The following is a 487,587-nucleotide window of genomic DNA, read 5'->3' on the forward strand; positions in this document are numbered from 1 at the left end:
TTTGACAAAACAGATGGAATGCAGCTAAGAAAATAAAAAGTAGTTTCCAACTCTAAATGCACTGTTACTTTGTCTAAACATAACTCATTATTTCAAATTATAAAATATAAAAATATATCTAGTGCTGGCATACTTTGTGAAATGCAAAAGAAAACAAAATAACCTAACCTCTTCATTGCAGTGTCTTTAGTTTGATTGAACACAACAATTATTTCAAAATGCCTTTGTCAAGGTTTTTGGTTTTTTGGTTTTTTTCCTTGACAGTGGCTTTGAACATTTTGGAGCAGATTAATTTCTTATTTGTGGTCACACAGAGAAATTCATATAAAAGTAATGCCTAAATTGTGACCCAAAATTTTAATACTAAGATGTTTGTAATGACCTATAATCTTCATTAATGAATATGTATATTATTGTGAACATACATAACTATAATTAACAAAAGATTACAGATGTTAACTATCTTTATAATTCCACCTACATTAAATATTATGTAATCTTATACAAATTAATTATAATTATTTAAGTATACTGATTAAAAGAATGAAACTGCATATTCTAATAGCTTTTCATATATAAACTAGTATTTTAATTTAATAGCTTTTTATATATAAAGTAGTATTTTAATTTTTATTGTTACTTAAGAAAAGCTTAAAGTTAGGAGCATTATTTCCTTAGCTGTTTAATATGTTGTTTATCAAGAGGCAAATAAACTATTATAATTTCTACAAAGTCTTTATTTCTTTTTATTGTTTTGAAATTTCATTTTAGTAATGACTGCAACAGTCTATACACAAAATATCCAAAGAAATGTATAACTATTTTTAAATGGTTGTTTTAATATCATTTTTCCCAGAAAATATTTTACTTCACCAGCTCAGTAACAAGTTAATCCTTCAGGCCTTAATATTGTTATTTCCCTTCACAGTAATAACAGCTTAACAGAGAATAAAGATGTCAGGGGCAAAAATAAAATACTGAAGGCCCTTGCTATTTTACCTTGAATAAAGGCTCACTTTCCAAATTCTTTATCAAAAACAAATAATAAAGGGCAGCTGGGTGGCTTAGTTTGTTGAGCAACCAACTCTTGATTTTGGCTCAGGTCATGATCCCAGGGTCATGGGATCCAGCCCCATGTTGGGTTCTGCATTGAGTGTGGAACCTGCTTGGGATTCTCTCTCTCTCTTTCTTTCTCTATCCCTCTACCATTCATTCCCCTGTGCGTCGGTGTTTGTGTGTACATGTGCACCCTCTCTAAAATGAAAGGAAGGAAGGAAGGAAGGAAGGAAGGAAGGAAGGAAGGAAGGAAGGAAGGAAGGAAGGAAGGAAGGAAGAAAGGATGAACAAATGAACTTGGAGCAAAGAGTCTATTAAAATACACCTTATTTACACTCTAATTTTGATTAATTGCCTTTATACACTCATAGATAATGAATTCAAGGTATTACTAACCATAATTGTAAAAACATTATAATAACATATTTTCTATAATGTGGTTATTTTGTAAACTTTTTCCAAACAGAATTACAACTCTTCATTGGGTAATTTAAATGAAATTTTGGTTATTTCTTGTATCATTTTAGTCATTTCATAAATCTATACTTAGCATTTTTCTATGATAATTTAGGATGTTTTCTGAACATTATTATTTAAAACATTTTTTGTTTGTTTCCAAGGAAAAGAGTTTTTAAAAATGGCCTAAAATTAGAAATGTTTTACTCATAATTTAAATTTTTCTGAGACTCTCAGCCTACTGTTCTTTTAAAAACAAAACAAAACAAAAACATAAAACAAACCAGCCACATTTACCAATAGATAACAATAGCTAGGCAACCAAAATAAGTTATACTTGAGTACTAAGAGTGTTTTTTTTTTATTTCCTCTTTTTCCCAGATACCTAAAATCCTTTCTAAAGACAAAATGCTGATTAAACTATAATATTCTAGGTAGATCTAACAGTAGTATTGGCTGAAAGACAAGTAATGGCATTTATTCATTATATTTTTATTGAACATAAAATATATAAACTAATTAATTCCTTGTAAACACTATAAACACATCAAATACAACATTTACTTATAAACTGCTAGATTTGTAATGAAGCATTTTCTTATACTTACAGATTAGGAGGAAAAATGAAAAGATACTAGAGCCCTAACCTAAAAAGATCAGCAGTAAACATGTTTAAAACTGCATGTACTATACATTAGTAGCTTATCTTAAAACTACCAATATCCTGGAAAGTCTCTATTACTAATGCATAGGCCTTTAGTCAATTAGCTATTGCCACCACGACTGCTGACCATCCAAGAGACTAAGAGGTTGTCAATTGGTAAGGCTTAGATAAGCAAAATGTGAAAAGAACCTAAGCCAAAAAAAAAAAGAAAAAAGCGCCATGTAAGTCCTCGGCCCAATTGTGTTCTCTAATACTCAGTCCTCATGCCAGAGAACTATAGACTTTCCCACTTGACCTCACCATTAAAGTTTCTTCAAAACCAGAGTTCAAGCCAAAGAGAGGCAAACACCTGAAGATAGTGATATTTATTGTAAAGTTTTTAAAATTCATTTTCCCCAACAATTAAAATAGTGAGATAGTGAGAAAAGTCTGGATGAATGGTATATAAAATAGGTAGAAACCTTCAACTATCAGAGCTGAAGCATAACTCTCTAAATTTTTGGCTGGCAATATCAATAATATGTATTTACCCCCTGGATTTCATTATTTCCAGAAGTGTTCAAGTGGAGGTTTTAATTTCCTTTTCGTTCTATTTAGGACAGATGTACACGTTAAGAGACATTTACAAAAATATGAAATTACTATGCTTTAAAACACATAACTTTTCTCTGTTTATAACCTCAAAATTCATGAACATATTAAAATTTATTTTAATATATCCTTTATTTCTTGAAAATCAGGAAAAAGTAATCAATGAGGAGTATTTGCCCCATGTAATTCCACAAATTGGAAATTATAAGCAAAACAAGTGAACAGTAATTCAATAAAGAGAGAAGAGGCAATACCCCAAAGCAAACTCTCAAAAGCATTCCGGAGACAGTTCAAAGTTTAGCAAAAAAGAAAGCCTAAATTCTTTATCAGACACTGAATTAATGACTGAGTTATATACCCCACAGCTTAAAACTATTTTGTAAAGTAAAAAATGGTGAAATTGACTTGATGGTTACTTAGACATGTAAAATACTTTCTTAAATATGGAAGCTTCAGCTGCATCATGATAAACAAGCCAGTTGGACTATTATTTTTCTCTGATCTAAACTACTAGATCAGCTAGCAGCTAGAAATAATTGAGAGATGTGGAAAACCTCTTTGCAAAACAGGTTTGTAAATAGCATGTTTGTGCTGAAAGTGAGATAAGTAGTAAATACTTAAGATTATCTCAAGCCAGCAACTTTTGAATAGTGTTTGCCTTTGAGGTTTTTTTGGTTTTTTGTTTTTTAAATTCCTCTTGTCCTGTAGACAATGAGGTTTTGGTACTGTTGGCTGTCTTTTTTAAATTGTTTTTAATGTTTATTTATTTTTGAGAAACAGAATAAGAGTGGGAGGGGCAGAGAGAGAGAGAGAGAGAGAGAGAGAGAGAGAGAGAGAGAGAGAGAGAATCTGAAGCAGTCTCCAGGCTCTGAGCTATCAGCACAGAGCCTAAAGAGGGGCTCAAACCCACAAGCACTGAGGTCATGACCTGAGCCAAAGTCAGACACTTAACCAAGTGAGCCACCCAGGCACTCCTGATATTGTTGCCAGTTTTTTAAACTATATTCATCAGCTCTATAGGGTCATGGCCTATAGGAGGGAAGTAAAATTTCATTTTTTCCCACTGTGTTCCACATCCTTCAGTATCTGGCCATGAATTTATTCATTTATACAATAAATATTCATTGAGTACCTACTACCAATGAGATAAATAAGAAATAAGTAATAAGAAATATGTTTTAATGGACTTTTTACCTTTAAAAAAATCACTAAGATTTATTCAAATTAAAAAGTTTGCAAGAGTGTTTACAGTTAAACTATTTACCATAACTTAGCTTTGCTCTTAATTCTTTTGTTTTTTAATTATTTGTTTTATTTACTTTGAGATTTTAGAGAATTTGCCTATGTCTACTTTCAGGGTTGAATTAAGTTGTAAATCTTTAAACAATCAGACTTAGCAGTAACCTTGAAGAAGAGAAACAAAGAAGGACTTTTAAGTTTATTTTGAAGGATGTAAGAAAATTCCTTTGGAGAGAAAAGATGGAAAGAACTGTAATACCCTACATTGGAAAATAGGCTCACAAATATTTTTGTATTATCATCTATTCCCATGTATAGGAAAAATTATTTCAAGAGTAAATTGTTTAATGTCTATGTCAGCCATTAAGCATCAAAGGACCAGGAAGGACTATGTCTGTTTTGTCACCAGTATGTCCCCAGCGTCTGTCAGTGCTTGGCAAATAGCAAGTACTCAATAAATATTTCGAGAGAGTATCTTCAGGACATTTTTTCCATTCTCTTGCTGAGAGAAGACAAGGTCTACTGATGTTCTCCTCATCACTTAGGTTATCTATATATGTTTTTAAAAAAAAATTTTTTTTCAACATTTATTTATTTTTGGGACAGAGAGAGACAGAGCATGAACGGGGGAGGGGCAGAGAGAGAGGGAGACACAGAATCGGAAACAGGCTCCAGGCTCTGAGCCATCAGCCCAGAGCCTGATGCGGGCTCGAACTCACGGACCGCGAGATCGTGACCTGGCTGAAGTCGGACGCTTAACCGACTGCGCCACCCAGGCGCCCCACTATATATGTTTTTAAAAAAAAGTTCTAGTGGCTCAGTCAGTTAAGGGTCCGACTTTGGCTCAGGTCATGATCTCATGGCTCATGGGTTCAAGCCCAGCATCAAGAACTGTGCTGACAGCTCAGAGCCTGGAGCCTGTTTCAGATTCTATGTCTCCCTCTCTCTCTGTCCCTCCACCACTTTCACACTCTCTCAAAATAAATAAACAAACAAATAAATAAACATTAAACAATTAAAAAAAAAGTTCTATCTACTCTCCCCCTTGGGGGAAGAAGAATCTCACTGCCACAGCTTTTTCCTTCTCCATGGAAGGGTTTACACTTCACCTTCCTAAGGGGCTGGCTGTGAAGGGAAGACCAACAATCATCACAAATTGGAGAAAGAAATGTAGTTAACCCTTAGGTATGTAACTTTGTAATTCAAATAGTGTCTGAATCTATTCGCTATTCCATGAGGACTTCCCAATGAGTTTTCTCTTAACAGGAAGTCTTTTTGGACCTCATCATATAAACTCTTTAGAAAATTCCAAGCAGTTCCAAATTCCTAGGTTGCACACTATCTACCAAAATCAAGTTATTTGAATTTATATATGGATTACAATAAAAACCATTGTCAAAATTCTTCGTTATGTTCCGTAAGTGCTAATGAGCCTTTATCTCTATGGCTCTTTTTGTTTGCACTTAGAAAGCCCCCCATAATTTATGCTCCTACAAATTTATAACGTTACCTAAGAATTATTTATTGCTATACATTTAAAAAAAAATCTCTGATACATTATCTCATTTGATCATCACAATGATCCTACAAGATAGTCAAACAAGTTATTATCTTCATTTTATAAATGAAAAACAGGCATAGAAAAGTCACAAGGCTAGTAAGCAGCATAGATAAGTCTTTTAAATCCAGGTTCAGATTTTTTTTAAAGAAGACCTAATGCAGGGATCCCAAACTACCAATCTTCATGAGCATCTTGACATTCAAGTTTTTTTTAATCAATATTAATTTTGAATGTACATAAGCAAGGTATGTCACAGGCCTACAACTCCCTATTATATTTTATTGGGCCCCTTCCCACATTCGTGTTACTACCTGGTCACTGAAGTTATCTGCATTGAGATCCCATCAAGAAGAACAGCCATTCATTTATTCAATGATCCATCCAATTGTTCATCACAGTACAGCCACTCTTTGAAACACTAAGAATCTCTAATTTCATAAGATATGGTCACTGCCTTCAAAAAGTTTTCAAGCTATAAGGGACTCAGATAAACCCACCTGGACAACTGGGTAGCAGGTGCTAGCCAAACAGAAAGATCAGTTATTTAAATCAGAATGTGGGGATCAGATAGAAGACAATCATTGTATGCCTAATTTAAGTCTCCATTACCTCTCTCATTTTGGCTTTCAAATGGCATTCCAGAGTGCAGCTTTCAAAATTTAAATTCTGAGTCTTTATTACCTATTCTGTCATATAGAATGAAAACTACAGAGACACCCTCAGATTAAGCTCAAATCGTTACAGATTTGTGTTAAATTTTGGTAACTGTTTTGGAGGAGAGCCTAAAGCTACAATTCTACAACATATTTAAATAGATCTTCAATGTATAATGGAAAGGCAGAGAAAAGACATGCCTTATTTCTGATCAGTAAAGGAAATTATAGTCATTGTAGCTAGATTAAAGCCATCTCAAATGTTTTATTTCGCACTATGTATATACCACTGTGTTCTAAGTACACATGATCTTATACCAAATTCAGGGAAGGTAAAAAGCCACATAAGCAAAATTTACCTAAAAGGAACTTACCCAGTTTTCTATGTATTACCTAAAACTCACTAAGCTTCTAGATGTAGAAAAAATTATATTTTTAAAACTATTTGTTGATTTGTTAAACAGGCTCTGGCTCAACCACAACTTGAAAATTTCTTAGGTTTCACGTCTCGGAATTTTTACCAAAAACCCTAATTCAGTCACAGATTGTCATGTGACAGTTTTGTATTCAAGTCTTTAAACTCTTAGCCTCAAGGATTAGTATGTATAGAAGTGCTATGAATGTACTCTTCTTTGTTTTACACCTTGAACCATTCTCAATAAATCATTTTGGATGCTGCTCTTGGTTGAACCAAAAATATACAATTCAAGATAAACTATAGGAGTAATGTAATCAGGGAAATACATAATCAAAACCACAATGAGATACTACCTCACACCTGTCAGAATGGCTAACATTAACAACTCAGGCAAAAACAGATGTTAGCGAGGATGTGGAGAAAGAGGATCTCTTTTGCACTACTAGTGGGAATGCAAACTGGTGCGGCCACTCTGGAAAACAGTATAGAGGTTCCTCAAAAATTAAAAATAGAACCACCCTACCATCCAGCAATTGCACTACTAAGTATTTATCCAAAGGATACAGGAGTGCTGTTTTGAAGGGGCACATGCACCCCAACGTTTATAGTAGTGCTATCAACAGTAGCCAAAGTACGGAAAGAGCCCAATGTCTATCAACTGACGAATGGATAAAGAAGATGTGGTATACACACACACACACACACACACACACACACACACACACACGCACAATGGAATATTACCCAGCAATCAAAAAGAATGAAATCTTGCCATTTGCAACAACATGGATGAAACTAGAGTGTATTATGCTAAGTGAAATTGGAGGAAGACAAATACCATATTACTTCACTCATATGTGGAATTTAAGATACAAAACAGATGAACTTAAGGGAAAGGAGGCAAAAATAATATAAAACCAGGGAGGGGAACAAACCATAAGAGACTCTTAAATACAGAGAACAAACAGTGTTGCTGGAAGGGTTTTGGGTGGGGAGATGGACTAACTGGGCAAGGGGCATTAAGGAGGACACTTGTTGTTGAGCACTGGGTGTTATATGTAGGTGATGAATCACTGGGTTCTACTCCTGAAATCATTATTGCACTACATGTTAACTAGGATGTAAATTTGTTTAAAATAATTAAATAAATAAACTGAAGGAGTAATGTAGAAGTACATGTTGACACAGAGGCTCTGTTTCTCATCCATTTCTTCTCCCTGTGTTAGTTTCACCCTTAGGCATTTCTTTCATGGCCTCATAATGAATATATTTGCAACATGCTTCCTTATTTATTTTTATGGAAAATATGGACAATCCAATATTCTGGGGATCAAACAAAATTCCCAAGCATCATTTTGATCAGACAATCTTGTTTCTTTCAACAATATTTATTGATCACTTACAGCACATCAAGTACTATTTTTGCTACTGAGGATATAGCAATGAACAAAACATATTCCTTATTTTTGTGTAGCTTAAATTCCTATAACCATTCCAGAATCAATCACAGTGAGGACTAGTTTACCCCCCATTAGTTTGGAACTGGTGGACTTAGGGTTAGGATAAATCCTCATCAAACCACATGGCTACTACACGATGCTGTAAGGAATAGATATTGGTAAGAGAAATGCAATCTTTATCACTCTGACCTGGTAACATTTTGGCAATGGATATTGATAATTACTTGATCAATTAATATGGAATTCTATATGAGTTGAAAAATATATACAGAATTATTTTATATGGAAATAACCTATACCTTGAGGATAATGGAAGTAATCTCCTACAGATGTGAAATGAGCTGCAAATCCCAGCCAAACAGGATGAGAAGACTTCTGTTCTACTCAGCTACTACTGAGATATCAGCCACACAAAACAAAAACAAAAACAAAGACAAAAACAAAACTTTGGCCATGCCAGTGTTTTTACCACCATAATTAAAGTCAGGATTATATTGTATAACATTTTTTAATGTATATTTTTAGAATATAAAAAATATATAAAATGTGTATTTTTAGAATGTAAAATATTGGGGTGCCTGGGTGGCTCAGTTAGTTAAGTGTCTGACTCTTGATCTCAGGGTCATGAGTTCAAGCCCTGCTTTGGGCTCTGCACTGGGCGTGAAGCCTGAAAGAAAGGAAGGAAGGAAGGAAGGAAGGAAGGAAGGAAGGAAGGAAGGAAGGAAGGAAGGAAGGAAGGAAGGAAGGACGGACGAACATTATCATGCTCCAGACCAAGCATATAGTGTTCTAGTTTCCCCTTCAGTTTCTTCCATGGCCAGTCTTCATCCTTGACTTTAGTCCACTTCCCTACAAATATCCACTAAGGAGACCTGTATAGAGGATGGCCAAATTCATTATAATTATCAGAAAACAAAAAATGCATGTCATACTCATGATGGGTGGGAAGTCTTCTTGGAAGAAAGGACAGAAAGAATATGTTGAGCTTATTAACAAATGACCTATCAGATCATGTTACCAATTTCTAGCTCGGCCTCATCTGCATCATTAGTAGGGTTTATTTACACCAAACTCTAACGCTGAATTACCAAAAATAAGATGTCAGAGCTACAGCCTTAGAATTACACTCAGCTGTGCCTACAGCAGACATTAATTAAACAACCTACCAACTGCCCAATTCAATGAATATAGCTGTTCAAAGAAAAATCACCTCCAGCTTGAATGGAAATGCTCAAGAAGGCAGCATTTAAGCTAGGCTTTAAAGATTGAGGGAGAGGCACTGAAAAAAAGAAGCCTGTTTAGGCATTTCTGATTTTGTTAGACTTGGATTCATACTCTGGGCTGGAGTCACTTAACTTTTAAGGTAATTCTGTCTAGCTTTGGAGAAGGAACTGCTGTTGGTTAGATGTGAAAATTCAGTCTCAACTTGGATTCAGTAAATAAACTATGACATGATGGTACTCTTTTTATTTTTTTAATGTTTATGTTTGTTTGTTTGTTTGTTTATTTATTTATTTATTTATTTATTTAGAGGGGGAGAGTGCAAGCAGTGGAGGAGCAGAGAGAGAGAGAAGGGGACAGAGGATCCAAAGCAGGCCCCATGCTGACAGCAGAGAGCCTGATATGGGTCTCGAAACTGCAAACCATGAGATCATGACCTGAGCCAAAGTCAGGGCTTAACTGAGCACCCCTCCTCCCATTTTTTTAAATACTTGTTTATTTTGAGAGACAGAGTGCGAGCAGGGGACAGGCAGAAAGAGAGGGAAAGAGAATCTCTCAGGTGACCTCCACGCTTATAGGCTAAACCAACTGAGCCACCCCAGAACCCCAACATGATGGTACTCTTAAACAGAGGTATAACCTAAAGAAAAATTTCTCTCTGAGGGACAGTCATAACTAAGATTTCAAAGGTGGTTTGAGAAAAGCTCTTGAAAATCTGTGAACAGTGATTCACCTTTAAAAACTATCAAGATTTTCAATGATAACTTACTCTGATGACCCTTATCTGACCCCCCCCCCAAAAAAAATTGGAGGAACTGGATCTCAGAAAGTTAAGTGATTTGCCCAAGGTCATCACACATCTAAATATCAAAGGGGCTGAAACCGAACTACACAGGTCAGCAGAGTACAAAGTCAAGAGCTTTCATTTCAGCTGGAGTGGAAGCAAGGAGTTGAGGAAAATGGAGAGGATCAGAAATGAAATGTGTGACAACACCCAGTATGAATTAACTGATCACATAAAGAGATCTGTGATTATGGTGAGACAAAATGAGATGCAATGTCCTCTAAAAGGAAAGCATAATACAGACTTACTCCAAAAACCATGATTAAAACAGAAGACAATTAAAATACAACATCTCCTCAAGGGTAAACGGCATTCAATTAATTCAGTCAAATGTTTGCTCCTTTCTCTCCTGGTATTTTTCATCATTGTATATAAAAGATGGAAATTATACTCTAAAACTACATTCTAAAAACTAATCTCTAAAAGTATTAGAAAGAATAAATTTAATTTGGCTTTAATTCTTGTGTTAAAGAAACTTAACATCTATAATTTTTACTCTAAATTCCCAACAAAACTTTATATAAATAAAACTTTTTTTTAAAAGTCTGCTAAACAATCACCAATTTGTTTGTATGAAAAATAAACTCAGCCTTGTAGCTTTGAGATAATTAATTCTGCAAGTTAGCAAATATATGCTGGAAAAAATAGCAAATTGACTTAAATGATAGTCTTTGTAGAAGCCTCCTCTCCTTTCCTAATCACCTATAAAAATTTACAGTGATGAAAATATAAAATTATTTTGCAGTAGAGAGGGAAGTGGTAAGAGGAAAATTACTATTTTAGATTTTAGAATTAAACCTAAAAATCTTTTTCTAGCTCAATTCAGTGTCCCACCACTATTCTTTCAGCAGATTCTACAACAGACCCAAGAATTAATTGTGATGCAAGCCTCAAAATAAGTGAGCAGATGTGTCAGGAACAGGAAGCTAATACTGTCCCCTTTCTACACATGAAAAAGTACAGAAAATATAAGTTATCTCAGAAGCCATACAGCTTTCTGGAGATAGTTCATTTTTGTTCACTTTGTCCCAAACAAATGAATGTCTTTAAAAATTTTAAAACATACAGAAAGTATTGTTGTGAGATCATCTGATACCTTACCAATTCAAAGCCCAAGGAGTAGATAGAAATCATTACAGATTGCAGGGATGAACTAATTTTATTATTGTCAGTCTCCTTAATGGACTGGAAATTTTCTGAGAGCAAGGACCACCCATGTCTTAATCTTCTTTATATTCCCAGCACTGGTATTTGTAGGTGTTTGATAAATTGAACTCATAAAAGATGTATATAGTGTTCTTTCAATGATTATTGACATTCATTTTGAGATCATCTCCCTTTTATACTGATGTAACTGCAAAAAAATTTTAAGAAAATACATCTAGTTACTTATTCTTCTAATCCCAGGTTTTAGTTGAGTATAACCATGAACTAAATATGTGTAGGAAAAGGCATTAGACCTTAAAGGGGCACACAGAAAATTGGTGCAAAACTCCAGATTGACTAAATCAGGTTTGTTATTTTATCCATTAAATAGTCTAAGCAGATTAATTGGAACCAGACATGTGAAGATTCGTAAGGTTTGCTTTTTTTTGGTAACATCAGTTATCAAAAACAAAATTTATAGGTTATATTTCAGCACATCTAAATTAACAGTTTAAGGAAAATATGGATCTTGATAAATAATGTTTTAGAAGTGTGTGTAGGCAAAATGTTGTGAGACTGGTTCCCTTTTCCATAACCAGATTTATCTCACAAAGTACTAAATTCCAACAGTCTTGCATAAATAATGCCAATTACCTACATCACCACAGATATATTTTATATAGAAATGAAATACACCAAAACAAAGATTTGTCTTCCTAAAGAAACAGATAGAAAGAAACTATACACCTCTGAGCAATTATCTAATGGTCACACCTTTAATCATAGCATCTGCAATAAAAGCAGTCTGTCCAGGTAACAACTGCAAGAATGAGACAACCTATTTTGGGCAGATTTCAATCAAAGGGAACTTCTTTGTCAATTAAAGAATACTGATTTCCCAGAATGAATGTCAGTGGAATATTAACTCAAATGTCAAGGCATATATTTCTGGGCTTATAACTAAACTGTCATGTGAAATCATTTTTAAGGCTTTATACTGGGATATACGCATGGGCTACAAACAAAATAGGTAATGTATCAACAGGAGTGTTGCATTTTAGAAAAGATTTTAAAAACATGCACCATGTTTTCACTTTTTCACAATTCACTTTTTCAACCCAATTCCAGTCTTGTAATTGTACCACTATTAGCTATACATGCTTAGCCACTAAATATAAATACTTGAATATTTTTTGAATTGTCACAAAGAGCTCTACTTTTAAAGAGTTCAGAAGTGGGTATCATTGCTTGTTAGTTTTTGATAATAGTATCTAAAACCTTTATGAGTGGCCATAGGATAAAAAGAATAAAAAATACCACTTTAGTTAGGCTCAATGATTGTTTATCTGAATGTGTTACACTTAATATATATTTGATACAGTCACCTTACAATGTTATTCCACTTTATTGTTTAAACTACATTATTTTACACCTTTGGGCATAGTGTCAAGAATGCAAATTCCTAAATTTAGTATATGTAATGAAGAAATACATAAATCATCAGACCTATACATTTACTCCCATAGCCACCGCATCCAAATTTGTGTGTGTATGTTTGTGTGTGTGTGTGTGTGTGTGTGTGTGTGTGTGTGTAGCAGTTGTTTATGTGGGTGATTAGTTGATTTTAATTTAATAGTTTTGTTTCCAAATATTTTTATTTTTAACATCTTTACTATTTTAATATTGTTCTTCCTACCCAACATTTAGCTAAACTTCTGTTGACCTGCACAAATGTGTTTCTGATGTCTGTCAGCAAGTATAAAAGCATAATTTCATTAAAGTGTATTATATATGCTTGGGACTGAGAGAACATTATAAAATGAAGAAGTTTGGCTAAAGTTCAACTGGGCATCAAATAGCACTGGCAACAACTTTCTTAAACAGATGGTGTAAAATCTTGCTAACACAATAGTGTGTGCTTAACACAGGAACAATATCAAAAACAGATGTGCCACAAATGACCAAAGTACCAAACAGAAACAATAAACATGGATATATATTAAAAACGATGCCCTTGCCAACTGAAAAAAACAAAAGAAAAGCAAAAGCAAAAGAAAAACACCGAACAAATGCATTTCCTTGTCAAATAAGAAATGCTACTGATATTTTTCCACACCAAGCTTGGCACACACATATTTTTCCCTTTGGCTTCCTCATATGCATTGATATTATACCTCTGTCAGGGTGGCTAAGATTAAGAACATAATTTTGTTAGACATGTTAAAAAAATTAATCATAGTAAAAGAAAATAAGAGAAATTTAGCAGATCTGTGGGCTCCTAGCCATCATTTGAAACTGAAAATACTCTCATCAGCCCAGAAAAATCTCTCTCTCTCTCTCCTCTCTCTCTTCTCTCTCTCTCTCTCTCTCTCTCTCTCTCTCACACACACACACACACACACACACATTCACACACACACCTTTTAGAAGAGTGTATACAGGTGCCTGGTCAGTTAAAAGGATTTGCCCAAACATTACACAGCAGTATTAAAGTACCAAGGGACTATGACTGGCACTGAAACTAAAGCCAAGTAGAAGAAACTCAAATCCCTTATACAGGCCCTCTGAGGCTGTAATCTTCTCCCCTCCCTGGATTCAGGTCAGGCCTACGACACCTAGGGCCTGGCCTGCCTATGTAGACACCTGTGCCTGGAGGAAGACTCTTCCACAGGCAACTTGGAACCCGCAGCGGGTCTCGCATCTGTATGTCCCGCGCTCAGGCCTTCTTCATTCCTCCCTCGGGCATCCCGAGCCTGTCCACTTTACTGAACAGCTCAGACATACGTTGTTCTGGCCTGGTCAGGCTTTGCCCCATTAGCTTGCTTGTGGTTGGCTTGGGTTTGGGGTTTTACCTCTTCATTTAACAGCTTTCTCTGGGGTACTAGGATGTGCACTCTGGGGCTTTTGAAGACTTGAGCAAGTTACCTACCTACTTACGGGCAGATACGGCTGAGGGGAAGAAGGGCTTGCTTGGGTCTTGGGCTTCCTCAGCAAAGAAAAGTCTCAACGTCCTCTGGAAGCCAGATCTGATTCCTGGAGACAAACGTTTCGCATTTGAAACTCAACCCTCCTCCCTAGGGTCGCCCACGGAAAAGGGCGCGAGGAGGGCAGTGGTCAAACCCACCAACACGCTGAGCCTGACTCAGCCTGGCGGGGAGTAGGCATGGGAGCTCAGAGCCGCGGCCGTCCTCCTCCCCGGGTTTGGATTAGTGATGTGGGGGTTCACGCAGGGTCCCCGGCCTGCCTTGCGGCCCTGAGCACGTTTCTGGGCTTTCTCCCTTTGCTGCGCGCCCCGCGCCCACACGCTTGCGCCTCCCGGATGCGCCGCGCGCGGCGGGGTGTTCCCGGCTAGTCCCGGGCTGTAGCCTGGCTGGGACCAAGACCCACGGGCTAGAACGCCGCGAGGAGCTGCGTGGGGAGTTGCCGCCAAAGACCGCCGCCGGCGGGGAAGGGCCTCAGCCCCCACAGGAGGCGGCCTCCAGGCCTCCGCCTCGGGCTAGGGGGGTTACCAAGGAAATACAACAATATTTATGACCAGCAGGCGATGAGAAAGTGTTCTCCCAGCACGCGATCTACCCCCATCCTCCGTCAACTTCTCATCCCTCTAGTCCGTTTCCTCCGCGGGTTCCACACGTGCATCTGAGCCTTATATAACTGACCAGGGACCAAGGGCGGAGGTCAGGTCCCTGCAGCCTCGTCCCCCGCTCACCCCGGCTCCTGAGAGAATTCCCTCTTCCAGGACTCCAGGAGAAAGGGAGGAGCCACACGACCAACCAGCCAGGAGTGGGGACTTGGCTTTACACTCTGCAAGGCTCACACAATATCCTTTACACAAAGCGAGGTTGAGACCTTGGAATAGGTTTGCATCCATACTCGGCCGCTAATTTGCCATGACAACTTGGTCCTTCTCTCTGAGCTTTAGGTTCCCCATCTGTGAATTGGGTATCCTGATATATACCTCGTAAATTATAACGCATTTGAAATCTGGGCGATGTGAATGATATATAACAATAAATGATATTTCTTATCATAAAAGGATAGCTACGTACATGTACACATTCATCTCTAAAAATTCAAAGGCTTTTTAGGAAAAGAAAACATCTCAGCCGGGGGGGGGGCAGTGTAAATAATTAGATATTATGGTTTCATTTACTAACTGCTTTTTCCCCCCACCCTGATATTTGAAAGACAGATTTACATGGATTGATGCTCATATTTCTTTGATACCAGAAGTTTTCCCCACAATATCCCTAAAATTAATTATTGCAGGACGGCAGAAGTTTTCTGAAAGGAAGAGGAGGAGGAAACCTTGAAAAGACACCTGTGTACTAAAAGCCTCCAAGAAACTGTTGCCTATTGTTTCCGATGACTTTGAAATTCAATAGTAAATGCAAACTATAAAGCGCTGAGGCAGGTCAAGGCATTATTCCTGAAAGATAATGAACTTGAAGGCACCCTTTTTTAAAATGCCCTTCTGAATCCTCCAGAGGAAGGGGTGACTACTCAAAGGAAATTGGGATTACATTCTTCTAAAACAATTTTTGCCACGTTGGTATGTTTGCAGCAGCTTTGACTCTGTTGTGCAAACTTTCTTGGTTCGTCTGGCAAGATACTCGGGTCTTCAAGATAAAGCGTGAGTGTTTTCCTCCCTTAGAGTCAGCATAAATTCAACAATAAGGGGGCTGGTGCAACCATCCCAGATATAGAGACCTCTTCCAGCCCTTTTCCAGAACTCAGGGCTAATTTCTGAGTCCTGCAAGCTACTGTTCCTGCTCAGGACCTGTTTCTGTTGGAGACCAGCTGGGTCTGGGGAGACATTAGGCCAAGCCACCCAGGCACTCAGGACAGGCAGTTATGACCTGGCACTGAGACGGGATTCATCCTGTTTAAGACTCCATCTATTGCCATGAATCTCCTCCGTGTTCTCCTGCTGTTTTGCAGACTGAAAACAGGGGTGCATATTCTTTCCAGGCCAGGGAAGACTGAGAGCACCAGTATTTGGCTCCACATGACCTTGGCTTCCATCCTGACTGTCCATCCCAGGTCCCCTTCTTGCTCTGGGGCAAGCCAAAACTTATGCTGACTTATGTCTGGCCAACACCACACAGCATTTCCATGTATGCAATCAGAAAGGGGCCATGGAAGCTTACCTGGCCACTTTCACAATATTCAGAAGTTTGCACAAATTCAGAGGACTCGGGGTGTTATGGAGATTTCTGACGTCCAACATGTTCCTACTTCAACTCCTAACAGCCTCCTCCTCTGTAACTGAGACTCAGACCCTGATGGTTTCTTAGACACCCAGAGTAGGTTTCCAATTTAACTGCAAATATTGAAGTCCGAAGCACCCTCAAGAAGGGTGGAAATGAACCATGATGCCAGAAGACCCAATGGAGTTGCAAGTCTCTCACCCTAAAAGAAAAGGAAGCCCAGGAATTCCCTTAATTTAAATTGTCAGAATCTCCATGCCCTTCCTGCCTCACTCTTCTAAGGATTAAAAGATTTGAGTTCTGGACAAGAAAGTCCCAATGTAAACAAGTAGCAAGATAGAACTAAAAACACACAGGCTGTACCTGTCAGCACATACTTTTTCTTTCATTCAAAAAGCCATCCTTTATTGCCTGGTGCCAGGCACTAAACTAGGTTTCAGAGAGTCAGGAACAACACAAGGTTCCTGCCTTTAGGGTGCTTGCAGCCTACAGGAAGATCTGGTGGGGTCAACATTATTCACCCGTTTTGTCCGGAAAACTGTTTGCCACTGAAGTGGCAAAAGAAGGTGCCACGAGATGACCTGTGCACAGCCAGAGCAGGGCACCATGGGCTCTGCTGCATTCCACGCAGTGACCAGAACTTTGGTCCAAGCCAAAGGAAAGTTCCAGAAGTGAGTGCGGTCTTTGCAACACAGGAGGTAGGGAAAGCTGAGTTCACTTGTTCAATCCAGGCTTTGATCCACTTCCTGACGATTAGCCATTGGGTTCTGTAATTTGCAAAGAAGAGAGAGATTTTTACCACCCAATTAAAGTCTCGATTCTTTCCCCCCCTTTGTGGCTGGTTTGACACTCCAAATCTTTCCATGGAATTTAACCTGGGCACAGTGAAAATGGAGGTAGGAAGAGGGCGCTCTTTGCCACTGGATACCAGGTGCCCTGTATCTGGGGGCAGCCTGAAGCCACAGCTGGTAGCTGGACCAACTGTGCTGGAGCTGCAACCCAGGCCAGTTGGACTATGTAAAGAATCATCTCGGGGATCCATGATGGGCGAATGAATCCATTTATTGAAGGTGTCTGTTTTTGAACTCCCCACAAGGAGGGCAACCCTGGGGAATGGTTAAAAGGCAGGACTTGAACTTGGCCTGTGGGTTGGAATTTCAGCCCAGCCTGGTAAAATGGCCTTAGGGGAAGTTACTGAAGTAGGGTTACACACCTCAGCACCAGTGGGGCATTTGACAAGTAATGAGCAACGACTATGATTACCGCCACTTTCACAATAATCAGAAGTTTGCACAGACTGACAGGAGTCAGGGTTCCAAGCATATCAATGTGCCAGATTAACCCCCAAATAAACAAGTGACAGAGGAGGAGGAAAAGTTTTTCATTGTGCCTTCTTGGGCCAAAATGCCATGGTAGAGTGGTTCCCAGCTGCGAGCTCTTCTCCAGCATCTATGAAGCTCTGAGGGCCCTGTTTGGTATTGGCGACCGGATCTGTTGAACTCCTAGAAATAGACAACTGGAAGCCAGGTGGATGCTGAGGAGCACTGGCCTCCCTGTCCTCTTCAACTGGGGAATGAGGCGTTTGGCGACGCCTCCGCATCCAGACCTCTCTTAGGGCTGCAAAGGAGGACGCAGGGGGGAGCGTAAGAAGATTAAGAAGAATCTACTGCGCGTTTGGTGAACACATTTCAACGTCATTAGTGCTGTCATCTCCATTTTACGGATGAGAAAGCCGAGGTGTTAAGTTATTAAATTGCTCTGGAATCCATTATAGGTTTGACTAATTTCAAATCCCATACTCTAAGAGCACGTTGCCTAGCTTCTTAAACCTTGAGCTCCCACGAATGGACACAGGCAGTCAGAAGTAGGGAAGAAGGAAGGGAGGAAGAGAGAGGGGGAGGAGAGGAAGGAAAGGAAGAAAACACTGCCGCATTTACAAGAACTAGTCTCCTAAAGCAGAAATCCATGTAAAAAGTTATTTAACTTTTAAAAAAAAATTGTGTTTCAAGATTATTCCGCAGGCCTTTTTTATAAAAAGGCATCATTTTACCGGAAACATCGGAAAAGCAACGACGGGGTGTGGCAGTGTTGTGGGGAGATGTTGTCGCCGAGATTGTGGGCGGGACCGCCAGGGTTTGCGTGGGGCGCACCCACACTGGCTAGCAACAGGAGCCGTGTGTTCTATTATCCAAACCGGATCGAACTCTACGAATAGGAGATTCACACAGCCCCACTCAACCCGAGAAACACTCTCAGGCGCCCATGTTTTTGCCCTTAAACTCTGGCTTCCTTGCTCCCTGGCCGGGGTTTAGTACGACTCTCAGGGATCCCTGGGGAGCAGGAGGGTGAAGGGAAGCCTGCGGGCTAGGCTTTCCATCCTCCTTTTAGATTAGTGGGCTCCTGGCTAGATCCGCCCTGTGAGCCTAGTAGGATGTACATTAAAACACAGGGCGAGGAAAATACGGGGAGGAGGTTTAGAGAGCTGTTGGGTTTTGGGTTATTGCGGGTTTTTTTTTCCCCCCTCTCTCCACCTCCTAGTTCGGTTCTTACAGACTTGTGTGGACAGAGGTCTGTAGAAACAGGTTAGAATCAGGTTTCCCCTGGTCCTGCCGCGTTGCTTATTCTGAACGGTAAAAATGCATGTAAAATTAGCTGCTCCAAACCACAAGTGTGCGTAAGGCGAGACTGTGGACTTGGAAATATCACAATGGGTAAATAGTGAGAAGTGGACTTCCGCGCTTTGCGCAGTAGCATTTAGTCCGGAGCGTCCCAGACTGCGTCTTGACAAATTTCGGGCTCCACAGGGCTCCTAACTCTTATCACTGGTATCACTGGTCCCATCAGGCGAGAAACGCTTCCCCGCTCTCCTTTCGCACAGGACTGGGCGAGTTTACTCGCGCTCTTCAGGGACCAGCGCACCAGATGAAAAGAAACACCGAATCCACGCGTACTACCCTCTCGGACGCAGAACTTGGCTTTCAGTTGAGTCTCTAGAACCGCAGGAGACCACTGGCCCCGGCAGGCGACTGCAGTTAGCGAAACGGACGCCTGGCTGGGCGGCAAAGCCCAGGAGGTGTCTGCGCTCCAGTGCGTTCCCGGCTGTCCCGCGCATAGCACGCTAGCCTCGCTCGCAAGCCCCGTGAGCCTCGGCCGGGCCCGCAGTGGGGCAGAGACCAGGGGGTCCCAGACCGAGGCCCTCGCCACGTTTGGGCGTCCTCCACTGGCGTGAATAAACACGCTCCTCACTTCCCCTCAGAAACTGGGTGACAAGGTCTGAGAAGAAGCCTGGGACCGGTAAGTCCCAAGGTGAGCGCGTTGCCCGCTGCTCGATCTCCGAGGGGTGACGCGGTTCTGAGCTGCGCCAGTCTGGGAGAAAGCCTCTGGAAGCTATCTCCTTCGGTCTCTTTCCAAATTAGTATATTAATAATGGTTAGACGGGGTGGGAAAAATCAAATGAAACACTCCAATCCCTGGACCAACTGTGACCTTCGCAGTTTCGGAGCTCTCTAGGCTGACTTTTTTACCATCAAGGGTAAAGAGGTATCCACAAGAATCAGCCAGAAGCTGTGCCTTCTCATGGGCGCGGAGGTCTTCCCTACCTCACCCTCTCACAGTGCTCTGGCCAGCCCCAGGCGCGGGACCCCGGGGGCCGCCAGCGAGGGTCGCCGGCGGGGGAAAGCGTAGGGGTGCGACTACTGGCTCTGGTTCTGCGCCCTCGGGCCCAGGAGTCCCGGACGCGTCTGGTTTGACCGCGCTTCCGCCCAGGCCCCAGCTGTGCCTCGCCCAGGTCTCCGCAGGTCTGGCCCGAGCGGGTTCTCGAAAGCCGGTGGAAGGCTAGAAGCCGGGGCGCGCGCGGATTCAGGAAGCCAAGATGCCGAAGGTTGCTTGAGGTAACTCCAGGTTAAGTTCCCTCAAACATGTGGTTACTCACCGCGAGGAGCTCAGAGGCAAAGGGTTCAATAGTCAAGTTGGTGGGGACTTTCCCTACTTAAAGTAATAATTTGCTAATTCGGATCTATTGCTTTTAAATATCGAGTTCCAGAGACCTTTGTCAATGCAGGCTTAATTTCATCCTACTGATGAAGGATGTTTATAAACGGCTCCTGTGGAGGAAGCCGAGTGTGAAAATATCAGTTTTATGCCTTTTGATAAGAATAACCGAGGTGGAAGGCTTATTAGGCGATTACAAATTTCGCAGCTGCTCACCGCCCAATTAGGCAGCTCTTCGCGGTTAGTGGAAACTGTAGGGGTCAGAACGCGCTGGTGTTCCCGCTCTCCATTCCCGGACCTCCAATCAAGGCCTGGCTCCCCGAGACCCAGACCCCTTCCCTGACGCCCTCCGGGTTTAGGGAGACACACCGAGTGCCTCCCAGCTCGCCAGGGCCTCCACCCAAGCCTCTCTGGGTTTTTTGTTTGTTTGTTTTTTGTTTTTTGTTTTTTGTTTTTTTCCCCCCTGAGCCTTGCAAAAAGCCCTGCAGTCCAGCGGTGTTGGTTAGTCCCTTGGGTGGGCTTGCGGTCTCTGATTTTCATTTAAGGATTTTCACTTAAAGCCATCTAGAAATTTCTAGTAGGTCGGAATCACCCCCAACGCGGGCGATTTCTCTCCCACCTGCAGAAACACAAGTTGATGTTTTTTGGTGCGTCTTCGCTCGACCAAAATTGGCTTCAATTGGAGTTTGGGCTAAAAACCCTTCTTACAAAGACAAACAGAGCACTGGTTTTTAGCGCAAGAACCTAACTTTGCAAAGCAGCGGGCGAACTTTTCCTTTGCCCCCGCGGAGGAGGAGCGTGGGTAAGAAGTATGACGCGAGCTCCAAGAAGCCGCGCCACGTTCAGGAGCAACCCCTCGGTGTCTTCACCCCTGACAAAGGGTCAGGAGGTCCTTGGGCCCAGCACCAATGGGACGCTCAGCACCGATATTCAGGGCAAGTACCTACACACACACACCCCTCCTCCCACCTCCGCACGCGACCCCAGCCAAGGCTTACATTGCCGAGCACATTGAAATAGACTCACCGCCGGGAGGCCTACAGTGCGAGGCTGTGGGCGCACAATCACATCGCGGGAAAAGGTCTGCGTCCGGCAGTGCGTCAGCAGTTAAGTGAACGCCAGACCACTCTTTTAGGTCTTCTTACGTCTGACGACCATTCCTCTTCTCCATGCCCAGAAGCCTCTAAAAGTGAATCATTTCCAACACTGATGCAGAGATAGAGGCTCTTAGATCAAGATTAGTATTTTGAAAACTTGATTGAGAGCCGAGCCGACTGATTAGGCGAGGGTGGGTGGAAAGACCGCATAAACGCCCGCGCCCCCGCCCTACTTCCCCAAACAGCTCAAAAGCGCTCTCGGGATCTCCAAATGACCCGCGCGATGAATTCTCCCGGATAGTAGCCAAACAGTACCCCAGATTCACTTTGCAGACCCTAATAAATAGAAACTGTAACTAAATCTCTGAACTGGATCTTTATTTCTAATTTTTCAATCCTCTCTATGCTCGGCCTGATAGAGCCAATGTTCTGACGACTCTCTTTCCGTTCGGAAGAGCCATCTCGAGATTGATGCTATTTCATGGAAAATGCATTATGCGGATTTTCCCCCAAATACTAATTTTTGCACTTGATGAAAAACACAAGACTTTCTGTTCTCCACGCACAGGTTAGCGTTTTGAGAAGAAGTTGGTCCACCCTAAGTCTTCAATTCTGTAAGAGGGCACAGATCACAGCGTCCTCTATCCCCCCTCTTCTTCATAAATTTAAGTGAGATCTCCCAGAAAGGACCGGAAGGGGGATGGCTAATATTAACGTGTGCGCAGCTGCACAAAAAGGAAAACAATGGCAATAGGAAAATGCTCTAGGGACCCTCGTGTTTATGGGAGAAAAATGTACATAAGGGAAAACTAAATTTGCAGTGGTTGTTTTGTCCCAGACTGTTACACAGGCTCACTGCAGTACAGGAAAGGCTACCTATCTCTGCTTATGCCCCTCCTGTAGGCTGCTGTTGACCTGTTGAGGCAAGAGTCCTTCCATCTTACTCTTCAGACAAATGAGGCAAGGAGATAAGAGTCTGTAAGATTATCTATCTATCTATCTCTATATATCTATATATACCTATAGATAGATATATATATCGCCATCTAATTGAAGCAACACCACATGATTTTACTAAAGGCCTTTAGGAAACAGAGACTCCCAGGTATTCTTATGTTTTGCTTTGTTTTGTTTCTTAAAAGGGAAACTTGGATATAAAAATTGTTGTTAAATAGTCCCTTTACACACTACATAATGAAGTAAAATTTGTACCATAAAGAAGCTATTTAAGGAAACATACCCTCCAATCCTAATCGAAATTACTATATTCTGAGAACACCGCCCCCTTCGCAAACCCGCAGCCAAAATTTGAGGCAGGAGCTGGTCCCTTCTAGGGCTTAAATTTTGTCTAGGAGGAGATGAAAGAGCAATACTATTAGCAACATACTTTTGTCTTTCTTGTAGCCTTGATTTCAAATCTAGTCGCAAATCATAAGCTTTTGTGCTGCTCAGATGTTCCTTCTTTATCTTAATGAGAAAACTTTTCGCAAAGGGAGCGCCAACCTCTGATAAGTCAGCCCCCAGGCTGCCAGGGAGCGGTCGAGCTCCCCGGCTACACCGGAGAGCTGCACGTTTCAGAAGAATGACTAAAAAGTTTAAGTCACTCAGACCTCCGCTTCCCCTTCTGCTTGCTGCAGAAAGAGATGTAACCTGAATCTTTGTTTAGGTTTTGGTTGGGGAGCGAGAATTAAAAAGCCACGGCAAATGCAGAGAGCAGATTTTTTTTTTTTTAAGTCAAAAGTTAACAGGCCATTCCCAATGTTTTTTTTTTTTTTTTTCTTTAATAGTAAATCTGGAGTAAGTTGGCTTGCCCTGATAAAGATCTTAACATGTACAGAAGGCGGGTTTTCCTTAAGGAGGTGAGGCCTCTCCCCCCCCCCCTTCCCTCCCTTTATGCAAGGTTCCACCCTCTGGAAAACAAAACTTTTTTTTTTTTTTTTTTCCTTTCCTGGAGTTCAGTGAAGTTGGGATAGGAATCTTAGGAACAGCCCGTCAGTGGTAACGGCCACAGCGGCCTCTTTGGACGAAGACTTGTTTGTAGCTTTCTTACTCTTCTCGGGGTCGGCTTTTATTAGTGTGTTGGGGCGGGGGAGGGGGGCAGACCGTCAGGCACGGACAGCCGCTGACCCTGTGGAGTTGGTATGTGATAAGCAGCCCTAGCAGTGCCATGTATTGGAAAAGCGATCAGATGTTTGTGTGTAAACTAGAAGAAAAGGACGTGCCGGAGCTGGCAGTTCTCCCTAAGAAGGTGAGCGAGCCGACGTCTGGCCAGACCAGCTGAATTGCAGTTTCCATACAACGCGAGCTGTTTGGGCTCCTAAACGAGGTTCAGAAATTACCTGTAACGGCCTCAACTTCAGACCTGGCAATTTTTTTTTTTTTTTATTACGTAGTAGCGTTAGTCAGTAATCATTGCCTCCCCTCCCCACAAGCTCACTTAACCTGAGGCATGGAGACTGTAATTTGGGAGACGAAGCCTCGAGCCTAAGGCGTTCTCGGGTACATGTGAGTCTTGCTTTTGTTCTATTTGTCGTGGTGATTGATCTTGGCGGTGGGGAAGAGCGTGTCGGGAGGTCCGGGCGGCTGTCGGGTGGGACTAGAGGCTTGGCTCCGTGCGTGCAGCTGCCCGCGGGCACTGGCCCGCGCAAAGGCGCGGAACCCGCCGCAGCGCGACCCGCGCTGACGCGGGCGCACGCACAAACACAAGAAGTCGTGGCTCCTGGAAGGCCCTGGGGCATCCCAGGGAGGGCCAAGAGGGCCATTTTACTTAAAATACCAAAACAACAACAACAACAACAACCCCCAGGGCACGCGAATCACACCTTTCGTCTAGTCTAGTAAGTGGGGGAAAACTGACAAGCTCTCACGTCACTCTGGAGGCAGGACCCGTGGGTGTCTCGCGTTTTAAGTTTGAAAATCATCTGCAGCCTGTTCGAGCGCGGCAGAGGGTCCCCACCGGATACCGCTGACTTGATCTTTGCTGGGACGGTGGCGGGGAACACCCGGCGAACGCGGGGCTTTACCGCTTAAACTCTCCTCATGTCTGCGAGGATGCGGCCTCCGTGTGGCGGCGCTGGGGCCAGCCCAGGGAGCGCACCGGAGGGTCCCCGCTGAGGGCCGGGGGACTCCCAGGTTCGGACAGTATCTCGTCTGGTGCAGCCAGAAGGAGGACGAGGGAGGCGAAGAGTCAGAAACGCAGGTGTGGGCCGCCGGAGTTCGGCACCCCCTCCGCGCAAACAGGAGTTTTCGTAAACGAAGGCAGAAAAAGCCTAGGAGAGGCTGCGTTTTCGTTTAGGAACAAAACTCCAGTAAAGGCTTGGGAACACTTGAGTAATGCGCGCTGTTGCTTTAAAACAGTTTGACCGAGGTTGGGTGAGTTTTAATGGCACAAATTAAATTCAGCTGGATATTTTCCATTATTCGACCCGCTTTTTGCGCTGGTTAAAAATAATTCTCTAGTAGCTCAAATGTTGACTTACTGAGCAGTAAGTGGCAATTTACACCTTAAAGAAACGAGTGTAAATCACTCGCAGCTCTAATTGCTGTAAGTTTACGAAAGAGCTGCTGGCTCGGTTTAATCTGAAGCATTTTCATTCAAATTGTCATCGGAACAAACACCAGGCTTCTTAAATCCCGCTGTAATTAGCTTTCAAGTATCCTATTAAACCTCTTCACCTTTCGGGCTATCCAATTCAAAACGCTCCTTTTTAAAAATATATATGTGTCTTGCTCTTTTAATTGAGGTTATTAAAGAAATCAAGTTTCTTCCCCCACCCCCTCCTCAATCCTCTTTTCTTCTCTCCCACTCCACCCCCCCTCCCTTCCCGCCCCTTGCACCCGCTTTAGTCTGGTGATCCCCGCTCTGCAGTGATTGACGTCTAGAAAGAAAATGCTTTGTGCTGGGATGATTGTTATTAACTTGTTACCCCCGGTAGGGGGGCGGGGAACCGACTTGCTTCGGCGAGCGCTAGGGACCCGCAGCCGCGAGAGCGCCGCGGCGCGCCGGGCAAGCCTTTAGCGCCCGGGTGGCCGCCTCGCCGCGCGCTGGGGCTGCGCAGCCGCCGCCCGCGGCGGACAACGGAGAGGCTGCGCTCCCGCGCGTTTGCCCGCGGCCCTGGGGCCCAGGAGCCCTGACGGCTGCACGCGCGGCCGGGCGCGCTGGGGGCCTTCATTAGCCCGCTCCGCGTGCCAAGAAGCCGAGGCTCTGGGCTGCGCTTGCGGGCTCTGAAGTTTTCCTCACCGTTTCTCCCCACTTTCCCCTTCCGCTCACCCCGCAGTGCCCGGGGCTCATGTCGGAGGAGTGCGGGCGGATTGCAGCCCTGGCGGCCGGGAGGACTCGGAAAGGCGCCGGGGAAGAGGGACTGGTGAGTGGGGAGGGACACGGCTGTTGGAGGCTGGAGGTGTGGAGACGGCCCAGGACGAAAGGCCGCTGTCCGCGCGCTCCTCCGTGGGCCCAGCTGGCCCTCCGAGGACCGGGTGCAAGGAAGGCCTAGGGCAGGGCGGGGTGGAAAGCTGGGCCGGCTGGATGGTGGTGCAGGGCTGTAAGGCGCCCTTGGGTCCTTGAGGTCAGGGTCAACAGCCCCAGCGGGTGGGTGGCAGGAGCTTGGACTTGGCGGGGGGGAGGAGGAGTGAGAACAGGAAGGGAGACCTCATGAACTGGGGGTGGCCTGAGGGGAAGGGGGGATCCCGGTGGGTCGGTGGGATGAGGAGAGGAGGAGGGGTCTAGAACCGCCTGCGACTGCGCCTCGCGGCTTCCTTCAGGTGAGCCCCCAGGGAGCGGGGGACGAGGACTCGTGCTCCTCCTCGGCCCCGCTGTCCCCGTCGTCCTCGCCCCGGTCCATGGCCTCGGGCTCCGTCTGCCCCCCTGGCAAGTGTGTGTGCAACAGCTGCGGCCTGGAGATCGTGGACAAGTACCTTCTCAAGGTAGGGTGGAGCCGCGAGGCCCAAGGGGAGCGGGGTTACTCTAGGAAAAGAGAAAAGTTTTTCCTTCTTTTCCTTTCAAGTTGTCTCTGCAGGTTGTAGGCTTTCTCAGCAGAACAGCCGGGTCCAGGGAGAAGAAATCTTAGAATCTCCCATGTTGTAATACAGCTTGTTGATGACACGTCGTGGTCTACAAGTGCCGATACCCCGGGTGGACGTACTGGAGTCAGCCACCTACTTATAGAAAAGCAAAAGTGGGCTAATCTTTTTACTCATTTGGAAACAGAGTCCAGGTTATGGTCCCTCCACCACCGATAACACCCACACACCTGCCTCCTTCTAAGAGCTCCTGGTCAGTATATGTTGGCTGATTCCCCTTTGCAGTGTCTCCTTTGGTGAGGACCACTGCAAAGCGCTTTAAAGGGCCTTTTCTGGACAGATTTTTTACATAGTCTTATTTTTAGTAAGTTATTTCAGGCTTTTTCAAAGAAAAAATTTGTAGGAACATTTAAATAAAAACCGTTTTCAGGCTCTTATTAAGAGCCTCTTGTTAAGGCTTAACACTTGGAGGCCCCCCAATGCTTTTTTTCATGTCACCTCCAGTGCTTGTGGGGAAAAAAATAGAAACTGATATAAAGTTAGACCACAAGAGAGAGAAGGAGGGAGGGAGGGAAGGCAGGAATGAAAGTAAACAGAAAGGAAAGCAAAAAGAAAGAAGAGAAGGATCTATGGATGCCTGGGATGAAGTGCTTCATGTGGTAGTTGGAGAGGTGACTGTCTTAATTGGTTTCACTTCTTAAAATATTGTGCGGGAGTTTTGGAGTCAAAATTCTGGTAGGCCACAGTTACCCATGCCATTGAATGAAGGATCATGATCCCATGTGTCTTAATCCTAATACCATGGGTTTTCAACTTCAATAGCTTTTTAAGACTACTATTTAAAATAATGATCTCTCCTACACTAAATTAGTAGCAAGCCAATTCACTTTCTATTCCCTCCTCACCAATCTGTCCACACCCAACATCCCCATTTTTTCAAAAGGATTAATTATAGAGAGTATGAGTTCAAAAAGCTAGTTATTGGGCTCCTTTAAATTTCTACCTCAGTGTATAAAGCTGCTTAATCTGTAAAGTGGGAATAAAACCCTATAGATACAACCTAGATAAAGCATCAAAAGAAGTTTTGGTGAAAAAATTAAAAGTAACTAAATCTTAATTGGTGATTGATTCTTAAAGTTGACAAATTAGCATGGTTTGCTCTTTAAATCTGCATTCCTAGGATACCCTTTTCACTGTTTCTAGACCTGAGCCTTTCACTGTTTCTAGACCTAGTATCTCAAAGTCATTTTTTGGATCAAAATTAGTTTATTGTCAATGAAACCTCTTCATAATTAGCATAATCTTTAAGAATGTTTCTGAACATTCTTAAAGGCTGTAAAGGCTTTTCTAGCTCCTCCAGAGAGAATCTAGAAAAAAAGGGTATTATAAAGTGACTCTTAGCACACCTCTGAAATACATAAGTTATTTCTAGTGTTCACTTTTATATGTTAAAAATTTACTTGTACCTCATATTATTTACTTGTATGATGTAAAATATCTAAGTTACCTAAATGAGTTGCATAAAGCTTTTCTTTGTAGGAATGTAATCCAGTGAGGTCTTCTATGCACACCCTTATTCTGTCCCTTTTGTACATATTAGTATATTAGCTCTAACTAAAGTTTGACACTGTATGATTATATAAAAATGTTTTTTTTTTTAATTTGTGTACTTATTCTAAAAGAGAAGTTTAAATTCAATTTGAGTCACTGGTGAAAATTGTTGGATCTAGACCTAGTAGAGTATTTGAGGGTACAACGATCTATAATAAAAACGATTTAATATAGAAAAACATCACCTTGTGAGGCAAGTAAAATGGAGTTAAGACAAAAATGTAGGAGAGGAATTAGATGGGTCTTTGGCTTCATCTAATATTTCAGTGCCCTGTCGTTTGGGTAGACTTTTTGGCTTGGTCTTATATACATTTATATATTGGATCAATACCAGCCATCAGGAAAGGTCTATGTTCTTCAGAATTTTCTCTTTACCTTACTTTCCTTTCTGGAAAGTAATGGAAGATGAGGAGGTTTTTTTTTTTTTTTTTTTTTTTTTAAAGTAAACTTTAAGGAAAGGTAGCAAACCAAGCAGTAGGTTTGGCTTTAGGAAGTTAGAGGGTGGCCATGACTCTGCCCTGAAGCCTGAATCTACACTTGCTTGAGGAGAAGGAAAAAAAAGATCCTGGATAAGATCAAAATGTAGAAGTCCCTAAGCATTGAATACTAAAGGAAGCTTATATTTTTAAACTTTAATTGGACTATGTTATGAAAAAGTAGAAGGAAAATACACACTTATTTCTAGGACAATATTAACCATTGTTAGTACTTTTTTATTCTGACTTCCTCAAATTCATTTTCTTTCTTTCTTTCTCTCTCTCTCTCTTTCTTTCTTTTCTTTCTTCTATTTTCCAAGTTTTCTCGTGTAGTAAACATTGTAGTTCAAGACCCAAACTTAAAATTTAAAAAATTTTACCAAAATAATATTCTCATTAATGCTTTGGAAGGAGGCCCATAACTGTAATTAGAAGTAAGTGAAATTTTTTCCTTCAGCTTTAAAGTACCTTTTATGTTTTGTATCACAGGAAAACATTTTGAAGAGTAGTACTAATCTTGGACAAATCATTGGACAAATAGGGCTTTTGCTACAGTATTTCATGATAAAGACCATTTCACAATTTCCCATTTTCACAATTTCCTAAATATTTGAAACATTAGATCCACTTGTAGGGTGTAACTGTGTTTTTGCATCATTGCAGTTCTTTCATATGAAATGAAATTATGCTTAATTAGTGAAGCGTAAACTCAGTTCTTGTGTCCATTTAACAAGAGCAAACTTTGGGAGCATGTGTTACATACAGGCAGGTTCAATCCTGTACACATCTTCATTCTTGAAAGCTCAAGCTGTAGTGCTTATAGTATGATAGCAACAGTTTAAGGTGAGGGTTATGATTTGTTCTCTGAATTGATAATATTTCACGTGCCTATTTAAAAAATATAAGGTGGCGTGATTTATTAAACCCTATTTTATGCCTTACTACTTGAAATACAAATGGCAAACAGTGCCTGGGTGCCTTCTTAGAACCACTTATAATCAGATTAATTTTTTCTCCAGTAATCAAATCATTAGGTAGGGTTACCAATACTTTACTCCTTGATTCTATTATTTAATGTTAGAAAGTAGCCGGGACTTCTGCCATATCAACATTTAAATCTACCTTAGCCATTTCTGTTTGGTAAGGGAAATGGATTGCCTGCCTTCTTTATAAGGGTAAGTATCTTACAAGGCTTCTTTTTCACCGTCTTTCTCTCTCACTTTAGTACACCATTTATAACTGGCCAGAAAGTAGATTGAGAAGGTGTGTGGCTTGACTTCTTCAGCCACTAGGTTTCATGGCAGGAAGACCTTGGTAAAAGAAAAAAATAAAATAAGCCTGTATGTAGGATTTCAGAATGACCAAAATTTTCCGTGTTCATAGAAGTTTGATTTCAAAAAGAAAAAAAAAAAAGCACACACTCTGATTTCTTCAGACAAATAAAAAAATAAACACAAAATAGAAAATATACAGTTGTGATCTTTTGTGGTGTCTAAAAGAGAATATATCTAGACCGGTATTTGTGTAAATGACACCATTTAGATAGAAACATTCAGAGCATATGTTAAAATATTAAGGACCTGGGTTTTAAAATTGCTCAGTGTGCAAAACCGGTGGAATGATACTCTGTAAATATGGTATTAAAATGGTTTCTTATTTCCCTTTACAGGTGAATGACCTGTGCTGGCATGTTCGGTGTCTCTCCTGCAGTGTCTGCAGGACCTCCTTAGGAAGGCATACCAGCTGTTATATTAAAGACAAAGACATTTTCTGCAAACTTGATTATTTCAGGTACACTATGGAATATTTTTAGTAGACACTCCAAGAAATTATTTTGCAAAGAAAATTTTGTAAATAAGCTTTCTGGTCTGGTTTTACATATTAAAAACCCGTTTTCTTGTATAATGGATTTCAGAATGAGAATGCTTCACATTTTTAAGGTATAGCTTCTACTAAAACAAATAAAATAAGCATGTTTATGTGTTTTAAGAATTCAGTATACAAACACTAATTTAAAATAATTATTTCCACTTGGAGGAATGAAAGTTTGAGATATTTAAAAAAAAAAAAGGGAAACTTCTTCTTGCTGTGCATAGGTAAAATATAAAATATAAGATGATTTATTGTGACAGAGACCCTTGTTTGCAGGGCATGATAAGATAAAATGAAATAATTATGGGGTGGGGGAATCAAGATTTTGTTAAGTGTTTATCAATTTACTATAGAATAATCCCGAGCTATACCCTACAAAATGTCAGCAGTTTGGAGACTATGATAAATCATATAATTTAGAGGAACCAACCATTCCAATATCAAATACACCAAGTTTGATTATTCTGTGTGAATATCTGATTTCTTTTTGTCTCTTCTTTGATTTTTTGTTTTGTGAGATTGTATTGGTCTAAGATATTAACATTTTCTCTATGAACTCTCTAAACATTTCTTAAATGTACAGTTTCTTCTAGGATATAATTCAGTTTTTAATGGATAGCTATCTAGAAATTGAAATTATCCCTAAGCATGATTTTTTAAAATTGCTATATTTTTTCTTTATTTGCATTTCCAAATGAAGAATAATGTTTATTGTGAAATTGATACTATATAATGAAGTTTGTAATACCAATTATGTTGTTTATTCTCAGCTTCAGAAACTGGTTTCAGAGAGTTTAGTGATTGATTTGAATAAAATTGCTAATTTAAAGCAATTCACAAAACGTAGAGTCCTTTATTTTAAAAAGTCACAGAATTTTATAATTACTAGAAACATATTTCTCATCAGGTTTACTCTCCATTTCCTCAAAAATAGTAGCAATTTGTCTCCTCTTTGACTTAAAATATGAAACTTTTTAATTTTTTAAACATAATTTAAAGCTTTTTGAAAGGTTTGGTTTCAGAGACCTATTGAAAATCTAGTTCTTCAGGATTTTTTTATACTTCATATTTTATCGTATTTTGAAATTTAGTTTTAGGATTCAGTTCTTCAGATTGACTTAAAAAAACGGGCAGTCCCTCTAACAATATATTAATGAATAGAAACAGACACCCATCTAGTTTGATGTGGATATGTATTTCTCCCCCTCCTGTGGCTAATGATATGATAGCTTATTCGCCATTGGAAACATACCTGAGTTTTCCTTCCTCACCCTCAGGGTGAAAGTCTTCTGTTCTACCCATTTTTTGATACTATCAGTTTTAAATGTTTAAATATTTTAATTTAAAAAATGATATCGAAAGCATTTTTAAATTATCTCAGTTTGGTTTTAAGAAGTCATTTATCTTCAGTAGTATGCTTTTACACTTTTAGGTTTCAGTCTGCAATGTATGTATGTTTGTATCTTGAGTTTCTAGGTAATTTATAAAATATAAACTTATTTCTATTTGTTACAAAAGGGATATTGAAACTCATACTGCATTTATTTTAAAAGGAAAAACCCAGTCTTCCTTTAACGTAACAATGAGGAGTTTTTGTTTTATAAACAGGTTTGAATTATGACCGTTATGTCAAGTCTTGATTGCTTACCATATTGACTTCTAGAAAAGTAATTGATTCCTGTTTCACTTTCAAAAGATTTAAACACTTAGGTTAATCTAGTGAGTATTATAATGTGTTAGTTTACTCTTAGGCTTATAAGTATCTCATCAAACATTAAAATCTTTACCTGCTGCTCTTCTATTTATGTAGAAGGTATGGAACTCGCTGCTCTCGTTGTGGGAGGCACATCCATTCTACTGACTGGGTCCGGAGGGCCAAGGGGAATGTCTATCACTTGGCATGCTTTGCCTGCTTTTCTTGCAAAAGGCAGCTTTCCACAGGAGAGGAGTTTGCTTTGGTGGAAGAGAAAGTCCTCTGCAGAGTGCATTATGACTGTATGCTGGATAATTTGAAAAGAGAAGTGGAAAATGGTAAATATATACTTAAAATACTTTAGAGTCTTTGGGGACGGTGAATACAGGGAATAAAAAAGATTCTTCCTAAGGTCATTTTAATGCATTATTTTGTGCAGTGTAATTGTGGTAAAAGTCATTAAGCATATACTGTTAGTGATGATCTCCATCTGTTTATTTACAGGGAATGCTATGGCATGTGTATTAGCCTTGTACCATATTTTCAGGCAGCAGCCTTGAATTTAGGGTCTGTTTGGCTTTTCGCAACCAGTTTTCCTGTGTTTGTCTCCTAAGAATGAATCTTAGATATGTGCTCTTCTAATTTTTTGCACTTTTGACTAAAATATACAAGCCTATAAGTGGAGTGTTGTTTCCACAGAATATTTGTAGTGTGTTTTAAAACTTAACTCCCAGATTTGGACAATTTCCAATTTTGCACTGAGCCAAGAGATGCAAGAAATATATTACTGCTTGATCAGTAGAGCCATTTGAGTTACCAGTATATATGCTGTTGTTTTTAAATGCAGGTAATGGGATTAGTGTTGAAGGTGCCCTCCTCACAGAGCAAGATGTTAATCATCCAAAACCAGCAAAAAGAGCTCGGACCAGCTTTACAGCAGATCAGCTCCAGGTAGACATGACAATGAATTCATGATTTTTGAATTCACTCCTGATGAAAATAAAAAACACACACAAAGAAAACCCAATCCCTCCTCCCTCCAAAAAAAAAAAAAAAAACCAAACAAACCCAAAAACAATCTCCGTGCTGCCTAAAAACATTTTCATGTTTTCAAAAAAGTTGGCCTGTGCTTTTAAAGAAAGCTAACTTGATGAATGTATGAAAACATACTTATTTCCCTAAAATGTTTATCAATATTCTCAGAGTCATGATCTGGTATTAGTCATTCAAGCTTTATTTTCCTGGGTTCTATTGGTATTAATGTCAAAGTGCAAACAAAATGTTGATCTGTCCTGAAAAAATCAATGTAACTCAGGCATTTATTTACATTACTACCTATAATTGTGATAGAAGACAAAATAGTTTAAGACTATTAACAGAAAAAGACATACAGTGTGTGGGTCTGTGGGACACTAATGTGCTGCCTTTTTAAGAAATTGCGATGAGCCTTTTAATGGCTAAGATTGTACATTTTCTGAATAGGAAAGAATTGAATATGCCTTACCATAAACAACAGGAATCTAGTTATTGACTCCAATCAAGTAGACATTTTCTTCTTTTTAAGCGGGATAAAGGGAGGTAATTCTATATGATGCTAATGGTTGATTATGTCTCCTGAAAAAGGAAGGATTATTTTCTGTTTGGTTGTCCTAAATATAACTGTTATAAATTCAATCCATGTCACTTGTCAAGAAAATAATTAAATAATTACTTATAATTAAGTCTACACATATAATGATTCTTTCTGGCATTTTTTCAGATGAAGAAATCACATTTTCTAAAAGATTAATGTGGATGAGGTATTTGTTTTATGTTAAGGTAAAGTAACATTTATTGAGCGCCTACCTTGTACTGCTGGGTGCTTTACACATAGTATCGGCCTTAGCTCAAACCTTAAAGGTTAGTTATACAACGTTAACAACTGAGTAAAAGTAATATTCTGAAAATCACAAATAGTATTCTAAGACTTGCCAGTATTTAAGATGAATATAGTAAAAGGGTTTCAGAAGAAATTTTTTTATTTGGAGAAAGATTAAGAAAGAAACCTTGACATGATACAAATATTCCAAGGGAACTTGGATTACATAAAACCCTAAATTAGGAGATATGAGTACCTGTGAGAGACCTGGAAGCAAAATATCCAGTAGCTACAAAATGTCTGAGTTAAAATAGAATTTCTAGTATAAATATATTCTGTTTTTAAAATGGGCTGTTTCCATGAAGGTCTGGCTATAATTTTAATAATTATAAGTCTGACAGTAAAATTTTATATGAAATTAAAGTTATTAAAATTGTGAAAATTTGAAACAACTTTAGGTAGACATACCATTTCATACAGGAAGATAATCATAGGTACTGATTAAAGAGGGAATATTTGTGAAGGTCTTTGTGTGTCGATTCCTACACTAGGCATTTATTTACACTGTCTCCTTTAATTCTTAACAATAATTCTTTGATGTAGGTAGCCTCTTCCAAGAGGTGTAGGAACCCCCTTCAAATAAGACTACCAATGGAATGGCAGAGAAGAGATTTGCAAACTTCCCCAATCCTCTGGTCTTTTGCTTGGCCTCCAGACCATGAGTGGAATAAAAGTTCCGCTTAATAGCAGCAGCAGCTAAAACAAGAGTTAGAGTCTGAATCTTGTATATTAGCCTCATAGTTTTAAATTGCACACATGCATGAGCTATTTGTATCATCACATGCATTTTTATATGAAAATGTAATCTGACTCATGAGTTTTTAAAGATGTATTTGGGAATCATAGGTTTTAAAAAATGAAAATAGAAATGACATGCTTTCAAAGCATATACTCATATTTTTTTCAGTATTTATTAGAATCTATTCTATGCCATGAATGGCTGAAACAAATGAGATACAGTCTTTGTCCTCAAGTGATTTTTTATATCTTGGGAATCTGGGATACATAGCTGTAAAGTTTTTTTTTTTAAGTGTTTGTTTATTTTTAGAGAGAGTGCATGCCTGTGGGCAGGGGGAGGGGCAGAGAGAGAGGAGAGAAAGAATCCCAAACAGACTGCACTGTCAGTGAGAGCCCAATGCAGGGCACCATCTCAGGAACCATGAGATCATGACCTGAGCTGAAATCAAGAGTCAGGCGCTTAATAGACTGAGCCACCTACGCGCCCCATAGCTGTAAATTTTTAAACACTTAAATCACTATATTTTGCCAGAACTGCTGATACATCAGGCAGTGTACCCTTTATGTCAAATTGTCCTTTCAGAAAGCTGAATATATTCTAGTAGTGCTTGAATTCAGCAAAATAATAAAATACTATAGATGATCAGTAAGTCAAGACTATTAATGAAGCACTGCTTTGGACAGAGGAGAGTTAACATGAGAAGAATAAACAAGATGATTTCCCAAAATTATTTAGAAATTTATGGGAAGAAAAGATCTTAAGATTCACAAAACAGAACAATATTTTGTGTTGGCAAGAATATTTCAAATATTGCCCCATGTGTAGAAATGGTATTTAAGAAGTTCCTGCCAATATTACGGTTTGCTTATTGTAGTTGGAAGCACTTGCTCCGTGATTATTAATATTAAACATTCCAAAGTTAGCAACTACTTTAATCTACTTTCAGATTGAGTTGGTCAGTTGCTACTATGCAGATGCCTGTCATCTCTGAGATTTCCTGGCCTTAAATGATGAGTGTCTACAAAGGTTCACTCCTTGACCACATTAAAAAGAGCGCAGAAAAGGAGTGGGGTGGGTTTCAACATCATTAGTGACTGGAGAACAATGAAATTAAGTAGAAATGAAAACGTTTATTTTGTGAGATTAAACATTGATAAGCATGTATTACTTTCCCTTTAGTATATAACAATTTTAAACCATCAGTATTCATTTAAGTTTTTGCTTTATTCCTTGATGAGAAATTGCTTTATTAAATGTAACTTGATTCCATTATTAAACTTGTGAATTTGAAATGCATTTGTGAAAAGCATGCTGTCTTTTGTTTTATAAATTATCAATAATGGTCTAACAAGCAAATCCTTAAATATCTGTTTAGCTTTTCTTCTTGAAAAATTAAAATATAAAGACAGTTAACTTGCTCATTCTTTTTTCTCTTTGAGATGTTACATGCTCAACTACATGTAAACACAACTATTTATACATGACAGTGTTGAAACAACACATTTTGAATAAGAAAGGGAGAATGAGGTGAACTGAATGAGATTATAAACTTTTAGGCCTTTTCTGCCCATTTTTTAAAGTAAAAATACATGTGCTGTTTACAGAGAGTGTGTGAACAAATATGGTTGGAGAGGAAGTCAGGAATACCTTATTCTAGAAGAGTCACTCTTCGGAACTTAATTTAAAAAAATTGCAAACCTCATAAGGTTTCCTGGAACAACATTGGTCTTTTTCTCTACACTATCTTCAGATTTTTCTCACGTTGTCAGGGTTCATTCTGTTACAAACACTTAAGCATGTACTATGTGATGGGAAGGGGTATTAGCTCCTGGGGAAATGAAGAATAAGACATTTCCTTTGCCCTCAAGATGCTTACTTTCTGCTATTGAGAGCTATACTTGCCACTGAGTTATTTAGCTACCTTGTGACATGTGTAGTGGCAGAAGACTGTATTATATGAGGAGCATAGTGGAGCGTGCAATTAATTTTGCCTATTGGAAATGATGCTGAGGCCACTGGTACTTAAGGTCTTTAGATAGGTTGGTTACCCCCATCCCATACCTATGGACATGCATAATCATGTTGGATGACAGACTCCCTTCTTCCATATTTTATACTAGTTCCCTAAGTTGATTGGCTTTTAAGTTATAAAATTCAAATATCCCTCTTGATTCTGTCTTCAGAAAGAATACAAAGCCCTTGACTTGTGCTTTACTCTGATATTCCCTCTCCATGTTTCTCCTTTTACTTTGTATTCTTGGTAGTTATTGACATGTCCATATCTTTGTCTCAAAAAGTTGAGGCCAGGGACAATTTTTTCATATATCACTGTCTCATGACCCTTGGCACCGTGGTCTAATCCAAAAGTTCATATTGAATCACCTGGGAGCTTTTTCAATATACAGATGGTTAGATCCCAGGAAGTTCTTATGGGTGTCAGATGGGTGTCAGATCCCAGATATTGTTTTGCATAGAACAAGTGTTCAAAACAATTAATGTACTAATTACAATTAAATGGTATCTATCTTTTGCACTGTATGCTATTTGCTGACTGATGAAAGTTATAGTATGGGCCTGTTTAGCTCAGTAGCAGTTGGAGATAAAGGTGATAGTATTTTTGTATTTTTACAAGTTTTCTAATGCAAGAAATTTTTAACAAAATGGAAAAAAATAGTAAACAGGCTTATACCATTTATTCATTTCATTTGTATGTTGTAAGAATGGAAGAAGAGCAAAGGGGAGCTCATTTTTAACAGCATAGTTGAGAGAGAGGTTTTATGCTGAAATGGATTATTTTTTAAAAGGTCTCAACATAGCAACTTGTTTGTAAATTTACAAGATATGCTTTCTTTTCATTTATGCATATTTCCCCAAACTGATTTTCAAGTAATAAAATACAAGTATCCTATCTTCTTGTTCATGTCTTATCTCTCCTGTCATCAAAATGCAGAAGATTGAGCTTCTTATATATAGCTATTTACTACCTATACTTTTTTTAAAAAAACAGGTAATGCAAGCACAATTTGCTCAGGACAACAACCCAGATGCACAGACTCTCCAGAAACTGGCAGAAAGGACAGGCTTGAGCAGACGTGTGATACAGGTGATTATTTTTAAGGTTAATCAAGAGATACTAAAAGCTCTATTCTAGGCCTTTATTAGTGTGCATTAGTTTTTTGTGTGTGAAGAAATGGCAAAAAACATTTGCTTTCTATTTTAGGTCTCTTTACACTCTACTTCAGCTTTTTAACTCTGATAATTGGCTTGCAAGGGCTAGGCTACCGATTGTTAATGACTTTGTGCATAAGTTACTTCATTCCGTGCTCACAGCAACCCTAAGATCCTCAAGCTGAAAAAGGCAAATATGGTTCCAAGCTAGATCTGGTTCTGAAGCCAGCCAGTAATTTTTTTTCCAACTTTTCTGTGATTGTGTAAGTGAGTGCGTGTGTCTAGGGGTGAGGTTGATGGCCTTTGTTAAAGATCCAAGTAGAGATAGTGGTATGAATAAAGTCAGGAAAAGGATAAATTAGAGTGAATTCATTGAAACGTAAGATTTATATTTGCAAATTGTGAGAGCTGAAAGTGCTGGAACTGAACTTGGAGGGACCTGCAAGTATAGAGTTCTCTCCTGAGCAGGAGAAAGCCATGGTATGTGAATTCAGGAAGAAAGGGCTAGTGGCAGTACATGGGAAGAATTAGGGTAGAAAGAAGCTAGAGATATATGGTTAGTTGGGATACCCAGCAAAGTAGTCGTTTTTTGAAGATGGGCTTAAATGAGGTAGTGACCTAGAGTTCACTGAGAAACATTTTATTGATTGCACAGATGGGAGAAAGACAAGAAAAGGACCTGGACACTCTAATGGGACACTAGCTGTGCTAGTCATGCAGTGATTGTGGAATTTGGGGATTTAAACAAGTATTTTAAAAGATGAGCAGGACTAAGCAAAAAGATCGAATGCCATGAAATTGGGTAAAATCCTTTAGAACAAGATCATAAACAGTAAAAAGAGAAGAATGGACTTTAGGGAGAGAGCAGGGTAAGAGATACTATTTGAAAGGGATGCAGTGACAGCTGGGATCAAGGAATGAGTCTAGTATGGAGGCATCATGGAAGCCAGAGGAATGTGTTCAAGGTGGAGGTGATCAACTGCGTCAAGATCTTATAGAGAAATCAGGGAAGTGGAAAATAATTTTAAGTAACACTCAGGATTCAAAAAGTTTAAGGAATTAATGCAAGTAACCATAACCAGCAAGATGAAATTCAGTTGCAGGGAGCAGGGGGAGGTAAAGTCCAACATTATACATGTGTTTCATTTCCTCAGTTGAGTGGTTGATAAATAGGTGCTCATTTTTCAGTTTATTCTTGTTAAGGCTGAGCTGTTTCATAATTAATAAATCATCTATATAGAGTATCTGATGGGGAAAGACCTGATGGTACTGCAGCTTCTCTAAAGACTTAGATTCTCAGTGGATTTGGCTGACAGCACTCTAATGAGGTTCTCTGAGGAAGTGAGCCACACAACCTCAATGCTTTTCAGATATCCAGGGTATTGTGTTTATTTCAGAGTGCCAGATTTTAAAAAGGGGTCTAACAAGGAACCAATCTGAACAGACTGCTTCCTTTAGAGGCAGGCTAACAAGGTCATGACAGAACTAGAAATCATGTGCTAATATTAACAGTAACAAGAATACTTATCTGGAGATGAGATGCTAAGGGAAGGAATAGGATAAAAAGACTAACTTTAAGTATATGTGGAAGGCTGTCCTGCAGACTAGCAAAATCAGGTCTTTGCAAAGGAATATAGGAAAAAGCTGAGTTTACTCATAATGACGAACTTTTTCAGCATCAAAGTCTGTGAAAATGAGTGGGCTGCCATTGGAGATAGTGAGTTTCCTGTGCCTGAACATGGAGCTTCCTTTGTTGAGGTAGTACAGACTGAACGGGTTGAACGTTCTTCTAATCTGAGAGTCTATACGTTCAATGACCATGATTGCTCCAGCTGAGTCAATTCATGATTATTATGTTTTAGATTATTTTGAATTTGGAAGCAAAGGAAAATGAAAGATTTTCTGAGAAGGTTTCTTATTATTTCAATAAATAGTGACCCCAGACAATGTCATGTGATTTCTAAGTATTTAGGTCACCAGTATTATGTGCAAGTTACCTTGGATCCAAGTACTAGAACCTGGAGAATATATTGTTTGATGGTGCCTTCTAATATGTGAGGATTGGATTTAAATATTTTTGATAGGATGGCAAAGGAAGGAGCATGCAAATATATATATTATTTGTATGTATACATATCGTCCTTCTTGGTAATTTTGAAGAGTCAATTTCTGTCATCTCAGATAGTAGTCATAGTCTCTATGTCCAGTCTACTTCCTGTGATTGCGCACATTCTAGAAAAATTAGAGTTTTGATTACTAGGCCTTGATTTTAATGTGCAAACTAGGTTATCCAACGAGTAGGTAAAAACAGTGGTCTGATACACAGTCTCACCTTTACCAACTAAAGTCTGCTTAGCGAGATATTAGTAACAGCAGATCTTTGTTGTACTGAAATCACAAAATATAGATGATTTTACTTTTAACACTGCATTCAGATACAATCACCGTTCACATACCCTTTCCAATAGGTGAATTATGAATTGTTCATCTTATGGAAACAGGATAAAGCAATGCTATTTCTTCCAGTTAGTGTCTTGGGAGTACATATCCATATTGAAATTTACATGATTTTTATTGTTGCACATCTTAAGCATTAAACAATTTAGTTTCTTTCCAATTTTTCATTATCATAAAAAAATGCTGAAATGAACAACACTCTATATACACCTGGCTCACTGGTTCAATAGTTTCCATAGGATAAATTTCTAGAAGGGGGGTTGTTGAGTCAAAAGCTAAAACATTTTAAGGCCTTTAAATAATTAACTAATAGTACAAAAATCAGCTTCCAGAAAGTTCATACCAGTTTATTCTGCCGGGAGCTACATATGCAAGTTCCGTTTCACTAACTCCTACAAATCCTGAATACTGTCATTCTTTTACATTCTTTCTAATTTTGGCAGAAAATCTCATTGTTTTTGTTTATGCTTCTTTTATTATCAATAACTTTAACATGTTTGTTTATTTTGTAATTTTAGAAATTGTATGTTTTTAGTCCACTTTTCTATTACGTGGTTACTTTTCCATCTTACTGATTTTTATTGTTATGTTAGACTTCCATAGTTTCTTTTTCATTTATTTTCTCCACATAGAACTTTTATATTTTTATGTATTAATATCTCTCAATACTTTTTTCTTATAGCTTTGGCCTTTTTTATACTTCCTCACCTAGAAGTTATCAATATTAACTTTTGTTTTCTCTTAAACATTTATGGTTCCAGTTATTTCCATCTAATTTTTAATTTACCTGGAATTGACTTTTGGTTACTAGTGAGGTGTAGGGAGTTTACCATTTTTTTCCTCACAAATGATTAGCCAGGTTTCTCTAAATCAGTATTATCCCATTCGTTCTCAATATTTAAAATTCCATTTTTTTCATACATATAAGTCTTCTGTTTGGCTCTTTGGGCTTTCTCAGAGATTCATCTTATGGATTAGTCTTTTCTTTCACAGAATATCTACATAGCCTACTCTTAGCTTATAGAGTTTACAATTTGGAACTCAAAATATTTTAAAGTTTTTTTTAACTCTTTTAGAGGTTTGCAAAACAGAAGGAAGAAATTTTGAGTCAGTGAGGAAGGTCAAAATTACTTGTATTTGAATTCTAAAGCTGGGTAGCCCTCATGTCAGAAGTTATTTTCTAAAGTCTGGAATATTTTTCTGTACAACTATATTTTTCTGTACAAGTTACATGACATTAAAAAAAATTTTTTTAATGTTTATTATTTTTGAGAGAGAGAGAGAGAGAAAGAGAGCAAGCAGGGGAGGGGCAGACAGAGAGCGAGACACAGAATCCAAAACAGGCTCCAAGTTCTGAGCTGATGTCAGCTCAGAGCCCGATGAGGGGCTCGAACCCACAGACCATGAGATCATGACCTGAGCTAAATTCAGCAGCTCAAACGACTGAGCCACCCAGGTGCCCCCATGACATTTTGTGTTTACAAACCTCTCTGCTTGATTACCTATTGATGATCTTTCCAAAGAGCTATTTGAATCCGTATTAAGGTAATTTTTCTGCTGTTTATGTCATACCTTTTTCATATTATTTCCAAAATCTGGAATTTTTTTTTTAAACTACTGAGTAGGTTCCATCCAGTACATAATTTATTGGAAACATAAGATACTTTGAAAGAACTCTGGCAACCATAGTACCATGTGTATTAGGTTGCATGTAGTCCACTGGGGTACATGTCTTCTGGGTACTGTTGGGGAAAAGACTGGTGACAGCTGTTTTCTCTTACAAGTTTGAGAACGTGTGAGTGTATCTTCTTGACTGGGTGGGTGACAGTAATGACGCTTACTGTTAAGGAACCTGTGGAGGGAACTGTGAAGACTCTGGGTCTCTATTTGCATATCTAAGAGCCTAATACTCCAGAAAATGGGGGAGAAGGCTGTGACTTCCCACTACTTTTTCTTGATATATGCCTACATCTTTTTCCTGAAACTTTCTCAGGTGGTACCTTTCAGCCACCTGGCCAGGGATGCATACCCCATTGCATTATTTAAAAAAAAAAAATTTTTTTTTAACATTTATTCGTTTTTGAGAGACAGAGCACAAGTGGGGGAGGGGCAGAGAGAGAGGGAGACACAGAATCCCAAGCAGGCTCCAGGCTCTGAGCTGTCAGCACAGAGCCCAACGTGGGGCTTGAACCCATGAACTGTGAGATCATGACTTGAGCTGAAGTTGGATGCTTAACTGACTGAGCCACCCAGGTGCCCCTACCCTGCTGCATTATTAACTATTACTTTAGTTTTAACCCCTTGAGTTTATACTTTGAAAGCCCTCTATTTTTGAGTCCCAAGGACAGGATGTGTGTTTGAAATCAGGTCAGCTTTTTTATATAAATCTTTTTGCAGATTCCTTCTGTTTGACATTATTCAGCCCCAATTCCCTTGTGCCATCAAACACCTACCAGCCCAGGGCAGAAGCTTATGTCCTTGATCTCTCCCTGGCCCTCTGTCCTGAAACTAAAATGTTCTTTGTCTTAATTTCCTAAAAGTTTTTATTCCTCCACTTCTCTTTCTCCTCATGACGAAGTGTTTGGAGTGACAGCAAATAAGTGCTATAATATTTTAACATTTCTTTCTCCTCATGACGAAGTGTTTGGAGTGACAGCAAATAAGTGCTATAATATTTTAACATTTTAATAGAGTAACACTCTATAGTCTAGTTTCATCTAGTGATAGGGAGTTCGAACACAGGCAGATTAATTACTGGAAGTATTCTGGGCAGCCTAGCCTCCCTCACCCTGACCTGGAAGCAAAACGATGCCTGCCCTGAATTTGATTCCTTTATTTCTATGATAGAGTGGACCACTCTTTCATGATTAGCTTTTTACATTTTGTGAACTGTTTTACTAATGGATATGTTTGTATTTTATTTTGCTTAAATATTACTCATTTTTTCTTATTATAAACCTGACCTTAACATACTTCTTAGGGAATAGTCTATGTATTCACTAAGAAAAATTGAACTCAGCAGGTTAAAATGTGATTGGAATAACTGAATCAAGAGGTTTGTAGAAAGCTTTAAGTTCTCAGTAGGGATTTTAGTCATTTGGGAAAAGATTTGAAATAAGTCCAGCAGGTGTCTAAGAATACATTTAGTTGTTTGTTTGTTTGTTTGTTTTTTTAAGTTCTGATTAAAATGGCTTTTTTGTTTGTTTTTCTTTTTGTCCCAAATGCCAGTGGTTAAAGACGAGGAAACTTTCTGGAATTCTTGAACTTCCTCCCTTCCTTTTTATTTTCGAAGATGCCAGTGTAGTATAGAATTGGCTTTTAAATAAATCACCAGATAGTTATTATTTGAGCAAAGAAAATGACCATTGATATTTGTGCAAATGTTCTCTTCAGTCTATAGAACTGTTTAAAAACCTTACTTAGTTTTTTTTTTTAAACTTTTATTTCTTTTGAAAGAGCATATGCTCGTGCACTCAAGTGGGGTAAGGGCAGAGAGAGAGAGAGCGAAACAGAGAATCCTAAGCAGGCTCCGTACTGTCAGTGCAGAGCCAAATTAATTCATGCTCAGTATCACCATGAGATCATGACCTGAGCTGAAATCAAGAGTCGGCCTCTCAACCAACTGAGTCACCCAGGTGCCTCAAAAGCTTATTTCGATTTGTATTGTGCTTATATGGTAGAGAAATTTAGGATACATTTCTTTTTCTTTTTTAGCCTTAATAGTGAACAGTTTGACAGGGGATGCATTTCTTTTTAAACTGAGTTGACAACGTACTCAGAAGCTGAGATGTGACGTGCCTACATTGCTTTTCTCCCTCAGGTGTGGTTTCAGAATTGTAGAGCACGCCACAAGAAACACGTCAGTCCTAATCACTCCTCCTCGGCCCCAGTCACAGCAGTCCCACCCTCCCGGCTGTCTCCACCCATGTTAGAAGAAATGGCTTATTCTGCCTATGTGCCCCAAGATGGGACGATGCTAACTGCGCTGCATAGTTACATGGATGGTAGGTATCCCAACCTTTAACAGCTGTTTCCCAAGCAACCAATAAGTGATCGTTTCTAATATTAGATTGTTGATAGGACTCATATTTTGAAATATTACCTCAGTAGTAGATGAAACATATTGTGGGGAAGTGCAGTAGGGGGCAGAACTGTCCAAACATTCTTATTTCTATAACAACATTTTAAGGGACAAGTTTAACACCCACTTTACAGCTAAAATACAAATATTAATAATTACTATTAGTGCTTGATTTTTTACATAGGACGTTAAAAATTTTTTTTTTTTTGGCTTTTCACCTGGTATTTAAATAATTTATTTTCCTATGGTCAGAGAAAGTATTCACACTCAGAATTTTAGATTGGAATTTACGGAGTTTTGTCAAAGAAACTTTTATATGGAAGCAAAACATACATATAGAAAAGTGTACACGTAAAAAGTATCCAGCTTGGTGAACTGTTACAGTGAACACATCCATGTAAATACTGACTAGATGAAGTAGTAGGACATAATTAACACCCCAGAAACCTGTCTTACGTACCCTTTCAATCATTATCCTCTTCTTCCAGAGCAGCATTGCCTTGACTTCCAAAGTCATGTTTTAGTTTTGCCTGTTCTTGAGCTTTACATAAACTGCACCATATGGAATGTATTCTTGTGTATCTCACTTCTTTCCACTACATTGTTCGTGAGATTCATCTGTATTGTTGCAAGGATCAGTGATTTGTTTTATTGTTCTATAGAATTCCACTGTAGGAATATACCACAGTTTAACCATTTTATGGTTGATAAACATTTGTGCTTGAGTGTGCTTAGGCTTTTATGAATATGCTGCTGTGGACTTTATTGTGCATGCCTTTTGGTGCACATTAATTCACACTTCTGTTTGGAATGCACCTGGGAATGAAACTTAGGGTCACAGGCTATACATACACTCAACTTCAGCGGATTCTGCCAGTTTCCCATAGTGGTTGAGCCAGTTTACACTCAGACCAGCAGTGGGTGAGACTTCAAGGTGCTCCACATCCTTGCTAACACTTGATATGGTGTGACTTCTTACTTTTAGCCAATTTGATAGTTGTGTAGTGCTTATCTCCTTATTTTAATTTGCTTTTTCCTCATGACTGGTGAGATTGAACATGTTTTCACTGGACATTTGTATATCCTTTTTTTGTGAAGAGCTTATTCATGTCTTTTGTCTGTTGGTCTGTTGGTTTGTCTGTTGTTTTTTTCCTTGATTTATCTTCGTTCTTCCTATATTCTGCATATAAAAAAGTTTTTTGATGATTATATGTATTGCAGATATCGCCTACTTTTCAGTGGCTTGCCTTTTTATACTCCCTTAAGGATATGTTTTGTTGAGCACAAGTTCCAATTTTAATATAGTTTATTTCATCAGGTGTGGTTTTTTTCCCCCATTCACGGGCAGTGATTTTTTTGTGACCTGTTCAAGTAATTGTTTCTCTCAAAGATAATGAACATGTACCTCTTATGCTATCTTCTAGAAACTATCTTCCCTTTGATCTTTAGATTTACAGCCCATCTGGAATTGAATTTTGTATGTGGTATGAAATAGGAAGCAAAGCTCTTGTTATATTGATTAAAATACCAATGTCTCAGCTGTTTTATAGTGCTACATTTCTCATAAATCAACTGTTCATATAATGTAGGTGTCAATTTCTGTACACTCTATTTTGTTGGTCTGTTTATTTTCATAATAATACCTTAGTGTTTTAATTATGCAAAGCCTACAATTCTTTATATCCAGTAGAAAAGTCTTTCTATTTTCTTGTTACTCAAGTTTGTGTTGCTCATTCTTGACCCTTTGCATTTCCATAAATTTTACCAGCTTGTCAATTTCCACCACAAAACCCACAAACAATTGAAATTTTGATATAGTCTATTAGACCAATTTGTAAGAAACTGCCATCTTAATAATATCACCTTCCATACTATGAACTTTGTCTATTTATTTAGACCATCTTTAAGTACTTTTTTATATTCCAGAGTTTTTGGTTTAGCACATCTAAGGTTCATTCATAAGTATTTGTTTTGATGCAGTTGTTAATGGTATTTCCTCTGTATGTGAAAATCTAGGTTGCCAGCTTTTTTTCCCCCCAGGACTTTGAAGGTAACATTGGGTTCTGGCTTGCATTGTTTCTATTGTTTAGAATATGGGTAGTTAATCTGATGCTACTTGTTGAAATCAGCTATTCGTCTAATTCTTGCTCTTTTCAAAGTGAATGTCATTTTACTGCAGCTTTTCTCTTTGTATTTGTTTTTCAGTTTTATTATAATGTGCCTAGATATGCTTCTTGAATATGTAGTTTGATGTATTTCATTAAGGAAAAGTCTGTTTTTGTGTCTTTAAATATTGTTTCTACCCCCTATGAAAATAGCCCATATTTTCCACCCCTTTGAACTTCCATGCATTGAGGTATTTTCTTCTGACTTCTCTCCAGTTCACTAATTCTCTATCTAATATGCTGTAAAACTCACCCACTGAGTTCTTAATTTCAGTTATTGAAATTAACTTAAATTCAGTTTTAGAATTTCTATTTCATTCTTTTATAGTTTCCACTTCTATGCTGGAATCCTCTATTTTTGCCACTTTATTCCTTAACAAAATTATTATATTAATTATAGTTATACTAAATTTATGTCTGATAACTCCAATATCTGGATCTCTTTGTTTTCAGTCAAGTCATGTCTTCTTATCTGCCTTTTCATTTTTTGTTGCACTTCAGACATTGTGTATGAAAAATTAGAAATAATTTGAGACCCCGGATGATCTCTTCCACCAGAGAGGATTTGGTTTCACCTCTGGCAGAAAGTTAGGCTAGGATAAGATCAACTTAATCCAATGAGGCATCACTGCTTACAAAGGCTGGTATATTTCTGGGTCACTATTTGTATTTAGCCTTCTAGGATCCCAGACAGAGCCTGTGTTTTGTTTTTGTTGTTTTAAACGAAGGTTTCTCTTCATTGGTCCCTGATCTTTCGTGTTTGTTCCCCACCACCCAGCCAAAGTCTAAATCCTGAAAGTCTGCTCCAATTCTCAGCCTCTCAGACATTTCTTTTAAAATTGTCATTAAACTTGGAGGGGGTGGAGGGTAGTAGCCTCGGTTCATTTCCCTTCTCTTCTGGGACTTGCTTTGCAAGTTCTCACTGTCTTGGTATCTTTCAGATGCCTTCCAACAGATTTGTAAAAATTTTGTCCAGCTTTCCTAGTTGTTCTCAGAGGGAGGTTTGGTTTGAAGCATCATAGCCCTTGCTGAGAATGGAAACCTCATTTTAAGTTTGGGTTAAATGAAAAATCAGAGTCTGTACCATGGTTGCTATTATATTAGCATTAAAATTGTATGTGTTCACATGAATGACTATAGTTTTGCCTGAGTCAAATGTGCTTTGATGTATGTTTAGAGAATAGGCGGTTAACCATTCATAAATGAGAAATTGGGGGTCATCCTGTAGGATGTAGGTATCTGTAGACACCTTTATGTGGAAGCTAGCAGTGTCTCTGCAGACAAAGCTTATGTTTTCTAGCTGCAAGGTAAAGTGCAGTGAATGGGGTATGGATGGAGGACATTAAAGTGTCAAAAGCTTGTGGCCCCAAAAGAGGTTTTGGGGGTAAACTATTCCTGGATTCTCATTTAATACTATATTCATTGTGCTGAATAAGTTAATGCTTCTGCTGAGGTTAGTGGAATGAGTGTAGCTTGGTGCCCTCAGCTATAAAGAGTAATGAAAGTGCATTGCCTTGGATTGTTTTGGTTTGTTTTTAAATCAGTTCTATTCACCCTACAAAACTGATCCACGAATTTTTTTCTATTTTATAGCTCATTCACCAACAACTCTTGGACTCCAGCCCTTGTTACCCCATTCAATGACACAACTGCCAATAAGTCATACCTAATTCCTTTTTTCAGGGATAGAAATGATTAAGGATATAATCTTGTCATTTATTATGTATAAAATACCATTGAAAAGATATTAATGTTAATTTTTTATTTAACACTCAAAGCATTTTCAACATCACTTTGCTGCCCAGGTATGTATCTATTGTTGGCCTGCAAGACACTTTTATTGATTCTTCATTTTTTTGTAAAATTTATGTTTACAAGAAGAAAACAAATCAACTTTTTTTTTTTTGTATTGTCTGGAAATAGTTCACTCTAGTGTGTATCTGTTAATTTATTTGTCATCAAAAGAGCACTTTGCCTAAAAAACAAAAGGACTGACAAGTGTGCAACATGTTTACAATCCTTTGTGAAATTGTAGTTTACCATTAGTTTGTATCTGTAAGTTATTGTTATAAATATTACCTGTATTTTTTGTTATATACAACTTTATACTTTGAAGCTTGTATCTGTGAATTTTGCAACTGCAATTTATTTTGCCAATGTTTTCTGAATGAATTGAATAAAGCTTCTGTTGTAGCATGCCATGCAAACACATTATTGTGTTTGTGGTTGATGAATTATGGCTGTAAATAACACTATAGTTTAATAAGCCCACCCCTCCAAGTTTATTAAACATTTTCCATTCTTGTGAAAGTTTCAACCAATTTGTCCTTTCTTGTGTGTGCTTTCAACATTAAGTCGACGTTAGTCTCTTTCAAATATAACAACTCTTAATTTTAAAAAGTCATTTTGTTTTGAGCTGCGTTTTGAGTACATTTTAATAGGAAACTTATTTGTAGACAATTGCACTTACTCAACAAAAGAACACGTGAAAACATCTAATTTGGCAAATTATCCTTTTAAACTAGCTAATAAAATTAATGTGAAAGAAAAGGTAGAGCACTTTTCAAAACGATCTTTTTGGGTAACCCAAGTCAGAAATGAAATATGGGCCATGAGGACATATTTCTTCAGGGGTGAAAAAGGAGAACTAAAAGTATTTGGAGTTTATGAGCAATGTTTCTAGAGCAGACTCTTTACTTTTTCTTCCTAGTGAACACTCTTTAGGGATTGTGATTCTGAGAGCTGAAATCTAAACCCCAGGACTTTATCCTATGTAGCAGTGGACGCTTGTCTTGGAATTACAAAAGTAAGTGGTGCCACCCTCACTAATTTTTGGATTTAAAGAACTTAATCAGTACTCACTTCTTGTTTTTCATATACCAGTAAGGGAAAAAAAGGTAATGGGATAAAAAACAATTCTTAAGAATCTTAAGTTTAAGTCTTTGTTTAACTTAGCAGATTCACATCTGGCTGAGGACTGGAAGTAATAGTGGAGTATTTGTAATTCTATTCTAGTAATCATAAATGCAACCAGAAAGCAATCACGTGGTTGTAAGTAACTCACTATCTGCCTCAAACCAGAAGTAACAAGCCTAAGTTTCACTATGGGAGAAAGGAGGAAAAAAAAGCTTTGTTTTGTTTTGTTTTGTTTTGTTTTTAACCTGCTACTCCAGTTAGATTTTTTTTTTTTTTTTTTTGGCCAAAAACAAAAAGTGTAGCCAATAGTCACTCTAACTGATCGTGTGAGATTGATACTAATCTCCACGGGTTTTTGTCTACCTGTCCCAGGCACGAAGTGGTGAGGTCAGCTTTACCTCTACCAGATGTTGAGACAAGCTCTTCCAGTCCAGCCAAGCTCTGCACTGTTAGCAGTTTATAGCATTTCCCAGCTGGATATAACTGGCATCATTTAGCTTGGGAGGTGCTTGATTGTGAGTGTTCGTTCGTTCGTTCTTTCTTTCTTTCTTTCTTTCTTTCTTTCTTTCTTTCTTTCTTTCTTTCTTTCTTTCTTTCTTTCTTTCTTTCTTTCTTTCTTTCCTTCCTTCCTTCCTTCCTTCCTTCCTTCCTTCCTTCCTTCCTTCTTTTTCTTTCTTTTCCTTCCTTCCTTCCTTCCTTCCTTCCTTCCTTCCTTCCTTCCTTCCTTCCTTTCTTTTTCTTTCTTTCTCTCTCGTCATTTTCCTGTGCTTACCACCCTCTGACTGTTCAGAGTTTTTACAAACCATATCACTACACTTTTTAGTTCTGAAGATGAATGCCCAAACTTGAAGTAAAACTTCCATAACAAAGAGGTTCAAAGATGTCAAGGTGAATGAGATTTATATCCTGTACATAAAGCTGTTAATGATGAAATGAGATAGATAAGAATGCACTAAAAAATTTACACGTAATACAAACATACAACTGTGTTTTCATTTCTACTAGTGGAAATCAGAGATCCTAATTTTATAATATTAGCAAAGAATTGGAGTATTTCCGTATTAGTAATAGTGTAAGCATGTAGGCACAGTGCTTATTTGCTTGAAATTGGGGGTGATCAAACAACTTTTGTGAGGATTGAAGGAAGATTTTTTTATCATTGGATTAGCAAAGACCTGGGTAACATAATAGTTATCTTTTAGGGATTCAGAGATTCATAACCTATGAGAGAGTAAGTAAGAGATTAAGAGAGCATAACTTTTTGCTATGTAAATCAATTGAATCACCAATTCAGACACTGAAACTAAAGTCACATTAAGTGATTCTTATTAGTTGTACAAGGTGGCATTAACATTTAGCAGTACTTTTATATTATGCAAATGTAATTCTTAAAATCCCACATTATTTTAAATTAGAGGTACATTTGTTTTGAGTATCATAATAAACATTATTAGAATCATGTGTTTTTAAAAATTGTAGGAACTTGAACACTGATAGCTTGTAGTATTTCTTGGTAAATTATGTATATAATTACTCTAGTAGCATTATGACACTGGATAGTATCTTGGGACTTTGTTATGACATTGAGGACTATACCTGTTAGTAAAAGAATTTTCTTTTTATAATTAGAGGTCATTTGGATTGCAATACAGTAAGTACCAAAAGTATATTAGCCCAGGAAAAATTCTTATTGACCTCCCCCCCCCCCCCCAAACGGGAAGTAAGGAACTGAAATTAACACTATTTGATTTTTGCTCTTGTGAAATGCAACTAAATTTTTTAGAGCGATAAATGCATTTGAATTCAAAACAAGTTCAAGTACACAAGATAGTGTCTAATAAACATCCGCTTTGATTCAGTCACATAGTAAATGCTATTTTATAGCTTTCTCTTTCCCTTTAATATTATAATCATCTAAGTCAAATATTCACCTACAGCATCATCTTAATATATAGCACTATATTGCTGGGATGAAACAAACTTACTAGATATATAGATTGTCTCTAATTGTTCATTATAATGAACATATCTAACATCATAAGTACTTTTAGTATGTTCTGAGTGCCTTAGATGTATTTTGTTAAATATTCATAGCCACATCATGAAGCAGGTTCTGTTATTATCAGCCTTATTTTACAAGTGTGGGAATTAAAAAGTAGTATGTCCAGTATCTCAGTAAGAAGTAACAAAGCCAGAATTTGAATCTAGCAGTTCAGTGATACTAGATACCACATTTTTTTTCCTTAAGTTTATTTTGAGAGAGAGCCCTTGAGTGCTCAGGAGAGAAGCAGAGAGAAAGAAGGCGAAAGAATCCCAAGCAGACTCCACACCATCAGCACAGAGCTGATGCAGGACTAGAATCCACAAACCATAAGATCATGACCTCAGCTAAAATCAGGAGTCAGACCTTTAACCTGCTGAGCCATTCAGGCGTTCTGAAGATACATTCTTAACTTCTGTACTTCAAGCACTATTTTAAATAATACCATGATGCACATGTCATAGCTACCTTTTTATTCACATCTATATTTCCCAAATATAAATTCTTAGAAGTGGAATGGATGTGTATATACAATTTAAAGTCTCTTGAAAGTCATTAATTGTCCCCACAATGCTGCACTAATTTACATCTCCACTAGCAGTGTTTGAGGTATTTTCCAAAGCACATGTCTCTCCAGCCTACCAGCAGAATTAATATCTTAATTATTTTTCCAATTTGGTAGTCAAAAAGATCATTCTTACTGCTTGATATGGGATTTTAATTTACATTTCAGAAAACTAATTTATTGCAAAAGGGGTAAAGTTAAACACAAGCCACCACTTTTGTTACCTTTCTTCCTTTAGTTATTCTACATTCATGGCTAAGTGAACACAATTTAGGATTTGTTCTGCTGAGGTTTCATTCACTTGCAATCAAATATTTTTCTTTAGTACCTGGCACTTTTTATACCATCATGTTTTATTAGCTTTGTTGATGATTACATTGTCACCTTTGTTTACATGGTCCCTCACATCTTTCTAATGCTTTTCTGTATATTATCATGTCCCCATATGGGGGACCTGAAATTTAAGGAACATTGACTAATATAATTAGACTTTTGGTTTTGATATGCAAGAGGTCTCCAGAGCACCATATTATTTCAATAAATCTGTGTAAAGACATCAGGAGAATAAATTCATAAGTTCTTCCTAGTTGCCTGGGTTTCATAAGGCACTCCAAAGAAGATAGACTTCCACAGGCCTAGAGGATGTGAATCCCCCCCTGCAGGAACTGCTCTTCTCCCTTTCTCAGTTGTGTCCGTATTTACGGTACTTACCAAGGATCTGTAGCTGGTGGGAGCTGACGGCAGAGTTTAGGAGTGGAGTGTGTGTGGGGGGGGGGGGGGGGGGGAGGAATATCACAGCAAGAGAAACAGATGTTAAGAAATAAGGGCTAATGAGTCCTGGGAGGGACTCGCTTTCCATTGCATTCCACTGTGTAATACAGTAAACACTAGACAAATAGTTAAGTGAATGAGGTTGAAAGGAGAATAATACTTGAGCATCCTAGGAAAACTTCAAATTCTAAAGGAGTTCTCCTTAATTTCTCTGAATATCCTTCCATCTTTCAGCAAATATATATACCTATGGCATTTTATATATTTACATGCCATCTAGTACATGAGATGTAGGGCACCTGGATTTTAGCACATTCTGTGATGCCAATAAATATATAAAAAGGATCCACCATGTTTCCGATTCTGTGTCTCCCTCTCTCTCTGCCCCTCCCCCATTCATGCTCTGTCTCTCTCTGTCCCAAAAATAAATAAACGTTGAAAAAAAAAAATTTAAAGGATCCACTTAACCTCCCTGGAAGCCAGTTTCCTCAACAGTAGAAGGAAGATTTTTATGAGGCAAAAGTGACATGATGAATGAGAAACACATAGTAAAAACATGATCTATTAATTTAGGAGGGTGGGGGTAGTGGCAGAAGATGAGGCAAGCCCAGGCTGGATTGTTGAGCATGAGAAGTCTGGCAAGCACGGCTCCTACCCCCGTCAACCCCAGGAGGACAGTGCCCTATCCATTTCTTTAAATAAAGTCAGAGGTGGAGTATCTATGCTGGTAATGAGTTCCATCTTCTCATATGAAGTTCTTCTCTTATCCCAACCTCAGCACAAATGGAAAACATCTATTGGTTTTCCACATAAACTCACTCCTTGATCTTAAAGAGTTTTTCAGACTAGTAGAGGTGTTACCTTCAATAATTTGGGTGTAGAAAATCTATATATGATTTAGCTTACAGAGGTGATGTGAATGTTTGCCAAAATATGTTTTTTTTTTTCACCCAAAGGAGTTATGATGCTACATTTGAAAATGGAAACCATTGTTACAAATTCAATTTCAAAATATTTACTTCCCGGAACTAGGGTGAAGTCTCTAGAGAACCACTACTGGTTATTAGCTCACTTCTTTCAGATGCACTGGAATGAGTCTTCTACTTTGCCAGCATGGTTCTGAACCACAAAATTTCATCTTTGGTTGAAACTCCTCCAAGCGTGAGACCATGTGTAATTCTCCTAGTTCATAATTTATCTTTTAGAACATGGCCTGCTGCATTTCATGACAATTGTAAAAAAAACATGTCTTAGGAGTCTTGGTGGGCAAAACTAGCTTCACAGGCTCTTTAGCAGAGCCTGGCACTTGCAGGAGATCAGTAGTAGAAGGAAGGTGGTAGAGGGATCAAGAAAATTCTAACAAAGACATGACTCCCACCCTCTGACAGGGTTGCACTCCTGTTAGGATGGCAGAAGGGAGATTGTACTGAAACTAAGTGGAGATAGTCAGAGTCGGCAGGGAATTCATGGATTCTGATAAGCACACTGGGCTCACATGCGGCTGGGAACAAAGTGCCACGTACCAAAGAGGGCAGAGTCTGGGTAGTGTTGAGCTGATTCAGGAGCAGGCGGGCCATTTGGCTCTAAGAGCAGATTTCTGGCCTCTGAGAAGCATGCGTTTATTCTGATCTGTCATGGACATGTGTGGAAACTGCATGGTGGTACCAGGGCTACAGAAGATGCATTACAGACAAAGTCAAAACTGAAAAGACTCTCAAGTCATATAGTGTGAAGTCCTGGTTTTGCCACACTCCATTGGTGTGACTCTGGGAAAATTATTGAATTGTGCCTTGGTTTTTTCATAAAAAGAAAAAAACAGAATAATAATAGTGCCATCCCCAAATGGTTGTTGTGAAGATGCAATACAATGCCTATAAAATGCTTAGTGAGATGTCAGGGGCATAGCAAAGAGGGAAGATGCCACAAGCCTTCACACTAGCCTTCCTTCTCCTTTCCCCAACTCTCTTTTTCTGGCTAATAACTACTCATCTTCTAGGACTTACCTCAGGCATCATCTCCAGGAAACCTTCCCTGGCTCTTCCCAACCCTCTACCCCATCCCAGCGTGGACCAGTTGTTGCCTTTGTGTTCCCATCATTTCTTCAAAGGATAGCTCTATATTTCACCTTTTTTTTTTTTTTTTTTTTTTTGATAATTTTCTTTTTTCAAGTTTGTCTTAAGACTAGACTTTGGGAAACATCAGAATGAGGATCGTTCATGCTAGGGTCTCTAGAACCTAGCAAAGGACACTGACCCAGCAGTCTCTTTACCAGGGCTGACAGCTTCATGCCAGCCTGAAGGCAAGCTCCTGGGGGCAGCCTTTCCCCTGCCTGCTTCTCAGCTTGGGCTGCCCCATAGCCCATGGAAGGTCTCCAACTTGGATGGACCTGTTTCTTGTTCTCTTCAGCTAAGCAAAACAGACAGTTGGGCCATTATCGAGTAATTCAGGCAAGAGAAGCAGCCAAAGCATATGTTTTTATCTGAGTTACTCAAATTGGCTGATTCCCCAGCCTGCAGTTACTAGGTAATTGCTCAATCTTCCACTTGGCTTTTGCTGTGTAAATGTGGCCACAGAGTCTTTTCATTTATTGAGTGGCTCCTCCCATCCTCTACCGAATACAGCTTAAAACATAAAATTTACCTTTCACCATGCCTATGGTAGCTGTTCAAGGCCACAGCTGACCTCACTCCAGTAATCTTATAGGCTGAAATGTTTGGATATGAGGTTGGTAATTGTCTTTTTTATCTGTGTTTTGGATAATCTGTCAACTCTCCTCTTTTTGGTATGAAGAGAGAAGAGCCATGGACATACAGGATACATACACATGTGCACACACAAACACAAACAACTCAGTCATGTTACACATTGGAAACTTTCTATATATTTGGCCTCAGGTTCAGGAAATCCCTTTCTCAGTAACCTATGGCCATGGCTCACTCTAGTCAGGGAAAGATCACCGGGTTTGGTTTCAGATAGAGCCTTCTTCCAACCCCAGCCTAGTCCAACTTTATTACCTACGTGACCTTGGACATATCATTTACCAATTCATCACAGGCTGTTTGTTTTAACCTTAAAGTGTTTGTAGAATCTACCTACTTCCTTTCATCTTTACCACTAACGGTGTAAACCATCATTTTTCATTAGGGCTATTAAATTAGCTACACAGTTATTTTCCTGGCTTCCACCTCTTCTCTAAAATATATTCACACAGATCTATTTAAAACCTAAGTTAGCATGTTTCTGCTCAAAACACTCCAGTGGCTTCCCTTCATATTCAGAAGAAAATCCAACATCCTCCATAGCCTTGAAAGGCACTTGTTACCAGGTGGCTGCCCCCAGCTCCAGCCTGTTATTTTTTACCTTGTCTCTTGCCCTTGTCCCCACTCACTCACTCACTCCTCTGCTCTCTTGCTTTCAGCACACTGGCCTCCTGGGCTTCAGGCAAGTGGGCAGGATAAAATAAAATTGTCAAGATTTAGAAGAAGGCATCCAGTCTGCCACTTTCTGACTCTGTAACCCTGGGAAAGTTGCTTAAACTCATGGACCCTGTTTTCTTTTCTATAAATGAGCATACAATTATCCACACTGCAGGACTGCCATGAAGATTAAATAAATGGGAAAGGAAAGATAAAGCAGTTAGCCCAGTATCTGGCATATTATCAGCCCTAAATCAGGAACTAGTGGCTACTAAGAGTAAGAGGTGACTGAGGCAGGGGAGAGGGGAGAGGGTTCTCTGAAGCAAAGCAGCACTAGAGCTTTCCCTAAAACACTAAGAACAGAATAACACTCTCCCTTACAACCAGGTCTTCAATTTCAAGCCCAATTTCTGCTGAAGTTCAGCCTAAGCTTCTTCTTTTGATGTTGTTAGTAGAAATATTTACACTCCTAACTATCAGTTACCCATCTAAATGCACTGTTAATCTCCTCTGTGCAGCCACCCTCCCAGCCCACAACTCATTGGTCTAAAGGAAGCCAATCCCTCCAAGAATGTATTCCTCTGAAGCCTGATTGATCTTGATTGCCTTTCATGGCTCCTCTCCAAATTCTCTATATCACTCTTCAGCTCTGGGTCCTATTCAATACTGGCTTCACTAATGCTGAGGAGGAACTCCCAGTCTTTGCCAGAGAAATTGGCTCATATTTCAGGCTTCATGGGGCTTCCCTGGTTTCACTGCTACATGAACACTGGTAATCTGACACCTCTGCCAACTTCATTTTTGCTTTTTTCAGCAGATACCCTAGGGCCACACTTCTCCATTGCCAAAGGAGTGGCCAGTGTTTGCCATTCAGACTCTTACCTTTGTGCTAACATGTATCCACCCTAGCCCAGTGTCTCATGCCTGCTGAATAATTTTCTCTATTGAACTGTAAATTCAAGATTTCAGTGCTCCTGGGTCAAGAATTTCTTTTGGACTGTGGAGTCTAAGAATAAGTGGATTTGAGACTAAGTATCTTCTACAGCACTTGGAGTTTTATTAAGCTAAATGAGCAAACAATATAAAGCTGTGTTTAATAGCCCAGGGAATTTAGTAAGTGCTGTCCCTTTGGCCTAAATAATAACAGAGAATTACTCAATTGGCCAACGAACCAAGGAAAAATAAAAAACTTTCCTACGAACTACCTTGACTTTTTAAACTTCCCCAAATTGACCATGTTATGTAATCTTTCAAAGGACCTGTGGACATCGGGACTCAGAGAGTGCTTTTAAATCACTGAAACATAAGACCCATCTATGTCTTTACAAACCAATGGCTAAAAAAGAGTAATACGTTTTAGATAGTGCTCTAATTCAGTGTTCCTCGAATTTTAAGGTACTCAAGAGTCATCTGGAGACCGGGGAGATGTTAGAAATGGTTATACCCAGAGATTCTGATTTGCCATATCTAGGATGAGGATCAGAAATCTCTGTCTCTTATATAAAAGCACCATGAGGTACCTGCAGCAAATGGTGAGAGATCCCACTTTTGAGAAACCCTGAGGCAGTAGGAGGAGATTTAAACAGCAGTTTTTTGATAAATGATTGTGTCCTGTGCAGGTGCTAATTCACACTCTTTGCCCTTATCAAGCTGCTGTTAACTTATCAAGGGTTTGCTGTAAGCTGGGGCTTACAGTACCTTATGTTTACTCACAAAAATATCACAGTGTAAATTATTCTTATTCCCACTTTATAGATGATACAACTGGGGTTCAGGGTAGCCAAAATGTTCCTAGTAAGCTGGAATTTGAACCTAGGTCTTAGTTTTGTTTTGTTTTGTTTTCTACTACATATGTCACCGTGAAGGTTGAGAAAGAGTGAGACAGGTGGCCTGGGAGGGAACCAACCAAGGCACACTCAGAGCTAAATCATCCCTGGGGGTTCAAAAAATTATAATGAACATTGAGTCTGTTTTGTTTACATCAAATATTCCTTTTGCTGATTTTTTTTTAATTCCATGAAATCTTTGACCGAGATGCTATTTGGCATTACACAGTTGCCAAAATGTGAGTCAGTCCTCTGGATGAGTGCTTGTTAGTACCCTACATCTACATATTTTCAAATATTCAGATGTTTTGGATAGTCACAGAGACACTGGCTTCAGACTAGTTTTCTAATTTTCAGGTAGGAAATCTGAGTCACTCAGTGACCAAGAGATGGGATCTTTTTTTTCTTTCTTTCTTTCTTTCTCTCTTTCTCTCTTTCTCTCTTTCTTTCTCTCTTTCTCTCTTTCTCTCTTTCTCTCTTTCTCTCTTTCTCTCTTTCTCTCTTTCCTTTCTTTTCCTTTCTTTTCCTTTCTTTTCCTTTCTTTTCCTTCCTTTCTTTCTTTTGGTGCATTTTCTCTCCTTGGTATGCATGAATATAGCCACTTCTTCCAAAAACAGTTGGGACTCAATATGCTTGGTGTTGTCGGAGGTCATTCTCATATGAGAATCCTTTTCCCAAAGAGGCTGGCAGCTGGAGGTAAAGGGAATCAGTGTTAACAGGTATGTCCTCCGTGCCTCAAGAAAAGTTTGCCCAAGCTGGAACCACAACATTAATGGTTTGCTTTGCTTTTTAGAATTGTGCTGTTTTTAAAATGGTGAAACTTGGTGTGAGCAGGAAGACAGCACTAGGGAAAGACTGCTGTCTCATCTCAGATTTCAGCTGATGCTGTATAACTATTTCCCTTCCCTTCCCTTCCCTTCTTTCCTCCAAAGAAATAATGGTAAGCAAAGGCTGTATTAGAGACTGGCTAAGAGAGAAGGAGCCTGGTGAGTCTGAGACTTTGCTGATGAACTGAATAGAGAGAGTGGCTTTAGCTCCTACACTGAATGTTGAGTCAACATCTTGGCAGAATGATTGGTGTTTGTGTAGGTCAAGAGATCGTGGACTGGAAACTTCAGGGATGCTCTGGTAAAATAATAGCATAGAGATTTGCACAGCAGCTGCATGTCTCATCCCTGGACTTGCCAAAGCTTCCCCCATCTTTCATCTCTTGAAGCACAAGAATTCCTCTCTTGCAACAATACTTTAATTCCATTTTAATATCCTTATCCATCAAATGGGGTTTTACAGTCTAATTTCATGACCTTATAGCACACAAACTATACTCCATATCACAACTCTTTGGACTGCTTCGTATAGACATGTGGGACCATTACATCAGTCCTGAGGATCTTCTGACAGTCACACTTGAATATAATTTGCAAATTATTTTACCCTTGTAAGTCTGGGCCTAATAACCATTGTTTAAACAGGAGATCTTAAAAGAGAATAGGGATAATTTGATTGTAGCCACTGTTGAACTTGTCCATCCAAATCCTTTTAAAGCTTTCTTTGACAAAACATAACTTCTAGCTATCGTGAAATGAGACTGCCTGGAAAAGAGGCTTACCTCTCTGCCAGTGTATGACTTTCCCCCAACCTTTTGTGCTTCATTTTATTTTCCATGACTCGAAATGAAACTCACATCATTTCCCTTACCAGGATATTTTGAGGCTCAGCAGGAATTTGGTTGGGACATATTTTCCTGAGCATCTGCCTGAATTCTCCTGCATTGAATATTTTTTAATCCCCCTTCTTTTAGTCATGCTCAGAGACTCAGTGCCTTGCAGGATGCTGGAACAGTCTTTAGAGATCATTTCATCCAGTACCCTGAATTTACTCTCTCTGAATCCACATGCCCCTCCCTTCTAGCTTGTCTTTAGAGATGGAAACAAAAATAATCCATTTCAGGCCCCCTGCATGAATCTCTGAGGAGCACCCTGGGCTCTGCTAAATGATTTGCTTGCCAGTGGCATCTCTGTGGGATCACTGAGCTGCTTCCAAGTCTTCATGACAGTACCTGTTTGTACCTTAAAATAACTCTTAGCTGGAAACCCTAACATCAAACTCTGAATTTTGTCATTCTGACTCTTTTCAGCTCAGTCTCTTTCTTTTGAAGAAAGGCTCCAGCATTAAGAGTTGATTGTGAACATGGGAAGCTTTTGGTAGCCTCCATTTCCACAAGGGAAGGGAAGATCTCTAGGGGGGAAAAAAAAGGCTATATTACTACTTGACATTTAGTAAACATTTATTATGTGCCAGGCACTGTGCCAAATACCCAATTTTTTTTTAATTTTTATTTTTGAGAGGTGGGGGAGGAACAGAGGAAGAGGGAGAGAGAGAATCTCAAGCAGGCTTCATACCCAGCATGGAGCCCAATGCAGGGTTCCATCCCATGGCTACCATGAGATCACAACCTGAGCCAAAATCAAGACTTGGAAGCTCTACCGACTGAGCCACCCAGGTGCCCCTGTGTTAACTTTCTTTAATCCTACCTATATCCCATGAGTTAGTTATTAGGGTCCCTATTTCACATTTGAGTAAACTAAAACATAGGTCATAAAGTTTGTAAGTGGCAGAGCCAGGACTTATGCAGGCAGTTTAACTCCAGAATATATATTCTTAATCATTATGCTACTCTGTCTCCAAAAAACTAAGACATAAACAAGAAACCATCTTAAGTTAACAACTCAGGGAATTAAAAAAAGGACCTGATCTTTCAAATATTTTAATGAAATAATTCTAAGACCTTCTAGGATCAACAAGTGTGTCTTTCTTCCTTTCTATTGTAGTAGCTTCTAGACTCCCAACTATATAGTTCCTCAGTCCTAGAAAGTCTCTATATTAGGATGGTCCTAAAGAGGGAACACTTTTTGTTCTGTGTTGAAGACTCCCTTCTTCATATGGTGTCACTGAAACATTGGTAGCCTAGTAACTTAGTCATGATCCCCCACTCCTCAGCCTGGCAATCCTAGAGCCTGGTATAGCCCCTGTCCACTGAAGTAGGGAAGTGACATCAAGCTTGTCCTGTCTCTGGTGTAGCTGGGTGTTCTCCAGGTACAGAGAAGAGGATGTCTTTCTTCTGAATCCCCACACTAGGTATACTCACCTATTGAATCTCCCTACCCCCATAAACCCAAGTTCTCAATCATTTTATATGCTTGGTTCTATAGATTCTCTATTTCATACACACACACGCACACATGCATGCACCCTACACTCTGCAGCCATTTTTCCCAAGATAGGTCTGTAAGAGCTTAGAGCCTAGGACCAGCTCCTTCCTCTAATTATGTGCTCTGGTCCTGAACTCCAGCCTCAAAATCCATCTTATTTCCTGTTTCAAGATAAGTGACATTTCCTTTAGAGAAATCCCCTCAATCCACCCCAACAACATTGTATTCTAGGTAGGACATGATAAAGTGTTACAATTCATGGTAGCAGATGGAATATGTCTTCACCACCTGGTCTTCATGAGAAGGCACTTTCTCTAAACACTCTTGGCTGACTGACACACCCTTTACACCTTCCTTCAGGAACAGGCATACTAGATAAGTGAGGTTAGGAGGAGTGCTAGGAATGCCCTCATTCCTCTCTCCCTTCGGAGCCAGCTGCCCTTGGGGAACAGGCATTCTGCTCTGCTGTCATTACAAAATGTGACTTATGTGCACAGCAGCAATAGGCTTGGCCCCAGAATTAGACGGACTGAGCCATTTAGTCAGCCTTGGAATGTTTTAGCCCCTGCTCCATGTGGGGCTGTGCACTCTCTGCATGGGCTAGCAACAGCTATAGTTTTCACTCATTAAAATCATCCCCAAGAGCTGTGCATTATGCCATCCAGTCCTCAAACCATTCCTACTATAGTTTCCATATGTTATGTTGTGGTTTCCATGTTAAACATGAGTAAATTGGAGCTTAGATTGGTCAAGTGATTTACTAAGGCCATACAGCTAGTCTTAGCCCAGGTCTTTTGAAAACAAAAATTAGGGGTGCCTAGGTGGTTCAGTCAGTTGTGTGTCTGACTCTTGATTTCAACTCAGGTCATGATCTCATGGTTCGTGAGATCAAGCCCCATGTTGGGCTCTGCACTGACAGTTTGGAGCCTGCCTGGGATTCTTTCTCTCCCTTTCTCTCTGCTCCTCCCCTGTCTGTCTCTCAAAATAAATAGATAAACACTAAAAAAATTAGATAAACCTTATATGTCGACACTTTGGTTTGGGGGGGTCTGTACAATTCTAAGGGATCATAAATGAAGGAAAAGGAAAAGTGAGGCAGAAGAAGGGATAGCAAATTCAAAAGAGTACTTTACTATGAGCTTTTCTCCACAATGGTTTGCTTGGTCACATGGGCTTTTCTAGAAAGTCTGAACAACCATGTGGAGCCATTGTATCTCAGAACAATACATCTTGGAGAGGAAAGCACACCATTATCTATTGGCTCCTTCCTATCTCCTGTCTTTCTTTTTATCAATATCTATCTGTGTGATGTTAATTTTCCTTGTTGGGGAGACAGAGTCTCCATGGGTTCTGTCAGTTGGGCCTTGGTGCTGAAGTCATTTGACTGCTGCCATGAATGTGGGCAGAGATCACAAGCAGTATCAGAGGGAATGACCTCGGCTGTGTGTGGCTGAGTTGCCAAGAAGGTGCAGGACTAAGCACAAAAGGTGAGTCTGATACAGGTAGTAAGTGGCAGGGCAGAGTCATACCCAGGGCAGTGCTTTTCCATATAGGGTATAGTCTTGTGCCCACTTATGTTCTAATTCATGTTCAAGGAATGAAGAACTTCTCCCAAGAAAAGTCAGTTCAGCACTGTGCTTGGTACTTTGAGAAGTACAAGATGAGCTCTTTATCAGTCAGGGTCCTCCAGAGAAATGACCAATCAGATATATACAGATAGAGAAAGAGAATTTAATTTTAAGGAACTGGCACGTATGATTTATTGTTGGGGATGACAAGTCTGAAATATGTACAGGAGGCCAGAAGGCTAGAAATGTAAAAGTTGATGTTGCAGTCTTGAGTTTGAGATCTGCATGGCAGGTCAGACAGGCTGAAAACTAAGGCAGGGTTTCTGTGTTGCAGTGTTGGACCAAATTTCTTCCTCTCCAAGAAACTTCAGTTTTTGTTCTTAAGACCTTCAAATCATTGGATGAGGCCTACCTCCATTCATTCAAGTCTACTTGCATGCAACATCTAAGCCAAACAACTAGGCACTATAGCCTACCCATGTTGACATGTAAAATGAACCATTATAGGATTCATCCTTCATCTGGAAATTATGATATTAGGAATTTCTTGCTGGGGACACTAAGAGATATTGGAAATTAGCAGACTTGAAGTGACCGCAGTTTCCAAGTAGAATCTATAACAGTTGCTAATTCTTTTATCATCATAAAGTTTCCTTCCAATGCCTTGGGGCAGGTCTGCATTCAGCTTGGTGGGGGGACACTTTTGGGCTACCAGCAATGAGGTTTTCTCAGGTTTCTGTTTAGGAACAGCTGCCCAGGTGGGTTCTTTGTGCCTGTACCCATGACAAAAGTCTCCAAGGAAACTCTGAGAGGTTTAAATCTCTCATTTGGGGAATAGAAGAAGGAAATGGTTTGAGAGGACATGGTGATCCCTTGGCACAGGTATCACCAGGGCAAAATCCTTCAAACTGATAACATAGTAGAGGATGGTTTCTGGGAACATTGGTCATTTACTTTGAAGGCAGCTCTGAAAGGGCATTTGGCTGTGATTTCCTGAGTATAAACGATGATAAAGACATCATGTTAGGCACTCAACACAGAGGATTCAAAGCAATAGTACCAGATAGGTATTTAATAGATGAGAACATTGAGAGAGAAAGAATTTCAATAACTCACCCAAGTTCCGCCAGTAGGTAAATGGCCTACTTAAAAAGAGCTCTTTTTCATTATAATTAGAATTGAAAACAGCTGATTAGCTGTGCTAGCCCAAGGTCAGAGTAAACTTGCCTAAACTGCTGTCTTGCTTACAGGAGGCGAATAAGTGAATGAGTCATCACAATGTTTTTAAGTGGGTAAGCAGCCTTTTATTTGTCAGCATAACCCTCTTCCAATGAAGTCTTACATCAAACCTCAACGTATCAGAAACACAATAGTGTACATACTCCAGCTGATGCAAGGATGGAGGAGCCAGAGCATCCTTTGAGACATTCCTCTTTTCTTTACCTACAGCCCCTGAGGCACTGCCATAAAATTACAAAATAAGGCCAAAGTTTGGAAAAGTACCAACTGATTCAAGCCCCCAACTCAGCATGAGAGTGCACTATATACCTGAAAAAGTCCTCTTTTGGGTACTAAGGTGTTAATATGGAACTCTCCTTATTTCAGTTCCTGTTGACAGTAAACCCAAATTCCAAAATGAATTGTGAGATAGACTGCTATGGCTGAGAAACTGCTGGAGGACTTGTCTTACAACATATAGGGTATGAAAGGGTCAAGTTCTTAGAAATTGGAAAGGTCTTCATGGAGGAACGTTTAGAGAGTCTCTTCCTTACCATCATCTCAATTCAAGGGAAAGGGGCTTCCCTTTCAGTGGTCCACTTGCCTCCTCCAGCTGGCAGGTGCAGGGACCAAGGGAGGAGAAATAGAGAAAAGCCTGGCCAGCTAGAACAGAGGAGAAACCCTTCTGCATTGGGAAGGGCCTGCACGTTGTATCTGTATAAGGGAAGCCATTGTGGGGGTTTTGTTTAATGGCCAGCCAAAGAACACTAAAGTCTCAGCAGAAGAGAAGCTGCATAAGATTACTAGGGGCGGAAGGGAAAGAAGCAACTGTCAGACTAGATTGTATTCACCCAGGTCAAGGGCATTGTGGACATGAGACCATGTCGCAGATGTATTGGCCTCTCTTGCCCCCATCATCTCTCCTTCCTTCCTTTGCTTCTGCCTGGAATGGAACGGTCAGAAATCAGTGAGCGGGCTGAGAGAGGAGAAACAAGAGGCAGGGAAACAGAGAAGGGCCATTCCAACATCTCAGTCATTTTGTTGTTGTCAGCAAAACTTAATTCTTTTACTGTCATTTAAAAAATTTTAATTCCAGTATAGATAATATAGTGTTATGTTAGTTTCAGGTGTATAGTATAGTGTCTCAACGATTCTATACATTACTCAATGCTTGTCAAAATAAAGACTTATTTCACTTAGCAGTATGCTTCTTACATCCATCCATGTTGTTGCAAATAGCAAGATTTTATCCTTTTTTTTATGGCTGAGTAGTATTCTGTTGTATATTCTTTATCCATTCATCTATTGATAGACACCTATGCTGCTTCCATAATTTGGCTATTGTAAATAATACTGCAGTAAACATAGGGGTGCATATGTGTTTTCAAATTAGTGTTTTCATATTCTTTGGATAAATACCCAGTAATGGAATTATGGGGTCATATGGTAATTCCATTTTTAATTTTTTGAGGGAAATCCATACTGTTTTCCACAATGGCTATACCAGTTTGCATTCCCACCAGTTCACAAGGGTTCCTGTTTCTCCACATCCTCACCAACACTTGTTGTTTCTTGAGTTTCTGATTTTAGTCTTTCTGACAGGTGAGAGGTGATATCTCATTGTGGTTTTGATTTGCATTTCCCTAATGATGAGTAACATTGAGCATCTTTTTGTGTGTGTGTTGACCATCTGTATGTCTTTGGAGAAATGTCTGTCCATGTTCTGCCCATTTTTTAATTAGATTGTTTTTTTATTGGTGTAGAATTGTGTAAAGTGTTTACATATTTTGGAGACTAATCCTTTATCAGATATGACATTTGCAAATATCTTCATCCATTTAGTAGGTTGTCTTTTAGTTTTGTTGATTGTTTCCTTTGCTGTGCAGAAGATTTTTATTTTGATGTAGGCCCAATAGTTTATTTTTGCTTTTGTTTCCCTTGCCTCTGGCAACCTATCTAGAAAATCTTTGCTACAGTCAATGTCAGAGAAATTACCGCCTCTGTTCTCTTCTAGGATTTTTATGGTTTCAGGTCTCACATTTATGTCTTTAACCATTTGGGGTTGATATTTGTGTATGGTATAAGCCAGTGGTCCAGTTTCATTCTTTTGCATGTAGTGTCCAGTTTTCCCAACATCATTTGTTGAAGAGACTGTCTTTTCCCATTGCATATTCTTGCCTCCTTTGTCAAAGATTAATTGACCATGTAATCATGGGTTTATTTCTGGGCTCTCTATTCTGTTCCATTGACCATGAGTCTATTTTTGTGCCAAGCCCATACTGTTTTGATTACTACCACTTTGTAGTATATCATGAAGTCTGGGATTGTTATTTCTTCCATTTTTGTTCTTTTTCAAGATTGCTTTGGTTATTCAGGCTTTTTTGGGGTTCAATATGAATTTTAGAATTATTCTAGTGAAAAATGCTTTGGTACTTTGATAGGGATTGCATTAAGTCTGTAGATTGCTTTGGGCAGTATGGGCATTTTAACAGTATTTGTTCTTCCAATCCTTAACCATGTAATATCTTTCCATTTGTTTGTGACATCTTCAATTTCTTTCATCAGTATAGTTTTGAGTACAGGTATTTCACCTCCTTGCTTAAGGGTTTTCCTAGGTATGTTATTATTATTGGTGCAATCGTAAATGAGATTGTTTTAATTTCTCTTTCTGCTACTTCATTATTAATGTATAGAAATGCAGTGGATTTCTGTATGTTGATTTTTATATCCTGAGACCTTACTGAATTCATTTCTCAGTTCTAGTCGTTTTTTGGTAGAGTTTTTAGGGTTTTCTACATGTAGTATCATCCCATCTGCAAATAGTGAAAGTTTGGGGGCACCTAGGTGGCTCAGTCGGTTAAGCATCCAACTTCGGCTCCGGTCATGATCTCACAGTCCGTGAGTTCGAGCCCTGTGTAGGGCTCTGTGCTGCCAGCCTGGAGCCTGCTTCAGATTCTGTGTCTCCCTTTCTCTGACCCTCCCCCATTCATGCTCTTTCTCTGTCTCAAAAATAAATAAATATTTTTTAAAAATTTAAAAAATAGTGACAGTTTTATTTCTTCTTTACCAATTTAGATGCCTCTTATTTCTTATGTTTCCAATTGCTGTGGATAACACTTCCAGTACAATGTTGAATTAAACTGGTAAGAGTGGACATCTTTGTCTTTCCTGAACTTTGGGAAAAGCTCTCAGTTTTTCAACACTGAATATGATGTTAGCTGTAGGATTTTCATATATGGCCTTTATTATGTTGAGGTATGTTTCCTCTAAACCTTTGTTGAGGGTTTTTATCACAAATGGATACTGTAATTTGTCAAACACTTTTTCTGCCGCTGTTGAAATAATCATATGGTTTTTACCCTTTCTTGTGTTGATGTTATATATCACATTGATTGATTTGTGAATATTGAACCACCCTCACATCCTAAGAATAAATCCTATTTGATCATGAAGCCTAATTGTATTAATGTATTGTTGGATTTATTTTGCTAATATTTTGTTAAGGAATTTTGCATCTATGTTTATCAGAGATATTGGCTTGTAGTTTTCTTTTTTGTTATGTTTTTATCTGGTTTTGGTATCAGAGTAATGCTGGCTTCATGGACTGAATTTGGAAGCTTTCTTCCTCTTCTATTTTTTGAAATAGTTTGAGAAGAATAGGTAAAACTCTTTTTTAAATGTTTGATAAAATTCACCTGTGAAGTTGACTGGTTCTGGAATTTTTATTTTTATTTTTTTAAGTTTGTTTATTTTTGAGAGAGAGAGAAAGCATGCAAAAGTGGGGGAGGGGCAGAGAGAGAGGGAGACATAGAATCCAAAGCAGGCTTCAGGCTCTGAGCTGTCAGCACAGAGCCCAACGTGGGGCTCAAACTCGCAAAACTGTGACATCATGACCTGAGCCAAAACCAAGAGTCAGACACTTAACTGACTGAGCCACCGAGGCACCACTGGTCCCAGAGTTTTTAAATTACTGATTCAATTTTATTGCTGGTAATTAGTCTGTTCAAATTTTCTATTTCTTCCTGATTTAGCTTTGGTAGGTTATATGTTTCTAGGAATTTATGCATTTCTTTTAGGTTTCCAATTTTTTGGCATTTAATTTTTCATTATATTCTTTTATAATTATTTGTATTTCTGTGGTGTCAGTTGTTATTTCTCCTCCTTCATTTCTGGTTTTATTTTAGCCCTCTCCTTCTCTCTCCTGCTGTCTGTCTGTCTGTCTCTCTCTCTCTCTCTCTCTCTCTCCTGCTATGTCTCTCTCTCTCTTCTTAAGCTCTCTCTCTCTCTCTTTCTCTCTCATGAGTCTGTCTAAAGGTTTATCCATTTCATTGATCTTTTCAAAGGCTGAGCTCCTGGTTTCATTACCTGTGCTACTGTGTGTTTTTTTAGTTTGAATTTCTTTTATTTCTGCTCTAATCTTTATTATTTCCTTCTTTTCCCTGGTTTTGGATTTTCTTTGTTTTTCTTTTCTAGGTCCTTTGGGTATAAGATTAGGTTGTTTAGTTGAGTTTTTTCTTGTTTTTTGAGGTAGGCCTGTGTTACTCTAAACTTCCCTCTTAGAATAGCCTTTGCTGCATCCCACAGATTTTGGAATGTTGTGTTTTTCATTTTCATCTGTCTCTACATATTTTTTTTATTTCTTCATTGATTGTTTGGTTGACCCATTCATTGTTTAGTAGCATTTTATTTAACTTCTATGTGTTTATTATGTTCTCTCCAGATTTTTTCTTGTGTTTGATTTCTAGTTTTATAGCACTGTGGTCAGAAAAGATGCATGGTATGTTTTCCATCTTTTTGAATTTGTTGAGGCTTGTTTTGTGGCCTCATGTGATCTCTACTGGAGATGGTTCGATGTGCACTTGAGAAAAATGTGTATTTTGCTGTTTAGGATCCTATGTTCCAAATAATCTGTTATATCCATCTGGCCTATTGTGTCACTCAAAGCCATTGTTTCCTTGCTGGTTTTCTGTTTGGATAATCTACGCATTTGATGTCAGTGGGTATTAAAGGTCCCCTACTATTATTGTATTAGTATCAATTACTTCCTTTATGTTTGTTATTAGCTGCCTTGTGTATTTGGGTCCTTCCATGTTGGGTGCATACATATTTACAATTTTTATGTTGTCTTGTTAGATTGTTCTCTTTATGATTATATATATATTATATATATATGTTATATATATAATAGTGTGTGTTTTATCTTTGTTACAGTCTTTGTTAGAAAGTCAATTTTTTTATGATATAATTATTGCTACCTCAGCTTTTTTTTTTTTTTTTTTACTTCCATTTGCATGATAAATGCTTTTCCATCCCTTCACTTTCAATCTGTGTGTGTTTTTAGGTCTAAAATGAGTCTCTTGTAGGCAGCATATAGATGGGTCTTGCTTTTTTATTTTTTTCCCTTTCCATTATCCATGTCTTTTGATTGGAGCTTTTAGTCCATTTACATTCAAAGTAATTTTTGATAGGTATGTCTTTATTGCCATTTTGTTACTTGCTGTATGGTTTTTGTAGTTCTTCTCTGTTCCTTTCTTCTCTTGCTCTCTTCTTTTGTAGTTTGCTGGCTTTCTTTAGTGATATACTTGGATTCCTTTGTCCTTATTTTTTGCATATCTATTATTGGATTTTGATTTGTGATTACTGTTAGGTTTATATATGACATCTTAGGTATAGCAGTTTATACTAAGTTGATAGTTGCTTAAGTTTGAATCTATTCTTAACATTTCTCCCCCAACATTTTAGGTATATGGTGTCATACTTGACATCCTTTCATTTTGTGAATTCCTTAACTGATTTTTATAGGTATATCTAATTTTACTGCTTTTATGTTTCCTAATTTTCCTACTCCTACTTAGGGTCATTCCTTTCCACTCAAAGAGTCCCCTTTCACATTTCTTATAGGGTGGTTCATTGGTCATGAATTTGTTAAACTTCTGTTTGTCTGGAATTCTCCTTATCTCTCCTTTTATTCTGAATATGCCTTGCTGCATGGGTATTCTTGGTTGAAGGCTTTTTTTTTTTTCTTTCAGTACTTTGAATATATCTTGGCACTCCCTTCTGGCCTGCTATATTTCTGCTGAAAAATGAGCTGATACATTTAACTGTCGTCTTTTCTCTTGCAACCTTTAAAATTATTTCTTTATTGCTTTTTTATTTTTTTGGCTGTTTTAATTACTATATGTCTTGGTGTCAACCTCCTTGGGTTCATTTTGTTGGGGGCTCTCTGTGCCTGCAAGATCAGGATTTCTGTTTCCTTCCTCAGATTTGGGAAGTTTTCAGTTTTTATTTCCTCAAATAAAATTTTAGCCCTCTATTTTCTCTGTTTTACTTTTGGGATCCCCATACTGCAAGTGTTATTATGCTTGGTAGTGTTGTTGAAGTCCCTAAGTCTATTTTCTCTTATTATTTTTATTTTTTCCTCTCTCCTGTTCAGTTTGATTGCTTGCCATTACTCTGTCCTCTTGGTCACTGATTCATTCTTCTGATTCCTTTAGTCTACTATTTAATCCATGTAGTGTATTTTCTAATTTCAGTTACTGAGTTCTTCATCTCTAGTTCTTTTTTATGTTTTTTATCTTTGTCAAATGTCTTACTGAGGTCCTCCACTCTCAAGTCCAGTGAGTATCTTTATGACCATTACTTTAAATCCTCTATCAAGCATAGTGCTTATCTCCATTTCACTTAGCTCTCTTGCTGTGATTTTGTCATGTTCTTTCATTTGGGACATATTTCACTGTCTCTTTATTTTGTCTAATTCAGCTATATCTCCTGCTCTTGATAATAGTGGCCTTATGGAGAAGAGGTCCTATAGTGCCCTGTAGTGCACTGACCCTCTTTCTCAGAAACTAGCACCTCTGGGGTGTCTCCTGTGTGTATTATGTGAACCTTGATTTTATGACTGAGCAGTTTTGCCTTCAGTTTAGACATCTGCAATGGACTGTGGGACAGAGTTTGGTCCCTGTGTCGTTAGTGGGCTAACCCAGGGCAGCCTTGGGATTGAGTTGAGACAGATCAGGTATTTGCCAGAGACGCAGTTGTGCTAACCTGCAGCAGACCATAGTGCCATCAGGGTCTGCATTGTTTGGGGGCATCTTGAGCTGTCAGGATGAGATGGGCCTGTTTGGAGGTGGCAGATCTGCAGAAGTGCATAGGTGTGGGATGCATGGTGTTAGCAAGGAGGGGACCTGGTGCTGAGGCCTGGCTGGAGGGAGCTCATTTGCTGGAGAATGCAAGGGCATGGTGCCCTGTTATGTAGTGGGTATTGCTGGTATGCAGCTTTCTATGTGTTTATGCCAGGGGGTAGGGGAGGCCAGTGGTGCCCACTGACTCCTTTGTTCTTAGAGAAGTCTCCCAAAAGTCCCTGCCCCTCCAGCACAGGCTTTGAGATAAATAAATAAAACTCCCTCCTGTATATTCCAGGTGTTTTTCTTTTTTTTTTTTTTTAAAATTTTTTTTTCAACGTTTATTTATTTTTGGGACAGAGAGAGACAGAGCATGAACGGGGGAGGGGCAGAGAGAGAGGGAGACACAGAATCGGAAACAGGCTCCAGGCTCTGAGCCGTCAGCACAGAGCCTGACGCGGGGCTCGAACTCACAGACCGCGAGATCGTGACCTGGCTGAAGTCGGACGCTTAACCGACTGCACCACCCAGGCGCCCCTCCAGGTGTTTTTCAAACCACTGTTTCTATGCTGTATCTCTGTAGGGCTGTTTATTGTGTTGTCTTTTTTTAAGAGTAAGGACTTTGGGGGTGCCCGGGTGGCTCAGTCATTTGAGCATCTGACTCTTGGTTTTGACTTAGGTCATGGTCTCATGTTTTGTGAGTTCAGGCCCTGTGTTGGGCTTTGTGCTCACAATGATAAACCTGCTTGGAATTCTCTGTCGGCCCCTCCCCCACGTGTGTGTGTGTGTCTGTGTGTGTGTGTGTGTGTGTGTGTGCGCGCATGCGCGCGTGCATGCATGTACTTGCGCTCTCAGTCTCTCTGTCTCTCTCAAAATAAATAAATAAACTTAAAAAAAAGGAATAGGGACTTTATTTCCTCTCACTCTCCTAGCTATCCCATGAGCCTACTGATTTTCTTTGAATATGTTTTATTTATTTTTGAGAGAGGGCACAAGCAGAGAGAGAGGACAGAGAATCTGAAGCGGGCTCCACACTGACAGCAGCAAGCCCATATGGGGCTGGAATTCATGAACCATGAGATCATGACCTGAACCAAAGTTGGCCGATCATCTAACTGAGCCACTCTGGTGCCCCTGATTTTTAAAGTTCTTGGTGTTAAGCCCCACTGATTATAAGAACTCACAAAAGAACTGATTGAAAACTCTGTTTGTCAAAGCCAAATGTTAAGGGCGTTTGTCTTTTCTGAGTGGGTTCCCTGGTGTCAGAGTCTATTTCTCTCCTTTCTTCATGCCCTCAGTATCTCTCCTGTGAACAGTCCATGGGTCTGTTAAGCTTGGAAAACCACTCTCTGCCCTTCCTATCCTCTCTGATGTGGCCTCTTCTCTGTATTTAGCTATGGAGCATTTGTTCTACCAGTCTTCAGGTAGTTTTCTGGGCTCTTTATACTGATGTGGGTGTTATCTAGTTGTATCCATGAAACAAGGTGAGCTTAGGGTCCTCCTGTTCCTCCATCTTCCCTGGACCCTGTCATTTCTAATTACTGGTGTGAGGCTGTGTTTTTTTTTACCTTAAGTAGTTGTAGAACTTTCTTTTACTTAAAAGGGAACAGAAAAGTCATGTAATTGCCTCAGTTTTTAATCCAGGTTAGGGCAACACAATTCTCAAAGAGCAGGTTTAAAGAGAGAGTGTGAAGTGAAAGTCAACTTTCATTTGTGTTTATAACCCTCACACTTTGCTTATCCAACATACTGATTTAATTTCATATTATACATTTTGTGACTTTTTTTCTGTGGACTCTAGTCCAGTCTCCAGGAACTCACAGACCAAGACTGTATATGACAGCTCTTAAAACATTTAATGGAAGTTTGTCCTGTCTCTCCTTAATCCCTTATCCCATGTTCATTTTTCATGGATCATACCTTCACAGTTCCCTCTCCCTGGATCTCCCTTTTCTGGAACTTCTGCCATTTGTCTTGCCTCTCATCCATGTGCATCCCAGGTCTGGGTCCAGCGCTGTATGTGTGGAGACGATTCTTCTTTGGTGACTGTGAGGAGAATTCTTAATGTTCTTTAATGGGCAATCACCTCAGGTAAAAAAACAACAACAACAAAAAAAAAAACAAAAAACCTAGCTCCAAGCATGTGAAGACTTCTGAGCTTTGCTTTTTCTTCCCTCCATTATTAAACTCAGTCCCCTAACCTTCATTATGAAGACATCTACAATGATCTGGCACCGGTAACAGTGGCCACAGCTTTCAACTTCCAGCCTAACAATCAGACAGTTTTATCAGTCCCCCTTTCAACACACTTTGTGGGCATTGCCTGTTTTTAACCACCTTCTGAACCTTTCCTTTGTCCTTCAAAGAGGACTTTATGTTCCTTGCTACTTATTTTTCACTGACTTTGGCATGTATCAGCACTAACTATTCCTGACATCTTGGCCTGTTTTTTAGAAAACCCTCCTACTATACTTCAAAAGGGACTACTCCCTAGAAATGGTATCACATAGCATCTGCCTTTGTAGATAGTGCCATTGTCATTTCCTAAGATATATTTATGGTAAACAGCTGCCTCCTGCCTGTATCATCAACAGGTAAACAGCATCATCAAAATATAAGCAGGCTGCTTCTTTCTTGGAATGAAGGAAAACAAAACACCGGTGAATAAATAGAAAATTAGGATGCTTTCTTTCTCCTTGGCATTCTTGTATTTAATTAAACCATTTTCTAAAAAGAAAGTTTGCATCAACATTTGTCTGATTTGAATGCAAGTTACTAACTAGGTTAGCCAAGCAAACCATGAATTTATAAAAATATCATAAATATAACTCAAACCTTGAAGTGTAAGTCACTTGATTCTCTTCAATGTCAGTACATTGGGCACATGCAGCTGTGGGTACGATGTAATGTATGGAATGGGTCTAAAGGCAAGTTTTCAGCATCAAGTGTGTCATACCTCAACCTTCCAGAGATTTTAAAATTTCACCAGAATTCGTAAAGTAATGGTATTAGGTTGAGGTAGTAGTTTTATTTTTTCAATTGCACTCACGTAAGTTTAATTTAGTGCCAAATTCTAGTATGTAATAAAAATACAAGTTAAAGGCTGTCTGGTGGTTAAAGCTTGTTTTTTTCTTCCACCTGCCTTACTGAGAAAGCCCCTGAGAGGCCTACCTTCTCCACTGAATGGCCTATTTGAAGGCCTCCATTTATCCACTGTTGCTGACAACATCAATGCTGAGAACATTTCTATATGATACATTCTTAAGATGAAAGTTTCTTAAAACCTTGAAGAAAAAGTTATAATTTCCTCTGAGTGTATCTGTGGTAGGATTCTTAACTCTAATTGGGCAGTCCCAACTGTGGACACCTTGGATAATGTCAAGAACTATTTCAGAATTCTCCTACAAGAACTCAAAGAGTAAGATAAAATAGAAAACTAAATGTCATTCAGACCCTTCTTCACCTCTCCTCTTTTGCCCAAATAAATTGCAGTTAATTCTAGAAAAACCTAGAATCAAATCCATTTTCCTCTCTCTACAGAGTAGCTTTTTCTAGATTCCTCATTTATGTTAACTGGGCCAGTGTGCCTAACAGAGAAGACACTCAATAATTACTTCCTTGCTTGAATTGGATAACTTACCTAAAATTTGCAATATCATTGTATTTTTAAATTTATTTGATTTTACAGTTTTTGTATAGGCCACACAACATTGTTTTTTAGAGGTCTGAATGCTGAGAAGAGAGAGATCTGTTAACATTAAGGACACAGAGTTGCTTAGTGGCAAACCTAGAGTTAGAATGGTCATCTTCTAACTTGAATTTTTTGATGTCTTTACCAGATTCAACTAATCTTTAGTATATAAAACTAAATCTTTATATATTGTAACTTTTACTAAGACAAAGAAAACCCAAGAAATGAAAACACCCATATATTTTCTGATTATGTTGCCATCATATTTAGTAGCCCTTTGCTGAAACTAATATCTCAGAGTAATATCAAATGTTAGTAGTGCCATAAAAATGATATAGGAAATTATATTAACCCACTGGATTTAAAATGCATTCTACTAATCAATAAAAACATCCTCTCTAAAATTGATATTTTTATTGTTCTTTTCCCTCACCAGATTGTAAGCTCTACAAGGGCAAAGACCAAGGCAATTTTGTTCAACATTGTATTTCCAACATCTTGTTGTGCCTAACTAATAATAATAATTTGAATAAATATGAATATTGGCCATTTAATCAACTGCTCAATGATAGTTACTCATTCATTAACAAGTGGGTTATTTGCTAGGACTCTGCCAAAATAAGGGTGAATAGGCCATGGCCCCTTACTCAAGGAGTTCACAGCTCAAGGAGGAAGAGAGACTTATAAATATGTGTTTGTCACACATAATGGTTATCTCTAGGAGATGTTTGAACTGAACACAAATGAGGGAATGGCTAATTCCACCCTGAGGAATCAGAAATTATTTTCAGAGAAATATTTTTCTCAGCTGTGTCTTAGAAAGTGAGAGGCCAGAGAGAGAAATGGATGAAGTGTGCAAAGACTTTTCAATAAAGAAATCTAAGGGAAAAATATTTTTTTCTCAAGAACTTACAAGTTAAGACTATTTAAATTGACTTTCTGGGCTTTTGTTTTGCCATTCAGAATCAAACAGATTATTCTCCATTAATCAAATTCTTTTTCCCCCTGTATTTTTTAGTTTCAAATGCAAAGTTGAAAACAGATTGTTACCCTTAGCCACATTCTCACATGATGACTACTTTTCCCCAAATCAGGAAATTGTGATTTGAAGTGAGAGTCAAATTTGACTACATTTGTGTCCCTTATTTTGTTTTCACAACACTGTTTTTTTTTACATTATGAGATGTAAATATAATTTCTCAACCACATAAGATTTATATATCTTGCCATAAATGAATAACTGCTCAAAGTAATAAAATCAAGATTCTTTAAAACAAATCTTCAAAACACCATTTATACTAGTCCAAGAAATTTAAAGGTATACTTGGTAGAATCAATTGTATTTAACCATGAAAATGTTAATTTTGTTCACTTATATCTGCATATTCAGATTTCTGCATTACTCTTAAAGAGAAACAAAACATTGCAATGTTTAAAATGTCTGGAATAACAACCTTTAGGGAAATAAAAGCCACCAAGTCTTGTGCCAATAATAGTTTTATTATGTTATATGAAGTATTAACATGTTTACTTAATATTTTGTCCCAAGAGTTGGAGTTAAAAAAGAGAATTGATTATGCTGAAGGTTACATGACTCTACATTTGTTCAATGCATAGAATCATAGATTTAAAAGGTCAGTTTTATTGTACATACATTTAAATTTTTTTAATTAAAAAAAAGGGAGGAAGGGAAGAAAATAGACTTTGTTTTATAATTTGGAGAAAACTAAACTTTGGGTCTTTCTCCTGAGACTGCTCTGGACTGTTTTCCAGAAGGCAAACACTTGGTACATTTCAAGCAGAATAATTAAAATCAATCACCCACACAGCCAGGCCAAGAATGAAGAGCAGCAAACTTAGGATTTGACAAGAAGGAAAGAGATCCAAGACAGGAAATTGACTTGGTCAGACGTGTGGAAAATCAAGGCAACCCACAAAGCCATTAATGAAGGTCCCCATAAGACAGCCTAGCCTCTGCTTCTGCACCCCGCCCTCAGCTCAGGCTCTCTCTCCAGCTGGGAGGATTTATTTCAGGGAAGCTGTGCCAGCATCTTCCAAGGGAAACACAGTCGGAGCACGTTTACCAAACGATGCTGCAAAGGAGGCGCAGGTGGCACGCTGGAAGAATCTTCCTTGGGATCAAAAGAAGGAGCCAACCACAGCCAGTAGCCCTGATCTCCATCTAAGGAAAACTCAGCTCCACTGAACAGATATCTCAGCTCCAAACAAGGGAAAACCCAGATAAGAAGGCTTTGTCCTTGGAAAACAATAGAAGCAGTGTCTTTTCTTGTTTCCTGTTACTGGACCAAATTGAGAGGCAAATACATTAAGGTGGTCACTAGAAATGACCTAAAGATAATGGGACTGAAAAGCGTTAAAAGGGATATGGAAGTGGATTAACATCACTGGATAGAAGCCAGTGTTACATCAACACTGTGCAAGGATTAACCAAAGAGGATATAAACTAATGCATGACCCCAAGCCAAGCACTTCTGTTAGCCCAACAATCTGTAGGGTTAGAACTAATGCTTGCTGAAAGTTCTACAGATTTACATAAAAAAGAGGCAAAGCATGTATGATCACCTTCTAAGCAGTTGAATGTTTGAATCCTAGTGGTACCAGTTACTGGTAGTGTGACCATGAATGGGTTATTTAGTGTGTTTGTGCCTCAGATTCTCTATCTATAAAATGGGGAGAATGTTAGTGCCTATTTCATATAGTTGTTGTGTTAAGTGAGTTAATATATACAAGGCACTTGTTAAAGTCCCCAACATATAGTAAGTGCTATATAAATGCTAGTTAGTATGATTGTCATAAAATAAACATTCCAGGTTAGAGTTGGTCTTGGTATGCCAATACTAAGTATGTTCTGAAATAACCCTAAAACCTGGCCAAGGTCTGGGAACCATGCAAAGAGGCTAGTTTACAAAATTCCTTAAGTTTTCTTGCGGAGGCATTTGCTAAGACTTATATGGGTTCTTTTGGGATTTCTAGCCATATCTTCCTTGAAGCCAATTTTGGCATTCCTAGTTCCCAAGGCCAATACATTTAGAGTAACAGTGAAGTGGCATAAGCCCTGGGTTGGCAGTCAGGTGACAAGTACCTGGCTGAGGTATTTTTCTGAGTTACTTGTCAAAATCACTTCTTCTTAGGCCTACAATTTCTATTACAAGAGAGGGGTAGACTAGATAACATCTGTGTTTCCTTGGATTTGTGGGTTTCTTTTTTTAATTTTTTATTTGCTGTAAAGTGACTTTGTGATCTAAATACCTTCTGGGTATCTATACCTAGATACTCCCTGCAGACTTCTCCACCTCTATAAGCAAAGAATATTTCACCTTTCCTGTTATCCCATGAGCCCTATATCCTTTCCTTCCTGAGATTCCTGAGAATGATCCCACCATTTCTTGGTCCCAGTGCAAAGCTTCAGATGCCCTGGATGCCCTGGGTTGTCTCTCCACATCTCTTCTCTGTCTCCTCCTTTGTCTTTGAGCAGCTGCTTGTGTTCAGGCTCTCTTCAGCCCTCCTTTGACCTGAGCTTCTTATATTTTAATGACCATGCTGATCACCTGGGAATCCTGTTCTAATGCAGATTCTGATTCTGTTGGTCTGGGACAACCAGTTTCCACATTTCTAACAAGCTCCAGGTGGTGCCAAAGCTGCTGGTTACCTACCACACTCTTGGGAGCAAGGCAGTTAGTCTAGTGAGAGCTCCAGAATCCAGATGTTTTCTTTTTTAATCTAATTTTCAGGTTAGTATTCCTAAACTTTGATCCTGTTCTTCCTGCTAAAATATTATGGCTTGCATAATTGAATAGTAAATAAAATCTCTTCACAATAAAACCTCAGCCAATGCTTCTGCCTTAACTCCTACAATCCCTAGCCTACATCTAATCTAATTTATCTAAGTAGCCTACATTTAATCTGCCTAGTTGCTTTCAGGATGTGTTTTTCACTTTCTGCCTTCATGCCTTGCACAGGCTCTATAATGTGCTTGAAATGTCATCGTACTTCTTTTATTTCTGTTACTCAAAGTCTTTTTTACTTTATTATTATTATTTTTTATTTTAGAGAGAGAGCACACACACATGTGAGTGGGGGAGGGGCAGAGGAAGAGAGAAAGAGAGAGATTAAGTAGGCTCCACCATCAACTCAGAGCCTGACAGGGTGCTCAATCCCACCACCCTGGGATCATGACCTGAGCCAAAATCAAGAGAGGGACACTCAACCAACTGAAGCACCCAGGCGCCCCTGTTACTCAAATTCTTGACTCAGATATGATTCAGTCCACAAAACATTTCTGTTTCCTTGAAAGTCATCCTGTCCTTTAAATACCTGTGGTACTTTGTTTACTGTCTTTATGGTGATTCACATTCTGCTTTGTAATTTCTATTTATGCATCTGCTATCTCTCCCATCAAACCAAGGGTTTCTTGAGGAGGTGCTTCAAAGCAGGAAATAACGGTTTAAAACAAATGAATGGAAGCACTCTGTCACTAATTATTTAAACTTATACAGGCTGAAAATATGAAACAAATTTTAAAAAGGCTTAGATAGCTTCTTACTGCATTGCACGTTAGCCATTACTGAGGGTGACTAGGATTTTGGGGGGCATACCTTCTACCTTTCACTCATTTACCCTGCATTTCTGAGTGCTGTCTCTATGTAGGACTCCATGCTGAGGGCTGTGGCAGTACCCAAAGAATAAGGCCAGCATCCTGAAAGTTGTTATCATCTGGTGGATGGGATGGTAAGGAGCAGGCATGAGGCATTTCACCATGGGTTGCTTGGGACCTGGCCTGAGGCAGAGTCCTGGACTGGAGGCTCAGTAAGTCTGGTTCCTGACATAATTGTTATGTTCTAAGATTCTATGACTCTGGAGATAGTATACTTACTAAACAACACCATGAGGATTTGTGCAGAAATGTGCTTTCAATGTAATGCCGCCTCTGCATTTGATAGCCTTCCTTTCCAGCATTTATAGCCACCACCTGTGCTTTCATTATTCATTTCAGTGTCTCTGTCTGAGGCTGAGACACTTAATTTTACAGTGCCTCAAGGGAAAGCAGGGAGTTTCTCTCTTGGACTTAAACCCTTCTATTAACTCATGAGTGATTCTCCTAAGAATTAAGTCTCATGGACACACCCATTGCCTATGATAGGAAGATCAGAAAGCATTGTCATGGCATCCTTAAAACTTATTGGTGAGGCTAAGTGAAGACTAGTTATTTTGTGATTTCTGCCTCTCCTGAGAAATTACATTGTTAAAAGGCTTAAATATGTGGTTCCCAATCATTCCTCCTTATATTCTGAGAATTAGAGAATCTAGAGCTTGAAGTTTAGGGATAGACCTCATTCCCTCATGTTTTCCTCAGTGAAGAAACTGAGACACATGATCACACATTAGCTTAGTGGCCAAGTGAGATCTCAAAATTAAGTCTTCTGAGACTAGGACTAAATGGTTAAGTGGGAGGAAGAAAACATTATTTGTATCTATATCTATCTATATTTTATATCTATATCTATAGCTATTTCTGTATCTATCTACCAATCATCAAGCTTTGTGAGGTGTCAGGTACTGTGTATTTAGTGCTTTAGATGCCTTATCACATTTAATTTTAATAATTTTATCCCAATACCAAGAGGTAGGTGTCATCTCAACTTCACTGAGAAATCTGAATTTCAGAGAGGTAAAGTAACTTGTCCAAGAATGAATGTGTGAATGGTGCACCATGCCTCTAAACCCCTTCTCAAGGGAAGACTTTACCTGGTAGCCAATAATAGCAAGGGGCCCTGCCAGCTGGTGATATGAGAGGAAGAAAAAGGAAACAGGCTATTCTTATTCTACCTTTTGGGTTACTCTCTCTTTCTTTCTTTTTTCTGGTCTCTGAGACTTATTGCTCAATCTTTCTGGACTTCATTCCAATAGGCTTCCCCAGCTCTCGTGCTCACACCCACGAGCACGATGGATACATCTATCAGATGGTATCCATTCCTGGGGCTTCCATGGTCCCCCTGCATCTAACATTTTTTATGTTATACTTCAAGCCCCTGTAGTCAGTCATTCATCAACATTGTCTGCTATGCCTGCCCCAACAATGCACAAACCAGTGTTCAAAACGTGGAATTCATTTCTCTCTCTTTTCATCTCCCTTTTGGAATTCCCATTTTCTTTTTATCTCTAACATCTTTCTTCAATATCTTATATCTACCCTCAGTATCCTTCCAAAGACAGTGCAAGTCCTGCCTTCTCCATTAAGTCTTCTTCCATCTCATTCACTTATTAAAGAAGCATTCAATGAGTAGCTATATATAACAGGCCCAGGAGAGAGTAGAGAACAAGAGAGAGACAGTCCGTGCCCTCACTGAGCTTATAGTCAAGTGGGGGGCTATAGCTTGTAATGACAGCTATGGAGGCAAAGCACAGGGCAAGGACAATTTAATATACTTTTATCTCATCCACACTACCCCCATGCAGAAAGAGTTTGCTAACTATGAAGTTGAGTTTTTTTCAAATCTGAGAAAAGACCTTGTGGCAGGATCTATACCCATACATTTGCCTCTGGGGCATGTGAGTATCATTGCTGTACTCCGGGGTCTTTGAGGACTAGGATACCTCATAGATGGTTGATATTCAAGTGGTCAGTGCCAGGTGGGAAAAATTCTTGGAGCAGTTCTGCATGGATGTATGCACATCCTGGATCAAGCAGCTGCTTCTTCAGGGGCTTACTGGGTGGTACTGGCAGGAATTCCAATTCTCTGGAGCTTGAATGAAATACACATGGCACACTTTAATGTGAATTCAGTTAAAAGCTGGCTGGAGAACAAATGACAGCCAAATAGCTTGCACTGCCATACTTGTGAATTTTCCCTTTGAAGACTGTGTCAGTACTATTCTTCCCTCCAAAATCACCATGTTAGAAACTTAATGAGGGTTTTCAGTGGTTTGGTGAAAGATAGCAGCACACAATAGGAAATATTTTAGATCAGCTTTTATTTCTGTCCTTAAGGTCATTATGGTATCTGGTTAAAAGCTTCTTACAGAAATAGAGATTGTTTTTAGTATTTCTGAAATAGTAGCAATGGATGAGATGGACTCACACTCATGCTCATACTGTATGCTAGGTACATACACCATACCACCCTCTGAATACACACACAGTTGCACTTCTTCCACACGTGCAGGCACACACACTGTGGGCACAGTGCTCTGAGGCAATCAAGGCCCATCAAAAGGCCTCCCTATTTGTGGTTTATTTTCTGCTTTTAAGTTGCATTAAGTACCATTTGAGAGTGACTATTTCTTAAGAGCCCACCCCTGGTAAAACCAGCTAAAGAGGAGGTTTTATGCTCAAGACTAACATGCAAAACAACAACAAGGAGAACAATGTGTCAGGAACAGACCAAAATTATTTTAAAAAGAAGTTCCAAACAGCAAAAATAAAACAACTTTGTTTTCCAAAAAAAGAGTTAAATTAAACATCTCAAGAAGTAATTTAATTTTAAAATTATAAATTAGGAAAACGTAGGAACATTTTTAACATTTGGTATGTTTTATACCATATTTTTTGTTCCTTTAACATCTACTTTTTATGAGCTTAGAAACATATTTTGTGCTCATATATTCTCTACCTCTTTCTATCATATAAATGCTACATTAGCAGTCTGAAAAATACCCTACTACTTCAAGTAAATCATGTGAAAAAGAACATGATTGTACAATTCCTAACATCTTTTAGTAGTTTGATTTCTCTTGATGTCATGTTCCAACAACACAGTGGTATTTCAAGTTTCCTGTTAAAGATGGCAAAATAATTTGCCTATTCATCAGTTTACATGGCAAGTTGAAATAAACACCGTTATTTACATGACACGGCATAAAATGATTTCTAGCTTTCCTTTTTTTTTTAATGGCCACCAAAAGATAATTAGGGCCCCCCATTCCCCTCCCCCCAAAAAAAGGAATACTTGACTTTAAGCTTGGATTTTTTTCTTGGCTGATTTTGTTTATGATTTGTGGGACCATATTGTTCTGCCTCAGGAAAATAGGAGCCCTCATAGAAGCCTGAAACAGCTCCCAAGAAAGGCCTGAAACCTGCATTTTATTGAGGACCTTCTTCCTGGGAAGCCACTGTAAGAAGCAGAATGAAAAAGATATTCCATAGATCTACAGAAACTTAAGTAGCAGGGCCTGTGGAGAAAAGCCACCAACCAGACATATAAAGTGCAGATCTGTGGCCCCAATTTTGAAGGCTACGATTGTTCAGTTGTACAACTTTAAATTGAAATGTTATTTGGTTTTCAGCATTACTTAGAGAACAAGTAAAGGTTAAGAGACTGTAGAAATGGCCATCCAATTTACCAACTTCACCAGCCTGGCTTAATGCTGGAATTTAGAAAAAAGAAGGTGACAGTGAAGAAGTATGAGTCAGAAGAGCTGAAATCTCGGTGAAATTTCCCTTGGCTACTCAAAAAGGGTCTGTCATTAGTGAGCCAAGAACTCAGGCTTTGTTAAGTACATCTCATTTGGGATTTGAAATGAAGCACCAGGGAAGGATTGAGAGTGACCCATGTTCTGAGGACATTTACTCTGGCCTGGCTATGGGGGTGGTGATGGGAGGAGGCCCCTACTGCTACCATGCCCTTCACTAGCTTCTCAGAGAGGCCCAGATAAGCTGTCTGCTGGATAGAAGGCAGTGGTAAAGTCAAGTTATCAGGGGGCCTGGGAAGTTCTCAGTCAAGAGAACATCATTAATGGCTACCAGGCACAGAGTGTTTCTGTTTAATTCGCCCTCTCAATCACAGGCACGATGCACATGATGCCATTTCATGCTAAGAAAGCTTCTGAGCAGTTAACACCTTGTCTGTCCATGGTCACATAGTACCAGGGTTAACTTGGAACCAAAGCTTACCTGATGCCTGCTTCTAAACTCCATCCTAACATCCACTGTGCTCTGTTCCTGGTGTCTGTCATTTGGCATTCTTAGTGTTGTGGTGTTCAGAACTCATTCCATGAACCTGATACTTTATACCAGAACCCAAGCTTCTAGTGGAAGTCTTCATTTTTATTCTTCCTTTTCCTCTCCCAACCCCATTTCTTTGCAAGGACCTTATTAAAACCTCAATTTCTTATAGGCAAGGGGAAATGAAATAGAGAGTGCATTAGAGTGAAGAGAAATACACCAGCTTATCATAACAGCAAAACTTTGGCTAACATACCGGAGCACCGAGAAAAGGAGGCAGATGTTTTTTAATCCCTTAATCATAAATCATGTTGGGACATCATTCTTTTTTCTTTGTTTACTTGGGCTAAATACATCTATGTGATTGATTTTGTTATAATGTTTCAATGTTTATCAGAAGATGAAAACTATTTTATTACTGGCTTCTAATTTGTTGAGTTTCTTTTTCAATAAATTTATGAATTACATTCAGAGGGCATCCCACTTTCTGTAACATTGCTCTCTTGTATCCTGCTAGAGACTTTTTAAATCTATCCATAGCTTTTTCTATTCTTTCCCTGGATACCAATGCTTTTCCCAACATCTTCCCTTCTTTTCTTTTTCTTTTTCTTTTTTTTTTTTTTTTCCTGTGCACTGCAGACACTGTTGCAGCAGAAGAAATTCATCTGGCTGGAAAAATGTAGAGATTTCGAGGTTAATCTAACAATGCATCAAGTCAGGGCTCCCTTGAATTTGCATGCAAAGTGGAAACATCTTTTCTTGATAAGCTTCTCCCACCCCTTTTAAAACACAGTGCTTTTTAGTAGCAAAGGGCCAGAATATTAACATGCCTGTATTTGCAAGCCTTCAGTAGAAGGGCATTTTACTTCATTCACAAGATTGTTTTCTCCACTTCTTTAAATTATTCCAAATCATACAATAAATTCAAAGGACTGGAAGAAAAATAAGGCATTAAAAAAAAGTTAGTGACTTCAAGTAGTTAAATTTATTGCTTTTTAAAAATTTTAATTACATATAGTTAGCATACAGTGTTATATTAGTTTCAGGTATACAATATAGTGATTCAACAATTCTATACATGACTCAGTGCTCATTATCTTAATCCCCATCACCTATTTCACCCATCTCCCCACCCACCTCCCCTTTGGTAACTATCAGTTTGTCCTCTATTGTTTTTAAGTTTGTCTCTTTTTTTCTTTGCTCTTTTTTTTTTTCTTAAATTCCACATATGATTGAAATCATATGGTATTTGTCTTTCTCTGACTGACTTATTTCACTTAGCAGTATATTGTGTATAGAATATTACTAGGCCATTGAAAGGAACCACATCTCGCCATTTACAATGATATGGATGGATTTAGGGAGCATACAATTAAGTGAAATAAGTATATGTATATGACACTTCTTCTTTATCCATTCATCAATTGATGGACACTTGGGCTGTTTCTGTAATTCCATAATTTGATTATTGTAAAGAATGCTGCAATAAACATAGGGGTGCATATATCCTTTCAAATTAATGTTTCCACATTCTTTGGGTAAATACCCAGTAGTGGAATTACTGAGTCATATGGTAATTTTATTTTTAATTTTTTGAAGAATCTCTATACTGTTTTCTACAGTGGCTGCACCCTTTTGCATTCCCACTATAGTACATGAAGGTTCCTGTTTCTCCACATCCTCACCAAAACTTGTTTCTTATGTTTTTTATTTTAGCCATTCTGACAGGTGAGAGGTGATATCTCTGTAGTTTTGATGTGCATTTCCCTGATGATGAATGATGCTGAGCATCTTTTCATGTGTCTGTTGGCCATCTGTATGTTTTCTTTGGAGAAATAACTGTCCATGTCTTCTGCCAATTTTTAATTGGATTATTTGTTTTTTTGGTGTTGAGTTATGTGAGTTATGTAAGTTTAGAGACTAAACCATTATTGAATACATCTTTTGCAAATATCTTCTCCCATTCAATAGGTTATCTTAGTTTTGTTTGTTTTCTTTGCTGTGCAGAAGTTTTTTATTTTGATGTAGTCCCAGTAATTTATTTTTGCTTTTGTTTCCCCTGCCTCAGAAGATGTGTCTAGAAAAATGTTGCTACAGCTAATGTCAGAAAAATTATTGCCTCTGCTCCCTTCTGTAAGTCTACATTTAGGTCCTTAATCCATTTTGAGTTTATATTTGTGTTTGGTATAAGCCAGTGGTCCAATTTCATTCTTCTGCATGTAGCTATCTAATTCTCCCAACACAATTTGTTGAAGAGGCTTATTCATATTGCATATTCTTTTCTCCTTTGTCAAAGATTAATTGACCATATAATTGTGGGTTATTTCTGGCCTTTCTATTCTATTCCATTGATCTGTGTGCTTATTTTTGTGGCAGTGCCATATTGTTTTGATTACTACTGCTTTGTAATATATCTTGAAATCTAGAATTGTGATACTTCCAGCTTTGTTTTTCTTTTTCAACATTGTTTCAGCTATTTCGGGACTTTTGTGGTTCCATACAAATTTTAGGATTGTTTGTTCTAGTTCTGTGAAAAATGTTGTCAGTATTTTGATAGAGATTGCATTAAATCTGTAGATTGCTGTTGGTAATAGAGACATTTTAACAATATTTGTTCTTCCAATCCATGAGTAAGGAATATCTTTTCACTTGTTTGTGTCATCTTCAATAGCTTTCATCAGTGTTTTATTGTTTTCAGAGTACAGATCTTTCACTCCTTGGCTAAGTTTATTCCAAGATATTTTATTATTGTTGGTACAGTTATAAATGGGATTGCTTTCTTAATTTCTCTTTCTGTTGCTTCATTATTAGTATATAAAAATGCCACAGATTTGTTCACATTGATTTTTATCCTGAAACTTTACTGAATTTGTTTCTCAATTCCGGAGTTTCTTGGAGGAAACTTTAGGGCTTTCTATACATACTATCATGTCATATACAAATAGTATGAATTTTACTTCTTTCTTATCATTTTGGATGCCTTTTATATCATTTTCCTTTTTTTAATTTTTATTTAATTTATTTTTAAAAATTTACATCCAAGTTAGCATATAGTGCAACAATGATTTCAGGAGTAGATTCCTTAATGCACCTTACCCATTTAGCCCATCCCCCCTCCCAAACCCCTCCAGCAAACCTCTGTTCTGCATATTTGAGTCTCTTATGTTTTTATCCTCCTCCCTGTTTTTATATTATTTTTGCTTCCCTTCCCTTATGTTCATCTGTTTTGTATTGTAAAGTCCTCATATGAGTGAAGTCATATGATATTTGTCTTTCTCTGACTAATTTCACTTAGCATAACATCCTCTAGTTCCATCCACGTAGTTGAGAATGGCAAGATTTCATTCTTTTTGATTGCCGAGTAATACTCCATTTGTGTGTGTGTGTGTGTGTGTGTGTGTGTGTGTGTATACACATACATACACACACACCACATTTTCTTTATCCGTTCATCCACTGATGGACATTTGGTCTCTTTCCATACTTTGGCTATTGTTGATAGTGCTGCTATAAACATTGGGGTGCATGTGCCCCTTCGAAACAGCACACCTGTATCCTGTGAATAAATGCCTAGTAGTGCAATTGCTGGGTCATAGGGTAGTTCTATTTTTAGTTTTTTGAGGAACCTGCATACTGTTTTCCAGAGTGGCTGCACCAGCTTGCATTCCCACCAACAATACAAAAGAGATCCTCTTTCTCCACATCCTCGCCAACATCTGTTATTGCCTGAGTTGTTCATGGTAGCCATTCTGACAGGTGTAAGGTTGTATCTCGTGGCTTTGAGTTGCATTTCCCTGATGATGAATGATGTTGAGCATTTTTTGATGTGTCAGTTGACCATCTGGATGTCTTTTTTGGAGAAGTGTCTACTCATGTCTTTTGCCCATTTCTTCACTGGATTATTTGTTTTTTGGTTGTGGAGTTTGGTGAGTTCTTTTTAGATTTTGGATACTAGCCCTTTGTCTGATATGGCATTTGCAAATATCTTTTTCCATTCCGTTGATTGCCTGTTAGTTTTGCTGGTTGTTTCCTTCACTGTGCAGAAGTTTTTATTTTGATGAGGTCCCAATAGTTCATTTTTGCTTTTGTTTCCCTTGCCTCCAGAGAGGTGTTGAGTAAGAAGTTGCTGCGGCCAAGATAAAAGAGGTTTTTTTTTCCTGTTTTCTCCTTGAGGATTTTGAAGCTTCCTGTCTTATATTTGGGTCTTTCATCCATTTTGAGTTTATTTTTGTGTATGGTGTAAGAAAGTGGTCCAGGTTCATTTTTCTGTATGTTGCTGTCCAGTTTTCCCAGCATCACTTGCTAAAGAGACTGTCTTTATTCCATTGGATATTCTTTCCTGTTTTGTCAAAGATTAGTTGGTCATATGGTTGTGGGTCCATTTCTAGGTTCTCTATTCTGTTCCACTGATCTGAGTGTCTTTTTTCTTTTTAATGTTTTTATTTACTTTTGAGACAGAGACAGAGCATGAGCAGGGGAGGGGCAGAGAAAGAGGGAGACACAGAATCCAAAGCAGGCTCCAGGCTCTGACTGTCAGCACAGAGCCCAATGTGGGGCTCAAACTCACAGACTGTGAGATCATGACCTGAGCTGAAGTCAGATGCTTAACCAACTGAGCCACCCAGGCGCCCCTCTGAGTGTCTGTTCTTGTGCCATTACCATACTGCCTTGATGATTACAGCTTTGTACTACAGCTTGAAGTCCGGGATTGTGATGCCTCCTGCTTTGGTTTTCTTTTTCAAGATTGCTTTGGATATTTGGAGTCTTTTCTGGTTGCATACAAATTTTAGGATTGTTTGTTCTAGCTCTGTGAAGAATGCTGGTGTTATTTTGATAGGGATTGCATTGAATATGTGAATTGCTTTGGGTACTATTGACATTTTATTTTATTTTTTTATAATTTTTTTTAATGTTTATTTATTTTTGAGAGAGACAGAGAAGAATGCAAGTGGGTTGGGGCAGAGAGAGAGATAGTCACAGAATCCGAAGCAGGCTCCAGGCTCTGAGATGTCAGCACAGAGCCTGACGCGGGGCTCAAACTCATGAGCTGTGAGATCATGACCTGAGCCGATGTCAGACGCTCAACTGACTGAGCCACCCAGGTGCCCCAGTATTGACATTTTAACAATATTTGTTCTTCCTACCCAAGAGCATGGAATATTTTTCCATTGCTTTTGTGTCTTCTTCAATTTCTTCCATAAACTTTCTATAGTTTTCAGTGTATAGATTTTTCACCTCTTTGGTTAGATTTATTCCTAGGTATTTTTGGATTTGGTGCAATTGTAAATGGGATTGATTCCTTGCTTTCTCTTTCTGTTGCTTCATTGTTGGTATATAGGAATGCAACCGATTTCTGTGCATCAATTTTATATCCTGGCACTGTTGAATTCATGGATCAGTTAGCAGTTTTTTGGTGGAATCTTTTGGGTTTTCCATATAGAGTATCATGTCATCTGTGAAGAGTGAACGTTTGACCTCCTCCTGGCCGACTTGAATGCCTTTTATTTCTTGGTGTTGTCTGATTGCTGAGACCAAGACTTCCAATACTATGTTGAATAACAGTGGTGAGAGTGGACATCCCTGTCGTGTTCCTAATCTCATGGGGAAAGCTCTCATTTTTTCCCCATTGAGGATGATATTAGCATTGGGTCTTTCATGTATGGCTTTTATGATCTCGAGGTATGATCCTTCTATCCCTCATTTCTTAAGGGTTTTTTATCAAGAAAGGATGCTGTATTTTGTCAAATGCTTTCTCTTCATCTATTGAGATGATCATATGGTTCTTGTCCTTTCTTTTATTGATGTGATGAATCACATTGATTGTTTTGCGGATATTGAACCAGACCTGCATCCCAGGTATAAATCCATGGTCGTGGTGAATACTTTTTTTTACTGTATTATTGGATCCAGTTGGCTAATATCTTGTTTAGGATTTTTGCATCCATGTTCATCAGGGAAATTGGTCTATAGTTCTACTTTTTAGTGGGGTCTTTGTCTGGTTTTGGAATCAAGGTAATGCTGGCTTCATAGAAACAGTTTGGAAATTTTCCTTCCATTTCTATTTTTTGGAAACACCTATTCAACACAATAGGTTTTAACTCTTCCTTAAATGTTTAGTAGAATTCCCCTGGAAAGCCATTTGGCCCTGGACTCTTGTTTTTTGGGAGATTTTGGATTACTAATTTGATTTCTTTATTGCTTATGGGTCTGTTCAAATTTTCTATTTTTTCCTGTTTCAGTTTTGGTAGTTTATATGTTTGTAGGAATTTGTCAGTTTCTTCCAGATTTCCCAGTTTATTGGCGTATAATTACTCATAATATTCTCTTATTGTTTTTATTTCTGCTGTGTTGGTTGTGAACTCTCCTCATTCATTCTTTTTTTTTTTAATATGAAATTTATTGTCAAATTGGTTTCCATACAACACCCAGCGCTCATCCCAACAGGTGCCCTCCTCAATGACCATCACCCACTTTCCCCTCCCTGCCACCACCCATCAACCCTCAGTTTATTCTCAGTTTTTAAGAGTCTCTTATGGTTTGCCTCCCTCCCTCTCTAACTTTTTTTTCCCCTTCCTATCCCCCATGGTCTTCTGTTAAGTTTCTCAGGATCCACATAAGAGTGAAAACATGTGGTATCTGTCTTTCTGTGTATGACTTATTTCACTTAGCATAACACTCTCCAGGTCCATCTACATTGCTGCAAAATGCCATATTTTATTCTTTCTCATTGCCAAATAGTATTCCATTGTATATATAAAACATAATTTCTTTATCCGCTCACCAGTTGATGGACATTTAGGCCTTTCCATAATTTGGCTATTGTTGAGAGTGCTGCTATAAACATTAGGGTACAAGTGCCCCTATGCATCAGCACTCCTGTATCCCTTGAGTAAATTCCTAGCAGTGCTATTGCTGGGTCATAGGGTAGATCTATTTTGAATTTTTTGAGGAACCTCCACACTATTTTCCAGAGTGGCTGCACCAGTTTGCACTCCCACCAACAGTGCAAGAGGGTTCCCATTTCTCCACATCCTCTCCAGCATCTATAGTCTCCTGACTTGTTCATTTTAGCCACTGTGACTGGCATGAGGTAATATGTTAGTGGACTTTTGATTTGTATTTCCCCAATGAGGAGTGACGTTGAGCATCTTTTCATGTGCCTGTTGGCCATCTGGATGTCTTCTTTAAGAAGTGTCTATTCATGTCTTCTGCCCATTTCTTCACTGGATTATTTGTTTTTTGGTTGTGGAGTTTGGTGAGTTCTTTTTAGATTTTGGATACTAGCCCTTTGTCTGATATGTCATTTGCAAATATCTTTTCCCATTCTGTCAGTTGCCTTTCAGTTTTGTTGATTGTTTCCTTTGCAGTACAGAAGCTTTTTATCTTCATGAGGTTGCAATAATTCATTTTTGCTTTTAATTCCCTTGCCTTTGGGGATGTGTCAAGTAAGAAACTGCTACGGCTGAGGTCAGAGAGGTCTTTTCCTGCTTTCTCCTCTAGGGTTTTGATGTTTTCCTGTTTTCAGGTCCTTCATCCATTTTGGGCTTATTTTTGTGTATGGTGTAAGAAAGTGGTCTAGTTTCATTCTTCTGCATGTTGCTGTCCAGTTCTCCCAGCACCATTTGTTAAAGAGACTGTCTTTTTTCCATTGGATATTCTTTCCTGCTTTGTCAAAGATTAATTGGCCATACTTTTGTGGGTCCAATTCTGGAGTCTCTTTTCTATTCCATTGGTCTATGTGTCTGTTTTTGTGCCAATACCATTGCTGTCTTGATGATGACAGCTTTGTAGTAGAGGCTAAAGTCTGGGATTGTGAGGCCTCCCGCTTTGGTCTTCTTCTTCAAAATTACTTTGGCTATTCGGGGTCTTTTGTGGTTCCACACAAATTTTAGGATTGCTTGTTCTAGCTTCAAGAAGAATGCTGGTGCAATTTTGATTGGGATTGCAGTGAATGTGTAGATGGCTTTGGGTAATATTGACATTTTAAGAATATTTATTCTTCTAATCCATGAGCACAGAATGTTTTTTCCATTTCTTTGTCTCTTCTCAATTTCCTTCATAAGCTTTCTATAGTTTTCAGGATACAGATCTTTTCCATCTTTAGTTAGGTTTATTCCTAGGTATTTTATGATTCTTGGTGCAATTGTGAGTGGGATCCATTTCTTTATTTGTCTTTGTGATGCTTCATTATTAGTGTATAAGAATGCAACTGATTTCTGTAGATTAATTTTGTATCCTGCAACTTTGCTGAATTCATGTATCAGTTCTAGCAGACTTTTGGTGGAGTCTGTCGGGTTTTCTATGTATAATATCATGTAATCTGCAAAAAGTGAAAGCTTGACTTCATCTTTACCAATTTTGATGCCTTTGATTTCCTTTTGTTGTCTGGTTGCTGATGCTAGAACTTCCAACACTATGTTAAACAACAGCAGTGAGAGTGGACATCCCTGTCATGTTCCTGATCTCAGAGGGAAAACTCTCAGTTTTTCCCCATTGAGAATGATATTAGCTGTGAGCTTTTCATAAATGCTTTTTGATGTTTAAGTATGTTCCTTCTATACTGACTTTCTGGAGGGTTTTTACTAAGAAAGTATGTTGAATTTTTTCAAATGCTTTTTCTGTACCGATTGACAGGATCATATGGTTCTTATCTTTTCTTTTATTAATGTGATGTATCGCATTGATTGATTTGCAAATATTAAACCAGCCCTGCAGCCCAGGAATGAATCCCACTTGATCATGGTGAATAATTCTTTTTATATGCTGTTGAATTCGATTTGCTAGTATCTTGTCGAGAATTTTTGCATCCATATTCATCAGGGATATTTGTCTGTAGTTCAGGCCAGTTTTTTGCTGGGTCTCTGTCTGGTTTGGGAATCAAAGCAATTCTGGCTTCATAGAATGTGTCTAGAAGTTTTCCTTCCCTTTCTGTTTTTTGGAACAGCTAGAGAAGGATAGGTATTATCTCTGCTTTAAATGTTTGGTAGAATTCCCCAGGGAAGACATCTGGTCCTGGACTCTTATTTCTTGGGAGATTTTTGATAACTGATTCAATTTCTTCATTGGTTATGGGTATGTTCAAACTTTCTATTTCTTCCTGTTTGAAATTTGGAAGTGTGTGGGTGCTTAGGAATTTGTCCATTTCTTCCAGGTTGTCCAGTTTGTTGGCATATAATTTTTCATAGTATTCCCTGATAATTGTTTGTATTTCTGAGGGATTGGTTGTAATAATTCCATTTTCATTCCTGATTTTATCTATTTTGGTCTTCCCCCCCCCTCCTTTTTTTGAGAAGCCTGGCTAGAGGTTTATCAATTTTGTTTATTTTTTTCAAAAAAACAACTCTTGGTTTCATTGATCTGCTCTACTGTTTTTTTGTTTTTTTGTTTTTTTGTTTAGATTCTATATTGTTGTTTTCTGCTGTGATCTTTATTATTTCTCTTCTTCTGCTGGGTTGAGGGTGTCTTTGCTGTTCTGCCTCTATTTTCTTTAGGTATGCTATTAGGTTTCATATTTGGGATTTTTCTTGTTTCTTGAGATAGGCCTGGATTGCAATGTATTTTCCTCTCAGGACTGCCTTTGCTGCATCCCAAAGCATTTGGATTGTTCTATTTTTATTTTCATTTGTTTGAATATATTTTTTAATTTTTCTATAATTGCCTGGTTGACCCACTCATTCTTTAGTAGGGTGTTCTTTAACTTCCATGCTTTTGGAGGTTTTCCAGGCTTTTTCCTGTGGTTGATTTCAAGTTTCAAGAAAGTATATTCTGTTGCTTTGGGATGCAGAGTTCAAAATATATCTGTCAAGTCCATCTGATCCAGTGTATCATTCAGGGCCCTTATTTCTTTATTGATCCTGTGTCTAGATGATCTACCCATCGTTGTAAGTAGAGTATTAAAGTCCCTTGCAATTATCACATTCTTATCAATAAGGTTGCTTATGTTTGTGATTGTTTTATATATTTAGGGGCTCCCATATTTGGCGCATAGACGTTTATAATTGTTAGCTCTTCCTGATGGATAGACCCTGTAATTATTATATCATGCCCTTCTTCATCTCTTGTTACAAACTTTCATTTAAAGTCTAGTTTGTCTGATATAAGTATCGTTATTCCAGCTTTCTTTTGACTTCCAGTAGCATGATAGATAGTTCTCCATCCCCTCACTTTCAATCTCAAGGTGTCCTCAGGTCCAAAATGAGTCTCCTGTAGACAACAAATAGATGGGTCTTGTTTTTTTTTATCCATTCTGATACCCTATGTCTTTTAGTTGGAGCATTTAGTCCATTTACATTCAGTGTTATTATGGAAAGATATGGGTTTAGAGTCATTGTGATGTCTCTAGGTTTCATGCTTGTAGTGATGTCTCTGCTACTTTGTGGTCCTTGCAACATTTGACTCACAGAGTTCCCCTTAGGATCTCTTGTAGGGCTAGTTTAGTGGTGATGAATTCCTTCAGTTTTTGTTTGTTTGGGAAAAGCTTTATCTCGCTTTCTATTCTGAATGACAGACTTGCTGGATAAAGGACTCTTGGCTGCATATTTTTTTTGTTCATCACATTGAAGATTTCCTGCCATTCCTTTCTGGCCTGCCAAGTTTCAGTATATAGGTCTTCCACTACTCTTATGGGTCTAGCTTTATAATTTAGAGCCTGTTTATCTCTAGCTGCTTCACAATTTTCCCTTTATCCTTGTAATTTGCCAGTTTCACTATGATATGTCATGCAGAAGATGGATTCAAGTTACATCTTGCATTTCAGTGCATTTTTCCTTCCCCAGATAAGGGAAGTTCTCAGCTATGATTTGTTCAAGTACACCTTCAGCCCCTTTCTCTCTTTCTTCTTCTTCTGGAATTCCTATGATATGGATATTGTTCTGTTTGATTGCATCACTTAGTTCTCTAATTCTTCCCTCATACACCTGGATTTTTTAAATCTTTTTTTCAGCTTCCTCTTTTTCCATAATTTTATCTTTTAATTCACCTATTCTCTCCTCTGCCTCTTCCATCCGTGCTATAGCCATCTCCATTTTATTTTGCACCTCACTTATATCATTTTTTAATTCCTCCTGACTATTTTTTAGTCCTTTGATCTCTGTAGCAATAGATTCTCTGCTGTCCTCTATGCTTTTTTCAAGCCTAGCGATTAATTTTATGACTATTATTCTAAATTATTTTTCTGTTATATTGCTTAAATCAGTTTTGATCAATTCGTTAGCTGTCACTACTTTCTGGAGTTTCTTTTGAGGAGAATTCTTCCATTTAGTCATTTTTGCTAGTTTTCTGTCCCTTATGCATATTAAAAGCTTTGTGCTCTGCACCTGGAAGCACTGCTATATTAAAGGAGGGTCATACACTGTCCAGGGTCTGGCCCTTCAGGAGGTGTTTTTTCAGGGATTGTTACTTGCTTTCTGTTGTTGTGACTTTGGTTATTTTATTACCCTACTCATAGTAATATTTTCTACCCTTCACTAGGTGTGCTTTGATTTATTCCTTGGTGTAGCCCTGTAAAGGAAAACAGATAAACAGGAGACAAAGAGACTCAAACACGCAAACAAATAACACAAACAAACAAAAACCTAAAGACTAAAAACAAAAAAACCAAAAACACTGACTACAGGTAAAGAAGAGGGTGGAGGCAGTGCTGATAGAAGAGCATATACAAAAAGAGAAATGACTTGGTGCGTTCGGGGGATGAGTAAAGGTTGATTAGGCAGAGAGACTAAATGGCTTAATCCAGAGAGAGAAAGGTAAAGAAGGAGGCGTGGAAAAGGAGACAAAGATAAAATTACTCAAAGTAACTATATGGCTTAATTATTCCGGGAGAGAAAGAAAGGAGTGTAAAGAAGGAGGTGTAGAACATGTATCAAGACAATGAATTAAATATGCCTGTTTAGACAGACCAATAACCAGAGTAACTAGCCTAGGGGAGGGAAGAGATGAGGAGAAATGGGGGCATGGGTGGAGAATGTATCTATATATCCAGAATTGACCTAGAGTTAATCCACGCAATGCTACATTGCTTGTAGGTAGTAGCTGTCTGCAGGGTCTTCGCAATCTGACCCAGTGAATATGCAGTTACTCAGTACAAGGGGGTGTGGTTTGGTGCTTTCTGGACCCACCTTCACTATGGGCCCCAGGAGTGATCCCTGAGGCCCTGCCTTGGTGGGGTGGCGGGGGGCGGGCGGGAATGGTGCTCTCCCAGTGTCTTATCCATGGAGCAGGACCTGGTGGATTCCGTTTGAGTTGTCCTCACTGTGCAGAGGGTGCAGACACGGGGGAGTCCTTCTCGGTCCACCAACTCCCCTGACCCTGCACTTGGCTAGGATTCAAATTCTTGCTCCATGCACTCTGGCACTGGGGAAGCACCTCTCAATGCGAGGATGTGTGGTCCTGGCTGGCTTTGTCTGTGCCACCACACTGCAGGGAGAACTGACTTCTCCTATTGCGGACTGAGAGCCTCTGCCCTTGCTGCGAGACCAAGCCCCCGGAGTGGCAGATGTAAGCAGGCTTTGTGTTTTCCCACAGCACCCCAGGGAAACAGCTGCCTTATCCTCCTGCAGACTGTGCCCTCAGCCTAGCCACTGCACCTGGGGTGGCTGACGCAGGCAGATTCTGTGCTATCATGCAGCTCTCCAGGGAGGGAACCACTTTCTCCCTCCTCTTTCATTCTTGATTTTATTTACTTGGGTCCTTTCCTTTTTCTGTTTGATCAAACTGGCTAGGAGTTTATCATTTTTTTAAAATTCTTTCAAAGAACCAGCTCCTGGTTTCATTGATCTCTTCCACTGTTTTTTTTCTTGTTGTTGTTGTGGTTGTTTTGGTTTCGATAGCATTGATTTCTGCTCTAATCTTCATTATTTCATGTCTTCTGTCTTCTGCTGGTTTGGGGTTTTATTTGCTGTTCTTTTTCCAGATCTTTAAGGTGTAAGGTTAGGTTAAGTATCTGAAACCTTTCTTCCTTCTTTTGGAAGGCCTGGATTACTATATACTTCCCTCTTATGACTGCCTTGCTGCGTCCCAGAAGTTTTGGGCTGTGGTGTTATCATTTTCATTGGCTTCCATTTGCTTCTTAATTACCAATTAACTTCTTGGTTAGCCCATTAATTCTTTAGTAGGATGTTCTTTAGTCTACAAGTATTATCTTTCCAAACTTTTTCTTGTGTTTGATTTCTAGTTTCATAGCATTGTGGTGTGAAAAATATGCACCATACGATCTTGATCTTTTCGTACTTGTTGAAGGCTGATTTGTGTCCCACTGTGTGATCTATTCTGGAGAACGTTCCATGTGCACTAGAGAAGAGTGCATATTCTGCTGCTTTAGGATGAAATGTTCTGAATATATCTTTTAAGTCAGGTCCAGTGTGTCATTCAAAGCCATTGTTTCCTTGCTGATTTTATGTTTAGATGATCTGTCCATTGTTGTTAAGTGGGGTGTTAAAGTCTCCTACTATTATGGTATTATTATCAATGAGTTTCTTTATGTTTGTGATTAACTGATTTATGTATTTGTGTCCTTCCACATTTGGAGCATAAATGTTTACTATTGTTAGGTTTTCTTGGTGGATAGACCCCTTAATTATGATATAATGCCCTTCTTTATCTCTTGTAACAGTCTTTATTTTAAAGTCTAGATTGTCTGATATAAGTATGGCTACTCTGGCTTTCTTTTGTCGATCATTAGCACGATAGATGATTCTCCATCCCCTTACTTTCAATCTGAAGGTGTCTTTAGGTCTAAAGTGGGTCTCTTGTAGACAGCATATAGATGGATCTTGTTTTCTTATCCATGCTGTTACCCTATGTCTTTTGATTGGAGCATTTAGTCCATTGACGTTTAGAGTGAGTACTGAAAGATATGAGTTTATTGCCATTATGTTGCTGGTAGAGTTGGAGTTTCTGGTGGTGTTCTCTGGTCTTTTCTAGTCTTTGTTGCTTTTGATATTTTTTTTTTTCATCTTTTTTTTTTCCCTTCAGAGAGTTCCCCTTAACATTTCTTGCAGGGCTGGTTTAGTGGTCACAAACTCCTTTAATTTTTGTTTGTCTGGGAAACTTTTTATCTCTCCTTCTATTTTGAATGATAGCCTTGCTGGAAAAGAATTCTTGGCTGCATATTTTTCTGATTCAGCACATTGAATATATCCTGCCACTTCTTTCTGGCCTGCCAAGTTTCTGTGGATAGGTCTGCTGCAAACCTGATCTATCTTCCCTTGTAGGTTAAGGACTTTTTTTTCCTTTGCTCCTTTCATGATTCTTTCCTTGCCTGAGTATTTTGTGAATTTGACTATGATATGCCTTGCTGATGGTCAGTTTTTGTTGAATCTTATGGGAGTCCTCTGTGCTTCCTGAATTTTAATGTCTATGTCTTTCCCCAGTTTAGGGAAAGCTTTCCACTATGATTGGCTCACATAACCCTTCTATCCCTTTTTGTTTCTCTTCATCTTCTGGGACCCCTATGATTCTGATGTTGTTCCTTTTTAATGAGTCACTGATTTCTCTAATTCTTAAATCGTGCTCTTTTGCCTTAGTCTCCCTCTTTTTTTCTGCTTCATTATTCTCCATAACTTTGTCCTCTATATCACCTATTTGCTGCTCTACCTCATCCATCCTTGCTGCTGTGGCATCCAATCAAGATTGAAGCTCAGTTATAGCATTTTTTTTTATTTCATCCTGACTAGCTTTTACTTCTTTTATCTCCACAGAGAGGGATTCTAAACTATTTTTGACACCAGCCTTTTATTTCATTTTCTTATCTGATTGCTGTGGCTAGGACTGCTAGTACTAGTTAAGTAATAGTGGTGAGAGTGGACATCCTTGTCTTGTTCTTGACCTTAGGAGAAATGCCTTCAGTTTTTTTAACATTGAGTATGATGTTAGATGTGGGTTTTTTATATATGGCCTTTATTATGTTGAGGTGTTCCCTCCAATCCTACATTGTTGAGGGATTTTATCATGAGTGGATTTTGTATTTTGTCAAATGCCTTTTCTGCATCTATTGAAATGATCATATGGTTTTTGTCCTTCTTTTATTGATGTGATGTATAACATTGATTGATTTGTGAATATTGAATCACATTGCATCCCAAGGGATAAAATCCCGCTTGATTGTGGTGAATGATTGTTTTTATGTTTTGTTGGAATTTGTGCTAATATTTTGTTGAGGAATTTTGCACCTGTGTTCATCAGATATTGGCCTATAGTTCTGTGTTTTTGTAGTGTCTTTATCTGGTTTTGGTGTCAGGGTAATGCTGGCTTCATAGAATGAATTAGGAGTTTTCCTTCCTCTTCTGTTTTTTTGAATAGTTTGAGAAGAATAGGTTTTTAACTCTTCTTTAGATGTTTGGTATAATTCATCTCTGAAGCCATCTGGCTCTGGAATTTTGTTAGCTGGTAGTTCTGTGATTATTGATTCAATTTCATTACTGGTATTTGGTCTGTTCACATTTTCTTTTTCTTCCTGATTCAATTTTGGGAGGTTATATGTTTCTAGAACTTTATCCATTTCTTCTAGGTTGTGTTTGTTGGTACATATCTTTTCATAATATTCTCTTACAATCTTTTGTATTTCTGTGGTGTCAGTTGTTATTTCTCCCTTTTCATTCAGGATTTATTTATTTGAGTCCTCTCTCTGTTTGTTTCTTAATTAGTCTGGCTAAAACCTTTTGATTTTGTTGATCTTTTCAAAGAGGCAGCTCTTTGTTTCATTGGTCTGTTTTATTATTTATTTAGTTTCTATTTTGTTAATTTCAGTTCTAATTTTTATTATTTCCTTCTAGTGATTTTTCAACTTTGTTCTTGTTCTAGTTCCTCTAGGTGTAAGGTTAGTTTATTTATTTGCAGTTTTTCTTGCTTCTTTAGACGGACATGTAATGCTATAAACTTCCTTCTTAGAACAGGTTTACTGCATCCCAAAGATTTGGGACTGTTGTGTTTTCATTTTCATCTGTGTCCATATATTTTTTTATTTCCTCTTTGATTTTTTGGTTGACCCATTCATTATTTAGTAGTATATTATTTAATCTCCCTCTATTTCTGTGCTTTCTAGGTTTTTTCCTGTGGTTGATTTCTAGTTTCATAGTGTTTTGGTCAGAAAAGATGTATGGTAGGACTTGCATTTTTTTTTTAATTTGTTGAGATTTGTTTTGAGGTCTAATATGTGATCTCTTCTGGAGAATGTTCCATGTGCACTTGAAAAGAATGTGTTTTGGGTGCCTGGGTGGCTCAGTGGGTTAAGCGTCTGACTTCAACTCAGGTCATGATCTCATAGTGGGTTTGAGCCCCGTGTCAGGCTCTGTGCTGACAGCTCAGAGCCTGGAGCCTGCTTCAGATTCTGTGTCCCCCTCTCTGCCCCTCCCCCCACTCACACTCTGTCTCTCAAAAATAAATAAATCTTAAAAAAATTTAAAAAAAGAAAAGAATGTGTATTCTGTTGTTTTAGGATACAGTGTTCTGAATATATCTGTTAGATCCATCTAGGATCCAATGAATTAGATCCAATGAGTCACTCAAAGCCACTGTTTCCTTGCTGATTTTTTTGCTTGGATGATCTATCCATTGATGTAGGTGGGCTGTTAGAGTCCCCTACTACTATTATATTAGTAGTGATTACTTCCTTTATGTTTGTTATTAACTGCTTTTTTATTTTGATTCCACCATGTTGGGTGCATAAACACTTGCAATTTTTATATCTTTTTGTTGGATTGTACCATTTATGATTATGTATTGTCCTTCTTTATCTCATTACCATCTTTGTTTTAAAGCATATTTGTCCAATACGTGGATTGATAGCCCAACTGTCTTTTCACTTACATTTTCATGATAAGTGTTTCTTCATCCTTTCACTTTCACTTTCTGCATGTGTCTTTAGGTCTGAATTGAGTCCCTTGTAGCAGCATATAGATAAGTACAACTTTTTTATCCATTCTGTTACCCTATGTTTTTGATTGGAGCATTTAGCCCATTTACATTCAAAGTAATTATTGATATGTGTATAGTTATTGCCTTTTTGTTACTTGTTTTATGGTTGTTTTGGTAGTTCTTCTCTTGTTTTGCTAGTTGCATATCTATTAGTTTTTTGATTTGTGGTTACCATTCATTTTATATATAGCACCTTCTGTTTATAGCAATCTATATTAAGCTGATGGTTACTTAATTTTGATCTCATTCTTTACTCTTTTCCCCTCCACTTTTCGAGTATTTGGTATCATATTTTACATCCTTTGTGTTTCACTTGACCAATTTTTACAGACGCACTTAATTTTTTTCTTTTTCTTTTTTTTTTTTTTTTGCTTTTATGCTTCCTATTTTTCTTACTCTTTCTTATGACTTTTGTTTTCCACTTACAGAGTTCACCTTAACACTTCTTGTAGGGCCCATTTAGTGGTTATGAATTCCTTTAACTCTCATTTGTCTGGAAAGCTATCTATCCTCTATTCTGAATAATAGCTTTGCTGGGTAGTGTATTCTTGGCTGCAGATCCTTCCCTTTCACCACTTTGAATATATCATGACACTCCCTTCTGGCCTACAACGTTTCTGCTGAAAAATCAGCTGATTGCCTTATGAGGTTTCCCTTGCATGTAACTGTTTTTCTCTGCTTTTACAATTCTTTCTTTATCACTTCTTTTTGCCATTTTAATTAAAATGTGTCTTGGTGTGGACTTCCTTGGGTTGATTTTGTTGGGGGCTCTCTGTGCCTCTTGGATCTGGATTTCTCTTTTCTTCCCCAGATTTGGGAAATTTTCAGCTATTATTTCTTCAAATACATTTTCTGCCCATCCCCCCCCCCCCCTTTGTCTCTTTTTTCCTTCTGGGATTTGTATAATGGGAATGTTATTACACTTAATAGTGTTGCTGAGGTTCTCAAGACATTTTTATTTTTTATTTTTTCTCTCTGTTCAGCTTGATTGATTTCTATTACTCAGTCCTCTAGTTTGTTGATCCATTCTTCTGCTTCCTGTATTCTAGAATTTATTCTATTTATTATAATGTTAATTTCAATTATTGAGTCTTCATCTCTGATTGGTTCATTTTTGTGTTTTTTCTTTGTTAAGGGTCTCACTGAGGTCCTTCACTCTTTTCTCAAGTCTAGTCAGTATCTTTATGATCATTACTTTAAATTCTCTAGCATGCATATTACCTTCCTCCATTTTGTTTAGGTCTCTTGCTGTGGTTTTGTCTTCTTTTAGGAGACATATTCTTCTGTGTCCTCATTTTAGCTGTCTCTGTTTCCTTGTACTATGTCTCCTGCTCTTGAAAGCAGTGGCCTACAGTGCAGTGTTGCCTGTTCCGCAGAACCTGGTGCTTCAGAGGTGTCTCCCATGTTGTGTGTGTCCTACTGTTGTGGTTGAGCTGCATTTGCCTTTTGTCCATTCATCTGTAATAGCTCCCTTTTCCTGTTGTGGGCAGGGTTTGGAACATGCATCATTAGTGGTCCAATATGGGGTGACCTTGGGCTTGACTTTCATCAGACTAGGCATTTGCCAGAAATGCAGTAGCACCAAACCACATGGTACTTTTTCTTGTTTCCCTCTGAGAAGCTCTTGTTGGTAGGTGGGGCCTACAGTCAGATTAAGAAGTCTGCCCCAGTCCCTTGCTAGGGCTGCAGTTGGATTGGTAATTATCTTCCCCTCTCCCTGGAGCAGGAGTCACTTTGGAGTAGTTCTGGCCCCTGTTGGGTGCTTGTGTACTGCCGGGCTTTGGCACTGCTTCAGATGGGCTTCAGCAAAGGATGTATCAGAGGGGACAAGTCTGCAGTAGAATAAGGGGCAGGGTGCATGTTGTTAGCAAGATTTGTGTGGGTCTGCTGTGGGAGAGGACCTGGAGCTGCTTTATAAACTGTTGCTGCAGGGCTAAAGGGAATGACTCTGCAGCAGAGTGTGGAGGCAGGGCTTGTGGTGCTAGCAAGGTCCCTCGGTTTGCTATGGGAGGGGACCTATAGCTGCCAGGCAAAACTCCTGCTGAGCTGGAGGGGGCAAATCTACAGAAGCATACAGTGGTGGTGCACATTGTTAGCAAGCTAGATAGAGAGTGTTGACACTATGCTCAATTCTGCAGGTGTCTGTTTATCTAGTCTGAGAGGTAGGGAAGGGAAATGGTACCCTCTGGCAATTTTGTTCCTGAAGCCTCCCAAAGATCCCTGCCCCTTCAGCCCAGGCTCTGAGATTAGTAAATAAGTCTCCCTCTGGTATACCCCAGGCACTTTTCAAAGTTCAGCATCTGTGCTGTACTCTGGGGCTATTTGTTGTGCTGTCTCTTTAAGGGTGAGGACTCAGATTCCTATTGCCCTCCCAATTCTTCCAGAGGCAAGCCTGCTGTTATTTAAAGTTGCAGGTTTTAAACTCCACTGACTGTAAGAACTTGTGAAATCTGCCCCTTTGGTTTTCAAAGCCAGATGTTAGAGATTCCTCATCCTTGTGTGGGTTCCCCATGCCTGGTGTGCCTGGTGTGAAGTTCTCTCCCCTCTCCGTACTTATAGCATCCCTCTTTCCCAAATACAGTTCTGTGGGTCCCTTTAGCTCCAAACTGCATTTCTATCCTTCCTACCTTCTTTGATATAGCCTCTTCTCTGCATTTAGCTAGGGATAGTCTGTTGGGCCAGTCTTTGGGTTGTTTCCTGAGTTATTTACACTGATGCGGGGATTATCTACTTGTATCCCTGGAAGGAGGTGAGTTTACGATCCTGCTACTTTGCCATCTTCCCTGGAACTTTCAACCTGATTGCTTTTAAATGTGTCACATAACAGACTCCATTCTTCCCAGCATAGAAACCATTAGAGAAGATATTGCCAGAATCTGTGCCATTCTGGCTACCTTTTCTTGTAGGAATTTGGAAAGTGGTGGAGAAGTTGGTTAATTTGACCTGATAAATTTAAGAGGGTCCATGACCTTGACATTACTCTGATGTCCAAGCCTTGTATAATGTGGTATTCAATTTTCATGAATGAATCAGTCACATTTCTTTTAATGTGGGTTAGCTTTGTTTTCTGGGGGGTGATAGATTAGTAAGGGCCATAAGTAACTCAGCTAGATCCTGAGAGAAGTCTTCAATATCCATGTTAGTTCCAGGACAAAAAACATGGTTTATGGAAAGTTACTTTGGAAAAGTAAATTATTCCTGTTATATCAGTAAGCCATTTCTTTTCATCTATGATTTATTGAATTGTATTCTTATAATCCTATAGCTATAATTTAAAAACAAACATTTGCAAACACTTAAGGATAATATTTGCAAGAAACTGGAAAGAATGTCAAGACACCATTTCATATATCATGGTCTGCAATAATAATTTTAGTTCAATTTTGTCCCATCTTATGCCAACAAAGACTGATTTATAAAGCATGTTCCCTACTCCAGAACCAGATAATACTGGAGATAATTATTGTGCCTGGTTAGAGTTTAAGAGCAATTTCCTGAGGCACCACTTGTAAAAGTGAAAGAACATACATTGGAATGAGTGCTGTTCAGCTATATAGTAAAAGAAAAATACAAAATTGTTGCACAGAGCCTGTTTTCCAATATTAGTTTAAATAATAACTACATTATGCCTGGCAATCTCCCAGAACCTTTAATATTGTGATTTTAGTGTATGGACTCACAAATTCTTTTTAAACTTTGTAGGTGACACAAAACATCTAATCATAATCCAATTTCAAACACTTTATTTAGAGATATGATTAGTCCCTTATCATCTAAAGTGGGAGTTAATAAGATTTAAAGCAGAATTTAGATTTCTTCTGGAAACCAAACTATATCTTTATTTTAAATAAGAATCATTAATTAATATCTAATTCAATTTGTAACATTTTAAAAGGACATTGAAAACTGTAAGAATATTGTTTTATGTTTTCATTTAAAGAAATCCTTTAAATATTAAAGAAAAAATTAATTTTGAAGATTTAACATAATTCAACTAAAAAATAGATTCTTACATATTTGTCAAGGAATAGCTAGACCTAAGAAATCTTTTAGCTTAAGTTAAACAGTGATAGGTCTACTTAATCTTGCTTTGGGAAACTATTGTTAGTGTTGACATTTTGTAGGTTCTCTAAATTCATCCCTGCCTTTAAAATGATGAAATTTGCTTCATACAATGTAGGTAAAACCAAAGGAGGGACAGAGCAAACTTTTGGCAAATTAAAACAAAGACCAACTAATTCAGGTCACTGTTTGGGTTTTAAAAAATCCATCTCTTATCCATTCGTTTTGATATATTTACTTTAGATAAATTATCAGTTTCCATTATTTGATCTCACAATCAGTGCACAGCTAGAGAAAAATGGAAATTTTTAAAAAGATAAATTTAGATGTTAAAAAAATCACCTTTGTTGATAAAAAGAAGATTCTGTTATACTATGGTAGGTTTTAAACACTAAAGCTTTTCACATTTCCTAGCTTAAAGAAATAAAAACGTTTTTTTTATCTAAATCTTTATTAGAAGAAAAAAAACATTTAAAACGATGAGTAACAGCAAATTTCATTAAATATTAAACATTTTAGTTATCAAAGATATTTAGACAATATGTTCCTAATATTTCTGCACAGCAGAAGCACAATGATTATAGAGCTCAGACTGTCATGTGCTCATGTGAGTTTTTTTGGCATAAAAGAATATCTAAAGTCACATTCAAACAAATGTGATCATAGATAAGCTGACAGTAACTTACTGTTGATTCTCAAAGCTTTCACAAATTATCATATTTGATGGACATTCCCTTGGGGTAAATACTTTAACACTGAGTAACAAACTGAATTCATTTTCTTTCAAGTTAGTAGTACTAGTAAAATTATTTAAAATTTAATTACAAATTATGTTCTGTTTATATTAGCACAATAAAAGTTAACATTATAAACTGATTATTTCATATCAAAAGTTAGAAAATGAAATAAAATACATAGAACACTCCTTGATGATAATAATCATTTAAAACAGAGCTAATTCAGTACATGACAGCTATGAGCACCCTTTGCAGGGGTAGAGTTTCCCTTTGTAATTTTTCAAAGTGTCCCTTTCCAAACTGTATAAAACACTGAGAAATGTAGTCTTACACCTATTGTATTTTCAAAGATCTACTATAGAAAAGATTAGATTTTTAAACTTCTCACTTTTAGTGTAAAAACAAAAAAAAGATCAACAAGCATCCTTTCAGTTTTTTTTTTCTTGCGTGTAGTACACATTTGTGAATGTCCACTAGGCGCAAGGGAAATTGTTTATGCTGCAAAACGTACTCTACATAGTCACTAGGATCTCAAACATACTGAAATGACAAGTGGTTTCCAGTCAGTGAGCTAAGAGGGAAACAAATGCAAGAAGACTTGTTTCAATCACTAAACATTGCAGGTTGTGTGTGTGTGTGTGTGTGTTTAAACGATGTTTGTAAACTTGCCCACAAAAGCTGGGTAGTATTAAACAGCCAGTAAGGCACTTTGTCAGAGAGGACGAAGTAGTAAAGGCTGGATGGTTGGCAATTTGTTTAATAGGAAACATTCTATACTTAGAGCAAGATCTGGAGCAGGCAGTCCTTTTACCAATTTACTGTCAAACGGGAGTTGGGAAAACTTTAAAATTTTCTCTTTCAGTTTGTTTACCAATTTTCCCTGCAGAAGTCTTTTAGTTGCAATTTAAAAAATATATTAGGAGCTATCAATTCAAATAATGTATCATTTTTCAATCCAGTATTTAAAAGAATATGAACATATTCACTGGTGTTTTCAAAACATCCAAGCCACTCTATTTAAAAATGAATTACAAAACAGAAGATCTTAGTATAAAAATGTACCATGTTATTAACAATTCCCTTGCGACTTCAGATGGCTTCACATATTACAGTATAAGCTTTGGTATTAAACATGCAAATAAAAGCCAACAAGGTCATGAATACAGTGTTTCCAACACAAAGCACTTATGAAGCTAGCGTTGTGCAGACACAGCAGATGAAGATTTGATAACACACCGCTGCACGATGACCAGTTTGCACTTCTAAGGCTTCTTAGTTTGCATACTTGGCTCGTTCAGAATCTTCAGGAGAGACTGACTCATGTAATAGGGCCTTTCAGTAGAACCATCGTTTCTTTCCATATCTTCCACTAGGAGGAAGAATGGCACAGAGTAAATATCAAAGCAAAACTGTACGAGAAGTAACGTCGCCATCTACTGCATACTTGCTTTACAGCAGTTTAAGATTTTTTTTTTTTAATAGCACAGTTTTGGCATCAACATTATTGTAAACATACCTATGAGAAAACAAGCAGCCCTTGTTATTATGTTAGTAAAATGTTATCTCATTGTGTGTACCAGCTCATATTCTGTCAATATGCATGCTTCTCAGCTGCATGATTGAGGAAATAACTTTTACCTTCTTTTGGATAGCAAACTTAAAAAAGAAAAAAAAATCCCCCAGGAATTTCTAAATCACCTTCAAATTCCTGAAAAGTAGTATGTACTCAATTCACTTCCCAAATTACCATATGTGTCAAAATTTCTTTTGTTTTGCAATCAACAATTTATGTAGCATAGTTTTAAAAAATAAGATTTGTGAAATTTCAGTATATTTTAAACTGCATGTTTTGAAAAAAATGTTTTTTGCAGTTATGACTTTAAGTGCTTTGTAAGATAACAGCTTCTATTTTTCCCCCTCAAAAACAATACTCATCTTTACTATCAATTATACAAAAAGTAACTAGTGGGGAATATTTTTTCTGACTAGAAATAAGCCCGTAGATAGTTAAAACTTCTACACTTAAAGGGAGAATCTCTAAGTAGTAAAGAAGTTATTTAAAAATATTGAGCCAAACAGCATTCCTTTTCCTATGATTTGCACCAAGGGGTTATATCCTTAAAATATAGCCAGTTTTAGAATGTGCCTCCATTTAGGCAGTGAACACTTTTACTCTAGTGAATTTTTTGGTCTAATCAGCATATATAATGTTAAACATTTACTATACGGGCCCCATCTAGTCTAAGATTCTAAATGCAGAAGTTGTGACTATTAGAAGTCTCCAAATTAATCTTTGTCTTAATTTTCTAACTCCTGGAACAGCCAAGAATGTAAGGAGAAAATAAGCCAATCAGTTTCTCGCATGTTGATTTGTATTTTATTCAAGTGATTTTCCAAGTTTTATGTGTATCAGAATCAGCTAGAGAATTTTATAATAATTCACAAGCTGCCCTGCACCCAAATACAACATCTCAGAATTTCTTAAGGAAGGGGCACAGGCATCTATATTTATAACAAGTTCTCAGAGCGATTCTGATGCATACAAAACAATTAAAATTGTTTTGTTTCATGATTATGTATCAACATTAGACTACTCCTAAAGGGGATTTATTTCCTATCACTTTTCAACACCTGAGAGGTAACTATTTACTAGATCTCAGTTGTAACTTCTGTACTATTGACTAATAATATCCAGAAAGATAGATTATCACTCTTCTCTGAATTATGATTCAAGGAGAATGAGAGTGAAGAAGGCCCTTGGCCAAGATGTGAAGACAAGTGACACTTTTGACTATAATGCTCTCAAGAAAATAAGAACAAGATGGTGGCCGTTGTAAAGACCACTGTTTTGAAAATCTTCCTTATTTAAGCTGTCACAGAGTTAGTCTACATCTAGGTTCCCATACTTCAGAATCATTAAAGAAATTAGTTTTTATATTAACTTGTGGCACAATGAAACATTTCTGACTCTTTTTAATAAAAATTCATGGATCATATTTAGATCAAAAAGATCAACACGTTCCTTTCTGTCAACACTTAAATAATTCTTATACACAAGTTTAGTGTAAAAGCCAAAACAATACTACCTGATTAAGTGTTCCTTTTGGGGTAACTTTTATACCGTTAGCCAAATCATACAAACGTGCACACAGAGATTGGGCAGGAAAAGTGCTTGAGTGTCTGATTTATGCTTTGCTCCACCATACAAAAGACTAAGGGGATGGTTGCCAGAAACCAGCTTGTTGCTCTGGCCAGCAGGGGTGGAGTATAAAAATAACTTTCCTGCTAAGCTCTGAGGGAGATTTCCTAACCCACCGTATATACCCCTGTAAAGGTACCAGACAAGGTACCTATGGAGTGCTTAGGTATATTTCCTTAGAGTAAAATCTGAAGGTCTTACTCATCTATTCTCTTTCCCCAAAGTTGAACTCAAACTAAACCTTTTGTAGAATGAAGCCAAACAATGTCTTTAATCTAGAAAAACAGGTTTGCTTATAAAAACAGGTATGCTTATAAAAGATATAATCACTCTTCTGAAACAAATCCATCCCAGTTTTCTATATGGCAGGAATAGGGAAATAGGAATTTGTCTCTGTTTGGGTTAGAGACAAGAGGAATGCATTACATGGCCATTTCAGTTTTGTTCAGAATATTTTCACAGTGGCCAGAGGTTCATATTATTGGAAATGGTATTCCAGAACTCAGATTCAGCTTCACTATGAGTATAATTACACTAAAACGAAGTGGGCTATGAAGGTTTCACAGTAATTTTTACCTAACAATGCTCTCTATGGAACTTGCATAACATTAACATCTCTATGTATATTATGGTCTTGAATCATGTACTGAAATATACTTCCTAGAGAAACATGAATACAAATTTAATCACAGTTTAGATAGCTGTCCACTAGCTTGAGCAGCTACATAGGCATAGTACCATATTTACGAATTTAGTACCATAAGCTGGTTAACTCTATCAATCTTTTTTATGGCTAATTGATGATACATTTATAGTGCTTTCAAAAATTGCCTGAATATCTTTTACAAACACATTTATAAAAAGAAAGGCTATCAAAGTGCTGCAATGGGAAACAGCACTGAGTTATAAAAGTATTGTTTAAAACACTTTCAGCTATAGGCTTTAAAAATATGTTTGACATTTACACCTTGCTCTTCGGCTGGGACCACAGTCTATAAAGTATCCTAGTTCACAGAGGCTACTGTCATCAAATGTCTGTCACCTCAAGTGGTACCAGGTTCTGGCTTTTCAGCAATAAGCACAGAAATTTCACATTACTCAAAAGCCTCATTTTTGAGTTACACATGATCTAATTTACAAAACTTCTATTTAAAAATGAATGTCACTGTTTGGAGCTTTTCTACTCTTTCTGCTTCTGGGAAACTAGTTGCATCTTGTTCAGAGTTCCGTGCAGGGTAGGGGCTAGGAAGTAGGGTTTTTCTGTGGATCCATCATTTCTTTCCAGATCTTCACCTGTATATGCAGCAGCCAAAGCAGGCAAAAGCAGCAAGCGGCAGCACAATTAAATATTTTTAGAAATTGGAGAGTCAAACAGGGAAAAATCAGAGAAATTAGTGTTAGAAAGTCAAATATAAGACAAATTAGTACCATTAAGTTGCTGATGCTCGACAAAGTAAGAAATTTCAACTTCTGACAGGAAGCACTAAAACTTCCTAAATCCCCCCCAATGCTCAAAGAGGTTTATTTTGGTAGTGTAAAGGCTAATAAGATCTTTCATGTCCTTTCAAAAGTATTATCTCTCAATGGTGACTGTTCATTTCAGAACGGTAAAATGTCACATCCTCGGAGATGAATCTGAACAAAAAGTGAATGATCCTGTGATAAACGTAGAACGATAATTCATTTTCAGAGTTCAAAGTCACTTTTAATGGTAGTCCACACCCTAACGTTACAGATGAAGAAACGGGAGGCCCGGCTATACGAAATGATTCTCCTGAAGTCTAAAGCTCTGAGGCAATCGGAATGAGGTGAGGATCCAGCCTCTTGTCACTTAGTTCAGTTCTTGTCCTACTTAACTATATAAGGCATCCTGTCTTAAATCCCTTCAGATTGCATTAGAAAACGAATGTTCTCTGACTTCACGTAATACATGAATTTAACTTCCTATTGTGCCTAGGCTAGTAATTAAATGACGGTGTGTTCACTAACACATATTGGGTGTTTCAGGGAAAGCAGCAGAAGGATGCTGAGAAGCAAAGACAAGTCAGCGTGTAATTAGCTTTCCTAAAAGCTACATGCAATGTGCAGCAGATAATATCTATCAATAAACATACAAGTACAACTTAATTCTATGTTTTCACTGGTATAGTAAAAAAGATTTTGTTATTCATAGTCCTTATTATGACAAAGGATAAGAAATATATAAAATCATATAGGATAATTATGGATTTATAGAATAAATCTAAATTATTTTTCATCCTTATCTTTTGGGAATGGTTGGATGATTTAGCTTTTTGCATTAGACTTCATAGTGACCTTCCTTACGTACAAAATAAAAAGCTAAGGGGGGAATATGATAGACACTGAACATTTTTGTTCTTTCACCTTCATCATATTTCTATATGATAGATCATATATCTATATTGTTATTACCATTTGAGGCATTGTTAGGATGCCTAGTATGGATCACACTAATAATCATCTACAACTACTACTGTTTTCTCATACTGGGACCAGACTTCTCATTGCCTTGTAATGTAAAAAAGATGCCATGTTTCAGGGCTCCTGGGTGGCTCAGTCAGATAAGCATCTGACTTTGGCTCAGGTCATGATCTCAGGGCTTATGAGTTTGAGTCCCGTGTCGGGTTCTGTGCTGACAGCTCAGAGCCTGGAGCCTGCTTTAGGTTCTGTGTCTCCTTGTGAGCTATGCCCCAAAATAAATAAATAAATAAATAGTCAGTTTTATACAAGTGGATCACTCAATAATGCCTTCACAGAATGTTTTCTCTGCTTTTCTTAAGAGCAATGTGCCAGAGAAATGATCTCTCAGAAGGTACAGCTGTATGGCTAACAATTTGTTCTTTCATCCTCAGAGCCTACTTTCTCTAGCCTGAAAGTGAAGGCCAGATCAAGCTCCTAAGGTGCTAGGTTCTCCAGGGATTTTAAGAGGAGATACTGATAGAAAACCTATCCATTCTGAGTTACACATGCCACCCAGAAGCACAGCAAAGTCAGTGATCAAAGCTCATAGGAAGTATTTTAACTCTAAGCATCAGAACTGATCTGTTTCCTGGACATACTCCTCTATGAATCCTATCTGTCTAGTATGAATTGGCTGTGTCTTTGAAACCATTGCCAGCTTGGCTCTATCAGAATCTATAAAGGCTCTCTTCAAAGAATTCCTAAAGTCCAGTCTCAAAGCCCAGTCATATTCTCAGTTCTGTTAATAAAACACAACAGAATCCACTCATTATCATAAATTTGAAAACACTAAGAAATACTAAATTTGAAAGTACTAACACCATGCCATGAAGCCTGAGGTTCATTTCAGTGGCTGACCCTGCTGTGCTTTGCAAACTCCATTCTCTCAGATGTTAAGGTTTAAAGAGCATCTACTAAACAATATCTCTTTTTAAATAAGCACTATTTGGTAGTTGCAGCCAGGTCATAGCAAATCCACAAGCCAGCTAAGGACATGGGTCTTAACCTTCTTATCTTTCAGTTACTCTCCAAAGGGGGGAAACACATATACTGAAAACTTACAGAAGCAGATGAAAATTGTATCAACACACATTGCATAGACGCTGAAGAACCCATGTGCAACTAGGTAAGATCCAATAATGACTGTCTGTAAATGAGTAAAGAAAATGAAGATGTTATTAACTCATCCAGAAGAACAATAATGCAGCTTTAAATGAAAGTCATGAAGAGAAACTTTGAAGTACCCTATGTTAGAAGATATTTCAATATAGAGACCAAGGAAATCCAATGGTAACGTTTTTGGGTGCCTTGTACTGGGATTTAAATGTATTAGATTACCTGCCAGTTGTTTTACCCCTATCCCAAATGCCCACCAAAAATATCCCAATTTTTTTTTTAAGGCAGTAAAGCATGGGAGTTAATGTAACACACTGCCTAGGTTTGAATCACATGTCAGGCTCTCAGTTAACAAGTTACTTAACCTCACTGTGCTTGCTGCCTCCCATAAAAAGTTATTGGTGGGCAAGGGAAGAATGTGAATAGCAATAATATTTATGACATATGGAGTTAATTATTATAGATACTGCAGGGCTCTGACATATGGAGTGAGTTAATTGTTATACATACTGCAGGGCTCCTCCCAGGTCCTCTCCAGCTGCTGCATCTATCCCCCAGTTAGGAATGTAGGCTGCTGATGACTGAGCAGGTTCCCTCATTAGGAATTGCCCTCACTGCAGGGACTGCCTCACCCAAGCTTATAGCCCCATCTAGGGGACGACCCCTGGCCAACAGCTGCCTGATGCAGCATGCAAATTCTTTTGTCAGAACTTCCTGTAATTATGTCTGAGGGCTCAGCTATAAATGCAGCATCGGTCAGCTTCTTCCTTTGCCCATGTCTGCCTCCTTACTTCCTTTTTCAAGGGTATCTCAGGAGAGCACTTCCTAATAAACCTTCCACATGCAATCCTCTCTCTCAGAGGTTGTTTCTAAGGAATACAATCTAAAGCAGAATAAGGCTTGGCACGAAGTAAGACCAATAATGTTAGCTGTCTTTATTTTTCTAATTCCTTTTTGTTTTTTCTTCTGTCATCTCTGATCAATCAGTCAGTGTTACCCAGTTGCTATGAATGAATTGTGACCTCTCAAAATGCATATGTTGAAATCTAATCCCCAATATGATGTTATCTCGAGGTGAGGTTTGAGGGAGGTAATTAGGTCATGAGGCTGGGCCTTAATCAGTGGGATTAGTGCCATTGTAAGAGGAGACAGGAGAGATGATGACCTCTCTCTCCACCATATTAGGATACAACGAGAAGGTGTCCCTTTGCAAACCAAGAAGAGAGCTCTCACCAGGAACTGAATCTGTGGGCACTTTAATCTTGGGCTTCTTAGCCTTCAGAACTGTGAGGAATAAATTCTTGTTTAAGCCACCCAATCTATGATATTTTTGTTATAGAAGCCTGAAGTAAGACATCAGATCTTACCAGCAAAGGTACCCAGTAGTAATTTAAAGATGTTGGTCCTTCTATAATCGTTGGCAATCTTTGTGTGAAGAGTAAGAAGGCCAGCACACCTACATTGGAAAGGCAGAACATGTCTATTATGTACTTGCAAAGGAATAGTTTTTTGTAGTAAAGGAGTTTCTCCTAATACCTTCTAAAGTTATGTTTATTATTACTTACCTATACATCCAGTAACTAGAATTTTCCCCAGGATTAGTACAAAGTCTGTAACGTTATCCATAACTGCAACTCTAAGAATCAGAAAAAAGAAAGTATAATTTTATGTTTAAATTACATTTGTTACTTGAAATTTATTAAAGAAAATAATTCATGGGGTGCCTAGGTGGTTCAGTTGGTCGAGCGCCCGACTTCAGCTCAGGTCATGATCTTCCTGTTTCTGAGTTCGAGCCCCGCATCAGGCTCTATGCTGATAGCTCAAAGCCTGGAGCCTGTATTCGGATTCTCTCTCTCTCTCTCTCTCTCTCTCTCTCTCTGCCCCTCCCCTGCTCAGGTTCTGTCTCTCTCTCTAACTCTCTAACTCTCTCTCTCAAAAATAAATAAACACTAAAAAAAATTTTAAGTATTTATTTTTTTTGAGTTCATTTTGATATGTCTTTGATGGAAATTCTATTTGGCATTTGTTCAGTGCAAGGAATGAAGACAGCCTCTGGGGATTAAGTTCTGACTTAATTTTGATGAAGTAAACAGAAGATGGCATTGTCAGGCACTATTGGTGTCAGCCTATTTTGAAGCCTAAGACACCCTGACTCCTGAGGATGTTTCATATCTTCCCTGGTTTTGCTATTCAGACTCTGTCAATTTTGGGAGAGGGAAATTGCCAGAAACATGATGTTCGTGTAGAGAATTTCTTGAGTAGTGGGGATAATAAAAATGTATAAAATGCCAGTGGGTGTGAAGATATAGATGAATGAGGGAAGCAACAATTCTAAGATATAAAAAGAAATAGTATGAGAGAGTAGATTTAAATCTATCAAATTGAAAGATAATATTGATGTCTAAAAGACCACCATCACTTTAAATAACATGTGAAGTATATGATGCTCAAGGTTCACCAAATTGTCTTTTGCAAACTCAACCTGATTACTTACTTACTTTAAAACATTTCTCATCAGCAGATTGAAAGCCTCTCTTGCTGACTTGCAGAAGTTTTTGCCATATATTGCAATCTGAAGAAAACAGTTGATATTATTCTAGAGTCAGTAACATACCCTAACAAGACCAATAGACAACCCAGTGAGAGGAAAATGAATTCATTCTCTTGTCACCCAAACAGCTACTCTCATTCCTCTTTCCAGCATTTGGGTATGTGAGAGACATGGGAACTATGTGTTCTCAACTCTGCACAGCTGTCAGGGGCATTGACAATAAGGTGCACTTCAGATGCTATATGTTTGTAAACTCCATGGGAATTAGACCACACCAAACAGAGGCATGTCTTTTTCTCAAATATCAGGACATGGCTTCTGTCTTTGAAGTGTTTTGGCTAGGGTTTATTGTAAATGGGTTAAGTGTTGCAGCATTCAAATTAATAATTACTCTCAGGAAACCAATGCCTTTTGATACATTTGATTTACTCATTAGAAGATTCAATACAGTATTCTCACTGGAGGTAAATTAATGACAGTTTGAATCTTCATGACTATTTGGATCACTCCTGCAGACTCTGTGTCATGGTGATAACAAACCAGTATCATAAGGTTGCAGTTGCTAAATTTTAGAAGAATTATACTTTTGGAGCTCCTATTTTAAAAAAATCTCTTCAGTAGCTTCCCTATTCCCATAGGAAATAAGTAACATATTTAGTTAGGCCTGGTCAATGCCCACACATTTCAACATAAGATTTCTTAAAAAGACCATTCTGTATGTGAATCCCAGGAAAGTATTTTTTCTTTTTCCTCAGAGTGATGCATAGACTAAGCTTTCTTCCCACTAAGCTATGTCAAAGACACACAAAATCTTTTCAATCTAGCACATTTTACAATTTCTAAGGTAAATATTTTCCCTCTTTAAAAAGATATTAACAGTAATAATGAAGTACAGTTAACATACTACTCAACTAGGAAAGCATGGCCCTGAATCATGCATTGGATTCACAAATCCTTATATCATCATGGTGGTAAATTCAACTGCATGATGTAAAAAGTGTTAGAGATGGGAAATGTAGACATGGGGTTGGGGTTTGCAAAGAAGAAATTTAGTAAATAAAAAGTAATCTACTTACCATAATATAGGCATTTCTGTTCAAAAACTTTACCACTGTTTCCAAACACCAGAAACAGCATTTCAGGCAGCATTGTAGAAATTTAGAAATGTTGTTCTGGGCCTCTATGAAAATGAGATATTCAAATTGATGAATTATTTGTGACTAAACTCTAGGAATCAAAAACACAAAAGCTTTAAAAACAGGCTTTTAATTTTTTTCAACTGTGGTAAAATATACATAAAAGTTACCATTTTAACCATTTTAAGTGTATTAATTCAATTGTGTAAAATACTGTACAGTTCAGTTCAATCCAGTAAGTGCATTCATAGTGTTGTACCACCATTATCACTATCCATTTCCAGAACTTTTCATCTCAAATAGAGACTCTGTGCCTATTAAACAATCACTTCATTCTCCCCTTTTCCCAGCTCCTGGTAACCTCTATTGTATTTTGTATGAATTTGCCTCTTCTAGATACCTCATGTAAGTGAAATGATACAATATTTATCTTTTTGTGTCTCGCTTATTTCACTTAACAAAGTTTTTAATGTTTATCATTTCATTCCTTTAACAACATTCCATTGCAGGTATATATCACATTTTGTTTATCCTTTTATCTGTTAATGGAAATTTGGGTTTTTCTACCTTTTGGCTACTGTGAAACTTGTGTGCAAGTCTCTGTTTCAATTCCTGTTTTCAATTCTTTTGAGTATGTACCTGTAGAAGTGAAATTGCTGGATCATATGGCAATTCTATCTTTAGCTTTCTGAAGAATCACCATAATGTTCTCCACAATGGCTATACCATTTTACATTTCCATCAGCAATATACTAAGGTTCCTAGTTTATCTTCATCCTACAAATATTTGTTATTTTCATTTTTTAAAATAGTAGTCATTCTAATGGATGTGAAGTGGTGCCTCATTACAGTTTTGATTTGCATTTCCCTAATGAATAATACTGAGCATCTTTCCATGTGCTTATTCGTGATTTGTGTATCTTCTTTGGAGCAATGTATATGCAAATCCTTTGTAGAAGGGACCAAGATGGTGACATAGGAGGTTCCTGAACTTCCCTCCTTCTTCAGATGCACTTAAAGTACAGCTACATGTGGAACAATGTCTTCTGAGAAAAAAACTGAGACTAACTGAATGACTCCTACCCCATCAGGAAACTAAGAAAATGACCATAGTGAAACGGGTAGGAAAGGTTTAGACAAACTTCCTGTAAAGCCAATTTCTGGCACAGAACCATACTATAAGGAAGATACCCCCCAATATCAGGCTCTTCCTGAGGAGTGGAAGGTTTGGACAGCACATATAGGATTCCAACTTTTAAGGTAACCACACAAAGCACAGGCCGCCAAAACTCTTAGCTCTGAAAGCCAGTGGGGTTTATAACCACAAGTCCCACAGCACTATGCAACACAAATAGGCAGTTCTGTACAAGCACATATGGTAGCGCTCATTGTGGTTGGACAGTTGAATTCATCCAATTAGAGAAGCAAAAAGAGAAAAGAATGGATAGAGTGATGGATGTATTGGACACCACCAAACAGACCAATATGGAGGCGCCAGAAGGAGGAGAGAAAGAAAGGGGCAGAAAGCTTATTTAAAGAAATAATGGTGGAAAACTTCTCTAATCTGGAAAAACAAACACATCCAGATCCAGAAAGCCTGAAGAATACCAAAAAAGATGAATCTAAAGAGACCTACACTGAAACACACAAAATTAAATTTTCAAAAGTTGAAAGGTAGTTAAAAGCAGTGGTAGAAAAGTGACTTTTACCTCCTTCCGTAAGACTATCAGATTTTTCAGCAGAATACTTATAGGCCAGAAAAAAGAAGTGGAATGATATATGCAAAGTGATGAAAGAAAAAAAAACTGCCAAGGAAGAAACTCAATGTGGCAAAATTGTCCTTCAGAATGAAGGGCAGATAAAGTTTTCCTCACAAAAGCTGAAAGAGTACATCACCACTAGAGCAGCCTTACAAGGAATGTAAAAGGGAGTTCTTTAGGCTGAAACAAAAGGATGCTAATTGATAGCTGAAAATATGTGAAAGTATAAAACTCACTGATAAAAGGTAAATAGTTAACTTCAGAACACTCTAAAATTGTAATGGTGGCAGGTAAATCACAACTCTAGTATAAAGATTAAAATACAAAATATTAAAGATAACTACAACTACAATACAAAATATAAAAATATGTAAATTGTGTCACCAAAAACACCGTAGCATAAAATGTGGGGAAAGTGTAAAAATGTAGAGTGTTTGTACATATTTAAAATTAAGTTATCAGCTTAAAATAGATTGATAGAACTATAAGACATTTGACATAAAATATACAGCCAGAAAATAACAAAATGGCAATACAAAGTCCATAACTATCAATAATGTAAATGAACTAAATTCTCCCATCAAAAGAGTGAATGGATTAAAAAAAAAAACTCAACTATAAGCTACCTACAAGAGTCTCAGTTCACCTTTAAAAACACAGACAGGTTTTGAAATGAAAGTGAGGGATTGGGAAAAAATTTTTCATGCAAAAAGAAACCAAACTAAAGTGGGAATAGCTTTACTTATATCACACAAAATAGACATTAAGCCAAAAACTGTAACATGAAGGCCATTATACAGTGATAAAGGAGTGTGTTCATCAAAAGAATATAAAAATTATATTTATGTACCCATTATTGGAGTACCCATCATTTATAAATGCAAAAATCCTCAACAAAATATTAGCAAACTGTATTCAGTAGTATATTAAAAGGATAATACACCAAGATCAAGTGGATTTATCCAAGGGATATAAGGATGGTTCAATACATGCAAATCAATAAATGTGATGTACCACATTAACAAAATGAAGGATAAAAATCATCATCATCTCAGTAGATGCAGAAAATTAATTTGACAAAATTCAACCTCCTTTCATCATAAAAACTCACAATAAATTGGTTATATAAGTCCTCAACATAATAAAAGCCATATATGACAAGCCTACAGCTAACATCATAATCAATGGTAAAAAGCTGAAAGCCTTTGCTCTAAAATCAGGAACAAAACAAGGATGTCCATTCTTGCCATTTTTATTCAACATAGTAATGGAAATCCTAGTCAGAGCAATTAGGCAATAAAACAAGTAAAAGGCATTAAAATTGGAAAAGTTGAAATAAAATTGTCTTTGCAGATAATACAATAGTATTTATACAAAACCCTATAGTCCAGCAAACAAATACTATTAGAACTAATAAATGAATTCAATGAAATATAGGAAACAAAGCCAATATTCAAAATTCAGCTGCATTTTTATATACTAACAACCAACTATTGGAAAGAGAAATTAAGAAAATAATCCCATTTAAAACTGCATCAAAACCAAGAAAATACCTAGAAACAAAATTAACTAAGGTGGGGAATTACTTGTGTATTGAAAACCATAAGCCATTGATGAAATAAAGATACAAATAAATGAAAATATTGCATATTCATGAGTTGGAAAAATTAATATTAAATGTACATAATATCCAATACAATCTACAAAAATCAATGTAATTCCTATCAAAATTCCAATGGAATTTCTCACACAAATGGAAAAAACAATCCTAAAATTTGTTTGGAACCACAAAAGACTGAATAGCCAAAACAATTAAGAAAGAAAAACAAAGCTGAAGGCATTACATGTCCTGATTTCAAACTATATTACAACACAATGGTAATCAAAATAGTATATAGCACTGGGAAAGAAATAGACACACAAATGAATGGAACAGAATAAATGGAAAGCCCAGAAATACACCCATGTATATATGCTCAATTTTCAAAGAAGGAGTCAAGAATATACAGTGGAGAAAGGTTAGTCTCTTCAATTCAGTTGTTTTGGGAAAACTGAATGTCCACATGCAAAAGAATAAAATTGGACCCTTAGACCACACAAAACAACTCAAAATGGATGAAAGATTTGAATGGAGACCTGAAACCATAAAACTCCTAGAAGAAATCATAGGGTAAGCTCTTTGACATTGGTCTTAGAAATGACTGGATTTAATACCAAAAGCAAAGGCAACAAAAGAAAAAATAAACAAGTGGGACTGCATCAAACTAAAAAGCTTCTGCACAGCATAGGAAACTATCAACAAAATTAAAAGGCAATCTATGGAATAGGGGAAAATATTTGCAAACCATATATGTGATAATGAGCTAATATCCAAAATATACAAGGGACTCCTAGAACTTAATAGCAAAAACCAAAAAACAACCCAATTTAAAAAAATGGGGGGTGGGGCACCGGGGTGGTTCAGTCAGTTGAGCATCCAAGTTTGCCTTGGGTCATGATCTCACTTGTGAGTTCAAGCCCCACATTGGGCTCACTGCTGCCTGTCAGTGCAGAGCCTGCTTTGGATCCTCTGCCCCTCTCTTTCTGCCCCATCCCCAGTGTACTCTCCCCAAATTAAATACGTATTTTTAAAAAATGGGCAAAGTACCCAGACAGACATTTTCCCAAAAAAGACATAAAGATAGCTAATAGGTACATGAAACAGTGCTTGACATTACTACTTATCAGAGAAAGTAAATCAAAAATCACAATGAGATAGAAGATAGGATGTCTGTTATCCAAAAGACAAAAGATAAGGATGTGGAGGTGTGGATGTGGAGAAAAGGGAATTCTTGTATACTGTTGGTAGGAATGTAAATTGGTACATCTATGGAAAACAGTATGGAAGTTCCTCAAGAAATTAAAAATAGAACTATCATACTATCCAGCAATTCTACTTTTGTGTATATATTCAAAGAAAATGAAGTCACTGTCTCAAAGAGATATTTGTATTCCTATGTTCACTACAGCATCATTTACGATATAAATGTATGGAAACATGTCATTTAATGGATCAGTGGATGAAGAAAATGTGGTATAAACACACAAGGAACATTATTCACCTTTTAAAAAGGAAATCCTGCTTTTGCAGCAACACAGATGAACTTGATGGGCATGATACTAAGGGAAATAAGCCAAATAGAAGAAGACAAATACACATGATATCACCTATATGTAGAATTTTTTAAAATGTTGAACTCATCTTAGAATGGGGGTCACCACAGGCTGAGGAATGGGGAAAATAGGGAGAACTGGTAAAAAGTACAAATTTAAAGTTGTAAGTTGAAAGGATGAAAAAGGTGATGAAAAAGGTCTTAGCATCCAATGCACAACATGGTGAATATAGTTGATAATACTACATTGTACAATTTAAATTTGCTGAAAGGTAGAATTTAAGCATTCTTATCAAAAAATAATGAGAGAGAGAGAAAGAAAAGAAAAAAAAAAGAAAAGAAAAGAAAAGAAAAAGGAAGAAATGGAAGGAAGGAAGGAGAAAAAGGAAAGATAAATATATGAGGTAATGGACATGTTTGTTACCTTGAATGTGGGATTCCTTTCACAACGTATGTATATATCAAATCACATGTTGTATACTATAAATATGTTACAATTTTGCAAATTATACCTCAAAGCTGAAAAAATTTACATAATTTTAAGAATCCTTTGCTCATGTTGAATTGGATTGTTATTGTTGAGTTGTAGAAACTCTTTATATATTCTAAATATTGCTTATCTAGTAGATGATTTGCAAATATTTTCTCCTATGGTTGTCTTTTCATTAGTAATGTCTCTTAGTAATGTCTTTTGATACACAAGCTTTTTGTATGTGTGTGTGAAATCTAATTAATCTTTTTTTTTCTTTCGTTGCCTGTGCTTTTGGTGTTACATCTAAGGAATCTTCATCAAATCCAGCATCCACAAAGATTTCCTCCTCTTTCTTCTAGAGTTTTACTTTTGTTTTAGTTTTTGTGTTTAAGCCTTTGATCCATTTTGAGTTGATTTTTGTATATGGTGTAGAATATGGGCCCAACTTAGTCCTTTTGCATGTGGATATCCAGTTTTTCTAGAAATGTCAATTGAAAAAATGGTCCTTTCCCCATTGAATGGCCTTATAGGTGAGGGTTCATTTTAGGGTTCTCTATTCCAGGTCTATGTGTCTGTCCTTATGCCAGCACCACACTTTTTTTTTATGTTTATTTATTTTTGAGACAGAGAGATAGCATGAGCTCTGGAGGGTAGAGAGAGAGAGGGAGACACAGAATCCGAAGCAGGCTCCAGGCTCTGAGCTGTCAGCACAGAGCCCAATGCAGAGCTTGAACTCATGAGCTGTGAGATCATGAGCTGAGCTGAAGTTGGACACCCAACCGACTGAGCCACCCAGGTGCCCCCCACACTGTTTTGATTACTGTAGCTTTTTTTTTTTAATTAATGTTTGTTTATTTTTGTGAGAGACAGAAAGCAGGGAAGGGGCAGAGAGACGAAGAGACACAGAATCTGAAGCAGGCTCCAGGCTCTACGCTGTCAGCACAGAGCCCAATGCGGGGCTGGAACTTGTGAACCACAAGATCATGACCTGAGCCGAAGTCGGACACTTAACCAACTGAGCCACCCAGGCACCCTGATTACTGTAGCTTTATATTAAATTTTGAAATGAGGTATCTGGGAGTGTTCAACTTTGTTCTGTTTGAAGATTGTTTTGCCAATAAAATATTTTAAAGTGCATTCAAAGTAGAGTTTGTTTGTAAACTATATGTGTTATGAGTAAAGGTTTATGCTGATGACACCTACATTTATATTTTAATCCTGACTCGTCCTGAGCCCCAGGTTTGAAACTGCTTGACATCTCCACCATGCCAAAACACAGTTTTTCATCTTTTCTTTGAAATTTGCTTCTCCTGGTTTCTACATCTTAGAAAATAACATCACACACACATTTTCTCTCTTTTCTTCACCACTGCTCCTCTTCCTATCCCCTCCTGCCCCATATCCTCTCAGCAAGTCCCAATGGCTTTTCCTTCCAAACATATCCCTGGCCTGACCACCTCCATCCTTATTATCCTAGTCCAACTTGTAGTCATCATGTTCCCCCCAACTCTCTGCCCCAATCTATTCTCTTCACAAAAGTCAGGAAATCTGAGAAAACATAATTCTGAAGTCTTACCTTTAAGATGGCGGTCTAAGTATTCTAAGACTATTCTAAATATTTGAATTGATGCAAGAATTAAAGATCCAAATGCTAGGGATCCTGTGTGATATCTGGGTAAAGATAAAATGGTAATGAAAGTTAAAATATCTTTACTATTAACTAAAAGTATGCTAAAAAATTGTAATAGGTAAAAAGGATCTGCAGGCAGATTGCTAGGGAAGAGCTGCTTACACTTTCTTATTCAGACTGATAAAAGTCTTCACAGAGGATTTTAAATGATAAACATCTATTTTGCCCTTCATCTACAAAAATGATACCAATAGCACATTACAGTCAAATAGAATGTTTGGGTGAAGCAATGGAGAGACACAGCTAAGTTAATTCTTAATTTTTAATTTGGTGCCCTCCCCTACCACTTCTCTCCAGAAACCTATGGCTTTTTTTTTTTAAGATTTTAGGTAATCTCTACACCCAACATGGGGCTCGAACTCACAACCCCAAGATCAAGAGTCACATGCTCCACCAACTGAACCAGCCAGGTGCTCCACCAGAAACTTGTGGCTTTTACAAGGATTTCGGCCTGGTTTGGGATTATAAAACTGTAGCTGTAAAATCAGACATAGCTAGTGGACATCCATGAATTTTAAATCATGTCTTTGACCTCATTTTTACCTTTCCACTTGAATTACATAAGCATAAGACTGAATTACAAGCACACTAAACACAACTGAGAAGATAGATGTAGGGCTCAGTGTGAAACTTACCGTATGGCTCGTCCAAATGCAGTAAAAAGTGGATATGGTGGGATATCATCAGGTTTTTTCAAGGCCCAGTAATAAGAAGCAAAGGCACCAGCAAGGGCACACTGACCCAGTGCAATGACGAAGTTTATAAGCCAGAGAAAGACAAATAGATTGAATATCTGGAAGGTGGGGATGTACTGATGGTACAGGCTCTTTCCACCATAGAAAGCAAAGTTACACTGAGCCCCAGGGCAAGCTTTGGCAATTTCAGTTGTATTAAAAATCTGCACTCAGAAAAAAAAAATACAGATATCATATTAAATGCCATTCTAAGATAACACCTTTCCTTTCTCCACTTATGTAGCCCCCAATTGCATGTCCTACTATTCCCCCATTAGCTTCTGCTGTTATTCCTATTTTCTCTCCCATCACTTTACATTATTCTTTAATGAGCTCTGGAAGTGTTTGATTTTCCCTGATATGTTCACCACTCTGCCCCCGCTAAAATTTCACATTTATTAGTGTTGTTGTTGACCGTACCTGCTTGTTGGGTATGTAACAGAACAGATGAGCTCAGGAAAGAATAGTGCTTTCTCTCTATTCTGCCTGCCATTTTCAGTGCTCTCCTAACATCTGATCCACCCTTCCCTTCTTAACAGTGATTCCCATTAATGCCACTATTTCAGAATGATTTTTACAACTGCTAGGTGAAATGTAGTAGACTTCTGTATTGAAGTAAGTTAAAGAGTTAGTTTCTTTTACTTACCTCTGGGTCACAGGTTGTATTTTCATGTTTACATTGCCCTTCTGGGGTTATGACTTTGTATACAGGTACCCCTGATGTAGCCAAGTAACTGGGTTAGTCTATTAAGGATAAACTATTTGCTGGTAGATTGAAAGTAGATAGACAAGAAAATAATGCAAATCACTCAAAAGTCCACTGAGAGATTAACTTCAAAAAAACTTCTAATCTTTTAATAATTCATACATTTTTCAGTCCCAGAATAATAGAAGATGGGTTAGCTGTACTGAGTGATCCCTTAACATTAAAATACAAAGGAATTTTCTTCAGTTATTGCCAAGAAGAAGTACCATATGTGAAGACAAAACAAAATCTACCATATGACCTATCTGAGGGGAAATTCAATCAGTAGAAAAACTTTTTTTTAGAGCTTAGCAAAAAAAAAAAAAAAAAAAAAAAAAAAAAAGGAAAAACAAAAATAAAAAACCTTTAGTGTGTTTCTAGTCTTCCCAGGATGGAAAACACTGGACACAAACTCTTGGTTCTTGAATAATAGAGTGGACCTGAGGTTTAAAGATGTCAATTACCAAAGGATACACTGCTATCACCGCCCAGTAGGAAATACAGATGGAGAGGAAAATGAAAGTTAAAAGTGGATAAACTAATGTAGTAGGGATATATCCAATGGCTCTGAAATAAAACAATAGTTGAAATTCAAAATGATCCACAAGATATAAATTCTCAAAGTTTTCTCTGTTTACACTAGAAATAAACTTTATACTGAATTGATTCAAGAACTGTGGTAATAACTATTGACTCTTTTTTGCTAATCATTCTGGCATATTCTTGGTTGGCTTTACATTTTACTTAAGTTTTATTTATTTGTTTTTAGTAAATTAGAGGCCTTCTTTTAATGCTCATATTTTATTCCTGCCAAAAGTTCCCCAAAGTTCCCCAAGTTTCTGTGTGACTCAAAGATTTGATACATCATAATCATAGTTCTTCCTTTTGTTTACATTCTTAGACTTTCAAAATTGGAGAGAACCTTGAACATCATCTGATCAAATGTGAGAATCCCTGCCTAATTCAGGAATCCCTTCTATACTATTTTCTAAATACATTTGTTTCTAGTAACCACATTGAGTGGTAAAGACTTACTTTTGTATGACAGAGCTTATTCTCTGTCATATGAAATTTAGAAAGTTCTTCCTCATATCCTGGACTGTTACTCATCCACTACCTTTTGGAAAAGAAACGTTCACCTTTTTCATATAGCAGCCCTTCAAGTTACTATTATGTTCCAGTATAATCATTCCCTTGATATTTTCTCATAAGTCATAGTGTCTGCAATGTTCACCATCCTAGTAGCCCTATTCCTACTTTTGAATGATCTTTTCAGCATATGACACTGAAAACCCAATACTGTTTGATTTAGCCACTGAGATTTATGATGGAACTATTTCCACTCCTAATGCATTGGCATATCTTAGATTCCTTTCGCATTTGTTACCTCGTTCACCTATTTGAGCTATGTTTTGTCACCTTTCTGCAGATACTGCTGTTAGGTGAATCATTGAGAATCTCATGTTTACCCTGTATTCTCACACCAATTTATTCCAGCTCTAACTTCCCTTGAAAAAAAAAAAATCAACCTGTCATAGTTGTATTGCCCTCTACCCCCATCCCCCCCACACACAGAGGTGTAATAGTGGGGCAAGTTACAGTGAATTACAGTATCATATTACTTAATAAATAAACCCAGAATATCAGTAGTTTTCAGTGGCTAATGATTGGGCTTCAGTTATTATAGAAAGGAGGGTTTAACAAACTTCTTGTTAACTATTTAAACCATTGGATTCAGGTGGCACTATTATAGTTATAGATGACAATTTTGTTAAAATAATCCTTACAGATGATTTAAAATATTTGCTCTCTGGTCATTAGAACTTAGTTTCCATTGTTCTAAATAGAAAGATGGTCTGTTGGCTTTATAGTAATGCTTTTCTTGTTTCTTCCATGCAGTATTCAAAAGTTTAAAGTATTATCCTCAAGTGACCTTTTGGAATAGTTTAGAAACTGTAGGTGTCATTACCTCCCTGCATGAATTTTAGTGTTTATTTTATAGCATTTTTTTTAAGTTTATTTATTTTGAGAGAGAGAGAGGCAGACAGAAGGAGAGAGAGAAAAAATCCCAAGCAGTCTCTGCACTGTTAGTACGGAGTCTGATGGGCTTGAACTCACCAACTTCTGGGCTCAATCTCACAAACTGTGAGATCATGACCTGAGCCTAAAGCAAAAGTTAGATGCTTAATTGAGCCCCAGGAACCCCTATTTTATAGCATTAAAAAAATTTTTTTTCAATGTTTGTTTATTTTTCAGAGACAGAGCATGAATGAGGGAGGGGTGGAGAGATCAGGAGACACAGAATCTGAAGCAGGCTCCAGGCTCCGAGCTATCAGCACAGAGCCCGCTGCAGAATTGAACTTACAAACCGAACCATGAGATCATGACCTGAGCCAAAGTTGGAAGTTGGATGCTTAACTGACTGAGCCACCCAGGCACCCCTAGAGCATTTTTTAATAAAAAATTCCTGAATTAAGAGCTGTATATATAAAATGTATAGTCTGGTACTCCTAGAATCAATTATTCTATTAGCAAATTTTGTCACTCATATAGAAATGGTAATAGCATATAATTGACTATAGAATTATGGTGATTTAAAGTTTTGCAAATGATCTCAACCATCAATATTAACATATGATTCAATATGGGAGTAATACAATATACGATACGAGTTACTTTTATATAGCACCTTATCACTCTCACACGTTATTATCCTAATATACATTTGGTGTTTAAAAAGTGCTAATACATAGACTAATAGGTTTGAGCCCTATTTCACCCTATGATAATTGAGGTTTGGAGATATTGAAGGATTTGTTAGCATGACCTTTCTAATAATTGGCAACGTCTGAACTTAAGTCTTCCTGATGGAAAGCAGATTTCTTTAACAAGTCTTCTTAAAGGGAAAATCATCTGGGGCATCTACACAATAGGCAGTGACTGATTTGACTGACTGATACACATATGAGTTTCTCCATCAGGGCCTTACTTGCTCCCTTCCTTCAGCAGGGCAATGGAGATGCGGATTCGTTCCCTGAGGAAGATCAGCATGAGGATGATAAACACTTCAAGAAGGCAGAGTATTACCACTTAAAACAGGAAAAAAAAAATTAGTGTGTGATACAAATCAATCCAAAAAACAAACTTTCTCTGCAAAAGTTAGGACTGAGTTTCGTGATTATTTCTGCCAACTCTGACTCTCCATAATTTAAGCAGTGCTACCTCTCCCCAAATGCCAATCTTAGAAATTCACTTGCAAAACCTCCAAGAAATGCTGAGAAGTCTAGATTAAAACCTTTAGCTAGAGTTTGAACAACTCAGTTGATCAGGCTTCCATTTTATCTATAGAAACATTTCACACCATTTGTAAAAATGAGACAGAAGGAAGGGTTGCTCTAGGCAGTGTTATTTTAGATGTGTTCACTTACACTTCATTGATTAAGAGAATTACAGAAAAAACTTTTTGAGCTGTCGACCCTGCTCACAATGCCTCTTCATTAATTGACCTTGCTGACTGACAGGGCAGGCTCTTGCCTGCCACATTTTTATTTTGTGACTCCACTCATCATGGCTACCATTGATGGAATCAGGGTGTAAACCCAACTCCAGTTGTCTGATCAAAGTCTCAGAATTAGAACTAAGGGAATCTACTTCAGTTTTGAATTAAAGGTTATAAAGCTCTTGACCTCTGAGTTATACAAACTCAATGAACTGTGTCAAAACCACCTTTACGTGAAGTGAGTGAATTTGCAAAGAAAGAATGAAGTATATGTATATTAAGGAAACAGAGCAGAGAGGAAATCTTGGGTTCTTTTGGCTTTCTGTTTCCTGGATCCAAATACACTTGAAAGTCCAGCTGCTTTTCTGTTGTTTTGAGTTTGATGAGACACTTCCATATTCTTATAATAAGTCCCAATGCCTTGCCCCTAGCTTGTTCCAATTTCCTTTTTGGCTACCTTAAATTAATTTCTTTTTACTTGAATCCAAATGGTCCTAATTATTATATTTCCTCAATTCTAAGACGCATATTTAACTTAGTAATAACTTTTTTAGGAAAAATAAGAAAATCCTTCATTAAACATCTTTTCATTGATCATAAGATGCATCCTGACTTCAGAGATGTTAAAAAGTGAAATTATGGATCTTAAAATTAAGGAAATACAGCACTGCTAATAACAATCTGAAACTATAGAAGAAACTTAAGGGAAAGCTATAATTCCCATCTGTGAAAGAATCTGTTCCATTATATCCTTGCTAGACAGTAATTCTGCTCATGCTTGAACACTTCAAGTGACAGGGCACTCATTTCATTCTATTGTTATACCACCAAGATTCTGATGTTACAGCACATATCACTTAACATCTCCAAGTAGAAATCAGCTAACCCAGAGATGTGAGAGGATCTTAGTAATGTATCATCTCGCCACTATGTCTTCTTTTAGTGAAATTATGTATTTATGTTTTCATGCATATTTGATTCTCTTAAATTGAGTCCACAATTATGGGGTATAGCCATATTAAGCTAAAATCATTATCTTAGAACAAACCTAATATAAGATATGCCAGAATCACTCTATATTCTGAAATTGCGTTGATAAACAACGTTTCATATTAAACTTCTCCCTTTACAAAACTACATATCTAAAAATGATTACAAGGATTTTATTGTCTTTTGAATTTAAATATTATATTCTTTTCCTGTGTTTGAATAAGAGCAAAGAATGTAAATCTGGTTTTTGAGACCCTGTAGAGAAGTTGGTGTTACTCTAACTTCTCAGAGGAGGAGACTGGGATAACTAATAGCAGAAATGACAATAGAATCATCTCCTAACACTACCCAAAACTCATAAAAATGATAATTTTTGTATGTATAACTCTGCTTATTTTTAGTGTTTCCATCGATGAGTGTAATTTCACATTATGCCTTTCTCTTTGGTACCTAGAATTTTGTCCAAACAGAGCAAGTAATGAATTATTGTCTGATAAATGGGTTGTGAAGGTAGAGGCTCATTTGAGGAAAGACTGGTATTGCTAGACTTGAAAATAAAAGCAAGCTCTGTATTTTCCTCAAAGGAGATCCTTTAACTTCTTCAGTGGCAGATTCTGATCATGTCAATGATTTTTGTGTGGAAGGCACTGAAGAGACAGCTGTGGGAAGACCACAGAACCTGTAGCTAAGATCCATCTGATAATAAAATTAGAGGTTTCAAAACATAATGGATGAAATTCATCATCTTTAGACATGGTAGGTAATCACAGTAGATTTCTGACAACATATGGAATCATTCAAATTCAGGAAAACTGTTGAGGATACAAATCCTAAGATGCCTCTGATTTTTAGTTAGAAAGAAATGACTACAAATGAAATAATTCTTCTGCAACATATTTGGGGGAAAAAAGTGTTCTATGAAGGGAACTAATCTGCATAAGAGCCGCACATGGGAACCAAAGAACAAGGATGTGACATTTTGACCTAGCATTGCCCGAGAAAAAGAAAAGTCAAATGTGGCGGAAAAAAGGGCTAGGTCATCAAGCTTGGCATGAGCCTATAGAAAAAGTCTCTCAAGATTATACAAAGCCCCCTGCTAAAAAAAAAAAAAAAAAAAAAAAAAAAAAAAGCTTCTCATTATTAATTTTGTTGCTCACATGCCTTGATCCCAGGAAAGCAGTGTCCTAGATGGAATATGTCTGCATTCTGGTCAGGAAGAGTATCCTATTAGTGTAAACAACTAAAATGGAAGGCTGGTGACATGACATGGGCCTGTCCTTGAAAACCTGATGACTTCTGGGTGAAGTGACAAAAGCAAGTTTTCACATTATGGGGATGGGGCCCATACCTGGACCTATGATGCCCCCATCAAGATATTACTCCCCTCTGAGGCTCTCTCTGGGTTTCTTACCAGGCCTCTTGGAATATACTTTGCCTGGTGCTCTAACTTAAATAATATGAAGAGTTTCTTTTAAAGCAACATGTAAGTAGAGATTATTTTTAAATCTTGATTAAAGAATATTAATCTCCGTGAAGTGGAAAGAATATGATAAAAACCATTCTAGGAATATAAAAGTGATCTCTGAAATCATCTTGCTTTAAATTTTTTTTTAATTTACCCTTAACTAATTCAATAATCTGAACACTTCAAAAATGTAAATTCATTTTGTTACTTATTATTACAATTCCTATAATAGTTTAAAAGTCTTGCTATGAAAAAAATGTTTTTTTTCTGTTTTTAAAACAAATTTGAAAAATCCAACTTTTTTTTCCTTTCAAAACACCTTTCTTGGATATCAAGTTAATGGCTATAAAAATCCACATCCAAAACATTTTAAGTTGAAGGCAAATAGCATGAGATCATTGTAAGGTAATATTTCCTTAGATTATATAATAAATTTCCCTCAATGACTTTTCCATTTACTGTAGCTAGTAAAATCATAGACACATTTACTTTTATGACATTAGTGATAAGTATATTTAACAGGTTACACCAACCCAAGATTTCCTTTAGGCAAAAAAAAAAAAAAACAAAAAAAAGATTTCCTTTCATTATTAAAACTTTAACAAAACCAGTTTTTAAAATCCACTCACTAAATGTGAACCATGTTTGTTTCAGTTGAAAGTACATGCTTATATCAGTCTGAATCCCGATGTCATATACAGTTAGATGAGAATTTGGCTGTCCCTGAAGATTGCAGTATTCCTGGTAACAGTGGCCTATTCCTTGAAAAGAAAAGAAAAACAGACTAATATAAAATGTTATTTTCTGAAATATAAGCTATACACATCACATATATCTACAAAGGCAAGATTCATATTTACAGAGTAAACATTTTATGTGAATCTAATATTCTAAATGTGCTGTTGTATTCAAATAAATGTTACCAGTATTTGCCTGGCTCACTGTGGCAACATCTGGCTTTATATGTCCTTTTGACTAGAAACAACCTCAGTGTCCATCGACAGGGACTGGCTAAGTAAATTATGGTATATTTGTATAGTAGAATACTATCTTTTTATATAAAGAAGAGAAAGTGTACTGATATTCAATGATCACTGAGATATTTTGTTAAGTGAAAACAACAAGGCACAAAATGACATAAAAAGTGTGCTGTAATTCATATAAGAAGTAGAACAATCTTTATATATACTTTCTTGTGTACACATAAAGTATCTCTGGAAGGATACACAGAAATACATTTTCTACTTCCAGAGAAGGAAACTTACTGACCAAGGAGTAAAACGAGAAGGCAAATTTCACTGTATAAACTTTATACCTTTTGAAATTTGAAGCACATAAATAATACAATCTATTTAAAAAGCAAATTTTTAAAAAAGATTTAAGTTGAAAAAGGAGTGCTTTTGAATTAAAAATTTTAGGTGAAGTCATGTCTTGATAGAATTATCTAACGCATAGTCTTACCAAAGATTGTATCCAGGCAAAGCAAATATGGACTGACTAGATTTCCCCAAGACACTGTATTTCAGACTGTATAATGACTTTTTACATAGTCTAGATAAATTGGGAATAAAAAAATAGAGTTAATGAGTTTATTTTTATGACCAATGAGTATGGATTAGGTCCATGGGAAATGTCCAGGCAATAATAGGAAAAACTGCTTTAAAAAAAATAAAGTTTATTTATTTATTTAGAGAGAGAGAGAGTACACGCAAGCAGGGGAGGGACAGAGAGTAAGGGAGAGAGAGAATGCCAAGTAGGCTTTGCACTGTCAGTGCAGAGCTTGATGTGGGACTCAATCCCACAAACCATGAGATCATGACCCGAGGCGAAATCAAGAGTCAGTTGCTTCCCTGACTGAGCCACCCAGACACCCATGAGGAAAACTTCCTTTTAAACCCCAACTGTAAACTAACAGGTTGTTTTCTAGATATCAGGTAAGAAAGAGGGTGAGGTCCATGGAGAGAGGCAAGACTAGACTAAAATGGACATTTGTTTCTCAAAGAGATAGAAGACAAATCTCTTTCTGGTCCTGCTTTCCCAGTGTATTTTTAAAAATTCCTTTAAAAATGAGGGACGCCTGGGTGGCTCAGTTGGTTGAGTGTCCGACTTCAGCTCAGGTCATGATCTCACTGCTGGTGAGTTTGAGCCCCGTATTAGGCTCTGTGCTGACAGCTCAGAGCCTGGAGCCTGCTTCATATTCTGGGTCTCCCTCTCTCTCTCTGCCCTCTCCCGCTCATGCTGTCTCTCTCTGTCTCTCAAAAATAAATAAACATTAAAAAAAATTCCTTTAAAAATGCTTTTGGAATATCTGATACATACAAAATTATGTAGTCAAATGAACACATATAGATGCATCACCTAGTTTAAGATTTTATAATCTTAATTTTGTTCTAATTAAGCAAAATAAATTTTTCTCTTCTGAGATTTCATCCTCTCCCTGCCTCTCCCTGCCAAAGAACAATTATTCTGAATTTTGTGATTATTCTTTTGTTTTAAGAAAAAGATGTGTTGAAATCGCTCAAGAGTTGGGGCACCTGAATGGCTCAGTCAGTTAAGCGTCCAGCTTTCAGTTTCAGCTCAGGTCATGATCTCACAGTTTCGTGAGTTCAAGCCCCACATCGGGTTCTGTGCTGGCAGTGCAGAGCCTTCTTGGGATTCTCTCTCTCCATCTCTCTCTGCCTCTCCCCTACTTTCACTGTTCTGTTTCTCTCAAAATAAATAAACTTAATAAAAAAATAAGAAGAGATCTCCCAAGGGAGATTCATAAGTCATACAAGTTTTTTATAATTTATTTATCCTTATGGTTTATGAATCTTGAATCTATTTCATTAGATGCATATATGTTTAGAATTGGTATATCTTTTAAGCAAATTCAATCCTTTCTAGCTATAATAATGCTTTTTATTCTAAAATCTATTATGGCAACTGCAGGTCTCTTTTGGTTAATGATTTAAAATAAATTTATATTCCTTTCACCAATTTTTTCCACCCTCCACCATCCCCACCTTCCACCTCTGGCAAATATCATCTGTTCTCTGTATGTACAAGCTTGTTTTTTAATTTTATATTTTTAAGTTTTAATTAAAATGTAGTTGACCTACAACATAACATTAGTTTCAGGTGTAGGGATTCAATAATTCTATACATTACAAAATGTTTACTATGGCAAGTATAGTTACCATCTGTCATCGTATAGTTATTACAATTTTATTGACTGTATTCCCAGTGCTGTACTTTGCATCCCCATGGCTTATTTTATAACTTGAAGTTTGTACCTCTTAATTTCTTTCCCTGATTTCATCCATCTTCCCACTTCCCTCACCTCTGGCAACTACCAATTTGTTCTATTTATGGGTATGTTTCTGTGCTTGTTTGGTTTTTTAGATTCCATATATACATAAAATCATGTGGTATTGGTCTTTCTCAGATTTACTTAATAGTCTCCAGATTCATCTGTGTTGTTGCAATGGCAATATTTCATTCTTTTTTATCCATTTTTTTTAACAATTTCTTTACCCATTCATCCATTGAAGGACACTTAGGTTGTTTCCTATCTTAGCTATTGTAAATAATGCAGCAATGAGCATGGAGACGCATATGTTTTTGAGTTAGTGCTTTCATCCTCTTCAGGTAAATATGCACATTTGGAATTGATGAATCATATGGTAGTTCTATTTTTAATTTTTTTTAAGAATCTCCATACTGTTTTCCATGGTGGCTGAACAAATTTACATTTCCTCCCAACTTGTGCAGAAGGGTTCCTTTAGCTCTACATCTTTCCAACACTTATTTCTTCTCTTTTTGCTAATATGTGTGAAGTATTATCTTATTGTGGTTTTGATGTGCATTTCCCTGATGATTAGCGATGTTGAGTACCTTCCCATGTAGCTGTTGGCCATCTGTATACCTTCTTTGGGAAAATGTCTAGTCAGCTCTTCCAGCCATTTTTAAACAATTTTGTTGTTGTTGTTGATTTTGTTTTGTTTGTTTTTGGTTTTTTGGCTACTGAGTTTTGTGAGTCCTTTATATTAGCCCCCTTATCAGATATCTGATTTGCAAATATTTTCTCCCATTCAATAGGTTGCTTTTTCATTTTGTTGAGGGATTACTTTGCTGTGTAGAATCTTTTTAGATTATGTAGGTTCACTTATTTATTTTTGCTTTTATTGCTTTTGATTTTTACATCCTGTTAACAAAAATCATTGCTAAGACCTGTGTCAAGGAGCTTACTGCCTTTGTTTTCTTCTGGAATTTTGTGGTTTCAGGTCTTATATTCAAGTCTTTAGATTCATTTTGAGTAAATTTTTGTATATAGGTGTAAGAAAGTAGTCCAGTTTTTCCAACACAATTTGTTGAAGAGACTGTCCTTTCCCATCGTATATCTTGGCTCCTTTGTCATAAATTAACTGACCATATATGAGTGGGCTTATTTTGGGGCTCTCTATTCTGTTCCACTGATCTATGTGTCTGTTTTTATGCCAATACCATACTTTTAAAATTACATAGCTCTGTAATATAGCTTGAAACCAGGGTACATTATGCCTCCAGTTTTGTTCTCTTTTCTCAAGACTGCTTTGACTTTTTGGGTTTTGTGAGGATTTTTTTGTGGTTCCATACAAATTTTAGGATTATTTGTTCTACTTCTTTTAAAAGTGTAATTGAATTTTGATAGGGATTGCAACAAATCTGTAGATTACTTTGGGTATTATGCAGATCTCAACAATATTTATTCTCCTAATCCATGAGCACAGAATATCTTTCCATTTATTTGTATCTTCTCTAATCTATTTATTAATGTCTTGTAGTTTTCAATACATAGGTCTTTAACCTCCTTGGTTAAATTTATTCCTAGGTATTTTATTTTTCTGATGCAATTTTAAATGCGATTGTAAATGGATAGATTTCCCAGACAGAAAATCAGTAAGGAAACATCAGCTTTAAACAACATGTTAGATCAGGTGGACTTAACAGATATAAACAGACTATTCCATCCAAAACAACACAATACACATTCTTCTCAAGTGCACATGGAACATTTTCAAGGATAGATCATATGTTAGACCACAAAACAAATCTTAATAAATTTAAAAGAACTGAAATTATACCGATCATCTTCTCTGGCCACAGTGGTATGAAACTAGAAATTAATTACATGAGGAAAACTGGAAAATTCACAAATATGTGGAGATTAAACAACATGCTACTGAACAACCAATAGGTCCAAGAAGAAATCAAAAGGTGAATAAAAAGTACTTGAGACAAATTAAAATGGAGAAATAACATACCAAAATTTGTGGGATACAGCAAAAGCAGTTCTAAGAGGGAAGTTCATAAGGACACAGCTTATCTCAAGAAGCAAGAAGTCTCAAACAAACAACCTAACTTTAGAACTCAAGGAACTAGAAAAAGAATAAAGGAAGCCCAAAGTTAGAAGGGGAAAAAAAAAAGATTAGAGCAGAAATAAATGTGATAGAAACTAAAAAGATAGAAGATCAATGAAACTGAGAGCTGGATCTTTGAAAAGATAAGCAAAATGGACAAGTATTAGCTAGACTCACCAACAAAAAAAGAGAGGACTCAAATAAATAAAATCAGAAATGAAAGAGGAGAGGTTATCACTGATATCAAAGAAATACAAAGGATCATAGAAGACTACAGTAGATCCTTAAGCAACATGAAGATTAGGGGTGCCTACCCCTGATGCAGTCAAAAAGCCATGGCTCCCCCAAAACTCAACTACTAAAATCCCAGAGTTGACCAGAAGCCTTACTAATACCATTAGCAGTTAATACTAAATATTAACATTTAGTATTTAGTATGCTATATATACTATGTACTATATTCTTATAATAAAGTAAGCTAGGGAAAATAATATTATGAAGAAAATTGTAAGGAGGGGCACCTGGGTGGCTCAGTGAAGCATCTGACTCTTGATTTTGGCTCCAGTCATGATCTCACGGTCTGTGGTTTCAAGCCATGCATCAGGCTCTGCACTGACAGCCTACTTGGGATTTTCTCTCTTGTTCTCTCTCTGCCCCTCCCCTGCTTGTGTACACATACTTTGTCTCTCTCCCTCAAAATAAATAAGTTAAAAAAAAGAAAATCATAAGGAAAAGAAAATATGTTTATAGTACTGTATATATATATATGTGTGTGTGTGTGTGTGTATATATATATATATATATATACACACACACACACACACACACACACACACACACACACACACACACATATAAAACCTGAGGGCACCTGGGTGGCTCAGTTGGTTGAGCATCTAGCTATTGATTTTGGATCAGGTCATGATCTCACTGTTAGTGACTTCGAGCCCTGCCTCAGGCTCCATGCTGACATTGTGGAGCCTGCTTGGGATTCTCTCCCCCTAACCCTCTGCCCCTCCCCCACTCGTTCTCTCTCTCTCTCTCTCTCTCTCTCTCTCTCTCTCTCTCTCCCTCTCCCCCTCCCTCTCCCTCTCTCTCTCTCTCAAAACTAAAGATTTTTTAAAAATTTTCATGTAAGTGTACCCATGCAGTACAAACCCATGGTGTTCAAGTGTCAACTATATTAAGAACAATTATATGCCAACAAATTCAACAACTTAGAAGAAATGCATAAATTCCTAGAAATAAACAACCCACCTAGATGGATACATGATGAAACAGAATATCTGAACAGACCAAACTAGTAAGAAAAATGAATCGGTATCAAAAATCTCCCAACAAACAAAAGGCCGGGACCAGATGGTTTCATGGGTAGATTCTACCAAAATTCAAAGAAGAATTAATACCATCTTTCTCAAGCTCCTTCAAAAAATGGAAGTGTAGGAAACATTTCTAAACTCATTTTACAAGGCCAGTATTATTCTGATGCCAAAATCAGACAAGGACACCACAAAAAAATTATAGGCCAATATCCCTGATGACATCAATTTAGGTGCACAAATCCTCAACAAAATATTAGCAAACTGAATTAAACAATACTTTAAAAATATCATATACCATGATCAAGTGGGATTTATTCCAGGGATGCAAAGATAGTTCAGCACCCACAAATCAATAAATGTGATGTGCCACATTAATGAAATTAATGAAAAAAAAGATAAAAATTGTTTGGATCATCTTAATAGATGCAGAAAAAGCACATGACAAAATTCAACATCCATTCCTGTGTAAACCAAGATTGTTTATTGAGAAATTATTATGTGCTAAGCAGCTAAACACTATATGTACATTATTTTAAAAAAATACTCAGAGTCTGGGGTGCCTGGATGGCTCAGTGGGTTAAGTGTCTGACTTCGGCTCAGGTCATAATCTCATGGCTCATGAGTTCCAGCCCCATGTCAGGCTCTGTGCTGAGAGCCTGGAGACCGCTTCAGATTTGGTGTCTGTCTCTGTCTCTCTCTCTCTCTCTCTCTCTCTTCCTGCCCCTCCCCTGCCATGCTCTGTCTCTCTCTCTCAAAAATAAACACTAAAAAAATCTTAAAAAAATTCTCAGAGAGCAAAGGAACAAACCATAAGAGACTATTAAAGATAGAGAACAAACTGAGGTTTGATGGAGGGAGGTGGGTGGGGGATGGGCTAGAAGGGTGATGGATATTAAGGAGGGCATTTGTTATGATGAGCACTGGGTGTTGTATGTAATCGATGAATCACTGAATTCTACTCCTGAAACCAATATTGCACTGTATGTTAGTTAATTCATTAGAATTAAGTAAAAATTTGAAGAAAGAAATATTCAGAGTCCTATTGTGTAGTTGAAGACACGACAAATTAGAGAGACTATGTACTTGTAGAGGGTCACACAGTTAATATGCAATGAACCTGGGATTGTGCCTTTTCAATCTCCAAATTCATGCTTATAACCCCAGTTATATAGTCTCTCCTATGTAAATCTTAACTTGTTCTGGTCAGTAAGAATTGTTCCACTGATGTTCAAGGGCACTTGCCCACAAATAGCCTGGCTTTTTCTCTGCTTAGTATGACACATCCACATTGTTGTTTGCCTTAGTAAATAGGCTATTAGTAGCAAATGGTTGGTTTCCCACGATGTGGAGAAAGTCAGTTGTCCAAGATACTAGCAGAGGTCAGTTATATGTAATATTAATACTTCTCAGTCTCGCTAGACATTTCCCCACTCAATGAATGGTTTCAAGCTGATTTGCCACACCATTAATTGCTGAGTTAGCACTACACCTAGGGAGTCAACGGGGAGCTGAAATTGGTTATTTCACCTGCACTTGTGATATATTGACAATCTTTCTCCCTCTTGCCACTGTCAAACTGTCACTACTGCCAAACTCGGATTTTTCTTGCTCCCTAAAACAAGTCAGTGAAATCAATACCAGACTTTATTGTCCTTCCCTTCTTGATGACAATAAAAGTGATTGAATCACATGCCCAGACTCTAGTGGTAGAGGGCAGAGTTTATTTTGAGCGCTAAGTGAAACACACAAAAGACTTTTAAACAAAAAGCTTTCTTGGGAGTTTTTGGATTAAGGGGTATCACTTCTTACACTCCTCCACCTGTTTGACCCACCTCTTCACATGCAGCTGCACAGTAGGAGCAGATAAAGAATACCTACAGAGACGTAACAACTGTCTAGAAACGTATTGAGGATAACGAGGAGGACAGGAACAATAAACCAACACATATTGAGTGTTTCCTGTTTTCCAGGTATTGGTCTAAGAGCGTTATATTCATTGTGTCATTTAATCTTCACAATCTTGTAAGGTGGAGATACTATTATTGTGCTAAGGTTACGAATAAGGAACATTATTGGGTCTTAACAATCATTAGGAAACTTTTCCAAAGTTCATTAGTTATAGATTATGGAATTGGGATTAGAACTCAGGCTAACCACAGAACTGGAAGATTCAACTGCATTCTTATATGGATATGTGTAAAGTTCTTCTTTGAGTGACAAAAATAAGAATTTTGCTATTTTTTGTGTCTACTACCATAAAACTACGTTGTCAATCCAAATGGTATTGTAGGGGAAATCACTTGAATAGAAACATCTCAAATATTCATATATTGACCCAAATATGTATTAGCAGACTAAAAGGAAACTGCCATAAGTGTTATATTGTTCCTTGGGAGAGACTTTAGTGCCTTTTTTGGTGTTCACACTGTACCTGTACTGCTTTTGAGGTGACTGAGTTTTTCATTAGATTTAAACCTTTATATACAGTAACCCTCCACCCAAAGAGTGTAATTCAGAATACTTGACTCTAGAGGGTGATGCCTCATTATGGAGTACGGGCCAATTATTAGAATGTGTGACAGTACCTGTGTTAAAAGTATTGTGTTCGAAGAGAAAAATAGATCACACTTCTGTAACTATGCAGACCTAGCCTATGACCAGACAGAAGATTTAAAGGAATAAAATAAGTTGTCTGAAATATTTTTTATCAGCCTGAAAGGTATTCTTTTTATCTCCTTCTTAATAACTATGAGGCATGAAACCAAAGGTCAGTAAGGAAAAAGAGTAGAACATTTTGACAGCACTTTTTTTCAAGATAAAGAAGATAAAAGTTATGGAAATAATATATGCAAAATATAATTTTTCTCAGTTTAACACTTTAGGGATAGGGGAGTAAAGAGTAATTAAATTCACTGCAAGTAAAATTCTGTCTGGTAACTGATACTGGCCATAAATTGATAATGAAAAGAAAAGGACTACTTTGACATTTGGTGATTTTAAAAGGAGTGATACTTACCATAACCTATAATTCCAATCACACCCACCATGAAGACCCAGAAGAGTAATCCAGCTATGTATCTCAGGAGTATCACAAACATCCAACTAAGCAACATGGCGATAATCAGGCCACTAGAGGAAAGAGAAGACAATACATAAAGGAGGCCAAGTGTGCTAAACATAACGTAATGTTAACAGCAAGACAACACTTTTTTTTTCTATTCAAAATCATTCTCTTTATTTTACCTAGCTATAGAAACATTTATAATATTAAAATGCATACACAATAGTTCCTATTAAGACTTTTATATGAAACAGTAGGACCATCAGGAACTTCATACCTGAGTCAATCTTTGTGTACCTGGATAAGCTGAAGTCTGGCAGTAACCATTATTCATGGAAAAAACCAATTCCTCCAATCCACAGTTTTGGTCTATCTGCCACAGTTGCCCATGCCATGTTTTTCCCTTCTACACATCTCACTAAGTCATAAAACATATCCGTGATAATTTGTGCTGTTCTGTCTACCTCTTGACTGATGGGAGGAAACCTTATGTAACAGAACTATCTAGAAGCAAGAGAGCAGTCTTAGGGCAGAAAAGAAAAATAATTGCCCTCACATAGTTCCTGAATCCATGATTTTGTAGTCATTATTATGGTGTAATTATCTAATAGTTTGTGATGTCTATCACCAGACATACATTTCAGGTCCCCAGTGATCTATGGGTCATTATATGGAGCCATGATAAGGCCTCTGTCTCTCCTGGGCCATGTGACTTTATCAAGCCATCAGCAGCATGACTATTTTCTTTCTGTTTTAATTTCTTCCTGGAGTTTGAACTAGTAGAGATGCTTCTCCCCATCCCACCCATATATCCAGGTTATAGTCATATTGAGTTCCTCTTGTTACTTTCACTAAACAGAACTCATAAGAGTAGAAATTTGGATGATGCTTCCATTAAGAAGATAACTCTGATGCTCTTTTTAAGTTTCCAAACATAGAAACACAGCTTGGTACATTTATTGAGTTCATTGTCTCTAAGTATTATCTTTTTTTGTTTAAGAATTTTTTAAAATATGATATTGATTGTTAAATTGGTTTCCATACAACACCCAGTGCTCATCCCAACAGGTGCCCTCCTCACTCCTCACTGCCCATCACCCACTTTCCCCTCCCTCCCACCATCCATCAAACCTCAGTTTATTCTCAGTTTTTAAGAGTCTCTTATGCTTTGGCTGTCTCCCTCTCTAACTTTTTTTTTCCTTCTCCTCCCCCATGGTATTCTGTTAAGTTTCTCAGGATCGACATAAGAGTGAAAACATCTGGTATCTGTCTTTCTCTGTATGACTTATTACACTTAGCATAACAGTCTCCAGTTCCATCCATGTTGCTACAAAAGGCCATATTTCATTCTTTCTCATTGCCACGTAGTGTTCCATTGTGTATATAAACCACAATTTCTTTATCCATTCATCAGTTGATGGACATTTAGGCTTTTCCATAATGTGGCTATTGTTGAAAGTGCTGCTATAAACATTGGGATACAAGTGCCCCTATGCATCAGCACTCCTGTATCCCTTGGGTAAATTCCTAGCAGTGCTATTGCTGGGTCATAGGGTAGATCTATTTTGAATTTTTTGAGGAACCTCCACACTGTTTTCCAGAGTGGCTGCACCAGTTTGCATTCCCACCAACAGTGCAAGAGGGTTCCTGTTTCTCCACATCCTCTCCAGCATCTATAGTCCCCTGATTAGTTCATTTTAGCCACTCTCACTGGCATGAGGTGTTATCTCAGTGTGCTTTTGATTTGTATTTCCCTGATGAGGAGTGACATTGAGAATCTTTTCATGTGCCTGTTGGCCATCTGGATGTCTTCTTTAGAGAAGTGTCTATTCATGTCTTCTGCCCATTTCTTCACTGGATTATTTGTTTTTCAGGTGTGGAGTTTGGTGACTTCTTTATAGATTTTGGATACTAGCCCTTTGTCTGATATGTCATTTGCAAATAACTTCCCATTCCGTTGGTTGCCTTTTAGTTTTGTTGATTGTTTCCTTTGCAGTGCAGAAGCTTTTTATCTTCATGAGGTCTCAATAGTTCATCTTTGCTTTTAATTCCCTTGCTTTTGGAGATGTGTCAAGTAGGAAACTGCTGCGGCTTAGGTCAGAGAGGATTTTTCCTGCTTTCTCCTCTAGGGTTTTGATGGTTTCCTGTCTCACATTCAGGTCCTTTATCCATTTTGAGTTTATTTGTGTGAATGGTGTAAGAAAGTGGTCTACTTTCATTCTTCTGTATTTTGCTGCCCAGTTTTCCCAGCACCATTTGTTAAAGAGACTGTCTTTTTTCCATTGGATATTATTTCCTGCTTTGTCAAAGATTAATTAGCCATAATTTTGTGGGTCCAGTTCTGGAGTCTCTTTTCTATTCCATTGGTCTATGTGTCTGTTTTTGTGCCAATACCATGCTGTCTTGACGATTACAGCTTTGTAGTAGAGGCTAAAGTCTGGGATTGTGATGCCTCCTGCTTTGGTCCTCTTCTTCAAAATTACTTTGGCTATTCGGGGTCTTTTGTGGTTCCACACAAATTTTAGGATTGCTTGCTCTAGCTTCGAGAAGAATGCTGGTGCAATTTTGATTGGGATTGCAGTGAATGTGCAGATGGCTTTGGGTAGTATTGACATTTTAACAATATTTATTCTTCCAATCCATGAGCACAGAATGCTTTTCCATTTCTTTGTCTCTTCTTCAATTTCCTTCATAAGCTTTCTATAGTTTTCAGCATACAGGTCTTTTACATCTTTGGTTTGGTTTATTCTTAGGTATTTTATGATTCTTGGTGCATTTGTGAATGGGATCCATTCCTTTGTCTTTTTGTTGCTTCATTATTAGCGTATAAGAATGCAACTGATTTCTGTAGATTAATTTTGTGTCCTGCAACTTTGCTGAATTCATGTATCAGTTCTAGCAGACTTTTGGTGGAGTCTATTGGGTTTTCATGTATAGTATCATGTAATCTGCAAAAAGTGAAAGCTTGACTTCATCTTTGCCAATGTTGATGCCTCTGATTTCCTTTCGTTGTCTGATTGCTGATGCTAGCACTTCCAACATTATGTTAAACAACTGCAGTGAGAGTGGACATCCCTGTCGTGGTCCTGATCTCAGGGGAAAAGCTCTATTTTTCCCCATTGAGGATGATATTAGCTGTGGGCTTTTCATAAATGGCTTTTATGATGTTTAAGTATGTTCTTCCATCCAGACTTTCTCGAGGAATTTTATTAAGAAAGAATGCTGAATTTTGTCAAATGCTTTTTCTGCACCGATTGACAGGATCATATGGTTCTTATCTTTTCCTTCACTAATGTGATGTATCATATTGATTGATTTGTGAATATTAAACCAGCCCTGCAGCCCAGGAATGAATCCCACTTGATCATGGTGAATAATTCATTTTATATGCTGTTGAATTCGATTTACTAATATCTTGTTGAGAATTTTTGCATCCCTATTCATCAGGGATATTGTTTGTAGTTCTCTTTTTTTGCTGGGTCTCTGTCTGATTTGGGAATCAAAGTAATGCTGGCCTCATAGAATGAGTCTGGAAGTTTTCCTTTCCTTTCTATTTTGTGGAACAGCTTGAGAAGGATAAGTATTATCTCTGCTTTAAATGTTTGGTAGAATTCCCCAGGGAAGCCATCTTGTCTTGGACTCTTATTTGTTGGGAGGTTTTTTTTTGAATGTTTATATTTATTTTTGAGACACAGAGCATGAGACAGAGCATGAGTAGGGGAGGGGAAGAGGGAGAGAGGGAGACACAGAATCCGAAACAGGCTCCAGGCTCCGAGCTGTCAGCACAGAGCCTGACGCAGGGCTCGAACTCATGGACTGTGAGATCATGACCTGAGCTGAAGTCGGACGCTTAACCGACTGAGCCACCCAGGCGCCCCTGTTGGGAGGTTTTGATAACTGATTCAGTTTCTTCGCTGTTACGGGTCTGTTCAAATTTTCTATTTCTTCCTGTTTGAGATTTGGAAGTGTGTGGGTGCTTAGGAATTTGTCCATTTCTTCCAGGTTGTCCAGTTTGTTGGCATATAATTTTTCATAGTATTCCCTGATAATTGTTTGTATTTCTGAGGGATTGGTTGTAATAATTCCATTTTCATTCATGATTTTATCTATTTCAGTCCTCTCCCTTTTCTTTTTAAGAAGCCTGGCTAGAGATTTATCAATTTTATTTATTTTTTGAAAAAAACAACTCTTGGTTTCATTGATCTGCTCTACTGTTTTTTTTAGGTTCTATATTGTTGTTTTCTGCTGTGATCTTTATTATTTCTCTTCTGCTGGGTTGAGGGTGTCTTTGCTGTTCTGCTTCTATTTCCTTTAGGTATGCTATTAGGTTTCATATTTGGGATTTTTCTTGTTTCTTGAGATAGGCCTGGGTTGCAATGTATTTTCCTCTCAGGACTGCCTTTGCTGCATCCCAAAGCATTTGGATTGTTCTATTTTCATTTTCATTTGTTTGTATATATTTTTTAAATTTTTCTATAATTGCCTGGTTGACCCATTCATTCTTTAGTAGGGTGTTCTTTAACTTCCATGCTTTTGGAGGTTTTCCAGGCTTTTTCCTGTGGTTGATTTCAAGTTTCAAGAAAGTATATTCTGTTGCTTTGGGATGCAGAGTTCAAAATATATCTGTCAAGTCCATCTGATCCAGTGGATCATTCAGGGCCCTTATTTCTTTATTGATCCTGTGTCTAGATGATCTACCCATCGTTGTAAGTAGAGTATTAAAGTCCCCTGCAATTATCACATTCTTATCAATAAGGTTGCTTATGTTTGTGATTGTTTTATATATTTGGGGGCTCCCATATTTGGTACATAGACGTTTATAATTATTAGCTCTTCCTGATGGATAGACCCTGTAATTATTATATCATGCCCTTCTTCATCTCTTGTTACAAACTTTCATGTAAATTATAGTTTGTCTGATATAAGTATGGCTACTCCAGCTTTCTTTTGACTTCCAGTAGCATGATAGATAGTTCTCCATCCCCTCACTTTCAATCTCAAGGTGTCCTCAGGTCCAAAATGAGTCTCTTGTAGACAACAAATAGATGGGTCTTGTTTTTTTTTTTATCCATTCTGATACCCTATGTCTTTTGGTTGGAGCATTTAGTCCATTTACATTCAGTGTTATTATGGAAAGATATGGGTTTAGAGTCATTGTGATGTCTCTAGGTTTCATGCTTGTAGTGATGTCTCTGCTACTTTGTGGTCCTTGCAACATTTGACTCACAGAGTTCCCCTTAGGATCTCTTGTAGGGCTAGTTTAGTGGTGATGAATTCCTTCAGTTTTTGTTTGTCTGGGAAAACCTTTATCTCGCTTTCTATTCTCAATGACAGACTTGCTGGATAAAGGACTCTTGGCTGCATATTTTTTTTGTTCATCACATTGAAGATTTCCTGCCTGTTTTTGTTTGTCTGGGAAAACCTTTATCTCGCTTTCTATTCTCAATGACAGACTTGCTGGATAAAGGACTCTTGGCTGCATATTTTTTTTGTTCATCACATTGAAGATTTCCTGCCATTCCTTTCTGGCCTGCCAAGTTTCAGTATATAGGTCTGCCACTACTCTTATGGGTCTACCTTTGTAATTTAGAGCCTGTTTATCTCTAGCTGCTTCACAATTTTCCCTTTATCCTTGTAATTTGCCAGTTTCACTATGATACATTGTGCAGAAGATGGATTCAAGTTACATCTGAAGGGAGTTCTCTGTGCCTCTTGCATTTCAATGCATTTTTCCTTCCCCAGATAACGGAAGTTCTCAGCTATGATTTGTTCAAGTACACCTTCAGCCCCTTTCTCTCTTTCTTCTTCTTCTGGAATTCCTATGATACGGATATTGTTCTGTTTGATTGCATCACTTAGTTCTCTAATTCTCCCCTCATACACCTGGATTTTTTTTTATCTTTTTTCAGCTTCCTCTTTTTCCATAATTTTATCTTCTAATTCACCTATTCTCTCCTTTGCCTCTTCCATCCGTGCTATAGCCACCTCCATTTTATTTTGCACCTCACTTATATCATTTTTTTAATTCCTCATGACTATTTTTTAGTCCCTTGATCTCTGTAGCAATAGATTCTCTGCTGTCCTCTATGCTTTTTTCAAGCCCAGTGATTAGTTTTATGACTATTATTCTAAATTCTTGTTCCATCATATTGCTTAAATCAGTTTTGATCAATTCGTTAGCTGTCGCTACTTTCTGGAGTTTCTTTTGAGGAGAATTCTTCTGTTTCATCATTTTGGGTAGTGCCTGGGGTGGCTCCAAACTGCAGGGCACTTCCCCTGTGCTCTCAGGAGAAACTTGTGTTGGTGGGAGGGGCCGCAGTCAGAACCGATGTCTGCCCCCCGGCCCACTGGTGGGGCCACAGTCAGACTGGTGTGTACCTTATCTTCTCCTCTCCCAGGGGCAGGACTCACTGTGTAGTGGTTTGGCCCCTGTCCGGGCTAATTGCATACTGCCAGGCTTATGGTGCTGCTTCGATGGGATCTGATGTATTAGCTAGGGTGGATCTGCAAGGTGCACAGGGGCGGGAGGGGCAGGCTTAGCTCGCTTTGCCATTGATGGTCCCCTCTGGAAGGGATCCTGCAGCACTGGGAGGGAAGCAGACTCGTGGGAGGCATGGATCCACAGAAGCACAGCATTGGGCATTTGCGTGGTACAAGCAAGTTTGGTGATGCGAACTGCTTCCCTTTGGAATTTTGGCTGGGGTGTAGGAGAGGCAGATGGTGCTTGCCAGCACCTTTGTTCCCCCGCTGAGCTGAGCTCTGTCTTCCAGGGCTCAACAACTCTCCCTCCCAGTGTCCTCTCACCCTCCCTGCTCTCCAAGAGCAGAGCTGTTGACTTTTAACATTCCAGATGTTAAGTCCCACTGGCTGTCAGAACTCACACAGTCCAACCCCTCCCCTTTTGCAAGCCAGACTTGGGAGCTCTGCCTTGCAGGGAGAGTTGCTCCTCCACTGTCCCGGCTCCCTCCCGCCAGTCTGTGTGGTGCACACCGCCTCTCCATCCTTCCTACCCTCTTCCGTGGGCCTCTTGTCTATGCTTGGGTCCAGAGAGTCCATTCTTCTAGTCTTCTGGCAGTTTTCTGGGTTATTTAGGCAGATGTGGGTGGAATCTAAGTGATCAGCAGGATGAGGTGAGGCCAGCATCCTCATATGCCACCATCTTCCAAGTATTATCTTTTAAAAAATCTTAATTGTTGTCACTGGATAGATGACAGCATTGTATCAAAGTAACTTCTCAGGTCATATTCTTGCATATTCTTTCTATATACAAGCCATGCCCTTTTAAAATCACAGATACTTGGGGCACCTTGGTGGCTCAGTCAGTTAAGTGTCCAACTTTGGCTCAGGTCATGATCTCATGGTCCATGAATTCAAGCCCCACATTGGGCTCTGTGCCTTGAGCCTGCTTCAGATTCTGTGTCTCTGTCTCTCTGACCCTCCCCTACTCGTGCTCTGTCTCTCAAAAATAAATATCAAAAAAAATTTTTAAATAATAGATACTTTAATGCTTAAATATTCAATATGTTTGAAGGATTATTCTATGACCTAGTCCAAGGCAAATATTCAAAAAGGTCAGGGAGAAAAATGAAATATAACTGTCTATTCTGTTTTTAATTCCTTCATAAAATTCTAACTGCATAAACAAAGGGCCAGCACATTAGTCTTTGGCTTTATATTTATGAGATAGATGGAGAGCAAAAGAGTTGGAAATAAAGGGAGTATTTAGGTTCTAGTGGTGTGAGTGGTGTCTACATAGGGTTTCACTGTGTGTTGGGAATGAGGTGAACAGGAAGGTCTGCCATGATGCATACTTTTTTTCAGATAGTAATTGAAAAGCCCAAAATAAAGAAGAAATGTGTAACTTATCTAGTAATATTTGAGTCTGACAATAGAGGAACCAGTTTAACTCCTGTCAAGTAGAGACTATACTCTCTGCTATGGAGAGATATTCTGAAATACTGATAAACACTGATGCCAATTATTGTGTTTAAGACAAAGCATTGAAGTGAGTAAACTCTCAAAAAACTATCTAGTTTTACAGCTCTACAAACTAGTCACTAGTATTTTACACACATTACAATTTTGACTTCAGTAAGCACCATATTGTTAAATCTCTCTCTCTTATTTTCCTAGTGGTTATATAACTGTTCTTTGAACCCACATTTTTTATGCATCTTCTATGTTCCAAGAACTGCCTGAGGAGTTAGAAAAATGGAGGTGAGTTAGAGTTACCACTGTAAAGAGTTCAGAGTTTATCAGAGAAAAAGAACCAGGTAAATAACATACAAAATTCTAGGTGCTATATAGATGATAGCTGTGTGTGTGTGTGTGTGTGTGTGTGTGTGTGTGTGTATAGGTACGCACATGTGTGCAACACACACAGAGTGGATAGGTGGGTAGGAGGAACACAGAAGGAAAAGAAATTAACTATATCTGAAGAAGTCAAGAAAGACTTCATAAATTACACAAAAGCTCATTTTAAAGGAGATGGAGTTACCCAGGACACAAAAGTTGAGAAATGCACATGCTATTTGACGTGTTGAGAATATAGGGTTAACCAAGCAACATGGGTGGAGATGAATCTAGAAAACTAGTTGGACCAGGTTGTAAAGGGCCTTATCATTATCTAAAGAAGTTTTCTGGGTTTTTTAAATTTTGTTAATGTTTATTTATTTTTGAGAGAGAGACAGAGGGCGAGCAGAGGGCGGCAGAGAGAGAGGGAAACACAGAATCTGAAGCAGGCTCCAGGTTATGAGCTGTCAACACAGAGGCCAATGTGGGGCTTGAAACTACAAACTGTGAGATCATGACCTGAGCTCAAGTCAGACGCTTAACCGACTGAACCAACCAGGCGCCCTTCTCTTTGTTTTTTGATCACTAGGGAACTATACATGCTTTTAAGTCATAAGAGCCAGATAGTAACAACAGCCTTAGATATACCAAACACATGTACCTGCTTCAGTAGAGTAACTGCATTTCCCCTTACCTTTCAGGAATGCAAATCATATGTCTGCAAATTTTTAATCTCCTCCTCCCTTCATACATTTTTTTCAGTTATGCATAACTACAGTGACCTTTGATAATGGTAATAACAAACATTTCATGGAAAGGATGTGTTTAAAAATAAAAATGATCCTTTGGAGGGCAATGGAAAGATAAATGAGAAAATAGAACCAGAGAAATAAGACTACATCCACTGTAGCATATGATAGGAAGCAAATGTACTACAGATGTTGTTCCTGCACGACTTGAAGTATATTATATGTATGTTTATACTTTTATTGGTAATTTAATGAACAGAGTTCAAATTTATATTCTTATAACCTTTGTAACACTGGGTATATTTCCAGATATCTTTGCCCCATCTTCATCCTATGTGAAAAAGAAAATGGCAGGAACTAAGATTTGAGTCAACCTTTTATTCACAAATATGGATGGGGAATTTGAAGAAAGAGTTCTACAAGGACAAAACCAGACTGGGGCTGGAGAAGAAACCAATGTTTTCACTTACAGGAGAATCCAATACCAAGTTGTTGCATAGTCTTCAAATATTTTCATTCCAATTGTCCTTGCATCAAGTATTTTATTGACACGGCTGAATTCAAAGAAGGAAAAGATCAATTATTTTTTGATCACCACTAAACAGAAATGTTCATGTTATGATAAAAAGGGTTTTGCAAGCTGCTGTTCAAAACATTTTTATAAATCATTTATCAAAAGTCACTCTTTCCCCAGCCACAACAATATGTGAGATGTCATTTTGGTAGACTACAAAGGTGGCTATAGCTACACACACAGAGAATGTGACATTCAAGAATGGTGAACAGATCCTTTTCAATGTATATGACATGTCCTCAATATTGCAGAAACCTCACTATATATAAGAAATGAATTTAAATAAGATTAGCCTTTAACTTACAAAATCCATAGAGTCAAGAATAAACATCATCCTTAATTCCCTTTTCTAATCCTCTGACAGCTGTGCAGCAGGAAGGCACCATGGGGCACATCCAGAAAAGTCCACAAATCATTAGTGTCTGGTTTCATCAGTTATCAAAGAGGATGCACTTAATTACAACCTGTTGCCCCTTTGCCCATGTGCCCCAGTTACAACACCCCTCCTTCCCCTAAGGTAACCACAATCCTGACTTTTATGATAATAATTCCCTAGTTTTCATTTTAGTCTTAACACTTATATAGGCATCACAGTATAATTTAATTTAGTTGTGCTTATTTTTAAATTTTTCTATCAATGGAACTGTACTTGTACTATTATTTTGTGGTTTCTTTCACAAAGCTTTATATTTGTGAAATCCATCCATGTTGCTATGACATTTTAAATATGTAGGACCTGCACTATTCTACTTGGACTACTAAAGTCTTTCAAGAAACAGAAATATATTTTTGGAATATCTTTATTTTTCACTTTTAACTCAACAACTGAGCTATGCAGTGATACTCTGTGTGTTTGTGCACACATGTGAATGGATGCACGCAGGGAATTATATTCCCCAATAACCTGAAACATCATGATACGTACAGCAAGGGAAACAGTAAATTGACTTCACTGTAGTTAGTACGTAGAAATTGATATGGTTCTGAAACAGCCTTTCCAAAGACCCTCTTCCCTTTACAACATCTGGCAGTTTTATTACTTCAGTCATTTTTTTAAATAGTGATTTTAAAAGCATGTTTTTTTTATTGTGTTGATTCAACAAATAATGTTAAGGACTTCCAATATGCTTACTGAGGTTTCATTTCTATACCTGTTAATAATGAAAGATTTAACCATTTTGAAAAACATCATTCCTCTTTCTAATTCTCTTTGGTTTCTCTTTTACCTGCTTTTCTTAATGAATATACACCAATTTCTCCAATCCACAGTGACATGTATATTTCATAATAATACATAATTCTTCCTTTCTAACATTTAACCTAATGGAAGCTTCAGTCTTGTGCACGGTAACAGAATGCATCCAAACTGAAAATAAGAATGTAAACAAACATACTTTGCAGCTGCCCTGAGTTCTATAGCATTTCTTGTCTTTCCACTTCCATCTTCAAATGTCGTCTTATTTCCTACTGTCAGAGTGCCATTTTTAGTAGAGAAGTCAGGGAAACATCTCTGGAGAACTGTAAAAAAAGTAAAATTATGGTAATCGCTTTTCTACGTCTTCCTATGTGATGCTCTCCTTTTCTTAAGCTTTCTTTTACAATCAAATTTTTGCTGGATAATGTATAAATTGCTCAACATAGGTAATCGCCCATTACTTGATGATCAGGAAGGCCTTTTGATGGTTCTAAGACTGATATAGATAGAAAATTTGATCACAATCAGAAGCTACACTCTAAACTTGTTGATTATTTTGCACATGGTACATTCATCAAGCAGCCAATAAGTAAGATGCACAGCACAGGTTTTAAAAGAGTAATATTGATAATGTATCTAACATTGTAAAAGCATTTTAATAAAAAAGCCTTCATAGGGGCGCCTGGGTGGCTCAGTTGGTTAAGCGTCCGACTTCAGCCAGGTCACGATCTCGCGGTCCGTGAGTTCAAGCCCCGCGTCGGGCTCTGGGCTGATGGCTCAGAGCCTGGAGCCTGCTTCCGATTCTGTGTCTCCCTCTCTCTCTGCCCCTCCCCTGTTCATGCTCTGTCTCTCTCTATCTCAAAAATAAATAAACGTTAAAAAAAATTTTTAAAAAGCCTTCATTTACTTGTATGACTAAATTTACTTTTTCTTATTAAAAAGATTCTAGATATTCCTTGAGTGAAACTTTGAAAACTGGAGATTCGTGAGCAGTTCCTTAAGAAAGAAGAACAAGTTCAAACTTTAGGCTATTAAGACAACTGAATTTTTATTTGTGAGGTCTTAATAATTTGTCTCCCTTCCAGCTTTCTCATTCACAGGGTTTTTGGAGGAGCTGGAAATAGAAAATCTAAAGCTATCAAAATGGTCCCCACACAAAGCGTGGACTGTCACCACAATTTCTGAGAAGTTACCTCACTGTTAAATCTTCTATGCACTTATTTTGATTAAATAGAATCCTTGTTTCTTTACATATCTGTATTCCTAAAAATATTTCAAAACCCCAATTTTAAATGAGGAGGGAAGAGAAATCAGAAATGGATCATTATTATATTTTTTGGTACAAGAAGCATCACAGATTTGCATGGGTTTGCAGGCAGTTTAAACTTGAAAATATTAAAGCAGTTGATGTAGGGAAAAAAGAAATAGGTGTTTCCCAAGCCTTTCCTGACATTTCTGGCTTAAAATGATCTCTTGTCTACCCACACCCACCTTCTGTAGCATTTAAAACATGGCCCATTGCTTCAGTATCCTCCACATCTCTCTCTGGTTCTTCCCTGGCAAATTTGACATAGTAGCCTCCACCAGCTGCCTCTACTCCCTCTCAATCCAATCACATTCTTCCCCCATCATTACAAGGAAACTGGCCTCCCAGTGATCCCAATGGTCTCCTAATTGCCAAAACCTCCACATATCTTTTAGTCTTCATCTTGCTTGAACCCATTATCTAGTACAGTGCTTGGTACATAATGGAACTCAGCACTATTTGCTATTGAATTAACTTTTCTGTCTTTGACATGGTAGGCAACTCCTGCCTTTTGAAATGCTCTTCCTTTGGCTTACATTCCCAGATTCTCTCCTGTCCTCCCTTCAGCCTTTCTGTATTTTCTTCCCCTCTCCACTCCTTAAAGATGACTGTTTCTACCTACAAAGTCCCCTAAACTTTTTCTGGGCAATTTCATCCAGTCGGTTAGTTTCAATCACTAAATCTGCTCATTTTATATTTGGAAAGTAGAGAAAATATGAAGGAAGATACAAAACAAGACATAGTCCTACTACCCACAATGAACTCTATTAACATTTTAGATGTATTTCCTTCCTGTTTTTCTTCTACTTGAAATTTTTTCGAGAGTCATAACCATAAAATAAATTCAGCGCTTTCCCTGGTTTCTTTCTTTTAATATTACTTATTTTCTTTTATAACCTCTTAAATGAGTAAATTTTATTAGGTGCATACTATTCCATTAAGTACTATACTTAGTCCCTTATTGAGGGAATACAAATTGATTGAAATGTTTACCATAATGTCTCCTTTACTATACTGTGAGGGACTATGCTTTATTCACTTTTGAATCCCCAGTATATAGTTTATATTGTGTGATTTAACCAATCTGTACTTGTAAGGGCAGGGATGTTTTATACTTTCATATCCATTTTATCTTCAATGACTAATGATTCATTTTTACCTTTTTGTAACATTGTTCTTGGCTGCCGACACTTGTTGCTCGGGGGCTTCCTGGCAAAATGTAGTTGCTTGCAAGACCTTGCTTCAGAGTCCTCAATGACCCAAAGAAAAGGGATGGGGGGCATGCAAGACATTGTGTTTGATGGGAGCTACTTCGATGGCACCTGACTTTCTACTCCAATAGAGAAGGATACCTTTCTACTTCAATAGAAAAAAAGAAGAAAGAAGAGAGGAATGCCCATAGTTTTGCCACCTCCAAAACACTTACTATTTTGGCATATTTCTTTGCGATCTTTTTCTTTGAATAGTTTTTTGTTGTTGTTGTTTATTTTAATTATATATGCTTGTCATTATAATGCATATAAAATTTTATTTAACATTATAGTATACATACAACACTTATATTTAATAATTCTGAAATATTCCATTTAATGAATACATCATAATTTATTTAAGTACATTCTTGTTCTTGGATATCAGAGTGTTTTATTCTTTTTTTTTTTTTATTTTTGTTTCTTCCAGATAACATTGTGCCGGATATCTTTATGTAAAAATATTCTTCTTTGTAGTTAGGATTATATTTGTTAGAAATGAAAATTAGTGATTATTTCATTTTTTAAAAAAATTAGATAAATTTTATATAAACTTTAAATAAAATGTATAAATATTAAAAATATAAAATATTGATTCATTTAGGAGATACATAAACATTTTAAATTTCAAATTATATGACAAGTGTATGTCCCACTTTCAGTCCTGAGGCAACTTCTGAACAAATTCTTAGGCTGATTTCAGACACGAGTGTGCAAGATTACATCCTTGTCTGCTTACATGTACTCACAGAACACCAAATAATCAATCTTATTAGGCTTTTAAAATCAATCTTCAATCTTTTTTTGTGTATGTTGACATAGCAAAATCCCAAAACTAACAGAGCTCCAATGGAAATATCCCTGGCTGGAGTGCCGATGGGCTTTAGCTTTGGCTTCTTCCTAATTAACTCTGGGACACTAAGCCAGTCATACAACTATTCTTGGTTTCAATAGTGAAATAAGGGAACTGAATTAAATAACTGTTTGGTAGATTATGAGTTCGAAGGTAAGTAAAAACCACTTACATGGTTTACTTGGAAAAATCGCTATTGGACAATCATCATCCAGTAAAACTTGTGTGAGAGTCTAAAATGGAAGGGAGAGTATGTTAGCATTTCAAAGGGTATGTAATGACAACTTTTACTGTCAGTATAAAAACTGTGTCCTTTAAAAATTTAACTCCATAATTATCTCATTATTCCAAACTACTCTCCTAATAAGAGGGATTTTAGGATTGTCACACACCCATACTTTTTTTTGACAAACACTCTTAAATTTCCTAACTGTAATTCAAATCAATAATAAAACCAGACCCACTGAAACCAAGGCACATCTTTGAAAGCATGTATCTACGTCTTGGTCACATTCTGAATCTCTAAGTCTTGGATTTTGTTTCTGGAAAAACAGTATCTTCTCTAATTAAGAAGACATTAATACCATTTAACATAATAAGGCTTTAGAATTCCTTTATAAGTCTCAAATCTAGATAAGGTTTGAGGGTTCTTTTTAATGAATAATTATCAAATTGGGTTTGAAAGTAAAATGCTACTTGTTACTAAGTAGCCATGGATCTTCATCACCACATTAATGAAATGGTGACGTTAATAAAATGAAATGACATTAACTCCTAGATCTTCACAGCATACACTTCATTCAAGTAGAGAATTTGTTGGTTTCGGGGAATAAAGCTAACTTACCAGACTTAACGAGTCTTTCCTAACACCCCAAATCTACAAAATGATATACTATAAATGGTGTATGTATGTTTGTATGTACATGTGCATTTGTGTTTTAATGGAACAGTACCTAAGCATTTCTTAGAAGATTTGGGAGCCTGTCCATTACAAATGCTCATGTTACACTTGAGATAGAAACAAAAGTTAAATTCTTCTCTAGCTTTAAGCTTAAACACACATACCTTTGCAGGCTTAACAAAAGTGGACTTGCAGAACTGGCTGTAGTACGTCCAATAGTTTTTGTTTGTTCTGTATGTAAATTGTATTTCCATGTAGGTTAAAAATTTTTCTGGGCACTTGGAGACACAGATCTATGAAGAAAAGGAACACAGTGGTGGGTGGGAACTGAACTGAGTTAAGCAAATCAAGGAAATATCCATAAGGTTAGATTTCTAAGTTATTCACCACTATAAAGAAACTTAGAAACTTAAATCAATTTTCTAATTTATGTAAAAAATAAAATGTCATGCACTAGTTATCACTGTGTACTCCTTGCCCTTTAGTAATGATCTGTGTTAAACAAATCAGATGTTGTACAATGATGGAACTGTTTTTAACTTCTGATTTTGAGATAATTATAGATCTACTTGCAGCTGTGAAAAATAATGTATTCCACATACCTTTCACCCAGTTTCACCCAATGGTAGTAACTTGCACAATTACAGAGCAATATCACAACCAGGAAATTGATACTGTTACATCCACTAACCTTTAGATTTCACCAGTTTTACGCACGCTCGTGTGTGTGTGTGTGTGTGTGTGTGTGTGTGAGCATACAGTTCTATGCAATTTTATCATGTGTAGGTTAATGTCACCACTACCACAAGACAGTAATGGACTTTTAATAAATATTTTCTTATTAGTCTCTCAGTTAGTAGATAAGAGTATAATGCAAGATTAATTTTGCCTATGTAGTTTATGCATTTTCAGGGTTAGAATCTTGCTTCCTTTCCTACATATAGATAAAATAATGATTAAAAATGCTCCAGATATGGATAACTTATTCCACTAATTACTATCAGTGACAGTGAATTATCAACAACAGTTCTCAAAATAGGAGTATTTATTACCATAAGAAACCAACAAAATTAGGGCTATGTGGCAGGCAATCATTATCATAGTCATTTAACCAACACTGTCAACTGTGGACAGAGAGGTTACCAATGCAATCATTTTACATTAATGAACTTAGTTAGGGGGCCTATTAATGCCAAACTAGATCACTGTGTTAGTAGTCCACAGAGCTGATGCGGAATGACTGAAATCCAATTAGAAACTCCAGAGAGAAAGCAGAATCCAAGAAGATGCAGTCTGTTGACTTTGTTTTTGCTTGTAGTTAAAACAAAAAACAAAAACAAAAACAAAAAACAACGATCCTATTAACCATGAAAGTTGCGGTCCTCGTTCCCTCCTCCATCTCCAGTTGCTCCTCATGAAAGCCTTCTCAGCTCCGACTTGCTCCATCTCCCTGCTGTGCTTTGGTAACCTGACTGGCCAGATTCTAGCTCAATCCACTGCTACTGAGCTGACACCTCTTTCCTATCTGCTGGGTCATGTTTCTAGTGTCTACAAAAATTTTTGGTGTCAGGCCCACAGCTAAGGTAGGAGGTGAATAACTAAATGGATACCTCAAATCCCACAGTTAATAATGTTTTGTAGTAGCAGCAGTCTAAATCTCTTCTAGACGTTCTGACAAGGCAAAACAACCTGTCTCTACATTCATGTCTCTGTATGCATTTTGTCAGTTTCTCATACATACATAGCCTCTCTGTCTCTCTCACACACACACTCACACAGTTCTAGATGAAATACTGAAGTTTCACAGGTATCTTTCTACAAAAGGCAAAGAACCGTTTAGGGACATTCAAAGCATCCAGCATGCTCATATCTTTTAGAACAAGGCTAAGCTTATTATCAATGCAAATGTCAAAATTTCATTCTGATTGGAGCTGAGCTGAACAAACTGTTAACAAATTGGGAGATACTTTACAGACATTTAGACTTTGACAGTTATAGGACTTGGAAAGGTAACTTCACTAGTTCCCCCATTGGGTACATTTAAATGGATTTTTAAAATGAACACTGAAAGTACTAATGCTTTCACAGGCCTAAATGACAGTAGGAACTACTGAGTTGGGACCATGGTGAGTTCTGTATTATGTAGTATACATACATACAATGTATACTACATATTAAAAATGCTGTGTATGCAACATATACAAGAAAATAATTAAAATGGCAAAATGTAGTTTGTTAAAGAGAATCACATCAAATTTCATCCCAGACACAAATGAGCTGTTAAAAACAATACAGTTACTGCTTTTTACTCTCCCAATCTATCAGACCAATTTTTTCACTTCAAATAGGGTGCTGATTAGTAGCAATCAACATATAATTAGCTAAAAATGAAGGTCACATTGAGGTCGGGTATCCTAATTGATCATAGTCTGTCCTTTAAATGCTTGCAAAACATGTCTGGACCATGCTGGCAGTTAACAAAAAACATAATGCATAAAAATATGGCTTGGGTCAGTAGATACACTAATGTCTGGCAGACTAAAAGCAAGTCTCCATTATTGGCAGCTAAAATATATCCTGACTCAATTCTGATTCTTTGGGTAATCACAAAGAGGCACTTTAAATGTAGTTCTTCATCATTATTTTTATATCTTCAATTCATATAGGTTTAATATTCTAATGCAAATAAGAATTTGGTGAGTAGAAGAGAGTTATACTGATGGTTAAAGCACTGCATTTACTATGAAAAAAGCATGATCTAGTAAATAATTTATAGTGTACTTAAATATAAATAACATACACACGAGTACATAAAAAACCATAATGTATAGGATATTTTTGTATGTATGTTTCCTCATGGAAATGATGGATGTGTATAATAGAAAATTTCCTAGACTGGGAGTAGAAAGATATTAACTAATTCATTCATTTATTGCTTCAACAAATACTTATTGATCACCTACTCTGAGCCTGTTCTAGGCACTGGGGACACAGCAGTGAACAAAATATAAATATACTTGCCCTTAAGCTGTTTACCTTCTAGTACAGGGAAGATGATAACAACAAATAAGTAAAATTGTTTGTTATAAGATGATAATAAGTGCTATGGAGACAAATAAAGCCAGAAAGGAAGTTAGGGGATAAAAAGCAGCTGAGTGGGATTCCAGTTTTAAATGGAAATTCAAGGGGGCACCTGGGTGGCTCAGCCGGTTTAAGTGTCTGACTCTTGGACTTTTGTTTTCAGCTTCGGTCATAATCTCATGGTTCATAAGATCAAGTCCCATGTCAGGCTCTGCACTGACAGCACAGAACCTTATTGGGATTCTCTCTCTCCCTCTATGCCCCTTCCCTGCTCATGCTTTGTCTTTCTCAAAATAAATAAATAAACTAAAAGTAAATAAATGGGTAGTCAAGGAAAGCCTTGCTAAAAGAGTAACATGTGAGTCTTGAAGAATAGTGATCAAGCCATAGTCATTTGGAGAAAGAGTACTCTAGGCAGGGAGAACAGCAAAGTCTAAGGCTCTGAGGCAGGAGCATTCCTGGATCCTTCAGAGACAACATACTAGCTGTATGACCCGAGTGTAGTGAGCAGAGGGATAGTAACAGCATATGTAGTCAGAGAGTTGGACAGAGAGTGAAGGGTCCTGTAAGGCCATTGTTAAGACTTTGCTGTTAATCTCAGTAACTTGAGAAGCTATGGGGACGAGGACTGAACAAAGGAGAGATATAAATGTGACATATTTAATAGGATCACATTGGCTTCTGGGTAGAAAAGACACTGTAAGGGGTTGAAAGTGGGGTAGGGATAGAGGCAGAGAGACCAGTCAGGAGGTCATAGCACTAATCTAAAGAGATAATGGTTCTCTGAAAAAAGGAAGAGATAGTAAAAAGTAATTTGGTCCAGGGTATATTTTGAATGGAGACCAGAAGAATTAGCTGACTGTTCACACATGAGTGTAAGAGGAAAAGAGAAAATCAAGGATGATACCATGGTATTTGGGGGTGGCCTTAACTGAAACAGCGACGATTGTTGGGATTGGAGAAAAAATTTAAGGATGAAGTCAGAGATTAGGAATTGAGTTTGGACATATTAAATTTGAGATGTCAACTAAATATCCATGTAGAGACATTGCACAGGTGATTGCATATGAGGATCAGGAGTTCAGAGAGCAGACTTTTCTGGACATGTAAACTAGCAAGGGCAGCACGCAGATGATGTTAAAAACAAAGAATTGGTGAATGAGATCACCGAGGGAGTAAATGTAGATTTTCAAAATGGCCAAGTTTTGTGATAGGAGAGAACTCCAATGTTTATACGATGTTGGAAAGATGAAGAAAAACCAACAAAGGAGACTAACAAGGAATAGCCAGAGAGTTGGGAGGAAACAAAGAAGAATAATGTGCCCTGGAAGCCAAGTCAGGAAAATGTTTGAAGGAGGAGGGCTTGAATAAACAATGCTGTTTGATCAAATGCATGTGGAATGAGAATTAGCCATTAGTTTAATAATATGGAGGTCAATGGTATCATTTGGAGGCAGTTAGAGTAGGAGTAAAAGCCTGAATGAGAATGAGAAGAGAGGATTTAGACACACTGAATATAGACTACTCTTTTGAAGACTTGCAAAAAAAGAGGTACAGAGATATGGAGCAGTATCTGGAAGGGGGTGTGGGATCAAGGAGAAAATTTTTTGAGATAGAAGGAATAACAGCATGTTCGTATATTGATGGAGATGATTTAGTAGAGAAGGAACAATGGTAATAAAAAAAACCCACAAAATTTCTGCAATGAAGTGCTTGAGTATGTGAAAGCAGGTGAGATATAATGCATAAATGGATAGGCTGACTTTAGGAGGGCAGGCAGTTCATACACAGTGAGACAAAGAAAAGCAGAACAAATATATGAACATAAATGACACTTGATAGGCAAGAGGATGTTACTGCAGGAGCTTTTAAAAGTTGTCTTCTGAATGCCTGTACTTTTTCAGTGAAGTAGGAAGCAAAGTCAGAGGCTGACAAGGAGATTGGGCAGGAGTTCTTAGGCATCTGAGGTAAGAAGAGAAGGTATGGAAATGTTTTCTAGAAGAGAAGACTAGAAAACAGATAAGGGGTCTGTAGTGTCGTTGTGAGACAGCACTGAGGGACACTGAGGTTAGTAGTTCTGAGTCTAAAGGACAGTTATGTGTATTTTCTCCAAGAACTCACAGCGGCCTGAGTTCAGGCATAGAATAATAGGCAGAGAGCCACATTTAGGTAGGGATGAAGTTCTGCCAGGAAAGAACAGCTAAGTGGGAGGGGGGCACAGAAATTGAGGGTTTTTATAAGGGAGTGAATTTAAAGAGGGACCTTGAAATCTAAGTCAGACAAAGAAAGAAATGAAAACATGAGGGAACTGAGGGATGCTGTGAAGAGGTTAGCATTAGGGGTTTGTAGGTCCTGGTGGGTTACAATTATTGGAGTTGGAATGTGAGAGGAATTGAGGTGGTCAGACAGTAGGATGTCTGAAATTGATATTACAACGGTGGCAAGTACTGGTACTGACATGGTCAAGGATTTGGCCTTGGGAGTGGGTGGCTATGGTAGAAAACAAAGTCTTGTGGTAGAGGTAGTCACAGAACTAAGATGTCAATATCTCAAGTTGGCTTTAGTCTCAGTGGTAAATAAGAGATCAAAAGTCTGAGAGAGACATGAGGAAGAAAGAAAGCAAACAGATTTACTAACTAGATCAGGGAAGATCTTTGGCAATGGTTTACTGGCACATGGAGCAAAGCAGCAGCAAATAGGTTAAAAGCCTATTATGTTTTTGAGGCAGTTGTGCTGCTACAGAATTCATGAGCTAACCTGAAAAGGCCTTTGACTATTAAAATAATCTTTGAGTTGCTGAATTTACACAACATGAAGGGAGCTTTAGAGCTCTATGCATCCCCCCCCCCCCCGCCCCACAGATATCTCCAATGCTCAGTAGTGATGTGGTCTGAAGCTAGCAGATAGGAAATAACCCCACAGTTGGTTGAGTAAAGGACTTATAGGATGAAATGGAAAATATAATCCAGGTCAAATAAAGCACCATTCTCCAGTGCCATGCACTACAGACCACTATGTGTTTATCACCCTTCCCTTTCTGAATGGGGTTTGTATTCTAATTATCCTAGTCCCATTCCCCATTGTTCATTTAGTGGAAAGACCTGATAGACAATGTATCACCCATAGATCCTGAACTCTGGGTTAAAGACAGTACTACATGGGACACTGGGTTGTCTCCCTTGGAAAGAAGAAAGGTATTCTGGAAGACAGATGGACAGACTATGGAAGACACAACTAAATGCCCACTGAAGTCTGTGCCTCACCCCCTAACTGCATTACTTTAGTCCTTCTTTCTTGCATACAGGTGTGAACATATAAAACTAATATATATGTTGTATGAGTAGAATTTCAGTGTGTGACACTTCTAATCCAAGGCTTTTAAGAGCAGAGATGCTTTATTCATCTTCTATTTCCTTCTGGCAGGTTACAGATGATGAGAAGGACTTAAGACAGAGCCACCAGATGAAAGAAGCCTAGAGAAGAGTTGCCTACTGACCATAAACACTAGCCTTAAACTGTTATATGATTAACAATAAACTTTATTGTGTTAAGTCACTGAAAAACTTGAGTTTATTAGTTATAGTAGCTAGCTTTTCTCTTCCTAATACTGGTCTGGAAAAAAATACCACTTCTGGGGGTAGGTGGTTGGACAAAATCAAAGAGGTTCCTTAGCGATGCTACATTTTGATTTTATATGAGTAAACACAAGCTCATCCTTAGGTCTTCCCACCTTCCATAAATTCATAAATCCATAAATTAACCACACACACACACACAGAATTCAAATGGAATTCAGGTGGAATTTCTAACATTCAAGGTATTTTTTGTCTTACCTGTGTGGTAGGGCACTGTAGGTTTATCACCACGGAGGGACTGGTACAGCTGAATAAGTTAAAGTAAAACAATATGGTCTTGTTCCTGTTAAGAAAACAACATAAAATAATCGTTTTAGTGACTGTGGAATGTGCCATATCATTTCAGATCCTAAATACTTTTAATATAATGACATTTAAAAATTGGCTTCATTTTCTCTAGGCAGCTACAATATAGTTCCCAACTCCCCTTTAAACTGCCTAACATTTAAAGCTCCTTTTTGTAATAGTAAAAAGTTAAAATAATCAAACTGTGCATTAATAGCAGATTGATTAAATAAAGAATTCTACGTCCACAAAGGAGATTACATTGTCATTGAACATAAAGTTGAGGGGTGCCTGGGTGGCTCAGTCAGTCAAGCCAAATTTTGATTTTGGCTCAAGTCATGATCTTACAGTTCATGGTTTCAAGCCCTGTGTCAGGCTCTGAGCCTGCTTGGGATCCTCTCTCCCCCTCTCCCTCCCTCTCCCTCTCCCTCCCTCTCCCTCCCTCTCCCCCCTTTCCCTCCCTCTTCCCCTCTCTCTTCCCTCCTCCCTGGCTTGCATGTCTCCCCCCTTCAAAATAAATAAATAAACTTAAAAAAAAAGAAAATAATGTTGAAGAAAATGTTTAATGGATAAATTCACAATACATTAATTTTAGGAAGCAGGTTACTCTGCCATTTGGCAATTCATGGTTCTCTTTTGAATCTCAATTTCATCTGTATAATTAGGATAATACCAGCCCTACCTACTTCACAGAAGTGTTGAAAGGAGATAAAATAATATATTGTGGACTCATGACAAGTGGTTGTCCAACTTTAGTATGTATCTCTAAATCTTGGGAGTATTTGTTGGAAATTGTGATTCCTGACCCCTTCTCTACCTTTGAGAGCCCAAATATTAGCATAAGAGGCCTAGGAATTCACATTTTTTTCCTTTTTCTCACCAGCAGATTCAGACACAGGTGGTCTATAAGCCATACCTTGAGAGAACACAGCCCTAAACATTCAATGTCCCGAACACCTTGTCAGGTCCCCAATTAATTAATTAATGTGACTACATGCATAGCAGAAAATGTATAACAGAGTGTTGAGTAATACTTTTCCTACTGACTCAGAATCACCAAATAGGACCCAAAGGTAAGAATAAAGAAAGCTCTCCACAAAAATTTCTGGCTAGACTCCTGCATCACTTCTACAGTCTTCCTGCCCTGGTCTATGTAAGCAAAAAGGTGGGGGTAGGGAAGTAGACTAGAGATAGTTGTATTGGTAAGACAATGATCACAATTTAGAGGATTTTCCATCTCCTCCTCATTGAAGTTGTGAATTGTTTTTTTCCCAATTCCAAATTACAGAGGGCTCTGAGAATCACTCATAAAGACTGAGGGTACCTGTAGGAAGAGCAGATCAGCATGTCATTTTCCAACTCTATACCTCTTCTGTGGCTGACTTATTCATCAGTCTTCTGTGCCCATTTTGGGAATGAGAAATGAGACCCAACGAAACCACAAGAGGGTTAAAAAAAAAAAGCCAATGGGGGCTGCATTGAAGCAGCCTATTATAGGAGGATATGGAATCAAGTAAATGGGCTTGCACCTCCCTGGTGATACCTCATCTGCCATCAAGAGAGAGGAGGTGAGTCACCAGGGATAGAGCTGAAAGGGTTTGGATACAGGCAAGCCAAAGCTGATCTCTCAAATGAAAGGACTATTTAGTAAGGATTTTCCCAGAGAATGTCCCCTTGTATACCATGAGAGAGCCAATTTTTGGATGCTTCCCCTAAAGAGGGTGTTGATGGCTAGTTAATTATGTTTTAGCTGTAGTAGCAACAAACACATAGCACTAGGGCAGTGGCCAGACACTCCTTCTCCTTCCAGCCCTCACAACACAAAGAAAGAACTAGAACCAGAAGAGAGGGAAAAAAAGGAAGATAGCAAACCAAGTCCTCTCTTCCTTTCTCAGTTCCCTTGCGGGGTTCAAACTTGAACTAGGGGATTGGAAAAAATGAGATTCAAATACTAAACTGGACTACACTGAACTCTATAACAATAGTAAGGGCCTGGAAAGATATGTCAAAGAAGAAAGACTTGAAAGAACTTTGTTAAGGGCAGTGATGGGGGAAAAATAAACCAATTTCATGTTTGTAATCCTATCAAGTTCAGATGACTCAAGAATATGGCCATAAATTTATACATAGTATTCACAAGACTACTTCATGATTCCCTAAGAGCCAGCTTTGCTCTTTCAGCACTCAAACAACCCTACCACCCACAGTCTTGTGGTACATGTGATTCAAATTTGTACCTAAGCAAATGAATCAATTATTGCAGGTCATGGATCACTGGATTTCCATGGAAGTAGTTAAAACTATGAATTGTAAATCACTAGGTGTCACGTGTCTCCCATAGGTAAAATTGATTTATAAACTGCAAAATGCTACATAAACTCAAGTTATTCACCAGATTATGCTATTGTCAAGGGTAAGGTTTATACCTTATTTACCTTTATACCCCTATCTTGGCAACAGTTAACCTAGTACTTGGCCCATTCTAGATATTTACTAAATGTTGTAGAATGAGAACAATTCAAGAATAAGTCATTGTCATTTAATCTTAGAGTCCTCCTTAGTTTTCCAGCACAAATCTATAGTCACTCTATCAGTGTATCTGATATCCTTAAACTTCAGTGAACCTCAGATTCCTCAGGTACAGAGTAGATGATGGTGGTTGCAGCTGAACAATTCTGTGGGAGTGACTGAGGAAGTAACTATTTAACTTAAATTATATTTCCACCAAAAAAACAACAAAATATAATCAACTGAAAACTACTAATTCAAGAGGATATACCATGCACTTAAGCCTATTTCTCCTATTTCCTGAGACTCATAGAAATAAAAGAATGAAATTTTTAAAAAGTAATAAACCTCAGGGCACCTGGGTGGCTCAGGTATTGGTTAAGTTTCTGACTTCAGCTCAGGTCATGATATTAGAGCTTGGCAGTTCGAGCCCCACATTGGGCTGTGTGCTAACAGTTCAGAGCCTGGAGCCTCCTTTGGATTCTGTGTCTTCCTCTCTCTCTCTGCCCTTCCTCTGCTCATACTCTCTCTCACTTTCTCTCTCTCTCTCTCTCTCTCAAAAATAAATAAACATTAAAAAAATTTTAATAAAATTAAATTTAAAAAGTTATAAACCTTACCATGCAAGCTAAGGGTAGGAAAAACAGGATCTATTCACAATTGCATAAAGGAGTTCAACAATTTTTGGAAGAAGGAAAACATATGAGAGTATGTTGAGTAATGAATGCACCACACCAGGGCATAGAAGAATGGGATACAATTTGCATGTTAGAAATCATGAGATGCTGATGGTGCTTGGTTGGCTCAGTAGGTTAAGTATCTGACTCTTGATTTCAGCTTGGATCATGATCTCCTGATTCATGAGATTGAGTCCCACATTGGGCTCTGTGCTGACAGCACAGAGTCTGCTTGGGATTCCCTCTCCCTCTCTCTTCTCTGCCCCTCCCTGCTCACAAGCATGTTTTCTCTCAAAATAAATAAACTTAAAAAAAAAAAGAAAGAAAGAAATCATAAGATATTGGATTCAGAATTGATAGTGAAAAATGTGGCTGAAAACAAGATTAATTTAAGGTTTATATACAGATTTACAATGCAAATCATCACCTTTCTGCTTTTCCCATACCCCTGGCACTTGGAATTCCAATGTCCAGGAAAAATAGGCAAAAACCGAGGCCTCTTTTGTGGAACCTTCTGGGGTTAGCAAGGACTTGTATGGGATTTGGTGCCCCAGCCTACAAGCCTTCATATTCTGGCATTTTGAAAGCCTATGCCTGACAGCCAGCTTCCCATCATTTTATGCTGTAGTGAAATCAGAAAGCAAACATGGCCCCCTCACCCTAAAGGACAGAGGTCTCCCAGGAAAACTGACCTACTAATGTAGCCATGGAATGAATTCACACAAGCAACTTAGGTCTTTCTTTAGTAATATTGGATGATCAAGTAGAATCAGAAAAGTAAGGAGAAATCAGAATATGAAAGAAAAAGACTGAAGTAAACAAAAACTGATGCTGGATGAAATCCAATAATTTAGGGCATAGGATGGACATTAAAAAAAATACAGTATTTTCAAAATAATTCAAGCAGATTGTCCATAAAATAAAAACACTATGTCATTACTAAGGAATAATTAGAGAATAAGATGGTTTTTAAAGATTAAAAATATGAGGAAGAGGGAAGAGGAGGAGAACCCCAAGCTCACCTTATCCCATGGATACCTTATCCCATGGATATCTTTAGCAAATACTTGGTCTGACTCAACTCAAGTGCAAGTAGGCCACAAACTGGCCCATTAATATAGGGACCAAACACTGCCCCAAAAAAGGAAAGAGCCACTGTGGATGACTCAATTAAAGGCAAATGCAGCACAGCCACAAGAGTAGGGTACACGCAACATACATAAGAGACATTCCTAAGGTGCCAGATTCTGGTGAACAGGCGACATTGTAGTACAGGCCACTATAGGACCTCTTCTTCATAAAGCCATTACTTTCAAGAGAAGAAGACATAGCAGAGATTCCTAACACACAGAAACAGACATAGAGTGTTACACAAAATGAGGAGACAGAGGAGTTTGTCCTAAATAAAAGAACAGGACAAAATCACAGCAAGAGAGCTAAGTGTAATGGAGGTAAGTAATAGATATGCCTGATAGAGAATTTAAAGTTATAGTCACAAAAATACTCAATGGACTTGAGAAAGGAATGGAGAACTTCAGTGAGACCCTCAACAAAGGGATAGAAAACATTAAAAAGAACCAATCAGAGATGAAGAAAGAGTAACGAAAATTAAAAATACACTAGATGTAATGAATAGTAGACTAGAGGAAGCAGAGAAACAGATTAGTGATCCCAAGGACAGAGTAATGGAAAGCAATCAAGCTGAACAGGAGAAACAAAAAAATAATAAAATTAAAAAAAAATAATAATACAAAATGAAAATAGACTGAAGGACCTCAATGACACCATCAAGTGTACTAACATTTGAATTATGCAGATCCCAGAAAGAGAAGAGAGAACAAAGGGGGGAGAAAATTTGAGGAAATAGTAGCTGAAAACTTCCCAAATCTGGGAAGGAACTAGAAATCCAGATCTTAGAGGCACAGAAAGCTCTCAACAAAATCAATCCAGGAAGGTCCACATCAAGGCACACAGCAATTAAATTGGTAATAAAACTAGTGAGAAAGAGAGAATTTTAAAAGTAGCAAAAGAAAATAAAACAGTTGCATACAAGGGACACAAGAAGGCTATCAGGTGATTTTTTTCAGCAGAAACTTTGCAAGGCAGAAGGGTGTGGCATGATATATTCAAAGTACTAAAAGAAAAAACCTCCATCCAACAAGGCTATCATTCAGAATACAAGGAGAGATAAAGAGTTTCCCAGATAAACAAAAGTTAATGGAACTCAGTCTTTCATTTAAACCAGCCCTACAAGAAATGTTAAAGGGGACTCTCTGAGTGGAAAGAAAAGACCATAAGCAGGAATAAAAAATGTAGGAAGCACAAAAGCAGTAAAATTAAGTACATCTATAAAAATAAGTCAAAGGATTCACAAAATGAAAGGATTTAAAGTATCACATCATACACCTAAAACATGGGGAGGAGAGGAGGAAAGAATGGGTATACATTTAAGTGACCATCAACTTAGTACAGACTGTTAGAAGGATAAGATGTTATATGCAGAGGCACCTGGGTGGCTCAGTTGGTTAGATGTTGGACTCTTGATTTGGGCTCAGGTCATGATCTCATGGTTCAGGATTTCAAGCCTGCATCAGGCTCTGCACTATCAATGGAGCCTGTTTGGCATTTTCTCTCTGTACCCCACCCCACCACTCCCCTGTTTGCACACACCCTCTCTTTCCCTTAAAATGAATAAACTTTAAAAAAAAGATGTTATATACAAACCTAATGGTAACCAGAAATCAAAAAATAGCAACAAATATGCAAAAATAAGGAGAAAGGAATCCAAGCCAATCATCTAAAGAAAGCTAACAAACTGTGAGAGAGGAGAGCAAGATAAGGAACAAAGAAGAGCTACAAACCCTCCTCTCCCATAAAATAATAGGAAAATGGCAATACATACCTATCAATAATTACTTTGAATATAAATGGACTAAACACTCCAATCAAAAGACACTATGTGATAGAATGGATAAAAAAACAAGACCCATCCATATGCTGCCTATAGGACACTCATTTCAGACCTAACGACAGATGCAGATTGAAAATGAAGGACAAAAAAGCAATTATCAGGAAAATGAAAGTGAAAAGAAAACCAGGGTAGCAATTCTTATATCTGACAAAATAAACTTTCTAACAAAGACTGTAAAAAGAGTCAAACAAGGTCAGTATATAATGATAAAGGGAACCATCTAAGAAGATATTACAATTGTAAATATTTATGCACCCAACACAAAAGAACCCAAATACATAAAACAGCTAATAACAAATATAAAGGAAATGATCAATAGTAACACAATAATGGTAGGAGACTTTAACACCTCACTTACATCAATGGATAGATTATCCAAACAAAATCAACAAGGAGACAGTGGCTTTGAATGACAAATGGGACCAGGTGAATCTAAAAGATGTATCAGAACATCCTATCCTAAAATAGCAGAAACACATTCTTTTGAAGTGCACATGGAACATTCTCCAGAATAGATCACATATTAGTCCACAAAACAAGCCTCAACAAATTCAAAAAGAAGTAAGTCATACCATGCATCTTTTCTGACCACAATGCTATGAACTAGAAATCAACAAGAAAAAATCTGAAAAGAACACAAATTCATGGAGGCTAAATAACATACTAATAAACAATGAATGGGTCAACCAAGAAATCAAAGAGGAGACAAATGAAAGTGAAAACACAATGGTTCAAAATCTTTGGGATCCAGCAAAAGCTGTTCTAGGAGGGAAGTTTATAGCAATACAGGACGACATCAAAAAGCAAGAAAAATCTTAAATAAGCAACCAAACCTTATACCTAAAGGAGCTAGAAAAAAAACAGTAGAAGGAAAATAAAAAGAATAAAGATTAGAGCATAAATAAATGAAATAGAAAGTTAAAAAAAAATTGAACAGATCAATGAAACCAGAAGCTGGCTCTTTGAAAAGGTCAACGAAATTTATAAATTTTAGCCAGACTCAGAGAGAGCAAGAGTGAGAGCACATGTGTGAGAGAGGAATCAAAGAAAATCAGAAATGAAAGAGGTGAAATAACTGATACCACAAAAGTATAAAGCATTACAAGAGAATATTATGAAAAAATATATATCAACAAATTGGACAACCTCAAAGAATTGGATAAATTCCTAGAAACCTATAATTTCCTAAAACTGAATCCAGAACAAATAGAAAATATCAATAGACTAATTATCAGCAATGAACTTGAATAAGTAATCAAAAAACTCCAAAAAAGCAAAAGTCCAGGACCAGATAGCTTCACAGGTGAATTCTACCAAACATGTAAAGAATGGTTAACACTTGTTCTTCTCAAACTATTAAAAAAAAATAGAAAAGGAAGAAAATCTTCCAAATTTGGTCTATGAAGCTAGCATTACCCTGAAACCAAAACCAGCAAGGACATTATAAAAAAAAAGAGAACTATGGGGAAGCTTGGGTGGCTCAGACAATTAAGCATCCAACTTTTGACTTTGGCTCAGGTCATGATCTCACAGTTCATGAGTTTGAGTCCCATGTTGGACTTTCTACTTACAATGCACAGCCTGCTTGGGATTCTCTCTCTCTCTCTCTCTCTGTTGCCCTCACTTTCTCTCTCTCTCTGTCGCCCTCACTTTCTCTCTCTCTCTCTCTCTCTCTCAAAAATAAACATTAAAAAAAGAGAGAACTATGGGTCAATACCTCTGATGAAGACAGATACAAAAATCCTCAACAAAATACTAGCAAAAGGAATCCAACAATACATTAAAAAAATCATTCACCACGACGAAGTGGGTTTTTTTTCCCCTGGGATACAAAGGTGGTCCAATATTTGCAAATTAATCAACATTACACAAACAAGATAAAGGATAAAAACCATATGATCATTTCAATAGATGCAGAAAAAACATTAGACAAAGTACAACAACCATTCATGATAAAAACCCTCAAAAAGTAGGTTTAGAGTGAACATACCTCAACATAATAAAGAACCTAAATGAAAAGCCCACAGCTAATATTATGTTTAATGCTGAAAAACTGAGCTTTTCCCCTAAGAATCAGGAGCAAAACAAGAATGTCCACTCTCACCACTTTTATTCAAAATACTACACAGTCTTAACACAGCAATCAGATAAGAAAAAAGAAATGTAAGCCCTCCAAATTGATAAGGAAGAAGTAAAAGTTTTACTATTTGCAAATAATATGATACAATATATAGAAAACCCTAAGGACTCCACCAAAAAAATACCAGAAATGAATAAATGAATTCATTCACTGAACTAATGAATTCAGTAAAGTTGCAGGATACAAAATCAATATACAGATTTTGTTGCATTTCTGTACATGAATGATGAAATGGCAGAAATAGAAATTAAGGAAACAATCTCATTTACCATTGTGCCAAAAATAATACCTAGCAATAAACATAATCAAGTAGGTGAAAGACCTGTACTCTGAAAATTATAAAACACTGATGAAAGAAATTGAAGATGACACAAATAAATGGAAAGATATTCCATGCTCATGGATTGGGAGAATAAACATTGTTAAAATGTCCAAACTACCCAAAGCGATCTACACATTTAATGCATTCCTGATCAAATGATCAACAGCATTTTTCACAGAACTGGAACAAACATTCCTAAAATCATATGGAACCACAAAACACCCCAAATAGCCAAAGTGATCTTTAAAAAGAACAAAACTGGAGGTATCCCAGATTTCAAGATATACTACAAAGCTATAGTAATCAGGGGCACCTGGGGGGCTCAGTCGGTTTAGTATCCAACTCTCAATTTTGGCTTACGTCATGATCTCAGTTTGTGAGATCAAGTCCTGTGTTAGCCTCTGTGCTGACAGTGCAAAGCCTGCTTGGGATTCCCTCTTTCCCTCTCTATCTGCCCCTCCCCTGCACATGCTCTTTGTCTCTCTCAAAATACATAAACATTTTTTTAAAACTATAGTAATCAAAACAATATGGGACTGGCACAAAAATAGACACATAGATCAATGGAACAGAATAGAGACCCCAGAAATAAACCTGTGATTATACAGTCAAATAATCTTTGGAAAAGGAGGCAAGAATGTACAATGGGAAAAAGTCTCTTTAACAAATGGTGTTGGGAGAACAGGACAGCTAAATGCACTAGAACAAAACCAGACCACTGGTTTACTCCATACGCAAAAATAAACTCAAAATGGATTAAGAATCTAAATGTAAGACCCAAAATCATAAAAATCCTAGAAGTGAACAAATGCAGTAATTTCTCTGACGTTGGCTGTAGCAACATTTTTCTAGATATGTCTTCTGAGGCAAGGGAAACAAAAGCAAAAATAAACTATGAGGACTACATCCAAATAAAAACCTTATGCACACCAAAGGAAACAATCAACAAAACTAAGACATCCTACTGAATGGGAGAAGATATTTACAAATGACATCTCTAATAAAAGATTAGCATACAAAATATATAATGATCTTATACAACTCAACACTCAGAAGACAAATAATCCAATTAAAAAATAGTCAGAAGAGGGGCACCTGAGTGGTTCAGTTGGTTGAGAGTCCAACTTCAGCTCAGATTATGATCTCATGGTTTGTGAGTTCGAGCCCCATGTTGGGCTCTGTGCTGACAGCTCAGAGCCTGGAGCCTGCTTGGGATTCTGTGCCTCCCTCTTTCTGCCCCTCCGCTACTGCTCCCCTCAATTCACACTCTCTCTCGGTCTCTCAAAAATGAATAAATGTTAAAAAATTTTTAAAAGGCAGAAGGCATGAACAGACATATCTCTGAAGACATACAGACGGTCAACAGACACATAAAAGGATGCCCAACACTGCTTATCATCAGGAAAATGCAAATCAAAACTACAATGAGCTATCACCTCACACCTGTCAGAATGACTAAAATCAAAAACAAGAAAAAAAAACAGTGTTGAGCAGGATGTGCAGAAAAGGGAACCCTTATGCACTGTTGGTGGGAATGTGTACTAGTGCAGCCACTGAGGAAGACAGTATGGAGTTTCCTCAAAAAATTCAAAATACCATATGATTACCATATGATCCAGTAATTCCACTAATGGGTGTTTACCCAAATAATAGAAAAACACTAATTCAAAAAGATATATACACCCCTGTGTTAACTGAAGCATTATTTATAATAGCCAAGATCTGGAAACAGCCCAGTGGGATCATACATACCATGTATACACACACACACACACACACACAAACATAATGGAATATTACTCAGCCATAAAAAAGAATGAAAGAATGAAATCTTGCCAGTTGCAATGACATTAATGGGTCTAGATGGTATAATGCTAAGTGATATGAGTCAAAGAAAGACAGATATTATATAATATTTCACTCATATGTGCAATTTAAAAAACAAAACAATTGAACAAAGGAAAAAGGGAAAATGCAAAAACAGACTCTTAATTATACAGAATAAACTGATGGTAACCAGAGGGTAGTAGGTAAGGGGGTGGGGTGGGGAAGGGTAAAATAGGTAAAGAGGATTAAAAATCACACTTATCATGAACACTTAATAATGAATACAATTGTTGAATCACTACACTATATACTAAAACATTGTATATTAACTATACTGACATTAAAATAAAATTTAAAAATAAAATGTAATGAGAAATGGACTGGAGACTTCTAGCATGACAGAATGCAGAGCTCCATAGATCCATTCACTAGCAAAACTGTATATATTAAAAAACTGTTTTTATCATAAACATGCATTTTTTTGTTTTTAGAGATTTTAAAATAACTTTCCTATTATCAATGCTACTTTAATGTTTAAATTGACAAATCACAAGGTATATATTTGCTTCAAGACAACAAATGCTAAATATTATCAGAACAAACCAATGATGTTTTCTGACAAGCAAATATTTCAAAAGTCATTACAATAAATAGTCATAGTAAACTGAATTACTTGAAGAGAAAAAAAATTTTAAAATATGATTACCAAATTTTAAAAAATAACAAAATAACTAAAAAACATTTGAGAAACTCTCCTAGAATACGGAATAAAATGATATGAAAAATGTAAGGAGAAAATAAAAGGCATTAAGAGAAATCCAGGAGGGAGAGGAGCTAAGATGGCAGGGTAGTAGGAGGATGCTGGGCTTGCCCCATCCCTTGATCACAGCTAGATAAATATCAAATCATTATGAATAACCAAGAAATAGATCTGAGGACTGACAGAGTAAACTACACAACTAGAGGGAGAGAAGAGGTCACATTGTGGAAAGTAGGAGGTGTGGAGACGTGATTTGGGGAAGAAATGGACTGTGGGTGCTGTGGAGGGGAGAGAGTCCTGGTCACAGAGAAAGGCCAAAAAGAGAAAAAGAGAAAGGGAGAGAAATGCATAGGGGACCACATAAGAAAAACACTTCTCCAGAGCAATTACTGGCCAAATCAGAAGGGGTGATTTTTGTTTTACAAGTAGCAAGGCTCAAAGACTGGAGTTTTAGAGGTCAGCACTGTGGCTGGTGTGGAGCCCAGTGGGTGGGACTGTGCTCCTGTGAAGGAGGGGGGAAGATAGCCTGGGAGCAGATGGTGAGACCTAAGGATCCCCTGGGATGCACTGGGATAGACAGTTCCTCCTTCTTGGAGTGCAACTGGGAGAGGTGGTATTGCCTCTCCAGGCATCATTTCTCAGCATAAACTAACTTCAGTAAGTAGTACAGGGCCAACACTGACTGCCTAACCTGCTTACACCAAGCCCTGGCCCCCACGGTGCAGCAGGTGCTCCTTTTCTTGGACAAGTATGCTGCTTTTCTTGGACAAGTATGCCTGAGAAGCAGCAAAATATCCCAGAATATCAGCACAAACACCCACATACACCATGTCTACTGACCACAGAGTTCTGCAAAGCTTCAGCCCTGGTGGAAACAGATCAGGTCTTAACAAGCAGACCACAGCATGCCTAGTTAAAACTCATCACACTTTGGCCAAGGTTCAAACACTCCCCACTGCAGGGAAAGAGAAACTACAGAAGATCGACCTGAGATAAAGAGCAGTCAACACAGTACAGTGCACACAGCATACACCAGAGACACTTCTGGAAGCATCAGGCCTTAGGCAGTATATGACTTCTTCTTCATAAACCCATTGCTCTCAGGAGCAGGAAACCTAACAGGGTTTCCTAACATACAGAAGAAGACAGAGATCTAGACAAAATGCCAAGATAGAGAAATTCATCCCAAAAGAATGAACAAGAAAAGGTCACTGTCAGGAATCTGATTGAAACAAAATAAATAATATGCCCAGTCCAGAATTTAAAGCAACAATCATAAGTATACAAGCTGGGCGTGGAAAAAGCATAGAGTATACCTAGGAATCCCTTATCACAGAGATAAAGACCTAAAAACTAGTCAGGCTAAAATGAAAAATGCAATAACTGAGATTTGAAACCAACTGGCTATAATGATCACAAAGATGAAAGAAACAGAGAAGTGAATAAGTGATATAGAAAACAATTATGGAAAATAATGAAACTGAAAAGAAGAAAGAGCAATACTGGATCACAAATGTAGACTCAGGGAACTCACTAACTCCATAAAGCCTAACAACATTCATATCATAGGAGTCTCAGAAGAAGAGAGGGAAAGGGGGCAGAAGGCTTACTTGAAGAAATTATAGCTTCTCTAATCTAGAGAAGGAAACAGACATCCAAATCCAGGAGGAACAGAGAACTCCCATAAAAATCAACAAAATCAGGCCAACACCTAGACATATTGCAGTTAAATTTGCAAAATATAGTGATAAAGAAAAAAATCTTAAAGGCAGCAAGACAAAAGATGCCCCTAAGTTACAAGGGAAGACAAATAAGTTTAGCAGATCATTCCATAGGAAGTTGGCAGGCCAATAGGAAGTGGTGTGATATATTGAACTTACTGACTGAGAAAAATATGCAGCCAAGAATACTCTAGCCGGCAAGGCTGTCATTCAGGATAGAAGGAGAGATAAAGAGTTTCCCAGACAAACAAAAACTAAAGGAGTTTAGTTAACTAAACCAGCAGTTTGGTGGTCACAAAAGCAACAAAGACTAGAAAAGAACAGAGAATATCACCAGAAACAATGACTTCACAGGTAATACAATGGCACTAAATTCATGTCTATCAGGGGCACTTGGGTGGCTCAGTCAGTTGAGCATCTGACTCTTAATTTCAGCTCAGGTCATGATCTGACAGTTAGAGATCAACCCCTGCATCGGGCTCTGCACTGACAGTATGGAGCCTGCTCGGGATTCTCATTCTCCCTCTCTCTCTGCCCCTCCCCTGATTGCTCTCTCTCTCAATCTCTCTCTCTCTCTCTCTCTCTCTCTCTCAAAAAAAATTTTTTTTTAATTTATATCTATCAATAATCACTCTGAATGTAAATAGACTAAATGCTCTAATCAAAAGACATAGGGTGTCAGAATGAATAAAAGAAATAAGACCCATCTATATGCTACCTACTAGAGACTCATTTTAGACCTAAAGACATTTACATACTGAAAGTGAGGAAATGGAGAACCAACCATCATGCTAATGGACGCCAAAAGAAAACCAGAGTAGCCATACTTCTATTCGACAACTAGATTTTAAGCCAAAGACTGTAACGAGATGAAGAAGGGCACCACACCATAATAAAGCGGTCTATCCAACAAGAAGATCTAACAGTTGTAAATATTTATGCCCCCAACTTGAGAGCACCCAAATATATAAAATAGTAACAAACATCAAGGAACTCATTGATAATAATACAATAATAGTAGGGGACTTTAACACCACACTACCTCAATGGACAGATCATCTAAGCAGAAAATCAACAAGGAAACAATGGCCTTGAATGACACACTAGAGCAGATGGACTTAACAGATATATTCAGAACATTTTATCCTAAGCAGCAGAATACATATTCTTTTAAATTCACATGAGATATTCTCTGGCATAGATCACATAGTAGGTCACAAATCCATCCCTGACAAGTACAAAGCAGCACAACATACATTCTTTTCGAGTGCACACAGAACATTCCCCTGATTATATCACACATTGGTCACAAATTAGTCCTCAACAAGCACGAATAGATTGAGATCATACCATGCATATTTTCAGACCACAATATTATGAAACCTGAAGTCAATCACAAGAAAAAAATTGGAAAGATCACACTCACATGAAGGTTAAAGAACATCCTCCTAAAGAATGATCAACTGTGAAGTTAAAGAAGAAATTTTAAAAAATACATGGAAATAAATAATAAAAAACACAACACTCCAAAATCTTTGTGAAACAGCAAAAGCAGTCATAAGAGGGAAGTATGTAGCAATATAGGCCTGCCTCAAGAAGCAAGAAATAACTCAAATACACAACGTAATTTTATGCATAAAGCAGTTGAAAAAGAAGAGCAAGTGAAGCCTAAAGCTATCAGAAGAGAGGAAATAATAGAGACTAGAGCAGAAATAAATGATATAGAAAGAAAAAAGAAACACTAGAACAGATCAATGAAACCAAGAGCTCATTCTTTGAAAGAATTAACAAAACTGATAAGCCCCTAGCCAGACTTATCAAAAAAGAAAAGAGAAAGGACCCAAATGTGAGAGAGGAGAGATCATAACCAACACCACAGAAATACAAACTATAATAGAATATTATTAAAAATTGTAAGCCAACAAATTGGGCAATCTGGAAAAAATGGGCAAATTCCTAGAAACATATAAACTACCAAAACTGAAAACAGGAAGAAAGAGAAAACTTGAACAGACCAATACCATCAAAGAAATTGAATCAGTAATCAAAAATCTTCCAGTAAGCAAAAGTGTAGGCCAGATGGCTTCCCAGGGGAATTCTACCAACTATTTAAAGACGAGTTCATACCTACTCTTCTCAAACTATTTAAAAAAATAGAAATGGAAATGAAAGCTTCCAAACGCATTCCATGAGGCCAGAATTACCTTGATTCCAAAACTAGACAAAGACTCCACTAAAAAGGAGAACTACAAGCCAATATCCTTGATGAACACGGATGCAAAAATTGTCAACAAAATACTAGCAAATTGAATCCAACAGTACATTAAAAGAATTCACCGATCAAGTTGCTATTTATTCCCAGGTTGCAGGAGTGGTTTAATATTCACAAATCAATCAACATGATACTACATTATAAAAGAGCCATATGATTCTCATAATAGATGCAGAAAAAGCATCTGACAAAGTACAGCATCCATTCATTCATTCATGATAAACATTCAACAAAGTAGGGATAGAAGGAACATACCTCATAAAGGCCATATATGAAAGACCCACAGCTATTATTATCCTCAATGGGGAAAAACTGAGAGCTTTTCCTCTATAATCAGAAAGAAGAGAGGGATGTCCACTCTCACCACTGTTATCTAACATAGTACTGAAAGTACTAGCCTCAGCAATCAAACAACAAGGAGAAATAAAAGGCATCCAAATTTGCAAGGAAGATGTCTATCACTATTTGCATGACATTACACTTTATGTAGAAAACCCAAAAGACTCCATCAAAAAATTGCTAGAACTGACACACAAATTCAGTAATGTCTCAGGACACAAAATTAGTGCACAGATATTTGTTGCATTTCTACACACCAATATTGAAGAAGCAAAAAGAAAAATCAAGGAATCAATTCCATTTACAATTGCACCCAAAACCCTAAGATACCTAGGAATAAACCTAACCACAAAGGTAAAAGATCTGTACTCTAAAAACTTATAAAACACTTATGAAAGAAATTGAAGAGGACACAAAGAAATGGAAAAACATTCCATGCTCATGGATTGCAAGAACAAACATTGTTAAAATGTCTATTCTACTCAAAGCTATCCACACATTTAATGCAATCCCTATCAAAATACCACCAGCATTTTTCACAGAGTTATAATGAAAAATCCAAAATTTGCATGAAACTACAAAATACTCCAAATAGCCAAAACAATCCTGAAAAAGCAAAGCAAAGCTGGAGGCATCACTGTTCCGGACTTTGTACATTACAAAGCTGTAGTGATTAAGACAGTATGATACTGACACAAAAACAGACATAGATCAATGGAACAGAATAGAAAACCCAGAAATGGACCCATAACTACATGGTCAACTCTTTGTCAAGGCAGGAAAGAATATCCATTGGAAAAAAGACAGTCTCGTCTAAAAAAGGTGTTGGGAAAACTAGACAGTAACACACAGAAAAATGAAACTGGACCACTTACTTACACCATACACAAAACTAAATTCAAAATGGATGAAAGACCTAAATGTGAGACAGGAAATCATCAAAATCCTAGAGGAGAACACAGGCAGTAACCTCTTTGATAGTGGCCGTAACAACTTCTTACTAGATATGTCTCCAGAAACAAGGGAAACAAGATCAAACATAAACTATTGGGACTTCATCCATATAAAAAGCTTCTGCACACAAAGGAAACAATATTCAAAACTAAAAGGCAACCTTTGGAATGGGAGAAGATATTTGCAAAGGACATACCTGATAAAGGATTGGTATCCAGAATCTATAAGGAACTTATCAAACCCAACACCCTCGCCAAACGATTAATCCACTTAAAAATGGGAAGACATAAATAGACATTTTTCCAAAGAAGACATCCAGATGGCTAACAGACACATGAAAAGATGTGCATCACTCATCATCAGAGAAATACAAATCAAAACTATAGTGAGCTATCTCCTCACACCTGTCAGAATGGCTAAAATTAACAACTTAGGAAACAGTAGGTGTTGGTGAGGATGTGGAGAAAGGGGAACCCTTTTACACTGTTAGTGGGAATGCAAACTGATACAGCCCTTCTGGAAAATAGTAGGCAGGTTCCTCAAAAAGTTCAAAATAGATCTACCCTATGTACAGCAATTGCACCACTAGGTATTTACCCTAAGGATACAAAAATACTGATTTGAAGGGATACATACACCCTGACGTTTATAGCAGCATTATCAACAGCCAAATTATGGAAAGAGCCCACATGTCCACTGACTGATGAATGGATAAGGAAGATGTGGTATATACATATACATAACATTACTCAGCCATCAAAAAGAATGAAATCTTGCCATTTGCAACAATGTGACAAGAGCTTTATGCTCCAGTATTATGAGTATTATGCTAGAGTGAAGTAAATTAGTCAGCGAAAGAAAAATACCTTATGATTTCATTCATATATGTTATTTAAGAAACAAAACAAAGGAACATAAGGGGGGAAAAGAGAAAGATAAACTAAGAAACAGACTTTAAAAAACATTTTTTAATGTTCATTCATTTTTTTTTTAATTTTTTTTCAACGTTTATTTATTTTTGGGACAGAGAGAGACAGAGCATGAACGGGGGAGGGGCAGAGAGAGAGGGAGACACAGAATCCGAAACAGGCTCCAGGCTCTGAGCCATCAGCCCAGAGCCTGACGCGGGGCTGGAACCCACAGACCGTGAGATCGTGACCTGGCTGAAGTCGGACGCTTAACCGACTGTGCCACCCAGGCGCCCCAATGTTCATTCATTTTTAATGTTTTATTTATTTTTGAGAGAGAAAGAGAGACAGAGTGTGGGTGGGGAGGGGCAGAGAGAGGGAGACACAGAATCTGAAGCAGGCTCCAGGCTCTGAGCTGTCAGCACAGAGCCTGACAGAGGACTCAACTCAGAAGCCCCAAGATCATGACCTGAGCCAAAGTCAGAGGCTTAACCAATTGAGCCACCCAGGCGCCCAATGTTTATTCATTTTGAGAGAGAGAGCGACAGAGACAGAGAGAAAGCGCGCGTGCACGAGAGAGAGCGGGGGAGGGGCAGAGAGAAAGGGAGACACAGAATTGGAAGCAGGCCCCAGACTCTGAGCTGTCAGCACATATCCCCATGTGGGGTTCAGAGTCACAAAGCATGAGATCATGACCTGAGCGGAGGTAGGACGCTTAACCAGCTGAGCCACTCAGGCACCCCAGGACTCTTAAATACAGAGAACAAACTGAGGGTTGCTGGAAGGGAGGTGTGTTGGGGGATGGGTTAAATGGGTATTAAGTAGGGCACTGGTTATAATTAGCACTGGCGAATTAATTCACAGAAGTGCTGAATCATTAAATTCTACATCTGAAAGTAATACTACACTGTATGTTTACTAACTGGAATTTAAATAAAAATGTGAAACTTAAAAAAAATTAAAAGATGAAGCCAGGAGGTCCAAGATTTGAGTAACAAGAGTTCCAAAAACACAGCCAATAAAATGTAAAGAATGAAAACACAAAGAGATAATTGAAAAAATTTTCCAGGCTGAGTCCTAGTTCTTCAGAATTAAAGGACCCAAGACTGAACAAAAAGAATTTAAAAAGAGAAAAAGACCTACATCACACTGTGAGATTTCAAAACTCTAAGAATAAAGAAATGATTTTAAATTTTTCCCAGGGAAGACAGTTACCACAAGGTATGTGAACCACACTGGCATTGAACACACTGAACGCCAAAAGCATTGAAGCAATGTCTTCAAATTTCTGACAAAATTGTCTTTAAAGGTACAAATATATCAGTAGACCATCAATCAACTATAGAGAGAGAAAAGAAAAATATTTCCAGAGACTCAGCAAATATACCTCCTGTGCTTCCTTTTCTTAGTAAGATCATTAAGAATTTCTCCATCACAACTAGGGTGTCCAAAAGGAAAGAAAGAAATTGGCATATAGGAAACAGAATATGGGACGCATATTAAAAAAGGTGTTTGTTGTTCATCTAAAATTAAAATGTAAGCAGTCATTCTATGTTTTTGTTTGCTAGAGCTGGCAACTCTAAAATCAGGGTCTGATCTTATGAGGTAGACAAGTCCCAGAATTAAAGCTATCTAGTAGACCTACAATTTGCCAGGTCCTGAGTGAGAGAAAACAGAAGCTCTGCAAGGTAGGCCTTCAAAGAAAAGGGGGCCTCTGAAAAATGGTGTGACTGTGATGGTAAAAAACCTTGTGGCCCTGATTAAACCTATTCAAATAAAAAAGTACAACACCTTCTAGGTCCATCCATGTTGTCACAAACAGCAAGGTTTCATTCTTTTTTTTTTAATGGCTAATATTCCATTGTGTATATATACCACAAAACAATTGGACAAATAACGACAACAAAAGAGAAACAGACTTGTAAATATAGAAAATAGGCTGGTGGTTGCCAATGGGGAAGGGATAAGGGGATAGGCAAAATAGGTGAATGGGGATTAAGAGGTACATATTTCTAATTATAAAATAAATAGGTCACGGGGATGAGAAGTACAGCATAGGGAATAAAGCCAATAATATTGTAATAGCTTTCTGTGATGACAGGTGGTAACTACCTTTAACATGCTGAGCATACAGAAATGTATAGTTGTCCAATCACTATGTTGCACACCTGAAACTAATGTAACATTAGAAGTCAACTACACGTCCATTAAAATTTTTTTTAAAAGGAAAAGAACTTGCTGGCAAATAAAATATTATAAAGAATGTCAATGCCCTATGTTAAAGCAAACAAAAATGTGGGATGATACCAAGCCACTAAAAGAGCATAGGATTTGACTTTAATACCAGTGACCTAGTAGACGTGAAAATGTAATGGCCTGGTATTGAATAACATTTACACAGTTATAACAAAATAAAAGTCTCTTGTTTCCAACTTCTAGAATCAACCTACCAGTAGTTCTACCAGTAGAACATGAAAGGTCTGTTAAAGTTGCAGAACTGAACTTAATGACAAACTTGATTCTATAAAGGGTAAATATAGAAAGTGGAAGGTGAAATGGAAAAGAAGGAGGGAGAGAAGGGTAGCAGGATAATATCCTCCTTTTTTATAAAGAGAAGTCAAAACACTGACAAAAGTTAATGGAACAAGAAATAGAGGCCTTAGTATACTATTTAAAGTCACAAAAGTAACTATGTGAAAATCTAAAGGTTAATAATCTAACTGCAAACAAGGGAGGAAGATGGGATCAGGAAAAGAGATAATACAAAGGAATTAAATATTTTTCATAGCAGGCTGTCAATGGCTACTTCTAACGTTAATAAAGCACAAAACAAAAGAATACGTATATTATTTAAAGTTATGCAAAAAAAAAAACCCACCTGAAGAACTAAGACCAGTGTAATAGACTGAATGTGTTCCCCTGCAAGTTCATTTATTGAAATACTAACCCCCAATGTGATAGTACTAGGAGATGGAACTTTTGGGATGTGACTGGAGCCCTTGTGAGCAGGATTAGTGCTCTTATGAGAGACCCCAGAGAGCCCCGTCCTCCATTTGAGGATGCAGAGTGAGGACTGCTGTTCTCAGGGTGGGGAATGGGTCCTCACCAAGAACCTGACCACGCTGGCACCCAAATCTTGGACTTCCAGTCCCTAGAACTGTGAGAAATTAATTTCTGTTGTTTATAAGTCCCTCGGTTTATGGCATTCTGTTATAGCAGCCTTAACTTACTACGAGAACCAGAGAGAGAAGAGATGGTCTCTGTGGAATGAAATTGTGGGTAAGGAGTGCGGACAGAAGGTCATTGCTTTTATTGCTTTTATAAGCTCTTCATTAATGTTTGGTTTACTTTCACATGTATTTATTGTATTGATATAGATTTTAAAAATTAAATCAGGTAGTAAGTACACCTGGACTTGTAGTGTATTCAAACAAATTTGTGAGAACTCTGCCATTTTATGAGAGGTTCTACAGCAAATTGAAGACGAGTTTTAGTGCTTGACTTAAATGCCAAATTGATGCAAAATTTAAATGGAAGAGTTTTGTCCTCTTAATATTACTGTTTCTTTAACTAAACCTTATAATAAGGGATGGGTATTTTCATCTAATTTGGTAACTGTGCTGCATCAGACAATATTCAAAATTGTTTTAAGCACTTGTTATAAGCTGAAGTTTTTGTAGTAGCCAGAAGGTGGCATCAAAATCAATTGAGTGGAAATCCCCAAGAAAAGGAGCATACTCAAATATCAAGAATAACTTCCCTAAAACTCAACAGGCAGAGAGAGTTACATCAACAAAGCACTCCATTTCCTTTGAGGTCTCTCTTTTTCATCTGTTTCGACATTTTAGAAAACCCCCAGTGCTTCCCCTAGCATCCTTTTGATTAGGCATGGATAAAAAAAAGCACACAGTAGCCAAATTCTACATCCTGAATCCACACCATCTCTTAACATGGAATTTACACTTAGTTATAAGGAATGTCTTTGAGAATGGAGAATCTAGGTGGTGTTGTGTGTACATAATGACACTAACAAGTGTAAATACCCTGTTACAGTCTAACAAGTATTTTCTGGACTGTATTGTTTGGGATGCCTAAATTAATGCATTTTACAATAGTAATTTATTTGTGTGTGTTTTCATTAAATGATAGTTTACCCATTTATATTCAAGATTTTTAGGACTGGTAAACATACGTTATAGGACTGTATCATAATTTATTTAATCAATCTCCTATTGATAGTAATAAAATGGAAATAGCCTAAATGTCTACTATTTCGTAGTACCTATATCACTATAACATTAGAAAATTTTATGCAAATTTCCACTAGGTAAGTTTCTAGGATGAAAACTGCTGAATCAGAAAGAATATACAAATTTTATAAATATTGTATAGAGGCCACTTTTAATATTTATTTATTTTTGAGAGAGAGAGAGAGAGAGCGCGCACGCATGAGCAGGGGAGGGGCAGAGAGAGAGGGAGACACAGAATCTGAAGCAGGCTCCAGAATCATGACCTGAGCCGACTAAGCCACCCAGGCACCCCAAAGCCACTTTTAGACAACAGGCTTGAGCACTGGAACTTGATTGAGGCAGAAGGGCCCAAAGTGACCAAAACACCCTGGCTGGATACAGACAGGCCCATCAGGCAGCCTACCTCAGAATATCCATAGGCCCTAACCAATAAATGGGCTACTTATAACCAGTCATAGTTACCAAAACAGGATATTCCATAGGTCACCGTACCTCCTCACCTTCTTCCTTTAAAAACAGTCCCTACCCACTGCCCTCCTTGCAGACAGCCTCTCCTCTGCTGTCCTGCCCACAGCTCCCTTGCACCGTATTCAATAAACGTCTCCTTTGTTGCCTCAGGTGAATTCTTTTCCCTGTCTGTGCCACCAGCTTCCACGTGATTGTCATCCCACATTTGGAGGCCCTATCCACTCAGGTGAGATATTACATTTACACACCATATGTTTGATAAAATGTGATAAATATTATATTTCACTACTACAGTAGAAAAGGATATGCTTTTTTCTCCTCACTTTGATCAACCCTGTCAAATTTTAAGGTTTTTAATTTGGTAACCTAATAAGCAAAAAAAAAAGTATTAATTTGCATTTCTTTAACTGTGGGTGAACAGTGCTTTCTATTATTATTGACCATTATTTGTTTTCTGTTTATGACTTTTACCAACTTTTATATTGAATTACTGTGTTTTCCTCCTTGATTCTGTAGCAGTAGTTCATATAATAAAGCTATTGACCTATTGTCAGATATATATACATTGAAAATATTTTTTCTGGATTGCCGTTTATCTTTTAACTTTGTATACAGTGAGAAAAGTGGTAATATAGTGGTAATATATTTTCAAATAAAGACTTCTTTACCCCATAATTCTATAAATATACCCCTGAATTTTCTTCTCTTACTTTATTGTATATTTTATATACAGAATCTTCAAATTTTCAGGGCTCATTTTGATGTAAGGTAGGAGATAAATATCTATTTTATATTCATAAATAGTATTTCAATTAATTCAGTATGATTTAATAATTCATCTCTTTGCTACTGACTTGAAATCTCATCTTTATCACATTCCAAATTTATACTTATATTTATTTCTTCCTGCCTATTTCTAGGATACTTCCACAGTGCTTTAAGTGATTAAAATATAATATTTTCATAAATGTTTTCGCTTACTATTAAAAATCCTATCATTTGAACTTTCTTGTTACGTTTTCAAATTAATATACACTTATTATAAGAATTATAACAGGGGCGCCTGGGTGGCGCAGTCGGTTAAGCGTCCGACTTCAGCCAGGTCACGATCTCGCGGTCCCTGAGTTCGAGCCCCGCGTCAGGCTCTGGGCTGATGGCTCAGAGCCTGGAGCCTGTTTCCGATTCTGTGTCTCCCTCTCTCTCTGCCCCTCCCCCGTTCATGCTCTGTCTCTCTCTGTCCCAAAAATAAATAAACGTTGAAAAAAAATAAAAAAAAAAGAATTATAACAATTGAGAAGCTTAAAAATATACACTGGAATAACACAGATGCAGAAAAAATATAAATTATATATTATATAATTATTGTGTGATAAATATGGTATCAGAAATCAGAGGGGAAAAGAGCATATTATTCACAACTATTTGGAGATAACTGCATATGCAATTGGAAACACATTTGATTACTACTTCAGTCCCTCTACAAAAAAGGAATTCCATGTAGATTAGAAATTTAAATATAAAAAAGGAAGCCATAAAAATATTACAGAAATATAGGTGAATGTTATTTTCCAGAGTAGGAAAGCAATTATAATCATGACACAAGATCCAGAAACTATAAAGGAAAATCAATAGAATCACTCCTTGAAAATATAAACATAAATTTTAATGACTCCATTACATGAGAGAAGTCCTAATTTACTATCATCTACATATTGTTGGATCTCTGTATGGTTTCCAACACATTGTTATTATAAATAAGACATTAACGAACATATCTTTATTTTGCTTTGTTTTGTCTTTGAATAATCTTTATGTGCTGAAATTTGTGATATCCCATTTTTGTTGGAAATAAGTAGGTCATTGGCTTAGGTGTAGAACACTTATTGTTACAGAGGCCTTTTGAAAAATATCCTATTTTAAGAGCTAGAGACACATGTGTAGGATTTTTTTTTTTTTTTTTTTTTTTTACTACCTGGTGCTTTCTTTGTCCTTCATATATGAAAGTTTTGTTGGCAATGTCTAGGATTTTTTGAGTTACTGAGGTTAAAATAAGAATTCCCACCCTACTTGAGGATTTAATCCACTCTCTGATAGGCAAGGAGGACCTTTTTGTACAGGTCAGCTTGTCTGCCATAAACTCAATCTGACATGATTAAAGATTTGACCCTCCCCCCTGCCCCACTACCCAATGTCTAGGTTTTTTTTAATTGTCTGTAATGATTCTACTCTGTGAATTTTATTAACCCTTTCCTGAATCTATTATTTAATTTGTATATCTCTTGGACTAATAAGCTCCCAAGTTATGGGTGGGCAACATAAGTAACACAACAAATGTACACACACACACACACACACACACACACAATGTTTTGAGCCTTGTTTTTTCTTGTTTTTAGTGGTAGCAAGGGCTGTTGTTTTTGTTTCTCATCCATTCAATACCAACTTTTATAGAAACTGAATTGGTTATGAAGAACTAGGAGATCTAGTAAAAACCCTGGTATTTCAAGAAATGGACCAGTGAGAAAGAGAAAAATTGTTTAAAAAGTGAGATTTATGTTTTGTCTTGTTTTTAAGGTAAAAAAATAGAAAACTTGCCTTCAGAAATTGGAAACTTTTGTTATGATTAACATTAGAAAGGAATTTGATAAAACATTCTCCCTTGTTTGCTTCAGCTAGTCAGTCACTGTCTCTAGTAGCCAAGTAGCCTTGAAAAACCTACCACTCGCTGAAGACTTTCTGTGTGCACCCCTTTGGGAAGTAAAGTGATTTGCCAGTAGGTACTGTGCCAAAAACAATTCTAACTGCACTATTTGGCTACTTAGAACTCAGCCTTCCAAAAGCCCATTTCCTAAGGAATTTTAAAACATGGCTTCTGATAAAATCATTCGGCCAACTCATCCATCATAATTATACTTTTACTAAGCAGAATCTTCATGCATCCCAATAAAATGCTGTATAACAATGACAACTTGTCCTAAATCATATAGTATGAAATTTCCCAATTCCTTACAAATTGTCTCTAGGAAAAAAGGGAGGGAAAACTTCCTTTATGAATTTTAATCTTCTTACTAAGCTTACTAGGATTAATGTAAAAGTGATTTTGTCACTAGCTAGACCCCAAAACCTGGCCTTTACTGCTCACATGCTTGTATACACCAACACTTGTCCCACGTTTCCCTTAAGCTCTACTTGTCTCTTAACTCAGACAAAGGACCTTATGGGCATAGCATCCTGTGATGGCAAACAAAACTACCCCTCAAGCAATAATGACTTTCTGAGGAAGAGCTCTGCTGGCCCAGACCACCCAGACCAGTTTGAGCTAATCCCACAACTCACTCCTACACAAATGGACCATGGCGTGACTTCTGGAATGACCAACAATAACCTTTACCTAATTATAGTACTAAAATCTCTGCCCAGCATGGAGCACAAGCCTCATTTACATAACATATAATATACATATAGGCATGTTTCTTTAAGGTACATGTGTGACCGTATGCCCACTTCTACATACAATGACAAGGCTTCCCTATTAAATATTCATCCTGACCCTAAATAAAAGGAACACTTTCACTCTTGCCCAGGGAGTCACAACTTTGGAAGTTATTCCTGCGATTTCCTTATTTGGTACAAATCAAGTTTCCTTTGTGTGACAACTCACTTGGTGTAGTTTCTATCTGTGACTCACCAAGGAGCAAACTCATGTTGGTTTGGTTACAATTCCTAAGTTCCAGCTTAGACAATAAAACCAGACAAAGGAAAGGGGGCCATACTCACTCATTGGGGGTGCCCTTCTGGCCACAGAAGTGGCCCTTGCTGTCTGTAGGGTAGGCCACTCTCCTGGGGTCGCCATGTACCCAGGCTGCAGGAACAAGAAAAGACAAAAACTCTATCAGCAATAGCCGACTAAAGGCAGTCTGATTTGAGAAATTAGAATGCATCACTGCAACACATTAACCTCTCCCCTCAGTCACAGGAGATTATTGATTTTCTTCAAAGAGTAATTTCTTAATGAAAAGTAAAATAAAATATGGATGAATCAGTCAGAAAACACATTTCTCTTAATCTCTCAGGATTCATCTGGGTTGTAGCCAAAACCTGAGGTAATGCATTTAGAAAATGACATTTATTAGAATGTGAGTTAGAGGGCACACTACAAATGCTTGGTTGGCTGAAAGATACTTTTTCTAAGGCTTAAAACTGGATGACTTCATAGGAGAGCTAATAAATTTACAGCCAATATTATGATGTCATCCTTTTGGGTTATACATAAGTGAAAACCATTAAAAAATTCAAAGGAATGAAACTGTAATGCCTAATTCACATTAACTGGTTCTTTCTGACTTCATGTGACATTCTAAAGGCAAATATTAGCAACTTTAGTGCAATATATAATAAAGATTTGCTGTACATTTTGTCTGTTAATCTCAAAGTTTACTACAAATACCAAGTATTCTCAAACTTCACAAAAACAAAAACTTGATTCTGTTTTCCCAGAAGATGCTGGGCTCTACCTCATACAGACTCATCATGCTTATTTTCCAAGAATTAGAAACTTGACTGACAGCTAGACTACAGAATATCTAACTGAAGGTTTCTAAACTTTTTTAGTTTGAAAAATCCCTAAAAACTCTAGAAAATGCATTGGTCATGTAGTACTACTTGCCTCTGCATACAGAAAACAGATCTCTTTGTCCATTGCTTCCTTTAACATGTGCCCAGCTATATCCTCACCCACATTTATCGGATTTGACAGTTCATGTGATAATTCAGTCACCCTTATGTACATGGCCTGTGTGACTTGAGAAGATACAAAATATCAATTCTGAATGAGAACCATATAATATGGAAGAGAAATTTTTCACAATTTTTCTCATCCACATCTTTCCTTTTAGTATCTAAGTACCCAGAAAAGTCTCCTGTGTCTCATTCTTTCTTCAATGTCATGAAGGCCAAATAGGTTTCATCTTCTAATAGTCTTACAAAATCTGACTACATTCAGGCAGTCCTCTGCTGCCTTATCTTGTCTTTATTTCCCAGAAGAAAGTAGACTATAAATAAAGAATTTAAATGTCATCTAAGCATTCAGTGGACAATGTCTCTGGATACTATTTAATTATATTGTTTTTATATATTATTTTTGTCACATTTTGGCTAAAACTAAGAGGTTCAATTTTACCTATCTTCTGTAATGTACTTTTAAATTTTGCCCTGAAATATTTTATCCCTTTTCCATACAAATATTAATTCAGAAATGGCACCTGAAGGAGTATTTAGATTAGCTAGGTTGGCTACTTAATATATTTATGGCCCTGAGTAAGTTGCTTGTTTTAGTCTTGGCTTTCTAATTTGTTACTGTAAAATGGGTATAATAATGCCAAACCCCATAAGAATGTTGGGAATATGAAAGAAGATAATATAATAGAAAGCCCAACTGCTTGGCATGAAGTATGGACTTGGTAATGTTAGTTCCTGTCTTATTTAGGTTTCCCCAAAACCAAACCCTGAGACAAGGACTTTGCTACAGTTAGGTTAATTTGGGAGATAATTCTAGGAAGCTTAAGTGGGAGTGAGGGAAGGAAGAAAGCCAAAAAAGGGAATATTAACAAATGGGATACTGTTGGGAGCCATGGTGACTCCATCCTGCTGGGGACCTTCTGAGGAACCATATAGAACATGCTTGTTGGTGGGCGTGATGACATAGTCTACCATAGCCGCAAGCAAACTCTGAAGAACTGAGGGAATGTGGGGTAGGACATCAGCAGAATCTGCTATGATTTCCTTTCCCTTTTTCATAAATCAATTAACCAAAGAATTTGCTAAATGGCCATTGTGTGTGCTGTATGAGAAGTCAATTTATGTGAGATTTCTTAAGAAACACATGAAAAGGAGACGATAAAATTTGCAAGAGCCATAGAGAAGAGATGGGACCTGGGAAAGACTGAAAAATGACTAGGACTCAAACAGGTGGCCAGGAGCAAGGAAGAAATTACAGATTGAGGAAACAATAGAATAAGAGCTTCCGTGTATTAATTGCTCACAATGTATCAGGTACTATGCTAAAAGTATTACATCCATTGTCTCGTTTGAGTCTCACAAGAGTTCTATGAGGTTGATATCATTTTCACCTTAACTCTATAGATAACTGTAGCTCAGAATTTTATTTACTTCTCAAGGTCACCCAGTTTTTCAGTGGCATAAACAAGGGTTTGAATTCAGGTATGTTGCTGTCTAAGGCTCAAGCTTAAACTACTGAGCTATCAAAGCTATAATGCTACCCACTAAAGGATAAATTAGGAATGAGCCTGTTAACAGTGGGAAACAATATGGATGTCAGCAACATGAGGATCAGCAGTATGTTGGACACATATGGTAGGAAAGGAGATGACACCGGTAATTTTGGAGCCTTTGTCATTTGGAAAGAAAAAGCTTTGTACTTGGCAGAAGAGGGAGAGTATCTGGTTGAGAGGCATCGGATGCCTGGGAACAAAGGAGAAGGGGGGGGAGATCTAATTATCAAGGGAAGAATTCTTTCTTGTTTCTGTAGTTTTGAAATGCAGAAGGTGGCTGTGTTTACTGAGTTGCTGCTACACCTCTCCAGGCAGACTCTGGCACAGAAGTTGTGCTGCAGATCATCTGTGTTTGAGCTGTAATATCAAATCTGTGACCTAGAAGCTTCAAGAGCCAGTTCAACCAAGTCCCCAAAGTCAAGGATATCTAGTTTTCTCTTTAATTTTTTAAAATTTATTTTGAGAGAGAGAGCATGCACATGCACAGGGGAAGGGCAGAGAGAGGGGGAGAGAGAGAATCTCAAGCAGGCTCCTCACTGTCAGCACAGAGCCTGATGCAGGGCTCAGTCTCACAAACCTGGAGATCATGACCTGAGCCAAACAACTGAGCCACCCAGGCACCCCTAGTTTTCTTTATCTTCTCCATCAGTTCCTGTCTTCCCACACCTGCACTGGAAGAACTTGACTGGGGAAAAAAAAGGAGGAGAACAAGGAGATGTGCAACAGCAGCGTTTTGTCTGTTAATAAATTAAGGGATTTCTCACATTTTACTCCTTTTTTTTTTTGGAATTTCTCTATTCATGGCAATTTTAGGAATGTGCTGTACAATATGGTAGCCATTAGGCACTCATGTCCACTGAGCATGTAAATGTGGCTTACCTGAATTGAGACACATAATAAGTGTAAAATCCACACCAGATTTTAAAGATAGTATGTAGAAAAAAAGTATAAAAATTTCAATAATTTTTATATTGAGAATATCTGAAATGATAATAGTCATACTTAAATATATTATTCAAATTAATTTCACTTGTCTCTTTTTAGTCTCTTAAATATGGCTACTGGAAAATTTATAGATGACTCACACTTTGTTTCTCCCAGACAGATCTGTTCCAGATTATTTCTCCACAGTTGTCAAGGGCTTTCCATATAAGGTGATTAATAGTGCCGTAACATCACATATTTTTGTGTCAGTCCTTTTCTAACCCCATTATGCCCAATGCATCCTTTTTTATAACTAATATTTTGCCACATTCCTTTTACAATCTTGAAATAATACAGGTAACAATACTTACCCATATATAGACTTTCTTTTAAAATATCAATAACATGGGGCACCTGGATGGGTCAGTTGGTTTAGCACCCAACTTCAGTTCAGGTCATGGTCTTATGATTTGTAAGTTCGAGCCCTGCATCGGTCTCTCTGCTGTCAGCGCAGAGCTAATTTTGGATCCTTCCCTCTCTCTCTGTCCCTGCCCTGCTCATGCTCGCTCTCAGAAATAAATAAAATAAAATATCCATAACATGCCCCAATGTAATGTAAATGAGAAATAAAAAGAAAATTTATAATTAAATAGTGTGCATATCAACGTGCAAATGCTCACAAGTGACTAAATCAAAAGACAGTGAATTAAGTCAGTGCATGCACCTATAAATAGGCTCATTGAATGTAACAGCTATAACTACGAGAAGATGCAGGTGTATTGTGTAGGAGACTTAAATAATACAAGTGTGCTGTCAGTGATAGACTTCTCCTAAATGAACAAATTATAGTCTATTTTAACAAAAAAGTACACTATTTCTTCAAATTCCCTTGGTATTTACTGAAACTATGCAAAAATAATATTTGTTACTTAAAAATGAGTTGTCATCTCCATGAGAGGAATATGGGAAAGTCCGGCAAGAAATGGGACATTTCCTGGTTGTGTAGGACTATCCTAGATATTACAAGACATCTACCTTTCCCAGATCCCATCCACTAAATGCCAGGAGTACTCCCCTTAAACACTGTGACAATCAAAAAAAAAAGACTCCCTAGGCAGTCCTACTGCTTTGATTGAGATCCATTGATTTGCATATTCATTCACACTCTTATAATTTGAGATATATATACACGTATATACGTGGATATATACACATATATACACATATATACGTGTATATATACACATATATATACACACATATACATATATATATGTATATACACACACACACACACACACATATATCCCAGATTATCTTTTTTGGCTTCCAGATTTTATGGGGGGATATGCTATCATGGAGTTCTTTCTTATAATTTACTCCCATTTACTTTTATTCAGCTGATCACTATCTATGGTGACTTTCAAACATGTCCATAAATTATTTCACATTTTTCCGTGGAGTCTGGACTAGACTTGCTTCTAATGAATACAATGTGGCAGAAATTACATTTGGGTGACTTCCAAGAGTAGGTCATAAAAGGCATTGCAGCTTACTCTTTGCTCTCCTTTAGATCACTAGCTTTAGGGCTTGAGGTACTCGGAAAGTCCTATAGAAAAGCCCACATAGTTGTCAACAGTCACTAAGAACTGAAGCTTCCTGCCAACATTAATGTAAGTGAGCCATCTTGAAGGCAGATTCTCCATTTTAGTCAAATCTTCAGCTGAATGCAGCCTTGGTTTAAAATTGACTACAGCCTCATGAAGCCATGAACTCAAAGCCAGAGCCACCTGGTTAAGCTGTTCCCAACTTCTGACCACAGAAATTGACATGTGAAACATTCCTTGCTTTATGTTGTCAATTTTCAGGGTAATTTGGTATGTAGCAATAGAGAACTAATTACCACATAGCTTTTAGAAATATTTTATATACTTGAAGGATTCAGTTAAATTATCTTTCTCTTCTCCAATATAAATATTTATAATAATTAAATCCTCTTTTCTATTTGATTTATTTTGCTATGTTATTTAACTTATAGCTACAATTGCTAGGATTTTAGTAATTTTTGTTTCTTCACTACATGATTTAATACATGGAGTCCTCAACTTGATTTAGATATTCCCTAGGACCTAACTAATTATACACTATCTAATATCTATTAACTTTAATTCTTGGTGCACCTGGCTCAGTTGATTAAGCATCTGACTTAGGCTCAGGTCATGATCTCATGGTCCAGGAGTCTAAGCCCCATGTCAGGCTCTGTGCCAACAGCTCAGAGCCTGGAGCCTGCTTTGGATTCTGTATGTGTGTCTCTCTCTCTGCCCTTCTACCTCTCGTGCTCTATTTCTCTCAAAAATAAACATTAAAAAAATAATTCCTAAAGTCAATATGAAAAGCTTTAAAATGCCAATCTAGAATATGGTGAAACTCCCACTCATTCATTCATTCATACTGAATTGTCAATCATCATATTTCCATCCATTTAGTCATTCATTCATTGGGCCTTACTTGTGATAGGCACAGAAAGACTCTGAAGATATAGAAGTGAACACATTCATATTTAGTAGAATACTATTGTATAATTAACACAATCTCCCTAAGGAAACTATGTTTCACCCCGATTGGCCAGTGCAGAGAGAGGATGGCTTCTGGAGAATGGTAATGAATTATCTCTAGCTTAACCAAGTCATGACCTCAATTTTAACTGTTCTTCAAAAGTTGTAGTCTTTCTACTAGAACAAATCAAAGTGGCCTCTGCCACCTTGGATGCAACAGTTGATCTGACAAAAGTTCTCTCCCTTTCCCAATAAGTAGAAAACACCAAGGGAATTTGCTTTCACCTGGCAGAGATAGTACTGCATCCTCACTATCTTTCTTCAAGGTCATAGGACTTCCCAGCTTTTTGCCACAATTTAGTCTGCAGGGTTTTGATAATATCTTTACAGGATACCACGCATATTCCTTACATTGATGGCATCCTGAAGAAAAGATCTGGAGAATACTGGAAAGCATGTAATCTCAATGCCTTAGAAAGTCTTATGTATGCTGGGGCACCTGGATGGCTCCGTCGGTTAAGCATCCGACTTCAGCTCAGGTCATGATCTCACGGTCCGTGAGTTCATGCCCCGTGTTGGGCTCTGTGCTGACAGCTCAGAGCCTGGAGCCTGCTTCAGATTCTGTGTCTCCCTCTCTCTCTGCCCCTCCCCTGCTCATGCTCTGTCTTTCTCTCTCTGTCAAAAATAAATAAACATTAAAAAAATTAAAAAAAAAGAAAGTCTTATGTATGCTAATGTATGGGAAATAAATCGCATGGAAATGCAAGAGTCTTTTTTTTTTAATTTTTTTTCAATTTTTATTTATTTTTGGGACAGAGAGAGACAGAGCATGAACGGGGAAGGGGCAGAGAGAGAGGGAGACACAGAATCGGAAACAGGCTCCAGGCTCTGGGCCATCAGCCCAGAGCCTGACGCGGGGCTCGAACTCACGGACCGCGAGATCGTGACTTGGCTGAAGTCGGACGCTTAACCGACTGCGCCACCCAGGCGCCCCGGAAATGCAAGAGTCTTCTAATAGAGACTTTAGGAGTCCAGTAAACCTATCTCTTTCAAAGTGAAAGATCAGTTGCTGCACCTTGCATTCTCTATTAAGAAAGAGGCACAACTCTAATCACCTGCAAGATATGAGTACAGCCCAGAGAATAAAATTTTTTCAGATAATCCAGGCTATTGTGCAAATCTATATGCATAATGGACTCAATGGTGCTTAAGCTGTCTGTCAGAACAGGATGCTGTATGGGGCCTATGACAGATGCCTTTTTGAGAATCACAAGTGGAGTTTCCCAGGGTTTTGGAGAAAACCCATGTTGTTTCAGCAAATAACAGTTCTTTTGAGAAGTTGCTCCTGGACTCTGAATGATCATTTAATGACATAAGAAGCCCATCATAAACTGGATGTTATCTGATCCATCAAGCCTAAAATTAGCTGTGCCCAGCAGCACTCCATTATTGAGTAGAAGAGGTATAGTCATATAGTGCTTGAGAAGGTCATGAAGGCCCAAGAAAGTTACATACGAAGATTGCTCACAATAATAATGTGTTGACTCCTGAGGCACTGTCTTAACAAGTCCCCATGACTCATGAAAAGGGCCCTATGATAGTTGACTGGGAAAGATAAAATTAAACCAGATTTATAGATGGCTATGGAGGATCTGTTGGCACTGATCAAGGGAAATTTTCCTCGTTATCTACTTTGGCTGAAAGAAGAGATGAGCTGAATCATCAATCTATTTATGAACAGAAGCCAACAACTTCGTCACGTTATCATGAACTGTAAATTAAGAACATTAGACAATCAGTGTCAAGGAAGTTTGAGAAATAACTAGAAGGACTGGCCTCAAAATGGACCTAGAATATGAAGATATTGATGTTCCATGCGGTTGCTTAGTCAAGACCCTTGTGTAGAGGTATCTTTCAATAATCAAAGGTTAAAGCACTCATTCCATGATTTTGTGAAAAAGTGATCATGACAACAGGGATGAAGATTATGTGAGGATTAGGATAACATGGAGTTTTATTCAGAAAGGCTGACTTGGATCCTAACAGTGCTTATGTGACAAATTTGCTAGCAGTGAATGACCAACCCTGAACCAGCCAGCCTTATGGAACAGGTGAATACCCTATGGAAAATCCAGTTAAAGCACTACTTAGGAAGCAATACCTGTCAAGGTTAGGTTGTTATTTTTTTTAGAATACAGCAGGATTCTAGTAGGAAATACAGGTTACACTCACACAGGATAATTGTAAAGAGTTGAGCAAATATTTACAAAGTTATAGGTAGAGTTATGGGAAACCAGACTTGGTACAGAACCCAGAGGATGGCAACAATTGGGAGTCACTTCCACCTCTATGCCTGAAGGGACAAAGAAGGAAAAGGTTACCCAAACTCAGAAAGAGAAGCCAAAGGAAAAAAAGCAAAACTGATAAGAATTAAAGCCTTAGGGAGAGAGGTATAGCTACCCTGAAGTGACCCACCAGCAAGAGAGCCAAAAGAATACATTTCACAAACCCCTTTTCCTACCCTCCAATCTACTGTTGATACCTCTCACTAGCAAAACCATATAGGAAGCCAGAGGACAAGAGAGCCTGTTGATGTAATCCGCATGATTTATATACGAGTCTCTTATGGAACAGAGGAGGCTGAAGAGCAGGTAGAGAAGGAAACCAGAGGGGAAAAGGAAAAATACTCAGCCTATATTCTCAGTAACTGACAAGACTACCCAAGATTAGAACTGTAGATATATTCAACAAGATGTTTAGGACTTTATTAAGAACAAAAGAGTAAACAGAATAACCAGAGATAAAAGATTTCAGATTCTCTTTTGTCAGAAGTTACTGCCACAAGGGACGGCAAAAGAAAAGAGCAGAAAGACACACATTCTATATTTCAGAGTCGGAAATGGGAGGGGTGAGAGTAAAAGGTAAAAGAGGGAAAACATATTTTAAAGAAAGATTAAATAGGCACACACACACACACACACACTCACACAACAACAACAACAACAACAGCAACAGCAACAGCAACAACAAACCCAAGGAAGTGAAAGAAAATGGAAAAACAGCCAAATAGCCAAGAAACTAAATTAGTTTTTCACAGCATCTTTGTTGTATTCTTTATTAGCAAAACCGACTCTAAGCTGCTTACCTTAGCATACTTTTTCTAGTTATTCTAGATGTTTGCCTATCACTATTCATAATCTGTTTAAGGTTTTGATTCACATTAGAAGATGTGTCTTTCTGCTTTTTTAAGGTAAAGAAATAGAAATAATGAGGACAGAAATGTATTTGTTCTTTTCTTCATTCATTCCACAAATATTTTTCAGTACCTACTATGTGTCAGCACTATGCTAGACCCTGGTTGTATAAAGGTTCTTGCTAGAGGAGCCTAGAGTCTATCGGGGGAAAGAGATCTTAATGAATAAGTTGTACGAACATGAAATTTCAATTCTGACAAGTACTGCAAAGAAGCAATAAATGGCACAAAGCCAGGGATTCATAGAAGCAAATGACCAAATGAGAGAGGTCGGGGATGATGTCCCTGAAGAGGTAATGCAGGAGCTGAGACCTGAAAAACGAATGGAGGCACAAAGAGGCTTCCATTAGATGGATACATGGAAAAAGGCCCTGTGTGGGATAAGGGCATGGTGGGTACTAGAAAGGAAAAGGAAAACACTGTGGTGCATACACAGGCTGTCTCATGGTTTCACATGTGGATGGACAGGCAGTATCTTGGGTTATTTTCTATAATGAACTACAGAGAGATGGTTTTAGCATAATAAGGTTGTCAGAGTCAGCATACAACCCACAGCAGAGGCGCTGTTCTCTTCCTATTCAAATTTTCCTTGAAAAAGTCAAGGTCACCATATATTCAGTGTCACTCATCTTGGTGTTTGCTTAATTGTAGTTCCATAATTGGCAACATACCCTTACTTCGTATGAAGGAAGATCTCTCATCATTCCTGAAAATTGACATAATTTATTACATCTGAAAATGCTACATGGAATATTCATTAATACCTACTAGCAAATACACCTTTTTTTCATGGGAAATGATTTGAGGTCTTCCTGGCCAAAGCAAAACAAAACAAAGAATAAGATACTGCCTGACATTTTATTTACTCTATAGGACAAGCACTAACTAAAGGAAAAAAACCAAATCTATGTATCGATTAGCATAAAGAACATGCTCCTCTTTTTAGTGTGTACTTAATAGGCTAATTTTGCAAACAACCACTGAATGTAAACAATGACACTGCCGCAGAGTAAACACATACTCAGGCTCACGTGGTTAAGATGAAACTGTTAGAGTATTCATTGTTTTTGCTTGCAAAAGAATACCCACTTCCCACTGACTCTTCTGACACTTGCTGTTTTAAGCCCAGTGTGTGAAATTAACAGGGGAAGAGAAGGAGAGAAAAGCATTAGGAGAATATCATGGGGTTCTGCTCTGACCTCCTCTTAGTAATCTCTATTACTTACAAAGAATCCTCATCACCCTCTTCATTAAATAAAAGTCAATATTGTATGGTGGTTAAGAGCACAGGCTCTAAAATTAAATTGTCTGGGTTATTTTGGTGAATAAAACCAAATGACAAAGTGATATAGCAATCGATATAAATCTAGATCAATCATCCCCTAATTTTCTGTCTTAGAAATAACTTCAAAAGACCACTTTTAGCTAAGCAGATACATTTGTGTGTGGGTGGGGGAGGGGTGGGGATGGGGTTGGTGTATATAAGAGAAACAGAGGAGAAATTATTTGTAAAATACTACTTGAGTAATTCATAGCAGATAAGCAAAGGTTGGTAAAAGATGGGCGAAAATTTTACTCAAGAAAATTATCTTTCACTCCTATCAAGGAAATGTATGTTACTGAAGTACCAGGAGCAAGCATTATTATCTAGTATTAGCTCTCAATTTCAACATTTGCAAAGCATGTTCCTGTTGTGCTCTAGGGCTGAGTCAGAAGTTGCAGCCATTAAAAAGCCCTCTGTCAAGGAGAAAATGTGATTAGACCAACTGCTTGCACTGACACTTAAAAATTAACTGCAAATCTGTTTGGGGCAGCTAAGACATTCCCTAAACACTTGCTGGTTGGGAATGTTGGCTTTCAAATCATTATTTTGTATCCCTTAAAGGTACATTTTAACTGTTTTAATATGTGAGAAACAGGCCTGCCAAATTGTGCTTATGGCTTTTTAACACAAGCAATTTACAAATGCAATGAAGCAGATAATAGGACACATGATACCGAATTTGAAAATCTGTGTTGATGACACTTCTGCTGTAGAAACATTTTTGGAAGCAGCCCTGTATCCAGTTGCCTGGATAAGAAAAATGTTGTTTATCATTTCACAGGTGGCCTCTTCCACCCAATGGTGAGTTTAGGGTCATGTCCTTGAACACAAATCAGTCTCTCTCATGCTAACCATATTCCACTTGCAAAGATCTGGAATGCATGCATTCAGCAAAATAAAACAAACAGAAATAAATCTCACTCAATGCTAAAAAAATCTATTCAAGTAACAGTCAAAACTAAGTCTTTCCTTTCGTAAGATAAAGAATTCCAAAAAAAAGGAAGTATAGGTATATAGTTTATTTAATAAATGTCTATATATTTGTAAAGAATGAAAAAGGACATTTAATACTGGTTCTGGTTGACACAACAGATTTTTCATTGATAAAAGCTTACTTGACTTCTGGGGAAAAGGATGGGAAGGACCCTAAGCTCACTTCCTTCCATGGACACAACCAGATAACATCCACATCAGGTGTAAAAACCCAGAAAACTACTGAAAGACTGGGAGAGCAGACTCTCCATAGCTAAATGTAGTGAAGAGGCCACATGGAAAATATAGCAGAAACACAGTGGGGAGCTAAATGGACCCACACGACTGCCCATGGGAGGGATGCATGTCATGCGCACAGGGAAGAAAGAGAAACAGAACCTTCCACTCCAGGCAGGGGGCCTGCACTTTGAATATGAATACCCATAATATTTAGCTTTGAAAACCATAGGGGCCTAATTTCATAAGGTCTTATTATCATGGGGCTTAACATCTGGAACTTCAAAATCAGCTGCTTGGCTCTAGGAGGGCCAAAGGATGATAAACCAGAGTCCCCACCCTTAAAGAAACAGTATAACAAATAGCAACTCTGAGATACAATATAGAAGTAGTTTTTTTTTTTTTAAGATTTTTATTTTTAAGTAATCTCTACACCCAACGTGGGATTCAAACTCACAACCGCAAGGTCAAGAGTTGCATGCTCTATTGACTGAGCCAGCCAAGCGTCCCTAGAAGCAGCACTTTTTAAAAATGCCTGGGGTACGGGGGATGGAGATGTATTTACTAATATCAGAGCCTGTGCTGGAGGGGCAGGGATCTTTGGGAGACTTCTCTAAGAACAAAAGAGCTGACAGGTGACATGTCCCTCCTCCACTCCCAGCCTAAATACACAGGCACCTGCAGGAACTAGTGCAGCCCGAACACTTTCCACCTAGTGTGCTAACAGTGTGCCTGCCCCTGTGGGCTTTTGCAGATCTGTCCCATCCATTAACAGCTTCCGCAGAAATTCCCCCAGGCAGCTGAAGGTCCACTCCTGAAGCGGGCCAGTGAGGACACTGCTGGTACCCACACACTCTGCCCCCACGTTCACCTGTAGACCTGTGCTCTCCAGTATTCCCTGCAGCAGAGAACACCCAAAGCAATGTCACAAGCCTGGCAGAGTGCAAGCAGCCCAGAGGGGCTAGTACAACTCCAAAGTGACTCCTAACCCAAGGAGAGGGGAAGATAACCACATGCACTGATTGGGGCCCCAGTAAGAGGCTGGGGGCAGACATCTGGTCCAAGTACAGCCCCATTCACCAACAAAAGCTTCTCAGGGGACAACACAAGGAAAGCACCTGCACTTTGGTGCTACCTCAGCTCTAGCAAATACCTGGTCTAAATCAACTCAAGCACATGGCAGCCCCAGAATGGCCCACTACCACCATAGGAACCAAATGCTGCCCACAACAAACAAAGAACCATTGTAGACAAGTGGACTAAAGGCAAACACAGCTTACCCACAACAGCAAGACACATGGAACACACATAGGAGATATCCCTGAAGCACCAGGTTCTGGTGAACAGGGGACATCACATTGCAAGGCACTATAGGACATCTTCTTCATAAGGCCACTACTTTCAAGAGCAAAAGACATAGCAGACTTTCCTAACACATAGAAACAGACATGGAGTGTTACACAACATGAGGAGACAGAGGAATTTGTCCCAAATAAAAGAACAGGACAAAATCATAGTGAGGGAGCTAAATATAATGGACATAAATAATATGTCTGATAGAGAATTTAAAGTAATGGTCACAAAAATACTCAATGGACTTGAGAAAAGAGTGGAGGCCCTAAGTGAGACCTTCAACAAAGAGATAGAAAACATAAAAAAAGAACAAATCAGAGATGAAGAAACAATAACTAAAACTAAAAATATACTAGATGTAATAAATAGTAGACTAGAGGAAGCAGAGAAACAAACCAGTGACCTGGAGGACAGAGTAATGGAAAGCAATGGAGCCAAATAGGAAAGAGAAAAAATAATACAAAATGAAAATAGACTTAGGGAACTCAGGAATACCATCAAACATAATAACATTCACACTATATGGGTCCCAGAAAGAAGAGAGAGAGAGAAGGGGGCAGAAAACTTATCTGAGGAAATAACAGCTGAAAACTTCCCAAATCTGGAGAAGGAAACAGAAATCTAGATCCAGAAGGCACAGAAAAGCTCCAATAAAAATCAACAAGGGAGGTCCACACCAGGACATATAGTAATTAAAATGACAAAAAGTAATGATAAAGAGAGAATTTTAGAAGTAGCAAGAGAAAAGAAAACAATTACATACAAGGGAAACTTTATAAGGCAATGAGCCAATTATTTTTCACAGAAACTTTGCAGCCCAGAAAGGGATGGTAGGATATACTCAAAGTGCTGAAAGAAGAAACGGGAACCCTCTTGCACTGTTGGTGGGAATGCAAACTGGTGCAGCCGCTCTGGAAAACAGTGTGGAGGTTCCTCAAAAAATTACAAATAGATCTACCCTATGACCCAGCAATAGCACTGCTAGGAATTTACCCAAGGGATACAGGAGTGCTGAGGTATAGGGGCACTTGTACCCCAATGTTTATAGCAGCACTCTCAACAATAGCCAAATTGTGGAAAGAGCCTAAATGTCCATCAACTGACGAATGGATAAAGAAGATGTGGTTTATATATACAATGGGATACTACTTGGCAATGAGAAAGAATGAAACCTGGCCATTTGTAGCAATGTGGATGAAACTGGAGTGTTATGCTAAGTGAAATATGTCAGGCAGAGAAAGACAGATACCATATGTTTTCACTCTTACGTGGATCCTGAGAAACTTAACAGAAACCCATGGGGGAGGGGAAGGGGAAAAAAAGTTAGAGAGGGAGGGAGGCAAACCATAAGAGACTCTTAAAAACTGAGAATAAACTGAGGGTTGATGGGGCTGGGGGAAAGGGGAAAGTGGGTGATGGGCATTGAGGAGGGCACCTGTTGGGATGAGCACTGGGTGTTGTATGGAAACCAATTTGACAATAAATTATTAAAAAACAAAACAAAACCAATGTACTGAAAGAAAAAGACCTGTAGCCAACAATGCTCTATCTAGCAAGGCTATCATTCAGAATAGAAGGAGAGATAAAAAATTTCCCAAACAAAAGTTAAAGGAATTTATCACTAAACACATTGGGCTCCATGCTGAACGTGGAGTCTGCTTAAGATTCTCTCTCTTTGTCTCTTTCTGCCCCTCTCCCCTGCTCATGCTCTCTCAAAAAAATTTTTAAAAAGCAAAAATAAACTATTGGGACAACATCAAAATAAAAAGTTTCTGCACAGCAAAGAAAATAATCAACAAAACTACCTACTGAAGGGCAACCTACTGAATGAGAAAAGGTATTTGCAAATGACATATCCAATAGAGTGTTAGTATCCAAAATATATAAAGATCTTATACAACTCAATATCCAAAACAACAAACAATCCAATTTAAAAATGTGCAGAAGGACATAAACAGATATCTCTCCAAAAAAGATACACAGTAGACCACCAGACACAGGAGAGAATGTTCAACATCGTTAATCATCAGGAAAATGAAAATCAAAACCACAATGAAATATCACTTCACACCTGTAAGAATGGCAAAAATCAAAAACACAAGAAACACCAAGTTTCTTAGCTAGGATGTAGAGAGACAGGAACTCTCATGCGCTGTTGATGGAAATGCAAACTGGTGCGGCCACTGCGGAAAACAATATGCAGGTTATGGAGGTTACTCAAAATATTAAAAATAGAACTACCATATGACCCAGTAATTCCACTACTGGGTATTTACCCAAAGAATATAAAAACACTAATTTGAAAAGATATATGTTTCTCTATGTTTATTGCAACATTATTTACAATAACTTAAGATATGGAAGCAGCCCAAGTGTCCATCGATAGATGAATGGATAAAGAAGTGATATATATACACACAACAGAATATTAGCCTTAAAAAAGAATAAAATCTTGCAATTTGTAATAACATAGGTATAGATAGTATACTGCTAACTGAAATAAGTGAAAGACAAAATATCTTATGATTTCACGCACATGTGGGGAAAAAAAAGCCCACACCAACAAAAAGCAGACAAACCAAGAAACAGACTCAACTATAGAGAACAAACTGATGGCTATGGGTGGAGGGTGGGGATTGGTGAAATAGGGGAAGGGCATTAAGTATAAACTGATCAGGATGAGTGCTGAGTAATGTATCAAATTGTCAAATTACTATATTGTACACCTGAAACTAATATAACACTGTATGTTAACTATGCTGGAATTAAAATTTTTTAAAGAAAAACTTTTAATTTTTACTTATTTATTTTTAAAGTTTATTTATTTTTGAGAGAGAGAAAGTGTGAATGGGGGGAGGGTGGAGAGAGAGAGGGAGAGAAAGAGAATCCCAAGCAAGCTCCACACTGTCAGCAGGGAGCCCGATGCAGGGCTCGAATCCATGAACCTTAAGATCATGACCTGAGCCAAAGTCAGATGCTTAACTGACTGACCCACCCAGGCACCCCAAAAGAAAACTTTTTTAAAAAAGAAAAGCTTACTAGAACAACTTTAAAAATAAAGGAGGTGAGTCTGGGTGGCTCAACTGGTTAAGCACCTGACTCTTGGGTTTGGCTCAAGTCATGATCTCACAGGTTTTTGTTCAAGCCCTGTGTCAGGCTGGCAGTGCAGAGCCTGCCTGAGATTCTCTCTCTCTGCCCCTCCTTTATGTTCTCTCTCAAAATAAACAAACTTAAAAAAAATAAAATATGGGAACTAGAATGCTTTATATTTCTTACTTTTTTATTGGAAGAAATGGTTTTCCTGTGCTAAAACAATGTTTCCAAGCCGTGATCAGATAGGCATGCTCATTTTCGTTCCCAAGTAGACTAAAAACATAGTGGGACATCCTATCAGAGCCACTGCCCATCACGAGTTTCCCCTTACCATGAACATTAGGATCCTACCACCAAGCTCACAAACTGTAACAGGACACCTGGGGAGGCATAACTTATTTAATTATACTTATTTATTAGTAAGATGAACTGTTCATTGCTTCCGTGTATAGACAGAATCAAAGTCACCTTGGAATTATTTTTGTTCCTCAAAAAGTCAGTTGAGTGACCTCTCAGTTAAGAAAACATGGTTTCTCCCTTTTTTTTTTATACTCCTTGGTTTGGGAAGGATCAATTTTCTTTATAAGAAAGAAGAACTCAAACTTTTCTCCCTGAGATTTTAATTTAGGATGGAAACGACTGACCTTGAATTAGGTCTTAGGGCCAAAAGGAATTCAAATACTACAAAAGGGAACCTGCCTTGAAGGCAGAGACTGAGCTGGTACTTAGGCATCATAAGGGCCTAAAAGAGTAGGGGCTGCATTCAGACACTAGTCATGCTTTGAGGAGAAATGACTGATCACTACTGAAAGACTTAAAAGCTATATTTTGGGGAGTATTTGGCTGGCTCACTCAGAGGAACATGTGACTCTTGATCTTGGGGTCATGAGTTCGAGCCCCATGTTGGGTGTAGAGATTACTTAAATTTTTGTTTTTAGAGAGAGCACAAGTGGGGAGGGGCAGAGAGAGGGGAACAGAGGATCCGAAGAAGGCTCTCCGCTGACAGCAGCAAGCCCAATGTGGGGCTCAAAGTCACAAACCATGAGATCACGACCTGAGCTAAAGCCAGACACTCAACCGACTGAGCCACCAAGGTACCCCATTAAATAACATTAAAAAAAAGCTCTATTTTTGGATCCTAGTGTAGGAAACCCTACAGTAGTAGAAGGATCCAGATGAGTAACTGACTAAGAAATGATACCAAATAGCACCAACCAAAATGTCAGAGCTCCAGTAGACTATAAGGTTTCTCTCTCCACCTAGAAACTGGAAGTAAGACTTCACCTTCCTGGGCATTTTGGGGCAGTTCAAGTCAGGGAAGGGAATGATATGCTGGACTTCCTGAAGCAATGAATAGAAAAGTACACATGTGACTGTATTATTACCCCCATATATTTTAATACCAGAAATGATGGAGTCAAGTTTGACCACATTTAGATATTAACTTAGCTATTTTGTTTATTTTCTACCTCATCCTATGAGGGATTTAAGACTGAATGATGAAGAATTTAAGCCTCCTCCTCTCTGTACTTGGTACTTTCAGTCCTACTGAGAGGTCCAGTGGACCCATGATGACCTTCCTTTAATCTTTTGCAATGATCTATACATCACCTGCATGTCAAGGCCCTTAACTAGTCTTATTTGGCTTAGTTCATTTGTCTATTAAAGAAGCAATCCTAAGCTTTACCAGATTCAAGGGAAAGAGACACAGGCACATACCTCTTGGCAGAAAGAGGGGCAAAGAAGTCACAGCCATGTATTAAAACTACTATAGTCCAGCCTCTGGCCACACACTGTTTACATTCCCTCCACAATCAAATCGGTTTATACTCTCCCAAGGTCCTCAGAAGCCTCATCCAATTAAAGAATCAGGCTCAGGCTCAGGGTCTGGAAATCATCACCTAAGTAAGGCCCAGGTGTGGATGATGTTCTTCAGAGCTGGTGGTTCTCCTAAGCACAATCTTTTAGCTAGATCACTGAATTCATTAGGTACATTTCTTGCCTCCCACATTACCATCTGCAGCAGCAGGAGTAGCAATGCTGCCAAACTTTCAACACTATGTCACAAGGTGCCCTTCTGTCCTGTTTCTAATTGCATTTTTCTCACTTTCCTTCGAACTCTGACAGTTTCCTCAAAATCCATTGGGTTTCTGAATATGCCCTGGTTTGAAAACCAATGCCCATGTTTTAGGTTTTGTTAAGTAGCATCCCTCTTCCAGGTACAAAATTTTATTCTGCTTATCTGTTTTTACACCCCTAAACCCACTAGCTTAATACAACCATTTTATTTTGCTCATGTTTTCAGCAGTAAGAAATCTGGGGAAGGCTCAGCTGGGGCTCTTGAGATCTTTCATGAAGTCACATGTTGCCGGGGGCTTCAATCATCTGAAAACCTTATGAAGCTGATGGCAAACACTATTTCTGGGAGTTCAGCTGAGCCTGCTGATCAAGTTCCCTACACAGGGCTTCTCCACGTGGTTTAGGCCTCTCACAGCATGGCGAGAGTTCTCGGCTTGTTTACATTATTTTACTTTCTTGTTAATTTCCTAGCATCTCAACTAACAGGGATAATTATCCCTAAGACAGAAAAACAAAAACAAACACCAACTTTGGACCCTAACTTCAGGTGCATCCCACGTAAACACAACGAACTAACACACTTAACTGGAAATACATTTGAAAAGAAAAGAAATATGACAAATTCCATGATTTGGATCATATGTGGAATTTAAGAAAACAAACAGGAAAAATAAAAAGACAAACCAAAAAAACAAAAATGAAAAACCCCCAAAAAACCAACAACCAGACTTTTAACTATAGACAACTGATGATTATCAGAGGGGAGGTGGGTGGAATAGGGGAAGAGGATTAAAAGTACACTTCCCTTGATAAGCACTAAGTAATGTATAGAATTGAATCACTGTATTGTACACCTGAAACTAGTATTTTAACTATACTAGAATTAATTTTTTTAAAGAGGAAGTAAAAGAAAAAGAAAAATTTATTAAATGTTAAAATTCTGCTATTATTGCATAATGTTAGCACAAGGATAACAAAGGACAATTTGCATAATAAATATTCCAATTCTTTTTTCTAGCTAGTACAATAATTGAATAGCAACCATCAGTGAAGTGGGACAAAAGAGAGCTATTATCATAAACGTTAGTTTGATCTTTCAAGGAGATGTGATTACCTTCTATCCAGACTCCACTTCTGCTTTTCATTAGCAGAATGTCAAGTGCCTTTGTTGCATCCAAGTGTTACCTAGCTGGCCATATTCCACATAAAGGGCAAAGAACAGGTTGTTTTTTTGTTTTTTTCCTCAGCCGAATTTGTGAGAAACATGGTTCTTTCATGGTAAAACTTCTTATGAAAAGAAATGGATGGAAGATATGCCTTAGAAGGTCCTGATCTAACAAAATGGCAAAAGATGTCAAACCACTATTAACCTTTAAAATAAACTGCCAGTTGGTTTACCGGCAAAAACAGGTTTACCTGGGAATAGCAGAGCAAGCTACAACAAAACTGAAGAGGAACACTCCTTTAATAGGGCAAAAAAGGAAGTTGAGAGGGCTATTATAAACTCAACTGGAGTAACCTGGGAATTGAAGTATAGTGGCTTTTCATGTGCTGAGTTGTGACTGTCTCTCATTGGCTGGGCTGTTGCTGGGGTGAGACTTTTCTTCCTTCTGCAGGGATAGTAAAGTAGCAGCTAAAGCAGGACTGACCTTGTTGAATCACTGTATTGTAAATCTGAAACTGCTATAACACTGTATGTTAACTATACTGGAATTAAAGTTTAAAAATAAAATAAAAACACTTGTGTCTTTTAAAATAAATAAGTAAAGTCCTACTGACTTGGGGGGTACCTCTCTTCCCATTGGATGTGCAATCAATGACGAGTGGCAGGCATGAGAGCTCCTCTGTTGGCCTCCCAACTCCATCTTAAACAAGATTTCCTTGGGGCATTCAGTGGCTCAGTCGGTTAAGTGGCCAACTTGGGCTCAGATCATGATCTCAATGGTTCATGAGTTCCAGCCCCACATTTGTGCTGCTAGCTCAGAGCCTAGAGCGTGCTTCAGATTCTGCATCTCCCTCTCTCTGCCCCTCTCCCACTCACACTCTGTCTCTCTCAAAAATAAATCAACGTTAAAATTTTTTAAAAAATATTTCCTTTTATTGATTTTCACACTACTTATAACATATTGGTGTGACTGAGATAACATCACCTTTCCTCAGGTGAAGGTATATATTCTTTCATGCCAAAAAATTTTTCACACTCCTGGTAACCTCTGCTAATCGTTTTCTGCCGTTCTTCCTTTAAATCCAATATAAGACATAACTGAAGAGGTAAGTTTATCTTAGACTAGTTAGACTATTTGTGGTTCAGGAATGAGAAAAGTATATAAATACACATATGTATACATATATATTCAGTAAATTTTGTGAGTCATTCGTTTTAGTCAGTGGCATCAGGATTAATGTGGAAGAATCACTAAATCCAGTATTGAACACAGTTTTTCATTGAGGAGCATTTACTCTCCAACTTATTTATATTAATTAAGGTATTTATAAACCAAATCCGGAGATCTTAAAGAAGCAAAGTTCTTATTTTGCTCCAGAGGGAATGACGGTGTGCACTCCCATCCCTTTTCACTACTGTGTCAACAAGAGAGTGGCAGTGGCTTTCCCAGTTCTATATAAGGACAGAACACATTTCTCTGTGGATTACAACACACTGGCTCTGAGATATGGAGGAGACTTATTTGTTATGCCAGAAGATCCCAATGGAAAGATTCCAGGCAAACTAAGAGATCCTTGTGAAGTTTCTGTGTGCATTCAAACTTTAATAACCAAAATTATGGGTTGCCATAGAGAGATGATATAATAAATTAATTTAAAAACAATTTCTTAAAATTCAGAACAACTAGAATACACAATGGCAGCAAATGAAATACTGCCTAGCAGTATTATGTACTATTATTTGTATACCTGGATATCATTTCATTTACTTCTCACAACAGCCCTGCAAAGTAGGTAATGTTCCTATATTTCACAGATGAGAAAATTGAGGTTAAGAAAGCAGCCCAAGTCCACCAAATAATGCAAGCAAACCCTAGATCAACTTGGCTCCAACTCCTTTCTCTTATGCAACCAATTTCAATTCTATGACAAAAAGTAAAAACAACCAAAAAAATCAGATCAGAAAAATGTGTCCCAAAGTTAGAGAAGCTAAAATTCTGTTAATTCTGTAAGGAAATTTATGCTGTAATATTCAATTTATAGACTGTGTATTGTGCTATAATGGCTTTAATGTTTTCAAGTTAAAATACTCTGAAGAAATAACCAAGAAATCTTCTGAAGGTCTTAGAAAACATTATTTAATTTTGTGGTTTATTCTCCTTTATTCTTCTCTCCCTACTTTTCTTCCTGCCTTACTTTTTTGAATTCTCCAATTCTGTATAGCTTTTGCATAATATTACTGAGATGATCTTTTGGAAATTAGTTTTAATTGCTATTCTCAAAGTATTTCTCTTATTGGGAGATAAAACTGAAGAACAGGGAAGAGCATTTTCCATTGTTTCCAATGTAGGCACAGCTACTTATGCATTCTAGCCACACTAACTCTAGGCCATTCATTATTGGTACTAGAATTAATGAAGTTTTCTGGCCCCTGCTCTAATAATAATATACTAAAGTTTCCTAAGTCAGCATCTAAGGGGCAGGACTTAAGTCTCAGAGGGAAATAGTGATATATTTACATGCAATTGTGAAACTTTTTACAGAAAATATTCACTATCCTCTGCTAGTATTTTAAAAATGTAAATAATTTGTATATTTATCCTCTTTATTTTCACTTTCATAGAAAAATCTTTCACCTAACAGTAAACAACAGAATATCTCTTTCTGGTAGGCAAAGACAATGAGACTTCTTAAACATCAATGAATTATGTGGTAAAATTTTTAATGATTGTTCCTTCTTTTAAATTTGCTTATAAAAAGAAAAGTTTATGTATTATCTCAACTAATCTAGGTCTTGGTACATATTAGTAAACAGCAACATGAACATAATTAGCAGCTTAACAGAATTTCAAAAGTAAAAATGATTAAAAAGAAACCATAAACTTTTTTTTCCTTCTTTATAATTGTACTTACTTAAGTAATTAGGGTTTGTCTTTGAATAAATTACTTTGTGTTTATTATTCATTGAATCTACTACCCAATGAGTACTGGTGAGGCACATTCCCTCCAGAAAAGACAAGAATCAATAATAACAAGGCTTTGTGAAGAAAATGATTAATGTTAAAAATGGGACATTGACTTAGTTACTTCATCAGCAAATTTTACATATCTTCTATACCCGTATTTACTCACCCAAAAGTCCTAAAATAATGTAGCCAATAATGCACAGTATGAAGATTATGCAGCACAGAACATCTGTACAACTCCTAAAAACAAAAAGGAATAAAGAATTAAAAGCGATCCAACATGACATCTTATTTAGTGAACAAATATGGGAAAGGGGAAAAATAATAATTGTGATATGCCATTTTATACCCAGTAATTCTTAAAGGTATATCAGATGTATTTCTGTAATCAAAGACTTCATTAGCAATGGACTGGTCATAGCTCCATGATTAAAGAAGTTTCCCCAGGATTCTTCACGTTTATTCTCTCTTGCTTCTTTATTTGTAAGATATTTTTAGAGACTGGAATATAACAACATCAACATATAAAACATCTATATCTCCCTTTCTCCATTATCTTTCTATACACATATTTAAAGCATACTATTTATTAAATAAATGACCGACTACACAAACTTTCTATGGGGTGTAGAGGTGCAACTATACTAACAATAGTGTATCTAATGCATTAAAAAACAAAATGGCTCAAAACTGTACTTTTACCAACTATTCTATAAATTAGATATTGTCAAATTAGGTTTAGAGAAAATCTGGCTTGATAGAGATTCAGTGATTTGCTAAGAATCACAAATCAGGCTAAAATCCAGTAGAGATGCTCAATTCTTTCAACTAAAGTATTTCCTACTTCTAATATTATATCTTGTTCAGCTTATAAGTGGTCTGGAAGGCCAAATGCTTGAAAGTGAAAAACAATACACCTATTCTCTACTTGAAAACTTAATGAAAAATGTATTCGTAAAGAAAAAAGATTAAATTATTTGAGAGGATTAAAAGTTGCACATGAGAATTTTCAGAGCAAAAACTTCTGGCTCTTGAGGGCATATGGATATATGCTCTAATATTTTAGCACAGGGAGGTTGAAGTTACACACTATTTTTTGTGATGGTGGTAGTAATAATAACGAATAGGAGTTGTACAGTAACAGACACAATAATACCTTACATTGATAAAGCCCTACTATACCTTTACTGCATTCACATACATTGTGAGTTTCTTAAGGATACCTTTAGGTTTTTAGGTGAGTTGACTTATTTAAGGTCCATGAGAGAGAGGTAGAGAGAGGGTAAGGTAAACCAAATATCTAGGTCTCCAATGGCTAACCCTTTTAATTTAGTACTTATTCTAATATTATTTCAATTTTCTGTAAAGCCTCAAGTTAGCCATATCTAAAATTTTTTCACATGTTCCTATTACCTCAATAGGAAACGAATCTTTCATAGAGAAAGTTAATCATGCTCAATCCAGAAACAAACTATCATTTGCTTAAATCCAAATACAACCCAGGAATTTTAAATTTCATTTTGTCTAAGAATTATGAGAATAGTAGTAAAAAGGGAAGAAACAGGTGCTCAGGTTTCTTTCTTTGACAGTCACTGAAAAGCAAAACCCTGCTTGGGGGTGAGGTGAGTATCTGGTTCACATGAATTCTTACATATCCTGTTCAGGATCAGGTTTTCATCCTGTCAGAGGGGTTGTTAAATTGAGAGCAGTTGTTAAATTAGTGTGATGCCTGCAGGTAGGGAACTAAAGGAGGGAAAATTAGAACGCTGGTGTGCCTTAATTAGAAATCTTGGAGTTGTCAAAGCCCTTGTGTTTAATAATAACTACCAAGAAGAGGGAGAGTGGGTGTGACCAGAAGCATCAGCCAAATTGGCCACCATCTTGTAATTACTTATCTATAATATGTTTATATCTATATACTCACATTATATATAATATGTACTATAGTGCTTTTTTATAAAAAACTAATATTACATAGCATTATAATGTTACATATTTATGATGCTATGTCGCAAGCACAAGGAAGCGTAAACATACTAGAAAGATGAATGTAGGAAACTTACCAATCTGAAAGGACAAGGCACAAAGAAGCAGACCCCAAAAGGAAATTTTTTAAGACTAAAACCCATACTCATCAGCTACTGGCACTGATGAACAGGCATTAGTTGGAGTTTTGGCCCAATTTAGGTTTTACACTATGGTTTCTCTCTTTTTTTGGTGCCAAGGATAGGCTGCAGCACCACGGACTACTCCAGGCCCACACAACCATCCCCCAGCAGTTCCTATCATAGTGGAATAGCATTTCTCAATAATTCACACTTTCAGGTGTTGGGGATTATATTCTGAGACCAGGGAGGATAATGTATTCAAGTCTGCTTTGTTTTTTTGGTACACAGATTTAGAGAAAGAGTGGACCATACCCCCTGGCCAGACTGCTTAATTTTATATTATTTAAACACAAAAGAATGTTGAACAAACTGAAAATTATGAATAGAAAATTCATCTCAAAAAGCAGGAGAGTTTTTCTAGATAAAACATTCCTGTTTCTGAATTTGTTCCTGTAGTGATTTGTTTCCTTTTTTCTGTTTTTGTTTGTTTTTTCATGGTCCAGTCTATTTAAGTTATCTCCTCCTAAAGCAAAGGGATGGAATATCAGTATACTGGTCATCATTCAACACAAGTAAGGAAGTTGAGCTTAAGGTCCCATATACTTTTCTCCTCCCTGTGCAGAGTCATGGTCCAGACCAGTGCTGTGGTCCCCACTGGGTAGTGGTCCAAGTTCTCTTTATTCATCTTCATAGCCAGTCAGAAGTAGATTCACGTGAGTGTTATGAAATAGAGTATAATTACCATCTCCCCATGTAAAGGGCTTGGACCTGATGCGGAGATGGGAGTAGGCGACAAAGAACTCTGCTCTCTTGTGCTCTCATGGTGTGACTTCAGGAAGATGTTCAGCACTATCAATCCCATGCCGGAAAGCACTACAAAGTAGGTGAGGACATTCCACAGGCGAGCTGAACCCTCATCACTGTGGTTGCCACTCCACCTGGACCCGTTCAGCTATGCCCAGGACCCACCTAGCAGCCCCAAAATCTGGCACCCAGCTGCCTCCGCCATTTTCAACATGAACCTCTCTGTTATTTTAGAAATTTCCTCTTAAAATAGGGGTGTGGGTGTGTGCCCACGTGTGTGTAAAATCAGGAAATTACAATTACCTGCCATTTTTCCCCATTAATGCTTTTCTCCCTTTCCTTACATATACTCCGTCCGGGGTGGGGGGGGGGGGGGGAATACTGTTTAGGAAGCTATTGGGAGCACCTGGGTAGCTCAGGTCACTATCTCACTGTTGATGAGATACAGCCCCTCTTGGAGCTCTGTGCTCGCAGTGAAGAGCCTGCTTGGGATTGCCTCTCTCTCTCTCTCTCTCTCTCTCTCTCTCTCTCTCTCTCTCAAAATAAATAATAAATAAACTTAAAAAAATAGAAAACTATTGGAAAATTGAATTTGGACAAAATATCAAATATAACTTGGGCACCATTTTGTGAGGAACATAGCAGAAGCTTAATTCAAATTTTTAGAAGTCGTAGCATCTTATTGTTCATCTCTTTTTATTTCAGGGCATCTGTCATAATCCTAAGTATTCTATAGGAAATGAGTTGTTTTTATTTTTATTTTTTCAAATTTTAATTTAAATTCCAGTTACTTAATGTACAGTGTAATATTAGTTTCACATGTAGAATTTAGCTGTTCATCACTTACATATAACACCCAATGCTCATCACAAGTGCCCTTATTAATGCCCATCACCCATTTAACCCATCCCTTACAACCACCTCCCCTCCAGTAACTCTGTTTGTTCTCCACAGTTGAGAGTCTGTTTTCTGGTTTGCCTCTCTCTTTTCCCCACTATGTTCATCTGTTTTGTTTCTTAAATTCCACTTATGAGTGAAATCCTAAGTATTTGTCTTTCTCTGCCTTATTTCGCTTAGCATAATACTCTCTAATTCAATCCACATCCATACAAATGGTAATATTTCATTCTTCTTATGGCTGAGTAATTATCCATTGTGTGTGTGCATATACACATATATATACACACACACCATATCTTCTTTATCCATTCACCAGTCATTCGGCATTTGGGCTCTCTCCATAGTTTGACTATTGTTGATGAAGTTACTATAAACATCAGGGTGCATGTATTTCTTCAAATCAGTATTTTTGTATCCTTTGGGTAAACACCCAGTAGTGCAATTGCTGGATCATAAGGGTAGTTCTATTTTTATCTTTTTGACAAACCTCTATACTGTTTTCCAGAGTGGCTGCACCAGTTTGCATTCCCACCAACAGTGAGAGGGTTTCCCTTACTCCTCATCCTGGCCAACACCTGCTGGTTTCCTATGTTGTTAATTTTAGCCATTCTGACAGGTGTGAGGAGATATTTCTCTGTAGTTTTGACTTGTATTTCTCTGATGATTAGTGATGTCACACATCTTTTCATGTGTCTATTAGCCATCTGTATGTCTTTTTTGGGAAAATGTCTATTTATGTCATCCCATTTTTCAGCTGGGTTATTTCTTTGGGGAGGGTGTTAAGTTTGGTAAGTTCTTTATAGATTTTGGATATTAATCCTTTATCAGACGTGTCCCTTACAAATATCTTCTCCCATTCTAAAGGTTGCCTTTTAGTTTTCTTGATTGTTTCCCTCACTATGCAGAAACTTTTTATCTTAAGTCCAAATAGTTCATTTTTTATTTCCCTTGCATCCAGTGACATGTATAGTAAGAAGTTGCTGTGGCCAAGGTCAAAGAGGTTGCTGCCAGTGTTCTCCTCTAGGATTTTGATGGTTTCCTGTCTCACATTTAGGTCTTTCATCCATTTTGAGTTTATCTTTGTGTATGGTGTAAGAAAGTGGTCCAGTTTCATTCTTCTGCATGCTGTTATTTAATTCTCCCAGCACCATTTGCTAAAGAGACTTTTTTCCATTGGATATTCTTTCCTGCTTCATCAAAGATTAGCTGACCATATGGTTGTGGGTCCATTTCTGGTTTTTCTATTCTGTTTCATTGATCTATATGTCTGTATTTGTGCCAGTACCATACTGTCTTGATCAATACAACTTTGTAATATAGCTTCAAGTCCAGAATCATGGTATCTCCAGCTTTGTTTTTCTTTTTAGGATTGCTTTGGCTATTTGGGGGTTCTTTTGTGGTTTCATACAAATTTTAAGATTGTTTGTTCTAGCTCTGAGAAAGATGTTCTTAGTATTTTGATAGGGATTGCATTAAATATGTGGATTGCTTTGGGTAGTGTAGACATTTTAATAACATTTGTTCTTCCAATCCATGAGCATGGAATGTTTTCCCATCTCTTTGTGTCCTCCTCACTTTCTTTCATAAGTGTTTTCTAGTTTTCAGAGTACAAATATTTTACCTCTATGGTTAGGTTTATTCCTAGGTATCTTGTGGGTTTGGGTGCAATTTGTAAATGGATTCCTTCCTTGATTTCTCTTTCTGCTGCTTCATTATTGGTCTATAGAAATGCAAAAGATTTCAGTGTGTTGATTTTATATCCTGTGACTTCACCAAATTAGTGTATCAGTTCTAGCAATTTTTTTGGAGTCTTTTGGGTTTTCTGTATAGAATATCATGTCATCTGCAAATAGTGAAAGTTTGGCTTCTTCCTTGCTAATTTGGGTGTCTTTTGTTTCTTTTTGTTGTCTGATTGCTTGAGGCTAGGACTTCCAGTACTATGTTAAATAACAGTGGTGAGAGTGGACATCCTGAGGAAAAGCTCTCAGGTTTTCTTCATTAGGGATGATATTAGCTATTGGGTTTTTTATATGTGGCCTTTATGATATGTTCCCTCTATCCCTACTTTGTTGAGGGTTTTTATCATGAATAGACGTTGTACTTTGTCAAATACTTTTTCTGCATCTATTGAGAGGATCAAATGGTTCTTATTCTGTCATTAATATTGTGTATCACGTTGATTGATTTGAGAATATTGAACCACACTTGCAACCCGGGAGTAAATCCCACTTGATCGTGGTGAGTGATTCTCTTAATGTACTGTTGGATTCAATTTGCTAGTATCTTGTTGAGAATTTTTCCATCCATGTTCATCAGGGATTTTGGCCTGTAGTTCTTCCTTTTAGTGGGGTCTTTGTCCAGTTTTGGAATAAGGGTATTGCTGGTCTTACAGAATGAGTTTGGAAGTTTTCTTTCCATTTCTGTTTTTTTTTTTTTAAGAACAGTTAGAGAAGAATAGGTATTAATTTTTCTTTAAATGTTTGGTAGAATTCCTCTGGGAAGCCATATGAGCCTGGAATTTTGTTTGTGGGGGGATTTTTGATTCTGATTCAATTTCTTTGCTCATTTTCGGTCTGTTGAAGTTTTCTATTTCTTCTTGTTTCAGTTTTCATAGTTTATATGTCTCTAGGAATTTATCCATTTTTTTTCCAGATTGTCCAATTTGGTGGCATATAATTTTTCATAATATTCTCTGATAATTGTTTGTATTTCTGTGGTGTTTGTTATTTCTCCTCTCTCACTTGTGATTTTATTTATATGGGTCCTTTCTCTTTTCTTTTTTGATTAAGTCTGGCTAGGGGTTTATCAATTTTATTAATTTTTTCAGAGAACCATCTCCTGGTCTCATTGATCTGTTCTACTGTTGTTATAGTTTCTGTATCATTTCTGGTCTTGAAACTCGAAGTCAACCACGGGAAATGAGTTATTTTTAAAAACTAAAGATTTAATTTGGATAATTTTAAGACTCTCAAGACAGTTATAGAAATAACTAGGTGATACCAGCTCATGGTTGAAAATCATTCTGAATCATATTTTAGCTAGAGACCTCTCATAGCTGTACCTATACCTCAGGTGGATTCATTTTTACTTTCATAGAAAGCACTAAGAACCATTGTGCTAAACTAAAATGTGTTGCATCCCACCGGGTCCCAGAAAGAAGAAAGAAAGAACAGTTAAAGAGAAATATGCCCCAAGTCTCTCCCTCACCCTACCTCCAAATCAAAGAACAACTTTTTCAAAACAAGATGCTCACTTTCACATTTATCAGAAAGCTCTTCAAAACCCTATTCAGATTGAGCTGCCCTGGTGTAAAAGTATTTTCAAAAGTTAAACTACAGAAATACCGTTTCTAACATATCTATTTTTCCAAATTGCAATATGAAGAATATGATCCCAATTGTATATGTGTTTGCAGATATCCCCATCCTTCCTATCTGGAACCCACAAATACACTATGTCTATATTAACCTCAATTTAAATCCTGGGAGTTTCCTTTGACTTTCCCTTTATTACCTTATCTTTTATATTCAATTGACAAATTCTCTTGACTCCTTTTCTCTGGTGTGTCTTTCATCTGCCCCTTCCTTTCTATTCCTGCTACCTGGATTCCGTCCAAATTCTCTGATCTTCTCTTCAAGCTATTGCCGTAGTCTCTTAATTGGACTCCTGCATATAGTCTCTGCTTGATCCAATTCAGTCTGCACATCACTGATTATCACTGTTATGTGATGATGTCATTTTATTGTTTAAAAAATGGCAGTGCCTCTCCACCATCTATTTAGTAATTTCCAAATGTCTTGGCTTTATGTTTAAGAACCTACAAGTTCAATCCTAATTCAAGCCCCACACTATCTTTCCAGCTTTATCTCCCACCATTCTTCTCAATGTGCTTCAACCAACTTGGGCTTTTTCATTCATTGAGTACACCCATGCACTCTCCCTTGACTATACTCAGGGTTCTCTGCTAATGCCCCTTTAGATTTCTTCTCTTGGAATAACCCATATGTCCAAATTTGCATGGAAGAGCCAGGGTTTAGTCCTGGAGTAACCATTATCAGTGCTCCCTTTTACCCACAAAAGTGTCCCTGTGTGGATCTCCAACCCATCTACAAAATCCTTCATGATAGCACCTTTTGGGATGAGCACTGGGTGTTGTATGGAAACCAATTTGACAATAAATTTCATATATTAAAAAAAAAACAAAAACAAAAAACAAAATCCCTCATGATACGATTCTTTTCCTTTTTTAGTGTTGAATAATACTCCATTGTGTGTGTGTGTGTGTGTGTGTGTGTGTGTGTGTGTGTATACCACATTTAAAAAATTCATTCATTTGGTAATGGACATTATATTTTGTACATATTAGCTATGGTGGATAATACTGCAATGAACATGGGAGTGCAGATACCTGTTTGTGACCCTGATTTCAATTCTTTCGGATAAACATTGATGAACTTGGAGGACACTGTGCTAGGGAAAATATACCAATCACAAAAGGACAAATACTGATGATTCCACTTACGTGAGATACCTAAAGTAGTCAAATTCACAGAAACAGAAAGTAGAACAGTAGTTACCGGGCACTGGAGGGAGGGGAAAATGAGGACCTGCTGTTCAATGGGTATAAATTTCAATTACACAAGATGATAAGATATAAGAGATCTGTGGTACAACATTGTGCCTACATTTAACAATTTTGTACTGAGCACTTAAAAATTTGTTAAGAGGGTAGATTTCATATTATGTGTTCTTACCATAAAAAATTATAGCATGTAAAACATAATCACTGCTGGGTCACAATATACAGGAATATATTTGTTCAGTGTCACATATTCTTTGAATTTAAGATTTTTCTAGGAATAAGCTTAATATGGTATCAAATGAGTGAATAGAAACGTAAAAAATAATTAAATGTAAAATTTTTTAAAATTAAAATTCCGTCCTTCAACTCATTTCAAATATCACCACCTCCTTCATGAAATTTTGACCTAAGAGTTCCCTCTAATCTTTGTAGACTTACAGGAATTTTGTTTGTACATCCTCAGAGCAACTATCTTCCATTTATTATAACCTAGACCAAGGGGTTAGACTAAGCTAAATTTGGTCTACTGTCTGTTTTGTATAACTTGTGAATTAAAAGTGGTTTTTATATTTTTAATGGTTAAAAAAATGTTATGACATACAAATTATACAAAATTCAAATTTCAGTGTCCATAAATAAAGATTTCTGGGAAAGAGCCACACTTATTTGTATATATTTATATTTATATTTACTTATATTTATATTATCTAAGGCTACTTTTGTGCTACAGTGGCTGAGTTAAATAGTTGCAGTAGAAACCATCTGGCCTTAAAAACCTAAAATATTTGCTACCTGGACCTTTATGGAAACCTTGCAGACCTTTGACCTACACCATAAAGTCCCCTATGGCAACATTTGGTACAGAGCCTTGCATGTTACAGAAATACAATCACATGAATGATCACTAAAACACACCTCTTACTGCTGACAGGCTAATGTATCATAAGCAGGCTCTTGTGAAATTAAAAGTGCTAGGTCTCAAATTTCAGGCTTTTGTGGGAGGAGGAGCTCTCTATATAGTGATATGTTGTCTGGGGATTCAATTTTTTTTTGTCAAGCTTAAGCTTATGACCTGGACATTACTGTCTCCAGTAAAATAAATCAGCACCACTCTGTCTCTCTGTCTCTGTTTCTTTCCCTCTCCCTCTCTCTCTCCCCTCGCCACCCCCCACCCCTGCTCCCTTCCTCCTCTGCCCTACACAACCCCATGAGATTAAATTAGGAGGTAATGAAAGAGTTTTGTTTGTTAAATGCATATTTCAGTTCTACACCAGTTCTTACTCTCCAACAACTGTCATTCTGCTTTCTTTTCAGGGACAGTTTTCTACCTTCATTCAGAAACTGATTCATTTACTGGTTTTCTTTCTTTGTAGCAGATGAAATTCCAACGATATCAGCCATTCTGAAAGGTCATTATTATCAAGCATTAGAGCGAGAATGAAAGTCCTAAAAGTCATTATTCTCTGACAGATCATCCATTTGTGTTTAATGATTCAGTTTAGGGATTGTCCACTGCCTGTAATTCCAGTCGGATGATCACCTCCTATTCTTAAGTTCTTGGTGTCACCTGCATACATCTGTCTACAACATGGCTGCGTTTATAACTCACAATTTAGAAGCATTGCTCCTCTGTGGTTCTGCTGGCACCTGCACAATGCCATTAAAGTCATCTGTTACCTCTCAGATTCTTACTGCAGAAGTCTGTTCCAGGAAATAGGACTGCTTCGCCTCCATGAGGCTTTATTGAAGGACAATGCACTTTGGGGCCACCCTCCAAGCTTCCCTGAGATACAGTTGGCAAACTTCAGAGTGTGGCATGAAGTGGACAGATCATCTGAACTCATGGTAATAAGTAGGCAAACTCAAAATTTGGGCTATTCAGGGTAAAATTTTACGTGAGTTAAAAAATGTTTTACCTCTATTCCTCTACTCTTCACTATTAGTGGAGATTTGGGTAATTTTGTGAGAGAAACATTGTTTAAGAGCTTGTGTTTGAAGGGGTTAATTATATCTTTTCCACATGTTCCCAGCTTCTCTTCTCCCTCCCAGACACCTTGTCTAAAATTTTTCTATTGTTCTGTTCCCACAGCTTCAGATTATGTCATGTACTCTGTGTGTGTGTGTGTGTGTGTGTGTGTGTGTGTGTGTGTGTGTGTGAAAGTTGACATCTCAGAAATAAGTTATACTTATAACTTCTACAAGGATACTAAGAGGTTAAAAGAATATCTTGAAGAATTACACTATTACTGGAATCAGGAAGCTATAAATGAGTTTTTAATTATAAGAATAGGTTTTTTTCAGGTGTTCAATTTTAATGCAAGGTTTTCAAATCTCAAAAAAATTTTAAGGAAATTTTACATCTACTTTAGAAGATAATTCTGGCATCCAATCATTAAGAAAGGAGTGTTAATTTTGTGAGATTATTATTTTTTAACATTTTTTAAACTTGCTGTAATAAAATACACCAAATAACTTGATATCCTAAGAAATTATAGGATGATGTTGATAATGTAGTTCAAATTTATTAGACCATATAAGATGATATTTAGATCTCAAAAATTTCTCTATCCTCTATGGATAATCTTTTCTTCTATCCAGTTTGCATTTGGGTTTCCATTGCATTGAGAGAGTAGCTTTAACCAGCTGTGGTTTATATTTTCTAACTGTAATGAGGGAAATAGAACCTCATTTTTTCATACAGAGAAGTTTAAGTGATGTCTATATAAATGTCTTTTTTGTTTCAAATGAGACAAGGTCAGACATAATTGGTTTTACTATGTGATTCATCATCTTTGTAAAACTTGCATAATATTTAAGGATCTGTCAGTAGGTAGAAACCACTCAACAAATTGCTAGTAAAGTGAGAGCCAGATCATAGTTATTGCCCATATTACATGTGGCATCATGAATAAAAGGTACTACACAGAATAGGTGGTAGGAAAGCCAGCTTAGAACAGCCTTGGAACATTAATCCAAAGTTATTAACTAATTTTAAAGGTAACCCATAACAGTTTAGAATGCTCTTTAATCCTCTTGAAATAGGTTAGACTCCCTACTACATAGAAATTTTGAGTAGGTGCTCAAAATATTTGTTGAAACAATGAACTTCTGAAAAATTTCATGACTGAGATGGCTATTGAAATTCAGCGATTAAATTTTTCTTAAAACTTCATGCCTTATAATAATTATATTATAAATAGCTAATTTTTTAGTAATCAGGCATGTACATTAAATAGAGATTACTATCTGTCACCAAAACTTTTAATAATAAGAAATAATGGCTTATTAATGATGGGAGCCTCGGAAAATTGCATCCCCTTTGAGCTAGTAAGTTCTTTTCTAGTCATTTATACCATGGAAATATGTGTAGAAGAAGCAAGAAGTTATTTATAGGGATTTAAAACATTGTGCTCTTTATAATGAAGAAAAGATGGAAATTATGTTTAGAACAATTATATGAAAACACATTCATAATGTATTCAGTAAAAAGTAGATCATGGAACATGTTCGTACGGTTATACGTTTTTATAAAATGTGTATAAATGCTTAACAAGACAAAAGAATATACAAAAAAATGTTAGTGGTCATTATCTCTGGGTGATTCTATTTTTCCTTTTTACTTTATCTGTTTTTTTCAAAGCTTCCACAATAAACACAAATTGCATTTATAATAGAGACACATAGGCTAGATTTTACAACTACAAATAGATTGTTGACTTATCTCATTATACTAATTTCTTTCTGATCCCCTCAAACTATGATCTTCTGGTTTCACTTTTTTCTTGATCATTATTGATTAAAATTCAAAACGCACATCTCTTTTGTAGTCTTTAAACAAAAAGTGCTACTAAAAGTGTGTGTGTTGGGTGGGGGGAGGCATTGTTTTCTGATTAATCTTTCTTAATGCTCAAACATTCCTAAGTGGGAATGGAATTGAAAATATGCATCCAAAAATGCCTCATTAAAACATCTTTCAGGGGCGCCTGGGTGGCGCAGTCGGTTAAGCGTCTGACTTCAGCCAGGTCACGATCTCGCAGTCCGTGAGTTCGAGCCCCGCGTCAGGCTCTGGGCTGATGGCTCAGAGACTGGAGCCTGTTTCTGATTCTGTGTCTCCCTCTCTCTCTGCCCCTCCCCCATTCATGCTCTGTCTCTCTCTGTCCCAGAAATAAATAAACGTTGGAAAAAAAAATTAAAAAAAAAAAAAACATCTTTCAAATCACAACTACATCAACCAGTGACCATAATAATCTCATGAGCTATATAAGATACAGACCCCGAGTTTTTATTTGAAGCATGTCATAAAATGAAAAGAGTTGGCCTTTAAACTTTCACTAATCAAGTCTTTATGATTTGATGTTATGCCTATTTTTGTCATTTCCTCTATGTATATTCAGCAAAGCTGAATAATAAAAACCCCTCTGTTAATTATCTGAAGATAATATTTATTCAGTGGAGATCTTAGAACTTTGTGTCTGCTTAGAATATTTATTACCTCCACACTTACCCTTAACAGAGTGTCCTAAAATCATCCTAGTGCTTTCAGAACACAAAATAAAAATTTATTTTGGAAATTAATTTAGCAATGCAATCACCTCAGTTGTAAAACATTTTTATACCTATAATTGTTTGAGTGCCCATTAGATAAAGGAGTAAATTTAAAATAATTTTAGGTAAGACTACATAAGGAATTGGGGAGTAGTTGCCTCAAGAAGGGGAACTGTTTGTCTGGGAAGAAATAAGAAAGACCTACTTTTCACATATATCCTTTTGTAACTTTGAAATCATGTATCAAACATAAGAAATAAGTAAATTTTAAAATAAAGTCATTTGAGTATAAATTTGGCATTATTTTAGAATAGAAATGACCTCAAATAATGTCAACTATTAACCATGAAAATGAATGGGGGGAAAGAAATAAACTTAATTTAACAGAAACTAAACTATAAACTATATGGCTATAAAGTCATTAGGAATATACTCTAACTAAAATTCTTTATTGGGATTACAGATCTACTCACCCATCTTGATTGAAAGATTGAATTGATTGAAAACAAGGTTTCTCCACCATAAAAATTTTTCACTTGTTTATTTTAGCAATTATTTCAATATTCAAAGGAAAACAATAAATGCAACATGACAAATTTAATGGCTTAACGATATTGGAAAGGATACTAGCATGCTTATTGGTAAATCTTTACTGTAAGGTGGAAGGTCTCTATCAGTTTTAGGAAGAAAAATTAACAGATTTGTGAGATGGTATAAGAAGAAATAGAGAGTTTGCATTACTCGTCCATAGAAAAGAAGCATGGGGGGCGCCTGGGTGGTGCAGTCGGTTAAGCGTCCGACTTCAGCCAGGTCACGATCTCGCGGTCCGTGAGTTCGGGCCCCGCGTCGGGCTCTGGGCTGATGGCTCAGAGCCTGGAGCCTGTTTCTGATTCTGTGTCTCCCTCTCTCTCTGCCTCTCCCCCGTTCATGCTCTGTCTCTCTCTGTCCCCCCCAAAAAAATAAATAAACGTTGAAAAAAAAAAAAAGAAAAGAAGCATGGGCATTCAACACATGTCTATTGAATGAGTAAGTGAAAGGGTTACCTGAACATTAGACATTAATACATGGTAGACATTTTCAAAAATGTATAAAAACGCTGTGTCCCTCTGTTCTCAAACTGTTCAACAAACTGCTCAGCAAAGAAATTTCAACCATCTGTTAGAGACTGAAGTAGTATATAAATTTCTTTCTTTTCTGTAAATATTTGCTGATATATTTTATTCTACAACTTGTATATACTATAACAAAGCATTCCTAGTACTAAAGGATAGGGTCATGCTTATTAATTTTAAATAGGACTTAAACTTTTTAGGGTTTTAAGATAAAACTAAATGTTTTCTAAATATTTATTGATTTGAAGTTATTAAATACAGTCTCTGTGTAATTCAGTTTAAATATGAACCTGTGTATTAGTTAAGAATGTGTTCAATTGCAAATACCAGACAATTTATGCTAGAAACAATGGCTTAACTCCAAGGAATTTATTGGTTCCATACAACAAGAAATCCTATAGTTGGCAGTCCTGAGCTGGTATGGTATGTCATTCACTGATGCCATTAAGGACCCGACTCATTTCATCTTTCTACCTCCTCCATCCTTAGCTTATAGACATTCATCTTCATGCTGTACCTCATGTCACACGTTAACTGCTGCACTCAAGATATCTAAATTTATTCTATCAAACTTTGTCTTTTTATGTAAAAAAGAAGGTCCTTCCTGTTTCCTTTTAGTTCATTGGCCAGAACTGTGTCTCATGGCCATCGCTTGCCTAGAAGGTGGTAGGGAAAATTGAGTGTTTAGCTTTTTAGCTTCTTTAATAAAGGAGGAAAGAGAAGATGGTTTGGAATGGATGTTCAGAGAGACAAATTACAGAATGTACCACAGCTACTAGTGAGATTATTTAAACAACCATAAATATAAAAAGATTTCCCCATTGTAATTATGTGTAGTGAACCCAAATGGATTATGCCAAAGAATATGTGTTTTTCTCTGCAAATATTATTAAATAATAAATGCATTTTATAAGATTAACATAGGAAAACTCGATATTGCATATTGTCTCAGAATTTAAGTCAAACTAAGATTAATTTCATAGCCAACTATATTCTAAAGCTGATATCAAAAACAGCAAAATAACAAATTGTTAGATCTTATTTTTGAATAATTTTATATTTCATATTCAATTAATTAAATAATTCTTGACGTTCATGTTCACTGGAATGGGCCTTGAAATTTAAATCCAGCCATAGTAAATATATACAAATGCAATTGTCCTAAGCTGATTATTAAAATACAAAGCTTCTTTAAGTTAATATACATCTTTTATTAATCATTGGACATAAAATGTATCACATACTATGCCAATAAGTCTCTTTTATTTCAACATAAGATATTCAGAGTAGCATCTTAACAGTAAGTATGGGAGTCATTAGGCAATCTTATATTTAATTTTGTCTAAGAATGGTCCCAGTTTTCTTATAACAAAATACTACGATGCATCATACATAATGGGTCTCAGTTCCTGTTTTTATCACCTTTCCTGGCATTCTGAGTAAGTTCATGGAGGACCCATATTTTCCAAGGCTTCCCTAAACATAAGTTCTTCCTCCTTAGGGTTTAACAAAACGACCCTAGCAAATTTTTTTCAATGGCCATTTGTTAAGTGTCTATTATTTGTTACTATTATGAAACGTGTATATGCATGTGCGCCCATGAGTATAAGAGAAGGAGAGGGGCAGGATCGAGATGAAGGGAAACCAAGACTGTTAGGAGAGAGGAGATATAAAGCAGAAAAATAATAGGACCCTATCCTTCAAATGCTCTATTTTTCATAATTTAAAAATAAAAGATTAATGCACCTAGAAGATTAACATTAGAAAATAAATACTGTTTAAAATATAGAGGTAAAAATAAGTACTATTGGTAGAAAGGATCTAGATGGTTAGAGTGGAAAAATCTCAGTGAGACTTAGAGTATGTAAGACATGTTAATTACAAGAGATGAGTTAAGATTTTGAATTAGGGAGACTCTGACTTGTGGAGAAAAGAGGTTTCTTCTAGGCAAAAAAGTACAGGAACAAAGATGTGAAATTAAGGATGACTGATGGGATTATGGAAACCAGGTTGGCTGACATTCTTATTGGTAGAAATTATAAAAACAGACTACAATATATCCTAGAATCAAAAAAGACTCATTCTTTTATTTATGTAATATTTACTTGATACCTATTCTGCACCAGGTACTGTAGTACATTCCATAAATACAAAGATGAACCAGACAGACAAGATGTCTTTTCTTATGGAGTTTACAAGTTAGTGTGGGAAATAGGCAATACATAAGTAAAGATCAAAAAATCAAATGATGATTGATTATATGATAAGTACTAGAAAGAAAACAAATATGATAGTGTGGAAGAGAATAATAAGTGTTGGGTGCATGGGAAAGTGCTCTCTAAAGAGGAAGTGAGTGATGAAGATTCATACAGAGTCACAAAGACCTCAAATATCCAAAGCAACCTGAAGTAAAAAAGAACAAAGTTGGAAGCATTACACTTCCTCATTTCAAAATATATTACAGAGCTATAGTAATCAAAACAGTATGGTATTGACATAAAAACAGACTCATAGATCAGTGGACCAGAACTGAGAGCCCAGAAATCTGGTGGTCAACTAATATTTGACAAAGGAATCAAGACTACTCAGTAGGGAAAGGATAGTCTCTTCAACAAATGGTGTTGGGAAAACTGGATAACCACATACAGAAAAATGAAATTATACACCTATTTTATACCACTCACAAATACTTAATTCAAAATGGATTAAAGGCTTAAATGGAAGATCTGAAACTATAGAACTTCCAGAAGAAAAATTAAGGAAAAACCTGCTTAGCATTGGTCTTAGCAATGTTGTTTGTTTGTTTGTTTATTTGTTTGTTTTAAGATATGACACCGAAAGTATAAGCAACAAAGGCAAAAATAAATAAGTGAGACTACATCAAACTAAAAAGCTTCTGTATAGCAATAGAAACCACCAACAAAGTGAAAAGACAACCTATAGAATGGGAGAAAACATTTGCAAACTGTATATCGGATAAGGGGTTAATATTCAAAATATATTTAAAAAACTCAACACAACGCAATAGCAACAAACAACCCAATTAAAAAATGAGCAGAGGATCTAAGTAGACATTTTTCCAAAGAAGACATACAGATGGCCAACATGAAAAGGTGCTTTCCATCACTAATTATCAGGAAAATGCAAATCAAAGCCACAATGAGGCATCATTTCACACCTGTTAGAATGGCTACCAGAAAAAAAACAAAAGATATGAGCACCTGGGTGGCTCGGTCGGTTGAGCGTCCGACTTCGGCTCAGGTCATGATCTCACGGCTGGTGAGTTTGAGCCCTGCATTGGTCTCTGTGCTGACAGCTCAGAGCCCGGAGCCTGCTTCAGATTCTGTGTCTCCCTCTCTCTCTGCCCCTAACCCACTCGCATTCTGTCTCTCTCTCAGAAATAAATGAACATTAAAAAATTTAAAAAAAGCAAAAAACAAAAGATAAGTGTTGGCAAAGATGTGCAGAAAAGGGAATCCTTGTGTACTATTGGTGGGAATGCAAATGTGTACAGTCCCAATGGAAAACAGGATAGAGATTCCTCAAAAAATTAAAAATAGAACTACCATATGATCCACAAGCTCACTCCTGGATATATATCCAAAGGCAATGAAACAGGATCCTGAAGAGAAATCTGTATTCCCACGTTCACTGCAGCATTATTCACAATAGCCAAGATATAGACACAACCTAAGTAAAAACTGATGGATGAATGGATGAAGATGTGAGATAATTATATATAAATCTCACATACATACATCAATGGAACATTATTCAGCCATCATAAAGAAGGAAATCCTGCCATTTTTGACAACATAAAGGGAATCTGAAGGCATTATGATAAGTGTAATAAGTCAGAGAAAGACAAATTCTGTATGTTATCATTTATGTGTGCAATTTTAAAAAGCTGACCTTGGGAAACCAAGTAGAATGGTGGTTACCAGAGGATGGTGTAAATAGGGAGATGTTGGTCAAGAGTATAAACTTGCAGTCAGAATCACAGTGTAGTGATTATAGTCAACGATACTATATGATATACATCCAAGTAGCTAAGAAACTAGTCTTAAGTGTTCTCACCACAAAAAAGAAATGGTAATTATGTGATGGGATGGAGGTGTTAGCTAACACGACAGTGGTAATCAATTTGCAATACCTGTGTACCAAATTAACACACTGCTCATCTTAAATTTATATAATGTTTATGTCAATTACATCTCAATAAAGCTGGGGATGGGTGAAATAAAGAGGTGGTGGGGACTGTGTTTCAGGCAGAGTAAACAAGAAATGCGAAGTCCTGAGAACAGGTGAGGCCAGGGTTGTCCTGGGAGCTGACAGATGGGCAGTGTGAACACAACACAGAGGAGAAAGGGTGATGGTAGTGCATGAGGAAGTTGGTAAAACAGAATGACTTAACAGTCCTCAATTTGAACTTGTCTACCAGTCCAGTTACCATATTTTATATATTAAAGGACTTGAGAGTTCAAGGCTCATTCTGACATGCATTATTTTATTTGGATCATTACAAAAACTTTATATAAAGTTGATAGGAGAGGTGTTGTTAACACATCATTTTACAAATTAGGTAACTCGTGACCACAATTTCAGTTCATTTTTTTTAATGAAAGTGCTTGAAAAGGGGAGTAATATATCAAAACAGTATTTTAGTTAGATTTGTTTGGCACCAGGATGGAGAATATGTTGGGATGAAGGCGTGAGTGCAAAAGGATGAGAATTAGTAAAATGAGGGCTGAGCTAGCGGATGGCAAGACAGAAGCGACTGAAACCAGGACCAGTTCTGCCTCATCAGCATCACCAGCCTCCCATGCATGTCTGTTATCCTGGGTCACCAGGATATTGGGACGATAAATGTCACAGCATGGAGACAGTTTACAATTCCACAAAGATGCCTCATGGACTGGAACGGATGTGAATAGATTTCTCCCTAATGGTTTCTAACACAGAGGGAGAATGGGAAGCTCACAAATCTTTCAGCACAATCTTATATTTATCTCTCCTACAGTCTTCAAAGCACTCTGTTCCACTTTTCTATTATATCAACTTGATAAGAATATATTTTCTCTGAGCTTTTGGAGATCAAAGATCTCATTTTTCAGTTTTCTGCTGTGAATGTAGTTAGCTGACATCTGCCGTTTCTGTAATGGACATGAAGGGTTGCTCTTTTGTTGGTTTCAATTCCCAAGGGCTACATAGAAAGTGAGCTGGCCCTGAATGCTCCTGGATGTAGACTGTCCATTACTAACAATACATATGACAAGTTATTGAATTGTGTTGTTTCTAGCTCTTGTCAACGGCATATAAGTGGGCAAAGACAGAGTAAACAACAGGAAGAGAAAGAGAAAAGTGACTTCTGAAGGCAAGACAAAACCAAGAGAGAAATTAGCTGAAAAGAGAATTAAAGAAGAAAAATAAAGAGAAAAAAGTAGGGCTCCTGTTGATAATCAGAATTAAGGTAAAGACTGAGAAGGAAAAAGGCAAAAGAGAAGAAATCAGAGAAACAAGACCAAGAAAAATGCAGGGAAAATATTAATATGGTATAAACAAAAAAAAAAAGAGAGAGGCTATACATAAGGACACTTGCTGAAATCTGTTATGGCTTGGAAAAAATCTAAAAGCAGGTCCATGCGTCCAGTTATAAAAGTAGTAATATATGTATATGCAAAAGAAATGTGGATGATAGTTATTAAATTACCTGAGATTTAATTTCTTTACTTTTAGTTATAGTTTAAGTGATTTGAACAAATAATAAAGGTTGTATACTAGAGCAAAGTTCAAGGACATCTGTTTTTTGTACCCATTGTTCCCCTTCTCAAAACATTTATAGCTAATTCCTTTCTGATACGACTACTGTGTGTCAACTACCAAAAAGCCAATCAACAGACCTGTGTTTCTCTTTCTGTCTATCCTATTAATTCTCTTGGAGAATCTACCTAAACTTCATGTCTATGCAGCCTGGTCCCAGAAGGGCTGCTAATTAATGCTGAGTAACAGGAAACATACAAGCATCATCTTTCATACTTTGATGTAAAAACTGTGTGCGTTCAGTAGCAGTTTACTATGGAGAGCTGGGATATTTGCAGACGTTCACCCTACTTCATCTTTTAGTTACTGGATAAATGTGCCAGGGGCACCTGGGTGGCTCAGTCGGTTAAGCGTCCAACTTCGGCTCAGGTCATGATCTCACGGTTTGTGAGTTCAAGCCCTGCAGGGGCTCTGTGCTGAGAGCTCAGAGCCTGGAGCCTGCTTCGGATTCTGTGTCTCATTCTCTCTCTGCCTGTCCCCCACTAGTGCTCTGTCTCTCTCTGCCTCTCAAAAATAAATAAATGTAAAAAAAAATTAAATGTGCCAAAGTGGGTGGAGGATCAGCCTGTCTTTAGATTTTAATTGACTCTAGGGCTGCAGTATCAGCAATAACCACAGCTGAGATACTGCCTAAGGACTTAATAAGGCCAAATGAAATATGCTGGGTACAAAAAGAACTGGAGTTTACTTTAATTAATGCAAGTGTTTGGAAAGGTAATTGGGACTCCTAAAACTCTCTTCTCATGGAATCCTCAAATAACTGAACCATCCCCAACTCTTGATGAACACTTCTGTTGAGCTCACTGGTAGCTTTTCAGAATTTTAATCCATCAAATTTGATCTTAAATTTAGGAAAGCAAGTTAATATGATTGCTTCATCTTGGTTTATGTTCACTAAGAGTTTTCCCAGAAGAATAAAGTCTTAATTTTAAGTAGCTGAACTGTAGTACTTAGTCATTCTTCTCTGCTTCATCTTGCTGTAAAACAGAGGGGAAGATATTCAAAATACAGTCACTTCTCAATCTGGGCTTTCTCCTTGAGGTCAACATTACCTTGAGGATGATAGTCTGGGAATTTATGTTCTATCTAAAGTTAATGCCTCGCAAGTCTCTTAGCACTGCTTTACTTTAGCTTTGAGTCCCAAGTTACTGTTTCTATCAACAACGCAGAGTAGAGGGGTGGAAGATGAATTATGCAACATCTGTAAAGCGTGTAGAACTTCCCACAGAAAAAGGTGAGTTATGGGGCGCCTGGGTGGCTCAGTCAGTTAAGCATCCGACTTCGGCTCAGGTCATGATCTCATGGTTCGTGAGTTTGAGCCCCGTTGTGCTCTGTCCTGACAGCTCAGAGCCTGGAGCCCGCTTCCAATCCTGTGTCTTCCTCTCTTTTGCCCCCACCCCAACTTGTGCTCTGTCTTTCTCTGTCTCTCAAAAATGAATAAACATTAAAAAACATTTTTTTTTTAAGATTTAGGACTGGAAAGAGTTTGTACCAATCTAAAAAAATCATTTCTTTTTAACATCTAAGCTCTGAAATCTGCCAATAATATTTAATATTGGTTCTCATTTTACTAGGCAGAATATCACAACACAATATATTGTGATATATATTGATTGTGATATGTACATATATGTTATGCTATATACATATGATTGTGAAAATATATTTAAAATTTATTTTTAATGTATTGCCAAACATGAATTTCCCAGGAAACCACAATTATTAACTACTCCATCCATGACATCCTCTTACCTGGTCTTCCAGAAAAAGTCTCTCACATGCCTACCTCTTTCATCTCTGTGCACCTTCTCGATCTTCTTCACAGACTGTTCTTTCTCTACCTGCATCTTAATGTTGCAGGTGATCCACCTTACCTTCCAGCTCTAATCCAAGGTTGATCTCATCTGTATCTATGTGGTTTCTGAAGCTTCAGCCATGAACAGCCCTAACTTTTCTCTTGAATTCCAGCCCCTTATTTTTAAATTGAAATGTCCAAGATTGAATTCACTATCTATTGCTCTCAGAGGTCCAAAATTTTTCTTTCTTTTCATTGTCTATTTCTATCACTCACTCTTTCACTTAACCCAAAAATTGTGCTCTTCTTGACTCCCCTCTCATCGTCCACATCTACTTGACTGACAAGTCCTACTGAGTCTCCACCCTACAATGTCCTGCTTCCTTTTCTTCATTCTCACTGCCACTGTTTAGTTGAGGCTTCATCATCTCCTATCAGGACTGATACCACACCCTCCAAATACCATCTTGCTCTCTCTGAACCATCATACACACATCATAAAATACAGAACCTGACATAAATCCATTGGTCAAATCCTTTTAAGATTCTCAACTGCTTACAAAATAAAATCCAACTTCTTAGTCTGGCCTTTACTAAGCTGCTTAAAATTACTTTCTATCTTCTATCCACTCTCACAAATAACCTATACTCTCCCAAATCTTAGTGGCTTTGTATTTGGTTAAACTATATGAAATGGCTGATATTTAACTGGTTTTACCTTAAAAATGGTCATTTCATATGGCTCAACTAATAATGTTTTTTTCTCTGCCTGAATGCCCTTTCACCCTTACTTGTCAAAACATCAAGAACCAGCTCAAATGTAATCTCCTCTGGGAGACAATTATTGGCCACACTAGGTTAAAGAGCAGATACCTTCTCTGTGTCCCCTTAACACTTTGTCATACCTCTGCCACAGAACTGTGTTTTAATTATTGGTACATAATTGACTCTGCCACTAGAATGTGGGAAACTTAAGGACAGAACGTGGGACTTAATTATATCTATAACATTACTTCTAGAACAATGTCTAATTAGAAATTAATAAATATTTGTTGAATGAATGAATGAATGAATGAATGAATTTATTATACAAAAAAGCTGGAAAGTTTTTTGGTTACAGTGAGAGGAGGGGTGCCTGGGTGGCTCAGTCGGTTGTGTCTGACTTTGACTCAGGTCATGATCTCACAGTTCGTAGGTTCGAGCCCCACGTAAGGCTCTGTGCTGACAGCTCAAAGCCTGGAGCCTGCTTTAGATTCTGTGTCTCCCATTCTCTCTGTCCCTCCACCACTTGCACTCTGACTCTCACTCTCAAAAATAAACATTTTTTTAAAAAATGAGAGGACATTGTGATTTAATATATTGTAGAATGCTTCTTCCCTCTTTTTGTATCATACCCCCCTTTTTCATTTTTACTGGATAATGCATTTGTTCTTACCAGATGGATTTAATGTTGTCCTGAAAGAAATGACAACATAAAACCAGTCCACGTGGTCGGAATGAACCCTGTTATATGTATGCAACCCACATGAAAGCAGACGTGTATGGTTCAACTAGCAAAACTGCAAGAGGCAGCAAGCAGACATAGGCAGCAGCTATAAGTTGAATGATTCTTAAGCAACTCTGAGATTGTTTCCAGTAGCATTCAGACAAAAGTTGTTTTTTACTCACCAAAGCTATGGAGATCAATGAAAGCCCTCTTGAAAATGCATGGAGGACATTCATAGGCATTGCAAAATGTGCAGGAGGCATTTTACAGCAGACATTTTTGCAGAGTCTATTTATGTTGAAAGAAGTAACACCTCCAGCATTTTACACATCTGTGGAATTACTAATTAAGAAAAGAAAATCCCAACAGCAATAGAAATAGAAAAAAATGAGTGTACACTTTATAAAAACTGGACTGCACATATGACTAGAATATTAGATCTTCTCAGACCATATAATATTCTATATTCAAGAAGTATGATTTTAGGGGTGCCTGGGTGGCTCAGTTGGTTAAGCGTTCAACTTCAGCTCAGGTCAGGATCTTGCAGTTCGTGAGTTTGAGCTCCACATTGGGCTCTGTGCTGACAGTTCAGAGCCTGAAGCCTGCTTTGGATTCTTTGTCTCCTTCTCTCTCTGTCCCTCCCTGCTCATGCTCTGTCTCTCAAAAAATAAATAAATGTCAAATAAATAAATTAAAAAAAGAAGTATGATTTTAGACACACAGCCTATGAATGCTCCAGTTTTTCAATCATCTCCAATAACAAGAAGGTGATCACTTAGCTTGGACTTATCTAGGGATAGACAGGATATACAGAGCAAAAGCGGGTCAGTGCAAACCCAGAAAAGGCCAAGACCACAGCAGGACTGAGACTAAGGAAGAACTTAACTGGTACTAGGACAGAGACCCTTCCCCCACCAGTTTTCCCACATATTAATTGAACAGAACTGGGAATGAATAGTAGAATCATCGTGTTTTGATGCCTACATAATAGATTGTTGCTGAAATTGCTAAGATTAGTTGAACAATTATACACTGCAAATTCCTTGGGTTCAGACACTTATTCTCAATTAATGTTTCTATGTTTTGTGTTTTTTAAAGTTTATTTATTTCTTTTGGTGGGGGGGAGGAGGAGCAGAGAAAGAGGGTGAGAGAGAATCCCAAGCAGGCTCCACACTCCGTGCAGAGCCCAACGTGGGTCTCAAATTCATGACTGTGAGACCATGACTTGAGCCAAAACCAAGAGTTGGATACTCAACTGACTGAGCCACCCAGGCACCCCAATGTTTCTATAATATTATCACAAAATTCCTTTCACACACAACTGAAGATAAATTCTTAAACTAAGGGGGTGCGTACATCATTTAAAAACACCATCCTGGTTGGGCACTTACTCTGATAATGTTTATGTATATTGTATTCAATAATAACAGAGTTGACAATCAAATTAAAATAAAATAAAAACATTATCCTAGTGGGCAGACTGAACATCCCATGTGTCTTAGCTTAGGCTGCTATAACAAAATACCATCGATGGGGTGGCTTAAAGAACAAACATTTATTTCTCACAGTTCTGGAAGTTGGGAAGTTTGGGTTCACACTGCCAGCATGGTCAGATTCTGGAGAGATCTTTTTTGACTTACAGATAGCTGCTAATTTGCTGTATCCTCATCCCCCTTTATGGTGGAGAGAGAGAGTTAGCTTTCTGATCTTTTCTTATAAGGGCACTAATTCCAACATGAGGACCCCACCCTCATAACCTCATCTGAAGCTAATTACTTCCAAAATCCCTACCTCCAAATATCACTAGGGGAGTAGGGCTTCAAAATATGCATTTTGGGGGATATAAACTGTCAGTCCATAACATCAGGTAAGTAGCATCTCCCATACTATATGGTGCCAGTGTAGAACCTATTCCAGGTTGTATATACTATCTATTTTTTCTATATTAAAACCTCTTACTAAAATAGAGTTAAAGGAGATTATTTAAATTTACCATATAGACCAAAAGTAAGAGGCACGTTTAAACATTTGACTTTTGTAAGTATATATTTAATTTTTAGCAAGATGATCTGGTCTGTTTTAGCCAAAACACAGATAAAGTGGAGTTTCATGACATGTGCATATGGGTTTCATACACTGGGTTGAGGCTTCCTGTCCTTGAATCTCAGGACACAGAAAATCCTGAAAGAGACAAAAAAATGCCAGATACAAATGCCAGGTTAACCTACGTTGTCTTCTGGCTTTCAATGCAGAAGCCTCATCCTTGGCTAGCTCTTTAATATTCTACTCTAAGCTTCATTTTTTGGTCCAGAGCTTCTGGCCAGCATCAGTCTTTGTGGATCCCTTGTTACATGGTCTCCTTGGTATTCTTGGCAGCTGTCTTATATGGAGAGGTGAGCACCAGAATTAAGTGAAGGGCAAAGCCTGCTTCCTATTCTTCAGAGCCAATATTCAAAGTTAATCTAGTATTCTTCATTCCAAATATCCAGCCCAAAATCTCACGTCCAACACATATCTCCCTATACCATATTTTCAAGGCCTTTCTGGATCTGCAAATTTTCAGAGATGTGTGCTTAGTTAACAAAAGCACATCGAGACTATCAAATAAGAAGGCCCACAAAACTCTAGCTAAGCTGACATTTTGATGCTAGGCTGGTAAACAGTGGGTTATGTTGATTTTTATTTAGCTCCATACGATTCTGTAGAGATTTCTGTGTGCTTTGGGATACATTAATATTTGTACAAAAGAGAAATAAAATCTTTCCTTCTCTCTCCACCCTGAAACCCCAGGCAAATATATCCTCTCTGAATATATGAGCAGCAGACAAGAAGTAGCATTTGTTCCACATGCCATATCAACTCAGATGACAGAAAAATGTATAAACATAATTGCTGGTTCATAGTTTTTTTTTGAAATTTGTTACAAAGCCTTTTTTACTTTGATTTTCATGCAGTATGGACCTCAATAATACCTCTCAATCTACTCTTTTTAGAGGTAATACTAAAAGATGAAGAAAACTCTTAGCTCTGTTAAAGTAGTTTTATTATTGGTTTATTTAAGTCATTGCTAACTCTTCTAAAAGCAGTAAAGGAAAAGGATCTTGGGTCCCAGACTCAAGATCTGCCCTTTAGTTTCCAGAATTTTATTCTGCAGACCCCCAAAAGAGGTAAGCCTACTAGTGCATTCTTGCCTCCCTGCTAGGAGAGACAAAGTTGTATCTGTTTAACTCTAATGTCAGGTTTAGTTTGGACTGTCTTGGGCCATTCATGTCTTAGCTTTCTTACATTAGTATGGATTATAGAGACAGAAAATAAAATGATTATATGTGAGAAGCCCAACAGAAGGCTTCCAAAATATAGTAGGTAATATAATAATAAATCCCAGACAAGGAAAGAAGATAGACTTCAATAAAAGTAACAGATGATGAAATAAATGACTTAAATTTAGAATACAGAGTGAACTTTTCTCATTTCATTGTCCTAGTACGTTTGTTAAATGCTTGGCTTTTGCACTTGAGTTGGAAAACCTGTTATCCGTCACTTTCCAAATCTCCTCTCCTGCATTATATTTACTCTGATTCTTTTAAAAGATTTTAGACCCTTTTAGCATGTGTAAATAGAAGCATAAAGAGAAGATTATTACTTATAAACAGAAAAAGAAAGTTAACTATTTGTAATTCAAATATGCTGGAAAGTCAAGAATGTATGGCATATAAGTCTCAAGTGGAATAGAATTTACATTAAGGCTTATACTTAAATTTAGTTACCTACCAGCAGCCTCCAAAAGAAATACAGCTTTGAAAAAATAATAGAGAATGCTATCAAGCTATATCTGACTAGCAGCAGAAAAAAAACATAAGAGCAATCAAAGAAATTCATAGAAAGAGAAACGAACAAGAAAACACAAGGGAATTCTTTACACAAAACCTATAAATGAAAGATATTTTAAAAGCATGATTTTATCATTCATTTGCCCTGTAGAAAATATCAAAATTATGTGATAAGTCTTTAGAGACTGAATACAACATGACATTAATTTGTATGGAAAGAAATACCTATGCTCTGTGCTCCGAGCAGGTTTAACATAACCAAAGAAAAAGCCAAAAAAAAGTACACAGTTTTTCTTGTAAGGTGAGGAAGGTTAAATCCATTCTCTAAGCCTAAGGATATAAATTCATCTTTAAGTTATAGCCTAAAGAGCTGAATATTAATAGTTGCCACCTTTCCCTAATGGGAGCAATATTTTGAATGACAAAGAGATGTTCATTAAATAGTATGGATCATTTAATTATATGTGTGTCTTCCTAACTGTTTAATATTAGAGAGGTATGTGACCTAAATAATAGTTTTGGTTAGATGACCTTATTCTTAAGGGTCTCTTTCTGTCCAATTACCAAGCAAGCTTTTCAAATGCACTCAGAGATTTAATTCACAAATCCCTTAAGAGCCTTCTGGTAAAAGGTTGGGGCAGCACAAATAAGCTAATGATACATGACCTTGTTTCAGAAAATCAGGCTGGGATTCTAAGTGAGTATGCTTATTTACCATTGTTGTATTGCTACAGTAAGGCAAAAAGCAAAGAAATATGAATTTTTACCATAAATATATAGGAGAAAATGCAAATTAGAATTTTATATCATTTTATAATACGTTGATTATTTATATCTTTATGATATCAGAAAAAGCATTTATTTCTCAGAAATTTCTATCTATATATAATTATAGATATCTCTAATAAAAAAAGTCATATGCCTTTATTTATTGGCATTTTGTCTCTAGTGAATTCATGCTCCATTCTCAACAAGTTTACTTTTTTCCAATTTATCATTTTAACAACTAACAAATCCTTTCTTGCTACAAATACTACTTTGATAATTGGATTATTTGAAGGGAAAAAAACAGACAGAAACAATATTATATAACTCATATTACAGCCCCAAATGTATGACAAGTTCCTATCTTCCCAGTGAGAAAATTAAAAATGGAGGGGAGGGATCAATCAAAATACAGTGAAGTTGATAAAATAATTAAAGAGCAACTTGTATATTTGATTTAAAAGTTTTACACATGCACTTGTAAAATTGTGCATTAAATAAATATAAATTATATATTGATTTGATATTAATGAGTTTTTCTTTTTAAATTTCACCAAAAAATCATTTGATTCATCTTTGTCATCACTGGATTTCTTAGTCACATAGTCTAGTCATTTAGACCTCTAAATTGTCTGAGATACAAAGTTTTTTAATCTATTGGTGATACTTCCACAGGAAATTTAATTCCAAATTTCCCATTTGCAGTCTCCACATTGTAACTACTTACGGTACTACTTTAAAATTGATCTTTAATAGAGCATTTTTACAATAACATCCAATATTTCATATGGCCAAAAGTAACAAATCTATATTCTTGCCCACTCTCTTTTTAAAATCTCATTTCACCAGGCGATCTCGATAGCAACCCCAAAGTAGCTTTCTGTTACTTGCTCGTGTGTCTTCTCCAAATGTCACTTAATCCTTCTAAATAAAATAATTGAGAAATCACTCAGTCATTGGGAAATATTCTTAAGACTCCAGAAGTATTCAACAACTAGAAAAAATTAGAAATTTGGGGTATTTTTGAGGAAAACATGGGTCTTTTTAATTTTTTTAACATTTATTCATTTTTTGATAGAGATAAACAGAGCACAAGCAGGGAAGAGGCAGAAGGAGCGGGAGACACAGAATCTGAAGCAGGCTCCAGGCTCTGAGCTCTCTTAGCCCAGAGCTCAACATGGGGCTCGAATTCACAAACTGGGAGATCATGATCTGAGCTGAAGTCAGCTGCTTAACTGAGCCACCCAGGCACCCCAAGAAAAATATGGTTTTAGAACCATCTTCTTAGTCTGATGAAAGGCTAACTTTTGATGCCAGATAGCCTAGCTGCTCCTTCAATATACCTGCTTTGCCACTAATGAGTTCCATGCCATTGGAAAGTGACTTGCTCTCCTCCAAGTCTCAGCTCCTTATCTATAAATGGCAGTTAGAAATAAAAACCTTGTAGAGACGTCCCAAGATTAAACTGCTCTGGGGATCAAATGTCTGATGCATACCCTTTTCAAAGAAGGAATCACCTTATATTTGAGTTCTAATAGACACCAGCACATTTATTTTGCGTGTACTATATGCCAGGCAATGTACTTGGTACTGAAGACTTAAAAGTGAACGAGCAGACTCATGGCTCACTCTTGCAGTGTTCATAGTTTTAGAAAAGAGACTTAGTCAAATAATCCCACAAATAACTATGTGTGGCAGTCCTCCAAGTGACAGGCTGGGCTCTCGACCCCACCCACCCAGAGGGTATCCTCAGCATTTTAATCATATCCATCAAAATGGATCCAGCTCTCCAAAGGAGTTGAGGAATAGAAGTTTGCTGAAGTAATCATGGTGGGGGGGGGGGGGCGATAGGAGGACACATGCCAAATGACAAATGTCAGAAACATGAAAACATTCCCCAGTTGGCATTTTTGTTCTCCAAAAGTTCTTCCCTTCTGCTACCCTGTTTATTTCCTCTTCCTCCATCCATCACACAGACATGGTTTTCCTTGCACTCTAAGCTTGAATTTCCACTCATCAAAAAAGAAAAACAAACAAAATGATGCCATGAAATGAAATGTGACAGATTTACTGAAAAATGGTCTCAGAGAAATACAGAAGGAAGAACTGTAGACTCATAACCTGGAGACCTGGATTCAAACCCCACCTTTGCCATCAAGTCATCAGGCAATCTTGGGTAAGCCTTTTCATTTCTCTAGTCTTTTGTTTCCCACCCCAAAACAGAATGCTGAACCAAATAAACCCTCAAGTTCTTTTTAAAGTAAATAGATAATTATGATTCTGTGTCAACAAAAGTATCAAATGATACTAAATCTTTTAAATTCTACAGTTGAGTTCAATGGCTAAATATGTTTAGCTAATTCTTCCTGCTCCTTTAGATTTGGCTTCATAGTTAGTTGCTTAACATATTAACATCTATGTTTGTAAGATATAGTCTTTCTACAAAAGCTAAGTTTACTTGGGGTAAAAAAAGGCGATTGAATTCATTCAGCACTCTAGTATTTCAAAGCAACCAGCCAACAACTGCATTGTCTGTTTTTCATGTCAGGCTAAGAAGAGTGAAATTTACTGATGTTTTCCTAACCCAAGCTTCCCTACTGTGCAAAATGAATAGTTAAGCAGAACATTAGCAGAACAGCTTCATTTCTAACTCTAATAGCGAAGACTTCCCACCACTGTGACACAGAAGGATGCACACTTAAAGACAATACATTTATTTCGTGGATATGAACGTCTTTTGACTAGAAAAAGAAATAACAATCATCTGCAGTACTTTAAATAGAAAACATCTGTTTTTCTTAACATACTTCAAATACTTTGAATTTCCTGATTAGTTGTTATATGAGAACTGTATTTCTGAAAGACATAATGAGGCAGTTTAAAGATGAGTCTTAAATGATCTTTAAAGCAAAGTGAAGAAAAATGCTCATGCTCTGAGTAAGGATAGTTACAGCAGACCTACAAGCTCTGTAGTATGAACAAATACAAAATAATTCTCTCAACGATTTGCATTTACACCAAAAGTTCCATTAAGTATTGCAAGCAAAGGAGGATGATATAAATGAGTGGAGCATAGTGCTATATGAATGAAAATACAGTTCTGTAGTCTTATAGCATGGTAACAAAATCTAAGATGCTATTAAAGCAGTTTTTGCTTGACTAAGCCAAACATGAAGATTTTCAAAGTAATGACATGAAGCATCTTTGTGAGCATTACACAAATGTGTGCATACGTCAAAGAGTAGGCTCAAAAAGTGTATATTATGCAAACACATCTCTGGGTAATTACTCCAGGCTGGAGGGTGTATATTTATTTTGGCCACATCAGCCTTTCCTCAGCAATTTGTAATACAAAATGGAAAGGATCATCCATTTTTCTCATTAAACTTTATAAAAGATGCATTGTATAAATATTTCCAGGTGATTTCTTTGTTTTATTTTTTACCCATAATTCTTTTTCTGCTTCATGGCTAAAAAAAAAAAAGGTAGTTATCATTAGAATATAAGTATTTCAAGACAAATGCCAAAGATAACAACAAGGAAACAAAAATATCGGATCTATGAATGGTAAAGTTTAAGGGCTTCCTGCTTTTTTAAAAATCAGCCAAACGTGTATTGAGCACCTATTGTATACCAGACTCTATACTAGGAAATAAGAATCCAGAAAGAAAGAAAAGCTTCAAGGGACTCACAAAGTATTCATGGATAAAAACAGATAAAGAAGCAAGCAAAAAACCCTCAGTATGATCAAGGTCATAAATGGAGTATGTATAATGTATAAAATATTTAGAGAACACAGACAAAAGAGCAATGGATTCTGCCAGAGAGTAACTAGGACTAAGAGTTAGACAAGAAATATGTGAATTTGACCTTTACATATAAGTAGAAGACCAAGAAGAGTATTAAGAACATTATTTCTTCAAATTATGTGGATAATAGTAAAATTTTAAGAATCTAATGCATTTCCCTTCAAGACCTCTCTTCAAACACTTATGACTTTGCTATGTGTCCTGATGAATTGATTTCCCAAATGTAGTGTAAGGTTAAAAACAGTATAGAAAGCTATTAGAGCATGCTGTTATTTATATAAGGAGGGGAATACACAAGATATATATCTATGTGTATATGTATATGCTTGCAAATGTATAGTTTTATTTTTTTTTTAATTTTTTTTTCAACATTTATTTATTTTTGGGACAGAGAGAGACAGAGCATGAACGGGGGAGGGGCAGAGAGAGAGGGAGACACAGAATCGGAAACAGGCTCCAGGCTCTGAGCCATCAGCCCAGAGCCCGACGCGGGGCTCGAACTCACGGACCGCGAGATCGTGACCTGGCTGAAGTCGGACGCTTAACGGACTGCACCACCCAGGCGCCCCAGCAAATATATAGTTTTAAACGCATACATTTATTTGAAATGCTACACAATTCGCTTATAATATTTGCTATCTCTGAGGCAGGATTCTGAGGCACTAGGGACTCTATGCCTTTTCTGTACTGTTTGAATTGTTCACCCACATGTACTACCTAACTAAATAAATGAATAAATTCCTTAGAACACTTTCTATGGCTCTTGCAACTAGTAAATAACATAGTCTTATCTTACTCTGAATATTCCCAGGAGTGTAAAACAATTCAGCGTGTGTCATACCAGCTTCCGATTTTTAAGGGAATTAAAATATAACTCTCAAATCACGATTGTTGCCAAAGGGCTTCTCACATTTTAGCACACTCAGGCAATAAAAGTTAGAGACATTAAGAGAAAATATTGTGTTCCTCATTAAGGATGCTGAGACTATATCTACCCAATATCAAGATAATTAGTCAATATGACCAATCCAGTGAAAAAGCTGGCCTAGTTCAAAGAGGGTACAGCTCAATTTAAATAAATTTCACTAGGTGAGCTCAGCTCCTAATGCAAACTGGACTCTTCATCTACCAGAGATGAAGCCCTATGTTCAGAATAGTATTCCACATACTGAATGAAGACTTTTTGCCTTTACAGATTTTTTGAAACTTGGAATACTTTGTCTTTTCTTGCAAAATACTCATCCATCTTTTAGACTCAATTCAAAAGCTCTCATGTACATTAAATCTCATCTTTATCACTTAACTGAGCTTTTTCTTCTATAACTAGAAATTCTATTGCTCTTACAATTACCATCATGGTTTAGCACTTAACAACTCTCGAAAGTTTATGTGTGTTAGTTTTAAATCCCCAATGGAATTGTAAATGATACAGATGGCATATCAGGTTAGGGAAGTAGACATGGTCTGCTAATCCAAAATAGATCACAGAGTCAATAAATAGCACACCAAAACTATAATAACATAGATTAGGGAACCAAGAATATAAAATAAATTTATAAATTCAGCACAGATATTATGCACAAATATCAAAGCCAGAGTTTTAAGCAGGAAGGTGTTAGCAATGGGATAGCAAATCAAACTTCTTCCAGAAAGGAAAAGATGGAGTTTCATTCCCTCTTATTGAATAAAATTAAATTAAATTATGGATAATGCATATGGAGAACATGGCTTATGTGGTTGTACCTTTGGTTTCCTAAACCTGAAAAAACAAATTGTGATACCAAATGCACAAATGTAAAATAATAGTACCTTCTCCACTTCTTCTGTACTTACTGTGGGGGACAAGGGGGATCTATAAAATGTTATGCACATTACAATGGAGTATTTTTAAGAAAGAAACATTAAGAATAAAGCACATGGAGACCATCAACTCTGATTTTTTTACCTGAAATTTTGAGCAAACAATACTTATTTTAATTTTCAGCATTGAGCTTCTTTTTTTTTACTGTGTGACAAGAGAGCATCCTATGAGGAATAGGTGACATTTACCCAAAAACATAAGATAAACTATAATTCACAGGGCCACAATGTTACTAACATGAAGGAATTAATTCTTGCAGATATTTCACCAAATAAATAGGAGTTTTCCAGTTGAAATAAACTCATAATGACCTGAATTCAAAAGTCTAGAGCATGGGGGCGCCTGGGTGGCGCAGTCGGTTAAGCGTCCGACTTCAGCTAGGTCATGATCTCGCGGTCCGTGAGTTCGAGCCCCGCGTCAGGCTCTGGGCTGATGGCTCAGAGCCTGGAGCCTGTTTCCGATTCTGTGTCTCCCTCTCTCTCTGCCCCTCCCCTGTTCATGCTCTGTCTCTCTCTGTCCCAAAAATAAATAAACGTTGAAAAAAAAATTAAAAAAAAAAAGTCTAGAGCATGTAGAGTGATATCTATGTGTGTAAATCATGAAAAACAATGACGTCTTAGACAAATTTTCAACAAGTAACTTAAATCAAAATGACAATATTACATGTGTTGGGAAGTTTTAGTCTAATTTTATCATGTCCTGACTTTGTCCTTTTGGGTTTATAAGGTTCACAATAAGAAGCTGTTTTTTGTTTTGTTCTGTTTTGTTTTTTGTTTTTTATTTATTTTTTTTTTGTTTTCTTTTGTTTTTTTCTCTGAGAGGCTATATATAGAATTTGGACAAGCTCATATCAAGTGAAGGGTCATATCTGAGTGATAGTTTCATTACCAAAATAGAAAGGCATTTCAGGTAATGCTTCATTGACATTTGCATACACTTTCTTTTTTTTTGTAAATATTTTTTATGTTTTATTTTTTATATTTGAGAGAGAGACAGAGACAGAGAGTGAACAGGGGAGGGGCAGAGAGGGATGGAGACAGAATCTGAAGCAGGCTCCAGGCTCTGAGCTGTCAGCATGGAGCCCAACACGGGGCCCAAACTCAGGAGTGGTGAGGTCATGACTTGAGCTGAAGTTTGACACTTAAATGACTGAACCACCCAGGAACTCTGCATACACTCTTTCTACAACCATTCCTTATTTAACCAACCAATCAAAGTAATCATCAAAAAAGCCAATGCACAGTTTGGAAAAGATTTAAATTAAATACCAATACCTAGATAAAATTTGATAATATTTCTTCACTAATTTTTCATCACAGATCTAACTAGAAAATCACCTTCGCATCAAAAACTTGCATAGTCAATAAATAGGCAAGATGGCGGCTTAGGAGGACGCTGGGCTCACCGCACGTCCTGCTGATCACTTAGATTCCACCTACACCTGCCTAAATAACCCAGAAAACCGCCAGAGGATTAGCAGAACGGAGTCGCGGGAGCCAAACGCAGACGAGAGGCCCACGGAAGAGGGTAGGAAGGGCGGCGAGGCGGTGCGCGCTCCACGGACTGGCAGGAGGGAGCCGGGGCGGAGGGGCGGCTCACCGGCCAAGCAGAGCCCCCAAGTCTGGCTTGCAAAAGCGGAGGGGCCTGACGGACTGTGTTCCCACAACAAGCGCGACTCAGCGTCTGGGAGGTCATAAGTTAACAGCTCTGCTCGGAAAGCGGGAAGGCTGGAGGACAAAGGGAGGGAGAGCTGCTGAGCCCCCTGACAACAGAGCTCAGTTTGGTGGGGAACAAAGGCGCTCGCCAGCGCCATCTCCCCCGCCCATCCCCCAGCCAAAATCCCAAAGAGAACCAGTTCCTGCCAGGGAACTTGCTCGCTCCGCGCAAACACCCAACTCTGTGCTTCTGCGGAGCCAAACATCCGGCAGCGGATCTGACTCCCTCCTGCTGCCACAGGGCCCCTCCTGAAGTGGATCACCTAAGGAGAAGCGATCTAAGCCTGCCCCTCCTGCCCCTGTGCACCTTGCCTACCCACCCCAGCTAATACGCCAGATCCCCAGCATCACAAGCCTGGCAGTGTGCAAGTAGCCCAGACGGGCCACACCACCCCACAGTGAATCCCACCCCTAGGAGAGGGGAAGAGAAGGCACACACCAGTCTGACTGTGGCCCCAGCGGTGGGCTGGGGGCAGACATCAGGTCTGACTGCAGCCCCGCCCACCAACTCCAGTTATACACCACAGCACAGGGGAAGTGCCCTGCAGGTCCTCACCACGCCAGGGACTATCCAAAATGACCAAGCAGAAGAATTCCCCTCAGAAGAATCTCCAGGAAATAACAACAGCTAATGAGCTGATCAAAAAGGATTTAAATAATATAACAGAAAGTGAATTTAGAATAATAGTCATAAAATTAATCGCTGGGCCTGAAAACAGTATACAGGACAGCAGAGAATCTCTTGCTACAGAGATCAAGGGACTAAGGAACAGTCACAAGGAGCTGAAAAACGCTTTAAATGAAATGCAAAACAAAATGGAAACCACCACGGCTCGGCTTGAAGAGGCAGAGGAGAGAATAGGTGAACTAGAAGATAAAGTTATGGAAAAAGAGGAAGCTGAGAAAAAGAGAGATTAAAAAATCCAGGAGTATGAGGGGAAAATTAGAGAACTAAGTGATACACTAAAAAGAAATAATATACGCATAATTGGTATCCCAGAGGAGGAAGAGAGAGGGAAAGGTGCTGAAGGGGTACTTGAAGAAATCATAGCTGAGAACGTCCCTGAACTGGGGAAGGAAAAAGGCATTGAAATCCAAGAGGCACAGAGAACTCCCTTCAGACGTAACTTGAATCGATCTTCTGCACGACGTATCATAGTGAAACTGGCAAAATACAAGGATAAAGAGAAAATTCTGAAAGCAGCAAGGGGTAAACGTGCCCTCACATATAAAGGGAGACCTATAAGACTCGTGACTGATCTCTCTTCTGAAACTTGGCAGGCCAGAAAGAATTGGCACGAGATTTTCAGGGTGCTAGACAGAAAAAATATGCAGCCAAGAATCCTTTATCCAGCAAGTCTGTCATTTAGAATAGAAGGAGAGATAAAGGTCTTCCCAAACAAACAAAAACTGAAGGAATTTGTCACCACTAAACCAGCCCTACAAGAGATCCTAAGGGGGACCCTGTGAGACAAAGTCTCAGAGACATCACTACAAGCATAAAACATACAGACATCACAATGACTCTAAACCCGTATCTTTCTATAATAACACTGAATGTAAATGGATTAAATGCGCCAACCAAAAGACATAGGGTATCAGAATGGATAAAAAAACAAGACCCATCTATTTTCTGTCTACAAGAGACTCATTTTAGACCTGAGGACACCTTTAGATTGAGAGTGAGGGGATGGAGAACTATTTATCATGCGACTGGAAGCCAAAAGAAAGCTGGAGTAGCCATACTTATATCAGACAAACTAGACTTTAAATTAAAGGCTGTAACAAGAGATGAAGAAGGTGGCACAAAAACAGACACATAGACCAATGGAATAGAATAGAAACCCCAGAACTAGACCCACAAACGTATGGCCAACTCATCTTTGACAAAGCAGGAAAGAACATCCAATGGAAAAAAGACAGCCTCTTTAACAAATGGTGCTGGGAGAACTGGACAGCAACATGCAGAAGGTTGAAACTAGACCACTTTCTCACACCATTCACAAAAATAAACTCCAAATGGATAAAGGACCTAAATGTGAGACAGGAAACCATCAAAACCTTAGAGGAGAAAGCAGGAAAAGACCTCTCTGACCTCAGCCGTAGTAATCTCTTACTCGACACATCCCCAAAGGCAAGGGAATTAAAAGCAAAAGTGAATTACTGGGACCTTATGAAGATAAAAAGCTTCTGCACAGCAAAGGAAACAACCAACAAAACTAAAAGGCAACCAACGGAATGGGAAAAGATATTTGCAAATGACATATCGGACAGAGGGCTAGTATCCAAAATCTATAAAGAGCTCACCAAACTCCACACCCGAAAAACAAATAACCCAGTGAAGAAATGGGCAGAAAACATGAATAGACACTTCTCTAAAGAAGACATCCGGATGGCCAACAGGCACATGAAAAGATGTTCAGCGTCGCTCCTTATCAGGGAAATACAAATGAAAACCACACTCAGGTATCACCTCACGCCAGTCAGAGTGGCCAAAATGAACAAATCAGGAGACTATAGATGCTGGAGAGGATGTGGAGAAATGGGAACCCTCTTGCACTGTTGGTGGGAATGCAAATTGGTGCAGCCGCTCTGGAAAGCAGTGTGGAGGTTCCTCAGAAAATTAAAAATAGACCTACCCTATGACCCAGCAATAGCACTGCTAGGAATTTATCCAAGGGATACAGGAGTACTGATGCATAGGGCCACTTGTACCCCAATGTTCATAGCAGCACTCTCAACAATAGCCAAATTATGGAAAGAGCCTAAATGTCCATCAACTGATGAATGGATAAAGAAATTGTGGTTTATATACACAATGGAATACTACATGGCAATGAGAAAAAATGAAATATGGCCTTTTGTAGCAACGTGGATGGAACTGGAGAGTGTGATGCTAAGTGAGATAAGCCATACAGAGAAAGACAGATACCACATGGTTTCACTCTTATGTGGATCCTAAGAAACTTAACAGGAACCCATGGGGGAGGGGAAGGAAAAAAAAAAAGAGGTTAGAGTGGGAGAGAGCCAAAGCATAAGAGACTGTTAAAAACTGAGAACAAACTGAGGGTTGATGGGGGGTGGGAGGGAGGAGAGGGTGGGTGATGGGTATTGAGGAGGGCACCTGTTGGGATGAGCACTGGGTGTTGTACGGAAACCAATTTGTCAATAAATTTCATATAAAAAAAAACTTGCATAGTCATTGCATTAAGAAAAGTAATTAAAGTCACATAGTAGTGAGTGGAGAAAATTCTACTAGGCCTTGACTTTCTGCCTCCTGATATGCTCTTTCTACTCCTTGGTTTTCTGTGGTTCTATTAAGACTTGGTAACCTGGCTCCACACTGCTGGTGTCTGAATGACTTAGAAATTCCCTAATGGGATGCTGCTACTAAGATTGCCTCCACAGTCTTCATCTCACATTATCCAGCCCAGTCACAGAGTGAGTGCCACACCCCAGGGCCCAGGCCCTTGGAAGCTGCCTGTTGCCTTCACCCCTATTGGCTTCCCAACTCTGCCCACTCACTGCCTTCCTGCTCCAACTGCATGCCACGTACATTCAATTTTTTAAACAGAAAAATATTTTCTTTCCCCAATGTCCTGCCAAAAGAATTCACACTTAAAGTATACAATGATGGATTGAGAGCAAATGAAAAACAAATGCATTCAGTTGCAAAACAGCCTGACTGCAACAATGTTTGAAGAGTATGTGGTAATAAATTCTTCTGATACAGGTATATGGTAAAAGGGCATATGGTATATAGACATATAATAGTAAAGGTAAACATTAGCTTTTCCAGAAAAAAAAAAAGAAGCTGTGGGTCTATTAGAAACATTTTAATTATCATCATAGTAAAGGTGAAGGGTCAAATGTCTGTGTTGAATGAAACATCAAGGATACTATTACAAAGTAACAACAGACCCAAATGAAAATGGGCACAGTGTGCAGTCTATCTTCCTCCCTGCCACACACAAATTCATTAAGCTGTGTTCTATGGCAACCTTACTACTAAGAGGTTCTGCTGCCCTAACTTCACTGCTTGGGGTTCTCTCCTGAAATCAGAGCATTACGTGATCAATCACATAGTCCTACATAACTCCCTTAACAAATCCCCAAAGGAAAAAGAGTCCCAAATCCTCATCCTGCCTTTTAAACTTCTCAGTAATCCCAAATGACCTGCTCACCTTCATTCCCAAGGTGTGTTTCACCTTAGTCTCTGTTCCAGCCCCTCTGGAGCGCCACAGAATACACCATGCACTCACATGCTGTGGTCCACATGGAGAAGCACCACCCAGATTCCCCTTCAAGAAGGACTTGCTGCCTGGCTGTGGCACGTGTGGTCATAAATAGCCTCTAGCCCATCAGGACCTTCAGAGTCCACCTCAGCTGTTTCACACCACGTCATGCCCTCCCAGGACAGCTGGCAAACCAGGAACTGAGCCAAGTGGGCTCATAAAGGTGTGATCATTTCAGAGATACTCCAGACCTCTGGGAGGGACAGTACTCACTCCAGAGCTCCCTGCTGGGTGGACTGAGGCTTTGTGGTAGCAGTTGGACATCTCCCTCTGTGCAATCCCACTTCCTTCCCCCTTCTTTTCACTGGTGTTGATCCCTAATAAAGAGCTTGCACCCCAGACTCCAGTTCAGCATCTGCTTCCAGAGAACTGAATCTGCAACACCTGCTTCCATGAGTCTGATTCTCTTCTTCATTCTCTATCAAAATCATTCTTCTCTTCTAAGGTCCAGCTCAAATGATACCTTCAAGAAATATTTCCTCATCCTTCCAATAGGGAATAATTATTCATTTCACTCATTTTGCTCTATTGCCCTGAATTATGCCTGTATCTCTGTGTAGCAAGTTGATAATTTTTATATTAAAGTTAGTAGTTTAAATTTTAAGTTTTTTGAGAGCGTAGTCTGTCCTATTCACTTCTGTATGCCCACAGTGCATAACAGTTAAGAGTTATGAATGAAAGAAAAAACTAATGCATGATCTAGAATCTACCTAAACCTCTTCTTTTTTCCTCCTCCATTATAGCAAAAAAAAATGCTGCCAATATTTCCTCTCCAATATTTCATACATATGCCCAGCCTCTCTGTTTTTTTTACCTATATGTTATATATAGTCCCTGCTTTCCACACTAGCTAAGCACATCTGCTTGGTATGGAACATGCTTATCCTGTCTTTAAGCCATCACATAAAAGGTGTCTCTTTGACAGCATGATCCTTTCTTCAAAATATCGTTCAAGATCCTCTTTGTATGTGAATTACCCTAAGGTACTGCCATCCAATTCCAGCTACCTGAGGATCTTCTTGTTCACATAATTTCGGTATCTAATTACGTGTCTAAAAATCATTATGCTCCATCAGAACAGTGACCAAAGTTTGTCCACCCTTAAATCTTTGTAAGACTAGAAAAATAAACTATATGGGAAATGCAAAACATATATATTCTGGATTAATAATTTTTTATAATGTTCACCTTCTCACTTTCCAAAATGATCATTTCATACTTTCTCCTCTCAATCCTCAGGCACATAGGCCTGCTACCACCTCTACTGCCACCATTAGCCCATCCCTGTCTAATGACCTTACCTCATAAGTCACTGAGAAACTAGAAGCCAGCAGTAAGAATCTCCCTCTTCTCATCGTCAGAAATACTGACGTCTTATTCCCTGCTTACCATCTTACAGTATGGGCTAGGAATCTCTGTTCCCACCTAAGGCCAATGTCTGATCATGTTCTAGATTCCATCTTCAGGATTTTCTTTCTATAATGTCCCCTTTCTCTTGCATCATCAGTGTCCTGGATCATCTCCAGCACCACACACTACCATGTTGTAGTATCTTCTATCTTTAGAAAACTCTACTTTGATCCCAGATTCCTCTCATCTTCCAACAAAACTTATTGAAAGAGTTATCTCTAATGGCTACCTCCAGGCTTTCACCTGACATTCTCTAAGTTTCCCCAGTCAGACTTAAGTGCCCACTACATCATTGAGATTGAGATAATGAAGTCACTAATGACTTTTGTGTTGCCAAATCCAATGGTTACCTCTTAGTTTTTATCTTACTTGACCTCCCAAAGCAATCAACACAGTTGACTCCATCCATCCATCCATCCATCCATCCATCCATCTCTTCTTGTAATACTACATTTAGCTTCTAAAATGTTTCATTCTCCTTGCTTTTCTGGTAACCCATTGGGTGCTTTTTCTATCTCCTGTGCTGGTTTCCTTAAATGTTGTCAAGTCCAGAGTTTGTCCTTAGGTATATTCTTCACCCTCTTAAGTGATCCTATCCAGACACTTGGTTTTAAATATTATCTCTATGCTAATGACCCTCCAACTCTCAATATCCAGCCCTCACTTTATTCTTCACTGAGCTTCAGAGTCATATATAACATCATCATAGGAATATCTATTCTGCAACTCAAATTTAACACAGTCAAAACAGAAGTCCTGCAAGAGCAAACTTGCTCCTCCCCTAATCTTTCCATTCTTTGTATAGAGGATCATCATCCACTCAGTTGTTCCAGTTACCTATCTAGCAGTTATCCTAGACTCCTCTGTTTCTCTCACTTCTCACATCTACTATCAAAACATATATTGAATCTATTCACATCTATCCTTCTCCACTATCACCACCACGGTCCAAGTCACTGACTCCTCCACTTAGATGACTGCAAAAGCATCCTATTGATCTCCCTGCTGATGCTTTTGGATTCTTAAAAACCATTCTCCACACAGCAGTAAAAAATGCGTTTTAAGGGGCGCCTGGGTGGCACAGTCGGTTAAGCGTCCGACTTCAGCCAGGTCACGATCTCGCGGTCCGGGAGTTTGAGCCCCGCGTCAGGCTCTGGGCTGATGGCTGGGAGCCTGGAGCCTGTTTCCGATTCTGTGTCTCCCTCTCTCTCTTCCCCTCCCCCGTTCATGCTCTGTCTCTCTCTGTCCCAAAAATAAATTTAAAAAAACGTTGAAAAAAAAATAAAAATAAATGAGTTTTAAGAACATGTATTAGATTAACTCACTCTTCTAAAACTCTCCAATGACTTTCCATCACACTTGTACATACAAACTGTAATGTGCTTGCCGGAATCACCTACCAACCCACTCCCCAACCTCTCCCCCTTCTATCATACCGCACTCACACCAGCATTCACTCTGTTCTTTGAACATACTAAGCTTACTCCTGCCTTAGACACTTCATGTTTTGCTATTTCTCTGTCTGAAGTGCTATGTTCTCAATCTTTGTACAGCTAGGTCCTCCTTATTATTCAAGTCTCATTTCATTGTCAGCTCTAAGAGGTCTATTGTGGCCACAAAATCTAAATTAAAGCCCACCCCCATTCTCAGCTAGGCATTATCATCACACCATCCTGTTTTGTTTTCTTCCTCACAGTTTTCACTTTCTGAAACTGTTACATTCATTTTTCAGATGTTGTCTGTCTGTCTCTTTTCCCTTCCAAAAACCAGAGGCCTTATTTATCTTGCTCATCACTACATCTTGAATGCCTAGGGGATATTGGGAGAATAATATATGAACAATAAATATTTGTTGAATGAAAATAAATTAATATTAATCTTTGGAATAGTAGCCACATAAGACATCCACAGCTGAAAGCCAGGTCTTTTGTTCTCTTCCACAGCTTGTACTTCCCACATTGAACCTTAAAGTCTTTTCAGTTGTCTGTTTCTTCTATTATCTAATTCCTTGAGGAAAGGACATCCTATCTTTATATTATCACCAACTAGCATAATTCTTATTATAAAGTTAGATGTACTATAAATATTGGTTTAAGGAATAAAGGAAAACAGGGATTGGGAAGAAGCAAAGTGACATAGAACCTATAAATAAATATAAAGAGGCTGAATAATGGCTATAGTGCTATCACATTTGAGGCAAAACAGTTACCATATACAGGCATAAGTAAAGCTTTACTAATAGATTTGAACTCTAAGACTTTAAAGTCATATTTAAAGCTCTTGCTGAGAAGCTATCCAAATTCTATACCATCTTCAGATGACATTAGTGTAATATGGGTGTTCAAATTCCTAAATGCAACTCTCAGCTAAGAGGAGCATGGTATGAGAGTTCTCTGAATTATTGGCATTATCAGGGCTTATGAATCTACCTCAGACCAATTTTCAACTCAATTAGTTTTCATGAAATGTCCACAGAAGGCATGATACTGTATGCAGTGCAGATCCCAGAATGCTATATCAAGGCAGGTCAGAGATTTATAGGTCCCAGTGTAAAAAGTTCAGTTTATTCTGTTTATCTCATTCATTTTGTGTTAGAGCAAAGCCATTAAAATGTTATGACCATTTTCTTGACCTATGATCCAAATCTGAAAAAATAAGGTCCAAATTGCTACACTTGGCACCCTATGATAAAGATCATATATTATCTTCTCAGGACATGAAGATGGAATTTGTTTATTTTACTTATTTTTTTCATAGAAAAGCAGACCTGAAAGATGAAGATTAAAAGAATGTTAACATTATAAGCATAGCTATGAAAGAAATAACCCTATTCTTTATAAGCAGAATTCCATCCAAGGAGTAGGTGCTCTAACCAATGGTATATTGAGGTGGGGGACGGGGCAGGGAAGAGCCAGCCCTCATCATTAATTACACTTATACTGAATGTAGATCTCTGTCGTCCAAGAGACTGACAAGCCAGATGACAAAACAATACATGAGTACAAAAGTTAAAAAGCAAGTGTATGTATCATTCATAGCACAAGCTGCAGGATGACAGTGGAGGGAAGGCACTCTGAACCTAGGGTCAGAAGAGGTGGATCCTGAGTCAGACCATTAAGCAGGGAAGACTACCACTTTATGTAACAGTAAGGTGCTTCCCCAAAACTTGAGAGAATAGAAAATAATACTACTTTCTAAGAGTTAAACTATGAAATCAACACATAATTAAAGCAGTGACGTATGTAGTCACTTCAATGATACTGTAAGCTTCCCAGTCCAGCAAGCCTAACTTTAAATTTACTGAATTTATTAACAAATCTAAGGAGAATTGCAAATAACGATCAAACAGCATCGCCTTTCCAAACACTCTCCAGGTTAGGGCACCAAGTCAAACTGATGTGAAGATCCCACTCTGTTGATAGACACCATAGGCAGCCAGCACCTGATGTCACTAGACATCCCACTCATGCAATTCCCTTGTTCTAACTATATACTCATCAAGCAACTTATTGATAATTAAGTTTCTCATGCAGTTTGTCTCAAGGGAGCAATGTGATGATCAGGTCAACATGAAGACCAGGTCTGCTCAGCAATTAAATTTCTTAATGTAAATTACTGTATTGGCATTCTGGTTTTATACATCAGCCTCTTGTGAGCTTTGTTAGTGCCAGCCATCATCCCTGAGTTGTTGTTGTTGTTGTTGTTGTTGTACTTCCAGGACAGTGACATAATAAGTTTTCAGACCCTGTAGAAGTATACAGGACTGGTTTGGTTCAACAGAAAGCTCATTCAAGGGTTTCAAAACCCTAGAGAGACAGAGTGGCAGGGGAGACAGACAGAGAGAGAGAAGAAGAGAAGAGAAGAGAAGAGAAGAGAAGAGAAGAGAAGAGAAGAGAAGAGAAGAGGAGGGGACAAGAGGGGAGGGGAGGGGAGGGGAGAGTAGTTTAGGCAGATACATTGAAACAAATCTGTGTAGAGATGTGAATATAATATTAATGTTCAGGCAGTGGGAAGTCACTAGTGAAACTTGAGTAGGAGGTGCAACATGATCAAAACTGTTACAGGTCTACTATGTGCAGTTCTGCTTAGCAGAACTCATGGTTCAGTTGAGTTAGCCAAGCAAACAACTAACTACAACACAATATTATAAGCACACAGAGTACTCTGCAAGCACCAGAGAAAGTACCTGCAGTTTACTCTAGGGATGATCAGGGAAAACTTACATTTTTTATTCTACTTTAATATTCTTTCAAACTTCCCTCTTTATTTAGATACCTTTTTAGTTAAAATAAACATATCAATATTTCAAAGAGCCTCAGAAGTGTATTTCTTACTTTCTACTAAATATTCCTACCTGGATATGCCATTGGCATCCTCAACTCAACATTTCAAAATCTAAACACATGATTTCTCTGCTTTTCTTCATGTGTTCCCTACTTTGGTGATTGTAACCACAATCCATCTGGTTATTGGGCATAGTCATGCTAGATTCTCTCTTCAACACCCAACATACAATCAGTCTTAAAGCCTTAAAGGTTTTGCCTTTTCATTACCTCTTAAATTTCTTTTCTCCCAGGGCCATTGCCTTAGTCCAGGTTTTAATCATTTGTCAGGCAGATTACTGAAGGAGTCTTCTAAATGGTTCCCTACCTTCATTCCAACTAGCTTCTATCCTTTCCAGCATGTTTTCAGTTTTAAAGCTAGGATGATAGTTCATTTAGTCATCCAACAAATGCATATGTGTCAGGGAATTTGTAAGTCCAGGGGATAGAGCGATGAACAAAATATATGAGTTCTTGATTTTCACTAACATGATACTATAGACAGGACATTAATTATATAAGCGAAGAAATGAATAAAGCAGTTTTTCAATAGTGATAAAATGTATAAAGTAAATACAATTAATTCATGTAGCAGAGAGTGACTATGTTAACTAGCTGCAATTTAAAACCTGAAACTACTAAAAAAAAAGAGAGAGAGAGAGAGAGTGTGTATGGCTGCAGGACTGGATTGTCATTAAGGCGTCTGGGGCAATGACAGTTAGGAACAGGATGATAAGAGGAAGCCAGTCATGCAAAAGTCTGGGAGCAAAATATCTCAGTCAGAGGAATAACAAACACAAAGTCCTCAAGGAGGATGCAAATTTAGACTGTTCAAAAAATGGGAAGAAAGCAAGTGTAGCTACAATGAGAGGTTAAAGAGAGAAAGAGTGATAGGGGATAAGGTCAGTGAGTTACACAGAGGGCTCTCGCAAAAGGCCCCATAAATTTGAGTTTTAATCAAAGTGCTATGGGAAGCTATTGAAAATATATAAGTAGAAGAGCTGCATAATTTCATCTGTGATTTGAAAGTTCACTCAGGGTCTTGTATGGATAATGGGTTTAAGAGAAGCAGGAGTGAAAGAAGGAGGACTATTCTAGATTCCAGTGCAAAATATAGTTGGTAGAAGGAAAGATGGATAAACAGTTGATTTGGTGACATATTATGGAGTTATATCAATAAGACTTCCTATTGGAGTGAATATAGGAGATGAGAAAAACAAAAAGAAACCAAGGATCTGTAACCTGATGGATACTGGTGTCATTTTCTGAGATGGAAAAGACTGAGGCAGGAGGTTTTAGAACTTTGGAGCAGGAGCAGGAATCAAGATTTCAGCTGAGCCAAATTAAGTTTGAATAAGTATTGAGAATCCAAAGACAAATGTTGAGTAGGCAGCTAAATACAGAAACATGGAGGCCAATGGAAGGGTCATTGGTAGCAATAGAAGCTTGAGGGTCATTGACATACAGATAATATTTAAAATTATTGGCCTAGTGTAAAAACAGACTAAAGAAAGAGAAGAAAAGGCCAAGTCCTGTGGCATTCCAACATTTGGAAATCAAACAAAGATTGAAGAAACTGAAAAGTAGAAGCCAATGAGATGAAAGAAGCTTCAGGTGAGTATCATGGCAAGGAAGCCAAAAGAAAAGAACATTTCAAAAAGTGGAGAGTGGTCACCTTTGTCAAATGCTGCTGTGAGGTTAAAACAAAAGTCACCACCACTGCACTTGGAAAGATTGAGATCACTGGTAACCTTCTCAAAATCAGTTTGAGGAGAGTGCTATACAATAAACTTCTATTGGAGAGAATATGAGGGAAGGGAGGAGGCTACAAACCATTTTGATTTGTAAAATAGTTTGAAATAAAAAGCCTATATCCATAGCACTCCCTTTGAAAACTCTCAGCCTCAAAATCTGAAAGGAAATTAAGAGAAATAAAAATAAATGGTGTCATAATTGGTATAACAAAGAGCACACCAATTATTTCAACAGGTAGCCAATATGGGAAGTGCATAAATTTAGGAAACAACATTGTGTCCTCACAATAACTTGAGATGTCTACTTGATAATGGCACTTCAGAATTCACAAGAGGGCATCAGTACAGTGCTTTCTATGTGTGTCACTTAAGCCAGAAGCTGGACTCTTCTGTACTTTGGCATTAAGAGTCGAATCACAGTCTTGAAATTTTAAGATTGCAAAGGACTTAGAGGTCATTTAGTCCAACTTCTTTATGTGAATGAATCCCCTCTACCACATCTGTAATGAATGTTTCTCCTCTCTCATCTTGAGAGTTAGTGAATTTGCCACCTCCGCCCAATGCTTCAGGTAGAAATAAATGCATCTTATTACATTTCAGATAGATTTTCTACCTTTTATAATAATAGTTATTTTAAGCACTGTGGAACCTACCAATTTGATTAGTATGAGTCATATGTCCTTCATCTATTTTTTGTATAGAGGAAAAAGGTAATTATGGAACATGTAGGCCTTTTATTTCTATTTACCTGTATACCTATATGCTGCCTCTTTCCAGGAAAAAAAACTTAAATGAAATGATTTAAAACACCTGGGTGCAAGAGAGTTATTAAAGTAGAAATAGAAATTCAAATTCCCAAAAAGAAATTCTTGACTCAAAGGCTAATGTAGTTGCTGGCATTGAAATTGAATTTATCAGTGGGCCTTCTACAATTCAGTACAAAAGAAAAATATGCTGGATTACACAGTTCTCTTTATATAATGGAAGAAAGTATACTAATTTGCCATTAAATTAAAAATTTATTTGTTCTAAATTACAAGAGGAATTTCTCATGCAGCATCTTATAAAAGAGCCTTATGTCTTTGTTTTCTATGTGCATTTATTTTCATTGCCTAATGTACTGCTAAGGGTGCTAGACACTCATTTTTACCAAGCTCACAATCTCAACCCAATGCAAAACAACCTTCAAAAAAATTCTGTTGAATAAAGGGGACAAAATGATGTTCTTGTGAACTGAGAGAGGTGTATAGAAGATGGCTGACTGACAAGCAGAGAATAGTGTAAGAATTGTCCTGGATCTCTGATAATACTTTGGATCTTTCAGAAGGGAAGTGATATCTGTAAGCAAAAGAGGTTATTAAAGCTCATTCTGTTGCCAGAGGTAACGTGAAGAATTTGGGATTTCTCATTTGCTCTTTAAACACTCTAATTGTTTTTCCAGGAAGGGCATTATAAAATCCTGCAGCCCGAAAAGTTACAAATGGGTCAGCTGTGTCTTTCTGTCACTAAGCTCCTGTGGTTTTACAACACTTTCCCTGTTCTTGGATTGAAGAGTGGGGGAAGTATGCCCACATAATGACCATTTCACCTTTGAAGGCCTTGTGGTGCTGGGGCATCACAAAAGGCCCTCAGTAAAAATAAATTACTCTCCTCACAGTGGTTATCACAGTTTTTTGGACTTTACCTGGACTACCTGGTTCCATCATTAAATTCTAAATAAATGAAGACAGATCTCAACTCCTTCCCCACACCTAAAGCCAGCCAGGCTTAATTCCGCTTTCTTCTCTATGGCTAGAAAAGGCACACCTATGTGGATGGAACTGGAGGGTATTATGCTAAGCAAAATTAGTCACTCAGAGAAAGACAAATATCATATGACGTCACTCACATGAGGACTTTAAGATACAAAACAGATGAACATAAGGGAAGGGGAGCAAAAAGAATATAAAAACAGGGAGGGGGACAAAACAGAAGAGACTCATAAATATGGAGAACAAACAGAGGGTTGCTGGAGGGGTGGTGGAAGGGGGGATGGGATCTAAGTGGGTAAGGGGCATTAAGAAATCTACTCCTGAAATCATTGTTGCACCATACGCTAAATAACTTGGATGTAAATTAATAAATGCATTTTTTAAAAGATTTAAAAAAATAAATAAATGTTATGGAAAACAAAGGAAGAAAAGGCATACCTATAATCTGTATTTTGTTTGTCCAAATGTGACAGCAATTTATATTATAATCCTCATTATTACTACCATATACTACTACTACTTCTACTTCTACTACTACTACTATTGAATCTGGATTATATCTAGTGGTCCCTTAAGGCCAATAGGCTAGGTTCAATTAGCACAAATTAGTTATTGGAAAATGAATGTAAGTGCAGTAAAAGTAACCTACATACTGAATGAGGCTGTTTGTATACTGGACAACAGAATGTATTCATGGTGTTACCACGGAAAGAACAAGAGATTTCAGACTTACTCTAAAGAAGGAATTGGTGCACCCTCAAATAAGTTAACCCCAAACAAATGACCTGGCTTTTTACAGAATTAGAATAAACTGAATACACATTTGTTTAAAGCCGGAATATTATAGGCACGTAACAGTAAATGCTAACGTACATGCTGATGGTTGGCAGCTCAAACAACAAGCATGCTGATCGTGCTATTCATGCTATTTCACCTAACAGTCTGTTATGACATACAACTGCCAGAAATCAAGGTGAAAGCTAAGCAAAACCCAGCTGCCAACAGCATAATTTTCTCCTCATTCTTACCTATTCCACCCTGTAAACCCCTGTTTTGATTAGCAGGAAGCCTGGGAATAGAGGGTAAAAATAATAATAAAAGAGGCCTATGAATTACTGGATAGTTTTTAAATGCCATACAACTTTGAGAAAGAAGTACCAGTTGAGACAAGTACATATTTCCCTAGAGCAGTCTAAAATATCCTACAGCTTACATGATGCCTTGGTGAATGGTTATCTCCAAGAAAGCTGTCTGCTTTGGGAAGCTGCGTAGCACAAATACCTGGTGTGGAAGAAGTTGGCATAGCAACTTTGCATTTACAATGGTGAATCACACAGTAAACAGGTGCATCAAACAACTATCAAATGTGTTTGCTTCTCTACAAAGTGGTTAAATCTTATAAAGCATTTTTAGGCTTTTCTTTTTGAAAAACACACTCTCCGGTCCAATAATTTAAGGCAGTTCATTTGTTGAATAGGACAGGATATCCATGACTCATGGAAAGATTTGTTCTCTGTATTTTCTCTACATAAAGAACGTGACATTTAGGCAAAAAAATAAGTCATTTCCCCTTCATAACAGACATAATTCTCCATTGACCAGAAAATGGTACCAAAGATAAGCTTTCTGTGTTTGTCAAGAAATAATTTCCAAGAAAAGAATTGCTTACCTTTTGGCAACAGGCCCTTTGAAATTCAGATCAAATGTCTTTGGATCACCTGCATCTAAAACAAAGAAGTTTTTAAGCATATATGCCAATGAAATGGCAAATAAATACATATACAATATTAATAAAGAAAAATCTACAACTTGGCTACTGCCCACTGTAATGCTGTATTCAATCTTTGGTCCAAGGAAACATCAGTTTTGCCTTGGTTACATCTGCCAATCCTCTTCCCTCTCTCCAGCTAGAAGCAAGACCAGGAAGAGTTGTTAAGGACCATATTCTGTGCATACTGTACACATACCTCCCTTTGTTCTGGATAATAACATTATAGATTGCATCCAGGGTAGCAAAACTTGGAGCTCTTCTGGTCTGCAAAGCCATTCTACCATCTGCCATCATCAAGTATTGCATACTTGTGCGGTGCAAAATATAATAGAGATGCTTACTTATCTAGTTCTCCCCTTTCTCTCAGTAGATTAGGCTTTCCTTCAAGACGTTGAAATATGGTTGGTCTCTGCCACATTGGCTATATGGTATATTCAAGTCACTATCATACTATATAAACATTATTTTTAATTGATATTTTAAGATCCTACCAACTGAGTCACCAGGTGCCCTAGGATGGAAGTTATTTTATACATCTTAGGCCACATCATGATGCATTGTTGCATCATGATTGTGATATATTACCCTCATTTTTAAACCGTACAAGGTACACACAGAATGGTTTTTTTTCCCCTGGCATGTACTGTGTAAGCAGACCCAGGAGCAAGTTCTGTAAAATCATTCTGGCCAGGGATCTGTATTTTGCAATCCCACTGCCCCTCCCCTGCTTCCTCTAGGGATTTGTCCTTTGAGAAGGCTTAGTCCTGGAATTAAAGACAACATTCCTAAACAGAATGGCAAAACAACAACAACAACCACCACCACCAAACGCATGTGTCAGCAACTTGACTCTGCCTGTAAATGGGGAAATGAGGTCTGAGGACTCAGAGACCTCTTTAGTGTAATCATCTGCTGAGGACAAAACAACAGGAATGTAAAGACAAACATGCAACAGAAATCCAAGAGCCAGTCAGTCAGTGAATATTCATAAAGCACCTATTATATGCTGAGAGATCCAAGGGCACAGAAGATATTTAAGGAATGGTCCCTATCTCAGAGACCTTACAATTGGTGGGACAAGATCAATGCATTGATTTATTCAACAAAAGTCCTTAAGAATCTTTATTTACCAGGCCCTGTGTTGTAACACATGAACACTGAACATACCATATAAAACAATTAATAAAGAACCATATTATGTGGTATCAGCCTTAAGTGTTATAAGACTTCTAAGAAAGTAGGTTTCATCAAAGACTAGAAGAGTCACAAGGGTTTCATTCAAGAAAATGAGACTTTTGTGAAAGATTAGAATAAAACAAAAGGCAAAGAAAAACATTTTGTGTGAATGAAACTAGAATTCTGTTAAATTCAGTAGCTATTTATTGATCACATGTTATGTGTTCTGCATTGAAAGAGACACTGCAGGGGATACAAGATTTAGTGAAACGGTCTCTGTCTTCAGCAAGCTCACTGATGAGCAGGGAGAGAAATAAAAAAAGTACCAAAATTGTTATAATACAAGGCAGAACATTATATCATAAGAGGGGTACAAAGAAAATGTAATGAGATCCAGGGAAGGAAATGTCACTTTCAGTTGAGATTAGAGCCACAATATTTTAAGTTAGACAGGTGAAGTTTAGACCTGTGGCAATGAATGAAGTCACCTAGGGTAGATATGATTAGCATGTTTGTGGGGATGGTGAAAAGACCAGCCTGATTGGAATAAGAAATAATGGGATAGGAGGAGGGGGGAAAAAACTGAATAGATACCATAGGATCAGACTATAGAAAGCCTAAAAATCTGGGATAGAAGATTTTGTCTTTGGGTTTTTTTTTTGTTTCTTTGTTTTAAGAGAGAGAGAGAGAGGGAGAGGGAGAGAGAGAATGTATGCACAAGCAGGGAAACCTGCTTTGAGGTGAAAAACCTATACGCTGAAAACTATAGAAAGCTTATGAAAGAAATTGAAGAAGACACAAAAACAAAGGGAAAATATTCCATGCTCCTGGATAGGAAGAACAAATAGTGTTCAAATGTCAATACTACCCAAAACAATACACATATTCAATGCAATACCTATCAAAATAACACTGGCATTCTTCACAGAGCTAGAACAAACAATCCTAAAATTTGTATGAAACCAGAAAAGACCCCGAATAGCCAAAGCAATCTTGAAAAAGAGAACCAAAGCAGGAGGCATCACAATCCTGGACTTCAAGCTGTATTACAAAGCTGTAATCATCAAGACAGTATGGTAATGGCACAAGAACAGACACTCAGATCAATGGAACAGAATGGAGAACCCATAAATGGACCCACAAACATATGACTAATCTTTGACAAAGCAGGAAAAAATATCCAATGGAAGAAAGACAGTCTCTTCAGCAAGTGGTGCTGGGAAAACTGGACAGCGAGAGGCAGACAAGTGAACCTGAACCACTTTCTTACACCATACACAAAAATAAACTCAAAATTGATGAAAGACCTAAATGTAAGACAGGAAATCATCAAAATCCTTGAGGAGAAAGCAGGCAAAAACCTCTTTGACATTGGCCACAGCAACTTCTTACTCAACAAGTCTCCAAAGGCAAGGGAAACAAAAGCGAAAATGAACTATTGGGACCTCATCAAAATAAAAAGTTTCTGCACAGCGAAGGAAACAATCAGCAAAACTAAAAGGCAACTGATGGAATGGGAGAAGGTATTTGCAAACGACATATCAGATAAAGGGTCCGTATCCAAAATCCACAAAGAACTTATCAAACTCAACACCCAAAAAACAAATAATCCAGTGAAGAAATGGGCAAAAGACATGAATAGACATTCTCCAAAGTAGACATCCAGATGGCCAACTGACATATGAAAAAATGCTCAACATCATTCATCATCAGGGACATACAAATCAAAACCACAATGAGATACCACCTTACACCTGTCAGAATGGCTAACATGAACAACTCAGGTAACAACAGATGTTGGTGAGGTTGTGGAGAAAGAGGATCTCTTTTGCACTGCTGGTGGGAATGCAAACTGGTACATCTACTCTGGAAAACAGTATGGAGTTTCCTCAAAAAATTAAAAATAGAACTACCCTACAACTCAGCAATTGCACTAGTAAGTATTTATCCAAGGGATACAGATATGCTGTTTCGAAGGAGCACATGCACCCCAATGTTTATAGCAGCACTATCAACAATAGCCAAAGTATGGAAAGATCCCAAATGTCCATTAATAGATGAGTGGATAAAGAAGATGTCGTATATATATACAATGGAGTATTACTCAGCAATCAAAAAGAATGAAATCTTGTCATTTGCAACTATGTGGATGGAACTGGAGGGTATTATGCTAAGCAAAATTAGTCAGAGAAAGACAAATATATGACTTCACCCACAATAGGACTTTAAGATACAAAACAGATGAACATAAGGGAAGGGAAGCAAAAAGAATATAAAAACAGGGAGGGGGACAAAATATAAGAGACTCTTAAATATAAAGAACAAACAGAAGATTGCTGGAGGGGTTGTGGGAGGAGAGATGGGCTAAATGGGTAAGGGGCATTAAGGAATCTACTCCTGAAATCATTGTTGCACCATATGTTAAGTAACGTGGATGTAAATTTAAAAAAAAGTGCTTAAAGCAGGATCTGGCACATAGTAAACCCCCAATGAATGTTCATTATTAGTCAATGTAATTACATGAAAAAAATAAATAAAACTTGATGAATGACATGGGGTGTAAAAGAGAGAAGTCAAAGATGGCTTCAGATCAAGTGACCAATTCTTAATCACTTTTAGTCTTTTGCCCAGGCTTAAGGAGAGATTGATGCCACTGAAACAGTTTGAGAACATTAGTAGATGGAAGAAACTGTAAAATTGTTATAAGAAAAAGAGCATGAGATTGATTTTGAAGTGATATCTGATTGTAAGTCTAGCATTCAACCAGAGTTAAACTGGAGTCTTGGGTCAATCTTAAGATAAATATGTGGAAGTCACAGAATTTATATCATGACAAGTGATGAACTCCACAAAGGAGAACTGCAGGACCTGGCAGTTATAATGTTACTATAGCAACAATAACAATAATATTTAACATGTTTTTAGCATTAAATGCTAAGTGTACAGCATTCATATGCATTATTTTGCTTACTTTGATACAAAAACCTTATTATGTAGATAGATTGGAAACCATTACTAGCCTCACTTTACATATGAAAATAAAACAAGGCATGGAGAGGCTAAGAAGATGCTCTACCTGGGATCCACACTCTGTGTAGTCTTATTGCAACAGAACAGATCCCACTGGCCTTCCCCTGCAATGCCAACGTTGGCTTCTACTCCAAGGGGAAGCATGTAAAATGTTTCCTGTTTGAGATAGTCCATATATACTTCAATGTCGAATTCTCTGACACATTGTCAATTTCTCTTTTCCTGACTGCTTGTCTAATTCTGCCCAACTGGTAACTGACCTCCTCTCTAATCCATAGGAGTGGGTAGATTTCTCCCATATGCCTGTTCCTTGGCAAGCAGGGACGGAATCCGGTTTGGACACTAGGCCCAAGCTGAGCCAGTCATTCCTGGTCACTGTATCCCAGAAATTTTGAATTAGAATGGACAGTAAGTTAGTCAGTGGGAGATTAGAACTGCAAAACATAAAGCCTGAAGACCAGGGAAGCAGAGAACACTAGCTTTCAGAAAGAAATTACTGAAGCAAATACGTTAAGTGAGACAGAGGTGGAAGTCCTGGTGGGCTGTATAGCTTCTTGGTCCAGTTCCTACCTAATGCCCAGGGTTGTTTCATGAGATACGTTGTATACTTACACCTAACTCCCTTTTCTTGCTTCTTGCTAGTTCATGTCCCTTATAGCAACCAAAGAGTCCCACTTATAAACTCACTCTCTTGTCTTGATTTAGGTTTCAATAATTCATTTTAACAACACATTGTATTCTTGCTATGAACAGAGTGGAGATTCAAGAATGAATTCTTGACACTAAGTCTGCCTTCATAAGTCTCACAGTTGAATAAGACACATAAGCTCAAAACTATCATTTCAACACTGTGTAGTAGAGCCATGATAGAGACATGAAGAGGGTACCATGGGGCACAGAGTGGGGTCATGAGTGGATAGGTTTCTCCAATTCCTGACTGACTCAACTTGGGCTCCATGTTCTACCTGTCCTCTGACTCCTGTGCTCTTAGACTCGGATCTTCCACTCTGATGTGGAACACTAATGTTGGTATTCTTGCTGGTTCCAGGTTTTAGTTCACAAATCTGGCTTTACAGCTTAAAAACTGTTTGGGGATACAAGTTACCAGCCCCTCGCACCAAATACTACAATTCTCTTGGTCTGGGGTGGGCATGAGAATCTGTATCTTTAATTGTCCCATCAGATAATCCTAATATATAATCAGATTTGGAGACCACCAAGACTACTTGATTTTATTCTGAATCTCATTCTTAACCTCAGTCTCAGTTTGTACATAATTCTTAATTCTAGCTGTTCATAACAGACCAAAGTTGATGGAGTAAGAAAGAGAAAAGCAGGTCATCATGATGTGTATGAGCTTTGGGAAACACCACAGTTAAGGGTAAAAGGTAAAATTAAACAGTTACCAAAAAAGAAACAGAAAGTGACATTCAAGAAAGCTAAAGAATTCCATGAATGACAGATTATGAATTCTACTGGAAAATGATTACTAACTGAATGCTTATTTATACATGGGACTGCTGTAAGTACTTTGCACATATATCTGCCATTTTGCACAATTACACATAGAACACATGTGAGTTGTACTCCCTTGCACTATGCAAATCCCTAGTATATTTATTATGTTATTTAATGCCCCATAATTCTGTGATATATGTCATTGTCAAAATTCCATTTTATAAATGAGGAAGTTGAGGTACAGAGGGGAAGCTAATTTGCCCTATTACCCTTAGCATAATTAGAAGGCACATGGTCTGATCCCAAAGCCTATGTTGAGCCACTTGACAGAAAGTTGCTCATTGGTGATCTCAAAGAACTTCCACAGATGAGTGGAGAGAGGAAGCAGATGAAAAGGGCTTAGCAACTTATATTCATCTTTTTGTTTATTTATTTAAATTCAAGTTAGGGGTGTCTGGGTGGCTCAGTCAGTTAAGCGTCCAACTTTGGCCCAGGTTATGATCTTGCTGTTTACAGGTTTGAGCCCTGTGTTGGGCTCTGTGTTAACAGCATAGAGCCTAGAGCCTACTTCAGATTCTGTGTCTCCCTTTCTCTCTGCCCCTCCCCTACTTATGCACTTTCTCTTTCAAAACTAAAAAAAAATAAAATTTAAAAAAAGCATTTAAATTCAAGTTAGTTAACATACAGTGTAGTCTTGGTTTTAGGAGTAGAACCCAGTGATTCATCTCTTACATATGACACCCAGTGCTCATCCTGAAAAGTGCCCTCCTTAATGCCATTTGCAACAATGTGGATGGAACTAGAGTATATTATGCTAACTGAAATAAGTCAGAGAAATCAACTTATATTGATCTTGTAATTATTCACTTTTTACATTAAAGATAGTCAAAACTGGTTTAAAAGTACCTGGGCTGGAGGGGTACCTGGCTGGCTACCAGTTGGTAGAGCATGCAACTCAATCTCAGAGGCTGTGAGTTTGAGCCCCACATTTGATGAAAAGATTACTTTTTTAAAAAGGTACCTAGGCTGGCTTCCAATTTTGGTGTGATTTGCACTTTACAAAGTTAAAAAGTGGATCACAGTGTAAATGAAATGCCATTGTCAAATCTGTCTGAAAAGCTGACACTTTCTGATTGTAAATCCTGGCTGCCTTTTATTTCAGTTGAAAATACACTAAACTAAAGCCACAGTCAAACGATAAGATTTAGCTGATTCCATATAGTAATGACAGCTGGAAAGTGATGACTTCAGCCTGCCCCATGTGTTGGCAGAACTTGTATTGTCATGCAAATTTTTTATTTCCTGAAATCTATACAGGCCCTTGCTTTTTCAGAGGCCCTCACAGTCTCTAATTGCATCTCTGGAATAAATAGACTGAGAGGCCAGCTAAGTGAAAAGAGCCACAATGCTTAACTATCCTATGGCTTAGCTAGTTGAATACAATCATATTTCTAACTTACAGAAAAAAATAATTATAATTAGGCAATCATTTTAATACCTCCTTAAGTTCATGTGATTCTCCGATCACCAAAATTATTTGACAACAGAATCACTAAAAACATTTATAATATAAGTTACTTATTATAGATAAAGTTGTTATTTTACTTATACAATACAATTTTTCTTCTTAGAAATAATTCAGGAAGATTAAGAAGAATAGTTCAGGTAATTAATTCAACTCATGGGTGTGGATTTCACATAATTTTGTTGAATGCAAATCGTAAGATAAAGCAGCAAGTTATGCTTGGAAAGACTCTTTTCTTTAAAAGCAATCTGTTTCTCAAAGAAAAATAACAATATAACTACCATTGATCAGTTACAAAAAGCAAAATTTGGGGAGAGGAGTTAAGTTGGCAAAGCAGCATGGAGACTCTGAGCTTGTTTCATCCCTGAAATGCAGCTAGATCAGCACCAAACCATTTTGAACACTCAGGAAATTGATCTGAGGATTAACTCAACAATCTGCATAACTTGAGCCACAGAACTCAGCAGGCACATGGTGTGGAGAGGTGAACTGGGGGAAAGAAAAGCCACAGAGGGTAGGGAGCTGGTCTTGCAGAGAGAGAAAGAGAAAGAGGGATAGTGCAGCACATTGGTATCATTCAAGAAAACATTCCCCCAAAAGTAGCTGAAGAGAAAGAGAAAGAGTGAAAACACTCACAGGGGACTGAACAAGAAATCTGTTCCCCAAAACCATTGATGGGAAGAAAGGAGAGGGTTTCAATACCACCAGGATTCTATAAACAGTGGAGTACAGAGTCTGAAGTTCCAGAGCTCAGTGCCCGGCAGTGCTCTGGTGAGGAAGTAGGATAAATCCCCAGCAGCAGGCAGCAGGGTCTAAAGGGTCTGTGTGCCACATGGGGAGAGGTGGTTCCCCCGCTTGGAGTGCATTTGATAGAGGCCATATGGCTTCCTCACAACAAAGGTCCCAGTGGACCTCAGGGAGCAGCTGGTATTAGGTATTTGCTGGTATAGGATAAAGGAACCAGAATGGGGTGAAACCTGGTTCTGACTATGTACTGTGATTTGCCATAATCTCTGAACCTCTGCCACTGAGCGATATTTTCTGGGGCAAGCTGGCACCCAGTCATTGCTCAGCGAGACCCCTCCCCCAGAAAGTCAATGGAGGTCCGAGATGCAGGGATCTCTGAAGTGTGGAGTTGTGTTTTATCTGAGATAAAACTCTGAAGGAAGGTGTCACTTGGCAGGTGGACAGCTTGGACATGAATAGTATACAGGCAGGAAGTGGACAGAGGCCGAGACAAAGGAGGGATGCTTGATCATGGGTTGGTCAGAAAGTGAAGTTCCTGTGCCAGAGACTAGGGAGCTGGGTGAAGCCATTTCCACCTTTCCCAGGCAGGAACATACTTGCAGGAGCATGGGGGCCACAATGATCCACTCCAGTAAGTTAAGCAGCACCACCTATTGCAGAATGGAACTATTACACCTAGCCCCACCTAACTGTGCCCTCCAAGCATGTCCCCTGGAAGACCAACACAAGTCACACCACCTACTTAGTGTACAGACTATAGAGGGCTTCATAGTTTCAGTTCTACGGGAAACTGGACAAAACCTCATTAGGGTTTCATTTTGTTTGTTGGTTCATTTATTTGTTCATTTTCTTTGCTTTTGTTTTTATTTAAATTGTTTTCTTTTTTTCTTTGTTTTCATTCTTTTCTTCTTCTTTCTTGGATACAGAAAAAGAAAATTTTATTTTTTTACTTTATTTTTTATTTTTAAAAATTTGTTATGCTATTTCATTTCCTTTATTTCATTTTATTCTATTTTATTATGTAATTTTTTAATTTTTAAAAATTTTTCTTGCTTTTTTTCTTTTCTTTCCCTATTTTCGCTATTTCATATTTTGTAAAAATTTTTTAATGTTTATTCTTGAGAGAGAGACAGAGAGACAGAGACAGAGAGAGACAGAGTACAAGCAGGGGAGAGGCAGAGAGCGGGAGACACAGAATCCAAAGTAGGCTCCAGGCTCTGAGCTGTCAGCATAGAGCCTGAATTGGGGCTCAAACCCACAAACCATGAGATCATGACCTGAGCTGAAATTGGATGTTTAATGGACTGAGCCACCGAGGCACTAATTTTTTTTTTGTATTTTTTTTAATGTTTATTTATTCTTGAGAGAGAGAGAGAGAGAGAGAGAGAGAGAGAGAGAGAGAGACAAAGAGAGACATAGCAAAACCAGGCGAGGGGTAGAGAGATTCTCTATTTTATGAAGCTCCATTCAACAAGCAGACCAAAATACACTATGATCTAGCTTCCTTTATTTGATTTTTTGTTTTGTTTCTAATTTTTTGATTTCCATTTTTCATTTTATCAATTATTTTCTTCCTCCAAAAAGACAAATCAAAGAAATTCACCTCAACAGAAAGAACAGAAAGAAATGACAGCAAGGTGCTTAATCAACATAGATATAAGCAAGATGTCTGAACTAGTATTTAGGACCACAATAATAAGAACACTAGCTAGGGTTGAAAAAGAGCATAGAATCCTTTTCTCTGGAGATAAAAAAGATAAAATCTAGTCAGGACAAAATTAAAAATGCTATAACTGAGATGCAATCCCAAATGGAAGCCACAACAGCAAGGATGGACAAAGCACAGCAGCGACTAAGTGATATACAAGACAAAATATGGAGAATAATGAAGCAGAAAAAATGAGGTGCACAAAGGCAAAAGATCATGATACAAGACTTAGAGAACTCTGACTTATTAAAAAGAAATAACATCAAAATCATAGGAATCCCAAAAGATGAAGAGAGAGAAAGAAGGGCAGAATGTTTATGTAAGCAAATTAGAGCAGAAAACTTTCCTAATCTGGGGAAGGACACAGACATCAAAATCCAAGAAGCACAGAGAACTTCCATTAGATTCAACAAGAACTGACCATCAGCATGGCATATCATAGTCAAATTCACAAAATACACAGACAAGGAAAAAATTATGAAAGCAGCAAGAGAAAAAAAATCCTTAACCTAAAAGGGAAGACAGATCAGGTTCACAGCAGACCTATCCACAGAAACTTGGCAGGCCAGAAAGGAGTGGCAGGATATATTCAATGTGCTGAATTAGAAAAATATGCAGCCAAGAATTCTTTACCCACCAAGGTTGTCATTCAAAATAAAAGGAGAGATAAAGAGTTTCCCAAACAAAAACTAAAGGAGTTCATGACTACTAAACTTGCAAGAAATTTTAAGGGGGACTTTTCGAGTGGAGAAAAGACAAAACAAAAGAAAAAAGTCCAAAAGCAACAAAGACTATAAAGGACCAGAAAACATCACCAGAAACACCAACTCTACAAGCAACACAATGGCAGTAAATTCATATCTTTCAGTACTCATTCTAAATATCAATGGACTAAATGCTCCAATCAAAAGGCATAGTGTATCAGAATGGATAAGAAAACAAGACCCATCTATATGCAGCTTACAAGAGACCCATTTTAGACCTAAAGACACCTGTGGATTGAAAGTAAGGTCATGGAGAACCATCCATCATGTTCACAGTCACCAAAAGAAAGCTGGAGTAGCCATACTCATATCAGACAAACTAGATTTTAAAACAAAGACAGTAACAAGAGATGAAGAAGGGCATTATATCTTAAGGGGTCCATTCAACAAGAGATCTACCAACTGTAAATCTTTATGCCCCCAATGTGTAAGAACCCAAATATGTAAATCAATTATTCACAAACATAAAGAAACCCATTGTTAATATTACCATAATAGTAGGGGACTTCAACACCCCACTTACAACAATGGACAGCTCATGTAAGCAGAAAATCAACAAGGAAACAATGGCTTTGAATGACACACTGGACCAGATGGACTTAACAGATATATTCAGAACATTGCATCCTAAAGCAGCAGAATACCCATTCTTCTCAAGTGTACATGGAACATTCTCCAGAAGAGATCACATACTGGGTCACAAATCAGCCTCAATAAGCACAAAAAGACTGAGATCATACCTTGCATATTTTCAGACCACAACACTATGAAATTCAAAAACAACTACAAGAAAAAATTGGAAAGACAATGAATACTTGGAGATTAAAGGACATCCTACTAAAGAATTAGTGGATTAACCAAGAAAATAAGAAGAAATTCAAAAGTACATGGAAGCCAATGAAAATGAAAACACAAGATCCCAAAACCTCTGGGATGCACCAAAAGCTATCATAAAGGGAAGTATATAGAAATCCAGTCCTTCCCAAAGAAGGAAGAAACGTCTCAAGTACACAACCTAACCTTACACCTAAAAGAACTGGAAAAAGAACAGCAAATAAAGCCCCCAAACAGCAGAAGACAGGAAATAATAAAGATTAGAGCAGAAATAAATGATATCAAAATCAAAAAAACAGTAGAACAGATCAATGAAACCAGGAGAAGTTTCTTTGAAAGAATTAACACAATTGATAAACCCTTAGCCAGACTGATCAAAAAGAAAAAGGAAAGGACCCAAATTTTAAAATCATGAATGAAAAAGGAAAAATCAAAACCAACACCGCAGAAATACAAACAATAATAAGAGAATATTATGAGCAATTATATACCAACAAATTTGGCAATTTGGAAGAAATGGACAAAATCTAGAAATATATAAATTATCAAAACTGAAACAGGAAGAAATAGAAAATTTGAACAGACCAAAACCAGTAAAGATATTGAATCTGTAATCAAAAATCTCCCAACAAACAAGGGTCCAGGGCTGGATGGCTTTCCAGGGGAAATCTACCAAATATTTAAAGAAATGATAACACCTATTCTTTTGAAGCTGTTCCAAAAATAGAAATGGAAGGAAAACATCCAAACTCATTCTACAAGGCCAGCATTACCTGATTCCAAAACCAAAGAACCCACAAGAAAGGAGAACTACAGACCATTTCCCTGGTAACCATGGATGCGAAAATCCTCAAAAAGACACTAGCAAACTGGATCCAACAATACATTAAATACATTATTCACCATGATCAACTGGGACCTTTCCCTGCGAATCAGGGCTGGTTCAATATCCACAAATTATCAATGTGATACATCACATTAATAAAAGAAAAGAACCACATAATTTTCTCAATAGATGCAGGAAAAGCATTTGACAAAATAAAATATCCTTTCTTCATAAAAAAACCCTCAAGAAAGTAGGGATAGAAGGATCATATCTCAAGATCATGAAGTCCATATATTAAATTCCCACCACTAATATCATCCTCTATGGGGAAAAACTGAGATCTTTCTCCCTAAGATCAAGAAAACAAGGATATCCACTCTTACCACTGTTATTCAACATAATGTTGGAAGTCCTAGGCTCAGCAATCAGATAACACAAAGAAATAAAAGGCATCCAGATCAGCAAGGAGGAGGCCAAATTTTACTCTTTGCAGATGACATGATATTCTACGTGTAAAATCCAAAAGGCTCCACCAAAAAACTGCTAGAACTGACACATGAATTCAGCAGTCACAGGATATAAAATCAATGTACAGAAATGGTTTGCACTTCTACACACCAATAATGAAGCAGAGAAATCAAGAAATCAATCCTGTTTACAATTGCATAAAAAAATCATAAAATACCTTGGGATAAACCTAACCAAAGAGGTGAAAAATCTATACACTGCAAACTATACAAAGCTTATGAAAGAAATTGAAGCAGACACACAAAAAATGGAAAACATTCCATGTTCATGGATTGGAAGAACAAATATTGTTAAAATGTTGATACTACCCAAAGCAATCTACATTTTCAAAACAATCCCTATCAAAATGACACCAGCATTCTTCACAGAGCAAGAACAAACAATCCTAAAATTTATATGGAACCAGAAAAGACCCCAAATAGCCAAAGCAATCCCCAAAAAAGAAAACCATAGCTGAAGGCATCACAATTCCAGACTTGAAACAGTATGACAAAGCTGTAATCATCAAGACAGTATGGTACTAGCACAAAAACAGACACATAGATCAACAGAATAGACAAGCCGGAAATGGACCCCCAAATGAATGGCCAACTAATCTTTGGGAAAAAAAAAAGAAACAAAAAGAGTATCCAATGGAAAAAAGATAGTCTCTTCAGCAAATGGTGCTGGGGAAACTGAACAGCGATGTGCAGAAGAATGAAACTGGATCAGTTTCTTACACCATACACAAAAATAAATTCAAAATGGATGAAAGACCTAAATGTGAGAGAGGAAACCATCAAAATCCTAGAGGAGAAAACAGGCAACAACCTCTTTGACTTCAACTGCAGCAACATCTTACTTGACATTTCTCCAGGGGCAAGGGAAACAAAAGCCAAAATGGACTATTGGGACCTCATCAAGATAAAAAGCTTCTGCACAGCGAAGGAAACAACAAAACTAAAAGGCAACCAACAGAATGGGAAAAGATATTTGCAAACGACATATAATAGAAGGAGTTAGTATCCAAAATCTATAAAGAACATTGCAAACTCAACACCCAAAAAACAAATAATCCAGTGAAGAAATGGGCAAGAGACATGAATAGATACTTCTCTAAAGAAGACATACAGATGGCTAACAGACACATGAGAAGATGCTCAACATCACTCATCATCAGGGAAATACAAACCAAAATCACAATGAGATACCACCTCACACTTGTCAGAATGGCTAACATTAGCAACTTAGGCAACAACAGATATTGGCGAGGATGCAGAGAAAAAGGAACACTTTTGCATTGCTGGTGGGAGCACAAACTGGTGCAGCCACTCTGGAAAAGAGTATGGAGGTTTCCCAAAAATTAAAACTAGAACTACCCTATAACCCAGCAATTGCCCTATTAGGTATTTATCCAAAGGATACAGGAGTGCTGATTCCAAGGGGCACATGCACCCCAATGGTCACTATCAACAATAGCTGAAGTATGGAAAGAGCCCAAATGTCCATCAACTGATAAATGATAAAGAAGATGTGGTATATATACAACAGAATAATACTTGGCAATCAAAAAGAATGAAATATTGCCATTTGCAACAACATGGATGGAACTGGAGGGTTTTATGCTAAGCGAAATAAGTCAGTCAGAGAAAGACAAATATATGATTTCACTCATATGTGGAATTTAAGATACAAAACAGACGAACATAAGGGAATGGAAGCAATTACTATATAAAAACAGAGAGAGAGAGACAAACCATAAGAGGCTCTTAAATACAGAGAACAACCTGAGGGTTGCTGGTGGGGTGTTGGGTGGGGGGATGGGATAAATGGGCAAGGGGCATTAAGGAGGACACTTGTTGGAATGAGCACTGGGTATTATATGTAAGTGATGAATCATTAAATTCTATTCCTGAAATCATTACTACACTATATGTTAACTAACTTGAATTTAAATTTTAAAAAATAATAAAATAATTAATTACTTTTTAAAAATAACTCATGGGGATCTAAGCATGGTGACTATAGTTAATATTACTGTATTGTATATTTGAAAGTTGTTAACAAATTAAATCTTAAAAATTCTCATTATAAGAAAAAAAATTCTGTAACTATGTATGGTGCTGGATATTAACCCGACTTATTATGTGATCATTTTGCAATATATACAAATATCCAGTCATTATGTTATACACTTGAAACTAATATAATGTGTTTGTCAGTTATACCTTAATCATAATAATAAAAAATAATTTTTAAAAAAGCAAAAATCATAAACCTTTAATATTAATTTTTCAAGTATATTCTTCAGAGAATGTAATGTGGTTTAGAGAGCAAAAAGAGAACTGTAAGCTGGGGCAAAGCGGGAATTAGAGCTATTATTAGCGACCAAGTCAGATAGCTTTCCAAAACCAAGGAAAAATGATGTAGTAGAAAATTAAGTCTTGCTTTAATATTCTACAACAGCTAGTGGAAAATTGTGAATAATTAAATACTTGTTTTACACTTTGTTTTTCAAACATGTTTATGATTCTGTGTATAAATGAGGTCCTGCCACTTCGTCTGAGGAAAAGATTCCCTCTCCTCCAAGTATCAACAAAAGATAAGGGACCGTGTCTTTGCCATTTCTTACAGGGAGAATATTCCTATTTCTTAGCCCAATACACATGGCCTCCCACAAACTGACCCATCTCACCAGCCTCATCTTCTACCATCCCTCACTTCAAACTTGATCTTCTAGCCATTCTGTACTGCTATGATTCCAGCCTAAATCAGGTGTTCTGCATAGTGCCCTTTGAACAATATGCCTTTCCCCTCTTTGTTCTTGGATAATGGCTAAAGAAATCATATAGTTTCCTTACAAATTACCCACACATCCTCTAGGAGAAGAGCAAGAACCAAGGCATTCTACTGGCTACTGTGCCAGTGGGTGGAGCCCACTTTGACTAGAGATCAATGCTGAGAACTTTCATATAACCCCATATAACTTTCATATATTCCCAAAGTAGCTCATTGCATTAATCTCTGAGACATATATACTTATTATTTGCATTGTTGCACTTGGTACACTATACCACAAGGCATTTGCTGTGGTAGAGAGATGCCTGTGTCCTAATTCCCCAAATTTGTGAATATTTTACTTTACAGGGCAAAAGGCACTTTGTGGGTGTGACTAAGTTGAGAACTGTAAAATGGGGAGATTATCCTGGATTATGTAGGTGAGCCCAATATAATTACAAGGGTCCATAAATGGGGAAGAAAGAGACAGAAGTGTCAAAGAAGGAGATGTGACTATGAAAACAAGGTCAGAGTGATGTGATATGAGAAAAACTCAATTGGCCATTGCTGGCTTTGACGATGAAAGGGAGTTGTGTGCCAAGGAATGTGGCAGTCTCTAGAAGCTGGAACAGTAAGAAAATGGATTCTTGCCTAGAAGATTCATTTCTCTAGAAAGAAATGCATTTGGGCCTATGCCTTCATTTTAGCCCATTAAGACTTATTTTGGACTTCTGACCTCCAGAATTGTGAGATAAAAAATTTGTGTGATTATAAGCCACCACATTTGTGGTAATCATTATAGCAACAAGAGGAAGCTAATATACATGACTATTTCTCCTACTGGATTCATAGCTCCTTTAGGGCAGACACCAGAGTTTGGTTATTGTTCTATTGCTATTACCTACTTTGGTGCCTCATATATACATACATAACAGGCACTCAATAAATGTTTTTGAGGTAAATTTTTTTTAATGTCAATGTAATTTTGAATTCATATCTTTTATTTAGGTAATGAAAACACAAATAGGAGATCAACCTTGACAATTACTAATCACTGCAGATAGATTTCACTTGGAATAAAGGCAAGTTAATAGACTCCCAGAATTGCATTGATGTGAAAAATTACTCTCTCTATTAATTCAGCATTCAATTTGTAATGTCAGTACCAGTAGGAGGGATGCCTGGGTGTTCAGTTGGTTAAGTGTCCGACTCTTGATTTCAGCTCAGATCGTGATCTCACAGTTCATGGGATTGAGCCCCTTATAAGGCTCTGAGCTGATAGCACAGAGCCTGCTTGGGGTTCTCTCCCTTTCCTTGTGCCCCCCACCACTAGCATGCTCTCGCTCTCTCTCTCTCTCCCTCAATAAATAAACTAAACAACAACAACAACAAAAAGACCAGTAGGAGCTTACAAAGGAAGTAATGAAGACATTATCCCATACTAGTGAATAAAAATTGGGTATCAAATTATGTGGTATCAAATGTTATCTCTGCCACCTATGACTGTATGATCTTGGGAGAATTACAATTTTTTCTCTCTGAACGTACATTATGCCATCTATAAAATGATAAATAGCAAAAAAATTTTTTTCTTTTATAATGAAAAAAGAATCAATTTCTGCCTTTGGGGTGACCATGGGAAGGAGTAAAATACATGTATATTACCCTCAACAAAAGTATATCAGTGTAGAATCTATGCAACCCAACTTAAGTTGAATTTTCACATTGACCTTAGGGACACCAATAATTCTAGAAAGGTTTCCATGACTAAGCTGGATGTGACATTTATGGAATAACTTAATGGATTTTTGGAAGAGAGGAATTTTAGGATACTTATGTGTCAACTGGGAAAGCCACACAAAAGCACATGCTCTGCCAGAGCAAAGAGCTATGCCTCGGTGAGGAGACAAGAAAGCAGTTAGAAGAACGACACACCAGGAGTTGGGGCAAGATTTACAAAGCCCCTCAAGTCTTCCGAGAAAGTAACACAATTGACATGCTTTTGTGCATCTGAATGATGCAGAAGAAATAGGAAAGTTAAGGCAGAGGGACCAACAAGAAGATTGCTGTTGTATTTCAGACATAAGATGGTAAGAGCCTGACTGACGCTGCAGCAGTGAGAGGATGAGGCAATCCCAAAAGCATTACAAAGGAACACATTTGGTGAGGGTGAAATAAAGGGCACGGTGACATGTTTCATCACCTAATGAAGGCAATGCCTCATGCAGAAAATGATGTGCATTCCAGAAGTTCATCTAGGGCAGAAACACGACCCCACATTGGACATGGCAAGATTAATGGAAATGCAAATGAGACTCCTTCAGCACCGATTCAAATCAAACAATACTGTGGTACCATGACCTTAAGATGGTTGTTTTTCTCCCAGTCTGAGTAATTTCCTAAACATATGGAATGATAAATCACCCTATGTTACATCAAGAATGTCAAATCTCCTGCTTTAAGAAAGGTTTTTCTAATCACAGTGTTGGTTTCTAAGTAGTTTGCATCACCATTTGAAATAATTTGCCCTATACGAACATGCGTCATTTACATTCAGCTAAACAACCTCCACTTCCACTGAACAGGCAAAAGAAAACATATATAAAATACTCGGGCTGCTTCTTCATAGACTGATTTTATAGGCAGTGCTGAAAGATGCACATTTAGGGGCATTGGAAATGCACTTCTGAAAAAATGATTTTTCTTGACTACTGTCACAAAGCAGTGAATTTGTGCTATAGAACAGCCATGAATTATTGGATAATCACATATCTTCTCAGAATGAATAAAATTCTGAATCAATATTGATTTAAAAAGAGAGTCTAGAAGCAAACAAGAACATGAATTGAGTTGGAAGGTTACCAGCTTGGGGTTACTAATATTTCTTTCTAACCATATTTGTATTTTATTGCTCAACATCAGGCGCTCAAAAAAAAAAAAAAAGGAGCCATGACATACTTTAATTGCACTGGAACAATTCCTTATTTTCTTTCAGTACCATAGGTTATGCATTTCATTATAATGCAAGACCCTATTCCCTTACCTCCTAGAAAATATAACAATTTCACTACCAGAGATAGAAAATGAAGAGTATATTTACTTGCCCTAAGTAAAAAAATAAGTGACTTCATCTTGCCTTTCTATCTGCAGAATTCAGCCAATAGAACAGTAAAGGAATGAAGTTTAGGAGAAATGATAGTTTTCATCATTATATAGTTATAAAAATCAAAAAAAGGAGAAAATTCTTTAAAATTATAATTGAGTAAAAAACTTTTTGTTGAACTAAGGAATAAACACTACTAAAGAAAAATAGCAAGGATTTGTGAATTTATCACAAATGCATAAAACAGTTCGGTAGCTAGTGACAACATCTCTCCTACCTCCTCATATTGCCCACAGGTTATTGATGAGAACAAAATTAAACTGCACATTAACTCTGACTTTTGCCACAACTCAAGAAGATGGAAGATAATAATCACTGGAAAAACATCCCTATTCCTGGGCCTGAATGTAGGGGAGAAAACACAATTTAGTGCATACTTTCTATTCAAATAAAAACTACAGGTGAAATATACTATTAGAATCTATATTAGATGAATGCCTCTACTTATAGGATAATTGAGGAAAAATTGTGGTAAACTATGGTCTTTCATCAATGGGTCAGACTAGCTATTTAGAATGACAAAAGGGGGCGGGCGCCTGGGTGGCTCAGTCGGTTGGGCGGCCAACTTCGGCTCAGGTCATGATCTCGCGGTCCGTGAGTTCGAGCCCTGCGTCGGGCTCTGTGCTGACAGCTCAGAGCCTGGAGCCTGTTTCGGATTCTGTGTCTCCCTCTCTCTGACCCTCCCCCATTCATGCTCTGTCTCTCTCTATCTCAAAAATAAATAAAAGTTAAAAAAAAAAAGAATGACAAAAGGGGGAATAGCAGACAACAGGAATTACACAGAACCCACTGCATGACCCATCCAAAAGTGTATCTCCATTCAGAGAAAAGAGAAAGAGAGAGATTCTTCTTGCTCAGGGCTGGGATGGGGGGGGTGGGGGAGTGGGTATGTATTACAAAACAAGATAATCACTTGGAATGGATGCCTGGGGACTTATCTCACTTTCTCCTATAGTCCTGTCTCCTTGGATCAAGTCAAAGATAAAATAGCCTGGATTTTATACTTGTAAATTCTACAGAGCATCTGTGAGGCAGAAATGCTCATGAATATTTTTTCCTCACAAAATGGATTTTTCACAAAGAGATGGAACATATTAGAGCTCATTGTCAAAAGAAAACTTTGATCTTACTTCTTTTACATTCTAGATAGATTTGGAGGTGAGAATGAAAGACTAGGGAAGGGGAATCTAACACTGAAGATGAGTTTGTCTCATAATCTGGCATGATGGTAGTAATATAAAACTGTGAAAATAAACCCATAAGTAAAAGTCTACCTGTTAGCTCTAATTCCAAAAGTATGAGAGGTTCAACTCCCTCCCACCCCCACAAAAACTACAAATTCTGGATATAAAACTTAAAGAATATCTTCGTAATAGCACTGGAAAGCTGACAAAACAGTGAAGTAAGGCCAGTCCAAAATCTAAGTGAAAGTGGGAACCCAGAGATAAAGGTACTACTAAAGCTACTACAGCCTCAAAGATATTTACCAACTTAAAAAAATTCAAGGAGCAAGGGAAACAGAAGACACAGACCAGAGGCTACTCAAGATAAGGAGTCAAATAGGAAAACATCACTTCACTAAGTTGGAACTCCAAAGGGCTACATACAGCCTCAGAGTGAAACCTACCTCACCCTTAACAAAATCACCTTGACACTGAAGAGAAAGATGGGAGAACACCTTCATTTGAATTTGCAGTGTATGTGAAGTATTCTCAGAAGGATGGGGGGCAATCTGCAGGTATTCCTAGGCAGTTGACAACACAGCTCCATTGGAATGCATATTATTCTAAGAATGCTCACAAATCATTTTCCAAAGAAAATATGCAGCAAACAATAATAAAAATAATAAATTACATAAGGAAACAAGATACCACGAAAGAACTAGATAATACATAGAAAACAGAAATAGACCCATAAAGTCTTAAGATATTTACATGCTTAGTTCCAGATTATAAAACAACTATGCTTACTGTTTTGTTTTGATTTGCTTTGGTTTTTTTCTGAGATACAAGACAAACTTGAAAATAAATGGGAAGAACTATTTTGAAAAACTACCTAGCAAATTCAAAAATAAAGCAAATCGAGTCTGGAAGTGAAAAACACAGTAGGGGCGCCTGGGTGGCTCAGTCAGTTAATTGGCCGACTTCAGCTCAGGTCATGATCTCACAGCCCGTGAGTTCGAGCCCAACATTGGGCTCTGTGCTGACAGCTCAGAGCCTGGAGCCTGTTTCGGATTCTGTGTCTCCCTCTCTCTGACCCTCCCCCGTTCATGCTCTGTCTCTCCCTGTCTCAAAAATAAAAAAACAGGGGCGCCTGGGTGGCTCAGTCGGTTAAGCCTCCGACTTCAGCTCAGGTCACGATCTCACGGTCAGTGAGTTCGAGCCCGGCTTCGGGCTCTGGGCTGATGGCTCAGAGCCTGGAGCCTGCTTCCGGTTCTGTGTCTCCCTCTCTCTCTGCCCCTCCCCCGTTCATGCTCTGTCTCTCTCTGTTTCAAAAATAAATAAACGTTAAAAAAAAATTAAAAAATAAATAAATAAATAAACGTTAAAAAAATAAAAATTAAAAAAAAAAGAAAAACACAATAGATAAAATGTAAAACTCCATGGAGAAGCTTGATATCAGATTAGACAAAGCCAAGGAGACAATCGGCAAACAAGAAAGTAACTCAAAATAAATTATTTAGAATGCAGACAAGAGAAACTAAAAATGGAAAATATCAAAGATTAGTTGATACACTGAGCATAGAGTGAAAAGTTTTAATATATGTCAAATCAGATTTCTGGAAAGAGAATAAAGATGTTGGAGAGAGGCAATGAAAGAAAATTACTGCCAACATAGAATACTATATCTAGTGACAATTTGTTCAAGAAGAAGAATGAAATAAAGAAACTTTCAAGCAAAAAAGAAAAAATAAAAAAGTGTTTGCCATCAGAACTTCATTAACATATATTTCTGAGAGAAGAAAAAGTGACCCAGATGGAAGGTCTTTGATGAAAGAAGAAATGAAGAGTGAAGAACTACAGGGGAGGGAAGGAATGATCACTGGCTATATAAATAATAACAAGAAAGTCTTGTGGAGTTAAATAAAATGAGAAAATTATGGCAATAATAGAATGTAATCCAAGAATTGAAGCATTATAGTCTTCTTTTATAGAAAAGGGTAAAATATTAATCAATTTTTAATTTGAATAAGTATGCATGCTGCACTTTTTAAAAGAGTAGAACTAGCATATATTACTTTGAAAATAGTAGAGGAAGAGGGGCGCCTGGGTGTCTCAGTCGATTAAGTGTGGACTTTGGCTCAGGTCATGATCTCATAGTTCGTGAGTTCAAGCCCCACAACTCACAGCCTGGAGCCTGCTTTGCATTCTGTGTCTCCCTCTCTCTCTCTCTCTGCCCTTCCCCTGCTCTCTCTCTCTCTATCTCTCAAACATTAAAATAAATAAATAAAAAATAAATGTATAGAACTACAGGGAGAAATTACAAAATCCACAATCATAGATTTTAAGATATTTTCTCGGTATTTCTCACTATTATAAAACAGATCAAACAATCAGTAAATGTACATTTTCCTCAACACATGGTGATAGGACAATGGATATCTATAAAGAAAAAAATAATAAACTTGGAGCTCTACTCACATTAGACACAAAAATCAATTCCAGATAGAAAGACCTTAAGTGAAAAGTTACGTTATAAAGTCTTTATGACCTCAGAAACAGGATTTTTTAAGCAATAGTACAAAAAGTACTAGTCATAAAACAAATAAGTGATAAATTTAACTACAACAAAAATAAGAAACTCTGTTCATCAAAAGACTCAATAAAGACAGAGACACGACATCCATAGAGGATAGTAGTAACACTATAACATTTCATTATTAATACCAAGGATATATAAAGAACTATGGGTCAAAGAGAAAAAAAATGACAATAGAAAAGGGAGCAAAAGACTTAGGTAGTAACTTCAGAGGAGGAAATCCAAATGGTCAATAAATAGTAAAGTAGTATTCATATTCAATCTCATTAATAATTAGGCACATGAAAATGAAACCACAAAAAAGAAGTAACTATATACCTTCCAAACTCTTGCAAAAAGTGAAAAGTTTGATAATAAGAGGTGTTGACAAATATGTGGAGTAGTGGAAACTCATGCATTTCCTGTGAAAATAAAATCCGTAGAACCGCTTTGGAAGTTTGGCATTACCTGATCCTATGACAAAGCAATTTCTGTCCTAAACTTTATCCTGAACTACTGCATAGGTGTACAAAGATATACAGACGATAATGTTCATGGCAGCATTGTTTGTAATAGCCAAAAATTCAAAACAACTCAATGGTCACTAAAAGTGGAAAAGGTAAATAAATGATGGTATAGTCAGACAATGGAATACTAAGCAGTTACCTCCTTGCTAGAGGTAACCACTATCCTGGGATTTGTGATAATCTTTTTCCTATTTTCCTTGTAGCTCATCATCTCCTATGCACTCTTCAATAATATAATTTAATTTGGGTTATTTGGAACTTTCCACAAATGAAATATGAGGTGGGATTTTTTTTTAGTCTTCTGTTATCATCATGTTTGTGAGATTTATATAGCTATATGTAAGCTTTCTCTCTCTTTCTCAGACACACACAGAAACACACGCACACTCAACATGGAAGAAAATAAAATTCTACTTTTTCCGAACAGAAAGTCCCACAAAGATACTCATATTACTTCAGACATTCAGGTAGTCCAAGTTCAGAGATTCAAACAGTCCATTTAATTAACAGACATGAACAACAAGCTATCTGGCATCTTGATTTCAGCTGCAAAGCCTGTGTCACCTTAGCAAGTCATTTCTCTGGCTCAAAATACAGTCATATTTCAACTATGTATTAGTCATCTTATTTATGGTCTGTCTTCTCCACTAGAATACAAGTTCTAAGAGGACAGGGGCTTTGTTTTGTTTTCTACTGTATGTTCCACTACCCAGAACAGTAGTTCAGGTTCATAGTAGCCACTGGTTCAATATTTGTTATGAACAAGTAATGAAGTGTCTCCTAAAGCTGTCCTTTTAAAGTTATTTGTGCTACTATTTTATATTTATTCTCCCACATAGGCTGATGATGCCAGTTAGGCTTTTCATAATGGTGTGCATGCAAGTATTGGCCAGAATGCATCATAAAAATGACTTAAGAAGTGCTGTGCTCTCATATTTTAAAAGCCTGACAGCCTTTCAGATTTCCAACTTGCTTTCTGAGAGAGATAATGATGAGTTTGCAAGACAGGAGTAAGATAGTGTCACTTTTTAGTCACTTGGGTTATTTCAGTGATGTTTCTGTCAACAGTTGACCTCTACTGCTTAAGACAGCCAAGGATGGGTGGTACCTCTAGCCTTAGGTTCATAAAGAAGAAATAATATGGGGTAAGATTCCCAACATTTTTCTAAGGGTAATTCTTTCAGATTTTATTTGCCACAAAGGCCTGCAAACTAACATGTTATTTTCCCTCTCACTACTACTTTTTTAAATGAGTAAAATATTTTAGAGGGGTTTTAGTACAGTTTCTACTTCTAAAAGACATTGATTCTATCCGCAGAATCACGGTAGCTCTCGGTTTCTTTAGCCATAGATTCCTGTATGGATTTCAGTGACATAAGAGAAAGCTCTCAGAGGACTGAGGTGGCATCTTTTAGAGCAGCTTAATGGAAAGGTCTGCACAGTTGTGCACAGGTGGGTACTTCAGGTTGAAGATAACTCAGGTTACAGGCCAATTCCAATCATTCCTGCAGCTTCCTAATGGTGGGATAGCTGAATTAAGGCAGCTACAAGAGTTTACAAAATCAAATGCTCCAACCAATGCATCCAGCCAATCAAGTGATCCAACCAACACTTGAACTCTTAACTAACGCCCCCTAGGTCTTCTCAATCTTCCAGGGACTTGACAGAATTTCTGAGACATTTGTTTTTGACTCAGGATTAGGCAGCCCTATGTTCTCAAGTAAAAAGTAGCTCTGGGCATTTTTCTATGCCAAAATGATACCAATCCAAGGAGAGATCAGTACTGCCTTCCACTTAGGCCAAGACTAGTGAGAAACTAGTGAGAAACTAGTGCAAGAGTGAGAAACATTTCTACATTGTCTTTGAAATTTGTATCTATTTCTTAATGTTCACTTTTCCCCCACTCTTACTAAGATGTGTTTATCTATTTAGTAATATATATTTAGTCAAAACTCTTAAATTATGGTATTACCTGCTTAATAAACAAAAATTTCCCATGCATGTTCTAAATCATGGAAGTTTTACAACAAAATATAACCAGTGTTACTGCACATGAAGAAATAAAAAGCTCTTAATGGATTTAAAAGACAACTCAGGGTGCTGGGGTGACTTAGTCTGTTAAGCAGCCTGCTCCTTTTTTTTTTTTAACTCAAGTTAGTTACCATACAGTGTAGTCTTAGCTTCAGAAGTAGAACCTAGTGATTCATCTCTTTCTTATGACACCCAGTGCTCATCCTGAAAAGTGCGCCCCTCAATGCCCATCACCCATTTATCCCATCCCCTTACCTACCTCCCCTCCAGCAACCCTCAGTTTGTTCTCTGTATTTAAGATTCTCTTATGGTTTGCCTCCTTCTCTGTTTTTATCTTATTTTTCCTTTGCTTCTCCTATTTTCATCTGTTGAGTTTCTCAAATTCCATGTATGAGTAAAATCAGATGACTTCTGTTTTTCTCTGACTGACTTATTTTGCTTAGCATAATACCTCTGCTTCCATCCACATTGTTGCAAATAAGTGGCAGACTCTTGATTTCAGCTCAGGTCATGATCTCACAGTTTGTGGGTTTGAGCCCCATGTCAGGCTCTGTGCTGACAGCCCAGAATGGGTGAGGAGAACACATGCTGGGATGAGCACTGGGTGTTGTTTATAAGCAATGAATCACGGGAATCTACCCCCAAAACCAAGAGCACATGGTATACACTGTATGTTAGCCAAGTTGTTAATAAATTATATTAAAAATACAAATAAATAGACAGATAAATAAAACAAAAAAAGTATCACATTTTCGTGAATTTTAAAAAGTATGATGATTATTATTACTGTTTTACAATAAATAAATAAATGTGTAAAATGTTTGTCACATCCTAGGTTTTCAATGAAAAATTTCCCTTCTCCTTCCTATTTTCCTAAGAAGCCAACTAAATTTTAATCCCCACGCCCATGCCACCCACTCTATATTCTTTTATCTTACTAGTGAGAATTTAGAAAAAGAGAAGGGATAACCTTTAATCTTCCTTTCTTGGCTTTGGCTTCTGGTGCTTTTCTGGCCTCCAAAATGACCACTTTTGGGCTTTTCTGACCCACCCAAATGGGCCTTCACACACCCCATCTCCAACAGTTCTTGAACTTAGAGACTTAGGCAATCTGTGATGCTGTTCAGTGACAGAGAGACCTTAAAATACAAACATGTCCTGACCAGAGTTGATTTTAACCTCCGAACAGTTTTCTCTGCATATCAAATAGAACTGATTTTATTTCACTGATCACTTAACCCTGTGAAGCACGACCAGAGACACAAAGATGAGAAAGAAACAAATCCTTCAGGAAGAGAATTGCAGTGTAGAAGTGGGAATGCACACACACACACACACACACACACACACACACACAGTAACACAGGAAGAACTGAGTGCTTTGAAGAGGAGTATAACAAATAAGAGGAAAGGACAGTTCACATTTGGCTGAGGAAACCAGGAAAGCCTTTAAATTAAGAAGGTGGCATTTGAGCTGGGCTTTGAAAGTTGAGTGAGAGACTGGGTGAAGGAAGGAAAATTTGGTATGGGGAAATTCAGTGTGTCAAGGACATAGTGAATCACACGAGAGGAAAATGTATAAATATGGTTATAACTAGCTAAAGTTAATGACACATTCACATCAGCTAGTTTTACCGTATTGATTTGAATTTAACCTTTCTCTCAAATCTCATTAGAGAAACCAACAAGCATGATGGCTTCCAGAAAACCTGTTCCAAAACTAGAAATGCTGAACAATAATTTGCCTTTAAAATTTAATGTGGCTTTTGCACTACTCTTTTTCCAGTCCTGTGCTTCTTCAGTGTCATTTTAAAAAAAAAATCTATGCTTTTTCTTAGGAACGCTTTTTACTCTATAAGCTACTTTGTATCATAATAGAAACTGTACCTGATTCATAGTTTAAGTACTTAGCAAACATATGAAGAATAGAACAGAAAATAGACAAGGTTGAGCAGTCAAGTTTCTTTAGCACATATTTTAGGGGAAAAAATGTTTGAAACAATGTAAATCAAGATGGAGTGAATATGTGAAGCACAAGGGGGATGTTATGATTACAGAAGCTTGATTAGCATGCATGCCATATTTGATATATTTAAATTGTTAGTGGTTGTGCTAATACTAAACTTTATATATTTTAGACCCAGTTTAATATGTTCATTAAATGAGGGGTGCCTGGGTGACTCAGTAGGTTAAGCATCTGACTCTTGATTTCCAAAGCTCAGGTCATGAACTCACCATTCTTGAGTTCGAGACCTGGATCAGGCTCCATGCTATCAGTGCAGAGCCTGCTTGGGATTCTCTCTCTCTTTCTCTCTTGCTCTCTCTCTCTCTCTCTCTCTCTCCCTCCCTCCCTCTCAACAGATAAACTTAAACAAATGTGTTCATTATATGAAAAGCCAACTTTTTGCATTGCATTTTTACATCATGTTCCCTATGCTTAGGAAATATATTAGTTTGTATTTTCTCAAAAGAGCATTTAGCTATGTTTATAAAAGTTTAACAAACAACTAACAATTTTTTGTCAATATTTATTCAGGCTGGTATCGCATCACTAAGCCAGGCATTGGAATAAAATGTCAGTATTATCAAGAAATTTTGCTTTAGGGGCACTTGGGTGGCTCAGTCGGTTAAGCGTCTGACTTCGGCTCAGGTCATGATCTCACGGTTCGTGGGTTTGAGCCCCGCGTTGGGCTGTGTGCTGACAGCTCAGAGCCTGGAGCCTGCTTCTGATTCTGTGTCTCCCTCTCTCTATCCCCCTCCCTCCCCTTCTCACGCTATCTCTCTCTGTCTCTCAAAAATAAATAAATGTAAAAAAAAACATTTAAAAAAAGAAATTTTGCTTTAACCAGAATTATTTGACAGAGTAACCAATCAAGAAAAATAAAAAGTCCCCTGATAAGTATCACATTTAACAAGACCATCTGACCAATCAAGGACAAGGTCCTTGTCACAGTCACTGACTTGAGTAATTACTTGTTCTGAAGATCCCAATGGGCTCTGGCATAGGTGGCATAAACTCAGGGGGTTTTTCTGGTTTTTTTTTTTTTTTGGAAGATATGTTTGTAAAGTCTGCTTTAAGTGGGTACCTTGATATAACAATAAAATCAATCTTGGCTCTCCCTCTCTCTTTCACATTGTACACATACACAACACTCCACAAATTCAGAGCAAATGCTCAAAATCAAGCGTTGGTGTCCTGACAATGTATTCCCAAAGATATCTGTTATTGTCAAAGGGAATTCTGCTCCCTGAGGCATATGCAACTATGAGAATGTTCTGTATGTTTACTGCTTAGACACTCTGCTGCAATCTATTTCAGAACACAAAGGTTTCTGTATGGAACATTAAGTACTAACCAGTTAAATGCACATTAAAATTTGTCAGCAATACTAACCTACAGTCCAATGGAGATTTGCCTCACTGGCACACATCTTTCATATTCTTATGGTTTTATGCAAGACATCCAAAGAAAGCAAAAGTAATTCCTTCCCTTCTTACTACTTACATACTTCAGTATAAAACAAATAATCTGTTAAGCATCATATCAGAAATATTTTTAAACAATGTTACTTTTTGTATTTTTGGTTTTAAGGATGATTAAAACTTTTAGGAATTCCTAAAACAAAGAGAAGAAAGAACTGGGGTGGAATAATTACTTGTTCTCTTCAATGCAATGATTATAATTGAGATGATAACAGTGATTCACAGAAAGAATCTGCCATGATAGAACTTTCTATTTTGAGAATGTATCATTATTTCATTTTCTAAGACAATTTAAATCAATCTCCAAACAGAGGTTGATTTTCAATTTTGTAATAATAATTTCAGCACACAAATTATTACTTAAAATCAAAATCAAAATTTATTCATTCTTTATTCACATTTCCAATTAAATGCCATTCTGTTGTTTCATCAATACAAAAAACAAATAGCTTTCTTCGTCAATAACTGAAGAAGTTAGCTAAGCTTATGAAGAAAGGAAAGATAAAACTTCACCAGAGGATTGAAAAATAAAAGTGGACCAGGTTAACCAAATACCAGGTTTTAAAGTTTCCTGTTTCTTTGTCATGTTACTACCTTCAGCTCATAGCTGCAAGCCCCAATCATACTTTCCCATGTAAACTATCCAGTTTTCTCAGCAAGCACTGAGCAAAGAAACTATTAATGTTTAAAAGTGAAATTGAGGGGGGCCTGGGTGGCTCATTCTGTTAAGCATCCGACTTTGGCTCAGATCATGATCTTGCAGTCCATGAGTTCGTGTCCTACATCTGGCTCTCTGGTGAGCGCTCTGAGCCTGGAGCCTAGGAGCCCACTTGGAATTCTGTGTCTCCCTGTCTCTCTGCCCTTCCCCCGCTCATACTCTGTCTCTGTCTCTCTGTCTCTCTCTCTCTCAAAAATAAATAAACAGTAAAAAAAATTTTTTTAAGTGGAAATCTTTTCCACTAAGGATGGTCCTGAAATTATATTTGTAAACACTCCACCCTCTGGCTTTAAAAGTCAGACCTAGTAACCTCGCAAAGAATGTCCAGTTCCTAAAACTAACAGTATAGACTTTCCTTTAGTTCTAGGAGGAAAGAATTTCTGGGCTCCTCATATTCATAGCTCCTAACTTCTACCTATACCTATCCACAACTGAAATAACAATTTTAGGAGGGAGACTATCACTTTAGTGACTTGTTTATTGGAATTATTTTATGTAAAACAATTCCACTCTTTATAATTCTTTTCATCCCTCCAACTCTTGGAATTGACTCAGGCAGGATGTTGATCAGAATGTTCCCAAGCATTGTTTTGTATTGCAAAGATGGCCAAGGGTGTGTTTATATAAATACCTAAAGGTGACCTCTTCCATGCAATTTATGTAGAATAAGTATTCCTGACCTCTTGCCCTTGTACTAAAGTGTTCTCTTCCCACTCTAGCCTATAAAAGCACACCAAACTGTGTGATAAATATGTAGCTATAAAAGTAGACAGAAATAAATGAATGGGCACTCTTGTTAATATGTATCATGGATCTCTGATTGTAAACATAAGGTAGGGATCTGGACCCATTTTGCATAATAAGGCATCCTTGTTATCTGGTTACAAAAGCAAGGGGATATTTGTTAACATTTTTAAGCTTTTAGGGGAAATTTAAGAATATTTGAAAGTCTAGGTACAACCAAAAACCACAAATTAAAAGTATAAACACAAAAAAGCATCATGTTGAAAGAGCCCAGGTTCTAAGATCGGAGCCTAATCCTGGCCCAGCACAAACAATCTGAGGTATCTGGGGCATGTTCTTTAACCCTTCTAAACTCGGTCTCTTAACCTGAAAACAGAGGGATTGAAGATGATCCCTAAATTTCTTCAGGCTCTAAAACTATTGGCATATGTTAGGTCCTGCATAAACGCTTGTTGAATAAAAATGCCTATAACTGCCAAAGATCAAGAAATAGTGAATTCAGGATACAGCCTACCCAGACTTTCCTGTTCTAAAGTGGAGAGAGTGGAGTACCAGGAAGCTTCAGAGTTGGTCTCATAGGCTTCAGAGAAGGGACAGAAGCAATGACGTTTGAAGCAGAAACCCGAGCAGCCTTAGTAGAGATTATTACATATAGGTTGTATTCAGAACATTCAAGGGACATTCACAGGTGTATCTTGGTTTCCTGCAGACATCAAACAGGAACTGAGTAGCACCCAAAAGCTGTGATACAATTGTGAATGGGATCAGTTTCTTGATTTGTCTTTGGGTTGCTTCATTATTAGTGTATAAGAATGCAACTGATTTCTGTACATTAATTTTGTATCCTGCGACTTTGCTGAATTCATGTATCAGTTCTAGCAGACTTTTGGTGTAGTCTATCTGCAAAAAGTGAAAGCTTGACTTCATCTTTGTCAATTTGGATGCCTTTGATTTCCTTTTGTTGTCTGATTGCTGATGCCAGAACTTCCAACACTATGTTAAACAACAGCGGTGAGAGTGGACATCCCTGTTGTATTCCTGATCTCAGGGGGAAAGCTCTCAGTTTTTACCCATTGAGGATGATATTAGCTGTGAGCTTTTCATAAATGGCTTTTATGATGTTTAAGTATGTTCTTTCCATCCCGACTTTCTCAAGGGTTTTTATTAAGGAAGGGTGCTGGATTTTGTCAAATGCTTTTTCTGCATCGTTTGACAGGATCAGATGCTTATGAAGGAAATTGAAGAAGAGACAAAGAAATGGAAAAAACATTCTGTGCTCATGGATTGGAAGAATAAATATTGTTAAAATGTCAATACTACCCAAAGTTATCTATACATTCAATGCAATCCCAATCAAAATTGCACCAGCATTCTTCTCGAAGCTAGAACAAGCAATCCTCAAATTTGTATGGAACCACAAAAGACCCTGAATAGCCAAAGTAATTTTGAAGAAGAAGACCAAAGCAGGAGGCATCACAATCCCAGACTTTAGCCTCTACTACAAAGCTGTCATCATCAAGGCAGCATGGTATTGGCACAAAAACAGACACATAGACCAATGGAATAGAATAGAGACTCCAGAATTGGACCCACAAAAGTATGGCCAACTAATCTTTGATGAAGTAGGAAAGAATATCCAAAGAAAAAAAGGCAGTCTCTTTAACAAATGGTGCTGGGAGAACTGGATAGCAACATGCATAAGGATGAAACCAGACCACTTTCTTACACCATACACAAAAATAAGCTCAAAATGGATAAAGGACCTGAATGTGAGACAGGAAACCATCAAAACCCTAGAGAAGAAAGCAGGAAAAGACCTCTCTGACCTCAGCCACAGCAATTTCTTACTTGACACATCCCCAAAGGCAAGGGAATTAAAAGCAAAAATGAACTATTGGGACCTCATGAAGATAAAAAGCTTCTGCACAGCAAAGGAAACAACCAACAAAACTGAAAGGCAACCGATGGAATGGGAAAAGATATTTGCAAATGACATATCAGACAAAGGGCTAGTATCCAAAATCTATAAAGAAGTCACCAAACTCCACACCTGAAAAACAAATAATCCAGTGAAGAAATGGGCAGAAAACATGAATAGACACTTCTCTAAAGAAGACACCCAGATGGCCAACAGGCACATGAAAAGATGCTTAACGTCACTCCTCATCAGGGAAATACAAATCAAAACCACACTGAGATATCACCTCACGCCAGTCACAGTGGCTAAAATGAACAAGTCAGAAGACTATAGATGCTGGAGAGGATGTGGAGAAACGGGAACCCTCTTGCACTGTTGGTGGGAATGCAAACTGATGCAGCCGCTCTGGAAAACAGTGTGGAGGTTCCTCAAAAAATTAAAAATAGATCTACTGTATGACCCAGCAGTAGCACTGCTAGGAATTTACCCAAGGGATACAGGAGTGCTGATGCATAGGGGCACTTGTATCCCAATGTTTATAGCAGCACTTTCAACAATAGCCAAATTATGGCTATTCTTACGGAAAAAGCCTAAATGTCCATCACCTGATGAATGGATAAAGAAGTTGTGCTTTGTATATACAATGGAATACTACTTGGCAAGGAGAAAGAATGAAATATGGCCTTTTGTAGCAACATAGATGGAACTGGAGAGTGTTATACTAAGTGAAATAAGTCATACAGAGAAAGACAGATACCAGATGTTTTCACTCTTATGTGGATCCTGAGAAATTTAACAGAAGACCATGGGGGAGGGAAAGGGAAAAAAAGTTAGAGAGGGAGGGAGGCAAACCATAAGAGACTCTTAGAAACTGAGAGTAAACTGAGGGTTGATGGGGGGGTAGGAGGGAGGAAAGTGGGTGATGGGCATCGAAAAAGGCACCTGTTGGGATGAGCACTGGGTGTTGTATGGAAACCAATTTGACAATAAATTTCATATTAAAAAAGAAAGCTGTGATACAGAATCAGAGTGGGAATGAGGTAGGTTAGTGAGAGGAATCAGTGCTTTCAGAGACAGGGAAGAGCAGGAATGGAAGGGAAAATGTAATTTCCCTGTTTAAGGAACAAGAAACTGAGAATTTAATAAATTTCATCTGAATATAGTTTGTGGCCACCAACTCCTTAGTAATATGACCATTTTTTGTTGGCTCTATGAAATACCATGCATGTGCTACAGGGAAGAATTACACTAAGAGGCATGTTAGGAAAAAGAAGTGAGTGGGATTGGATCTGTGGTCTCAGTCTGATATGGAGAAATCACTTCATTTTTCTGTTGCAAACAAGTGGAAAAGCCAAACCCAGTTTATCAAATCCCTTAAACTTCATCTCCATCTATCTATGGGCTGTAAGGATATGTAAATGAGAAATTACAGGCTCACCCCATTTCCTAAGGCAAGGAACCAAAAGTTTGTTTTTCATTAAGAAAAGTCTTTTTAAAAAATAGACAACTTCATGCAGTTTGTCAGATCTTTATTGCACTTGCTTGAGCAAGTTACATAATCTCTCCTATGCCTGTTTCATCATCTGTAAAATGGGAAAATAGAACAACATCAAAGAGTCATTGGGTAGATTGAGTAAATTAGCATATGTAAGGCAATTTAGAATAGTTTCCAACACATAGTAAGTGCTACATACACAACTATTTTAGTATTGTTGTTGTTAATAAAAGACCAGGAGAGCAGCTTTCCTAATTCTCAAGAAAATTCAAAAATAAAAAACATTTGGGAAATAAAATGAATCCCACTCCAGAATAGCCAACTTTACCTGTTTTTAATAATTTTGAAGAGTAGGCAGGCGAAATCCAAACCATTTCAAGAATTAATAATGAGAGATAATACACATTGCAGCTACTTAACGCAAACTATCAAAAACTGAAATGAAGGGTGTCCTATTTAACAGCCTAAGGAGACCATATATTTTAATCAGTTTCTTCTTCTAAAGACCCTTGTTCACACAGATGTGGAATAATTGATTGCAATATTTTGTGCCAAGAGGTAGTCAATAGTACGGAGAAAGAGAAAGACAGCTTGGATTGCCAGGGGAAATAAAAGCTCCAAGTTAAGGAAAGAGCTCTTTCCTGGGGAATCAGAAGTCAGCCTTACATAACATGTTTTGCCTAAAAAAGAAATGTGCCCTTTTCCCTTAAATTTACATATGCTCCTTTCAAGATGTCTCTAGGCTCTCTGGAATTTCTATGTGGAGTCAAACCTATTTTAGCAATAATTTGCAATTGTAACAGCTCTAGCTAACACTGATATTCTAAGAGAAAAAATAAGGAGCAATTAAGATTATTGTAGAATATTTTAATCCTGGCATTTTGACCCTAAGGACACTTAAGACAAAATGCAACTTGACCCCAGTAAAATTAGATCAAGTAGAAATAATTATGTCAAAATAAAACTAGCAATGCTAAGCATATATATAGTGAAGCATTTTTTCTTTTTTAATAAAAAAAGTTGAAGAATCACATATTATTAACAATAATAAACACTGCAAAAATTGACCTCAGGGGCGCCTGGGTGGCTCAGTCGGTTAAGCGTCCGACTTCGGCCCAGGTCATGATCTTGCGGTCCGTGAGTTTGAGCCCCGCGTCAGGCTCTGTGCTGACAGCTCAGAGCCTGGAGCCTGTTTCAGATTCTGTGTCTCCCTCTCTCTCTGACCCTCCCCCGTTCATGCTCTGTCTCCCTCTGTCTCAAAAATAAATAAACGTTAAAAATAAATAAATAAATAAATAAATAAATAAATAAATAAATAAATAAAAAATTGACCTTAGAAGAAATTAAACTTTTAGAGAAATAGTTAACAAAAAATAGAATTGACACTAACTAAAACTTCTCATGGTAAAAATTTATTGACCAAAAATTGATAGAGGAATCATATCAATCTGTAAAATCCACAAAAATATGTCATGAAGTTGATGAATCTTAATGTAAAGTAAAACAATCAATGAATCAAATATTTATTTTAAAATTGACACAAAACATGGTAGTCTAATTAAAATAAGCTTAGTAGAATAAAAAAGAATAAAACCATAAATAGTTTAACACTGCTATTCAAAAATTAAGAAACAAAATTAACTAATAGAAGGTATTTTCCCCCACCAAATAAAAGAATAGTTTACTGACCCAAATTCATTAATGTTGGCATAAATCTGATTTAAATGTTAGTGTACAGAAATAGTCAAAATATCCTCGGGTTTAAATTGGGTCAAATTGTCAGATGCAAATTGTGGGGGTCAAAAAAGTAAGGTCAAAATAGCCAATAACCAAAATTGTGCACTGTCCATTGGATTAATATAATATTTGCTCTTGTGACTCCTACATTTATATACTAAGTAATCTAAAACTGACCAAAATGGTACATTAAATAAAGTGTGATTAGAGGAAAAAAGTAATATTAACTCATCATAATTGTGATGATGTATAATTGTGCTCTGATAATTTAAAAAAATTTTTTTAATGTTTTTATTTTTGAGAGAGAGAGAGAACGAGAGGCGAGGGCAGAGAGAGAGAGAGAGGGAGACACAGAATCTGAAGCAAGCTCCAGGCTCTGAGCTGTTGGCACAGATCCCAACGCGGGGCTTGAACTCAGAGCTGTGAGACTATGACCTAAACTGAAGTCGGACACTCACCCAACTGAATCACCGGCCGTCCCAATGTGCTCTGAAAATTTAAAAAGCAGTTGGTTATTTGCTCAGTTCACTACTTGATTTTGAGAATATAAGAGTAGTTATAAACAGATTCTTCTGTGGAGAATGGACTTGTTAAAGAAAGCATAACTATGTTTAGGGCAATAGGTAAAGTATGAAAACCAGTGAGGAGGCTATTGTAAATATCAAAATAACAAAGGACAGTTGTTTGAATGAAGTAATACAGTGGAAATGGTCAGACTAGAGGATTAGGGATGAAAAGATAGGTAGACTGGGTTTAGTGGGACCTGAAGCTGAATAAACCAGTCTGGAGCAAGATAGAGCAAAAAAGGCCAGCGATATAAATTTAGGAGGTGGTAGCATGCGTATGGTCTTTAAAAACCATAAGAGACTCTTAAATACAGAGAACAAACTGAGGGTTGCTGGAGGGGAAATGTCTTGGGGATGGGCATTAAGGAGGGCACTTGTCGGGATGAGCACTGGGTATTATACGTAAGTGGTGAATCACTGTGTTCTACTCCTGAAGCCAATATTCTAGTATATGTTAACTAACTTGAATATAAATAAAAATAAAAACAAGTAAAACAAACAAACAAAACTGAGATGAGGTGAAATCACCTAGGATAACGTAAAAAGAGAAAACGCATACTGGGGATTCCCCAACATTTGGACTCTAAATCTTAGAGATTGGGCAGAGGAAGAGGAGACGTCAGAGAGAAAGGAGGAAAACCAGAAGACCAGAAAGTGTGGTATCATGGAAGCAAAAGAAGAAAATATTGCAAAAAAGAAAATGGCTAGATGTGTCAAATGTTCCTGATGGAGAATAAGGTGAGAAAGAAAATAATTCTCCATTGGAGGAGCAAGATAGACATTTTGGGAAATGTGGATAAAGTGTTTCCTGAAGTAGTTCAGATACAATGCCAGTTGGTGTGGGGTAATGAAAGGATGAGAGGGAAGAAAGTGGAGTCAGTGCCTAAAGACAACTCTAATGAGGAGTTTCCTATGGGAAAAAGTAAAGAAATGGAGTGGTAGGTGGAGAATGATAGGAAAGTCAATGGAGGCTTTACCAATTTTTTCAAGGGGTTGATATTTAGGCATGTTTATACAATGGTGGGAATAGTGCAGGAGAGAGAGGGGACAATTTCATAGCAAGGTCCTTGTGGAGGTACCAGCCTAGAGGAGACAAGGATTCCCCTTCCTTGTAAGAGCAGAGGAGGTAGAATACATGGGATAAAGTCACCAGCTTTGCTGGGCCTCAGCTTCTTTGGAATAGGAGGCTGTTGAAGCATGTTTTCCATGGTCTACCCTCAACTGTACTCCAATTATCCCAAGCTCACCTACATTATTAAACACAGTTAAGCTTTCATTAACATAAGGTTCTTGAAAAGACATCTAAATGTTGAGTAAATGGTTCAAAGAAATAAGACGAAAATGGCACCAAATTCACCTGCCATGCCTATTCACCCATTCACCCCTAACTCCTGGGTATAACACTCTTAGGATCTGCAGGTGTTTCTTCTTTTTTTTTTATTTTTATTTTTAATGTTTATTTATTTTTGAGACAGAGAGAGACACAGCATGAGCAGGGAAGGGGCAGAGAGAGAGGGAGACAAAGAATCGGAAGTAGGCTCCAGGCTCTGAGCTGTCAGCACAGAGCCCGACATGGGGCTTGAACTCACGAACTGTGAGATCATGACCTGAGCCGAAGTCGGATGCTTAACCGACTGAGCCACCCAGGCGCCCCTGCAAGTGTTTCTTCTAATATAAATGCATTTTCAGGGGATGCAAAACCAACAGTTCCTCCAACTTAGCAGCGAGTTCTCTTATATATATCTCCTCTAGGAGAATGGAAATAGCCTAAGATCTCAAGGCAATATTCTACATTGGAGTTTCTCCCTTTCCTTGAAAACTCCTTTTCATTCAAGCAGAAGCAGTGCTCTGTGGTCTATTATACCAGCTTATTATATCAGATTATATCAGAAGTGAAGCGCTTATTCTTCATTGGCTCATTTATCTCAAAAATCTTGTCAGAAAGATGACAATTTTATTATAGTCCTGATTATCCTCATTAAGACAAGGTTTATGAATGAAAATATAATATCATATTGAACAGTAAAACACAATTTTAAATCATGATATATCTTGAGTAAGAATAACTCACTGACTCCTGATAACCCAAAAAAGACTTGGCTTCTATGTTTTTCAAAAATAGGGGGAAAAATCTGCTGGTATATCTTTCACCCCTAAGGTTAGAAAACCACAAATGGAAATTTATAAAATAGCTTCTACAAATGATTATATTACCTATCTTTCCACCTTATAGGATCCTATGTGATCAAATAAAATCTGTGTAAGGGAACTTTAAAGACTATAAAATGCTATATAAGTTTAAGCACAAACCCTAGAATCTACCCAGGTACAATTAAAGTACACAAGCATCAATAAAGAGGTTTTGAGAACAGAGATAGGAAAGTGCAAATGTGATAACCTTTTCAGTTGAGGATTTGGGATCCAAGGAATGTTGGAAGTCACAGCAGAGAAGTACTTGGATATCTCAGGGGCAATGAGAACACATAAAGGAAGAACAATTCTTTAAGTCTGTGCAGCTCAAACTTTTATTTGCAAATGAATCACTTGAGGATCTTGTCGACAATGCAGATTCTGATTCAGTAAGACTGGGGCGGGGCCTGATTCTGCATTTCTAACAAGCTCCCTCCTGTTGGTCCGGTCCACAGACCAACTTTTAAATTTCTCTTTTTTTTTAATGTTTATTTATTTTTGAGAAAGAGACAGAGTGCAAGCCGGGGAGGGGCAGAGAGAGAGAGGGAGACACAGAATCTGAAGCAGGCTCCAGGCTCTGAGCTGTCAGCACAGAGCATGAGGCGGGGCTCAAACTACAGACTGGGAGATCATGACCTGACCTGAAGTCCGACGTTCAACGGACTGAGCCACCCACGCACCCCTCCACAGACCACACTTTGAGTAGTAAGACTCAACTAAATGGGGCTAAGGTGTGAGCCAGGTGTCACAAAAAGAGGACTGGGTAAGATAGTGTTATGAAACAGCCAAGAGGCCTGACAATAGAGATCTTTATTATAAAGAGAGATTTAAATAAGACATATGTGTTAAGGTCAAAAACTGAGATTCAAGGGTGGAAAGAAAGCAAGATGTATGGGATGACCTGGGGTAATGAAGCATCAGCAGATATAAGATGTTCTTCCTGAGGGATTTTTTTTTTTTTTATAGCTCTAAGAGAGGAAATCCCTTCAGGAGGAAGAAATCAGCCACTTGAAAGAAGGACCAAACAAGTCTTCAGTAATTAGTCTATACCAATCAAATATTTTGGTGTTCCTAGATTTTGAAAGAATCATGTATTCCTTAATAGACTGACTGTCATGAAGAATTCTTAGACTAACTTATCACTTAACACTCAGACTATGACTTACCATAGGTATCATCTTCTAAGTAAGTAGTGTCTGATGTTTCTTCTAGGAAAAAAAAACAAAGGGCAAGCAAATCTTTATTTGTAGGGATCAGTGATTCCGAAGCTCTATACCCATATCTCCCTACCATAAGAAATCCTAGTTCTTCAACCTTAACACAGAGAATAACATAAGGTGTATTGTACTACCTAAACAGATACTTAATGCCCATAGTCACTAATCATGTGGAAGTTAATCTTAGGAAGTTAAACAAAAAATTGCATAAAGATACTGGGTTTAGAGGTTGGAGGGTGTGGGAATAAAGTTTTAATTCTTCCATTTTCATCCATGCCTTGTACAAGGTGATACGTGCAGTCTTGAAAAATTCAGCACCAAGAACTAAAGCACTTTGTTTACTTTCATTTTATGCTCCTGCTTAAACCTCAGAAGATGCATTAGTCATGAAAAACTTAATATGCATTGAATACTTTCAACTACATGCAGAATAGCCAGTATAGACTACAGAGAAGAGATGTAACTCAAATTCTGCAGCCACAATTGAACCACATTACATGTAGGGGAGGTGCATGTGGCAAGTTCCATAATGAACAGTGATAGCACACTGAAGTTTTATTGCTCAAATAATCCCATCCATATGGGAAACAAAAATATTAATGCTTTCTATGAACGCTCCATTCTCTGTTACTTTATCAGCCTTGTCAAGCCATTAACGAAAAGCATTCTCACTATAGAACTGATGGGCAGAAATTACAATCCTTGATCTAAGCATCCATGTTTCACATCAGTCTAACAATGGAAAACCATTGAGAGTCAGAGTTGGGATAAAGATTCTAGAGAACGTGAGCATTTGTAAACTGTGTTCACTGGGAAAGATAATGATAATTAAAATAGCAACCAATTCTTGAATACTTACTATACATTAGGTGCCATGATTCATTTACATTATTTCTTTTAATATTCACAACAACCATTGCCATAGTCAGAGCAATCAATTCTCCTCTAAAAATAAAAAGCTGAAGTTCCCAGAGGCAATGTGCTTCGGGTCTAATCTTTGCTTAGTCACCACCCTGCTAGTAAGTGGTGGATCTGAAAATCAAACTTAGGTTTATGTGGCTCCAATGTCCACTCAAAACCAGTACAACTTCCAGCCTCTAGCACTCAAATGGATCACAAAAATAAAGATAATTTATAAAAATTTTAGGACTCCCCTCATCCTGCACCACACCTCCTTTAAAAGAGCAATGCTGGACCACATTCATTAGAATGATAAGCATTAACTGATTTCCCAGCTTTTACATGGGGGGTATATAGCCAAAGAAAGCCCCCCAAATAAGAATGGCCATCTCTCACTGTTTTATTAGACCTAAAAGCATGTATATTGAAGGCTGAGTACTTGAGAGATAGAATAAAATATTAAAATCCAATATCAACTGCTTCATTCCTGTTCCTGGGCCCTAAGTAACTAGACTTGCCTTTCAAATCCCCCAAAATAATAAAAAACAACAAAATTTCATATTTTAAAAAAGATGTCGCAATGTTTTTTTGTAAAAGGCCTAAGAACGTACTATTCTAATCAAATGTTAGTTTGTACAGTAACAGAGGTTAGCCCCTGCCTCAAGCTCCCTACTCTGATCTTTCCCAACTCCTCCAGGTATATATACTAATGAACTCCACCCACAGGCTCAGGCCCACTGGAATCCTTGCTAGGTATGGCAGGATGCAGAGCAGTAACCTCAGCCCCAGCAGATGGAGAAGGGAATAAGCTACTCCTGCAATGTAGGTGCTTTACAGACACAGTTAAATCCTCAGCAACTATGGACTAAAAGTGTAAGCATTCCCATTTTAGAGATAGGGTATATGGAAATTCAGAGTGTTGAAAGTACCAAGGTTGCATAGTCTCATTGTTTAAAAACAACAAAGCGGACCTAGGTGCTGGTCTCCCTTACCCAGATAGAATATCATACAATATAATTTTGACTCCTTCCTAGAATTTGCACAGTGAGTTAAAAAATCAAAGTTCTTTGTCTCTTTTTTTTTGGTGTGATCAATTCATAAAATGGTAGAACCAGCTTTCTGTATAACCTTATATCTTTTTTAAAAAGTACGAGAACATCCATACATCATGCAGACTGCCTTGTGGATGTGTACAAACACCAATGCCAAATTATTTTGACCCTGGTAATAGCTGAGAAGACTGGAATCTCAAATGAGATCAGCTCCTGGATATGCATCCTGCCTACTTATGGTTAGTGCAGTAGCCTCAGTATGTAGTTGGAGATGGGAACTATTGGACTACCCTTCCTAATCTGATTGCTGTGCCTTTTACCGCCTTCATTCCCTTTTGTCTTTCTTGCTCAAAGGGTCTTCTTTATTTTTTTTAACGTTTATTTTTTTTCTGAGAGAGAGCGAGAGAGAGAGAGAGAGAGAGAGAGAGCCTAGGGGCAGAGAGGGAGGGAGACACTGAATCTGAAGCAGTCTCCAACTCTGATCTGTCAGCACAGAGCCCAACGCAGGGCTTGAACTCACAAACCCTGAGATCATGACCTGAGCCAAAGTTGGACGTTTAACCAACTGAGTTATGCAGGCACCTGCTTGAAGGGTACTAAGGGGATGAAGACAGGTTGGAGATAGGGATGGAGGAGGGATTAGCAATGAGCAGAGCCAGGCTGGAAATTGGTGAGAGTCACACTCTTGCTGTGTTAGTCTGGAATCTTATTAAAAAGAGGGGCGCCTGGGTGGCGCAGTCGGTTAAGCGTCCGACTTCAGCCAGGTCACGATCTCACGGTCCGGGAGTTCGAGCCCCGCGTCAGGCTCTGGGCTGATGGCTCGGAGCCTGGAGCCTGTTTCCGATTCTGTGTCTCCCTCTCTCTCTGCCCCTCCCCCGTTCATGCTCTGTCTCTCTCTGTCCCAAAATAAATAAAAAACGTTGAAAAAAAAATTAAAAAAAAAAAAAAAAAGAACCTGGCCCCTAGTCCTACATTCAGGTTCAGCATTGCTAATAGTGATTCAACCGTATACTATGTTTCTCCTGATGTGATGCAGTGGAGATCATACAGCATATGTAGAATGTATTCTGGTCCAAAAATGTTTAACAGGAATACATCAAAACCTAACCTACATTTTATACGAAATACAGGAGATAAAGAAACAATGTGAATGATACCCCTGGGAAGGAACCAAACAAATCCAGAAAATGAGATATTCTGCAGAACAACTGACAGGACCATATGTCAGTATTAGGAGAAAAAGGGACCTTGCTAATTAGAATATTAGAGACCTAAGGGACATAACCACCAGATCCAAGGTCTAGACTAGATTAGATCCTGAGATGGACAAAATGCTATAAAGACATTTGTGGGGGACAACTGGGGAAATCTGAATATAGGATGAATATAAGATAAAATTAACATTTGTCGAACTGGAAAAGTGGAAACTGTTTACCAAAAAAAAAAAAAAAAACAAACAAAAAAAAAACAAAAAAAAAACAGGAGCAAACAGCATAAAAAGCAAAATCTCTCATAAACAAATACTACAAATCTGGAAGGAAATATGAGAAAGGTTGTATGTGTGGGTGACTGTAGCTGTGGTACTTTATTTAATTTTATTTTATTTTGATATATTTTCTAACTTTCTACAATGTGCATAAAATGGCTTTTATAGTGATAGAAAAATATTTTATACTGCAGTATTCCAACGCATTGGCTTGGATATGTCTGAATATAAAAAATACTCAGAGTCATGATGCTGCCATTTATCTGAATTTCTAACACTTTGTGGTGGCTGGAACCTCCACTGCTGTGTCCTGCATGCCAACCTCTGGTGCCATTGCCCACCCAAACTGTACTTGGCTTACTCAGTATACTGCAAGAAAGCAGGTGGCTGGCCATGTAGAGTCAGCCACTACAGCTGACATCATTTCGCACTGTGTCCCAGCTTCATTAACCCCTGCTACAGAGACCTGGCAGTCTGCAAGCCCAGGACAGATGTGATACTAAGCCTGTATTATCTGAAAAAGAGGCTGTTAAAACCAGTCTTGCTGAAAGGGAGAACTGGAACCAGGGTGTGGACACAACTGTGTCCACAAAGTCATTATTTCCTTCCTTCCATAATTTAGTCATTCATTTAGCAAGGATTTATTGGCCTCTTACTCGGTATCAAATACTATGCTAGGCACCGAGACTACATAGGTAACCAAAGGAATCCCTCCTTGTCCTCATGGAGTTCTTTGTAATGCATCAGGATGAGAGACTTTAAGCAAATAAGCACAACAATAATTCTTTATTTGCAAATGTGATATGATAGTTGCTATGAAGAAGTGTATTGTATGAGGGCAATAAACCAGAAATTTAAAGGATGAGTAATGGTGTGCAGTCTTGGCAAAGGGCATAGCATGGGCAAAGACCCTATGATAGGAAGGAGCTGGCAACTATGGGGAACACGAACAAAGCCAGTAGGGTTGGAAGACACTTGGGTGAGAGGCTGAGTGATGTGAGCTGCAGCTGGAGGAGCAAGAAGGGGGGCAAATGGACACACCTGACAGCCTTATAAAAGGCCCACGCTGCGCCCCACCTAGATGCCCTTGTGGAAATAACACTTGAGCACCGGAGGTCTGAGATGGACCTGACCCTGCTGAGTATCATCTGTAACCTTTTATGTTCTCTAAAAGAAGAACTGCTGTTGAATCTTAAAAGGCAACAAGGGGGGCACCTGGGTGGCTCAGTCGGTTGGGCGTCCAACTTCTGCTCAGGTCATGATCTCACGGTTTGTGAGTTCGAGCCCCACGTCGGGCTCCGTGCTGACAGCTCAGAGCCTGGAGCCTGCTTCGGATTCTGTGTCTCCCTCTCTCTCTGCCCCTTCCTCACTCGCTCGCTCGCTCGCTCTCTCTCTCTCTCTCTCTCTCAAAAATAAATAAACATGGGGAAAAATTTTAAAAAAAGGTAACAACATTCTGAGTATCATGGTCAAGTACTGGAAACAAAATAAAGATATTATCCTATGCATGAGGAACCTTTTTTGCAGTTCTAGTAGCCACGATTTAAAGAAATCTATAATGGAGTTAGGGACAGTCCAGAGAAAGTCAAGAGGGAAAGGGCCAGAAAATGTGGTCCACACATAACGCACTTCCCTTAAAGAGACAAAAAAATGATGGTGCTGATGAGGGCACAGGTCTGGGGGTCTCAGGCACTCCTCACAGGGGCAGCCTTGGCAGGACCATAGTGCTGAAGCGGGCAGGCTGGTAGGTGAAGATGACTGAGGTGTATGAAATCAAAAGCAAGAGAATGGTTACAGGTAAGAAGTTGAACACTACCTTTCAGTAATTAGAAATGGTGTATGTTTTTATGGAATGTAGAAGGTTTGAAAACTCATAAGCCTGAAAAAAAAATACATTTCATACAGATAAGATGAAGTTCTGCTTTCTGCTTGGCCACAGTGTGGTCAGAGAGACCTGGCCTGGCCCTGCGCCTCACTCCCTCTGTTTGCTGTGCCTGTCTCATTTGTAAAATGGGACAGAGTGGTATCACAGGGCTGTTGTGAGAAATGAATGACACGATACTGAAATTTTCACCAGTGTCTGCCACATAAAAGACACTCGGTGAATGTTAATACCCTTCCTTATAGAACACGGGAGCTCTGAAGGATGCTGGCATGTGAAAAATAAAAGAGGTGGTAAGCTGTGATTAAGAAAGAAGAGCTTATTTTCTAAATCACTGATATTCTTGAGATAGCCTGAACTATGAAGAAAATATATGCACCTCAAAATACACTCAGTGGTATCCCTTCCAAAACCACAATATGGCAATAGATGGTCATTGATATTTATATATGGCAGGAGTCTCCCAACACTTTTTAGAATCAGAACCTAGACAATTTTGGCCCAAGGCTATTTCAATGTTTACCCACTTGATTGTCTAGGAACTTTTGCCACTACGTAGAGGAGGATGTCTATATACAATGATATATATATATATATATATATATATATATATATATATATATATGATATGTATATATAAAATATATGTGTATGAAAATATGAATACACATAAATGTGTGTGTGTGTATATATATATACACACACACACATTTATGTGTATTCATATTTTCCAGGATCCTTGAACTCACTTTTTTTCACCTGTTCCTCCCTTTCAATCTTCTCCTCAATTAACTCATCATTGTTCCAGATATTCAGATATAATCTGTCCTACTATTTTTCTTTGAAAGAGAGAGAGCTCGCTTGTGCACAAAAACAAGGGAAGAGGCAGAAGGAGAGGAAAAGAGAGAATCTCAAGCAGGCTCCCCACCCAGCATAGAGCCCTAAGCAAGGCTCGACCCTCATGAACCATGAGATCATGACCTGAGCTGAAATCAAGAGTTGGATGCTCAATCGACTGAATCACACAGGCATCCTTAATCTGTCCCACTTTTAAATCCTCCCATAACAGATGTCTTGAATGCTATAATGTAAATTAGTGTCATATGCTACATGTTTTAGAATAAAACTGAATAATTTATCCATATTTGTATTAACTACATTTTAAAAGACCCAAAGAAAAGAAACATAAAACACAAATTCCTTATAAAAGTTGAGGCATCCAACTGATGCATGGCAGACAAGAGGAAGTAGAGAATAGGTATGACAATAATTATGCTATTTCTGACTTCATCATGCAATTATCCGCTATACCTATTTATAAGTCATGTCACATTTCCCAACACATACTATTGTCTCTTTTCATTCGTGATTAAAAAAAAAAAGCCAATTCCTCTGTGCCCAAAAAATGACCAAGAGTTCATTGAATAAAGCAGATCCATGTGATATCATCTTAAGCAATGACATCTTAAGTATATCCATGCCTCTAGGTTTCATCACCTTTGTCCGGATCAACACTATCCTTTGAATGAGGAAAGGTGCAATCTCTTTCCATATCAGCCTCTGTAATATGTCATGGTGATGTGTGGTGGGGCAGGTGAGAAAAGGAAAGGTAAAAATTCAGTAGAAGACAGAATCTAACCACTGCATATAGAAACACAAACTTGAAAAGAATTCTCAAATTTGTGAAAAACTGACATCATTGATTTTACAAATTCCTGCACTGTGTTTTGGGGGAGGGAGGTTGTAGAAATGGTGGTTGCCATATTTGTGTGCTATTTTAAAATAAAATAGTTTTGTACTGTTTTTATTCATTCAACCAAAATTTCTTGAGTACCTGCTCTGTGCTAATAATGTAGCACTAAAAAATAGCAAGACCCTGCCTCTGCTTTTGAATAGTTTATGATCCAGTGAGGATGTGAATTTTACCATAGCTCTTGGGGCAGTGACAGTATATAAGGGCATCACCATTATAAGATATGCAGAAGCTAGATGCTTGAAGTATAGAGTCTGGAAGTTAGCGACTTTGGGGATTCAAATTAGACTATTGGCATAATAGTACAGCCCATTTTTGAATGCCAGTATGTCAATGTCAGAGTTTTATCCAGGTCCATAAGACTTAGAATCTTACAATCTCAACCCATTCCATTCTATTACCTTAAGCATCTTTAGAGAGGAAGGGGTGGTCTCAAGAGCAATGAGGCATTCAGAGTTAAATTTGTCCCATGAAGCAGTTTAGGCAAATTTGCATAGTACCAAGATACTGGTCAATTCCCTGACCTTCAAGAGACATCTGAAGGTTGGTGTAAAGATCACTTCACATAGACTCATCTGCCTTTGGAAAATATCCAATGATATTTCCCCATGTAAAGGTCAGAGGTAAAAACAAGAGCAATACTTCAGTCCAGATAGTGGACAAAGAAGAAAAAGAGCACAGGTTGAACAAGCATAAACTACCAAGGATATGATGTATTCAATACAGAAAAATATTAAGCAGTCACAAAGAGAGAATGTGAGGGGTTCTTTCTTTCACAGTCATTGACCCATAACAGAATCCAATCACCACATACAAAGGGAACAGAACCATGATCCTCAATGGAAAATGAAAACTCTGGCATGATCGGGGGGGGGGGGGGGGTGCAGGGAAGGACAGGAAAGAGAAAAATAAAGACAAAGGAGTACAGAGAGATCATTATATATGCACAGCTATACTCTTAATAAGACTTTTTTGGGGAATATTTTTCCATCTTTATTCTAAACAGCTGTCACACCATGGTGTTGTTGCCTTGGGGTTTAGTTAGAATACATATCAAAATATAATTGTTAGTTCAGTGTAGCCCATATCCTTAGATGGAAATATTCTCTGTTGGATGACAATTTACTATGATTTGTGAATTTTGCAAGATTTTTATCTTGAGCTCCAAATGAGTTGAGAATGACATTTTTCAGCCTACCTTCATTCAGTATTTAATAATTTTAGAGCAGATTTTATTCACTAGGATTTGATGGGGGAAAAAGTAGAAAGAAAATGTAGCATTTCACAATACTGTTCAAACATAAAGATAAGGCATTTTTATGCAATGACATTGTAATTTTCTTTTACTTGACTACAAGATCTTTAAGTGCAAAGATTATGTCCTTTTATCTCTGTATCTCCCATGCATAGCACAGTGCCAGGCACATCTCATTTGCAACAAATATTGAATGAATAAATAAAAGAATCAGTTTCAATGGGGAGAGGGTGCAGGTGAGTTCTGTTACCACACAGAATAAGGAGAAGCAATTTGTAACATGATTGCTTCCCTAATTACATCGTGGGCTCATTTCAAATATTTGAATCCAGTGCTCTATACCTTAAGCCTAGACATGCCTCAGAATCCTTCTCAACACGGTACTCCAGGCAGCTACACTCCATTAAATCAAAGTTGGCATTTAGAGTAAAATCTATTCCTATCACTGCAATAAAGGTTTCTATCATGCAATCCATAAGAAGGAAAAATTTTTCCAAAATTTCTCCTCTGGTATCAACATACATATTCACAATTCCAATAATTATAATATGCATGAACATATACACTTTAGAATCTGTTGTTCTGTCTTCTTCTTTCTCTCTTACAAGTTAGTATGCACATCCAGAAGTCTTGAGCAGAACACAGACCCAGCACAAGGCAGCTCTTGTTGATATCCTTGTTATAAGTAAAATAAAAATATGTACTTAGACTATTATGACATTTATAAAATTTGACACTGTTTCTGTTACCTGAGAGCTTACATATTTATTTAATATCTGTCTAGATCACCATGGATTCACTAGTACCTGGGACATATGAGGTGCTTCATAGATATTTATTGATCAACTGGATTATAAAATTCTCATGTCTTGTGACTTCCTTTCTCCCTACTGCAGACAGTTACCATGCCGAGCATCAGCACCTGTGGCAGTTTCTGCCTCCTGACCCCCAGAATAAGCCACAATAAAATATGCTACCCACAAATTACAAATTTCACTCTAACCAGGTCTCTGGGTTAATGTGACCCAGGTCCAGTGGTACACTTTTTAAGAATCCTCTTTCCACCAGCAAGGTGGCAGGCGGATTGTGAGAATACTCTGCTGCCCCATGCCAAAAACAAAACAAAACCAAAACCAAAAACATGTATCTAGAGATAAAGAGTTCCAGGTACCATACATGAACTGAAAGCTATACTTTCCTTAGCTTTCTACCATACGTGGCCAGTCTTAACTTTTCTTTCCTTGTTGTCTTAGTGTCTTCTTTATGCTCAGTTTCTGACGCCATGCATTTTGAGCATGGATAGTCAAGCTCAGTAATCAGAGAAGAACTCTTATTCTTTCAGCTTTTTTCTATCAGGTTCTTTTCTACTGAGACTAGATCTTGATTCATTATTCCCTCACCCCCCCTGTCTTTTAGCTGAAACTTGAGTTGTCAAAAGCATCCTGGGGGCGCCTGGGTGGCGCAGTCGGTTAAGCGTCCGACTTCAGCCAGGTCATGATCTCGCGGTCTGTGAGTTCGAGCCCCGCGTCAGGCTCTGGGCTGATGGCTCAGAGCCTGGAGCCTGCTTCCGATTCTGTGTCTCCTTCTCTCTCTGCCCCTCCCCCGTTCATGCTCTGTCTCTCTCTGTCTCAAAAATAAATAAATGTTAAAAAAAAAATTAAAAAAAAAAAAAGCATCCTGTGCCAAAAATGTCCACGCTTTGCCTAATTGTCCTTGATCCCTGCTACTCTCTTTTCTAAATTACTTCCACACTGGCCACTGACTTGGTCAATGTCAGGTTTGAAAAAAAAACTTGGCTTTTTGTTTTGGGTTGACTTTTCCTTTCAAAGGATTTCTCAATCCAAAAGTATTTACTGAGTACCTACTTTATTCAAAACTGTGCTAGGCACCAGAGCTAACAAGGAATTAGATAGACACAGCCTTGCTCTCATGAAGCTTACAGTCTAATAAGTGAAGAACATAACCAACAAATTTACAGTTCATTATCAAGGTATGAGGTGCAATAAAGAAGAGGTATGGAGGCAGGTACCTGGGCGGCTTAGTCAGTTAACTGTCAGACTCTGGATTTTGGCTCAGGTCATGATCTTATGGTTCATGAGTTCAAACCCCACATCGGGCCCTGTGCTGGCACTGCAGAGCCTGCTTAGGATTCTCTCTCTCTCTCTCTCTCTCTCTCTCTCTCTCTCTCTCTCTCTGCTCCTTCCCCATTTGCACGAATGCTCTCTCTCAAAATAAATAAACACTAAAAAATTTAAAAAAGAATAGCCATGAGGGTACTGTAAAAGCATTAAATAAGAAAACCTGACTTTGCATTGAGAGTCAAAAAAAAAAAAAGCTTGTATTAAGTACTAACAGGCAGGAATGAAATAGGCTATAGTTTAAGAGGATGAGTGTTCAAAGCACAGGGAACAACACCTGTATAGCCTATAAGGAAGAAAAGAGCGTGCACATTAGAGGACCTGCTGAAAGTCTAGCATAATTGGAAAGAAGAAAAAAAAGGAAAAGGAAGAAGAAAAGAGAAGGCAGAAATAATAGGTGGAAGGCTTTTTGTGGGGCCTTGTAGTCTAGAAGATTTATCTTTACTCTGACACCAGTGGGAAGCCATTGAAGAGTCCTAGGCAGCGGAATACTGTGTATTTTTCAAAGATCAGTTTGGCTGCAATGTGGATAAAGAAGGGAGGGAAATAGGATGATGCAAGGAGACCAGTCAGGGGAGTGGAGCAGTATTCTAGGTGAAACATGATTGCAGCTCAGTCAAGAAAATGCCAATGCCAATCACACTGACACAAAAGGTATTTGATTGAAAAAGTGACAGAATATGGCGAGAGTTATGAAGGAGGGGGAAAGAGGAGCTCATGATAATACCTATGTTTCTGGATTAGACAACTAGGCAGATGGTTGTACCAGACACTGGGATAGGACATGAGAGGCATGAGATGAATTTGGAAGATTGATGATGAATTTGTTTCTGAGCTTACATTAGATCTCTAAGTGGAGGCATCATGTTGGCATTGGACATATGGGGCTCCAGCCCAGAGGAAACATCAGAATTAAAAATGTACATTTGACAGAGAAGCTGTGGGCAAAGGGGAAGAAGCACTAAGGAATGAGTCCCAAGAGGACAGAAGAAAGCCAAGGCTAATTGCAAGCCCATATGGAAAACATGGGCTGAGGATGCTGAACCGACAAAGGAGACTAAGAGATACCAGGAAAGCTTTTATTTATTTTTCAAATTTTCTATGCTTAGATTGCCTCATAATAACTAAAAGCAATAGCCATTATTTTGAAGTGAGAAAATGAATGATAACATTCATGGAAGATCATCTGTGCTACATTTTTAAAACCATAGGATTGTAGCAACTAATAGTCCTAAGCACAAAAAGCACAAAAAATACCACAAAGTGGCATTTCCCTTTGCTTTTACCCCTCAAACCCATCATCCTGTGGCACTAAAAATATAGTAAAGTAGAGGAGCTGTGATATTTAGGTATCTTCTTGGAATTACACATTTTCCTAATAATGATGCCTAGTCCTTATCCCATGTCCCTCAAGATGTAGAATTCACTATTTCTCAGCTAGTACAAACATCCATCAACAAATACCTGTTGAGTGTCTACTATGTGCCAGACCCTAAAATAGAAGGATATACAAAATAGCCACAGATCCTGACTTCTTGGAGTTTATAGTCCACAAGGCAAATGACAATTAAATATAAGCACACAGGGGCACCTGGGTGGCTCAGACGGTTGAATGTTGGACTCTTGATTTCAGCTCAGGTCATGATTCCAGAGTTGTAGGATTGAGCTCCCCCCAAGTTGGGCTCTGCGCTGAGTGTTGAACCTGCTTAAGATTCTCTCTCTCTCTCTCTCTCTCTCTTTCTCTCTCTCTCTCTCTCCCTCTCCCTCTCCCTCTCCCTCTCTCTTTCCCTCTCTCTCTCTTTCTCCCCCATTTGTACCTACTCTCTCAGAAAAAAGATATGCACACAAATAAAAATATAACTACAAATTATGTTCAGTGCTATGAAGGAAAAAACAAGTGTCCTATGACAAAATATAACAAGGAACCTTAATTTTTTTGCACACATGAGTGATGAAGGATCAGGGAAAGAATCACTTTGAATAAGTAGCATTCAAGCCTATGTATAAAAGATGAGTAAGAGGTACCCAAGAAATGATTAAGGGAAGCACGCCAGGCAGAGACAAGAGCATGCATGGTAGATCTGAGGAATAAAACGATTTAACCAGTGTCACTGGAGGGTTTGAGTGGAGGAAAGAGCAGTTGGTAAAGGATATACCTACAAAGGAAAGAAGGGGCCAGATCACACAGGGTCTCTAAGCCAGGGAAAGGATTCAGGATTTTATCCAAAATGCAATAAAGTTGTGGAGGAAATTCATATTTACATTTTAAAAGATCAATTATATTTTTTAACTTATGAATTAATTAAATATAAAGCTGGTGAAAGAAAAGTTAGGCAGGGGAACTTTGCTTCTGACCATGAAGGATTAAATGTTATGGATACTGCCTTCCCATCATAAATACCTCGCACAATAGAAAGATAAAAAAATAAAACAATAGTTGTCAGAGCATGGGCCTATGGTCTCTGAGAGAAGGGAAACAAACCAGGTAAACCTTCCAGTTGCCCCAGATCATTACCTGGAAGTAGGTCCAAGCCACAGCTCAGAGAAGGAAACCTAAACAGAATTCAGCAATTTCATAAGAGGTCAGAGTTTGAAAGGGCAGAGATGTCTAAAATTTGTAGGCAGAACATCAAGAATATCACAATATCAAGTGGTCTGATACTGATGTAATTAGAATTCTGGAAAGGAGGAGAGGGGCCAAAAAACATTTGAAGAAATAATGGATGAGATTTTTCCAAATATAATGAAGACTATAAACTAACAGAGCCAAGAATCTCAATAAACAAGCACAGGGGCGCCTGGGTGGCGCAGTCGGTTAAGCGTCCGACTTCAGCCAAGTCACGATCTTGCGGTCCGGGAGTTCGAGCCCCGCGTCAGGCTCTGGGCTGATGGCTCGGAGCCTGGAGCCTGTTTCCGAGTCTGTGTCTCCCTCTCTCTCTGCCCCTCCCCCGTTCATGCTCTGTCTCTCTCTGTCCCCAAAATAAATAAACGTTGAAAAAAAAATTAAAAAAAAAAATAAATAAATAAACAACAAGCACAATAAAGATGAAGAAAACCATACCAGAGAACATTACATTCAAACTAAAGAAAGAAAGCAAAATAAAAAAAAAAAATCTTAAAAGCAGTTAGAGAAAGACAACACACATACAGAAGAAGAAAGAATGAATGACAGTAGACTTTTTATCAGACATCTAAGAAAATGAATGACATCTTTAAAGCACCAAAGGAAAAAAAGTACTGTTAACATGAAAAAAAAAAGCCTTTAACATGAAGATGAAATAATGGCTTTTTTCAGACTAGCAAAAGGTGAGAGAATTCATAGCCAAAAGATACATATGTTATGTTAAAGGGAGTCTTTGGTAAAAAGTTGAATCTACTCAAAGGAATGAAGAACAACAGAAATGGTAAATATATAAACATTTAAATATAAAAACATTTTTCTCATTTTTTATCTTTTTAATTGGTAATAGACGATAGCAAGATAATAGCAGTGTATTGTAGGATTTATATAACACATGAGGAATTTAAATGAGCCATATTAATCAGACCAAGGACAGGGGCAGGGTAGTGGAAGCATACAGTTGTAAGATTCTTATATTATACCAAGAGTGTCATTATATTATTTGAATGTATACTGTTGTAAGTTAAAGATGTATACTGTAAACCCTAGCACAACCACTAAAAAATAAAACAGATAAGGATAGCTATTAAATCATTGGTGGAGATAAAATGAAATAACATAAAATAATCAAAAGAACAAAAGAGAGAAAAAGGAACACAGAATAGAAGGGACAAATAAAAATGAATAACAAGATGCTGGGCTAAAATGCAACCCTATTGATAATTAGACTAAAAGTAAATTGTCTAAACACTTCAATTAAAAGAGAGGGATTGTCAATTTAGATAAATAAAAAAGCACAAGACTCAGCTATCTGCTGTCGAAAGAAACACAAATCCCAGGTAGGACTATTTTTTTCAATACAAGTTCCTGAATTTCTTAGGCTTTGAGTGCTTCGAGTAGGCCCTATAGGTCTTCAGACTATTGTGTGTATAGCTTTCTTTGCTCAAAAAAAAAATTTTTTTGTTGATAAATTAGCATTGTTTTCCCAATAATAAGTATGTTTTGATAGTTGTACAGACTGGTTTCTAAAGGAATCTACAAAATGCAAGCATACCTGAGGCTAAAATTTCTTTTCTCATGCTTAGCTTGCATCTATTACCTTTTTCTAAGTGAAAAAGAGTTTATAGCCTATAGTTGGAGTAGTGCTTTCACAATACATGCCCTTAGAAATTTCTTCCCTGACACTTGCATATTATGAGCCATACTTGTTAATGGCTATAGAGTAAATTCATGCATTTCACAGAAATGAAAATAGCAAGCATTTAGATATATAAGAAATTATCTTTTGGGAATATAACATATTTTTATTGTTTCAGAGGGGGAATTGTTTTATTTTACTCACAGGACTATTTTCAAACATAGTATGGCCCACTTCAAACATCGCCCTTTCAAAAACAACAGTTATTTACCATGAAATCATTTTTTAAATGGTAACCATATGCTATTAGTATAAAAATATACATATGTATTATAAAATCATTCTATACCATTTTAATTAGCATAGGTAGAATGTGATACGTACAACCTATCTAGGACTTGTGACTCTACAAGTGCTTGATGCAGCCACCATTTTAAGATAGTCTATCTGGCCCAAGGACTGCAAACTTGAGGAAGAAGTAACAGAGATTCTTGTTTCTTATTCTATGTGAAGAAGGATAGAGACTGGTTAGAGATTTTAATGTGGGCCATTAACCATATGTGCAAAAAAATGAATGGATGGCAGTTATTCTTCTCATTTTAATTTTTCTTTCAACAGGATAGGATTGCCAATGACCCACTGCACTGTGGTGTGCTATCCTTCATTTTGCTGACTGCATGGAGACATTGTTTCAGAATCGTACTTAGTGGTGCCCTAGTGAGCTGAGAAATTTAGGAAGGCTTTCTCTTCTTTCATTAAGACCACCATTTTGCATATACTCTTGAAGGGCCAATTACCAGTTATTCATTTCATACGTGCCATTAGCTCATTGCTGCATTGCTAAGGGAGATCAAAACATAATAGGAGAAAGGGAAACGCACAGCTGAAAAAAAAGCTTTTGTTATGCAAACTTTGTCTGTACCTCATAAAATCTTGTGGGATAAGAAGTTGAAAATTTTACTTGCCAGAAACCCTCTTTAGAAGAACACTGCTAGGGGTGCCTGGGTGGCTCAGTCGGTAAAGCGTCCGACTTCGGCTCAGGTCATGATCTCACGGTTTGTGATTTCAAGCCTCATGTCCAGCTCTGTGCTGACAGCTCAGAGCCTGGAGCCTGCTTCGGATTCTGGGTCTCCCCTCTCTCTGCCTCTCCCATGTTCACGCTCTGTCTCTGCCTCTCAATAATAAATAAATGTTAAAAAAAAATTTTTTTAATCTTTTTTGAAAAAGAACACTGCTAATCTTTGGGAAAAAGTACTCTGGTGAGCCATTTGAATATATATCAAGGACTATCATGGAACTATGTGTCTTGTCCATGTGACAAGGAGAGGGATTTGAGAAGAAAGATGTGATCATACAATGTGGTCACACTGTAGGACCTCCTCAAGTATTCAGTACAATTACTAAACTCAAGAAATACTTGGTAAAAGAGAATCTGGGGTGGGGAGAAATAAGAAACTGAGCTTTTTACCAGAGTGATGTGATATAAAATTTGGACAGCATGTGTGGAAAAGTGCCCCTCCTGGAGTAAATACTACTAGGAGCCAATGCTTCCAAGTTAGAGGGACTCAATAGTTCTCAGAGCTATGCTTTGTGTATCAGGATTAGTTAAGGACACAGCTGAATTCTTCACTAGGCTGCCAGTTCACTGAGGGCCAGGAGAGTCTTATTCTTGAGGTTAACCAGCTGCCCACAGGGCACAGCACTGTCTTGCAGGCCTTTAGTGATTAGCTGTGCAACATACAAACTAAAACAGTTGTCTTATAACAAAAGAACTTTGTTTCACCTGACAATATTTGCAAAGATAAAATCTGAGAAAATAAACTTTAGGCAAATAATCAGTATCCTAACTGATACCACACACAACAGTAGTGATTAGAGATGCTTGGCTGGGAGAAATGTCGATGTTGCTAACAGAAATAGTGAAGTCAGAAATAGAAATTTCAAGTGTGGAACAAGTTTTATATGTTAAGATGCTATTAGAATACTTGGCAGTTGTCTAATACCTTGAGCATGAGGGAGGCCTTATTTGTTCCATTTGCTAGCAAGGGCTACATGAATTTCTCCACGAAGCAAGATGAATACGTGGCCAAACTGAAACTTGGGCCTACATTTGGACTCTAGGTCTAGTGCTCTTTCTACTGCCCATAGCTGCTTTCTGCTATAGACCCAAACTAAACAGAAACCAACCTCTTCCACTTCTATTCCTGCTGTCTTTATGTGCTAATTAAAAAAAAGGGGGGGGGGAACCTTCCTTCCATTTTCTCTGCTCCAAAAATTCTCAAAGCTCAAGCTACTTCCATTCACGGACACTAAAACCTGATTCTCAAATGCATCTTTTGCAAGGATTGGAAAAAAGCATTCTCTGGGGTGGGCTGTATTATTCTGACTGCCTGAAAGAGAGCAGAAAGCTACAGTACTCTCTGTGGGATGAACACCTACAGCCATTGCTGATGCACATGGCAATTTCATATACACACCATAAAACAATGCTTAGCAATCTTCTTAGTAAGGTCAAGCTTCCTCAGCAAACAATGAAATACAAACATTGCCTAGTGCAGTTTCCTATGGCTAGAATTAAATTAGATAGTTGTCTGCTTGTTATATGAATCTTCTACCAACTCAGCTGGAGCCAACAGAAATATTGATCTAACACAGAGTAAGGAAGCCAATATTTTTGAATGATGGCTTGACCCTTGGTTATTTCCCTTAAAATGTGTATTTTTAATAATTTATTTCCAATCTTAAACTACTAATTAGAGTCTGTGAATTAGGAATTCTAAGAAACAAAGCTTTTGCATCACATTTTGCTATGTTACTAATATTCAATTAAAGAATGAAGAAGCAAACTGAGAACAAACTGAGGGTTGATGGGGGGTGGGTGATAGGTATTGAAGAGGGCATCTTTTGGGATGCGCACTGGGTGTTGTATGGAAACCAATTTGATAATAAATTTCATATATTAAAAAAAAGAATGAAGAAGCATAAAAGCTCAATGTTTGCCGTGTTAATACTTGCCTGGCTCTACGTGTCCTGCCCCCTTTAGGAAATTGCCACTGGCTCCATATTCCCTGCTCCCAAGACAGACTTATCTGTTTACTAGCTGTCAAAGTAAATTAATAGTACTGAATAACACCATCAGAAAGCTTGGGATAGGCGTTGCTGAGCACACAGAGATACACTTGCATACCCATTAAGTTGAAATTTTGCCAAGAACCTATTAACTAATCCTAATGAACTGCTGTTTTCCATTTAAAACACCATTAGTTTCCTATGGTTTGTTGCTCAGGGTATAAACAGCAAAAGACACCATCAAGTGGTTAGAAAAGGTGTTGCTTTGCTGGAAGCATATATGTCTCTGGAAAATATGAACTTGGCTTTGGTATGTGTCACTTTCTTTCCACTTCTGGAAATAATCAAGCATTCCAAATATTTAGGGTCACTTTCCAGAATACAGAAGGATTCTTTAAACACATCCCATTGTTTAAAGGATCTGGATATTTATTTTGTTGCCTGCTGTGCAGAGGCTTGCTTTGTTTCTAACAATTATTATATAATACTGAATGTATTGTATAATACTGAATGAACCAACAACTGTCAGTCCATACCTCTGCATTAATAGATTAACAAAGACCCCATCCCCCAGTGTCTGAAGGTTTTCTCTAAAATAGTTTTAAATAATTTGAGACATTATCATACTTTTTAATGCAAAGTCCTTTATAATAACAAGGGTCTGAGTTTTTGGGTTCTGGTGTGTGTGTGTGTGTGTGTGTGTGTGTGTGTGTGTGTGTGTGTGTGTTTTGAGTCTGAGTTTTATTGATAGTGAAAATAACAAGTTAGTAGAAAAAAAGCTTCTGATTTTGTGATTTTGCTTTGGTTTTGAACATCTAAGAAGATGAAAGATACAATATCAAGACGTCAAGAAAATTGTTTTTTTGTTTTACCTCAAATAATACATTCTCTGCATCAATTTCAGGGAACACGATTTTAAGTTACAGTGCCTCAATATTGTTTTTTTCTTATAAAGAAGATGGAAAGTGAAAGATTCAGTGAGCCAATTATATCCTCAACTCAGCAGATAACAAAAACCTTTACAAACAATTCATTTAAAAAGTACAAGCAACACAAAAATTATTAAGTACATTTCTAGAACAACAGGAACCATTTGGTGGTAGGAAGCGTTGAAAACAATAGCATCGTTCCATTGGGTTCATTTTTTCATACCACTTTCAGCCCCTTTCCAGGTTGTTAAAACTTTTATCATCTTGTAGCTCTTTAAACACAACCTGTCCAAAAATTGAGACAAGACAGTAAATTAACCAAGCGTGTTCTCCATGTGGAAGGTGAAAGCAAAAAGGAAGCCAAGCATCGGTGCAAGTGCAGCCCACCCTGGGCTTACATCCCCCCTGGGGGTGCCCACATTGCATCAGGCACATTTCCAAACTTCATTAAGCATTTGGTGGTTGATTGATTGAATAATAAAAGACCTGTGGATAGTAAAGAACTTTGTAAACTGGAACAATTAACAATCAGAGAGAAGGGACAAAACTAATTGTGTGAAAATGGCAGATGGTCGATAAAGCTGTAGCAACCTGAAGTCTGTAAACTTGCAGAAGCATTACATTTTGAAGGAACTCTGTCAGCAATCAAGGGGCTGAGACCTAGTGGAAGAGACAGAGGCTGCACAGATGATTATCTTCTCGGGAACCCAAGGGCTGTCAAATAGATAGGCCAACTTAATTAAGAAACTTGTTTTAGATCTGCAGTTTGTCCTAATCTTTCTCCTGGAGAGTGAAGACCATGGGTAGTAGCAGCCCCTGCCCAGATTCCACCGGTAATAATAGCACCATATTCTGAATTATTTGAACATACCATGCTATTGGCCCTTGTCAGCCTTGGACTTCATGGTTCTACCAACACTGCAGAACACTGGCAGTACCTTGGATAGAAAATACCAGAACAAGTCTACACTAGGACAGGTCTCACTGCCAGCACTCTCAGACCCAGTCAACCTTCCTTCGGTTTTCTGTTTCCTTAAGGTAAGTTTCCCCATGCTTTCACCTCTTTTTGATTTCATTAGTTTCTAAGAAACAGCCCTTGGCTATTCTCATAAGAAAGGAAGGAATCTGAGAGATTTTACTTGTTTTATTGGCCAGGGAGGCCAATACACTTAACTTCTACTAAGTACACTTCAGCAGAAAGGAGGAAGTCTCAAAGTTGAACAATAAAGGATTGTGAAATTCAGATGCTCAAAACAGGGCTATGCTGAGGAGGACAGAAATTAGGTATGTTCTTTCCAATAGGCTTCAGCAGCCAAGCTAACCTGTAGCAGGATGTAGTTAATTTAAGTTGGAAAAAGTTGACTCTGGAAGTCACCCATGTATAGATTTGTTATTTTGCTTTCTTGTCTCTTAAATTTTTTCTCTTATATATTTATTTATTTTTTTTCTTTTACTTACTTTTTGTTGCTGTTAAAGCTCATTGAAAGGCAACATAAAGAGCAGAAAAAAGCATAGGCTATTGGTGAAAAGATGAGTTTGAATGTTAGTTTTTCCCATTATTTTTTTAATTCCCAGTTTCTTCATATTGAAAGTGATCCAGTGCTTGCCTGGCAAAGTTGTGGTAAAGACTGGAAAGGAGACATGAAAAACTCGGTATATGATAAACAGTCAAAACTGGTAACATCTGTCACCATCTATTTTGGGAAGGGAAAAAAAAGAATCCCAATCTTACTTCAGAAGAGCTAATGAAAAATATTATATTTTTACAGCTAGGCCAGGATAGTGAGGTCCAAAAATGTGGTGCTCAGGAAAGGTCTGGTCCAGCCTACCAATCTCTCAATATTTCTCTCTCTCTCTGTCTCTCTGTCTCTCTCTCTCTCAGACTTGCTATGGTTGGTTGGTCCTTGTTAGGAAACTCTTTCTCATTATGGTGACCACATACCAATAAATCCATTCCTTAACTACAATATGTGGAATATTTCTCTCATATAGTCCCTCTCTATTCTCAATCTTACCAACTTCTTTTGGGGCCTTAAGGACTTTCTCCTGGATTACATGTTTTCTTAAATAATTTTTCTTACTCTGGTTTCTTTTTCTGTCTATCCATTCCATATATTATTGCTAGATTGATTTTCCTAAACCACAGTCAGATTTCTGTCACTCACTCTGCTCAAAAACCCTTAATAGTTCCCTAGTACCTATGAACGAAAACACAAATTCCCAGCGAATAATTCAAAAACATGTACAATCTAGGCCTGAGTTATCTTTCCTGCTTTATCTCTGTGGCCATCAGTCAAACAACTTATTCCCTCAATACAAGCATACTATCTCTTTTCTTGTCTTTCCCTCATGTGAAATGTCTGTTCTCTCATCTCTGTATGTTTAATTTTCAGCTCAGATGCCCTTTTTCATTGAAGCCTTTCCTTGTTTGTTTCCATGAACTGTCTTTCCATCCTCTGAATTTACATATCACCTCCCTACCCCTCCCTGACTCAACATAAGCAATGGAGGTGTAGGGTTTATGTCTTTTATGTTTTGTAACTCTCAGTGCCTGGGACAAGGTTTCACATGTTATAGGAAATCAATAATTATTTTTAACTACATAAATGAAGAAATTGAAAGTCTTTTGGAGGCAAATCTCTATGAAAGAAATGACAAAATAGACAAGAGAACGAAGATACATTTTCTGATTAATCGTATAAAATGATGCTTCAGAAAGTCAGACCCAACTAGTCATAGTAAGCATTTGTCTTTTTTTTTTCCCTACTGGTTGCTCAGTGTTTGAACTCCTGTCCTTTGTTTAGAGAATGTCCCATGTACGAGAGAGTTTACTGCCTACGACAAAACTGAAAAGGAGACTCATTTTCCCAGCAGGCCTGGGGGAGAATCCATCCTAGTGGTGCTGATGGCAGCAGCAATGCAGTTTCCAGGTGTCACAGTGGCATCTCTGCCAACAAGACAAGCCATAGCATCCAAGAGCTCAAGCCCTTACAGGACTTGTGCTTGTGAAACTGACTGTGTTTGTGGGAACCCAGCTCCACTTCATTCTGCCTCTTTTCTGGGGTTGGGTCTCCAACATTCCCAGCAGCTCTGTCAGCTACACTGATTCTTTTCAATAAATCTACTTCTTGCCTAAGTCAAACAGAGTTAGGCCCTGCTGCTTGTCACCACTCACCCTGGACGGATGCACCAGGCTTGCAAAGTTGTTGGGGGACCCTCTACACCACAGCAAGATCCTCTCAGCTATGTTTGCATCCTCATTATTTCTCATCATTAAAAGTTAACAGCCCTACATGCCACCTACATTAATTTTTAGGCAAACATGTTTTAAAGTCAGATTGCATGTTGATCTCTATAAATAACCTATCATTTATTTCTCCTAAACAAATCAGTCTAAATTAGAGCTTGCCATCAGAATAGCAGTCATGCATTGAAATTTCAAAGCATACCAGAAGAGCAAAATGCTTCCATAATAAATGCTCTCAGGATTGGGCTACTTCTATTTTGTAGACTTACAAAATACTAGTAATAGTTTGATTTTACACTTCTGATATGCCTATAAACTCAGAATTTTCCTAACAAATGTGTCATTAATTAATCATGTCTCAAGGAAACCCCATAATTTATAAATAATCCAGATATAAGACATGGTTTTGTGGTTAAGAACATAAAATCTCTCATCTGGGATAAAATCCCAGGCTGTAGTGAGATCTTGGACAAGTTACTATCAAATCTCTCATGCTTCAGTGTTCTTTTCTTCAAAATGGGAATAACAAAGGGTTGTTTTGTGAGGATTAAATGAGATATGATACACTCAAGATGATTAAAAGAGTAACTGACTCTTAGTAAATATCTTTGAAATATGTGCTTTTATTATATTCTTGAATTGTGTATATGCAGGAAAACTATTGGAATGTATGACAGTCATTTGTGCTATTAATCAAATAAAATTCTCTTCCCTTCTAGCACAGGGCATTCCCTACCTCTCTATGCTTGGGTGGAGCTATGTTTCTATCTCTGGCCAATGAACAAGTAGAATAAATTAGAGTGTTTAAATGGCAGTATGAGATTCTCCAGAGCACTTTTCTTCCCCTCTGGCATGCCAGCTAGGAATGTTTGATATGGTGGAGACTAGAAGACTAGAGTAATTAAAATGAGCACAGGTGCTCTGTTGCCCTAAGATAGATACGTTACATGAGCAAAATATAAACCTTTGCTATTTCAAGACAGTGGCATTTAGGGGAGTGTTTGTTATGTAGCTTAACTTTGAACACCCTGAGTAAAGCAGAAAGAAAGGCAGTTATCTGGATATTTCAATTAAATATTATTCTCTATTCAAGTGAATGACATCCTTAGGAATGCTACAGTGAGGCAATACCAGTAAAGAATAATTTAAAAATGCTGCCCAGGTTGATGATATCCCCAAATATCTGCCTTGTCTCAGCCTTTCCTATGGGGTCTGATATTTCATCCTGAAGATATTTGAAAATCACTCTCAAGTTGGTCCTTTAAATAAACATAAAATTCTGGGATAAGAAACTCATAACTCTTAACACATTCAAATAAATGTGGTTATCCAATCCATTTCCAGGAAGAATCAGGGCAGCATTAGAGTTACTTTGGAGATAAACATGAAAGATTTTTCTCATATATAATTCAGAAAAGAATTATATATATATATAGGAGAAAATCATGGAAGCTGTTTAGTTATAGAAATAATTATCCCGGAGGGGAGGAGTTAAGATGGCAGAGGAGTAGGGAAACCCTAAGCTTGGCCCATCCCTCAAACACAGCTAGATAAGTATGAAACCATTCTGAACCCCCAAGAAATTGAGCTAAGGGCTGAGAGGACAAACTTCACATCTACAGGTAGAAAAATGGCCACATCATGAAAGGTAGGAGCTGTGGAGAGTTGACTTGTGGAGAAAAGAATTGCAGGTGCTACGAAGGGAAGGGAGCCCTGATCACTAAGAAAGGAATGAGACAGAAAAAGAGAGAGAGAAAGAGTGAAATACTCCATGCACATTGCACAGGGTATTACACCAAAAAAAGCTCTTCCATAAAACCATTATCTGGGAAAAGGAGAGGGGCTGACTACCACAAAGTTTTATGAGCAGCGAAGCACAAAGTCTGAAGTTTAGAAATTTGGACCATCGCCGTGGTTGTGCCTGGCAGATTTAGTGATGCTCCAGTGGGGAAGGAGGGCAGAGACCCAGGAGCAAGCAGGGTGATCTGAGGATCCCCCTGGTCACATGGGGAGAAACAGTTACCCTTCTTGGAGTACATATGGGAGTGTTAGCACAGCCTCCCCAGGGACAAATGAACTGGCAGCACCAACATGCTGCTCTGTTCACTAGCATAGGAACAAAGGCACTGGATGAAGGCAACAAACCTTGGTGCTGGCTTTTTGCTGTGCCTTACTATCAACTCTGAACAGCTACATGGTCACTCAACCATTTTCTGAGACAAATCGGCACTGACCACAGCCTGGCAAGACTCTCCCACAGAGGACCAGTGCGGGTCTGAGACAGGTGGGTCCTTAAAATTGAAGTTTTGAAACCCAGCTGTGTGCCTGAGATAAAACACAGGGATACTGTGCCACCTGGCATTCAGACAGTTTGGGCACAGACAGAGTGAAGGCAGACATCTGACAGAAGCCAGGACACAGAAGGGGTGATTGTTTGCTCTTCTGTGAGGACTTCCTGAAGAGTGGCAGGCATGAACTCCCCACTCCAGGACAAGAGAGCCAGATGATACCATCCCGCCCCCAACCCTCATCAGCACTGACTGATTTCAGTGAGCAACACAACTCCACCCAGTGGAGGCTGCTTACACCAAGCCCCGCCCCCCGTGCCCTGCAAGTGCATCTCCACTTGGGCAATTCTGCCTAAGAATCAGCACAGCAGGACCCTCTCCCAGAAGACCAGCACAAAACCCACACCTGTACCAAGTCTATTGATCACAGGGTGCTGCAAAGCTTCAGCTGTAGGGGAAATAGGATCTGGCTTCTTTTTTTTTTTTCTTTCCCTTTTTTTGGACCTCTTCTTAATATAGCCATTACTCTCAGGAGCAGGAATATAACAGGCTTTCCTAACAACCACACAAAAAAAAACAGTGACCTAGACAAAATGACAAGACAGAGGAATTCACCCCAAAAGAAAGAACAGGAAGAAGTAATAACCAGGGATTTTAATTAATACAGATAGAAGTAATATGCCTGAACCAGAATTTAAAAGAAACAATCATAAGGATAATAACTGGGTTTGAGAAAAGCATAGATGATAGTAGAGAATCCCTTACTGCAGAGATAAAAGAACTAAAAACTAATCAGTCCAAAATAAAAAATGCTGTAACTGAGATGCAAAGCTGACTGGTTGCAATGACAATGAGGATGGAAGAATCAAAGAAATGAATCAGTGATGAGGAAGATACGATTATGGAAAATAATGAAGCTGAAAAGAAGAGGGAAAGAAAGATATTGGATCATGAATGTAGACTTAGGGAACTCAGCAACTCCTTAAAGCATAATAAAATTCATATCATAGAAGTCCCAGAATAAGAGAGAGAAAAAGGGGCAGAAAGTTTATTTGAGCAAATTAGAGCTGAAAATTTCCCTTATCTGCAGAAGGAAACAGACATCGAAATTCAAGAAGCACAGAAAACTCTCATTAAAATCAACAAAAGTTGGCTATCACCAAACATATCATAGTCAAACTCACAAAATAAACAGAAAAGGAAAGAATCCTGACTGTAGCAAGGGAAGAAAATTTCTTAACCTACAAGAAAAGACAGATCAGGATCTCATCAGATTTGTCCCCACAAACTTGGCAGGCCAGAAAGGAGTGGCATGATATATTCAATAGGCTGAATGGAAAAAATGTGCAGCCAAGAATACTTTATTCAGAAAGGCTGTCATTCAAAATAGAAGGACAGATAAAGAGTTTTTCAGACAAACAAAAACTAAAGGGGTTCATGACCACTAAACCAGCCCTGCAAGAAATATTAAAGGGAACACATTAAGTGGAAAAAAAAACAAAGTGACAAAGACTAGAAAGAAACAGTACCACAGGAAACATCAACATCACAAGTAACACAATGGCACTAAGTTCAGACCTATCAATAATCACTCTGAATGCAAATGGACTAAATTCCCCAGTCAAAAGACACAGGGTATCAGAATAGATAAAACAACAACAACAACAACAACAACAACAACAACAACAACAACAAGATCCAGCTATATGCTGCCTACAGGAGACTCATTTTAGACCTAAAGCCACCTGCAGGTTAAAAGTGAGGGGATGGAGAACCATCTATTATGGTAATGGATGTCAAAACAAAATCAAAAAATAGAGGAGCCATACTTATATCAAACAAGATTTTAAAACAAAGATTATACGAACAAATGAAGAAGCTAAATCATAATAAAGAGGTCTATACCTCAAGAAGATCTAATAATTGTAAATTTTTTTGCCCAACTTGGGAACACCCAATTATGAATAACAAACATAAGCAAACTTATTGATAATAATACTGTAATACTCCTACACTATGTACTGTAGGAGACTATAATACTCCATTTACAACAATGGACAGATCATCTAGGCAGAAAATCAACAAGAAAACAATAGACAGATCACCTAGGCAGAAAATCAACAAGGAAACAATAGCTTTGAATGACACAGTGGACTAGATGGACTTAACAAATATATACAGAACATTTCATCCTAAAGCAGCAAAATTCACATTCTTTTCAAGTGCACACAGAACACTCTCCAGATTCAATCACATATTGGTCACAAATCAGCCCTCAACAAGCACAAATAGATTGAGATTATACCATACATATTTTCAGATCAAAACACTATGAAACTTGAAGTTAACCATAAGAAAAAACTTGGAAAGACTGCAAATACATAGAGGTTAAAGAGCATCCTACTAAAGAATGAGTGAGTTAATGAGTCATTTCAAGAAAAAATAATAAATATACATGGAAGCAAATAAAAATGAAAACACAACAGTCCAAAACCTTTGGGATACAGCAAAGGCAGTCCTAACAGGGAAGTATATTGCAACATAGGCTTACCTCATGAAACAAGGAAAGTTTCCAATACACAACCCAACTTTACATGTAAAGTAGCTAGAAAGAGAACAACAAATAAAGCCTAAGTCAGTCAAAGAAGGGAAATAATAAAGATTAGAGCAGAAATAAATAATGTGGAAACAAACAACAACAACAACAAAAAGGTAGAACAGATCAACAAAACTAAGAGCTGGTTCTTTGAAAGAATTAATAAAATTGATAAACCCCTAGCCAAACTTGTCAAAAAAAAAAAAGAAGAAAGAAAGAAAAGGGACCCAAATAAATAAAATCACAAATGAAAGAGGAGAGATCAAAACCAACAGCACAGAAATACAATTATAAAAGATTATGAAAAATTATGTGCCAACAAACTTGGCAATCTGGAAGAACTGAACAAATTCCTAAAAACTCACACACTACTGAACCTGAAATAGGAAGAAATAGAAAATTTGAACAAAACAATAATCAGCAAAGAAATTGAATCAATAATCAAAAATCCCCGGGGAGGGGGGGGACCTGGGTGGTGAAGTAGGGTAAGCATCCGGCTCTTGACCTCAGTTCAGGTCATGATCTCACAATTTGTGAGTTCAAGACCTGTGTCGGACTCTGCACTGATGGTGAGGAGCCTGCTTGGGATTCTGTCTCTCCATCTCTCTGCTCTTCCCCATTCTCTCTCTCTCTCTCTCTCTCTCTCTCTCTCTCTCTCTCTCTCTCTCTCTCTTCCTCTCTCCTCCTCTCTCTCTCTCTCAAAATAAATAGATAAACATTTAGAAAATCTTCCAACAAACAAAAAGTTCAAGGTCAGATAGTTTCCCAGGGGAATTCTATCAGACATTTAAAGAAGAGTTAATACCAATTCTTCTCAAACTGCTCCAAAAAATAGAAATCGAAGGTAAACTTCCAAACTCATTCTATGAGGCCAGCATTACCTTGATTCCAAAACCAGACAAAGACTCCACTAAAAAGGAGAATTACAGGCCAATATCCCTTATAAACATGGATGTGAAATTCCTCAATAAGATACTAGCAAATTGAATCCAATAGTACATTAAAAGAATTATTCAACACAATCAGGTAGGATTTATTCCTGGGCTTCAGGGGTGGTTCAATATTCACACATCAATCAGTGCAATAAACCACATTAATAAAAGAAAATATAAGAACCATATGAATCTCTCAACAGATGCAGAAAAAACATTTGACAAAATATAGCATCCATTCTTGATAAAAACCATCAAAAAATAGGTACAGATGAAACATACCTCAACATCATAAAAGCCATTCATGAAAAACTTACAACTAATATCCTCCTTAATAGGGAAAAAGTGAGAGCTATTCCTCAATGGTCAGGGACAAGACAGAGATGTCCACTCTCAGCATTACTATTAAGCATAGTACTAGAAGTCTTAGCCACAGCAATCAGACAACAAAAAGAATAAAAAGCATCCAAATCAGCAAAGAAGAAATCAAATTTTCACTATTTGCAGATAACATGATACACTATGTAGAAAACCTGAGTCCACCAAAAAGTTGCTAGAACTAAGACATGAATTCAGCAAAGTTGCAGGATATAAAGTCAAAATACAGAAATCCGTTGCATTTGCATACACCAATAATGAAGCAGTAGAAAGAGAAATCAAGGAATTGATATCATTTACAATTGCACCAAAAACAAGAAGATGCCTAGGAATAAACCTATCCAAAAATGTAAAAGATCTGTACTCTGGAAACTATAAAACATTTATGAAAGAAATTTAAGAGGACACAAAAAAAATGTGAAACCTTCCATGTTTATGGATTGGAAAAACAAATATTGTTAAAGTGTCTATACTACCCAAAGCAATCTACATATTCAATGCAATCCCTATCAAAACACCACCAACATTTTTCAGAGTTAGAACATACAATCCTAAAATTTGGAACCACAAAAGAACCAGAATCACCAAAGCAACCCTGAAAAAAAAAAAAAAAAAAAAAGCAAAACAGGAGGCATCATGATTCTGGATTTCAAGCTTCATCACAAAGCTACAGTCATGAAGACATTATGGTACTGGCACAAATACAGACACATAAATCAGTGTAACAAATAGAAAACCCAGAAATGAGCCCATTACTATATGGTCAATTCATCTTCAACAAAGCAGGAAAGAGTATACAATGGAAAAAAGACAGTCTTTTCAACAAATAGTGTTGGGAAAACTGGACAGCAACGTGCAGAGAATCAAACTGGACCACTTTCTCCTCACACAATACACAAAAATAAATTCAAAATGGATAAAAGACCTAAATGTGACACAAGAAACCATCAAAATCCTAGCGGAGAACACAATTCTTTGTCCTTGACCGAGCAACTTCTTACTAGATATGTTGCTGGATGCAAGGGAAACAAAAGCCAAAATGAACTGTTTGGACTTCATCCATATAAAAACTTTTGCACAGTGAAGGAAACAATCAACAAAACTAAAAGGCAGCCCACAAAATGGGAGAAGATATTTGCAAATGACATATTGGATACAGGGTTAGTATCCAAAAATCTATAAAGAACTTATCAAACTTAAGATCCAAAAAGCAAATAATTCAGTTAAGAAATGTGCAGAAGACATGAATAGACATTTTTCCAAAGAAGACTAACATACATATAAAAAGATGCTCTACATCACTCAATATCAGAGAAATACAAATTAAAACTACAGTGAGATATCACCTCACACCCTATCAGAATGGCTAAAATGAACAACACAGAAAACAACAGATGTTGACAAGGATGCAGAGAAAAAGAAACCCTCTTACACTGTTGGTGAGAATACAAAGTGGTCCAGCCACTCTGGAAAATAGTATGGAGGATCCTCAAAAAGTTAAAAATAGAACTAACCTATGATCCAGGTATTTGTCCAAAGGACACAAAATACAGATTCAAAGAGGTATATGCACCCCAATGGTTATAGCAGCATTATCAATAATAGCCAAACTATGGAAAGAGCCCAAATGTCCATCAATTGATGAATGGATAAAGAAGATGTGGAATGCACATATATGGAATGGAATATAGTATAATGGAATATTACCCAGACATCAAAAAGAATAAAATTTTGCCATTTGCAGTGACGTGGATAGAGCTAGAGTGTATTATGCTAAATGAAATGTCAGTCAGAAAAAAACAAATGCCATATGATTCCACTCACGTGTGGAATTTAAGGAACAAAACAGATGAACATATGGGAAGGGGGTAAAAAAGAGAGAAAGAAGCAAGCCATAAGAGACTCTTAATGATAGACAACAAACTGAAGGGTGATGGAGGGAGGTAGGTGGGGGATAGGTTAAATGGATGATGAGTATTAAGGGGGGCTCTTGTTATGTGTGCATTGGGTGTTATATGTAAGTGATGAACCACTAAATTCTACTCTTGTAAACAATATTACACTATATGTTAACTAATTTAAATAAAATTTTGAAAAAAAAAGAAGTATCTGAGATTCATGCTCACTTTATATTAAAAGAGATGCAGCCAACTACAAGGATGACCAAGTACAGCCTTAGTGACTTGTGTAAGGCCACTTGCTAAGTTATTGCAAGCTTCATGTCTGACACCCTATATCAGGACTTTAGCCACTATATCCTGATGTTATTTTGCCAGTTCTAAGGCAAGGAGCCAAGATGGTTGAAGAGAAAGAGGTAATAAAGCAGACGTGTAGGAAGGAGAAGAAGTACAGATGAGAAAGGTCTCTTCCTGACATGGAGTCTCATTCCTCAGTGGTTTACATCAGAGAACCCTGTGTCCTTTCTTTTGTATAAGCAGGCTTAGGTTTATTTCTTTTACCTACCATCCAGAAGATCGTAACTCACTTATGTGCTTGATTCCTAGATCTACCACTTACTAGTTATTAGAATCTAGGCAATTTTACTTAACATCTTTGTTCCTTAGGTTTCTTCTCTGTAAAATGATAATAGGGGTTACTGTTAGAATTAAATAAGACAATGAATGCCAAGTGCTTAGACTGGTGCCTAGCATACAGCATGCATGCACTAAATGTTAGCTGCTATTATTATTTTCATCATTCGTTTTCAGTGGAGTCTTTTCACCAGAGAACCCCAAAAGCACTAACTGCATTGCCTGTAAAAGTAGATGAAAATTATTCATAGATTTTCCAAGTCAAGGAGAACAAGTCTCTGTGATTTTTATAATGCTGTCGCTATGCCAAGGTAACGTATCAGTTGCTCACCTAAGCAATTGCTAGATTTTTAGATCTTTCATCTGGTTAACTTCACACTCTTCCCTGAAAATTGAAGATTGGACTTAAGTTGGGCCTAATGCAGAGAAGTACCTTAGCACATTTTCATTGAGTCTAGACACCCTGGATTGTTTTCCTCTCCACATGAACCATACCAATGCAGAGTTAGTAAGCTACTTGTGTCCTGCACACTCTGTTAGATGTTCCAGTACCTACATCTGTATGATTTCCAGCTGCAAGATACAATGATACACATGTTTTTCCTCATTTTTTCCTTTTTCATTCTAAAACTACTTCCAGTTAAAGCCACTTTCTCAATGTCCAATCTTCCTTAAAAAAACAAGCTGACCTATGTAGCCTCTATCCTTCAGACTCTTAGCCCTGGATTATAAGATTTGGCTGTAGGTAGGGGGAAAAACATAGAAATATGTGACTTCAGGTGAAAATAAGAAAATTAAAATTCATTAGTTTTCTATTATAGGCAATCATCCTGTTTACACCCTCCCTATTTATGCATTATCCTTGTTAGCAACTCAAGGACAGTAACTTTATCGTATTAATCTCTGTATCTCAGAATTTAGCACAGTGCACGATTACCATTTGGGACTCAGGAAATGTTTGCTCACCCAAATTAAACTTTAAGAGTGTAAAATATGATTTGATCAGATGTTCTCATTGTGGAAGTTGCTAATCCATGTGACTTTGGAAGCTAAATTAGCTTATCCAAGAGAGTCCTATTTAGCATAATAAACTAAACCTGACAGGCATTCCCAGTGCAAGCACCAATTTATAATGATTTATTTAGGAAAAAATAAATGACAGCTGTCACAAGGTACATATACCACCTGTGCAACTCTGCCATTTCAGTGGCTGATCTCACTTTGGCTTACAATTATAAGAGTATGGAAGCATAGAGTTGTCAGGAATCTGAAAGGTTATCTACCCAATACCCCATTTTAAAGATAACAGAACTAAGATCCTAAGCAATACATAATTGGCCTAAGACACAAAGCTAGTTAGCGCCAGAGGTTAAGACTCAGATTTCCTTTCTTCTGACAAGTCCATGTCTTCTTTACAGAACACATACTTAACAGATGGTCACTAAGGACACTATTTTGCATGTTGTATAAGAAGTGGTTCAACTCTGGTTGAATGATAGAATCCTCTCTGTAGCTTTTATTTATTTATTTTAATTTTTTGATGTTTATTTATTTTTGACAGAGAGAAAGACAGTGTGAGTGAGGGACGGGCACAGAGAGAGAGGAAGGGAGACACAGAATCCAAAGCAGACTCCAGGCCCTGAGCTGTCAGCACAGAGCCTGACAGAGAGCTCGAACTTGTGAACCTCAAGATCATAACCTGAGATGACGTTGGATGCTTAACCGACTGAGCCACCCAGGTGCCCCGAATCTTCTCTGTAGTTTTTAAAGAGGATGCATGCCTGGGCCATATCCTTATAGATTCTGATAGTGAAGCTGGGGCTTGGTGACAGTTGAATTCACTGCCAATTTCAGCAATAACTATTTCTGATATTTCAAACATAACCACTTCTAATAGAACATCTTAAATTTTTGTTGTTGTTATGAGGTGGTTCTCACTGGAGGAATACATTCTAACAAACCAGAGATTCCAGGGTCAGTAGGCCTAGATCCTAACTGTCACAAACTAGCTTCATGTTAAAACTATGTCCAGAAGAGGGGCACTCGGTGGCTCAGTTGGTTGAGCATCCAACTTTGGTTCAGGTCATGATCTCCCAGCTTGTGAGTTCAAGACCCGTGTCAGGTTCTCTGTTGACAGCTTAGAGCTTGATGCCTATTTTAGATTCTGTGTATTCCTCTCTCTCTGCCCCTTCCCCACTTGCACTCTCTCTCTCTCTCAATCTCTCTCAAATATAAATAAACATTTAAAAATTAAAAAAAAACTATATCCAAAAGAAAAGACAGGGCAGAAGATGATCACATCTTTCTTGGGCAAAGGAGGGATATGGTGTCTAAGCATTGATGCATTCTAAGTACTTATTGAATACCTACTATGTGCTGGCACTGTGCTAGGCACTAAGGATACGACTGTGGAAATAGACAAGGTTATGGCCCTCATGGAACTTACTGTTTTGTGGAACTCTCTGATATAAAAGGATCTGTAGGGGCACCTTGGTGGCTCAGTTGGTTAAGCGTCTGACTTTGGCTCAGGTCATGATTTCACAGTTCATGAGTTTGAGCCCTAGATCAGGCTCTGTGCTGACAGCTCAGAGCCTGAAGCCTGCTTCAGATTCTGTCTCCCCCTCTCTCTCTGCCCCTCCCCCACTCATGGTCTGTCTCTCAAAAATAAATAAACATTAAAAAATAAAAATAAAAAAATAAAGGGATCTACAAGAATTGTCAAGGGAGCAATTCTGGACAAAGTCATATACAAAGACAGAGGATCCTAAATTGTATGATGTGAAGAGAAATGCAAGCATTTCCCCATGATAACTGCTAGTGTATGGGAATGGTGAAAGATGATAGCACTTCAGCAAGGACTGGCTTTGCTGTGTGTGCCAAGAATCTTAAGCTTACCTCTTAGGTCAAGTTATCAGACTTCTAAGTACGAAGTCCTGAATCTTGTTAAAAATGCAAATTTGAGACACTGTCCCCAGAGAATCTGATTCAATAGGTTGGAATGGAGCCCTTGGATCTGCCTTTTTTACCCAGCACATCAGGAAATCTCAAACAGGTGGTGAGAACCTCTCCTGCAGTTGATGCAAGACAGTCCCAAGAATAGCTAGACATTTTAGAAAGATCAGTGGTCTTGAGTTCAGCCTCTAGGTCCCTGCCAGATTCAGCTCCCTCTCTACTGTTCCCCAACACTTCTTCTGTAACTCTTGTCTAAGCACAGAATTCTATTGAACTCATGCCATGAGCAGCAGCAGCAGCAACAACAAAAAAATCATATTCTTACCAGAGATTACAAAGTGGGTTTTGTCTACACTATGTAGTCAAGTCAGGTGAGAATTGGGGCATAACTGGACAATTCCATATGAAAAAAAGTCCAGACCTAATTCACTGAATGGGAAAATCTCTCCAGTGAGAAGAATCGACCCAATAACCTTAGGTAAATACTGGCTTAAATAAAAAGTATTGCAGTTGAATACATTAGTTCCTATCAAGGAAGCAACAAAGAAAATACTTGGAGAGCCAATGAAGCCATTAAAAATTCTGGTCACTTCCATAAAACCTCAATGGTGTTTTGGTTTTTTTCCCCACTTCAAGCTATCATGATTATATTACCAGACCAATGAACTGTGTTTCTAACCATTAGAAAATCAACAGCCTAAGGTGGCATACTATGTGTGGGATTGATTGGGTTACGGTATTTTAAAAGAATGTGAGGTACCAAGTCATTATTTCAATATTGTTTAAAAATTAATTAGAACTTTGCAGAACTGTTTCAGAATGTCAAGGTTTAATTAATGTATTTATTTAATAGATCCTTCATTCGACCTTCTTTGCAGAAAGCCTGTGGATTTTTCAGCATTTAATAGTCTAGTGGGGAAGAAGAAGAGTGGATTTTTGTTTTTATTGGAGAGCTGAAATACACTCATTGTCTTTTTATCATGTTAGTAACTCTTTGTGTTTCAGGTAAAGCATTATTAATTCATGTCCAATGAGAAATATAGAAGACTTTTGATGATGTAGCAAAAACTAAAACATAAAAACAGCCCTCTGAAGGGAAGGGGAGGAAAAGATCAGTCATTTAGATGAAAACATATAATTCAAGGAGGTGGCCAAAAGTATGGCTTGTTTATTTCCTAATAGTCAAAAAGAAATCCGTTTCAAATTTAAGTCCTTTTGAGGGGCGGTGGGCAGGGTTGTTGGGGGGGGGCACAGATTATTTTACAATGTAGAATTTTTAAAGCATTTCTGCCTTCATTTTATTCTTGTCTACATGAAGACAGTTGCCATTTAGGACATATGAATGTCAAGGCAGTTCTTGTCAATAATGAAAATAGAATTCCCTCTAAACTCCTCCCCATTCATTTTAGTGAACAGTTTTTATAATGCATTAAACCAAGGTTAAGTTTTCTTGTCAATTCTGATCTCTCCTCAATCGCTCTAAACTCTCAGAATCTATTTCCCATGCTGCTTGGTGAAGCTTCCTCAAATGATTCTTTATTAAACAACACCTTAGCAGCAAAAGCAAGTTTGATGCAAATTGAATTGAAGTAAGAATATTCTTCACAACAAACCCAGCTTCTTTTCTCCCACAATAAGACTGTCTCAGCTAATCCCCTGCAGACACTTTGTGTAGCTCACACAGGAGGAAACAGTCACCCCTGCCTCAAAGTATAAACAAAGAAAAGCTCTCTTTGCTTAGGCTCCTCCTCTGTAAGACTATTATATGCTCCAAACACTCTCCTGTGTTTATGAACAAAAGCATAGTTCTTTAAGCTCTCAAAAATGTTTAAATATTATGTATATCATCACACATTCAGACGCTGACACTGCTATTATTTCACATGACCACCAATTGACTCCAACAGGAGTCATTTCCTTAGAACGGCCATTATTATCTACATAGCAAGTAAATTACTGCCTGGAACACACTGTTTCTGTGTGGCTGCACTACTGGAAATTATACCCAGCTCCATCTTGTAATATTGTCTTAAATGACTAGGTAGAGTCCTAACAGCACCGTACCCCCAATAATATTTCAAATGGTGTTCAGAGAGCTCTGTTCACCTGAAAAATGTGAACATCCAGCCCACAGAAAAAATACTATTATTATGCCATTTTGCAAACATTATCACAAACAATAACACGCGGCAAATAAATCAGTTGTTAGTGTGGATTAAAACTGCGAGCTCTGACTGTGGAGCTCTGACTTCTTTGGTTTAAACTCACCCTTGTCCCCACCCACCTGAACATCCCCTAGGCCAAAGTAAACCTCTCCGTCAATGCCTAGGAGCTCATCCCCTCCTACCTGTTGGCATCTTGGTTCTATTATTTCTTCTTCATCTTTTAGACTCAGTCTCTCCCTCTGCATTGCCTCCTTTCCCTCTGCTAGAGACTTTCCCATCAAAAAATAATCTTTCATTGACCCTGATTTTCCCTTTAAATAACTATCCTATCTCCCCACTTTCCCTCACTTCACAAATGAGAGGCAAATGCTCAATAAATATTTATGGATTAAATGGGTGAAAAGAAATCTATTTCCCTATAGCTTCATTTCACATTTACTCCTCATTCCACTGCAATCTAATAAAAGTACTGAGCCCACTCCTCTACTAAAACCAGTCTCCAGAGGTAGCCAATGATTTTCTAATTTAAAAATCCATGAGCTCTCTTTGCCTTTCATTCTACTTGACCTCCACTCACATTGCTAGCCAACCTCTATTATTAATATTCCCTTTCTCGAGTTTCCTTGCAATATCCTAAGTTTCCTCTTGCTTATATTACCAATCCTCCCAAACTTGTTGGTGACCCATTTTTCTAACCCCTCCCTCTGCTCACTCTATGCTCTTCCAAGAGGAGTTCCCAACCACTGACCCAATTTCAACTACCTTCTCTGTCAGCATCTTTCAAACTTATAATTCTAGTCCTCATTTTTCTTCTACTTCTCAGACTTGCCTTTCTAAATTCCTTTTGTACCTCTCCTCACAAATGTCATATTGGAACCTCAAACTTGATAAATCCAAAACATAACTCAATCTTCCCTCCCTTCCATTCTTAAGCCTGCTTTTCTTCTGTGTTTCCACCTGAATGAATAAAAGTACCATCCTCCTGGTTATGTAGCTGAAAACTTTAGAGCTTTTGAGGCTATTTCCCTTGCCTGCAACTGCACTCGGCTTTAAGTCCTGTCGATGCTGTCTCTAAAGTGTCTCTTGATTCTGCTCCATACTTTCATTACCCTTAAAATGTCCTCCTCAAATTCTTATAATCTTGCAATTAGAACATTATGGAAGCCTATTAATTGATCGCCCTGCCAACAGTCTCATCCTTCTCCAACTCATTTTTTGTATAGTAATAGACTATAAATAAGTCTATAAGTATAGACTTATAAATATGTCTATAATATACTATAAATATAAGTCTATAAGTATAGACTTATAAATAAGTCTATAAGTAATAGACTAAAAATGGACTCATTTTTTGTTTAGTAATAGACTATAGTAACAGACTAAGTTCTCTGAGAGTGGGGATGGCTTTGTCACCTGTGTATTTCCTCCACACAAGAACTCAGTACATATTCGTGGAACAGAACTCTCATTGCCAACAATTATCTTCCTAGTCCAAAACACAAATCTGACCCTGTAAATTCACTGCCCCAAAATCTTCAGTGACCCTTGCTACAGAATAAACAAAAACAAAAGCAAAAACAAAAACTCCTTAGCATGACATTCAGAGTCCTCTGTGGCCTGCTCTGAACCTACTTCTCTGTCTGATCTCCTACCATATGTCTCCATCTCCTTGCCCCTCCAGCCACACACAATATATACATAGATATATACATACCTATGGCTGGGAATATCTGTTTTCTATCTCTGCCTATTGAAATCCTATTCAACTTTTAAGGTCAAACCAAAATTCTACCTCTTCAATAAAGTGTTGTCCAATTCTTCCCATAAGAAATAACTGTTCCCCACTCTGTGTACTCTAGCACTTTGTACTTCCTTCTAGCACACAGTGCATTTCTCCCTGCATTACAGGTAGGGACACAAGAGTTTCCTCAGTCAGACTGAAGCAAGCTCCTCAAGGTCATTAGGAATCCCCAACTACACTTATGCCAGTGCCTCACAATAGTAATAGTGTCCAAAGTACAGAAGGGCCTCTGGGAAATCACAGCAATGATAAAGTAGGGTGGCACAAAAACATCAAAATGATTAGCACTGTCTCTAACACCAGCTGGTATTAATAGGTGAGCAATACTTTTATTAACTTTCTGAGGGGAGACTGTCAAAAGAATATCACCTTGCTTGTTAAAAGATTATCTTAGCTAAGGAGAAATATAAGTTGTGTGTGAGTCTAGTGGCTTTTTATTAATGCATGTTTCTTTTGATTTATTGTTAACACTATAATTGCTCCTTTGAATTACTGAACTGTGTGCCACAGTGACCCTGAGTAGGATTAGCCCCCAGAGTGGGCCACTGTTGAAGACCTACTTATTTATCTTCTTATTTGCTTTAATACAAAAGATGCATCTCAAGAAATCAAGCAATTTAAAGCCCAGCTGTTCAACAGGTTACATTAAAGGATGTTAAAGTTGTCATTCAAGTGCTACTAAGAGAGAGAGAAGTGAGATCTGATCACTGGGTTCAGAAATCTGGAGCTCAGTGATAATCTTGATGAGTTTGGATTTACTGAAATGATGGGAAAGAATGCCTGATTGGAGTGGCTTCAAGACACAATGATGGCTTCCACAGAATGGTAAACCAGATTTTCTAAAAGAGCCTTTTTGCTACAAACCAAGTACATCATGAATAATACATACTGTTTTTAAGAACTGCTGGTTTTGCAGGAACTAAGAAAAATATCCAAGCATCTCTACCACCACGACTGAAAATTAAAACAAAAAACCCAAGAACTGAAACGTAAGTAGGCAGCACTGTGCAATACCAAATAAGAGGAAATGGGGTAAGTTGAATGCAAACAAATGCAGATACCAACCTTACTAACTAAGAGTAAGCCATGAACTAGCTGTAAGACACAGTACCCTAGCCTCAAACCCTTACATTATCCAAATGTCTCAAAGGGACTAAAGTGGTCCCAGTTTGAGAGTGAACTGGGCTCTGAGCAGAAGCAAATGCCAATTTTTCTGGAGAAAAGCATCCCAATTATAGGCCTGAAGTATTCTCTCAAAGTAAGATTAAATAATTATGAGCTTACAATTAAATAAAATTAAATTAAAAATCTCCAAACACATGAGCAAGAACCAACCAAAACAATAAACAATAGTGTTAGACTCTTCAAAGACTTCAGATATTAAAATTAACAGTTAAAAACACAAAGGGAAAAACTGTATGTTGAAAAAAAACCCAAAGACATAATAGATGAAAGTATAAAATAAGCAGGTAGTAAGAGGTAAAAACAATGACCAAGCAGATTGAAAAAATAACTAATAAAACTTTTAGTAATTAAAAACATTATTTTTGATATTAAAAACTCAGTGGATGGGCTAACAGCATTCTCACATGGCTGAAGAGAGGACAGATATGAATAGATTAGAAAGCAGCACAAAAAGATGTATAATTTTTAAAGAGATATAAGAAATATAAGAGAAATGAAAGAATGCAAAGATCAAACAATCCTCTATCTAAAGTCCAGAAGGAGAGAATGAGAGAATGGAGGAAAAGCAACACTGGAAGAAGTACTGACATAGAATATTCCAAAGTTGACAAGAGACATCCATCCACATATACAGGAAGCACAATGTCTATCACTCAGGGCAAGTGAAACACATCATGCCAAAACACACTATCGTGAAAACTGAAGAAGTGAAAACAAAGAGACAATCTTAAAGCTGTCAAAAAGAACACAGATGTTAAACCTAAATCTTGACAGCAAGCTTCTTAATGGAAAAATGGAAGCCAAGAAGAGAAGGCAAATGTTTTCAAAATAGCACTGAAAAAATATGCAATATAGATTATTCATCTATTCATTCATTTATATTTACTAAGCAGCTACTCTGTGTCAAGAACAGACAACAATCACTGCCTTCATGGAATTTACATTGTAGTAGTGGGGACAGAAGTTAATTTAATTAAATATGTCGGATGATATGGAGAAAAAGCACAAAAAGGGGATGATAGTCCCAAGGGAAGGGAGAGTTTGTAATTTTTAATATGGTGCTCTGGGAAGGTATCACTGAAAAAGTGATATTTAGACAGAGACCTCAGGAAGTGGGAGTGGGGGCAGCTTAGTGGGTACCTATAAAGAAAGCATTACAGGGAGAGATGGTAAGTTGAAAGGCATGTGGCAGCTCAAAGGTATATTTAAGGAACAGCAAGAATGCCAATGTGGTGACAGCAGTGGAAGTAGGTAAGAATGGTAGGAAACAAGGGTGGAGAGACAGCAGAGCTAGGGGAAGGATATCACATGGAACCTTCCACATGACTTTTAGAACTTAGGCTTTTATTCCACATCAAATGGAAAACCCTTAGAGAGTTTTGAACAGAGTCATCTCATGATCTGATTTACATTTAAAAAAAACGTTTTTAAATGTTTTTTCTATTTTTGAGAGGGAAAGAGACAAGAGTGCAAGCAGGGGAGGAGCAGAGAGAGAGAAGGAAACACAGAATCTGAAGCAGGCTCCAGGCTACGAGCTGTCAGCACAGAGCCCGACCTGGGGCTCAAACTCACAGACCACTAGATCATGACCTGAACTGAAGGGAGCCACCCAGGTGCCCGTGATTTACATTTTTAAAGAAAGGCAAGGGGAGAATCAGGAAAAACCAACTGGGAAGCTATTGCAATAATCGAGGTCAAAGAGGACGGTGCCATGTACAAAGGTAGTAGCAATGCAAACGGTGAGGAGTGGTCAGATCTGAGGAAGTGTCAAAAGGATTTGTTATGGTTTTGAAGTGGTTTATAACAGAGGAGTTGTAGATGGACAGCTGGAAGGATGCAATTGACATTTACTCTGAAGAGGAAAACTGTGATCAGAGCAGTTTAGAGGGAAGACCAGGAGCTCAGTTTGGAATGTCCTAAGTTTGAAATGTGTATTACTCACATGGAGATGTCAGAAGGGATACAGGAGTTTGGAATTCATTTGTAAGGTTTGGACTGGAGACATAAATTCGGGAGGCGGCAGTAAATAAACAGGGCCAAACAAAGACATTTTCAGATAAATGGCAACTGAGTTTACCAACAACAGTCATTCATGAAAGGAATTTCAGGAAGAAAAGAAATAATCCCTGAAGAACTCTAAAATTTAAGAAGAAATGGTAAACAGTGATTCTGGGAAATTCTGCTATAAATAAACATCATCAATATAAAATAATGATAATGATAATAACATTATTTCTGGCGTTCAAAATTTTAAACGGCAAAAACATTCTGGACAATAGCATATATGACAGAAGGTTAATTAGAGTACAAATGTTGGAGGATCCTTGAATTGCTGAAGAGGGAATTAAGATCTTAAATTATATTAGATTAAGTGTCTGTGGTAACATCTCAAGGGTAAGTAGAAGGACAGAAATAGTGTATAATTTTCAAACCAGTATATCAAGCTCTCTCAAGGAGAGTGCAAATGGCATTTTGCACTGGTCAGTTGTTCGCTGTGCAAAACTGTCATGCCCACTGCAAGATATTCAGCATCCTCAAATTCTCTGCTTTCCAAATGCTAGAAACACCCAGTCCAGATACTGTAACAACAACGACATCATCAAATACCTCCACGTATTTCCAAATGCTTGCAAGGAAGGTGCTACGTGAGCCTAACATGAAAACCACTCAAGTTCATGGATGAAACAAGCAAATTAATTTACAAGTTTAGCCACACCCCGCTTTTTTTGTAGAGTGGGTTGGGGGAGGGTACCTCCATGACTCAGTTGGCTAAGCATCTGACTCCAGCTCAGGTCATGATCTCACAGGTCATGGGTTTGAGCCCCACATCGAGCTCTGTGCTGACAGCTCAGAGCCTGGAGCCTGCTCCAGATTCTGTGTCTCCCTCTCTTTCTGCCCTTCCCTCCCTCTCTCTCTCTTAAAATAAATAAACATTTTAAAAAATATTTTAAAAGTTTAGCCACACCCCAAAATAAAAGGCAAGAGCAAAAAAGTGGAGGAAGAAGGAACAAATAAAGAGAACAAAAAAGGAAAGCACAAATCCAAATATATAATTAATCATGGTAAATGTAATTGAACTAAATTTGCCAGTTAGAGTGTTAGTTGGATTTTTTTTTCTATTATCAATGGCATTGTTTATAAGAGACATATCTAAAACTTAAGGACACAGAAAGACTGAAAATTTTAAATCTTAACATTAATAATAATACAAGTTTTGGGAAAGAAAATTAGGTTAGTTATATAATTACATATATTAGAAGATACATATATTATTAGATAACATATATTAGGTGATTTCAATTTACTTCAATTATTGCTTGGCCAAGCACACAAAAACCACAAATAAGCTATATATGATTTGAACAATTCAATTAGCAACTTCAAATGTATGTAAGATATAGATGTATGTTATTTTCATTATATTTTTCTGCTATAAATATGTGGATATATTTGTATGTGTATATATGTGAGTATATGTGTGTGTGTGTGTGTGTGTGTGTGTGTGTGTGTGTGTGTATAATCCTACACCTAACAATTGAAGATCACACATTCTTTTTACAATCATTATCATGATTCAGCTAATTTCTTCATTGAGTGATTATTGTGTGCTAAGGATTATTATAGGTACTTGACAGATATTAACTAATTCATTTAGTCTTCATAAAGCTATTATGAGATAGGTCTATAAGTGCAAAGCTGAGATCTGACCCTAGGTAATTCCACTCTAGTGTCTGTTTTTAACCATTACAAAACATCCTCTAATGAAACATTTTCAAAATGTAATCACTTATAAGGGCATAGTGCAAATTTCTACAAATTTAACAAATTGATCATACAGTGGCTAAAGAAAAAAATTACTCACAGCAATTATTAAAGAAGGTAAGGAAGACTTGATTCAAGGCTACTGCAGTGGAGTTGTGGAGTAGGGGAGAGAGAGATTAGGCTCAACTCCCTAACAAAGACCTTCTCCTTGACCAAACTTGAGTCAGGTTTCTCTGAGCCCTCTTCTTCAACAGGCCCCAAGCTTGCACTCTACCCTTGGCCCACTTGGTCCCCAGTTTTAGCAAGAATGCTGCTGGGTCAGTTAAGCAAGAATCCCCCACCCCTGATATCTGATCACCTTGGCCTCCTTTCAGCAAGAATCTTGTCAAGTTGGTTTAGCCAGGACCCCCCTATTTAGTAATCCATCCATTGATCTCCCCCTTGCTCCTTGGCTATAAATCCCCACTTGTCCCTGTTCAGACTTGAATCCAATCTCTCTCCCTTATTGCAAAAGCCTACTGCAATTGTCCCCTTCTTGAATAAAGTCTTCCTGTCTTTAACAAGTTTTGAATAATTATTTTATTTAACACAGTCCACATTCTCTTAACACAATGCAACTCAGAAGTTAATATTATATAACAGAAAAAGGTAGTTTTAAATCTTCATAAATTTGGATATTTAAGGCATACATATATAATCCCACAGACTTTAAATAACTCATGGATCAAAAAAATAAATCATAATTAAAATTTTTTTTTAACTTGGCTCTAATTAAATAAAATGTTGCATATTGAAAGTTGGGGGAGTGTGCCTGGGTGGCCCAGTTGGTTAAGTGTCCCACTATTGATGATCTCAATTGTGAGATTGAGCCCCACATTGGGCTCTGTGCTGGGCACGGGGCTGCTTTAGATTCTCTCTCTCCTTCTCCCTTTGCTCCTCTGTGCATGCGCACTCTCTCACTCCTGCTCTCTCAAAAGCGAAAGAAAGAAAGAAAAAAAGAAAGAAAGAAAGAAAGAAAGAAAGAAAGAAAGAAAGAAAGAAAGAAAGAAAGAAAAAGAAAGTTGTCAGGTTTTGAAAACAATACTATGATGGAAACATTAAGTTTGCCATTGTCTGTAAGTCAATAGCAGCCAAATATTAGCAATTTCCTATGATTTAACCTAACTAAATCTGTAGCCTCAAATGCTTATATTAGAAAAGAAGAAAGGCTAAAAATTAATGGGTTAAGCCTCCAAATGAAAAAAATCAGAAAACAACAGAATAAACTCCAAGAAAATAAAAGAAAGTAAATAAAGATCAAGAATTTTAAGTAAACAGAAAAAAGCCTACCTTTGAAAAGACTGAAAGAATTAAGAAAACTCTAGTTGATATGATCAAGAAAAAGGAAACCCAAATAAATAATATTCAGTTTGAAAGGGATGTATAATTACCTATATAGGGTAGGTTTAAAAGATAATAAAATACTATGAATAGCTTTATGCCAATTTTTGAAAACTTATACAATATGTATAAATTCTTAAAACAATGTAATTCAACCAAACTGTTTTGATAAGAAGCTGGAATACTAACTATTAAAGCACTTAAGTGACTAGTCAAAGATCTGTATTTTTAAAAAGACCCACATTATTTTATAGGCAGGTTCTACCAAAGTTTTGAGGAACATATTTCAGTATCCAAAACATTCCAAAGAACAAAATGTGAGAAAATACTCTCATACTCCTATGTATGGCCTAGTATAACCTAGTATAATCTTGATTGCAAAAGCACACAAAGTCAATTATAATAAAGAAAACTATTCTTTCTCTATTACACAGATATAAATTGCAAATTAAATATTTATAAAATAAATCTAGAAATATAGAAAAAGGACTGTTACCAGGAATGGAAGGATGGTTTAAAAAATAGAAAAATTTATAAATGACATTTCTACAATTATCAGTTAGAAAAAAAATCACATGATCGTATGTAGATTTTGTAAGAGAACAAAAATAAACATGCATTCATAATTTTTAAAAATTTTAGCAAAGAATAAAAGTAAATTTTCTTAATTCAGTAATAACTTTCTACCAAAAAATCTATGGCAAAATCACTCTTAATGATAAAATCTTAGAAGCATTCCTTTTAAAATAAAGAAAAATGATATCCATTATCATTGCCTATATTGAACACTTACTGACATCCTAACTAGCAGAGCAAATACAAAAAGGAAATAAAGGTTATAATTATTGGAATGAGAAAACAAAATTGTGCATATCTGCAGATGATAACATTGCCTATTTAGAAAACAAAAAGAGTCTATAGATAAATGATTACAATCAATACAAAAGTTCAGCATAATAATCGAACCTATGGTCATTCCATATATATCAGCTGCATTTCTACATACAAACAACAGTTAGAAAATGCCAATTTTAAAAAATAACATTTATATAAGCAAATATAAGACATTCAGAAAGCCCTATGTTGATAAAAATATATGATGTTCATGGGTAGGGAGACTCAATATCATAAAGATGGCAATTCTCACCAAATTTTATCAATAAATCCAATGCAATTTCAATTAAGAATTTCAACAAGACTTTGGAGGATTCTAAAATTTATGTGAAAGAGACTAAAGCCTAAGAATATCTCACACACCTGAGAAAGAATAAGTGGAAATTTGTGCTATGAAATAGCAAAACATTATAAAGCTAAAGAAGTTAAGTATATTTGCTATTTTAAAAAGATAAATTGACTGATGGAATAGAATAGAGTCTCCCAAAACAGACTGATTCATATATGAAAATCTCATATTAAAGAGTCATTCATGAAGAAATGGGAAGAAGACATGAATAGACATTTTTTCAAAGAAGACATCCAGATGGCCAACGGACACATGAAAAGATGTTCAACATCACTCATCATCAGGGAAATACAAATCAAACCACATTCAGATACCATCTCATGCCGGTCAGAGTGGCTAAAATGAACAACTCAGGAAACTACAGATGTTGGCGAGGACGTGGAGAAACAGGAACCCTCTTGCACTGTTGGTAGGAATGCAAACTGGTGCAGCTGCTCTGGAAAACAGTGTGGAGGTTTCTCAAAAAATTCAAAATAGAACTACCCTACAACCCAGCAATAGCACCACTAGGAATTTATCCAAGGGATGCAGGAGTGCTGATGCATAGGGGCACATGTACCCCAATGTTTATAGTAGCACTTTCAACAATAGCCAAATTATGGCTATTCTTATGGAAAGAGCCTAAATGTCCACCAACTGATGAATGGATAAAGAAGATGTGGTTTATATATGCAATGGAATACTACTTGGCAATGAGAAAGAATGAAATCATGGCATTTGCAGCAACGTGGATGGAACTGGAAGATATTATGCTGAGTGAAATAAGTCAGTCAGAGGAGGACAGATAGCATGTTTTCACTCATATATGGATCTTGAGAAACTTAACAGAAGACCATGGGTGAAGGGAAGGGGAAAAAAATAGTTACAAACAGAGAGGGAGGTAGGCAAACCATAAGAGACTCTTAAATACAGAGAACAAGCTGAGGGTGGATGAGGGGGTGGGGGAGAGGGAAGAATGGGGGTTGGGCACTGAGGAGGGCACTTGTTGGGATAAGCACTAGGTGTTGTACGTAAGTGATGAAAAATGTGAATCTACCCCCAAAACCAAGAGCACACTTGACACAAATTTAGCCAATTTGACAATAAATTATATTAAAAATAAATAAACAAATAAATGAATAAATAAATAAATAAATAAATAAATAAAACCATTAAACTAATAAACAAAGAAAAAATTCTTAACAGCCCTCCTGCAAAAAATAATGGTGATGATTTCTAGAGACCAACAGAGGTAAGCTAAAAAATATATTCAAGCTAAGTTTACCTCATTTTCTCTTTCCTTTCTTCCTTCCTCTTGATTGGAATTTTTCTTGCCTTGTCTGTCTTTGTTGTTTGTTAGGCTAGATTGATAAATCAGCTCAAGTCTATCAAAATAAATATATCTAGGGTTCCTTAAGTCAGTTTTGCTTTTCTTCATCCCTGAGTAGTTTGAGAAATACAAACTTGGTGATAGCAAAATTAGATAAAATTATAACTGGCAAAGCTTAACCTTATAAAAAGAATGAATCTGTAACAACCCAGAAAGAGGCATCTAGTTTTGAAATATTTTTATCAATTACTCAAATACAGATACAAAATATTTAATCAAATGTGTAAATGACTCAAAGCCAAAAGAGATAATGAATGCTTCTCATCTCAGTGAATGACATTACCATTCATCTAGTCCAGTCCTCTCCCACCACCTGGAATAATTAGGCTAAGTTGCTGAAACAAAGCAATCCAAAAATACAGTGACTCAACCAAGATAGGAAATTGTCTCCATCACACATAAAAATGCAAAGTGAGTAAAATCGAGCTATAGGGGAGACTGTGCTCCACAAGGTCACTGAAGAAGCTGTTTCTTCTATCTTCTTCTGCCAGTCCTTAAGTTAATGTTTAAGTTTGCATAGATGGAAATTGGATCATCAGCACCACATCCATGTTCCAGCCAATGGAATGGGCTGAGTCCAAGGGCAAGCAGCCTTGTGTTTTAGGAAAGGACCTGGATGTTGGCCCAAATTTAGTCCATAATCACACCTAACTGAAAGGGAGCTTGACAGATGTAGACTCTAGTTAGGTGGTTACAAGTATGGTTTAAGTCAGTTTGGGGTAGGTGGTACTATCTCTAGAAGGTAGAAAAGAAAAATGGATACTGGAGACAACTAGCGATTTCTGCCATACATGTCCCAAAATCCAATTCATCACACTGTTAGATCTGTTTGCCTCCTATATATTTCACAAAAACTCCCAGTTACCCATTTACCTCCATCTCCCTTGTCTGAAGTATAGTCACATCCAACCTGTTTTATTACAATAACCTCCTAACTGGGTTCCCACATTTGCACCATTCTTTGTCCCAAATCCATTGTCATTGTTGCAGTCATTTTAAAATGCAAATCTAATCATGTCATAACTCATTAAAATCTTTCAATTGCTTCTTATTGCTCTTAGGACTCACTAAGGAACACTAAGATCCTACACTAAGAGTTTACTCTCTTTTCCTCTGATCTCACCTCTCATTATTCTCCTCTCTCCATCCTACTCCCTTCTCTGTGTACTCCAGGTACATTTGTCTTCTCAATTTCTCACCCACAGAATGCTCTCACCTGCCACAAAGATCTTGAACTTGCTAGTCCCTCTGACAAGAATGTTCTCCTCCATTTGCCTCACTGACTCATACATCAGCTCTCAACCCAAATTGCTTTTTCAGGGAAAGCTTCCCACAGGCACAGATGATGCCACATTCTTTACTGCACACTGTCATAGCACTCTGTAATTTTGTCATTGTTTGTAATTATACATTTATTTTTGTGATTATTGGAACTAGGGAAATCTGCAGTTTCCAATGATGTCTTTCCACGTCTGTTGTATTCTCTTCCCTGGGCACAGACATTCACAATGCTGGTCTGGCTTACAGAGAAAGACCTTAAGTCACAGTTTCTGATAATATTAACTTTCCTTGTTCATTCCTTTACCCAACCTTATCTCTTTCAGTCTCCCTCAGCTAAGAGTCTAGGTGGCAGGTAACCGGGATAGCTAGCCTATGTGGCTCCCCTTTCTGCACCACTCCCATGGAGTCTTACGTGTGGAACTAGAACTGAACCTGGGTATGGAACTTGGACTCCACAGGACCATTCCTCACTTCTGTTGCCCTCCCCTGCCCCAACATCTATTCATTTAATCAAAAGATCACTGAAAAGGCCTTTCTGGTCTCTGCCATGTATGTTTCCAGAAATCTACTTCACTCAAGGTCTGAGAAGGTTTACTTTAGCTCTCAGAGGTCTCTCATATTTGATCCACATTTCACTATATTTGGCTGATATTCTTCATAATTCTTTAAAAACATAAGAATTTTCTTTCTTGACTTATATTCTTTGGAGATTTGGGGGGAGGGTGTGTTGTTTGTTTGTTCATTTGTTTTATTATTTTTATGAGTTTCAGGCAGGAAAACAGCAATCAAATGGCTTTAGGTCATCATTTTTAACTAGAAGTATCTGCAGCTGTGAGTAAATGCTAACATGCCAGGAAGATGTGTCTATTTATTCTGTGGTTTCACACCTCCAAGAGAATACTTGCCCCACTTTAAGAAGCACTTTATAGTCTACTTAAATAGAATTCCCTCCAATAAAGCAGAGAATATTACAAAATAAATATCTGTGGACTTCCCCAATAGGTCCACACACATTTTAATGAGAGAAACAGACTTTTACAACACACATGGGGAAACAATGTAGATTCCTGAGCCTATGAGTAAGCCCAGATCTAAGATTATGGAACTGCAAATGCTTTGTTTGCCAAACCTCTTGCTTCTAATTGCTCTTCTCTAAAAACTATATAGATAAATATCTGGCATAGTGAAAGCACATACTAGTTTCTCAAAATGTTAATTCTTCTCCTTTTAATGTAAGAAGGAAAAATGCTCTTGTGCTTTAAAGAAAGCTTTATTAAGTGCTTACTATAAGGCAGGGACAGTGATAGACACCAGAGGACCCAGTCTAGTGGGGGAGAAAGACAAGTAGACACAAAAGGACAATCAGTACAGTGCTGTGATAGCAAAGAATGTTTTGATAACACAAAAGTGGACTTCTAATCTGTCATAAAATGGAAATGTGGGAAAGAGGAATGGGCACTTCCTAGAAGAGGAGATGCTGAAGTCAAGTTGTCAAGCTTAAAGAATAAATAGTAACAAACCACACAGAGAAGCAGGAGGAAAGGTATTCCAGGAAATGGAACACCATTAATCCTGTAACAGCCAAGAAGCTAGACCATGGCATTTCCAACTCTAAGTTCAGTAAGGTGGGACAACAGAGTGGGAAGAAAATGGCAAGAAATGGAGTTTAAGAAGAGGAAAGCGCCACATCCTTTGAATCAGTTCAGCAAACAATTATTGAGCACCTACCATGCACTAGACACTGAGAATACAAGGACTAAGACACGGTCCCTATTCTCAATAAATTGTAACCTAGTGAATGAAACCTAGCACATAAACAGAGAATTTCAACATTATGTGATAAGTGAATCCATAGAGAAGGGCACTCATCTCACCTTAGAAGAGTTAAGAAAAGATTCATCTTAGCCGAGTCTTAAAGAATAAGAAAAACAACCAAAACATGGGCCCATAGGAGTTAGAAAAAGTATTACCAGCAGAAGAAAAAAGAAAGTGCAGGCTTGGAGGTGATAAGTGGTACATTGTTTAGGATATCAACCAAACATAAGTAATTCAGTATTTCTGGGGTACAAAGCATGATACAAATGTTTGGTCATGAGACTGCAGTAAAAGGAAAGAGAATTAATGTCCTGCTAAGAACCTTAAGCTTTAACCTATAGGTGATGCAGAACTACTGAAGAGCTTTTATCTGGAAAAGCATATATATAATATGCTCTGATAATAGTATAGATCATGGATTTGAGGGAGACCTCTAGTCAAGGTCTAGAGGCTTGGAGGACAATCAGAAGGCTATTGCAATAATACAGTAAAGAGATTCTGAGGGCTTGAACTAAGGTAGTTATACGTGGATAAAGAGATGGAAATAAATTTGAGAGATAATCAGAAAGGCAAAAATAAGTTTATTGAATGGGAATGTTAAAAAATTAGGGAAAAGGAATAAGGATAGTACCTAGTTTTCCAAAAATTAAGGAAGAAAATACCTACCACGTGTTGAAATTACATTTACTTATATTAGTACATGATCTTAGTGAAGGAAGGAAGTGTATTATTTGTGATTGCTTTTCCAGTGCCTAGCCTAATGCCTTCATAAAGTATGCACTCAATATGTATATGCAGAATTAATGAGAAAAAGCAAGGGATTGGTGGAAATGATGAGTTTGGAATTGAATATGATGAGTTTAAAGATGCCTGTAGAATTTCCAAGTAGAAATTTCCCACTGAAAATAATATAGGTTTAGAGCTCAGGAAAGGAAACCAAGTGAAAGAGAATTTGATGCCATCAAAATAATTGAACCAATGGAAACAGATGAGCTCAGAAAATGAGAGGAGGTATTGGCAAAGGATAGTGTCCTGGAAGTGTCACTTAAACAAAACTTTTACTTTATTTGACTCAGTGATTGGGAAAGATGAACAAATTATGCAGACCAAGATCCAAAAACAATCAGGACCATCCACTCTGCACGGGAATTTCCTGCACAAGGAAATTCAGTAGCTGTCAGAAGTTATGTGATGTGCCCAACATAGCCAGCACCCAAGCCCAGATGCTTTGATTCAAAATGGAATACCTTTCCTTCCATACCTGCAATGTCAGATTATCAGCACACCATCATAAGAATTTGTGATGCACAATGCAAGGGCAATAATCATGGTCTGCAAGTTGCCTAGAATCTTTTATTTTAATAGATCCCCAGCTTATTACAGAAGGAAATAACTCAGCAACAGCCAGACATAAGAGATACAAGGGCAAAGATTGGGGAAGGGCTTGGAGTGCCCATGCCATCTCTAGATGAGTCATTCTCCCTAAATCTCCATTTGATCACCAACACAGAAGTTCTCTGAACACTGTCCTTTTCAGGTTTTTATTTATTTTTATTTGTTTAATATAATTTATTGTCAAATTGGCTAACATATCAGATAAAGGGTTAGTATCCAAAATCTATAAAGAACTTACCAAATTCAATACCTGAAAAATAAACAATCCAGTGAAGAAATGGATAGAATCTTTTAAATGTTCAACAAATATCAATAGTAATTGAAACTTAAATTCTTAACACAGAAGCAGTTCTCAAGTATTGCTCTTAAAACCAAGAAATAGATGTAGGAAATAATTCTTGGGAGAGCTGGTTTTATAACTGGTTTGTTCGGGTAGCAGGTGTTCTTGAGAGTAAGGGCAACTATATTAAAATTAACAGCTCTATATGCATAGAACATAAACTACACAAATGGGCCTCACTGAATATACATTCTCTGCACTGTTCTTTCCATATGAATGAGCACTGCTGTGGCAGCTCTCAGCACTTGTTCTTGAACTCTGGAACTCTAGCTACAAACGAGGTTTGTAACATTATGATAATGAGAAGCTGTATTTCAAAAGAGATCATTATTAAAGTGCTCTGCCTTTAATTTGGGTTGCCTTCCTATTTCCGCCCAACTTTATTTGGAATGAGTTGCAATCTCTAACCTACTACCAGTAACAGAAGCTCTGTGTGATCAAGACAATAAATATATTCACAAAAGGTAAACACAGCTTTTGGGGCTTTAAACATCTGCTCTGAAAATAAAACTTTCACAAACACACAGTCATGGGCAAAATGAAACCTTTCTTCCAAGACTTTTTGTATGGAACTGAGAGGTCTAAAACACAAACAATGGTCTCGTCCCAAACCCAATGTGCAGATTTAGCTAATTCACATGTGATGCTAATTAATTATATGAGCCTTTATATACCTGCAGGGAACTCTCAGAGTCCTTTGGACTGCTTGAGATACAATTGTTCAATGGGGCTAAAACTCTGCATTCAAGATTTCAGCTCTAACAAAATCTAGATATTGAAATGGAAATATCCAGGGGTGCCTGGGGAGCTCAGTTGGTTAAGCGTCCGACTTTGGCCAAGGTCATAATCTCGCAGTTCGTGAGTTCCAGCCCCCCACTCTTGCCCCCCCACATTGGGGTCTGTGCCAATGACAGCTCAGAGCCTGGAGCCTGCTTCAGATTCTGGGTCTCCCTCTCTTTCTGCCCTTCCCCCACTCACGCTCTCTCTCTCTCTCTCTCTCTCTCTCTCTCTCTCTCAAGAATAAACATTAAAAAAAGGAAATTGAAACATCCAAAAGATCTATCGGTTTTATTACTATTTTTATTTCCAATGTGCTCACAATAGGAACAACCACATGTCAACATTTAGTAAATCTTTGCCCCATTTCTCTTTTCTACCCTAGAAATGTAAGACAGATGAGAAACAGCTTATATTCAATTACCTCCTAGGTGGAAAATTTGTTCAGTTTTAGCCAGGAATTTGAATGGTTTTTCCATCCCTACATAACTCATTATCTACTTTAAAATCAGTCTGACATCCTTGGAAAATTACCTAAATATAGAAAGAATTCTATAGCTATTTATCAACACAAGGTTAGTAAAAAAGGGGGAAAAAACCTACAGCAACACAGTGCCCAAGAATAAGGGATGATTACATAAAGGCTAATATATCAATTACATAAATTATTACACACCATTTAGAAGGATGGTTACGTAGATTACATAGCTACATGAAAAATGCTGCTGGCATTAGAAGTCTTCACATAAACCAAAGAAGTGCATTCTCTTAGAATCCATAGAAAACAGAGCATCATGTTTGAAAATTATTTTTGTGTTGTTCCCTGATAGTTCTCACCTTCACCCTTCTCTCCATAAGACAATATTATTTAGGTCACCTATTTCCACATATTATCTTATTGAATCCTCCAAAAATCCAAAGAGGTAAATCATGTTAGTACACTAGAGTCATTATCATTATTAGTAGTATTATGAGTGGTTTATCCCAAGACCTTAGGGATACTTAATTGTCTTTTGGGGATCCCATTCCGACAAGTCAACCAGTTACCAAATTTTAATTGCTAAAGTAACTAAATACCTCCTTTTCTAGCAAAAGAAGACCAAAGTCCTCATTATTTAGACACTGGCTAGACCAGCACTGTTGAATAAAAATATATTGCAAGGCATGCCATTTTAAATTTTCTATAACTGCATTTAAAAAGTAAAAAGAAACAAATTAAATTAATTTTAGTGATATCTTTTATTAAGCCTGATACATCTAAAATATCATCAATTTCAACTTATAATCAACATAAAAATTATTCATGAAATATGTTAAAATATTTTTTTACTAAGTCTTTGAAGTCTAGCTTGTGTTTTATATTTACAGCTCCTCTCAATCCAGACTAGCCATATTTCAAGTGTTCAGTGGCTGCATGTGTTTGGGAGCTAGCCATCTTGGATAGTGAAGACAGAAGACTTGAGTGATTGCTGAGAGAATGTTGAAAATACTTGTGTAAGATAAATTATGACATAATAAGCATTGCTTTTTAATACCATGTGCCTGCCATTTAAGACAATAAAATTATGTAATTCAGAAGTATTATTATCATTCTTAGCTGAAAGCATTTTTATTCCTTTTTCCTTTCGGTATATCATTCTGAAGCTAATATATCTGTAACTTATTGAAAAAACATTAGCAAATGTTATGGAGTATAATAGAATAAAAATATTGTGTCATTGGGCTAAGATGTCCTGGTTGTCAGACAAGAAGTAGTCAAGTATCTTGTATCTTGCAATGAAAGGAGGCCTTCAAGGATGGCGTGCATAGTTCCTAAGCACCAAAAACTTTCTTTAGAAGCAAGTATTGATAACTAACACTTTATTTCATCATATTAAAGGTATTCCCACAGTTTAGGTGTTTTTTCAAGAGCAACTAAGGACTGATCCTGGAAAGATAAGAGCGTTTGAGGGGTGCCTGGATGGCTCCATTGGTTAAACATCTGACTCTTGATTTCAGCTCAGGTCATGATCTCACAGTTCATGATTTTTGAGCCCTGCATCAGCCTTTGCATTGACAGCATGGAGCCTGCTTCAGATTCTTACTTCCTATCTCTTTGCCCCTGTCCAGCTCATGCTATCTCCCTCTCTCTCTCTCTCTCCGCTTTCTCAAAAATAAAAAAAAATAAATAAAAACTTTTAAAAAGATAAGAGTATTTTGATAAAAAACAAGTTTTCAAATCAATTCTCAGGACAAGAAGGATTTAAAAACAATAACAGGGGTGCCTGGGCGACTCAGTTGGTTAAGTGTCCGACTTTGACTCAGTTCATGATCTCACAGCTCATGAATTCAAGACCTGCATCAGGCTCTGTGCTGACACCCCAGAGCCTGGAGCCTGTTTCAGATTCTGTGTCTCCATCTCTCTCTGCCCCTACCCCACTCATACTGTCTCACTCTCTCTCTCTCTCAAAAATAAATAAAAATTTAAAAAATCAACAACAACAACAACAAACTCCTGAATGAGGTGCACAAGTGAAACTAAAAGCTCCATTTTTTTCAAAATACTAGGGTTATACTTCACAACCACCATTAAAAAAAAAATACCCAAAGATGGGAGAGGATGGGTACTCAGAGGAAACAGAGAATGTATAGTTATGTCTCCTTGTGAATGTTCCTCACCCGCGGCCACAGCTAAAATTAAGCCTCCAAATTTGAAACAATCCTTCCACAAAAGCTAGTTTATGAGAACTCTTCTGAAGCCTAACAATAGAGTTTACTGTCTAGTGAGGTCAAATACAGTGAATAGACTTGTAAATTATCACACAGTGTGTGATCACTGGCAAAATATGGAAGGTGTCATGGAAGGACATTCAAGGGGCTAAAACCCAGACTTGAGGAGGAGGGCATACGACTGGGGTTCAGCTTCCTGGAGAAAATGAAGCCTAAGCTAACCCTACACCATTGGTAGGTGTTAGCCTAGTGAAAGGAGTTTAAAGAAGAGGAAACAGGTTCCAAGGCCAAGGTTGGGAGAAGCACAGCATGTCAAAAAACTGAGAGAAGTAAGGAGGGCCAGGTAGAGAAGTAAGGCTGGAGGATAAAATAAGGGGTGTGAGCCTGTGGCCCCTTGTAAACTAAGAGTGTGGACTTAATCTTCAAAATAATGGAGAGCCCCTAAAGGCCTTGAGTGACTGTCTATGCTTTGATATCCTCCATTTTGGGGGTTCTTAGCACCCTAATACCTTGAAAACCCTAGAACTAAAGCATTTTACAAGAGTTTCAGGGGGAAAAGCAAAAACTATTTAAGCACAGTAGTTTCAAGTACAACAGAGAAAGAAAAAAAAGGAAATTCAGTCAAATTCATTCACTGAACATGGAAAGTTAGTATTTTCTCAGTGAGTTCTATTTTTTCCCCCTTTTTTATGGTCTGGTTGTGGTTTCTTTGGAGTTTCATAAAATTAATGGCTTGTAACATCTCATTATAGGGCAGTCTAAAGGTACCTTTCTCATCACTGCTTGAATCTCTGCCTTAAAGGGGATCCCCAGGATGGAAATTTTTCTGAGAGATGGACTGTTGTTCTATTTGAGGCCTTCCTTTCAACATAGGAAAGTTGTTTCAAATCCCTCCCTCGATCTAATATGTGCGCACGCATGCACACAGACACACACACACGCAGACACACACACACACACACACACACACACACACACACTCTGAACTACATAAGAACAAGGGCAAAAGAAAGGGAGAGAGGAATGGCATGGTCAGTTTTCCAAATCATTGCCTTGCCTGACCATATCCTTTGTCTCCCATTAATGGCCCTGAGAAAACAATCCAATCAAGCCGGTCATCCTCTTGAAAAGATAAAGACATAGCTAATGCCTCTTTTTCACATATCATTTTTTTGGCTTTCCTTTTCTAATTTGTTCAAGGTGTTTCTTCTCTCTGGCATTCCACTACCCTCTATTTCTTATTAATTTTTCTTCCACTGACTATCTCAGACTGGCAGCTTTTTCTTAGCTCAGTCTTTAAGCCCTTAGAGTCATTGTTTAAGGTCATTTATTCTATCCTCTTAGAAGATTAAAAAAAAAAAAAAGCTACTTAACATCCTCTGTCCTAAAATTCTGCACATTCTTATGGACCATAACCAGGGAGCCACTAAGGCTTTTCTTCTCTGTTCTATATTTGTAATGTCACCTCCTAATCATTCTTACTTTCCCAGCCCCGATCTGTTTTGTGGATCTCCTAGAAAGTCTTTTCAGGGTCTCCACATCCACACAAAGCAGACTGGGAGAGATTAGACACATTTTAATAGAGCTCTGGCTATTCAGGACAGTAAGTAAAGCATGTATCCACAGGTTTAAAAAATAGTGAAACCCAACACAATACCAAAGGGAACTGAATCATGAGCCTCATTGGGCATTTATTCCTTCTGCTCCCATGCCACTGGGAATAGAGCTCTCAAACAAGACCAAGGAGCAAAGGAGAAAAACTAGAATAAAAAGGCTTCATGGCAAAATTAAGGTATCTTTAGGGTGAGCCATGCAGGAGAAAATGTGCTGAACACCTGTCTGTAGTACATTTCTGGTTCAGTCATGAGTATCAACTTAATTCATTCTTCTGAGAAGAAAGCCAAGACATTTTTAAATGCAGAGCTGTTTAGACTTAGTACTCATTCTGCAAAGTTAATAACATTTTTGAGGGTTCATTAATCTCAACAAGGCTGAAAAAATACATTTTCATGTTCTTGCTCTCCAACTTCGTCTTTTTTTCCCAACTATCATCTTTACAGTATATTTTTACATAAATAATTGGTTATGGCTCAAATTAAAATAACTTTGACAAATTATCAGTCAGGGTAAGGGTTTTTGAGCTTGCACTGGGATGTGAGATAACAGCACCCCAGGGTGTCTCAGGACCATGTGTTATCTTATGATAACATTCAACTCACTTCTTTCTAGGCTCATAAAATACAAGTTTTTCATCTAACAGCTGAAATGACTGTGTTCTGTTTAGATAATACTCCCTTGCTGAAAGGTTAGTTGCAATAGAATTTTTCTGATTAAAGTATAAATGTGGTATGTATGAGGACTAGGATTCGTGTCCCTGGCAACCTGGGTGTCCTCAGAAGCTTTGCAATCCTGTTCTCATAATCACAATTCCTATAATGCTTCACAGACCACAGTGTCCTCTATATTAAAATCCTTCTCCTCATAGATTAACAAGTGGCAAGCCTTCATTCCTACACATATTATAATCTTTCTTTGTGGCATGCACTAAAGACCTCTGGTGTGATGAATTGTCATCTCCCTCAACCTCAAAGGTAACTGGCTATAAAATTGTTTTATGTTCTTAGTATTCCTAGTCCTCGAGTAAAAATACTAGCTGTAATTCATTGTCAGCAATGTGGTATTATTCATAAAGCATTCAAACTGTACTTTCCAGTTTTAGAATGCCATCAGAACTTCCTGATTGAATTACAGTCTAGCATTCAGCTAGGTGTCCTTTTTTCCGCATGAAATTACTCACAAGCATTTCCCAAAATCTCTAGGGCCTATATGGAAGTTCCAAAGAGAGAAGCACTTTGCATAATCCTTCAAAAACTTCTTCAGGGACCTTCAAGAGCCAAGGACTGAATAAAGCTGTTAAAATTAATGCTGGGTAAAAATTAAAACAAACAAACTACTTGTAAAATGAAAATGTATTGGTAGTTTTCCAAAGAGAAAAGATGATGTCTAAAGATATAATTCAATTTCGTTGGCTGGTTTCTAAAGCAAAATTCCTAAATTGATGGCATGGGTTTAAACTAACTGTGTCAGACAGTTTTTGGTAAGGTAGAAGGGAGAATGGGGTTTTACTTATTTGTTTATGGGGAGGGAGACTTGTTTTGTGCTGTTCTTTGCTAATAACATTTACCTTTATGCCCCAGTCAAAATCCATTCACACATACACGTTTCACTAATCTCACTACCTTGGTTTGGAAACATCTCTATGTTTACTTTCAAGAGATGATAATTTTACAGGTGACTATATTCAGCTTCTCTAACACATAAACAACAACTTATTTTTATAAGTTCTTTCTCTTGATTGAGCATTATTTTTTTTCCTCACATGCTCCCCACAATGTTATAAATTACCTTCCTTGTTAATAAGATGGTATTTTTCTTTGCAGTAGTCCTTCTAGATTTTGCCTGATGGCAATATGTCCAAACCAGCTATCAGTGGAATATTTAGTACGAGGTAATGTAACCAGTCTTCTAAGTGCAAGCTCTATGGCTTTGCAGTGTGGCTGTGTCATAGAAAATCAGAGAAGCCAAGTAATTTAGTCCATAAAACATGACATTATTTTATGCCTCTGTCTCAGACTCTGAGTATTTGTTTTAGACTTGTTTTGTTTCTTCAAAACTGTATGCTAATAAAAATGTGAGTTTTGCTGCCTCGTTGAATATTTAACACTCCTTCATTAAATCAGTTCAGTCAACAGCAGATTTTATTCTAGGATCCGGGGAGAGAAAAATGGCAGCAATCTAATAATAGAAAGGCAAAACCCTCTAACAATATATATTTTTATTTCATTATCATACATTCTGCACCTTCCACAATTTCCAAGGCACTCACTGTCTATAGTAAACTTGTCTAGTCTAGACCTACTAGATTTGTTTGGTGATTTATCATTAAATAAAGCCACTTAACACTGCATAATAAAGCTTAATTAAACATGCCCTAGGATAATTATCTTTATGTATACTTACAGTCACCTATTAGAACAAATTATTTCAATCTTATAATACTAATCCTTTCAGACACCTTAATACTAATATTCTCCTCTAACTTTAACATTTCCTGGATTGATAATCAGCAACCTGGAACTATTGGCATTCATAAAATTAAGATATAGGCCTCTGACCAGCCTTCATAGTAAGACACTTACGTGGAACTTTTGACTACAATGTTTTGTTTTGTTATTGCCAACTGATCGGCCAAGTTAATTGTTTGCTTTCTGGGGTTTAGGATTATGTGGCTGAAGCACATTTTCCAAATGGCAATATAAGAAAGAACCATAATCAATGGAATTTTATACCCTGAATTTCTCTTATTTAAATATATTTAATCTATGATCTTAAGTGTGTTTGCTTAAAAAAAATCCAGAAACTTCTGCCTTCCACTAACCTTATGGTAAACAATATAACTGCTCTTTTTTCTATAATTTGGTTTATAAGGCACCCCTTAGGCAACTGGAATTTTCAAATAATTGTGAATTTTCTCCATAGTGCCACTCTACTAAGATGGTCCTACAAAGTCCACTGGTAAGAGATCTCCAGAAATTCAATTGCCTGCATTAAATAACAAATGGCATAAAATAAAAACTCTGTGCATCACCCCTGAGTTATTCACACGTCAGCAGGAAACTAAGTGAGGAGTCTAAATTCTGTGTCCTTTCCTATTTGCCCTCTGTGTCATTTATGAAAGAACCCCTCATAAGGCAAAATAACATCAATAGTGATGATTTTACGCCTCATCTCTTAAATATTCACACCTCAGCAAGAAGCCAAATGAAGAGAGTGGCCTTTATGTCCTCTGTCTAGGTGCCCTTTCAGTAACATTTGAGGGATCCTTCCAAAAGACAAATAACAATCACAATAGCAAATTTATTTCAGAAGAGGGAAAGGCACAGTGAGAAAGGTATCTAACAGAAATTTCCATAGACGAGCTTTGCAATTATCTCTTGCTTTGCTACTCATTTTGGGAAACACCACCCCTCCAACAGCAAGAAAATCAGTTTAGAGTCCTCTGAACAAACATCATTTCACTGGCTACTCAGAAAGATCTATTTTCATGGGGCGCCTGGGTGGCGCAGTCGGTTAAGCGTCCGACTTCAGCCAGGTCGCGATCTCGCGGTCCGGGAGTTCGAGCCCCGCGTCGGGCTCTGGGCTGATGGCTCAGAGCCTGGAGCCTGTTTCTGATTCTGTGTTTCCCTCTCTCTCTGCCCCTTCCCCCGTTCATGCTCTGTCCCTCTCTGTCCCAAAAATAAAAAAATAAACGTTGAAAAAAAAAATTTTAGAAAGATCTATTTTCTTCCAACAATATTTCATGATTACTTGTCTGGCCAAAATTCCACACCACCATCCCTTCACCTAAGATATCTCGGATATCCTAGTATTTCACCACTTCCACCAGCTTCCCTTTGTTACCATTCCCCACTATTTTCACTGCTACCCTAACATCTATTTCTCACGAAGGACACCCAGCCATCTCTAAACTTTTCAGAGAATAGGAAAATATTAGAGGATTAGGAATCGGGGCTTAGGAGACATTGGCTCTAATCAGAGAGGCACTAGAGTACATGAATTAAGAGTGAGGCTCAGAGAGGTTAAATACATTGATCCAATCCCAGCTTTACCACTTCCTAGCTATGTGACTATGAAGTGCTTATTTAACCAGCCAGGGCTTCTTTTTCTCATTGACAAAATGAGGATTATAAACAAAACCAAGGGAGTTATCAGGATTAACAAGGTAGTACATGAAAAGCATTTAGAACCATACTCAGTAGCCTAAGTGTTGAATTCATGTTAGCCATTATTATTAATCCCTATATACTTGCATTATGCTAATGGTAACAATCTTTCATGTTTCCATGTCCTTGTCTGAAAAATGAAAAGACTAGACTGAACTATCTCTGAGATTCCTTTTGGTCTTAAACTATCAAGGGCTTGAGTCTACGGGCACCTGAGTGGCTCAGCCAGTTGAGTGTCTGACTCTTTATTTCAGCTCAGGTCCTGATCTCAGGGTCATGAGATTGAGCCTCATGTGGGGCTCTATCCTGTGCCTGGAGCCTGTTTGAGGTTCTCTCCCTCTCTCTGTCTCTCTCTGTCTCTCTCTGTCTCTCTCTCTCTCTCTCTCCCTCCGCCCCTCCTTTGCTCATGCTCTCTCTTTCTCTTTCTCTCTCTCTCCCTCTCTCTCAAAAAGAAAAAGAGCATGAGTCTAATACAATGTTTTTAACTCTAAGATTTAAAAAAAAATTTTTTTTAACGTTTATTTATTTTTGAGAGAGAGAGAGACAGAGCATGAGTGGGGGAGGGTCAGAGAGAGGGAGACACAGAATCTGAAACAGGCTCCAGGCTCTGAGCGGTCAGCACAGAGCCCGAAGCGGGGCTCGAACTCACGAACCGTGAGATCATGACCTGAGCCGAAGTCGGAGGCTTAACCGACTGAGTCACCCAGGCGCCCCTTTAACTCTAAGATTTTAATAGCAATCTTCTCTTTAACTTGCATTGTGGACAAAAATGGAAGATCATAAAATAAACATATGGCATAGTCCCTGCCTTTAAGAACCATAAACTCTTTTGTTTTGAAGAGTAAAGGTAAGTTTCATTTTTCCCCTTCAGATATATTTTCTTTTCTTCCTGTATTACTTCATCAGATTTCCAGGGAAAGCTGACACATTAAGAAAACTCATTTATAAAATAAATGTTATGGGGCTCCTTGGTGGCTCAGTCTGTTGAGCATCCGACTCTTGATTTCAGCTCAGGTCATGATCCCAGGGTCCTGGGATTGAGCACTGCATGGGGCTCCTTGCTGAGCATGGAGCCTGCTTAAGATTCTCTCTCTCTCTCTCTCTCTCTCTCTCTCTCTGCCCCCCTCCCCATCTTGAATGTTCTCTCTCTTTCTAAAAACAATAAATAAATAAATAAATAAATAAATAAATAAATAAATAGTGTGATATGTTACAAAATAATATGAAGTCACATGAGTGTGCTAAGTTTACCAGCTAGATAATCTTGAAAATTGAATAAATAACACTTATGGGGAAAATATAATAAATTATATTTTCATTCACATTTGACTAATATTTACTGAGCATCTACTATGTGTGGGGCATAATAATAAATTAGAAATGCTTCTAATGTGAACATTTCGAAAAGAGTGATGGACAGAGGAAATGAATGGTGTGCCACCTCAGGACCAAGGGAAAACAGCCTGAGAGAAAGAGCAGTGTTACTTCAGAAGGAGACTCATCAATCCTTTATAACTAATGCTACTATTATTATTAACAACATCCTAAACCTCAAAAGAAATTTAAAGACATCTTGTTCCGTAAACTTACGAATTATCTAAGAGCATATGGGATAATTTACTTATCAAGAAGTCCTCATAAACTGAAAAACAATGAAACAGATATTCTCTAGCTAGGGTTTAGAAAATATGATAAGAAACATCTAAATGCAGAAATAAGTAAGATCTTGAAATCAAAAGTTGCTAAAATGTTCTGAGGACTAAATTCCCTCTCTATTTGAAGAAGAAAGAACATATTTAATTATTCTTTTTTTTAAAAGTTTATTTATTTATTTATTTTGAGAGAAAGGGCAGGGGGGAAAAAGGAGAGAGAATTCCAAGCAGGCACCACACTGTCAGCACAGAGCCTGATGTGGGGCTTGATCCCATGAACCATGAGATCGTGACCTGAGTGGAAATCAAGTCAGACACTTAACTGACTAAGTCACCCAGATGCCCCTAAAATATTCTTTATTTAAAGACTCCTATGCACAAACTTCTTATTTCAAATACATTTCAAAAAAGCATTATGTAAATACAAGTTAATTGTTTTACTATAAAAACAATAAATAATAAATAAGGGTACTGGACTAGATTATCTCAAAGGGATCTTCTAATTCTAAGCTTATATAAACTTCTTTATCTTGGTAATAATATATTAATATGACAATGCTGGTGCATTTTCAAATATTCTATTTCCTCCACAAAGGAAACTTTGGAAGACTCTACTCAAGACAGCAAATGAAGTGACTGCTGCTAAGAGAATATGAAAAAAATGTGACATATCTGTCCCTGATACAGACAAGAAAATTATTTCACACCTAAGCCAATCAAGCAAGCCTCCAGGATAAATTGTTCTTGAAAAAAATGCAGGATAAGGTTCTGTGTCTATGCGTGTCTGTGTGCATGAGTGTGTGTGTAAGGTATGATATTGGATAACCAGTTTGAGTGGGTTTTTTTAATGAAAATAAACACAGCTAACTAGACTGAATTCTATAAATACAAGCCTATTTTTATGTTTTTCCTATCAATTTTCCAAAATTCATCCTTGAATTTATCTTTGAAGAAGGTAGTTTTTGACTTCAGAGTCAATCATGCTTTTTGAAAAGCAGAAGCTTTTTAGCTGTCAAAAGAAACTGTCATTTTTTGTTCAGCAACCTACTATTCTTGATGTTGTATTACACACTGATAAAATACATAGGGAGGACTTAATTGCTTACTTCTTTTATGCTTTCCAAATATAACATGGAAATGAGATGTTGGTTGAATTTAGGCCATGTGGAGACTTATTTCACATATGAAGAAAAGGCAAAATAATTCAATATATTTTATGATAAAAGTGCACAGTGGCTAAACAAATAGAATGTTGGAGATCTACAGTTCAGTTCCAGCCCTGACGCCAGGGTCACTCATTCAGTCAACAAGTATTGATTAAACACCTGCTTTGTGTGTCTGCCTCTTTGGAGTCTATAGTCCCTGAGAGGTCAGAATAGGGGAAAGACAGAGACTAAATAAATCTATAATTATAAACTGTGACAAGTGAAATGAAGAAAGAGACTAGTATAATGAGAATGAGTAACAGGAAGAGGGGCATTGATGGAGTAGTCAAAAAAACAGCCTTCCAGAACGGATGACACTTGACTGCAACTTGAAGTATAAGAATGGAAAAACCATGCAAATAGGGCAAGGAAAATAGCTCCGGGCAGAGGAAAATGCATGTGCAGCGGCCACGAAGCAAGATAAAGTTTGGCACTTTCAAAAAAACTGAAGAACAGTGTGAATCACATACCCTGCATAGAAAACGATGTCCTAGAATTAATAAATTATCCATATCCTCAAGAAATAATCCACAGAAGCTATCTGCAGAGTTCAGTCAGATCTCGCTGGACTGTGATCACTTCCATGAGGTGCGTGGGGCAACATACTACATTCATTTTTGGCTAAGTCAAAATGAAAGTTAAAAAGTACAGAACGATTTCTATATGGATTCACAAAGGACTGTTCAAATAATCTGGATTTTTAAAAAATCATTCTTATCTCTTATATTGAATCCTCCAGGTTCATTCTTATTCAATTATGCATTAAGGTGTTGGCAGTACCCAGAAATACTTGAACTTTATCCTTTTCTTAGAATGAAATGACTTATTTCTCTAAGACAAATTCTGCCATGTGATAATGAGATACATGTGGCATTTCCCAATAATTATAGTAGTAATTTATATGTTCTTTGGTGAAATGCTCTGATGACATATATACAACTTGCTAAAAATGTGTATAATTAAGTCGAATGTCTATGATAGCTGAGACCAATTCTAAAACTATGATAGCCATTCTCCAACCCAAAATGAAAGGAGCCTTCATTAGCGAAAAGAAAGACCAGCATTTATTTTGTGAAGTTAAAGAGTGGATACAAGCAATAAAAAAAATCGGTTAACATGTATAAGGAAGAGAAGGGTCAGAGAGCTATAGTGAAGTAAAAATAGAGATTCTCCAAATTTCTGCTCCATAACTCTTGCCTCACCAAAACAATTTGGATGGAAAACAGGAACATCCTGCCAGCTCCCAGATGCTCTATCATCATTTGTGCACAGCGAATGACCATGGCTATAGAATACAAGGTCTATAGCTAGGTTGTTTGTTTGTTTTTATTCAGGGCTTCTTCACGCTTAAACCCTTGAAAAATCAGAAGCAGCATTAAAGAGGGTCATCTTTGTTTGGGCAAGTAGGAGCATCAAACTGAATGGCCTATATGTGCCAATAGAGTCTGGGTCACATCTCCTTTTGTGATGGAGTGAAGGAATGAACGGAGGATACTGGCAAGTCAAGAAAACACATAATAACAAAACAAAAACATTGGTCAAAGAAGCTGACATAAAATAAGTAGATTTTAGTATTCAAGAAACATCATTTAAGAACAAATAAGTCTCCAACTTCTTGAACAGTAAATTTACTCACTTTTAACAAGCGAAACAAATTATTTATTACTACTAAAGAAAGAATATCCTTTACTCAATTTCATTATACACTAACCCATATAAAAAATTAAGGAAAGAACAAGAGGCCACGTAAATTAATACCTGCTGAATCTCCCTTAGGATTTTGATTTCTAATTAGAATACTAAAAACCACACCCATTGGAACCTCAACTCCACATGAAAACATTAAATTGTAAAATGTTAAAAAAACAAAAAACAAACAAAAAAACCATAAATAAACAAACAGGCCCCTGAGTGGATCCGTCAGTTCAGGATCTGACTCTTGATTTCAGCTCAGGTCATGATCTCAAGGCTCGTGAATTTGACTTCAACACTGGGCTCTGTGCTGAACAGAGCCTGCTTGGGATTCTGTGCCTATCTGTGTGTGTGTGTGTCTCTCTCTCTCTCTTTCTCTCTCTCTCTCTCTCTCTCTCTTTCTCTCTCTCTCTCTCTCTCTGCCTCTCCCCTGCTCTCTCTCACTCTCTTTCACTCTCTGTCTCTCCCTCTCAACAAAATAAACTTTTTAAAAATAAAATAAAAAAACAAAAGAACAATAAAGTTAATAAAATATCATAAAAATAATGATGCAACAATGCCTTCTCTTAATATTTATTTTTCCTATAATAATCTATTCTTCCTGTAAATCACTACATAAAATCTATCACTCTGATTTTCTCATATCTCAGCTAAAAGAGGAATGACTAATGCACTGGAAATCTAAGAATATGAAGAAATGTTATCATTTACAGTAATTACTGATTAAGTAAACAGAAAGTTACATTTCAACATTGATATTAACTTGTTTATTCATTTAAAATTGGTTATGTCTTTAATGGAAGGCATTTCGGGTAGCTTTGTGAATTACATGATTTCTCGTAGGTGATACATATTTATCACCTACAAGGCTTCTTTTTTCTGGGTTTTCCATTAAAAACACATTGGGATAAAGGCTTTTTTTGTTTGCTTGTTTGTTTAATGGTACTGGTCTCTCTATAGAAGTAATGTTTACTATTTATGAAAAGAGCATTTTTCTCCAAACTATTTCTTGTTGACATCACAGGTCAACATCTGAAGGATAAATACTGAGTCTTTTTTTTTCCTATAACTTATTGTCAAATTGGTTTCCATACAACACCCAGTGCTCATCCCAACAAATGCCCTCCTCCCTGCCCATCACCCACTTTCCCCTCTCCCCCACCCCCTATCTACCCTTAGTTTGTTCTCAGTCCTTAAGAGTCTCTTATGGTTTGCCTCCTTCCCTCTCTGTCATTTTTCCCCTTCCCCTCCCCCATGGTCTTCTATTAAAAATACTGAGACTGTTTACTCAACTCCTGCTTTATTACCACAGTCTTCATCTATCTGGTCTTTCCATTATTGCTCTTTAAAGAGATAATTTGTAAGAGATGCTTTGAAATAAGGTTAGAGTTTTGTTCTCTCCCCAAACTAAGCCATGTGTCCCCATATGTTAAACACAGACTTTTCTCCGTCTCAGAGCCCATTGTTTTCCGTCCATCCTTCAACACTCCTGACCATGTCCACTGCATTATTCCTGTATGTGTTCACACAGGCAGAAGGCAGAGGCCAGAGAGACAGGATGGAACAGCATTTAATATTGAGATTTTATTATTTTCTTTAATTTTTTTAAAATTACGTTTCTTTATTTTTGAGAGGCAGAGACAGAGCATGAGTGGGGGAGGGGCAGAGAGAGAGAGAGAGAGAGAGAGAGAGAGAGAGAGACAGAATCCAAAGCAGGCTCCAGGCTCTGAGCTGTCAGCCCAGAGCCTGACGGGGGCTCAAACCCATGAACCGCGAGATCATGACCTGAACCGAAGTCGGACACTCAACTGACTGAGCCACCCGGGCACCCCAATATTGAGATTTTAGAGGTATATTTTCAGAAATAACAAAGAAAGTATTGTTACTGACATAGGAATGTACCTATAAGGAATCATAATGCAATAGTTTTAAATGCTAGAATCTGTTTTGGTGAGATGGAACCTGCATTTTGGCCAACAAAGGTAGCATGGGTATAAATGGGGTATAATATTATGGATAAACTTCAAATGAAACATTAACAGTAATTTCTTCTAAGTGCAAATAACAGAAATAAATTCTCATTCGAGTTTGCACTGAGAAAACAGAAAAGAAAGACTAATTTTACCTGAAATGGTCAGGGAGAGAGCCATGTTCTAGGTGAGCATAGCCAATAGCAAAGGTGATCTGCCTGGTATCCAACTCCCCTTTCTTCCCTGCTGGAGAGCCCTGATTTTGTCTGGTATCTACCCTTTCCTATTATCCCTCCAAAGTAAATCCTGTTAATCCAAGACACTCATATTAATCCCATTCCCTTTTCCAGAAGTTGGTTTGGTCAGGGCATGTGGCCCAATCCTGACAAATGAGCTGTGAGGAGACAGAGGTCAGCAAGAGCTTAGAGGGAAGATTTCCCCACTCTGGAAAACAGACACATGGGAAAAGATGTATCTTTTTCAGCAGGACATTGTGACTGGTGGTGATGTTATCTTGCAACCACAAAATAAATTAGCCTGATGTCAAAACTGATACACTGAGAATAACAGACTTTTAAAATGGCAAAAACCTAGGTTCTCAGTGATGTCAATAAGATTTGAATTAACCAACCCTGGAAATACTGGGCCCCATAATATATTTTCTTATTAATTCATGTGAGTTAGGAATTTCCTATTACTTGCAGTTGAAGGATGAGTATGAATTTGATACATGGAAGGGGAGGAGCCACACAGGTATAAGAAACAAGATGCATAAAGTAAAAAAAAAAAAAAGTGAGAAAGAACACCTCTGTGTGATAAAACTGGATGAATAAGTACATTTTTATTTTTTTACTTTTTAAGGCACTTACTGGCTCTGTGATGCCTTATCCCCTCCTCAAATAACATAGTTTTTCTCAGAAAATCTCTAGTGTTTAGGGTGTCACAGAGTTTAGCAAACTCACACACATGTGCATGTATACACATATACATGTGCACGTGCACACACACACACTGTGTTAATTAAGATTTTGGTAACATTGCAGGGTCTTCAGGAAAATAAGAATAATAGTTGCTCATTTCTAAAGAAAGGTGATTTTGTCTTAGAGAAACAACTGTAACACGTTTTTATGATTATGACAAGTGCAGTCAGAAGGTAGAATATGGGGTTCTCATTTCTTCCTTTTTTTTTTATTTTACCCCATTGTTTTACTTGGCACTACCCCGAGAAGCACTGGAATTCATTTTAGTGACTTTATAGTATTAAAAATTATCTTCAAATAGCCTGTAGCTGACTGAACACTATGGGTATGGTACCTGTTTTAATGAAAACAGGGATGTATCAGGCCTGCAGTTCATCTCTCCATGGAGGAGATTTTCAGCCTCCTTTGCTCTTTTGCTCATCCTTGAAGTATCACATTTTAAAACACAGGGAGGAGGTTGATGTGCCAAGCCAAATTTTTTCTCTTGAAATGCACATCATGTGTAGCATTTCAAAGGTCATTCTCTAGACTTTGTGCTTTTAAATTACAACAACAGGAAAATGAAATGAAAGCATCTAGCCTGTCAAAACCTTAGCAGCATAACAAGCATTTTTTTCCCAGAATGTACAGAAAGCTTTATTCAAGAAGGTATTTTTGAGTTTCCACTATTTGCCCAGTGGCTATCATAGTGCCTGGCACAAAGGAGGCATGCAATAAATATTATCTGAATGAAGGAATAAATGAAGATTACAAAAATGAAATGGAAACAATTCCTTACTACAAAGAGATTACAGTCTAATAAGGGAGACATAGACAGATATAATTATTAGGCAAGGTGATAAATTCCACAAAGGGAACACAATGTGCTAAGAAACCTATAAAGAAGTAATTAAATACACATAGCTAAGACAAAGAAAGCCTTACTCATAAAGGCAATAATGGAAATATAGTGCTAGAACAGGATTAAAATTAAGGATAGGTCATGTTCCTAATATGGTAAAATAGAAAAATGGGTGTAGTAACTATAGTTTTTTATCATCTAAGCACCTTTTCCCCTTTCTTTTTGTAACAAACCCCACCTCCATCCTGCGTGACCATGGTGTCAGCACATTAAACAGACTGGGTCAATCATGCTACCCATCAACTTGGGCACAGTAATTTAGACAGGGATGGGGAGATGTCCAAAGTTGGGGGGATCAAAACCCTTCCCTAGGGCTTTTCTACATGGAGCTCGCAGAGTAGTGCTCTTTGTCATTTGATTGAAAAGTTCCTCATATATAAGCCCTGAGGTGCCAAAGAGCACGACTCTCTCCCATGAAGAGGCACATCTATAGTAGAAGAAAACAAATACCAAATGCAGAGAAATGGAAGAAGTGTTATAGAAGCGTTTAGGTTCCTGATTTCATACACTTGCAGCTTCATCCTTGCTCTTCACAATTACTTGAGCTAGTAAAGTCCCTTTTTGTTTAAGATACTTTGTGTTAGAGTTCTGATTGTTGAAACTAAAACAACAATAACACATAGAGATTATACGAGGGCCTCAAGCCTTTGGCTGTGTCTGACCATTTCCCCCATAATTAACGCTGGATGGCATTTAAGCTTTACATGTTCAAGCCAGCTGTCAAAAAGGGCAAAGGCTTATGTATATACCAGTTAATACATATGCACTATCAACACATATGCACTAAACAATACAGCCTCAAAATACATTATGCAACAACTGATATAATTGTACGAATGGATAATAAATCAGTAACAAAGAGGAAAGCTATTAGAGAAAAGACACATATTAGGGACAACAGGAAAGTAATTAGATCTACAACAGAATCATCAGCCATGAAAGAGACCAAACAACAACGTAATAGCATCTTCAAAATCCTGAGGGAATATATGTAGAAATAAAGATAAAATACTGACATTTTCAGATCCATGCTGATTAACAGAATATAAAGCAAACCATCCATAAATAAAATAAGTACTTGAGGATATATTTTATCTGAGAGAAAAGTAAACACAGAAGAAATATGTGGTTCACAAGAAATAATAACCACAGAAATCTATTTTTTGAGTATTACTATACATAATTATTAATGACTACCAAAAAAGTAACTTACTTTATGTATTTAAAAATTAAAAACTAAAATTATAGACAACAAAAACTAGAGAGAAACATGAGAAGGATGCTAGTCAAATTTTTTAATAGAATTTATTATCAAATTGGTTTCCATATGACACCTAGTGCTCATCCCAACAGGTGCCCTCCTCAATGCTCATCACCCACTTTCCCCTCTTCCCCACCTCCCATCAACCTTCAGTTTGTTCTCAGTATTTAAGAGTCTCTTATGGTTTGCCTCCCTCCCTCTCTGTAACTTTTTTTTTCCTCTTCCCCTCCCCCATGGTCTTCTGTTAAGTTTCTCAGGATCCACATATGAGTGAAAACCTATGATATATGATATTTGTCTTTCTCTGCCTGACTTATTTCACTTAGCATAATACCCTCCAGTTCCATCCACATTGCTGCATATGGCCAGATTTTATTCTTTCTCATTTCCAAGTAATATTCCATAGTATATATAAACCACATCTTCTTTATCCACTTGTCAGTTGATAGACATTTAGGCTCCTTCCATAATTTGGCCATTGTTGCAAGTGCTGGTATAACATTGGGGTTCAAGTGCCCTTATGCATCAGCACTCCTGTATTCCTTGGGTAAATTTCTAGCAGTGCTATTGCTGGGTTGTAGGGTAGATCTATTTTTAATTTTTTGAGGTACCTCCACACTGTTTTCTAGAGTGGCTGCACCAGTTTGCATTCTAATCAATGGGTATATAAAACAGCTAAGGTTTTTCTGATGTGTGGGCAGTTGGATAAGAATTCAATCTAACTTTGAAGCTGTTAGGAAAAAAAAACATAATTATCTACAAATCAAGACTTCTATTTCTGACAATATACTGGATTGAATAACCTGAAACTATGCCATTCATTCATTCCTTCAGCATGAAGGAATGTCTCTTTTTTTAAAGTTTATTTATTTGTTTTTGAGAGAGAGAGGGCACAAGCCAGGGAGGGGCAGAAAGAGAGAGGGAGACACAGAATCCAAAGCAGGCTCCAGGCTCTGAGCTGCCAGATCCCGATGCAGGGCTCAAACCCACGAGCCAAGGGTTCATGACCAGAGCTGAAGTTGGACACTTAATCAACAGAGCCACACAGGTGCCCCTCAACAAATGCTTCTTAAAACCTAGTTTCTAGCCCATGGTTTCCAATAGGTCAGATGTAATGGAACACTACACTGCACATGCTCAGCGTCAGCTTTCTCTTTTCCAAACATCTAGTCTTACATACAATTCATCTATGTTTTTCTATGCAAAGGGATTAAAGTCAGACATGGTCAGTGGTAGAAAGAACATACTATTATCAAATCATATTCTTTAAATCAGCAGGCATGTCAATTTTCTATGAAATGAATTTAATCTAGTTACAAATATGGATTATTTTCAAGATGAGAGAACTCATTCATAGTTCAGCAAATATACTTCCTCTCTCAAATGACAAAATTATATGCAGTACTTTGCAAGTCAAATCTTCACTATTAGCAAATAAAATCAAACAGGTTTGCCTAGTGTTTTACATATTTGTCAATACATCTTATACACTCAACTGAGACACAGGAAATTTCAGCTAGAGGTAGATAGCTTTTTGCCGTTCAACCTCTCTTTCTCCTTAAATAATGATGGGAATATTTTTCAATACGTTTTCAGTTTATGTGAACATACTTAGTCCTTTGTCAAATGTATAGACTTAGCCAATGTAAATATGCTTAAAAAATTATTATCCACTATAGAAGGGATAGCTAGCTATTCACAAAACCATTGCAACCTTCCTCCTGGGCATACTATACTACACTTTCCAAGCTCCCTTGCAGTTAGATGTGGCTTAGTTCTGCCTAGTGCAATGTTAACAGAAGTGATAGCTACACTACTAGGTCCTACCATAAAACCTTCACATCCACTATCTGGCTGTCAGTATCCAAGTGATCTTGGAAGCCACCTGTTAAAAGTGGCAAACCAATGAATGCCACAATGTTCAAATGGCTGAGTAGAGCACAGTCCCTTTAATCCTGATTTCCTCCACCCCCAACACACAAATATACCATGTGGACCCACCTTGCTATTAGGGGAGCAAGAAATAAACTTTTACTATGTTAAACCATGACAATTCCAAGGTTTATTTGGCACAGCAATTAGTCTCTTTTAATTAATACAGAAAATCATTCCCTAAAATGGGGTGTTGCTATAAGAAAAACTAAAATATATGCCATTGGCTTTGTGGCCAGGAAGTGGATAACAAGGAATTAATATCAGAGGCTGGAAAGATAGAGGTCTGTGGTATACAGCAGCAAAACACTTGGTAAAACTACAAAAACCTAAAGATAGATCATGTGCCCACTGACCTTATGGCTCTTCCCAGCCAGAGATTACACTTCCCAGTCCCCCTTGCAATTAAGTAGGGTCATGTGGCCAGCTCTCACCATAATAGGAACAGAAGTGATCTTTGACATCACTATTTTCCTCTTTATATCCTTTCTATCAGCATAATCTTGGAAACCCTATGTTTAAGATGGAGGCTCCACCAAATGGAAGGCACCTAGGTGCCTGAGCCACTGCTTGGAAAACAGCCAACTCCACCAATTAGAAGTATGGGGTTTTAAAAAATTTTGTATGAAAGAAAAATAAACATCTATCACATTAGAAAGATAACACACTTTTAGACTTTTTATGACAGCAGATACCTTAACTGATAAAACAATCTGAAGCTCACATGTCAAAATGAACCAAATCATTTATGCCCATCAACACAATTATTGTTAAAGTCAAGAAAATTACTTTGGTGAAAGAACCCTGAAAACATCAAATCAGTAAGCATTTCCTTTCAAAGTCAGTATGTTAGGTACAAAGTTAAAAGAACAGGTAAGAGGTTCTGAGAACATTGTCTTGAATGCCAGCTCTACCATTTACTAATTGTAGAGCCTTGAATAAATAGATTTACCATCTTGAAGCCTTCTTGTTCACACATATAAATGAAGAGAATCTACCCTACTTTGTAGAGTTGTTACGACAATATAACATATACAACATGCTTAGAGCATTGAGTAAAGTGCTCAATGATTCTCTTTCCTCATCCTATACTAAGTTCAGGGTATTAAGTGAACCTTAGAAAATTAGTAGTTTGTATTGGAATATAAGGTAACTCTTGAGAAAATTTAATTTAGTAAAAGGCTCCAATCACTGGCCCTGGTGGACGTTAGAAAACACAATACAAGTACAGAATAATAGGGTGAAAGAGAGACAAAGAGCCAGCCTTTCTATCACATCTCAGTAAAAGTCCCTCGGGAAATTATTTCCTTCTTATCTCTTGATTTCTCTGACCCTCCTCAGTCACATTCTCTTTTGTCAAGCACTGAAAGCCTAAAAAGCAGTAACAAAATATATAATAAATCAGATATTTCTTTGTGAGCTTAGGTTTTGTTACCTAACCAGCACAAAACTAAACATACCTGCTCTTCCTTCTTTTTCAAGTTAATCTCACATTATTAGGTGAGTATTATCAGGATGAGCATTCTGATAGGCATAGCTAATAATAATAGCAATACTGTAATGTTTGCTAAGCATTCTATAAAGTCCAAAGAACATTCACACCCATTTTCTCATTATAATGAAAGAATCATAATCAAGTAATACCAAGGAGAAGTAAAACTTTGCAGCCATGAATTTCATGAATCAAGGAGAGATTACAGTGGTTTTGTTAGTCATCAGTAAGCTGCCACATCACTCCAAAAGACAGACGAAACAGTTTATACTCCAGGTTCTTTAACAGAGTATTCTTTTTGAAGATCTGTGCTTCTCTGATGAATTGTCATCTGAGTTAAAAGCTTTATGAATAGAGAAATGACAGATGTCAACGAATAATACCAAAGCCAAATGCTTCATAAAATAGCATTACACAGCAAAAACAAACAAAAAACTTCTGTTGTTCTTTTTAAAAACTTCTTTCTCTTTAGGCACACACGTGCTAAAAATGGATACAACAAGACCAAAACACACATACAAAGGTGATCATTCAGACACAAGGTGAATAAAATGACTGAAGTTCTTTGTGATGAGACAATGCATAAGATAGATTCAAGTCTTAAAAGCAAGTGTAAAAATCAATGCATGGTATACAGTGAAATGCCAACAATAGTTATTAACAAAAGCAACAGAGGAAAAGCAGCAATTTTATGCACCAATGGCCAAATTCCACACTACAAATTCACACACACACACGCACATGTGCAAATGCTCCCATGGAGCTTCCCTTAGTACAGAGCTTCTTTTAATTAAGTGCAAGCTCTGTGCCTACCATGTCTTGCTTGCCTGCAGAGGGAAGGAAAAATTTAGTTCAATAACACTAAACAACACTGATCAAAGGACAAAAAAATATTTTTTACTGTATATCTGACAGCATGTTTTTAGCCAGCAGCATTTTACTTTCTCATTGTCTCAGGGGAAGTCTGAATTCACAAGAAAGTAGTCAATTACAGTGCCAACCACCCTGGACACCCTCAATTAATATTCATGAATGAAGAGGATAAGGATAAATTTCAAGATCCATACTTTCTAAAATAGAAATTGGTTTGGCCTGTAAACTGACATGCGAAGAATTACTATCCTTTAGAAGCGGTTCAAATTGGGCTTTAGCATATTTTTTTAACAAGTCCAAGTGCTATGAACAGAAGAAGGCTGGCCCTAAAAACTCAAGAGGGGAGCTCTAGTCTATGCTCGGCCAGCAAATTGTTCTGTTCATCCTCAATCCACTCAACCTCTCCTGAGCCCTAAATTTTCTTATCTAGCTCATAATCTTCTTGCCTATCTCACTGGGATATGCTGAGAATTAAATGAGATTGAAGTTAGAAGTGTTATATGAACAAAAGATATCACTGACTCTATGTTTTATTCAAAATGACACTTACAGGAAGTGGTCCAAGATGGTAGCATAGGAAGACCCTGAACTCACCACCTCCCATGGGCACACCAACTCTACACCTACATCTAGAGCATTTCCTCCAGAAGAACTGGAGTTTGATTGACCACCTTCTGCACAACAATAAATACAGGAATCACACATAGAAGGATAGTAGAAACAGAGACAAGGTAATGATGGGAACACAAACTTGCCTGCTCTGGGGGGCAGCAAAACAAAACAAAACAAAACAGCAGCTTAAAGAGCAACCAGCAAAAAATGAAGGAAATCCATTTAATCACCCTGGAGTCTGCCAAATGATGGGGACAATGCTGGAATTTTCTCCATGGTCAGAGGCACCAGTAAACCCATTGTTTATGTCCCATTCTACTTGGATAGCAGATAGGAGCAGAGTCCTCAAGTTCTAGCTGGTCTGCTAGAGTCACCCCAGTGAACCCCAGGCCACAAGCCCACACCATCTCCAGCCATCCTAACAAGGCAATCCCAGCATGATGTACCCCAGGACCCTCCTGACCTGCACTGAACCCAATCATGCTGCCAAGGTCAACCAAGTGCAGTGTGCCCCAGGACCCATTGGCATATGCATGTGCTAGCTTCATCTGTCCCACTAGGGCAGCCCCAGTGAGGGACACCCCAAGACTTCCAACCCTGTACTCACTCTACCTCCAGCTGGCCAGCCAAAGCCATCAGGTACTTGCAGTCTACACAGGGCACATTCCTATACAAGGCCACTCCTTCAAGACAGGGAGAGGTAGCTGTTCTGCCTAATTCACAGACATAAACACAGAAACTCAAATAAAATGAGAAGACGGAAGAATATGTTCCAAATGAAAGAATAAGATAAAACTCCAGGAAAAAAAAAAACCCTAATGAAACAGAGATAAGTAATTTAACTGATAAATAGTTCAAAGTAGTGGTGATAAAGATGTTCACTGAACTTGGAAGAATAAAGGAACACAGTGAGAACTTCAACAAAGAGACACAAAAATATAAATAACTAAGTAGTTATTTATAAATATAAACAATTAAGTAGTTATTTATAAATATAAATAAATAGTTATTTATAAACATAAATAACTAAATATTTATAAATATAGTTAATATTTATAAATATAAATAACTAAATAACTATAAATAACTAAACAGAAGCCACAGAGCTAAAGTATATAATAACTAAGCTGAAAAATACACTATAAGGAATCAGTAGCAGATTAGATGATACAGAAAATATGCATCAGTGATCTCGTAGACAAAATTTTGAGAATTACCTACTCAGAATGGCAAAAAGAAAAAAAGAGTTTTAAAAAATGAGAATAGTTTAAGGGACCTCTGGAACAACATCAATCATAATAATATATGCCTTAGAGAGGTCCCAGAAATAGAAGAAAGAAATGGGCAAAAAACTTAGTTGAAGAAATAATGGCTGAAACCTTTCTTAACCTGGGGTAGGGAACAGACATCCAGGTACAGGAAGAACAGAGAGTCCTAAACAAGTTGAACCCAAAAAGGTCCATTCAAAGACATATTATGATTAAATATAATTATAATTAAAATGGCAAAAGTTAAAAAGAAAATCTTTTTTTAATGTTTATTTATTTATTTATTTATTTATTTACTAAGAGACACAGAGAGAGAGAGACACAGAGATAAAGAGAGAGAGAAATGAAGGGCAGGAAGAGAGAGAGAGACAGAGAGAATCACAAGCAGACTCCACCCTGTCAGCACAGAGCCCAACATGGGGCTTGAACTCGCAAACTGTGAGATCATGACCTCAGCCAAAATCAAGAGTTGGACCCTTAACTGAATGAACCACCCAGGTGCCCCTAAAGAGAAAATCTTAAAGGAAGAGGAAAAACAAATAGTCACATACAAAAGAAACCCCATAAGGCTATCAGCTAATTTTTCAGCAGAAACTCTGCAAGCCAGAAGTAAATGGCAAGACATATTTAAAGTGCTACAAGTAAAAAACTTGCAAACCAAGAATACTCTACCCAGCAAGGCTATCATTCAGAACTAAAAGAAAGAGAGCTTCCAAAGCAAGATAAAGCTAAAGTTCATCACCACTAAGCCAGTCTTATAAGAAATATAAACAGGTTTTTTTTAAGTGAAAAAAAAAACATAACTAGAAATAAGAAAAATACATGAAAGACAAAACCTCACTGGTGAAGGCAAATATATAGTAAAGGCAGTAATTCAGCCACTTAAAATGTTAGTGTGAAGGATAAAAGACAAAAATAAGAAAATCAACTATAACTACAATAAGAAGTTAAGGGATACACACAGATAAACATGTAAAATCAGACATCAAAAGCATAAAACATGAGGGGGAGTAGTAAAAATATATTATTTTAGAGTGCATTTAAACTTAACCAATAATCAGCCTAAAATAGACTGATTATAGGGGCAGCTGGCTGGCTCAGTCAGTTAAATGTCCAACTTAGGCTCAGGTAATGATCTCACAGTGTGTGGATTTGAGCCCCATGCTGGACTCTGTGCTGACAGCTCGAAGCCTGGAACCTGTTTCAGGTTCTGTGTGTGTGTCTTTCTGCCCATCCCCTGCTTGCACTCTGTCTGTCTGTCTGTCTCTCTTTCAAAAACAAATAAACATTTAAAAAAATTTAAATAGGCTTATTATATATATGTATATATGTCAATATATACGAACCTAATGGTAATAACCACAAACCAAAAAGTTACAATAGATACACAAAAAATAAAGAGAAAGGAACCCAAATATAACACTAAAGAAAACCATCGAACTGCAATGGAAGAGACTAAGAGAAGAAGGAGCAGAACTACAAAACAATAGAAATCAATTAACAAAATGACAATAAGTATATACCTATCAATAATCATTTTTAATGTAAATGGATACAGGGTGCCTGACTGGCTCAGAGTGTTAAGTGTCTGACCCTTGACTTCAGCTCAGGTCATGATCTCACAGTTCTTGGGTTCCAGTCCTGCTTTGGGTTCTGTGCTAATGGTGCAGACCCACCTTAGGATTTTCTCTCTCCCTATCACTCTGCCTGCACTCTCACTCTCTCACTCTCTCTCTCTCTCAAAATAAATAAATATTAAAAAATAAATAAATATGAATGGACTAAATGCTCCAATGGATAAAAAATAAAGAAGGTGCACCTTGGGGCGTCTGGGTGGCTCTGTTGGTTGAGCATCTGACTTCAGCTCAGGTCATGATCTTACAGTTCGTGGTTTGAGCCCCAAGTTGGGCTCTGTGTTGACAGCTCAGAGCCTGGAGCCTGCTTCGGATTCTGTGCCCCCCTCCCCGTCCCTCCCCGACTCATGCTTTGTCTCCCTGTCTCTCAAGAAGGAATGAACTTTAAGACATTTTTTAAAAAATAAGAAGGTGCACCTTATTGCACCTGGCTGGCTCAGTCAGTTAAGCGCCTGACTTCAGCCTAGGTCATGCTCTCATGGTTTGTGGGTTCGAGCCCCATGTTGTGTTCTGTGATGACAGCTCAGAGCCTGGATCTGCTTCAGATTCTGTGTCTTCCTCTCTCTCTCTGCCCCTCTCCCACTCATGATCTGTCTGTCTCTCAAAAATAAATAAATGTTAAAAGAAAAATAAAAAATAAAAATGTAAATATAAATAAATAAATAAATAAATAAATAAATAAATAAATAAGGCCCATCTGTATGCTTCTTATAAAAGCCACACTTCATATCTAAAGACAGAGACTAAAAGTAAAGAAAGAAAAAAATATTCCATGGAAGTGGAAGCAAAAAGAAAAGAAAACTGATGTAGCAATAATTATCAGACAAAACAAACTTTAAAGAACAGCCTGTAGCAAAAGACAAAGAGGTCAATCCAAGAAAAGGATATAACATTCTAAATATTTATGCACTCAACATGGAAGTATATATAGATGTATATATACATATATCAAACATGAACAGACATAAAGAGAGAAATTGACAGTAATATAAATGTAGGAGACTTTAATACTCAACTTGTATCAATGGATAGATCATCCAAACAGAAAATTAGTAAGGAAACATTGGCATTAAATAACACATTAGACTAGACAGACTTAATATATATAAACTAATCATTTCATCCCCAAACTACAAAATACATATTCTTTTCAAGTGTACATGAAACATTCTCCAGGATAGACCACATATTAGACCACAAAACAAGTCTCAACAAATCCAAGAAGACTGAAATTATATCAGACCTTTTTTCTGACCACAGCAGTATGTAACTAGATATCAGTTACAAAAACAAAACTGGAAAAAAAAACACAAACAAGTAGATACTAAACAACACATTACTAAAAAACCAATGGTCAATGAAAAAAAAAAAAAACAAAGAGGAAATAAAAAAACAAAACCTTGAAGCAAATGAAAATGGAAACACAACTTTCTGAAATCTATGGGATGCAGCAAAAGCAGTTTTAATAGAGAGGTTCATAGCAATACAGGCTTACCTAAAGAAGCAAACAAATAAAAATTACCAAGTGAACAATTTAACTTTAAACCTAGAAGAATTAGAAAAAGAAAAACAGGGAGCCTGGGTGGCGCAGTCGGTTAAGCGTCTGACTTCAGCCAGGTCACGATCTCGCGGTCCGGGAGTTCGAGCCCCGCGTCGGGCTCTGGGCTGATGGCTCAGAGCCTGGAGCCTATTTCCGATTCTGTGTCTCCCTCTCTCTCTGCCCCTCCCCCATTCATGCTCTGTCTCTCTCTGTCCCAAAAATAAAAATAAACGTTGAAAAAAAAAAAAAGAAAGAAAAAGAAAAACAAACAAAGCCCAAAGTTAAAAGAAGGAAGGAAATACTAAAGACCAGAGTGGAAGTAAACAAAACAGAGACTAAAATAAACAAATAAATAAGAAAGAGCAATTAAACTAAAAGTTGGTTCTTTGCAAATATAAACAAAATTGATAAGCCTCTAGCTAGACTTATCAAGAAAAAGAAGGCCCAAATAAATAAAATCAGAAACGAAAGAGACATTACAACTGATACAACAGAAATACAAAGGATTATAAGAGACTACTACAAACATTTAAACATCAACAAATTGGAAAACTTAGATATGGATAAACTCCTAGGAAAACACAGCTTTCAAGAGTGAATCACAAAGGAATAGAAAATCTGAATAGACAAATTACAAACAGCAAAATTGAATCAGTAGCCCCCCTCCCCCAAAAAAAGTCCAGACAATACAGCTTCACAGGTGAATTACACCAAACGTTTAAAAAAGAGTTAGCACTTAACCTTCTCAAATTATCTAGAAATTGAAGAGGGAGAAATGCTTCCAAAATCATTTTATAAGGTCAGCATTACCCTGACACCAAAACCAGACAAAGACAACACACACATGTGCACACACACACACACACACACACACACACACAGAGTGGGGAGGGGAGAGAAAGGGGGAGAGAAGGAAAGAGAGAGAGAGAGAGAGAGAGAGAGAGAGAGAGAGAGAAAAGGAAAGAAAGAAAAACAAGAATATAGTAAATATCCCTAAAAAACATGGATGCAAAAATCTTCAGCAAAATATTAGCAGACTGAATTCAACAATACATTAAAAGGATCATATACCACAATCAAGTGGAATTTATTTCAGGGATATGAAGATGGTTCAACATCCACAAATTGACGTGATATACCACATTACCAAAATGAATGATAAAAATTACATGATCATCTCAAAAATGAAAAAAAGCATTAACAAAATTCAACATCAATTTATGAAATACCCTCAACAAAGTGTGTTTATACCTCAAAATAATAAAGGTTATATATGACAAACCTATAGCTAACATCATACTAAGTGGTGAAAAGTTGAAACCTTTTCTTCTAAAATCAGAAACAGGGGCTCCTGGGTGGTGCAGTCGGTTAAGCGTCCGGCTTCAGCCAGGTCACGATCTCGCGGTCCGTGAGTTCGAGCCCCGCGTCGGGCTCTGGGCTGATGGCTCGGAGCCTGGAGCCTGTTTCCGATTCTGTGTCTCCCTCTCTCTCTGTCCCTCCCCCGTTCATGCTCTGTCTCTTTCTGTCCCAAAAATAAATAAAAACGTTGAAAAAAAATTTTTTTTAAATCAGAAACAAAACGATGCCCGCTCTTGCTAGTTTTATTCAGTCTAGTATTAGAAGTCCTACCCACAGCAAGAGGAGAAAAAAAAACTAAAAGCATCTAAATTGGAGGAAAGAAAGAAGTTAAATGGTCACTATTCACAAATGACATGATACTATATGTAGAAAACTTTAAAGACTCCACCAAAAAAAAAAAAAAACTATTAGAACTAATAAATGAATTCAGTAAACTGTAGTTGGATACAAAATTAACATAATCAGTTGCTTTTATACACTAATAGCAAGCTATCAGAAAGAGAAATTAAGAAAACAACTCCATTTACAACTGCAACAGAAAGAATAAAAAAACCTAGAAATAAATTTAACCAAGGAGGTGAAAGACCTGCACTCTGATAACAATAAAATACTGATGAAAGAAACTGAAGAAAATACAAATAAATGGAAAGATACTCCATGTTCATTGATTGGAAGAATTAGTATTGTTAAAATGTGCATACTATCCAAAGCAAGTTACAGATTCATTGCAAATCCTATAAAAAGTTCCATGGCATTTTCCACTAAACTGGAACAAAAAGTCCTAAAAATTTTATGGAACCAGAAAATATCCCCAAATAATCAAAGCAATCTTGAGAAAAAAGAACAAAGCTGAAGATAACATGCTCCATGATTTAAAACTATACTACAAAGCTACAGTAACCAAAACAGTATGGCACTGGCACAAAAACATGTTGACCAATAGAATAGAAAAGAAAGCCAAGAAAAAAACTCACACATAACATGATCAATTAATCTATAATAAGAGAGGCAAGAATATACAGTGGGTAAAACACAGTTTCTTTAATAAATTGTGTTAGGAACACTGGACAGGTACATGCAACAGAATGAAACTGGACCACTATCTTATAACATATACAAAAATAAATCCAAAATGGATTAAAGACTTGAATGTAAGACCTGATACCATAAAACTCTTAGAAGAAAACATAGACAGAAAGCTCTTTGACATTGGTCTTCACAACATTTTTTTAAACAGTCTTCTGAGACAAGGGCAACAAAAGCTAAAATAAACAAATGGGATTATATAAAACTAAAAGCTTTTGCACATGAAGGAAAAACCATCTACAAAATGAAGAAACAACCTACTAAACAGGAGAAGATATTTTCAAATCATACATCTGATAAGGGATTAATATCCAAAATACAGAAAGAACTTAATTTATTATCCAAAAATAATACTAATAATTCAATTCTAAAATGGGTAGAAGACTTGAATAGACATTTTTCCAAAAAGACATAGTGATAGCCACCAGACACATGAAAAGATGCTCAACATCACTAACCACCAGGGAAATGCAAATCAAACCCACAATGAGAAATCATCTCACACCTGTCAGAATGACTATATCAAAAAGACAAGAAATAATAACCATTGGTGAGGATGTGGAGAAAAGGGAACCTTTATACACTATTGGTAGGAATATAAATTGGTGTAGCCCCTATGGAAAATAGTATGGAGTTTCCTCAAAAAAATTATAAATAGAACTATCATATGACTCAGCAATTTCACTTCTAGCTATTTATCCAAAGAAAATGAAAACACCAGTCCAAAAAGATATATACACTCCTATACTCATTGCAGCATTATTTACAGTAACCAAGATATGGAAGCAAACTAGTATCTACTGATAAATGAATGGATAATGAAGATGTGGAGTATATATACAATGGAATATTACTTAGCCATAAAAAGGAATGAATTCTTGCCATTTGTGACAACATGAATGGACCTAGAAGGTATTATACTAAGTGCAATAAGTCAGACAAAGGAACACAAATACTATATGATTTCACCTGAATGTGGAATCCAAAAAAGAAAACAAAACAAAACAAAGCAAAAACAAACTCATAGATACAGTAAACAAATTGTTGGTTGACAGAATGTTGAGGGTTTGGAGGGGGGGCAGGCAAAATAGGTAAGGGGGATCAAGAGATACAAACCTCTAGTTATAAAATAAATAAGTCATGAAGATGCAATGTACAGCAGAGGGAATATAGTCAATAATATTGTAATAACTGTAGGGTGAGGGGTGGTAACTAGATTTATCATGGGACCATTTCATAATATATAAAAATACTGAATCACTATGATGTACACCTGAAATTAATAAAATATTTTATGTCAAGTATATTTCAATAAATAAACATATATGTAAAAATTAAAAACAAAATGGCACAGCCACAGGAATAGTTACAAAAACATATGGGCATCACTGAGTAGTTTCACATGATCTCAACTCTTTCTTAACATCTCTCAAGTAATGTCAATTAATTCTTCTCCTTAGACATCCAGATGGCTAACAGACATATGAAAAGATGCTCAACATCACTCATCATCAGGGAAATACAAATCAAAACCATGATGAGATACCACCTCACACCTGTCAGAATGTTGAAAATGAACAACACAAGAAAAAACAGATGTTGGCAAAGATGTGGTGAAAGGGAAGCCCTCTTGTACAGTTGGTGGGAATGCAAACTGATACAGCCACTCTGAAGAACAGTATGGGGGTTCCTTAAGAAACTAAAAATAGAACTACCCTACGATCCAGCAACTGTACTCCTAGGTATTTACCCAATGGATACAAAAGTACAGATTCGAAGAGGTACATGCATCCCAATATTTAGAACAGAATTATCAACAATAGCCAATCTATGGAGAGAGCCCAAATGTCCATCAACTAATGAATGGATAAAGAAGATTTGGTATACATATATATTGTATATATTACTCAGCCATCAAAAAGAATGAAATCTTGCCATTTGCAATGATGGATGGAGCTAGAATGTATTATACTAAGCGAATTAACTCAATTAGAGAAAGACAAATATCATATTATTCACTCATGTGGAATTCAAGAAACAAACAGATGAACATATGGGAAGTGAGAGGAAAAAGAGAAGAGAGGGAAACAAACCACAAGCATCTGACTCTTGATTTCGGCTCAGGTCATGATCTCATGGTTTGTGGGATTGAGCCCTGCATAAGGCTTTGCACTGACAGCATGGAGTCTGCTTGGGATTCTCTCACTCCTTCCCTCTCTGCCCCTCCCCCACTCACACTTTCTCTCTCTCTCAAAATAAATATACTTAAAAAACAAAAAAGAGGCGCACCTGGGTGGCTCAGTAGATTAAGCGACAGACTCTTGGTTTCAGCTCAGGTCATGATCTCACGGTTCGTGGGTCCAAGACCTGCATCAGGCTCCAAAGCTGCAAGCATGGAGCCTGCTTGGGAATCTCTCTCTCTCTCCCTCTCTTTCTGCCCCTCCCCCATTCACACTGTCTGTCTGTCTCTCTCTCTGTCTCAAAATAAATAAACTTAAAAAAAACATTTCTTAAAAAAGAAAGAGATACTGTGTCTATATAAACAGTCATAGAACTATTCCAATAATAATGTTCATCCAGTTTAATCCTCCATTGGCCATGGCATAGCAATACTCTGAGTCACCAAAGTAAGAGCTCGAAAAGGTCTCTAATGTGTCCACATCAGTAGGCTGGATATGCAAAATCTGAGAGAATGTACAATACTTTGAAAAGAGAAAGAGGTTTTTTTAAAATCCCAAATTTTGTTTCACAGACTATTACATATTTTTCCCTATACACTGAGGGAGAAATTTTTATTCCAACCCTTTTCATTTTTATGAGCTTAAGTTGGCAAAGTGACTTCATATACGTGTGTGTATGTATGATAAAGTTCGCTTAAGATAAATATAATTAATATACAAAATTTCCATTTCCTGCAAGGTTTATATTATTCTACAGATGAGTAATTCTCACTTTTATAATTTTAATCTTGGGCTATAAAAAATAAATAAGTAATAACTGGTGTCAGAAGTTAAAATAATAGGGGCACCTGGGTGGCTCAGTTGGTTAAACATCTGACTTCAGCTCAAGTCATGATCAAACTCAGAGTTTGTGGGTTTGAGCCCCACATCAGGCTCTGTGCTGAGCACTCAGAGCCTGGAGCCTGCTTCACATTCTGTGTCTCCCTCTCTCTCTGCCCCTCCCCTGGTCATTCATTCTCTACCCGCCCGCCCCCCCCCCCCCGCCCGCTCTCTCAAAAATAAATAACCATTAAAAATTTTTTTTAAAGAAGTTAAAGTAATATTTACCTTTAGGGAAAGTGGTAGTGATTGGTAGGGAACATTGGAGGGGGGTTATAAGGGGGCTGAAAATGCATATTTCTTGATGTTGGTGGTGGTTACAGGAATGTAAGAATCAATATGTTTGCCCAGAAATTTACAGCTTTGACCAAGAAGGCTTTACATGGGTAATGAAAGTGGTAAGGTTAAAACGCTCAGTTAAAACTATAAAAATAGAAGGGCTACTTTGGAGGACATGAATGATATTGGAAGAAGACTCACCATGAAGGAAATATTCAATAATTTACATAAGAAATCCATTTGTAAAGAAGAGGCAGGAATGAGTTATGATCTGAGATGTCTATACTCCAAAGCACAATGGGTAATAAATTTAAGATACTAACACAAGGAAATAAATGCAACTTTATTTATAGAATCACTAAATATTATGTACTGAATGCTGATCACATATTAAGCCCTGGATTACAGAGATGAAATACAGTGCATGTAAACCTCAGTGGCTGAGACCTACAGTATAGTGGATGAGGCAGATTAGGGAACTAACAACTATAGTATTTTAAATACTAGTAGGGGGGCGCCTGGGTGGCACAGTCGGTTAAGCGTCTGACTTCAGCCAGGTCACGATCTCGCGGTCCGGGAGTTCGAGCCCCGCGTCAGGCTCTGGGCTGATGGCTCAGAGCCTGGAGCCTGTTTCCGATTCTGTGTCTCCCTCTCTCTCTGCCCCTCCCCCGTTCATGCTCTGTCTCTCTCTGTCCCAAAAATAAATAAACGTTGAAAAAAAAATTAAAAATAAATAAATAAAATAAATAAATACTAGTAGAGATGCATACGAAGAGATGAGGGACATCTAAATCAAACCAGAGGGTTAGGGAAAGCTTACTAAAGTAGGCGGTCCTTAAATAAGAGTCTCGAAGAACAGAAAGAGCAAGGACAGTCTAGACAAAGGAAATAATATATTTCCCAGACTTGACAGGATAAACTCACATCTAGATTTCAGAGATGACAATGCATATTTCAGTGAAAAGAAACCTGGATTGAAGAAAAAGCAGTGCTACGAGTAGAAAACTTGTAAGAGGACTAAAGGAGAAAGAAAGAGACCCGAGACTACTCAGGGGATTTCACTCTTTGGAGGCTATGAATGTCACACTCCTAAACAGATGTTTTAAAGGCAAAAAGAGAATGAAAACTTAGATTTACTGAATATCTACTATGTCGCTACTAGACATTGTGTTAAACACATTCACATATACTATCTCAAGATATGGCAATTATGGAGGGCTTCAAAAAGCTATGCATCTCACAGAAATCTATTTGCTAAAAGCACTGTATCTAATAAATTCTTGGTGTGCCTTGATAAGAATCCCTGTTTGAAGTGTTAAAAGGAAGAATAACGATATTGCACTCTGAACTCAGTTTTGATCAACAAAGATCAGAAAATTAGTTAATGAAACAGAAGTGGTATTAACATTGGGGAAAATCCAAAATGTTATCTTAAATCTGTTATAGTCAGGGAAAGGACTGCTAAATATAGTCAGACTTGTTACTGGACAGTACTTTCTAAACTTTTCAAGTATAGGGACTTCTTTTATAACACAAATCATGTTTTACAGACCTTTACATGGTAGTTACATCAATTAGTTAAAAATACTTTTTAATTAAAAAAATAGACTTTACACATATGTGTGTTGAGGGGTGATTGAACAAGCATTACTATCATAAAAGCAAATATGATTTTTAGAATTTGCTTGGATACACCTGGGTGGCTCAGTTGGTTATGTGTCCGACTCCAGTTCAGGTCATGATCTCACGGTTTGTGTGTTTGAGCCCCTTATCTGGCTGGGTGCTGTCTCTCAGGCTCCGTGCTGACAGCTCAGAGTCTGGAACCTGCCTCGGATTCTGTGTGTACCTCTCTGCCCCTCCCCCGCTCGCACTCTGTCCCTGTCTCTCAAAAATACCTAAACATTAAAAATTTTTCAAAAAAAATAGAATTTGCTTGAACATTTGTTCCCAAGAAAGTAACTAGAAATGCAAAATAACATAAATACTAAGTACAGCAGAGTGCTTTTCATTTGAACAAACGTTACCTATCTATAAAATCCCTTTTAATATATTCTGAGTACAATCTCACCAGCACTGTTTTTATCAGGTATTAACAAAGTGCAAAGTATTGTGAATAATATGCACATTTATGAAACCTACTCTTGTAGAATGACGTACAAGGTTGGATGCCTGCTCCTGCCAGCAGGAAGTGAACAATTTCTCACTTTGGAGAAGTGCATTATATCTTTGAGGCTAACCTGGGGTCATTTAGTAAATTGTCTTTTCCAAGCACTAAATATCTACCAGCTTCAAATAGTTAATGAACCCCATAAAAAGCAAGTGATTTAGTTCTTTCTCCCTGGTAGGGTCAAGCCAGTCTATTCATTAATCCTCTCCCCATTCAAGTGAGTCAGAGAAGGCACACATATTATAATCCCAATTACATGACTGGGACATTTAAGTCCAGAAGTGCTTACTGACTGGCACAAGGCCACAGAGAAGTTATGTGCAGAGCTGTGACAGGAACTCATAAGCCTCTGGGTCCAGGGCTAAGTCCACAGAGCAATCTTGTAGAGGTGCTATGGCTTGGCCTCGATAAATCTGAAAATGTCCTCATGTAAATAAGCCCAGTTCAAGTTAAAAATAAAATCCTTAAGATATGGATTTCTCTCTGAAAATGTAATCCTACTTAAAGGAATTATTTTATAAATGAATAATGAAACATTGACTCACAATTTATTTACAACAAGAAGATTTTTACATCTAAGATGACTGAATGCAGTTCATAAATAGTACTAAAACCAGAAATCGCTTTCTTATGACATTAAAAGAACTGGATTTACTTTGAAGCCTGGGCCCCAAAGATGGCAATCTACATCACATAATTAATGAAAGTTCAGGTAGAATGACTGACGATTCCTTCATCTCAGCAGATTACTGGGTTGAGTTGTTGAGCAATCCTGAACCCGATATTTGGTTAGTGACTCAAACTGATTTAGAAAAACATATTAACAGCTGCAACTTATCCAACAATCATGCAATGATGATTTGGTGCCATATACTATAAGGTGTTGTGAGCACAACAAGTTGACACCCTCATGAAGCTTATGACCTAATGAGAGAGACAATCAAATATGCACAAAAATGGATATTACAAAAGGTGATGTGTGCTATGAAGAAGTCTAGTGAGCATTGGGTTGTATAATGGGGGGTGGTGCATAATCACCCATTGTAATGGGGTATGAGTGAAAGATTAAGCTGTTGGGTATGATTCTTCTGAGAAAGTATGAGTAAAGTTAACCAGACAAAGAGGGGCAAGGAAGGAAATGGACAGCCATATGATCACATTCCATATTCAGGTTTCCCTTCTATATTTTATGCCAGTTAAATTTCACTTTCTGTTACTGGAAAATAATAAATTTTTTCTATTAAAAAGTATTTGCCTATCTTATTTTTATTGCTAATTTACTTGGGGTGATTACAGTATTCAGAGCTCTTTGTCCACTCTCTTACTTAATTCTATTTGATCCTTATACCAACTCCATCAATTAGGTAGGATAATACTGTTAGGCTCATTTCACATATGAGAACCTTGAGCCCAAGATAGAAGGATTTATTCAATGTCACATTGTCAGTCATCAGTGAGCCAGAATTGGAATCTAGATCTGACTTCAGGTCCAATGCTATTAAAGGGAGACTCAGATCTGGACCACACAAATAACATTAAACAGAAGAAAGAAGTTCTAGAGTGACCATCATTTATAATTTTGGTGCAAGTCTCATCTTACAGCTTGAATTAGATGAATTGGCATAACATATTTTTCAAATGTGCTTGCCAGTATATATGACTTTAATAGAGGAATCGTGTTTATCAGAATCCAATCATTTGGCTTCTCAAATTCAGATATTTGTTAAATATTTTATTCATAGAACTCATAATCTAAGGATGCTGTAAAGTGCATCTTTGTCCTTAATTTTATCCATTTTTACTAGATAATGGATGACATAAACCATATAATTTATTCAACCACATAAACCACATAATTTATGACATAAACCACATAATTTACTAGATAATGGATAACATAAACCACATAAAACTTAAAATATGCTGAGCTGATAGAAATATAACAGAGTGCTATTAGCAAATTTAAAGCTCGTCTTAAATGGCATATACAAAAAAAAATATGTTTCATTGTATACATCTAAAACAATTTTAGTTAGATTTAAATTTCTAGTTAAAGATTGCCAACCAATCCCTTGAAAATGAATGCCATTCAACAATGTTGATCAATACATAGCTGGAAATACAAGAGGAGTTTCAATCTGAAGGGAAAATTATTCTTTTCCTATTACCTCTTCTCTTTATTGCATGATGAGAATGTTTAATTTTACTCTTTTTTATTTTTTTAATCCTTTAGTTTTGTTTCAAGTTTCATATAAATTCTATTTAGTTAACATATAGTGCAATATTGTTTTCATTGGATCATCACTTACATATAATACCCAGGGCTCATCACAAGTACCCTCCTTAATACCCATCACCCACATAACCCATTCCCCTACCCACCTCCCTTATACAGCAACCCTCAGTTTGTTCTCTATAGTTAAGAGTCTCTTATGGTTTGCCTCCTTTTTTTTTTCCTTTCCCCTATGATCATCTGTTTTCTTTCTTAAATTCCACATATGAGTGAAGTCATATGGTATTTGCCTTTCTCTGACTTATTTTGTTTAGCATAATACTCTCTGGCTTCATCCATGTTGCTGCAAATGAATCTTACTCTAATTTTTAAATCAATAATATGTAAAGGACTGCTAATCTATCATTTTCTATTAAAACGACACCTTGTTACTATTAATATGAAAAAAAATCTAACCTACTTGGCTCTTGCTTACAGCCTCTTTTGTTACATTTACTAGAACCAAATATCAGTAGCTAAAACTTGATAATAGCTCTATACTTGAATCTAACCTCTGAGCCCTTCAGAGCTGATCCACATTCTTCTACACTGGCCTTTCAGCCAACATTTGTCTGTCACACCAAGATCCTGAGGGTGACAACAACTATAAAAATGTGTTACATTTCCAGGTGAGTCAATGCAGCTGTCCTGTGAATTATCAGATACTCTACATGTGCTAAAGGAAATGCTGACATAGTGTCCAAATGAAAAATGAAACATAGACAGGGAATGAATGAGCTTCTTTTCTTTTTGGACTCCTTCCCTCCAATCTGAGATAATTCTTTTCATCTTTCCCTTTACCAACAAAAATTTGATTTAGAACAGGATTATTTTTTGGTACTTAATTAGTATTTTCAAACACATTGTCGGAAAACATACTGATTGCATCAACTAAGCAGTCTGTTTCAGACTATGCAAAGGTAATGACAGACTTTTTATTTAAATATCCAATTATGAATAAAGGTGAATTATTTTGACATAATTACTCAAGGCCAGAGAATTGCACTGATTTATAAGGACAAACCCAGACCTTATGTCCAGTACTAATTGGGGGCACTGTTATAACTGAAAAGAAAATGTGATGTTTGGGTCCAGAAACTATAATTTTAACTTGTCTGAGTTATGTAAAGGTCTTTCAGGTATAAGATTCTTACAGATGGAGAGCAATTTATTAATAACATTTATTATAAAACAGACATGAATAAGATCAGAAAAATTTATTTTAAGTAACTGAAAGGAGTCTTAAAAATTATCTGGTCCAGGGGTGCCTGGGTGGCTCAGGTGGCTGGGCATCCGACTTCAGCTCAGGTCATGATCTCATGGTCTGTGAGTTCGAGCCCAGCGTCAGGCTCTGTGCTAACAGCTCAGGGCCTGGAGCCTGCTTTGGATTCTGTGTCTCCCTCTCTCTCTGCCCCTCCCCTGCTCATGCTCTGTCTCTCTGTCTCAAAAATAAATAAAAACATTAAAATTAAAAAAAAAAGAAATTATCTGATCCAAGTATAATAGTTAGGGCTCCTATGAAAAGCTCTTGGTTATTTCAAAAATTTTGTATTAATCCAAAATCTGAAATTTTGTATCAATATGAAATATTACATAGCATGAAATGTAATGGTTTTACATATCATTCTTTTTATATGTAACATGTGAGTTCCTTATCTAAAGCATGAGTTCCCATGGATAATAAGCAACAGTTTGGCTGTGAACTAGTTAAATCAAGGCCTAAAACTGTTCATTTATGTGGCATAAATAAATGAATGAACTGATAGATGAATGTGAGCTCTGTGTTAGACTGTGACCAGGTCAGGTACTACATATGCCTACTCCCCTAGAAGTTTCCAGCATCCAGCATAGGATACAGTATTATAGTAGCCCCACAATAAGTTTTGTCAAATTGACTCTTTGACCCTTTTCTTGCAAGCTAGAGTAAGACTTCTTGAAACTTCCTGTCATATGGAGTATTGAAGCATATCATGAATATGAAAATCTTAAAACCTATTTCAAAGTGGTTCAAAGAAGCTTCTTAGAATATCTCCCTCATTACAAGTCTCTAAAATAGTTATGTTAATGGGAAGAATTGGGTATGACTCCATAGATAATCATATTTACATGATGATTTATAATCATATTTGGAGGGCCAGACTATTTTTAAAGGCTGTTGAAAACAATGAGGAATCTCATTTTTTTATTAAAAAATGAGAGAACATTTTTTTATTAAAAAACAATTAATATACAACCTAATATAACTGTATGTTATAAACTAATATATGCTGGAATTTAAACATAATATTAACTATACTGGAATTATGTTAACTATATGTTAACTATACTGGAATTTAAAACATAATGTTAAAAATAAATATTAAAAAAGAATAATTAACATTGTGTTGTATTATTTTTGAGTGTACAACATTGTGAATCAATATTTAGATATATTATGAAATGGTCACTACAGTAAGTCCAGTTATTATCTGTCACCACACAAAGTTGTTAACAATATTATTGACTATATTCTTCATGTTGTACATTACATTCCCATGCCTTATTTATTTTATAACTGGAAGATTATACCTCTTAACCCCCTTCACCTATTTCATCCAACCCCTCCCCTCTAGCAACCATCAGTTCGTTCTCTGTATCTATAAGTCTGTTTCTTTTTTGTTTTGTTTGTTCATTTGTTATGTTTCCTAGATTCCATGTATAAGTGAAATCATATAGTATTTGTCTTTCTCTAGCTGATTGATTTCCCTTAGCACAGTAGCCCCTAGTCTACCTATGCTGTTGCAAATGGCAAGATTTCACTCTTTTTATGGCTAAGTAAAGCCATTGTGTACATATGTATGTGTGTATATTTACGTATGTGTATATGTACTCATGCATACAAACACACATATATACACATTCATTTATCTATCGATGGACACCTAGATTGCTTCCATATCTTGCCTACTGCAAATAATGCTGCAATATACATAAAAGTGCCATATGTTTAGGGGCACCTGGGCGGCTTGGTCGGTTGAGTTGTCCAACTTAGGTTCAGGTCATGATCTCACAATTTGTGAGTTGCAGTCCCGCATCAAGCTCTGTGCTCAGAGCCTGGAGCCTGCTTTGGACTCTGTGTCTTCCTCTCTCTCTGCTCCTCCCCCACTCACTGTATCTCTCTCCTTCAAAAATAAACAAACATTTTTTTAAAAAACATTAAAAAAAAGAGTGCATATGTCTTCTCAAATTAGTGTTTTTGTTTTCTTTGGATAAATACTTAGGAGTGGAATTGCTAGGTCATTTCCATAGTGGCTACACCAATTTACAATATTTGTTCTTCCTATCCAGGAGTGTGGAATATTTGTTGGTGTCTTCTTCAATTTCTTTCATAAGCTTTCTATAGTTTTCAGTGTGTAGATTTTTCACCTCTTTGGTTAGATTTATTCGTAGGTATTTTATGGTTTTTGGTGCAATTGTAAATGGATCGATTCCTTGATTTCACTTTCTGTTGCTTCATTGTTGGTGTATAGGAATGCAACTGATTTCTGTGCATTGATTTTATATCCTGCAACTTTGCTGAACTCATGAACTAGTTCTAGCAGTTTTTTGGTGGAATCTTTTGGGTTTTCCATATAGAGCATCATGCCATCTGTGAATAGTGAAAGTTTGACCTCCTCCTGGCCGATTTGGATTTTTCCAATACTATGTTGAATAATAGTGGCAAGATGGACATCCTGGTCTCCAACAAGAGAAATTCTTTTTTTTTTTTTTTTTTTTGAAGTAGGCTCCAGGTCCAGCATGGGCCCAATGTGGGGCTTGAACTCCCAACCCAGAAATCAAGACCTGAGCTGAGATCAAGAGTTGGATGCTTAACCAACCAGGCACTTAAAACTTCTTAATTGGGGGAAACATGTTAGGGAAATTTCCTTCTTCAGTTTGTACTTTTCTAAGTGAATCTGCCTTTGGAGGTGTTGTTTCATTAGTGACTAGAGCAGCTGTCTTTTCCCTTTCCTTTCCCTGAGTCTACATAGGATGTGTGGGAAGCTACTACAGCAATTCAGAAGCACAAATGAGCAGAGCCAAGGTGAAACACATATTAAATACACTAAGAAAGAGAGAAAGCCAGCACAGAATAACAAAGCACAGTAGAATGAAAAGAAGCAGCCATAACACTGAGTGTAAAAGAGACCTTATGACCAAGAAAGTCAAAGAGGAACAGAAGTGGGGCAAATAGCTCAAGAAAACAAAAGAAGGAAGGCAAAAGTGGGGAAGAAAATGGCAACACAAAAAGGGTAGGAGAAAAGCAAGACACCAAAAAAGAAGATTTATGTTTGGATGACTTTAACCCCAATAAGACATCTGACAATAGGTCTGAGCTGCACACAAAAAAGATGACTGCAGATAAATAGAAGGTCATGCAAAACAAGGTGGGAGCACACAGAAATATACCAAAACAAGAACAACAAAAAATTAGAAAGGAAAAAATAAAAAACAAATAAACTCATAAATAAATATCAAAGAAAATACTTTCCAAACATCATCAATTGTGGATTATTTTCAACAATATCTGTTCCTATCCCTAAGTTCCCCACAATCAGCTAAATATCTATACTAAGTCTAAAAAGAGCTCTCAGTTTGGAGTCCAGAAGAGCCATGAGAGTTCAGCAGTCATTTTACCATTCCTTCTATTTTAATTCTCTAAGATTTCCCAAATATTTTGAAGCAGTGACAGAGAGAGATGTTATTAAAGCGTGTTATAACTACCTTTTTTTATCCAGGAACCATAAACCCTAAGTCCTGATTCTAGAGACATTTTGAAGCAAAATGGTACAGGGAACACATAAGTAAGAGAAAGTAATTGGTAGTCCTTGGTTATAAATTCATATGCTTTCACACGTGAGATTTTTGTCATTATAAACCTCAAGATGAATGCCACTTGTGAGCAGTTGAATTTCCAGGAAATGTTCCAATTTCCAATAAATTTGGTATATCCATCCAGTAGAAAATTATGGACTCATTAAAAAAAAGCATTCTCAAAGAGTACTTAAAGAAATGGGGAAATATTCATAATATAGCTTTGAGAAAAAATATACTAAATTTTATGTCATAAGATCCCAATTATTTAAAATACATACACATAGGCATATATTAAATAATTTCTTTAGAAAAACTAAATTATGTCCACATTGTGCAGGACAGCAGCCTATACTTCTCATTTGTAGCTCTCACTGCAATGGTTATTACACATTCTATTAACAACTCTTAAACTGCTTGTCTTCTATACCTCAATATGCCCAGCACCCAGCACTGTGATTGATCCATATTATGTAGTAAATGTTTCTAAATAAATTAAGGAATAAAATAAGAAACAGAAGAAGACTGGAAATAAACAAAAATGACTGAAAGTTGTTTTCTTAGGGGTTATTTGATAGAAGTGACATTTTCTTCTTTAAAAAGTTGTATGTTAAAAATTATAAAACAATTATCTTCTATAACCACAAGAACTTATTGGTAAAAAAAAGTCAATCTCCAAAAAGCACATATTATATGATTCTATTTATGTAAGATGTCCAGAAAAGGCAAATCAATAAAAAAGACAGATTAGTGGTTGCCTAGGACTAGGGGACAGGGAGTGAATGCTAAAGAGATTTCTTATTGGTGAGGTGAAAGTATTCCAAAATTAGATTATAGTGATGGTTACACAATACTGTAAATATGCTCTAACCATTAAATTTTATACTTTAAACAGAATTATATAAAATGAAAGTACATCTCAATAAAACTGTTTAAGATATTTAGATATTTTAAATATTAATAAAGATTATTTCATTACAAGTTTTTTTTTTCAATTTGAACCCACAAACAGACCTTCAGGGGTGTAGCTCTGGATATTGCCTTAAATTTTCTTTTTTCTTTTCTCATCATATTTCAACAAAAGAAAATAGAGAAAACTTTAGTACAAAACGTGGGAATAAGATATATTTCTTAGCTTGCAAACTAGGTTAACTTCTGGATTTACTACACTATTATTTGTACACCCTTCCCCAATACACACACAAATTTTTCCATAATAAAACATAGGAAAACCTATTTTATATTGGAAAATATGCAGCATTTCACAAACAATAAACTTTTGGATGAGGAAGCTGTTACTTCTTACTTCCTTAAGTTTACATGACTCTGACTGACCATCCTCTCCTAAAAATAAGATGCCCTTGTAATGTAATAACTCTCTAATCACTTAGCTCCTAGTTATCTAAATTCATCATAATGCCTTCTGTAAGATGGAAATTGGTAGGTAGGGTTTTCCCTGAGAAAGTAAGACATTTCTTTGGATTGCTGGAACTCTCTGGCAATCTGTTAATTTCCTTCAGAGACTAGAGTGTGAGATAATCTCGAGGCAATTGGTGAAAATGCCAAAGGTGGAGGGTCATGATGCATGATGTTAGCAGGACTGGCTCCATCATATGGTGGGGTGGGGTGGGGTGGGGAGACATTAAAATGGCCCAGCCACTGAAATCATAAAGATCAATTACTGCAACATATCAGGATGGACACTGAAAGCCATTTTTATCTACACTCTAAATTTTAACTTTAAGTGCTATAAATTTAAACTCTATAAACTTAAATTCTTTAAATTTCATACTCTATTTTTGACTTTAAATTTCAACCTCTTAAGCAAAGACTTCTTAGTTTTTAATACTACATAAAATCCCACATATTATGAGAACTTGGTTATAGGATTATACTTAAGGGATAAAAATATTGTTATGATGAAACAATTTCAAAATAGGAGTGAGCAGATAAATTTCAAACTCACTTAACCTTGCTTAATTTAAGAATGCCTTTAAACTTTAAATTCTGAAATTGTTCTGCTTTGGCTTTTATGCATGCTAAACATGGGCTTTCTCTACTAAGAGATAGAAATGGATGGACGGATGGACAGATGGATGGATGGATGGGGATAATAGAATAAGGAAATGAGAGAAAGGGAAGGAGAAATAAAACACTGAGAATTTCAAGTGGCTGAAATTGAAGGACAGAAGGTAAGTTGGGTCTGAAAGACTCATAAAATGAAAAAGTTAAGTTAGAAATTAAAATAGCACCATGATCTGAAAATATACATGGCACCCCTATGTTTACTACAGCATTATTTCCAATAGCCAAATTATGGAAGCAGTCTGAGTATCCACTGATACATGAATGGATAAGGAAGATGTGGTATATATGTCAAATGGAATATTTCTCAGCCATAAAAAAGCATGAAATCTTGCCATTTACAACAACATGGATGGATCTAGTTATTCAGAGAAAGACAAATACTATGTGACTTCACTCAAACGTGGAATTGAAGAAACAAAAAGAACAAAGAAAAATAAAGAGACAAACCAAAAAAAACAGACTCTTACTTATAGAGAATACACTGATGTTTACCAGAGGGGAGATGGGCAGCATAGCGGGAAGGGTGAAACAGGTAATGTATACAATACAGTGTTGAATCACTGTATTATACACCTAAAACTAATATAACACTGCATGTTAACTCTACTGGAATTAAATTTTTTTTTTTAAAGTAACTCAGACACAAGTGCTTGGTGTTATTATTTTATATCTAGTAAACAAAATATAATTCAATTTTTTAAAAATAGCACCATGATAACTAAAAGAGATCATTGCCCACTTTGTATTATGCTTTCATATATTGTGACCAATCTAAAAGGGAGAAGGATGGAGAGAAGGGGAGAAAAAAGAGCATGCATGCTACTTTTTTTAATGTGTATTTGTTTTTGAGAGAGAGAGTACGAGCTGGAGAGGGGCAGAGAAATAGGGAAACACAGAATCTGAAGCAGGCTCCAGGCTCTGAGCTGTCAGCAGAGAGCTCAATGCGGGGCTCGAACTCACAAGCGGTGAGATCATGACCTGAGCTGAAATAGGATGCCCAACTGACTGAGCCACCCAGGTACCTGGAACATGCATGCTATTTTAAGCATACACTGTTTTTCAAATATCCATTATTTACTGAAAAAGAAAACTTAACTCTGTCCTATTTAAGACAGCAGTGTTATATGTTCAAGTTTGTTTGATAGGGAGAAGGGCCAGAGTTTTAAAATTACAACTCAGCAATATATCCCCAAGCTGAGTTGTCCTGACATAGGGTCACAGAAGTTGAAACACAATAATATCAAACCCATTAATAGAAAAGCTATCATAAATTCAAAATGTGGTCTATGTACAGCAATAAACTCTGCTCAGCCTTACACAAGGACACAAAAGAGGAAAGCATAAAAATAGAGAGTAGAGGTAGCACCCAAATTTCAGACAACATGGTAGAAACACTCTGGAATGTTGCACAAAAGCTGGAGGAAGGCAACCACATAATCACTCTTTTAAAACCTATTCACAAATGGACTAGTTTAAAAAGCCAGGAAAAAAAGTCTAAGAGCAGAGAAATGGCATAAGCTCTGGAAATATATAAGCACTGGGGTGGAGTGCAGACAACACTGATGTAGGTATCAAGGATCCCCTGTCACCTCTAATTCTTTAAAACTGGGGAAAACCACAACTTCTCCATGTTTCATTTCTTCTTCTGAAATGTGGATGTTCTGCCTGACTTGCCTCTTGAGGTTGCATTGTAATGGTCAAAGAGCTAATGTTTCTAAAAACGTATGAAACATCACAGAGTACTATACAGCATAAAGTATCATACTTTGAGGTTAAGAATAGATTAAGAAGAGATGACAACTCTCTGTATCTCACATCCAGTGTCTTTTCTTTCCTGGTCTAGTATCTTCTATGGAAAACGTGCTTCTGTAATAGTGCCTCTCTGTTTTCCTTTCAAGAACCTCCACAATCAGCAATGTCCACTATTTAGAATAAGAGAAACCTAAATGGAACAAGTTTTAGTCCAGCCATGCTTCATGAAATCATCATAGTTAAGGTTCTAAGTTGAGTTTAGCTGCTAAACTTCAACCAAACCTCCTTCTCCTGTGTTAGGAAAGAAGAGTCGCCCAGATTCATTCTACCATCCCGTCATCACTCAGGCAGTAATTGGCAGTAGTGGTGGACTGACTCTGGCAAGAATCTGTGGGTGATACTCTCCCCAGTTTGTCCTCTCTCCGCTCACTATTCTTCTTTTGTTGAGTTAGAACTTGTCCCCAAACAAGCCAGAACTAAACCACATATGCAGTGTACTCTTTGAAGATGCCTTTCTTATTCTGAACAAACAGCTTTTGAAACAGTAGATAAAAAGAGGGATCAAGAGTTCTTTCAGTGATTTAAATTGTGTTTCCTTCACTTGTCAATGCCCTGGAGTCTGTTTGACCTCTGTTCCCTTCTTCAATGTGCGGGTCATCAACATTGAGGGAAAGCAGAGAGAGCAGCTTTTGAAAGTAGAAAGAGGGAAAGGTAATCAGTCCTCCTTCAGTTGTTTCTCCTTTAAGCCCTGCACAAACCCATTAGCAAACGGATATGATAACCCAATGCAAGTATAGGTGGAAACCAGTACATATTGAGCATACACTATGTGCCAGGACCTAAAGTACGTGTTTCTATACAATGATTTCACACAGCCGATCCCATTTACAGATGATAAAAATAAATAAGAATTACCTTGGTAACAATCAAATAGATCCCAAGTGATCACCAAAAACTCACCAGGGGCCCCTGGGTGGCTCAGTCAGTTAAGCGTCCAACTCTTAATTTCAGCTCAGGTCATGATCTCACGGTTCGTGAGATCGAGCCCCTAGTCAGGCTCCATGCTAACAGCATGGATATTGCTTGAGAGTCTCTCTCCCTCTATCTCTGCCCCTCTCCCTGCTGGCGTGTGCTCTCTTTCTCTTGTGTATACAAAATAAGTAAATAAACTTAAAAAAAAAAACCTCATCAGAGAGAAAATACTTATTTTCCCATTGTTTGCCTGTTTAGCAATGTGGATACATGAAGCCAGTATTTACATGAGCCTTCAGTCTTGTGGATAAGCCTTTGAAGACAGACCTAGGTTCAAATTCCTATTCAGTCATTTTTGGTCATGTAATCTTGAACAAGATACTTTTACCATTTACCATTGCCAGTAGGCTAAATAAGCAATTCTTCATCAAAAACTCATAGCTTAAGACAAATAAGCTAGATAAGGAGGATGCTGCTATTACTCCTCTATACAAGTATTATTTCTAAGCCAGTGATTCTCAACTGAGAGCTATTTTGCCTTCCAGAGGGCATTTGGCAATATCTAGAGATTTTATTGATTGTCACAACTGGGGCGGGATGCTATTGACAAGTAGTGGGTAAAAGCCAAAGGTGCTACTACTACAAAAAGAATTTTCTGTAAATAGTACTAAATGCTAAAATGTTAATAGTGCCAATGTTGAGAAACTCTTCTTAAAGGGAATAAAGTATTCAAAGTTGGAAGCAGATAAATGTGTTGAGTCCAACTTAACAGTACGGTATTTTACTTACTTAACAGAAATACAAATAAGGCAATTTTGAGACGGAACCTTAAAAATCTTCATATACTTTGATCCAGTCACTTCACTTTTAGAAATTTATCCTCATGAAGTAATAATAAATGCATCTGAAGATTTATGTAAGAATAAATAGATTAGAAAATTTGAAAATGCAAATGGTCAATTGTAGGTACAGTGATGATAGGGTGATATATAATTTGTCTTCCAAATTGATATGACTCTGGGAGTAAAGGGGGGTGCTTTAATAATTTTGCAAAACAACAGTCATAAATAAGAACTTCCCTGGACAAACCAGGATATATAGTCCCCTGGTTGTAAGGGAACCAGGAAATAAAGTATGCCACATCCTAATTATGAAATGGCAGACAGCCAGCAAAAAATACTCTAAAGAATATTTAACAACATAGTAAATTGATAATGATATAATACTAACTATAAAAGGCTGGATAAAAAAACTTACATATCAAAGTTTGTAATATATACATTTAGAGGCTTTGAAAGAAGAATGGAAAGAAACATATCAAACTGTTAACATTGGTTTACTCACTGTTGAGATTATAGCTAGAGTTTGTTTTTCTCTATATTCAAAATTGCTATAATCATTTTTTTAAATAATGACTACGTCCTGCTTCTTTAGAAAGAAATACAATTATATACCAGTTAATGAGGGAAAATTATTCTTCACAGAAAAATGTCAGCTAATAAATATAGAAAAAATTGTATACAAATTAGAAAATCACAATTAGGAAATCATTTGCCATTCCTAATGATATTAATTGTTTCCGGCAAGGAACACTGATAGATGCTAAAATCTTTTAGGTGAAAGATTGTTGGTTATTCACAAAGTTTCAGGGTATTATCCCATATAGTACTTGCTAATTGTAAAAAGGGAAAAAAAATGCCTTAATGAAGAAATCTGGTGATTACCATAGGAACCAAATTATCAAACTTAACATAATTTTAGTGGAAACTCTGGCATTACATACCTTTTGTAGTAACATAATGTGTAATAAGGACATCATCTATGCAATACTCTTGCCAAAAATGTTTAGATCTAGTTTCATTTTGCAGGAAATCCAGATAATATAAGAACCAGGAAAACAACACCATATGGGACAATTAGACAAATAAAGAATGTGGGAACGGCCAAAAGACAACTGTCCTGTAATGTCTTTAAAAAGTAAAAGCTATAAAAAAAAAAAAGAAATGGAAACTTCTAGATTAAAGGACATTGGTAAAAACTAAAAGCCAAATGCAATCTCTGAATCTTATTTGAATCCTGGCTTTTAAAAAAGAGATCTAGGGGCACCTGGGAGGCTCAGTTGGTTGAGCACCCGACTTCGGCTCAGGTCATGATCTCACGGTCCATTGGTTCAAGCCCTGCATCGGGCTCTGTGTGGACAGCTCAGAGCCTGGAGCCTGCTTCAGATTCTGTGTCTCCCTCTCTCTGCCCCTCCCCCACTCATGCTCTGTCTCTCTCTGTCTATCAAAAATAAACATTAAAATAAATATAAAAAAGAGATCCAAAAATTATGTGGACAATTGGAAAAATTTGAAGATAACTTAGTTATTTTCATTATATATATTAGATATTTAATTCCCTTAAATGTGTTGGTAAAATTGTGGTTATATAAAACATTTATGGTAAATATCACAATATCTGCAGCTTATTTTCAAGGCATTCAGAAAAAATATACATACTTACATGAAGCAAATATGGCAAAATATGAACAATTGTTGAATCAAGGTAATTAGTATACATGTGTTTATATTATAACATTCTTTCAACCTTTCTGTGTATTTGAGAAAAGTTTAAATATAAAATTAAGGAAAAATTTTAAAGTTACATTTGAAGTAATGTAATTACATTTAAAGTGATGTAATTAGTAATCCCAGAGTTAACCATTGTCTTTCCAGAACCAGATGCATAATAGCTACATGGAATTGGAAATCCCACAACAGCCTCCTGAGGCCTGAGAGTCCTTTGCCTTGCAAGGACCAGCTCTTCGCATTCCCCTTCTATTGATTCCCTCAGTTCCTGTGATTTATTTCAGTTCCCTTCCCGTCCAACCTCAGGTGCTACCACCTTCACTATCTACTCCACCTTTTATGGTCCTTGTTTCCCCAAGCATAATGCAAATAGAGCATAAACCAATCAGGCACCCACATTCTTTGAATCCTGCCTTTAACGTACAATTACACTTGGTCTTAGCCAAAAGGCCAGAAGCTATGGCTTTAACGTACAATTTAAAAAAGAACAATCGCTCTCTCTTTGGAAAATTTTATCTCTGAGAATCCTATGGACTCAATGTTTGAGTCCTCTCCAAATTGATATGTTGAAACCCTAATCCCCAAAGTGATGGTATTTGGAGATATAGCCTTCAAGAGGTAATTCGGTCATGACAGTGAAGGCGTCATGATGGGATTAGTGTGTGTGTGTGTCTGTCTGCCTGTCTATCTGCCTCTCTCATTCTCTCTCTCTCTCTCTCTCTCTCTCTCTCTCTCACACACACACACACACACACACACACACACACACACACACACACAACTATAAGGCAACTGTTCACAAGAAGCCAAGAAACAGACTTCTGGCAAATCTTGGACTTTCTAGCCTCCAGAATGGTGAGGACTAAATGTTGTTGTTTAAGCCACCCAGTCTATGATATTTTTGTTATAGCAGCCCAAAGGAATTAAGACAAAGGATTTCCAGAGTGAGCAATTCCCATTCCTCCAACTCTCTACTTCACACAGCAACAAGCACATTCTCCCTCCCTTTGCCACCCCGCCAAAGTTTAATAGGTTGGAAATTCTTATGCTAGGATGTCTATACTTCTTATTCTTGATGTTTTCCTTTATTTTACCTGGTGAGGGAAGGGTGTGTCATACTATAATACATAGAAAGCCAAGGAAGCATTAAAAATGACCTACTTTGGGTGACTAGGGAACAAAATACACACAAAAGTAACATACTTTTTAAAAAAGGATTTCTAAAGGCCTTGGACATCTCCAATCCTAAAAGTAAGCATATCTGGTCCTATACGAGAATTCCAATTTTCAATTTCTTTGTCACCTATTGACTGGTAACATTTCCAAAGAACAATTTTACTTCTTTCATTTTTAGTTGATTTCTCTGTTTAGCAAGACTGTGCTTTAATTCATTTAATTTTACTTGTTTAAATCAACGTCTACAAGACCCTCTCAGTCAATGAGTCACCCTTGCTATCCATTAGCCACCTCTCTGGGTTGTTCACTGACCTTTTTGTCCTATGTAGTATTGCTGTAATATTGTAGCACTTTTCGGTAGCTTTATATGAGATTTTTTTGTCATTTTCCACCTTTGGTTTTTCTGTCATTTTTAAACTCTGAACTTCACTCTGTAATTTCTCAGCTTCTATTTTGAACTTGACATTTATTATGTGCTTTTGTGTCCTTAATTACTTTTTGCACTTTGGGGTTGATCCATGTCGGTCTTTTCTAATTCTACTATATTGATTGCTCTACAGCAAGCCTTCTCTCCTCTAAGAACACTGATTGTCTCTAAACTATTTTCTTTCTTTCCAGTGCTGAGAACCAGTGAATTTTTTTCTACTTGTCCTTTCCAGGAAATCCCAGGCTATCCATAGCTGTGGCAACCAGAATCTATTCACTTATACTTCTTCATAATTACTTCTTTTTATCATTAACTCTGTACTCAGGTTTGAAAAAGAAATCACAATGACAAAAGGTGGAAGATACATATGTGTCAAGACCAGAAAAGACATTTTCAGGAAGATATTCAGGAAGCAGCAAAGACATAATAATTGACAAAAATACAAGAAAGAGGAAATAAGAATGGTTTCTTAAAGAATTATAAGATGGGAAATACAAAGTTAAAAATGACAAACACTTCAATCTTATAAAAGTTAAGAATAAATAAGTTTAGTGTGCCAGATACAATGGCACCAGCTACTAAGAATACCATCATTTGTCAAATACAGGCTACCATCTTCTCAAATATAAACTTCTGCAATAGTCTCCCCATTGGTCTCATTCTCTCAAGTATTATCTCCCTCCAGTTTATTCTCCAGAATGCCACCAAAGTCATTGTCTTAAAATGTATATCAAATCATTTCTCTGTTGGAAAGCCTTTCAATGGCTCTATATTCCATCCAGAATAAAGCTCAAATGTTTACAAAACCCTGTATGTCAGGACTTTGTTTATTTTTTCCAAGGTTTATATGCTCCAAAAAAAAAAAAAAAACATTCTTTACAATCTTCCTCTGAGCTTTTGTATATGCTTTTTACCCCTGCCCAGAATGTTCCCTCCTGCCCAACTCTTTTTGGTCCATCTGATGCCTATTCATCCTTCATGTAGATGCCTTTTCTTTTCTGACTCCTTAACTAAAAGCTAAGTACCCCTTTCTGTATACTACCATGGTTCCCTATATTCTCCTATCATGGCATATTACAGTGTTATAGTATTTTGTTTACTTGTTTGCATTACACTCTAGTCAGCAAGCTATGTGATAGCAATGGTAACATTTATCTTTTTCTTGCCCCGACATTCTAGGACCCAGCACAGAACATGACCCCTAATGATGCTTGATAAATACTTTCTTGGATGGATATTGTACAAATATTTAGGTGATAGGATCGTCTAGTAACCCAAAGCTTAACTTGAACCCCAATTTCCAAATCTTGTTGAAAATCTTTCTGGAATAAATATTGCCGACCCTTGGTATATATTTTAAATAAGGATCATTAGTAAGTTACCTTTGGTATGTGGGGCAATTACTGCTTCTATTATCTCTTTCTTACCATAGAGAGCAAAATAGAACCTCTCAGGTCAAGCAGGGGCCTGAGTCAAGCAATGCCGAAAGGAGTCAAAGGTACCGTAGCTACAAGATGTCACCAAGACCAGCATCAGCTGACACCTCAGAACTGATAATAAGCAGAAGCAGACGAGGTCTGCAGGGGCCCAAGACCGATTAAACCCCTTTAAAAAGGGGAGGATTTTTGCAGCAAACTGTCAGACTCTACAGACGCGACCCCTCTATGTCTGACCGCTTAAAAAAGGCAGCTGCTGCAGAAGGCTCTGCCCGATTGATCTCTGAACAGACCTGAGATCCTTCACTGCTTGAACATAATGAGCATTAAGTGCCAGGAGCTGACCCAGACCAGACAGAGGCCTTATCTCAACTGCACGCCCACAGACTGACTTTGCCTTTGGTTCATTAACTCCAACACCCTTCTGTTACCTTTGTTGTGTGGTTTGTCTTATGTTCTGCTCTGTGTGCTGTGTAAGAAGCCAAGTTTAATCACATGGTGAAATGTCATTGAGTTTGGAATCCTGAACCTGCTTTATAATTGTGATTAGCTTTGCTTTATGATTGAATAAAGCTGACGTTGTGGGAAGAGACAACTCATGTGTGTGCCTTTGTCACATGCTCATGACACCTACCAACCATTAGGGCTTTTGGTTGGGACCCATGCTGTCCAAAATTCAGCAGCTGGTGTTCTCATAGCACCCATCTAGCCCTCTTCACCTGTTCACTCCACTGAAGAGGCAGAGTAGCCTCATAAATGGCATCTCACAGCATTCTTAGCCTGACAATAGGACAGATCAAACATCTTAGCACTCTTTCCAAAGACTGCCAATCTCTATATATTCTGTAATGCCTCAGTCTAGTTTTCTGCCTTAGTAAATCTACTAAAATAAGAACAATTAAATTTCTTTGGGATAACTTAGTAGCTTACAAGATCTTGGATCACCATTCAAATTATAGTGTTCTGGGAACTGTAGATTTTAGAGAGGGAGAAAAGTGGGTTGAAACTATACCAACACCTTCTAGAAGTTTCTGAAATCAAAGACTATTTAATTCAATATATCCTGTTTGATGTTTTAAAAATTTTATTCCCTTCTCCTCAGAATTTCTTCTGAAAGTACAGGAAATACAATAAAGAGATACTGAGTTGAATCAGATTTAAAACATTTTCATACCCAAAATTTAATTTACCCATTAAAGTAATATCAAACTTTTAAGAGAAAAATTCCTAAGAAAAATTACATGAATTACATATATGCCATAAATAGAAATAATAGTACTTCCTTGATTTTGCAAGAAATGACATATTTTAATGCCAGGAAAAGGGAATAAAAAGTAAAGTTTAAGGTGGGCTCTCCTCCCCTCTATGGTGACCCCTGCTTTTGTATATGCTGACTGATCCGTGAAATGGTGGTGGTGGTTTGTGGTCGTTGGTCCCAGGGATTTAGGACCAACATTTGAAACCCCAAAGGGGAACTGCAACCATTATGAAGAAAACGGAACAAATGGACGCAGGGAAGTCAGAACTGGTACTCAGAATAAAGCAGCATTTTTTGATGAAAAAAAAAAAACAAAACTGGCTACAACATGGTTCAGGAGAATAGGTAAAGGAAATTTGGTTGTCCACCTCCATGTTCTGAAGGTTCACCTCCACCTAGAGGCTGTGAAGTTTTTGTAGGAAAAATACCTTAAGATATGCATGAAGATGAATAAGTTAGTTTCTGTATTTGAAAGAGCTGGGAAGGTATATGAATTTTGACTTATGATGGAATTAGTGGTGAAAATCAAGGTTATGCTTTTGTGATGTACACTATAAAAGAAAAAGCCCATTAGCCATCAGAATTCTTAATAATTATGAGATTTGATGAGGTAAGTTTACTCGTGTATGTTTAAGCTTGGATAATTACAGGTCATTTATTGGAGCTATTCCTAAGGAAACAAAGAAGAAATTTTGGACAAAATGAAGAAAGTTACAGAAGGAGTTGTAGATGTCATTGTTCACCCAAGTGCAACTGATAATACCAAAGATCATGGTTTGCATTTGCTGAATATGAATCTCACAGAGCCACTGCTATGGCTAGGAGAAAACTAATTCCAGGTACACTGGAGCCATACCATTCAAGTAGATTGGGCTGATGAGGAAACCATACAGAGCTAAAGTTCTTTATGTAAGAAATTTAATGATCTTAACTACAGAGGAAACAAAGCAGAATTCAACAATTCAAACCTGGTCCAGTTGAATATTCGAGTAAAGAAACTTAGAGATTAGGCTTCTGTTCACTTTTTCAACTGAGAAGATGCAGTGGCTGCTATGTCTGTTATGAATGGAAAATGCATTAATGGAGCAAGTATGGAGGTAACACTGGCAAAACCAGTAAATAAAGAATTGAGACAGCATATTAGTGGTCAGATTAGCCCTAATTCTGAAAACCTTATTGTGTTTGCTAACAAAGAAGACAGCCACCTGAAAACTCTATGCAAGCCACCAACTCTTCTAGCTAGTCTCAATCAATAGTCAGCATAGCCCAGGCCCCCCTGAAATTGAAAGATGCACTTATCCATTTTTTCCTGGAACAAATCTTACTCCAAGCAGTATGTATTCTTTAAAATCCAATCATTTCAATTTGGCAGTAATGCATTTGGATTATTACTGCAAGAAAAATAATTGGGCACCACCAGAATTTTTACTTATTTCTCATCTAAGTCAAGATGAGAAAGTATTCTTGTATATAAAATTGTTATTCCTGCTATTGCAAATGGATCCCAGAGTCACGTTATACCAGACAAACTGTACTACGTTAGAAGATGCAAAGGAACTGTCAGACCAGTTTACATTACTTCATTTGGACAGGGAACACAAGATCTTCAGCCTGGACTATGCAAAAGAATTTGGAGAGAATAAAGAGACTACAATTTCTGTTGCAGCTCAGTATATAATCTTTCTCCTGTTAGTGCTACCCTCTCTTCTGGGACTTCTAGCATGCTTCTTTATACCTCAAGGCCTTATTCTTATCAAAGCTGTCCCTTGCCACCAATAATATCACTTGCTACTGGCAGCCATATTGGACAGCAGCTATATATCTCTAACTAGGCCTCATTCTTCTAAAGAAGATATTGTAAACTTGAGTATGGAAGTTTCTTTGTAAAGCTTGCAGATTAAAATACTGTTTTATTTTAGAATTAGGTTTGCACATTTGGTTTTCAAATGATAAATATATATTAATTTCAACATAGTAAACATCAATCATAATTCAGAATAACCTACTCTTGTAGAATTTGTAAAAATGCTAAGTTTAAAAAGTTATTCAGTGGTTTCTCTGTATAAAAGCATGGCAAACTACTGTTCCATTTAAACTTTTGGGATTTGAAATATTTATAATTCCTGAGTGGGCAATAGAACCCAGCAGTTTATGTTAAATTTTGCATAATAATTTTTCTAAATAGCATTTCAAAATATTTAAGCACTTACAGACAATGGTTACACTAGATTTGATTACCAAGGATCACTATCTGTATTAGAGATTATGACAATTATATACCCAGAAGCATCTATTAAGTAGAATGAAATGAAGGGCAAAAAGATTAAGATGCAAATTTTATGCAGTGATAAAGAAAAAGCAGTCAACCATTGTGGTCCTTGAAAATAACTATGCAAACATTTTAGTTAATTATTTGTTATAGAAATAAATTATAATTTTGCTGTCAATGTATTTCAGGTTTTTATAGTTATGTTTCTAATGTGGTTTTGATATTTACTGTATAATTATTTCAATAATAACTGTCATGCTTTTTTAATGTTGAAATCATGTGTTGTTTAATTTTTGTACTCGAATTCAAATTCTTTGACATTAAATATGTGATGCTTCTAAAAGAAGAAAAGTTAAGCTTTTGAGCATTTGAAAGGATATCCAAATCAAAAATACTTTTCATTGGTTTATTAACAGAAAAGAAAAAAATTAAAAGTAATGTTGCTTACTGCCCAAACCAAGAGTATAATTAAGAAACCATCTTCATTCCACTTACTACTGAGTAGTGAGTATACTGCTACCAAAAAGAAAAAGGAAATGTGAAACTTCATGTGAAGGATACATAAAAATAAAATAAAGTGCTATCTAAAATATAGGTAGTTTATTGGTGAGTGTGATTTAAAATTGAATGCTTTCTGAGTTAAAGAATGTGGGATAATCAACATGTCAGTGTTAAAATAGGCCATAAATTTTCAAAAGAGGCACCAATGGAAATAAACTGTGAAAAACCAATTTTGGACAGTCCTAATCTAAAACAACCTTAGTTCTCAAATGTATCTGTTCATTTGCTTCTTTTTATTTCTAACTATAAATTTGCTGACAGATGTTGTGGCTCATTATTGTCAATTAAATTTCTGTCTATCTTCTTTGTTTATCCAGTAATCACTCACAGTCATACCCTCTGATTTCATTCCTACCACAAATAAACTTCAGTGTGTTACCAGTGACCCCAGCATTTTCCAGTATGTTCTTCTCATTTCCATCAGACATCATAACTAGCAACTGACTCTTAAAAGTTTTTCCCAGACCAGCACTGACAGAAGCCACACCTATCCTATAACTCTATCCAATAGACTTCAGCCAATGAAAGTGAATCAGAAATGAAGTCACATAAAAGGTTAGGCATTTGAACAGCTAAGTAATGGATATTAAATTTAGGATATATAAGATAGTTTCCTGCCCAGGATCTTTCAGAATATCTTATGTCTGAAACGCTAATTATAGCAAAGGGACTATTACAACTTTACCAAGATGTGTTGCACAACATAGTAACATGGAAAGATGCCCCCCAAACTCACTTCCATGATCAGTAAATGTAGAAGCAGCTGTACAATATAGCTTTTCTCTTGGACATTCAAAAAGTTCATTAGCATATTAAAAGATAAAAGAAGTCTGGTCATAAAGAAACTTGTTTAGCTTTGTTTAACTGGTATTTGTCCAATCTTTTTGACCACTGAATATCTATGAAGATCCTAGAGAGGTGGTATCCCAAATAGACTTAAGGAAAAGCTGACCTGCCCCGCCATTCATATGTGCTGCTTTTTCTTGACACCCCCTAGGGCTACCCCATAGGACCCCCCAGGGGACCTGGGCATTAGTCATATGATGCCCTAGAACAGTGCTTCTTAAACTTGTATATGTACACAGCTCACTAGGGATTTTGTAAAAATGCAGATTCTGATTCAGTAGGTCTGCAGTAGGCCTGGAGAGTCTGCATTTCTTTTTTTTTTTTTTTTATGTTTGTATTTTTGAGAGAGAGAGAGAAAGTGAGCAGAGGAGGGGCAGAGAGAGGGAGACACAGAATCTGAAGCAGGCTCCAGGCTCTGAGCTATCAGCAGAGAACACAAGGTGAGGGGTGGGGGGTGGGATGGGGCTCGAATTCATGAACGTGAGATCATGACCTGAGCCGAAGTCAGACACTTAACTGACTGAACCTCCCAGGCTCCCCTGGAGAGTCTGCATTTCTAACAAGGCTTCAGGCAATGCTGATGCTGCTGTTCTCCATCACATTTTGAGTATCAAGTCTCTACAGGGCCACTGCAGTAGGAAAATCATCACATCTCTAATCTCTTCATCTTATCCTTCCTAATAATAAATCCTCCTAAAATATTGATCTCAGGGTCATAAGTTCAAGCCCCATATGGGTATGGACATTTCTTAAAAATAAAATCTTTAAAATCAATCAATCAGTCAGTCAATCATACATACATACATACATACTTTCAATATATATCACTTTGCTGGTCAAAAACTTTCAGAGGTTCCCTATTCCCTTCTATGTTAGTGATTCAATAATAGACATTTATTAAAACTTTACTGTGTGGCAAACAGGTACACAGCCCCTGACTTACAGTTGAGAAGCAATTAGGTGAGTAAGAAACAATGTGCAGACTATTGGTGGGAATGCAAACTGGTGCAGCCACTCTGGAAAACAGTATGGAGGTTCCTCAAAAAATTAAAAATAGAACTACCCTACGACCCAGCAATTGCACTACTAGGCATTTATCTATGGGGTACAGGTGTGCTGTTTCAAAGGGACACATGCACCCCCATGTTTATAGCAGCACTATCAACAATAGCCAAAGTATGGAAAGAGCTCAAATTTCCATCAATGGATGAATGGATAAAGAAGATGTGGTATCTATATACAATGGAGTATTACTTGGCAATCATAAAGAATGAAATCTTGCCAGTTTGCAATTACATGGATGGAATTAGAGGGTATTATACTAAGTGAAATTAGTCAGTCAGAGAAAGACAAATATCATATGACTTCATTCATATTAGGACTTTAAGATACAGAACAGATGAACATAAGGGAAGAGAAGCAAAAATAATATAAAAACAGGAAGGGGGACAAAACATAAGAGACTCTTAAATTTGAAGAACAAACAGAGGGTTACTGGAGGGGTATGGGAGGGGGGATGGGCTAAATGGGTAATGGGCATTAAGAAATATACTCCTGAAATCACTGTTGTATTCTATGTTAACTAACTCGGATGTAAATTTAAAAAATAAATTAAATTAAATGGCAAAAAAAAAGAAATTACAACTGAAAATAAGTCTCTCTTATTTTCTGATGGTTACCAGCGGGGAGGTAGGTGGTGGAGGATGGGTGAAATAGGTGATGGGGATGGGGATTAAGGAAGGCACTTGTGGTGAGCACTCGGTGATGGCAGTGTTGAATCACTGTATTGTGTACCTGAAACTAATATTATACTGTATGTTAATTAACTGGAATTTAAATAAAATTTAAAAAAAAGAAAGAAACAATGTGCAGAATGCTAAGAGCCAAAACAAGAAGGGAATAACTAATTTCTTGAGACCTCTGTTTCTTCACCTATAAAATGAGGGTTAAACTAGACTAGTGGTATTTCATCCTCCACGTACATTGCAGTCACTCATATCATCCTAATACAGAGTCTCAGCCCAGACCAATGAAATGCTGGCTGTCAGTACCCCACATTCAATAGGGAATAGCAGCTCTTAAAAGTTCCCCAGGTACAGACAAGTTTGAGAACCAATGGACTAACCAATGATTCCCAAAGTGTTGCCCAACTATCAGTATCACCTGGAAACTTGTTAGAATGACAATTCTCAGGCCTCATTCCAGACCCAGTGAATCAGAAACTCTGGAAGCAGGGTAAAGAAACCTGGGTTTTAACCAGCTTTCTGGGTGATTTTGATACACTGTGAAAACCACTGGATTAGATAATCAGCAAATTTCTCTCTAGGTCTATCATTCTTTGACCTCAAACAGCCTTTTCAAGGACTTTTGTTATCCATTCTTTATAGACTAATAGCATAAGCTCTGAAACTAGACTTCCCAGATTTAAATCCCAACTCCTACACTTAATTTTAGTTGTCTGGGTTTTAGGTTCTCATCTATAAAATGAAGATAATGTAGTACCTTTTCCCACAGAGTTGCTATGAAAATTAATGATTTTGTATATGTAACTCACTTAGTAGAGTGCCTGAGAAGTGTTTCAAGTCATTACTCAATTGTCACTCTCACATTGAGTACTTCACAGCCACTCTGTCCAAAACTGCAACCCACTACTACAATTCCCTTTCCCCTCCTCTGGTTTATATTTCTCCTTTGCAATTATTACTCTGTAACACGTATCTCGCTTGATGCTTTGTTTATTATCTGCCTTGTCCCACTAAGATGTAAACTCTATAAAATCAAGGATTTTCCCATTTTGCTAAGAGTTGTATCCCCAGCGTGTAGTGCAGGGTCTGGCACATTGGAAGTACTCAACTGGTGGGATGAATGGGTGAATAAATGTTAATATTATCAATATTAATATTATTAGCAATCCAAATTTTTCTTATTGAAACACAATAGCTTAAACTTCTTGTTTATTGTTCTAAATTGTGCTTATATCTTATTACATGCTTTATTAAAATTCTGTCTCATACCTAACAATGCCCTTTTATTTAACTTCTGCTCAATACTTCTTCAATATTACCTGACAACTCTGATGGCTTTAGCCCTCTAACTCTCTGAATATCTACACAGTGTTACTGTCTATACAATACAATTTAACACCTATTGATCTTAATTATCAATGGAATGAGTAAGTTCTAAGAAATTTACTGAAAGAGGCTGCATCTGTCATGCAACAAGCATTCATGAAAAATTAGAGAGGAAAGGAATCATGGGAAAACTTACCATTAATTAGTTATGTAATCCTCAAATAACAAAAATGGTGCTCTACCTTTTACAAAGTACCTTTATATACATCAGCTAGTTTTGGCTAGGTGATCTCAACGACTATGTCTCCTTGCTTTCAAACTTTCAAAATGTCTTCAAGTATGGGGAGACCATTTTTTGAAGTAAAAGTTAAGAATAAATCATGAAAGTCAAAATTGAAGCAGATAATCACCCAAGAAGTTGTTAAGTTCAGGGATAGTAAATCAGATCAGTGGTTTTCTTGCCACCTACCCACCCCCCCCCCCAATACTCCTGTCAGTCAGGTCTGAAAGAGGCCCACCATTATCTCCAATGCAGCCCTCTAGGCAGCCATTACCAACTGATCAGAGCTAACAGAGAAGGGGTTTGAGCTAACATTTGCCATCCTAACCTGGTCTAATCATCTTGGTGAAAGCAAACAAAACTGATGCTAAGAAATTTAAAGTGACTCATCCAGTCACATATTGGTAGCAGATCAAGACCAGAACCAGCCTCCTGACTCCCCTCCAGGATTCTCCCCACTGCCTTTCCTCATTTATTTCTGAAATTCAGGATTTAAATTTCTATTCTAAAGCAATCAAAACACAGAAAGCAAACCTTTGGCAGAGAGTTTTCATATTAATGCTCATGAATATAACGTTGAAATCAAAAATGACAGTTTTGAGTCAAGTGATAGACAGAGTTGGTTAGTCTGTTATTTTTCAGTTGGGTTTATTTACCGAAGCCTAGAATGTGTCATGACTGGAAATAGACAAAACAGATTATTTTAATTCCACTGTCCTAGAAAAAGAAAAGGAAAATAGTTTTCATTAATAGGAACTGGGCTCAAATCCAGTCCCAAAATAACTTATACTACTGAACCAACTTTTTAAAGGTGACATTTCTCTCATTAATGGGAATGCACTATTATAATATAGTTTAATCACTAAATTTAAATTACAAGAAAAACATATTTGAAGGAATATGAAAAAATAAGAGATAATGGAGAGAAATAGACATCTATTTTAATATAAATAATGGCCATTTCCTCATCATGGAAATTGTGCTCACATTTTAGAATTATAATTTTCCAGATCCTCTCCCTAAAGCAGTTTCCTAATACTGCAATCACCTTTGCAACTCAGTTGGAATGAAACTGACTTGTCAAATTTTACCCAGCCAATTGATAAGTCTGTCTTGATTAACTCTCATTTTTAGGTATACTGTAATTGAAGCTGCTTTTTTGGGAGAAACCATCATCTAACACAGTTAGAAATTGCTCCTGGCACTGTCTGCATTACCCAAGAAAACCAGGACAGCAAATGGCAGTTCTGTTACCTCACAGAGTTAATCCATTTTAGCAACTATGTTACTTAGTTGCAAGGTAACAGCTGTTGGTCCCATAGCTTATCCTTTCACCCTGAGAAAGTGAGCCCAACTCTTATTTGAGGGTAGGATGAGGAAAGTATCAAGCACACAGAATTTCTTCTCTTCAACATGGACCCTGCCACCATGCCAGAGGGGAAGGAGTGAATGCTTGAAACAGGTAGATGCAGTTCAGGGCCTATACTGCCCCTGCTCCACAAAAAAGGGCAGTCAGCTCCAGGGTTCTCCTGGGGTCTGGATATACACAGGAACAATCCATGTGGGTCTCAGGAAAACCTAGCCACAAACTGATGCTTGCTAGGAGAGCCCTGGAAAACTGGAGTGATTTTCACCTCAACCCTCTTTGTCAGTTGAGATCACTGGTGGTCCATGATTTTGGTCAGAACAAGAATGAAACCAAGAGCTCTTGTCAGACCCCATCATGTTGGCCCAGGCATGGGTCCTTTAGGCAAACAGGATAGTCAAGACAAATCATGACTTCTAGAAAGCAGAACAATAGTTCCCAAGGAATGTTTGTGAAATACTGGAACACTCTGCTTTCTGGCTTAGGTATTCCAAAAATGCAGAGATCGCTTGCCCTGCAGCACGTTGTTGTTATTATTATTATTATTATTATTATTATTATTATTATGTTTTAGTTTTTATTTATTTATTTTTAAGAGAGACAGAGACAGTGTGAGTGGGGGAGGGACAGAGAGAGAGAGCAAATCCCAAGCAGCCTCCACGCTGCCAGAGCAGAGACCAATGTGGTGCTGGAACCCATGAAACTGTGAGATCATGACCTGAGCAGAAACCAAGAGTCGGACACTCAACCGACTGAGCCATCGAGGTGCCCCTCCCTGCAGCACATTATTGAATCATTTTTTAAATCAACCCACTTTCTTATCCGGAAAAGGGGACAAGTACCCTGCCTAACTTAGAAGAAATTACTTTAGCTGGCATCATAGACATCATTCACAATATGGAAGATCCTTTAAACACTACTAGTTACATTTTTAAAACTCAAATTCCTTGAAAACTTGCTGTATGCTGGCTGATCCAACACAGTAAATAGAGAATAAATTTGAGTTGGAAAGACTTGCCTTGGAATTAGTTTTGTCATTCCTAGCTCTGTGACCATGAACAAGTTACTATCGTTGAGTCCTAGGTTTCTCTTTTATAAAATAATCATAATAAAATGCATTTCACAGTGTAGTTCTGAAGATGACATGAAAAACATAGGAAGTGGCATAAACATGCCTGCCCCATGAGAAAAAATAAGTAAATTTCTTCCCCTATTTCCTTTTTTCTTACAAAAAAAAATTCCATGTTAAAATGCCTTTGGATATTGTATATGGCTTATAAATTTAAATAACATGCCAATGTTTGGATAAGTCTATGAACTGTAGCTTATGTAACTAATTTGAAGCAACTAATATTCATATATGTAATTACATATAAAATTTCAATGAATAACTGCAGTCGTCTAGTTGAACAATTCAAATTGGTAGCATAATCTGGATTTCTTTTTCCAGAAACATATTGCAACTTTATTTTTCTTCCTATCAATCCCATTATGTTAGGAGAGAAAGAGGCACAATTTACCCCTCCTCAGTTGAGTAATAGCAATATTTTATGGCCTCTTTCCCATGGAGTCCTCTTTTTTTTGTGATAGATTGACATGTGTCTCTCAAAATATGTCTGCTAATCTGTCTTCCAGGGCCTGCTTATGGGCCTCTAATATTACAAATATAGCAGAGCGGTGTTTGGAGCAAATATGTGTAGTCTTGCAAAAAAAAAAAAAAGGGGGGGGAGGGAAGAAAGGTATGTTTGATGCATTTAAATAGTAACGGTATCATGGCCAAGAACAACAGCAGGCTTGTCCATCTGTCCATCATGAAACTGAGTTGTGCCTACTAGTTATCAACAGGAGGTGGCCATGTGGGCATCACACTAAAATAGAAATTCTGTCACTCGGAAGACAAGGTGAGGAGGGAAAAAAGGATTAACTGTTTCAGAATCAATTTCTGGGTTAGAATGATGAATACAAAGAATTGCTCCATGTTTCTTATTCACAGACTATAAAATTTTTATTCATTCTTTTACTCATTCATTAAAGATCTTCTGGGTGCTTTTTAAAATTTTTTAATGATTATTTATTTTGGAGAGAGAGGGACAGAGCACAAGCAGGGGACGGGCAGAGAAAGAGGGAGACACAGAAGACACAGGAGACACAACAGGCTCCAGGCTCTGAGCTGTCAGCACAGAGCCAGATGTGGGGCTCAAACTCACGAGCTGTGAGGTCATGACCTGAGCCAAAGTCAGACAGTCAACCGACTGAGCCACCCAGGCACCTTCTGGGTGCTTTTCAGAAGCCAGACACTGTACTATCCATTATGGATCCAGAGAATAATTTCCTGAGTTACCTGGCTGGCTCAGTCAGTATAGCATGTGAGTCTTGATCTCAGGGTCATGAGTTTGAGCCCCACGTTGGGTGTAGAGATTATTTTTTTTTTAAAAAGAATAATTTCCTTCTTTAAGGAATTCTGTTTCATGAAAGAGACAGAGAAGTAAACAAAAAATTATAATACAGAAAGAAGACAGCCAACGTATATACAATATACAGTGGGAACCCAAAGAAAGAAGTAATTAACTATGCAAAAATATGCCAACTTTACAAATTTGTGATTCATCTTTGCACAGGAACCTTGCGAATCTCTGTAATATTTCAGTGCTGTTATATGTGCTATAGAAGAGAGGTCAACCAAAGAAGTAGAATAAAAAATCTAAGAATTAACAGATAGGTCTTGATCAACTGTTTGCCTTAGGGTGGAAGAAAAAGTGTTACTGCCTTTACTTGCATTTATTGCAGTCCTTTTTTCCTTAAGTATGTATGTATCCTTAATTTTTATATGATTTTTAATCTTATTAACTCTGTCTAAATATGTCATTTTCTATTTTCTATAAGTAAGTTTGAGAGTGTGACCACTGGACAACAGATAGATACAGATATGGATATGGATGTAGATCTAGATACATTTTTAGACGTGCAGGTAAATGCAGAAATAGCATCTTGGCTTCTGGAAATACGAATTATGATATAATTCTTAAATTTTACAGTAAAGCATTTTCTTTAAGGCAGTTTCCTAACAGAAGAGTGAATATAAGGCATCGCATTTATTGGCATTTAACAAAATTAAAATGTTAAGGCAAATAAATCTTCAGTGTGCTTTAAGACCTACTATAAAGACCTCCTTTCAATTGCAGAAATGAATAAGGAGTGAATTGAGGCACTCACATTTAAGCTAAAGTAGAAAGTCTGAGTAAACTGTCAGCTTGAAAGTCCAATTTGAGGGGCGCCTGGGTAGCTCAGTCAGTTAAGTGTCCGACTTCGGCTCAGGTCATGATCTTGTGGTTCACGAGTTCGAGCCCTGTGTCGGGCTCTGTGCTGACAGCTCGGAGCCTGGAGCCTGCTTCCGATTCTGTGCCTCCCTCTCTCTCTGACCTTCCCCCCATTCATGCTCTGTCTCTCTCTGTCTCAAAAATAAATAAACGTTAAAAAAAATTGTTTTAGGAAAATCCGATTTGAATGTTTGCTGGCTTTGTTGCTAACATGTGCACTTGGAAACATAAAATTCACATCAGTTTCACATCAGGTGAAATTTGTTACTCCTCTCTGAGGCAATTTTTGGTGCTAGACCATTTACCCATTGGTTATCTCTGGCATTGGCATTTCTCTTTGTTGTCCCTGAAGCCATGTACCTCCTAGAGCTACATGCATAAAAATACTGTCGTTCCTTTCCATGACCTCGCCCCCCAGTTACAGGAGCTAAAGGCACATTCTGGAAATATAGCATGAGGCATTAGCGCCAGGTACTAGCACCAGGCTTACCCAGAGTCTGGGTCCGCCTTAAAGAACCCACTCCAAAGAGTAACAACCCTCACTCTCCGTGCCTCTGTCCTGATGTCCTGTCCTGGTGGCCACCAAACTGAAATGCTCTATCCCCTGACAAACTCAGAAGAACATAGTCACATTGTTACTAACACACATCAATCAATCTGACAAACACAAAAGTTTTAAATTTTATCTCTCGACTTTTATCTCAATTTTAGACACATAATCAGCCTTTTTTGCATGCCAAAATTTCATTTGTACATTACATGTATATAATGAAAACCCCAGTGCCCATATAGAGATATTTGTTTAATGGTTTTATTCTGTCTGTCTGTCAATTCTGTATAAGTAATTCTTGGTCACTGCTCTCGATGTGTTTCTCTTACTATGAAACCAAGCACAGCTTCACAGGTAATTTTGTTTACTGAATATTCTGTACTGATGGTGGTGGTGTGGGTGATGTTGCAGCTTCTCAGCTCTACTTTTTTTTTTTTAATTTTTTTTAACGTTTTTATTTATTTTTGAGACAGGAAGAGACAGAGCATGAACAGGGGAGGGTCAGAGAGAGGGAGACACAGAATCTGAAACAGGCTCCAGGCTCTGAGCTGTCAGCACAGAGCCCGACGCGGGGCTCGAACTCATGACCGCGAGATCGTGACCTGAGCCGAAGTCGGCCGCTTAACCGACTGAGCCACCCAGGCGCCCCTCAGCTCTACTTTAAAAAGTGTAGAAGTGTTTGGGGTGCCCGGGTGGCTCAGTCAGTTAAATATCTGACTCTTGATCTCAGCTCAGGTCATGACCTCAAGGCTTGTGAGTTCAAGCCCTGCACTGGGCTCTGTGCTAATGGTATGGAATCTGCATGGGATTCTGTCTCTCCTTCTCTCTGCCCCTCCCCTGCTTATGCTCTCTCTCACTCTCTGTCAAAACAAATAAACTCAAGAAATATTTTTAAACAAAATAAATAAAATACAATAAAACACAAAGTGTACAAGTGCTGCCCTATGAATGGACACGTTTTTGCCAAGATCTGTGCTATTTCCTATGACTTTTGTCATAGATTTCTAATCATCATAGTTTTTTCATTCTTTACATCTGTTAAAACTTTCCCAAAAGTGGGATTAAAAAATAAAGAGAAAGATGTTCTTACAAAATGAGTTGAGTGATGACTCAAGCCTAAGGAGTTTGACTTATAAATGCCATAGAGAAAGGCAACTATTCATTTACAGTCTAAGGCCTGCAAGCTACTTGACATCAAATGGAAGTCAATAGAAGCATCAAGTAGTAGAAGTGAAAAAAAAGGTGGATGTTACTGTGAATGAAATGGTTTCTTCCTGATGGTGGAAGTTGTGATGTCTTTTCTAGATTATCAGATAGCCAATATTCATAAAAGAGAGATAAATATTAAATGAGCAACAGGGAAAAGGGCGAGGTAATACTCAACTTACAAGTGCATCATGGGTCCACAGCTCCAGGAACATGCCAATTGTTTACCTTTGAGAAATTATTTTCCCTTAAACCATTGTTGTACATGGCAGCAACGTTTTGCTCTTAGCTCACACGAGCCAAAATAAACTACAGTGTAGTTGAAGTACAACGTGACTGTAGTAATTCTACCTCAAATACACTCAAGCATTTGTAACACAATTCTGAATCACAATTTGTGAACAACCATAAAACCACCATTTCATCAGCATATACATACTGCTTCTCAGGTACTGTGCCAATACACTCTTTACCTTGGTCTGTGAAATAATTACTGTTATTCTCTTTTACAGACAGATGAGCAAACAGGCCTAAAAGACTAATTTTCCCCAGATATGAGTATGTTAATAACATTGTATAACTGCATGAAAGAAAATGTCCTTTAAACTGGCTATTCCCCAGTGTTCATAGTTTAGGCACAACTGTAATCCGCACTCAGCGGATAACTTCTGGATGCACAATCCCCTGGAACACACTCATAGAAGCAGGGGTTCCTATTAGTGACCAGCCACACAATGCAATGCATTTACAGCCTTCAGGAACCTTATGTAGATTTAGATACATTATTGGGCCATTTTTAAGCATCTTGTTAAATCTTTAGATCCTATGTTTAATAACCCTTTTAATCTTCTTAAAATACGCAGCCAAAGATCAAAGCTGCTGTTTCAAGTTCCACATTGTATATCTTCCATTTTAGTTTGTACTTATGCAGCATTTTACTTTTTGTTCATAGCTAGGAATAAATTTTCCTTCATGAAGGAATAAAATTTGCACTTAAGGAAAACAGCATTCATTTTCAATAAACATTCACTAAGTAACCACCTTTCCCAAAGTTAAAGGCTAGGCCTGAAGAGGGCAAAAAAAGTGGATGAGACCTGGTCTGTGCCTACCAGGGGCTTAAAACCTAATTCTGGAGATAGAGATAGTAGGAACGAGGGTTAAAATTTGAAGGGAAGCCCCATGGTCCCTCTCCAAGGAACACCTGACAGCATTTTGCTTACTTCTCTAAGGAGCAAGCTCTGGGCATGTCACAACATGAGAAAGGGGCTGAAAACAATAATCCTCTAAAATAAATGTTAAAGATTCTGCTTATAGCAATAAGTCTTCAGGTAGAACGACACAGGGGAAAGGGAGCAGCTTCAGAAGTGACTTGAATATGCGTGAGGATGTGCTTTTACTAACTGCATAGCCCCCACTCACCAAATCTACCCCAGAATCACTGCGATAGGGAGGATCCAGACGCAGAAGAGAGGATGAGATGGGAGGTCTTGAGATGGGAAAAGATTGAGAACCATAATGTCTAACGTGCTGCAGTTTTTCAGGTACAGCTCCCAATGTGTATATTCATTTTTCTATCATCCTTATTTAATATTGAACAAATAATATTTTACACAAAAGTCCAGATCAAGAGGGACTTAATTCGAGTAGGTGATTACCTTCGTCACTCATAAAGAGGCTGTATCTTCAGAAGGCGGCCTGAATCACTGCACAGTTGAGCTGCTTAGAAAGAAGTCTGTGATAAAAACAAGTATGGAGATGGTTATCTAAAGCAAATGATTTTAATTTATTAAAAACCAACATTTTGGGAATATTCTCACAACTACACTTTACACTCCCTAAAAACCTAGAGAATTAGCCTAATTCTCTTCTAACACATAAAATACTACAGGTATCTACTCTTTGCAGGAAACTGTTTTCTTCTTTACTATACTGAAATAAAATTCTCACTGCCTCCTAAATCCTGGTCCTTATTTTTATTATCTACTCTCACACTTCACATCTACCTGTAAGATGCATGCCTAACCAGTTGATATCTCTATTCTGTCTTCTGCTTATATGCAACCTTTTTTCAACACTACCATTTATGTTTTTATGCTTATCTGCCAAATTGGTGGTAGATGGCATTTTTCTTTTCAGTTTAGCTCCGTGTTTCCTAATTTTAGGTCAAGTATTTTAATGATTTTACAACACATAACTTATTGTAAAAATTTGTTATGAAAAAAGCATTTTTTTAAAAAAAATTTTAACATTTATTCATTTTTGAGAGTGAGAGAGACAGAGCATGAGCAAGGGAGGAGCAGAGAGAGAGGGAGACACAGAATCCGAAGCAGGCTACAGGCTCCGAGCTGTCAGCACAGGGCCCGACGCGGGGCTTGAACTCACAGACTACAAGATCATGACCTGAGCTGAAGTCAGATGCTTAACCGACTGAGCCACCCAGGCACCCCAAAAAAGCATTTTTTAATGAAAAGGAAAAGCTAATTTTACCATGTAGACATCACTACTAAAATGTGGTCATTTTTTCTGTCACTCCTTTTTTTTTTTAAGTTTTTTAATTTACTTTGAGAGAGATTGAAACAGCGCAAAGTGGGGGGGTGGGGGAGAGCGGTGCAGAGAGAAAGGGAGAGAGAGAATCCCAAGCAGGCTCCACACTGCCACCACAGAGCTCGGTGCCAGGCTCAAACCCACAAAGCCATGGAATCATGAGATCATGACCTGAGTCAAAACCAAGAGTTGGATGCTTAACCTACTGAGCTACCCAGCCCCCCATCAGTCATTTTTCTATATATGTTTTGCAACTTTTTATTTTGAAATAATTTTAGACTTACAGGAAAGTTGCAAAAACAGTATAGACAGTTCTTGTATACCCTTCACCCAGCTTCTCCTACTGTTAACATCTTCCATTACAACAGAATAATTATCAAAATCTTCTATGCATATTTTGACAAGATTGAGATCATACTTTTTGTTCAATCCTTCTTATATTTCATGATAGCATAAGCGTTTCTAACATTTAAAAATTTTCAAAAAAATAAAAACTATTATTTTATTGTCCAAGTAATGTCCTATTTCATCAATGCATATTTTACTTAACTATTTCCATGTTGTTGGACAATTAGATTACTTGGCAATTTCTTCTTTCATTAAAAAAATCCTTATCAACACAGGTTATAATTTTTTTAAATATCTACCAATTTTATAGGTCAAAAAATGGTCTTGGGGCACCTGGGTGGCTCAGTCGGTTAAGCATCCAATTCTTGATTTCAGCTCAGGTCATGATCTCATGGTTGGTGAGATGGAGCTTCATGTCAGGTTCTGCACTGACAGCACGGAGCCTGCTAGGGTTTTCCCTCTCCCTCTCTCTCTGCCCCTCCTGTGCTCATGGTCTCTCTCTCTCTCTCTCTCTCAAAATAAAAAACTTAAAAAAGAAATGGTCTCTCATTTGAAGTGCTTTTTTTTTGTTACTATTGAAAGTGAACATTTTAAATGCTTGCTAGTTATTTTTATTTCATCTTTTGGAAATTATTTAGGTTCTTTTTGTCTATGTACTTACAGATGTCTGAATATATTACTTACAAATTTGTGTAAAGCTTGCATATTAAGAATATTAAGCTTTGACTCAAAGATTACAAATATTTTTACTGTTTAATAATTGCATTTTAATTATTTGTTTTGTATTCATTTTGGTAATCCCAAACAATTTTGCTAATTGAAAACAAAATGTCCCTTTTATAGCAATACTTTGTAAACTGAGACCCACCAACTATTAAGCATCTTGAAGATATGACTCAGGAATTATTTGAATTTATTTCCTTAAAAAAAGATTCATTGGGGCGCCTGGGTGGCGCAGTCGGTTAAGCGTCCGACTTCAGCCAGGTCACGATCTCGCGGTCCGTGAGTTCGAGCCCCGCGTCAGGCTCTGGGCTGATGGCTCAGAGCCTGGAGCCTGTTTCCGATTCTGTGTCTCCCTCTGTCTCTGCCCCTCCCCCATTCATGCTCTGTCTCTCTCTGTCCCAAAAATAAATAAACGTTGAAAAAAAAAAAAGATTCATATATTATTCAAATTTGACAAACACTGAAATAGGTACAATGGTCAAAAGAGAAATCCCAGGTTATAATAAGACGTCATGTCATACAAAATAAAAAGTTCATGAAAGGATCAACTTGCATTTCACATTCTTTAGTGTTGATTATGTTATACTATTTTAATGTCTTAAAAATATCCAGAACTGGGGTGCCTGGGTGGCTCAGTCGGTTGAGTGACCAACTTCGGCTCAGGTCATGATCTCACGGTTCGCGGGTTCAAGCCCCGCGTCGGGCTCTGTGCTGACAGCTCGGGGTCTGGAGCCTGCTTCGGATTCTGTGTCTCCCTCTCTGCTCCTCCCCTGGTCACACTCTGTCTCTCTCTCTCAAAAATAAAGATTTTTAAAAAAATTCAAAAAAACTATTCAGAACTAAACTGTAAACTAAAACTAATTTCTTTTTTATTACCACAAACTAAAAATCAGAAAGCTATATTACACTTCAGCAACACCAAATTGCTTAAGAGCCCCCAAATAGCCTGTGCTTTTGTACATCTCCTGCCTCTACCCTTGCTGTTCCCTTTGCTTGTACTCTCTACCATCCCTCCCCTTCCACCCAGTGGGAAACTCCTGGGCCCCACTGCCATTCCCTCTACCATACCACTCCCTCCTCCCCATTGTCTTAACTATTGCATCTCCTAACTTCTGTAACTTCTCTCTGTTTGCTTTTGCTGTCACATATTAAATTTGCCTTTATAGCTGTCCTTCTTCCCCAATTGTCAGTAATCTAAGAATAGGAGAGTCAGGTCAGCCATCACTGTAGCCCCAGTGCCTAACAAAGTTCCTGATGTATAATGGGAGCCCCATTAGTGTTTATAAAATGAATCAAATTATCCATATAAGGTAACAGTCTTCTGGGAGAGTTGTAAGAAACTCAACTCTGTGTCTCGATTATACTGATAAATACTACTGCAAGTTCATCTACCAACTGTGCTATCAGTTCTGTCTCATATGGTCCACAGTTTCTCTTTGGCACTGTCAACTGATTTCTATTCAGTGACAGTGACTCAAGCAGAAAAGAACACCTTTCCTCAGGCAGATGAGAATCACTCATTTTCCCCCTCTAATGGTTTATGTTGAATAATTTCAAACTTACAGAAGAGTTGCAAGCATAAAACAAAGAACGGTTGCATACTCCTCAACCAGATTCACCAATTGTTATCATTTTGACATATTTGATTTCTTTCTCATTACACACACACACACACATAATGTATAACATAATGTGTAACATTATAACATCGTAAAGCATAACATCAGGAATCAAATCTCAGTTTATCTGTCACTGGTCATATTAACTTTGATGACCCAATAAGGTAGTGTCAGCCAGATTTCTCCTTTATAGACTACCATTTCTCACTTTGCAATTAATAACTAATCTCTGGAGAGGTATTTTGATAATATATGTCATTCGTCTTCAGACTTTTATCACCCATTGATTATTCTCCTGAATCAATTCTTTCCACAACAGTTCCAAAATGGTGATGAAAATGAACTAGCCAGGAAAAGTAATGGAAAGAGTATTTCAGGCCAAAAAATAGCAAGTGTGAATACTCTAAAAGGGTTAGGGAGTTGGCAGAACTAAATGGAAATCAGTGGGACTGGAATATATTGAGGGAAGAAAAAAAATGCTTAAATGAGAAAGGACAGGCAGATTATGTAAATCTTTGTGCACCAAGGGAAGGAATTTGGATTATAATATAATTGTGATGTTTTTAAGTGGGAAACCACATGATTTTCATTTTTAAAAGATTACTCTGGCAAGGTGAAAACAGGTATTCAAACAAAAATAGGTACACAAACATTCATAACACAATTATTCATCATAGTCAAAAGTGGAAACAACCTAAATGTCCATCAACAGATGAATGGATAAACAACATGTGGTATATCCATGCAAGGGAATACTACTCAGCCATAAAAAATGAAGCACCAATACATGGATGAACCTTGAAAACATTATGCCAAGAGAAAGAAGCCAGGCATAAAAGGTCACAAATGTACAACTCCATTTATATGAAATGTCTGGAATGGGCAAATTCACAGAGACAGAAAGTAGACCAGTGGTTTTCAGAGGCTGAAGGAAGGAGAATGGGAAGTGACTGATCAATGGATGAGGATCCTTTTTGAAAATGAACTGGAATTACTGATGGCTGCGATACATTGTGAATGTACAAAAGGCCACTTAATTACACACTTTTAAAATTGTTAAGATGATGAATTTTATGTTACATGAATTTGACCTCGAAAAGGAAAAAGCCCACACTTTGGACAATAAATTGGTTTGTAGGGGAGGAAGCTAGTTACTGCAGAGGGAGTCCATAACTGCTCTAGAGCAATGAGAGCAGAGGCAGAGAAAATGGGAAAGATCAACTGCATATTTGGGAAGTAAAATTTACAGGATTTGCTGACGTCTGTAACTGAGGGGGACAGAGAGGTCTAGAAGTATTCAGAAGCTTCAGATTTGGAGGATGAACATGTTTTAAGAAATGAAGAGTTCAACTTCAGACACGTTAGCCATGAGATGCCTCAACCCAATCTGGACTATCCTATGTTACAAAAATTTCACTTTCTGGGGTCCCTGGGTGGCTCAGTCAGTTAAGTGTCTGGCAACAGCCCAGGTCATGATGTCACAGTTGATGAGTCTGAGCCCCTCATCAGGTTCTGCACTGGTAGTGTGGAGCCTGTTTGGGATTTTCTCTCTCTCCCTCTCTCTCTCTCTCTGTCCCTTCCTACTTGTACTCTCTCTCTCTAAAAATAAATTTTAAAAATTTCACTTTGTAGTATATTACTTTAACTTTTCTAGACTTGTTTCCTCATCTATAAAACAGGAATACTAATGGTATTTACCTCAGATGGTTGTTCTTAGAATTAAGTTAGGTAATTGATAGAAAGCTCGTATCACAATTTCTAACACATAATAAATCTTCAATCACTGTTAGAGATTACTCTTGTCATAATCTTTGTCCTGATTACTATACTTATTCCAAATGCTGCCTATCTGTTCCTCCTTCCAGCACCTACAGATGCTTGGCTGGTTGTGAGCAGTCTCAGACCCTCCCAATCTGCTCTGTCTTGTTCCATCTGAGTCCACAACTGGCCATTATTGGAGACATATTGACAGAGGGACCTGACTGACTGAAAGTAATATTCAGATCCCTTAGACAGGCAAGTACCTTTCTATGGTGGAGAAGGCACACTGGGCTCAAATAATGGCATAACAATTTCCTTATTAAAAGCATCCAACTCATTTTCTTCTACTTTTATACTTCCTTAGCATCTTCCTGTCCTTAATATTTTTTTTCCAAGCTTTCTTCCCATGGGGAAAATATGTGCTAACAAACTGACATGAATATTCTAGTCTACTTGGCAATTAATTTCTTCATAGAGACCTGTAAATTGATGTTCTTCTGGCTTATAATCAGACTCTTATAGGTTTAGTTACAAGGAATCAATATGCCTGAGCCTCTTAACCTCTGAGTGACCATATCATAACCCAGAGGTTATTAACCTGAAAGCTGTGTCAGACTCTAGGTGGTGATAGTCACTATGACGCACATACTGTAACACTAGGCTGAAATAGTCATCCAGATAGAAGAATACAATATTTCACAGAGTAGTGGTAAGCATTAAATGAGTTAATATATATATATATTAAAGTGCCCTGACACGTTAGGCTCTCAATAAACATTAGTTTATGTTTTTAATTTTAAATGCAATATATTACATATATTTTTATATGCAACCCATATGGAATCCAGTAGGAGGAAAAATCCAAGTTTGAAAAATTCACAGATGAACTGAAATGAAACCTATTTTTTTTCCCTACTTCATCCCAATCTATCCTTAACCCTCCCTTTTCTAGTTTCCTTTTTAGTGTTTTCTCATTTCTGTAACTACTTTTGCAGTTGGCTGTCTTCATAGTTTATCACTCAGCAATGCTTGGAGGATTAATGCCAATAAAAGCAGTATCTGAAAATAACCTTATATATTCTGAGGAATAATTTACTCACAAGCTCTGTTATCTTGGGCAAGTCACTAAGCCTAAATACGTGACTGTGTCTCATCAGTCAGTAACTGTGCCTCATCAGCCCATCCTATAAAGTCTCTTCGTGTTCCTTCCATGTCTAATATTCATAAACTATATTCACTACTGAATCCTTAGCACTTAAGCACAAAGTAGGTGTTATTGACATTTATGTTGATGATTGTATGGATAGATGTTAGGGCTATACTTTGTTCAAAACTCTGATAAATAAGCCCATTTTTTACAATAAAGAAGATGGAAACCAGTCACTAGTTATCCATAAAAGTTTAAAGTTCTTGTATAAAGAAAAATGATTGACAAAAAGTCCCTTGACTGATGGTAAAGAACAAACTCTCATGCAGGTTTTCAATATGCCAATCTCAACGCTATTATGATGGGTGAGTGAACAAGTGGGTGGATTGATGGATCAATCAACAAAATCCTTTATACAAAAAATATACTTTAAAAATATACTTTTTTTTAAAGCATGAATTTCCCAGCCAGCAATTTTTTCATTGGGGCTTTTTTCCCCATGTCAGAATACCAGAAAGCCTTGCTCGCAATAACTATCCCTCTGGAGTTTCTGTCACGTTTAAGAAATGATGACACCATTCAATACTGATTATAATAACAGGATGTAAGTGGAGCTTCCGTTTATGGCTCTTTGATTTTGTAGTGGCATATTTACTTTCTAGAAATGATCTTTAGCTCTCTATCTCACCTGTTCCATATTTGTGACTGTGAAATAATTATAAATGATAACCTTCCCACCTCTTTTGCCTTTATTAACAAACAATTTAAAGAATATGGGGGATCGGAGCCCCTGGTTGGCTCAGTCGGTTAAGCGGCTGACTTTGGCTCAGGTCATGATCTTGTGGTTCAGTCTGTGAGTTCAAACCCTGCATCGGGCTGACAGCTTAGAGCCTGGAGCCTGTTTCAGATTCTTTGTTTCCCTCTACCTCTGCCCCTCCCCCGCTCATGCTCTATCTCTCTCTGTCTCTCAAAAATAAATAAACGTTAAAAAAATTTTTTTAAGAATTTGGGGGATTTTTAAAAATTCAATTTAAATCTATTACTGCTGGTATATAACAAAAAAAACAGGACAACAGTTTGAAAATTAACAAATCAGTTCAAGAATGAGAAAACAATCTTACAGAAGTTTCGTTGTCTTTTCTAATAAAACTCACATGTTTCCAGAAAAAGTATTAGAACTATATTTCTGTTTTGTTTTTTCTTGTATCCATAATCACTGTAGCCTAAATGAAATTATATTTTCTAGACTTCAGTTCCCCTCTGTTCAATTTAGTTCAATTTAACAAACCTTATAGACTCCCTGCTGGGGCCAGCCACTATGCCAGGTTATTAGGAGTCAAAGATTAATAGGACATATTTTCTAACTCGTGAAGTTCATAGCTTAATTAGTACATTATTTTTTGTTTGTTTTTCAAAGCCTCTGTTCCATTCCAATTTCAACCAGAATTGCTCTACTTTTACCAGTTGTATGTTTTGGAGGTTGACTTAAGATACTACTGTTTTGAGACATTTAAAAAGTCACTGATCTAGAGGCAGCAAGAGATATTTAAATAAATATAATGCAGTATTCTACAAGTAACAATGGTGTTTTCTCAGCCTGGGTTCCCCAGAATACAGGACCTAAGACAAAGGAGTATGATTCAGAGGATAAGAGTTAAGAAAGAGGGAGCAAAGCAGAAAAAGAAGGAGTCAAAAAAAGATTCATTATTGAGTTGACTAGCTGTATAGATGGCTGGATACTCATTCTTAAAGAACACCTCCTGGGGGAAAAAAGCTGAAATCGTCTGTCCATTACTCTGCTCCTCACTAATCAAGAATGTTCCCTCAGGGCATTACGCCCCATCACTCCTGGGTTGCACATGCATGAGACACAGCAAAATCCCAGAGGTGTACCCTGCTACTTCACCATCCAGTAAAGAAGCCATGGGGATATGGGGCGGGAACCAGTGAGAGGTAAAAGTGCACAGGCCTGAGGCAAGGTACTGTCAGGCCGTACCTGCATGAAGATGGACAGCATTTTCACAGAAATTGTCACAGCAGTCATGGGCTGGAGTAAGAAGGCCAAGAGAATTTGAATGGGGCACAAGAAGCATCGGAACAAGGATATAAGGCACAGAAGTAGAGCAGAGTAGAGAATGATTAATTCTGCTGGAAGGAGAAGGGCCAGGAAAAGTTTCACAAACCATTCCTCAGAAAAGTTCTTCAAATGGCAAAAGGGGGTAGGTATTTCAAACAGAAAGAACAATATATATATGTATGTATATATGTATATAATGTATATATATGTAAATGTATATATGTATATGTATATATGTATATGTATGTGTATATAATGTATATATGTATACAATGTATATATATGTATATGTATATATGTATATATATGTATATGTATGTATATATAATGTATATATGTATACAATATTTCTTTAGAAGTAACAACAGCAAGACAATTGAACAAGAACCTCAAGTAATAGTAAGAGCACTGCCAAATTTACTCCTGAACTATAAAAACGTGCTATCTAAAATTTTTAGTACTTGATAAAATGTAACACAAATCTTCAAATTACTTTGCCAAAGATCAAGCATGTTGGTTACGGAGACATATCAGTTATTTTCCGTTGGAGATTTCAGACTGCTGCCAAGAAACTAGCACATTGAACTAAAACCAACAGAAGTGGGTATTCAAAATGGGCACAGTTTACTACCCTTTGTCATCTATGAGCATGGCACTTGCACATTGTTGAGTTGCTATTCCACTCAGAGAAAAGGAAACGTTCATATATAAATCCTGCCTTAATACTACTGGTTAGCTACTTTTTAAAAAGAAAAGAATTAAAGATCATATTCAGAAAATCCCCAAATTTTCATATAGAATTATAGGACGTGAGCTATATATAATTTTTCTTGTTATGATCAACAATTTTGTGATATTTTGATGGAGGTCCTGAGACCTCAATATTGAGTCAGTATCATAAAACCAACACTGTCTAATCTGAGAAAAATATTCATGTGGAATCAAACTCATCCAAAGGGAAGGAAAGTGCAGACTGATCTTGGTCACACATTCCTCCCCCCCAAAAAAAATCAACAAAATATAAAATAACTCCCCCTCCTCCCTCTCCCCTTTATTTCTCCTCTTCCTCTTCTTCTTCTTCTTCTTCTTCTTCTTCTTCTTCTTCTTCTTCTTCTTCTTCTTCTATTATTATTATTATTATTATTATTACTATTATTCATTGTAACTATTATTATTAAATAAAACTCATAAACTCACTGACAGAGATTCAAGATTACTGAAAGGATCAGGAACTCACTATATAAACATTAAGTGTTTACCAACAATCTGCCAGTTCAGACAACAGTACCTACCACAGATAGATGTGCAGACACTGACTTGCTCACAAGAAGCCAGCTATCTACTGAAAAGAAGTCTTACAAACACAACACCGTAGGGAAATAAGACTGTATTATTCTTAAAGTGTTAAATGAACTGTATAGAGTCTTAGAAACTAGCAATAAATAAATAGCTCCTGACAAGTATTAATTGTCTGGCTCAGACAAGAGTAATACAAAATAGTAATGAGTAGTCAAGGAAAAGAAAGCAGAACTGGAACAGGGTTTTTAAATGATGGACAAAATTTGAATTAGAAAAGAACAGAACCATTTAAGTGCTAGGAACTACATAAGCCAAAGCATAAGCTGGAAACACATACAGGTCGTGGGAGTTGGCTGGGTCACAAAAAAGATAGCACTGACTTTCATGGTCAGTTAGCACCAAGCACTGGGTATGATAATGTTGGACAGTTAAGTTAGGGGCACTGAGTATTATATGGAGAAGTCTGAATCTGATCTAGTGAGCAGTGGGGAGTGACTGGATGTAATAAAGGAGAAATAAATGGTCAATATACAGATGAAGACACCTACAAGAATAATAGTAAGTCTCAAGTTTGAGGGAAAACCTGTGAGGAAAATGCTAAAGCTTTGATGGATGTGAGAGAGGAACCAATATATCAGTAACTTACAGCAAACAGAAGAGATAGGGAGTGATTTCCAGACAGATTCTGAGGATCTGTGATACAGGGAGCAGGAGAGAATGAATAACACCCACTCTAGGAAGCCCCATGGGAAACTGTCCTCGTGGCACAATCAGGTTTCTGAAACAGCAAGGAAATAATAGAGGAAACATTCTATGGACTGAGGAGTTGGAGAAGTTGGTCATGGGATCTAATGAAAATTAAATGAGTAATTTAGATAAAGTGCATAACACATAAATGATTTAATGACACATTCAGGGCCAGTGTTAAACCTCACCCCCACAATCTTACAGGGAAGGGAATCTTATTACTCTTTTTTTTTTTTTTTTTTGCAACGTTTATTTATTTTTGGGACAGAGAGAGTCAGAGCATGAACGGGGGAGGGGCAGAGAGAGAGGGAGACACAGAATCGGAAACAGGCTCCAGGCTCTGAGCCATCAGCCCAGAGCCCGACGCGGGGCTCGAACTCACGGACCGCGAGATCGTGACCTGGCTGAAGTCTGACGCTTAACCAACTGCGCCACCCAGGCGCCCCTAATCTTATTACTCTTAAAACTACTACCTCATTGCATTACCATCCATACTTCTACTGAGTGGCTTGCTTGATCAGGCCACTTCAAATCAAAGTACTTTCATAGACATTTAACCCCTTATCCCAAAACATCCTTTCAAATATAACAAAATTATTCATGATTATTTATGATATAACTTCAGAAAAGTTGCCAATCCCTGAATTCATCCATGCTTGGCACTTTGTATAGTGCCTAGCATAAAGTAGGTGCTTAGTGACTACACATTCAAATGTTTATTACATGAAATCAAAAGCACAAGTGAAAAAAGAAAAGCTAGATACATTGGATGTCATCTAAATTTACTTTTTTGTGCTGCAAATGATACAATCAAGAAAGTGAAAAGACATTGTATGTCAGCTATACTCAATTTTTAAAGAAGAATGTGAAAAGACAACTCACAGAATGGGAGAAAATATTTGCAAATTATATATCTGATAAAGGACTTGTATCCAGGATATATAAAGAACTTTGCAACTCAATAATAAAAAGACAGTCCAATTAAAAAATGGACAATGACTTGAATAGATATTTATCCAAGAAGATATGCATATGGCCAATAAGCACATGAAAAGATATTCAACATCATTAGTCATTACAGAAATGTAAATCAAAAATACAGTGAGGGGTGCCTGGGTGGCTCAGTTGGTTAAGCGTCCAACTCTTAGTTTCGGCTCAGGTCATGATCTCATGGTTCCTGAATGCAAGCCCCACATTGGGCTGGGCACTGCCAGTGCAGAGACTGCTTGGGATTCTCTCTCCTCTCTCTGTCCTCACTCTCTATCTCTCTTAAAATAAATAAACTTAAAAAAAAAAACTACAACAAGTACAGCTTTACATCTTCGGTGGCTATAATAAAAAAGACAGTAACAAAGAGCTAGTGAGGATATGGAGAAATTGGAACCCTTAGACGTTGCTGATAAGAATGTAAAATTAGGGGCACCTATCTGGCTCACTCAGTAGAGCGTGGGACCCTTGATCTCAGGATCGTGAGCTCAAGCCCCAATTGGACATGGAGCTTACTTAAAAAAAAATTATAAAATGGTGTAGCCATTTTGGAAAACATTTTGAAAGTCCTCAAACAGATAAATATAGAGTTACCATGTGACCCAGCAATTCTATTCCTAGGTATGTACCCAGGAAAAATGAAAATATATATCCAAAGAAAAACTTTTACACATGTGCTTATAGAAGGATTATTCATAATAGCCCAAAAGTAGAAAAACCCAAATGTCCATCAATTGATGAATGGATAAACAAAATGTGGCATATTCCCATGCAATGTAATATTACTTGGCCACAAAAATTCTGAAATGTCCAGAACATGCAAATCCATAGAAATAGTAAATAAGTGGTAAGACTGGGGTATTTGAGGGAAAGGGGAATGACTATTAATGGGATTGAGGTTTCTTTGAGAGGGGACAAAATGTTCTAAGATTAGATTGTGATGGGATGCCTGGATGGCTCAGTCATTTAAGCATCAGACTCTTGATTGTGGCTCAGGTCACGATCTCACAGTTCATGGGTTCAAGCCCCACATCAGGCTCTATGCTGACAGTGCAGAGACTGCTTGGGATTCTCTGTCTTTGTCTCTGTCTCTGTCTCTGTCTCTCTCTCTGGACATCCCCCCACCACTCACTGTATATCTCAAAATAAATAAATAAACATTTAAAGAAAAGAAAGGAAAAGAAAAGAAAGGGAAGGGAAGGGAAGGGAAGGGAAGGGACGGGAAGGGAAGGGAAGGGAAGGAAAGGAAAGGAAAGGAAAGGAAAGGAAAGGAAAGGAAAGGAAAGGAAAGGAAAGGAAAGGAAAGGAAAGGAAAGGAAAGGAAAGGAAAGGAAAAGAAAAGAAAAAAGAAAAGAAAGGAAAAGAAAAGAAGATTGTGATGATGGCTGCACAATCCTATGAATATACTAAAAACAAAATTGGGGGCACCTGGGTGGCTCAGTCAGTTGAGAGACCAACTTCAACTCAGTTCATGACCTCACAATTTATAAATTCAAGACTCGAGTTAGGCTCACTGTTGTTAACACAGTGACCACTTCAGATTTTCTGTCTGCCTCTCTCACTGCCCCTCCCCTACTCTCTCTCTTTCAAAAATAGATAAAATAGAAATAAATAAATAAATAAATAAATAAATAAATAAATAAATAAAAAAAAACTGGACACTAAAATGGGTTATGGTGTGGTATATGAATTAAATCTTGAAAAAGAGGTTTTATGAAAACAAAGTTTTAAAATCTTTGGCTGGTTTCTATTTGTCTCAACAAAGTTTTATCTATGATGGATTTTGTCCTCTACCTTCCTATGGCCCAAGACTGAGCAAATGCCTCCAGGGATGGAAGTAATCCCAATTTCTGTTCAGTTAAACAGACTGGTCCCTCAAAATCTTTTTATCACCTACTATGAATCAATTACTATATTGACAAATGGGCCTACCTCTTACTTATATTGCTAACTTAGTTACATCTAAGATGTATACTTTCAGTGACCAAAACCTAAACCAGGTTGATAATTAGTTATATACTCAATTCTATTTAGCTACACCTAATGAAACAATTCTAATAGGGTTAAAAATCACCTCTGATTGGGGCACCTGGGGGGGGGGGCTCAGTCAGTTAAGCATCCAATTTGGGCTTAGGTCATGATTTCACAGGTTGTGGGTTCGAGCCCCGCATTGGGCTCTGCTCTGACAGCTTGGAGCCTAGAGCCTGCTTCAGTTTCTGTGTCTCCTTCTCTCTCTGCCCCTACCCCCGCTTGGTCGCTAGCTCATGCTCTCTCTCTCTCTCTCTCTCTCTCTCTCTCTCTCTCAAAAATAAACGTTAAAAAAAAAATCAGCTCTGACTAAAACTAATTGAAGACTCCCATACACCTGTCCATGGGCTAATTCGACACTCTGCTAGCTATTTGATTGTGGCTTCTGGCAGCAAGCAAGATGTCAGTCTATATTTTCATGGATCACTTTTCACTGAAATCTTTTCTCTGCATGATCGAAATTTCCTAGAATCATAATGTGTTCTTTGTAACATGTGAAAAAGTGGAGAAATCAATTATGTGTAATTAGACATGGAGTCTCACAGTATACTATTAGAGTTTATTATTAGTAAATTTCTTGACAATAGGAAAGGCAAGAATAGAAATATTACAATGAAGCTATGGTAGGGTAATTTATTCAAATTACTCTTATCTTAAAAGAAATTACTTTACCCTGCTTAATTTTTTTCCTCAATAATATTTAATGCAAATTGGCATACTTTACATGCATTTGTCATTTTATTTTATTGTCTTTCTTCTCCCAGGAAAATTTGTAAATACTACAAGAACAGTGACTTTGTTTTTTTTTTTATTACCATATCTTCAGCACCTATAACATACAACACTTTAGGGCTCAATATTCCCATATTGTAGGTGATCAATAAATATTTAATTAATTTATCACTTAGAAAGCATTGAAAAGTCCTATGATCCTTGGCTAAATAAAATTAAAAACAGAACATCAAATGCTTTTAAATTTTTACTATTTTATATCACATAATCCCTCCAATTTCCTGAAGGACCCCAACTTTACTATGTGCAGAACAAGATTTGGCATTTTCCACACAATGAACACAAATGATTATCGTTTACTGTCATACTATGGTTATTTTAAATTTATTGCTTATTATTGTTGTAATTTACCATGAAGCAATGGCTATGATCTGATTCACATACAGGTTATTTCTTATCGAAAACCACATCAATGTAAGATTTTTCATGATAACAAATATAATTTTAGGATTTTTAAGTAAAATTTTGATTAATATCATCCTTGTAGGTAGTCATATTAGACTCTAGTATTTCTGATTTTTATTATCCATCTTTTCTTCCTTCTTTGCCCTACTCCTATTGTCATCCTTCTACAGAAAATGTTTTCAATTCTTAAACATAAAAATAAATCCAAAAATTATATTACCATTTTCTGCCTAATCTGTTTTTTTTTATTATTTATAAAACAGATTTTTAAAGTAATTGCTAAGATAATATTGTAATTTTTATCCTTCTAATCTTTATGAAAGTTTCCCTTAATCTTCCCCTTTTGCCAACTCAGGATCTGTGTCCTCCCACACAGTATCTTCCTCTATTAAATAAGTGACACCATTCACTTTGCTTAATTGTCTATTTTTTGCTGCTGCACTTTGTTCTATCTATCATGACATCAAAGTGGTCTTCAGGACATCCGGATGGCCAACAGGCACATGAAAAAGATGCTCAACGTCACTCCTTATCAGGGAAATACAAATCAAAACCACACTCACATATCACCTCACGCCAGTCAGAGTGGCCAAAATGAACAAATCAGGAGACTATAGATGCTGGAGAGGATGTGGAGAAATGGGAACCCTCTTGCACTGTTGGTGGAAATGCAAATTGGTGCAGCCACTCTGGAAAACAGTGCGGAGGTTCCTCAAAAAATTAAAAATAGACCTACCCTATGACCCAGCAATAACACTGCTAGGAATTTACCCAAGGGATACAGGAGTACTGATGCATAGGGGCACTTGTACCCCAATGTTTATAGCAGCACTCTCAACAATAGCCAAATTATGGAAAGAACCTAAATGTCCATCAACGGATGAATGGATAAAGAAATTGTGGTTTATATACACAATGGAGTACTATGTGGCAATGAGAAAGAATGAAATATGGCCCTTTGTAGCAACATGGATGGAACTGGAGAGTGTTATGCTAAGTGAAATAAGCCATACAGGGAAAGACAGATACCATATGGTTTCACTCTTATGTGGATCCTGAGAAACTTAACAGACATCCATGGGGGAGGGGAAGGGAAAAAAAAAAAGAGGTTAGAGTGGAAGAGAGCCAAAGCATAAGAGACTCTTAAAAACTGAGAACAAACTGAGGGTTGATGGGGGGGTGGAAGGGAGGGGAGGGTGGGTGATGGGTATTGAGGAGGGCACCTTTTGGGATGAGCACTGGGTGTTGTATGGAAACCAATTTGACAATAAACTTCATATATTGAAAAAAATAAAAATAAAAATAAAAATAAATAAATAAATAAAAATAATAATAAAAGCCATCTGAATCCAAAAAAACCAAAACCAAAAACAAAAACAAAGTGGTCTTCAGTATGTGAAACAACTCAAAAAATAGTTCACAGTTAAACATCATGAAGTTTTTCCAAATATACTGGTATCTCACATTTTAAAATTTTTGTCTGTTTTGAGATTATATAGTTTGGGTTCCTTTCCACTACTAAAGTGTCTGTCATTTTTTCTCTTCTGTAGATAATAATTAGGTTTTGTGGAATTTAAAATGTAGATCACATATATCTTAATATCATTAAGATAGTATAGTTTAGCATGGTATAGTTTTATATAAGAACATTTTATAAAAGTATGCAATCCTTTTGGACTAATCCTTGTTTGGGTGGGAAAATAAAAGGAATCTGGATTTAAATAAAGCTTCACAGTAAAATCTCAGGGATAGTTTTGTGGGAGATGTAAAACTCTCAGGGATAGTTTTGTGGGAGATGTAAGTTAAGCATTTGCTGAGGTTAACAATACAGAACCAATTGCCTTATCAACTGATTAACATTGAAAGTATATAGTGATGATAAGTGTAGATGAGTATTTTTTAAATGAATAGATGTGGCACACCTGAACAAAAAGGGCCTTATTCAGAAACCAGTCTGTAACAAAGAAGTATTTTATCTGTTCTATGCAGTCTGAACTCCAAAAACCTGAATGAAATGTTCTACCCTGTCAGTCCAGTTTAGATACTTTAATACTATTTAGAAAAATTATTTTTATATAATACTTTAAATGATAGTCATAAAGATTAGTTGAGAATAATTAAAGAAATGTGGTAAGATAAATTGTGGGGTGGGGGACACCTGGCTGGCTCAGTCAGTTGAATGTCTGACTCTTGATTTCAGTTTAGGTCATGAGCTCATGGTTCGTGAGTTCGAGCCCTGTATTGGGCTCTGTACTGACAGTGCAGAACCTGCTTGGGATTTTCTCTCTCCCTCTCTCTCTGCCCATTCCCTGCTCATGCTCTCTCTCCCTCAAAATAAATAAACTTAAACAAAATTGTGTGTGTGTGTGTATATATATATACATATATATATGTATATGAGCATTTATATATATATATATATATATATATATATAAATTTAAAAGAAAAGTTTTATTGGGAAATATTCAGATAAGTAATAGAGAACATAAGGCAAAAATCTGAATTATACTGCTCAAATTTAAAATCTGTACCCTATAAACAGAAGAAGAAAAAAGACTGGTTTATTTTTTTTAATTTTTTAACGTTTATTTATTTTTGAGAGATAGAGAGATAGAGTGTGAGCAGGGGAGGGGCAGAGAAGGAGACACAGGATCTGAAGCAGGCTCCAGGCTCTGAGCTGTCAGCATAGAGCCCAATGTGGGGCTTGAACTCATGAGCCATGAGATCACAACCTGAGCCGAAGTCAGATGCTTAACTGACTGAGCCACCCAAGCACCCCAAAAAAGACTGGTTTATTACCCATGTCTCTACATATTTAAATTTTTTTAATGTTTGTTTATTTTTGAGAGAGATACAGAGTATGAGCAGGACAGGGGCAGAGAGAAAGAGGGAGACACAGAATCCAAAGCAGGCTCCAGACTCCAAGCTGTCAGCACAGAGCCCGACATAGGGCTTGAACCCACAAACTATCTGATCATGACCTGAGGCAAAGTCAGACACTCAAGCCAGCCAGGCGCCCCTCTATGTATTTAAATGGTATAAAGTTATAGTAAAAGATTATGGCCATCAAAGATATCGAAACATATTTTCACCTCATACATCAGAATACTATCTAAATACATGCTGGCTCCTTGTTACAAGTTGTAACATGCTAATTGAGAATCTTGAACCAGGAGCAACATGAAAAGTATTGTGATCTACTAACACTAAAACCAAAGAAGTTACTAATGGCCTCTGCAAAAAAATTAGAGCTATTTCTCCTTTGTGGAGAATTAGTTTCAAATTAGGCATTCTAATTTTATGCTGAAGTGATCCACTCAGATTGGGGAAGAGCAAATTTGATTTTCAAGCATCAATGGGCACTTGCAAAAACTTATGAGTTTGGCTACAAGGATTTTATGAATGGATCACCTTCCTCTCACAATAACCCCAGATGGAATATCAGTATCTGAAACTGACCCGGAACCATTAATTTTGAGAATGAGAGAACAAATAATTAAAAATTATTTACAAATTGTTGCCCATTACAAATATTTACCTGAAATCTCTACCCCAGGTTAAATCTTAATGAGGTCACCTATCCATCAGCATCGCTAAGCCAGACCATTTTCCTAGACCATAACTAGTAAGGGAATCTTTCCATCTATTTCCATCTGAAAGTCTCACATTAAATTATGCTAAACAACAAGCATTCACATTATTGAAATGATGCAAAACACTGATTAGTTCATCCTCAAAATGTTTAACAAGATCTCAGCAGGAGATTAAGGGAAGTCTAAAGAGAACAATCAAGCTCATGCTAAACAGGAAAATTCACCTAGTCTTACAAAATTGTCATTAATGCACAAAGTTACAAGAGCAATAACTATGGCCAATGCCATACCTTCATGTACAGGAACAAAACTCAGAACTAAAATTTATATGAGTGCTTTATAGAAATGGGATCATTCTGTAAATGGTGCAGCTTTATGTTAATGTTTGCCATAACGAGGTCCAGCACTTTTCATATTAGAACTTGGCAGAACTATCCTTCCAGATGGTCATAGTCATTTCCATTTTTACTACACACATTTCTTTCTCCTTCACTCAAGGCAGTAGAATGGAAAGGTGTCAGATCCAGGTTCAAGTCCTAGCTTTGCACTTACTACTTTTGCAAATCATTTTTTACCTCTTTGACTCTCAGTTTCCTCTTTCATAAAATGAGGGTAATGATTCCTACCTCTAGGAGCTAGTATGAGAATTAAATAATATAATTTATCCAAAGTGCCTGGCATTGGAAAGCTACTAAATAAATATGAGAGGCTTTCCCGACCTGGTATGGATAGAGCTTTATAAGTAGTAAAGTATCATTTGAGACACAAACTTTTGAAATTTTGTGCTATTCAATTTTTCTTCCAAAACTTAATGTTGAAGGTGCTATTTTTCACACTGATGCACTATTCAAATGTAAAAAAGAAAAAGAAAAAGGAAAAGAAAAACATCATTATTTTTAAATAGTATGCATTCCACTTCAGGCTATCTGTTCATGACAATGATCCAGGAACATTATTGCTATAATGAGGCACTTCTGAAATCAGTTTTTGGGGCCTGTGAGAACCGGGAGAAATAAAACACCACCAGAAGTTATTGAGACCCAGTGCCTCATGATTAGAGCATCAACTCATACAAAATTAAAAGGGGCAGGAGTTATTCCAGTACTAGTTATATCAGGATAAAAATACGTGTAATAGTCATCTTGAGTCTACTTGGAACAACTAAAGTTCTTCTACGAAATTCAGAAATCATTAGATAGAATCAAATTATCAATAAAAATGCCTTTATTTTTCAAAGGTCTAAGGTTGAGTCCATAGAAAAAAGGTCAATGCCAAGTATACTTAAAGCGGTTTTTCTCATTGTAATTTTAAGCAGTCATACAAAATAGCAAAGGTACAAAGCCCTATTACCAGTGTGAAGATAAATCATGCTGCCAAAAAGTAAATATTTTTATCATCTTTAACAACCTTTTTTATCAAAACCTTTGCGAAAATATAGTTACATTTTTAAAAATAACTCAAAGATGTATTTACATGTGAATCATGTGTAAATTATGTTATTACGTTATTTTGATACAATACAGAACACAGCAGAAAGGATTTCCTTCAAAAAGTTGGATTGACAGGGGAGCCTGGGTGGTTCAGTCCATTGAGCAACTAACTCTTGATTTTGGCTCAAGTCATGATCCCAGGGTTGCAGGATCAAGCCCTGTATTGGCCTCCATGCTGAGCATGGAGCCTGCTTAAGATTCCCTCTCTCCTTCTGCCCCTCTCCCCTGCTAGCGCGTGCACACACACACACACACACATTCTCTCTCTCTCTCTCTCTCTCTCTCTCTCTCTCTCTCTCTCAAATAAAAAATAATAAAATAAATTTTAAAAAGTTTGGACTGACAATGTATTTCTTTAACAAGAGCCATAAAAGATTTTAGCACAAACTTAAAGAAATGGCTCTTATATGTTCTGAAAGTAACAAATAACAACAGCTAACACTTATTTAATATTTTTAAAAAATGAATAACCAAAATTTCCAAAATCTGTGTCTCAAATGCTACTTTACTATTTATAAAGTTCTTAACAATTCTATGGTGTGGGTATTATTAATATCCCTAGTTTACTGTTGAGAGGATAAAGGCAAAAGAGGTTAGTGAATCTGTCCAGAAATCATATAATTGTAAGTGGAAGATCTGGATTTCAATGTCTGACTCTAGAGGCTACACTTTAACTATTATGTTATGTTGTTCCATCTCTACCTCATGTTTTCACTGGCCAAGTGCTGCATAAGAATGTTGAATGGAAGCAAAGGTGGGTACTCAATCTCCATGGCCTCTTTTAGTTTCCTTAGCCTAATAATTATATGATCTTGGAAGTGGGTAAGTTCAGAAAGAGTCATACTTCTTCAAGTACTCAGTATCCCTGGTTTCTTCAGGCTGTTGCACTTTATTCCAAAGCTAAATGTGGAACAGAAAAGATGCTACCTTCTTAAGCACAGCTCAATACCACATATATGACAACCTTAGAAACGTACCTCCTGCTCTAGCATTAGAACCTTTCTCATAATTTGGAAGCAGAAATATCTGATAGCAGCCGAGCAGCAATATTCTTTTACAGTAGATTATAAGCAATATTTGCTAAAAGAATAGGTGAAATCAGAAAAAGAATGTTCATAGGGTACCCAGAGGCTTTTGAGGAATTGCTCATTCCAAAATCCTAAGAAAAGAGCAGAATTCCTATAGCGTAGTCTGCTTCCATATGGTTGGATGTAAGCAGAAAGGAAAAGAATCTTCAGAGTGAATTACTAATAGGTAAAAAAGAAAACTAGCAGAGTGTGATAACACTTCTACCAGTTGCTAACAGAAAAGGTAGCTGCAGCTAACTTTGAAGGGACATGTGAACTAAAACAAATGCCTAAGGTTTAAGGTCTGAAAGAGCAACTAATAGACTAGAATAATTCCAAATGCAGCTTAATAAGGTTGAGGAAAGGAAGCAAAGGCCAGTTTGGGGATGATTTAAGCTTTCCCATTTCTCTGAGATTATTTTCTGAATTAATTTTATTCCATACAGATATTCAAGGGAAAAGAAAAATAGAATATAGGCTACTTATTATTGGTAGAGCAATTTCTCCGAAATAGAAGCTCATAACTTATTAATGTGTAGCTATAGCTACCCTATAGCTGCAATAATGAGCACATATTTTCAGCATATAATTAAATACATGTACCTCGACACAGGGCATCCTTCCCTACTAATAACACTAATTTATGGATTGATGCCTAAGAAATGGACATCGTGGGAAAGCAGTAGATACTGTTTTGTATTTTTTCTCTATACAGGAAGCCTTCTCATGGAAGTCAGCAAAATAACTGTTGTCACTACAGCAGTAAATAAGTTTAAATAGAAACTCTAATGTTCAATTTCCTTTTAAAGTAACCTCTACACCCAATACGGGGTTCACCCTCATGACCCTGAGATCAAGAGTTGCATGCTCTCCCAACTGAGCCATCCAGGCACCCCCCATCATTCTGTTTTCAAATTAGTTTCTTCTTCACTGAATTCAAATATCACCTCTCCTTAAAGTCATCTCTGATCACACATCTGCAAATAACCTCATGCCTGCTAAGTCCATGACACATACACGTTAACCTCTCTTCACAACACTTAAAGCATTCTGTGTGGATTACCTACTTGGTAGAACACAAGCTCTTTGTAGGTAGAATTCATGTCTAATATATTATTTTACCCTCCATAAATAATGCCTGATCCATAGTAAATGCTCAGTATAATATTGGTTAGTTGGATTCAGATTCAGTATAATAAGTACTCAAAGTTATCTGCTCTTCTGAGATTTCATTAAAGTTATAATAAACACTTAAAAAACTAACCCATGATATCTCCATCTGGACTCCTCATAAGCAGACTCTAGATAAGGATTTGGATACAAGCAATTTATGGGAGAAGTAATCTTAGGAAATTTAGGAAGAGGGAAAGAGAGTCCTGGAACAGAGGAGAGCCAATAAAGGCTTCATTATCAAACAAGACCTTAGCACCTGTGTCTCACTCCCACTAGGCAACTCTGGAGCTAGTATAGAACCTGCACCTGAGAGTTATCCCAACAGTAGTGTAAGGGAGCTGTGGTATTTACTCATCAATTCTTGTTAGACATTAGTTAAGGGCTGGTGGGAGGAGACACACTGTCTCTGCCCCCATGGGCAGGCAGAGCAAACTCCTACAGCTGGACAGAACTTTCTAAGAGTTGAAGGTGCTGGCAGGTGAAAAATAGGATAGGTGCTGGGAAATTGGAAGTGAAGAGAGGATAGATACCAACAGCATCTACTGCACACAACAACAAGAAGAATGGGGAGAGAACCATAAGTGCGCATGAATTTTCAACAGATTCTCGGAAGACAGAAAGCAGACGTAAGGCTAGTGACTAAGAAAGAGACAGCCCAGAGTACACAGGGAGAAAGGCTAAAGCTCAGGAAAAGTGGCAGTGGGGGGTCAGGGAGGCTAGGATGGTGGCTCAATCTAGTTTATGGAATCCCAATGTCAGGAATGAGACTCAGAAGTTGACAGTGAAATACCGGGCTGAAAACAGGAGTTAACTGTAAGTCTGTTTTGCAGGAAGTGGCAAAATATAGCCTACCATCTGTTTTTGCATAGTTAGTGAGCTAAGATAGTTTTTACATTTTATTCATGTTTATTTATTTTTGAGAAAGAGACAGAAACAGAGCACAAGCATGGAGGGGCAGAAAGAGAGGGGAGACACAGAATCTGAAGCAGGCTCCAGGCTCCAAGCTGTCAGCACAGAGCTTGATGCAGGGCTCAAACCCATGAACAGTGAGATCATGACCCGAGCCAAAGTCAAATTCCCAACTGACCAAGCCACCCAGGTGCCCCAATAGATTTTACATTTTTAAAGTGTTGTTTAAAAAAAAGAAAGGGGCGCCTGGGTGGTGCAGTCGGTTAAGCGTCCGACTTCAGCCAGGTCACGATCTCGCCATCCGGGAGTTCGAGCCCCGCGTCAGGCTCTGGGCTGATGGCTCAGGGCCTGGAGCCTGTTTCCGATTCTGTGTCTCCCTCTCTCTCTGCCCCTCCCCCGTTCATGCTCTGTCTCTCTCTGTCCCAAAAATAATAAAATAAAACGTTGAAAAAAAATTTAAAAAAAAAAAGAAAGAAAGAAATACTGGGGCGCCTGGTGGCTCTGTCAATTGAGCGTCCGACTTCGGCTCAGGTCATGATCTCACAGTTTGTGGGTTCGAGCCCCACATTGGGCTCTGTGCTGACATCTCAGAGCCTGGAGCCTGCTTCAGATTCTGTGCCTCCCTCTCTCTCTGCCTCTCCCCTGCTCATGCTCTCTCTCTGTCTCAAAAATAAATAAAAACAAAAAAATTTTAAAAAAGAAATACTATGTGACAGAAGCTGTATGTAGTCCACAAAGTCTAAATATTACCATCAGCTCTTTTTTTTTTTAATGTTTATTTATTTGAGAGAGAGAGAGAGAGAGAGAGAAAGAGAGAGAGAAAGTGCTCAGGGCAGTGGTGGATGGGGACAGAGGATCCAAAGCAGGCTCTGTGCTGACAGCAGAGAGCCTGATATGGGGCTCAAACTCACAAACCATGAGATCATGACCTGAGCCAAAGTCAGACACTTAACCGACTAAGCCACACAGATGCCCGTACCATCAGATCTTTACAGAAAACATTTACGGAGCCCCAGTTTATAGAACACTCAACTGACATACAAGCCCCTCCCCCATCCCAGGAAGTAAGACTACCTGAAGTCAAACACTTAACCACGCACAAAAAGTCTGAGCTATCTTTTCTGACCATTTTACCTCCTGTGTGCCCTTCCTTAAAAAATTAACTTGAGGATGTAAGCCAGAAAGAAAATATACTATCCAAGAAACAAAGAATGCTATTCAGGGGAGGGACAAAGTAAGTCTCAGGACCACTGCTTTGAAAAGGCCCTAGAGAGGAGTCAATACAGGCTATACCTAAGGGATATTGTGTCCCAAGAGGGAGGAAAGGGGAACTGAAAAAGATAAAGATGTGATCAAGTCTATAGGTGGAAAGTTTAAATAGTTAATTCACTGGGATTTGAAATTAAGAACATTCTCCACTGAGTGGCAGAGAAGACTCAACATTAGACCCATAGGGAAGGAAATGTAATATCAACACTCGGCAGTAAATAATAATTATCTGCTCATATTAATGAAAATTTTGTTTATTGACTTAGAAGATTGGGAAGTAGAAGGAGGGAAAAAATGAGAGAATTAAATTATAGTTTATCTTATAAAGTGGGTAGTGAAGAGTACTGTCCACAGCTAATGGAATAGGAAGTGAAGATTTAATTATGTTGTTCAAGTGCCAAAGGTAATCTGTATAGCAACAGATTATCGATTATTCAACGTAGATAAAGGACAATGAGGAGGTGAAGAAGAGTTCAGTCCTAATCTAGCATATCAAGAAGGAAACAAAATTTGTAAAAATTAAATAAATCAATAAATATTGGTGTATCTACCTTACAAAACACATTTCTTTATATATATTTATATAAAGCCACAATATCCACCCACACCCTTCCCTACCCCCAGAGGTGACCAGCTCTTAACAGTTTCTGTTTTGATTCTTCCAGTAGTTACCACTGTATCTCTGAGATAGAGTAGTTTTTTATAAATTCTTCTGTATTGTTGGACCTTTTTAACCACATGAATTTATTATTTCAATCAAATCCCATGTTTGTCAATGTATGGATAAATGAAAATATTCCTCAGAGTGTCCCCTTCACAGGTAATGTAAAATAAATGTCCTTAAATGTTACAGAGTCTCATTCTGACTACTAATGGTGACATAAGATGAGTGACCCCACCCCAAATGAGCCCTACTGCTACAAATGATGCAGGTTCATTTTATAAAACAGAGGCTGCTCTAATAAATATCATGTAAATTAGCACAAAATAAAACAAAATGGAGTGTAATTCAAGCAATGAAGCCAGGAAAAAAGTTTCATTCCTCTTCTCGCTGCTTTGAGAAATAGGTCCATGTTTTCACCAAACTGAGGTTCGAATATAGTGTTTGCATCTTCTACCTGGGTCCAATATTTATGGTAAAGATAATTGTGCACCCCATGCATTGGTGTACCCAATGCATCAGCAAACATGGCAAATCTAGAGACTGTCAGCAAAAATCTCAACTCATTTCAGTCTCAGCTGAATAAGCTTCATGAGGCAGCATTTGGAAAAAGCTAATAAGCAAAGAAAGCAGAATACACAAAACTAGCACCCTGAATTGCACCTAGGAGTAAACTGTGGAACTAGAAGACAAGAACAGTGTTCTCCCTGTGGCTTATCCTATTAAGAAATCAGGCCTTGGGGCACCTGGGTGGCTCAGTTGGTTAAGCATCTTAGACTACTCAGGTCATGGTCTCGCGGTTTGTGGGTTCAAGCCCTGCATCAGGATCCATGATGACATGCTCCCTGCACCTGGCTCTGAGCTGATGGGCTCCAAGCTAGGAGTGGGGAGCCTGCTTGGGATTCCCTCTCTCTCTGCCCCTCCCCGCCCTTGCACTCTCAAAATAAATAGATAAACTTCAAAGAAAAAGAAAAAGAAAGAAATCAAGCCTCACTCATTTCCTGAGTTGCATTTTCTAAAGCTGTTCCAGGTAGACTGCATTGCAGCAAACAAATCTCAAGGAAACCTGGACAGAAAATATACACTGATATTGTTTGGTGAGTGATCCTAACAGTGCCACTTGGCTTTAGCATACCTGACTTAAGCAAGAATATCCTAAGAGTAAATTCTGTACAACCTGAAATTTATGCAGTTTTAAATAACAGATAAACAGGTAAATCTTGATGAAATATTAAAAATAATAAATATTCCTGACACTAAACTATAACCCAGCAGGGCTGATAAAGCAAACTGCTTAATAACTTACGAGCAGAAACAGATCTGGCTTTTAGGCAAAGCTGTGCAGTAAGTAAACTTCAGTGACCCACCTCTACTGGAGCCTCGCTCCTACAAACACCCCATAATCCGACACCTGCACCCTTCAAAATTAGCCAAATGCTTTTTCTACATTATAAAACACATCTCTCCTAGATGTGGCTCTGTCCTCTTCTGGACCCAGTTCATTAAGCAGAAGTATTAAGCCCATATTGTGGGAATCTGAATAATACAAGCAGGGGCACCTGGATGGCTCAGTAGGTTAAGTGCCTGACTTTGGCTCAGGTCACCATCCCAGGGTTAGTGTGTTCAAGCCCCACATCGGGCTCTATGCTGGACAGCTCAGAGCCTGGAGCCTCCTTCTGATTCTATGTCTCCCTCTCTCTATGTCTGCCCCTCCCCTGTTCGCACTCTGTCTCTGGCTCTCAAAAGTCAATAAAATAAATGTTAAAAAAATTTAAATAATACAAGAAAATTATTTAAACGATGAAAGATACAGAAGGAGAAAGACTGATTATGCATTTATGAATATTTGTATACAATAAGCCTAAGAACTAACAGGAGTCAACACAAAAGGCAGCACTATTCATGCCTTTGGGGTAATGAACAAGGACAATGAAGAATTGAAGGAAGACTTAGGGAAGGGGACTCTGGAAAGCACAGTCCAGGGAAGAGGGGTGCTATCACTCCCATTTTCTAAAGAAAATTTATGACACAGTAAGATGCTTATAAAAGTTTATACAAAATTCAAAAATCATATTCTTTTCTTAAAGCTACTTAATTTCTACACCCTACACATTTTTAATATATAATCAAGCTTAACTCCAAGTCATACACTGCTTCAATGCAGCATAAGATTAAATTCTCTCAATAAATTATATTGTTTCACTAAATGCTTCCAGCCACATGTATTTTTATTTGTACGTATGAAATATAATGGGCTCAGACTTTAATGCTTTGGTTTAATCATGCAGTAACACAGCATACAATGTAAGAAAAAAAATTAGCTTTTTACAATATTGTACTTATTCTGATGGGACCAACCACCAAGTGACAAATGATTCATATTATTGACTATGCACTACATTTATATTGATTTGGTGAATGTATTGCTGAGTAGTTAATGGTATGTCAGCCATTCATTTACAAATACATATTTCCAGGGATATCATGCCAAGATATAAAACATTTCCCATGAGCTAGTAGGAAACTTAGCCTAGATCATAAGTAATTCTTTAAAACCTGAAATTCCACAACTGTTTATACAAATTATATATAGTCCATACTAACGCTATCCTACTTAATACAGAGGGTATGTATTTAACGTTTTTTTTTTTTTTTTTTTAATTTATTTTTGAGACAGAGAGAGACAGAGCATGAACAGGGGAGGGTCAGAGGAGACACAGAATCCGAAACAGGCTCCAGGCTCTGAGCTGTCAGCACAGCGTCTGACGCAGGGCTCAAACTCACGGATGGCGACATCATGACCTGAGCCGAAGCTGGACGCTTAACTGACTGAGCCACCCACGTGCCCCAGAGGGTATGTATTTAAATTGTAATAATTTGTTTTGCTGAATTATATATGGCACAATGTAACACAAGTTATCTGGGCTGGGCTGGGCTTATATGGAGAAATTAACTGACAAGAGGATACCTAAATAGCTGCCATGTGGAAGTTGAACAATTATGAGCACATTGGGGCAAATGGAACTGTAAGGATATACTAACCCTGAACAATGCCATTAGCTATGGACTCCTGAGAGATCAGAACATTGGGTCAACCAACATTTAAGAAGTATCAGGAGGGGCGCCTGGGTGGCTCAGTCGGTTAAGCGTCCGACTTCAGCCCGGGTCACGATCTCACGGTCCGTGAGTTCGAGCCCCGCGTCAGGCTCTGGGCTGATGGCTCGGAGCCTGGAGCCTGCTTCCAATTCTATGTCTCCCTCTCTCTCTCTGCCCCTCCCCCATTCATGCTCTGTCTCAAATAAATGTTTAAAAAAAAAAAAAAAGAAGTATCAGGAGTTTCTCTGAAGCTAAAATACTGGAAAGCTTGAGATTAAGACGCATGATACAAACAGTGCCAGAAATACAGTGATCAAAATAGGAACTGTTACCACAGTTATTTAGAGCTATGTAATACGGAAAAGTCTTTCCTGTGGAGGCCAAACTTAGGCAAACAGCCTTGAGCAATGGAATGCAGAAAGGGTCTCGGTGACCACCTGGCTGAATACAGACAAGCCCATCAGGTGACCCTCCTCAAAATACCCATAGGCCCTAACTGACCAATGGGCTACTTAAAATTAGGCACAGTTACCAAGAAAGGGAAAATTCCATATGTAGCCATATCTCCTCACCTTCACTCCTTAAAAGTAGCCCCCTCGCACTGCTTCATTGCAGATAGCCTCTCCTCTGCTGTCCCGCCCTACGCTTCCTTGCTGTGTATTCAGTAAACTTCTATCACCTTTGTTCTGCCTCAGGTGAATTATTTCACCTCTCATGCCACAGGCTTCCACCGAATCACCGCCCCACATTTGGGGGCCCTGTCCAATCAAGAGACACCCCATTTAGGCACCACATTTCCCTCTGCAGCTAAACAAATATAGAGAAGTAGCTGTCTAGGATAAAGGTGAAGAGAGAGAGAAATAGAGCTAGAGATAGACACAGACACAGATAGTGCAAACCACTTAAGTTTGGTCCTTTAAGGCTCAGTTGGTTAAGTGACTCTTGATTTTGGTTCAAGTCATAATCTCAGGGTTCATGAGACTGAGCCCAGCAGTGCAGAGCCCGCTTGGGATTTTCTCTCCCCTTCTCTCTCTCTCTGCCCTTCCCCTGCTCGTATGCGTGCATGCGCACGTACATCTCTCTCCCTCAAAACAAGTAAATAAATTTTTTCCTAAAAAGGTCCTTTAAAAAGAGCCATCTAGGGGCATCAGTCAGTTAAGCTTCTGACTCTTGATTTCAGCTCAGGTCATGACCTCACAATTAAGAGATCTAATTGGGTGTGGAGCCTACTTAACATTGTCTCTCTCCTTTCTCTCTCTCTCTCTCCCTCTCCCTCTCCCTCTCCCTCTCCCTCTCCCTCTCCCTCTCCCTCTCCCTCTCCCTCTCCCTCTCCCTCTCCCTCTCCCTCTCCCTCTCCCTCTCCCTCTCCCTCCCTCTCTCCCTCTCTCCCTCCCTCCCTCTCTCCCTCTCCCTCTCCCTCTCCCTCCCCCTCCTCCTCTCCCTCTCCCTCTCTCCCCCCACCCACCCTTTCCCAGCTCATGTGTGTGCGCTCTCTCTCAAAGGCAAATAAAAATAATGAAAAAGAACCATCTATATTGCCAGATGTCCTAGATCTCATGGGTGGTAGGACTTTTCCATGTTATTATTTTATATGACTCAATATGATGATACTCATTTCTAAATTCCTTAGATGTAGACACTTCAGTGTTTAAAATCAAGAGCTGTGGTATCAGACTGTGTGGGTCTTAATCCTGGCCCTCTTACTTCCTGAGTGAATAAAGAGAAATTAACCTTTCTATACTGATAACTTTGCAGAAATGGGACAATACTAACTACCTCATAGTATTGTAGTAGTGAGGATTTATCTCTACTTGGATATCTAACAAGCATCTCAAATTCAATATGTCCAACATGAATTCCTGATCTTCCCCTTCCAAACCTGCTCTTTCCATGGTCTTTGCGTCTCCACTGTAATTTTTGTTTTTCACTGTTCAGGGCAAAAGCCTTGGTCATAATTGATTCTTCATTTCTTCTCAGATACCACATCCTATTGGCTCCAACTTCCAAATAGATCCAGAATCCAACCACTTCCCACTACCCTCCACCACTATGCAACTCTGTTCCAGGAATCATAATCTCTGCTTAGACTACTCCAGCAGCTTCCTGATTGACCTCCTCTTCCTATGTTTGTTCCCCACAGTCTATTCTCAATACAACAGTTAGAGGAATCCTGTTAGAATGTAAGTCAGGTTGTGTCACTTCTCTGAGCAAACCCTTCGTTGGCTTTGCATCTCTCTCCAAATAAAAGCCCAAGTCTACATGATTAGGTCCCTCATTGTCTCCTTAACTTCATCTCCTATTACTCTCTTCATTTGCTCCATCCCTGCCTCCATGGACTTCTCTGCTATACCTGCAATGAATGTGCAAATCTACTCTCATCTCAGGACCTTTGCACTTGTTCCCCCTTTCTGGGTCTTTCTTCTTTTAGCTATCTGGATGTCTTCAGCACCTATTTCAGGTCTTTGCTCAAATGTCATGGTCTTAATGACAGCTTCCTTGACTAATTTTTTTACAATTAAAGAACTCCTACATTCACTTATACGCTCTTTCTTCCTTTACTCCTTTATTTTACCGCAAAACTTATCACCATATAATACACTGTATTTTACTTATTAATTCTAATTATTGTGTGTCTTCTCCCACTGGAATATAGATTCCCAGAGAGCAGAGGTTTTTCTCTGTTTATTTTCCAGTACACACCTTCCAGAGCCTAAACTAATACCCATCACAGAGATGTTTCACAATAACTATTAAGTTATTAAGTAATTGAACTTAGGAAGTACAAAATATTTTAAAATGTATCTGACACATACTAAGTGTACAGTATTACGTGTTGTTTATCAGTGCATTGTCTCATGTAATCACATCTAGTTTTTTAAGTCTCCTCAATATATACTTTGATCATAGATTATTTTAGCTTCAAAGCAGTTTACTCTTTCTTAATGTTTTGTTTTTTATGTCTTCAATATGTATTTAATCTAACATTAAAAACTCATGATCATAAAGGTCCAAAGACATTCCCTACAAAGATGATCAGTTAAAAACTAGTTTTTAATTGCCTTTAAACAGATATTTTATGCCCTTTACACAGTTCTAAATACATTTTCCCTAAATATATTTTAAGTAAGGATAATTACAAAACTTCCTAGTGATCTATAATTTGTATACATTTCTCTATTCATTTTCTATGATTTCTTAAAGGCTATGAGCTAAATGAGTGCAAACGATTAAAAAAATTGTATTCAAGCTCTGAAATAAATTACAAAAGGAGCAAAGAAAACAATCTGGTGCACGATTATTGATGTGGAAATGTTAGGGTTTGGAGCAGATGGCCAAGAAAGAATTCTTGAGCTACCTTCTGAGCAAAAAGGTGGTTTTATTAAAGCATGTGGACAGGACCCATGAGCAGCTGAACTCCTAGAGGAAGGTCTTTCTGCCTGTCTCAAGGACTTGTCAATGGGCTTTAAGTTGTAAGGAAATTTAATTTTTTTTCCTTTGCTTTTGTTTCTCATGTATATTATCTTCCTCTATCATTCTCTTTGCTTCTGTTTAAGTTCTATACAAACTAGGATCAGAAGTCAAAAATATGAACAGTACTTAGGTAGCTGGAATCCAACACAACTAGAGCTCTCTTAATTAGTGCTTCTCCATGTCAGTAGCACAATGATAGCAAATGTTCTCGTATTTATTCTATTAGAAAACCTTGATTATTTTGCATAGCTTTGGTGGTATAAGCATTTTATTGTATTATAATTTTTGCCAAGTATATGGATGAATTTATGATGCAATGAATTACATCTATGTAATTCTATCTACAGGTATGAATTTCTAATGTATATATAATAATCTTTAATTAACCCAAAATTTTACTTATCAAATATCTCATTCTCCTCCCAACCAATAATATAGGTATATTGTACCACATACATTTTTACACAGTACTTTAAGTTTCAAAAAAAAAATCTATGTAGCCAAATTTCAGCATTTGGAATATAAAAACATTAGCAAAATCTACCATGTGAGCTAAAATGGTACATGTTATCATAAAAATTCTAATCAATTACAGTATTCTTGATTAAAAACTGGGTATTTGGGCTTTAAATGTTCATCTTAAACTGAAGAATTTATTAAATTTTTTAAACCAAATAATTTAAATCCATAGTTTAAATTCCTAAAGATAGGGGGTTTAGTCAGGAAATGAAATGGTCTCTGAATTATGACCATTAATTTACCAGGAAAGAGTTGGTTGTAATCAGAAGAGTGTCACAACTTGGAAAACTACTGAAATTCAAAATGAAGGGAAATGCCTTAATGGATCAGCTACATTTGGCCTAAATATATAAATTTAAGTCAAAAACTGTAGAATAAGAATAAATTCTAAGCCCCAGGGAAAATATTTTAAAAAGATCTCCTTTACTCCCTTCCCAATACTAATATATTCCTATTCATCATGAATTCTAAATGGATGCCATTTTTTTCATGGACCCAATCCATTTAAGAAATGACTTTCCTACTAATTACACCTCTTGTCAAGAGTCATATATAGTAGGTTAAGACCTTGGAATGTTTTTGAAATGACAGAAGATGAAAATAGTTTTCTCAATAGATAGGGATTGGAGAAGCCAGAATACATAAGAGAACAAATCTAAAATGACTCCAGACTTCACTTTAACAAAGAAAAAATTTTGAGCAGCCAAAATTCAATTATCTACACTAAAAAAAGTAGTCAGTCTATCTCAATCTGCCAACCAGGAGGGGGAAAAAAAAGGCAGGGGGGTGGGGGGGGGGGTTTGGTGAGGAATTCAGGGAGGTAATACAAAAGATTAACTCTTAAAATCTCAAGCCAAGCTTTTGTATGTTAATAATCCAGCTTTTAAAGAGTTAGCATAGCATTTCGCATATGTATTTTTACTGTCTGAAAATTGGAAACAATCTGATAAGCATGTCTCTATGATTGTACTAACATTAGATAAGCATATATTTATAAAACATTAAAAGCAGAGAGTGTTATCCAGGCACTTCCCAAAACAAAAGATAACATAACGAAACAACCAACTACCTACAACAGAGAGTAAAAAGATTATATTTCTAGGGACAAAAGATGCAAATCTAAGTCCCAGATATACTACTCTTACTATAAGAATCAAAAAATAAGACAGAAAATCTGAAGTTAAGCTTTGAAGAATATTTATGGACAGTTGTAGGCAACTTATTGCCTAGGCAATAAATAAGAAGCAAAATTTGCAGCATCCTGAACAATAAATTACCATCCCCTAAAACAGAGAGGGTGAGCTTATCATATGATTAGCTCTAAAATTTGCAACTTGAGAATCATATACAAAGTACTTAAGAGTTCTTATGTTGTCCCATCCATATAGCCCATAGTCCTCTGTTCATGGAGAAGAAATAGAGTAAGCATTAGATAACCAGGCTTATTAGCAGAAAGGAACGCGACATCTCAGAGTTAGTTCTACTAAAGGATTTGTAGGACCTACAGAGAATATGCATTAGGATCAGTAACTTAGAATATTTTAGAGAATAATTTTTTTTAATTAAAACCTTAAAGATAGGATTAGTACCTATGGGCAGAAAAAAACTTTTTCTCAGATACCTACTACCCATGATGCGTAGCTGTAAGTATGTGTCAAAAAGTTAGAAATATCCTAAGGCAATGAAAGTTTTTAAAAACAAATGATGTTATTCAATTTTGCCCATTTAAAACTCAGACAGGACAGACCCTGAAGGCTGATGAAAACAGCCAAATTCAACATATAATGACTCCAATGATTTAATTCTTTCATTACCCAAAGAGACAATTAGCATTAGTAGATGGAGGCTTAAAACAGAAATTGCAGAGGAACCTAACACTTTACATTACGATGTACGATTAAACTTTTCAAAAACCAAAGCTCATTGTCTAAAAATTAGTAATGGAATCTATCTGTTAAAATTGTTCCATGTTGTGCCTTGGCTTTAAAGAGATGATGGAGGGGTGCCTGAGTGGCTCAGTTGGTTAAGCAGCCGACTTCGGCTCAGGTCATGATCCCACCATTCGTGAGTTCAAGACCCACACGGGGCTCTGTGCTGACAGCTCAGAGACTGGAGCCTGCTTCAGATTCTGTGTCTCCCTCTCTCTCTACTCCTCCCCAACTCATGCTCTGTCTCTGTCTCTCAAAAATAAATTAACATTAAAAACTTTTTTTAAATAAAGAAAGAAATGATGGAGCTAGCTAAAATGAACAGGCCTATATTCAAAAGGCTTGAGTCATTTTGGCCCACTGGCATAAAATAATAAAAATGCCAAGTAGTTAATACCACAATTAGGACTACCAATTTAAAAGCTGCATTGTCAGCAATGAAGAATGTAATTTCAGAATTATAATGAAAAGTCTCCTATCATAACTCATAAAAATGATGTATATGGGATGTGATAGTAGGGAAAGGTAGCCAGTATTCCAAAAATAATATATGGGCCCCACTTATATACAAAAGCATATTCATGGATATGATCTAATTTCGCCTCTCATTTAAATGAAATGATTCTATATATTAGCTTTCTAAATTGTTTACAATTCAGAAAGCAGAATCCTCTTCCATCTTTTTTCTTTTCCTTACAATTTACCTGTTAAAGAAAGTAGGACCCTCCTTATTCATTATTGCATGAAGTAGAGAGAGCAGCAGCCAAGACAGAGCTTCATTTTTCTCTCATCATTTCATGCAAACACTGTGTCAGGTCTCCCCTCCTCTACTTTTTGACAACATCTCTTTCAAATGTCTTCATAACAGTTTCACTATCAGGTATTTTAAAAACTCAGTCTTGTCTAAATCAAAGCATTAATTTCATATAAGATTTGGGGTTTCTCCTTCCCTACCTGCTCAGAAATGACTCCTGGTGGGTGAGAAGAGAAGCAGAAGGAAAATACGGAGGAGGGCTCTGTTCTGTTCTTTCACACTCCTTTCTTCCTTCCTAACCCACCCCCATCTTTGCCCCTTGCGTTTCCAGATCCTGGAAGATGCAGGGATCTAAAACAAAAGTCTTGTTTACAATTCTCATTTGACTATTCAATGCACTCTGCATGACAGGCTTCCAAATATTGGACCTCACAAGACATGTCTGTGGAGTCCTTTGGTCTTTATGTTTCCTGCAATGGACAGTGAACTCTTCAACTGACCTGTTATAATCCAGCCCTTCTCAGCTTTGTCCCAGTAAGCAGCCCTTTTAGATTGGGTTCACTTGGCTCACAGAAATTACAATGTTAGTGCAGTTTGAGAAACTGCTGACTCCTTCCTTCTGACCCTGCAGTCAAGGGCAGTTCTATTTAGTTTCCTATCTTCAGTCTTCGCCAGAGAAGCAGAGACCTGTTATGATCATACTTTGCCCCAAGTTATGGGGGTCCACAAGTCAGCTTCCTTCCAGAAAATGCTCATACTCTGCTAAGGTAGAGGCATGGGTAAAGCCTAATAGTTCTGCACTTTTGCAAACATCTGGCCAGGGACTGAGCTGCCAATCCACCAATTCTTAGATAACTCTAACTTTTAAAAGCAGTGTCGTTGGGCATCCCCAATACTTGATTTGGGGATGAGGAAAGCATCTCCATCCCCTCCCTATAAAAGAAGAAAAAGAAATGCCACATTGCTTTCAATGCCTATGAATTCCTTCAAAAGATCTTATATGAATCTCTCTACTGAATAGACCACAGACATGGGGCGCCTGGGTGGCTCAGTCGGTTAAGCGTCCAACTTCGGCTCAGGTCATGATCTCAAGGTCCGTGAGTTCAAGCCCCGCGTCGGGCTCTGTGCTGACAGCTCAGAGCCTGGAGCCTGTTTCAGATTCTGTGTCTCCCTCTCTCTCTGGCCCTCCCCCATTCCTGCTCTGTCTCTCTTTGTCTCAAAAATAAATAAAAAACGTTAAAATAAATAAATAAATAGATAGATAGATAGATAGATAGATAGACCACAGACAGACGACAGGCTTGGTGATCTGACCGACTTTCAGTAAATCCAGTGGGGCTGTGTCTAACACACAGGAGGTAGTTGTCACCTAGTGTCCTAAGCTTTGAATTCTCAAATTTTTAAGACAGTAGATCATCTCCTATTCCTTATGTTGTTATAGATGTGAAGTGACTTTTGAATAAAGCTACTATAATGGGACTTAGTCTTTCTGAATTGCCGCCAGACTACTCTGAAGGGAGAAATCCAAAATATGGAGCTGGAGGGGCACCTGGGTGGCTCAGTTGGTTGAGTGTCCGACTACGACTCAGGTCATCATCTCACGGTTCATGGGTTCAAGCCCCGCGTTTGGGCTCTGTGCTGACAGCTCAGAGCCTGGAGCCTGCTTCAGATTCTGTGTCTCCCTCTCTTTCTCTCTCCCCCTCCCCTGCTTGCACTCTGTCTCTCTCTGTTTCTCAAAAATAAATAAACATTAAAAAAAATTTTCAAAATATGGGGCTGGAGGCCCTCACCTTAAATGGCTCTGTTCCTTTAAAAACTATTATTGAACTGCTTCTGTGATTCAGCCCAGGCGGAAAGAGCATAAGGCAAAGGTCATTAAAAGGTCAACAGAAACAGCAGCACATTATCCTAACTGCATTCTTCCCAGTGTAACTAAACCCATCTGCTTCAGTTGTTACACTAGCAAACTAGTCCAGGTACTACACCACACCAGAGTATAAAATCTGTACCATAATAAAATTGGCAGGGCACCTGGGTGGCTCAATCAGTTGAGCAACGGACTCTTGGTTTCTGCTTAAGGTCATGATCTCACGATTAGTGGGATCAAGGCCAGTGTGGAGCTCCATGCTGACAGCAGGGAGCCTGTTTGGGATTCTCTCTCTCCCTCTCTTTCTGCCTCTCCCCTGCTTGCATGTGCGCAAGCACGCGTGCACTCACGCACACGCGCGGTCTCTCTCTCTCAAAATAAATAAATACGCTTAAAAAAAATAAAGTGTATTTTTAAAAATAAATAAAAATAACATAAAATTGGCAAATGTGTTCTGAATTTGCAATGAATTAGGACACTCTCAGTACATCTATTAGCTAATTAGAAAAGTTAAAGTCCTCATATTTAGAAGATGGATAATTCACTAACATTTTCTTTAAGATTTAGGAAAACAGGGGTACCTGGATGGCTCAGTTGGCTAAGCATCTGACTCTTGGTTTCAACTCATCTCATAGTTAATGGGTTTGAGCCGGGCTCTGCCTGACAGCAGGGAGCCTGCTTTGGGATTCTTCCTCTCTCTCTGTCCCTCTGCCACTCACGCTCTCTGTCTGTCTGTCTCTCTCTAAATAAATAAACTTTCGGAAAAAAAAGATTTAGGAAAATAAAATCCAACCATAAATACTATACTAGTTTTATTTTGTTTACAATTTCTAAGTAAATTTAATGATTAGGAAGGTAAATAATCCTGTAAATGTCGCATAACTAGCTTCCTTACTCTAATTTTATACATATAAATGCAGTTAAGTAGAATGGGAAAAAGCTGAGATCCAGAGTCGGAAAATCTGGATTCACATTCTTGGGCCTTAGACCTACTGGCTGTGTAATTTTAAGCAAATCACTTCATCTCACTCAGCCTTGGTTTCCTAATTTGTAACATAGCAATGATAACAACATTGCAAGGTTGTTATGCTTCGTAAAGGAGCTATAAATCATTTTGCCAATATTACCTTTCTCTCTTTAACAAAGCACTTTTTTTCTGGTGCATTATACAAGAGGAATTTACCTGACTAATTAGGAGCACAGTCCTTGATGTCAGACAGTCTCAGTAGTCATTCAATGTCAGTAAGTATTTGCTGAACAAATAATGAAATACTTGTTCTGCCTCATCCTAGGTCAGAACCCTAGTCAAATTATGTATCACCTCCAAGCCTCAATTTTTATGTATGTAAAATACACAAATAAGAATAACTACTTCAGTGCTTCTCAATCTCGGTACAAATTAGAAACTCTGGAGTCTCTGATTTAGTAGGTCTGAGGCAAGGCCTAGACAAATAATACACTTCTGCTTCACACGTATTTGGAAACTAACCCAGAAGTGAGAGTCACTAAGCCCTCCTTCTCAGGGCTATTGTGAAGATTAAATGAGATGATGTATAAAGACACTGAGCACATACTTAATTCATGCAACTGTATAGATTATATCCTGCTTTTATAAAACATTTTATACAAATTTATTTATGAAAATATTTTATATAACATGTTTAAGAAATAATCAGTGAATTTTTAAAGCAGTGGTTCTCAAACTCAGCATAATTCTAGTGGGGAGTCAGAACACTTTTTAAAAACAGATTGCTGGGCCCTGTCCCCAGATTATCCAATTCAGTAGTCTTGAGGGGGAGCCCAAGAATTTGCATTTCTAGCTAGTTCCCAGAGGCTGCTGATGACACTTGAGAATCAGTGCATTAGAGAAACATTAATCATCCAAAAATTATGTACATATAAAGTAAAAACAATAGGCAGGGAATAAAGTGTCAACATTTTATAGTTTAGATGTCAGCAAGGTTAATTTTGTTTGATGATTTGAAATACAGTCTCATACGATTACACCTTTCTCAACAAAGCCTCAACTGACTCCCTAGGGTGAATGGGAAGGTCATACCTTTGCAGTCCCACTGTTATTTGTATCGACTTGCCAAATATCGTTTCACTCAGCTTTGTATGGAAATGAACTGGTAAGGCATTACTTTCCCCCTTGAGTAGAAAGCAAACTCCTTGAAAGTAGAGATCATGTCATACATATCTCTGTACCCTCAGAGCCCAGCACAGTGCCTGCAGACATTCAATAAAATGCTTAATGAATGAATGGAAATTCAATTTGGATAGAGTAATTTTGTGATTTTTTTTTATTGTAATCCCCTGGTAACTCCCCAGGAAAGTCTAGTGGTATACAAACAACCATCTCCCTGTCATATTTCTGTCATTAGAGCAAAGGTTCTCAAAGGAGTTAAACTCTCCTATCACCCTCTTGAACAGAAGTTTGGCCTTAAACCAAAGAAATAATATCAATAGCAACAATTTACAAGCATATAACAGTTTGTTTTACCAATAGGTTTTGTAACCTGAGGGCTCAAATTCACAAAATTAGTTAGTGGAATATTAGAAATAAAATAGTCTCACTCTGAGCCGAACACTCCTAAAGAATTTCTTCTTCACTTTCTGCCAGCTCATCTACTATCTAATGTGAACCTCATCAGTAGTTGCTGCACCACTGAGAGCTCACTTTCTGTGCTGAGGCAAGATTGCTTATGTCAGGAGAGCGCTTTCCTTCAGATGGTGCCTTGATAATTTACTTATTTTTGTTATTATTATTGTGGGGTTTTTTTGCATTCAATTAGGTGGTTCAGCTCTTATTTTCAGGCTAGGATTGTTTTAAATATTAATTCAAATCCTGATTAGAAACATTTTGCAACACAGCCTGATTTAAAGACAATGAAACAGCATCCTTAAGAGGAAGAAAAACAAACAGCTGTGACCTTACCCTTTTTTAAAAGAGCTCTGAAGGTCATTCCAAAGACTCTGTTCCTGGAACAGCTATTCTGCAATCAACACAATCTCTCGGAGTTTTTTTACTGCCTCTGGGAACTGCCTCTGGCACTCCCAGACGTCCCTAGTCTCACTCTTTTCTTCTCTTGCTACCTTGATACAGAATACATGTTGAGCATCAGACATCTGGCAACATAATTGGGTTTCAGGGCAGTGTGAGAAACTGAATGTAAACAGAGTCAGCTGTGGGTACAAACAGGGCAGAAAAAAGAAGTATGAAAACACGGGCTGACCTTGGGGCGCCTGGGTTGCTCAGTCGATTAGGCATCCAACTTCAGGTTATGATCTCACGGTTCGTGGATTCAAGCCCCCCATCGGGCTCTGTGCTAACAGTTCAGATCCTGGAGCCTGTTTTGGATTCTGTGTTTCCCTCTCTCTCTGCCCCTCCCCTGCTCATGCTCTGTCTCTCAAAATTAAATAAATGTTAAAACACACACACACACACACACACCAGAGGCTGACCTGGAAGCAAGCTGGGTGGAGCACCTTTGTTGTAAAAAAGCTAGCTTTGACTATAATTCTAATTTGCTGCAGTTCTCCCATTTCCAGAAAATGGGAAGTAGGGGAAGGCAGGCAGGCAGGAGGGGAAAGGTGGAAGGAAGGAAGAAAGGAAGGAAGAAAAGAAGGAAGGAAAAGATGGAAGGAAAGAAGGAAAAAGGAAGAAGGAAGGAGCAAAGAGAAAGAGAGGGAGGAGAAAACAAGAAACGAGAATGAAACAAGCATTTATTGAACACCTATTACACACAACATAATGCTATATACTTTGCCATTTGTTATGTTATTTAACTACCACACAATAGTCTTGTAAGGTAGGTATTATTGTCTTCATTTTTCACATAAGGAAAGTGAAGTTCGATGAGGTTAAGTAATTTGTTCAAGATCATATAGCTGGAATTTGAATACATATCTGTCTGACCCCAAAGTCCAGAAAAAAAGAAAGCAGGTAGGCTCTGGGAAATGTTGTTAAAAATGATAAGAAATATCATTTCAGGGAGGGAACATATGAGCAGGAATAATAGGAAACTGAATTGAGATGTGAGATTGTTCTTTCTAGAATAAGATATCTGAGTCCTAAACCTAGTCCATTATGTTTTTCTTATTAAAAAAAAAAAACATTCATTCATTTCCTCAACAAATCATTGTGGAGCACTGAGAGTGAGTAAGACGCTTTGCTAGTAGCCATCAAAGATACAACTGTGAACAAGGCATGAAATTTTTGGTCTAGTAGGGAAGAAAAGTGAGTATACATACAATTAAAATGGTTTGATAAATGCTAACAGGTGCAACCTCAAGGAGGTATGGGCATACTTAAGGCATGCATAAGCAAAATTAAAGCACCTTTCTTCTACTTTCTTGTATTGTGTGTATTTGCGTGCGTGTGTGCATGCACACACACACGCACACACACACCACTCTAATTCCAGGACATAGATGCAAGACCCCTGTTGCTCCATCGGCCATGTCATCCATAAACAATAGAGCCAATTCCAGAACATGTGGTGAAAGAAACATTGATCTAAAAGTCAGATCTGAATTTTAATCTAGACTTGCCAAGTTCTGGCTGTGTAACACGGGAAAATGATTTTAATTCTGAGCCTAAGTTTACCCATCTGAAAAGAAGTTAAGCTAAATCATTTATAAAATCTCTTTCATTTTTAACACATCCTGGAGTGTTGCTAATCAGAAATTGGTTGAAAACTATCTTAAAACTTCAGACTTTAATACTTATGACTATTTCAAGTTACATTATTTTAAAAGTGTGCTGAACCACAGTCACATGAATTTCACAATCAATATTAAAGAAGGTAAGTAAAACTGACATCACAAATGGAAATACATCAGCTTTTGAAAAATTGAAATGAAAAATGAAGTTCTAAAAGGGAAAAAAAGACCATGTTTAAATATAGCATGAGAGTCTGTAAGTCAGATCCAAATGTCATTAGTGTCTTCAAGTGAAAGGAAATATTAAAAGATAGAATTTTCCTCATCTTGTATCATAATATCTGACTATCTACAGAGTAGAAAAATTAGACTAAAAGTTAGGAAAGCTGAATTTCAGTGTTAATAGTATTTCATTTGTACATCAACCTTTTTAAAAAGTGTCCATATGTCAAATGTAAACTGACATTCAAAATTATAATGAAATTACCAAGTGATATGTAAATTGATAGTAAGCAACAAAAATTCTTTGGTAAAGATGGTTCCTCATCCTTTGAAATGGTAAAAATAATATCTATAAATTTTCTCTCCCTCCTAAAGATTAATGAGTTAACAATTATAAAGGTTTTATACCTTGGAAGAATGCTAATAATGCAATAGAGATAGGCAGGGAATATACCTTTTTCTTTTACATCATTTTTAAAAAAAGAAAGATTAAAATCACAATGTTAAATAATAATGAACTGCATATCAAGCTAGTTTTTCAAGATATAATATATAAATTCATTTGATAATCCTTAAAATCATACTTGGTATTACACAGCTGCAGTTCTTAATGAAACCATTTTCAATAAATTACTTTTTGTTAACCAAGACTAACCCAAAATAAGAAAATAATTATATCAAAGAAGGGAAGGAAAGTAGGGAGGGTGGGAGGGAAGAGACAATATCTCTCCAGGTATTTCAGAAATAATTCTAGAGTAATGAAATTTAAAGATTCCAAATGTGGAAAAGCCATTTATTAGGAACTAACTAAAGAGTATCTCTAGGTGACAGTGATGTATCCTCTGGAAAAGACATTGCCTAAGGGCAGCCTTTCATGCTTTATTCACCACCTTCATCCCATCGTCTATATTTTTAAATCAGAATTTTCCTGTCTAAACATACCAGATTCTCAGTGTTTCAAAAACATCTCAAAGGGCCTGACCCAGAAGTTATTTATTCCCGGTAGATCATGGAATCAACTTTTTCTACAATAAAAAAACTTTAAAAATTTTTTATTTTAGAGAAAGAGAGAGAAAGACCATGAGCGAGCTGGGCAAGGGGCAAAGAGAGAGGGGGAGAGAGAGAATCCTAAGCAGGCTTCACACTCAGGTTGGAACCATTACCCTGGCATCATGACCTGAGCCAAAATCAGGAGTATGTACACTTAACCAACTGAGCCACCCAGAAGCCCCCACAATAAAAAACTTTTGATGAGTTGAATAGTTCCCTATTTGAAGTCTTAAAGAAATAAAAACAGTAACAGTTCCTGATAATCCAGAAATAGATTCACATTATGGATTACTCAGACATGGTCTGGGGAACCATTCCTACTACATATGGGAACAGCAACACCTGCTCTGAATTCTATCTATGGTCTCAGTTCAGTGGCAGGAACAAGAACTGTATCCATTCATTGCAGAAGAACGACATCCCAAAATCCACTCATCTATTCATTCAGCTAATTATTAATGAACACTTACTGTTAGGCACCAAGATAAAGATTTAGTTGCCTCTACTTTAAGATGTTTAAAGTTTGGGGCGCCTGGGTGGCGCAGTCGGTTAAGCGTCCGACTTCAGCCAGGTCACGATCTCGCGGTCTGTGAGTTCGAGCCCCGCGTCAGGCTCTGGGCTGATGGCTCAGAGCCTGGAGCCTGTTTCCGATTCTGTGTCTCCCTCTCTCTCTGCCCCTCCCCCGTTCATGCTCTGTCTCTCTCTGTCCCAAAAATAAAAAATAAAATAAAATAAATTTAAAAAAAAGATGTTTAAAGTTTAATTTCATATTCATGTGAAAATGTACTGTCAATAAAGGAAGAATAGGACAAAAAGAAAAATGAGTATATAAACCTTAGGAGTTCTGGTTAAAGGAAGATAATTTAGTACCACTTTCTTCTGTACCTTTTTTTCTTAGAACTCAAGCTATTAGTACATATCAGACCTTGGAATAACTTTCTAGTGAACTTTCTGATAATTTATAACATTATTACAAGATAATACTGTTACAATTTGGAGCTAACATCAGATCTTCTACTAACTAACCAGTACAATTCCCTAGATATATTAATTACAAATTCACTTTCCTTTTCATGGGCCACACTTAACTTTTTAGACTTAGATGCTACTGGGTCTCTTTAACCTAAAGCCATAGTTCAACACAGTAAACACGCACATACATACACACACAGGGACAGATGTTTATTAAACCACTATATTTGTAGAGAAATCCTAGAAAATTCAGTTGATTATGTTATTTATGTTAACACAATGCAATTATCATTAAACCATTAAAATTAAGAATATATAAAATATAAATATGTATATTTGATTTATTCAATAATATATTCATTTAGTCTCTGTGACATGCCCAGAGTTACACCAGACATTTTATATAATCAGGACCCTCAAGGAGGGATGCTCATGGCCTAGTAGTGGGTATCTGTGGAGGGACCTAGAGAAGGGGATAGCCAATGGGCACATGGCAAATCCCAGGCACCATGAGGTAGCAGTCCTTTGTTGCAATCCACTAAAACTCAGGTCCAAATCCAGGCACATTACAACCTAACCAAAGCCAGGTTTAACTCAAGAAAACTAAGTCAAGATACAGAAAGACTGAAAGAAACCTTAGGAAAGAGCAGAGAGTTTCTGGACAACTGGCTTGGGAATAGGGTGCTGTTCTCCCAGGCACCAAGTACAGACTGGCTGGCCTGAAACTGCCTGATAGTGTCACCAGAAGAGTGGGAGGCAGGCATCAGCGACAGTGCCACTCTGACCCTGGGATGTTAAGCTACTGATTTTGTCAGATTTTTGGTTCTTTTTGGTAAAGCTGGTTCTTTGGTGGTAAAGCTAAAGACCCACAGGAAGACTGAGAAAGGAGATGGACTCAACATTTTAAATCCATCTAGGAGCACTAATAGAAGCATGTGCAATATGTCTGGTAGCCCTAAAGAGGAAATGCTTACCTGTGCCTGTAGGGTAGGGGCAGGGCAGTGCCAGAGAGGAAGATGGGGGAAGTTTCATAGAGAAAGTAGTGACATTTGTGTTGAGGCCTGATGGATAAAAAGAGATTTTTCAGCATTACCAAAAAATCTAGTATAACAAAGAGAAGTATAAAAGAATGTGTGTGGTCCTCAGTGTTAGAATGGTAAGATCTTTAAGCTTAGAATAGATGCAGAAAGTGGTGGGAGATGAAGGAGAAAAGGTAATCATGGGTCAGATCCTAGAAAGCCTTGCATGCCTTGTTTTTATCCTGGGTAGGTAATGGAGAGCCATTATTGAATTTTAGGGATGTGGAGTGATCAGATTTGCTTTATAGGAGTATCAGATTTGCAATGTAAAAAAAAATAATTAGAGGTGATGTAAAGCTAAACATGAGGAGACCCGTTGGTGTATAGGTGGTTCAATCCTTACTAGAAATGATGAGTACTCAATTATATTTCTGAATTACAGAAAAGTAGATACTTAGGATCAATAATAGTGACTGACTTGATCAGGGCTGAGTAGAGGCATGGAAAAAGAATCAAGGATAACTTCAGATTCTCAACTTGTAAAACCAGGTGGATAAAGATACCATAAAATAAAATTGCAGTTATGCAAAATTATACATCAACAAAGAGTAGATGCAGAAAAAATGGTGGCGGCGAGGACCATAGGATGATTTGTTTCCCAAAACTTTTTCAGTGTTCTATCATATGTACAAAATTATTTAGGGCTACATCTAGGTTTAAATTAAAGTTCTGCAAATTACTAGTTTATAACTTGAGTAGATTATTTAACTTCTAGGGATTTAGTCTCAGCCAATATTAATTTGTTTATAATTCACCGTGTTTCAAAGAAGATTTACAATAGTTTCTAGGGGTACCGGGGTAGCTCAATGGGTTGAGCATCCAACTCTATTTCGGCTTAGGTCAGTATCTCACAGTTTCATGAGTTCCAGCCATGCATCAGTCTCAGCGTGGAGCCTGCTTGGGATTTTCTCTCTCCCTCTCTCTCTGCTCCTCCCCTGCTCGTGCTCTCTCTGTCTCTCTCAAAATAAATAAATAAACTTAAAAACAAATAAAATAATTTCTAGAAATACATACAATTCAACAAAAAAAAATATATAAAGAGAGACGATGAGAAACAAAATAAATCCATAAGTGAATGACTTATGATCTCATAATCTTGAGCAAGAAGGGGACTCGGACTCAGTTCCAAGCTTCCTAGCTGTCCACCCCTAGTGAGAGACATCATGAGTTCTATGACTCACTTTATCCATCGTTAGTTAATGACATTTCAGAGAAACTTCTCCATCAGATACTCACAACACACTCTGTAAAACAGTGATCAGCACAAGAAATAACATCTGGAAACTTAATATGATGTCAAGTATCTCAAGATCAGTCAGTGTTACAACAGCTAAGCACAAATCAGCAAAAGCACTTCTATGGGGGGCCAAAATAGCACAAGCTGGATAAGGAGCTATTTCAAGGACTGGCTGATTCCAAGAAAAAGTTTTAGCATATCTAAAGGAATGAAAGGACTACATGTTTATTCAGGAAATCCCTCCTAAAGAGTCCTCCCATAAAATTACTCAAGAACACCATCTGGAGTGCCTGGGTATCTCAGTTGAGCTTCTGACTCTTGATTTTGGTCCACGTCTTGATCTCATGGTTCATGAGATCAAGCCCCACCAGGCTCTCTGCTGTTAGCAGAGCCTGCTTGGGATTCTCTCTCTCTCTCTCTCTCTCTCTCTCTCTCTCTCTCTCTCTCCCCCTCTCCAGCTTGCACTCTCTCTCAAAAATAAATAAATAAACTTCAAAAAAAAAAAGAAAAAAGAAAAAAGAACACCATCTAACCACTTTCCCATCCCCAAGGTCTTGATTATTGAACCACTGGTCTAACAATAGCAAGTCTCAAGATTTTTCTGCTTCCATGTTAAAAAAAAAAAAAAACAGTTTTCAAAAATACAAGATGTAGTATAAACCCATTAAATAGGACCAAATAATGGAAAGGAAGTCTAGACTCACAAAAATTCTAAATACTCATGATATTTCAGTCATTTTACTGTAAGCAATTAGCTTTTTAAAATGCCTATTAGAATTTCTCAAAGACTTGCTTTAGTAAATTATTTCTAATTTATATCACTTTCTACCATTTAATGCTGCCCCAAACTTGAAAATGGATTTTCCCAAGTAGGTTAAAAAGGTTACATGCCTCTTCTGACCCACATATACTTGTGTATAATCTATTAATTTGTTTCTTCATCATACTTAGGGCATTAATTCAGGACCAGGTAGTGAGAATTTACAGAAGTTAAAACAGAGTCTTGATCTTAGAATTAGGTATGTGAAGCCTATGTCCTTTAGTCTTTGTGTTGTTTCTACAGATCATTAAATAAAAGTTTATGTGTGGCAGTGTGGTAATTATTCAATTTAGAGTTTCCACAAAGGTTTACAAAGTATACATTTCAATGTCAGACTTTCTTAGTGGTTAAGAAGATGAGAAAAGAGGTAGATCCCAATGCTATTCTTTGTAACTTCAAGTCTATTCTACCTCAAACAGCTAAGATATCTCTGGACACATTTATTCATGAGCAAAAACTTTCTTAAACAACATAATGGTCCTTCTTTATTCACTGATACTCTTTCACTATAGTAAAGGTGTTAAATCAGCAGAATCAATGTCATTGCCATGGGAAAAGAATATGATGACATTCTTCTGCAGCCAAACAAAAGAACTGTGAATAAGAGGCGGAGATCAGTGAATAAGAAGAAAAAGAGCTTAATTCAAACTGAAAAATGCTATTAATACTTGAATTTGTAATGTATGAATATCTATTAAATAGCTTCCATAGTATTTCTTTTTTCATTTTATGACTTTTTATTTTTTTATCTAATTTTTTTATAGTAGGATAAACTTTAAAATGACTTTCGAGTTTTTTTGGTAAGGCAAACATGGAGTGATCATAAATTTTTAATAAAATTGTACGGTCAATTTCAAAATCTTATATTTTCAGTGGGGCGGGGGTGTCTCTGGATTTGAACACTGAAACACAAGCCAATGAACTACAAAATTTATACAAAGAACCTGTCCTGTAAGTTCTCCAAATGCATACATTTTAATTGCTTCTTATAAAACTGGATTTTGAAAAATAATTTACACAGTGAATATGGCAATACTTTTTAAAATTTTTATTTTATTATTATTTTTCAATTCTAATATAATTAACATATAGTGCCGTATTAGTTTTGATCCTACAGGAAAATTGCTCTAGCACTTAGGACCAGTCCTGACTTTGGTCAGAGTCTTCCTTACCTGATAGGATTAGTAAGAGTGCAGCTCTCCACTAAAGTCCTAGTGGCCAGAAGAAGCCACAAAAAAAGTAATCTGGGAGGCTACTCATCCTTTCACATTAAAGAGAGAGAGAGAGCTAAAACTTAACAAAGCATTGTGTTCCTGATCCTGTGTTTCACAAAATATTCAGACAGATGCAGAACAGGAATCAGCAATGTGAAATTGTTGTTCCTCAACTGAACAACAAAATTTTTACTGTGATTTCAATGCTTCTTTAATAATGTGAGCCCTAATGAGCAACTACCTAAGTTTATTAAAAAGCTGCAATATGCAATGGTAACCACCAGAAGGAAGGAGAAAGGCAAGGACAAAGAGAGAACAAACCAACAAAAAAATGAAATATTTTTAGTTTGAACCCTAATTATTATTAAAAAAAATTGTGCCTTGTCTAAACATAGAAGATGAGATAGGTAAAGCCAGCTCTTTTGGATTCCTTTTTCAGAAGTAGCTTCCTAGCCTCTCTCTGGAAGAATGGAAAAATGATGGGGCTAACCCAGAATTTTGCAACCTCAGTGCTATTGACAGTTCAAACCAGATCACGCTTTGCTGTAGGGACTGTCCTGGGCATTATGGAATGTTTAGTAGCATCCCTGGTCTCTACTCACTAGATCCCAATAGCATTACCCAAGTCATGACTGTGAGATTACCCACAGTCACTGCAGAAGTGCATCTGGTCAAGAACTACAGTATTTTTAAATTTTTCTTTAGTTCTTTTGAGCCTTCCACCTGAGAGGATAGACTACTGCAGCCAGCAACACAATGACTGATAAACCTTTTTCTGGCAACTTTCTCCTATTGTGGCATATTTTATTAAATATTTCACCTGGAGGTCCATTGATACACCTCTTTTAATGCTATATTCAATATTTCTTAAATATTTATTTATTTATTTTGAGAGAGAGAGAATGAGAGCGGGGAAGGGGCGAAAAGAGAAGGAGACAGGATGACACCTATGTCCATGCTGACAGCAGTGAGCCCCATGCGAGGCTTGAACCCATGAACTGGGAGATCATGATCTGAGCTGAAGTTGGAGACTTAACTGAATGAGCCACCCAGGCTCATTTTTAAGATAGTATATTTAAAGAAAGAAAAAGAAAAAGAAATGAAATAAAGTCATTCTACACAAATTCTTCCTTACCTCCCCAGGAAACTGTCATGAAAAGCAGCCATAAAGTACAAGAGTAAGAGAGGTCAAAGACAAAAAGCACACAGTAACACACGACAAGGAACAAAATCTGCTATTATTTCTCAGATGTTAAGAAAATCAAATTCTCTTCTCCGCTGCTTTTCCCACCCCAGCCACAGCACCTTTTCTTTGCTCCCTTTGCCAACACACCCTTTAAGAGTTAACTAAGTCCTCTCTAATCTCCTCCCATCTCTTTTAACCTGTTCCATTCAGACCATCACTGCCACCACTACAGTTAAACCACCCTTGTCCGGGTTTGCAGTGACCTTCACATTAATAAATCCTGTGGCCATTTCTAAGCTCTCATCATACTTCACTTAGCAGCAGCATATGACACAGTTGATTACTCCTCTCTTCCTTTGCACAATTTCTCCCTTGGCTCCAGAACTCCACACTCTCTTGATTTCCTCCTTACTCACTAGTTGCTCTTTTTCAATCTCCTTTACTAGTTTCCTCCTCTTCTCCCCTTTCTCTTAATAATGCAACAATCCTGGGCTCAGATAATTTATTTCCATCTGCACTCACTTCCTAGTGAGTCACCCAGTCCAGGCTCTTAAACACCACCTATGTGCTGATGACTCCCAAACTGCCTCTCTCCCAGACTCATACATCCAACTTCCTGCTTGTCACCTCCACTTGAATATCAAATAAATGTTTCAAACCCAGATGTGTCCAAAAGTGAGTTCCCGATCCTTCCCCCTAAACTTGCCCCACCCACAACTTTCTAACACCATTTGAATGGCAACTCCATCCTGTTAGTTGCTCAGGCCAAAAACTGTGCAATCATCCATAACACCTAGCTTTCTCTCACCTTCCACATACGGTTAATTCAGGAAACCATATTAGCTTCACTTCAAAATACATTCAGTATCCTTTCACTTCCCATGTCCTTTACTGCTGCCATGCTAATGCCACCAGCACCTCTCAATTGAAATACTGCAAACATCTCATTACTGGTCTTCCAGCTTCTCTCCTTGCCCCTATAGGATATTCTCAACACAGGAGTCACAACAATTCTTTTAAAATGTAAGTCATATCTGGGGCACCTGGGTGACTCAATTGGTTGAGCATCCATCTGACTCTTGATTTTGGCTCAGGTCATGATCCCAGGGTCATGGGATTGAGCCCCACATCAGGCTCCACACTGAGCATGGAGCTTGCTTGGGATTCTCCCTCTCTCTCTCTCCCTCCCTCTCTCCATCCCTCCCTCCCTCCACCTCTCTCCCTCACTTGTGTGTGCTCTCTGTCTAAAATAAAAAAGTTAAAATTAAAAATATATATTTTTAAAAATTCATAAAATAATAAAATGTAAGTCATAGCACATTACTCTTCTGTTAAAAACTTGCAGTGGTGCTCCATTTCATTCAGGGATGAAGCCCTTATTTTATTTTATTAATAAGCAAATGATCTTTTTTCAAAAGTAATTTCTGTGCCCAATGTGGGGCTTAAACTCATGACTCCAAGATCAAAAGTCTCATGCTCCACCAACCAAACCAACCAGGCACTCCCAACTAGTCCTTTATACTGTCTAAATTGTCTAGAGGTCCTGTCTCATCGTCCTGACCCCTTTCCTAGTTCTATTCTCCTCTCTAACTCCACTCAGCCTCCTTTGTGTTTATCAGACATTCCAGATATATGCCAAACTTTGGGTCTTTGCACTGGCTTTTCTCACTTTCTGGAAGGTTATTGTCCTGCCATGAATAACTACTTCATCTTCTTCAATATTGCCTTTCAATTAGGCCTAGCCTAACCATCATATTCCTACTTACAACTGACCCCTCCATCATCCTGTTACCAGTGTTGCAAATCCCCCTCACCATGAATAATTTTTTTTCTTTTGTTCACAACACTTTTCAATTTTTAATATCAACAATTTGCTAATTGTTTATTTTCCATTGTCTGCCTTCCCTATCTAGAATGTAAACCTGACCACAGCTCCATTTTTTTCTGGTAAGTCCCTCAGAATTGTGCCTAGCATAGAGTAAGCATACAACTTATATTTGTCAAATGAATGAATTAAATAAAGTGCACAAATATCCCATCCTGAAGTAAAAGGGATGGCAGCATTCTTTTTTTTTCTTGATCCTTTTTCCCATTTTCCTGGTCATACATCAAAGCACTAGTTGGCCTGGGAGGGAGAATGATCTCCTTTTGGCAGAAAGGAACAGATAAATAGAACTTAGGAGAGGTTTTTATTGGAAGATTTTAGGTTTTAAGGGACTTTCTGCCTTTTCAGTTTGGGGATCTGTGAAGTCTTGGGCTGTTTGGAGGATTTTAGGGCTTTTATGTCCTGTTTATCACTCTGATGTTTAGTTTGTTGGGGCTTCTAGTTGGAAGTACGTTCCAAAATAAGTGAAACAAAGGAGCTAGGGATGAGGACCAAAAAAAAAAAAAAAAAAAAAAAAAAAAAAAAAAAAAAAAAGGAGAGGAAACAGGCTGCTAAAAAGAACTCAAGGAAAACAGAAAAAAGAACTTGAGGTTTTCAGTCCAATTCACTAAAGTAAGCTCACTAAAGTAAGACAGTGGGCTAAAATTTAAGGCCAGTGCTGATATTAGCAAGGAAAATTGTAAATCAGAGTGTTCCTTTTAATCTCAGGAGACTGAAAGTGGCAGATAGGGTACAGGAGAAGCCCTAGAATAACTGTATAAATAAGTAAATTAATCCCATTATAGTAGAGGGTTTTAAAAAAAAAAACACACACACACTCTTCCATACACATCTCCCTAATACACACACACACACACACACACACACACACACACACACACACACACACAACACTGAGAGGGTCTCTATCTCCCAAGATAGAAGCACAAAAGTAATGAAACACATATGTATTCATTATCTAATGCTATGTAACAAATTACCCCCAGAGTTAGTGGCTTACCACAATAGTAACCATTTATTATCCCTCACAGTTTCTGTGACACAGGAATCCAGAAGCAGCTTTGTTGGGCAGTTCTGGGTTGGGGTATCATAAAGTTCAGTCAGATGTTGACTGAGCAAGGGAAAACTGAAGGCTTAACTGGGCTGGAGGATCTGTTTCCAAGGTAGATCCCTTATATGGCTGGCTCTCAGCAGGTGGCCTCAGCTCCTTCCCACATGGGCCTCTCTACAGGGATGCTTGAATGTTTTCACAACATGGCAGCTGGTTTTCCCCAAAGTAAGCAATATAAGAGAGCAAAGGATACACAAGAACAAGGCAGAAGCCACATGCCTTTATGTACAATATAGCCTTCTACTGTACTTTACTGGTTACACGGGTCAGCCCAGATTCAGTGTGGGAAAGGAGAATGTAGGGTGTGAATACCAGTAGGCAAAGAACATTGAGGCCATCCTGAAAGCTGGCTACCACCACAGTCAAATGGCTTCACATATAAATGACAAAATTATCCTGATCTATCTTAGAGTTGACTAGGATGCATCATTTCTGTTTACATCACTTCAAAACGTGAGATCCTTTATTCACCTTGCTTTGCCTCCTCATCTCTATCACCTTAGCAATGTATTTTTAATTTAATTTGTTTATTTATTTTGAGAGACAGAGAAAGAGAGAGTGTGTGCAAGTGGGGAGGGGCAGAAAGAGAGGGAGAGAGAATCCCAAGCAGGCCCAGGGCTGTCAGCGCAGAGCCAGATGCGGGACTTGAACCCACGAACTGTGAGACCATAACCTGACCCGAAATCAAGAGTCAGATGCTTAACTGACCCCCATTTTTAATTTTAAAAGTAGATTGCAAACAATAAAGTTGTGACACTTCTGAGGAAAATATAAGAAGATATATCATGCTCTTGATTCAGCAGGGGAAAAAAAACTTGAGGATCTACTTTTCTATGTTAGAGTTGATTAACCCTGAGGAAAATGAACAGATATTAAAATATTGGACATAGACAGAGGAAAAAGAGTCACAGGGCTTGCTTATGCCTCTATCCAGAGTACACAATTTACTCTTAGACCTCAAGAAAGCACCTAATGTCTTTGTATCTCAATTTCCTCATATGCAAAATGCAGATAATATTCATTCACATGTATAAAGAGTGATGTGTGAATATAAATTGGGAACTGAGCTCTATTTTATATGTATCAAGATATATATCTTCAATTATGTAGAATGCCTTTACAAACAGTAAACTTGATCAAATTCAAGATATATATGTCTTGATATAAATTATATATTTATATCTTATTATATATATAATTATATATAACAAGACATATATGTCTTGACTTAAATTATATACGTATACATGCATATAATAATATATAATATAATATAATATAATAATATACATGCATGTATACATATAAACATACGCAACCAAGATATAAATCTTGGAGAGGCACCTGGGTGGCTCAGTCAGTTGAGCAACTGGCTTCAGCTCAGGTCATGATCTCACGGTTCATGAGTTCGAGCCCCACATCAGGCAATGTGCTAACAGCTCAGAGCCTGGAGTCTGCTTCAGATTCTGCGTCTCCCTCTCTCTCTGCCCCTCCCCTGCTTGCACTCTGTCTCTCTCTCTCAAAAATAAATAAACATTAAAAAAATGTTTTTAAAGATATAAATCTTGGCTTATATAGGATATGTATTCACAAATAATAATCTTAACCAAATTCCTTACATAGACTATTCATATGTCGCAGCAGCACTCACCTCTTTCTCATTCCTCCAATAACTCTATGAACTCTGAGAATTTTTTCTAACTCAAACATACTATGACTGTCAGTAGTATGGAAAAGAGATGATGTCATAAACACATTGTGTTACAGTATCACTAAGGGCCAGATTCATCCTTAGTTACATAATCCTTGAGGTATACCAGCCTTGCTAGACTCAAAAGAGAGACTTGGAGTACAAAAAAAGAGAAGGAGGGGGCTAAACAAAGCCCTGAAGCTATAAAAATTCTTAGTATATTCTCGTTGTTAATCCTTGGCAAAGAAGCAGTTTGGATGTAGAAGAAGGCAGTGGAGAGCTTCAAAATAATTATATCTTCCATAAGTACCATGGCACTTTCTAGTCACAAATGCTCAGGAAGCAGAAAATCATCCAACAGACCCCATTTTCCCCCTGCCAACATCTCCACAGTAAGATCAGAGACCCAAGAGCCACTCTCCCTGTTACCTAGCTGTCAAGCGGCTACCTCCAACAAATGGCAGTTTTTATCATTAATTATTTCATGCTGCTTTCATCTGTAAGATTTGTAATCCATAAGAACAACCTAAGAATGATTAATAAAATCAAAGCTATCCTTTAAAAGCCTGTATGCTTTTATTGTTATAAATGCTTCACAAGTAAAAGATCAGTCAAAAGCATAAAGGTACCCTGATTTGAACTTCCTTTGTGCTTGAATTAGAGTGTTTCTTTTGGAACACCCTCACATCAGGCTTCTGCGTCTCTTGGCAAAATCATGAATTGGCTGATGTTGTCTTAGAGGCTTTCCTAGGTCTCCCTTCCCACCATCATTCTTCTTTCATGGACTCCATTCCGTTTCCTAGGAATCCCTCCCACTGCCTTCCACATTCTGCCCACTGCACGGTCAGTCATGTTCCAGACTTTTTATAATTCTCCTTTCTAACATTACAATATGTTTTGCCAAAGATTTAATTTCTTTGAGAGGCTTGCTAGGTGGGTAACTAACCTGATAATCTTTACCACATTCTCTTTAAAATTGTTTTTCAATCAGAAATTTCTAGAAATGCTATCAATATCTCAGCACAAAATATTGTAGGTATTTTGGTAAGTAGTAGAGAGGACACTTGAGTATAACTAGACCTTTCAGAAAAGTGAAGTTCAGGGGCGCCTGGGTGGCTCAGTTGGTTGAGAGCTTGACTTCGGCTCAGGTCATGATCTCACAGTTTGTGGGTTTGAGCCCCACATTCTGTGATGACAGCTTGCAGCCTGGATCCTGCTTCTGATTCTGTGTTTCCTTCTCTCTCTGCCCCTTCCTCCACTCGCACTCTGTCTCTCTCTCAAAAATAAACATTAAAAAAAAAAGAAAAGTGAAGTTCATTGGGTTGCTTCACTTGGCCTAAGAAGTTGATGTACATGTAGGGGTTCAGGACAGACCACCCCTATACACACATACACACACACACACACACACACACACACACAATGTGCCACTTTGGCATATGGATTAATTTGAGCTGAAGGCACTTGAGACCCTGCCCGCTCAAAAGAAACTTTTGTCCCTCCCTTAACCACACCAAAGAATCTAAATTGGGGGGTCTTTCCCAGAATAAGGGTTATTAATAGAAATAGATTTTATTGGAGTGACCCATCTGTATGGTATGACAAACATCTAATTACCAAACATCCGCTCTTATCACCCTGTGAAATGCATTCCTTTCCTCTGAAATCCCAGACCTCTACCCACCTTCTCCTTAGTCCAGAGTAACAAAGATAGCTCATTTTGCCTGGTTGTCTTTGGACTTCCCATGTCTATGCATCTATTAAATTTGATTTTCTCCTGTTAATCTGTCTCAGATCAATTTATTTCTTAGTCCAGCTAGGAGGACCTTTGAAGAGACAGGAATTATTCTTGCTCCCCAACATATGAAAGCTGTTCTCTCTAAAATCATCCTTAAGGATAAGAATATAATCCCAAACATCCTAATGAGCATCCATCCAGTTGGCTTCCCACTGCAGTTAAAATAAAATGTATAATCCTGATTAGGGTCAGAAAGATCTGGCTTCTCCCTACCTGTCTCTACCTCAGATCTTACATTCCAGCCAAACCAGCTTTCCTTCTGTACTTGAACATGTCAAACTGCAACCTCATTCCTGCCTTAAGACTGCTATGTTTCAGTACTTGGCATGCAAATTTTACTTCATTTGGTTCCCAGCTCAAGTGTCACCTCTTCAGATAATCTAAAGTAACCATACAATCGCTTTCTAGCACATCATCTTATTTTCTTTCTTTTTTTTTTTTTTCCATGATTTGTACTCTTTAATCCCCATCACCGATTTCACCCATCCCCCCACCCACCCTTCCCTCTGGTAACATCAGTTTGTTCTCTATAGTCAAGAGTCTATTTCTTGGTTTGTCTCTCTTTTTTTTTTCCCTTTGTTTGTTAGTCCTATTTTATTTTCTTCATGTTATTATCATTGTGAAATTTTCCTGTTCATGTATTTGTTTACCTGCTCCTTCTAGGTCCCTTATTAATGTACTCTTCATTGTCCATCACGTTCATCACTGTGTCCCTAGTGTTTTGCACAGACCTGATACATATCCAGTACTCAGTAAATATGTGCTGAATGAATGCATGAAGATGAATCCAAGCATAATTTAACCAATAAACTTAAATAATTGAGAAATCCTATACTAATATTGGAAAGGAGGGGAGCAGTGTTTAATATCACCATAACTAATATAACTAACTTGTGTTTGTAAGACTTTGATTGATCATGGACTACAGCACTTTTTAACAAAATATTATTAATATTGGATTGATAAATATTCCATTTCCCTCTTTGAAAAGCTGTCCTTTTGATGAGGTATCACAAATAAATGTCAGTATTCCCTGAGAAATATGGCGAACTCATCTTATTCTTCTGTCGGTGATAAGAAATTACATTTCCCTTTGGCCAATTTCTGTCTGTTCTAGGTATGTAGCATCTATTGCTAGGACTTCAGAAGCCAACGAGCAACTTGCCTGTCACACGCTCCGACAAATGATCTCTTCCCCCATGCAGTGTAGCTAAGCAGAGAAGCAGCTTTCCTAAGATGATAAGCAACACAGCATAGAATATTGTTAAACCTATGGTTTATTATCCTGCAAAGTTTACCTGAGCAGGCTGCCGGAAGAAAGAAAAAGGCTAGCAGTTTAACAGTTTGGTTTTCTACCAGGCAGTCCCTATTTAGCTGGTTGTAACTTAGAAGCAGAGGTCTGAGAGCAAGCAGTTCAGCAAGCCTGCAGTCAAATGCTTTTGTAGAGATCTTCTCATAAAAGGAAAAATTGAGGCAAGTCAATGGGTTACAACTTTCTGGGCTTGCTTTTGTTATCTATAAAGTATCACCACTAAACCTGCTTTGCTAAAGTGAAACTCCAAGGATTAAAAAAAAGGGGGGGGGGGCATCTTTCCTTCTAATACTTATTAAATAAACCGGTTTTAAAAAAAGAAACCCAACATTAGTAGAGAGGGGAAAAAATACCCACAAATCAGTAAGCGCTAAATAACATAACTTTCCCTTTAAGGAAAACATGTAGTATAAGAAAACCTTATTTTTAAAAACTGCAATGAAATTTCTTGAAACCACACATCCTAGGAAAGCTTGATTTTTAATTCTTCCAGAGGAACTATTAACACTTAAATGACAAAACTCTATTAACCTCTATTCTTCAATTATTTCACTATCAAATTAAATGTAAGGAAATACACACAATCCTATCTTGGCATCCAAAACAAAAACTTCTTGGTTTTTTTTTTGGGGGGGGGACTAAAGAGGAGGTGTCTTTTTCATCAAACCTCTTATACTAGTTCACTTCTCATTAATTTGGTCTCTTTTGTATTTTTTGTGCTTCTGCCCAGATTAATTTCAAGAGTAAGACCAACTCTAGCTGCCATGTACTGTAAAATTTTTTCCACTGTTCATGGACCATTTACAATCGCAAGGTTTGGGGTGGGTATGAAATGTATTCCTGCCAATGGATAGTCCCATCAGCAATGCTGAAAAACAGTCCTTCTGTTTCGCTCATCATGCCACGTGGTTCCATAAAAAAGGAGCTAACCAAAAGTGCAACTAATGCACCTTGTCAATCTTGGTTTAGAGTAATGATCTGATACTGTGGTAAGGAAATTGTAGATGGGTATATTCTCTCATTCTTCCTTTAGTCATCTACCACTTTAAATATGTACTGATTCATTGGAAGAAAAAAAAATTCAGGCTTAAGACCTTTTCTATTTTACAGGAACTGTAATATTTTAAAGAAAATACATTGCAAGAAAATTATTATACATATATTACAGTTTCAAACAGAACCCCGGTGTTTTGTAGTAACATCTTCCAAAAGATTAAGGATCATGGTTTTAAGCCCTTTCCAATAAGTGATTTGAGAACCCCGGAGCAATTAAAGAGCAAGCTGAAGCACCAAGATAAAGTTGTGTCCCCCTAGTGACCTCTAGAGTGGAGCTAAGCTCCCACAAGCAGGACTTGGGGAAAAAGCAAGAAGCACGCCAAAGCCTAACGCGCTGCTAAAACCAAGCCGTTACCTTCAATAATGTATCCACTGGCATCTCAGAGGGGTGGTCCTATTTTATATAACCCTAAAAGCACAAGAAGTCTCCGCCTCCCCGGCCACGAGACCCATTGGGTCGAAATCCAACTTTAAGCACCGTCCCTTCCTCCTTCCTAAGTTGCTGAGGTCCAGCCCTTCCCCACCCACCCAGGGGCACAGCCCTCTGCGAGCGTAGTGTGGAGCCGACTTCCACCTCTCCACAGTGCTGCACACAACCTCTCGGCCACTACCGGTTCCATTGCACGAGCTTGGGAGCGGGAGGGAGCCGGCGACCGGCGACCTCTACGAGTCCCCGCTGCGGGCTCCTGAGGCCAGTACACCGGCTCCCGGCGCACCGCACTGAGAGTCCAGACGCACCCTCCCGCCCCACAAAGCCAGGTGCAGCTCAGGAGGCTCCCTCCCGAGCTCTTTCTTGTCCTCTCTGCCATCGCTTCTCCTCCCCTGAACTTTCCAACTTTGGAACCCCCGGTTGCAAAGGAGCAACAGAGGGGAATTGCTAGACTAGAGTCACTGCCTGCCAACCCACGTCGGGAAGAAGGAACTAGCCCGCAGGGACCTGGCCGGTAGCAACTCTTGACCTTTGGGCAAAAGAAGACCCAGAAAGCTGCTACCTCCTCCTCAGGATGGAGGTAAAATGGATGCAGAACTTGCCACCCTATGGATGAAGGGGCGGTGGGAGGGGGAAGGTTGGGAGGTGGGAATAGAAGAGACCAAGGGGAAAAAACTCCCTCTCCCTCTCCCTCTCTCTCTCTCTCTCTCTCTCTCTCTCTCTCTCTCTCTCTCACACACACACACACACACACACACACACACACACAAACGCGCGCGCGCGCGCGCACACACACACACACGGGGAAAACCTCTCAATCTCCCTCTCTCAATTTCTCTCCCACGCGCGCGCGCGCGCACCGACACAGACGCACACGCACACACACGCATCCTGTTTCCGATAAGGATGAGACGCTAGGAGCCCAGAGTCTCTTGTATCCCCACTACCCTGAGGGGGAAACGTGCAACAGATAACCTAGCTCTTGGAGTAGGAAAAAGGGTGGGGTGAGAGAAAGAATCTCCAGGTTTCCCCAGGTTAGAAAAAGGGGACAAACTCCTGTCAGAGTCTCCCCGGAGGCACAGGGAGGTGCAGCAGTGCTGAGGTCCCTCCACCTCCCGGAGAAGGCAAACTCTTCCCCTGCAGGCTGCCTACCACCTGGCGGAGCCTGGATGTAAACAGGCCGGCCCCAGGGGCGGACCGCGGGTGCGAGGTGGGATGGGCCGAGGTGAGAACGGAGCGGAACTCACCCTTGATGCTGGAGGGCTTTCTCTTCTTGGCCATCTTCTGCCCCCGTGCCTCCCCCAGACCCCCCGCGCGTTTCCTCCGGCTGCCGCCCGGCTCCCGGAGCCCGCTCGGAGGCTTCCCGGCGAGCTCTCGCCGCGGCACTCAGCTCAGCGAGCTCTTTGTTGCTGTGATGGCATCTGCGAGGCGGCGGCGGCGGCGGCGGCGGCCCGGCTGCGCGCTCGGCTCGGCTCGGCTCGGCTCTGCTGGGGCGGGCGCCGCCGCCCCTCTGCTCTCGGCCGCGCCGCGCTGCGAGCCTGGCGCTCGCGCTGCTGTGGCCGCTGTGGCTGCGGCGGCGACTGTTGATGCTGCTGTGCCGCTCCAGCTGCTGGAGGGGGCAGCGCAGGGTCCCCGGAGCGCCCGCCCAGAGCTGACCTCCCCCTTGCCCACACCCTCCCTCCCCAACTCCCCCACCCTGGTGTCCCGTCTGAGCCGCCAGCTCCAATCCAACCAGTGACGGCGCCGTCATCTAGCAGCCGCTGCCAGGGAAGGTGGCGGTGGCGGCAGCGGGGGGCTGCTAGGGGAAGATGGGAGCCCTTGGCTCTCTGGGGCCAGGAAGTAGAAAGCCAGGCAGCCCGACTCTGGTGGAGCCCGCATCCTGCCGGCCTGCCTGCCTCCGGGCCTCCGAAACCCTCTCCCAGGCGGCAAGACGCGATGGGGGGTTCGGGGGTGGGCGCGAAAGACACAGGTATCCATTGGCCAACAAGAACTCCAGCCAACTGCGAGAAAACGAGCACTGGCACTATCGACCCGGCCCCACCATCGTTCTCCCCAAAAAGCCTCTTCCGGGGCACCAATCCTGATTTCCAACCGGGCGATTAGCCCCGGGGCGCGCGGATGCCTCCCTCCAGAACCGAGAAGGGAAGAAAGAGTAAAACTGGAAGCTAGTGGAGAGGAGAAATTAAATTCGAGGCAGCCCATCCCCAGACACTTGGAAGAATGACCTAGTTCACGCCCTAAGCCTCCTTATAACGAGGACTCAAGACAGTTTCCTTGGGGCTGTGGGAATAGAGGGAAGAAAGTTCAAGCTCTCAGATGTTGCAGGGACTCGGGGAGGGGGGGGGGGCGGTGATTTCGTGGCCTCCGGTACAAACTTTGTCCCAGTGGCCGCGTTCTTTCTCTCTCTGATTGGGGATTTGGAAAGATTTCATTTTCCTGGAGGAGCTGTCCTCTGGCGTGCTGATCAGACGAGGAATCTCTCCAGTGTCCTAGGACTGCAAGAGCATGCAAAAGTTTAAGACACATGTGAGAATGTAACCAGGCTTTAAAAGAAGGGCAGAAGGGGTAAAGCGGGGAGGAGGTTACCAGTGTGGGAGAAGGATACAAAATCTCTTTTTTTTTTTTTCCTTTACAGGAGCTGAGTTTTCCCCTAAACCTACTTGCTATTTCACAGTGATCTTATTAACACTTCTTTCCTTTCCCTACATTTCCAACCTAATCTGATTATCTAAATATCCAGTGGTTCCATTCAGGACCAGTAGCCAGAAGTTGCCCCAGCATCAATGTGGTGTAACAGAATACTGGAGTCCAAACCCCTGGTTTTATTTTTTGACCCTGGAACTTCATGGCTCTGAAAATTTGCACAAGTCGTTTAAGTCCTCTATTCTTCTGTTTTCTGGCTTATAAAATATCATCTCAAACATTCCTTGCAGCTCTAATAAATGTCCTGAGATTTTTTTTTGTCACAAAATCTTCACACATTATTTTTTGCACTCTTTCTGAATTTAGCTTCACATAATGTATTATATTGAAGTAAGTAATCTGACACACGTGAAATACCCAATTCCTCTCACAACAAAGGCATATATCAGATATAAAACACAAATAGCAAGCTTATTTTAATTAGAAAATAGGCCCAATCTCTGATTTAATTCAAAACTACTCTGTCATAGGTGCCTGGTGGCTCTGTATGTTAAGCTTCAGACTTCCACTAGGGTTGTAATCCATAGTTCCTGCGTTGGAACCCCACATAGGGCTCTCCACTCTCAGTGCAGAGCCTGCTTCAGATCCTCTGTCTCCCTCTCTCTCTGCCCCTCCCCTGCTCTTTCTCACGAAAATAAATAAACATAAAAAAAACTACTCTGGCGTGCCTTGGTGGCTCAGTCAGTTAAGAGGGTTCACATTGGCTCAGGTCATGATCTCACAGCTGGTGGTGAGCTGGAGCCCTAATCATGGGGCTCTGTACTGACAGCTCAGAGCCTGGAGCCTGCTTTGGATTCTGTCTCCCTCTCCCTCTGCCCCTCCCCCACTTATGCTCTATTTCTCTCTGTCAAAAATAAATAAACATTTAAAAAAATTAAAAAAAAAAAACTACTCTGTCAGGATGCCTGGCTAGGTCAGTGAATAGAGCATGCCACACTTGATCTCAAGTGCCAGGCATTGGAGCCCCACCTTGGGGGTAGAGCTTATTTTTTTTTTAAACTTGTTTTATTTCTTTTTTTTTAATTTACATCCAAATTAGTTAGCATATAGTACAATGATTTCAGGAGTAGATTCCTTACTGCCCTGTACCCATTTAGCCTATCCCCCCTCCCAGAACCCCTCCCATAACCCTCAGTTTGTTTTCCATATTTATGGGTCTCTTCTGTTTTGTCTGCTCCCTGTTTTTATATTATTTTTGTTTCCCTTCTTTTATGTTCATCTGTTTTGTCTCTTAAAGTCCTCATATGAGTGAAGTCATATGATTTTTGTCTTTCTCTGACTGACTAATTTCGCTTAGCATAATACCCTCCAGTTCCATCCACGTAGTTGCAAATGGCAAGATTTATTATTTTTGATTGCCGAGTAATACTCCATTGTATGTATATACCTCATCTCCTTTATCCATTCAGCCATCAATGGACATTTGGGCTCTTTCCATACTTTGGCTATTGTTGATAGTGCTGCTATAAACATTGGGGTGCATGTGTCCCTTGGAAACAGCACACCTGTATCCCTTGGATAAATGCCTAGTAGTGCAATTGCTGGGTCATAGTTCTATTTTTAGTTTTTTGAGGAACCTCCATACTGTTTTCCAGAGTGGCTGCACCAGCTTGCATTCCCATGGAGCTTACTTTAAAACAACAACAACAACAACAACAACAGCTACCTTATCATCTCTTCAAACTCTTAAGGTGTGTAAATATTAAGCTTGTAAATATTCTTAGTCCATTTTATGTGTTCATATTTTATCACTAAGTACTAATTATTGCCTATATTAGAACAATGTCTTGCAATTTATTAATTACTGTTACATACTTTATTTCATTTAATCCTGTCCACACACCTGAGTTTAGAGGGCTGGTCCTGTCTTCCATGTTTATAGGTAAGAAAATGAAGTTCATGAAGGTTTACGGACTTATATACCAGGTTCCAGCACTTCTATGCAACTCTACTAACTCAATACCAGGCTCTTTCCATGATATCAGTCTATGAAATAGGATATTTCTGCTTCAGACCAGAAACAAGTTCCTCCTTTCTTTTCTTTTCTTTTCTTTTCTTTTCTTTTCTTTTCTTTTCTTTTCTTTTAAATTTATTTATTTTGAGAGAGAGAGTGCACAAACAGAGGAGGGGCAGAGGGAGGGAGAAAATCTCTAGATCTAATGGGACTCCATCTCATGAACCATGAGATCATGACCTGAGCTGAAACCAAAGATTAGAAGCTTAACCAACTGAGCCACCCAGGTGCCCCAAAAATTGTACTTAATTTTGCTAAATTCAATTTACTGTCATCTAACCTCTAGAACCATACCCCTCTAAAAGGAAGCTAACAGGGAGCATTTTTGCACCCACAATAATATGTATACTTATTATAGTTCAATCCTATAGAAACCCAAAAGAAACCAAAGAAGGCATTTGGGAGGACCAAGAAACTCTAAAGCTAGGTCTTTGCTCAAATTACCCAGAAATTCCTCTGAGGGAAGTGGCACAGACCTGACCTAAATAAGGCAGAATATGGATGGAGGGATAGTCAGATATTATATAAAGATAGTTTGCTATGCATGATACACAGATGAACAATCAAGATTTTATGCAATATATATAAACAACTAAAATAGTTTTATTTGATACTTCAGTTGGCCTACTCAAGGACAGAATGTTTAATCTGACCTCTTCTAGTTTCCAATTAATCTCTTTACCCCTAAAATACTCTAAAACTGACTTCAGTAACTTCCTCCATTGTAATTCCTGTTTATTACATTGCTCCTTTACTCAGTCTACCAGTTACCAACTGATTCTTTCATATGTGAGTGAGGAATTTGCTTGTGAAATAAATGGCATACAAAATAATTATATTGACAATGGGCCAAATTATATTTCCCATCCATTTCTCTTCTCTATTTTTTTCTATTCAACATTTATTCAACGAATATGTATTGAGTTATACTATGTGCCAGTCACTATTCTAGGTCATTGGTTATACAATGAAGAAGTAAAACAACATGGTCCATACATTCATGATATTCACAATTTTATAGGAAAGACAAAATTAAGCTGTAAAGTCCTTATGGAAACAGCATGTCCAAAGGCCCCCCAGTAGGAAACTCAGGATTAGAGCAGTGGTTTCCAAATTCCAAAGTTACCAGGCATGTCATCAATTAAAAAAATTTTTTTATAGGATACCTGGGTGGCTTGGTTGGTTGAGCAACCAACTGGTAATTTTGGCTCAGGTCATGATCCCATGGCTCATGAGATCAAACCCCATGTCTAGCTCTGTGCTGACAGCATGGAGCCTGTTTGGTATTCTCTCTCTCCCTCTCTCTCTGCCCCTCCCCTTCTCCCTTCTTCTCTTTCTCAAAAATAAACATTTAAAAAAATTTGTGCCCACACAACTCCAACTATATTTATTTGGTTGCATTTACATTGTGTATACAATTAATATATTATGTACATTATAAAATATACACAAAAAAGTTGGGTGTTTTAAAGGATAAGGTTTTTAAAAATGCATTTTCTTGAACACCTTCAGAGACTGTTGCTTTAAAGGAACTTAAGGAGGATTAATGTGGCTGAAGTTTAGTATGTGATGATTTTAAGCAGGGAAAATATGGTCTACTTTACATCCTAAAATACCACTCTGATTACTACTGTATGAGTAATTGGAATAGCCAAATAATTATATAGTTTGGGGGTTGCATGAGAGTCAAATTTGCACACTAAGACTCAGACATGCTCTGGAGCTCATCTGGGCTAAGAAGCAATGCACTCCATAGTAATGAACACAACTAGTGCCCAGATCTTGGTTTCTAAATACCATTGTCCACTCAAAAGAGACAATGATTCTTGGAGAAATGACTCCAGGTCTGTAACACCCAAAGTACTAAGTGAACCTGGAACATCTTAATGTGCCAGAAAGCAAGGAAATGCTCGACTAGTGAGATCATCCAAAAGGACAAAGAAGCCAAGTTGAAGTAGTCGCTTACTGATCAAATATATGAAAATTTGAGCCTCAAAAAGAATAATGATGATAATAGATTATAATACATTGAATAAAATAAAATAAAATTTATGAATCCACAGTGATATGAGAGAAAGAAAAAGAGAATTTGAGCTATTTTTTTTAAAGAAGAGAGCTAATAAGTGTAGAAGAAATGATAGAATTAGAAAATTATCATTTGACAATGTCCAATATAATAGCTAAGGATCATTAACTGTTGCTAAAGCCTTTGGACAGAAAGTTGTTGGGAATGTGATATTCATATTATCTCAAAATATTATTCCATATATTAATTATTAATTGAAAAGGAGAAAATGTATCTGTATAGTGGAAAATTTGTGTGGTTACCACTTTAAATAATCAAATTTAGCAGCACTAATAGTTGTACAATGTGTCATGTGTCTTGTGATGAGACTCATTAAGAAGTATGCAATTGTCACCTATGTAATTTTCTTACCAAAAATATTTAACCTAAAACTATGGGGTGCCTAGCTGGCTCAGTTAGAAAAGTATGTGCCTCTTGATCTTGAGGTCATGAGTTCAAGCCCCACATTAAGTGTTGAGATTAATAAACTTTTAAAAAATACATTTAACCTAAAACTACTCATGAGGAAACAACTCAAATCCAAAATGTGCAATTCTGTAAGACACTGGCCTGGACTTGTTTTGTTTTGTTTTGTTTTGTTTT

The 487,587-nt window shown here is 37.6% G+C and overlaps 3 protein-coding genes and 1 pseudogene across 16 annotated transcripts; 2 read left to right on the top strand and 2 right to left on the bottom strand.

Annotated features, from left to right (window-relative positions):
* Positions 1-16,883: 16,883 nt before the first annotated feature.
* On the bottom strand, positions 16,884-20,097 carry LOC111561953. Its single transcript, XM_045033602.1, has 4 exons — positions 20,044-20,097; positions 19,812-19,920; positions 18,570-19,764; positions 16,884-17,286 (listed from the first exon to the last, which is right to left on the bottom strand). Exons 1-3 carry the CDS (start codon positions 20,095-20,097, stop codon positions 19,274-19,276), a joined length of 654 nt encoding a protein of 217 aa, XP_044889537.1. The 3' UTR covers positions 16,884-17,286; positions 18,570-19,273.
* A 3,039-nt stretch (positions 20,098-23,136) lies between these two features.
* On the top strand, positions 23,137-49,122 carry LHX8 (LIM homeobox 8). 5 transcript variants are annotated; one of them, XM_045036020.1, is made up of 10 exons: positions 23,137-23,465; positions 24,039-24,111; positions 25,884-25,970; positions 26,368-26,529; positions 30,382-30,503; positions 32,395-32,615; positions 33,125-33,228; positions 37,942-38,037; positions 44,380-44,563; positions 48,399-49,122. In XM_045036020.1, exons 1-10 carry the CDS (start codon positions 23,311-23,313, stop codon positions 48,473-48,475), a joined length of 1,281 nt encoding a protein of 426 aa, XP_044891955.1. In that variant the 5' UTR covers positions 23,137-23,310; the 3' UTR covers positions 48,476-49,122. The 5 variants fall into 5 exon arrangements, with proteins under 5 accessions (XP_044891955.1, XP_044891957.1, XP_044891956.1 ...); XM_045036023.1 differs by lacking the exon at positions 23,137-23,465 and adding an exon at positions 23,837-23,854; XM_045036022.1 differs by lacking the exon at positions 24,039-24,111.
* A 57,743-nt stretch (positions 49,123-106,865) lies between these two features.
* Positions 106,866-481,526, bottom strand: SLC44A5 (solute carrier family 44 member 5). 10 transcript variants are annotated; one of them, XM_045036028.1, is made up of 26 exons: positions 475,568-475,618; positions 466,359-466,445; positions 421,856-421,932; positions 300,289-300,330; positions 296,825-296,855; positions 261,358-261,412; positions 211,191-211,264; positions 188,592-188,676; positions 162,611-162,695; positions 155,861-155,989; positions 154,968-155,028; positions 151,586-151,709; positions 150,088-150,171; positions 140,532-140,644; positions 131,442-131,573; positions 127,848-127,947; positions 125,333-125,425; positions 124,760-124,847; positions 124,015-124,277; positions 123,266-123,360; positions 116,246-116,349; positions 115,117-115,190; positions 114,184-114,254; positions 113,986-114,074; positions 112,565-112,649; positions 110,132-110,314 (listed from the first exon to the last, which is right to left on the bottom strand). In XM_045036028.1, exons 4-26 carry the CDS (start codon positions 300,298-300,300, stop codon positions 110,202-110,204), a joined length of 2,160 nt encoding a protein of 719 aa, XP_044891963.1. In that variant the 5' UTR covers positions 300,301-300,330; positions 421,856-421,932; positions 466,359-466,445; positions 475,568-475,618; the 3' UTR covers positions 110,132-110,201. The 10 variants fall into 10 exon arrangements, with proteins under 10 accessions (XP_023114603.1, XP_044891963.1, XP_044891964.1 ...); XM_023258835.2 differs by lacking the exons at positions 110,132-110,314; positions 296,825-296,855 and adding an exon at positions 106,866-107,191 and having other exon boundaries at positions 475,568-475,616; XM_045036029.1 differs by lacking the exon at positions 466,359-466,445.
* On the top strand, positions 305,532-408,377 carry LOC123379386 (annotated as a pseudogene).
* Positions 481,527-487,587: the final 6,061 nt, after the last annotated feature.

Source organism: Felis catus, chromosome C1 (assembly GCF_018350175.1).
Source record: "Felis catus isolate Fca126 chromosome C1, F.catus_Fca126_mat1.0, whole genome shotgun sequence".
NCBI classification, from domain to species: Eukaryota; Metazoa; Chordata; class Mammalia; order Carnivora; family Felidae; genus Felis; species Felis catus.

Coding starts and splice junctions, on each gene's coding strand:
- LHX8 (XM_045036020.1), top strand. CDS start 23,311: ATGCAGAGAGCAGATTTTTTTTTTTTTAAGTCAAAAGTTAACAGGCCA. Junction 23,466..24,038: donor GGCGGGTTTTCCTTAAGGAG/GTGAGGCCTCTC, acceptor CCTCCCCACAAG/CTCACTTAACCTGAGGCATG. Junction 26,530..30,381: donor TGGACAAGTACCTTCTCAAG/GTAGGGTGGAGC, acceptor TTCCCTTTACAG/GTGAATGACCTGTGCTGGCA.
- LOC111561953 (XM_045033602.1), bottom strand. CDS start 20,097: ATGAGAAGGCACAGCTTCTGGCTGATTCTTGTGGATACCTCTTTACCC. Junction 19,921..20,043: donor ATACCTCTTTACCCTTGATG/GTAAAAAAGTCA, acceptor ATTTGGAAAGAG/ACCGAAGGAGATAGCTTCCA. Junction 19,765..19,811: donor GCTCACCTTGGGACTTACCG/GTCCCAGGCTTC, acceptor TCTGAGGGGAAG/TGAGGAGCGTGTTTATTCAC.
- SLC44A5 (XM_023258834.2), bottom strand. Junction 211,265..261,357: donor AAAGGGCCTGTTGCCAAAAG/GTAAGCAATTCT, acceptor TTTTGTTTTTAG/GAGTTGTACAGATGTTCTGT. Junction 124,848..125,332: donor TACTGGGCGGTGATAGCAGT/GTATCCTTTGGT, acceptor AGACTAACCCAG/TTACTTGGCTACATCAGGGG.